Source organism: Tenebrio molitor, chromosome 2 (genome assembly GCF_963966145.1).
Source record: "Tenebrio molitor chromosome 2, icTenMoli1.1, whole genome shotgun sequence".
Lineage (NCBI taxonomy): Eukaryota > Metazoa > Arthropoda > Insecta > Coleoptera > Tenebrionidae > Tenebrio > Tenebrio molitor.
The window spans coordinates 5841341-6386400 of record NC_091047.1 but is presented as its reverse complement, the minus strand read 5'-3'; the positions used below and the strand labels follow the sequence as shown (position 1 = coordinate 6386400).

The 545060-nt window shown below is 37.0% G+C and overlaps 44 protein-coding genes, 10 long non-coding RNA genes and 6 other non-coding genes across 95 annotated transcripts; 33 read left to right on the top strand and 27 right to left on the bottom strand.

Moving 5' to 3' along the window:
* Nucleotides 1–5565: 5565 nt before the first annotated feature.
* On the top strand, nucleotides 5566–7661 carry ckd (cracked). 2 transcript variants are annotated; one of them, XM_069038955.1, is made up of 4 exons: nucleotides 5566–6467; nucleotides 6720–6759; nucleotides 6826–7068; nucleotides 7516–7661. In XM_069038955.1, the coding sequence occupies exons 2-4, from the start codon at nucleotides 6725–6727 to the stop codon at nucleotides 7586–7588; spliced, it is 351 nt and encodes a 116-aa protein (XP_068895056.1). In that variant the 5' UTR covers nucleotides 5566–6467; nucleotides 6720–6724; the 3' UTR covers nucleotides 7589–7661. The 2 variants fall into 2 exon arrangements, with proteins under 2 accessions (XP_068895056.1, XP_068895055.1); XM_069038954.1 differs by having other exon boundaries at nucleotides 5574–6467; nucleotides 6807–7068.
* Nucleotides 7662–7858: 197 nt separating this feature from the next.
* On the top strand, nucleotides 7859–13610 carry LOC138123969 (uncharacterized). 2 transcript variants are annotated; one of them, XM_069038858.1, is made up of 3 exons: nucleotides 7859–8145; nucleotides 12655–12841; nucleotides 13113–13610. In XM_069038858.1, the coding sequence occupies exons 2-3, from the start codon at nucleotides 12661–12663 to the stop codon at nucleotides 13487–13489; spliced, it is 558 nt and encodes a 185-aa protein (XP_068894959.1). In that variant the 5' UTR covers nucleotides 7859–8145; nucleotides 12655–12660; the 3' UTR covers nucleotides 13490–13610. The 2 variants fall into 2 exon arrangements, with proteins under 2 accessions (XP_068894959.1, XP_068894958.1); XM_069038857.1 differs by lacking the exon at nucleotides 7859–8145 and adding an exon at nucleotides 8186–8702.
* Nucleotides 13611–27119: 13509 nt separating this feature from the next.
* LOC138123186 (uncharacterized) lies at nucleotides 27120–29183 on the top strand. The gene is made up of 3 exons (XM_069037759.1): nucleotides 27120–27448; nucleotides 28289–28513; nucleotides 28567–29183. Exons 1-3 carry the CDS (start codon nucleotides 27223–27225, stop codon nucleotides 28974–28976), a joined length of 861 nt encoding a protein of 286 aa, XP_068893860.1. The 5' UTR covers nucleotides 27120–27222; the 3' UTR covers nucleotides 28977–29183.
* Nucleotides 29184–29759: 576 nt separating this feature from the next.
* LOC138123187 (U-scoloptoxin(01)-Cw1a-like) lies at nucleotides 29760–31071 on the top strand. The gene is made up of 3 exons (XM_069037760.1): nucleotides 29760–29982; nucleotides 30349–30582; nucleotides 30709–31071. Exons 1-3 carry the CDS (start codon nucleotides 29917–29919, stop codon nucleotides 30883–30885), a joined length of 477 nt encoding a protein of 158 aa, XP_068893861.1. The 5' UTR covers nucleotides 29760–29916; the 3' UTR covers nucleotides 30886–31071.
* Nucleotides 31072–31196: 125 nt separating this feature from the next.
* On the top strand, nucleotides 31197–36024 carry LOC138123185 (probable multidrug resistance-associated protein lethal(2)03659). The gene is made up of 9 exons (XM_069037758.1): nucleotides 31197–31407; nucleotides 31806–32039; nucleotides 32090–32677; nucleotides 32727–34004; nucleotides 34051–34375; nucleotides 34428–34578; nucleotides 34631–34861; nucleotides 34911–35863; nucleotides 35913–36024. The coding sequence occupies exons 1-9, from the start codon at nucleotides 31331–31333 to the stop codon at nucleotides 35946–35948; spliced, it is 3873 nt and encodes a 1290-aa protein (XP_068893859.1). The 5' UTR covers nucleotides 31197–31330; the 3' UTR covers nucleotides 35949–36024.
* Nucleotides 36025–42035: 6011 nt separating this feature from the next.
* Nucleotides 42036–49081, top strand: LOC138124810 (ATP-binding cassette sub-family C member 4-like). Its single transcript, XM_069039980.1, has 10 exons — nucleotides 42036–42235; nucleotides 44837–45070; nucleotides 45135–45559; nucleotides 45608–45764; nucleotides 45814–47028; nucleotides 47083–47401; nucleotides 47447–47597; nucleotides 47649–47879; nucleotides 47930–48882; nucleotides 48932–49081. The coding sequence occupies exons 1-10, from the start codon at nucleotides 42159–42161 to the stop codon at nucleotides 48968–48970; spliced, it is 3801 nt and encodes a 1266-aa protein (XP_068896081.1). The 5' UTR covers nucleotides 42036–42158; the 3' UTR covers nucleotides 48971–49081.
* A 3426-nt stretch (nucleotides 49082–52507) lies between these two features.
* On the top strand, nucleotides 52508–58028 carry LOC138124809 (probable multidrug resistance-associated protein lethal(2)03659). Its single transcript, XM_069039979.1, has 9 exons — nucleotides 52508–52646; nucleotides 53156–53389; nucleotides 54023–54453; nucleotides 54520–54676; nucleotides 54725–56029; nucleotides 56084–56408; nucleotides 56458–56608; nucleotides 56661–57844; nucleotides 57893–58028. The coding sequence occupies exons 1-9, from the start codon at nucleotides 52570–52572 to the stop codon at nucleotides 57920–57922; spliced, it is 3894 nt and encodes a 1297-aa protein (XP_068896080.1). The 5' UTR covers nucleotides 52508–52569; the 3' UTR covers nucleotides 57923–58028.
* LOC138124814 (uncharacterized) lies at nucleotides 58021–58909 on the bottom strand. Its single transcript, XM_069039983.1, has 2 exons — nucleotides 58631–58909; nucleotides 58021–58575 (listed from the first exon to the last, which is right to left on the bottom strand). Exons 1-2 carry the CDS (start codon nucleotides 58695–58697, stop codon nucleotides 58094–58096), a joined length of 549 nt encoding a protein of 182 aa, XP_068896084.1. The 5' UTR covers nucleotides 58698–58909; the 3' UTR covers nucleotides 58021–58093.
* Nucleotides 58910–62783: 3874 nt separating this feature from the next.
* Nucleotides 62784–64078, top strand: LOC138124815 (U-scoloptoxin(01)-Cw1a-like). Its single transcript, XM_069039984.1, has 3 exons — nucleotides 62784–62980; nucleotides 63434–63556; nucleotides 63732–64078. Exons 1-3 carry the CDS (start codon nucleotides 62912–62914, stop codon nucleotides 63915–63917), a joined length of 378 nt encoding a protein of 125 aa, XP_068896085.1. The 5' UTR covers nucleotides 62784–62911; the 3' UTR covers nucleotides 63918–64078.
* A 2393-nt stretch (nucleotides 64079–66471) lies between these two features.
* LOC138124812 (zinc finger CCCH domain-containing protein 18) lies at nucleotides 66472–89615 on the top strand. Its single transcript, XM_069039981.1, has 7 exons — nucleotides 66472–66630; nucleotides 66850–67081; nucleotides 80269–80312; nucleotides 80700–80815; nucleotides 85490–85708; nucleotides 87324–87457; nucleotides 87510–89615. The coding sequence occupies exons 3-7, from the start codon at nucleotides 80273–80275 to the stop codon at nucleotides 89446–89448; spliced, it is 2448 nt and encodes an 815-aa protein (XP_068896082.1). The 5' UTR covers nucleotides 66472–66630; nucleotides 66850–67081; nucleotides 80269–80272; the 3' UTR covers nucleotides 89449–89615.
* A 75-nt stretch (nucleotides 89616–89690) lies between these two features.
* On the top strand, nucleotides 89691–91601 carry LOC138124813 (G patch domain-containing protein 4). Its single transcript, XM_069039982.1, has 4 exons — nucleotides 89691–89916; nucleotides 90044–90195; nucleotides 90247–90497; nucleotides 90547–91601. Exons 1-4 carry the CDS (start codon nucleotides 89871–89873, stop codon nucleotides 91304–91306), a joined length of 1209 nt encoding a protein of 402 aa, XP_068896083.1. The 5' UTR covers nucleotides 89691–89870; the 3' UTR covers nucleotides 91307–91601.
* A 2394-nt stretch (nucleotides 91602–93995) lies between these two features.
* LOC138123094 (beta-1,3-galactosyltransferase 1-like) lies at nucleotides 93996–98718 on the bottom strand. 3 transcript variants are annotated; one of them, XM_069037618.1, is made up of 7 exons: nucleotides 96088–98718; nucleotides 95814–96035; nucleotides 95575–95766; nucleotides 95403–95461; nucleotides 95074–95351; nucleotides 94684–95026; nucleotides 93996–94187 (listed from the first exon to the last, which is right to left on the bottom strand). In XM_069037618.1, exons 1-7 carry the CDS (start codon nucleotides 96272–96274, stop codon nucleotides 94158–94160), a joined length of 1311 nt encoding a protein of 436 aa, XP_068893719.1. In that variant the 5' UTR covers nucleotides 96275–98718; the 3' UTR covers nucleotides 93996–94157. The 3 variants fall into 3 exon arrangements, with proteins under 3 accessions (XP_068893719.1, XP_068893718.1, XP_068893720.1); XM_069037617.1 differs by lacking the exon at nucleotides 93996–94187 and having other exon boundaries at nucleotides 94195–95026; XM_069037619.1 differs by lacking the exon at nucleotides 93996–94187 and having other exon boundaries at nucleotides 94195–95026; nucleotides 96129–98718.
* Nucleotides 98719–98857: 139 nt separating this feature from the next.
* Nucleotides 98858–110926, bottom strand: LOC138123095 (lactosylceramide 1,3-N-acetyl-beta-D-glucosaminyltransferase-like). Of its 4 annotated transcripts, none has more exons than XM_069037621.1 (7): nucleotides 110728–110926; nucleotides 102680–103092; nucleotides 102429–102629; nucleotides 102304–102359; nucleotides 100872–101149; nucleotides 100487–100820; nucleotides 98858–98987 (listed from the first exon to the last, which is right to left on the bottom strand). In XM_069037621.1, the coding sequence occupies exons 2-7, from the start codon at nucleotides 102762–102764 to the stop codon at nucleotides 98961–98963; spliced, it is 981 nt and encodes a 326-aa protein (XP_068893722.1). In that variant the 5' UTR covers nucleotides 102765–103092; nucleotides 110728–110926; the 3' UTR covers nucleotides 98858–98960. The 4 variants fall into 4 exon arrangements, with proteins under 4 accessions (XP_068893722.1, XP_068893723.1, XP_068893724.1 ...); XM_069037622.1 differs by lacking the exon at nucleotides 110728–110926 and adding an exon at nucleotides 110197–110351; XM_069037623.1 differs by lacking the exon at nucleotides 110728–110926 and having other exon boundaries at nucleotides 102680–102855; nucleotides 102911–103162.
* Nucleotides 110927–117318: 6392 nt separating this feature from the next.
* On the bottom strand, nucleotides 117319–121873 carry LOC138123130 (beta-1,3-galactosyltransferase 1-like). Of its 2 annotated transcripts, none has more exons than XM_069037681.1 (5): nucleotides 121626–121873; nucleotides 121386–121552; nucleotides 120721–120974; nucleotides 120397–120674; nucleotides 117319–120049 (listed from the first exon to the last, which is right to left on the bottom strand). In XM_069037681.1, exons 2-5 carry the CDS (start codon nucleotides 121504–121506, stop codon nucleotides 119632–119634), a joined length of 1071 nt encoding a protein of 356 aa, XP_068893782.1. In that variant the 5' UTR covers nucleotides 121507–121552; nucleotides 121626–121873; the 3' UTR covers nucleotides 117319–119631. The 2 variants fall into 2 exon arrangements, with proteins under 2 accessions (XP_068893782.1, XP_068893783.1); XM_069037682.1 differs by having other exon boundaries at nucleotides 121413–121552.
* Nucleotides 121874–127905: 6032 nt separating this feature from the next.
* LOC138123209 (homeobox protein engrailed-1a-like) lies at nucleotides 127906–178991 on the top strand. 5 transcript variants are annotated; one of them, XR_011156747.1, is made up of 4 exons: nucleotides 159910–160461; nucleotides 160524–160721; nucleotides 171414–171451; nucleotides 177902–177993. XR_011156747.1 is itself a non-coding variant. In XM_069037800.1 (3 exons), the coding sequence occupies exons 1-3, from the start codon at nucleotides 129233–129235 to the stop codon at nucleotides 178264–178266; spliced, it is 1173 nt and encodes a 390-aa protein (XP_068893901.1). In that variant the 5' UTR covers nucleotides 127906–129232; the 3' UTR covers nucleotides 178267–178991. The 5 variants fall into 5 exon arrangements, 2 of the variants coding, with proteins under 2 accessions (XP_068893901.1, XP_068893902.1); XM_069037800.1 differs by lacking the exons at nucleotides 159910–160461; nucleotides 160524–160721 and adding an exon at nucleotides 127906–129941 and having other exon boundaries at nucleotides 171414–171512; nucleotides 177902–178991; XR_011156745.1 differs by lacking the exon at nucleotides 160524–160721 and having other exon boundaries at nucleotides 159970–160461; nucleotides 177902–178003.
* A 14726-nt stretch (nucleotides 178992–193717) lies between these two features.
* LOC138124483 (uncharacterized) lies at nucleotides 193718–197139 on the bottom strand. The gene is made up of 2 exons (XR_011157162.1): nucleotides 197034–197139; nucleotides 193718–194929 (listed from the first exon to the last, which is right to left on the bottom strand). It is a non-coding gene; the product is annotated as an uncharacterized lncRNA (long non-coding RNA).
* Nucleotides 197140–202133: 4994 nt separating this feature from the next.
* Nucleotides 202134–202206, top strand: TRNAF-GAA (transfer RNA phenylalanine (anticodon GAA)). The gene has a single exon. It is a non-coding gene; the product is annotated as a tRNA-Phe (tRNA).
* Nucleotides 202207–216974: 14768 nt separating this feature from the next.
* Nucleotides 216975–220641, bottom strand: LOC138124403 (homeobox protein engrailed-1-B-like). The gene is made up of 2 exons (XM_069039427.1): nucleotides 219950–220641; nucleotides 216975–217607 (listed from the first exon to the last, which is right to left on the bottom strand). Exons 1-2 carry the CDS (start codon nucleotides 220497–220499, stop codon nucleotides 217279–217281), a joined length of 879 nt encoding a protein of 292 aa, XP_068895528.1. The 5' UTR covers nucleotides 220500–220641; the 3' UTR covers nucleotides 216975–217278.
* Nucleotides 220642–299830: 79189 nt separating this feature from the next.
* Nucleotides 299831–300800, top strand: LOC138123986 (uncharacterized). 2 transcript variants are annotated; one of them, XR_011156968.1, is made up of 2 exons: nucleotides 299831–300137; nucleotides 300199–300800. It is a non-coding gene; the product is annotated as an uncharacterized lncRNA (long non-coding RNA). The 2 variants fall into 2 exon arrangements; XR_011156967.1 differs by having other exon boundaries at nucleotides 300194–300800.
* Nucleotides 300801–301177: 377 nt separating this feature from the next.
* Nucleotides 301178–302844, top strand: LOC138124634 (uncharacterized). Its single transcript, XR_011157230.1, has 2 exons — nucleotides 301178–301708; nucleotides 301773–302844. It is a non-coding gene; the product is annotated as an uncharacterized lncRNA (long non-coding RNA).
* A 12184-nt stretch (nucleotides 302845–315028) lies between these two features.
* DhpD (guanine deaminase) lies at nucleotides 315029–317017 on the bottom strand. Its single transcript, XM_069037959.1, has 7 exons — nucleotides 316761–317017; nucleotides 316248–316508; nucleotides 315873–316199; nucleotides 315722–315826; nucleotides 315510–315675; nucleotides 315312–315458; nucleotides 315029–315264 (listed from the first exon to the last, which is right to left on the bottom strand). The coding sequence occupies exons 1-7, from the start codon at nucleotides 316863–316865 to the stop codon at nucleotides 315062–315064; spliced, it is 1314 nt and encodes a 437-aa protein (XP_068894060.1). The 5' UTR covers nucleotides 316866–317017; the 3' UTR covers nucleotides 315029–315061.
* A 41-nt stretch (nucleotides 317018–317058) lies between these two features.
* LOC138123320 (uncharacterized) lies at nucleotides 317059–330885 on the top strand. The gene is made up of 5 exons (XM_069037960.1): nucleotides 317059–317178; nucleotides 327444–327743; nucleotides 327814–327829; nucleotides 330117–330329; nucleotides 330375–330885. Exons 2-5 carry the CDS (start codon nucleotides 327699–327701, stop codon nucleotides 330800–330802), a joined length of 702 nt encoding a protein of 233 aa, XP_068894061.1. The 5' UTR covers nucleotides 317059–317178; nucleotides 327444–327698; the 3' UTR covers nucleotides 330803–330885.
* Nucleotides 330886–336305: 5420 nt separating this feature from the next.
* Nucleotides 336306–337071, bottom strand: LOC138124714 (uncharacterized). Its single transcript, XR_011157251.1, has 2 exons — nucleotides 336547–337071; nucleotides 336306–336463 (listed from the first exon to the last, which is right to left on the bottom strand). It is a non-coding gene; the product is annotated as an uncharacterized lncRNA (long non-coding RNA).
* An 8682-nt stretch (nucleotides 337072–345753) lies between these two features.
* Nucleotides 345754–364901, top strand: LOC138125069 (collagen alpha-5(IV) chain-like). Its single transcript, XM_069040328.1, has 103 exons — nucleotides 345754–345863; nucleotides 345915–345936; nucleotides 346039–346107; nucleotides 346159–346386; nucleotides 346435–346503; nucleotides 346559–346891; nucleotides 346948–346983; nucleotides 347038–347070; nucleotides 347150–347203; nucleotides 347258–347302; nucleotides 347355–347396; nucleotides 347449–347505; nucleotides 347560–347595; nucleotides 347673–347705; nucleotides 347771–347827; nucleotides 348344–348523; nucleotides 351892–351948; nucleotides 352002–352043; nucleotides 352282–352323; nucleotides 352379–352417; nucleotides 352476–352508; nucleotides 352586–352645; nucleotides 352696–352737; nucleotides 352794–352832; nucleotides 352894–352926; nucleotides 353001–353042; nucleotides 353099–353140; nucleotides 353197–353235; nucleotides 353297–353332; nucleotides 353392–353434; nucleotides 353538–353578; nucleotides 353644–353676; nucleotides 353728–353770; nucleotides 353874–353914; nucleotides 353980–354009; nucleotides 354061–354103; nucleotides 354207–354247; nucleotides 354308–354337; nucleotides 354389–354431; nucleotides 354535–354575; nucleotides 354641–354670; nucleotides 354722–354764; nucleotides 354868–354908; nucleotides 354969–354998; nucleotides 355050–355092; nucleotides 355196–355236; nucleotides 355298–355327; nucleotides 355379–355421; nucleotides 355525–355565; nucleotides 355627–355659; nucleotides 356028–356066; nucleotides 356119–356157; nucleotides 356207–356242; nucleotides 356385–356480; nucleotides 356988–357029; nucleotides 357090–357128; nucleotides 357281–357325; nucleotides 357420–357455; nucleotides 357508–357534; nucleotides 357615–357644; nucleotides 357699–357722; nucleotides 357879–357908; nucleotides 357967–357990; nucleotides 358139–358168; nucleotides 358230–358250; nucleotides 358389–358418; nucleotides 358477–358503; nucleotides 358608–358640; nucleotides 358700–358726; nucleotides 358900–358932; nucleotides 358991–359014; nucleotides 359162–359194; nucleotides 359255–359278; nucleotides 359427–359459; nucleotides 359522–359542; nucleotides 360123–360152; nucleotides 360204–360230; nucleotides 360298–360327; nucleotides 360378–360404; nucleotides 360464–360490; nucleotides 360550–360579; nucleotides 360652–360690; nucleotides 360746–360775; nucleotides 360832–360897; nucleotides 360981–361031; nucleotides 361867–361938; nucleotides 362023–362070; nucleotides 362119–362226; nucleotides 362279–362386; nucleotides 362441–362482; nucleotides 362532–362645; nucleotides 362695–362736; nucleotides 362786–362899; nucleotides 362949–362990; nucleotides 363040–363153; nucleotides 363203–363244; nucleotides 363295–363408; nucleotides 363458–363589; nucleotides 363642–363758; nucleotides 363808–364032; nucleotides 364082–364165; nucleotides 364219–364365; nucleotides 364415–364901. Exons 1-103 carry the CDS (start codon nucleotides 345813–345815, stop codon nucleotides 364849–364851), a joined length of 5997 nt encoding a protein of 1998 aa, XP_068896429.1. The 5' UTR covers nucleotides 345754–345812; the 3' UTR covers nucleotides 364852–364901.
* LOC138123552 (uncharacterized) lies at nucleotides 349392–350304 on the top strand. The gene is made up of 5 exons (XR_011156853.1): nucleotides 349392–349513; nucleotides 349590–349646; nucleotides 349701–349736; nucleotides 349824–349859; nucleotides 350268–350304. It is a non-coding gene; the product is annotated as an uncharacterized lncRNA (long non-coding RNA).
* A 3939-nt stretch (nucleotides 364902–368840) lies between the features above and the next one.
* On the top strand, nucleotides 368841–370156 carry LOC138124409 (uncharacterized). Its single transcript, XM_069039442.1, has 4 exons — nucleotides 368841–369169; nucleotides 369222–369237; nucleotides 369297–369617; nucleotides 369665–370156. The coding sequence occupies exons 1-4, from the start codon at nucleotides 369122–369124 to the stop codon at nucleotides 370096–370098; spliced, it is 819 nt and encodes a 272-aa protein (XP_068895543.1). The 5' UTR covers nucleotides 368841–369121; the 3' UTR covers nucleotides 370099–370156.
* Nucleotides 370108–373710, bottom strand: RhoGAP5A (Rho GTPase activating protein at 5A). The gene is made up of 7 exons (XM_069039439.1): nucleotides 373569–373710; nucleotides 373310–373517; nucleotides 373018–373254; nucleotides 372755–372963; nucleotides 371671–371901; nucleotides 371481–371618; nucleotides 370108–371430 (listed from the first exon to the last, which is right to left on the bottom strand). The coding sequence occupies exons 1-7, from the start codon at nucleotides 373657–373659 to the stop codon at nucleotides 371150–371152; spliced, it is 1395 nt and encodes a 464-aa protein (XP_068895540.1). The 5' UTR covers nucleotides 373660–373710; the 3' UTR covers nucleotides 370108–371149.
* Nucleotides 373694–374917, top strand: LOC138124412 (uncharacterized). Its single transcript, XR_011157135.1, has 2 exons — nucleotides 373694–374635; nucleotides 374689–374917. It is a non-coding gene; the product is annotated as an uncharacterized lncRNA (long non-coding RNA).
* PIP5K59B (Phosphatidylinositol 4-phosphate 5-kinase 59B) lies at nucleotides 374751–395955 on the bottom strand. Of its 6 annotated transcripts, none has more exons than XM_069039433.1 (18): nucleotides 395646–395955; nucleotides 395320–395354; nucleotides 387432–387585; nucleotides 384000–384211; nucleotides 383798–383939; nucleotides 383568–383743; nucleotides 383293–383514; nucleotides 383014–383243; nucleotides 382830–382962; nucleotides 382692–382779; nucleotides 382285–382347; nucleotides 381488–381562; nucleotides 381192–381242; nucleotides 380875–381090; nucleotides 379950–380118; nucleotides 379700–379896; nucleotides 379318–379421; nucleotides 374751–375600 (listed from the first exon to the last, which is right to left on the bottom strand). In XM_069039433.1, the coding sequence occupies exons 1-18, from the start codon at nucleotides 395758–395760 to the stop codon at nucleotides 375589–375591; spliced, it is 2394 nt and encodes a 797-aa protein (XP_068895534.1). In that variant the 5' UTR covers nucleotides 395761–395955; the 3' UTR covers nucleotides 374751–375588. The 6 variants fall into 6 exon arrangements, with proteins under 6 accessions (XP_068895534.1, XP_068895536.1, XP_068895533.1 ...); XM_069039432.1 differs by lacking the exon at nucleotides 374751–375600 and adding an exon at nucleotides 375934–377560; XM_069039430.1 differs by lacking the exon at nucleotides 374751–375600 and adding an exon at nucleotides 375934–377119.
* On the bottom strand, nucleotides 390092–395313 carry LOC138124411 (uncharacterized). Its single transcript, XR_011157134.1, has 2 exons — nucleotides 390471–395313; nucleotides 390092–390395 (listed from the first exon to the last, which is right to left on the bottom strand). It is a non-coding gene; the product is annotated as an uncharacterized lncRNA (long non-coding RNA).
* Nucleotides 395956–396092: 137 nt separating the features above from the next.
* tun (tungus) lies at nucleotides 396093–399102 on the bottom strand. 2 transcript variants are annotated; one of them, XM_069039443.1, is made up of 5 exons: nucleotides 398815–399102; nucleotides 397543–397696; nucleotides 397343–397491; nucleotides 397165–397289; nucleotides 396093–397113 (listed from the first exon to the last, which is right to left on the bottom strand). In XM_069039443.1, the coding sequence occupies exons 1-5, from the start codon at nucleotides 398937–398939 to the stop codon at nucleotides 397004–397006; spliced, it is 663 nt and encodes a 220-aa protein (XP_068895544.1). In that variant the 5' UTR covers nucleotides 398940–399102; the 3' UTR covers nucleotides 396093–397003. The 2 variants fall into 2 exon arrangements, with proteins under 2 accessions (XP_068895544.1, XP_068895545.1); XM_069039444.1 differs by lacking the exon at nucleotides 398815–399102 and adding an exon at nucleotides 397749–398718.
* A 759-nt stretch (nucleotides 399103–399861) lies between these two features.
* LOC138124406 (poly(A) RNA polymerase, mitochondrial-like) lies at nucleotides 399862–402129 on the top strand. 2 transcript variants are annotated; one of them, XM_069039437.1, is made up of 6 exons: nucleotides 399862–400152; nucleotides 400203–400393; nucleotides 400444–400680; nucleotides 400730–400936; nucleotides 400986–401200; nucleotides 401251–402129. In XM_069039437.1, exons 1-6 carry the CDS (start codon nucleotides 399876–399878, stop codon nucleotides 402044–402046), a joined length of 1923 nt encoding a protein of 640 aa, XP_068895538.1. In that variant the 5' UTR covers nucleotides 399862–399875; the 3' UTR covers nucleotides 402047–402129. The 2 variants fall into 2 exon arrangements, with proteins under 2 accessions (XP_068895538.1, XP_068895537.1); XM_069039436.1 differs by having other exon boundaries at nucleotides 400980–401200.
* Txl (Thioredoxin-like) lies at nucleotides 402035–403373 on the bottom strand. Of its 2 annotated transcripts, XM_069039441.1 has the most exons (6): nucleotides 403169–403370; nucleotides 402959–403115; nucleotides 402802–402909; nucleotides 402631–402753; nucleotides 402418–402578; nucleotides 402035–402365 (listed from the first exon to the last, which is right to left on the bottom strand). In XM_069039441.1, exons 1-6 carry the CDS (start codon nucleotides 403264–403266, stop codon nucleotides 402155–402157), a joined length of 858 nt encoding a protein of 285 aa, XP_068895542.1. In that variant the 5' UTR covers nucleotides 403267–403370; the 3' UTR covers nucleotides 402035–402154. The 2 variants fall into 2 exon arrangements, with proteins under 2 accessions (XP_068895542.1, XP_068895541.1); XM_069039440.1 differs by having other exon boundaries at nucleotides 402631–402909; nucleotides 403169–403373.
* A 359-nt stretch (nucleotides 403374–403732) lies between these two features.
* LOC138124025 (uncharacterized) lies at nucleotides 403733–412040 on the bottom strand. The gene is made up of 2 exons (XM_069038944.1): nucleotides 411935–412040; nucleotides 403733–405114 (listed from the first exon to the last, which is right to left on the bottom strand). Coding segments are annotated over exons 1-2 (585 nt in total). The 5' UTR covers nucleotides 411937–412040; the 3' UTR covers nucleotides 403733–404531.
* Nucleotides 412041–416443: 4403 nt separating this feature from the next.
* On the top strand, nucleotides 416444–434730 carry Gad1 (glutamate decarboxylase). Its single transcript, XM_069038332.1, has 10 exons — nucleotides 416444–416602; nucleotides 425166–425402; nucleotides 429063–429266; nucleotides 429752–429870; nucleotides 429951–430202; nucleotides 430256–430323; nucleotides 432253–432331; nucleotides 432381–432530; nucleotides 432882–433076; nucleotides 433123–434730. Exons 1-10 carry the CDS (start codon nucleotides 416545–416547, stop codon nucleotides 433294–433296), a joined length of 1536 nt encoding a protein of 511 aa, XP_068894433.1. The 5' UTR covers nucleotides 416444–416544; the 3' UTR covers nucleotides 433297–434730.
* On the top strand, nucleotides 423172–423243 carry TRNAH-GUG (transfer RNA histidin (anticodon GUG)). Its single transcript has one exon. It is a non-coding gene; the product is annotated as a tRNA-His (tRNA).
* Nucleotides 424827–424898, top strand: TRNAH-GUG (transfer RNA histidin (anticodon GUG)). Its single transcript has one exon. It is a non-coding gene; the product is annotated as a tRNA-His (tRNA).
* On the bottom strand, nucleotides 432587–432678 carry TRNAI-UAU (transfer RNA isoleucine (anticodon UAU)). The gene is given in 2 exon segments: nucleotides 432587–432622; nucleotides 432641–432678. It is a non-coding gene; the product is annotated as a tRNA-Ile (tRNA).
* A 117-nt stretch (nucleotides 434731–434847) lies between the features above and the next one.
* Nucleotides 434848–437094, top strand: Faa (fumarylacetoacetate hydrolase). Its single transcript, XM_069038333.1, has 9 exons — nucleotides 434848–435008; nucleotides 435555–435665; nucleotides 435721–435842; nucleotides 435883–436023; nucleotides 436072–436169; nucleotides 436216–436371; nucleotides 436425–436631; nucleotides 436677–436825; nucleotides 436874–437094. Exons 1-9 carry the CDS (start codon nucleotides 434925–434927, stop codon nucleotides 437066–437068), a joined length of 1263 nt encoding a protein of 420 aa, XP_068894434.1. The 5' UTR covers nucleotides 434848–434924; the 3' UTR covers nucleotides 437069–437094.
* A 190-nt stretch (nucleotides 437095–437284) lies between these two features.
* Nucleotides 437285–438176, top strand: LOC138123586 (fas apoptotic inhibitory molecule 1). Its single transcript, XM_069038344.1, has 3 exons — nucleotides 437285–437514; nucleotides 437571–437799; nucleotides 437896–438176. The coding sequence occupies exons 1-3, from the start codon at nucleotides 437359–437361 to the stop codon at nucleotides 438093–438095; spliced, it is 585 nt and encodes a 194-aa protein (XP_068894445.1). The 5' UTR covers nucleotides 437285–437358; the 3' UTR covers nucleotides 438096–438176.
* A 1-nt stretch (nucleotide 438177) lies between these two features.
* TRNAE-CUC (transfer RNA glutamic acid (anticodon CUC)) lies at nucleotides 438178–438249 on the bottom strand. The gene has a single exon. It is a non-coding gene; the product is annotated as a tRNA-Glu (tRNA).
* A 537-nt stretch (nucleotides 438250–438786) lies between these two features.
* On the bottom strand, nucleotides 438787–439666 carry RpL23 (ribosomal protein L23). The gene is made up of 3 exons (XM_069038351.1): nucleotides 439529–439666; nucleotides 439238–439321; nucleotides 438787–439179 (listed from the first exon to the last, which is right to left on the bottom strand). Exons 1-3 carry the CDS (start codon nucleotides 439539–439541, stop codon nucleotides 438854–438856), a joined length of 423 nt encoding a protein of 140 aa, XP_068894452.1. The 5' UTR covers nucleotides 439542–439666; the 3' UTR covers nucleotides 438787–438853.
* Nucleotides 439590–441268, top strand: LOC138123584 (metaxin-2). Of its 2 annotated transcripts, XM_069038338.1 has the most exons (6): nucleotides 439590–439681; nucleotides 439734–439978; nucleotides 440029–440080; nucleotides 440333–440670; nucleotides 440719–440960; nucleotides 441010–441268. In XM_069038338.1, exons 1-6 carry the CDS (start codon nucleotides 439651–439653, stop codon nucleotides 441170–441172), a joined length of 1071 nt encoding a protein of 356 aa, XP_068894439.1. In that variant the 5' UTR covers nucleotides 439590–439650; the 3' UTR covers nucleotides 441173–441268. The 2 variants fall into 2 exon arrangements, with proteins under 2 accessions (XP_068894439.1, XP_068894441.1); XM_069038340.1 differs by lacking the exons at nucleotides 439590–439681; nucleotides 439734–439978; nucleotides 440029–440080 and adding an exon at nucleotides 440116–440277.
* LOC138123582 (cuticlin-1-like) lies at nucleotides 441192–463943 on the bottom strand. The gene is made up of 8 exons (XM_069038335.1): nucleotides 463605–463943; nucleotides 463114–463173; nucleotides 460427–460475; nucleotides 454758–454969; nucleotides 447928–448070; nucleotides 446199–446592; nucleotides 443681–443854; nucleotides 441192–441986 (listed from the first exon to the last, which is right to left on the bottom strand). Exons 1-8 carry the CDS (start codon nucleotides 463608–463610, stop codon nucleotides 441786–441788), a joined length of 1239 nt encoding a protein of 412 aa, XP_068894436.1. The 5' UTR covers nucleotides 463611–463943; the 3' UTR covers nucleotides 441192–441785.
* Nucleotides 463944–464382: 439 nt separating this feature from the next.
* On the top strand, nucleotides 464383–467000 carry LOC138123593 (uncharacterized). The gene is made up of 2 exons (XR_011156858.1): nucleotides 464383–464655; nucleotides 466951–467000. It is a non-coding gene; the product is annotated as an uncharacterized lncRNA (long non-coding RNA).
* On the bottom strand, nucleotides 465249–466951 carry Atf-2 (Activating transcription factor-2). 2 transcript variants are annotated; one of them, XM_069038336.1, is made up of 3 exons: nucleotides 466650–466951; nucleotides 465823–466599; nucleotides 465249–465768 (listed from the first exon to the last, which is right to left on the bottom strand). In XM_069038336.1, the coding sequence occupies exons 1-3, from the start codon at nucleotides 466786–466788 to the stop codon at nucleotides 465536–465538; spliced, it is 1149 nt and encodes a 382-aa protein (XP_068894437.1). In that variant the 5' UTR covers nucleotides 466789–466951; the 3' UTR covers nucleotides 465249–465535. The 2 variants fall into 2 exon arrangements, with proteins under 2 accessions (XP_068894437.1, XP_068894438.1); XM_069038337.1 differs by having other exon boundaries at nucleotides 465249–465765.
* A 557-nt stretch (nucleotides 467001–467557) lies between the features above and the next one.
* LOC138123579 (uncharacterized) lies at nucleotides 467558–478621 on the bottom strand. Of its 2 annotated transcripts, none has more exons than XM_069038331.1 (5): nucleotides 478499–478621; nucleotides 469621–469823; nucleotides 469016–469566; nucleotides 468835–468966; nucleotides 467558–468780 (listed from the first exon to the last, which is right to left on the bottom strand). In XM_069038331.1, exons 2-5 carry the CDS (start codon nucleotides 469799–469801, stop codon nucleotides 467683–467685), a joined length of 1962 nt encoding a protein of 653 aa, XP_068894432.1. In that variant the 5' UTR covers nucleotides 469802–469823; nucleotides 478499–478621; the 3' UTR covers nucleotides 467558–467682. The 2 variants fall into 2 exon arrangements, with proteins under 2 accessions (XP_068894432.1, XP_068894430.1); XM_069038329.1 differs by lacking the exon at nucleotides 478499–478621 and adding an exon at nucleotides 471694–471810.
* Nucleotides 478622–479470: 849 nt separating this feature from the next.
* On the bottom strand, nucleotides 479471–488349 carry LOC138123577 (uncharacterized). Of its 3 annotated transcripts, none has more exons than XM_069038326.1 (13): nucleotides 488148–488349; nucleotides 484128–484248; nucleotides 483013–483213; nucleotides 482829–482858; nucleotides 482767–482781; nucleotides 482567–482596; nucleotides 482483–482512; nucleotides 482301–482431; nucleotides 481852–482249; nucleotides 481600–481796; nucleotides 480990–481543; nucleotides 480811–480945; nucleotides 479471–480758 (listed from the first exon to the last, which is right to left on the bottom strand). In XM_069038326.1, the coding sequence occupies exons 2-13, from the start codon at nucleotides 484210–484212 to the stop codon at nucleotides 479598–479600; spliced, it is 2967 nt and encodes a 988-aa protein (XP_068894427.1). In that variant the 5' UTR covers nucleotides 484213–484248; nucleotides 488148–488349; the 3' UTR covers nucleotides 479471–479597. The 3 variants fall into 3 exon arrangements, with proteins under 3 accessions (XP_068894427.1, XP_068894428.1, XP_068894429.1); XM_069038327.1 differs by lacking the exon at nucleotides 488148–488349 and adding an exon at nucleotides 485878–486019; XM_069038328.1 differs by lacking the exons at nucleotides 482767–482781; nucleotides 482829–482858; nucleotides 488148–488349 and having other exon boundaries at nucleotides 484128–484373.
* Nucleotides 484555–485358, top strand: LOC138123589 (ejaculatory bulb-specific protein 3-like). The gene is made up of 3 exons (XM_069038352.1): nucleotides 484555–484714; nucleotides 484761–484965; nucleotides 485017–485358. The coding sequence occupies exons 2-3, from the start codon at nucleotides 484767–484769 to the stop codon at nucleotides 485220–485222; spliced, it is 405 nt and encodes a 134-aa protein (XP_068894453.1). The 5' UTR covers nucleotides 484555–484714; nucleotides 484761–484766; the 3' UTR covers nucleotides 485223–485358.
* LOC138123592 (ejaculatory bulb-specific protein 3-like) lies at nucleotides 485406–486167 on the top strand. The gene is made up of 2 exons (XM_069038355.1): nucleotides 485406–485695; nucleotides 485956–486167. Exons 1-2 carry the CDS (start codon nucleotides 485473–485475, stop codon nucleotides 486165–486167), a joined length of 435 nt encoding a protein of 144 aa, XP_068894456.1. The 5' UTR covers nucleotides 485406–485472.
* An 856-nt stretch (nucleotides 488350–489205) lies between the features above and the next one.
* LOC138123594 (uncharacterized) lies at nucleotides 489206–492078 on the bottom strand. Its single transcript, XR_011156859.1, has 3 exons — nucleotides 492009–492078; nucleotides 489850–491885; nucleotides 489206–489773 (listed from the first exon to the last, which is right to left on the bottom strand). It is a non-coding gene; the product is annotated as an uncharacterized lncRNA (long non-coding RNA).
* A 6776-nt stretch (nucleotides 492079–498854) lies between these two features.
* On the top strand, nucleotides 498855–506033 carry LOC138123585 (uncharacterized). 3 transcript variants are annotated; one of them, XM_069038342.1, is made up of 3 exons: nucleotides 498911–499172; nucleotides 504747–505198; nucleotides 505403–506033. In XM_069038342.1, exons 1-3 carry the CDS (start codon nucleotides 498983–498985, stop codon nucleotides 505490–505492), a joined length of 732 nt encoding a protein of 243 aa, XP_068894443.1. In that variant the 5' UTR covers nucleotides 498911–498982; the 3' UTR covers nucleotides 505493–506033. The 3 variants fall into 3 exon arrangements, with proteins under 3 accessions (XP_068894442.1, XP_068894443.1, XP_068894444.1); XM_069038341.1 differs by having other exon boundaries at nucleotides 498855–499172; nucleotides 504747–506033; XM_069038343.1 differs by lacking the exon at nucleotides 498911–499172 and adding an exon at nucleotides 504063–504159 and having other exon boundaries at nucleotides 504747–506033.
* Nucleotides 506034–512144: 6111 nt separating this feature from the next.
* On the bottom strand, nucleotides 512145–521557 carry NijC (Ninjurin C). Of its 5 annotated transcripts, none has more exons than XM_069038348.1 (3): nucleotides 520769–521011; nucleotides 515295–515468; nucleotides 512145–514374 (listed from the first exon to the last, which is right to left on the bottom strand). In XM_069038348.1, the coding sequence occupies exons 1-3, from the start codon at nucleotides 520832–520834 to the stop codon at nucleotides 514204–514206; spliced, it is 411 nt and encodes a 136-aa protein (XP_068894449.1). In that variant the 5' UTR covers nucleotides 520835–521011; the 3' UTR covers nucleotides 512145–514203. The 5 variants fall into 5 exon arrangements, with proteins under 5 accessions (XP_068894449.1, XP_068894451.1, XP_068894448.1 ...); XM_069038350.1 differs by lacking the exon at nucleotides 512145–514374 and adding an exon at nucleotides 514485–515004 and having other exon boundaries at nucleotides 520769–521131; XM_069038347.1 differs by lacking the exons at nucleotides 512145–514374; nucleotides 520769–521011 and adding exons at nucleotides 514883–515244; nucleotides 521320–521557.
* LOC138123590 (ejaculatory bulb-specific protein 3-like) lies at nucleotides 512162–514185 on the top strand. Its single transcript, XM_069038353.1, has 2 exons — nucleotides 512162–512351; nucleotides 513636–514185. Exons 1-2 carry the CDS (start codon nucleotides 512162–512164, stop codon nucleotides 513821–513823), a joined length of 378 nt encoding a protein of 125 aa, XP_068894454.1. The 3' UTR covers nucleotides 513824–514185.
* A 265-nt stretch (nucleotides 521558–521822) lies between the features above and the next one.
* LOC138123591 (allergen Tha p 1) lies at nucleotides 521823–522504 on the top strand. The gene is made up of 2 exons (XM_069038354.1): nucleotides 521823–522072; nucleotides 522184–522504. The coding sequence occupies exons 1-2, from the start codon at nucleotides 521913–521915 to the stop codon at nucleotides 522327–522329; spliced, it is 306 nt and encodes a 101-aa protein (XP_068894455.1). The 5' UTR covers nucleotides 521823–521912; the 3' UTR covers nucleotides 522330–522504.
* On the bottom strand, nucleotides 522351–522424 carry TRNAI-AAU (transfer RNA isoleucine (anticodon AAU)). The gene has a single exon. It is a non-coding gene; the product is annotated as a tRNA-Ile (tRNA).
* Nucleotides 522505–525734: 3230 nt separating the features above from the next.
* LOC138124074 (anionic trypsin-2-like) lies at nucleotides 525735–526686 on the bottom strand. The gene has a single exon (XM_069039006.1). The coding sequence runs from the start codon at nucleotides 526684–526686 to the stop codon at nucleotides 525763–525765; it is 924 nt and encodes a 307-aa protein (XP_068895107.1). The 3' UTR covers nucleotides 525735–525762.
* Nucleotides 526687–526710: 24 nt separating this feature from the next.
* Nucleotides 526711–542967, top strand: LOC138124073 (endoplasmic reticulum metallopeptidase 1-like). 4 transcript variants are annotated; one of them, XM_069039002.1, is made up of 8 exons: nucleotides 526711–526835; nucleotides 529408–529951; nucleotides 538176–538865; nucleotides 539679–539908; nucleotides 539963–540146; nucleotides 540328–540668; nucleotides 540850–541344; nucleotides 541650–542967. In XM_069039002.1, the coding sequence occupies exons 1-8, from the start codon at nucleotides 526764–526766 to the stop codon at nucleotides 541812–541814; spliced, it is 2721 nt and encodes a 906-aa protein (XP_068895103.1). In that variant the 5' UTR covers nucleotides 526711–526763; the 3' UTR covers nucleotides 541815–542967. The 4 variants fall into 4 exon arrangements, with proteins under 4 accessions (XP_068895103.1, XP_068895105.1, XP_068895104.1 ...); XM_069039004.1 differs by lacking the exon at nucleotides 526711–526835 and adding an exon at nucleotides 528560–528786; XM_069039003.1 differs by lacking the exon at nucleotides 526711–526835 and adding an exon at nucleotides 528560–528786 and having other exon boundaries at nucleotides 529280–529951.
* LOC138124076 (tonin-like) lies at nucleotides 526871–527957 on the bottom strand. The gene has a single exon (XM_069039007.1). It carries the CDS (start codon nucleotides 527804–527806, stop codon nucleotides 526895–526897), a length of 912 nt encoding a protein of 303 aa, XP_068895108.1. The 5' UTR covers nucleotides 527807–527957; the 3' UTR covers nucleotides 526871–526894.
* LOC138124077 (uncharacterized) lies at nucleotides 541479–544559 on the bottom strand. Its single transcript, XR_011156995.1, has 2 exons — nucleotides 544091–544559; nucleotides 541479–541713 (listed from the first exon to the last, which is right to left on the bottom strand). It is a non-coding gene; the product is annotated as an uncharacterized lncRNA (long non-coding RNA).
* Between the last annotated feature and the right edge of the window lie 501 nt (nucleotides 544560–545060).

The window sequence follows — 545060 nt, the reverse complement described above, 5'->3', positions numbered from 1 at the left end:
TTTTTTTTAGAAATGTCAAAAAAATATTGGCCAAGATTCCGTGTCCGGAATAGTACTTGACGGTGCTTCATTATCACCCTCAACACAGTATTCACTCATTTTATGAAAATAACTGTAAAAGATGTCTAAACGTGCATTCTTCAACATAATGACAGCTCTTAACTATTGTTCTATGTTGCTATGTTCATGTTTTTAAGTTTAATTAATTTCTTTTCCGTAATAATCTCATCTAAAAGCGATAATAATGTTGCAAAAAATTATCTATGCTACGCTGCGGTCGTGTATGTAAACCTCCCACTTTTAAACAAAAGTAGTGCTTCATACACACGTTGCACAAATAACTATTCACAAGCATTTTGTTTGTTTCACTTTTCTTAGGTAAGTAGGTATTCCTTTATAAACTGTAGATTAACAGAAGCCCATTTCCAAGTCTTAATCAACCATGATTAATTCTTTGTAGCCTTAAGTACTATCAGCAGGTGGTATATTAAGCAACATTTCTTGTAAAGTCGATAGATAAACTATCTATTTTTTAACTTTTGACTAGTTTGCATGTGATAGACGAGAGTGAATATGTTTTAGCAGTTTTTAAAATTAGAAACGTTTCGAATCGGTGGTTGTTGTCGTATTTGCAGTTACCCTCAGGTGGAGTAGGTTTATTTGTGATGGTGTCGATATGAAAACACTTTAAATACCTCCAGTAATGCGCCAGTTAAGAGTTGACCTTAAGGAAGTAAAGAATAGTTTTGAAATCGGTTGCGGTTGGAGCCAGAGCTGAGTCCAGGCAGACATCCGTGGAATGCCTAGTTTTGGACAAAATGAGTCCAGCGAGCGTCGTCCTGGCGCTGTGTCCGCGTAAATCGTCCACAATAACGCTAAATATCAGTGTAGCCGTTCACATTCCTTTAAAATGAAAACAACCAAGAAAGAGTAGATTTTAGCGTTTAACGATCGGCTGCAATTAGTGGTTGGCAAGGTCAGTGTTAAAAGCGCGCCCGTTACCCACCCAACTTTCAGTGGTAGCACTGTAATGGAGCACCGGCAGAGAATATTCTGTATCCCCACGACTTACTATATAACATTAATAAATAAAGAGTTGTACTCCCTCATTTATAATCAGTTTTAACCTCGCCTGTGACTGTGATCGTGAACTTGTGCGCCCGCAGCAGTGGTGACGGTGATCATGTTGGCACCACATTCAAAACATATGTTGTGGACGGCGACGGAGCCGCCGCGGGAAGGAAGCACAGGATGCAGAGGACGCGCCGCCCCAGATAAGTACCGTCCAGGCCGAGGGGGCGTCCGCCACGGTGCGCATATTTGCGTGGGACCGACTTTTGGGGCGCCGATCAGGTCCTTGAAGATTCTGGAAATTCCACCGCTCCAAAAAAGTTCCGGAAAGAATCCTGCGCGGTGGCGCCGCCGGCGGACTGGGCGCTGTCAAAACGGAAAATCGACACCGGGAGCGATTCGGCGGCGGCTCTTGCTGCATGTAGGTTTCTTAATGAATAATGTTTCAAGGACTTCTTCATTTAAGAACAACAAACGTTTTGGTAGAGTTATTCGGGGAATTTTGGTTCTGGAGGAATTTGAGGAATTTCTTTTTCTTTTTTGAGACCAAGCGGGGATTGCCAAGAATGTTTATTTATATCACTGCAGTTATGGGCGTTGATTGCCGTACAAAATGAATCAAAGTGAATATCTGTGTCCGAGCTTCACAAAAAATATCACCAAAATAGTGACAACACTCGACAACTGGACCATTTTCAAAAGGTAGTAACGTTCATCTCACCAGAGGAATTCTGCATAACCTCAAAATCTTAAACCCAAATCGAACCATTCTAGACAAGAACGGACTCTCCTTGAACATTTTCATTTGATTGCTTTTTCATTGATCATTCTCTGTTGACTGTTCTTGAAGTACAAATGGCTTTTGTTTTGTCTGTTGTACGTAGCAGAATTTTAATTATTAATAATTAACATTGCGCTGGCATAAGTCATATGGGTATTTAAATGACGATGAATACTTAGGTGTGTATCGCTGACATAAATTTTCGTTGAACATTCCAAGTTTATTCAAGATATTATGATGTACAGGGGTTGACATACGTTTAATTTTGTTCGTTGCAAATACAATTTTTCTAAATTTATTTGTGAAATGTGAACTAGTGATGAAATATAATTACCTATTTTCAACTGCGTTGTATTCTATACAAGAATCAACGCATTCCAGGTTTCTTTAGCTTGGTAATGTAATACTTTGCGATTCTCTTTTTTGAATATTGGAAAATATGTCTCTTTGCGTGCTTTTAAAATTTAAGAGTGCAGACTCTTAACGAAAGTAAATAATGCAAGTTTTAAATTCTGCCAAGCTGAATGTCATCGTCATGTTGTTAGTTGTTATACCACTTCACAAAAATTTGAATGTAATTCTTCTACAACAAACAACAAATTTCACGAAATTGTATATTTTTGAAGTACGGCTAATTTATTGAGTGTTAAGTAAAAACGACTCCATTTCTAATGCAGAGGAAGGACAAAAAAGACAAGATTTTTTATTTTTCGTAGATATTAAAATAATTATTCTTAATTTGCAAAATTAATCAGGAAGTCCTGTTTCGATTTTTTTTAAATGCAACACTCGATTTCTCCCATTTTACTGTAAACTGCAATTTTAAAAAAATGACCCTGTTCCCATACCCAGCGATCGAAAAAAAAAGCCATTGTCATAACTATCATGGTGCAGTTGGCAGCGCTTATTCAAATATTGCTGTATTTGACAACTGCCAAGTTTCTCCTTTGGAGGTTAGAGAACATAAATGATTCTTTGACAACAGCAATATTTAAACTACTGCTGCCAACTGAATCATGATAGTTTTGATTTTTTTTTTCGCTCTCGCGCTATCAAGATCTACCAACACAATTTACATCGAAAATAACGGGAATGAAAAGTTACATTTTTAAATTCTTCCACACACTTTACTAAGGGTAATTTTTTTATATTTTGTTAAACAGATTTCTTTCTTTGCAGGGTATTTGTTAAATTGGAATTTTCCTAAAAGATCTCTGTCAATTTCACAACATTAAATGGTCATTTCATTTATACCAACTTGCTTCGTTTTCCCTAACTAGAAGGTGATCAAGAAAGACTGTTTGAGTTGGTAATACTAAATTTAATTTTTAAATGGTATCTACAGCTGGCGTAACTTCCGGTTGTTGACAGCTTGACACTAACAGCCGCATCATTGATAAGTAACATTTGACATTTCAAATTAAAGCGCTGGATATTTCAAAATGATTTGTTTAAAATGGTTTTGACGTTGGCGGCGACTTTTTTCGAGAGCCTAAAAAGAAGAGTTAATTTATGTTTAGAGCAAAATGGGGATCACTTCGACACTTGGAGCATTTCCTTGAGTTAATTTTTGGATAATCGTTCTGCATTTCTGACAGCTCGGCTGTCAGTGTCAACCTGTTACTCTAGTTGTACCATTTAAAAATAAAATTCAGTGTTACCAACTCAAACAGTTCTTCTTGATCACCTTTTGTGTAAGATTATAGGGATATTTATTGTTTAAGGTGAGCAGCCTACAGTTACTGAGAGGTCAATAATATACAGGGTGATTTACGAGGAATAATGAGCCCGGCGGAATAAAAATGCAACCCACAATACATTGCAACAAAAAGCCGGACATCGAAGCGGTAAATGTCCGGGTTTTTCTCCTAATGAATTGCGGGTTGCATTTTCTATTCCGTCGGGGTCATTATTCCTCGTAAATCACCTTGTATTTAATGAATTGTCCCGATCGATAAAACATTAAATTCTGCTCTTCTTGTCAACCTTATTTTATAGATTAAAAATTATAGCTCCATTCTGTGCCTACGTGAAGACGACATATGTCTCGAAACGTCTTCATCTTTATCAGATCTCAATAATTCAGAGACGACACATGCACATAAAAATTTAAATTTTACATTTACATTGTCATCTCGTTCAGAACTGAAAGTGAAAACAAGACATTTCATTTCTACACAATCGTTATCGAAATTTCTTTTTGCTCTACTCTGGGCAACGTTTGTGTAAATCAAACACGTTAATTTTCTTGAAGAACAAATTTATAACAATTTCTTCCGACTCGCAACTTCACGATCAATGAATATTTCATGATGATATGGACATTACTTCATTACTATTCCCGTTTGATGCTACTTTCATCGTTCTTGATCATCTGGAAGTTTGAAAATCGATTATCGTAACAACTTTTTTTGCTTCAAAAGATTGAGTAAATTTTCGTGACTTTTACATCACCTTCTGAACTTGCGATTTTTAAGACTATTGCTTTCAACCATGTTCTAAAAATAGTTGTTCTGATATTCATAATTACTTTTGGCATGGACTTTCACGCGGTATATTTTGCCTTTCTTTTAGGAATCACAGTGTGTCAAGTTTAAAAGTCCTATCCGCGTCGGATAAAACACATTTTTATTGGTAATTTTATTTGGGTAAAAGTTAGCAAATTAAAATTAATTGAACACTAACGTGTGGTGCGAAAAATAACGATGTAAATGTGCTGATGCCCTGGCCAATTAGAAAAACTCTAATTTTTTGTTCTTATTCTTATCGAAAAAATTAAGAATTTTTATCAGATGGACAGTTATTAGTTTCAACTTCTGGTTTCGCACATAGAACCGAAACAATCACCTAGATCTTGTGCATAAATTGCAGAAAAATGTAAATATTTTAGTATCAGATCCTGTTCCAACAAAAAAGAAAATGTAATATACATAACTTGCTATGAATGTTCCTAGATATCTGTATATGAAAAAAATCTTAACTGTGTAGTTTGTCTTATGTAATTATATTTTATCACAACTACATTATATTTAAAAAAATTATCGCAAACTACTCAAATTTATATCTTCGCCAATCTGTCTGGTCTCTCAACTTCAGTTCTTTTAGAGAGAGCCATTTTTTTTCTGAAATTAAAACTCAAAAATCTTTTGGGCTGGCAAGAGATTGTTTCAGGCAGTTATTTGTTAAACATATTTTTTAAAACTAACATAGATCATGAGTATTAGTTGAAACGATAATTTTAAAAAAGTTACCACCATTTTTAGTAGACACTTCCTGTTTCATTTTTGACATTTAAAATATTCTTCAAATTATGCAACCAGTAAAACAACCTAAAAATTATTTTTGTCCTGCTCTTAGGTTATTGCAGTTTTTAATGCGTCTCTCAAGCAGAAAGAATATTTTCTTTAATGAAATCCTAATTATGCACTTTCCAAGATATTCACGCAACTGTAAACTCTTGTAATTAAATTTGATTCCATTGTGATAAAAATATTTAAAATCATAACACTGGTCATTATTTAATACGTTCGGGGGAGTAAGATTACGTAAAAAATATCTTAACCGTTGTCATTTCCTGTACGATAAACTTCCATTGTGTAGCTCGTTCACCTTATCGTAGTGTCAAGTACCATCGACAATATCAAGAAAAATTATGAGTTTGTGATGTCACCGGCAATTGTGAATTATGTTCCAGATTAAGCCTTCGATTCCGTATCTAGTTTCAGTCTCCGTTTGTTTGTCAACCAATGAGGTGAAGAGGTAGCCTCTCCTAGGCTTTGTCTGTACTTTGGCCGAGACATAGCCTGATTGAGACTAACTCTAGCCTTAGCACCAACACGAAACCGCTAATTTCACGCTTCTGGTAAGCACAACTCTTCGTTCCATCCTCTCAAATTCTCACCGTCCACACGTGAGATGTGCAGAAAGCTCAACTTTCTTTCACCGCTTGGTTGCCAATGGTGTTTGTCACTTCTGAACCAGAACTCGTAAACTTTTAATTATTCTGCTGGCATTATCTAAATTTCTTCCACACGTTTTCAAACCACCAAGATGTAAATTTTTCAATCAAGGGAGTACTTCACCGTGTAAGCGTATGCAAATTGTCAAACAATTACAATTTTGTTGCAAGTGATTGGCGCAAACACGCGACTTTCCAAATCGGGGTCGGTTCAGTTGTTAGAATCCCTGTGTATATTTGTTTTGCAAGAGTGCGGAATTTGGTCCCGATCGAGTACAATAAAAGAACAGAAAGTGCATCTGTGCTGTTGAATAAGACTTTTGATTTTGCTCTTTGATGGCACCTGAAGTGTCGTAACATCAATTAGAAATTATTATCCAACTTTACGATATTTGTCTACGAGAAAACGATGCACACAACAACAAGAAGCGTCGCCGAGCAGTGAAAGTGCAAGAAATCCGGATAAGTCACAGATGGAGGGATGATGGTTGGAAGGGAAGCAAGATGGGGGACAGGTATATAACCATTTTCCGTAAACACTGAACAGATTGATGCCAAAATCATGCGAGTTGAGTGAAAGCGCTGTTTGCGACCTCAAAAATCAACACGTGCTGGAATTATCTTGATGGTGCATCGACTCCGGACGAAAACTCCGCGGTAAGTCTTGAATTATTGATCACAACATAATTTTCAACCCAAATTGGAAAGACAATTCTTGGAGAACGTACCCAAGAAATCTAACAACACTAAAAACAATTCCGAGCCGACTGCAGTCCTTGAGTTGCACAATTCCTCGTGATTTGAATTATTAATTGTTGCTTTCTAAAGATATGCACTTGCAATCGTGACAATAAAAAAGTTTCATTAATTATCGATTCCGCTGCATCACAATCATTTTCTTGCTTCTAGGTTAGATGAAGGATAATGTTAAGAATCTTAGCTATCGCAGGTGAGTCCGCGAATTCTTTACACCTAGACGACAATGCTCTCTTTCAGCATTTTGTTTTGTTCTTAGCCAATGCGACCACAAGATCCGCAAGAGATGGGTCGACATAGACAATGCCACTTTTACGTTTGATTGCTCGAACAGGGCCATCGGCTTCTACGCCGACGTTGAGTACGACTGCCAAATCTTCCACATGTGCGACCCCGAAGGACGGAGGATTCCGCACTCGTGCGCCAACGACACCAGCTTCAACCAGGAGTACAGAATTTGCGACTGGGAGAACAACTTCGACTGTTCGGAGGCTCCAAAATGGTAAGAAAGAGTGCCAGCAACTTGCATCTCAGTTCTACCTCAACAAACCAAGTCATAAACAACTCAACAGTTCTAGTCATTTCATGGTTTCATTCGAACTCTTGTTTAAACTGCTTCCTTTAGTCCAATTCCAGAATTCAGATTGTCCCAAATGTCAGAAACTCTAAATACTACCAGGCAGTGAATCAGAGTGATAAAAATCTAGAAATTATTTACTTTCTATTTGTCCTGTCACATGTTATTTTTCGTGTTTTATTGATCCGCCATGTGTCGTTCAATAATTATAATGTTTCATGGTTGTTAAAACTCATAGAAATGTAGCGATTTAATGTTAGGTTTACATATTTGTTGCTAAATTAAAATGTAGAATAATAAAATGACAGGTATTTTGTAAATGTCAAATTGCGATTGTTGTGGATAGGCAACCAACCTTACACATATTTGCAGGTACTATTTAAACGAGTTAACTTACGCTACGGATCCGCCGAAGAGCGAGGACGAGGACTACATCTACGACTAGGATAATGCAAGAGCCATGTTAGTTAATTAAATTATTGTAATTAGGGACGAAATAAATTTTTGATGAATTGTAATTTTATTCATGAACCTGACACCTGAACAGACGGTCCCTAAGAATTTTGATTAAGAAGCAATTAGGAACGAGCGACTTCCTGCAGACGTCCGGCAGTTTCTTCATGCTTTTACCAGATGCCACTAGTCCGACGACGGCGTGTGCAACGGCTAACAGTAATTAGTTGTAGAAGGAGAAAATAATGGTTTTTATTATCTGTTCATGCTTGAAGTGGTAGCAGCGACCGTCTTCGTCGGCCGTCGCTCATCATTCACCACCTCTCTCTAATGTTCGCAATCCTTCAAAGTGCTCATTTTAGCATTACATCAGTAAGGTTTCGGCGTGTTGCGCGCCTCGACATGCGTTGCTCATGAGGCACTCCCCGCGTCTTCCTCGCAGCGCAATTGCACTCGTAGCGTGCAGCAATAGGGCCTTCGGTGCGCCACATTTCCGCAAAATGTTTGAACGAACCGTCGCGGCGAAGAGGTAACCTACGGACACCTGTGGTAAGTGCAGATTTTTTCGCTACTAATTGGTGGAGGTAGTGCTGAAACTTGGCGATTTTTGAATATGTGGAAGCGCGGGCAACGTCGCCGGGTCGATAATAACGGAGACTTCGATGGTAAATGAGGAAAGTAAACGTTGCGCACTGCTAGTGCCAATGCAGGAAGCGGTGTGAGATGTGGTCATCGTGTTCTTGAACTTGAGGTGTTGCAATGTTTGTTCTTTGGCGAATTAGAGGGTATTTGGGACGGTTATTTTTTTGCCAATTTAACAGAGATGCGGTCCAATAATCGTCGATGTCCCCTTTGTGCCAATGTAGGTCTTTACTGGATCTTACACTTTGTAAATATTTAACGACGAATCATCGGTTCGGAAGAGAAATTTCCTAAAGCAAATTACAATGCAAGGCACACATAACTACATCGTATACGACCATCACGTCCGAGACGCCCCCAGTTTTCGTAATTGGCTGACCAAGAAATTTGGGTTTGTCGAAGCAGAACCCGGCCGAGCTGAGGTGCAATCAGGAGGGAAATTAATTTTTTTCGTAATTATAAAAGTACGTATTAGGTGTTTAGCTTCATCAGCTGATTATATACAGTTTTATTTAATTATTGTGATTGTTTATCATTTGGAGCAATTGTTACGGGTATTTTCATTCAAGGCCCGTTATCTCATAGCGTAAAAAATGGATTTAATTTTGATGTATAAACACGCATAGCGAATGCTAATTTATGAAATTATAGTGGTATTATCATTTTTTAACTTTCGGAGATGTAGAAATTGGAGGTGAACCGTTACTGACAAATCAAAAAATAGGAGTGACTCAGAAAAATTCAATGGCTGCCATGTAATGGTTGAGTGGGATAGTAAAATAAAATTTAAACTTTCATTAAACAACTGCCGATCGAAATAAAACAACCAGAAAAGTATTACTAGCGTTCTTGAAGGAAGAGATTGCAAATATCATTTGATGAGAGTGTCAAATAAAAACAAGATTCCACCAGTTGGTTTAGATAAATCCAATTCAAATGCATTTTGCTTCTCTTTGCTTTCAATTCTAATTTATTTGTGAGACTTTTGTTCCATTTATTTTATTTATACATAATATGTTGGCTGTCAAGTGACGCAACAGTTTTTCTCTGTTTAAAGACTTCCAGTTTTTGCAAATACATTATAAGTGTACAAAAAGATCTTATGATAAATATGTAGGTACGCAGGCGGGAGATTGTTGAAACTTCCACTTTTTAAGGTTGTTAATCTTATCTGGCAAGCAACGCTATCTACATATTATCAGCACTTCACTTTCAATTCAATATAGCGTTTTTCTCGACGATTGTTCATGGTATTTTGCATATTACGAAATTTCTCACTTGAAATTACATACTACGATTGCCTGAAAACAATGTAAGAATGATTCTTCCTTAATTTGAGGAATTCTTGATTCATTTGGAAATAACTTTTAAACTGCAGCAAACAATCCCTTATTTTTTCCGAGAACACTGTCTGTTATAGACATTGAGAATAAAGGTCACTTAAAAGGTCTTTGCGCCAACCAAGTGCAAGAAAAAAATTTACATCTTATGCATTTTCCCACCTAATTAATTCATTGACAACTTCACAAAGGTGAAGTTGTTTCCGAGATGCTTTTAAAAGTTCAAAAGTTGAAGAAGCACTGGCACATGTTCCACGTGCCATTAGCACTTTTAAAGATGACATCTTTAACACGTGTGCCAAGTACCTATTTGTCATCCCTGACCCACAGCCTGCGGGATATTAATGTTATTTTTATGGCGATGCTTGTGCAAAAGATTACCTTTCAACTTTATCGAATGGTTCTTTAAAAAACTATTTTGGAAAATGTAACAAGCTGAAGCTTTCAGTGCAAAGTAAATCTTCATGAGAGATTTTGAAAATTGCACGCGAACTACATATAAGAAATAACTTGAGGAGATGGATTTATTTTAAATATCAAACCAGCACATTAACAGTGGTTTAAAAAAGTTTTGACTAATGGGATGCACGAAAAAAGATCATAAAAAGATTATTTATGTTATCATTTGTACAGTGTGGAATAAAATGATTTACATCTAGTTACCTTTGGATTACCCTTGTAAAAATACGAAATGCCGCTCTACAAAAAAAAAAGAAAGCCTAACCTCAAAATATTCCAAAATTCCAAATGTGATTTATTGCGAAGGGATGATATGAATGCAAAGTAGAGATTGAAATTAAAAAGGAGCTAACAAAAGCAAGTCACAGCTAGTGTTGAAAGTGGCCACCAACGTTTGTTAATTCAATTTAGTAAATTGTAACAATTGTCAATTCGATTGATGTGCATTTATTGACAGAACTAATAGTTCGGCACTTCAAAAAAAAAAAGTAGAGCGGTACAGGAAAATTTACATGTGCAAAAATTCCAAAGGTAACTAGATGTAAATCATTTTATTCCACACTGTAGCTTACAATGGCTTCCTATTTTCATCATCGCGCAATGTAAACATATTGCGACATTCATTCGTAAGTCATTTTGAGGTTATGTTGTTACAAACCTTCGATTCGAAGAATACTACAACCGGGTCAAACATGACCCATCCAAATTAATGAGCAATATCTATTAAAAAGAACGTCAGACAAAAGTAATTTTTATCCAATAGATAAAGAATGATTATACAATCACATATGTAAGCGCAAAAATTAGAAAAATTGTATTGGTCAATAATATCAAAAAATGTGACTTCCGGATCATTTTTGACCCGGTTTGTGTACTCCGAGTGTTAAATAATCAAAATTTCACGGACATATTGGTTGTTGCCATGACAACCAAGCCAAATGCAAGCTTTCAATTTCCATTTATTGTAGCCGTGCGATTTTTGTCAATTTGTTTTTATTATGTTCATGTAAATAAAAAAATAAGATGAATTTAAAAATAGTGTATTATGATATGAGTCTTATAAGAAGCATTTTGCAGGATTTAGGACACGAAGAGCTTGCGAAGACAGCCATGGAATAAGTGCTACAAAATGCCTTATAAACGAGATATCACATTATCACATACCTACAATTTTTTTATATTTTGCGCCTTTGTATGTCTATTGTAAAACAGTCGTAAATGTCATAACCTATCCCTATCATGTTGTATGACATTAATTGTCATTTTGTTCTCATTTTTTTGACACTTTGTTGACATGGGCATAATCAAGCAGGGAAATTTTTTAAATTTGTGACAATCTAACCAAATTTTGAAATGACATTGACGACCAAAATTTATTGCTCGCGACAGTACTTACCAACAATTAAGACTAGTCGCTTATTTCTTTAAATCAGAAACTGCTAAACTGATCGTACTATGCCGGGAAAAAAATTTTGGCAGTCATTGACTGTCAATTCAAAAAAAATAATTGTAATCCGTACTTAATTGTCATCATGATTATCGTCTTGATTATGAACGTTATTTTTTGGGTGGTAAATTTCAAAACTCAAAATTATTTTGTCATTTATACTACACAGAACGTTTACCTCAGGTTATCTATGTACGATTGCTCTAATTTTGTTCATTAATGTCGGATTTTTGGAATATCTGAGCTTCAAACAGTTTAAATTGATTGTCAAAATGACAAGAATCGAAAGTAGGGTTACAATTCCTAAAGGTTTATTTACACTTTTCTTGAATGTCAAGAAAGTGACGGCCAAAATTTTGTGGCCGCCATAGTACAAAATAAAAATACTTCAATTGCAAAGCCCTCATAGCCTGTTAAGTCGTTCTTCATTTTAAAAGCAAAAGAAGATTAAAACCGTTACAACAAAAATCCTTCGCCTTCATTTTAAATTGTAATTAAAGTACAAGTTATGTCGTTCAAGACAATCAGCAGAAACGCCAATTACGTTTGGAGTGGCATTTCAAGTAGGGTAATAAAGACGTCAAAGTTCCGTTTTTAAATTTCCCCAAATTTAGCTCTGGGCAATTTGCAAAATGTCGTGGGTTAAGACTTGAAAAACTAGAACTCTCTGCTTAGGTGTAACTTGTCTAAAAATTCGTTCTTTCCACGAATCCATCGACAAATATTGATAGAAATCAGGAAGTGCAAGAACAGAACGCTTAAGAGAACAGTTCTAGATAATTATGCAACAAAATCAACAAGTCTTGTGATTGAGACGATGCGAGTAGGTACGGTTCGTGATGACACACATTGGTGGTTCCTAAACATTAGACACCTCGTTTCAAAGATGTTCAATACATTGACCGGAATAAGTGAAATATATTAAAAGTATCACTGAGGACACGTTTTGTTTAACAATTTATCATGACTATGCATAACGGTACTTGCTTAACCTTGACACTGTAACTTGTAAAGAATTTCCTCGTATTTTCTCGCCCATCCTGGTGTAATCGAGAGAAAGTTGATGGTTGACGGTACTTCCTACAGTACCATATGTATTTAATTTATTTTGCTGAGACTCCTAGAATGAAAATCTGAAGAGATTCACTTTCAAACGTTTTATCGTTTTAGAGCAAGATGAAGACGTACATTCTGCTGGTCACTCTGCTCATAATCATCTTCTGCCACTGGAGTTCCGCTTCCGCCACCGGAATGGAGCAAAGGAAGACGTCTGTAATAGCACGACTTTTAAGTAGAAGACTGAAGGACTTGTGGTCATGGATCCGGAATAAAGGCGAAGTCAAAGACACTTTTGTGGGTACGACCAATCAAGATAAATCAATACTCTTCACTCTTCTCATCAACAGTTCTACAGCTCCCTTTTCTCCAGTTATTTTTCCGTCAAACTGTAATGGTACTGTTCAGACCATGATACCAGATAGTACCATCATGGTCACGCGATGAATTCGCAAAAAGCAGCCAAGCTTACTTTTACACAACAGTCGGCCATTTGCAAAACTCCTAAAGCGTCCTCCACTTTCTGTGGCATCTTTACCTTTGTTCTAACAGTACTGTTTATTTGATTGCAGGACGGTGTTTCGGTGTGGCCCGAAGACTGAAATTCGCTATGCCCATGATAATCTTCAAACTGGGCGTCATCGTTACCATTTTGGCGTTTTTGACGATTTTTTCTTTGAAAAGTCTTGCGTTGCTGATAGTATTGGTGATGATCAATTCCGGAGGACTGGCCGCCAAGTGGGCTCACGCCAAACACGATACCAAACAATGGTCGCCGCCACAAAATGTGCACTTGCATGTGCATTCCAAAGACGGGCATCACGTGAACCATCCGGATTATGGTGGGCACGGGTGGTACGAGAAGAACGAAGTGGAGGATGAGTACGAGAGCCTCGAGGACAGACTAAAGAAGCTTAACGCCTATGATAGTTACTATAAGACATATTGATGTGAATGTTGTGTAGTTATACTATATTTAGTGAGAACTTAATTTATTATTATTTATTTTTGTAGATTTTTGTAGATATTTTAATCCATCAATCATTTTTGTTAATAAATTAAAAAAAAAAAAACAAAATTACATAATGTTTTATGCACTGTCGTTGAAAAAAGAGAGTTACAAGATTGGTGACAAATTTTTTGATGATAAGAAGTAAAACTTTGCAACGTTTATGTCTACTCCATAAAAAATAACTTTCAAAATTTCAAATTGTTCTTTTGTTTTTGCTTCATTTATTAGATAAAATTGATTTAAAATTGAATTTCATAAAATGTGTTGGAACGCATTTGAAAATTTGTTATACATACAGGTTATTCACGAGAGGATACTTCTGAATTTTTATTTTGCCGCAACCAACAATACCAATGGCAGTAACTACTAAATCAAATATGTTATTTCTTTTAAATTAGAAATCATAGTACGTTGGATAGATTTGTCAGAAATGTCAGATTGGCAGATAACCTGTATTTAATCAAAATTCAACAAATAAATTTACGAATTAAGTTAATGTAAAAGGTGTTCGATGTGTCTACCATCGGCTTGTTAACGTCCGCAGCGGCGACAGAATTCTTTCCACACTCTCCATAAATGAGGATCATGTCAGTCTTTTCGTCGTTATTGTAAAATAGTAGTTTATTTAACGAGTGCCACAGAACAACTCTCTATAGAACGCAATCTGCCGTGTTTTAAACGTGGGCAAACTAATTCGCGCGGGAAATTTGAAATGTCTTTTAATTTTGTTACACTTTTTGAATTTTTATGATTTGTAAATAAATAAAAAAACAAACAATTAAATACACTATATTTTATATAACTGAATATATACATAAAACTTAAGTACTTACATAAAATTTTTGTTTTACAATACAAAAATTTCCGATAATAATGCGGAATCTGGAAAAGTGCCCCGAATGCTTGCCGTGTTTCCACGTTGAATAGCAAGGGAAATCCTCTCGAAAAGGAATTTCTTTGATTTGGAATCGCCTGATTCTGCAATAAGTCGGTTTCCGATGACATTAATGATATCGATGGCTTCTTTACACAAACTGTTACTATACAAAATAAAAATTTATACAAAAACAATACAAACATTACGTTAATTAATGAGGCCGCTGCGGGTACTTCCGATTCTTTCTTAATACATACATCCAAAGCTAAAATCTGGATAGTATCAGGATGCTCTGGCGCTGCAACGACCCCATTCATTATTTGAGTGCAATTTTTAGAGAATCTAGTATTTACTTACCAGTTTACCACACACAAGTAGGGAGTGAAAATATACACCACAACCGGATAACTGCGGAAACGATATGCGGCACGTGGAAAATACTAATAAAACACTTGGTGAAGACGTATTTGAAATTCAAAATTTGACAAATTTGACGAGTCGTAAAGTCGATAAAGTAGATTGCAAAATGCATTTGACCAGACCTTTTTTGATTAGCGCCATCTAGTAAACGTGGGCATTAACTAATTTGGATACCCACCCACGTTCCATAAGCAGTTTTCAGGCCCTGACGAGTGCCAAAAAAGGCCCAATTTACACAAGAACGCGTTGAATACAACGTTTTTTTGTTCGACGAACCCCTTAAAGGCTTCAAATCGCTAAAAATCTTTAAAATTAGCTTGACGTTTCGTTTTGACAAGTTGTGACATTTACCAAAATTCGCTCACACAGGAGAAATTTCTCAAATTCTGTTATAATTACATATTTTCAAAATTTGAAATCAAGATATTGTTGCAATGTGTATAATGGGTTGCGGCAAAAAGAAATTCAATACCCCTCTCGTGAATAACCCTGTAGTTTGTAGTTCTTTACTTTTTAAAATTCAAATTTGATCAATTAAATTTTAACAAATACAGAAAAACTCTAGTGTAAAGATGGTTGCCAACTTTCGTAACTAATTCTTATTAATTATGTTAATTTAATAGAGCCTATTGCTTTTTTTAATATGCGGTACAGAGAATTCAAATAGAATTCAAAGAACCACCAGAGTAACTCGTAAGTCGACATCAATGGTAGAAATAAATTTATACGAGTAAAGTAGTGTCGCATCGTTAGAAACTAAAATTACAAAGTTTATTGCTCTTACAGCTTTTATTGCCGTACCTCATGTAACTTTTAATTGATATAAAAACAGTTTTATCGAACACGTTTAAATTTAATATCATCTTGGGAAAAGTCAAACAAGATTTCTACCGTGAACAAAGTAGGACTCAGTCTGCACGTGTAAATTATACTTACCATGAAATAAATTAATACAAAATGAAAATAGTGTAACAAAGCTTTCCAAAAGTTATTTTATTTTGTGTGATTGGCATTTATCAAACAGGAAAAACTATGCGAGGTTCATAAACGACATGCGATTATAATGTATTTTGGGTCACCTAACTAATATTTTCGTTTAAGATTTAATGTGAATCACATTTTTTACAAAAACGCGCTTGTTAACTTGTTCTTATCGAGGAAACTAATTTTATAAGAAAAATAGTCAATGTGTTTTTTATTTTATTCTTCTCGTTAAGCCAAAAACACCGGATTTTAATAAGACAATCTTCTATGAAGTTACCTGTTCCCACTCCTGTTCGCTAAAATCTAAGTTTAGAACATTTTCTATTATTTTATTAGGTTTTAAAAATAAATAAAATAATGCTTCAGATACTTACTCGGGAATTATTTTATAATGGATGATTTTCGTATTTGCCAATATGATGCGTTTAATTAGGTACTTGTTCTTTGAAAATCTACTACATAATATATTAAAAAAGATAAACTAGACTCTGACGCATTTTAATGTTCTCACGGAAAATTCCCGTAATAAATAAATTATTTGCCCTGAAATATTTCACCTTGCCAAAATCAATATGGTGGTCATGTTTGCTTTGAAGTTATTTCTTGACTCGTAGACGTAAACAAAAATTTTAATAAGCTCAATTACAATCAGCCTAAAACACATCAACAATTTTCCGTCGAACATTAAATACATATTTTTTAACCCCTATCATTACAATTTTTTTCGTGATAATACTTGGAGCGTTTAATTATGAACTATTTTTTTATGGTTGGTCACTTGCAATGTAGAGGGGTTAGATGAAGGATACAGGGTGCCCCAAAATTCTCAGAACAGCTTAGCAGTACGTTGTTAAATAGTCATAAAATACCACGTAAAAATGTTAAAAAAATCACTTCTTGAAAATGCTAGAAATAATGAAGTAAATTTAAATAACTGCAAACCTGAGCACAATCATTCAGAATTATTATACAGGGTGATCCTGAAATAAGTTTGGAAAAAAAAATGTGGAGTATCCTTGACATAAAATAATTCTGCGTAAATGACTTTTGGAGGTGAATTCAAAAGGATGGAAATTACCCCATATCCTTGTATTTTCGACGACTATGAATAGGGAAAATTTGTCCTAATATATTCACTTCATTAGCAACCATTGTTACATCAACTCCACAACAAAGTCGTAGGTGCAAGCACACTGCTTTATAAATGTTTCTATGGAAATGATCGAGAGGAGTAAGGTTACGTTTGTGACTGACGGGCACCTTTTATTATTATTGTTGCAAAACTACCAAGATAATCAGGTAATCACCTTTAACTCAGCAGCGTACTAGCAATTTTGAGCAAATTTTCGATCATTTGTAGGATCTCGAAAACGAAAAAACTTTTGTCTACGACTTCTTCTCATCATCACCAATTATACCGGGTTTTTTTCCAAACTTATTTCGGAATCACCCTGTATTTACCAGTGGCTAGTAAAAAACAAATTGTAAAAATCTGTTTTAATATTTAAAATAAATGAGATCAAAGCTTCACCTTTTGAGCCCCCAATCCCCCCATATATTGAAATCTAAAAGATATTGGGCCGTATTACGACACCCTTATTAAATTTAATCATGAGTCTAATTACGATGGTAACGTATTCATCTCTTTCTGGCACGTTATAATTGCATAAATCTAAATCGTTTTATGTTTATTTTAATCACAACTTTAGTTATCGGTGTCGTGATATGGCCCAAACAATTTATTTAACATTTTTCTCATAATTTTCTAACATAAGTTGACATTGCCTCATTGAGTTGTTCTGCAAATTGTACGGTATGCATAAAAAAATAAATAAATACGGTGTGATCAAGAATGACTGAATCTGTTGGTAACAATGAAATTTGGCAAATTTGAAATTTACCATCAAAGGTTCATTTTTGTAATAGGTAAAGTCCATTCACGTTGGATTTTCCCTGCCAAATTGTTGTCACGTTGCAAGCCTGCGCCTCCTTTCCTAGTAATTTTTACATTATCGTGTTTCGTGATAAAGCGATTGAGATCGATTTGACGTCTTTAATTTTGAATGTTAGTTTGACGTGTGAAATAAAGTCACAGATTTTTTAATAAAATTCTATTCCTGGGTGATTTTACCATGGCGAAAAGAAAAAAGGTTAATTTTAAAATTGTGTTAACCTTCCACAACTGCCGTAATGTGACGAAACCCGCAAGCTAATACGGACTCAAGAAAAAGTAGCTTCAGTTCGAAAATTAATTAGTTAGAATCCTTTAATATTTAATGTATTGTATGTATTAACGTGATTATAATCTATTTACGACCTTTATTGAGCAGTTTTAACAATACAACGTTATTTTAAAGGTAATATGTACATCGAAAAAACTTAAATTAGAAAAAAATCATTAAAAATCACACCTTTCTTTTGTGGTATGCAATTGTAACAATACATTCTTGAAACGTCACAACCACAATCAAAACGTATAAGTGTCTCTTAATAATTGAAATTTTATTGCCAAATTTGTTCCATCATTTAGATGCATTCCTTACTTCCATCGCTTCCAATGAAAGAAACTTCACACAATTTCCTATTGGGTTCATTTTCTATAACTTATTCTAGTTCCTCATCACTCATCAATCATGATGTTAGTCGCAGAAGGTTAAGTAAATGTAGTCATTAAGGGTTGTTTCACTTAATCAACAACGCAAGCAGAAAAATACAACACCAGTAGGTAGGAGTTAGGTACCTATTGTATGTTCCTAATCCTATCATCATACCGATTAACAACTGACACTATTTTTAGTGCAAGTGATAAGAAAATGGATGTATTATTACCTATTGTTATCCTCTAAAAAGTTTAATAACAATATTTGAAAAATGACTGTTTCTTTGCTGACAGCGAATAACATAACCTCTACAGTCTACGAATGACTTGGTTACTTTATCAGCCCGTATTGGTGACATACACAGCTAAAGCATTTTTGAACTAAAAATCACACCGCCACAATATTGAATTATTTGACCTTGACTAGGAAAATCCAACGTGAATGGACTTGAAGTAATAACATAAACATAACCGGCATAACCAAAAATGTTTTTAATGTCGTCTCAAGTTAAAAAATCCGGTCAGTGCCAATTACGAGACAAAAAACACCAGTACCTACTTTTCAATTGTTTCGTTGTCAACAGATTCAGTCACTGTTAATCACGCTGTATATTTAATAAAATATGTCGAAACTGTTCTACTTAGGCCCGGTTGCATAAAGCGATGTCAAGTCGTTGTTAAAGTTAACATAATGTCAAGCGATCTGATTGGAGGATATTTAATATTTTATTTGAGTCAGCCAATCAAATGGGCGGATTTCCGACTTGACGCGTTGTTAGCTGACACGATGTTAACTAAGCTTTATACAACCGGGCCTTAATAAATAAGTAATAAAACTCTGTAGCCTGAAGATTAAAGGATTATTATCATTACAACACCATTTTCCGCTTTTGCTTCTTGCACCTACAATTACCGGAATAAATTGTAGCTGAATTAAATATACAGTGTGAACATAAAGTTTGGAACAAAATTTATAATAGCGTTATGTGATATTTTTAAGAAAATCGCTGGGACAGGTCGATTTTATTTCGATAAATGTCATCCTGTGACGTACAATTGATTGAAATAATTGGTTTTTGTGCAATAACATCTTCACCAATTTTTTTAAATGACAACCCCCACTATTTTCTTCTCTTTGACCTTGAAATTGTCAACTCAACCTGAACAACATATATGTACATTAAAATATTGTTTTGTTAATTTGCTTATTTTTTATTGTTTTGTTGTTATCTGATATTTATTGCAATGCTATTTTTGAATAAAAATTCAAATAAAACAATTACTTATAAAAAAGAATATTTTATTCAAAACATTGAAATTACGCCTAAACGGCTTTAAATAGACATACATAATGTTAATAAAAGTGGCCTTAAAATTTAATTCTACATTTATATCTAGTATCAGAAACGGTACTTGCCATTTAAAAAAATGAAGTTTTCGACATTTTTTGATTATCAATTTTAAAAAATTGCAGTAGGCGTATGAAACACAAAAAAAATGTCGTTGATAGCGCAAAAAAGCGGCCAAATCTTTGTAAAGTCAGTAAATTAAAAATAAATTATTTATTTCTGATGGTTCAGGAATTATACATTTTTTAATGAAGCCCTGCAACCTCACTTTTTTGCAAAAAAGATGACATAGGTTAAAAACGATGACAGATAAGTATTAATAAAAAGACGTTCTAAACTCAAAAGTTAACGTAGAATCGAAATGTGAAGTCAAAATGGGGCCTTTCTATTTAAAAAAAACAAAGATGGCATCGATTTCCGGTATTTCCGGAAGTGCCGCCATTTTGAAAATATTTCATTTGAACTTGGAGTAGTCGATTATAGTCAACTACCAATTTTCATATTAATATGATTTTGGGAAATCAAAAAGTTTCTAATGAACGGGTTACGTGAATCAGCCTGTACATATTATTATACAAGTTTAATAAGACGCTTTATTATCACATGAGCGTAGCAAGAAGTGCTCTAATGGAACGAATGTGATATACTATTTTATCTAGTTTGCTTATATTAGACTAGGGATTTTCACGTGGGTTGGTAATAGACATTTTTCACAAAAATGTAAGGTTAAATTTACTAAATTTACTTCATAGCTTCACTCGTTACCTTGAGGTCTGACGTCAAACGGCTGATGTTGCAAATACATATAACAAAAGCTAAAAGTTACCAAAAACAGTTTAATAATATCATTCATTATTAAACTGTTTTCGATATAATAATTGCTAAGTGTTACTTTACATACGGCATGTTATAATCCTTCCATTTAATAAAAAAATAAGTTGTTAACGTCAATATTATCTCTCTTCATAACAAGCACCTGGAATTAAAGAGTTCCTTTGTTTATTCCATTCATTTTTCAAATTCAGGCATGCTCGTAAAAAGATTAAATACTTTCATAAATGCAAACAATATATACTTAGTATTTAACTAACTTTTTTATGAGACGTGTCATTTTAGTGACACTACAAAGATATCCTTCAAATGTTAAAAAAAAACTTCAACATTCCTTTCTAGTTGGATTCTTGTTTAGAATACAAATACTAAAACTCTTCGTTTCTTTGTTTTGCACACTTTTAGAAACAGTTCCTGCATTTGTACTCGTTGAATCCGAAAGTAGGTGCCAATCTTTTCCTGAATCTACAGCATAAATTTCACTGTTGAACATCATACTCCGGATGATATGCTTTGTTTATGGTTAAAAGCGGAAACCCAAAAAGAAGATTAAAAATTGAAGCCTCTCCACAACTAACACCTACAGTTCCGCATAAAATAATTGCACAGAATTTAAACACCAACTAACTCATCGTCAGTAATTGCCATTGACCGTAAAATATGAACAAATCAGTTATCTATATAATAATTTTCAGGAACGCAAACAGTGACATCTGTTTCAACAACGTCCAACGACAGTTAATGTTAATTGCCTCTAAGTGATAGACTGCCTCATCATGCAACAATTTTCAGCGAGAAAATGTATAACTGTACCAGAACTTTTTACAGCAATTTGCACAACTAAAATTGCTAAAAGCGAAAATCTATATAATTAAGATGCTTTTCAGGCAGACTCGTTCCTCCAGGATGACATACTTTGCTGAAAAAACTTAAAAACCTAAAGCGAATTCTTGTCACGATCTTGACAAGTCGCACGAGTCTTCAAACGTTCCTCGTAACGCATTCTCCTTATCTCTTCAAATGACGCTTCAACTGCACCACGACAGACATAAAAATTGAAATGTGGTTGTTCTCGAAACACCACTTTTTCAAACAGTCGATAAGTCTCCAATAAAACGCAACGACTCCGGTCTCCATTAAGAGAATGCGTTCAGGATTTTGTTTTTTCTTGCACCGTTAAGCGCGATTTGGGTCAAAACATGTGTCATATCCGAACGCGAAAGTTTCAAAACGACCAGATAAAATAAATTATTGTTGGGCCCAATTAATTCCACTGCTCGCATAATTATTTTACGGTGATTGATTATCCACGATTACATTGTTAACAAATTTAATTCAACGCTGGACGAGTGTGGGACCGAAGCCTCAATACCTAGCACCGAATTTATAATTATCTTGATTACACTGGACCTTCACGGATTTCATATTACTCAGGTTTAACCTGTTTGGTACCGGAAATTCAGTTTTCAATGTGAAATCTCTCGAAAATCGCGCAAAGCTGAGCGATCTGAAACGAAACTTCCTCCTTCATTATCTTGAAATAACCCAGATAACTCCAAGTGCCCGCAAATTTACCCCGATTTTTCTTATCCTTCATGCTTTGTGCTGCGTCATGTTGGTAATGCCAGCAGAAGCACCAACTTCACACGTCCCTGCTTTCAAACGCTAGCACAGATTTATTCCTATTATCCGACACTCATAACTCTGCTTTTTCTATCATTAACCCATTGAGCTACGGATGTGGTCATCGCTTTACTGTCTCTTTTCCTCGATGGAATGCTAGAGACGTCACCCAATATAATTAGACACCAGTAACAATACGTTCATTATTGGTAACACATATCTCGGAGTCCCTGTCTCGCAGACCCAAATCGCAATTTGGTAAAATGCCATTAACCCACAAGTTTTATTTTTTAAATGCCGTTAAGGTACTGCCCACCGTTTCCTCGTATCGCCTACATTCCAGCTTTCTCACTTCCTACTGACACAATGGAAAAGGAATTGTCTTCATCATACAAATAAATTAATCCCAATACAGTTCCTGTTTATGCAGGGCGAGTAGAAAAATGGACCGACAATGGGTCGGTACTAATGTCCATTGCGTGATGTAGGTACTGGTACAGCACGTGTACTGTTCTAACGCATTATTTATTTTTTAAGTGTACCTTTAACTGTAATTCTCACGGAGCACGTAAACTCTGCTTAATAAATTCGCAACTTCTGGTGTAGTAACTGTTACCAACATAATTAGTCTATGTCTAATGGTTGGGGATTTTTGGTAATGTCAAACACTCAAACACACAACTACTCGGTTCCAGCGGAATCACTTTTCCTTATTGTTGAAAAAGCAACACATACTGGTTCTCACCCGTAAGGTTAGTGGGTCAGGCGACCTGTTGTGGGTCAATTCTTCATCCGATTGAATTCGGTTGGTGCTGACCACCGAATGAGTTTCGTCTCATTGTTGACGCCTTGGAAATTCTTGCATGTCGATGGTCCTTCTCCCGTTGAATTTTAACTAAAACGTCGTTCCCATTGGCTCGAATTTTTGTTCTATTGAGTTACTTCTTAAGACAATGATACAAATAAAGCGTGCGATATGAGATGCTCCACGAAATGAGATTATGACAGTCGGTCGTAACAAATGAAAGTAGCTTAATTTGACCCATGAAGTGACCTCAAATTCATTTTCCTAGCTGACGCATCCAAAGTCTTGTAAAAAGATCAAAACATTATTTCAAACTGTATTTTTTGTGTTTTTCCTAACACACGTTGTAGATTTTTTTCACTTAATTGGTAACTAAATGATTTCAATTACTCCACATCTCGTTCACCAACTGTAGTAGTTGAATATTTTGTTAGCTTTTACGCACGAGAAGAACATTCTAAGTGGACTGATTTTTTTGTTTATGCAAATGACCAGGAAAGTTTTGAGTGTTGAGTGTGATCTAGGTAATATTTACGTAAATTATATCACATCTTCTCTCTACTATAAATGCTCCAAATTTCGATAAGTTGTCTCAATACTTAAATAAGTTTTTTGACTAATAGGATTCCTACTGTTGTCTACTTATTACAGATATCAATTTTTTTTATTCTTCGAATGATTGATAATTGAGTGGTAGTTGTAGAAAATCGAAAACTAAACCACAAGAATATTTGGGTCAACGTTTGTGTTGTTTTCATTCATATTAGTAGGTGTAGGTGTATTTCCATTTATCACGAGTGAAATTTCACATGTTCAGAAATGATCAGTGACAGTGACAGAAGACGATACATTTCTTTCTTCTTCTATCTGAAATAGGTATTCTATGGAAAATAATAATAACATTAATTATTATTTTACCATGGGTTTTGTACAAACGAGAAAGATATGTAAATGGCCATGAAAAAATTTCTGTTGACAGTTGTTGGGACAATGTTGTCCCAAAGACTTTACCATTCATTTTGGTCTTTTAGTTTTTTGTAAAATGCAACAGAATGAATGTCAGTAACATTTTAAAAGTTCGTCGATCGTGGTGCATATTGACACGAATTAAATTTTTTTCCTTTTTTGATTATGTCAGCTGTCAAGTGTCAACAAAATGTCACCAATACATTGAATTGTCAAGGGTGTTTTAAAAATTGCTCTAAATGGTGGCTCCAATATCATATCTGAACAAAGCCAAAATCATTTCGTTAATTAAGTAATTTTATTGAAATACCCCTTACACTTCATTTCATCAATAAAATTTCAATAACGACAATTAATCTTATACAGTGTGGAATAAAATGATTTACATCTAGTTACCTTTGCATTACCCTTGTAAAAATACGAAATGCCGCTCTACAAAAAAAAAAGAAAGCCTAACCTCAAAATATTCCAAAATTCCAAATGTGATTTATTGCGAAGGGATGATATGAATGCAAAGTAGAGATTGAAATTAAAAAGGAGCTAACAAAAGCAAGTCACAGCTAGTGTTGAAAGTGGCCACCAACGTTTGTTAATTCAATTTAGTAAATTGTAACAATTGTCAATTCGATTGATGACATTTATTGACAGAACTAATAGTTCGGCACTTCAAAAAAAAACGTAGAGCGGTACAGGAAAATTTACACGTGCAAAAATTCCAAAGGTAACTAGATGTAAATCATTGTATTCCACACTGTATAATGTGTTATAGGTTATGTGCATTTCACATAGAGCACTTTCCGTTCTGTCAAAAAATTTGTAAACAAATTGGCGTAAGTTGTTGTTGGAGAAGGCGATCTTCAAGCAAAATCTGTGAAATGCATGAAATACGTGACCCAAAGTCTATTATTTGTGTTTCCATTACCCATTAAGAAATGAAACTAAAGAACAGTAATTTTTTTTGCTGTCTTTAATAATCGCAAATACATATAAAACCAATTTGGACATTGTTAAATTAACAGAAACATTGTCATAAAGTGGGCCCAATTTGTCGCACCTGCCTAACATATGTATTTGTTTTCATTGTGGTGTCAGATTGTAATCATAAGTATTTTTGTTTGAGCACGAAAGTGATTAAAAGCTAAACCGAATTAATTAAAAAGTCAAATCACACTAATTATGCGATTATGTCATTCTGCACTATTTAAGTTTTTTTGACAACCAAATAATTAAGAAGTTAGAGCCTATAGTTTAATTTAAAGAAGATTTACAGTTTTGTGTTAAGAAAATGATTGTTAATTGCACATTTGCAATACATACAGTGTATAAATTACTGTAAACAGGATATTGCCGCTTGACCAATATTCGGCAGAAGTGACACGGTTTACGTTTGCTCAAGACGTTAAAAATGTTCATAAATATTAAAAGCGGAATCAGGTGCTGTCCTGATCTGATCACATATCTGCAGCAAGTAGTCAGAGTTGTTGACGTCAGAAGTGGAGTAAATATACTTATCTTATCGAAACATACAAGCTAAAACTTTCTACAATTTGGCAAGTGAAAAAGGTGTATAAAAACGTGAGGCCTACGTTTTTCTTAATGGTTTTTCCGAGTTATCTACCACATATAAAAAAAATCTTGTATCTGCCTCAATTTGAATTTAAATTTGAGCGAGAGTCATTCCATCAAACCAAATTCATAATTTTAGTTTGAGAGATTTTATTCAGAATCTTAGCCTAATGCTGTTCCACATCATTAACTCGTAAAAGAATCTCATAAATCTCATGAACGTCTTGTAGGATTCAGGTCTAGATCTCTTGGTGGATAAACCCAAATTCTACTTCATCGATGCATTCACGCAACTATTACTGCAGCCGTATAAGGTTTTAGGTTATCTTGCTTAAATAATGATTTCACCACTTGTGCGTCTGTAATTGGCCTTTAGCAGCTTAAATGTCATTAAAAATCTTCCTCGTACTCAATGTTTGGAATGATAAGTATTAATTATTAAAAAAATATACTATACTCTATTCACATAATCAAAAATAAACGTGGCAACGCTGTTGAATTTTGATCTAGGGGAAAATGTAAAGTTAGGTTACATTTTTTTTTGTTCTTCCACACAACATATTAAGGCAATTTTTAATTTTTGTGAAGCAAATTTAAATTGTCGTTTCAGGCGTGCCAACTTGTATCATTTTCAGTTATTATGTAGGGTTATAGGGATATTAATTGTTTAGCCAACATAAATCGACAATTGGTGGATCTTTAATATGTGAACGGGGTTTAGAAATGCATTTACTTCAATTTTTTACACTGAAAAAACTTGCAATGAAGCATGGTTCAGGTAAGGAGGTTACGTTTTACTTTATTCTGTGTTTTCATAGTGCCGACCAATTAGCTCTAGTTTATCGTTATGTCGTAGTGCTTCATTTGACATTTATCTTTATTAATGAAAACCCGAATGAAAGTGTTACTACGCAAGAAATAAAAAATAAATAATTCGCTCTGTTACTCGATTCTAATTGAATAGTACGCAACAAACACTTTTTTACGAAATGTTCAACGGTATTTTGTATAGGTAATAGTCGAAAAACATCATTGTGGTCCCACTCGGAACAAGTCGTAATATTCCCAATTAGGGCTCCAATTTAACACTTCTCTTCATATTTGACTTTTCTCAACATATTTACAATTTCTGTTTGTTGTTTTAATTTGAAAATTTTCTATTTGTAAAATTATCTAGGGTCAGTAGAACGCGTTATATTTATTTTTTCATTAATATGGTTCTACGATATTTTAAATTTCGAAAAAAATTGTCCACCACACGGTCATAAATCCAAAATGGACCTTTAAATCAATTTTTAAGGACCTGAACCGATGCCGCATACCACAAAATAATTTACACCTGTCAGTTTTATTACTCACCTATAAAATAAAATTCTGTAACCAATATGAGCAACCGCCGCTTTTCCGCCTTCCTATACCTGGACATCATCGCCGCGGCTTCGATAAACGGGTATTATAAATTTCTGTGACTACCAGACACGTTGTTCTACATTTAAGTAAGTGAGCCAAGAGCATGGCTACAGCGATCTCTCTTACTTATAAAGCCTTCACACTGCGATCATGTCCTTCAGATTTGTTTTGAAGTTCAAGGTGATCAGTTCTCATGAGGATACGTTCAGATTTTGAGTGACCGGTGCCCTATCTTACAACATGGATTACGTATTATTGTTGTGGTTTACCCTTGCGCTTTTTTCGACTGGTTTTTGTGCCACCATTCAGAGAAATCACAGTGAACCGGAAGCTGTAACAGTGCGAGGGGACCGATCGGGAAAGGCCATTTTAAGGGATTTTCTGGCATGCGGCGTGGCACGTGACGTTTCCTGTTTCCTGGACGTGGCGGATGTTCTGGTGGAGGAAAAGAAGAACGACTTATTAGGTGAGCCGTGGTGGAAACAGCCGGATTTTGTTGTCAAAAAACACGACAAAATAAAAATTAAATCCAAACACAAATATTCAAACAAACACGTTCGATAGGCCAAATATCCTCAATTATAATTTGCCACGCTACAATCTAATTAGCAGATTAACGACCGTTAAGTTATGAATACATTTATATTCATCCGTTAATTTCCTCACAAAAGTGTTTCAGTTTTTGGGCACTTACTTCCTGAGGTGCACATTTTTTATTATCTTTCTCAAAAATTAGTTCCAATTCTGCTCTAATTGTCTCAGCTAGAATCTGCCAATTTGCGACTGTCAAAATCGAAGATGAAATTTTGACATCTCGTGCTTCCGCGACCTTTCTTCGGATTTTATGTGGAACATGAGACCTTGTTTATGGTTAATTGAGGTTAGCCATGTGGTGTGGACGCCTGAAGAATCCGGACAAACATCCCATTACAACAATTCTTCCGAATCACGAGAAACAACGTGCGTGTATTGTTGGTTGCCTATCTAATCAAAACAGAAAACTATTTTTTTCTTGTTATTGTAATTACTGATTGTTGTAATTCTTCCTGCTACTCGAAGAAGAATCACTACGCAACAATGCACCTCCTTCCTGCCGCACAATGCACGAGCGTGCATCAAGAATTCCTCAAGTGTTAAACAAAGCCAATAAGCATATCCACATGTTCGCGCGATATTTATTCACACGACGATCAAAAAACCGTTAGTCCAGCGGTCAAAAAATTCGTTTTTCAAACAAAGTGGCACAAGAATGGCCCAGAATGACAATCTAATTTTGTCGTGGGAATGAAAAATGCTTTTTTTGCAGCTCAAGCAGACCAGGAGGCTTTGAAGGCGACAGGACGAGCGGATGAGGAGAGCAGTCCTAGTCAGTTGAGCAAAAGCATCAGTAAAATCATCTCAGAACTGACAGAAATGTTTAGAGAGGGTCTGTTCGGTTTCTTCAAAAGCGCAAGAGAAGGCGAGGACGGTGACGAAATCGACGAAAGTGAAGAAAGTGATGACTCTGCGAAACAAGTCCCCAAAATAGGAGGTTTGTAGGGACAGCTTCTAAAGTAGAGTTGTTGTAACGATGGTTTGTTGCAGAGTCAAGAGGGAAGAAGAAGAAGGAGAAGCTGATCGCACTGATCAAATTAATCATCATCGGTATCCTCTTGAAAGTTAAGATTACGCTGCTCCTCAAAATTCTGTCGGCAGCCCTCCAGGTGAAATTCTTCCTGGTGGCCCTCGCCGGTCTGATCCTGAACGCGGCCAGATTCTACTTGGACCTGAAGCACAAGAAACAACCGCAGAAAGTCATCTATTACGAGCACGCCCAGCACCAGCATCACTACGAAGGGGACGACGACTGGAGCAGCAGCAGTCCTGGGGGCGGCTACTGGGGACGCTCCTACGACGAGGAAGGGGAGACTTCGGCTCAGGACTTGGCCTACGCCAAGCAGCGACCCTACAAGAAAATCAACAACGACAAATCGGATTTCTCCTGGTTCGGTTAAATCTCAAAATGGGGCATTTGTAGAATTAGAATGTTCTCAGGTAGTGCGTTCTAGAGGACGTTGTAAATTCTTAGAATTCGAGTAACTAGTCATAAGTGTTGGAGCATTTACAATAACTTAATTTATTTATTTATTTTATTTATGTAGACTAGTCTAAGTTGTAGAATTAATTCCGAACTGCTTTAATAATAAATCTTTTTTGTGACATCTCGTCTCGCAGTGTAAGTGATGATGTAATACCCTTCAAGAACCGTAACTGGTACATTTACATCGTGGCAAAAGTTCAGACACGTGTATTACGGTGCAAGATGCGTAAATCCCAAACCCTACGTGAGCAGCTTCGCGAGTTCTTGCATTCCCATTTAATTTTCTTTGTATTTATGGTCTCACGGAGTTATCGCCTCATACATCGATTTCTAGGTCAATAGATGTGTGGAAAACGGCACCACTGCACGGCCAGACTTTGATTTACTGCTTTATTCTTCAAATGAATGCCCACTTAGTGCACACGAGGAATACTAATATTTTACGTCTGCTAAAGCCGCCCAACTCAACCGAGGACATTTTCGGCTCAAAAATCCAAAACTCCAAAATCAAAAGTTTTGGCGCACCCCCACGCGGGGGGACGTTCGAGCAAAACGCAGATTTTCCCCCAGACTGAAGCACCACCGTTTTGGGATGGTTCCACGTCCGGTCCGCCACTTCCCAAATTTTTTAATTCATGCAGAAATGTACTACGAGTACTTATTTGTACGGTTGTACCGATAATCGACGCTAGACTATTTGTGGTGTTGTAAAGATACCTCGGCTTCCGCTAGGGTATGTCTTTCTTTTTAAATTTGTCCATCTTTGTCGCAGTTCCTATATAAACTATTGGACTTTACCGTGGTGTCACATAGTTTCTGGCGATTCTGCTGAAAATAGGTGCCAACAGCTCGACATGACCAGCATTCTCACGCTCCTGCCGATACTCTTCTGCGTCGCGGACTGCGCCCCCAAGCTGAGGGTAAGTACCACACCTTCTAATTTTTTGATAAACAAAATAACTTGTTTACAATTTTATTTTACGTTTTACACTACTCTCTGTTAATTACAACAAGTGGTACTGCTGTGATTTATTGCAATTAAATTTGGTACCATCTTTTCCTTGTTTTCTTTTTAGTTCCCAAATTTCCACATATTTTGTAATAAGTTAATCTGTTTGGGCAACATTATCACTATCTAGATTGGCCAAGATCTAGATTATCAAATAATTTACGACGCACTTCGATATCTGGTTCAATTAAAAAATTTGTTGTACTTCCAGAAAACAATTAGGTCCTTGACTGTTTAGTAAAATAATGCTCGGTTATCAATGCGATTTTTTTTGAAGATCGTCCCGATCCAGACACCCCCTCAGCTGCTGACCCTGCCCAGCAACGCCACCAGCATAAGAACCGACATCAGCGACTCATTTAGCTGCGACGGACGTGACTACGGGTACTATGCGGACGTAGAGAACGACTGTCAGCTCTTCCACGTATGCCTCCCCATGACTTACTCGGACGGACGCAGCCAGACCTTCAGGTGGAGCTTCATCTGCCCCGAGGACACGGTCTTCAACCAGGTACCATTCCGCGCTATTCAAATTAACCGGTCGCCATTCATGTGTAACAAGAGTGACTGTGAACCGCCTCGTTTGAAGATTTAGCGTGGCGACTCGAGGCCATCGAACTCACCACTCTTCTTTCAGGAAATATTCACCTGCACCAGGTCGGACGAGGCGATCGATTGCGCCGAGTCGCCCAAGTACTACGGGCTGAACTCGAATTTCGGCAGCGAGGAGGTCGAGGGGGACCTCGAGGACTCCACGGCCGTACCAGCCGAAGTACCCCAAGTGCTGTCCAGGAGGGTGCCGTACAAGAACTGATCGAGCAGGAGGGGGAGCCGGAGTGGCGACCGAAGAAGGGTTTGCTGTTGGACGTGACGTTCCAACGGCAAACCCCGGTGGTGGTTGGGGGACAGATTCGGTACCACTCGCGCTCTCGTGAGCGTCTTGCCCTGGATGTCGCGACTATCTCGATGTACTCTGCTCAAAAATAAACGATTTCGCAGCTCTGGAGTTTCATTACCGGCGATAAAATCTGACTGGAGCGCGATAAAGCCAGCCCAATAATTTGTGAATACGTTGGACAGAGATCGAACGCGTTCTCATTGAATTTTTCCTTGATATATTGCTCGTTTTCTCTACGGATGTGTGATAGTACGTTGCACGATCTGCATGGAACTGTGGAACATGCGTGTTTAGTTTGTATTTGGCAGCCGGTGGGGAAGGTGTCCGCTAATTTTGATCGTAACTCGTGCCACCTTTTACCATGGATACATCTTCGAAAAAAGACAAAAAACACAATCCCGTGGAAAACGCCAACATCATCTCCTACCTCACCTTCCTGTAAGTAGGCAGCTGACGCCGCTTGTAATTTATTTGCACCGAAACAGATGCTGCACTTTTTACCGTCCAAACGCCACTCTTAAAAAATATAAAAAAGATCTCGGCTAGACAATCTCTGCAGGCAAGTGTTCTTTGTTGTGTGCCGGTTCCAACACGTGTTGGACAAAAATAGATTACTCCAAAACGTAACCTCAAGACTTGACCTTGTCCTCTTTATTAAAATGCATCAAACTTGAGTGCTTTGATTAACCAAAAAATGCATGTGGCGACCCGAACTGGATTAAATCATGCCACCACATCTCATTAGTCAGTCGAGCATTACCCAATCTGGAAAAAAAATTAATCTCGCAAATGTCACCGACCGGATTGAACCGAAACTGTTTTCGCTTGCCTTCCAGATACATGTTTCCGATTTTCTTGCGTGGGTTCAAATCGGGACTGACCGAAGACGACCTCTTCCGCCCCCTAGACGAGCACAAGTCCAGCATTTTGGGGGAAAAGCTCGAAACCATATGGAAAGAGGAACACCGAAAGCACAGACATCTGGGCTTGTACAACGCCTTATGCAAACTCTTCGCTTTAAACTTCCTCTTGTTGGGAGTGGTCAGACTCGTCGACGAGATCATGTTGGTGTGAGTAACCACAACCCCGTCTGGACCCACTCCTCGACACTTTTTTCCAGCGTTGTCATGCCCATCGCCATCGGCAACTTGGTAACGTACTTCGAGAAGGACCAAACGCAGATCACCACCACCGAAGCCTACGTTTACGGCGGCGTGATCGTGTTCTGTCGTTTTGCGGACGCGGTGATGGCGCACGGGACCATGATGGGTCTGGTCCACATCGCCATGAAGATGCGCGTGGCTTGCAGTTCTTTGATCTATCGCAAAACCTTGAGGCTCAGCAGAACCGCTTTGGCCGCCACGACTGTGGGCCACGTGGTGAATCTGCTCTCCAACGACGTGAACAAGTTTGATCAGGGCTTTGTCCTGGCGAATTTCGCCTGGATAGCGCCCATACAAGCAGCAGTTGGGACGTACCTCCTGTACAACGAGATCGGAGTGTGCGCGATTTTCGGGATGGCGTTGCTGTTGTCCTTCATCCCTCTGCAGGCTTGGTTCGGCAAGAAGTGTTCGAGTTTGAGGATGAAGATCGCCGTGAAGACGGACAAGAGGGTGCGTCTGATGAACGAACTAATCTCAGGGATTCAGGTTATCAAGATGTACTGTTGGGAGAAACCCTTTGGACAACTGATCTCACTTGTGAGGAGGTTTACATGAAATGACAATGCCTATATTTGTCTGACGGTGCTGTTTTAGGGAGGAAATCAAAGGAATACGTTCCCGGGGGTACCTTCTAGGTCTGATGTACTGCCTCGAGATGTTCATCACCAGAGTCTCGATTTTTGTGAGCGTTTTGGCCTACGTCTTATTCGGCAACTACATCACTGCGAAGCGAATGTTCGCTGTGACCGCCATCTACGCGGTCTTGCGTCCCATCATCACCACCATATTCTCGCTTGGGATCAGCTCCATAGCCGAGGTGTACGTCTCGGTGAAACGAATCCAAGACTTCTTGTCGCTGGAAGAACGCGAAACTGAAGAAACCGAAGCTGTGGCAAAATTGCATTGCAACGGAACGCCTGAAAAGAAGAAGACAGAGAAGCCGAGACTTCTGCTGAAGAACGTGAGCGCCAAGTGGTTGGAACAATCGAACGAAAGCACCCTCAAAGACCTAAACCTCGACGTAACATCGAACCAACTCGTCGCCGTGATCGGTGCTGTCGGTAGTGGCAAATCAAGTTTATTTAACGTGCTTCTCAAAGAACTCCCGATCGAGAGCGGCACCGTTAGCGTGAAGGGCCAGATTTCCTACTCGTCGCAAGAGCCTTGGCTCTTCAGCGCCAGCGTGCGCCAGAACATCCTGTTCAACGAACAATTCGACGAAGAAAGGTACAAACAAGTGGTGGAGATCTGCGCCTTGCAATCCGACTTCAAACTCTTGCCCTACGGAGACAAGACTCTTGTGGGCGAAAGAGGCAAAGCGCTGAGTGGCGGCCAAAAGGCGCGAATCAACCTCGCCAGGTGCGTCTACAAGAAAGCTGACATCTATCTCCTGGACGACCCTTTGTCCGCAGTGGACGCCAACGTCGGCAGGCACCTGTACGACAGGTGTATCAAAGGCTTCCTCAGCGACAAGATTTGCATCTTGATCACGCATCAACTTCAATATTTGAACAGTGCCGATAAGATTATCGTGATGGAAGACGGCAAAATCGAGATGGAAGGGAATTACACCGAATTGCAGACGAGCGGGTTGGACTTTACGCAGCTGTTGGTCCACGTCGAAGAAGAAGCAGAAGTGGAAAAGGAGAAGAAGGCGCGACCGGTCGAGAATTCAAAGGCTAGCGATGAAGACTGTGCCGAGGATGGTCCCCTGCTGGAGAAAGAAGCGATGGAAAGTGGTAGCATCAAGTTGTCGCTCTATGTGGCTTATTTCAAGGCCGGTGGGGGACTCTGCAACGCGGCGTTGATGCTTCTGGTGTTTATTGGGGCTCAAGTGGTGGCCAGCGCCTCCGACTACTACGTCACCTACTGGTAGGCACTCTAACAGTGAAATCTTGTCCGTGAGAATCTGTTTCAGGGTCAACACCGAAGAAGATTTCAAAGAAAAAGTACTTAATAATTTAACGAGAGAGAACGAGACTTTCCCGAGAGACACCTTGTTGTACACGTACTCTGGAATTATTTTAGCCGTCCTTGTCTTCGGCGTCGTACACGGATTGTATTTTATGATTTTCTTCGCAGTCGCGTCGTCAAATTTACACCGACTTAGTTTCTCAAATATCATCAAAGCAACGATGCGTTTCTTTAACGGTAATCCGTCCGGAAGGATACTCAACAGATTCTCGAGGGATCTGGGAAGCATTGACGAATACATTCCAGCAATAGTATACGATGTGATAGCGGTGAGTTGCCACAACGTTGTTCTAGGGCACACTCCAAGAACTGTACTTGCAGGTGGCTTTAGACTTGTTCGGGGCTATAATACTGTCGGCAGTAGTTGACTTGTGGCTGTGCTTTCCGTCAGTAGCGCTGCTGCTGCTGTTCTACATCTTCCGAAAGTTCTACATAGCGACGAGTAGAAGCGTGAAACGAATCGAGGGAATAAGTACGGCGCAGTCGCCTAATTTGGTTCCAGTGTGTAACTGATCTACTTCTAGCAAGAAGTCCAATGTACAGTCACATGAGCGCTTCTATGTACGGTCTAAGCACAATCCGCGCCTTTTCAGCCCAGAATCTCTTGACCAGAGAGTTCGACGAGTACCAAGACGCGCACAGCGCCGCCTACTTCATCTTCCTGGCGTCCAACAGGTGCTTCGGGTTTTGGATCGACACCACCTGCGCTGTCTTCATAGCTTGCGCCACGTTCACCCTCTTGTACTTCAACCAAAGTAATCTTCACCCTCGAGTCATGTTCTCGTACTTACGAGAGAGTTGCAGATTTGTACGGCGGCGACATTGGTCTCGTGATCACCCAGTTCATCGGATTGGCTGGAGGCCTCCAGTGGGGAATGCGCCAATGGAGCGAGATGGAGAACTACATGGTCTCGCTGGAGCGTCTTCTGGAGTACACCAAAGTAGAGACGGATCCGGAGAGGATCGAGGACGCCGTGGTTCCTCGAGATTGGCCCGAAGAAGGTCAAATCGAGTTCAGCAATGTCTTCCTCAAGTACCACCCGAACGATCCTCCAGTTCTGACAAATCTCAATTTCGTCGTGCGACCAAGGGAGAAAATCGGAATCGTGGGGCGGACGGGAGCTGGGAAATCGTCGACGATCACCGCGCTGTTCCAGCTGTACCCCATAGAAGGGAAAATTTTTATCGATGGGGTTGACACCACCAAGGTCCCCTTGGAGCGGGTGAGGTCCAAGATCTCGATCATCCCGCAAGAGCCGGTGTTGTTTTCTGGATCGATGCGCAAGAATCTAGACCCGTTCGAGGAATACGACGACCAGACTCTCTGGAACGCGCTGGATCAAGTGGAAATGAAAGACGTGGTGTCTGAATTGCCCGACGGGTTGCACTCGAATGTGTCGGAAGGGGGGACGAATTTCAGCGTGGGGCAGAGACAGTTGGTGTGCCTGGCCAGAGCTCTCATTCGAAATAACAAGATTTTGGTGATGGACGAAGCTACAGCGAATGTGGATCCCTACACAGATGTGCTCATCCAGAACACTATAAGAGAGAAGTTTGCCGATTGCACGGTTTTGACGATAGCACATCGTCTGCACACGGTCATGGATTCTGACAAGATTTTGGTGATGAGTGCCGGGAGCGTGGAGGAGTTTGACCATCCGTATCGTCTTCTCACCAATAAAGAAGGATTGTTGTACAATTTGGTACAAACCACCGGCAAAACAACTGCTCTGAATTTGGAGAATGTTGCAAGAGAGGTAAATATGACGATCGATTTCTTTTTGGAGTTAACACTTGCGTTTGCAGAGTTACACGAAGAGAACAAAGACGAACATTTTGTAACCAGTTTGTCGACTGCCGTGATTGTCTAAATACTACTTTTGTAATTTATGTAATACATTTGTTTATTTTTTTAAAAGTTTGTGATTCTTATCCTAGAGTTGTTACTCCTGATCAAGACGACCGAAGAAACGCTAAATCTGCGTTTAACAACAATTGTTAAAATATAAGTAATATTTTATCAAGTTGACGTGAAGGACGATCTATATTTAAACGTGCATTCAAGTAAATCGCTATTTACCATGATTTTTTTTTTTTGATAAAGTGCAATTCCTTTTATAACACATATGACGTACGACAAACAGAAAAACCTTATTCTTATCATTATTCCTACAATAAAGAGGTTTTTCTAAAGACCAACAAAAGTTGCACATTGTGAGCTCGACGAAGTATCAGGTGTTCATTTAAATTTCCGGTCAAAGTTGGCGTTGAAGAGTCGATTGTGAAGGCATCAGGTGTTTAAATTTTACCTCAGTTTTTGCGTTGTTTGTGTTTTTACAAGAGTGGTGCGTTCACAATCGATTCTTCAACACCCACTTTGACCGGAAATTTAAATGAACACCCGACAGATTAGTACGAGACAATGATACACTCAATCAGGGATAACTGCATCTTACCTAAAATAAACATTGCATAAAGACCATTGTTACGTATTTAAATCGTGGCTCGCTGATAAAATTGCCTGTTTTTATCTGTTCGATGTTGCACTCAGATGTAGCAGCGTTTATGGTTGGTGCATAAATTATGCAGTTGGAGTCAAATTAATTTAGCACAGTCGAAAAAGAACAAAAACCTAATTCTATCGTCAACGCCAACACCGTTTCTTATCACACTTTCTTAGTAAATCCATTTTGGTCAAAATTACAGTATGTACTAAGTATAGAGTAAATAGAGTAACATTTTTTATATTTACTAACTGATTTGATTATCACATATCTATGTAGCTTATCTTTTCCTCTTGAATAAAAGTATTAGCGCAATCTGACATAATTGCATTTAGAGGTGCACTCAGGCGCCTTTTCAAAAACGGTCTTACCAAAGACGTGCTACTTGACCCCTTGGTACAAATGTATCATTTTAGAAGACAAAATGTATTATTGATTTGATAAAAGCTGGTTGTGGAATATCTTTGATGACAGCAACAACCTACGTAATCGGTTTGTTGGTAGCCTGTATGGTTGGTTGCATACTTTCACTCGTCCGGTGTTGACATCTGTCATTAAATTAATTTCGTTTTTTCAAAACGGCCGAAATAGTTATTTCCACAACTGAGGGTTGTTTTTACGTCGATCTAAGAACGTGGTTTTTTCATGGATGAACTGTCATTCCACGCAACTCTTCCGCAGTGCTATCCCATCGTGGTGCAGATGAGCAGATGAGGGCTGCTTGCAATTTTCTGATTTAGGGAAAAATTGATTCAAATGGCTTTAGATTAGTCCTTCTCAGATGAAAGTACCACGTCAATAGTATACAGTGCATTTTTTTTAACTGTTGCCATAGGGAATTGCATGGTAAAACTTGTACCCCCTGTTAACTTTTGTTCTGATCAAAATATTCAAACCATTTTTGGAACAAAGTTGGAAGATTTTTTAAACTATCGGATAGATTACAATTCAATATCCTAAACTGTCGAAAAAGTTGTGAAAAAATATTTCTAGCGCGCCGGAATAATAGTACGTCGAGCGGCCGCCAGAATAGCGTTCCTGAGACCTGAGACCTGACTATCTCCACTTTTGACTTTTGTCACTTTCATTTAAAAAATAAATAGCGAGATCTCCTCGAGGCTATGATTAAAATAAATAATAAATAAAAATATAAAACCTAATTTTTGTTCCCATATCGCCTACTACGTGTTTTGTCAAATTGTTTACGTTCATTAATTTCAACTTTGAAGAGTAAAATTAGTAAAATAAAAGTGCTTGTCGTTCGTTGTTCAAAAGTATGCATTACATAGTCTTATTAATGATTTATTAAAAAAAAATAAAAATTCGCACCAAATCTGCAGTGGATCATAAGTTAACAGAGGGTATAATTTTTACCATGCAATTCCCAACAGCAACAGTTAAAAAAACGCATAAGGGGTCAACCAGAAACTGTGGAGGAATTAAGGGCAAGAATAACACGCGAAGAAACTTTCAAGATCGCTTGGGACATTGTCTAGCAGTCGAAGGAAAACACTTTGAACATGTCTTTTAATAATTTCTGTTAATTTGTTGAGTTATTTGTGCGTTAACGTTTTATTTTTTTTTAATAAATAAATGTTTACATGTTCTGCCTTCCAAAAGCTAATTAATTTAATCATAGCCTCCAGGAGATCTCGCTATTTTTTAAATGAAAGTGACAAAAGTCAAAACTGGAGATGGTCAGGTGCTGGTTGAGCCGACACGGACGCTATTCTGGCGGCCGCTCGACGTACTATTATTCCGGCGCGCTAGAAAATATTTTTTTCACAACTTTTTCGACAGTTTAGGATATTGAATTGTAATCTATCCGATAGTTTAAAAAATCTTCAAACTTTGTTCCAAAAATGGTTTGAATATTTTCATCAGAACAAAAGTTAACAGGGGGTATAAGTTTTACCATGCAATTCCCTATGGCAACAGTTAAAAAAAATGCACTGTATTATGCACCGAGTGAAGTGGATGATTTTTACCCGAGGTGCAATTTGTAGCCCGAGGGTTCTACAAAGCACTGAGGGTAAAAATCATTCACTCCCGAGGTCCATATACTATTTTTTGCACGACTCACCGATTTTAATAGAAAAAAGCCGAAAATTTGTAAATTATCACTAACTGTCAAGCTAAATTGAAGTGTCATGTTGACAGTTAAAAATAATTTTTAACCTTTCGGCTTTCTTTAAGTAAAATTTTTTAATCGTGCAAATAATAGTATCTGCACCTCAGGAATGCATGATTGTTACCGTCGTTGCTTTGTAGGACCCTCGGGCTTCGCCTTCGGGCTACAAACTGCACCTCGAGTGAAAAAAAAAATTAATTCGAAATAAATATGTACTATCGCGGCCATCCAAAAGTGAAGGTTTTTTTTTATAGTTTGATTTTTACTGTAAATCATAGGCGTCCTAAAATGTCAAAGTTTGACGCTAGCGATAAAAAAATTATTGAAACTATTTTTTTTAAATGCCACATCTCACTCCGATTCAGACAGCTAGGACTATTGCAAAGCTAGAAGAAAATTGGTCGTTGGCCGCTGTGGCGAGAGAATTACATTGCAGTAAGACTTGGATCTTCAATATAAAGAGGCGTTGGCAAGAAAATGGGCTTGAGAGGCCAATACGAATAGGTGTTGGAAAGGTTTCTTTACTAAAGTTTACTTTCACCTTAATAATGTATTAATTACTTCTCAACCTCATTTTTATTAAACATTATTTATTACAACTTTTTATTATCAAAATAGTAACGCTTGCTGCACGAACGCCAATGAATACAGCCTGATTGAATCTAAGGAAAAATTCGGAAATTTTCGCAAGCTATCGTTCACTTTTGGATGGCCGCGATTGTACCATAAAAGGTTCAATAAGCTATGGTTTTTTGCCCAAGGGGAAAAAAGATGACTAAAAGCTTGAGTTGGCTGCGGTTTTTTGCCCAAGGGGAAAAAAGAGCCACTTTACTCCATACAATCAGGGAGTAAAGTTGCTCATTTACAGGTCGTGCAAAAAAAATCTTATGTGGGCTAATGAAGGTTTTGGAACATTTTTGGGGTTTTGATTTGGGCGCCTGAGGTGCGAAACAGATACTCGCAGTTTTTATTTACGGCAACCGGTAAAAATTATTACGGTTACAATTATTACGGTTATCACTTATCACATGGTACGACGAAGTGGCGGTTTGCAGAGCCACGTCCACAGTGCGTGGTATCGAGAGAAGAGAGTTTGTTTTTCTACTTCCTGGGTTTTGTAATTTATAAAACAAAAAGTACTAGAGGGTTATTCTGCTAATCGTACGTTTTATTCAGTAAACGGATATTAATGAACTCGGCTTTAGAAGTTTTCATAAGCTACAAGACAGCGAAAATAAATACATTTTCTTATACCACACTCTGCACCGATATGTGCAAAATGGCGCATATTTTCAAAACATACAATCCGAACTGCACTAAAATTAATAGGCCTTGATTTTTTAATAAAACACATCTTGCATAAAAAAACATTCAAATCAGTACATTCTTGGAGAAGTTATCTTACCATAAACCGGGTGTATCAGAAATAGGTGGGGAATAAAACTCGTCAAGCACAACCAATCAGTTTAGTAACTTTTGTGGAAAAATTGCCTTGAAGCGTTTTAAATATCATCTAAAATTTCCCAGAAATTGACTTACCCGTCCATGAAAGCATTATTGTGCTTAATAAAAAGAATGAACCCACAAAAAATGAACGTAAATGAACGTAAGGAAAAGTGAAAACATGTTGATTCATTTACTATTTACACACTTTATTACGAGACCAAATAAAAATTATTTTAAATTCTTGGTAGCTCCAAATAAAAACAGCTAACGATTCTTACAATAAATGTTCAATATGCCCACCACCACTGTTGATACAACATTGAGCACGTTTTATAATTGTTGCAGGTATTTGTTCAAGTGCTTCTCTATTATTATGCAAATTAAACACGCCTTTTTGAGTTAATCCTGCCTCATGGGTGTATATCACATTATTTAAAAGGTTTGATTGCGCGTTGTCTTGTGCTAAAATCCATTCGCAAAATTCCTGTCTACGTGGTAAATCACCAGGCTGCAAACACTAAACTTTTTGCACATGGTAAGGATATAATTGTTGCATCTTTAATATTCGCCAAACAGTACCGTGTGAAATGTTATGCTGACGTGCAAGTCTTCTAGAACTGATACCTGGTTGATCCTCAAAATATCTTTCTCCATATTTGCAACACGACGAGGATGTTGTACACCACGATCTTGTGTTTGGGGTTTATAAGATCCACCGTCTCGAAGATGCTGAACTATTCTCACAATTGTACGAATGTTGGGTATTCGATGATTAGGAAACTGCTCTTGATAAATCACCGACAACGGCAAAACGACAAGTGAACGATGGTCGATGGCACTCTTTTATCACCTTTTTTCTGTTGCAGTTAAGAAAAAACAATGGAAAGTGATTAGGAACCTAACAACTTTTTACTTCTCACTGCTTAATTCATTATTTTATTCACGGTCGATTTTTTCTAAATGAAATGAAAAGTTTATTTTAATAAATACAAAGCTGGTAAACGGCTCGGAAAATTAAAGGGGGGTAAAATGACAATAATTTAGAAAATTTGCAAAAATGTTATTTAACAATTATGTTTTATTTAACAATTATGTTATATTTAACGAGTTCTGTTACCAGTTAAAATTATTGTACATAAAGGTCGTGCCAAAATCAAATAATCACCAACACTGCATTCTCCTTAAAAAATCAACCGGCAACGTTGTGTAATAGATTTGATTGGACTAGCATCCTAGTAATATTAAAATTGCCATTAGTACACCTAATTTTTTTATAGTGTAATTTTGTTTTCACCAACTTAATTCAACAGGTGGTGGTTATTTGATTTTGGCACGGCCTTTACCTATTTCTGATACACCTGCATGTAACTATAAAACAATACAGACATTTCAAAACCACTGATCTGGCAACTGGCACCAAAATCAATAAGCTTGGAATTTTTATTGAGAGATTTTGGATAAAATAAAATTCAGATTCAGATCACTTTGACAGCGTTTAACTTTAATTTTTCCCCAAAAGACACGATTTTTGAAAATGTATATTGGGGAATAGACGGATACTGATGACTCCAGGTGCACATAAATCTAATAAATGCGTAAACTGCGTAAGTTGGGTTCAAGAACGTTCCCAATCGCTGCTTTTTTAAATAACATGTCTGGCATTTAAATGTATTCATTTGAAGTATTTAAAGTAAAAAAACAAAGAACCTGTCAAAAGCATTTATTGTCGTTGAACAATGTATGAGCTGACCATAATGAGGTCTGGATATGCTAACACTAAACATAAAATGTAATTTATTTAAAATAAAACTAGAATGAAATAATAAAAATAAATAATAATTGGGCCAAAGGATAATAGACGCGGCTTTAGTCTATTTTATCAAAAATGACTGATTACCTTGAAGTACAAACGTATTTTAAAAATAGTTCGCGTTTACATTTATTTAACGCGGGTATTACGCTACTGTTAAAATGAATAGAATCAAGCTCAGAAAATTTAAACCAAATCCGCTTGAAGACGCCAACATTGTATCATCTTTATTGTATCTGTGAGTACCAAACAGTGGCGTAGATAAGGGGGGGGTCCAGGGGGTCCGGACCCCCCCCAGAGCTCATCCATATTCTTTCACAACTGAATAATACTTTTTTTAAAATGAAGGGGACAAAAGTTAACTAACATTTCAGCCTGCTAAAAATGATAGTGGCAAGAAAATACTTTTACTAAAATATTTTTTTCACAACTTTTTCGACAGTTTAGTTTAAAAAATCTTCCAACTTTGTTCCAAAAATGGCTTGAACATTTTCATTTGAACAAAAGCTAAGAGGGGGTATAAGTTTTACCATGCAATTACCTTTGGCAACAGTTAAAAAAATGCACTGTACCGATTCATAAAGTATTGAAAAAAAATCACGACTTAAAAATTGAAAGATCGACTACATAAAATGCATTCACGTTGTTTTGGCCTAATGGGAGGCCATGGAAATTTTGCATTTAATTTTAGTAACGCTGTATGTTGAATTAGGTTATATTTTTTTAAGTTTGAGGTTATAAATAGCGTCAATGTCTAGTGCATTTTTGTCAGTTTTACTACTTTGCAATAGAAGAATACTCAGACATCGCGGGAAATTCAGCAACATGTTATGTTCATTTTAATAGGTCCGCATGTCAGGCACTTTAGTGACAGAAATCAAACAGTGTGTCCAACGTTAAAAAATTAATCATGGCCTCTCATTATGCCAAAACAACGTGAACATTGTCTGCCTACCTATGTACTGTCGCGAGCAATAAATTTTGGTCGTCAATGTCATTTCAAAATTTGGTTAGTCACAAATTAAAAAAAAAGTCCCTAGCGGATTATGCCCACGTCAACAAAGTGCAAAAAAAAATTTAATGTCATACGACATGATGATAGGTTATGATATTTAGGTACGACCGTTTTACAATGGACCATTTAAATTGCGTCAAAGAATGACATTGACGACCAAAATTTAATGATCGCGACTATACGTACAGTTGCGGAATTAAAATTTCTGGCACTATTGTCAATGTCATGATATAAACTCTAAAACAACCTTTACATTAATAACCTTATTTTTTACTCTTGTCATGTTTTTGTCTTTTTGGCATTCAAAAATTGTCATTTGTGGCATAATAACGGGTAGGCCACATATCAAAGCGATGATTTAAGGTCAGTCATGATGACAGTAGAAGGTGCTTTACAGAGATTTTGTTGAAGTAACAGAAAAATTTCGGGCACTATTGTCAATGTCATGGTATAAACTCTAAAACAACCTTTACGTTAATTACCTTATTTTTTACTCTTGTCATGTTTTTGTCTTTTTGGCATTCAAAAATTGTCATTTGTGGCATAATAACGGGTAGGCAACATATCAAAGCGATGTCAGTCATGATGACAGTAGAGGGTGCTTTATAGAGATTTTGTTGAAGTGACAGAAAAATAGTGCCCGAAATTTTAATTCCGCAACTGTACGTATTTGTTTAAATCATGATCTTTTTTAATTAAAACAGCATAATTTTTGCCGATTTTTTTCCGTGCTGGATTATTTATCTAAAATTGTTCTTTGAGGTTTTTTGGGTTTTTTTTTCAACATGAGTACATATAAACAATAAACCTTCAAGTCGTATTGTGATAATTTCATATTCTAGTGTTATAAGTAGGAAACTACATTGAAAATCAAAAACTTAATGCAAAAGTACGTGGACCCCCCCCAAAGCAAAAAGCTATCTACGCCACTGGACTACCAAACACTCATTTGTGGAGATTTTCAAACACAACATAATTTAATCTTCGAAACTCTTGTATAGAATATTCCGAGTTACGTAGAGATACGAGTTTTTTTATCGTGGCTCTGATGATGACAGCTTTGCTGTCGAAACGCGCGTCAGCCTTGGAAAAAAGTGTATTTGGCGTAAGGCAAACAATAACGTATTTTTTATGTGACAAACCTTGAGGGAGAATTTTAACCTAAAACAATGTCCCAGTTAACAAACAAAACTGGAATTGCACTCTACAAAAATTTAAGATTTATACAGGGTGTTTCTGAAATAAGTACATTCATTTTAACTGGTAATAGAACTCGTCAAAAGGAACAACTTTTCTATCTACCATTTTGCCGAAAAACGATGTTTAATTCCAAAAAAAAATTGGAGAGAATTTTCCCTAAAATAGCCCTCCGCCACTAAATACTGCAATGGCTAATTGAGATCAGCGCTAATATGAAAAAAACATCCATTTTCATCCAGAAAACGTGTTTTAACACAGCAATCGAAATTCAAATAAATCTACCCGTATAGCAAAAAATCCACTTCGTAAGAATCTGGTTTCACGTTTTTAGGTAGCTTGGTTTTGGAGATATGAACGGTTTTAGGAAAATCTTTCCTATTTTTTTAAGCCATTACGCAATGTTTTTCGCCAAAAGGGCAGAGAGAAAAGTTGTTCCTTTTGATGAGTTCTATTATCAGTTAAAATTAATGCACTTATTTCAGAAACACCCTGTATAATTATCAGGCACTCGAAAGACAATAGCTAAATGCGATAATGTTGATTCGTGAAGGGATTTAACCTAGATATTAGAGCTCAATATTTTATTGAGCTCATCTCCTTCTGATCTGGTATTGCCCCTTTTAGGTACTTGTTTCCTATATTTAAAAAAAGTTTCAAACATGGGTTCTCCGAAAGCGATTTGGTTGATCCCTTAACCGAACACAAATCTTCCACGTTAGGAGATAAACTCGAAACTCTGTGGACCGAAGAACAGGAAAGATGCAGAAGTTACAGTCTCCACAGAGTCTTGGTAAAAAAATTCGGTTTAAAATTTCTTTTCTATGGAACTGTAGACTTAATAAACGAACTGATGTATTTGTAAGTACACGAATTTTCCTCGTACCTACAAATTTAATTTTGATTAATTCTGTGTTTTTTGTAGAGTAGTCCTCTTCTTTTCTTTAAGAAAAGTGGTAATATATTTTCAGAAAGAACAGAAATCTGTATCCGATTTGGATGCTTGTCTTAGCGCTTTTACACTTGTGTTAAGTCGGTTTATATTCAGTATTGTGAACAGTACCACATCATTGGAACTAACACACCACGCGATGCAAATTGAAGCTTGCTGCATGTGCCTGATTTATAAAAAAGTACTTAGGTTAAATCAGTCATCAAACGTGAAAGTCGGACAAGTTCTCAGCTTGATGTCAAACGAACTTAGCAAGTTTCAGCGACAGTTTTTCTATTTTCCAACCATCGTGGTGGCACCATTAAAACTAATTTTTGGGACTTACTTGTTGTACCAAGACATAGAAATGTCCGCTGTCGTAGGGATGCTTGTACTGGTGGCCATATTTGTTTTTCAAGGTCCGTCATCCTCGTCTACTTTGACAATTGTAAAGATTCATTTTGCAGTGTGCATGGTCAAGTTAAGTGCGAACATCTGGGTGAAGATTGTGTCCAAAACCGGAGAAAGGATTCGACTTGTCGACGAACTCATTTCGGGAATTCAGTTCATTAAAATGTCCTGCTGGGAAAACATTTTTGACCAACTAATTACTCGTGCTAGAAGGTTGTTTTCATCCGTCATTTGCCTCGATAATTCAAGAATCTTATTTCAGTAAAGAAATGAAGTGTGTCTTCCAGTACCTATTTCTTCTAGCTCTGGTTCTTGGGATTAACGTATTGGCAACCAAACTGGCAATATTCATCAGTTTCGTAAACGAAGCGCTCCAGGGACGGTCTATCACAGCAGAAAAAGTATTTACAGCCAGCGCCATTTTGTTCACAATGAGATACAGTCTCGTGAATATTTTTGTGGCTTGTCTGTCTAGAGTGATAGAAGCTCATGTTTCTCTCCAGAGAATCGAGACATTCTTGTGTTTGGACGAGCGTAGGGACGACGTTTTGGCCAAAAGTGTGCCAGCGCCAGAGATTGTTTTGCAAGACGTCAGTGCTAAATGGTGGCTGATGGCGAAAACTAGTGCTGTCAGGAATGTGGATCTACGCATCAAGAACAGTCAGCTCGTTGCTCTCACCGGGCCAGTAGGCAGCGGCAAGAGCAGCTTGTTCAGCGTTCTCCTCAAAGAACTAGACCTGCAGAGTGGTTCCGTAGACGTCAGAGGAACCATCTCGTACTGCAGTCAAGATCCGTGGTTTTTCCCTGGTAACGTCAGACAAAACATACTTTTCAACAACGAGATGGACGAAGAGAGGTACCAACAGGTGGTCGAGTTGTGTGCCTTGCCGTCAGACTTCAAAATGTTTCCCTTCGGGGACCAAACTCCTGTGGCAGATTACGGAAAGTCGTTGAGTGGAGGGCAAAAGTGCCGCATCAGTATGGCCAGGTGTCTCTACAGAAAAGCCGACATCTACTTGCTTGACGATCCTCTGTCGTCTGTGGATCCCACAGTTGGGAAACATTTGTTCCGGAGTATCAAAGATTTTTTGAAAGATAAAATCTGTATCCTGACCACACACCAACTCCAGTACTTAAAAAGTGTCGACAACATTGTCGTAATGGAGAAGGGGAAAATTGCAATGATGGGTTCGTACGATGAACTCCACGAGAAGGATTTAGCCTTCAGGGCGTTACTTGGAGATGTTGCCATCAAGCCGGACACAAAAGATCACGCAAAGACAAAACCGAAGGAAATCTCGACCTACAACGGAAATATCTTGGTTGAGAAAGAAGACACCCAACGCAAAATGGGGAGTTGGGCTTTGTACTCTTTTTACTTTAGACTGGGAGGTCTTTTTACCATGTTGGGAACGGTTTTTACATTTTTACTGATGGGAGTTATGTGGTCCAGCGCCGATTTTTATCTAGCTTATTGGTAAGTCACCAAGTCGTCAACCTTTTCCTTCCAACTCTTCTGTCTTGGTTGAAGGGTTACTCAAGAAAAGGATTATAGTGCCCAGTACAATCACACAAATGTAGTCTTCCGTGACATCAGAAACAAAACAATTTACACGTACTTGGGGATTGTCGTGGTTGGCACAATTACTCACGTGGTGAACATCTGGCAGCTCATAAGGCTCTTCACAAGTTCCTCGACGAAACTCCATCAACTCTGTTTTTCTAACATAATAAACGCCACTGTGGGTTTCTTTCATAAAAACACTCCTGGGATAATTTTAAATCGGTTTCTTGAAGATTTCAAAATGTTGGACCAAATCATACCAATTGCGTTTCACTTCCTCATCGAAGTAAGTGTCCGTGGTGCGAAACTCATGACTGACTCCCAATTTCAGATCACCGGAAATACACTTGGCGTTGTGGGATTATCTGCTATAGTTGACTTTCGGCAACTACTTCCTGTAGCACTCCTGTTTCTTCTAGCTTACTACTCCAAGAAATTTTTTATGAAGACGAGCAAAGATTGCAAACGTCTCGAATGCATAAGTAGACTGCAGATTAACCATACAACTTAGATGACCTCAATCGCTATTTCAGCAAGAAGCCCAATTTATAACCACACTCTCATCTCACTTCAAGGTTTGAGCACGATTCGAGCTTTTGCGGCGCAAGAGCACCAAATCAGCATCTTTGACGATCACCACGACGCACACATCTCCGCGAAATTTCTCCACGAGACAGTAAACAGGTGTTTTGCCCTTTGGATCGACTTATTCTGCGCGGTTGCCATAGCATTGGTCTTTCTCATTTCGTTCTACTTCAGGCAAGGTACTGCGTGTGACGATTTGTCGACAAACACACAGACGTTGAATTTTTAGATTTTGATGAAGCTGGGATTGGTCTTTTGTTGAGTCAGTACTTTTCGCTGTTTTCGAGTTTCCAGTGGGGACTTCGCCAATGGGGAGAAATAGAAACGCAAGTTGTATCTCTGGAAAGACTCCACGAATACACGAAGATTCCAGGAGAACCGGTGCGTCCAGAAGCGACACAAATATCGGAGATTTGGCCGGAAAAAGGACTAGTCGAGTTTCGCAATGTTTCTTTGAAGTACAAGGAGGGACAAAAATATGTTTTAAAAAATTTGAACTTTACCATAGAGCCCAAAGAGAAAGTCGGGATTGTTGGTAGAACAGGTGCTGGGAAATCTTCGCTCATCTCCTCTTTGTTTCAAGTCCATCCGATAGAAGGCAACGTCTTTATCGATGGTTTGGACGTAACTGGAATCTCTTTGAAACAGACTCGTTCGAAAGTTTCAATCATTCCGCAAGAGCCGTTCTTGTTTTCGGCAACGATGCGCAAAAATCTAGACCCGTTTGACGAGTACTCCGACGACGTTCTCTGGAAGGCTCTGGAAGAGGTCGAGTTGAAGAATATGATCAAGGAACATCCGAGTGGTCTACATTGCAAAGTTACGGAAAAGGGGTCTAATTTCAGCGTGGGCCAGAGACAGTTGGTCTGCTTGGCTCGAGCTCTCGTCAAGAACAACAAGATTCTGGTTTTGGATGAAGCTACAGCTAATGTCGACCCCACCACTGATGAACTGATCCAGAAGTCTGTACGAGACAAGTTTATGGAGTGCACGGTGTTGACAGTAGCTCATCGACTCAACACTGTCATGGATTCTGACAGGATTCTGGTGATGAGCGACGGGAAAGTAGAAGAATTTGATCATCCGTTCCTTCTTTTGCAAAATAAAAATGGCGTGTTCTACAGCATGGTGGAGTCTACTGGACGAGTGACAGCACATCGACTGAAAAGTCTCGCCGAAAAGGTAGAATTGGTATTTCTTATGAACAGTAATGGAATTAATATTGTTGCAGAACTATTTGAAAAAGAAAATTGTACAAAAATCTTTGTAGCTACATTCCTCAGTGAAAGGAAGACAGCAGGGCTTGAAAACTCTTGTTTTGTGTGTGATTTTTTAGGTTATGTTATGTTATGTTATAACAGATAAATCTCTCCAAAATAAGTCTACATTTCCCTTACCGTTGATACCGGGCAGCGTTGTGTCCCGGTTTTGTTCGGGGTACTCTGCCCGCTTATTGGTCGGCCAATGAGCGGACTCCGTTCGTGCCGCGTTTGGTCCAATAAATAGGTGACGAAGGTCGGCCCACTTTCGTTCACGCTCTAAACGTGTTCGTTTCGTTCACTCCTCTCCTCTCCCACTGCTAAAAAGACTGCGGCTGCGTAAAAGCGAGCTGGACAAAAAAAGACGATGCTCTTCTTCGAGACAACGTGGAACGAGAGGAGGGACCCAACTGGCTCTTTCCAGAGTCCAGAGTCAATTGTAACAAAAAATATTTCTAGGTAAAACAGTGACCGAGAACTTAGACGACCTTAACATTCATGGGTTACTTTATTATTTATATTTTACTACATATTAATATCTTTCCACAAGAGCCTGGGTGTAGGATTCAGCAATATTAGAAGGACAGCATCGTCGACGAATTCTAGATTTCGCTTGAAGATTGCAAAATTGCAGATAATAAAGATGTATTGTTGGGAAAAACTACATATTTGACAAGGTCGTCTCATCACAAGAAGGTTAATTTGGAAAATTTTACTTATATGTTGTTAGGACATTATATTACTGTAACAGAAGTATTTACTGTAACATCCATGTTCTTGTGGAACCAATTATAACGACGTTTTCAAGAACAATCGATGCCATTGAGATCGAAAACGGTCACTACAAATACAAAAAAATATTTATGCTCAAAAGAATAGGGAGTTGAAGATTGAAATCTTCTCTGCTAATAAAGTAAGAGTCAAGAGTTATCTTGCAAAATGTAAGTGCCAAGTGGTAGAAAAACCTTGAAAGACATAAATTTGTGCGTAACATCAAGTGTGGCAATAGTAGGGAGTGGTAGTTCTAGTTTGGTAAATGTCAATATCAAAGAACTTCCGACAGAAAGTGGCACAATCGATATAAAGGGTAGAGTCTCTAATTCGTCGTAAGACTGTTAGTTTAATTTAAGGCAAGCCTGTGTCATTTTTTTTCTTTTGAAAGGAATATGACAGCGAGAGATAATACGAGTATAAGTAAATAAGTTGTAGAAGCTTAATTTCGTTAAAGAAAGAGTGCCGTCAAAAAAAAAATCGAGTAAGGCACGACCATCATCGTTCTGTTGGCAGCGCTAATTTAAAAGTTGCTGTTGTGCAAGAGTCACGTTGAAGTCTTCTAAGCTCCAACGTTCGTGCCTCCAACGCAGAAACTTGATGGTTGTCAAACACAGAAAGTCTTCACAATAGTTCATATCGATTAAGCAACAGAATGGTGGAAGGATTAGAGAATGTGATCATCCTGCTGAAGAGACTGCATTGTTTGATTAATTTAGAATAATTCGTGGGAGATGGCGTAGGAGGAGATTCCCCATTATTTTTTTTTATTACTGTCGTCTACCAAAAGAAATCAGTCCAAATCAACATCAACAGCGGACGGCTACGAAATCATTTCTTCGCAGTAAACAAAAAATAGAGAACAAAACAAGACTAGCTTATCGAGAACAATCCGCAGGAAAAGGAAAAATTGGACATATAATCCACAATGGTACGGCCATCTGGGTGAGACAGACAGCCAAAAAGATTTTCAATTATACTTTTTCGTTTAATTTCAAAAGATTGTTAATAAATTACAAACAGTGTTAGAATATACTGACATCCACGGCTGTCGGCCAATCACATCCCTCCTATTTTCATTCTACAACGGCAGATCGCCAATCGGATGCGTTTGTAAACAATAAGTCGCGCATCGCGTAGCAACCGCTAAACGACGCACAATTCAAATATTCAAAGACTGTTTTTTCTTGGTATAGTCGTGAAGAAAGTAGTGTTCAACTTGGGTACAATGACTATTATTCATTCGGACGATTCCATCACTCGCCTACGGCTCGTGTTGGAATTTTCATCCTCTTGAATAAGAATAATAGCCATCATTATACGCTCATTGAAGAATGTATTAATTATTCTGACCTTCTAGCAAAAAGACAGTTCGCTTAATAAAATACTAAGCTTTTCGAAACTCCAAAGTTCGGTGTTTTAAATCCAGAAACCAGTTTCTTCGTTCCCATTTCTAAAATAGGACTCTGTCATGAATAATAATACGCCATAGGTTTTCAGAAATTTTGATTCCATTTTATTTCTTTTTGAAAAAAACTCTTCCAATATTCTTATAATCATTTTGCATTTTTTTATTACCGTTGTTCAAGAACTCTAATTGAATATTGTAGACCCTATCGTTAAAAGGTTAAATAGTTTAACAAAGGAGTAGCGGACATAAACAAACAGATATTTGTCCTGGAGCATTCAACAGGACAATTCTAGAAGTGGGCAAATAAAATAAATTTGTAAAATTAAAATAGGTAGCTAAATTTCTCTGTTTTCTCATTAGATAATAGTCAAAATGTCACTGTAGTGGTCACAAAAATAAAGTTTGTGAAGACTAATAGGCATTCACAGAAAATTCTTACATAGTGTAATTAGATACAGGTTTATAAATAAAACAGATTGCTCGATATCTAATAATAATCCTCTCATTATTGGAGTCAAAGCGCAATATAACGTTAAAGTTCTTGGACAACTATAAATTTTGGCAATATTTTTTTTTGGGGAAACAGGAACAATTCCCGACACTTCTTTGTTTACACTGCGAACGACCACAACACGAACATTTTCTCTAATTTTGTGTACACATTACGAGACACCAGGTGGAGCCAAATCGATAAGTCATTAGTGCGTAAGAGAAACACGCATTTCCTAAAATAATGAAACGAATTTGCAACGAAATACTTCAAATCGACGTCCTATGGAACTCTAGACCCGAAAAATGTATTCAGAAAAATGTAAAATGGAGATTACTTCTTAGCGCAACACACTTTTTCGATCAGCCAAAGTGCACTTCAAGCTTATTTAGTTAATTTTAAAGTGACTTAAAATGTACAATGAGTGCAACGTCCTCGCGACTGCACAAAACAAAAATGCACCATACAAACCTTGGTGTACTTGTTTTCTTGTTTATCAACAATAACTTACACAAAATTGTGCAACATGTTTATGTGACTTAAAATCGTCGCGTTGAGAACTCGTCCGTACAGGTTTAAATTTGCGAATTGGAAACGTTATTACATCATAACACATAATGTAGCGCAAATATCTATTGTGCAAAAACAGTCATTCAGATAAAAATTATCATTAACAGTAGATTAGCGAGTGTGCTGCGTGTGCCAGACGAAGACGACAGCAAAATTTCAAATCGATTTTCTCTTTCAGCCAATCATAATTTCCTGCTAGAACGGCGTCGTCGCCAAGGCGTCGATGACGCATGATTCTTGCTCTTTGAAATGTGGAGATCCACAGCGGTTCTGTCAGTTTGCGTCCCAGTTTCGTGTGGGGGACAACGTACATGCGAAACGTCCAACCAATACACGTTTTAGTGTAGATTCATTGTGATATTTTAACCATGGATTCGTCAGAGAAAAAAGACAAAAAGGTCAATCCCGCAGAGGAAGCCAACGTGGTCTCTTTGCTCACGTTCCTGTAAGTATTGCACCTGGAAGCTGCAGTTGAAGAGAAAGTGTCAGCGGCTCTCTCGTTGAACAATGATTAAACCGCGTGGATAATTGACCTGGTACAAGTTGACCATGGCTTGATTTACTTAATCCGAAGAATTAAAGTGTTTGCTTGGTCCTCCTAGTTTCCATTGTCCGTACGGTTCATAGTTTACGACCAAATCCGCGGAGTAATTGTCTCTGAAATGAAACGCTTAGGTAACATGTGTAAATTCGAGATTTGTACGATAATTGTGTTGACTCTCGTGGAAAAATCGTCAGGATCTGTAAACAGTGGATACAGTGTTGACCCATTTGTTGTCACCCCGTTTACAATCCTCCAGTAGTGCACACTTCAGAATGCATTATTCCATCCACTTCAGATAACTCGTTGCCCAACAGAGCGTTTCCAGTAGAAAAAATGTTATCGCCTCATTTGAGAGCTGTCCTTGATCGATCATGAGGCTAGTTGCGAAGTGATGCAATGATTTCTTCCAGGTACATGTTTCCAATATTTAAACGAAGTTTCAAAAACGGCCTGAGAGAGGAAGACTTGTTCAGGCCGTTGGACGAGCACAGGTCTAGCGTTTTAGGCGAGAAACTGGAAAGGGTGTGGAAGGAAGAGCACAGGAAGCACAAGAAGTCGGCGCTACATCGAGCCCTGTTCAGGCTCTTCGGTCCCCAGTTCGTCTGGTTGGGACTCGTCAAAGTGGTAGACGAGGTCATGCTGGTGTAAGTCTCGCAAAAATTTTGACAAAGCTGGAGTTTTCCAAATTCTTTTTTTGGCAACCAGTGTCTCGGAAATTGGCAAGTCGCTGTTTTAATTATAGCCAATATAGAGAGCACTGGAAGGCAGTCAATTCTGGTTCGGAGTGGCCGCGCCGCTGCAATTTCACCTTAACGAGCACAAGGTGAACGGTCGATGAATAAATAAGCAATCTGGCGATTTTCGCGCCAACAAATATAAATTCGATTTATCTTGATTGCGATTGTGATTTTTGAAATTTAGTCAAAAACCGAAAGAGCACGTGCTTCAGCATCAGATAGAAATACCCAGAAATGACCTTCAATTAATCATTCTATTTTGGTTATTAGTCCCACCACGATCAATAAAAATGTATCAAGTGGGAACAAAACTATCACAATATACTTATCTGTCCATTTTAATCTATGAAAACCTTTTGCAAAAGCAAATCTTATCAGAACGTTGCGTTTTTGCGGTGTGATACTCCACAAAATACCAAACATGGACTCCAATGAATGTCAGTTCCGTGGAAGTAGTTTCGATTAATCTGCACCGGCAGCAATATCATTACTCACGTCCAAAGTCCAGCGCACACGTGTCAACGCCGCTGATCATTTCAGGGTTCTGATGCCTCTGTCCATCGGTCGTCTGGTTTCCTATTTCGAAACTGGGCAGCAGCACATTTCGGAGACCGAGGCTTACTTGCAAGCCCTAGCAATAGTTTTGTGCCTTTTACTGGACGCCTTCTTGAGCCACCCCTCGATGATGGGCTTCATGCACATCACGATGAAGATGCGGGTGTCGTGCAGTTCGCTGCTGTACCGAAAGACGCTCCGGTTGAGTCGGACCGCGTTGGCGAGCACCACCGTCGGTCAGTTGGTCAATTTATTGTCGAATGACGTGAGCAAGTTCGATCAGGGTTTCCTGCTGGCGCATTACGTGTGGATGGGGCCGATTCAGGCGGCCGTGGGGACCTACCTCATATATCGGGAGATAGGAGTGGCGGCGTTCTTTGGCATGGCCTTTCTGCTGTCCTTCATTCCGATGCAAAGTGAGTCGAATCGATAGAGGCGGATCGAGGTTAAGGTGCGGTGGGTAATGTCGTCTGTGCTTGCAGTATGGTTGGGGAAGAGGACGTCGGTTTTGAGGCTGAGGACCGCCTTGAGGACCGACGAGAGGGTGCGGTTGATGAACGAAATCATCTCAGGGATTCAAGTGATCAAGATGTACTGCTGGGAGAAGCCTTTCGCTGAGCTGATCGCCATAGCCAGAAAGTACGTCTCCACTTGCACCTCCTTCTGCTTCTAATTTTGCACTTGCAGAAAAGAAATGAACGCGATCCGGTCCCACGCGTTCCTCTTGGGGCTGATCTACTCCTTCGAGATGTTCGTCACTAGAACTTCAGTCTTTGTCAGTATTCTGGGCTATGTCCTCCTCGGGTCCCACATCACTGCCGAAAAAGTATTCACCATAAAAGCGATCTACGACGTTCTTAGACCAGTAATCACTATACTTTTCTCGATTAGTATCTCATCAATAGCAGAAGTGAATGTGTCGCTGTTGCGAATTCAGAAGTTCCTCTCCCACCACGAACGAGAGGTCGACGAAATAAAGAGTATCAAGAACGGAGTTGCCAAGAACGGGAGCAACGGTTCTCTAGTGCCTTACCACAGTCCTGTGGAAACTAGACCAAGATTGTTGTTGGAAAAGATGAGTGCCAAGTGGTCGGAGGAGTCCGCCGAAAGCACTCTCAAAGGGATAAATCTCAGTATATCGTCAAATCAAGTCGTGGCTGTGATTGGACCGGTCGGTAGTGGTAAAAGTAGTCTGTTGAACGTCTTTCTAAAAGAGTTGCCTTTGGAAAGTGGTAGAATGGACATACAGGGTAAAATCTCGTACTCTTCGCAAGAGCCGTGGCTCTTTTCGGCGAGCGTGCGCCACAACATCCTCTTCGGGAGCGAATACGACGAGGAAAGGTACAAACAAGTAGTGGAGGTGTGTGCGTTACTCTCCGACTTCGAGTTGTTCCCCTACGGTGACAAGACCTTGGTCGGGGAGAAGGGGAAGTCGTTGAGTGGAGGCCAAAAAGCTCGTATCAATCTTGCCAGGTGCATTTACAAAAAAGCAGACATATACCTCTTGGACGACCCATTGTCTGCCGTGGACGCCAACGTGGGCAAGCACCTGTACGACAGGTGCGTCAAAGGCTTCCTCAAGGACAAAATCTGCATTCTCATCACTCACCAACTGCAGTATTTGAGCAGCGCGGACAAAATCATCATCATGAAAGACGGCAGAATCGAAATGGAAGGCAAATACGCCGAATTGCAGACCAGCGGTTTGGACTTTGCCAAACTGCTCGAACAATTCCACACCGAAGAGGAAGACGTGAAGGAGAAGAAGAAGGCCAAGTCGAGGCAGAACTCGGAATGCACTGACGAAGACGACGACGAAGAAGACGGACCGCTGGTCGAGAAAGAGCAGATGAAGAGTGGGAGCATCAAACCGGCGCTCTACTTTGCCTACTTGAAAGCTGGGGGAGGCAAAATCATGATGCTGCTGCTAGCAGCCGCCTTTATTCTAGGTCAATTCATTGCAAACGCCGGGGACTACTACGTTTCCTATTGGTAACAAGAGGTGGTACCGTTGGGTGTGCGCACGGCGTAACGGTGTGATTTTAGGGTAAATTTGGAACAGGATTTCGCCGAGAGAGTCCTCAACAACCAGACGGAAGTCAACGAAACGCTCGACAGAGCTTCAATTATCTACACCTATTCAGGAATCATTCTGGGGACAATAATTTTTTCCGTTGTGCATTCGCTCTACTTCATGCTTTATTTCATAATCGCGTCGATCAATTTGCACCGGTACGCTTTCTCCAGCATCATCAGAGCCACCATGCGATTCTACAACAACAATCCTTCCGGGCGGATCCTCAACAGGTTTTCCAAAGACCTGGGCTACATCGACGAGTACATCCCTCCGGTGTTGTTCGACGTGATAGAAGTGAGCGCAGCCATCTGAAGAGATGTCATGATCAAGTGATTGTTTTCAGGTGGCCTTGATGTTGATCGGTGCTCTTACTCTGTCTTACATCGTTGACCCATGGCTGATCATCCCGTCTACTGTCTTGATCACAATATTCTATTTTTTGAGAGTAATTTACATACAGACCAGCAGGAGTGTAAAGCGAATTGAAGGGATCAGTAAGTAGAGAGGGATGTCGAGAAGGTTTCAAAATAACGCTGCTGGTTCCAGCGAGAAGCCCAATTTTCAGTCACATGACCGCCTCCATGCACGGTCTCAGCACCATTCGAGCCTTCTCCGCGCAAAAAATCCTGATCAAAGAGTTCGACGACTACCAGGACAACCACAGCGCCGCTTGGTTCCTCTTCATCGCGTCCAACCGATGTTTCGGCTTTTGGCTGGACATGATCTGCATCGTCTTCTTCGCGGTGGCAATCTTCGTCCTCATGTACTTCAACAAGAGCATCTACGGCGGCGACATCGGTCTGATCGTGACCCAGTACATCATGCTGATCGGTTCTCTGCAGTGGGGCATGCGGCAATGGAGCGAGCTGGAGAACCACATGGTCTCGGTGGAGCGGCTCCTCGAGTACAACAGCGTCGAGAGCGAGCCAGAGCGGGAGGAGCTGGCCAAACTGCCCAAAGACTGGCCCCGACAAGGCCGCATCGAGTTCCGAGACTTGTCCCTCAGGTACAACCCCACGGACCCTCCGGTCTTGAAACACCTCAACTTCCAGGTCCAGCCCCAGGAGAAAATCGGGATCGTGGGGAGGACCGGCGCCGGGAAGTCGTCGACGATCACCGCTTTGTTCCAGTTGTACCCGGTCGAGGGCAGCATCGTCGTCGACGAAGTAGACACGACGAAGCTGCCTTTGGAGCAAGTGCGCTCCAAGATCTCGATCATCCCACAGGAGCCGGTCCTGTTCTCGGGGACCATGCGCAAGAATTTGGATCCGTTTGAGGAGTTCTCAGACGGGGTGCTCTGGAACGCGCTGGAACAGGTCGAGTTGAAGGACGTGGTGTCCGAGCTTCCGGCCGGTCTTCACTCGAATGTCTCCGAAGGAGGGTCCAACTTCAGCGTCGGACAGAGACAACTGGTGTGTCTGGCGAGGGCGCTCATCAGGAACAACAAGATCCTGGTGATGGACGAGGCTACTGCCAATGTGGACCCGCACACGGACGCCCTCATCCAGAACACCATCAGGGAGAAGTTCGCTGATTGTACGGTGTTGACGATAGCGCATCGGCTACACACTGTCATGGACTCGGACAAGATTCTGGTGATGAGCGCCGGATGTGTCGAAGAGTTCGACCACCCCTACGCCCTCCTGAAGAAAGAGGGAGGGATTCTGCACAACTTGGTGCAAACCACGGGGAAAACCACCGCTCTCAACTTGGAGAATATCGCGAAAGAGGTGAGTCAAGCGTCGACCAGTTCCATCTCGCTAACCACGCTTTTGCAGAGTTACCAAAACAAGATGAAGAAGGAGTGAAGACGCGCGAGTATTGATTGCAACTTGTACCTGTGATGTTTTCTACTTAAATTCCACGTTCAGTATTTCAAGTAGCTTCACGAATGAATAAAACGACATGAATTAACTGGTGTTTTATTGGGTGCATACTTTATAGAATAATCTAGAAATAAATACAAAACCGTGCGTTCACTACGCTTCGGTCTCGTCTTCCGACGCCTCGGCTTGCTCCTCCGGCGTCCGCAGATCGATCGCGAACTTCTTCTTCTTGACGTGGTTGTCGTCGAGTTTCGACTGCCTTCCGTACTCCTGGAAGGCCGCGGCCAAGGCGTAAGTGATCTGTCTGGCTTGGTTCCTCGACTCGCAGACGAAGCTGTGACAGACGAAGGGAACGCCGTCTTTCAGAGTGTCGCTGGTCACCACGATCATGCTGAACACTCTCGTGTAAACCAGATCTTGGACGCCGTAAGATATCGAGTCGATTCCGAACATGATCGGCGGAGATTTCTCGCTTTTACTCGTGATGTTCTGGAAGGACAGCCCTTGCAGGTTTATTTCGAGCTTGACGATAGGCAACACTTTGTCAGCGGGAAGGTTTTTCGCCAGGCTTACCATGTAGTCGACCGGTTTGCGGGTGTGCTTCATCCCCCACAACCCTTTGGCCGGTTGACTCCCTGATCAAAAACCAACAAACAACATCGCAATGCGCGGGGTCTTATCGCTTCTTACCCAAATACTTGACTGACGCCTTGAAAGGCAAATCCTTCAAGGAAACGACCAGTTCCTTGTCGCCCATTGCGGCTAGCACTGTCTCTCAACGAACTGAACTTGCAATATGTAATATAGACTTTCACTGAAAATGCACTTCACATTATTACTACGAACGCAGAACGTTACGCCAGCTCATTCAACAGTGTTTCCGACGAGCATCCTTCCTGTGTGCCACTTATAGGACCACTAACGTATATTTTACCTGTCCCTGCGGCCCCCACTTCAGATAAAAAACATCGTCACTCTATTTCGTGATAAGGCGATTTAATTGTGTTGTTTGTTAATTGATAACCGAATTTGCAACGTTGGAGCGCTTGCGCTACCCACGTGCGATTGTTGATAAAAATGCCTCGCAAGACTTTACCTGTTTGCTTTTCTCCTAGGGGACAGGTGCAAAGACAGATGGTCTGGCAGCGGACATCTGCACGTCAAATCGACCGTGGCATTATCACGTACAGGAAGCCCCACGGAACGGCGAGACAATCGACAAATTATTCCAAACTGAGCGATTATTGTGAGCGCCTCTAGAAAAAATTAAATAAAACAATATGTTACACAACCTGAGACTGAGAAATCATTCTATATTGTTGTTAATTCGGAGGTGTTGCGCGATTTTTTCCGAAGAGAGAAATGACAGCGCCAAGGCGGAGTTCTTGAATTCGCCTGAAATACTGCCAATTTACTGGTAATCTCGCGGTTATCTTGCGGCAATTAATATTTTTCAAGGCGGCGGCAAAACCATAATTTAATTGTCTTTGAAAAATAATGCTTGATTTGAATTCTTAATTGTTGTTTTATTATCTGCGCTCCTCATCAAGGCGAAGATTTTGACTGGACCTTTGAGGGGGCTCAGAATTTTATTTAAGTGCTCGTTACGAATCGTTAATGGCGGATGCAGATAATATAAACAGCAAAACCTACGATAATTATCTCGTAAAATTTACAATACCAAATTAAGGATTTTAACGATTTTTTTCCAATTTGATCGCTATCTTGAGACGTAATGTGTATCGATACAGACACTCCAAGTTCTGGATTAAGTGTGATAAAGTAATAAAAATATTTTATCACGGAATTTAAACAATCAGCAGATACTGGTCACCTAATATTTTTAGAAACCGTTAGTGATAAACAATTTTTTCAATTTACAATTTGTTGCTCCCCTGCGCGAAGAACTGCATCGATAACAATGGAGATGGTGGCAATTGGTTCGGAAGCAAAATTCTGTTGCAATTAAGAGGTAATAGAACGTTAAAATATTACGAACACTGTTGAGTTCTTTTGTTACAGTTTCAAAAACGGATTGATTCGTTGCGTAACTCTTGCAAACATCAAGATGAACCACAAACAAGAAAAAAAAAATTATTACTATTATTCAAAATTAAATGATATGAGCATAGCTGAAGACTGAATAGTGGAAGATAATTTTAACGATAATACTGATTTAGATAAAGTAAAAGTTTGTAGCTGTGTGATACTACAGAGGGTTTAATTTGATTTAGATTTTTTTTCACTAGTCAGCCCCCTTTGAAGGGTGGTGCAATGGTTTTACTTAAACTGAAGTTAAACAAACACTCGAACTGTAAATGAAAACTGCATCAAAATACGTTCAGTAGTTTTTTACAAGTGTCCAAGGGATTCATACAGTTGGCTTCAAAAAAAAAACGGGAAATGAAATTTGACCTAATGTGAATTGAAAATTTAATTTGTCAATTTATGTCAGTTTGTGTCTGTTTGACAGTAGTATTTCTGACACATAAGTGCAGTTTTTTAACCTAAATTCTAAAAGGCCATTTCAAACTATAAAAATTTAATAAAATCTGACAGAACTTTTTTTGACAGTTCCCGTTTTTTTTAAGCCAACCGTACCTATAGTAAATTTAAAAAACTCCTGGACTGTCAAAATTAAATTTTAAATAAAATGTTTGTTTTGACTGTACTTGGGTATAAAATCTTTTCGCTAGAATGTACCCACGTCAAAATCTAGTTACAAAATATATTTAGGTTATGTTTCTTTTTAAATCATTGAACTAAAAATGTTTTGAACACTTGAAGCGAAATGCAGCAACTAAAAAACTGGAGCAGTTTGATGTTTATAAAAAAACACAAAGACAAACAGAAGGTGACACACGACAAACTGAAAACAGGTAACAATCTAAACAATCCAAAACTGAAAATCCCTTGATTACCTACCTATTTGAGTCAGATTCCGCCAAGATATTATGGGTGAAACATCTTTAATACTCATCACGGTTAATCAGCTTTGATTAGGTTTTCACAATGCAAGATGCTGTTTTTTTACATAGTTGGGTAAAATCAGAAACGTTTTTTATTGAAGATGAAGATATGGCTTTATGATATAATAATTTGCGATGGCCCTCTTCTCTCGCGCCAATAGAATCACCCTAATTCGTTTTGAACTTTCCATTTTAACACTTTTACAAAATATACTTAAATAATTTTGCAATTTATTTGACAATGTCAATTTAAACAACTGAATAGTTTGAAAAATCAAAAACTCATAGATACCGACCGGACAATATGAAAACAACTAGTGATTTAACCAACCTAACAACTGCAATTTTGATTTTGACAGTCCAGATGTTTTTTGAATGGACTTTATATCATAAATAAGAGTATAATTTGTTTCAAAATCAAAAATCCACCAACACTGCATTCTACATCGAAAATACAACCGACAACGTCTCCAACATTTGTTTTTAATGTGCTTGCAAGTATCGGAAAAAGTGGGGTTATGAAAGAAAACTGTTGACAGTCATTTTGGTCGTGTTTTATTTATTCTCATTTAATTTTTCACTCGAAACGTGTGATATGGTAGCTACCACCTTTTTGTACATAATAATTATTTTGTGTTACGTAAATAAACTCAACAGTTCGATGTTAAATTTTGGGGAACGTTGGGCCAACCCAAAAAAATGAAACTTATTCTCGGGATTTCTTTATTTCTGCCAACATAATTCAACAGGTGGTGGATTTTTTATTTTGAAACAGATTATATATAAATTTTCTCTTACCACGAAAAATAAATTAAAATTCTTATTTACACTTGAAGAGTAAATTTTAAAATGAAATGAAATTAAAATTTGTAACAGAATTTGGGTCAACTAGTTGTTCAGCTAGAAATGATCTTCAACAGCAATTTCCATTCTCTGCTACATTTCCTTATTATGTGTCACCTCTGACGTGTGCATCGTCTTCCCAAAACCGTCTCAGTAATATCGCAACATCCTGTCATAACTTTTTTATGTCTTACAGAAATCGAGAATTTATCAAAAAAGTTGAATGCACATCCTCCTGATAACAGAATGATAGTGCAACATGTGTTCTACAGAAGGATTATTTAATCTCAGTTCCATTGTTGTGCGGTGTTAAATAGTTAAAGTACTTTGAAGGTTTTAGCTTTATCTTTAGAATGCGATTCGTAATTTATGCACACGAAGCTTATGTTAATCTCGTATTTTGCACCAAATGCCTTAATCCAGAAAAGAGTCAATGATACATAACGAAGACATATTTTGACACACTCGGAAGACATTTTGAAATCTGATAACTAGTCAAAAGCAAAACTGCTGTCAGCAGAAACAAATAAGCAGTTTCTCACTGTTGGTTGACTACTTAATTTGATAATTAGCTGATGGTTAAACCAGTTGAAGAGCCAACCAGTTAGAACGTCTAACCTGGTCAACTGGCTGATGGTTAAACTAGATATGTTGTAACACTTGACTTGGTTAATAAGTTATTAGTTAGTATAGTTAGCATGGTTTAACCAGTTAAAGCCCTAGTAGTAGTACTGTCAAAGCAGCGCTCTTTTCGAATAGTCAGAACATCTAAATTAACTTTGGGAGCCTCCAAGGTCGGCCCAGGAGAAGCAGTTCTTGAGCAAAATGAGAAAAACTAGATCTGGGCCACTTGGCAGTTATTATGGAGTCAGAATTTGTCAATATTTCAATTAAACAAATAAGAATAGCTTTCAATTCTTGCGTCCATCATAACCTGTGTGAGACCGAAAACAGTTCCACCACATCTGAAAGTATGAGAATACATTATTACGCTAGTGAAGATCTTACTTAATCTTCGCCAGCCATCTCCCACATATAAAACGGAGCCGGCAATTAAAAGAATCATTGCTTCTCCACCCACCAACCATCACCAATCACTCAGGGTTGAAGTGCTGCACAGTTTCTCGCTCTAGTGTACGTGTACAGATATCACCCCAAAATGTCATCTCTACCCCATGTGTTCTTCGCCGCCGTTCTTTGTGGAGTTACAGTGCATCTGGTGCTCAGTGTAAGTTCGGTTTTGACCGAGTCGAAAAATTTTGGAAAATTTACTTCGACTGGGACTTGAGACGTCCACATGGACGAGCACGTGTGCGTTACGCAATTTGGAAAAATTTGGAAAAGCGCGCTCGATCGGGTTCCCGAGACCCAGTTCCCATAAAATGCGTGCGCGGGTTACGCAACCCGACCCATTCAAGAACAATGATCTGCTTAAGCGCGAAGTTTCCCAACAATACGTTGTAAAAGGCATCGCGGCTAATCGTCTTCGTTTACAAAAATCAGAATTAGGATGTTCACCCGTCTGGAAATCCTGAATTAGTAACCCTGTACCATTACAATAGAGAGCGCGAGATTCGTCGGATATCGCTTCCGGTCTGATCCGATGACATTTTGATAACATCCGGAGACTCAGTCCAGCGAATTTCATTAATTATTTAAACCACTCGATTGTTACTTGCAGCAACTGGACGGATACGTGCCCGGCCAGGATTACCCCATCTACAACGAGGTCCCCCAAGGGCTGTCCTTCAGGTGCGACCAGCGGCTCCCAGGCTACTACAGCGACCCCGAGGCTCAGTGTCAGGTATCACTCGACCAGTAACAGATTATTCTAATCTTGCGATAAGACAAAAATTCGATTTCAACCGTCATAAAATGATTAATAGTCGTGGTATGCCGGCAAGAGTTGCACGCGTGTGTATGCAACCAGCAATACACTTTTGGATTGTTGGTTGCATAACGTTGTTTAAATTGTGCAGGTCTGGCACTGGTGTCTGCCCAACGGCCAACAGTACAGCTTCTTGTGCCCCAACGGCACCATCTTCAACCAGTTCGCCCGGGTTTGCGACTGGTGGTTCAACGTGGACTGCGCCGGGACTCCCAGTCTTTACGGGATCAACGAGGACCTCTACAAGATACCCCAGTACAACCAGCCCCAACAGTGAAACCTCAGCGAAAACAATAACTTATTCAACAGTCAATAAATTATCTCCACCTCATTGTTCTCACTCATTATTACCGTCATCATTTTTTTCTGCTCATTGAGCAGCTGTGTCGAGCATCCTTCCATTTTAGTTGTAAATAATAATAGACGTAAGATAAGATGTTTTTGTATTTTTGTAGCAAAACCCAAATAAAATAAATATTTCAAGCAGTGGCGTAGATAGCTTTTTGCTTTGGGGGGGGTCCACGTACTTTTGCATTAAGTTTTTGGTTTTCAATGTAGTTTCCTACTTATAACACTAGAATATGAAATTATCACAATACGACTTGAAGGTTTATTGTTTATATGTACTCATGTTGAAAAAAAAACCCAAAAAAACCTCAAAGAACAATTTTAGATAAATAATCCAGCACGGAAAAAAATCGGCAAAAATTATGCTGTTTTAATTAAAAAAGATCATGATTTAAACAAATACGTACAGTTGCGGAATTAAAATTTCGGGCACTATTTTTCTGTCACTTCAACAAAATCTCTATAAAGCACCCTCTACTGTCATCATGACTGACATCGCTTTGATATGTTGCCTACCCGTTATTATGCCACAAATGACAATTTTTGAATGCCAAAAAGACAAAAACATGACAAGAGTAAAAAATAAGGTAATTAACGTAAAGGTTGTTTTAGAGTTTATACCATGACATTGACAATAGTGCCCGAAATTTTTCTGTCACTTCAACAAAATCTCTGTAAAGCACCTTCTACTGTCATCATGACTGACATTAAATCATCGCTTTGACATGTGGCCTACCCGTTATTATGCCACAAATGACAATTTTTGAATGCCAAAAAGACAAAAACATGACAAGAGTAAAAAATAAGGTTATTAATGTAAAGGTTGTTTTAGAGTTTATATCATGACATTGACAATAGTGCCAGAAATTTTAATTCCGCAACTGTACGTATAGTCGCGATCATAAAATTTTGGTCGTCAATGTCATTCTTTGACGCAATTTAAATGGTCCATTGTAAAACGGTCGTACCTCTAAATATCATAACCTATCATCATGTCGTATGACATTAATTTTCATTTTTTTCTCCATTTTTTTGCACTTTGTTGACGTGGGCATAATCCGCTAGGGACTTTTTTTTTAATTTGTGACTAACCAAATTTTGAAATGACATTGACGACCAAAATTTATTGCTCGCGACAGTACATAGGTAGGCAGACAATGTTCACGTTGTTTTGGCATAATGAGAGGCCATGATTTTTTAACGTTGGACACACTGTTTGATTTCTGTCACTAAAGTGCCTGACATGCGGACCTATTAAAATGAACATAACATGTTGCTGAATTTCCCGCGATGTCTGAGTATTCTTCTATTGCAAAGTAGTAAAACTGACAAAAATGCACTAGACACTGACGCTATTTATAACCTCAAACTTAAAAAAATATAACCTAATTCAACATACAGCGTTACTAAAATTAAATGCAAAATTTCCATGGCCTCCCATTAGGCCAAAACAACGTGAATGCATTTTATGTAGTCGATCTTTCAATTTTTAAGTCGTGATTTTTTTTCAATACTTTATGTATCGGTACAGTGCATTTTTTTAACTGTTGCCAAAGGTAATTGCATGGTAAAACTTATACCCCCTCTTAGCTTTTGTTCAAATGAAAATATTCAAGCCATTTTTGGAACAAAGTTGGAAGATTTTTTAAACTAAACTGTCGAAAAAGTTGTGAAAAAAATATTTTAGTAAAAGTATTTTCTTGCCACTATCATTTTTAGCAGGCTGAAATGTTAGTTAACTTTTGTCCCCTTCATTTTAAAAAAAGTATTATTCAGTTGTGAAAGAATATGGATGAGCTCTGGGGGGGGTCCGGACCCCCTGGACCCCCCCCTTATCTACGCCACTGATTTCAAGTGCTTGTTACGAAACTGAATTTCTAAAATCGACAAGAACTGTACTTTCTTCCTTTTGTTTACAAATCGATATTAGATCGAAAGCTTGCGGTTTTAATTATTGTTTAATTAGTCGACTGAGATCCACAAAAGGCAAGTAAGTGCAAAGTGTCTGCATTTTTGGAGTTTGGCGGCGGCCGTGCGTGAAATTGGCTCTTGAAAAACTGACTGAATGAAGGTGTTATATCACGCCTTTCCTTACTCGATCGAAACTACAGGTTGCAGAGAATTTCCCCATTGTTCTGGATGCGAAATAGATTTTCCGAGAGCTCTCGGTGCAGAAGCAGAATTGTTAATGCAGGTGGAATGAAGTTGGGGGATTTGGAGAAGCGCAAAGCTGGTTGGAATTAATGGTTCCTTAAAACCGCCTGTTTTGGTTCTCAGCCCCCTCCCAAGCTTCCACGTGACAAACTCACCGATTTGGAGGGTCGCAAGGGGTCCAAACGTGTCGTAAGGGGTCCCTTAAACGGCGACGTTACATAAAGCGATTAGTGTGCGCACAAACTAATTAATGAGCGCATAAATGGCCCTGTTATTATGGTGGAAAGAGACGGAAAAGGCCTCATATCCCACCTTAGAAAGTTGTTCCAAGTGAACCACGTTCTCAAGGCAGCGGCAAATCGGGTCTTCGGCACCGCGACTCCGGTAGAAAGTCCCCGACCGCACCGTAAAAATGACGCAGGACTAGCCGAAGAATTGAAATTTTCAGTCTTCACCTTTAGTCGGCTCTCTTGGATTGCAGCAGTCAGGTGAGATTCGAACGACGAGTGAATAAACAGTTTCGGGTGCGCTTTTTTAAAAAACAAGTGAAACCGATGGTTCAGAATCGATGTGGTCAATATAAAAAAATCTGCGTCTACTCGAAACTGGGACTGAAACTGTTCAGGTTCGGGCTGTATGCGGTTCTGCCGTTTTCGCTCCATCCGCTCAACAAGTTCATAACTAAACAGATTTTGGTTCATTTGCAGTAGAAATTCCCGACGCCACGAAAATTTTCTTGGGTTGTGCGAAAGACGTTTTACTCAGCTAGTTGAAGTACCTGCTCCTGACCACTGTTTTGACTCTGGTGACCTACTTGCACGTGCTGCATTTTGCAAGAGACAAGTCGAAGTTCGATAATCCGCAAGTGTTAAGTGTGAGGTGATATGCGTTAATTTTTCACATCGATTCTTTGGAAAACAGTGTTTTAGTTACACATAGGTAAGTCACATAATAAGTAAGTAATTAATAATTAATAGCGCGCGAGGATTTCGCAATTGCGTTAGAAACGCGCAGTGCTGGAAAAACTCTTAAATATGCAAATAATATAAAGCACATCGCCGTAAGTATGCAGCCTGACATTTCGTGTAAAAGTCAAAGTTCCACATTTATTTGTCAACTTTCGCTGAATATTAACCGGTGACCATCGCATAATTAAAATTACGATAATTATTCAGCAGAGATGGGACCACCACACGTGACAACAAAAAATGCACCAATCAGTTTTCCTTTCTCCCGTATTTGCAATTGTCATTCACCATTAATTTCCCGTGTCCGTGATAATGAGAAGCATGTTTGTAATTTATGCCAGGCAGGGTTTTTTCCGAACACACCTGTAAGGTGTGATCAAATTTTTGCAAATAAAAACTATGGACGCGACCGCGAATACAACAACAAAATCAACTCACGCAAGCTGGCTTAGAAAACTGAAATTCAAAAATGGCCGAATTTGACATTTTAATACCTCTACTTTTCAATGTCACCGATTGTTCTCAATTCCTGATTTATACAGGGTTCTCACCATATGAGGACATTTTTATTGATCGATACATTTTACTACCCGAATCGTTTCAAAACAAGGGTTATCACGTGACTTCCTGTGCACCGCAAATTTGACATTTGAAAAAAAGAATTGTAAAAACATGATTTGTGTTGAATATATCGGAGAAGGTTAGGGGAAAAAGTTGATTCCTACGAGGTTTTCTCGTCAGGTGCAAATTTTCACAACAAAATTCCAAAAAAAATGCACCAAGGTTGTCACCTTACTCTACCATATTTCGAAAATTGCTTCAAACAAGTTCTCACAACAAAAATAATTGCTAGTTTAAGATGTCCAAAGTTTGGACACACGTCAAGTTCAAATTTTTTTTGTTAAAATCGATGAATTATCGAATTTTGTTTTGAAAATCCACAAAAATCTCATTCTGAGCAACTTTTGCCCATGACCCTTTTCAAATATGCAACACAAACCAAAAACCTCGTTCTCAGATTTTTTAAACGTCAATTTGACGTAGACCTACCGGTAGTCATGTGACAACTTTTGTCAGCCATATTTTAGAGCAGCGTCGGTTGCCGCAGTGACATTTTTGCTAAACCGATGCATATTAATATATTATATTAAGTATAAGTGATAGAAATGCATCATTATACAAGAGTGAGAATTTTGACTGACGAGTGCGCTTGCGCACGAGTGGGACACTTCTCACGAGTTTCATAATGGCATTTCGATCACGTGTGTATACGACGTTTTATCTTACAGGTGCAATTATTGCAAAAAATCCAAAAATGAAGTTTCATTCAAGTAAAATGACAGCTGTCAAATTTAGTCACTTGTGAGTACATACTTTATGTCAAGTTAAATGACAGTTGTCAAATTTACTCCCTAGTGAGTACTTTATCTTACTTGTGATTAAAATTTGACTTCTGTCACCGAAAACAATGGTCTAAGGTAGCTCAAAAACTCCATAAGTAAGATAAAAAACCTTCCCATATGGAGCGACTCTTTCGCACTGTATACCTAATTACTCCCAGCACGAAAGCAAGATAAGGCAATAATGGGAAAAATTCTCGATGCAAATTGCGTGGCGATGACATTCGATTTTTTAATTATTTTCCCTGAAGTGTCTACTTAATTCCAGCTTAATCATTATCATTATAAAAAGTAATTAGAAATTCAAATGAGACAATTATCTACCTCAACAAGAATTTTTGACTTTTGTTTGGTTTGTTTTACGGTTTCCCTCGCGCTGTTTTCGACCGAAAACTTTCCTAACACAATCAAATTATAATTAATTATAATCAACGAAATATCGAACTGACAGTTTGTTACCTAATTATCGGGTGCGACATTTCTGTCCATTTTTATTTTGTAACCTGAATATCTTACCGAAAATTGCTAATTAACTGTCACGTAACACATTATGTTGCTTATCGATAATGGGTCCGTCCACCTATCCGGCTTAAAATTTTTCTCGAAGCTTGACCAAACTCAACAGTTCTTAGAATTGAAAACATCAAATAATCTACTGGATATTGACATCTCCACAAAAAATACACAGCACGAAGTCACAAAAACTTGCCAAAATTCTCTGAAACCCATTACCGTCTTTTTAATTTGTGTTTCATTTAAATAATGACCAGGACTGTCGTGTAAACTGATCTACAGCTGTGAAGTTATCGTCTTGGATGGTACATCCAAGTTGAACGAACTTTTTGAAAGAGCGTCGTTTTGAGAAAACCGGCTCTGCTGCTACATCCTTTGTGTTGCGCTTTTGCTAACTTTTTATCTATTTTAGACCAGACATAAAAAGACGGAATGTTGTTGACCAATCGCCTGTTTACCGAGAGCTCCTCCAAACCGCAAAATAAATTCTCGATGCAGTTCTACAACGACCAGCTAAATAACTCGCGTTCGACGAGTTTCAAAAACTCCAAAAAACGTTCCTCACAAATTGACAAGACGGAAGTGCGTCGTCTACACCAAATTGAATTAGCAACGGATATGTTTAGCACCCAGTACAGTAATTAAGTGGGCTCGGTTACGAAACTCTAAAACGAAATTTGTTAGCACTCGCATTCACCAACTCCTTCGTAGAAGGTCACGCCACAACCGTTCTGTCAAACTCCCCTTCTGGACTGCAATTTCCTGGGTGCAGAATTTTCCGGTTTACTTGCAGAACCAGCACACTTCGTCCTTACGCAACAATTCACGCTTTATTGCATAAAGAAATCTGACAATTTTCGACGACCGGTGGCGTTAAGTGGTGCTAACTGTCAGAAATTTTCCACTGACTTCGTGTCGACGAATTCCGACTTATCTCGATCTGTTAACTGTTATATCGACATGACAAAAGCACCTGTTATGTTTGTGCGAGGAATACGAAACCGCTGTTGAGGTGTGGCTCCCGGCGAATTTTTACGTCTGTTGGAGCAAAGTGAAGGTGATCGGCTTTTTAATCGCGCCAGTTACATTTTTACCATTTTCCACATGGTTGGGCCGTTCGCCGACGCCCTCCAAGGCATCGTCGCCACACGCAGGAAGTGCAGTCTCGCCACAAACCAAATTCTTGCACTTGGTGTTTTAGAAACTTCGGTGCGGAATTCGCAACCGGCAATTTATTCCTTGTACGGTAATTAATGCAAGTGACTTTTTTAAATTACCGACTAAAATTGTTTTACATAACGCGACCGCATAAATCAATAATTGTTGCGTAAGATCGGGATATGCTCGGTGTTCTGCAAGGCGCTGAAAATCTGCACTTCCTGGCGAGTTTGAAAGCGGCGAGTGTTGTGACCGAGCGATCACAATCTCGACGGACCCTGATGTGTTCGCTTGTTACGAGCAAGACAATGTCAGATAATGGGTGCAGAAATAACGAGCGGGTCTCGAGTTATTATCAAAACGCCGATTTCTGCTCTATTTAGTCGCGCTTGTAATTGAGCGAATCGAACAATTAACAGCAAGAAAGTCCGAAGGTTATTGGAACAGGAAAATTGTTTTAATTGGTGTAATTGTGGGAGTTTTCGGGTTTGTGACGGAGTGACGTCAGCGACTGGCGTAAATTATATTAGGCAATTAAGCAGAGACGCGGTTACATTACATTTACATTAAATCGTTCAAGTTTAAATATATTACCAATGTTATTACCATCATTGCCAAAAAAATTTAAGGAGAAGGTGAATTCTTGCGGGGGCAACGATCTTCCAACTGTTTACACGTTACGACAAAGCGAAGTCAGTTGGTACCGTTTTTGGGGAACTGTCTTTGGATTTTGGATTAGCTCGATGGGTTCCCATCCTTGCGATGGAATTAATTCAATGGGTCGTTACCAACTCGTCGATATTGTACGAGATTTTGCAAAACTTTGATCGTACAAGTGTTTCGATTGTGACAAATGTGAACTGGGTCATTTTGTATTGTTTCAAAAAACGTCGATAGGCTGGAATTTAGATGGTTCCAATTAAGAAAATCTGAATAAATTAGTGATTGAAACGAGTTTGTGTAGAAACAGTGATGAAGAAGATGAAATTTGGAAAGTGTTGCTCTTGTGACGGATTTCGGGTTGCAATGCTTGCTAATTGCCGTTATTATCGCGGTGACTGGCAAAGAATGACTGTGGCGCAATTTGTAATTCAGATACTTTGGAAAAAATATCAGGTGCGGTGGAGTGTGGAGAAACAGATACTTGGATCGTGGCGCACATTTATTGAGATTCTTGGATAATAAATTAATTATGGACAATATAATTATATCTTTGAATTAAAGTACTTTAATTACAATGTCTCAGTGTACTGTAGAATCTAAATATCTATGGGATCCTGTCACTTATGTCTTTCCAACTATCTCGTTATTAACCTCTTTTTCGACAGATTTAAATTTGTATGGAAAATTTAATTGAATTTGCACATTCGACAAATCAAAGGAACTTTTTATTCTACATTATTGCCGTTTCAATTAAACTTTCACAAAAGGAAAATTACTTTTCTATTTTGTCAAAATATTTACTGTGGATATTGACTCAACCTCACAATTTAGACGTCAACTTGCCACAATATGTTACAATAATAATTATTATTATGTTATAATCACTGTGAATACTAATGGTCACTTTGGGCTATATTATAACGGTTTTATAAAAAATTAAAAAAACATTTCAGGCATATCACTGTGAATACTAATGGTCACTTTGGGCTATATTATAATAACGCTTATAAAATTTAAAAAAGTATTTCAGGCATATCTGTGCTGTCAAAATATTTAAACTACAGTCCCTCTAGCGATATAGCTAAACCTTTTGGTATTGCAAGAACGATAGTCGTCCAAGAACGTTATATTGCAGGTCCTATCGTTAAAAGCTTAACAATGAAACAGATGATGGACATAAATAAACGGATCTTTAAATTTTGGAAATTTGTCTCTGTAGGCTAAGTAGTTGTTTTCTCAATAAAAGGTGTCAAATAATAATAATTTTCATGTTCGTTTCCTGAGATACATAACTGGGAAAGTGGTATGTATATAACTAAATATACATATAAACTTTCCCGGTTATATACCTAACTTGACATCTGTCAAAGATAACCTCAAAATTAATGTTTTTTAAGACTTTGCCCAAACGAACACGAAAAACTTTATTCCATATTCGTGTGCTGTCAGTTTTGAGGTATTCGGCCTGTTTTGCATCACTCGGCTAACGCCTCGTGCTTCAAATTTCGACCTGAAAAGTAATCTGACACCGCTACTCATATGAAAATAACTATTTTCTTATTATTGATGTTAAAGTGCACACTACGTTAGAGTTCCTGGACGATTACAACTCACGAATAAGATATTTTCCCATAGTTAAGAACTGCAAATATGCAGACGTAGAAAAGTTCTTTCTTTGTTTTTCCTCAAAGTTTCACTCTACAGTATGTCCCCGGATTGACTTTACAAGAGGGAAAAATTTTTTTTTTTTTTATTTTACGCAAAAACTTCAGAGGAGTAACATTTTTTGCTTCATCTGAAACCCCCATTTCTGTTATTAAAAAGTCTTTTTCAACACAGAGGAAGACTTAACATTAAAATCAAAGATAATGCAGAAAAAATATTTTCCTTTTTTTTTTTTTAAATCAAATGATAATTGAATATAAAACTATTCTATTAACTATGCGCCGTTTTCTGTACATAACTCAACCCTGTATCGAAGTTTAAGCTTCTGAACACCCATGCCTGATACATAACTGTTGGGAAATTTTTCATTCAATTTTGTAATTATGTGACAAAAACCGGTCCAACATTGGATTAAATAAATTATTTGTTCTAAAGACAACATTTTGAAACAGTAATAAGTTGTTTGTCAAAAAACCAGGCCAATTGTAATAAAATTTATAACATAAAAATTAATTCCAAATCCAACAAATTCCAAATTTTAACAAAAAATGTTAATTTAAGAATACACTGTATCAATACTGAGATTTTAATAACGGAAATGGGGGTTTCAGATGAAGCAAAAAATGTTATTCCTCTGAAGTTTTTACATAAAATCAAAACTAAAAATTTTTTTCCTCTTGTAAACTCAATCCAGGGACATACTGTATATTGACAAAACTCTTCTTTGGCGTTGTACAAAATAGAAAATACGAGTACTGAGGAATAAAAATGTATTTCGTACGAACGTTGTGAACACTGAGCTACAATCTGCAGTCATGCAACAGAAACCAAAATGATTTCAGTTTGTCCCACAATTGAGAATCCACTTACAAAAAAGTGTTTGCGTATAAAATGTGCATAATAATACGGCGGCCCAATTACCATGAAAGCATCAACATCGTTCGATCAGTGAAGTTAAGCAGCACAGACGCGTTTGGATGGGTGGCCACCGGGGCACCGCCTTCCGTTGTAATTTCAACACTTCGTAGCTTCATTACTTGATTACAGTATTGTCTGTAATGAGTAATGTCGTGTGAACAAACACCGACCTGGATGTCGTGTAAAACTGGGCGTAGAGAAAAATAAATGTTGATATAAATAAAGCTTTCAAAGGGATTATCATTACTTGATTGAAATACCCGTAATGATAAATAAATCCTGCTTGGATGGCGTGGCCTCTTTTTTTATTAAATTCTCAAATAAGCTAAAAGCTAATAAGTGATTAATCATTATTTGACGTTAGATTTTAAAATTTAGTTACTGTTTCTATTGTCTATTAGAAACGACGATCAACGTATATAATATCAACAACGGAAAATTACAGGACTTACTAGTTTGACAGTTATCTAAAAGTACGTAAATACCTTTAATGATAATGAGGGAATATTTAAGAGCAATTTAGAAAAACGTTAAAACATAAATTGTTACTGTCAGTGGAATGCAGCATTTATGAATTTTGAAAAAGTGAAACGTGTAGCCATAAAATATTCATGGAAAAATCTGCAAGTAACTTAACCATGAAATCGTTACCCAAGAATAAAATAAATGAAAAAAATTCTGTCATTAGTAGCAGTGTTTTTAATTACTTAACATAAAATAACTTCATTATTTTAAAAGCATTTACTTTCATTTGTAATCCAGTTTATAATGATAATAATATGATTATTTTATACGCACACACCTGTGTATCGGGTGTTCAATTATCTTCAAAGTTGGCGTTGAAGAGTCGATTGTGAACGCACCACTCGTCCGTCTGCAGAATGAAAACACCATATAACTAGTTATATGGAAAACACAAACAACGCAAAAAGTGAGGTTAGATCTGAACAGCTGATCCGTGATCATTCGTGGTGCGTTCACAATCGACTCTTCAACGCCAACTTTGAGGATAAGTTTAAATGAACACTTCTATTCATCAATTAAAATTCGTTTTACAGTTTTTACAGCGATAGTATTTCTTATCCTTTCTGCTCACCAATCGTATTTTTTATAACGCAAAAAATCCTAAAAGTAGTCGTACTACAAAAGAGGAAAAAACCAATTTTCCAAAAAGTAATAAAAGGCGCATATTCATGAAATAAATGAGAATCATTGTGAAATTTTGTTCAGATGTACCACTATTTGCATCAATGCATTTTTCCAAACGAAACTTAAAATTATTGATAACGTTCTGCAACATATTTGCATTTATGGATAAAGGCTTGTCGAATTTAACTTTAAATTAATCGGGCATTTTATTACCAGTTATTTATTCTTCATTCACTAGAATACCTATCTTCCAAATTTCACAAAAATTGATCCATAAATAATAGAGATATAAGACCTGAAAGTCTTAAGTGGAATACCTTGTATTGTTTCTTTTTTTGTTATTTTGCTAGTTTCTTTACTCGTGAGTAGAGGTAGTCCAGGTTTTTGGTAAAACTCCAAACCAAACGGAATTTCGGAGAGTTAGGTTTTGTATAGAAAATTGATTGGAGGTTTTGATTAGAAGCAAAGAAAATCACATTGTCAGAATTTTCCTTGTCCTCCAATTATTAAATTTGAGAAATTCAAAAGGTCCAGTGAAACCTTTTCAATATAGAGTTTCAGAAGTACCTATACCTATTTATATCCACTTGAAAACGTATAGTAGGTGATTGATGAGGAGTTTGGAACAAGATAACGGAAGGCTTAGTTTTATTTTTTATAAAAATCAAAACAAAAGGCTCTGGTGCTCAAGTTAGTGCTTATCATGTCAAGTCCTTGCAAAAATGCATTATTACATCTCAGACTCGTTTCCGCAGCTGACACCTGCTAACTGCAATCGCTAAATTTACCAAAAGTGACATTTCTACGACATTCCTTGCCACCACAAACCGATTCTTTTGCAAGACAAACTGTTCCAAAATGTCAAATCAAATTGGTATTTTGTTTGGCATTTGGTAATCACAACGTACATCCATCACGGCGCAGTTTCGGACTTACGAGCTAAACCAACGCCGATATTTGGGTTCGATCCACCGGCGGCGTGTTCCGCAATTAGCTTTTCTTCATCAAAACGCCGCCCACACGTGTCGGATTAATTAGATTTTTGAACAAGTCCCGGAAACTCGCCATAACGAGCGTCTTTCCTCGCTTCTGCGAAGGCCACCAACTCATCACCCGCCAAGTAGATATCACCAAAACGTCGTCACAACAACATCCCAAAGGTTAAATTCCCCAAACACCGACCCAAATACTTCCTCATGGTAGTAGGTGAAATGGTGATTCACGGCGAAATTTCTAGCCGACAATCAAAACACAGACAATCAATCATTGGTCGCCGTTACGTAAAGGTGTCGCTCACGTTATTATTTATTTTAGGTGTTAGCCCAATTTGTGTATCGATTTACCGGTGGCAATGAAGTAACAGACAACTTTTACTTTCTACGCCAGGAGAGGCTCCGTTGCTCAGTCCTGTCGGTGTACGTGTTTCGGGACAAATTACGACACAATTGCACATCAGACGTGGAAATTTCGTCGGTACGGCACTGTGCCCGACAAAAACTTCGACACAGTTTGCGACAGTACGGACCCAACCACTGCACTCCGGTCTGGAACCGGATCACGTGACGGGTGTTTTCTCTTAATAACAATCTCGCTGATTGGATGGGAAACTGGTCGACGGTCGCAATTACCGATTTTACATAAGCCGATTTGTAAAATAAAAAGCGTTGATGTCGTGCAATGAACTTGTTGTTTCATTTCCTCGAGCCGTTTCCGTTAGGCTGCCGTTTAAGTCGCGCTGCATTGTTGTTCTCTTTCGAAATTGTTGCCGTCGTGAATATTAAACAACTCCAGAGAGGCAACTACGCCTTCATCTATTTTCGAAGATGTTGTACCTATCGAATTCGTGAACACGACGTGTGCTCTGTCATTTCCACAGAACAAATCTATCTTGATGGAGTTTGATTTCTAAATTTGGTGCACTGTGGGGTGCAGCAACAAGTAATTATGAACTCTGTGGGGAATGTATCGGTACATCTGTCTTGTTGAAAGTGGGCGAGAGATCGTGGGGATTGTTGAAGCTTGTGGGAGTTTGTCCAAGTCTTAATCGTCAAAAACAGTTTTACGACGTTTTTGCGAATGTAGATTTAGTCGAGTTGAAAGACAGATAAAAAGTGTGTTTAATAATAGCATTTTTGTTAGAAACAAGTTACCTAATCGGTAATATGACGGTCCACTCGAATTATATGAACAAATATTTCGTAACAGCGCAATCAGAAACATTGTCTTGAAAAAGTTAAAATGTGCTGTAGAGGAGAATGACATTTTATTTCGCGTTACATTGCAAAATGTTGCTTGCTTCGACTACTGAAAACAACAGTATTTTCAGTTTTTAAAATTAATACTACTGGAGAAATAACTCGCAGATGTATCGGGTGTTCATTTAAATTTCCGGTTAAAGCTGGCGTTGCAGAGTCGATTGTGAACGCACTACGGATTACAGATCACAGATCAGCTGTTTAAATCTTACGTTTTTACACGAGTGGTGTATTCACAATCGACTCTTCAACGTCAACTTTGACCGGAAATTTAAATGAACACCCGATAGATTTTTAAGAGATTTTTTATTTTTGCGAATCAGAAGAAAGAAGCATGATGTAACCTTTTTCAAAAGTTAAGTTTGCAATATCTGATTGATGTGGACGCAAAAATACGAATTTTTGTTACTCGATATGTCTCATAAATTTAAGAAAAAAATGTAAATGTAACCATTTATTATTTTAATTGATGGCCTCAGCTTAACGCGGTCAAAGAGAATAATATTGGCTCATTTCAGTGTGAAAACTGGTTTGTGGTAAGAAGTTTTTGGACAAAAGTAAGTCATGTAAATAAATTACATTCTGCGGAGACGCAAAGAAACAAAACAATAAACATTCTTAAAATAGTGTAAAAAAGGAAAGGATAATGAAAAGTTTGAAAAATTTTTCTATCGGGTGTTTAAATAAAAATCAGGTGTCAAGAGTGTTTTACCATGAAACCTTGTCATCCCTATCACTATTGTAAAGTTTAACCTCAAAATCCCCGCTTTATTTACAAAAAACTGTTTAAAGCATCTGATCCAAAATTACAAAATGGTTTATTCAGCCGAACAAACAAAAGGCATTTATGAGAGAAAGTTATTTTCGCAACTGGAGCAAGATCAACAGCGAATGGTTTGTCGTTTAACTAAATGTAACATGTTATGGTGGACATGCATTCGTAGAATTTTTAAGTACTCTTGATAATATTTTCAATACGCACCGGACAGTCAAATGAACCGAAGAAAGTAACGTGTGTTCAAAAAAACTTGCTTGGTCCTTGCTTTTGCTTCTGTTAACGTATGGCGAAGCTTCATTAGCTGTCAATACTTTGTGAAACAGAAATGATATAAATTGAACCGCAACATAAATAAAATGCATATCTGATAAAAATTAGGTTAGGTATATTCGTATCCGAAGAATTGATCAACTAAAATGACGATGTACGTTGGGAAAAAAAGAGAGAAATACCACAGCCTGCTTGACCACAATTTTTTGAACACTCGTTACTTGGTCGAGATTTATACAGGGTGTCTCAAAATTTGCGAATTCCGAATTCAGAGCGTTGTAGGCGATCACTTCAGCAGTCCAAATATGCAAACTAAAAAAAAATCTGGACTCCCCCCACAAAGATACATTGGTCTGAAGGTGCACTCTTTGAAGTGCGTTTTCTTCAAATACAGCTGAAAAGTTCAGTGTTTATTGTTATTTATGGTGTAGATGATTGTGGAAAATAATAACGTAGGTAAAACAATTTTTTGATGAATAGCTTTACTTTGGAGTAAAAAAATCTTTAATTTTTGTAATTTTTATTAAAAATGGAACGGCAACCTAGCTAGAATAGTATTTTGTCGCTGCGAATATGAAGACTGCTATGTATTGAACAAAATTAAAGTGCTTATATCTTCTTCAGGAAGAGCTATTTTTCAAGCTCCACTAGGTCTTTCCCTACCACGCTCTGAATACGAAATTCGCAAATTTTGAGACACCCTGTAGATATGTACGAGTATAAGAAATAGCGACTTAGAATCAATTTCCTCTCTAGAACAATTTAGAGATGTTTAATAACGTCTGTTTTCCAATTTTATTTAGTTTTAATTTTTTCTATAATTTTCTGGAATCACGAAGAAATTTCTAAAATGATGTAGAGTATGTGGAAATATTTCGCAGATCTAGAAATAAAGCGCGAGTGGAATTTAAGCACCCGAAAAGAATTTTTTGAGGGTTATTCAAACTAAAGCAAGTTTTGTTATTTTCAAAAATTAGTGAAAAAGACGCACCTTGAATTAATTCTTCGTTAATTATTATTTTATTACTTAAACACAATGGTTATATCGGTTGTTCATTTAAATTTATCCTCAAAGTAGGCGTTGAAGAGTCGATTGTAAACGTACCACGGATTACAGATCACAGATCACAGATCAGCTGTTTAAATCTAACCTCACTTTTTGTGTTGTTTGTGTTTTTACTCTGCAAACTGACGACTGGTGCATTCACAATCGACTCTTCAACGGCAACATTGAGGATAAATTTAAATGAACACCCGATACAATTATTAATTTACATATTGAAAATTTGTTGTAATTTGTTTTTGAACCATGCGTATTTCCTAACAGAAAAAAAATTCAAACATTTTATACAACAGCTGTTGTATAGTTGCTAATTTTTGAGGAACTACACTGCACCTTATAGAGTGGTCGCAAAGAAAATTTTCATTTAGGGTCATTAATGGACAACATACAAACTGTTTCTTATAACACGTGTGACGTATTTACTTAAGCCACAATACAAATTGATAATTGCTGCAAAAACCGGAACCTCATTTTCAATGTAAAATTGTGCAATTACTCGATAAATTAATTGTACCCAACCACTCAAAAGCGGAAACGCATTCATTTGAACCATTACATTTTTCACCTTATTAATTGACTTAAGTATTCGAAGCAAATCAAAATAACAAATTATTGCAACGTTTTTTAGGTGCACCTGTTAACTGCAATTAAGGTCACAATCCGGCAAATTTCGCAAACACTAATGAATAATTCATTGTCCAGCTTTGTACAAATTGATTGACCATAAAACCCGCATCAAAGGCAAAGCTTTGATGACCGTCGACCTCACCACCTCAGCGCTTACGGTATTTTTAGCAATAACAATGTTTGTGCAAATTTAAGCCATTACACCGGTGCTTCAACACCTAAACCATGACCCCTCAGGCACAACCAAACCGAGCACGTTCTCTTTCAATGAATAAAACGGCAGTTACACATTTTTGCATCCGAATACCTCAATTAGATAATTGCTAATATGTCGAATTCTGTTGATCACGCCTTCCCGGAGCCGCTTTTCCCTTTCACTCAAGTAACATTAGTGCAGCCTGGTGCACGGCCCAACTTCACACCTTTTCGAGATAGCTTTAATTGACAGACCTTCCAACGAAATTCTTGCTTCACCACTCCTAGTCGTGAGTTTTTTGCCTCATTGCCCTCCTTGCCTCGAGACTAAAAGCGCAATTACGAAGTTCACGATGTTCGTGAAGATGCAACCCGACGCGATTTTTCAAAATTCCTCGAGATGCATAAATTAGCGATGGCACAATTGCACAACGGTTGCGCAAGGATTCAACTCCTTCTGGGACGGATGTTACGGTTTTTAATACAATTTTTTCTTTGTTTCAGGAGGATGAAAAGGCCGTCCGGCCTTTGGATCCTGCTGTCCGCCGGTATGTGTCCACTCTGTATACGGCGCACGCGACATTTTTCTCATAAATCGGACTTTCCATTTTGTTCGACTTGTTCTTACTCCATTTTACTTTTACTGAAATTATCTGATCCGGATTGAGTATTTGCCATTCTAAGCCCGAGTAACTACACTCATGAAATACAAATCTGTCCCACTCACTCTTCGCCAAGAAAGTCGATCAAATTTGCAATTTATATTTTTGATTTACGGCCGCCGATTTATCGAAAACCGTTCGATTTTTTACTCGATCCAACCTTCACCTACATTTTATTGCGTGGCATATGTCTTGCCGTGTCAGATGCACATAAACAATTATTTTCATTTTTCACTTCGACTTTCTCGTTAATGAGCTTTTTCTCGTTGTTAGGTGTTCTTTGGTTAAGTCTGCAGGATGTTTACGGGATCAGGGCTACGGCGCTGATATTCGCCAAATCCACAACCACCACCACAGAAGCCAATTTGTCCGAAGCTTCCCCAGACGAGGTTAGTGTGAAAGTAATAAGCTACGATTTGAAAAAATACAAAACCTTGGCATTAGGACGCGCAAAGGCATTCACGCCGAAGGAAGACTCGACGCTATAAATGTCAGTTAATCATAAATTAATCACTGAAAACAACTTTCCTAAATATTTAAATCGTCCGCGGTTATTTATAGCATTGTTTGCACCGCCATTAGCGTAACAACAAATGTGACAGGTGACAAGTTTAAAAACACAAATGAAACGAAATGCATCCGCCAATGTTTGTTAACTTTGTGGGCTTTTAACAAAAATAATATTTTCAAAAGCTTTGCAGAAAACTTTTGATGATGAATTTTCTATAAATAGGATGTGGACATTGATGGCTTTAAAAAAGTGAAAATGATATTTATATCACCTGTCAATAAATGGACGACAACTGTCATTAATGCCATCAATTTTAATTTATATTCGATAACTCTATCTAATTAATTTTCATAAAAAATATTCCTCAACACTTTCCGGCTTTTACTTCACCTTAATAACCGCACAATGAACATAAATTACAACAATAATTAAACATCAACCGATGATTAAGTACAAGTGGTTAATTAATTATATCAAACGGCAACACAAATGCATAAATTTATCTATGCAGGTATGTGTGTAAATATTTTAATTTATCGCCACATATAAAGTGGTTCTATTAGTGTAAAATTTGTAACAAATAATTTTAAATACTTGTAGAGCGACTTTATCGTAATACACCTGTAAAACTTGTAATTATTCGTTTTCTAAAGTGGGGTCAACAAGTTGTGGTAATTGTAGTTTTATTTTTAACTTGCGAGTGGTGCTTGTAGGCATTTTTTAGTAAATCAGTTATATTGCCTTTCAGAATGGTCAATATTAAATTAATTTCACTTTTGAAAGCAGGAGAATGGTGTTTGATTGCACGGATTTGAACAAATACGTTTGAACGACTAATGAGGGTCGAATGCCGGCCCTGAAGTATTTTTTTATCTGGCTACTAGCTTACACAATTTGGAATAAATTCCATTCAACGACCGATTTAAAATTTTGTTTGAAGAAATTAATTTTTACGTTGACATAACAGGAAAAAGGCAATTCACGTTTTTGAAAAATATAGAAACAAGTTTGATGACATCTATTTAGACTTCATATTTCACTTCTAATAGGTAACGAGTGTTTAAAAGAATTGTCGTCAAGCAGGCCGTATCTTCAGTTGGTGTACATAACCTCACTTTGATCATTATTTTATTGCGATGAAATCATTCTTTTAGAGTAAAAACCAACATGTGGTATTACAAAAACCAGGAAAACTGAATAAACGCTTGACATCTGTGGTTTGACACTGCGTTCGTCGTGCTCTAAACCCTCTCGTTCGACAATAGACTGTCTTGTGCAACTCATATAACAATATACTATTACATTACTTTTCCGTTTCTTATTTTTATCTGAACGAATACAGATTATATTAAATTTGACAGGTCAATTCAGATTTCCAAGATTTTTTCGAATACTTATTTGTAGATAATAAAAAAGTAAAGTGTTGACGAAGTTCCTCAGCAATTCATTTAATAAATTATGTAGAGGCTGTTAGGACACCAAAAATGCATCAGTAGTATCGGGTGTTAAATTTATCCTCAAAGTTGGCGTTGAAGAGTCGATTGTGAACACACCACTCCTCCGTCTGAAGAGTAAAAACACAAACACCACAAAAAGTGAGGTTATATCCGTAACCTCTAATTCGTGGTGCGTTCATAATCGACTTTTCAACGCCAACTTTGAGGAAAAATGTAAACGAACACCCGATACAATTTATCTTGAAAATAGCAACGCTCTAGAATCCTGCTATAAAGAATTAAAATAAAAAGTTACGTTTAAGTTTTGTGTCATGTGACATTAACTGTTATTATGATCTCTTTGTCAAATTTTATTCATAAAATGAAACGTAAAGCATGTTGGAACAAAATTAATTCATTAAAGAAATTATTCTTACTTTGTTAAAATATGATTATATTGTTTGGAATTTTCAAAATAATCCTTGACAATTCAACGTTTCAACGTACTATTGACATTTTGTTGACACTAGATGCAACCAAGCAGAGAACAATTTTAATTTGCGACAATACCACGCATTTTAAAATGACATTGACGACAATATTTTTAATTTGTTGTTAAGCAATTTTCTTTCTTTTCCCGGCATTATACAAAGTGTTCCAAAATGATTGTGGTAGGGTGATTGGATCGGAAAAAAAAGGTTTGCCACCTTTCACCGACAAGGTCCCGCACTACACACACTACACCAAACATAACCTCCAAGCCGCTGACAAGTGTCAAATATCATTTCTGTCATTCCTTGCCTGTTGTCAATATTCAAAAATTCACAAGAAAGTGAAATGATGCCTCGGGTTTACCCAACGAAAAGTAGTCAGTATTCTAAGAAGTTGTAATTGGTTCAAAACCATTACAAACTGATTTAGTTAATATTGTTTGATTGATAAACCTAACCTCTCCTATACCTGTCATTTTGACGAGTTTTGATAGTTGGTATCATTTTCCTAGTATGCGTCACAATTCAAAACACTCAAATTGTTCAACCCACTACGATACCACAATCATTTCGGACCACTTTGTATTTGCCAATTTCCAATTAAACTGTCATTAGCGTCATTCCAGTTGCGCCATCTCGTACCGTCTTCAGTTACTATCGTTGATTTCCGAACAAACTTGCTTGAAATTTATTTTAAGCTCATCTCTAATTTTTGGTTAATTTATAAGGCAACAATTTGCTTTAATTTGTCGCTAGTCATTTTGGTTTATTCACAACGACATCTTAAAACATATCACGAATGTGTAACGTTTCATTTACATCCTACACTACGAGTATTTCATTCTTTTCTCCAAATTATCCTTTTCTTTTCTCTTATTAGCCCACAATCAGCATATCAGAGGTGCTTTTGTAAATTTCCCAAAAAATCTTAACGCTAAATTGCACTTGTTCCGAATTTTTTTAAATCAATTACTTTTTATGACATCTAAGCAATTTTTTCGGACGCTTAAAACATTTCAAGACAGTAAAGCGTTTTCATCGCCATCCACCACATTCAGAAAATATCTATATTTCGCAGATTGCATCTTTTACATTTTTCTACTTATGTAGAACAAATCTCTAAAATATCAACTAGAAATGCAACAAAAAATTGCTAATGATATTGTATAAATCGATCCATTTTGATACCCACATTAAAATGTTGACAGAAATGTTTATTTATTGAGTCAGAGATTAAAAGTAAAAAATAATAAATATTCCATTGTGGAGAAAGAAACGAAACCAGTTTCGTGACTTTCCCATCCACCCCCATAAATAAAAGAAAGTCAACGATTTAAAATTTATAATGGAGCATTCAACAAACCATTGTATCTCTAAAAATACTCCTTATTATCTAACATTACGACTCGAAAAATTCCCAAAACCGATCTCGAGTGTGAACCACGCTTGAATCGAGCACAACTCTTGTGAACCGCAACAGAATTAAACATAACAATTGTCAATTGACGTGGTAACCTAGGAAACCCAAAATCAACCAATTTTGTCACATTTTGAGTCCAGCAAAAAAAATCCATTGTAGATCTGTGCAAGACTAGACTGCTCTCGCAGCAGCAAAATTCAAGCGTCACGCCACCCACACTGCCAAAACTGAAGATGTTGCCGCCGAACGCCGCCCCCTTCAAGCCGAGCAAACTCTCGGAGGTGTACAAACTGCTGCAGAGAATGTTCGGCGAAAAGTGGAAATTATCGGAAGATCTCAAGTACTACCAAGAGGCGAGCGACCACCCACCCATGAATTTAGATTATGTCAGAGACGAAGATGACATAAGGTGCATAGATGACACCGAAGACTTGAAACTCTGAACTTGATCGAAAGCGATTTGATGTAATTTTTATAATAAAATTCACCAACTGGATCTTGTCCTTTGAGAAATTAAATTAGTCGCGCGTTTGGTCTGCGGATCGCAGAATGCATTTTACGTAATGCGCGTAAAAACTGTTGAATAATAAACCAAACGAAGATCCCATTAGATGACATTAAAATAACATTTTACTGTTGACATATTGATTGTATCGATTCAAGGTTTCCTATTTCACTTTCGTTTAGCCACAATTGGAATAAATAAAAGTAGAGGTCTGGTGGGTAAGTGAAAAAGTGCGCAATGAAAAATCAAACAATGTGAAATTTCTTCGCTTAATCCATATAATTTCTGTATTGTAACGCAGCTGGCCATAAAATTAACGTTTTATTTCAGCCATTTAACCGTTCTTACATAACAGGTGATTTTTTCAAGTTGTTTGGAACCGAGCTTGTTGTCCTTGCCTAGAGGTACCTTGCTGGTGCCATATTCTCTCGTCCGCTCGAACCCACTTACGCTAATCCACAACTGATTAAATTTAGCCACACGGTGGAAATTACGACTTGCGACTTATAAAATTCGCAACGAACTCATTATCGCCGGTGTTGAAGTCGTTATTTATGTGTATAATTACAAAAGAATTCCGCTTCGGTCTACATCTCGTACTTTCTACAATTCCATTTCGACGTTTGTTAGAATCTGTCTGACATGCGACATTCCAATATCCTGCGCGACCTTCACTACTGTTGCGATTTATGCCTTGCAGACTGCAACAGAAGCGAGCACCGACGCCTCCAACGTGACCAAGCCCACCCTGACGGGGAACCCCCAACTGGACTACATCTGGGACCCGAACCTGCCCAAAGAGCTCAACGGGTACAACCTGTCCGAGTACCCCTTCTACGAGAGGGTGCCCGAAGACATCGACTTCAAGTGCGACGGCCTGCACGACGGGTTCTACGCCAGCGTGCCCCACAAATGCCAGGTACGTCGGTAAGACAGAGCTCGAATGGCCCAGCTCTTGCATTTACGCTTTCTAATATATTCGCTGAGGTCAGAACGACGCGAAGGACTTTTCAGCAATTTTCTGAGAAGTTGTTACGAAATCGGCGCCTCGCTATGGTCAGATCGTATCTGCGCGCGTGAAAAAAATGCGATAGAATCGGGTACTGAACCACAATTGTCACTAAAGAAACGACCTTGCCAGTTTTATCGTTGATTGTAATTCACTTTCACTCCGACAGTGAAATTGTTCTGGTGAGTTACCGTCAGGTACCGAGTCTGCTTTTTGTTCGTTTAAAATAAACAAGCGATAAAATGGAAATTTCTAAACAAAACACACAAAGAATAGAGATACAGTATCGCCGCGCGCTTGTAATGTTTGCCGTAGCAATTAATTTAACACGTGTAATGGTGTTACGTTGCTTGTCGGTCAACGAATCTGGAAGATTCTGTTCAAAAGTCCTTTTCCAACCAGATCCTTTGTTCAAATCCAGTTCTACATAATTTCAAGACTAGATCTAAAACCAGTTCCACACAGGAGCACAGATAATTTTGACATTTGCAGTTGTAACAAAACAGATAACACGGTACAAGCAATAAAAACGCGATGTTTATGGAAATGTGATGGGTATGTCCGGGTGATGTCGATGTTATGTCGGGGCGAAATATTTCAAGATTAACATCCAAGTGTTATCTAATCACTAATCCGATCGCCGAGCACCGGAAACGATTTTACTCGAATATTTTGATCTGCCGCAATAAATTACCGATGCATCCCGCGTCCGCCATATTTATTACTGATACAGTTTTGCTCCATTAAGCAGACCTGCCGGAAGTCGGATCGTGATTGATGACTGAAGTGCACAATTGCGAAAAATACACACAATAGCATAAATCACGCTTGTTGCAAAGCGGAACTTTTTGAAAAATTTTTGTGCCACTTTCCCTCGCTTCATGAACGAACAAAGCAAATTACGGTATCACTGTCAGTGGTGTTGTAGATAATTGCGTCCAGATGTCACAAAAGCTGCATCTTGTTGACGTCTCAAATTATTTTAATAATACTGGCGTTTTCTTCCAGACATCCTCTTATGATTGTGTAGATCTTGGCAGAGCTGCAAACAAAAATTTATGAAATTTAGCACGAGATTCACCTTACTCGGTGTTGTACAAACTTGCCCTTGACACTTTTTGCGATTTTGCAAGAGTAAATTAACCGAGACGAGAAATAAACTCTTCTGGAAACCGTCAAACCTTCGGTATTTTGCAGATTTTCGGTTTCTCCAAAGTTATGTAAACAGCGACCAGAAACGGTTCAGTCGGAGTAGATATTGTGCAAAGCAATGCAACCATTAGTTCAGATTTAATGGCTTAATAGCTTTATAATTTTTTAACTTTTTTCTGCTACCGTTACACACTTGAAAATTCCACGCCTGCTTAAAGACTGCAATATGTCAAACTTTCCTTTCGTCCAGTTATGTAAGTACTAGATATCTGGACTTTTGCAGTTGCAACACACCACATTTAACATTCAATCGTCGACCATCTACGTCTTTTTTAAGCACCCGTTGATGCCAAGGTCGTATAATTTGTTACAGGTGTACCACCACTGCCTCTTCGGAACAAGATACGACTTTCTATGCGCGAATTACACCGCCTTTGACCAGAAAACCTTCATTTGTCATTTCGTTTCCGAAGTAGATTGCGTCAACTCCAAGAAATACTGGCACAGGTTTGCACCGATCCGTCATTGTATTGCTTCTCTTTATTGGAGATTCTTCCAGGAACGATGCTCTGTACCAGGCGGCGTCGACGACAACAGCCAAGCCTGTGATAGTGTACACTCCGCCGCCGCAGCCGCCCCCGCCCCCTGAAGTCTCGGGCGCCAGTCCTCGACGACCCGGCGGAGGCCGTCGCCGCCCCTTCCGCAGGAGGCGACCGCAATACGACTACTACGACGACGAGGAGTACGATGATTACTACGAAGAACGGCAGAGGTCCGAGGCCAGAAGAAGGAAGAGGCCGCGACCTCGACCTAGACCGATTTACGAAGATGACTACGAAGAATATGAAGATGACAGGTACGAAAGGCGCGGCTCTGGACGGCGAGACGAAGAGAGGAACAATAGAAAACCTTACGACAGGAGGGACGATCGGCGGCCGGATCGCAGAAGGAACAATCAAGATAGAAGAAAATACGAAGACGACGATAAGTTTGAAGATGACGATAAAGAGGCAAGAGACAAGAGACCGGGGGACAGGAGGAGTCACAAGAGACGTCCCGCCGATGACTACTCGGGAGAAGAGGAAGACAGGAGAAGAAGTCGACCGAAAGGTGGTTCTAGACGACCGATTGAAGACGAGTACGAAGACGAAGAAGTGCCGCAGAATGATAAACCTTCACCCCCAGAGCCTGTGGCTGACAAACCTATAATCAAACCTACTAGTGGTAGTTCTATTTACGACAGACCTAGAGCCGCCCCCAAAATCAAACCGCCGGTTCCCAAGAGTGAAGCCAGCAAGTACGCCTACAAACCAGCAGTCACCAAGCCGCCGCCTGTTGAAGACGAAGAGTACTACGACGACTATGAGGAGGAAGAAGCCCCTCCAAAAAACCATCGAAAATCAGAAACGAGTGATTCTAGAAGACACACTACTCGGCACGAAGAAGAAAGAGACACCAGGAAACAAACATCCTCGGCGTCGAGACTGCGAGCATCTCAGTCATCAAGAGAGAGTTACGAAGAAGAGTTGCCCAGAAGACCGCCCAAACCAAAATACGGATCAGTCCACAGAGAGCGAGCTAGAACCAGTAGCAAAAAACCACCACAACTCGATGATTATTACGACGACGATTATGAGGACGTGGTGCACAAAGAGAGATCAAGGCCGGAGTCTAAATCAGAAAAGCACAAAGAGAAATCAGCGAGTACTACCACGACTACGACAACGAAAGCGCCCACCACGACTACAACAACCACTACTACCACTCCGAAACCCACCACCACGACTGCTAAAGACTTACCACGGCCCGACACGATTGTGAGAATCGTGAAGAGGCCGTTCTTGCCCAGCAGAGGAGGCAATCCGTATTCGCCCCGAGGTCTGCAACCGGTAGGCGCCAAAGCTGTCGACAAGAAGTCCGAAGTAGAAGAATCGGATCTTGGGGTGGAGACCGTGGACGTTAAACCTGCGTTCAAACAGTCTCCCGTGGTCTTCAAAATGCCAGTTCGGCAAAAATACGTTTCGGCGCAGGTCGACTCGCAAGAAGAGTTCAAACCTGTCTCGAACCGCCCCCAAATTCCCGCCAGACAAGGCTTCAAGCCGGTCAAGGAATACTCGGGGCCTCGGACGACGCAAAAACCCAAATTGCTAGAACCTGACCCTTTGGACGAAATCGAAGAGGACGAGTACGACGTGACTCTGAACGACGCACTCAATCCGACTTTGCCCAATTTACCAGTGCGGGGTTATCCCACGGGATTTAGCTCCGCGAACGAATACAATTACAACCATTTTCAAAGGCCTAGGTATGTTCTCGAGGGGGCGAGTACCAATTACTATCAAACGAAGCCCTCCAGGCAGAGGTATGACCCCGTTCCGTACAGTAGTCCGCAAGAGCACTTCGTAAATACGGATACCAACTACAAAGGGCAGTATAGTACAATTCATAGGGAAAGTTATAGGCCTAGGGTCACGCAAGCCCTCTACTCGAGTTTTTGAATCTTCAAGCCATATTCTAGGTAGACTAAAATTCTATGATATATTTAATTTTTATCTAAATTAGATAAGCAAATTATGGTTGTGTAAATTATGTTGACTATTTAAGTAAAGTAACACTTTGTAAAATATTTGTATTCGAAAATAAAATTATAAAAAACGAAAAAAAAGCGGGTTCTTTTTTACCTACCTTATTTGCAGCAATCGCACGTCGAATATTTCAAGTACATTTGGATGGTAAAAAATGTAGTAAACCTGTTGGAGGTTGCTCAGTACTTGAGAATTGAAAGTTAAAAGTTACTTAAATTTAAAAAAGAATATTGTAACCTTTACATGCGGTAGAAAACGAACTGTTGATACAGTGCTGTCAACTGTCAAAATTTGTGTTTATAAGTGTCAGATGGGCAATAAGCCCACGTGCATAAATGGATTTTGCCAGAAAGCAGTTGGAAAAATACGGCTGGAAAGACGGTAATTCATTTGAAGTAATAAGAATATGTTAAATTTAAACGGATTAAAAAAAAAATGTTTGTGACATAACCTCACTTCTGACAAAAACAAACACCGTTATTTTGATACGTAATTGGTAAAATTTTAGGTAAGGGCTTGGGTAGAAATGAAGACGGAATTTCCGAAGCCTTGAAACCAAAACTGAAATTTGACAATGGTGGGATTGGTCATGAGGTCGGAGAGCAATTCACCAATAACTGGTGGGAAAGAGTTTTCAACAACGCCGCCAATAACATAAACGTAAAAAATAATAATATTTGGTGGGACTGAATTATGAGTAACGTTCTTCAGGTCAAAGTTGAGGAACATGATGTGAAATTACATTTAAAAGCTGAGCCTGTTGAAATTTCCACAAAAAGCTACTCAGTCAGAGAACTTTCAAAAAACAAGAATTTTCAGTATGGTTCCTTTTTGAAAACTGCTAAGCTGACAGACTCTGGTGTGCAGAGTTACAATGTGGCTGCTCCTGAAGCAGTCACCTCTTTCAGTTCACTTACGGATGAGGAATTGTTTGTAGCATGCGGAGGTCGAACTGCACACAAGTAATGACGTGTCAAACGGCGTTCTAGGTGTTAATCTGTTTATTTTTAGAGGTGCGAGGCACGGATTGAAGTTAAGTGGTAAATTGTCTCGGATAGAAAAACAAGAAAAACTCCTGCTGAAAAAAATGAAGAACGTGTCGTTGACGGATGACGCAAGCACGTTAGAGAAAAAAATTAAAAAGTTGAAGAAACACAAGGAGGAGACCGCAAGCGACGCGTCAGTTCAAGAATCTGAAGTGAGCTCAAGTTCAAAGACAAAGAAAAACAAACACAAACGCAAATCTGTCACTTTCAACAACGAAACCGTCGTCAAGTATTACACTCCCGATTTGGACACGAGTCACGAGAGTATTAAAGACGAAAACAGTAATAACTCGGATGTGGTTGATACCAACGCGAACGTGTGCGATGAAGGGATCGAACAGGACATCGAGGACAACAGTAACGACCAAAATGATACTCACAGAAGTTTTGAGGAGGCGCAACAAACGTTTGATGATTTGTCCAAAGCAGAGAGAAAGAAACTGAAGAAGAAACGGAAACTGGAAAAGAAGAAAAATGCCACGGCGCTGTTCATAGATGAAGTAAGGGAACAGATGAATTTTGAAGAAAATGGCAAGAAACGGAAATTAGCTGCGGACGAGTTGGATGTGGAAGCCAAACAAAATCAAATTTGTAAATATTCAAAGAAGAAGAAATATGTACCTGAAAAACTCATGCGAAAAAAGGAAAGGAAGCGCGAGAGGAAGATGATGAAGTCCATAGTGGCCTCTTTGGATCATTTTTGTAAAATATCAGACGACGAGTAAAGTGATGTTGATGGGCAGTACTAATTATGTGGGAATTTTTTTGTTCGTAGCTATTATTTTGAATATTTTGATTGTTTAAAATTTATTTTATTTTCAATTAGTCGAAATAGTTTCTGGAATGTTTAATATCATTTTGTATTTATATCGGCGTTTGCAAATTTAAAAAATGCATCAAACATTTTTATTTTTGTATTATCTTGTTAGGTACGAAACGTGAGTATAAAAATGTAGCATTTGGTAAAATGTTTGTCTTTCAAAGTGTATTTTCTACAAAAATAAAAAATACCGCGGGAAAGTTTCTTATTATTGGTATTCAAGGTTCGTCACACAAACGACGGAAAACTGCGGTGCTGTTGACTGCGAAAAATGGAAACGGTTCAATGCATTTGAACACAGTTAATGTGATCTGCGTCAACAAAAATAAAATATTCAGAAACTTACCTCCGCACTGTCGACTTCACCTTTCACTATGACACTTGTTGAATTGGTTTTAGGCGCTAAACGTGTATTGTCTTTAAATTTAAATACAACAGCGTCCTCTAGCGGGACTGTCAAAATTCTTCTGCTGGGGTCATTGATTGCGGTCTATTCCACTCCGGTACATAATTCCAAATTTGTCTGCTGTAAGTTGTGTTTGGCGGAAAATGTAATTAAACTAATTAAAGTTAAAGATTAAACGCTGACAAAATGTGTCAAATATCGAATACGTTAAATGAAATTATGAATTGCGAAATCAGTAGTAACTGCACGTAATTAAAGCATATAAAGTAAGTACTATTACGATAATAAAATTTTGGACATCAAACTTCTGTCACATTAAAAAAATTACTCTAAATCATGCTTTATTGAAACTGTCACATGAAAGATGAAATTGTTGTCAATATGATACCCGTTTAAAATATAATTTTTTCACTTAATACGAGTACATTTGGGTATTTATTTTATATTTTTTATTAATTAAAACCTCCTTTTATTCCATTCGTCTGATTTTTAAAACTTTTTGAATATTTTCTCGGTAAATCTGACATTCACATTTTCAAAATTGACACAATCAAAATTGAGGTTATTAATACATAAGGGTCGTTTTAGAATGTATGACAGCACGATGACATTAGTGTCCAAAATTTTTTGATCGCAATAGTACCTAAATAAGTTCAAAAACATCTGAACTGTCAAAAACGAAACAATAGTTGATGGATTGAGTTATTTTTACGTTACCTGATTAGGATCCATGCTTTTTCAAATTATTTATATAGTTGTATTTTATTAAATGTGGAAGTTCAAAATGTCCGAAACGATCTATTAGAGTGGTTTTGTTACTGGGAGAGAAATTGCTAATGAGCTGCTCGATTTTGCTTTGAAAGTATGTATTTAAAATTAAAATATTACCAAAATTTATTTTGTGTGCAACCGTACGCGAAATGAGCACTTTGCATACCGAGAAACCGAGAACAGGCTGCGAAATTCAATTTCGCAACCGTTGTCTTGACGACGGACGGCCGTAAAAGAATATATGAATATATGGGGGTTTCAATATAATCGGTGTTTTAGAGACAAAACAAAGGGTTCACCGGTGCCTTAAAAAAAAGTGGGAAGCGAATTTACACACGAACGAGTTGAATACAATGTTTTTTTGTTCAACGAGCCCCTTAAAGGCTCCAAATCGCTTAAAATCTTAAGCTTGACGTTTCTTTTTGACAAGTTGTGACATTTATAAAAATCCGTTCACACAGGAGAAAATTCTCAAATTCTGACAGTGTCGAACAAAAAAATAGTTATTTATGCAACAAGTGAGTAAAGTAATACTTTTTTTACGAAAAGGAAAATTTGCCGCACGAGCGCAGCGAGTGCGTAAATCCGCCCAGTAAAAAAAAATACTTTACTAACGAGTTGCATACAAAAAATTTTTGGCGCCCGTAAGTTTAGATGACATTTCGACACTCTCAAAATTTGAAAATTTTCTCCTGTGTGAACCCGTGGACCTTTAAAATGCTCGCTTTAGTCGCGTTTTAAATTGGCCCACTCATGCCAAAAAAATCCCAATTTACATACGAACTCGTTAAAAAAACTACTAATTATGAATGAAAAATTTTATAATTGCGTTAAAAAATGACACTCCGGCACTTTTTGTAATGCAAAATGCGTGCAAAAATGAACCGCTATGGCACTTTTTTTAACGCTTCTTGACCGATTCATAAATCACATATTTTATGAACGCAAACGAATGAAAAAACTTGCACTTTTTTTGACGGACGTTAAAAAACCAATTTTTTCCACTTTTATTCATAGTCTCCGAAAATAATTTATCGAGAAATGTTATTGAACATTTTTGTAACCTGCGTCGGCATTGCACGTGCTTGAGGCATCACAAAGCAAAATGACATTCTGACATCGAAATTAGGAATCATTGATTACGATGAATTAGAATGTATTACAGTTGGTTGCAAAAAAAAGCGGGAACTGTCAGAATAAAATTGACACATTTTTACAATTTTTCCATAGTGTGAAACCTTCTTACGAGAGATAGGTTAAGTAGACAATTAATTGACAAATAGACAAAACCAAATTTACATTAGGAAAATTTTCGTTTTTTTTTGCAACCAACTGTACGTAGACAGGTTTTAATATTGATTACGTGAAATCAACACTTACAATTTATTTACCTATAAAAAAAATCAAATACAGATAATAAAAATCAAATATTTTATTAATAGTTCGATATGCTGCGAGTTTTTATAAGTAAACCCTGATTTAATACAAATAAAAAACAGGTCAAAGTCAACACCTTACGTGTACTTAATGATTGTGTACTTTACTATAATAATAACGATATCTGAATTCCTTGGATTCTTCATGGAAAATTTGTGAAGAAAATCCAAAACTGAAAAAAATAAATATTTAGATAGGCCGACAGCGAACAGGTTGATAGTTTGGGAAAAAATCTAAATTAGGTCCAACGCGGTCAAAGTGTGTCCAACACCGAAAACGTCAAATGAGATCACGTGTCACGAATAAAACGCAACTATACCGAATTAAAACGTGTAAATTACAGTAGGTACACAAAAATTGGTTGTTTGTCACTTTTATCTAGTGAACGGATAGTAATGAACTCTTGTTAGATTTGCTGCAACTCGAGTTGAAGTCGCTTCCGCCATAAAAAAGCATCTATTCACTCTTCATTTGATATCATGTGAATGCTATCTTTTTGTAGCTATTAATAATCTGTGTGAGAAAGGAAAGATAAGCATTTTGCCACTTTATCTGCATTTGGTGACCTCTTCGAAATGATAGAAGTATTAAATAGAGAGTCAAGAACGGTCATGACTTATGACGGTTGCAGCAGGAGTAAGCAAGTCCCTTTGTTGTCCGTAGCTTACCTTCAAAACGCTAAAATCTTTATACTTGGTACAATAATCCTTCTGTAACGCTCGATAACTATCTCGTATCTCAGCAGCCGTATAGTAATGGAGAGTGTAGAAATGCTTGTACTGACAGATGTTCATTCTCAACCGGTTGCAAGTGAACAGGTCATTGTTCTTCGGCTTAATTTGCATCAGACGCGCACATATCCCTGTGAGATACACATCTTCAATATAAATCAGTTGGTGCTTCATCGCACATTTGTACAGTTTTAAGGCAACATCAACCGACATTACGTACGCCGGTCCGCACACGAACGGGGGATAAGTCTTTGGACGGTACCACTTATAGGGCATATACCTGATAAAATGAAAAGAGGAAAAAGGTTGTAGACTGACATCACTTACCATTTACTGCTTCTGCTTCGAAACGGTTTCGTATGACTTCTGACTCTCCCCAACAGCAAGCCTGTGTGGCGTGTGCGCAGCGCAAGAGCCCTGACCACTTTGTTGACGTTGAGGAAGACGTCGTCGTCGACTTTCATGAGGAAGAGGTGCGACTTGGCGCAGTGCTTATTGAACAACTTCAACATGTTCACAGACTTGATGGACAGATTGTTGTAGGTGTCGACGAAGCGTTCTTGGATCGTATCGCCGTACCGGATGTGTTCCACTTCCACCTTGTGCTAAAGAGAAAACTGAAAGACCATTGATATTTGCGCCAGCTTAAAACTCACTTGTAGGAGGTAGTCATTTTTGACTTCGCCCAGTAAGAAGAAGAACGACGCGTCTGCATCTAGAAAATTCCAAAGTGTTAATGAAACCATAGCGGTTAGATTTGCAAAGTGATAATTAAGCGCGAAGGAGGCGAGTGATGCGGCCTCGTCTAGTTATGCAACAAAGTATTACGTTTCCGGCCCCACGTTTCTCTTATGGCGCTGCGAATTTCGAAGCCGTCGGGTCTGGAGCATATCATGACCAGTAAGAGTTTCTTCGTTTTGCAAAAGTCTTTCGGCATCATGTGAGGTGGGAGCGTTTCGTTGATGTAGTCCATCATGTTTCTGGAGGCGTTGGCGTCCCAACCTTCTACTGATGACACACCTTCAAACCCTTGCTTCAGATAATGTTAATGTTGGTTTACAAATTACCTGAGTAGTTTTGGGACACCAGTAAGGAAGAAAACATCACGGAGAGTAACATGATGGGGCACAAAATCACACATCGTCTTTTCAGATTCATCACAACGTTCTTGATCAATGTGTCGCTTTTTTTCTTTGACACGGTTAATGGCAAAATAAGATAACACTTTTTTACAACAGAGGACACACAAATCATTTTGGCTAATTTATTGCATATATACAAGTAAATATCTGCAAGCAATATAATTACTTCAAGGTTATTTATGTTAGTCAGAGAAGATACGAATTTTTTTCTGTTTAAATTTTAAATTGTAGCCAACGTACATGGAGGGATTGTTCTGTTCTTCAATTGTTGTCACTTCAAGTTTCTCTTGTTTGATATTTGAACCATCACCTGGGTTTACATTTTTATTGTGGTTCAGTGATAAGAACACCTTAAAGCAGAGAATATTCTGACTGACTGTCAACATTCAAAGCACTCCTGTCTAAAACAAAAAGTAGCATTTTTCAAGAAACACATATTTTATTGGCAATAAGTATGAGACGCCGTTTGTTTCATAATTAGATTCTTTTTTAAATTTCTTTTATTTAAAAAATACTTCATAAAATAAAGTTTTCTAATTAACAGTGCGGCGCCGCTTTACCGTCAGCTTAAAGTCCCCAAAAACTATACTTTCTAGGGACTTTAGTCAGCCGTCACTTACACGTGGTAACCATGCGAAATACCTGGTGACTGAATAATTGAGACAAATTTTCTGGGTTGACACTTCCGAATAATTGCTACGCCTAGTTATTTTTCATAGAGTTGTCTGTTGTCTCTTGATTCGCTTTCTAGGTTAAGATTTTTGCAAATTAATAAATCGTGATAATGACAATTTGATTGATTTATTGATTTATTGATTTATTTTGACATTTTAACTGTCATAATTGAATTTGCCACTCAAGAGTACCAACATAAAATCGTAAATGTGTTACCAACCGAACAAAAATAATTTCAGTCATTAATTCACCCGGTATTTGTACAGAGTGTATCAAAAATAGGTACAATAATTTTAACTGGTATACACCGTACTCTGATAGATTGTACGTTTTTTGACAGAAGACAGACCCAGAGAGTAGTGTGGCGGGAATTAATCTGCAGGGATACAACGGTTTTCTACATAACGTGAAACAATTGAGATGGAGAGTTTAGTATTTTTCACTGCCTTATGTTTTGGAACTAGGATTTAAAAACGTACAATCTATCACCGTACGGAGTATAACAGAACTTGTTAAATAAATGTAACATAATTGTTAAATAACCCTTCTGCAAATTCTCATAATTATTTTGTCATTTTACTCCCCTTTAATTTTACGGGCTATTTACAATCTCTGTATTCATTAAAATAAACTTTTCATTTCATTTAAAAAAAATCGACCGTGAATAAAATAATGAATTAAGTAGTGAGAAGTAAAAAGTTGTTAGGTTCCTAATCGCTTTCCATTGTTTTTTCTTAACTGCAACTGAAAAAATGGGATAAAATAATGCCATTGTTCAGCTGTTGTCTTGCCGTTGTCGGTGATTTGTGTTAATTTGCGGAAGCAATAACACTGGGGAACAAAAGAAACATTTTTTTCTGCGGCATTAGTTTTTGTAGTGAATTTCGAAGTAACTAAAGTAATAATTATTCGGCGTGTAGTTTTTTTGTTTAAATTGATTCTACTTCTCACGATAAACCGTACTATCCAAAATATGAAAATTTTTAGTAATCTGCCATTGTCTTGTTCATCATTTGGTTTTATTGGGTGCTTTTATGTCAGAAAAAAATATAGTGAATTCCAAAAACATCCGAATTATCAAAGTTCCGTCAAGTTGCCACACTGATTATTGACAAAGCTGTTCTAGTACTTTTCAATGTACTTGGTTGACCTACCCTGCAGCAATACAAACCCCGCCAAATTTTTAGTGTTAATTATAATTTGTCAACAATTCTAAAAAAGATTGACAGCTGTAATTCTGTGAACAACACCACAGGCGTAGGGTAGGATTACAACTGGCGGGAAGTAATCTGCAAGGCTGTAATGGTTTCCTAAATAACGTGAAACAATTGAGATTGAGAGTTTAGTATTTTTCACTGTGCTATGTTTTGGAACTAGAATTTAAAAATGTGCAATTTATCAGTGTACGGAGTATATCTACTGAACGCGCCGCCGTTCACACCTGCTAATGACTTTGTTTATTTTTCGTATTTGCTTCTATTTGCTGTTAGTTTCTTTACCTTTAAAATAAAACTTCAAAGATTTGTAAATTACACAATAAAAAAGAAACAATTATTGCACTGCTTTACGTGTTGGTGAATTTCTTATTCTCGACGGGGCAGACAATAATTTGTATTTTTTTTAAGTAACCAACAAGACAAAAATGTTTAGCGGCTTTATTAAACCTCCAAAAATGAGTTGCATATTGTTAGACCTTCTTTGGCAAATTCGAAATTGGCGCCTTGTTACGAAGCGCAGTTGCCAGCACTAAGCCATAGGAGGCGGTTCTCGTGCACACCTCCTATGCGCACGTGTGGACACACACACAGTTGACCCCGGGGCGACGATAGAGAAGAACGGGGAATCACCTGTTTGTCATTGTCGAATTGTACAAAGTACGCAGAATCTAACAATATGGTGATCATTTTTCAGAATTAATTTTACGGGACTCAGCCTGACCACTAAATTGAGAGGAAGTGAAACTTCTTGTATCGCAACTTTACCGGTGGTTTTAATACCTACACAATGTCTAAACATGTTTTCTCTGTTTATTTTATAAACGTAACTTTATGTTTTAAAGAAAACATTCTTATATGATTTATGATATATCAAAAACTGATCACTTACATCCGTTTGATACGAGTAAATAACATTGAATATTATCACAGATCCGTATCAAGAACTTCGTGGTCGTAGATGACATATTATCACTATCTTAAACAAATTTTGATTTTATCTCAAGTGTGAAGTAATCAAATCCGACACAGATGATTTTTAGAAAGGAAATTAAACCCAGGAAAATTACAAATAAATAATTAACTCTTTGTAAACATCTTATTATCTGAACTACATAAATAAATGTACAAAAGTAAAAAATCACAAATTCAAATAAGTAGTGGGCCTAGAGTGAAGACTTTTTTAGAACAGCATACCATTGATGAATTCCTGTAACAAAACGTATCGTCAGCTGTATCGTATCGTCAGGAGGTATACTGAGTGTTCATCCAAAATTAGCACATGAGATAATACTGCATCGTAGAAAACAAAAAGCTTATAGTAACTTCTTTTTACTAGAATGTTCTGTATAATAATCAACAAAAAAAAAATGGTTGACATTTGATTTCCCTACACCAAACACACTTTTTTTTCTCTAAAGTTGACATTTCGTTTCGTTGCGTTTCGACAGGAAAGCTGTCGTCATCACGTTGACGACAAAATAGTATATTATGTTATTAGGAGCAAAAATGAAGTTTTATGTGCTGAGAGGCTGATACTTTGACTGCCGAACGAAGTTCTCTCGCACGAATGCTTTATTCGCTACGCTAGCGAGTCAAACTTCGAGCTCGAGTGGAAAAAAGAACCACTTTCTTCACTAGTTTGACAAATAACTATTGTACTGACTTTACGAAAAGACTGTTTTGTAATTTTTTGTAGTTTTTGAGCGCCGTCAAATCGAGTGACTTTCACAACAACATAAAAAATGTACTAAAACAACACTCACACATTTTTTTCATTATTTGCGCGATACAGAAGACATTCTGACAGTTTTTGTCTGTCTGTCTAGTGCTAGTGTTCTATTTGAAAACTAATGAATGATCGAATTTTTTCAAAAAAAAGTTTGCTACAAAGAGAAAATTCCTGATCCTGTTCAGCACTTCGTTTCATCACGATACGTGGCCAGCAACGATAAATAGTGACTTTGCCTCGCTTATTTCTGTATTCAACATCTAAGCGCTTCACGATCATCACGTCTTATGCTTTTTTACGCCGCAATTCTAAACGGCAGAAGTTAATTTTTCCTTTATTATGTAAGGTGTGATTATCTGCTCGATTTCTTCTAATGCCTCAATTCACGGCAACTACATATGTACAGTGGCGAGCACGGAATTTCGCACACATTGGACATTTCACTGGCATAATTTTATTAAAATGAGATACTGGCGGCAGTTTCGGGACAGTTTAGGTGAAACATCAGTCATGATCACATATATCATGATTGATTATAATGACAATAAAGCTTAGACTAGATAGTTTTTTTTAATGACATACAAATTGGTGTGCGAAATTCCGTGCTCTCCACTGTACCTACTTGTTTTTCTTTTACAACGCTTCAGTATTATTTGATAGGGGACGGTCGAGCAGAGTTCCACGAACAAATAAAAATTTAATTTAACATTACCATTACATTCTTTAACTCTTGTCTTCTCGTTATCTATCAAGCAAAAACTACCAAGATCCTAATTGAAATTCAAATTCTTATCTTGGATCTAGTCATCGATCAACCTTAAATGTTCCGAGAACCTATTTGTCAATAAATTTCAAGTAACGATATCAAAAACTGTCGCTCTTACGCAAAATAAACAAAAACATCTCGTAAACTACAGCAAAACCACACCACAAAACAAAAACCGAAATCATCCAGTCTGCATTCCCCCAACACCTACCAGGATCGAGCCGGGCGGTGGACAACTATCCTCCTTCAGTATCCTGTGAGCCTTCTGTATCTCGCGCGGCTTGTAATGATGCAGCGCATAAACATGTCTGTGCAGGCAGACATAGTTCCTGTCCTGGTAGCAAGAAAAAAGCGAACTCTTCTGCGGCGCCACGTTCACTTTCTTGGCACAGAATCCCGTAATGTAGACATCTTCGATGAAAAATATTGGAGTTTCTAAAGCACAACGGTACAGTTTGACCGCGACGTCTCCAGACATGACGTACGCCGGCCCGCACAAATAATCCGGATACTTCTCTTCGGGATACGATTCGTAAGGCACGAACCTGCAAGAATGCACCTCAAAACACGACATCCCACCCGCATGTTCACCTTACCATTTACTGGTAGGGTCGCGGAAAGGTGGAGTGTCCCGCATCAGCTTCCCCACGAGCAGATTGGTGTCACAGTCGCGGTTCTCCAGCATTTCGAGCAAGTTGTTCACGTTGAGGAAGACGTCGTCGTCGATTTTCATCAAGTATTTGTGCGATTTGGCACAGTGGAGGTGGAACAGCTTCAACATCGTTATCGACTTCAGCGTTAGATTCTGGTAAGAGTCGACGAAACGCTCCTGGATGAGGTCGTTGTATTTTTCACTCTCTTCCAACAACTTGCGCTAACAATAAAGAGGAGCTTGTCGTGACTACGGTTAACTTGGTTATTGAGGGATGGTTAAAGTTACCGATTAAAAAAAAGAGTGTGTGCTTTAGACCGCACGACAGAAGTGAAAACTTCTATGATGCTCGTTACTGATTTTAAGTAATATGTAGTGACTATTCTATAAAAAATATATCATTATGCATGACTTGGAGCAAGGCATAAATAATTAATATTATTTAAATCCAATGCTGTTTTTAAATAAACATCAAAAATCTGTATTTTGCAATAGAAACTGCAAATACGTCCACTTTTAGAAGTACACTCTAACAAAATTTGTGAGGTTAGGTTTGGATGTTTAAGTTTTATTTTCTTGACGATGATATTGAACACAACACAACTTTTCATAGCAATACCAATACCCTGTAATAATTTGTCCATTTTCCTCTTCACATTTTGCTACACACATTTTTCCAATAGATGAATTGTTGAAGCCATATAATTGAGAATTACGTATTAAATCCTACATTCATCTGTAAACTTACAATATTTGTCGTGTCTTTATCGTTTATATTATATAAAACTATACAGGGTATTTCAGGAGTGATAATGAGCCTGATGGAATAATAAATTCAAGCCACAATACATTTTCAAAAAAAGCCGAACATTTTAATGACAGTAGCCGGCTTTTTTCGGAAATACCTATAATGTGGGTTGCATTTTAAATTACGTCAGGTTCATTATCACTCGTGAAATATCCCGTATATAGTTAGTCCTGCAGCTCTGCACGGAGGTCAGTCAGGTCACAACACAACGTACAATGAAAATTTAAAATTGACAAGTGACGCACAGTTGATTGTTTTTCGCTCGCTCCGCTAAAAAACTCGACTCCCTTGATTTTAGCTTGCCGTGTTGTGCTGCGAACGATTTTACCGTGTCGCATGAAACTAATTCACTGCCCGGGAATAAAATGTATGTGGCGCGCCTAAAGAAGTTTTCACTTCAAAAACAGTTAACTCGGTTAGTACAGTTCAACAGAAATGATTTCTTAAACTACGGAACTCTGTAACTGCCATTTCTTATTCAACTGATTAATTCAACAGGTGAACCGGTAACCGGTTAATTCTTGGCTAACCGTTGGTTTAACACAAGTTGTGACAAGATTCAACTTACTTGTATTTCGTTGTTTTCCACTTCTCCAACCAAGAAGTAAAACGTGATGTTATCATCTAAAACGAATAAAAATCGACAGATCGGATAAAGTTGTCCGATTCTTGGGTTCTCAACTGTAAACTTACGTTTCTGCGCCCAAGTTGCCCTAAGAATGTCTCGAACCTCGAAGTTTTCAGGTCTGATGTTAACAATCACCAACAACAACGACTCCCGCGCGCAGAAACCCTTTGGCAAAATGTGCGGCTTCAACGTCTCACTCACGTACAAACTGACATTCTTCGATGCATTCCCAATCCAACTATTCACGTGGGTCGTACGCGATGGGTCTTAAACAAATCACATTCGTCTTTGGTCGTAAAACGTTGAACAGAATTACCTGAATCCGAAGAATTCGCCATAAAATACAGCCAAACAATACATGGGATCACGCACAAGATTACAGATCGTTTCTTGAAATTCATTTGTGGTTTCGGTGCAAACTGAGCGCGGCGAATTTGCTAATTCATTAGGGCCACGTGTGGAACCTCTCTAGTCAGTGTTGGATCGGCTTATCTAAACGGTGCGATAAACAAATAGCGGTGGAAAATCAAAGTTTTTGACACAGTACCGACGGCACAGTCCATGCTCTACGACTGTGCTGCTCACGCTTGCTCTTGGCTCGAGTGAACTGCGGCAAAGACAAGGAGAACCGAGAGGGTCTGAAGGAACGACGCCGAACGAGCAGATGTCGGTGGCATCAGGTGGGTCTCCTAGACATGTCTGCTCGCAACCCCGTCACGTGACCGACACCTGAAAACGAAACAAAACTTGTCAAATGGGCTGAAACGAAAACGCTGGACCTGTTCCGATTTCTTTTCTGACTTACTCATTGGTACTGGTGAACAAGCATCACCTGAGCTATTTTTAAGATGTCTCGCAAAAAAAACAAAGGTGTGTCAGCGCAAAGCACTTAAGAATTATCAGAAGTACCAAACTAATATTCGTTTATGTAAAACAAAGCGTTCAAATAATGTTTTCCGCTTCCCTGTGACGGCAAGACCTGGGGTCAATTGAGTTGTCGTGGGAGAGAGGTTTCACACAAAACTGGCAACAATTTGAATGAATAGTGAGAAAAGCGAAGGTTTCGCACGATGTTCTAGAATGGCGGATTACCGATTTGTCGCTAAACACAGCTTTTGATGTACATAAGCCACAGCAGTAATGAAAGTTTGAAGTGATGGTGCAAAGATGACGTGAAAGGCGACATTTGTGGTGGTGAATTACATGGGCACTTAGCTTCGACACTTCGCTGCACTCGTCAATGTCTTGACCGTAAAAATTGTCTCTTTGACACGTTGATTGCGGCGGCGGGCGCGCTTCGCTGCGAACGTGAAGGGTGATTTGGATGAAATGAGTGTGGAGGAGCGCAGAGATTACGAGAGGAACCTGCCGCAGCCAAGTCGCCGCCGCCAAATCGCCGCCACCAGATCGGTGCCGCGTCAATACGTACGTTTCATGTTTTCTTTACGCTGGAGCAGTTATGTCCGGTTTCGCCTCAATTAAAGGTGTGATAAATTTCGTGTTTAACATGTGAATGGATTTTATTTTGGAGTGTCGTGATGTGTGCTTTTAGCTTAGTGTACAGTGTGCTAAGATTTCGGGATTACGACGAGATTAAAATTGTGATTAACACTTACTGATATATGTAAATGTGTACTTTTATTTTTAACGCAGCAATAACAACAAGTTTTGTCTTGTTTTTTGTCTTTTCATCTTAAATTCATAAAACATGTCACCTATTGCACAACTACGATTGCCTCTCTAAAACAAAAAATTCAAATGCTTCAGATGGAAGCAAAAGAGTACTTTGTAGGAACTAGGAATATTTATTTTTAAGTTGTTTGACAAAAGCAGAGTCAAAAAGATAATTCTTTCTTCAAAACTGAATAAATGTGACTAGGAAACTCAACTCCATTATCTCGCAGTTGGAAAAGAAAATGTTCAGTAGTGTATTTCTTTGTTTATTACTTTTACGTTTAAAAGTCTAAGATTAGATATGAGGATTAAATATTTGAGTTTATCTTTTTCAATTTATTTTAACGTAAACGGCATTCCATTACGTTTACAAAGAAAAAACCGTTGGATTTATTTTTTATTTTCAACAACACATTAACTCTCTCCTTTCGTTGAAGATGAGCGATATGAATAAAATGTAGCATTCACTTGGAAATGGAAATTTTACACCATCAGAGCTAACTTCTGTTGAAACGTCGAATATTTTTGGAGGTCGGTTAAAAATAGTTCGTGTTTTGTGATTAGAGAGAGGCCAAGGACGTGATGGACCAAAATGGACGCTATTTTTACCTACGCTACATGGGAGTTCGGTTCGTCTGAAAACACAAATAGTATTTGCCGCTGTCTAACATTGAAAACACTTTTAGAAACTCCATGGTGTAGGGATCAAATCAGATTAACACAAGCAGATTGGAACACTAGACCAAGAAACACTAGTATTCACAAGTAAAGAGTTTATTTCAGTTCTTTTCGATTTTACTTACATCAAACTTGCTGCAGTATTGAATCTACTGAATTTTTTCCTTTGATATTTCGTTAAAAAACTTACCAAATCTGCGATTGCACCTCAAGAAATAATTCTCTTTTTGCGAAACTTACACGAAATGTTTGCCACTGCAAATTCAGTTGTTGACAAACTCTATAACTACACTACTTACTACTTTCTTGTGGAATTTGAGGAAAAAATTCGTACAGAAAGGTGGCACGTTTGTTGAAAGTCGCTTCTAAGTGTTATTTAAGCAAATGTTAACATACATTGTGCAAACTTAATATTGAAACAGAGGAGCAGTAGGCGAGTACAGGAGTATAGGACGTTTACAATGCAAGAACTATGTTCAAGAGTTGTACATAAACAAAAATAATTAAATTGGACGAAAATCATCAAAAGTAGACAACAACAGAAGAATGGAGAAAGGTGTTGTCATCAAACAGATCCTAATCTCACAAAATTAGTTCATTTTAGTTAATAATTAATGCCACTTACAACAACATAAAGTAAAAAGCTGATTGCTAGAGAATGGCTACGCTTATGGTCATGTTAAGTATAATTGTTTGTAATCTAGATGGTATCGGATAAGATGGACAAAAAATTTGTTTTAATAATGTGGCTTTATTTTGTTTCAAGCTTCATCGGTACTACACACAAAGAAAATGATTTTCAGATCTTGAGCTTGAACGTTGCGAATTCATCAACAAATTTGCAACAACGTCAATAGCTATGAATCAAAATACCAAAGAATAATAAGTAGATACGTAGAGTCAATTAAAAAAAAATGTTAGTTTAAGGGGTTACACCACCTTGGCGCAACAAAAATAGGTATATATTTTTTTATGGGACTTACATAAATACAGGGTGTTTTTTAAATGCTAGTACAAAAAAAGACTGGTAATAGATGAGGATGAGTAGAACTCATACACAAAAAAATTATCTAATAAAAGCCTTTTCGTTTTCGAGATAAAAATAAATTAAATTTTGACACTTTTGACAATTTTAACCAAAATTTAATTTATTTTTATCTCGAAAAACGAAAGCAACAATAATAATTTTTCTCCCTACCGGTTAGAAATGTAGGCTGTGGATACCTCATTTGAGGTGAGAAAATTCAACTTTCTCGCTAAGGTAAGAAAGTGAATCATGAAATGTTTATGGTAAAACTGTACCAAAATACAAATGTCAAAAGTGTCAAAAGTGAAATAAGTTATTGATAAATGAAAGCCAATTCAATAAAGCAAGTTGGTAGATCAATCATATAATCTGGAAAATAAACAGATAAGCTAGGTAGGTAGATTACTTTAGCCTGTTTATATCAAATTTTCGAACAAACCTCAAATCTTCAAATGCGATGACAAGTTAATTAAACAAATAACACAGCCTACTATTCAATTCTCAAAATTTTCGTTTTAATCACGAATATAACCATCTTTTTTGACTTTTTTCAACAAAGTTGTGCCGGTAGGGAAAAAAATTGTATTCAAACCTTGTTAAGAAAGTGTCCTTGCAGACCTTAGGCACTTACAAACCTCGTCTACGACTCGGTTTATAATCTTTGCCTGCGGTCTGCAAGAAACCACTTTCTTACCTTGGTTTGAAATATACTATTGTTGTATTTTTGTTCAAAGCACTGTCGGGTTGCTATGGTTTAACATATTGTTTACTATTGTTGTGTCTGTGGCATGGATAGGGTTAGTTTATTCCTACCGTTTTAGATTTCAAAAAAAATAGTTTTCTGGACTCTTTAGAATCTCCAGATGACCCAGTTTTTTTGTACTAGCATTTAAAAAACACCTGTATACCGTGCGACCAACAATTACTTAGATAAGGGGTGGCTCTGACTTTGACAGTGTCAGATCTTTCGTATTTTTGCTAACTCAGCTAATAAACGTCAAACAACTGTCACTATGAATCAAATTTTAACTCAAAAATGGTTTTTGACCTGAACACTCCAAGTCTTGAGGCATTCCTCAACGTGTGCAGTGCCCTTGAAGCCGCGGTGGGTCGGAGAGACATAAAATTTCCGAACAAAAATCAATTTATTTCCTCCTTGAGGCCGAATTTTTTGTCTTTTGCTGCGTGTATTGTGTTGGCGATAGTCGGCCTTGAGGATTTCCTTAAGGAAAATCCTCTCCGTCTGTGGGCGGGGGTTGGGCAGAGGAAATCCCCCAGGAAATCTCTGTAAATCTCGAGATATTTTGTCCACCAGTTTGATAAAAGTAGTTGCGAGAAAAACGCAAAAGAAAAAAAATATCGCGTCCACGTTAAATAAAATATTCTTAAAAGTAGGTATGAATCTAGTGAAAAAATGGATTTTTTGAAAATCTTAAGGTGGTGTAACCTCTTAAAAAACCTAGGGCCAGTTTACAGAAGCGAAATTAAGTTAACCGTAATCAAATGCGAGATTAAGTGAGCACGTGATCAGATTGAACCAATGGAAGTTTCGGAATCATGGATTAATCGCGTATTAAAATTTAATTCGAATTAAATATTTCATTCTTTTTCTGTAAACTGGCCCTTAGTCATCTAATCTAACAAATTAAGAAATTAAACTGATTTAAAATTGAGAAAATTTGAAGAAATCAAGCCAACCATCCTCATATCGTGATGAAACAAAACCAATAGTTTTCTCTTGGCGAGTGTTTAAAAAAACATTGTTTTTAAAGTTCAGTGGATTCAAACACCGGGGCAGACAATAAAGCTTCTTTGATACGATGCTAAATTTTGTATAAAATTTGTTAGAAAATGAGAGAGACCCTCGATCAGGACCAATGAACGATCAGGATCATAGTCTGTCTTTGTCAGATCCTGATCGTTCATTGGTCCTCTCTCATTTTCTAACAAATTTTATACAAAATTTAGCATCGTGTCATACAGCCTTAAGTCTAAACATTGCTAAAATGTCTTCTGTTGTATCGCGTAAGTAACCCAAAAAGGTCAAAAAGTTGTTTCATTGTAAAAATAAAAGACAGACACTCTAATTTTATTTATACAGTGTGGAATAAAATGATTTACATCTAGTTACCTTCGGAATTTTTGCACATGTAAATTTTCCTGTACCGCTCTACTTTTTTTTCGAAGTGCCGAACTATTAGTCCTGTCAATAAATGTCATCAATCGAATTGACAATTGTTACAATTTACTAAATTGAATTAACAAACGTTGGTGGCCACTTTCGGCACTAGCTGTGACTTGCTTTTGTTAGCTCCTTTTTAATTTCAATCTCAACTTTGCATTCATATCATCCCTTCCCAATAAATAACAATTGGAATTTGGATATATATTTTGAGGTTAGGCTTTCTTTTTTTTTGTAGAGTGGCATTTCGTATTTTTACAAGGGTAATGCAAAGGTAACTAGATGTAAATCATTTTATTCCACACTGTACATATACTCGTACATACTTTAAGTCGTAAACCACCATTTGAAGACTTGAATTCAAAATTCACCTCATTTCGGCCCGTGGTCGACGCTAGGCTAATGTAGAGCAAACGAAAGTGAAATGGTAAAAAAGCGACAACCAAAACGATTACCACGCAAGAAATTTGACACTGACACTGAATTTTGTCGAAAAAACAGACAAAACACTTTTACTTTTAGCGTGCCTAATTCACAGTAAATGCTGAAAATGTTGTCCTTGATGCGTGATACACGCCTGTGCCCTCCACGTCGTTGGTGCACGGACCCTTGAAAAAACTTCACGATCTTCCCGAATTTGGGCATCAGCTCCACGACTCGTCTAATTACTTCTTCTACCGAATTTATCTGTATCGTATTTATTTAAATTCGAAGATCTTGGGAGCTAAAGCGTTGGACCGTTTGGTTCAACCACTGCGTAACTTGGCGAGCATAATGTGGTGGCGCGCCATCATGCAGATACCGCATTCCTCGCACGATGTCTAAGGGCACTTCGTCCAGCAACTTGTTCCAGGATTTGCTTCGACTGCTTCTAAAATCTGTGGTTCAACATCCAGTACCTACTGGAAACGATCTCTACCACGATCTTCCGTTCTTGGATGGAAGTTTCCTGTGTCTCTCAATCGCTGCACCGTGGAAGTAAAAACGTTTTGGAATTAGGTACAACCCTCTCTGGAAACTGTTCCCGGTACAGTTACAGTATTAATACACTGCTCAACTGCACCGTTTGTCGAACTGCAACTAATAACTGACCTACGCCAACCCAACCTCCAATAAGAAGATCCTTTTTTTGTCACTTTGTGTATGAAGCATGTAAAAAGCGAGAGTTTGCTTTTTCTTTACTATTGATTTTATTATTTCTACCGTAAATGCAAAAAAAAAGCCATCAAGGATAGCTATGAAAAAGAAAGTGTCTTTGATTAAGAAATTTGTCATGCATTTGTTCACGTATTCTTACGTTTTTCAAAAAAAACGCATAATTTTTCCATTGATGCGGGAGTATGCAGTACTTACGTGTTTAAATATTTCCGTACATATATTTCTTTTTGTATGTTAGTGTCCCTTTGTAGGCTTAAGTACCGAACCGCTTTCAACAAGACTTGAATTGGTGGATTGTTTATTTATCCAGAAGTGACATAAGACATATAACATCACACAATTTATAAACACAATTATAAATTCTGCACTGGAAACATTGGATGCTCGTGTTCTCGTGTTTACTTGGTGCGAGTGGAGTTCTGTGTATTTTGTCGTTGAGGTCGATCATTTAATTCCTGTTCAGAGTTTCGCAAAGTTTGAAATTAATAATATAACCGGTATCTCTAACGCTGCAAATGACACTTCGGAAAATCATAACAAAATATGTACTTGACCATAAAATAATAACAAATAAATATATTTCCTACAGGAACCACCCAATTACAGGAAATAACGTGCTGCTAAAAGCATTAAACTGAGTAAAAATTAAATTTAAGTCGTCTAAAAATGTGAAACGTAGCGATCTTTGCTCGGGTTCGTATTCAATAAAAACTTTTTTACTTTAATCTTGACCTTATTGCACAAACGGTCATTGAAGAGTTCGGAAAAACCGTGAGAGGTCGCTCGATAAAATTTTGTTTCAATGGGTTATCAAACTGCACCAACGTTAATACATAATTCAAATGGGTTTTTCCGACAATGACTTCAGAAAACAACAGCTTTTTTTTGTACATATCTTAAATATGATTTCATCAAAGGGACAAGACACATTCTTAATTGTATATATATTTTCTACTTTCTGGAAAAAAGATGTACCAGCGCAACTAGAATTTCCGCCTCTTTTCAAGTGACACATCCACTTGAACGGATAAAACAGCGTGAACAAACAATAATGCAAATCCAGAGCACTCAATGTCATCAAATAATGAAAAAAGACATTTATACGACGGAATACCTTGAAATGATGGGAGTGCAAGCACCGGTGTGGCATTACGTTTCCTTGCTGTGACGTTTTTGTATTCGATAATACATTATCCGATCGGCCCACCAGCCCACCACAACAGTCTACATTTAATTAACAAAGTGTAAGGCCGAAGACATGTTGCGTCAGGTGTGGAGGCTTGAACAGACCCGGGCAGAGTGCAAGGCCCCCTCACAGTTCACCAACAAAGCAGAACACGCCACTGGAGCCCACGTCCACGACCATCACACGGTGCAAAACACGCACAAATGACCGTTTACGGCGGAAAAATGCGGTTGCAAGTTGTCTGTGGTTCAGGGTCGCAGGTGTATTAGGGGACTGTTTTGACAATGGGGACACGTGTAGCTCATTAATACGCGGCGTATCTCGACTTCGAAGACTCATTCCAATTAATATTTTTAGAGGCACTGTTATTATTTTGGAACGACGGTACAACTATTTATAAAAGTCTGTAGTAAAGTAGTAAGTGAAAAATAAGTTACAAGGCGGGTGTTGTTAACCTACCTGGGTCAGAGGCGGCTGGGTGGAAAGAAGCGCCAACAGGATTCTTGGGTTGTTATGAGGCACCAATTGAGTTGATTATTATTTTTGATTGAATTGTTGTGTAATAACTTTGTTTTGAAGAGTTTAATTTGGTAATTAAAACGCCATTGAAAACTGTTACACTGACACGAAATTTTCAAACTGGCTGCTGGGTATTCTGTTGGGAGTTCTACCGGTGGCGCCAGCTATCAAATGATCGTATCGACAGATCTTATTAAATGACCGCGACCTGTAAAGACGAGCGGAACTGTGGAGCGGAACCGTTTCCGTTGGTCTATGTCTATAAGTGTTGCACGAAAAGCGATTTCTTGACGAATGGGGAAAACGGTTGAATGTGAACATTCCGTAAAATGAAATTACGTAAATTAATAACATGGGAAGGCGCTCCCATGAGATTTCAAATGAGTAGTTGTTGAAAAAACGTGGGGTCAGTTGTTTTAGTTCTAGCGGAAATTGTGAACCGCAGATTATCCAATCGTTATTCGTTATCCAATTACCAGAATTAATCGAGAGCTGTGGTTGTTGTGAAGGCTAAAAACCACACTGCTGTTAAAAGATGACCAGATGTCTGGATAAAGCCGGGGATGTCCTGCTTTTTGACCAAAAGCCTGGCCATTTTTTTACGTCTGGCTTTTTTACTCTTGAAGTTGAAAGCAAAATTCTTATCCCTTAATCATACTCAAAACTTAAGTCTTTACTGGACTTAAAAATGACCGTCAAGTCAAAACCACTTACCGTTCGCCGTTAGTATTTCAATCGTCAAAATTCGCAGGCTTAAAATTAAATACGCAATTTAGTCTTTTACGTAAATATTTGCCGTCAGCGGGAAAAGTGCTAGTGTGCTAATGTTATTGTTATAGAATATTATAAAAAATACAATAGGTATAAGACATTCCCGATCTTTTTGGGACCGAGTTGGCTATGATTTTTTCTTTTCATTTTGGACTAACTGATTCAGTGATGCAACGAATGCAACTTTTTTTTCTGTCAGTGTCTGTTCGACATTTTCTTGACACCGTATTGCCAGATTTATTATTATAATATTCGTAAAAAAGTAAATAATGTATTAAGTGTGTAAAAATAATTAATTTTGGCCAAAGGAAAAGTGAAAATTGACAAAATAATTTTGTTACCACAAAAAATTTCCATTAAACGATGTTACTTCCAATTTAAAAAGAATAGACCAGATTTAAGAGATCCGGCACCAATGTACCTATTCAGATAATATAACCTTAATTTGAAAACAACCTAACCTAACACAAAAAGTGTCAATTTCCTTTAGGGAATATAGTTATCACCGAGGTACTGCCAACAAAATCACTAGATGGTCATAGCCAACTCGGTCCCAAAAAGATCGTGAATGCCTAATACTATTTTTTTTTTAAGTACTTCACTTAATGTTATGACTTATGAGTTGGACCTTTAATACTTATATTTTTATTTTTTTGTCATCCTTTTTTAAGTAAAATCATCCTTTTTGCCCTCTTTTGTCATGTTGACTTCTGGTCACTCTATGTTAATTAATGTCTATTAAGGCATAAAAAATAGTACCTACAGTGGAGTGGGGAGCATGGAATATGTCATTTCAATAAAAACCAATGTATTATAGTCTAAGCTTTATTGTCATAAATGTGATATGTAATAATTAATTCTGACTGAAATTCAAAAAAATCTGTCACAGTTATGCACAAGCACAATTATTTTACATTTTAGTTATTGACAGTGTCCGGACGAAATAGTACCGAACAAGTCGACCAGTACAACTTTGCGTAATCCCTCGCTCGCACATAAACACGATTCAGCTGGTTCCCTGTTATTGAAAACGAACCAGCTGAATCGTGTTTATATGTGAGTGGGGTATTACGCAAAGTTGTACTGGTCGACTTGTGCGGTACTATTTCGTCCGGACACTGGTTATTGATTTCCAAAGTTTAATAAAAGACTGTTCAGTTTTCGGAAAACCACATCGAAGCACTTGCAACTTTTCATTAGTTGTCATTTTTATCTCAATTTTTGGACACTTTGTTGACGTGGGCAGTCAGGCTGAGAATTTTTTTAAATTTGTGACAATCTAACCAAATTTTGAAATGACATTGACGACCAAAATTTATTGCTCGCGACAGTATACCTACCACATATTCCGGACACGGAATCTTGGTCAACATTTTTTAGATATTTCTTAAAAAAAAAATTAAACCAATCATTAGTTATTTATTATTTATTTACCATTTATTTTAATCATAGCCTCGCGCAGGTCTCGCTATTTATTTTTTAAATGAAAGTGACAAAAGTCAACTAACATTTCAGCCTGCTAAAAATGATATGTAGTGGCAAGAAAACACTTTTACTAAAATATTTTTTTCACAACTTTCTCGCCAGTTTAGGATATTGAATTGTAATCTATTCGATAGTTTAGAAAATCTTCCAACTTTGTTCCAAAAATGGTTTGAATATTTTCATCAGAACCAAAGTTAACAGGGGGTATAAGTTTTACCATGCAATTCCCTATGGCCCCCCTTTATTTTGACGTGCCGTTCACGTTGAATGCAATTTTATAAATCTGAAAAGTTTTTTCAACAGGAATCGTAAAAACTTAATGTTTTTATTCCCTTCGTATTGCATTTGATGAATAAAATGGTTTCACTTTCGTTTGTTTTTTTTATTACTGCTGTTTTTCTTGAATGTCATGCGTAGTTACAATTGCGCTTCATGAGTAAAAAGGTTCACTTTCGTTTGTTTTTTGTTATCTCCTTGTTTTGTTTCTTTATTGTATGCAGTTAGATTAAAATCGTTCCATAGGCGGGGTAAGCAAATATTTAGTAAATTTAGATTAATTTTTAAAACCATTCAGAATTTGTTTTCGAAAAAAAAAATATTTGGAAAAGTTGTAGTATAGCCTATTTTTTAATCAAAGAACCACGACCTGTTGATTTAGATTTGCAAATATAAAATTTTACTAAATTTGGGGATTTTAATGATATCTATTGGCTGTACCAGCCAACGCCTGTCATTTTTAATGTCCTTGAAATTACGCAACGCAAACTAGCAAATTTTCGAGAATTTTCTCCTGTGTGAATGGATTTTGATAAATGTCACAACTTGTCAAAACGAAACGTCAAGCTAATTTTAAAGATTTTAAGGGCTTTGAAGCCTTTAAGAGGCTCGTCCAACAAAAAAACGTTGTATTCAACTCGTTCGTGTGTAAATTGGGCTTTTTTTGGCATTAGTGGTCCAGTTTAAAACGCCAGTGAAACGAGCCCAATTTACACACGAACTCGTTAAATGTTAAAAATAAACTACTATTATGTATTAATTTATCATACTGTAAGGGGGAAGTTTACGAGGTTATAGCAGTAAAGCTTCGTAATTTTACCACTATTTATTAACTTTAAAAAACAACAATAATGTAGATAAATGTATAGGCCCAAGGCCCATAGAACTTTGCAGCAATTCACTTGAACCGGGAAAGACCACTCTCTGTTTATAAGGGTTGGGCCTGCGCTTGAGCTATCCTGGGTGGATGGGGGTGGTACCACCAATCAGGCACGGGGTGGTACTCCGTGGGGATGAGCATCGCATCGCGACACTAGCTCCAAAGCAGAGGGTAGTGCGGGGAGTCTTGGTACTACATCGTTACAATACGTAATTTTCATTTTTATAAGGCTTAAGTTACGAAACAATAATTTTAATTAAAATGGAAATGTAATGGCAAGGCTAGTTTGACGGGAAACTGGGAAATGTCCCACAGGAAACATAGTTCAAAAGCTGTCACGAAAAAAAAAACATATTTTCAGTTATCAATTAAGTAATTGGGTTTACATATTGGAATAATCACCCAACTTAACGATTAGAGACTGTACATTTTAATTAAATATACATATTTTCAGTTATCAATTAAGTAATTGGGTTTATTGGAATAATCACTCAACTTAACGATTAGAGCACTGTAGGTACAGTAAAAGTACAAAGTACAAGTACAGTGTGGAATAAAATGATTTACATCTAGTTACCTTTGCATTACCCTTGTAAAAATACGAAATGCCGCTCTATAAAAAAAAAGAAAGCCTAACTTCAAAATATTCCAAAATTCCAAATGTGATTTATTGCGAAGGGATGATATGAATGCAAAGTAAAGATTGAAATTAAAAAGGAGCTAACCAAAGCAAGTCACAAACTAGTGTTGAAAGTGGCCACCAACGTTTGTTAATTCAATTTAGTAAATTGTAACACTTGTCAATTTGATTGATGACATTTATTGACAGAACTAATAGTTCGGCACTTCAAAAAAAAAGTAGAGCGGTACAGGAAAATTTACATGTGCAAAAATTCCAAAGGTAACTAGATGTAAATCATTTTATTCCACACTGTACTTACAAGTACAAAAAAAGTGGGACATCAACGTCATTGTCTTGACTTTTAATGTGAAATAACCCTTACCTGATTCTAACCGTATTTTGAATTGATTGACGTTGTCATTAAGTATTGTAGTTTGTAGGGAATGATTGTAAGTAAGCACGTAGTGAATATTTATTTAATGCAAAGTTCCAATCAAAATCTACCTTTATCAAAAGAAGAGGGCATTTGTAAAAGGAAAATAGGACTATAAAATAAATTTTTAAACTGTCAGCTGGAATAGTGTAAAAAAAATGACAATAAAGCTTGAACTACATCGAATTTTTCAAAACTGACAGAAATTTGATGTCTCACTTTTTTTGCCCGCAATAGTACACTTTAATTAAATATACTGAAAAATGTTAATATTTTGTTGCTGCCTGTATTCTAAATTCGAATCATTATTTACCAGTTTTATTTTTGCAATTAATTACATATAGTAAGACAAAAGTGGAAGGTATTTCATTTTCAAGAAAAAAAAATAGATTAGGAAATTGACCAGTTTTTACACAAAAAATTTTCCATTCAATAACTAAATTATTCATTTTGTGATTCATTTTTAAACAGTGGTTAGTTTGACGTAGATATAAATAACAATTAGTTCTGTATCTGTTCCTTCGTAAAATTTTTGTGCTGTTTATAAATAACTATTACGAAAATTCGATTTCATTAGTGCGAAAGCTTTAATCACGACAAACCGTAGGGATACGTTTGAAGCTTGTTTGCGTGTTTATCATAATCGAGGGACGAACAATAATTTTGCTAAAACGGGGTGATCAAGAAGGACTGTTTAAGTTGGTAACACTGAATGGTATTTTAAATCGTATAATAGGAGTGGGCGCACTCGAATTCCCGTCTGACTTATTTCTTGTCATAAAGTAATGCAAGAATTCCCGTCAGGTAATTATCAACTGATATAATCCATAACTCGAGTTCCCGTCAAGGGTAAGAGCGCTTCAATCCCTTACTTACCTACCCCTCTAGCCGTTGCCAGGTACCATTGTTGTTTACCATTACGTGGCCCAAAAAAAATGTTTAAAATTTTAAAAAGTTACAAATACCGTGTGATCAACAATTATATACTTAGATAAGGGGCGGCTGTGACTTTGACAGTGTCAGATTTTTCGTATCTTTGCTAAGTCAGCTAATAAACGTCAAACTGTCACTATTAACCGAATTTTAACGCAAAAATGGTTTTTATTTCAGAACATAGAAGATTCATCATTGAATCTTACTTTCGTAACAGTGCTTTCAATAACCAAGGTTTTTTTCTGACCGGAATTCGAGTCTAGAATTTCGGGTGCATTTTTACCTTGACGGGAATTCGTGTGCAGGATTAAAGGGCCTATGTCGAAGCCCAGGTATAAAATATTATGCTGACGGGAACTCGTGTGCACCGATAGGGGTAACTTTCGGTTGTTGATAGCTTGTCGTTGTTAATGCTATACCTGTATCAGATATTTGTCAAATAAACCAACAAAACATATCCGGTTGCAGTGTTATAAACTTATAAATAACCGAATTAAAAAATTTTCTTAATTGTACCTACTGCCAACTTAAACAGTCCTTCTTGTTCACCCGGTATAATAGAAAATAGTTATTAACGTACATTCTGTAGCACCACAAATATTTTGTTAAAAAGTCAAATAAATTATTGCCAGGAGACAAAATTAAGTTCAAAAAATAGCATAAAAGACTCGTTTTATAAAACTTAAGAGCACTCGTGTCTTAATATTAAGTTTTATAAAACTTATGTTTTAATATACTGTTACAGTATCGATCGTAGGTCCGCAAGCACAGACAACTTGTGTCTAGGAACTGGTAAGCAGAAAATTTTCAAATTTTGAGTGTCGAAAAAATTGTTATCTAAACTTACGGGCGCCAAAAAAATTTTGTATGCAACTCGTTAGTAAAGTACCTCGGCGGATGTGCGCTCGTGTGGCAAATTTTCCTTATCGTAAAAAAAATATTACTTTACTCACTTGTTGCATAATAACTATTATCAACTTGTAAAGCCGAAACGGTTTACAATATGTATTATATTCAAAAGGGGAAAGAAATAAATTAATCGTTTTGATTTTTTCTTTTAGTCAGTTGACTAACCAAGAGATTAGATCATGATCATGAAGATGACGCACAGACGCATTAAAACAAACTCCATTAACTGTCATCTAGGTATTTATTGAATTAAAATCTATATTTAAAACAAATAAAACAGATACTTACAAGGAACAAGTATGACTTCAAATATTGTTCAAAAAATGAGTAAAACACATTTTTGGCTCTATTCGTTTTTCAAAAGTGTCAAAATATTCAAATGACAACTCCAAAAAGACAGAAATAATTGACAACAGCTAAAAACACAGTTGATTGTGCAAAATATACGTTCCAGTGTGGAGGAACCTGAACTTGTTAAAATTTACAGCAAAAAAAAATCACATTAAAGCATGTATGTATCGGGTGTTTTTTTAAATTTCACCTCCGTTGAAGTGTCAATTGTGAAATTTAAAAAAACACCCGATACAAGCTTACAGCTTACACATAATAGATACTAATAGAAATTAATACTCGTAACAGCCCTCAGTCGGTACAAATTTTGTTGCGATATCAATCATATATCGTTTACATAAAATGCACTTCCAAGCATGATAACATTGAAAAACGAAAGAACCGTGTACTTTGGCGCTCGTGACGTTCGTAAGGTCTAAAAATGACTATCATGGTGACACTCGGTGCCTACAACTTAACAATCAACTGGTCAAACCACCAGACAAACCATTTTCTTCGTTTTCCAACTTATCACTTTCCGATGTGGCGCAACGAATTAAAATCATTGTTATGTTAAAACAACGTTCGTTCGGTATTTTTTAAAATGTAAATACATCAGTTGGACGTCCTTAATCATTTTATGTGAGCTAAGATAAATAAATACATTTCAACATTAAGGCACTATCCTCTTACGAAAATTATGGACAAAGTTGAACAACTGAAAACATGTAACATCGAAAGAAACGAGGTAAGGGAGGCCTTGGCTTGTTCAAGAAATGTCATGTTGTGACCGCATGGTGACAATCGCAGTTTAACAACGAGCAAAATCGAAATTAACTTAACAACCACGAAGTTGTTTCCGTTGCGTCTCTTTGTTCTTATTTTCTAAATTAAAAATTAGAGAACTGGATCGTGCTGATCAAAGTGTATCGACGTTACAGTCTTGCATCCAGTCTATAAAAAATATCTAAAACATAGATATTTGCCTAAACAATAAATATTGGCTATATAAGAACACCTTTACAACTTTAACAAAACGATAAATTGTTTGTAAAAAATTGTCACTGGGATATTACCAAAAACGTAAAACATAACAAATAGGTAGGTGAAAAACAATAACAACGAAAATATAAAAACAAACAAGTAATCTCTTGTGCTTAAGGACTAGATATAACTAAAAAATATCTCTAGATGTCTTGGTTATAGATTTAGATTCATCACTTGAGCATGTTTAGATTATTGTTAAAATCAAATGGAAACTACATATTCACAAATGAATTAGAAAATACAGTTTTGTGTTTTTTCTTTGTTTTATTTTCAAAATACGTACCGTCAAATTGACTGACGTTTCTAGAATTTAATCTTGCCAACTTAAAAAAAGTACTAAAAACAAAAGAATTTGAATTTTGCGTAATTCAATACAAAAAGAATAAAATCACTTTCAGTTACTCGAGTAAAAAAATGAACCACACGAATAGATTTCTAATTTCCTAATTAATTTGTACTAGCAGTGTATATAAAATATCTTGACCGGCACGATCCATTACACTACAGGTCACGTTAAACTGTGATCGACTTCCATACTATCAGAAAGCTTGTAAATCTTTTGCGAAAAATCCACTACATACTAGGACTAGGGGAAGGAACTAATTTGAAATCCGGCGCGTCGACCAAGTCTTTCTCTTTGCAATGAGTATTCGTAATCTGTCTTTTCAGTGGTTGTCAAAATTCTTGGGACTGTCGCGAGCCACAAAAATTCCAAATTAGTTGCTTGTTGTCGACCTAGCCACAAATCTCTGGAAATATTGTAACTTAAAAGTGTTACGTTGTACTCGACGTTGCGAAAATATCAAAGAAAACTGAACTTAGCGATGAACCCTGAGGTTAACGTTACCGGTAGAGATGTGCGGATAGATGTGCTTTTCATTTTTGTACAGTAAATGTTCGCTAATGTCAGAGAGAATACAATACAAGTGTGCTGTAGGGAATGCTCTCGCGAGGGTTTTTCTCGCGGAAGCAGCCCGTGTTCTCAATCGATCACAGAAATAAAGTCACAGACCCACCCTTCATCAAGCCATCGCACGCAATAAATATAAATTTTTGAAGGATACTCAATTACTTTGGCACTAGATCTGTACAAAGCTTAAAAAATACAATTTTTAATGCACTAATTATCACAAGTCATCAAAGAAAATTATACAAAACCTATTCACATTTACTTTTACGGTACGTTTTGTTTACTTTAAGTATGTTGCTCATGATCCAGTGGTTGACGTTGAAGTTGTTCTTTTGCATGCTGCACTCTTTCGTTACGTTGCCGTCTCTCAGAGCCGCGTGCGTCTTGCGTATGTCGACGGGCGTGAAACGGTGGGCCGTGTATAATCTCATGAAAAGACACAAATCGTAATTTAGCTTTTGATATGTGAATAGCGGAATGTTGTGGGGCCTCACGTTGGCCTTCTTCGCGCAAATGCCGGTGACGTACACGTCTTCCAGGTGGAAAATTGGTGTTCTCAGTGCTGTTTTGTACAGTTTGTCGGCCACATCTGCGGACATCAAGTAGCCGGTTCCTGACAGATAGTTGGGGTACACTCGACCCGGGTACATGTATCGTGGCGAGTACCTAAAATGCACCGCTTTTCACTCTCAAAATCTCCAACGCAACACACATTTACGCATTCCATAAAACTTGCAGACACCTGACCCTGAAGGCCCCAACGATTAATGATGGATCTACGACAATGTTGTCTATGGTTTTTATTCTACTGACACCACCATTCTACCTTAGTGTGCTGTGTGTAAACGTCACTTTTGACATTTGTGTTATCGTGCGAGTTATGAACGAACTTCTACAGTGTGTTTATCTTTGTGTTCTGGATAAATCGATGAAACGGTGACAACATGCTCAACAAAAACAATCACCAGACAACAACAACACCAAGATGCAACGACTACGCTACATATACTGACCACTTGCTGTTGGTGTCTTTGATGGGTCTGGCTCCGCAGATTAGTTTCCCCATGAGCAAACCCGTGGTGGTATTTCTGTCCATCAACATCTTCACGATCAGGTGCATGTTGACGAACATGTCGTCGTCAATTTTCAGTAAATATTTGGTAGAATTGGCACAATAACTACTGACTAATTTCAACATAACTACAGACTTTAGAGTTAAATTGTTATAAGAATCTATGAAGCGCTCTTCGATAATGTCGCCGAATCTGTCACTCTCCAGCATTACGTCGTACTGGAAAAAGAGAATCATTCGTGTGACCACACGTGGGGTGACTCACCTGCAACGACGAGTTCGCAGTTTCGCCCAGTAGAAAAAATAAGGACACGTTGTTACCTAAAATAAGTCGTTCGCGACCCCACGTCTCTCGGATGGCGTTCCTGGCCTCGACGTTCGAAGCCCCCGAACAAACCATCACGAGCAGAAACGATTCGTGATCACAGAAGTGCTCCGGAAAAATGTGCGCACTCAAATTGTGTAATATGTACTGAGAAGTGTCCCTCGTCGTGTTGTAGCCCCAGCCCTCTACAGAAACTGGACAAAAGAGATAGATTGAAAGGGACGTCGAGATGGAGTTGGACGTTTAAAATGTCTTGTTAACGTAATGGTATTATGAGGGTTCATTTAGAAGTCATGCACTGAACTACATGCGGACGCATAAATTTAATGTTCCGTTTAAAATGACTTTTATTGTCTGATATTAATTTTGTTGACAGCCATACATCGGACTCGATTAGCGTTATCAGCGAGTGACATGTGGTGGACCAACACACAAACATGTTTGATGGGCGGCTCCAATCGCGCAATCCACAAGCCAATACAACGCTAATTTCCAACGTCTACAACGGTCAATGATACCAGATTTTTTTCGATCGGGATACGCTAATAAACAATCACAATGACACAGCTTACGCTACTAAAGCTCAAACATAAACCAAAGCATACCTATATTATGTCCCGAATTTGGCTCACCTTCCGTATTTGAAATTTGCACAGACATGAATATGTAAAATATAAACGTGAAAACGATCGTGGTGTAAACAAATATTTTTCGTTTCGGCTTCATTTCGTTTGCGAGTGTAATCTTGCGGTGTGTGGCGACAAGTCTGGGGCTGAAAACCGACACTTTCGTCAAACACAATGACCTTTGATAATGCAGTGTTAAACAATGCGGTTTGCAATTACCTTGAAATCTGACGGGGCGACTTGGACAAACCTTCATCGTAGTCTATCCATCGATAGTGAAAAGGGCTCAGCGGCCCTGAATTGTCGGCTGTGAGCTGTCACTTTTGACAGTCGAAAGTGAGGTTATGCCACTGCGCAATTGGTCTCAATCCCAAAGGACCCTACACCGCCCATTTGACGAAATTCGAAACGACCAGTTGGTAATTATCACCACCCCGTCTTTATCAATCCCAACCGGTTATCTAATAATTAAACGATAACAATTTGCAGGACTCTGTAATCGGTGGCGGAGCAGCGACATCTAGCGGTGGTGTTGTCCTTGCAGGAAAACTGGATGCTTTTGTGCGACGCTCGATTCGGAAGAAAAAGCAGAAGGCAATAAAGAAAGCAATTTCCCTGGAAAATTAAAGCGTCCGGGGAAAAAACGCTGTACGTGACGTAATAATTCCAAAGAAGGGAACGAAGCAATTTATCCAACACCTACTTGATTAAAGTATCGCTCCAGAAGAAATTGTATCCCACTTTTTTTATTACCGCTTGAAATTTTAATTAAATTCTTTTTTATCGTTTCTCGCAGCGCGAATCGCAGTCGGAATGGACGGGACGCCGCCCCCTGTCCCATTACGATAAATTCGTGAATTCAAGGACGTCCCGGTGAATAATTGGTTGCATAGTCTCAGGGAGTTAAATATCAATTTGGGAGGAACGTGAGAGGATTGTAGATTTCGTGGGTGATTAATTAAGTTTAGAGTCGGAGCGTTTTTAAGAGAGAACCCTCCTTAGCTTGTCTTCTTAAATGAAAGAATGTTCAATTAAGAACTTTTTAATTTGTCTTCGGAGCACCGTCTCGCTGTCATTCAAGTATTCCCTTTTAATTACACGTTTCACTCCAGCCGTGGCAATTAAATCGAGAATTATTCCCCCGATAAAGAGTCCTCCCGACGTGTAAACTCACCATGAAGAAGATATCTTTACCACACAACGCGTCCCATTACCCCGTAATTATTACCATGATGGATGGTCTTTCTATGAGTGGTAATAAGAAAATATCAAATTTACACATACAATCGCTTTAATTACATTGAGCCGCAGCCGCACACCTCGCCCCATCTCTCTCCGACTCGTCGGGTGAATGATGCGTCCGTCGCCTACCGCGTTTCAAATCGTTAAATTGGCAACAGAAGATGTAATGAAGATCTGAGGACCACACACGTCGCTGCAGTGATTGGTTCTCACGCTCCTCCCACCATCGAGGCGGGACCGGCGAGGGGCGACGAGAAATGGAGGGGACTAGCCCCAGTGGGGGGAGTGGGCGTGGCGCACACGGCAAAGTGGGAGAGGTGTCAATTCGGTTAGTATGTTGAGATTTATTAAAAATACAAGCTTGGCAATTGATATATTGCCGTTTCTTTGTACTTGTACGGCTTAGTTTCGGTGCGATTTGTTACGGATTAGGTTGGTGGTAATGGTAAATGCGAGGACGGCTGCGTTTCAGATTTACATAAATATGTTCGGAGGAGGGTTATGTCTTGCTTTGGTTGTGTTGCCACGGTGCTCTTCGGAATAGTTTAATTACCCATCGGCCTCTAAATCGTCTGGTGTCGCTTCAACTTTAAGCACGTCTCTCTTCGTCTTCTTTTGTCTTTCCTAGCTCGTCTCGTTGACGGGGTTGACTTTTTAATTTGTTGCCACAATGAGGAATTTATTCGAACGTCTTGCGTAGCTGTCATGGGTGATACCGGTACCAACATGCACAAGCTCATCTGAAATTGTTGTCAACTAAAAGTATAATTCACTAACAAGTGGTGTGGAATGGGGGTCGCTGAGGAATTCTTGGTACATATAAGGAAAAATAAGATGGGGCCGGTGGAGACATATTTTACAAAACGGAAAAGTGGGTGTACTTATTAACGTGACAGTTGGCATTAATTTGTCATTTTTATCAAGGGATATATTTTTTTTAAATACTTATCCTGAAACACTGAGGACATTCATCAGTAAGGGACTAACCAATTCACATTTTTTTTTTAATATCAATTATTATAATTTTTTATATCAAAAATGGGTCTTGTTACTAGTAACAATAATGTATAGTACCTCTTGTTACAAGGAACGCTTCAACTTCTAAAACACCCTGTATAAAGAAAAACAGTCCTTTCGAGGGAATTACCACTACTTGATGGAAATATTATCCGTAATGATAAATAAATCCGAAAAAACATATCTCTAGCATTTTACATGACTCTGAAGGCTTCACCAAATCAACAAAGCGGCATTTTGAATTTTATTAGCACCGCTCGTTGTTGATAACCGATTAAATTATAATCAATTCACGATGAATGTGGATAAGGGGTGGCTGTGATTTATTTTTATCATGTTGGATAAACTGACTCAATTTTATATTTTTTCCTGTCAGAAAAATGAGATGATTGTTCCAACATTCAAATTTGAACAATGCTGTCTAATTTAATTTGAATAAAAAACGGGATGTACAGTTGCGGAATTAAAATTTCGGGCAGTATTGTCATTTTCATACTGTAAATTCTAAAACAACCTTTACGTTAATATAACCTCGTTTTTTACTCTTGTCATGTTTTTGTAATTTTTATTTATTTACATTAAAAATTACTGATTTGTGGCATAATAACGGGTAGGCAGCAGGTGAAAGCCCTGATTTAATTACACTCAGTGCAATTAACTAACCCAAAACTCAAAATTCAAAAACTGACTGCGCGACCGACACAGAAAAGTTAAATTTTTGAATGTCACTCATGATGAGAGTAAAAGGTGGTTTACAGAGATTTTCTTAAAGTAACAGAAAAAAGCTGCCCGAAATTTTGATTCCGCGACTGTACACCGTTTTCCATTAGGACCTATTGGGAGATTCAAAATGATTGTGGCCAAGTATGGCAACTATGTACGAAAATGTAGGTATGTGGCAACTGTGTGAATGGGGTAGAGTTAATATTTGTATGACATTTCATAAGCGTGCATTTGATTTTTTAAATTCCATTGCACATTGATTTGACAACTTTCAAAATTGCACGCCTATGAACTGTCAAAGAAATGTCAACTCTACCCTACCCACATAGTTACCACATAAATTTTCTTACATAGTTGCCATACTTGGCCACAGTCATTTTGAATCACTCAATATGTTATAGATACAGTTGATGGACAAGTAAAACAGGGACAAAAATGACAATCACATAAGTCAAAATTTACAAATTTGCATCGTTTAATTACGGCTGTATCACAAATAGGTTAACTTTGGTATGACATATTATATAGACACTGACAAATATGTATATTGACAATTCTATGGTCTGATTTACATAGATTCAATTTTAAGTGTCCTAGTTTTATTTGTCTACCGACCGTACATGTACTGTTGCGAGCAAAAAAACTGGTCGTCAAAATCATACTTTGACGCAATGGAAAATGCTCCATTGTAAAACGGTCGTAAATATCATAACCTATCATCATGTTGTATGACACTAATTGTCATTTTTTTCTCATTTTTTTGACATTTTGTTGACATGGGCATAATCAGGCAGGGAATTTCTTTTAATTTGTGACAATCTAACCACACTAAATACGCTGTACCACTCTGAAAATCGCAGCTTACAAAGTCACTTCAAGCAACACTAGGAGAGTAAACATACCCAGATATTTTTTATTTCTAGCACCCCAAAAATAAACCACTATTAAAAAAAGAGCCGCAGAAACGCACATTTAAGGGTGTAATGATTCCCTGAATCAAGAACATCAAAAGAAAAAAAAATCCGATGGTAAAAATTTTCTTTTTTCGATTTCACCCCTCAAATATCTATCTCAGTAGCAAATTTTTTGTTAGGGTTTGTACTTCGGACTGACTACAAAATAAAAAAAAAATTATTTTGCGGGGGTAGGTACAGTGAGGAAAAAAATATTTTAGAACTTGAGACTTTTCGTTTTTTGAAGAAAATTCCAAAATGTAATAATTCATCCAGGCAACGTATCGATTTTGAGAACATGACTTGTGTGGCGGTGCCGTTGCGGATAAGTAAGATTCTAACGTCTAACAATCCAGTGCGCTCGATTTCGTCTTGGTCTGGTGAAGAGACCAACTGCACCACGTCTGAGCGCCTCACGGTGTTGCAACTGTAAATGCCCATTAATGTAATTATGCAAGCTCATAACGCAACACAATGACATCTTTATAGCCATTCTGGCTAACGTAGTCCATATAAGTTCCCCGGGACGCTAATGTCGACCGATTTACACTCAGATTAGTGCATAACGCAATTAAAAACTCTCACCATAAGAATTCCGGTTGCAATAATCGCCACTTTATAATCTCCTTACAGTTAAAACCCAGAAAAAAGCAAACGCCTGTTACTGATAGTTTCCGAGAAAAATCGCCGGAGCATTTTCTAACTCTCGCAAGATTCCGTAATTTTATGGCCGGAGTCGTTCGTTAATTAAAACGGCGCACAAGGTCCGCTTTTTCTTTCTTCTGATGCCTTGGTGCAATTTCAAGGAAACCCGTTTATACGGTGGCCGAGGTATTTTTATAATTTTACGGCTTCTGCGAATATTTAACGCAATAATCGTGCATGCGCGCGATTTCATTCCGCTCCTCGATGATGGGTCTCTTCGACTCTTTTGTCGATGCAAAACGATCTGCATTCGACGCCTTCGCGTGCATAACGCAATAATTGGACGGCCGAGCGGGACGTCTCGGACTTCGTTAACCGCAACACTTGGACAATGACGAAGGAACAAGAAAAAAACGATCACTGCGAAAGAGAAGAACTGTCCCCGAGGATTTGGACAATGCACGTGACCTAAAGTACCATTTACACGAACGCAATCATAAATTTCCAATTACATTAGGACACTTCGCGATCCCGCAAACCACACACGATTATATTGTTGCAAACTTAACACTACTTTTGTGTGACCCCACCTTCAGACGCTTGCTAGACGCGGCTTAACGCATTATTTAAAATAGTGTTTACACGAAGCGCAATCTTAAGTTAACATTAACATTATTTTTCTGTAACTCCACCTTTAGCTGCTCTCTAAACGCAGCTTCATACGTTATTTAAAGTAGCATTTATATGAAACGTAATTTTAAGTTTCCACTTACGTTACAATTTTATTGTTGCAGTCTTAATGCTACTGTTGTGTGACCTGAGCTTTAGCCGCTCGCTAAACGCGGCTTAACACTTAATGAACATCTATCTACGCAGTAATTTTTTCAAATAGGGATCATACCTACTAATGAGCTCACATCATACATCATACTTAATATATATTTTTTTAAATTTTTAATTACTCTTGTGTAACACATTGAAATATTTAACACCTGCCCAAAATTTTTACCAAATTATTATCTGGTCTAATGGAGTTCAGTGATGATGTAGCAAGTGTGCCGCCTCACATTAACATAATTTTTGCACGTTGCCAATTTTGTGAGTGTTAATCAGCTCGGAGAAAATTTGATAAGCGGTTTTATGGTGCGCCATTTTACATTATGGTAATTTTTTAATTTGGCTAAAAGAGCCAGCATGGAGTATTTATCATAAAGAGGTTAGGTTCAGTGCCGATGTCATAATGTAAGCAGGTGGAACAACAGAAATTTATTAACATAATTATTCGAATTCTTTCATACTTTGTCGTGTCGTGCAACGTAACCGAGTCGTTACGGCGTGTATCGTTTAATAAATTTCAACTTTTAGATTTTGAGTTTCAGGTGTCGACACAGCGATGTTTTTTGCTTGTTACCAAGTTTTGGGAATTTTTATTTGGCGGGGTTGCAAAAGATGGCGAAATGTCAGCGAACTTTCCTAATAAAAATTAATGTTTTGAGGTCTCTAATTGTTCAAACAAGACACATTACAAGGGAATTGTGATTTATTGGGTTTCTAGCGCAGATTTATTGTGCTTTATTTTGATTAGTGTTGCTGATTAGGTATTTATTCCCGGATTTGTTTAGGCAATGTTTTAGTGGAGAAAGATCAATCTATCTATCTACAGAAAAATATAATTCTATTTTGTCTTTTTTGCTTAAAGTTGTTACTGAAAAGAGTATAATAAAATAATATTAATAGTCTTCAAGTAGAATTATTATGAAATTTTACAAGTATGTAATATACAGTGTGGACAGATATTGGTATTTCTGATTTTTTAAAACCTGAAACTGTCCGAAACACTGATATGAAAAAAAATAATTCATGTAACGAGCGTTCAAAAAATTAATGGTCATGCAGGTTTTTTTTTTTCTCTTTTTACAACACCAATCGTCTGTTTAGTTGGTATGTTTTTACATTTGTTTGTCCACCTAATAAATGACGTTTGACAGTTGTTGATAATGCTACGCCATACGTTAGTGGAACGCAAAGCTCGCAGTGCCCACTCGAGCACATTTTTTTTGAACGCGCTTTGTTTAAATACGGTGACAACTTGAAGACATTAAAGTCCCATCTGGTTGTTTTAACGATTTTGCTGACAACCAGAAAAAGCTCTTTTTGCATTTACGCATTGTGCAAAACAACCGGTACGTCTCGCAGCTAATGAATGCTCGAGCTGCACGAACAAGACGAAAAAAGTCATCGATTCGCCTGCAGAAATGTTGACTTTATATCCCTACATAGCATTAATGATAAATTACCTTATCTAATTTTGCCATCAACACATGTCAAATTAGAGAATCGGCTATGACCGCTTGCGTTACCTGCCGCAAGTCGAGATTCGTGTCAAGAATAAATTCTCCATCAAAATCGTGAAGAAAACAAGAGTGACAACTCGGGAATTCGGAAAAATCGCTTTGCCGTCGGCTGGGATCTGCCGACGAAAGGTGGTGATTTAGAAGAGCCGTTTTGACGTAATCGCTCGAGAGGACGACTCCAGTCTGGGAGGTTTTTAAAAAAGCAACAGCAAGAGTTGATGATGTGCAGATTAAAGAGAGCGAACGGTGGTTTGTACAGGTGTGGAGGAAATTTGCGTGATTATGATAATGCATTTAAGAAGTATTGATTGGTGATGAGGTCGGTGCAGATCGATTTGAGTCGGGAGAGTCGTCGTGGGTGCAAATATCTTAATTGTAATTTACCGCTGGCAATGTTTGCATTAACGGCAGATTTGGATTTTGCGGTGGGAAAGTCGTGGGAAAATCGATGGGTGGCGATCGATCGATTCGTTATAAAACAAGACATCAGTGTGGAATTTTTTTTTACAAAGTTCCAGTTAATCAAAAGAATAAATAACAACAACATGAATATTACCGAAATGTGCGTGTATAGTGTTATAGGTCTTGTGCATAATCTCCCACTTTGCGGTTCTGGCTATAAATAACCCATAAAACATGTCAAATTCAACCAGAACATTCATTTTCGGTGCTGTGATTCGTTTGGCGGTGCGGCCACGCCCCTGTCGCCCCACCTCCGTGGGCAAGCTCCGCCCCGCCCCAGTGACCGACCGTCAGAATACCGTGGTAGTTCGTGGTGTGCAGATCGGACTCGAACCGTCCACATCAATCTGAAAGGTACCAACCGGCGCGCTAACAGTGGGACCCAGTGGGTGCTTGTGACTCGGCGAAGATGTCAGTTTGAGGGTGCGAAATGGCGGCTCTGACTAGCAACATGGTCCCCCAACCGCACCACTTCTCCCGCCAGAACGTCGACAGTACCGACGGTTCCGTGTCCATGGACTCCAGCGACCACTTCGACCGGGAGTCCCCCAACATGGACCAGAACAGCTGCAGCAGCGACGACACCGTCCTGTCCGTCGGCAACGAGAACCCCCCGCCGGAGGACGCGCCGCTCTCCTTCAAGAACATAGAAAGCCACCTGAACGCGATATCCCAAATCACGAACAGTACCTTAGACCCGGACCTGCGTAAAAGCCCCTCTAGTCCCCCGCGTAGAATAAGCAGCCCCTCTAGTACAAAATCGGTGCCCGGATCGCCCAACTATCTGTACACGAAGCCGGAGCCGGACCTGTTCCGGGCCTCGTCGACGCCGGAGTCGCCGGAGAACTACTACAACCAGAAGACGCCGGCCAACAACAACGACGCCAACAACGCCAGCCTCAAGTTCTCGATAGACAACATCCTCAAGGCGGACTTCGGCAGGCGCATCACCGACCCCATCAACATCAGGAAGTGCAAGCCGAAGAAGGTGGTGCCCGAGGCCGGGGGCGGCGAGGAGGCTAAAGCCGTGGGGCCCGTGGACCTGAGCAAGAGCGAGGCGGAGAAGAAGACTGAGAGCCAACCGATGCTGTGGCCGGCATGGGTTTACTGCACGAGGTACAGCGACCGACCCAGTTCAGGTATGTTGTGGATTTTATTGGCCAAATTGGCGGTTTCGGAGGCAGAGGGGGCCACCACGCTCAAACAAAACAAATTCGCGATGCGACGCAAATCGGGACGAACCGCTGGATCGAACCACCCAGACTATCGCACTAATTACAACGCACGGCCAACTCCTCTCCTCTAATTAAATTAAATCTTCCACGGCTTCTCGATTCGATGCTAATCTGGCATTTTTGAGGCCCAGAACGACCTCGTAAATAATGTCCGCGGCTCTTTCCGCCGCCCAAGTCCGGTTTCACTATCGGCGTTATTATTTGTCTTTTTTTATTGCCGTCATTGTTGCCTTTTAGATGTAGGCATAATTAAATTAACCACTCTCTATCTCACGCTCGATTATCTTTTTCGATCCGAGTACGCTCTGCCTCACAATTAATGCCCACACCACTTACGGACGACCTCCGCCTGCATTAACAAACAAAATCGACAATGTTTTTGTTTGAGGAATTATTTAAATGAGCGCCTACATTTTTTAGCGTCCGCGTGGAGGCGCCGCGATATTTTTACAACAATGATTCACATCCAACGAATTTCTGATGAGGTTTCGTCCAATTTCGAAACGAGTTGGAACACTTTTGGCCATTTTTTGATCGAATGTTTTTGCTTCTGTTTTGCGCTCTTGGACCAGCAAATTAAAACTGACAAATCCTATTATCTCCGAATGTGATGTCATCGGATGAATAAGTTATTTGTGCTGCTCAATAATGACATTTCAATTTTTGCGTTGTTGCTTCAGGGACAGATAAATCCTGGCTTTGTTACAAACTTTCTAATGGACTTCACTCAAAAAGAACCTATTATAAAAAAATTTAATAAAACCCAATAATAGGAACTGCACATAAACAAAGCTCTTGTAGAAGAGGAGTAAAAGGAAAAAAAGATAATAAAACTAGCAATTCATTAATAAACAATATACTTGTACTTACACAATAATAGCGGCTGCGTTTGTGTCACTTTTGTAATGAACAAGTGGTTTTATTGATTATAAATAATGAATAAAAGTCAAACTGAAAATTCACGTTAAAATTAAATGCTGTAATTAAAAATAACACACTGTAACGTACTTGTTAATGATAATTAAATGTTTCCAATAAATTTTAAGTACCACAAATTATTTCCATTACTTGTATTATTATCTGCTAATTAGTAGAACCTTGGTGGAAATTACTGTGCTGTATGATACACAGTGTTGACTAAAAATTTCAATTATCTATGGCAACTTTATTTACTTTTTAAATTTACAACGAGAATAACGACTGTTAAAGAAATATTTCCAAATTTCTACAGCACTACAGTACAGTGTGATTCTACTTTCAGTTGTACGCCGAGTGTTTTAATAATACCTAATAATTTTCACTCAAAATTAGGAAATTTGAATCACCATAAAAAGATACAAAAAATATTAGCCAGTTTTTTTTTTGTGGTAATTTACATTATCTACAAATTTTATTTAACATCATTTAAAAAGTAAGAACCACGCCACATAAATATACAGGGTTATCCTAAAACAAGTTTTATTTTTTAGGGGCACCTGCTCACCTTAGTGTAAAACTTTTTACATTAAAAATTAATGTTCACACCTAGGTTTTTTATTCTTGAGAAAACGGGAGTATTTTTGATTCGAAAATTTTCAAAAAATAAAATGCGCTATTAAAAAAAAACACTAAAAGTAGATTGTTGTGTTGTAACACTTCATAAGAAAAGAACTAGCTCTAGGTACAATAAAGAAATGAAATGAGAAGTAGGTACAGATTCCTAAAAATCAAAAATTTCTCAGCTCTAGATATGATAAACATATGAGAAGGAATTTGAAAACAAGAGCTGTAATTTTTTTCCCAATAATTTCCCGACTTATAATAATAAAATGATTTATGTAAACACCGTTCACGTTGTTTTGGCATAATGGGAGGCCATGATTTATTTTTTTAAAGTTGGACACACTGATTTCCATCACATATTTGGTAATATTCATATTTCGTAAATAAGTTGAGATCTTTTGGTGTAAACTAAACACCGTTTACGATGTTTTGGCATAATAATGATTAATTTTTTTAACATTGGACACACTGTTCTCAGCCACTAAAGTGCCTGACATGCGGACCTATCAAATGAACATAACATATTGTTGAATTTCCCGCGATGTCTAAGTATTCTTCTATTGCAAACTAGTAAAACTGACAACAATGCACTAGACATTGACGCTATTTATAACCTCAAACATAACCTAATTCAACAGACAGCTTTACTAACAAATTAAATCTAAAATTTACATGGCCTCCCATTATGTCAAAACAACGTGAATGCATTTTACCTAAACGCCGTGCCAAAATCAAAGAACCATTATGGTGCAAATGACTTATCTGTCACTGTGATAAGTAATAGGAAATGTCATGAAGAATGTGTGTTACACCACAATGGTTTTTTGATTTTGGCACAGCGTATACATAAGTACTTTTTTTTTTTGACTTGCATCACACCATTTTGAAAATTGCACTTTTGAAAAACACGTTACAACTTATCCATTGTAATCCTGAACTGTCAAATCCAAGGTCGGTCAAACTTTAGTGACTGTTTACTTAATGCATGATAAACTTTTGCTGAGAGTGTACCTACTAATTAATAATGCAGTAACAACAGTCATTTGTGTCAAAATGTGAAATAGAGGTTATGAGACCTTTAATAATAATTTGTTTGCTTATGGAAATATTTTACAGTATCATTCCAAAAACTTATTAATAATTAGATATGGAATTAGGATCGTGTGCAATTTTTATTTACAAAAATTATCGCAAAAAGGAGAAACAAAAGAAGAAAATCGTTCCAAATCAGAGAATTCGTCGCAAATGACGTAAAGGACTTGTCAAATTGAAGTTTTCGTTTTGTTTTAAATTGTCACTAAAATAAAGAATTAAAATACACGTTGGCATGGTTAGATAGTAATTTTATCATTGGTGCCAACCTAAGGGCACTTCGACAATTCAGGTCTATAACGGATGAGCTTTACCTTCTAACATTTGTGCAGAATAATTCTAAGCAGCTACAGGTGGTCGAAAAGTAACTTTTTCGAAAATTTTTCAAAATTCAGTTTTTGATGTGATAAAAAATAAATCACAAAAAACATTCAAAATTGAGAAAACTTGAAGATTCTATCCATAAATCAAAACCGCTGGGTGTATCTAATCGCCAGATTAAATGGTCCATAACTGGTGACAGTTGTTCTGGCTCGTTCAATTTTGCCTCCGCCGTAAAACCCAAAATAATCACGATTCGAAAAAATCGCCCATAAAACCGCCTTCAACTTGATCTTATTACGTTTTCCAATGAATTAAACAATGATCAATTACCATTCCCATTGAGCATTCGCCACATATCCATCCACCCAGACCACGTGACGCGACATTACCAATTACAAATCCCCCGAACCTGCAAACTATCCCAACCGATGCGTTCCGTGCCCCACATAATTAATTAGCGCAATCGTTCGAGTGTGCCCAAAAATTGCCGCCGCAATTCCAAAGTACCACGCCCCAAACTCGCGTGGAAATTTCGTGTGCCGCTCTAGCGTGCGCGGGCAGGTGCAGACGGGGAGGGCCGAGCCGCTACACTCCTCTGGTGTCACATTAAAAATCCCATTGATGTTCTAACCAGCTCTTATTCTATTTGCGCTGGTAATTGGAGCTAATACCTGCGAAAATCCATTTGAGCCGCTATTTTTAGTCCTTGATGAGTGATAATTGACTTAATGGACGGAATATTTTCATCTTCGGGATAAAACAGTGAAAATTACAACCAAACAAATATAACAGTATCGGTTCCGAAAGAACTGGCGGCGGGTAATAAACACTTTAATTAAAATGTCACAATCAATGAGTGAGCTGTTAATTTATTGAGAAAATATGTAAAGTTTTTTTATTTTGTTAAATAAATTACGATATGCAAATGGCCACGGATATGTGTATTATGTGGTTTCTCTGTGCCTATTTCCAATGAAATAAATTAAACGCGGATTTGCATATGCATGAGTCGCTTTGTAAATTAACATGTATTGTGAGGTGCGCTGATTAATTAGGTAATCATTTTTTGCGATAATTTAAATCGGCTTAAGTAGGCATCACTGTTTGGTCCAACCCCGGCGCGTGTATAACTGGTTGCCTAACTGAGACATTTCGAGTTCTCGGACGCACCCCGTATTTTACCAATTCCATAATTATTACTGCACCGGAGGAAATTGAATAATTATAATAATTTTCCAAAGCCATTAGCCAGACACAGATATCATTAACCATAATGCGGCACGGTTAATGGGCGGGTTAATTAAACAGACACAGACGCAATTATTTTGTTGTAATAATGTAATTGTAATTTCCGCGCTTCGCCTTGCTCCCATATCTTTATCACCTTATTTACCTGTCGCGGATTAAATCGACTGGCTAATGAATTGCATTAGCGATAATGGAATCGGAGAATAATTAATTTTTGCTGGGACCATGCCGGACTCACTTAAGCCTGGTAATGGCTAGATAAATCTTTTTTTTTTTTGATGGTGTTCGACCGCCCCGGCACCACCCACGTGTCAGTTTCCTGCTGAATGTCCCGGAGTGGCGTCCGCGGACGTCAAGCCGGCCCGAGATTGGATGCAAAGACTTTCTAATTTGGTTCGGAATCAATGAGGAAACGTTCCCCGAACAATAACAATAAATTCAACGCAATTATGCGCGAGGGATATTAATTAAAGCGCACTTAATTGCGAAATTGGATACACACGGGGATTTATTCACTTGTAAATTGGCTGTGGAAATTGCTCCGGGTGGTCGGTGGAAATGCGCTCTCTGAGGAAATTTGCGCTTTGTGTGGTTAAGACGGTTAATGAAGTTCGCCGGACGAGTGTGGTTTATTGTTGATGTGGAGCAAGAAACCGCGGAAAAAGACCCGATACGGATCTGAAAAATTATTTATCGGAGAAGCAATCAAAGTCGACTTCATTCCGTTTACGGCAAATACACGAGGAATTCAAGGAAACGCTAAACATACGTCGTAATCTTATTACATCGGAGATTTGAAGTATTAATTGTCTGTAATTGGCGCTGGAATTGTGTAAAATCGATAAAACGGAGTAAATGATACCGACAAGTGCTTTCCCGAAAGCAAAAATGTTATCGCTTGACCATTCACTCGACTGTTCTTTGCCAGGAATTCCATTAATCTTTCAAAGATAAATTTTACGACTCGGTATTGTTCCACCAATATTTCTATATTTCTTTCCATTTCCATTATTTTGTTATAGTTCATCTTTTCGTACGTCTTTCCACGAACGTTCTGTTGGACTCAGATCTGAAGTTCTTGGTGGCAACTTCTCGTTTTCATTCCTGAAATCACCAAACTTTACACCTACTTTGTTTGTTTACCTTTGTGTAATGCACTTTTATTTACTTCTAAATGCCCAATCAGAAGCAAATGCCCATAAAAAAAATTAAATTTAAATTAATCACGGGATTATTAAGTATTTAGTCTAATAATTGTACCTTTTTATTGCACTTTTTTAATGTCTTTCTATTCTACGCTTCAAAGTGCACCCATTTAGCGTAACAATTTCATTACTCTAGGACGTTTACCATAATTAGACACAGAGGATTCAACAAAAACAAATTAGAGGTCAGACATTTCAACAAATTGTTTAAATATACACTATAATTATTAGTGAACACTACTAGACAGGTACATGTCGGCGTTTGTTTGATTTTTCCAAAGTTGAGGTCATTATGAATATTTATTGCTATAAATTTAAAAAACGACCAAAATAACCTTACATTGCCAAGTGATGTATGGAAGGAATTTTTTATACTTAAAAGGAAATACTTAGATATTAAAAATCAAATTAAATTCAATTTGCAAAGATTGTTTTTTCTTGGTAGTCACTCGGACGATTCCACTACTCGCCTACGGCTCGTGTTAGAATTTTCATCCTCTTGAATAATAGCCATCATTATACGCTCATTGAAGAATGTACTATACATATTGGGTGATTCAAAATGATTGTGGCCAAGTATGGCAACTATGTAGGAAAATTTATGTGGCAACTGTGTGGGTAGGGTAGAGTTGATATTTCTTTGACATGAACTGTCAAAGAAATATCGCGCAATTTTGAAAACTGTCAAATCAATGTGTAATGATATCAAAAAAATCAAATGCACGCTTATGAAATGTCATACAAATGACAATTCTACCTCATCCACACAGTTGCCACATAAATTTTCGTACATAGTTGCCATACTTGGCCAAAATTATTTTGAATCACCCAATATATTATACAGATAAATATTCTTTTTAGGAGGTTTTATACACATAGATATAATCTTTTATTTTCAGCTTCTTTAGAAATGAAATATGTATTAAACAGCTTTGGATTTAATTTAATTTTAATTTGACATTAATAATTTAAAAATCGACTTCACTAAATCATTGCATAAATATAAAATAAAAATAAAATACGAGTATAATATCCACCTACAATTTATAAAATTTTCCTAGAATATAAAGAACTAATCTTGCTTTTCATAATGTTCAATTTACATCAAATTTACACAAATTAGAATATCGGCTACTTTAAAAACAGATTTTTCATCCATCACTAAACTATCAATGTGAATTCCTATCTTTTCAAATCAGAAGACTGTGAAGGCTAATAGATAAATAAAATTTATTCTTTTTTTTCTGAATCAGTTTTTAACGATTAAAGTTTCTTCGAGATAGGCCTCAAATTATTTCCCAAACGTTTTGGCTGATGATAAAAATTTGTCTGACAAGGAAGAAAGTATCATTTTATAGGTCAAGTAAATTGTAATCACCCAAAAAAGGAAATGACACTTCACTCCAGACTTGTAAAAAAATTCTACCACCTTTAGGAAAAGTTAGAGCATCAGAGTAAGCACACTTGCCTTTACCAAAATTATATTGTCCAGAAAAATGTCATAAATATGCATTGTTTGCAATGTTCAAGCATAAAAATAAGTAAACTGACAACAAAATGCATTCTACTACGCTTGATTCGTCCAGTACAAGTTCAAATAAACTGCAAATTTAAATGTACGGCGATGATAAAATGTGGAACGAGCATAACTGTATATTTATTTATCCTATTTTTATTTTAATTAGATTATGAAATTTCATAAACAGCAGAAGCTACAAATTTATTTTCTTCAAGTCGCCATTTATTCTTCAATCATCTCGGTTCTTATTCCAAATATTTCAACTATTAAAGACGTTGCTACATCTGACTAGCTTTTACCCACGTGATGACAATAAAGCCACGATATCGAATATCATATCTAACTCGTGACAAATCCTCCATAAAAATTAAATTTTATGTTAATCTGTTTTATAACCACTCAAAGGTTACTCCTCGATGACGAAAGCTCGCCAAAAAAGGATTTCTGTGTACTGGACAATTCAAAGAAGTTGACCGCAAAGTCGTTAGAATTTTTCGTAAATTCCTTCATTTCCATCGACTCTGGTGAAGTTTTCGTCGATGAGTGGCCCCTCCCGAAAACGAGTTTTATAATTTCGCTGTCAAAAACTAAGGTGTCTTGGTAATTGCTGGTGGCAAGTTATCGCTAACGTGGGCTGGAAGCCTGCATACAACATCAAAGGATAAATTAATAAGTCAATATTCAATCAGTTACAAATTACTGTAATTTTAAAACTGGTCGTACAACCATATAATGCAATAATCACGACCGGAGTTATTGACATTACGCTGATCCTTGTTGGAGCTGTCATTCAATGCGCGAAGGAAACGCTCGTTTTAATGGCAAAAATAAGCGACCAAAAACCGGGAGTTAAGTCTTTAAACTCAAACTTATTACTTTGTAATAATTTATAGCTACGGTGGGATTATGCGGTTTGCTTTATTTTTCTAGTCCCGCACGGCCTTATTAAAAACGCATTAAAAATTAAATTATATGTCAACGAGGTGTGTCCCCGCGATAATTTAAGGCCAATTTCTCGACGGACAGTTGTGCAAAATTACAAGAATTTAACGAGTCCAGGGGCGGGACCGCGCGGCCATGTCAGCTCCTTAACGAGTCCTTAAGGATGTGTCAAAATCGAAAACCGCACGAGCCGATCAGGAGTATACAAACATTTGGTAACTTCTGACGCGCTGTTGGTAGGACAGTTTGACAGACGACAGTCTCATCAAATATTTACAAATTATTTACGAAGAAGTTTTTGATAAAGCAAAGAAATTGATTAATTGCCCCGAGAAACTGGTGTACTGTATTTGTTATCACTTCCGCTTCAACCCAGGATAAAGCAACAACCACCATTTAGTCAAGTGTCGGTGCATTTGTGATTGATTTATTTATATAAAATAATGTTTTATATGGAGGACCACAACAGACGCTTCTCCGTGATGATTATTTAATAATTAATACTTTTTCAGCAGTTAAGACTTGCAAAACGATCTCACGAAGGAATATTTTTACGAAGAATTTGATTCTGACGCTGACCTAACCCTACTTTTTAAATTCGCAATTTTCTCACGTAACACAACAAAATAACAATTTATGGTCGGCAGTAATGAGTTTTACACAATTCAGTGTATTTTGATAGTACAATCGATGAAATCATTTGAAAATCTGGCAAATTCCGATCTGATTCCGGCATTTGACATAACCTCACTTTCCATTTGGAATTGAATTATTTTATGTCCTGTTCAATTTGCGTCGCAGGGGCTAATTACTGCCTCGTGTCCACTTCACTCTTCTTTTTTCAGCTGCAATTATTTTAGATTAGACGGGACTCGCTAAAAAGTTTCAATTTTTTACGTGGCCCAAACACCGTCGTTTCCAGTGGCGTAACGTAAAGCCCCATGAATAATAAATGTCTTTGTTTCAGGTATGTACCGTGTCGATCTGGACGTCCCGAGCGTCGTCAGGTAACCCCACAAAATATATTTTTGAAGTCGCCCCATTAAAGTTTAATCATTTTCACATTAAACAGCCATTTACGAAGTAAATAAGACTATATCGGTTAATATTTCAGTAATAGCCTCACGTGAAATATTAATTCCCTAATTAGTCCGCACCAGACGAGGAGCTTATAGATTAATTGTATTTTTGGACGATACGCGAACAGTTGAAAAATTCAGTGAGATTATTGAATAAGTCAACAGGGATGGGATGTCGTTTTGAGTCTCGCCGACCAGTCGGGGTTAAATATTTAACTCGAAGGGGGTCTTGTTCTTATCGATTCTTCTAATGATGAAATGGTATCCAAATTTTACTTTGTACAAGCAGTAATTTCTTGTAATTATAGGTTTCCCGTACGAAAACACAAAACTTTCCAAGTCAAATATAATTAGGGGACGATTTTGTCCGCGGTGGATTCAATCGTTAAATTCGGAATGAACCGGTCATTACGCAGGGTGTCTCGACGACTTGCATTACCCGCCACCGACATTATTACTTAATTATTATCATCCGATACTCGATAGATTGTGGGTCATTACTACCGGCTGCGTTTTCTCTTTAACGATTCGCGCGAATCTCGACGACGGAAGAAGCACATTTGCATTATTATAAAATTAAGTTTGCTCCAACGACTCCTGTCTCCAAAGGTCGAACCAAAACAAAGACTAATTAACCTTCTTGCTACCTTATTAACGTCAAGTGTGTCCATTACATTAACGTAAATTAATGAAATCTGGAATAACTAATAAACCCAAAATGTCTGTTATTTGGGAGTGTGTGAGCCCCGCTGGGCGGGAAATTATTTGTCTGACCAGTTTCCTGTGCATTTTATGATAGATTGTTTCTTTAATTAGGCACAGACTTATTTTTATTAATTAGGTGTTCTCTAAGCGGCGGGGATTAAGTATACCCATACAAAAAAATAAACAAATCGTAACAGCGGCGGCCAAATTAATTTGGAGGTTATGCAGCACACAACACGTCGACATATCTCTATTCCGCGACTGTACATTACCCGTAATTACGCTTGAATTATTTTATCTTCCAATTATATCAGAAAATGTATTAAATAATCGACGGGAAATAATGTAATGATGTCTAAGAGCTCGACTAATTAATAGTTAATCTGTAAGGCGCTGAATCTAAACTAACCGATATAGTAAATTGTATCGATTAAGGTTAATCCTGGCACCTACCTAATAATTAACTGATAATGAATAAACAATCATTATCGGGAGCAAATCTACAAATTAATCACAATTATTTCGCATTTTTTATAATTACTTTCTCATCCGTTATTACATTTTCTCCAATTAAGCTGATAATCTCGCCGATTTTACAACAATTATCACATTAATGCATTAATGTCCTATTACCTACGGCTACAAAACGATTTTGATTACTTTATAAATTTCTTCTATATTTTAAACATCAAGGCAGAACAAGAATTCTACAGCAAATGTAATAAAACAAATATGTAAATAAAAACCCGAGTAGATACGAATAAAATTTCTTATATTGATTTTTTCCTATATTACCTAATCCACAAAATTTTACCCGCTCAATACCTTGAAATTAGGTTTGCATCTTGTTAATGTCAAAGTAGCATATTATACAATTTGTTGTTTCGTTTGAAAAAAGATTGCGGAATCTGAACTAAGAACAATTTTGTTTGTGATAAAACCACCCTCGAGAGACCATCTCCGCGCGTGGAAAAACAGATTTATAGGGGGTGGTTCAATATATTTAAATAAACAGTTTAATTTGTTTTAAAAATTGTTTATTTGTAACTCTGAAGACGTTCATGCTTAGATGCGAAAAAATGTGTTTACGAGGCACCCCCGCTCTACTTAGTTTTTGTAACTATTGCTGATAAGATAGGGTGATGTTATACATCTAGTGTCATTCCTGGATTAATGTGCTATACAACAGTGAAAGTTCTGTCAAAATCTGTTGAGTATTTAAGACTACAAAGGTTCACTAACATGCAGAGAAAAATACATTACACATTACCTCTCCTCCTTCGTGGTCGGTAAAAAGTAGATCCATTAAGTAGATCCAATTAAGGTTAAACATTTTTATCATCATTTTTATCATCTGTCAACATGACACGTAAAATTAACCTAACAGTTAAAAATAATTTACAAATTTTCGGGAATGGATGATTTTTACCCTCAGTGCTTTTTAGAACCCTCGGGCTACAAACCGCACCTCCGGTAAAAATCATGCACTTCACTCCCTCGGTGCATGATCCACTATTATACCTTTGACATCTTCAAGAAGTGGAAATGAGTGCTTAAGGATGAACGGGAGTACCATTGAAAAATAGCGAAAAGTGCTCAAAATTGGTACAATAGTCCTTCTATCCATGCTAAAGTACTGTGCCAAATTTAAAAACATTTGATCCAGGAATTTTAAAGTTATTACCTTTTAAAGTTTCGGGATATTTTACACGCGTTCTTATGAGAAATCGATCAATGCTCGTATATAAATTGATAAAAAACATATTTCAAAATGGCCAATTTTTCTTAAATTTTTCACACATAAAGTATCGATATCGTAGAATTTTCTAATGAATTTACAAAAAAAGTTGGTCGAGGATTTTCTATGTAATCGCTAATTATATGTGGAAAAACAAGGTTTTTGAGGTTATGTATCTGTTTTAATTTCAATAAAAAGTAAACAAAATGCATATAATTGACGTCGGTATGCAATATTACATTCATATCGCACATTTTACTACAGTTACGTTAAGAACTTTAACAGAAATGCAATGAAAATTGAATTCAGTGTGCTTCTTTTTATTTTTACGTACAGTCTTAGTGAAAAGATTGTAAAATCCCATGTACTGTCGCGAGCAATAAATTTTGGTCGTCAATGTCATTTCAAAATTTGGTTAGATTGTCACAAATTAAAAAAAAAATCCCTGCCTGATTATGCCCACGTCAACGAAGTGTCAAAAAATTGAGAAAAAAATGACAATTAGTGTCATCCAACATCATGATAGGTTATGATATTTACGACTGTTTTACAATGGAGCATTTTCGATTGCGTCAAAGAATGACCTTGACGACCAAAATTTATTGCTCGCGACTGTAAGTAATTATCTAAATATCAAGAAAATAAACACAAAATTTACTTGCAACTGATTACAATTCGTTTCCAAAAATTGAAAACTTTTTTCAAATATGTATTGATTCCTCGTAATAAACGTTTCATAGCATTATAAGAATTCCGCAACTTTTTGCTGTGATTGTTACTCCAGTTCATCCTTAATAGTTATTTACATTAGAGTACGGTAGGAGTATTTTACACTGCGAAAACTAGGTTAGTTTGAGCAATTTGACAAATAAAAGATCCTAAGATCCCAAGAGAGAGAAGTTAATATTTGTGATGAACAGAAAATTGTTGGTTTGATTGTTGCTTTATCCTTAGTTGAAATAATTTTGTTTTTAATTTATTTCAATTTTTTTTAATCAACTGTTTTGTGTGTACGCCTCTGCTTCGGTTGCAATTAATTTGTTTGCGACCAAATCGACGAGCTTTTCGACACGCCGGCTTCGTGAACCGTCGTGGTCCACCCTGTACACAGAATCGATTATGTTTTTTTGTTTTGTTGGTACGTGTGTAAACAATGCTAGCCCGTGTCTATTATGATGATCTATAATTCGACCCCGCGTCTGAATAAAACATTTCAGGGCCGAGATTAGAGCCCACCCACCTTCAGCAAACAAACTTTAACACCTTTCCACTATTCCAAAACACACATTACACAAGTTGGAGTGTTAGACCGCACACCTTCCCAATATTTATAGCGTTTCAAGCCGAACTAAAATAGACTTAACTTAAGCCCACATAATAACTAGAACACACACACTGACACACATTCACTCATTCACAATAAGATAAATCGCTGGCCGACGAATTCCATCATCGGGGTGGTGTTTTCGTCCCTCCTTATCGCACCGGAGAGGATTCGCCAAGGACAGGATCATTTTTTAATTCGATTAAATCTGACGACGACGATGCTGCCTTCTAAGAACGTGCTTTTAACGTAATTGAAAAGACAGTCTGAGGTGTGGGTGGATGGTTTTATGGACACCATAAAAAAACCATTAAGTTGCCTCCGATAATGTTGAAAAATATTTTCATAAATCGCTGGATTCGAGGCGCGGGCACCCAAATCCGAAAGCGATTGTCCCATAACCCCTAATAAATAATTCAGGGTTCATTGTTTACCAAACGGAACAGATACGAGATTAGCGAGCGATTTACCGCCAAAAAGCGCATTTACATCTTAATCGGTGCGGACTAAGTGGGCTGTGGGAGGACTCGATCGTTCGCCTTTTTCGACGTCTCCAGGACTGTGAAACTGAAGGAGCCGTGTTTACAGATTTATAAAAACCTTAATAAAAGCCCAATAAAACATAAATGAATAGCTAAGCGACTCTACAATCTCATAACACATCTTTTATAGGCTTCAGGTTATGTAATAATATTTATGTTGCGGTGCTTAGGCCCACTGTTTTACAACGTCAATATTGAATTTCACGCCGATATAAAAGTGTTTTTCGTAATAAATTTAAAAAGGGGCCGTGCATGACAGTTCCTTCAGACAAACCGACCGACCCGACACGTCTTCCACTTTTTTCCTTCTGCTCTTCACCAGCCGACAAGAAATCCCACCAATCGAACAGATCCGAACTTATTTATCGCCTGTCGACACCGGAAATGCCGCTCCGTAATTTTATATCTTCACATGACATTTTTTTCCCATTCGGGAATTTTATTAAAACATGCGATATGTAAATCCAATAGAATTCCAACTGGAAACAGTCGCGTCTAGGGTTTCCTTCACCTCACTTTATGCGACGTCACTTGTGGACATTTTTGAAAAACAATCCGCCAAGAATTTGTGTTTTGAAAAGTGCACAATGAGCATCACAAAATCAAAATTATGGCTCGTCGCATTTTATGGACGGGCGCAAATAATTAAATATTGTTATAGGCAGACACGCTGCCGTTTCTGTAATAAATTGTTTTATGATTATGATTACCATTTATTGCTTCTAATAAACGATAAATACTTGTTTCTTGGAGTCTACTAGTTGCAGGCGTCCGCAACAAGTGTTTGCATAATTTGAAATGGAAAGAAAATTCGTTGTTTTTCAGCGTCAATTTATTTCTTGCTCGGTAGCGTTAGATTTTAGTGTGAGGTACGTGGTGAGAAAAACGTCCGACTTCCAGACCACCTGTAGAAGCTTTTATGCAACATATATTCCACATTAATAGATTCAGTATGAATTGAAAATCAAATGTAAATGTCATCGATAAAAGATTACCATAAATTTAAATGAACAGCCCATCTATGGTTGGAAATAACTATACGGCAATTTGTACTTTCTAGTTCCGCGAAGGAATCGAAAAACTGATAAGCGAGATGCAAGATGGCGTTTTGGCAATCGCTGATTTGTGTCGTCTCTGTTGCCTTTTCTGGTCATGTCTCGATCGTTACAAATTACTAATTAAGTCTTGCATCTGATCAAAAAATGTTTAACAAGCTCTCTGCACGTTTACAAATTTTGAAAGCGTCGCACATCGTCCCAGTGTGTATTGTCCGTGCCAAATCTTCGTAAACTGGGCGGCCATTAAAGTCGATCGTAAAGGTTACGCGTCCATTACTCTGGTATCCATTATTTTCGAATTTTTGTCTCTCAAAATTGCTCAATCTCGTGCGAAATTTATTTTTTACAAGGACTGACCTCGTTCTACGCCTGGATAATGTAATAATAATTAATGTCGATTTTGACAGTTCGGATTTTTTCCGAATGGTGTTTCGCGTGTTCGTGACGTCATTATAAATAGCTGAAAATCGAGCGTTTGACGTGAATTATTGTTCCAGCTCGGAGGATTGTTCATTAATTATATTAAAATTATGTAACGCAGTTTCGTTTGTTTTGCATCGCTTGTCTTAAGAGGGCAATTAATTAAACGTGGACGGCCAAAAATTCGTTTCGAAATTGGACATGGATGCGAGGGGGTCATTTAAAATGATGATTAAGGCTAAGAATTAAGTGTGGGTCATTTGTTTGCCAGGAGAGAACGTGGCTGGAGCTCTGTGGCTTGGGTTTAACAAACGTTTTGATTTTTGACGGGGTTTTCCAAAATCATTTTCCAGACAACCGAATGTTTTATCTCTAAGTATGGTAGATCTCTTGTTTCTTAATATTTGAAGACTCTTATCTTATTTCTTTTACTTTTTACTAATTCAATGTTGTCAAAAAATTCTTCATTGTTTGTCAGATTTTTGCTTTGGAAAAAAATAGTTGAAAAGAGTTTTTTTCTACTAGAGTTTGGAAAACTTCAACATTGTAATACTAATTTGAGTTAGGAAAAGTGAAAAATTTCCTACTATGGGCGGAAATAATATTTCAACACTAAAAGTTCAATTTTGGTTGTCTCCTGGGATACGTAACGTAAAACCTGGTATTTAATTGAGACAAAAGCTTAAACGCCTTCACAATTTTTCATTAATAAATTGTTTCTCTATGGTAACGAAAGCAGAACAATTTTGATTTCGCTTTTTAATTTAGAAATAATTAATAGTATATTAAAAATATCCAAATTTTATGTATTTTCCAAACTCCAGTAGAAAAAATCATGTGTGCAATTCGTAGGAAAAGTGTTTTTTCCGTACTCGACGCGTTTTTAATCTCGACTTCGTCTCGATTAAAAATCCCGCATCTCGTAAGGAAAAAAATCACTTTTCCTAACTTATTGCACAAATAGCTATAGTGTCGTTTCATTCTCATTGTATCCATAATTACAAGGTTTCATCAATAAATTAACTAAATTAAGGCTCTAGATTCTAGAAGCTAAGGATTTCATTATTTTTTGTAATAGGGCAAATGGCGGTTAACTTTAAAGAGAAAAAAACATTTGAACTGTAAATTTATTCTTATTCTAAAAAAATATTTTCGATTAATGAACGTTTAAAAAATGTATAGTCAGGCAGGTAGCAGATTTCTCTCTCTTTTGCAACCGTACATCATTCTTTATTTGGTATGTTTTGACATTTCCTTTCTATACATAACCCTACTTTGACCATCATTTTATTGTAATTAAATCATTAAGGTAAAAATCATCATGTTGCACTAAGAAACTCACGAAACCAACTCTTTTTTGCAAGAGAAAGATTTCACACCACTACTTGTTCGCGAATGGAGGACGTTTGGCGTCCGTGCTTTGACAACTACGTTATACGTCAACGGAAAAAAAGCAAGCGCTCGACCACCTGACCACAAATCTTTTTGAACGCACTTTAATTTATTTAAAAATCAGAAAGTGTTTTTTTCTCAAATATGAACCACAGAGGAAACATTTCAAGTTATGTGAAATTATAAAAATTAATTTTTAATTATTGGAGACATTTTTCTGTTACTTTTGATCTTGGCTGAGGAAATTTATTTGAAATTATTAATTATAAATGCTAAGGGTCTGAGTCTTGGTATGATTGACAACATGAATTACTAACTAAACAAAAAATGTATGATGAAAACATCTCGCAGATGATTTATCAGAAGATTCTTTTGCTTGGGGATTTAGTTTTATTTTCTCTACGAATTAACTTCCAACAGAACTGGATTTAAAAGAAATTAAATAAATACATACATTACATTTTATCACAAGTAATTTTAAATTATGTTTTATACAGCGTGATCAACAATGACTGAGTCTGTTGGCAATGAAACAATTGAAAATACTGGTGATTTTTGTCTAGTAATTGGTACTGACCACGCACTGACCGGATTTTTTAACTTGAGATGACATTAAAAACATTCTTGGTTATGCAGGTTATGTTTCTACTATTACAAAAATGAACCTTCGTGGGTAAATTTTAAATTTACCAAATTTCATTGTTACCAACAAAAAAACAAGAAATACGGGGTGATCAAGAATGACTGAGATTCTTGATCACCCCGTATTTCTTGTTTTGTTTTGTACTCGTATTGTATTGTGCACGTTGTGTAATAAGTTGGTTATTACAGTTCCATCAAATAATGATATATATTTTTTTAAGCACTAGTTTCATATTGTCATTTATTTTTCCATTACGCCCACTTTTTACACGACATCCACGTCGGAGTATGAAGTAATGAAGTTGCAGTGGAACGCGGTTTTCACGGGAGGCCACCCATCCAAACACTGACCGCCCCCGACATTGCTTAACTTTACAACAATATATTATCATTGTTATTATACAAATTGCATACCATGCGGAAAAACTGATAATCTATACTGTAGTATAAACTGAAATCGAGAGCGTGTTGGATTTTTCGACAGGCCTTCGTCATTCCAAAAACAATTAGGAAATGAAGAGACAAAAAGGACTTTTTGTCAGACCTGTCTCCGGAGCGATCCCGTTTCGTCAATAAGCAGCGCCGCAACGATCCCCTCGGGAGCCTCGTCTGTGCCCACACCCTAATTAGGCGGATTAAAGCCCCTTTCTGTGTGTGCATGTACGGTCGGCAATTTACATAAATGGCGAATTTCGTGTTAGTTTGTTGTTTTGTGGGTACGCGGGGGGCACAGCAACAGTCCACACATAGCCGAATATAATAGCTCATTGGAGTTGAGCGCGAGCCGTTCGTCGGACCACCCAAGAAGCTCACGATGCTATGAATGAATACGGCATAGCAACCCACGGGCCCCCTGATGAATTGTGATCTCTCTGATCTGACTTGACGGATCGTCCTCTGACTTTCTCGAAAAAACACGCCACTCATCAGCAGATCATATCGGGGCCGTAACGAAACTCACACGATTAACATCGCCGCGACGATTATTTTTGGGGATGTCGCTCTTTCGTAAGAAGACACCGAGGACCGATCAGCTGCGCAACCTGCAACGCCCGTCTTTGTTAGAGTCATCAGTATCACCGTTTCACACTCGCGACAATCAGATTTTGGCTTTCCCGCGGTACCACTTTAGGCCCTTTCTTTAGCTGATGTTGTTTTTTGGCCGAGTATTATACAGTGATGCCAACAGTTATGAAAATTATAAAGCTGTAATCCTGTAATGTTGTACTGACAGTTTAATTCACGCCTCGTCTTGTTCTATTGTCAGTTTCTGAAATACAACCAGTGATATTCATAAAAAATTAATGACATTTGTTGTCATAATTATTTATCCGGTGGTATTTTCAAGACAACGTAATTAAATACAATAATAACATAGTTATTAATGCTAATCCCACGATAAATTACTTTTGATTTATTAATGAAGTAATAGTGAAATATTTGTTATTTGCTGGAAAATTAATTTTCTGATGTGATTTTTTTTTTTTGTAAAATACGGTACTGTATTATATGTGTATATTTACGATCTAAACACAAGGTGAATGGTGTTATAAAAAACAATTCAATTTCGTAGTCCTATTAGAGTAATTTGAAATCATTTTGTTTTTTTATGTGAAAAGTAGAGTTCACTACTCTCCGTTTACTACATAAAATGTAAGTTTGACAGAGTATCTTAAAAGATTTTTGGTTTTTATGGTTGGCAGCTTTGGCCGAGATTGTCCTGCCTCGGCGACAATTTTTCTCTCGGTACGTTAAAGAATAATTTCGCGGCCTTGATATACAAATATGCAACTATTTGAATACTCAAAATTATTTTTTGTTCTGTAGTAAATAGTAAACTGAAAATTGCTTATACATTTTTGAGGCCACAGTTGGCAAAGCTATGCGAAGAATTTCGTTTTTCTATTAATTTTTATCTAAAGTGTTTGTTGATGAATTCTCCATAGTCGATTATCGAATTTCAATCAAAATTTATTTTTATTTATTGCAAGTAATTACATCTTCTTAAAGCGCCATAAAACTCGCCTCTGTAATTAAGCTCTAATAATAGATTAAATGCGGAACAACAGTAAACCATTATAAATTTCCATCCTGTATAAGATTGATGTTTGTATAAATCCAGGAAGGTAATCATTCATAAATCCATTAAGTGCATTTATTCATTAAAACGTCCGCGACAGATCGAGCGTTTTATTTCGGGAACGTCTTCTGCACTTGCAGATTTTCGCTCGCGCCACCACGTTGCCGTTTTTATTCAAATTCCTTCGTCCTGGTCGCGACCTCGTCCTACCTCGACGTGGCAGGCTCAAAACCGCGTAAATCAGCGAGTGATTTATTAATTGGTCTCGGTACGCGTAAATCGGAGGATTTTCCACGATGCTGCCGTTCCCACAACGTCGTACTGTCAAAAGCTGGCGACCTCCGAAAATTAAGCCATCACACTTCATCCCGGTGGCCTCGGGCCATAAAAATAAATAATGGTACTTTTTTGTCTGGCCGTATATGACTCAGAGAAATGTATCTCGTGGAATGCCATGTGGTAGGTTAAAACGGGGGTATATGACTGCCATAATCGAGACTCTAAACCTTTGACCGTGCTTTATTACGCAGGTATGCCACCCTTAATTGAAAACGAGGAATTCAAAAAGGAAAGCTCGAGTCGCTGCCGTCGTCTGGACGGGGCGAAACGGCTCTCGCGCTCTGATTTAGGGGCAATTCGGGTCGCGATTTTTCAAAGAAACGATTTGTTTGAGTTACAAGGATGTTAACTCTGCGGGACTCTTCGACCCGAATGCGTAATAGTGATTGCGACACGCACTACAAAAATGCAAGACAAAGAGCTTTGGGTAGTTCCTCGTCGTCCGTGCTTTTGGCAGCTTTTTGTGCCCGAGCCGTGACGCGGCTGATTTCTCTTCGTTATTAATCAGACACCAGCGGAACGATTTTCTACGAAATTTGAACTTGTGCCCCTAAACAATCAGATCGCGTTTTGAGACGTTGCCTTTGTCGCGTCTGAATGAGCTCTATCGAAATTTGACCCATTTTTCTATCGATTTCCTTGGCGGAACGGCCTTTAATGCCAATCACGTTATTTATGATCGAGTTTAAAATTTCACACACAATAATAAATTGTGTAATGTTTTCTCTTTCACAGTCGAGCTGCCTCAAAAAATTGTCAACAATACGAATCGGTTTCAGCTTTCAGAATTATGTAATTTCGCATTGGCGATGTTTTATAATGACATATTTTTATGGCGGCACAATGCTGGAATTTGACAATTAAGTCAATTTAATTGCTTCGCTCGATTCCAATTACCTAGATACTTCTCCGATATAGGTGTTGTAAGGTCATTCGATCAATTATTTAAATATGTAGTTCTCGATAAATCTATCAATCACGGCGACTAACATTAATCGCACACTTTTATTTCTTCTATTTATTGCTCGTGAGGGAAAAAATCTTGACAATAAGTCTATCCCAACAATTACCTTGATTGATTCATGGTGTCTCAACAGATTTATTTATTACACTACGCCACGATTCGGTAGTCGCTACGTGAAAGGTTATTTTCATAATAATCTTCCAGATCTAATTTTGAAATGTCGATGTTTCGAGCTGATACAGAGTGACCAAATTTATTTTTAACGTCGGTATTTGCCAGCGGCGGCGCACAGGCCAACGAATGAAAATTATTCTCACTACAGTAGTATTGTGTTTATAACTGTAATAAATAAGTAAATTTACCTTATTACGCCTGTGGAACGCGATATTTTGTAACCAATTAATTTTAATTTTTACTCAAACCTGGGAAAAAGTAAAAGACTTCTTTCATATTTGTAATAAATTTTTTTCTGTTTCATCTTGATTTATTTCATCACTTAGCGCTCAACCGTTCCAACATCTTTCTCACCAAACAACAATTGAAGCTATGGCTGTAAAGGGTTGAACCACCCGATTTCGCCGGGGATCAACAGGAGCTAATTCAAGAAGTTTTGCAAGTTCTCAGGTCCATTTAAAAAAGTTTAGATCAGTAACTTGTCAGAATTCTGTAGAGGTGTTGGATTCTCTCATGGGTTGTGACCTTGGAAATATCTGCGCGAAGGCGGAGCGATAAACCAGTGAAAAAACTGAAAACGTCGACTAAGTACTTTACATGCAAATAGACGGGAAAGAGACGACACTAACGTAACGAATGACGATGTTTTCTGGTCAGTTTGTTTTTGATTTATTTTTTGAGCTCCAATTTTTTTAAATTGCCTTTAGTTTTCTACGTTGTCCTACAACCTCGTAGGTAAAATTTCGGCACACTTTAAAAATACACCCTGTATATCATGTTTTATGAAATGTACGCCAATGCGAAGTAACCTATAGGAAATATGCTTTAAAACAAGGAAACCGCGATCCAAAGACTTTTTGATCATACGATATTATTATTAGTTTGTGACATTCACTCTGCCCAGTCAAAAACTTGTCAACATCATATTTATTCATGTGGACCTTTTCGTAAAACTAGTTCAACAAACTCCATGATCTATGGTGTGAATTTGTCAATTATGCAAAAATATTACCCAAGCGTCGCCCACAAATCACGCTTTTTTCTCACGTTTTTCGATCTCCGACCGACATTAAGTAGACGATCAAAGATTCGGTGCGTCAAAGTAACAGTTAAGCGAAAAATCACTAAACGCGTAATCTCGTGATGGTTTTACGGTGGGGCAAGAACCGAAAGAGTGGAATTGGCAAAAAGCGTGGAGTGCCAGGCGGATGCGATACCATGTTTGTTGTTAATTTTGCAAAACGAGGGTGGGAGCCCCGCCGCTGGCGTTTCCGCCGAGGGCCCCGCGGTAACAATGACCCGGCCTGTCGGGTGTTCAAGATTTTTGACACGTCCTGTATGGTGGCGGTCTTGCCGTACGGATTATTGCGCGAAGTACGGCCGCATTCTTATCTCTGTCTTGTAAAAAACCGAAGTAATGGGAAAATAAAGGACGAACAGTTAACGTGCTTTATGTTTTATTTAACAACTTTCTACGTGTGTGGTCTCCGGCACGCGATATACTACCGAACCGTGCTGTTGATTTAGTCGTTTCGTTTCTGTATAGACTCTGACGGAGACGATGAGTCTAAAGACCGCCGTTAACTCTCTGTTCATCAACATCGTCATGTAGTACGACTTATAATTTTATGTCGCAATTAGGCCCGCTTGTGGAATTCGTTTTTTAATGGTTCGGCTTATTATAGACTCTGGACGAGCACTAAATCAAAATTCGAGCCCACTCGCGGTTTTGCGTTAGATCGTTCTCTTAATGACACAACCGCGCAATGTCAAAAAGACAGCGCAGCGCAGCGTTGCCCGACCCCAGAAACGGACGTTTCCGGTGCGCAATTGACTCGTCTAAATGGTTGTCCACTAATTTTTGTCAATCCGTAAAGCCGTTTTAACGACTGTTCTGACTATTAAATTTAGATATGTCCGCTCCATTAACGGCGTAATGGTTGTTACTAATGACTGATTTCTTGGAAATATTATTGCATCATTTCAGATAAAGATACAGTGTGTGGTGGGATTCATTTCGAGATGAGCTTGTTCGTAAAATTTTTTCTGCTCGAGAACGGTCGTGGTGGTAATTACAAATCTGTTGTGACAGGGCGGAATTGTGGTATAAATTTGTTAGGAACGTATTTATGGTGTCATAAAAGACAAGATTTTGTACAGTTAGCACTTAAGGTTAGTAAAGTTACATACCAGTCGTGGTTGCAGGAGTATAAACCGCAATATAATTGCCGACTACCTTGCTGTAAAACGTGCTTAAAATTTTAAAGAGCAGAACGATAACGCTGAGTGCGTTTTCAAAAAAAATTGAAAAAAAATGGCACTATTTTTTAATTTTTGTGGAAATGTTCCAATAGAATTTGCACAAGAATCAATTGTTCATCCTAGCTTATCACAGTTTAAACAATCAAACTGACAAACTTTAGGTTTGCTAATTATTCTAATTCTAAAAATTCTAATATGTACTTTTCCTTATAGACATTACTTTTTGGAAGTGTTTCAAGTGAATTTAACAAAAATCTTATAAACTTTTTTGTCCTAACGTATCGCAGTATGAATAAAAGCTTTTAAAAAAGTAAAATAAACAGACAATATTAAAGGAATGTTTATAGATATGATTATCCATTTTTCATACAAATTGTGTAAGGTAGTTTGGTAGATATAAATGTAAAGTTCAAAAAAATATAGTACACCTACTGACTACAGATGGTGCTAATTGGAATGAACTTTGTCGTCCGTTATTTATAAAATACGATATAATAACTGTATACTTATTGTTTATTTATAATGTAATTAAATTTATACATAATAAATAAAAATCTGAAGGGAATGTTAATTCGAGAGTGTCTCAATATAAAATTGCCATATACAAACGTGGAATAAATTATTTATGCATTACGTTTTTAAACAAAATACCAGAACAGTTTATTAATTCGCGTATTATTCCATAGGTGAGACATTTTGCTATGATTATTCATTACTGAATATTGAAACGTATTTGCAGTGTGAAACGTCATTCTTCATCTTTTTCTATTTCCTTCTATTTTATATGATTTTATCATATTTTATAAAATATGTGTGAATTTTTTTTAACTGTCCTGTAAAATCACCCCGCCTATGGGTAAGAGGGAAAATTTTCTATTGCGGTAGAAACGGAGCCTTGTCAAAAAATTACATTGTTGTAGAAAAAATAAATAATTAAAATTCTCATGGTTACAAAAAATAGAGTATAGTTAATGACACAAAACGACCCGTTTGGTAAAAAATTTTGCAAAATGTTATAGAGAAAAGTTGCATAAATTGGCGAGTTCTTCCACTGGTTAAAATTAACACACATAACTAAAGTATTTCAGATACACCCTGTATATGTAATTTCAAACATTAATTGAGTAGTATACAAAAGATTGACAGTAAAAAAAAATCTCCAAAACGTATAAAGTATCCTGTTTTAGACTAGAAATATTTAGATATTACAAATTAATTTTATTAAAAAAAAATCTCCATTGGCCTCCGAGTGTTTGATTTTTTTCTATTAGATAATATGTAATAAACATTATGGAAAGAGGGGTGGAAGAATTATTCAAAAACCAACCGATATTTTAAGGTTAAACAATTTGTAAGAACTGCAGCGCACAATTGAAGAAGAAGAAGAAAGAAGTTTATTTAGCAAATTACAATACATCGAATAAAAAAAAACATTAAATTAACCATAGTTTTACAATCCCAAATAATACAAACTTAAAAAACAAATTTCCTGAATTGAACAGGCAATTGCAAATGTAGGAAATGTTAGTCAAATGAAATCTAATGTCGAATTTTCACATTAACACTAAACTTCCAAAATCCTAACCTAAAAAATGAATCAAGACATGACAAGTTGACTCAGGGGTGCCAACGTACTAAATTTTATAGTCGCTTCATATAATCTGTTTCAAAATCAAAAATCCATCACCTGTTGAATTATGTTGCCAGAAAAAAAAATCCCTAGAATAAGTTTCAATTTTTTTGGGTTGGCCCAACCTCCCGTCAAAATTTGACATTGAACTATTGAGTTTATTTACGAGTACGTAACACAAAAGAATTATTATGTACAAAAAAGTGGTAGCTACCATATCATAACTTTTGAGTGATAATAATAAAATGAGAACAAAAAAACACGATGAATTACGACCTAAATGAGTGTCAATAGTTTTTTTTCATAACCCCACTTTTTTCTGACGCTTGCAAACACATTAAAAACAAAAGTTGGCGACGTTGTCGGTTGTATTTTCGAGGTAGAATGCAGTGTTGGTGGATTTTTGATTTTGAAACAGATTATACTTACAAAAAGTTCCTGACCAACAAATTTATAAACTGTAATTATTTTAAAGTTTTCTTAAGGAACTGGAGAGTACTCGTATGTTGGAACAATCTCGACGAACTCGCTCTTTTACAGCAGTTTTGCTACTTTTTACACACATTGACAATCCTTGTCAAAGTTGCGGCAAAAAATAGTTATTTACTGACTTACAACTAAATATAGCCAGCTTACATCACATACACTCCAGACAGTTAGGTATTCAATAATTAATCAGTTTAATTTGAAATTGTAATTATTCGCGGTAGAAAAAGGTTAGACCATCTATCTGCTTTACCTCTTCACATAATGTCAATTACAAACCTTATCAGTTATCACACAGCTTATGCATCATTTAAACATCCGCTCCGAGCGAAAATTCAAATACGACCTATCACATTACACCGCCAAGAATGTAAAGCGCTCCTTTGCGTTATCTTATCATTTACCAACATAAAATTGTGTTAATTTTTGAGCCACGCAAATCCCTCAATTCTGATTGACATTTGACACTTGTCGTGTCTCCGCCACCGGAGGGCGCTGCTGCTTGACAAGCCGTCAACTTTTTGAAAGGTTTTATTTATTCTCGTATCGCTTTTTCTTCTAAAAATTAAAAATAGCCCGTGATACTCCTTAATTTGGCGAGGCGGCAACGATCAAAGGATTTATAAAAGCCAGTTATTTTTTAGAGACCGGACTGATATGTAAAAATGTCACTTTTAAATGTCACACTTGAATAATGGCGCACGGCTTAAAACAATGTCGCTGTTGAGTCGCAATGAATCATTTGATTTTCGCCAGAATTTGCGAAATAACGATAATGACGTGATAAAGGTGGAGTAAAGGGTGGTCAGGGTGGGGCAAGATCGGACGATTTTGGGAGTTCGTGTTTCACAGGTAATTTTGAATGCATTATGTGGTGTGGACGTGATGATGTGTTATCTCCAATCGAAGTTGAACACCCGGAAGGTAGGTGTCTCGCTTCGAGAGTCCATCAAAGGCCGAGGAGTAATTGATTTATTGAGATTGTTGAAAATGGCGCGCTCCACCATCTGGTGATCGCTAATGGAGCGGTAATTGATTGAAAAAAATTGGTCGATGGTAATTTTCGGGTGGTCTAAAAAATTCCGGATCAATACACGTCGATAGATAAATAAAGACGATTATGAAATCCTGAATGGTAATTAGCCTAGGCCCGCTGCGCTACCGAAATATTGAATCATTAAGTCTGACGTGTACGTCTATATTATATGCCACCCACCTTGAACGCGGAAAATAAAAAACCGCGAGACGGAGACGGCAGAAGAGGACAAGGCGCAGGAGAAAAAATGAATTAGACATCTGGATCTGGATGGTCGTGACACATGCGTGGACGCGCTCGCCCTAGCCAGGGCGACGATGGTCGACAATGGTCGCCTCTCGGCAACTGTCAAATTCGGCCTTAAATAACGAGCGCAGTCAAAACAGCCAATTGTGCGTATCTCTATATTGTCCGTCTGGTTCGAATTAAATTGGAAGAAGACGTCAAATGGGCGCTGTCCCGGCCAGAAAGAGACGGAGGTTAGGCAGCGACGTGGTCGATGGGACCCACCACAGTGCTGGTGACAAAGTGGACAGATGACTGCATTTAGAATAGACGTATTAAAAACGCAGTCTGCGATGTGTGACCCCCTAGCAATAATAACTCAGCCGACACGTAATTGGACGAGGTTAAGTCTAATTACCGCGATTACTTTGCTCTTTACGACCAGCGAAAACGATCATTTGCATACCGGCGTGGGCGCAATTTCGAAAAAGAAATGGCGCCCGAAAAATTCCGCTCTTATCGGCCGGATTCTTCGGATTATCTTCGCCACCATCTCGGATTCCGCGCCGAAAGAAGAAAGTGACACCGGCAGCGCCGCCACTAACTCATCTTTGACAGGCTCGGGAGGGCGTGGAGGCCACGATGGGCGCTGTCCTGCGGATGTAATTCTAATTAGAAAAGATCTAGATGCGCCGTCTCAACCAAAACCGTTGCTTACCTTTTCAATTAAGCCAAGTACTTAAGATATGATCTGAATTGGAAACCGACACACCGGATTCTGTCACTTTGTGAACGCCACACGTGGTACGCGCATTGTTTGTTTATGTTGTTTTTAATTAACTGTCAGTCGGATTTATTTTGCGCAAGCACGTTTTGCAACAAATGCGACCCAAGAGGTTTCGCAACCTGTTCGGTACGCCCAAACGTTCGTGTTGGGGTTCGACGACGGCTCCAGGCGAGGGTCGGGAAATTACCGCCGTAATTAATAGTTTACAATTTAAAAACTACCGTTTTCGTACTAATTCTTTTATGATTCTACGAGGCTCCCACGCGAGACTCGAATCGATTATTTTAATTAAGAAATTTTCCGTTTTATAGCTTTGTTACGTGATTCGTTTTATTTTTTCCCTGACTGTGACATTTAATGGCTGTCGCCGAAGGTGTTGAGTTGCGTATTCTGAAGAGCTCGCGAGGTCGACTCGTCGCAGAAGCCGCAAGGTAGATACACACTAACCTGCATCTTAAGACGGGTTTCCACGTGCCAAAGTTACTGGCGCCAGTTTTGAAACTTCAATTCACCTGGCGCAACGCAACTAATCATTGCACTAGAAAAACACGAACCCGTTGTATACTGTTTCACATCGATGTCTTCTGTTCGGCTAAACTCGACCAAGTTCGACTAAATCTCGCAGAAAGACAAGTCTGGAGTCGCGACATTAATCAGCGAATAATTAATCTAGCGAGGTGGAACAATGAGGTGATGAAAACAGGAGTTGATCAAAACTTGATCAGTGGTAATGTTTCCTTGAAGCGTTCGACAGTTAGGATGAACGCATTTTGGTTGTCGAAATTTCCCCTTCGCTTCTTTTTTCACATTTACATATTTCATATCATTATTTGGTGTCATCTTGAATCCTGCATCATTGTTCGAAACTGGGATACAAACTGGTGCCACTAATACTGGCGCCATTAATAATCTTCACTCGTGGAAACTTAGCTGTACGCAAAGTGTTCTTTGCCTTATTTTAAATTTAATTACGTTCACTAAGTACATCGTGATTCGTGACACGTGCCAGTAACTGAATCGAATTGCATGAGAGAGCATCTTTTTTCACTCTTAATTCAAATAAGCTGCATAGCAAAGTTCAATTATAAAAGCCGATAGTCACGAGTTTGACGTGCCAATTATAGTACAGAATACCTAATAATCCACTTATTTTCTAAACGACATAATAATAATAATAAAATGACACACAGAAGTGAACGAGTTCAAACGGTGCGTACAATGCGGACTAGTGCACGCCAACCTTTACTGAAATTGTGTAAATTGAAGCAAATTTGTTAGTCACTGTTGCCAGACATTTTTCACTTTCGTGTTCTTTTCAGATATCTGCGTAAAAACAAGGTCAGCTATTTCAGACCTTCAGTAACGAGACTGTTAATTTTCAGGGTGCCATAAATCAGCGACAAATTAGCAATGGGTTGTAATATCATTTCGAAACACATTTATAGTTTACAACTTTGTTAGAATTAAAAGTAATTTCGCCACGACACGAGATACCTACTATTAAAGTGAAAAATATGACAAGGTACCAGCTGAAAGGTTTTTTCAGCTTGATTTTTTTCATTCTACAAGTGTTAATAAATAAACAGGTTGAAATGAAATTTTTTGCCTAAATTAGTTTTGGAGTCTCGTTGGATTCTTCAACTTCGTTTTTCAAAACAACTGTTTTTACAAACATTTTAATGGCAATATCTGTACTTTCGCTTTTTCAAAAATCCGTCCAGATGTTTTTGAACGTCAAGAGGCGACTGGATGTAAGAAACTTAAAATTTCTAATGACGTCATAGCTGACTTAAGCTTCAAAATGATATCAACAGACCAATTAGAGTTGGCTGAAAGTGTGTGGAGTAAAAATATCATAATTCGCTAATCTGGAGAAAGGCCTGTCAATCAATTGTCTGTTAGAATAGAGAGAAAACTAGATGCCTACTGGTCAAGTTTTTAATAATAATAATAAGCAAAACCTGCGTTTAACTGTAACCAATTATTAACAATATAATGGGTTTCACTGGGATTAGCATAAAAATTTAATTACAAGATCAATTGAATTATGGTGATTAGACTAACCTAGATAAGCTTCGCGTTTTCAAAATTACACCTAATGTAAATAGCAGAATTTTCTTTTCTAGTGGACGAGAAGCAAACAAAGTTATCACCATTAATATTAATTTTAATGAATATTCATTTTCGAGCGACAGATGTCGAATGATTTTGAGGTTATAATAAGCTGCATAAATTGGAACCGTTTTCCGTAATGGCTGTTGGAGATTGCGTCGCCTCTGTAATGGCGTCCGTGCATGCCAATAGAAACAAAAGACGTTCAACTAAAAATCGATGAAAACCAAAATTGTTTCGTTGCAAAAACGGCGATTGTCACAGTAAGCAAGTGCGAAACTCGGCGTGCTCGACTTAAGTGAGATGTTTAATTTTTTGGTGAGACAGCTTCGAGGAACTTTTCCATTGTCAAGTCGAATCTTGTCCGGTGCAGATTGTTTCCATTTCGGTGGCGACAATTGAGATAGTGCGCATCAAGACCACTTAAAAAATTCATCTTTTAAGTTCGTTAATGAAGCTCCCGATCCCCAACCAGTCCTATTAACATGACTTATCAACTTGAGGAAAAAAGTAATTCCTTGGGAACACAGTTCTGTGGGGTCACCTGTCAAAAGGTGCATCCAAGGTCTGCTGTGTCAACGAGAGTGGGCGTGGCGCAGATTTTGGGGATTTTTGCGTAGGCCGTCGAGAATCTTGTGTACACAAACACGGAACGTGGCCTATTATTAGGGCCTAATTATTATATTCGAGAGCTAATCATTTTTTCTTTATCAGATTCCGTCGTACGGTCACGCTCGGAATAATTAATATTTTATAAACAATTTCGGGCGGACTGGTTTTTATTTATTAAGTTGTCGTGTCCAGCTCGGCTTGTATTTTTTCCGGAGCGTAAAGTGTGCGACACACCCATTAAGTGTCGCTTGACCCTTCGCCGCGAAAAAACCCAATTTAAAGCCATTGTGTGGATTTTCAAGTGTGAAATTAAAATGTAGATTAAAAGAAAGTGCCACAAAGCTATCGATCACAGAATAACGGGACGGCCCCCGAGACAAAATTCGCCTCCGACTATCGAACGGTTAATTGCGTAAGTCGCGGATTGTCACGACATGTTCCGTGTGTGCATATGAAGTCATTACAAAGTTGAAGTTGCAGTCAAACAGCTGGAAATTTAAATTCTCCGCAGTAATCGACTCGCCAGCGATTCGAACGTACCCTACCTAGATCGTGCACTTCGCCCAACAAAAAACCCATTTCAATTAACGGCCTTTTAGACCGCGTCTAAACGCATTTGCAAGTGTCAACAAACCCTGCGCCTCGGCCCCGACGTCCGATCACTCTGCCCCGGCCCCCATCGCAACAAAATCGCTAATTACCACCGCGTCCCAGCCGCTAATAAGTTTCGTTAAGTTGGCAGTATTTAGCGTAAATCAAACGTCAGTTAATTATCATCGTGCAGTCAGAGGCGACTTGACGAGACTCCGTCGTTGTAATCGCGTGTTCCTTTTGAAAAAGTCGTGTGTCTGTGTGTGCGTGTGTGTGTACACGGACGTGAAGTACCAACCTACATCTACTTCGGTCTCAAAGAGATAAAAGACTACCGTTTATTTTATCTACTTGGTGGGTTATGCTGTTCAATTTTAAAACCGTTTTTCTAGCCCGCTCTCTTTTCGGCCCGCAAGACGAAACGAGAGGGACGGAGATGGCCTAAGCGCCGGAATATTTGGTCGAATAAAATACAAAATGCCACACACGGAGCTGCCAGACTGAGATGTCTTCATCAAGGAACTATTTATGACGTCACGGCAGACGAAGACGGGCTGACGGGTCGGCCGCGCGTCCGAGAGAGACGCCCTCTGAAAAATACGCGTTTAGACACAGTAAATTAGTATTATAAATATAAACTGATTATGCACGATATCATTAGGTCCTTTTCGTTTTTTGGTACGGATTCTGTAATTCAGGCGTGTTTTTATTAGAATTTTTAATCTGGAGCCTTGGGGAGATTCTATTTCGGTCGTCGCTTGCGGAGGAAGTTGTAATTCAATTAATTAATGTTTTTCTCTAATTAACAATAAAATTGTTGTAGTGCAGTTTTCGGGGCACGACGACGGACAGGACGCACAGGGAGTTTCATACCGAGTGACAAATTCACGATTTCCGGCCAAAATTTAGAAATCACTAATGACAGATGAATGGGTCTATAACCGTTACACTAAACTTAGGACGCGCTCTGTTTGAAATCGTTTAAACAACGTCGGAAATTCGAAATTGTTTACCGTCTGCCCAACGCTTCTGTCGTGTTTGCTTCGTTTATTTACACAGCGTCCAAAAAGAGCACTCAATTTGGGCCTAAAACGAGTCCTGGTTTTACGACAATCGCTCCGAAAAAGTTTTTCCTCGGAACCAGTTGGAAAAATACCTGGTCTTGACTTTTCCTTTGTGACCGGGCATAAAGCTAAGAGCGCTAATTGTTAAACGGCGCAATAAAATCGACCAATTAAAATGTAAACGGAATCTTAACTAGGCATTAGATTAAACTAACATGGTGCAGAGGAAAGCGATAAAGTGGCTTCTCGTTCCCCAAGAGAGTTTTTCCCTTTAGTCGTCATTGTTTCGAATATTTAATTTATTAGCAATAAAGTTACGTTATTTATGTTGAGGGCTCGTACGCTATGGAGCAATCATTAAGCTAATTAAACACTGCATACGAGTCTCATGTGTGACGTCACTAAACGAGACTCAGTACTTGTTCCTTTTAGAAACAATCGCTTCTCCACACACAACAATTTCATTTCGAAGGTACGGCTATCTGTCGGTTAAATGCGTACACAATGCGACATTCGCCTATTGATTTTATAGAAAGGAAAGTGACAAGTTCGAAGGTATGGAGTACAATGGGACTACAGCCTGAGGCTCGTTACGTGCAATTATTTGGGTGATTTATGATTGTTTGAAACGATGGATTTTGTGTGTTGGGGTCGTTATTAATTTATTTCCGAACACCTGTAGATAGAAATGTATTCGGTGCAAGTCGACAATGCATGGAAGTGATGAATAATTCAATGGCGTTTCTAGTATCGGTTTTCAGTTGAAAAACCAACATCATTCTGCGTTGATATTTTTAAGAGATGACGACATTCTCAACCGGTCATTGTGATAGAATCTGGACGTGGGCTAGGATTTTGCAAAAACAATTAACTGCAATTAAAGTTGTTTTTGTTCGCGAGCGTGTAAACAAAAGATTTTCACAAGAGTTTTTCCCATTTTTGGAATACATACATTGCTCAATCTCTAATGTGACTTTGTACTTGGTAAGTTTCCTTCCAAACAGCCAGCAATTAACATTTCTGTTTCTACTGTCGTAAAAATAATCCGAATTCTTCTTCAAAATGCACTAAAACCTCTGATTTCACTCGTTCATCGGTTTCCAATCAATTTAAACAAACTGGTTCAGTTCCTTAAACTCATCGTGCATCTCAGGAAATGGTGATGGTGGTACCACATTTTTTTGAAGTCAGAAATTTGTTTATTTTTTCGGAAACTTATCGTTTTTTGAAGCGAGGATTCCAGGCGATGCGTATTCCATTGGTTCTTCTTTTATCGAGAATTAGAACGAAGAACCACAATATGGTTTCGATAAGATCTTTTTGTTGGGCTTGCAAAAAGGCAACAAATCGCTGTATCATCAGTGCTTTTGCGTTACCAAATCGGCAATTTTATTTCCTTGATGTTGCAGTTCCCGAAAAAGGACATCTTGCTACTAATTGTTTTTCGTATCCCACCTCCTCCCGGCGGCACGGCAATTTTGCCGGAGTACATACACTATTACGGATATTACTATCAAGTAATAGTGCAGTGCTTATCAACATAATTACCGGCGTCTCGCCTCCGCATTTTGACTTTGTTGTGTATTATGTTCTGTGTCAATGTTAAGGAATTTCCTCACGATATGACATGAGTATAATAATATGTAGGTATACCTTTTTGAATTTCAACTAACAATGTGTTTCCTAAATCCAGAATTTTTAAATTTTTAAAAAGAGATTGCGGTACTATTCCCGTTGCTGAAATTATTAGTGGTAAAATAGATTTTTTTTCTAAACTCCAAAGATTTCTCATAGCAACGGAGAGCTCTAAATATTTATTAATTTTTGTGTTATATGTCTGTGTTATATTATGTGAATTTGGAACAGCTATATCTAAAAGATATACTTGCTTTTGTTGTTTATTTAAAATAATAATGTCTGGTCTGTTATGCTTAATATGAATGTCAGTTAAAACTATTCGATCAAAATATAATTTATAATTATCATTTTCCAAACAACTTTCTGGTGTATAACTACAATGTGGTTGTGTATTCTTTAATAAATTGAATTTAACAGCTAAATTCATGTGTATAATTTTAGCGAATATATCATGACGTTTCTTATATTCGCTTTGAGCCAAAACGGTGCAAGAAGAAATTATGTGTTCAATTATTTCCCATTCAGTTCCGCAAATCCTACATTTATCAATTATTATCGATTACAAACCGCATATGTGTTTTTTATAATTTCTTGTATTTATAACACGGTCTTTTTTACAAGTTTGATTTTAAAAGTTTTTTCTCAGACAGAATCATTTTGCCGATTTTTTATTACACATTAAGTATCAAGGAATTTTTTTCTGCAGACAACATTCAGACTCGATGGATTTTATTTTCTTTCGTTAAGATGAGTACCTCGAAATGTTGATAAAAAGTAGAAGACACTTGATAAATGACGTTAATATGGAAATGTAATTTCATTTTTAAATCATATTAATTAAGTTGGGACCTAATCCCCGAAGAATTATGTAAACGGGATGAAATAAGTCTTCATAAAAATGTTTTACAACTCGTTATTTTCTTTTACGGTACCATTTCGTTTTACGAGTGGGTATCTACTTTTTGCAATGTTTATTAGAACATGGCAATAAATTAAAATTAATTTAAAAATAACACTTATAAATCACAATTTTTGTACTCACTTGCTTTCTAAATTTGTTTTGGTATGAGATTAACTGATAAACTAATAAATTTATCGCAACTATTTGCGTTCAAGACTTTTAGTAACCTGTTACACAGGATGCTTAATGAAAAATGTTTGATAGGTATGAAAGCATGTTTCTGATTTTTCTCCAATCTTCTATTTGGAAGTAAAAACTTTAAAATTATCAACACTAGCAAAATAATGAAAAGAGAAAAAATAAATTCATATCCACCAACACATCACGAAGTAGATAAATAATAAAACGATGTCAAATCGCCTCCTGTAAATTGGAGTTGGTAATGAACAGAATAAACTATGTAGTATACATATAAAAAGCATTTTGTAGCACGCACGGGTTTAGGGCACGATGAGATTGCGAGGAGTGCCATGAAGGAGTAAGTGATACAAAATGCCTTATAAACGAGATATCATACACTATTTCTCCTATTTTGCGCCTTTTAATGTCATTTTGTAACACAAATGTTACAGTGGAACATTTAAAAGTTCAATTTGAAGTTATTGTGATATCGCTCATTTAGCGTGATTTGGTACAGCACTCAAATCAGCTATTAACGCACTGTTTCGAGTGCTGTAACAGCTTTGTTACAAACGCAAAATAAAAATAAGTACTTTCTGCATCGACTAGTGTTGCTCAAGTTTTGTCGATTGTGGTGACATCACTCTGTTCGAATGGAACACCATCGTAGACTGTTGGAAAATCACGAACATGTGTCCGTGTCGGTATCGATAACCCCTGTCAGACAATCCCGAGATTAAACCGACGTCTCACAGAAGGTATTTGTCACCTGCGCGTTGAAAATATCAAATTCCGTACCTGACTAATACGCCATAATTTCGTAATACGTCTTGACATGTTTACTAAACTTTGTAGTGTAGAAAAGCGAACGGTCGTCACTTTAACCGGAATTGACAGGTGCGTTATTCGTTGAGTGAGCCCCATAAAACGAACAGCTTGTTTCTGCGAATAATCTTGCCGATGGAGTGTCGATTTACATCGTCGTCTCTCTCTTTTAATTCCGTTTGGGAGATCGCGCCGACTATCAATTAAAAAGTGTCCCTCGATCCGTATTCAGATTCGCCACGGAACTGTCAAAAAGTTTTCACTGCACGTCGGACGTCGGCCGAGGCCACAATAGACTTAGTTTACACATATAGGAGGTCCATCGGCAAATTAATGTGCTTTACATCCTTAATTGGTGGTCGGCCTTTCGAGCTGTGTGGCCCCCTTCATCCTTTTCGCACTTACGAGCTTTGACAGTAGTCCATCTTTGGTGCTCACGTGGGTAGTCCCGGCCACGGTATCTTAGACACAACCGTGGACAAATATTAGATAAACGCCGGCCTAATGGGACCTTTTTGTTTAAACATAATCTTTAATGATTGTTTGGTTTTTTTCCTCCTCTTGGCATTCTTTATTATTTCTTTTTTTTTGGCCGTTATTAGGTTTCGTTGCTCCGTTTCGTCTGTTCTATAATTAGCATAATCGCGCTTTGTTTTTATTTATGCCACCCGATGGGGGATTCGTTCGAAATGCACTTACCGTCCTTAATTACGGCAATAAATACAAATAAAATTTAATTAACCCGGCCGATTTTATTGTTGAAATTTCTTACATCGCCCTGTCACTAACGAATCAACGAAATTAGTTTAACTTCTCTATTTGAGGGGTCCTTAAAAGTCGTTAAGTTTTTATATCCTTTCATCTTAAATTAGACTAATACCCTTCTAATGGCCATTGTATATCAATTAATGTCTTCACCCGAGACGAAAATATTACAGGTTGTAAACCAATAAACGCATTAATGTTTTATTTCTGTTCGATGCCGGTGGAGGAATCTTAAATCAGCCCAGATAAGGATCAATCGACGTAAATGTTTAATTATGTTTTTAATGGGCCGAAAAACCGACCAAACATGACAAAGACGTGGCACAAAATTTCGGTTATTCCGCCGTGACGGTACCACTACATGGGCACAATGGTACGGAGCAATTTCAAAGAATCGTACAGGTGTCCTTTTGATTGCTGAGACATCAAAAAACGGCTTTGCTTGTGAATGCGAGACGGGTTTACCTGAATACTAAAAAATCACCTGCACGGACTTGTTGCAATAGAATAAGATGTGGAGTTTTTGTCCACAGGAAACAAATTCCAGAATTTCAAAAATTCCATCCAAAAGATTTGACGTACGCTTGCAAAAATAGTTATTTATGCAACAACGTGTGTGTAAAACACAAGTTTTTTCCACAAGTGGGAGATTTACATGCACGAGCGCAGCGAGTGAAACGTGCTTTAAACACAAGTTACGTACATACATATTTTTTCCTGTGTAATGTAAAATTAACACCAAAAAATAAGTAATTAAACTTTTAAATGTGAATTAGGTGAGTGGCGCTAATTTTCTGCTGCATTGTTAGTTGATTTCTTGTCGACGACTTTCTACAACGCACGTTATAACGTGTCACAACGCACGTCAGATAAACGCTCGTGTGGCTTCAGCCTTACTCTTAGTTTCTGTCTTTTTTTTCCATAAAACGTAACATTACCCAACTATTTTTTTTTTGTAATTTTTTGTTGTCCAAATCGCGGGACTCATCTGTACTCGATGAAGTATTTTGGTCGGCGTGACTCGTCTCTCATTATTTATTAAGCACCTTCCACGTTTGCCGAATTGTGGCGATTAATTATTAAAAGGAATTTAAAAATGCACCCTAATAACATATTTATACCGACGATGATCGATTTAAGTAGTATTCGATGACGTGTTGTTAAATTTTATTTCGGACATTTCTATTATTAGACAACTGTATTTGTTTTGTCTCTTCTCGTTCCCCATCGAAATTATACACTTTAAACGTCTATAATTATCACCTGCAGCAAAACGCTCTTCCATCAAACACTAATAATTTATTCCATCACCGAACGGAAAAAACGAGTGTCTCCTTATTTTCTTTTTTGATTTAGAGAAAACCAACAGAACGTCGCAATTAATTTATTAATTTCCCCATAAATTCTTGATTACTGAATTACGCTAAATTAGTTCCCACATGTCGCATAAGCGGAACTAATACTTCTAGTGTACAACTAGTATTAAAGCACTAATCATACGGTTGCTACTGATCGTTATACGACCAATTAGCGCAAGATCACATTAACGATCGACGTACCTAAAAACAGTAAATGATTTTGTTCAATATTAAGTATGTCTTTTACATTGTGCTCAAATCAAAGCGAGTTTGCTTCTATGATTGATTTACCGCTAATTTCAACTAACCGCTAGTTTAATTGGCGACAGTGACTACTAATACACGCACAGATGACGGATACGCGTAGGTAGAACACATTTTTTTCCGAAGAATCGATAAATTGGCATAGTGCTTGATTGGTCGGCCGCCGATTAAGATCCAGATATCTCGCTGAACGATTAGTATGATAATGGGTCTAGACTAGAACATGGTCGCGTTTATATCCGCTTGATTAGGCGCGAGACAGTGAGGCGGTGGCCTTAGGTGACACTTCGGCGGGCGGTTCTCAAATAACTATTTTTGCAATTGTTCATTGTTCGAAGAGCACAACAGTACCATTTTGTTTCGTCGCCTGGAGCGCCAGGCCTTGCCTCCAGACCTGACACTATCTCCAAATCAACGTTGAACTTTCATAAATTGTTCAGAAATGTCGACCAAGATGCAGATTTCGTACACGAGAAAAATGCAAGAAAAGCAAGCGGAGAGCGGAAATTGAAAATCGCCGAAGCTGTTGTTGTCGCTGGAGCTAAATTAAGTGCTTTCTAAAGTTTATTGCGATTGTTTGACGTGTTACCTAACCGCCGAGTGTGTAAATCACTTTTTTCTTATTGACTTTGGGTTTTCACTAAGAGTTATAACCTGTTTACAATCGGCGGTCTTAATTGTCAGTCCAAAATTCATAACTAAATGATCGACTAATCCGATTGCTCCAACCGGTTTAACTCCTCGACTTAATCCCATTAATTTTCCGAAAACTGTAATCCATCAAGTGCAACATTTATTGGAAAGAGGTTTTATTTGTTATTTTAATTAAGTTGTATTCATGTTCTTTACCGTTTATCGATGACAGTAGTTATTTATGTATCAACCGTGAACGAGACATCTCCGACCTTTACTCAGTTTGTTATTATTTTTCCAATCCCCACTAGCCCATCTACCTAATGGAAACACAAATGGTTTACCTAATTTAAATTCAAATGTACCAGGGGCGGTTTATTTAAATCAAACAAATTTGAATTAATTGCACGTGTAACATGCTGTGTATTACAAGAAACGTCCAAAATCTAGCGTAAAAAACACGAACCAGTAAACAATTAATTGCTGAATTATTGATATCAATTGACAAGAAATTTAATTAGGCAATAAATTGTACTGCAGGACCACCTACTCATTACTATTCCGTTTTAAATTAATAACACGAATCGATTAGTATTTCTTAATTAAAATCAGTCGAATTACCGAAAATCGTTTCAATATTAACATAAACCTTTGAGAATTAATTGCAAATGTCACTTTTGACAAACGTCAAATACGCCAGTTTGGGGTTCATCGGATGCCATCACTCGGCAGATTTTTAACGACGGATGTGTACACTTCGGGATTTCGCCGCGTGGGACTCGCACGCCACTGGAACCATTAGTGAACCCACCCGATCTAATATAAATTCACGATGTGTTCCGGTTGTTATCGGTACCGAACAGTTGCCGCGGTTCAGCTGGGTAATTGAATGTTTCTGTAAATCGTCCGGGCAACCCCTGAACATCATTTTATCGACTTGGTTGGGGTCGCGGCGGCAATATTGAAAACGTCATCGCTGCATTAATCTGGCGGAGTTGAAAGAGTGGAAGAGGGTGAGAAAAATTTAGTGTTGGGACGTTGAAATTTCGCATTTTGGGGACGATTGGCTCCTTTGTACAAACCACACAAAAGCTCTGTTTAATATACAGTGCTTTCACAAAATTAAACACGTTCGTCCAAATTTTGAAACAGCATTACTATCGACCTGTTGTGGATGAAAAGTGACTTACTACTATCTAGTATTTTCTGCTTTATATGGTTGGCAGCTTTGACCTAAATTGTCGCAATGACAGGTAGCCAATTTTTGTCGCTTTTGATTTTGACAGCGTTCTAACCTCAATTTGATTTTCCTCGGAACACAACTTGGCAAAATATATTGTTAATTTCACGTTTTCTGATTATTTAAAGAAACACTGTTTCCATCAGCACCACGGTGGTGTGGTGCCAATAAAGTACACTTGCAGTTGTTCAAAATTTAATTCTTTGTTTTTTCCAAACCCTTCTGAGGAAATGTAGCTTTAGGACTGTGGGGTGGTGATTTTTGGACCAGTGGGGAATTCGTGCGCCATCAGATGGCGTTTAATTAGCCGTCGCGTTAAGCTGACGTTTGTGGTTGTTCTTTGATGTGGTAGAAAGATCGAAGGAGTCGTCGCGTTTTTCAACGATCCATAAATTAAGCGGGACATTATTTTGGCGCGGATAAAGAGAAAAACAGTTGTTAAGTATTTCAACAGCCACTTAAGATCCTCCGGGTGTAATAACGGCTGGAAATGTTCCTGTCAGATTCCCTATCAACTTTATATTAAAATCTAGTAAAAGTTTAATGAAACCGTTGAGGAAAGGAACGTGACGTGGGGATATTTCGTGAGCCGGAAATGCGATTAATCTCGTCCAAAAGAAGAACTCGAGAAAAAAAGAAGAAAAACCGTGATAATGAAATAAGCATCCGCCATAGCTCGGAGCAGAAGAGCCGCACGAACATTAGCAAGTGCGATAATTCTTGTTTAATATGACTTTTAATTATCTCGCTGAACGCAAACGGTCTGATAAATTGCGCGACGTTTCGCCAGAATATTCTTATGATGTCTGGTCGAATTGTAACAGTACGCTGACTTCTATTTGGGTGGGCCACTCATAAATATACATCGAGTACTCTACCGTTGGTACTTACAATACAAATATACTGCGACCAGCCACACCGCAGTTTGGCTCGGCTTAATTAATGACGAAAAAACTTGAATAAATACCGACATTAATATTTTACGACGAGCTATTCGGGACGGACAACTAAAATAGACACAATTCTGGACCATCTTCCTCGAATTCGTCGATCTCACAGTGCTCCCCGACCACCAAAGAAAACCTTCTTCCGACAAGATTCTCGTTTTACAAACATTCTCTTATTTTTTTACCCCAAACTGTAGATCTGGCGGGATAAGTAATTTTTAAGTATGCAACCCAAAATACACACCATTGAAAACAATTACAGAAAATACGAATCTAACAGCTGGGATTGCAAAGAGGGCTAGTGCAGAAATGTCTGTAGTGTACTACATAGTTCAGTAATGTACTTAGTTTAAGAAAAAGTGCAAAACTAAATTTGAATACCGTTTTATGTGCACTACACCTATATATTTGTATTGTAGACAAATATATGAATTATAAAATGTGTAATTATTTATGCAACATGTGTATCAAGCACTGCTTTTTTGGAAGGTGTGGAAGTGGGAAGTTTGCACGCACGAGGGCAGCGAGTGTTGTCATCGCACACGGTGGTGCAAAAAACTTAATTTTCAAGAAAAATTGGAAACTTCATATTGGAAAGGAAATGTGAATTTCGATACCGGAGAAGGTTAATTAAACCCACACAGTTTCAATTAGATTCAGGTCTGGATGGGCTGGCTAATTAAACATTTAGGGTACAGCTTCTAATTGTAAATAGCTTAGGGTCAATTTTTGTTTCTCTTGTATCACTTTTTGTATTTTTAAATTTTGTAATTGTTCCATTTTTTGCTTCACATTTTTGTTTATGAAAGTCTTTCTAACTCGACACCAAAACGTTGAACTAGATGTTTAAAAAATTGCAGAGTTCGTTTCGAGCTGAATCACGTCGTATAATTAATCATGCTCCTGATAAGGTACTACGCATAGTTTGTTAAGTACCCAGATACAATCCCTTTCGAATTTCGTGCACGTATCCCGGCAAATATTCGCGTTATTTTTGCGGGATTTGATTAGATATCGTTCAATGATGGATGTCCCCTTTGTTTCGGCCTCGCCAGATCGGAGGCTTTTATTTTTCGTACATGAGCTGTTAATGTTTCCATCCGTCCAATATCCGCCTTCGTGAAACCGCAACACGAAATAAATCAAAGTGTGACCCTTTAAAATAGCTAATTTTATCACGAAATTCGCACACGGAACTAAAGACGTCTGTTACAAGAGCGATAAAGCGTGGTGCGCCAATAAATACGCCCCCCGACGTGAGAGAAAAAACACTCGATCAGGCCAGATTTAATAAAATCACATAAAACCATCGTTCACATTACGCTACATTAGACACGAAATGGCGTATAAGAGGAATTTAACTTTAAACCGTCCCGTACCCTTATCTCAATTTCACACGAAATAAAACTCCGACGGGATTAATTTGAATTTTTATTATTATTTGTGCTTTTATTGGATTCTTACTAATTTCTTGTTTTTCTTTTGTTTTAGGACGAAGTAAGTTATCAGAGACACACACACCACTATTGGTAAAACAAAATATTTTATTTTTATACCGGCTGTGCTCAAATCAACAAAATTTTCTTGGCTGTAAGTTTTCAGAGCGGCTACCAGGAACGAAGAGAAAAACCTAAATAATTCAAATTCCAAAAAATATTTTTTATTTTTCATTTTATGTTTTTAATTAAAATCAAAACAAAGGAACCAAATTGTGGAAACAGGAGCAGGATTACAAATACATAGTAGATAAATTAAATTTTATTTTACTATAGGTATAAGGGGTGTTTAAATGAAAACTACGTATGGCAACAATTTTAGCTTAGCTTATGAGCTTTTCTTTGGATTACGATATACAGGGTCATTATAAATGATTGTCCCATCGCAGTTGGCGTTGAAATCCCACACAAATTTTGGATGTGCCGCCTGCTTCGCAACGTTAGACAAACTAGTAGACAGATTTCCACTACCGCCAGTAGCGCCACCTATCGGCGATGCTAATCTCACTCATGTTATCAACCTTGCGGCACATTCAATTTAGCCACCAACGCTCACCAACGCCAACTACGATGGTACAATCATTTATAGTAACCCTGCATGTACTTCCAGCGGGGGATTACCCATTAGGCTATATGTATAGGTGGTAAAAAGGGGCGCTGCCAACCCAAAAAATGAAAAATATGGAAGATTAATTTATAAAATAAAATACATGTCAGTTATAACGTTTGTTATGGTTTTATGTTCTGTTCTATTATGCCTCATGTATTCGTATATTTCACCAATCATAATATTTTTGGTATTTATTTCATTGGCAGCCACCACCATTATTAGCTTTTATTCTTCGGCACATTCTTGATAATAGTACTGTGATTGAACGCTTTACAAAATTTATTACAAATATGGGACACAAGGCGATTTACATGGAGTCTACGATTTAATAGACTCCCCAAGAACTTCGTGAGATATCAAAGATCTCATCAAAGGCCAATACACAATGCCAACAACATGTCTGGTAGACACTCTGGTCTGCAAGGACGAATTCTGCAACACAACAAATTTGTTAAATTCGTTCCATGTTCGTCTCATTCTGCTAAATTAAATGATGGTCGGAGAGTTGTATAATCTTTTTTCGTTGCCAGTGTTAACTGAAAGATATGAAATTATGGAACATTTTTTTTATATGGCGAGACACACGGACACAGAGTTTAATAAAAAAAATACTACATATCAGAAAACACAAATTGCGTCATAATAGACAAACTTGTTGATTAGTGAGATAATTAAATCTGTGGCGGTCGTGAAAAAGTAGGTAAGTCGAAAATGTTAATTTTTCAGGGCAACGATTCAAATTTCCACATCATTCCTAAAATCCGGTAATTAAATAGAAACTTCTTTCTACCTGTACTTGCTTTCAATATAAATATAAGTAAATTTTAAACTGTGAAAATCTGAATTATTTAATTCCATGATTTATTATTAAGGTGTAAACATCGTTAACTCATTTTTGAAATTATTTGACTTACCTACTTTTTCACGACCAACGCAGAAATGTCAAAATGCAAAATTAGGAATTAAAGATTGCTTAGGACTTTTCTTAAATTTAATGAAACTGAATGATGAAGATATTGCTGCAACATCGTTGCAGAATGAACAGAAAAAAGATTTGAAATTAAAAAAGAGTTGCTAAATATGTAGTACAGTCGGCCAAAAGTTAAGCAGTTTGACTTTGCTATCAGTAGAATCTGGAATTTTAGACAATATATTGCTGCGACGGGTTTAACTTCGCTAGAAAGTCTCGGATGTCAAAGTTGGCGTTGAAGAGTCGATTGTGAACGCACCAAGGAATACGGATTACGAATCAGCTGTTTAAACCTAACCTCACTGTGTGTTTTTCCTCTGCAGACTAACGAGTTGTGTGTTCACAATCAACTCTTCAAGGTCAACTTTGACGGGAAATTTAAATGAACACCCGATAGAAAATGTCTGTGAAAGAACGTATGTCAAAACAGTCTTTATTAAAAACCTGTCACTAATGGCGTTACATAACCTCAGTTTTTCTATTTGGTACCACAATATGCTACAGAGCGGCAAAACTCAAATACAGGGTGTTAGTAAATGGTTGGGAATAAATTTCAGGGTGAACTCCTTACGAAAAATGTGGCTTAAAACATAAATAAAGTTTTTCGTTAAAATGAGTAGTTTTCTCAAAAAAAGAAAAAAAGAAAAATAAACGAATTCTGGCATATCCGTATTTTTTTTGAAATTGTACTACGATTTAATAATGGTTTAAAGAAAAAATTTAAACCTGGAAAGTTGAATTTTTTAACGTATGTCAAAATTCAAAACTAATGCGATTTTAGGCAGGCAAATGAACTAATTAGAGAAATTCTCCAACAGTGGACTACATTTTATTTTTTGAGAAAACTACTCATTTTAACGAAAAACTTTATTTCATTTGTTAGTCAAATTATCTATAAAAATTCCGACAGAGCCCTGAAAACATTTGAAATAGCAATAGCTAGAACCATAGAACACCATAGCATGAACGCAACCATAGATAACACGTGTTCAATTGAAAAGTTCATCGAATTGGCTTTGATCTTTATCGCTATCTTTGTCTAACCAACTTAATTTACGATGTTGTTGTCTCTTAAAAAATAAAGTCAAAGCCAATTCGATGAACTTTTCAATTGAACACATGTTATATTTACAACAAATACTGGGTGATCAAGAGGAATACGAAGGAAATTGCATTCAAAGCGAACGGCACATCAAAATAAAGAGGGGGACAAATGCCAATTCAATTTTATTTAGAAAAGTTGTTGTAATTGATGAGTACTACTACCAGTTAAAATGAATGCATTTTTTTCTGTTACACCCTGTATATCAAAATTGCATTTTTATTTTACCTTTGTTCTTTTCTTTACGTCAAATAATGCGCATTCAAATAAAATCCTGGGCTGGGTAGGCGTTGGAAACCGTCAATTGTTGTGCTTTTTTAAAGCGTAGATTAATTGGAACATGTTGACAGCTAACCTAAAATTTAGAGCCAAAAAATCTGTCTTTTTTTGCAATGTTTTACATTAAAAATAGAATAACTTAATGATTCTTAAACATTAAATACCTATAAACAAATGTCATTCGTGTCAAACGGCGGGAAACTCAAACTTTACACTGTCCAAACGGTTTAATTTTTCCAACGCCTACTCCGCCCAGGATTTTATTTGAACGCGCGATAGACGGGGCGCTTTGATTAACAGCCTAGGGCGCTAAGATCCGCCGCTGTATACATCCCACCATCAGAAGCAATCAAATAAAAAAAAACATTTTCAAAGCAAGTGAATAAAAAAGTGCGTTTAAAGAATGACATCCTGTACTTATTCATCAATTTAGTTGAAACTTTTTTGTTTATTGTGAGTAGGTTTAGCTCGTCGAGTTTTGGGCTTTGGGGCTAGGCCAGCGCCATCGCTGCATTGTTCCTAGTTGGGACAAAAGCTCTCCGTAATAATCGTCATTGGGCAGGATAATTGTCGTGTAGAATGCAAAACTGGCTCGTTTGTTGCCGTGGGAGTTGATATATAACCAATAATGGGTACTAAGATGTGAGTGGTGACAGTTATATTGGTTCATCTTGAGACAATGGAACTTGACAGGTTTGCAATTAGCGCATTCTGTTGTCAGGTGGAGAAGCTCTTGATCAGTTTGGGCGATATTAGAGACGGAACAAGGATAATTATGCTGCCAGCCGAAATTGTTCCGGCGCCATGACTGATAATGAGGCGTAGGCTGTTTTTTCGTTGCTCATTGGAAAAGCACACGAGTACGCCAATGTGCACCGCATTGGACTCTCTTTACGGGACGGTGGAGTTTAAGAGCATATAATTAAGAAGTAGACGTAAACATTAATCTTGCGGTGTATAAAATGCGAGTATGTTAGCTACGTGCAGAAAGTTAATTGAAAGAAGAAGAAATATAGGGGCAAACTGGATGAAAAAGCGGTCTGCACATCTTAACATGGCAATGGCGGCCGTGTTTACTGCTCAGGCATTTGCTTCACATGCAGGCTCTGTGCCTTTCCTAATTCATTAATCATTTTAGCAATCAATACGTTCACTGTTTACGGTAAACGCGATCCTTTCGGTTTTTACTGCCGCTTTCCCGAAAGCACCGTTCTTTTCGTCTTTTTGCTGCCGCTGTACCGCATGACTTATCGGCCGTCTCGTCTGCGATTTATTTCCGTTTGTGCGAGCAAAATGGTTTGATATATTCATTTTACGGCACCACCAGAGACGGACCGAGGCGCAGTAATCATTATTTACAGCTCGGATATTTTCACTTGCTCGATTCATAATTCCATCTCGGTTATGACCGGTCCAATTCACTTTTTTTTCATCGTCGCAGCCGGTCCGAATTAATAAAATTCAACCGCCCAGATTTGAGATAACGACGACTTCATTACGACTCGGAATAAAATCAATTCGGAGTTTTTTCCACAGCAAATATGGAAACCACAGAGCAGACAGCATAAAATGCACTCGGCGATTAGTATGCGTTCAAGGATGTGAAGGACTCGCTGGTTCTTTTACGTCGGTAACAAGTAATCCAGCTCGAATGTGTTAAATTAAGAATTAAATTAATTGGGTATCTATTAAATTTAATTTCTTTATTATCGTTTACATTATAATCCTACGCGTCTTGCCGTAATTATTCTTGCAATGCGAGGTGCAAAAACGAATGCAGTCCGATGATGCGGTTGCAGCCGATGCAGTTGACTTGCAACTGGATATTCTCGATAACAGATATTGTTAATTAGACAGGATAACATTTATGAACTACTCTCGCTTATCCGTTTTTTTATTCGATCCGATAAAAATGCATTGGAAAGAAATCAAGTGTGGTCAAGTGTAGAAACTACAAAGAAACGAACGAAAACATAATTGGATGTAAATAACAGAGAAAATTAGAATAAAATTAATTATTTGCAATGCTTACAATATGCCATTTGGCTTGAAATTTAACCAATGATTTACAGCAATATTTAATCCAAAGTTAAATTTAGTCCACATTTGTAACGTGGCAATCAATTTGTCAATGTCAAAAAACGGAAAACATTCTGTAATAGTAAAGTAATAGTGTAAAGTTATCGTTTAATTAAATACTAAGCCAAACCGGTAAAATCCATTACTTATACTTACCTTTTATGTAAAACCGTTGATTTGAAACAAGGTAAAAATACAATTTTTACTTCATTCTTGACCAGAGGAATAATTGTGGAAGGCAAGGAAACGTGACATAACGAGCGTTCAAAAATATTTGTGGTCTTCTGACATTTCCTTCAGATACATAAACACATCGATCATCATTTTAATGTAAATGAAAAATAATTCAAAATAAACATTAATATATCGCTCTAAAAGAAAAGAAAACCTTCGTTGACTAGTTCTGAAAAGAACCGAATAGAAAGAATAAATGACATTTGACTGTTTGGCAGCTGACGAAACAAGCCACACCTCATTTGATGACAGATTTTTTGAACGCTCGTTACATTATTAGACTGGTTGCGGGTGACCATGAAATGCCAATCATCGTATATAAAATGTTTAAAGAAATTAATTTAATTTAATTCTAAAAGCAAAGAATTGACAGTGAGAGAATTTGTTTTTGTACAAATTCCAGCCACTTTATTGAATTTTCAACTGTCAAATTGCCTTCGATTACATTTTATTTTTCGTTGCTGTTTTTACGTTGGCACTCCTGCCTGCCTGTTTCGCATTTAATGTTTCCGAGAAGCGCCACCAGTCGCTCATCTTAAACGTCAAACTGTGACCAATCACACGTCCGCAACGAATTTTCGCACTGTCACTTTGTCCGGTTCCGGTGTTTCCTCGGGTTCCGGTCGATTTCGGAAAAGTCCTCGTCGAAATCAATTTTCTTTGAAAGGAAACTGGCGAGCACAAACACAAAAGTTTCCAAGTCAATGATGAAAAGGCAGGGCGCAAACACGGCGTTTCTTGCAAGTCATTTGCATCATGAAAGACCGTATAACAAGTAAAAAGCGAGCAAGACGTGCAAAGAGGGTTCATCCGTGAATTAGCTACGAGCAGTTCATTAATCACTTTCCCTTTTATAAGAGTGATGCAAAATGAAGAAGGTGGATTACGTTCGATCCACGACGAGGTAAAAATTAAATTACGGACATTAGGGAAGATAATCAGGGTAGGACAGACTGAGGAATGATCGAGAAGAGGAGGGATGTTTTGAAGGGGTGGCAGATTTAATGAGAAATGTTTGTACTTGTTTGTTTGTGGCGTTCTCCTTCTCGTAAAGATTAACTTGACAGTTTGCTATTTTCATTTTATAAACCGTTTATTTATCCTCGTGGATAATAGCCATCATTACAGACTCGTTGAATAATATGTCATTATGACATTTCCTTTGAAACCGCGTCAATCGCCCCCACTAAATTGTCGTCGTCGTTCCAGGTCCCCGGACCCGGCGCGTGAAGAAACCCGGAGCGAAGCAGGGTCCCCCCACGGCCGAGGAGAAGAGGCCGAGGACGGCGTTCTCGGGGGCGCAACTGGCCCGCCTCAAGCACGAATTCGCGGAAAACCGCTACTTGACCGAGAGGCGGAGGCAGCAACTGAGCGCCGAGCTGGGCCTCAACGAGGCCCAGATCAAGATCTGGTTCCAGAACAAGAGGGCCAAGATCAAGAAAGCGTCCGGCCAAAAGAACCCCCTCGCCTTGCAGCTGATGGCGCAAGGCCTCTACAACCACTCGACGATCCCCCTGTCCAAAGAAGAGGAGGAGCTCCAGGAGATGCACAACCCCAAGGGGAGCCCCTCGTAGGGCCGGAATGTGTCGGTTTTGCGTTTCCGGTGGTGATAATTCCATGCTTCCACTTGATTATTGTGATGTCGTTGTGATTCGTCCGTGGACGAGGTGAGAGTGGGTTCTTTGAATTTTTACGGTGATTTCTGGCTTTTTCTACCTTGTCCAAAGACGAACTCGGGTGAGCTGTCAATGGTCTACTTAAGAGTTGGGCAACTTTTTGCGACGATCCCTCGAGTATGTTAGCATTGTTTCTTTAATTCTACAATTCTCAGAGCTTCGTGTTACAAAAAATGTATTAATGTACCATTCATTTAAACACAATTGCAAGCTGTGTGGTACTAAATAACAGTTTTTATGTACGGTGCCATTATTGTTTAAATCGCATGGGATCATATTCTCGTTTCGTTTTTGTTGCACAACTACCAAAGACCGGTGCAAAACGCGGAATTCTTGATCCGACCTTGTACATAATACACTGTAAAAATTGATAACGACTAGGGATAGACTATTTATTGTGTTAGCAAGATAATTCGAAATCGAAAGCAATATTTATTAGGCAACCTAATGTATATTAAAAAAAAAACACTATTGTAAATATTTATATAATATTGTCTGTGAGTTAGAGCTTATTTATAATGTACTCGGTAAGTAATAGTGAAAATCATGTACCTACAAAAATTGTTTATAATTCATGACCTGTAAAATATAGATTATATAAATTAAATAAATACCCAACAAGACGATTTCGTTTCTTTTTCCCAAGAATAAAGTCATTAAGTTGATAACGTTAAGAATTAATTTTATTTAGCGGAGTGGAAATGACAAATAAAAATGTTAATGTTGATATGCCTGGCGTGCAAACCGAAACGAAACGGCTTTGATAAAACCTTCACAAGCCTAACAAGGTTTCATGTTTGATGGAAAAATATTATACGCATAAAAATAGATGCATGGCATTAGGTTGTTGGCGATCGTTTGTCATTACGCCTGGAATCTAGATAAAAAGTCCACGTATGGAGTAAGTACGTGTAACGAGGCCTAATCACATGAATTATTCGCTGATCAAATCAAAAGTCTAATTCCGAAATTACACTGATATTTGAAACGCTTAATAAAACGGTTCGTGAGTATTGACATAACAAAGAGGAGATTACGTGAATCGTTTTCCATTTTTTTGTCGGTGGAACGGTGGCACTTAACATCGACTGAAAAAAGAAATTGGTTTATTTAGTTGGAAGGTAATCGAGGAGGGTCGTTTCCAAATGTCTGCATAAAACATCCAACGGAAATTATTTTTTCTAGGATTATTGGCGGTTCGGGAAAGGTCAATAACGGATGGCCATCAGACGGAAAAATGTAAAATGCGTCAAACATTTTTATTCTCAATGTGACAATCGTTATCGTGGAGTTGTATATCAAATAATAATTTTGCCAACAGTCAAATACGAAATATCGAATTAATGATATATGTATTAGGAATAAGGAGATACCTTCCAATCTCTAAAAGAGCTTTGGATGTTGTAGTTGATTTGAGGAAAAGAAATAAAACATGAAAATTTATAAGAATTTTTAAGTTTATTTGGGCAACATGTATACAGGTGTCCCAGAACTGCCTCCAAGAAAAATAAAATTAATGTTCGTTTAGTTAAAATAATCGTGTTACACAATTTTCACTTTCACCAATCCTGGAAGCTCGTCTTCAGGTGTCACTGAAAAATTTGGGTCGTTGTTAGGCAACAAAAATAATTACTGAATTCAAAAAATCACCAAAACGTTTGGCCAACTGGAATTTTGATTGGCCATGCTTAGGATATCTTTTCTCGACTATCGCTTGATTTGGACATTTTTTTCTTCAAAATACACATCTCCCGAATACTGCCTTTTTCTCTGGAGAGGCAGTTCTGGGACAGGCTGTATGTACGAAGCCATAATTTTTTTTAGAAGTGGGAGTTTTACCCGCACGAGCGCAGGTCCTACGCGTCATAATCTCTGTGAAACAAAATTATTACAAAAAAATTATGAATAAGGTAGTACCATGTTGAAGTGGGTTCGTTTAGAATTCTTTTACAATTATGTATTACCATAAAGTGAGCGATTACTGATTGCGGTGGTGAAAGCATTGCTAAGTATTTTGGCAGAAATTCATTTTGTATTTTTGTTATTTCCATAGAAGATTAAGCAAAGTTTGTTGCACTTGTTCTCAACTTCCACACTTTAATAATTCACTTAGATGTGTTAAAGTATGAAGTAAATTTCCTAAAGCTGTAAAATAAAGTACACTTACTTTATTTCACACTGTGGAAGCTATGCTATGTCCCCACATTATGTTGATTAAAAAACTAATATTTTATAATGGTGGTGCGAAAATAGTTATTTACGAGAGACGAGAAGACATTTTTGGGTGCTTCATTTGCGCGAATGTGCCGAATACGTCTTCGTGCATTGAAGTTTGTACACTGCTGTGCAGAAAAATCATTTTTCGCTGTGTTAAGTCGGTCTGGATTGGTTTTGACTTTTTATTTGTCAAACAACTGTTTCATTTTCCTAATAACAAATAAAACAGTGACAATCTCACTGACGACAGTTTATAACCTATTTACAAATGTAATGTTGTCAAAATTCACATTTTTCTGCACAGCAGTGTACAATATTTTTTGAAACCAACATTGTGTCTGATTTGTCGTGTACCCTTCGTGAATAGATGGCGCTTGTCCATGCGCTTGCCAAAGTGTTAATCGAAGGAATAAGGATTTATTTTCACTCTTTCGAAATTTTCAACATCCAAATTGGAGAAATGGCGTTTTGTAAATCAGATTTTATTATTATCAAGTCAAATTATTTTCAGAATGCTTTTTGGATGATTTTGAAGCACTAGTGTGCAAAATCGACGTTCGCGGTTGACTGTTGCGGTTGCGAAATGTCATTTTCAATGTAGTGAGTTCAAAAATGCAATTTACTGAATTGAAAACTTCCGATTATGGATGGAGTACGTAAAGTGGTCTGGATGGAGTATCTAAAAAAACATACTCAACGAGTTACTTTGTTTTTTCTTTCGTAGAACTTCATCGGTAGGATTCGCTTTTCATAGATATTTTTGCAGGTGGAATTGTTTTGTCCATTTTAAAATATATTTAGTCTCCAATTAGTTTTTTTTTTTGCTCGAACACCGAAGGAGAAGAAGAACTCGTAATATGTTTGGATGTAAACTATTTTTGTTTGTTTTTCAGTTTGTTTGTTTCTCTTTGTAGCTTTAAATACTGAACCGATTTCGACAGGAGTTTCACTTGTGGATAACTAATTTATTCACAAATGATATGGGATCTATAAAATCACGCTATCTTATCAATAGTAGGTAAATAAATTGAGTAGAGAGAGAAAGACAAACAGAATTGTAAGTACAGTTTCTTACGTCTAACGTGAATATCTCCAGAGATACAAGTAAATGATTTATTTAACAAACTACAAATAAAATGAATCCTGTTCTTGCACTGGAGTTTCTTGAACACAGAGTTTCATCATACATAAGTATTTTTTTCTTGATCACTCGTTCATGTTCGGATTTTGAATCCCTTTTTCAACCGAAACAATATACATAATTATAACTTAATTCGAAGGTACTGAGCACATAAAGTTTTATGGATTATCAAGAAAAAAGAGAACAACAAGATATTCAGTTTGTGGTCAGGTTTTTAATTTTTTTTAACGTAGATACACATGTTTGACAATATCTTACTCAACAAGTTTAAATTAGAGTTAATTAAGTAAATTATTACTTAATAGCTCAAGCTAGAAATCTTCCTTGATTTTTTCAGAACCTTTTTTTACTTCAATAATAAAAATTGTTTAGTATAAATATTTATCTTAGAAAAATTTGTAAAATTATTTTTAGAATTTGCGTCTCTAATAGGTCTATTATTGTATTCAATTTGGAGTCGTTTATGGCTACCTATTAAAGCACTTGTAGTTTAATTATTATTGTCATTTACACCTAAAAACTTCCAATATTAATGTTCAAACTCTACTTTTTAACATCTGTTGCAGATGTAGTTGCATCCGTTACCTTGAATTACCAATTTATACCAAATTCTCTAGAATTTGAAAATTTAATTTTTTTATTTAAAAATTAAAAAAGGGTGCAAATTCGAAAAAATAACATAAAAAAACTTTTTCTCACTCGTCCCATAGAAAACTCCCCCACCGCTCGTTTTCTACACTTGGGACTCGTGCGCCAAATCAACCCTTATAAAACTCGTTCTTTAATATAGTATAACACATGTATCGACATACATTTTTACACAAATTCTCGATAACTCACAAGAGGAATCCAATTGATTTTAGAATCAATAGAATCAAATTCTTAAGTGCAGCATAATTGTTTCTTTTTAACACAAATAGATCCATCAGGAACAACTCAACTACCTAACAAAAACTCAACGACGCCATTGACTTGGTAATTGTGCTTAATGTAGAACTTTAATACGGAAATACTACCTAATCCTCAGCGTTTTTAATTCACCTCACATACATTTATTTCTTATAGCTTTACAAAAAAATCACCAGATTGCTTTAGGTATATCATGGTTCATGACTCCTTGCTGTATTTATTTTTCAGTAAAAACGGCAAATTGTGATTATTACTACAATGTGTGCAGCTGTGATTTTTTATTTTTTCTTTATCTGAAGCGAAAAAGATCCTTAAAGAGTTAACAAGTCGAGAAGTGGACGTCATCAAGGAATGACGTTAAATGATCTCATCAAAATGAATATAATAATTAATAAATTGCAAATAGACAATGTAGTTTTATTTGTACATGGAATTGGACATGTTGCGTTAAAATTAAAATTCGAAATATCTGAATGATAATAAACAAGCTACAGGTGATACAGGTAATTAGTTACGTTAATAGAAAAATTATTAATATATCGCATAATGAATTCCAAAATTAACAAATTTCTCTCGTTTTTATGTAAATAACCCCGTGTAGTACGTTACTGTCGAATAGTTTCTTTAATTGGCTCGGAAATGATCCAGATGTTGGAGAATTAGATTCTCCACGGCTCTGCCCCCAATGTCACCATAAACTTCACCGATCACAGAATTTCAACAATCATACGCTCGCCGACAATGCCATTTGGTCCGATATAATTCCAACGAGTCGGTTTAAATTTTAACGAAGCCAAGGTAATCAGTCGAAAATTTCCACTTTAATTAATTAACAGGTTCGATTTCTTGGTGCGTGTGATTACAGCGTTTCGATTGTTGGTGGCATCGTTGTCTAATTGACAAAAATTAATTAACCCGACATTTCTTTAACGTCAAAACGTCGCATCCAGACAATTAATCGAAAATAACGACCGGAGAGCGGAGAGGCGGCTACCTGGCCGGCTACTGTTCGAATATTTGGTATTTATTGGTGTGGGGTCCCTCGAACCGCCAACTTCCTGGTCTCGTTAATTTAATTCGGCACAATCCGAAAACGTTGCACGATTCCCGATTTGATCCGCATAACAATAATATTTCAATTATGGCGGTGGCGTCTCTAATGATGATATTATATTTTGGCATAATTAGGCGGAAGTGGAGGTCGCAGGGCCGCCTCTTTGACGAAACACCAGCAGCGAGCGTGGAGAGGGGCGAGGGCTGCGCCCCCTGGTCGCGTTCCATTATTTATACGTGTGGGGTCCCCCGGTCTGATATATGGCAGCCACCAATTCCATTTAATTGACTGGTCACAGTGAATCGGTCGGGTCACTGTTTATATTGAGCGGAATTTAATTTTTCGTTTTATTTTTGCCGGCTTCTGGAAATTCTGGGGCGAGGCTGGGGTGCGCCATCCCTTAACTCCTGACACATTTTTGTGTCAATCTGACCCGAGGACTGCGTGCTTTTGTAACAGGCGTACACTTTATGTTGCCACCCTTCGTTGCTCCCGCACATTCTTCCGCTTGCGGAGAGGGCTGATGCGCGACGGATTATCGTCCGCACCTCACGGCTTAGCTTTTCAGATGTGACTGATGCCCAGAACATCTCACATATGCCACCATTCAAGTTTTGGGTGTCCATGATAAAAATACAAATTGTGTGTATAAAATATTGCTTTTTTTCTACAAATGGGAAGGTTACATACATGAGCGCAGCGCGTTTGTGATCTCACGCAGGAAAAAGAGTTTTATGCACAAATTGCGTACACAGGTACATTTTTGCAACAATGTCTGTAAAATAAAAAATATTACTACAAATATAATTTACAATTCAAGCTATAAATGAAAAACAAAAAACTGTCAGTAGATTGAAATGTGCATATTTAGAGATATTTTTCTTTTTTTTAATTTCTCCAAAAACCCATGAATATTGTGATTTTACCAGAAATGCATTTTCTTTGTTTCTCTACCAAATTAAGCGAAACTTGGTAAAGTGTAAAAAAAGTATAAAATCACGTTCTCCAAACTGTAAAATAACGTATTAATGAAAACGGTAATTTTACGTACTCACAAGCGGACGAAAAATAACTCTTTTTCGGACTCACTTTTTCGGACACTGACCCTGGCGCCATCTGTTTAGTAAGTTAGCAACGAAACCGACAAAACCGATAATTGTCCTGTCACCATAAATTATGTAAATAAGTAATTGTATTGCAAATAGTAAATTTCTAGTTTTGTTGGAAAGCTGATAACAAATACTATAAAAAAATTGTTAATACGTATTAATAAATTTATCTATTTGAAAAAGGTATAAAGACTCGGACGAAAAAGATGTACTTTTTGGCCTTGATACACAAATAACTAAATATTATCTTCAAGCGGTCGAAACCGCGCCTTTGTGTATCTCTATAGAAACGGTTGAAGTGGCTTTTTTGTAATTTGAAGTATTTTTCATTATTTCTTTATCGATAATTACACGAAATATTTAATAATTAAATTATTCCTATTAAAAAGGGCCTCTAAAAAAGCAAAATAACGAAATTATTACCCAATATTTAACCGGTGCCACTGTGGTGTAACACGAGTCGCCCATGTGCAGATGTCAAAATCAAAAATAGCAGCCTGCATTCTCTCTTTTAAGTTCGACTTCACTAAATTTAAAACTAAAAACACTGAACTCGATTATTTTTTTAAAACAAATAATAAATTTAAAATTTGTCATGTTAAATCTTTTCGAAGTTATATCTTTGTTAAATCCGGGCATACACGAAATTAATTTAGAACGGCTAAATTACCCTAATAATGACATGAAATTATTTTATCATTATACCATTTTAATGAAAATGAAATAACTTTGTAAATAATTTCTTTACGATTGTACTGTTGATTATTATTATGGAAATGGACTGCAGATTTTACAGTTGCGACGAAATTAAGTTGGTTGTAATGAAGAATGAAATAAATTAAATTCTGAACAACTATGTAATTTCAAAAGTAAATGAAAATACTCGTAGAAGTAAACCAAGCTTTTACTAACAAATGTTTCTTTTTATCTCTGGTTAATAAACAGAATACATATATCGAATCTTCTGTTGGTACATTATCGTGCTATTATAATTACAAATTCCAAGCATGAGTACTTGATTGCTTTCTACATTTTCAAATGAAAAAATATCTAGATTTATAAACCCCTAAAACCCACACATCCAATTCTTATATTTTAATTACAAACTTATCGCAAACATTGGTCCTCTAAAACAATAAAATCTTCACAATCTCTTCGCCTACTGATTCATAATTTACAATTCCATTTTCTAACGAGCACTTACTTCGAGATAGCCAAACAACAAGCTCTCCATTTCTCGAATCACACATATTAAAATAAGCGTTAAATTTTTTTCACATTATTTCACTCCGTAGTATATTGTTTTTAGCAAAGCTTATCACCATGTCGTGCAACACCATCATTCGTGACTTGCCTCACATGATACGGTAATAAATGAACTCATTCATACTTTTCAAACATATATCTCGCGACAAATTCAACATGAACCCTTTCTTTTCACGACGCCGCGATAGATGCCGCTGATACGACACCACAAGTCATTAGGGAAATTGCAAGCTGTACGGTTGGCTACGCAAATTAGTCCAAGGCTTGAGATGCGCTTTTGAGGTTGCGTCGACGCAAACAACGAGAAAAACCGAAATCCCGGAGGACAAATGGCGGCGTAACCAGCCCTGGGGGCGATAATTTCCCGAAAAAAATGAATCCGGCTCTGAGATATGCGAGAAATGTAGATCAGTAGCGGCGGTAGTGGGGCAGTGTGTCGATGACAAATACCTCGACATCGGCTGCTTGGGTGGCCCACGTCCACTCCCACCAGTGGCGGCGACTGGTGTCGCGTGATAATTCCATGCAGGCCAAATGGCTCAATTTTTTACGGCGGCCTTATCGAAAAATAATTTATTGTCGCCGACACAAAGTGACACTTTTTATTGCCGTCTTCCATCAAAACGGGGGCCCTTCCTCGCCCACGTAAATCATCGCCACCAAAACTACACAGTGATCGGAGAAACTCGAAGCGAGTTAAAAAAATTAAACCATAGACAGACACGAACTATCAACAGAAAAAATAAAATTAAATCAAGTCATTTGAAATTCCAATTTGTTTTCCGCAAAATATGTATTGTCATTTCATTTGACAATTAAATCTTACTTTTGACAGTCTGCTGGTTCTAGTTTACGACTCAAAATGTACATGGAACGTGTTCTTCTATATTCTAGTTTAGATTTGAACAGGTTGAATAATTATGATTTATGACAGTACAACATAACCTTCAAATTAGCTGCTCTTGTTGACAGATGGTTGTCTTTTTGACGTTTAGGAACTCTTTCGTGATGATTGTTTGGTCGCAGGGTAGATCAGCGAGAGCGTCAGATCGTCGTGTGATGGGGGGGTTAATGGGTTAATATGGTGGCGCGATTTATGCGGGGGCGGGCCCACCCCTCGCGTCCGTCGGGCCACAGAAGGTGTTTAGAGATCGCGTGTTAGCCGAGCATAACGCGCCAGGGTGGGGCAGCAGGGTGGAAGCGGGGAATGTCCACCGGGGTTGGTCTTAATTGATTTATTGGACCGTGGTCCGGTTAATTCGGGGTAATATCGAAAATGGGCGCGGACCTCCTCTATTGGTCATTATTATTCAATTACTTATCAAGAATAATTGATTTATACGGAGCCGGAATTGGAAGACGCGCTCCCTTAATTGATGTGGAATAAAAAGCTATTATTGAAATTTATTAGGGGGCTCGAGGAGGCCGTACAGGAAGTGCGCTCGGTTGAGTATTTCGTGCAGTCGAGATCTCGCCGTATCGATTATTGCTAATGGGATTTTGTAAATTGAGAAAATTCGGGCCCACGCAACTCAATTCCGTTCGTATGTTTCACTGCTGTGCGGACAAATTAAGGATGCGTCTTTAAATAAACTTTAACGACTCTTTTATTGTTATTTAACTTTGAGTTTTATCGCCTTTGTACTGCTGGCTTTATTGGTTCGAGCACACTTCGAGCTGATGATGTTGGCGAAGACCTTCACGGTATTTGTATATTTTCAAAATCATGCCCTGCTATCCTCTAACCGTAAACATTATTCTTCTTTCGTTAATTTACGTTTCCATTTCCTTCTCGGTGAAATTCTACAAATTTTAACTTCGATGGCGTTTATTTTAAGATTATAGATTTCTCTCTTCATAATTTATTTACCTACTCCTACTGTAATGATGAAAAATACAAAAAAGAGAAGAAGAAGTTAAGTGCGCGGGAGTGTACCTATAGGATATATTAAAGAAAAGAGGATTGATAAATATTGAAGGAAGAAAAAAACAAAGAACAAAACGGTGATTTTAAAAGAGAAATTTTGTGAAAAGTAACATTTACGACATGGAAATGAAGAGAAAGGAATTCAAGAAAATCAATCAATTCAAGATCATTTTTGGAAAAGAAAAGTGAAGATACAAAAAAATAAGTGTACTTATGAATAGTGTGGAGGTAAGATTAATCAGAAAATAGTAATTCATAAGTGGTTCTAGTTTAAAAAGCGTTCGAAAAATTGTGGTCAAGTAGCTTGGTGGTTGCTTTTGTCTTCGTGAACGTATGGCGTAGCTTCTTCATCAGCTGTCAAACCAAGAATGTCAAACGCCGTTTATTCCGCGAGCAGCGGTTCTTGTTGGAACTAACCAGCTAGAACCAACGAGAGTTTTCCAGGTGAAGTAAAACGATAAAATGAAAAAAATAGAAATGAATTGTTGTTGTTCTACATAACTGGAAAAACTAAAGTAAAGAGCAGAATATACTCGTAATCTCCCCTGAAGGAATTTTTATGACAAGAGTTTAATTGAAGAAATATGTAGGTATATTTTTTGCACGACCTTTGTGTGTATAAAGAGTTGTTTTAGTTCCTCAAAAGAGAGAGCAAAGCAGTTAATCCATTAGGAGTAGAAGTACAACCGATTAAGTTAATTTATTGATGGTGGGTTTGTTAAGTTGACGTAATTTGTTCAACTAACAATAAAGTATTATTGTATGTATTAATAGTAGCCTTGAAAAATATAATACAAAATGTTCGAAATAACAACAGTGAATACCCATATTTATTTCATATTAATATTTATATTTATGTTACAATCGTTACTTATATTGAATAATGTAACGTTGACAGTTATACGGCATTCTCCTATGTTACGACCAAGTAAAAAAATCAAGTGTGTGTGTGTGGTGTGTTATGTCATATACTATCATGCGTTCAAATGAAATCCTGGACTGAGTAGGCGCTGAAAATAGTTAAACCATTTCGAACAGTGTAAAGTTTGAATTTCCCGCCGTTTGACGCGAATGATATTTGTTTATGTTTATTCCGCACATGATTGAATAGGAATCGTTAGTTATTCTATTTTTAATGTAAAACATTGCAGAGAAAGAAAAAAAAACAAAAAGATTATTGTTTATAAATTTTAGGTTAGCTGTCAACATGCTCTAATTACAACTGTCAATTTACACTTTAAAAAAGCAACACAATTGAGGGTTTCCAACACCTCCCAGCCGAGGATTTCATTTGAACGCCCGATATTAATATATCGGGTGTCCATTTAAATTTTTCCTCAAAGTTGGCGTTGAAGAGTCGATTGTGAATTGAGAAATTTAAATGAACACCCGATATGTATTATTTCACATGTATGGCGGACAATAAATTTAGGCCAGCAAATTTCTGACATTTCAAAAAAGTCAATGCAAGCGACCATTTATTGTCATTACGACTGATGTGTCAGTTTGTCAAACTGAAGGTTTTCAAGATGTTTGGCGTTTCCTTCGCCCTTTTCGTAACTTACAGATCATGACGCACTAGCATAACTGATTTGTAGTAGCACTTCTCTCTGGTGCACGCTTCTTTTCCCAATTTTAATTTTGATTATCGCTGTCACGATGACAAGAATGATAAAAATCGAAAATGGGGTTAGTTGAACATAATGCCAGTTTCACATTTTGATGTCAAGCCAATGACAGGCCGGCCTAAATTTATTGTCCGCCATAGTATAAGAGCAAAATAAATAAAAAGTGATCAAGCACTTTTCGGTAAATTATTTTGAATGTTCTCAACATCAACGTACAAAATTTATTGTGTCTCACTTTATGTTATCATAATGCATAATTAATTGCAGCTCTAATTTATTTCATTTTCAAAAATTTTCTTAATTTTGTGGTCATAACGACGTAGATTTAATAAAAGATTTTTTTTTTATCAAGGTTGTAGCAGCTAAACAGCCATATTGGTGTTTTTTCTAAATATTTTTTTTAAATGGCAAATTATACTGAATTCAGATCTATTAATTATTATTTTTTTCATAGAGAGCTTTTTTCTGTAATGAATGAGGTATTAAAAAAACAACAAACAACAAAAATGAAAAAGAATTCTTTAAATGAAATGTTTTTTTTTTTAATTTGATTTGATCTGATATCATTATCGTTAAGATACAGTTATAATTTACAAGAAGTAAAAGGATAAATATCTACACTGACTTCTACCTTCAGTTCCGTTTTTGCTGGAGATGAAGTCATTGAAAAAATGAAAAGTGCAGTTAGACTGAAAGTTAGAGAACATCGATTGTTTTCCACAAGAAAATGTAACAAAAAGATGTTTTTGAACTCTACCTTCAAAATGACCATCGCGACCACATAGTAGTGCGCGAAATCGATGTTGTCGCAGGCCATTTTGAAGCACTAGTGCGCGAAATCATCAAAAAATCATATTCGCCTTTTTGAGCATTCTGAAAATAATTTGATTTGATAATAATAAACGTAAGAGTGAAAATCAATCGCTATTAATTCAATTGACACTTTGGCAATCGCATGGACAAGCGCAATCCTATTCACAAAAGGTATACGACAAATCAGACATAATGTTCATTTCAAAAAATATTGTACGTATTCGGCACATTCGCACAAATGAAGCACTCGCTCTTTCGTCGCTCGTGTCTCAAATAATGCGCTCAGCGCGAAAAATGTCTTCTCGCACTCATTTCGTAAATAAATATTACACGAAGTACGAGTAGTAAGTACTAAAAAATATGAATGATGGAAAGCTGGACAGAATTCAGACAAAAGGATGCAGAAGTGCAAAGCAGATGACGTCATGGGTATATTGAGATAAGAAAAAATTTAAAAAATATATCATTTTTAGTAGTTCAGTGTTATTAATACAGTGTGGAATAAAATGATTTACATCTAGTTACCTTTGCATTACCCTTGTAAAAATACGAAATGCCGCTCTACAAAAAAAAGAAAGCCTAACCTCAAAATATATATCCAAAATCCAAATGTGATTTATTGCGAAGGGATGATATGAATGCAAAGTTGAGACTGAAATAAAAAAGGAGCTAACAAAAGCAAGTCACAACTAGTGTTGAAAGTGGCCACCAACGTTTGTTAATTCAATTTAGTAAATTGTAACAATTGTCAATTCGATTGATGACATTTATTGACAGAACTAATAGTTGTGCACTTCGAAAAAAAAAAGTAGAGCGGTACAGGAAAATTTACATGTGCAAAAATTCCAAAGGTAACTAGATGTAAATCATTTTATTCCACACTGTATTTAATGAACATTGTGATTTCATATTTTGGTGGCTTTAAGAATACAGAATCAATAGAACTGTTGAAAATTAATGTAAAGAAAGATTAAAAAAATCGAAAACAGTTGAAAACAATGTGAAAAGAGAAAGTAGTGAAGAAATGGGATTAAAGATTTAAAAAATATAATATCAACAACAACAAAAAGATATCGAGACTGAAATTTGTTTTTTAAATGAAATTTTAAGTTCAGTGATACTGCACTAGCAAACTGCAGATGAGGACAACGTTTTTCAAGGAAACATGTAGGTACAAATTAAGGATCATCCATATTTTAATAGCCTTATGGTTTAATATTTTTGTTTTGTTAAAAAAAAATTGACAGAATATTTGTCAACACACGAAAATGAAACTAAAGTGAAGAAAAGGGAAATGTAGCAAGGAAGTACAAAATCAAAAATTTCATCGGTATAAATACATCATAATTTCTAATTTTAGGTAGATACATAAAGAGATATGTAGAAGGGGTAATAATGTCATCTTAATGTAAGTGAAAGTGCTTAAGTTAAGAAAATTTGTTTCTATTTTTCAGATCCTTCAAAAACGACAGATCGCTCTAAGATATTTTTTAAATCATCACTCACTTCTTAACGTGTTTCATTAACAATAAAAAATATCTTAGAATTAGCACATCAGAAAATGTAAAAAAAAATTTTTTTTTGGTCGACTTATTTTCCTCATTAGTCATTAATCAAGATTTATTCCTCTCGAGGAATTCCGTCTTATCGAGCCTGCACTCAGTTAACACAATCGAACCTTAAAAAATACAAGAATTCGCATGCACATAAACTTTAACGACCTCCTTTATTGTTACTTAACTTAAATTTTATCGCCTTCGTAATGCTGCCTTTATTGACTTACGCACACTTCGATTCGCTGTTAGTTCATCACGATACGAGCTCCGGGTTACCTCCCCAACGATCCTCCGTTATTAAATCATAGGAGACTTTCGCCCCCTTGTTATCGTGATTAGTCGGGGCTCACAGGCGGCCATTATCGCCTGCTGGGGATAACAGCCTGTTATCCTTCCAGTGATTTACCGTTATCCGTTTACGCTTTTATTTATTTATACCCACGTGTAACGCTCTCCTTTGTTTAGGCCGTCCTAATTCCCGCTTTAATTACCAGAATACGCGTAAATCTTCGTGTGTATCGATTACCCAAATCTGCATCTCCACCAATCAAATTCGATTCGCACAATTCCAACGGTCGAGCAAATTTTTTACGCGTGCTTGCACCAATTTATCAGTCAACGTTACGTTAATTGAGAGATTTGTCGTGATAAGTGCGAATATAATTAACGCGATTAGAGCTAAATTGCAATTAACTGGTGCAGTTGCAGGATCGAGACGGAGAAGGAAATTTTCTCGTGCGAGCACGCCACTGCTTGCAACCTAATGTACGCTCAATTATTTAAATTTATTATAATTAAACAATTTATAACAACCGAGGAAAATTATCCACGACACACTACTTGCACTTACTGTGAGCTGTGACCTATCAAATTTATGATTTCTCAAGTATGCTTTATTTTCTTTCATTGTTGCATAGCTATTAAAAAAGTTGGTAAATTACGCTTACTGTACTATTTTTCAGTTATTATGTTTCTACAATTAATGGGCTAGATTAATTTATAATTTATTGGTAAAAGTTTAACGTTTTTTTTATCTTGCAGTGTCACATTTCGGTGGATATCCAATAGTGTTCCATACTTTCACCATGATTTGACACATTTTCGTTTCAATTCTTATTGTTAACCTTAATTTGGATCAGGTCAATACTCAATTAAAAACAGAAATTGTTGTGTCACCGTTTCTTTCAATTTTTGGAACACGAAATAGACTGCGCCACAAAATTTTAGGAAAAAAGATATTGACAGCTTTCTTTCTACTTAGTTCTTGTATCTACTATTGATAAGATAGAGTGATGTTATATATCTTGTGTCACTCCTGGATAAAGGAGCCATCCAGCAGTGAAAGTCTCGGCGAAATCGGTAAAGTATCTAGGGCTACAGAGTTACACAAACATACTAAGAAACATACATTACACCCAAACAGATTTCCTTCAATAGGTGAATAAAATGGAGATAAACTACGATATTACGCGAAGTTTCTGTGTTGAAATGAGTTATTTGAAACAAGTGGAAGAAGAACATTATACTGTAGGTATACAGGGTGTTTTTGAAAGTTGTGCAGAAATTTTAACCACGCGCTACTGGCTTCATGTAGAATTCGAAAAAAATATTTAAAAAATTCTGTCAAAAAATAAAATAACATTTTAAAAATACACCCTTGTATATCATGTTTTATAAAATGTACCCTGTATTTATAGAAGAGGTTTATAAAAAAAATAAAAATCATAACGTGTTAGAATTTTTGTAATATTTCCACTACTACATCATGGAACACACAATGATGACGGCAATTTAATAATTTTTCATTTTCATTGACAGAGCAATTGCAAACCGATTTGTTCCATTTTTGCAAGATCTCGTGAAGATTTCAACCACCTGTTCATTTCCTCAAAGGCACGAGCATAAACGGTGATAAAACAAATTAAAATAAAATAGTAGAATCATAACCTGGCGCGGTTTCACCACGTCGATTATTACCTTACGTTTACCCAACCGTATCTGCGTAAACCACGCTTTAAGCGGCACCATCATCCATCCACGCAATCCTTGTTCCACGTCAAAACCAACAAATTTCAGATAAGATCACAGTTGAAACATTAACACCGCTAGAAATTTCCACCCGACACAATTAAAATTCTTATTAATTATTTCCGTATTCGTACAAAAGTGGAAACCGAATCTGGCAATCGATTGTGTTTTCTCTCTTCGATCCCATCCAATTAATTCCGCCATTACGGAGAGCGTTTGGTGAAAACGACACCTGAATCCGTACGAGATTAAAAATTATTCGCGACGACAATAAAATACGACAGGACGCGTCGTTAGATCTCATCACTGTTGATGGCTGCGTTATTTATAACCGCATTAAACGGGGAAACTTGGTAATTTATTAATCAATTCGTACAAATTGCCATAGCAGCAGGTGCGATTGTATTTAAAAGAGATATTAGAGTCGAGGTAATAATGGGCTTCGCCCATCAGGTGGATGGGGGTAATCCATAATTGATTTATAAGAAATAAGTGCAAGAGCGCGATGCAACACACCCACATCTGTGGCGGTGCACCTGATGCAAGTGCAACGATAGCGAGACTATTCATTAGCGATGACGACAAGAATATTCCACCGATTGTCGCAAAGAATACGACACAGTTGGGAAAAAGTACTCGCACTAATGACTAACAATTATGATTAACGTTATCAATCATCACATCACCACGTTAATTACGTTAATATCGTTAATGAGTGACGATTAAGTTTTTATATGTCGCCGACTCAACGCATAAATTCCCTAGTTGCGACAAGTTTCACACGTTTCAAATTGGAAAACACTCATTTTTGGTGTAGGTAGAATGCTATATTTTTCGACGTGGGAAGAGTCCAGGCACGAGCGCAGCGGTAGTTGGAAAACCAATCGTAATTTATTTTGTATTTTCTTCATATCTGGAACAAATCAAACGAAATCTGGTTAAAGTAAAGAATGAAACAAATAACATTGATTAAAAAACAACAACAAATAGTAATTGATTTGTTTAGTGTATAAAACAGGTAGTTTTTTCACGAGTGGGAGGTTTACACGTGCGAGCGCAGCGAGTGTTGTAATCTCACCCGTAAAACAAATTGTATGCATTTCGTTAAAAAACAATTTTTTTAATAGTGGTGCAAAATAGTTATTTGTGTAACTTGTGCGTAAAGCACTACCTTTTTAACAAGTGGGAAGTGTCCACACTCGAAGGCATCGAAAAGTAGGAAATAACACTGGTCCATCAAGAGCAAGGAAAAATGTGAAAGTTTTACAATGTTTCCATTGATTTTAATCTGCGTCGTTGTCGGTGAAGATCGTTCTGGTCCACCCTGTCTTCTTCTCTTGATCACGCTTCGACCCACTTGTTCCCACAATCGGTGCAAAAACCCGTCCATGTCCTCGTGTCTGAACGAGCGTCATCGACGCGATTGACCGAAGACACCCCCGAGGCCCCGCCAGGACAATGTCCACTGACGTCTCAATATCCCGACCATTTATTAAGCCTGCGCGACAATTGTTCGCCGCGTTCGGATAATTTTTCATGTCACATTTATCGGAACGTACGAGCGATATTGATGATCGCTCTTGACGATTTTAAAGTCGACCGTGGAGACTTTAATCTCGGGAGGTTTCAAATATTCCACCTATTGAAACCGGAGCCGGCGATAAAAAAATGAAGCGATCCACCCTTTCGGCTGCGCCGTTTCGTAATTGGCGGCGGCGTTGATTAAAACTTTGGAATTTAAATAAGTTCCGAAGAATGAAGTCCACGTCATCAAGTGATCAAGCCGCTGACAACCAAAACGATTGCGAATTGCAGATTTGTCACGCATTCCGTAAACTTTTAAATTGAATATCTCGCACCCTTCAGTTTGTTTTATTAAATCATTGGATTGGAAGGGTGGAGCGGCGAGAATGTGGGGGAGTGCGCCGACGGAAGCGCTCAAGCTCGCCGAGGGATGTTCTCTGCTCTATGAATATTAGTCAAGAGCTTCCGGATTTTCTTACCCCAAACTGACACCAGTTTTGTTTTGTCTCGTCCTTTTGCTCTAAACCCGTAACGAACTGGTCGTCATATTTATTATGTAGATCATTTCGAAGTGTCCCTCGCGAAACTCGTTTCCTTCTTTTTAACTTGTCAATCGACTATCACCGTATCTCAACATGTGTAAATGATTAGCCTTCTATCGTGGACATTAATAGATTTGTTGGAGAGATATATCTCGCTTGATTGCTAAATTAGAACACTTTAATAACTAGTCATCTCCTCAAATAGAACCGGCGATCTTTCCTAACAAGAAATAAGTGTCAGACATTTAATAAATTAAGGGCAACGGATCACTGTCCTTTTACTTTTCGCATAGCTGAGATTTTTCACAAAAAAATTTCGAAAAAATAACGAACGAGATTTTACAAAACGATAAAATTGAAACCATTTCGCAGATCTGGTTCCCATCGAATAGGTTTCACGCTGTATGTATTATAACAGGGACTAAAGTGTCTCTTCTACTCCCTAGGCACATAAAGTGACATTTCAAAATCTTATGGTTGGCTTCAAAAAAAAACGGGAACTGTCAGAAAAAGTTCTGTCAGATTTTATTAAATTTTATAGTTTGAAACGGCCTTTTAGAATTTAGGTTAAAAAACTGGGACATCAACGCCATTGTCTTGACTTTTAATGTGAAATAACCCTTATCTGATTCTAACCCTACTTTGAATTGATTGACGTTGTCATTAAGTATTTTGGGTTGTAGGGAATGATTGGAAGTAAGCACGTAGTGAATATTTATTTAACGCCAAGTCCCAATCAAAATCTACCTTTATCAAAAGAAGAGGGCATTTGGAAAAGGGAAATAGGAGTATAAAATAAATTTTTAAATTGTCAGCTAGAATACTGTCAAAAAGATGACAATAAACCTTGAACTACATCGAATTTTTCAAAACTGACAGAAATTTGATGTCTCACTTTTTATGCTCCCAATAGTACATTATTGCAATTAATTAAACTAAATGGACGATTACCTATTTGTATTTGATGATAAGTCTTGTAGATTCATTCGTTTTGTTATCGATAAAACCCTGTGAAGTTATGATTCGTTTCAACACTTAAAATGACACAAGAGTGAAAAATTTTATTGACACCGTTGCTATGACGTTATCTACCGCGTAATCCAAAGACAACCATGTTCATATCAAAATGATGTTTGTTTAAATTCACAATTTCGATTATAATGAAAGTAATTTAATATTAAATTTTTTTCTGTACGTGGTAAATGATTAACTGAAAGTGCGGTAAGACTGGAAGCTTGCCAATTAGTGATAATTAACATTTTAAATAACAAACCAATGACAACAATAGTAATTTTGCAGCTGCAAATTAGGAATTTATAGTTACAAGAAATTGAGCTTGTCGAAAAGTTGAGTTTCACCGAAGAAAGTCGTAAATTCTTTCACCCTGGACACCTGAGGACCCGCATTGCAGAGGTCAACAATTCGAGAGATGTTTACATCCTGATTGCCATAATAGGCAACATTCCGCAAATTTAATTTACACTGTTTTTTATCAATCGTCTGGCTGGTTGCAAATTCCTAATCGACAGTCATACTCGTACTCGTACTTATTAAAAATCAATAAAAATGCATCCATCTAGGAAATCGCTGCATCCTGTCGGGCTGTAATCGAGGTCAATTAGTCAAGTCGCCATTTATTATTAACGAACGTGTGTCTATTGACAGTTCTGCATGGATGCAACCTGACCATCTCAAATTCCCTAGGAGGCGTTCGCGTACGTTGGAACGCGACTCGACTTTTAAGGTTAATAAAAATGTAAATGCAAAAAGCGACCGAACTAGCTTTTTAAACATTGTAGCCACACTTAAAACCCAATAAAACCTCCAGTACAAGTATTTAATTTATACTAGGCAGTGACGGGGATCTCTATTGCTGGATAAAATAAAGCGGCGTAATTACTTGTCAAAAGGTGTTGGTGTATGAGACCCGCAATAAATTTTAAAATGATTTGTATGCACGACAAACTTGTCTCGTAATGCTTGAAAAATTCGTTTTTCCGCAGCCAATTTGAAATTGAAATTTTGTCGAAATAGTACGCGTAAATGTCAGAATTTTATGGCACACTGACATAATTACAATGCGGCAATGGCGGAAGTGCCCTGCCCCGGGGCCCCTTTTACGAGTGCTACTTCACAGGGGTTTTAAAAAAGTCGCCTTGAACAAAGAGTTGGGGCAAAATTTAGGTAAATGATATTGGCTGCGAGTGATAATAAATTAATTGGAGTAAAGTAAAGATAATTTTAATTTTTGTTGACAGATCAAGTTGGAAAATGATGTCACCGGTTTCGACGAATAATAATAATCATGATTGAGCCCAAGCGCTGAGCCCTACCTGGAATGTTCGGACAGGACCAGCATCGGAATCAAAAGGAGTCAGTTATTTGGAGTGTGTGAACACGAAATATTGTGAGAAATAAATGTTCATTTAGTGTAAATTGTTATTTAGAAATAAATTATTATCGTTTTTTACAAATTTTTTTCACAAGTTATGACACATCAACACATTAGTAGTACCTAGGTACTACTTTTTTTTTAAATTTCCTTAATTATTTTGTACCAAATACCACCAAGTTCCACCCTCCTCAATGTCTTCAGCCACAAATCCCTTAACATTCTGCCCCGAAGATCCCCTCACCAAACGTGCGATGATCGCATTTTTGATTGCAGGCTTCGGTTTGGGGCGGCGCAGAGCCGGTAGCCGCTGGTGGCGGCGATTCCAGTGATTTCCCCTTAAACGGTGCATCATTAGCGACCATCTGGATGCGTCGCTGTTGTAATTAGATATAATGGAAAGTCGGTTAATTTGTGACGGGACGGTACTGTTGGAGAGGAAATAAGAGCCATGCGAGTGTGTGAACGCGAACTTGGACCAACGGATCACAGATCAGCTCGGAGCATCAGCGACGTGTGTGGTCCCAGGTTATCACATACGCGCTGCTCCTCTACATACCAACAAATACGCATGCAGACACCCATCTACGACACCGACGGGCACGTTTCACTGCACCACGTCTGCGGCGGCACCCGAGGCGAATGCGAATGACGGCGAGGGTTGGGGCGATGGTGGAATTTACCAGCGACCGAGGGGGTGGCAAAAACGCGCCGCCGATGGGTCTGACTTACTTTCGGCGGTTGTGTTTGAGGATTTGGGAGAAATGAGAAATTAAGAAACAATTCGGAAATAGAAATTTACAAAAAAGATCAAACCAAAGAAATAGCACTACCTACTGTTATTTCTTTGGTTTGATCTTTTTTGTAAATTTCTATTTTTTAACAATTTGTAAAATACCGGATGACCACTAATGATTGAAATTATTTTTGTTCGGTTGGCAACACATTAACGATTTTATGTTGGTATACGTGACTATCAGATTCAAATGTGACAGTTCAAAAGTCAAAATAAATCAAATTATCATTATTTATTTCTAGAATCTTAACCTAGAAAGCGAATCAACAGACAAATGACTAGGCCTATCAATTATTCGGGAGTGCCAACCCACTAAATTTGTCTCAATCATTAAAAATCACCCAGTATTTGTATATAGTCATTCTGAAAGACATCCGTGCTGTCAGTATCATTTTTAATATGTTGTAGCAGATTGTACACACAAATTTATAACCAGTAGATTCAGGGTATAAGCAAATCCTAGTTAAAAAAAATATCAAACAAAAAATTGAGGTTATGGTAAAAAAAAAATTATATTTCGTGAAACATCAACAACAAACAATGAAACTTAATCTTCAACATGGTGTGAAACATGGTTAAACTAAGTCATCCTCGGAATCCGAATCAGATTAAATATTTTCTCTGATTTGTAGAAAATGATAGATAATAATTTGAATTTGTCAATTTGCCGCGTCAAGGTAAATTGCGAAATTAGAAAATTCAAAATTACTAAACAGAAACAGCAAGTGATGCCAACATACTGTCATATTGACAGCACGAATGTCGTTGAAAACAATATAGAAAAATAAGAAATTTTCTATTGTTATAGTAATGTTGCAATGACAATACGTATCTCGTAGGAAGGTTTCACCCTATGAAATAGATTGTAAAAATGTATCAATTTTCTGACAGTTCCATTTTTTTGCAGCCAACTGTACTATGGCGGACAATAAATTTAGGCCGGCAAATTTCTAACATTTCAAAAAAGTCAATGCAAACGACCATTTATTGTCATTATGACTGATGTGTCAGTTTGTCAAACTAAAGGTTTTCAAGCTGTTTGGCGTTTCCTTCGCCTTTTTCGTAACTTACAGATCATGACCCACTAGCATAACTGATTTTTAGTAGCACTTCTCTCTGGTGCACGCTTCTTTTCCCAATTTTAATTTTGATTATTGCTGTCACGATGACAAGAATGACAAAAATCGAAAATGGGGTTAGTTGAACATAATGCCAGCTTCACATTTTGATGTCAAGCCAAGCTGTTAAATTTTAATGTAAAGAAAAATTAGAACGAACCTTCTTTGAATTATTTTTTTCGAAAAATTTCAAGACTGGTGAGAAAGTTTGGAGAGTGGATTAAGGATGTGAAAGAATTTTTCTGTGATATTATCGTTTAGATTAATTAGAATAGAATGTAACCTTCGCTGTAGCAAGTCATATCAAAATATTAGATAAATTTTGTTGAAGGTAATAACAGCTAAAAGCTAAACTACGATAAGTGGCTGAAGTAAATGTAGTAGGTTGGCATCCCTGAACAATTGGTGAGCCCGCTCATCATCAACTTGTCAACTCTGGGGCGATATAAAATAGTGGTGAAAAACTTACAAGTTTTATTACAGTGAATTGAAAGTAATACAAAAAACAAATGTGCTCAGTAGTGAAACCTATCTAAATAAAAATGATTGTGTGTTATTTGACTTTACAAATAATCTAGTTTTCGCAGTTTTTTAAAAACAAAATTTTATTTTTTTTTAATTAGACATGTCTCGTTATTTATGAATCAAATAAAAATTTCAAAAATGACATTAAATTAATTATAGATTTAATAATTGTAAATAACGAGCGTTAAAAAAAAAATTGTAGTCAAGCGAGCGGTGATTTCTCTGTTGCCAATCGTGTTTTAGGTAATAGTTGAAAACAATTATAATAAATGTTGCAATAATATACCAAACCAATAGTTTTGAGAATAATATGTATATTTATTTCAAATATGTACTTATTTATAGTAATTGAGATTTTGACACACATATTTTTCAAATAATTTTAATTCTTGTAACTGAAAGCTAGTTTTTCATAATTGATCTAAATAATTCAATGCTTTTTTTAATTATATCGAAAATACATAATTAATAGAAATTCCTTATTATTGAAACTGACCTGAATTTGTTAAACAATCAAGGTATGTACATACCTATATAGGTATTATATTTCTTTAGAGTATTTCTGTGAAATAACTATTAAAGCTGTAATTTTTGTGAGGTCTTCAGTAGAATAAACTAATTATTTTGTTAAAGGAAGTCGTAAAAATGTTAATTTCACTTCATAAAAGATGAAATTTGAGTCAGAATTCGAATATATTTTAGGAAACAGTATTAATTAACAATTTTATTTACAATTGTTATAAACCAAAATAAAAAATACAACCATTACAATTTTTTGTATCTTTTGTGTTCTCTAGTCTCAACTAAAATTCCAATCAATTATCTTAATTGTATTGTCCATTCTGCTTAATTTTTGGGATTTGGGGGAACAGAGATGATAATTTATGACCATCAACTTAATCAAAGTTGAGAACACTGTGATTTTATTGGGCAATTGAATAAAAAAATTAAATAAATCACTACTGAGGTTTATTATGTGGGTTATAAATTGACCCAACGACTTAATGGTATTAAAGAAATACGCCAAGTCATTTCGGGCTTGTTTTACATATTGTTTGTCACATGGGGGAAGATTGCATTGGGGAAAATTCAATTCAAACTTAACAAGAAGTACGCTGAATGAAGCTTAATCATCTAATAATTTTTATTAATCAATTTAAATTGCAAAAGTTTGTTTATGTCAAACCAGTAGTGAATGCGAGAGATGCTTGAAGGTGTGTGCCGAAATAGCTCAGTTGGGAGAGCGTTAGACTGAAGATCTAAAGGTCCCTGGTTCGATCCCGGGTTTCGGCAATCTTTTTTTTTTCTTTTGGAATAAATTTCAATAATTATCGCAACGTGGAGGTAGGTAGGTCAATCAGTTTGTTTTTTTCCGCTGGAAAAAGTATCGCCGGTAAATAAACACGGCAATAAAGCGAGCCATTTTGTATCGAACCGTTTACAATTCCCAATAAAATAAAGCTATAAAAGCCCAACTTAAAATACTTGGAAATGTAAATGACGCCATTAAAACAATGAAATTCGACCCTAAATACCCAACACGGTCCGTATATTAAGTGAATTTCGATACATTTTTGAAATTCCACCGACAACATTTGTACAGGAAAAAACCAACAAAACGGGTGGGAGATTTAGTAATGTAATACTTTGGGACGAATTTAATGGCCTTTGAGATTAGATTAACATCAAAGCTCGCAGCTTAATAGGTAGGATTTTAATGGTGTTCGAACCTGGGACGTGTAATTGCCAGCCATCGGAGCCCAACCGCAATTTTGTTCGAATGCAAAACGTTTGCACAACCTGTCAAAACAGAGACGTCCCAAGGTACAGGTGTCTCACATCGTTGTCTCGTTAGCTTGTGATGCACTAAAATGTTAATCATATTGTCTCGACTTCCGACAAGCAATTTCGCTGTGGAATTTGAAAGCTGTAATTCGAAGTGCATACAGAGTTTCCACTTCGTCGGTTCAACCTAAATCAAGCGACTCGAATATTAATTTTACTGCAACGTGAAGAGCTATTTAGAAAAATCATTTTCAAAGCAAAGAAACAAATGTAGGCTTTGAGAAGGCATGTGAAGTTTGACATTTAGAGGTGTGGTCGCTTACGCATTAAGTATGATTTTTGAATTTTCCCAAAAGCAAGTACCTGAATGATTGAGTATACGAGTATGATTTTGAAGTGGTTCTCTGGCAAGAGATTTTATACAACATCAACAGATCAATATGTCCTTTTTACTTCAATGGTGAAAAGCTGGCTTGTAACATCTGAGCGAGGTTAAAAAAAAGTTAAAGACGAGGAGAGACCTGGAAGATTGATTGCTGTCAACAGAAAACATCTACGTTGTCTATGACATAATTTTGGAAGTTTGACGAATCGATGAATACCAGCTGATTTGAACGTCTCATCATATGTGTTTTCACAGCCTTCGTAATGAATCAGGTATGAGAAAATTATCAGCAAGATGGATACTCCAAATGCCTGAATGCTGATCAAAAGTGAATGAGTGTAACAACATCCGGATTGATCTGCGGCCAATTTGAAGGCAGCTGGAAGAATTGATGAAATTTGGTTTTAGCATCATGACCCAGAGACCAAGGAAATGTCAAAAAAGTGGAAACATGTTGATCCTCGGTCAAAAAATTTCGCTTGCAGAAAGATTTTTGATTTTGTTTTGTTGGGATAAGGATGGAATAATTTTCAGTGATCACGAGAAAATAATATATTTATAGTCCGTTTTTTTTTTATAATCAATTGTCAGTGTCAAAATACAGAAAAAGACCAACCTGTATATTAAAAATCATTGACATTTGGTCCTGTTCTATCTCAATTTCACCTTAGATTTCCCCTAGATTATTATTATTGAGGTTATGTTGCATATGTTTATGAGTGTAAGACACGTGTTTAATTTAAATTTAAATTGTCAAATGTGACAATCAAAGTCAATGTTTCAAACGTGATTTATAAAATTCACTGTTTCGAATTTTCTGCCAACCTGACAACACTTTGACAATTGATTATAAAAAAAAAACAGACTTTAGTTTTGTGTTAAAGAAACTCCGAACTAAAGGTATGTGTTGTTTTTGCCGGACAATGCATCTTACAAATTTCTTGTGGAAAAAATCAATGAAATCTGCTTTAAAATTGGTAACGTCGAGTTTGTTTCGAAAAGTGTCTTAAATGAAGAAGATTTACGTCAAATGAGATCATGATCGATCCTGCAGATAGTGGTTGGCATGCCAAGAAAACGATTTATTTCCACAATATTTTTTTAAGAAAATTGTATCAAATGCATCGAATGATCTGTTAATTGAAGTAGATAGGAATACTTATTTACAGGGTCATTGCAAATTATTGTAGTCGTAGCAAAAGCCATGCCCATGTTATAAATTTTTTGCCGCTCTATACAAACATAACTCTAATGTGGCGTGAACTGTCAATAATTCTGTCAATTGTATTCACTTATTCACATAATTTTGATCATTTTCATATGAAGCGGCAACTACAAATTTTACATTTAGTTTTCACACCAAGTTGGACTACAATAATTTATAATGACAAATATGTAGTACATAAATACATAGTCGACTTTTACATTAGGCTAGAAACTTATCAAAACCTCCTCTTATTATATGTTATTTACTTATTACCAAAACCACAAGCATAACGTTTTATAGTTCAGAGGATGTGGCAATGACGAAGCGAAAAAAATGTATCAATCCTTAACGACTTAAGTAATACATTTTCTCATTAATAACAACATTAGAGATATTGTTATTAAAAAAATAGTAGATTATGAAAAAAATTAATAGCTATTTATTATACAAGTGACTTATTTGCTGTTACGTCACTAGTGTAATACATAGTTTTATCCAACACCCCCTTCTGTAAGAGTTCTTAAAACATCATCAAAACCCAAAAATTTATTTTATCTTTAAATATAAATGTTAACGTAAGCCTCAACACATAATTTCATCTGAGATTCCTGTTTCATATAATTCTAATTTAATGTATTGCATTTTTTGATGTTCAGTAAACTGTTTAATTATAAAAACACTAGTCCACTAGTGTTGTATAGACCTCATAATATATTCAAAATCGGCATTATTATGACTTCATAAACATTCTCGAGTCTTGTCGGATTTTGGAAAAGCTTTAATATGCTCTACGCAATTCAATGTATTAAAATCTGGTGAGTACAGTGGCCATTCCGCTCTACTAATGAAATCATGAAAATCATCTCTATTTTAATCTTGTGTGCGCTGGAGCAGAATCTTGTTAAAAAGTCCATTCCTCATCGCCAAATATCTTTTTTTGTTTTGAGTGTTGTGGTAACAAAAATAGAAAAGTTTTCCTAGTGCCACACATTTTACCTCAAACCGCCAAGACGAGCTAAATGGTGCAAAACATTACATTAATAAACAGCATTTTTGTCTAGTTATTTCATACAATGGTGATTAAGTTATGTTACTGATCTTAACAAAAAGTAATCTGTGTTATTTTTAGTCGCCATGTATATTATACAAACTTTTGAAGCCATGATTTTGCACAGATTAAATTTTTGAAAATGTTTTAATTAATCTTTGATTCTTTGGCACTGTAAAAATGTTATCAAGAGTAATAAAAGAAAAACTGTATGAAGTAGTCTACGAAGCGACGTTTGCTCGTCTTGTCCACAAGACTACTGTCTTTTGTTACCTATATGACACTTAAAAAAAATTAATCGTCATTATATTCAGGAGATTTGACCTTAGCAAATTTCACAAAATCTTTCACATTTCTTTATTAATTTTTCATTCAAATTAGGTATCAGTAAAAAATGAAACTTGTGATAACACAGTGGGGTATTAATATTTTTGATATTTAAACGATTCAATAAAAGATTTAATGTTGTGTATTGTTATATTTTCTATTCATAAATAGACAATAAAATATACAACATGTTTTAAATTCTGTTCTGGTCAAGAGCTGCTGTGGAAAGCAAAAACTTGAAAAATGTGTAACATAACTTTACACATTACTACATAAAACCACAGGCTAAGATTCCATAACCTAACTTTAAATTTGCGAATTACAGTACTAGTGGCACAATCAAATGTTAGTAACGGTTACTCATTCATATAGGAATCCTATGACATTTAGGATTGGATGATTCAAGTTCAGTTATAAGTTTTTAGACCTTATGTTTTTCACAGCCGCTCTTGACCAGAAATGTTTTCAAACATATGGTATTTTATTTCTTTATACATTGGTATCGTGCGTTCACTTAAATTTACCCTCAAAGTTGGCTTTGAAGAGTCGATTGTGAATGCACTATACGGATTACGGATCACGGATCAGTCGTTTAAATCTTACCTTTTTACACGAGTGGTGTATTCACAATCGACTCTTCAACGCCAACTTTGAGGATAAATTTAAATGAACGCACGATACTACGAGCGTAAAAATTCATTCAACGCTTATTACATTATACAAAATTTACAAGATGCAAAGCTACTGTTTGAAAATTACCAGAGCGAAACGGCTACTTGTTAGATGAAGAAACGCCTTACATACAACAAATTATATTACATAAGTAGGTAATTATCTCTCTTCTTGTAATCGTCAAGAAATTCACTCGAAACTTATTAGCTCTGAATGAGCTCGTAAATCAAGAAAATACCTTTCGATTAAAGATTAATATAAGAAATTATGAGCAATTTTCAAATTTTGCTTTTTTGAAACTATTTTAAGTGTTTAAAAAAGTGAAATGAAATGCCTACATTAAAATACCATTCTTCAATGGCCGCAAATTGGCATTACTTTTAAATTGATCCTAAATTGATAAAATTCACTTAAGACATCTTAAGAGAAATTTGTAACCAAAAATGTAACTTTCGCGATCGTACAGAGAGTAATTTGTGCGCAATTTTGCATTCCAAAAGGTATTTCCACACTTTTTATTCAAACGAAAGTAATAATTTCTTATGCTTGTTTACGCAGTTAAATCAAAAAGTTTCCCAACCTACACCAATAAAATTGACAAATACTAGTTTATCATTTCGACGTTGGCGCTGAGAAAATTACAGAATCTACTAGACACAGGAGCTCACAGAATCCAAAAAAAAATTGTATTAGCTTTTACCATACAGGGAAGAAAAATATTGTACAAGACGAAAATATTTTCCCACTTTTTATTTACATCTGGGTCCAAGATAACTCGACAAAATGAACGTCTTGCACTCGTTATAAATGGCACTAATTCCGTCGTGACGATTTAATTGGTGGCTGATAATTTTCGCTAATTGCTGTCGCTCTCGTCCAATGATCTGCTTAATCTTGCGAGCATGTTGTGACAAGTGTTTAACGCCTTTAAGTGACTCTTCATGGTGGTGCTCCGAACAGAAAGAGCCCATTGTTGCGCTATTTGTCTTTGCTATTGGTACACCGTTTAACCGTCGCCTCTTAACTACCGAATTTAAAAGCTTAAAAAACACAAAAGACACCTCCGTAAACATTTTAGATGCATCGCTAAAAAGTGTAACAGTGTGAGACGTCCGCACACAAAAAGAGCCGCCCTCATTAGCACCACCGAAGATACATGGCCTGCTTTGGTCCTTAATGACATGACACGCTGCACGGTCTATTAGATGTCGGGGGGCCAGGATGACACTCCTAATAAATTTAATTACTCTTTGAGTTTAACTGCTCCACATCTGATTTATTGTGTTATGATTTATGATGGAAGAGTCGGCCGGGTTATTTTTATAAATGGCTATTTTAGTGACGGCAACTCGATCAAACTAGCTGCTGATGGGGTTTATTTGCCGTGGATTAATTACAGGCAAGGAAACGAGCGACAACTGAACCAAACCACCTAAATGTGACACTTCTACACCTAAATCCGAATCTCTTTTGGCAAAGCATAATAAAAGAAAGAAGTTTTCCAACATTGATGAAATGTTGTAGCTGTCAGTGTTGTCAAGCATAACTCCAATTTGTCAAAGTATTTTTGACAGCGATCAGCGCGGTTCGTCACTTGGCTAAACGTAACATGTTATGCTGGACATCCGTAAAATTTTTCACAGCAGTCTTAATCAGATATTTATTCATCAGACACCGGACATTATTAGTCATTTCTGCAGCCTCTCGAAGTATTAGCTCGGCGAGATACTTTTTCCCACATTGGTGGTCCCCAAAATATTATAATTTATGCTTTATTTAACCAAATATTTGTTGTTGTTTCGGGTGACGTCACCTCCAATTTGTGTCCCGGAGCTAATGATCGATAATAAATATTGTGGGCAAATATAAAAAAAGGAAAAAAATAATAAATATCAAGCAATAATTATGGGTTGATGTTGCTAGCCCATAAATTACGAAACTCCCACACGACTTTCTTTTGTCCATAAATTATAATTAGTTTAAGTTTTAAATACAACTATATCGAAAATGAAAATATATCGTTGGTTGTTTTGTTGCGTTGTGCAAGTTTATTTATTACGCTTAAAAATAATTTAATGTGGACATAAAACGTCGACGATTTGTTTTGATTGATCTTAATCGCTGTTATCCAATCTAAAGAATGGATAATAGGCGCTTAATAGCTTTCATTTGGGTGGCATAAATCATAAGACATAAATGGCGTGGTAAGTAAGTTATAAATATCCACCAATTGTGGGACCACTCCACGTTTCTCTTATTGAAAAATTTACAAAAATAAGATTTATTGTTTGTGGCAGCCCATAAAGTTCCACGTGAAATCTGGATCCAAGAGAGAGCCGGGTCCGCAATGATTGAACTAATACAGTGAAGAGGTGTCACAAAGATAGTGATGTAAAATAAAAAAAAAAAATTGACAGCAAATAAAATTGATTTGCAGTAGTGTTTTCAATAAGAATGTCGAGGAACTGCTTTAAAATTTTCCGAAAAAATTATTTTTCAAAAGAGTCCTAAAACTAAACTCGAAACGAAAATGACATTTAAGATATTGAGATCAGATGAAAAAGGAAGTATTTTGATTAGAATACATTTTTCAAATGAAAATGAGTGGAAATGGATACAAGTTTAACGTAATGTCAAAATTAAGTGTGCTTATTTTCAAAAATGTTTAGAATTTTTGACAGTTTTTGGAAATTTGGTGAATTTGTTGCGCTAACAAGATGTTGACAGTAAATACATTTGATTTAGAAGGAGAATACTATTTAGTGAAAACTGATAATTTTTCAAAATTAGACTAGGACAGGATTTAAAGTTGATATACTTACTGGAAAAAAAAAATTCGAAAATTTTTGGTCGTCTAGATTCGGATTGTTAACTCTGTTGGTTGCGTGTCAGCCCCATTTGTCAAATTTGTCCATTTGCAAAGAAACAAAAGACAAATTAGCCCCCAAATTGAAGAAAGTGAACGTTAACGTCCACATTAGCATGACCAGAGCCCACGAAACGGATGGCAATTTGGCTCCACCAGAATTCGGTAATTTTAAAGAGGTAATTGCGGCAACGCCGCATTATCTTCTTCGCTGGCGAGGATAATTATAAACATATTAGGAAACAATATTCTGATTTCACGCTTTGCAAGCACAAATTAATAACACGGTTCAGAGTAAATATAAATAAAGAGTTTTGCGTTGAACATCACGCTCGACGGTGAAGCATGGTCTGGGGGCTCATTACGGCCCCGGTGAGAGAGTGACTATGCCGACAGTTTTATCGACGTGCAATTTACTTGCCTCGGGTAATGTAGATTGCAGGAAGCGAAACTAATAATGCCGGTACTTTGCCCAGATTTGCCTCGTTTGTACTCTAAATTTCCATGACATTATTTGGGTATTAACGAAATGGCGGCGTCGCACCCGGGGCTCCCCTAATTAACAGCAAGCTCCAAAACGAACATTATCGCCCACCGAAGGTGATTTCGCATTTTGTTGTTATTTCAAATTTTCCAAGATCCATTCTATAACTCTTGACAAACACTGCCGTACAAATCGAGATATACAGGGTGTTCGACCAAACAATAATCTGGAAGATATTCTCAACTTCTTGGTAAAAGATTTAAACAATCTGGTACTTTTTTATTCGTGCGCTTGTGAAGGTAAACTTTCCACGTGACAAAAAGTAGTGTTTTATACACATGTTGTATAAACTGTTTCAAATTGTAGGTATTACATACTTTTTTTACGTAAATTCTATTTGTTTTTGAATTTAAAAAAGATACTCCATATAAAACATGTGTCTCGAACTCACTCAAAATTTATAAAATTGGTCCCAATGGAATTCATTGGAAGTATCACTTTACTACACTAGTCCGGTAAATTTCCGATTCATTACAATGTCATTATGACATAAGACAATATGTACTTTACCGGACTAGTAGAGTGAGGTGACAGTTGACCACAAATATTTTCTTCATTTTTTTATTTTTTTTTTTAATAAATAATAAATAATGTTGATTTTATTTTTATTCGTCTTTGAATAAAAAAATCTTCTCAATATAAGACATGTCTGCAAAACGCTCAAAACTTATAAAACTGGTTTTTACATCTTAAATAAAAATAACATTTTTTTTTTAATTATCTGTTATTTTTTTGGGATAAATTTATTATGTATCAACTTATTTTTCCTAATTATTTTTTAATTCAAACAAAATATTTTATAAACTAGGTGTTGTGCACCTGGTTCACTGACCGTTGCCTTTATTTTTATTTATGTCTTTTAATGAAAAAACCCCGAAGAGTTGTGGCTGATCAACCGCCGCCCCACCGTGCCGCCTCGATATTCGCACTTTCGTTATAAAAACCATACTTTCGTTTTAATTGGATTTTTGTCGTGCGGCCCTCCCCGCCGCATAGCCCCGGCGCTAATTCCGTGCAATTAAACCCGCCGCCCCCGGTCGGGACGCTAACTGGCGGCGTTTTAAAAAATTAGTCCCGTTTCTAATTCACGACCGCGCCGAGTCGCGCCTTTTCTATCCGTCTCGGTTGGTAAAAGAGGGAGAGTCGGTAATGTACTTAATGTTTTATTTAAATGATGTTGGCGGCGTTATAAATCAAGAGAGGACCACCCGTGTGCGGCAGTGGCTCGGTCGCGCAACCGGACACCGACACTAGCGCCAAAAATGTTAACAAGACACATGACAACTGCCGCCCAACTGCGCTCGGCGTTTGTTAGCGAGGGTCAGGGGGGCGGCGGCCCGACAGACCCCTTACGAACGCACGCTCGCCCGTCTTGTTAGCTCACTCATTAATGGGGCCCAATTATTCTACGCGCTCTTATGAATTTCAAATGGTCGCCAGATAGGATCGACGCGAGGATCGGCTGCTCTCGGAGGCTTTATTAAATTAATTATGAAGGGGAGGGTCGCCGAGCGCCGCCGCCACCACCACCGATTTTATCCTTTTCGAAAATATGCTAATTTGCAAGGCTCGCAGGTGGCATGATGGGAAAACGTGTGCCGCACCGATAACGATTAAAAGACCTAAGAGGCCCATGCCGCCCCACCTGGGGGGACGTGCGTTTGCGAAAAGTCACCGCAAATTGAAATGGTAAAAGTGGAACGTACAATCGATGGCGCATGTCTCTCGGTCGTTAACTGTCAAAACTACAAATAAATGTCAACTGACATGATAAGCGAGAATGCGACGTCCCACCGGTGGGGCCTGTATAATTTATAAAACATTATTAAAACAGAACAACGAAATAAACAGTTTTTCCAAAATAACATAAAAGATAATTAAAGTTTAATTAATTAGGAATTTTATAACAAAAATTCATGTTACTTGAGCAAATGATATAATAATTATTACAGCATTCTCTGATGACTCCATCAGTAATGCTGAACTTCAGCTTATTTTTTTCAGTTGCACCGAAGATTTTTGCAACTTAATTCGTCACTTCAATGTACACAACTAAAGCAAATTTTTGAAATTTTTGCTGTTCCCTAAAAAAACAAAGCTGATAGAAGATGACAGCCGAGTATACTGTGCGATATAATGACAAGCATGGTTCAGGTGGCAGCCCTGGTTTCTGTTGTCGTAGAATCATATCTAAAGTCCATTCAAAAATCAAAAAACCACCAACGTCGCATTTTCCTCGATAATTACTATCGCCAACGCTGTTTAGTGTAAAATTTGACATGAATTGTAATTTTGAGGTTAAGTGTTTATTAAATGTCTTGTTTTTCTGGGCATGTTTAAGTAAAAATAATAAGAATCAATAAATAAATGAAACGTGCTGCTAATAAAACAATATGAACGGAATTCAAAACAATTGAAACATAGTATGAAAAAATATCTACCTAGGGTTTTTTAAATTTTACCAACCTAAAGCAACAGGTGGTGGTTTTTTGATTTTTGAATGGACTTTAAGTTCTCTAACTCCTGATAGAGAAAATTGACGGTTGTAAAATACACCAATATCCAATCTAGAGTTGCCAACTACATAATAGATCGTTGCTTAATTGGTTTAATTTATTTTCGATCGCACCGTGGTAATGCGAGAAGGAACAATTGCTAATAACAACACATTCGGAGATCACTGGGATCATTTGGTTCTTTTAAGAGATGTTCCTAGATTATGACACATGGAATGGTGTAGAAGAAATTTTTAAAAAATCTACAAGAACAGTCTACAACGTCGTTACTGGTGATGAAGAGACGAACTCTCCCTATGGATTCGAGCTCGTATCGAAAACTTCCCCGTGGTGGTGTTTTTTTACAGACCTAATGCTGGTTTCTTCGGATGAGAGATTTGGAGATTTTCTTCGAGAGCTTCACCAAGACTCTAATGTAGTTAAAAGTAAGCAAAGTTTAGAGGAGGTTGTTGTTTGTTTGTTTTCTAATCCTACACCCGTTGCAAATGTAGTTTTGAGAAGTGCAAGTGCATAAAGATACTACATAGTAGGTACCGACTTGGTGTCTTCCTAGAGGAAAATATAAGTTGCCTTGTTTGCGATTTACAACTCTTCATTAAATCATTCAAAGTCTTCAAAATCTATTGTAGGGTAATTCCGGCTATGTATTAACAGATATGGCTGCATGTATTACAGGTGATTGGTTAGTTTGACGTGACAATAAGTTGCGGTGTGTGGTGTGGAAAAATCCTCAAGTAAGGTAAGTTATCATGTTTACTGCTTTGTAAGTAGGCTTGAAAATATTTGGATATTGACTCTAAAGCTTCTATTTTGGCAATGCGTTTAGGTAGAGTGGTAATGTTTTTGACATTTAAGAAGCTAATGTAAGGTTATGTAACGGGCTATATTTCAAAGCATTAGGACGCATAGTTTCTTTAATGTAAGGTGGGGCATCACACCCGTTCTTTGGGATAGATGGCACAACGTAACTCGGGTGAGATGGCTTACGATATGCACTAATATTCAGAAATATGATCATAAACATGTTTGTGATATGGGAAACATAATATTTATTTTCATGTTTTTGCTTCAGATGCCAACCAAATACATAAGAAAATCTGGTTCGACCAGAGGTTCCTGGTCGGAAAATGCCCTTCAACGTGCAATAGCAGCAATAAGAAATAACATGGGAATATATTTACTTAGCTTCTAAAACATTCAATATTCCTTCAAGGACATTATGGAAAGCATTGCGTAAGATGCCGTAAGACATTTTTGTATGCTCCTGTTTTTACCAAACAATTGATTTTAGTTTGTGCCATCTTTCCCTGACAGATTGGGATAGATGGCAAAATACATTTTTTTTAAATGATTTATTTTTTTGTTATATGAGTTATAGCTTAACTTGTTTGTATTGATAAACTTTAAATAAACGTTACTCCATCCACTACATCGATTTTTTTAATATAAAAATTGAACCTTTTCGAAAAAAATATATTTTTCCAATTGTGGGGCATCTCTCCCGGACTTACCCTATTGTATTGAAGTGAGTTATGAATAGGTATTTTCAATAATAAAATTTTAAATGTTTTTTGAAAAACATTTACGAAAAATGAAAAATGTATCATTGGATAGCAAGAGCTTTTGGTGCTTAGCTATGTAAATTATAAAATCTCTTTTAAAACTTTTTTTTAATAAATTTCTGTTTTATCTAGTTTTTTGGTGCAGCCGTTTCCTGATGTCTTAGTGATCAAGAATCACTAATTTTTGTCAATAAGTGCAAAACAGCATAAAAATGGAAGTGATTAAACTGGAGCAAAGAATCTCAAGGTGTCATGAATATTGATGAAATGACATACCTACCTAAATGTTTGCAAACAACTTTATAGGCTTATTTATTTAGGAATCTTCACAGCATTAACTTTCAGAAAAAATGATTGAATAATTCATATTTATTTTAATAGTTTTACCATATAAGTAGATAATAGAGTATTACTCATTGGTTCTAATATCGTATTTTTGACGTTTCTCGATCTGAATTAAAACATGATGAAGCTGTCACTACTAATTATTCTGTTTGTTGACATTGATAACACACTTGATTCAATCCAAATAACTTTTTCACGTAAGCAAATTCTATGAACACGTGAGCAACGTATGTCTAACCATTTCTCATCAAAGTTAGCTTTGATAGGAACATTTTCTTTAGTATAAAACTACGTCGTAACTTGAGTTCCAAAGGTTTGCGTCTTGTGAAATTTGAGGTGTGAAATTTGAGGTTAGAAATTTGAATTATGAATGTAACTACAAATTTAAATAATTATGTTAATAATTAAAAGAAATGTTGGAAGTGATGTTCTTCCTAATGATGAGAAATATTTTTAGACACACTGTATATATTTATATTTTAATTATTTTTTAACAACTATATACATATTGCAATTTTTATTTGAAACATTTTTGGCGTTTACCACATCCTTGAATAAGAATATTAATTTTTTTGCTATCAGTACATAATGTCAAACTTTATCACATTAATTTGTCATAATAGATATATAATGACAGACTTTACCGAACTGGTGTGGTAAAATAACATTTATCTTAGGTTAATAATTGATTGGTTTCGTAATTTTGTATTACGACACATATCGTAAGTACATACTTATTACTAACTGCTTTGTTATTTTTTGTTTAACCCAAATTATTAAAAATATTTCATTTGAAAATTTTACTTTCGTGACGGAGGAATTATTCTTTTTGTGAAGAAAGAAAATTCATTTCGAGGATGTAAAAAATAGAACGTACCTAACTCACACTGTTCTCTCCCGAAAACGGAAGAAAAAAAAATTATCCACAATGGCTTTTTTGTTCTCCGATTTGGTAACAAATTTATTTATCTTTGAAAGAACATTTACTTGTTTTTTTCTTATATTTCAATACATACATTATATACAGGGTGATTCAAGTTTTACCGCCCGATCGAAAACACCCACTTATAGATTTAAAATTCTCAAAAAATTCAGGAACAATTGTGAATCGCTGTAGAATATTCTGTAAAAATTTCAAATTTTTTTATGAAACAGATAAATACATATTTCATTTTAATCCAATAACCGCTACATTAATTTACATAATTTTTCACTGAGACTCCTTTCAAACATTTAAGAAAAATTTTGTGTTACTGAAACCATGAAAACATCACCGGTTTTTGAGATAAATCGAATTTTGTATTAAAGTGCAAAATTTATCTATGATTTCTTATTAAATTGGGCGGTCAGTTTCACAAAAGAGGTTGACATGATGGGTTATTTATCCTACCCTTTAGGGACGAAATAATTACTAGAAAAGTTCCCAACAGATGTTTACCAACAATGAGGTATTCATTTATGACACTGTACATAGTTGTAAATCTTGGTCATTTTTCACTGTTAATGTTAAAATTAGAATAATTCAAAAACGAATAATTTTATTTTGATGCCAATTTCATAAATGTGTTCTTTGAATTAATTGAGCGTGTACGAAAAAAAATTGTTTTTGCTCAAAATGAAGCCTTAGGTATATCAAGGGAATATAACCTTAATGTTTCGTAATTTTTACTAGTTTTTTAATAGGGTTTATCGCGCGAGCGATAAAACAGAATCAACATTTTGCTTTCTTCCGTTGTCAAAGAATCTCCAATCTAATTTTTCCATTTTAAAATTTTTTTATTCTCAAATAAACTGAAATGTATCATTTGTAGACCACCAATCGGCTTATTCCTCATCACCTGGACCACTCTGATATTCATTTTGAGTCAGAACTGGAATTTGTGATTTACTCTATCGTAGTATTCGATTTGCATCATAATGGCATCAACCATCCTACATTACCATCAAAATACCGTGCGAAAGTTGTATCTGGCAGCAAAACAAAACGAAAAAAAATCCAACCGATCGCCCATAAAAACTCCACATTTAGCATAAGAGGCGCCATCGCCGTACGTGTGAATTATTTTTCATAAATTAACTTAGAAAGTTTAGCACCCACTTACATCCTAATACCGATTAAAAGCCATTTACCTTTTTTGATAATCTTTAAATATTTTAAAACGGTCTCGGTGTCGAGGTGTTAAGAGCCCAAACGAGTCTCTAAAGTGTTTTTAACAGATCATAATCTCCCATCCTCATTACAAAATCACGCAAAACCACCAAATTCAATTTGTCCTGTTAACTACAGTTTTAAAACGCTTAACCTCACTTTTTATTAGCATTTTCAATTAAACAGCTTTCTTCAACTTAAAAAACGCATCGCCGCCTCGTTCGCACCTCCGCTTAATTAACACGTCGGCTCGGCAAGACAACAGACGATCGCGACGATTTGTCAAAACCGTCGCTGCCTGCGAGCTCGTTCGATGTGGGGCGGCCTTAAGGCGACGCGACATGTCGCGTCGATTTTTTCACTGGAATTGCTCAATTGCGCCGGCACGAACGATAAACGCTCAAATCCCACTTTATACGAGAAGTACGAGATTACAGATGTTGAAAAGATAAGGTCAATTAAGTCACCGTTAATTACTTTATTGGGCCGTGACAGTTGTTTATGAATATCGTTAACGCAAAACCTTACGAGATCTTAATCGAGGCTCATTCTTTCGCATGCCTTAATTTCATCTCTCAATTGAGCGACCGGATCGGGCCCGAGGCTCCGGTGAAAATCCGGGGACGTGGTGAAAGGGGCCGATGAAACGATCGCGATGGAAGAACAATATTTATTAATTCATATATACAAGAAGAGTCTTAAGAGAACATTGCACAATTTGCTATAATCTAAATATTTAATCAGTCTATTTTTAAGGCTTTTATCATACACAGCGATCTAGATCTACTTGTTATTCTGATGCGAAATCTCAAGCTACGAAAATTACTTTACAAATTACGCAACTACGTATGAGACATGCCTTTCATAACCGGTACGCTACGCTATTTACACAACAATAATATAAATAATTTGTACAGAATAAATAGATGAGATCGACTTGAGAGCTGTTTCGCCGGAGATTACGACGACAAGGGCATGTCGTCTTCGTCGCACGCCACCGTCGAGTGGTTGTACAACCCCTGCGCCATCAGCTGCAGCGCCAGGGGGTTCTTCTGACCCGAGGACTTCTTGATCTTCGCCCTCTTGTTCTGGAACCAGATCTTGATCTGGGCCTCGTTCAGCCCCAGCTCGGCGCTTAGTTGTTGCCGTCTTCGCTCGGTCAAGTATCGATTCTCGTTGAACTCGTGCTTGAGGCGCGCCAATTGGGCACTCGAGAAGGCAGTACGAGGCCTCTTGTCTTCGCCGCTCACCTTCGTCGTGGTCTTCTTCATGCGACGGGACCGCGGACCTGCAACAAAATTACCCCGTCAAATCGGAACACGCGAAGAGGTAGAAAGGGCCAGGTTTGGTCAAGCCCTCTTTGACTTATTTCTGTTTAAATTTGTCCAAAAAAAACTAGAACATATCGGGTGGCTGGATAAATATTGGATCAAGAGTGTCACAAATTTTGTTTATTTTACGTAGCATCTGGCAGCTGTCACTTATGTCAAGTTTAATATCCAGTTTGTGCTTAAATAAATTATTTTCCAAGTGTCCACACTTTATTTCTGTTGTGAAAAGATCGCAAGCCACCCCTTTACGCACAGAAGCATTTTTGATTTCTGCATGTGAGGCAAAACATTCCCGAGTGGGAATTCCCCCCTGCCCCAGTTTTGATCAATAGCCGGTTTGTACCTCCCTAAAGAGGGTATTCACGACAGTCGAGCTAAGGTCGACATTTGTCTCTAATTAGAGCAATTGTGGTGCAGTTAGCGAACTGCAGAGAGGACATTAGGGAGGTATTAACTCGGCTGAAATATGGCGACAGAGGGTACAACTTATTATGGGGCCATTTAAGATGAGCAAGAGGCATTATTGATGGCTTGTTAGTGGTGTGTGTTCGCTATTAAGTGCGATCCCAGCGTCGCCCCGCCGACCCTAAAAATACACCGTTTAAAAAGCACTTATCCGGGCGCTGACAGGGCCACGTACGAATTTAAAAACGCATCTTTAGCGGATTTATTTTTAATTTTAAGTGCACAGTTGACGTATTGATACGGGCGATCGATGAAAGCATCAAAAATCCCAAAAATCACAACTGGGAATTAGTTTAATTCCGTAATTATGCAACCAAATATACACGAGTTTGCACAACGGCCCTGCAACAATCGCTCCCATCTTTCGCCTGTCATCCTTCTGATGTATTGACACGTCATCGCTACATCGCCCAGGATAAAACCGATATTTTTCACCGTAATGTCTGGGATCGATCATCGACTCCCCTATTGTTTTTCGGTGACACTTTTCGAGCAATTATCTCAAAGCTACTGTATTCTTCTGGGATCTGATAGCGATTCAGTCAGTTTTTCTGTGTCATGATTTTGTGTTTCTTTATTTTCGGGCCGCATTTATTTCGAGATAAAAGACCGCTGTTGAGGGTTTGATGTATGACGTCATTACAAAAACGACCAAATTTATTCCGAATATTTCAGGTATAAGAACGTTATCTCAAATATTTCGCTGACCTGTCTGGAAGTAATTTAGATTAAAAAACCGCAATCAATCCGACCGGGGGGTGGGGGAGCGTTGGGGGGTCGCAAAAAATTCAAGCAAGCGGCTACGGCCCATTTTAGACAGAGACAATTTAGCAACGTGCAGCATAATTTATTGCCGCTTATTTTACCCACATACAGGGTGAAACAACAAAACAATTTTTCATGTGCCTAATATTTTTTTCGGATTTAAGCTGTTAAATTTGGATCATGATGTGACACTTTTTCTCGTCAAATTTCTTTGGAATAATCATTCGTTGAAAACAGGAACATTTTTGAATAAAAAAGCTCTTGTGTACCTAATTACGGTAGCAGATACACCCTGTGTATAATGTGCTAATTAGTTCACCTCTGTTTTTATAATACATATTTTTTTTATTATAGAAGTGTTAATTTGTTTGACGTATAAATAATATGCATGTCTGATTATTTTTGAAAATCATTTTTCCTTCAAAAATAAGATTTCTATTTATTTCAATTTCAATTTATTATCTAATATCGACTTGTCTATAAAATTTACAGCAAAAACGGAATAAACGTGTCTGAGTTAAAAATTGCAAAAGGATTCATCTCCAACTTTTTTGGTTTTTTTTTTTTTTGGTAAATTTATATTTTTTAAGTAGGAAATTATTTTTTCTTTTTATTTATTTGTAAAGATTTTCAAATTTTAAAAGTCACAACCTTGCAGGTGATTATTAATTCATTAATGTTAAATTTTAAAAAATGGTGCAAAGTCCATACACCCTGTACAAAGCTCATCCACCCTGTATATTTTTTGGTTTCCCCCTTTATTATTTTTTCCTTCTTAATTTAATATTGTTCTAAGAGAAATAAAAAATTGTACCTAAGTAATTTAAATAAATCTGAAATACATTTAGCAAAATAAGTAGGTACATATTTAGGTACTTACTCCAAATACTTTTTATTTATTTATTTCTTTTATTTTTTGTATGTTTTCCTTTTGCTTTTCTTTTGCTGCAGTATTGTTATTTATTATTTATTCTTTCTGTGCGAATTGGGGGGTAAACATTGGATCCTCGTGGGCTGGGAGTGCCCAACCCTAGTCCCATCAGGCCCTCAACCACCAAAAACCCTTTACCTGAGCTGGGCCTGTCCGAGTAGCGCGTGCAGTAGACCCACGCCGGCCACAGAGTGGGCACGGAGCCCTCGTCCTTCTTGATCTCCTCCGGAGCGGGCAGCAACCCCTTGGGGGGGCTCTTCGGGCGGGGCTGGGGCTCGGGGCTACGGGTGCCGATTTGCGAGACCGCCTGGCGCAGACTGCCCAGCGGCGCCGTCGAGAAGGGTTTGACGTCCTCGGCGCCCTCGAGGTCGTAGGGCTTGAAGGGTATCTTGGGCCCTGTGCGCGTTCGCAGCACGGCGCTCTTCCCGAACTCCGGCTTGAGGATGTTGCGGATGGAGTACTTGAGCGTCTGGATGACGGGCTCGGGTTGGGGCGGCGGGGGCGAAGGGGATGCCCTGGGGCTGGACAGCGCGAACGACGTGATCCGGAAGAAGTCGCCCTTCGGCGACGCGCCCTGCGGGATGGTGGTGCAGGTGTAGGGCGACGTCCTGGAGGACTCGGGCGAGCTGGGGGACTTGGCGGCGTCGTCGGTGGCCGCGCTGGGGCTGGAGCGGTCCTCGAAGGCCATTGTCGAGGGGCATGCGTTCACCACACTCAAACCACTTGTCTTGCTCGCGCTGGATCAAGTGTTTACTTCGAAAAGTACGCTGTCAAACTGAGTAAGTTTTCAAAATAGTCATCTTTATTACTGAAGTCTAGTCGTGGCCCCGCCCACGGGTTCACCGCGCCTGTCTCTGTCTGTTGCGCCGCCGCGCCTCTCTCTCTGCCCGCCGCCGGCTCCCCTGAATCTCGCCGCCTGAAATTAGCGCTGAAAATATTGCTGAAAAATGTCGCCGACTCACGTGCCAATTTCGACGGCCAGGGCGGCGGCGGCGGCGGCAGCGGACGGCCGCGATCGGGCCCCTATCGATTTTCGCCCTTCTTCTCCGTCTCTGTCTCCCTTGGCATTTTTTTATGTCCGGTGCGGTCCGTCAACATCTCACTCAAACCGTAATATTCTGCCAATGGTAAAGTGGGCGTGGACGGATAAATTCAAATCTGGTTGGCTCAGGTCGCGTGGAGGGGATGGATGTGTCCAGATTGAGACGTAAGTATGTTTGTTTTTGTTGATCCGAGGCGGAGTCTGCACTGGAAACGTGGTAATTCAATATCGTACACAAGTGGTATGAATTAATAAGTGGTTTAGATAATGATTTTATCAATCTGTTGCTAATTGACAGATTTCTGGAGAGACGGTGCAAATTGATCGCTAATTAGCGCGCTTGCTGCCCAAACTTGTTCATTTTAATTGAGAATTATTTTTTTCCCTTTGGAAATGGAATTCTAGATGAAGTTGATGGTACCAACTACAACCCACTGATGACCAACTAGCTTGCTAATGACTCATTTTTAATATTTCAGTCGTCTTTCCTGTGTTTTCGTATTGATTGGTAAATTAAAAATCATAAACTTTAATATTCATTTATTACAGCTATTCTTTTATTACCAAGGAATATCTAAAACACTTATTAACTTAACTATCAGGTCCATTTACTGGAGTCGGGCCTGACCTTTATGGACAATTCATAAAATAATTATCTCCAATAGATAATTTACTAATTCATTCATAATTAAATGAAAAACTTTAAGAATTAGGCTAGAACAGTTTAACTTAATAAAAATTACAGCGTGTTTATTTATTATAAAATAAGTCCCTAAATAAACCGTACCTATTGCCTACACAATATCTGAATTAAAATAATGAAACTGATACCTAAACACCGTTCACGTTGTTTTAGCATAATGGGAGGCCATGATTTATTTTTTAACGTTGGACACACTGTTGGATTTCCGTCACTAAAGTACCTGACATGCGGACCTATCAAAATAAACATAACATACATGTTGGTGAATTTCTGAGAATTCCGAGAACATAACATGTTGCTGTAGTTCTGAATGCTGATATCTGAGTATTCTTCTATTGCAAACTAGTAAAACTGACAACCATGCCCTAGACATTGACGCTATTTATAACCTCAAACTTAGAAAGTACTATAACCTAATTCAACAGACAGCTTTACTACCAAATTAAATTAAAAACAGTGGGTAATTAAAAAATGTTTTGGCCAATGGCACACACGAAAATAATTCCTACTTGTTAATCTTTTAAAATTTCCGATTTTTTTTTTGTAGTCATGATAAACGATACGTTATTTGATACAATGCAAATTTTCAATTTAATATTTCAATTCCATATTTAAGAGATAATTAAGAATTTGTTTCAGATGTACAGGGTGAGCGAAACTCGATGTCTCAGCTCTATTCATCGATTTTTTTTTTCCAGAAACACCTATATTTTGGCATATTTAAAAAGAGCTAAATTTTCTGAACAAATTTTGTAAAGAAAAAAATTTGCTATCTTTTTCCGTTAAAGAATTACATATAAGCAAATTTGTAAAAAAAAGTATTATCAAGAATTCCCAATCGTCACGATTTAAACATGTAGCAAATTTTTTTTCTTTACAAAATTTGTTCAGAAAAATTAGCTCTTTTTAAATACCTATGCCAAAATATAGGTATGTTTCTGGGAAAAAAAAATCGATGACGTCATTACTTCAGTTTCCAAATATGGAAAAATATGTAAATTTGGTTTAAAATGGACCTTACTCAATCCCATTTAAGAACCTCTTTTCAGATTTTTTCTATCGTCTGTCCTTTTCTTTTAATAGAGCTGAGACATCGAGTTTCGCTCACCCTGTACCTAATACCGGGTGATTTTAAATGAATGTGACTTTTTTTCATTGGTTGGTAATATTATTGTTGGTTATTCTGCTTTTTAATGTGATAGTTGACATAAAAATAGGCGTCCTCGCCTATTGGACACAATTTATTAATATCTACATAAAATGTCAAAATGACGTACGTACGCCAATGTGTTGATTAAGGTATCAAGTTTGCCAAAATAATTTATGATAAATGTTCCCAACTTAAGAAAAAAGTCACAATAATTTAAAATCACCCGGTAATTTCGGTTGTAATTTCTCCAGTGCCTAAATTATTTTCAATTTTTTTTCCAAGTTTAGGAACGCTTTTGTTGTCGTGGGCGAAGCACAAGTCGTAGAGGAGTGCCTTATTTCCAAATGGCAATAAAAGAACGAGTGAAAAGCGATGAAAAATCCCATGCACGTGAGAGATTAGACAAGGAAATTTCACGTCAGTACTAAGTATGTAGTTACTCCAGATGTATTTATTGATGTCAATACAATATTTGATTTTCATGGTCATAGTGATTTCGATTTGAAATGATCAAAATGTTCAGGAATTTTTTGTTGTTGCCATGACCACCTTATCAAATTCAAAGTTTCTATTGGATGTTTGTCGCAGGTGTGCAATTTATGTTGTTAATTATCTGGTAGCTAATTAAAAATTTTCAACAGTTTAAAAAAATACAAAACATCTGGATACCATTTTTCCTATCTAAATGTATTTGATGAAGTATGTACCTACATATTATGTATGTATTTAAAAAAAAATTTAAAACTTCAAATAGATAGGTACATATTTACATACATAATTTGGAAATACATATCTAGGTATCTAGATACTTTTGGATAGGTAAATGAAATATTAAAAAAAAATATGAATAGAAAAATACCAACCAGATCAAATGACAGTCTGTGAAGGAAACTATTGTATGTACTACTTCCTTGACAAGTTCTTAAAGAAAGTACATATCAAAAACTCCTGAAAACGTGGCTTTAAATTACATTTCTTTATATTTTTTCATGTGTACCTAACAGTTAAAAAAAATGCCAAAAAACCAAAAACTTTTCTTATCCCAAAATTTGCGGAACAGTTTAGAAGTAAGTAGGTACGTTGTTAAGTAGCTAGCCATAAAATATCATATTCAAATTTAAAAAAATCTATCTTCTTTCTTGGAGAAGATGTGGATTGATAATTTATCCCAATAATCTGCAAAAAATTCATTTTTTTGTATCCATGGAAATAAGAAAGAGCAATCAAAGCCATGTTTCCATAGGCTATTTGAGGTAAAACCGACATAAAATCACTCCTTGGAAATGCGGTAAATAATTAAGTAAATAATTGGGAACATGAAGAATTATTAGATACATACAGGGTGTCTCAAAATTCGCGAATTCCGAATTCAGAGCGTTGTAGGGATCACTTCAGTAGTCCAAATATAGAAATTAAAAAAAAATCGGGACTCTACCTACAAAGATACATTGGTCTGAAGGTGCACTCTTTAAAGTGCGTTTTCTTCAAATACGGGCTGAAAAGTTCAGTGTTTATAATGTTATTTATGGTGTAGATGATTGTGGAAAATAATAACGTAAAACAATTTTTTGAAGAATAGCTTTACTTTGAAGTAACGGCAACGTAGCTAGAATATTATTTTGTCACAGTGGATATGAAGGCTGCTATGTATTGAACAAAATTAAAGTGCTTATATCTTCTTCAGGAAGAGCGAATTTTTTTTCTAAGTATTTTTCCAGCTCCACTGGGTCCTTCCCTACCACGCTCTGAATTCGGAATTCGCGAATTTTGAGACACCCTGTATATCACTGGTTAGTAAAAAATGTAGTAAAAATCCTTTTAATAGATATTTAAAATGAATGAGATCAAAGCTGCACTTTTGCAATCCATTTTTAGTTTTTTAAAGAATGTTCTTTACTGTTCTGAAAAGAAAAATCAATCTTAACAAACGCTTCATTTTATTATCATGAAAAATTCCCCATCTTTTATTCACCCCATTTTAAATTTTCCCCCTATTTATGCATTGTTTTTACGTCTCTTTTACCAAACCACTGTTGTTGTATAAACAGACAATTCTTCTTTTCAACTCAATATGAATGGATTTTACCTGGAATGGTATTTTATTCTGTCACTTCTTACCTTTCACTGTATTGTGTAGGTGTTTAAAGTTTTCGCACCTTTCTTAACTAGTGTTATTTTGCCGCCAAATAAAACAAAAATAATGTCTTAGATAATACCAAATGACATTCCTGAGTGACTTATTAGGTTTTCTCTTCGACGAATCACTTTGTGCATGTAAGTATGACACATACGCATGTGCCAGTTTATCAAATGTTTTATGGTTCACTTCCTGACGCTTCAATTTTTGTCAAACTGGCTATAACTTAACCCAGATGCCAAGATAGCGTAAATGTCGTGTAATTTTTTCCGGTGTGTAATGAACTAGAAACGTTGGTTCGTCGTTTAAAAGAGTGTTTCGGTGCGTGCATAATTTAGATTTTTTGCCTCTCCTTCGCCATTCCCCGAAACTGAAAATGCGATGAGCTCAGCGTCCTGCGATCCGTATCTAAACTGTCTACACCTACCTGTCAAAATACTACAAAATATTTTACTTTTAACAAAAACACACGCTGTTAATGTATTCCGGTGTTTAGTCACACCGAACAGTTCTCGTAACACTTACCTGCATCCGCAACCGTGAAAAATCCAACAATAACAGAGCGAAAACGCGAGAGTAAACAAGTCTGGCGTCTGAAACGAGCAAGGATTTTGCGGAAATCCTTGACACGGTGTGTCCAAAGGGCCCATCTGACGAAATAATCCGCTGGACGCGTTCTCATCAAAACACGACGGCTCCGGTGTTAAGGTGGGTACTCACCGGAATGAAAGGGATTTTTTTCCGTGTCAACGCCAGACGAGATTTACAATCTATGGCGAATTTTATGTATGCCTTGAGGTTTACAAAAGCATTCTTCGCATGGGTGACAAAAGACGCTGCAATAAAACTGTTGTCGAAGGTACAGACCGAAACAATTCTCTCTTTGGAAGTAAAACAATTAAACGGGGGATCATAAAGCATCCATGACAGCGCACGTAGGGCTCCCATTCCCACCGGCGCAGACGAGAGGGGCGCAGGGCAGGGGCGAATTACCGGATTACCGAGACCTGTTCCAAATCAATAAAAAAAAAACAAATCTAGCTATTCTCATAAAAATCACAAAATAATTTTTTTGCAAGAGCAAATTAACGTAAATCGGTGGTTGACGTTTGTTCAACTTTGAGGAAAAATTAATAAAGTAATTTAAAAATGTAACAAGAGATGTATTGTAACTTCTGTCATGTGTCTGAAAAGTGACAAAGAAAAGAACCAATCAGGTACCTGAAAAATTAAGGATGGGTTTCAGATAATTTCAGTCATTTTAAACTTGCCAATTTGAAAAATTAATTCAAGAGTGATGGAGGAATACTACAGGGTGTCCCTGAAATGTACGGCAAAATTTTAACCACGAGCTACTGGCTTCATGTAGAACTCGGAAAAAATATTTAAAAAATTCTATGTCATAAAATAAAATTACATTTAATTTTTGAGGCAAAATTTTTTTTTAATTGATTTTAGTCTTCTACGTTGTCCCACAACCTCGTAGGTACAATTCCGGCACATTTTAAAAATACACCCTTGTACATACAGGGTGTCTTAAAATTATCGTATTCCGAGTTCGGGGCTTAGTAGGGGACATCCTGTTGACCAAGTAAAAATGTTAAAAAAAAAATTGCTGTCACTTTGAAAAAAAATATCAAAGTTGCCAATATTTGTTCAAAAGTACTTGATTAATATTCTAGCTATGTTGTACTTCCCTTTTGACAAATATTGGAAAAATAAAACTTTTTTATTTTCAAGATAAAGCTGCTTTTTCAAGAAATGTCTTTTCTTTTGTATTTTAATATTTTACATAATCATCCTCACCATATTTTAACATGAATGTCAACCATTTATATTTTTTATTTGAAGAAAACATGATGAAAAGTTTGAACCTTCAGACCCATATTTTGTAAAGATCCCCCTGTCTTTTTTATTTTATTTTTTCGAGATTTTTCCCTACAAGACCCCCGACTTGGAAAACGTTAATTTTGCGACACCCTGTATATGATATTTTATAAAATATTCACCAATGCGTTTTCCTTGTTTTAAAGCATATTTCCTAGAGGTTACTTGGCATTGGCGTACCTACATTTTATAAAATATGATATATGTACAAGGATGTATTTTTAAATTGTATCGAAATTTTACCTACAAGGTTGTGGGACAACGTAGAAGATTGTACCTCAAAAATTAAATGTTGTTTTATTTTTTGCCATAGAATTTTTTAAATATTTTTTCCGTGTTCTACATGAAGCCAGTAGCTCGTGGTTAAAATTTTGCCGCGCATTTCAGGAATACCCTGTATTATTGTAGGTAGAAAGGACTAGGGAGTCAGGTTGATATTTGCTTATTGAAAATTTGTTACAATAGTTATTTTTGCAATAATATGTATCTATGAAGCACTTTTTTTAAAGTGGGAAATTCACTTGCACGAGCGCAGCTCGCATATCTCTGAAGTCGTTATTCTCTGGAGTGAATAAATAATTATTTGTGAATCCAGTTCAAAAAGTGCATATTTTGTCGAGTCTGAGTTTTCTGGCCGAGGCGCAGCCGAGGCTTCAAACAAGGGAAACTCTGAAACTTACACACTTTCCTTTTGTACTACTTTTTTCTCTTCCTTAGTTGCCAGCACCCTTCGTGTCTTCAACTGGGACAACTGGTACAAATTTCTCTTCTGTGTCAAAACTCTTGGTCGTGACGTTGGACAAGCTCGACAATCTACGACTTGCGTTATGGCATTCGCAGGTCTTCGTGTGAGCCGTTTCCAAATTGAAATAAATCGTTTTGGCTGTCAAAGCTCGATTCGGTAGCAGCGGTCTTCAGTTTGGTCGATTTGGCATCGACTCCGTCGAAATAATTAATTAGCAAGCCGCAATTCTATAGAGATATCAGTATGAATAGGTTCGGGTTGAATAGGCGCTTCACCTCATTGAAATCTTAACTGATGGAAGAGGGAACGGTTCGATGTTTAGTCATGTACTCGCTTCATTAATTCGCTTTTATCTTCGCCTCGTGAAACGGCTAGTTGGTGATGTGGATGTCGTTTCGTATTTGTGGTAAAGGTCAACAGCACAGCCGGCCGACAATAGCGAACCCATTGTCACCGCGGGGTCCGCACGATGACAATACGGCACCGCGTCCCGGATGTCGCCGAAGGCCCACCTGAGAAGAGGAAATTTACGACGGGACCGTCGCAGCTTTCCTTCGCTTGGGAAAAGTCGACGTTTGGCGGTGGCGATGGCAGGAGCGGCGCGTTCACTCGCACAATCGACACATAAATAAAGGCGCCAACGCGAAATCGGAGCTTTTGCTGAGACTTCGAAACGGTTAGGATGTAACCTGACACTCTTCTTTATACTTCTCGGGCATAATTAACCGCGCTGAAGAAGTCGCGGCTCCGACCAGACGAGAAATACGATTGTCACTCGAAGTGGTCAAGTGCCAGGAGGTGGTGTCACTTAGGGACTAGGTAAACTCGGAACAATATAGTACATATTTCGATCAGGTGAAGTGACACACCAAAATCGACTCGTAGATTGAATCATACCGGTACCAACTGTCAAAATAAAAATTACTGTTATAACGTCTTCGCGTCTTAAAATATTTCCAACTGAAAGCTTTACAATACAGATAGGTAATCAAGAAAAAATCAAAGAGAATATATGTAATTCATGTGTCACGTGAGGTCTTTTTAACGATTCTAATTGGCTGAAATAGGGTAGTAAGAGGATGTCTCGGTGGTAATATGTATTAAACAAAAGAATCTACCATCTTAGTTTGCTCCGGTTTTAACGGTAATGACATTTGTCAAATTTGACAGCTAGAAGTGTTTTTTCAAATAAAAAAAATAAAAAACTACAGTTATGAAGTGGCACAGCCAGTGGCGTCCGATAACTTAACGGCCGGTTAAATCAAGCGTTGCTATAGAAACGCTAGAAAGTGACCAATCACATTACATGATTTTTGTATTTATCGGAGAGTTAACTAACTGGCCAAATAAAATGTTTTCAGAAACCGGGCCTAAGTGTTCCTCCTTTATTCATTCATTATATCAGGTGTTCATTTAAATTCCTCCTCAAAGTAGGCGTTGAAGAGTCGATTGTGAATGCACCGCAACATATCACGAATCAACTGTTTAAATCTAACCTCACTTTTTGCGTTATTTGTGTTTTTACTCTGCAGGCTGACGAATGGTTCGTTCACAATCGACTCTTCAATGCAAATTTTGAGGATAAATTTAAATGAACATCCGATAATTCTCATCAAATACGAGTATAATCTCGTGATGTGATTAATAAATCGATGGTGTGACTCGTGAAACCGGAGCAGCGTCCTACGGAGTGAATTTGAAGCTCGTAGATATCAGTGGACATAATCATACCACTTGTTATACTGTAGCTGATAAATTAAAAGCATTTGAAGATTCGTATGCATCTATCTACGAATCACCTTTCGCTTTTTAAGAGTTTAATTTCTAATTTTTGATTAAACATCTTATTTCTTCACTTGTGTTACATTTTTTGTTAACAGACATTTTTTATTTTACTAACGAATATCCAACATGTATCGCAAGCGTTTTAATCAACTGTACAGTCGCGAGCAATAAATTTTGGTCGTCAATGTCATTTGACGCAATGGAAAATACTCCATTGTAAAACGGTCGTAAATATCATAACCTATCATCATGTTGTTGTAAGACATTTTATTGTCATTTTTTTGACATGCGCATAATCAGGCAGGGATTTTTTTAAATTTGTGACAACCTCACCAAATTTTGAAATGACATTGACGACCAAAATTCATTGCTCACGACTGTAAAGTACAAGTTAATGGTTCGTCGCTTAGCTAAATGTACCTAACATATTATGCTAGACGTGCGTTCGTGAAATCAGTCACAGCACAGCACCCTTGACCCGATTTTTATTTAGAAGTTGTACTTACAGAACACCTGTAGGTACAGAAACAGCTATTCTTGTTCGTTTTCGAGGCGTGGCCTCAGGTGTGCATTATTTGTTTTTAAAATTGTGACATTTTAATTTTAGATTTTTGCCTTGAACGGAATTTCCCATATAAATTCCGAGTGTATTTTTTTTTCAATGCGAGAGTATCACATCATGTTGAATAATAATTATTGTATTTAAATGTCTATCATGCTGTTAGATAAACATTTTAAATTTATGATAACTAAAATTACGAGTGATTCAGCATGATCAGATGACCTAGCACTCTTTGACAAGACATCAAGATAAATAAATACCTTGTGTATGTCAAAACTTTTATGCCAATTAGATTTTTATTGAAATGTAATGTCTCGTTCGCTTTTCTCTTTTTCTTGTAACGTTTTAATGTTTGTATTATCATCAACAACTGCCGGCTGTCAAGTCACCAAAATAAATTTGATGCGGCCGTAAATGACATCAAGTTTATTTTAGGAAGTTCTTGCTTAATTCTTTTTACAGAAACAATTGTTTATTCATTAACTTATCAGCTTGATCTTAAGTAGAATTAAATTTAAATAATTACAAATGTTGGTCGTATTTTATCTTATTTAATTAAAAAGAAATCTTCAATGTCAAAGATACGTCAATTTGAAATTTTTCGAAAATTTGACAAAAAATATCATTTCCTGTAATTTGTAACAGGATTTATAAAAAATCAGAATTTATTTATTAACCACAACATTATTACAACTCGAAATATTTTCCTCAATCATTTTATTCTTAACGGGGAATATGATTTTAACCTTTCCAACTGAAAAATAACCCATTTTGACACCTTCTTTAATTTTTTTGCCATTTCTTTTCGTCATCTACTTTTTGAATAAATCATATTCTATTTAATTCTTCGCTCTAGATTTTTTCGTAATAAATTCAATTATGTCTTTTTAGGTTCTTTGAAGATAAGTTCTTCTTAGTCACTACCGGAAACCATTCTTCAAAACTTCGGAACCTTGATAACGGCAAGTGTGCTTACTCTGATGCCCTAATTTTAAGAAATTGTAACTTGAATTTTAAAGTTATCTTTTTTCTAAAAAAAAAAATGTAGGTACTAGAAAAAATTAAACTTCAGCAGCGGGAGATTTTTTCTAGTTTTTATCTTTCTTTTATAATTTTTTTTTTTTTAAATTAGGTATCTTGTAAAATCGTTACTCTACAGTTCTATTAGATATCATTTATGTCTTTAACTTTTCGGTTTTTGTCGTCTAGTGTTCGTCAAATGTCTACATTATTATTTCTTTCTTCATCGAATTATATTTACTTTGAAATTTAGTTTGAATTGTTTTCATAAATCTCTGTCCAAGAGCAATATCATAAAACAAATAAAAGGAATGAGATGAATACTAGCGAGGTGAAATAGGAGACAAATGTGGGAATCAGTGGGGAGAAATCTGACACCAAGCAGAAGAAATGAAGAATGGGCGACAGCGTAGTCGTATCGATCTTCACATAGAGCAACTAACCTTTCTTCCTTGTCGAAAAAAAGAAATGTATCTCTAATAAAAACCTTCGGCTTAAACGATTTGTGTCGATTGTGATGATCGACCACTCAGAAAATCCAATTTAAAAATATGAGCCAACAGTAGTTTTACACGAGATGGTAAAGAAGGCAAAAAAAATTAAATCATCGGAAGCGTCGAAGCGCAACAACCCGCACATGTACCACTAGATAAGTAAACGCCAAACAAAGTTCTTAAGTAACACCATCACACATACTTATCGAGAGAGCTTAGCAGCTGAAGAGCTTAAGTAGCTTCCACTTCCACTCTTTTTATTTCGCGTCACCTCGCATATCACTGCATTATCACCCCCAGTCGGTCATATTTGCAAAACCTCCCTTAATTCCCCGTCGGAAATAAACACCGCTCCCGCCGTCTAAAATTGTGTTTTCAATATCCACCCCTGTTTGCGTTCCCATCGATCCATGTCTTTTCTGAGCCCGTACACTTTGATTTTATTTACAAGTGATGTAGAAAATTGAATTCCGCACCCTCGCTTACAAGGTGTAAGATTCCACCCCACCAATCAATCGATAACAATATCACCGTATCGAGGGGGTGCATAGGAGCCAGTCTCGCTCGGAGCTTCCGGCCACGGTATTATGGCAAAAACTCAATTCGCTTAAAACTAAAGAGTGAGCAGGCATTCCGGTTAATCGGATGGAGAGGGTGTGGAGGTTTGATCATTTCATGGATAATTTCCGCGCGGGGCTCTTATAGCTTGATCCGGTGAAAAAGCTGGGGGCTCCGGTGCAGCTCTCCTTTGCGGGATTAATTACGATTGGCGGCAATTAAACGAGTGCGCATCTGAGGCGTGCGTGCATGATGGTATGTGGAGCGCCCCGAAGAAGGAAATGTTGGAGCTTCCGAATAAATTCGTCGTGGGTTATGGAAACTCCGGATTAATATAGATTTCAAGCTGATTCTTTGACCGGGAGTACAACCAGATTTATTTATAGCGAAGGGTTACGTTTCGTATAATTTAATAATTCAGTTGCGACGACGCTAACCTATATAAAACGAGGTTAAAAATCTCTATGGATGACTGTATTATTAAACAATTAACCCCACACGGGGAACAACACGCGATCGGAAAACGAAACGTGTTCTGGCAGACAGGTCCCATTGTTTTGTTCTAATTTTAGAGGATTATATAAAAGAAACACGACACATTGTTATTTTTTTTCGATCTGGTTTTTGACACATTTCTCTTCTGCAAACGTGTAATTTCGAACGGAAACGACTACATCGGGGCTGCACATTTTGTGCTCCAAGGTCTTGCTGTTTTAGATATTGTTTTTTGATATTTTCTTGGTGTAGAAAAGAACACAAAAGCGATTTAATAAAAAATACAGAAGAGTTGGCGTTCGATTGTCATTGTTGTTGGGGGTGTGTTTGTGCGACCATTGTCTATCCATACCGCAGTTTTTGCTCTTTGATTTTGGATAACAATACCATAGTCCAGAAGACCACCTAGAGGAAACTCGCCGGAATCGTGTACACTCCTTATACATTTAAATCTACAATTATTTGTAGAAAAAAGGAGAAAAATGTTTTATTTGCTATCGCTGTAATCACCCAATGGAGGAAGCGACACTTATATGGACTTTCTTTACCTTGAAAATCGAAATTAAACTTTCTCAAAACCAGAGCATCAGAGTAAGCACACTTGCCGTTACCAAGGTTGCGCTTTATAAATATTTTATGTTATCTCCGTTGGTTGTGTCTCGTTTTATCGTTTTTACGAATTTTTTACGAATTGATTGCATTTATGGATCCAGGGAGAAGGATGAAATCGACATGTGATTTATTCAAAAAATTAATGAAGGAATGAAATGTCAAAAAAAAAACGAAGGATGTTATTTTTCAAGCAAGTCGAAAAGGTAAAAATCATGGAGAGGTCTTGGATTTTCTCATGGGCTATGTGAGTCATATCTGCGCAAACGAAGAATATCGGTCTCAAGTAGGCGCTACAAACCGACCGGAAAACATCGTCATTCGGTACCTCAAGGGTAGATAATGTTCCTCCATGTGTTACCTCGTCGCTAAAGTAGTCAACGTTTTCAGTTATCATTTATTTTTTACTGGTTTATCGCTCCGGCTTCGCTCAGATATTTCCAAGGTCACAGCCCATGAGAGAATCCAACACCTCTGCATGTTAAGAACAACAGAAAATGTTTGGAATCAGTTTTAATAATGTTGTATGATTGGTATTGATAAATAAAGAAAACAAAAATTTTAACAATGTACGATTTATAGATAATAATAAATAAATTGTGATTTGATTTTATGTACTTAAAATCTGATTAAAAATTACTAAATTCCTAAAACGAAGGAGGAAATACCTACTTTCAATTGAGGAATTAGAAGAAACATATTTTTTTATAATCGTTGCACTTAAAAAAGGAGGCACATCATCAAGGCCGGATTTATTTATCGTATATTTCTACCAAGTAACGATAATTCCTTTGAGAAACCACAATTTTATTTTATCACTAATTTCTGTTTTACATTCATTCTTATTATTATTAATATTTACAGGCCTTCATATGTAGAAATCGTAAACAGGTGGTCAAGTATTTTATAATTAAAAAAGAAATTTCTTCAATTAATTAAATTCTTGAGAAAAAATCAATTTAATTTAAATTACATATTTTGAATTAAAAATATTTTTATATTTATTACTTACTTAAAATAGCTCTCAGTCTAAATACGCTAAGCCACTAAAATATTTAGTAAAATCATCTCTTCAGATTCATTAACATAAAATTGCTATTGGAATTCAAAGGTAGTTATTTATGAAATGATAGATAATTTTACTAATGTAGTTATCAACATATACAGAGTGTTTAAATGATATCATTTTGAGAACATGTGCGAGTACCTTGCAGTAATTTTAATGTTTACATTAGCTGTCAGTTGAGGTAGAGAGCGTTCAAAAAATTTCCAGGCAATTAGCTCGGTGCCTGCTTTTATTTTCTTAACGAATGGCGTAGCTTCATCAACTGTCAAACCATTGAGTCAATTGTCATTTACTCCTGAACAAGTCGTGGTGTGATTATTTCTTGACAAAAAACAGTTGATTTGATTTTGATTTATAATAAAATGATCAAAAGAGGTTATGTATCAGAAGGAAATGTCAAAGTATGCCAACCAAAATGATAATCTGCATTTCTAAGTGGATTCATAAAGTTTTTCTCTTAATTGTTTATTGTTTTGTCATATGTTCAATTCTTATTTTATTAGTTAGGTATAAAGTTATAAAATATAAACTACGCCCTTTTGGGTATCAAAGAGTTTTTCAAATTATATTTTTATGTTTCCTTAATACAAAGTCGTTTTAATTTTTTTTATAAGCTACGAAAAGTGCTTTATTACATTACGATAAAAATGTTCGCGTTTATAAACGGTAAAAAATGAACCGTTCCTTTTGCATGATAATTAGGGAAAAATGCAAAATTACGGTGTAGACCCGAACAGTCCCGTATCCTTGAGACGTCATTCTTAGCTAATTTACTGCAATTAGTTGACATAATAAGAGCCTTATGCATAAAAATAAATAATAAACATCATATCTAAAGCACCGATCGCCGGTACCATAAAGTCAAAGATTTTCACCAAACTTCTAAAACATACAAGTTATTATTTCGACCATGTTCCCAGAGCAGGTGCTACGTTCACGTTTTGATTAATTCAAACGTACACTCGACATTTTTGAAAGCTGATATGTAAAGTAGCTGATTTGCCATCATTCTAATTTCAAAATGTGTCGAGATATGAAATTGATATTTCATTTCTGCCAAGCCAACAAAATAAACTCGTAAAATTCTAAACTAGAACAAGTCAGACATAAGAGAAAAAAGAGGTCATTACCATAACATCCTGTAACTCTGAATTTCTTCAAACATAAGTAATTCGCACCTGCGCTGACAAACCACCTAAGAACTGTCAATTTTGACATCTGTCATTCTCCCAAACAGATTAGGTTTGCGTAACTGCAGTCCGCACACAGCAGTATCAAATAAATAAGAAACTGTTTGGATAAGCTTTCCGTCATCTTTAAAATTTCAAGACGCTACAATAATTTCGTGCAACAAAAATTTATTTGATGATATTATAGTCTCCCGGAAATGCATCTTTGTTGTTATTATTATAATTGTTATTTGCACGAATGGGTGTAAATTTAGTTGTTATTTATACGTCGGATTGCTTTACCGTCGGACGGTCGAGCGGCATTTGTTCTTGGCGCTGTAGCTGGCGCCACCTATCGGCGCGTGTCCGAACTTGTTTTTCCAGGGGAGCAAGGGGAAATATCGATGTGTGTGGTCCTCGAGGTGAGCGACTCGCCTGCTCACGAGCGCCGCGTAACAAACCTCTATGGAGATGCCGACAACAACAACGCGCGCTACGTCTTCTTTCTTTCTCTCGGGAATAATCTTGCGGAATAGGCGGCATCTCATTATGCGGGATAAATGCACGGTACTTTGTTAGGGATGTCATTATTATCGTTATCGGCCGGGTTATTGCGAATATTTCTTCGGCTGCCGCATTGTCAGCCGTGGCGCCAATCAGCTTAATGCGTATTGACACTCTACCGATGGACACCATTACCGGCTTTTTTTCCTTCTTGGAACAGTGGCGGGTCAAGTGGATGACACCTCGCGGTGCGGTGATGGCGAGTTATTTAAATTAAATTGCTTTCCGAACGGAGATTAGATTGGGTTTTGGATTGGTGTGGTGGGTCCAAGTGCAAAAAATTCGCACGTATGCCTGAATTGATGTGGATTTAGTTTCAAATTAATTGTGACAGCGATAACGTTTGCTAATTCATTTTAGTTTTTATGCTGAGCGAGGGGATTTGCCAGAGAAGGCTGGATAAAGCTGCGACACGTGTTTCATTTCAACACTCATAAGGGGTACCCAAGTTTTTGTCCTGTTAATGAAGATTTTGACATTAAAGCAATTGCAATAGATGTACAGTCGCGAGCAATAAATTTTGGTCATCAAGGTCATTCTTTGACCCAATCGAAAATGCTCCATTGTAAAACAGTCGCAAATATCATAACCTATCACCATGTTGTACGAGTATGACATGAATTGTCATTTTTCTCTCAATTTTTTGACACTTTGTTGACGTGGGCATAATCAGGCAGGGAAATTTTTAAATTTGTGACAATCTAACCAAATTTTGAAATGACATTGACGAGCAAAATTTATTGCTCGCGACAGTACATACTGGAGGAAAAAATACAAGGTCTTAAGAAGATAGCAATAAGTGAAAAATAAAAAGAATGGTAAATAAGGAATCGCAATGATCATAGAAGAAAAAATAAATAAAATAAAACAAGACTAATAAAAGTACACATAGTATAGTCTGCCAAAAAATGAAAACTGTCTAGGGAGCTAAATATTTGCTCCCTAGGGAGAAAATGTTCTACTTCTGTCACGACGTTGACATCCGAGAAGTTGATTTCTACTTCCGATCGTGAAAAAAATATTTTAAAAACCTGTATTGTCAGACTCTGAAATGTTAAGAAATGTAAAAATGAAATTTGGAGAAAAATATGGAATATGTACTTAATTTCTTGATACAGAATAAATGGAAAAGCACCTAAAGGAAAGAAGAATTAAATCGTTGACAAAAAATGGAAGAAATGCAAAATGACTAAAAGTAGGTATTGTTAGGTATAAGAGAAAATGATGACAATTGATTTCATCAATTCAAATGTGTAAAGAAGAAAGAAGAAACAAACAAGTAAAAAATTATACTAAAGTGTCTATTTAGTCTGGCTCAAATAAAGACATTCAACATTTTTTACTCTTCAAAAACTTTCTTTAAAAGCAGCTATGTGATAACATTTTGAGAGCATTTTCGATCTTTCAAAAATTAAAATTGATAAATGTCAATTGTGCTTTTGTGGCTTTTCGAGGTTTTTCTATACAGTGCGTTCGTAAAGTATTAATTTCTGAGAAAAATCCTCGAAAGGGTCAACTTTGTTTTTAGAAAGTACATACTCTTCAATACTTTACTTGTGTTGACAGCTTTTCATCTCCTAGTTATGACGTCATCAATAATTTTTTTAAATGACAACCCCCACTTTTTTCTTCTTTTTCTGATAGGCCTTCCCACTACCAAAACGGTGAATGAAAAAAATTCATACCTTACATAACAATTTTTTTGAGAAAATGACAAATTTCACTGCAAAAATGTAATTTAATTTTTATTGTAAAAATTTTAATTGGTTTTAAAAAAATAAACAAACATCTAAGGTTACCAATAACATTCAAAGCAATGTTGAAACTGCCTCCCGCCAACCATTTAGCACTTACCGACACTTTGTACACTGCGCTCAATAATGTCAGGGCTTATTTCTTCCATTTCAGCGCGAATTCTCTGCCGCAAATGTTCTAAATTGTTTGTTCCATTAAAATAAACCTTCGATTTTAAGTAAACCCAAAAAAAATGTTTACTTTAAAAATTAAATTAAATTTTTGAATTATCAATTGTCATTTTCTCAAAAATACCAATTTTTTTTGCTCATCATTTAGGTAGTACGAAGGTTTATCAGAAAAAGAAGAAAAAATTACCTATTAGTATGTACATATTAAACTGATTGAATAAATAATACAACGTATTCCACAGAATAAACTGAAACAATCTTGTAGTCGTATTCCTCGTAGTTACGCCACTGCTCATCGGCCATAATCATTACCGTCCCGGTCGTCGAATTTTCTGCTCGTTTATTTTTCCTTCTCCGATTTCTCTCGTTCGCCGCTTCTCCCTTTTCGGCTTTCACACCGGTCCAGCACTCCCCAAAACTCGAATAAAAAGAGAACCGCCAACATCTGACACCTTATTAAACTTTCAATTATCCAATTTCCGATCAGCCGTTGCGTCGACACCGGCTGATTTTCTCATATTCTCATTAACCAGCAACGCAAATAACCGGATGGAAGATGCGAAGAGAGAGTCAATTACCGACGTTCGGCCGGTAATAAGCCTTGTCAAAATAATACTTAACAGCAATAAAACCGTTGAGAGTTATCTTTCCGACACTTTATCGGCGCGGTTATGTAACAGCGCCGACGGCGGCGCGGTGCGGCGAGCCTCCAAACTACCACTCATCTTCAGCCGTAATGGCCGAAACGTGCCTTATCTCCGGCTATACTTACCACCGCACGCTATGAAAGAGATACGGATGAAAATATACGGTGCAAACGTAAAGACCGAGACGGCCATCGGATGCTCTAATTTCGGGCGGTTGTTGTGCAAACGGTTTTAGGGCCTCTTTCGGACGGATAATTGTTTGAGATTGTTCGACGAGGAGGCGGCGACCGCCGCCCGAATTTTCATGCAAATATGGGACCAGTCGATAATTCAAATCCGGGTGGATAATGCGCCGTCATGTGTTCTTGACGTCATGAATGCTGAAGAAAGGCCGAGAGAAAAATTGCTGCGTAAGAGGCCCCCAAGTGTACACACGGCGGACTTTTTATGGGCCACGAGGGAAACGGATCTCTTGATTCTTAAGTCCCATCTGCGGAAATAATTTTTTCGATTCAATTCAACTATAAAAAGAAAGATCTAAAATTGATAAGTTTTTTAGTACTTTTACTGCTGTATGGTTTTGTTTCTGTCAACGTAGCTTCATCAACTGTCAAATCATGTACGTCAAACTTAGAAGCAACCAACCACAGTGTTCTTACTAACACATGACGCTTTTTACTATAGATTATTGATTTCAATTCCGATAAAATCAAGATGCAACTGACGTTTGACCACAAATGTTTGAACAGTCGTTGCATTTGAGAAATGATCAAATGATCAACAAATTTGGAGACATCCGTGAAAAAAAGAAAGAGACGGGCGATTAAAATATGTAATAGATTTATGTCTCTTTTTAACAGAGCACCTGTAGGTCTTATCTTTTTGATAACACCTCATACCGCGAATTCACGAACCGTTTCCTCTTCACATTTTTACTTTTATTACAATTTTAACGACAGCAAACATCTTTAATAACATTTAAATTAAGGAACTAATTCAAATTTCTATCAAGTTTATAATTACCCCTCCCCAGCCTATAATATTCTAGTAGGAATTAATAAAACACCAATTTTGACACCTCAGCGTTATTTTCCTGCGACATAAATTATTTTCGTAAATTTCGATATCACCCAAAGATACCTTAGTCGTAATTTACGGCCGCAGTTTAATTGCCACAGTGTACCGCATTTTTGTCTTCACCTGTTTGCTTACGCTAATGGCAATTCTATAATCTCTCCGTATTTATGATGCGTTTTCACGCCTTAAACAGCAAAGAGAATTCCGTTTTGGCCAATAAAATCTCGATAAATCCGCGATCTAATCTCAGCTAACCTGGGAGCCTCACATTCCTCCACAATACGTCACCAACATACCGAAATCAAAGAATTCCGATTTGGACAAAAGATTTCCAGCAACTGTGGTCACGCCGCGCGGGCAAAATCTGCATGCGAACCGGCCCTAACGAGTTATGACCGCACAAATACCAGAGGTGCTCGCAATTTCTTAATTAACTCATTAAGCAATGCGCGCCATTTACAATTAACACCAAAGATGAAATGGTCTGATATGTGTGGTGAATTAATTGACGCCGTTCGGACCGATTTCAATTTATAATGGTCGTTTTTTTGTCGCGTCGCCGTCACCTTTTGTTCGCTTTCAAATTGCTCTTTGCTTTTCTTCTTTTTCATCATATCTCTCGCTTCCGAGAATAATCAACGGACGCTGCCAACCAGACTGACGCATATTTAAGCTTTTTTGACACGCTCAATATCTCCACCGACGGAATATTGACTCGAACTAATTTTATTAATCGACCACGCACACCTCCAGGTGAGAAGAAACTCTTCCTTGGCGCTGGCCTCCATTAGCTGAAATATTTGTTTAATCAGGTCCGCTCTGCCTGATTGCGGTTAATGCGCCAGAAAGTGGACGTGTGTCTTCATTACTCATTTTTACACCGAGTGTCCTGTTTGAATACAAAGTGATATTTTTGTTAAAGGCTGCTTTAATCAGTTTGTTCGGCTTTATAAAGACAAAAAAAGCACTAAAGAAGGTATAATTAAAAAATGCTGAGCGCGGCGAGGCCAATAATCACGCGAGGGATGAAATAGTATTTTTTTCTCCATACATTATTTTCTTGTTACTTTGACACATCACGTTTACGCAACAATTCCACTCGAAAAGAATTAACTTAATCAGCTCCGTTTTCACTTCCAAGGGACGAAAATAAATACAAGGATGTTACCGAAGTAGCACTCCTTGTTGTAATTTTTTAATTTTGTTATTGTAAAATTGTGTAATTGCGGAGTCCTGTGACGTGAGCCCATCGTCCTGATCGGTCGGGTCTCGTCGATAATCCTTAAAAGGCCGTCCCCGCAGCATACACCGGGCGAGACATGATTGATTGAAATAGGACGTCACGTGCACGAACATATCGATGCTCAGGTTAGCGACCTTGAGTTAATCAAGCGGCCCCGGATAGGGTTATGTACGAGGCAATCACGAGTGACAAGCAAGTGGCACCTGTCAAACAGCACCATTGTGAACGAGCCCTAACGCCGTACTGGTCGCATGTATGATGCGACCGAAAGTTGATCGTTCAATCAGATCTGTTTTCGGTTTTGCGTTGTGGCCCGGATGGGAAATTGTTTAAACATTGCCGGTGCGATAAATCAATCGGGAATGGTAATTTATCGAATAAATATATCAGGAGCGGGCCTTATCGACGTGGTGGAACAGTGGCGACGTCCGTTAAATGTTGTGGATTTTGATTGATTTATTGACGACAATTTACGTACGATAATGGAATGTTGACGTGTGCGACCTTTTACAATGCTGGGTGTTGATTTCATCCGAAAGTAATTCAATTGGAGATGATATTGTTCGTTTATTGGGTGATTGATGGCTGGGTCGTTAAGAGGTCAATTGCTCGCGATATCGACCACGACCGCGCCCATCCTGATCACGACCTCACGGGCGGATGGAAAATAACACGGCTTTTCGAAAATGTGCCATCCAAATGTTAAGTTCTTTGTGTCATCGTTTACAGTTTATGTTTCAACCAAGCCAAATTACGAACAATTGTAATAATCCGCAAAATGAAAAAACAAATACAAAAAAGATATAGAAAATAAAATAATATTAAAAAGTGTAGAAACGTAGGAAGTAAGAAAATAAATATAAAAATGTACCAAGAAAAATATAAATGAAAGAATCATTAAGGAAGCTGTGAAAATAAAAAGAATTAAGAATGAAATGAAAGAGAAAGAAGAGGATAGTTGATGGAATCTGATATAATAAGTGGACAAAAAGACATGATAGTAATATAATGCAAAATTTAAAAAAAGTCCAGGAAAGTTGTTTTTAAAAGTTAAAAGAAGCTTTTCAATGATGTGGAAAGAAAGAAATGAAACGGGAAATTACTTCAAAAATAATAGGTATCAATGCAAGCAAGAAGTGCAATGTATTGCGGTACGTAGTGAAGAAGATAAATAATGTATTTGTTAAAGATAAAATTCAAAGAAGAGAATAATTTACGTGAATAGGATATACATTTAAAAAGATACTAACAAAAAACAATAATAAATAAAATCAAAATATAGAGAGATATCAAACATCAAATATCTATTCCAGCTAGAAGAAGAGAAGAGAAAATTGTACCTATCAAGAAAAATATAAAGAAAATATGTAATAAAATACAAAATTGTTTGAATATAAAAGGGCTAAATATAAAAATTGTATTGATAACATAATTACATAACATTTTTGACTTACAATGCAAAAATTTCCGATAATAATGCGGAATCTGGAAAAGTGCCCCGAATGCTTGCAGCGTTTCCACGTTGAATAGCAAGGAAAACCTCTCGAAAAGGAATTTCTTTGATTTTGAATCGCCTTATTCCGCAATAAGTCGGTTTCCGATGGCATTAATGAAATCGATGGCTTGTTTGCACCAAGGGCCTAAAGTTTCAAAGGCTAAACCTTTAAATATGTAATTTGAAGAAAATAATTGAACTACCTATATTTGCTATGTTTGCGTTTGCAAGCCATTTCAGCGGCAAAACCTGAAACTTCAGAAGTTTTTAAAATGTAACTATATATCTGCAAGTGTATCTACAATAGTAACGTCCCAAACTAAAGGTTGACCTTTAATCCATCAGGGCGTTTTCCATCACCCCGAGACAGTCCGTTTGGTTCTAAAGTTGAATTAACATGAATAGAAGTCAAAGACCGGTTGATAATAATAGGCGTAAATTAGATTTAAAATAAAATAGAAATTGTGTGATTAACAAAAAAAGATGTCAAAACTCAAAACACTCTAGGATATTAGGAAAATAAAGAAAAATTTATGCCTACCAAAAGAAGAAAAATTTATTTCAGAGCTAAGGAAGTAAAAACAAGTTGGGCAATAGAAAATAATCTACAAAAATAACAAGAATGACAGAAGTGTATTTATAAAAAATATATTAGGAAATAGTAAGATAGTGAAAATAAAAACTATCTAAATGACAGTATTGTTATTGAAAACAAGAAAGAAATTTTTTTATGAGATTATGTATCTAGGTATATTTTAAACTTTTCGGCAAGTCTTGTAACTTGAGATTTGTTGAGAAAAAATAATCTTTATAACAAACTGTGGAAGGGCAAATTTTCTAGTTACAATAATATGTAACAAGAATTTAGTTAACAATAATCAATAATTATGACAAATGAACTGCAAACCTAGATTTTTCTTTTTCTCGAAGCTGAAGAATGAAAAATTTGTTGAAAATCCGTCGATAAAATCTTTAAAATTTATTCGCCGATCGAATTAATTATGGGAAACCTTCATTAATAATACAGCGTGATCAACAATGACTGAGTCTGTTGGCAATGAAACAATTGAAAAATATTGGTGTTTTTCTATTTCGTAATTTGCACTGACCGGATGTTTTAACTTGACACAACATTTAAAAAAAATTTGGTTATGTCGGGTATGTTTATGCTATTACAAAAATGACCCTTTGATGGTAAACGTCAAATTCTCCTGTCAACTCTGTCAAAGCTGACAACCGGAAATGCGTTTAGAGTACAGTGGTACCAAAATCATTCAAATTTTCATTGCTACCAACAGACTCAGTCATTCTTGATCACGTTGTAGTAATAAATTGAACATAGCCATTTTAGGCTTGTGTTTTGTTTACATTGTCAGCACAAAAATGTTAAATAAATCTTGGGATTTCTGGATCAAGTTCATAAATAAGCAAACCTGACCGTTTTCATTTTTAATAAATTTAGTGACTAAAAAGTGGTGGCGTTTTTTCAAATGTTGGTCATTCTGATAACAATTTCATGTTTGACAATAGACATAGGCGTACGCACTTAGAAGTGGGTTGTGAAAAACGTGAATTTATTGAATTGATTAACAATAGAAAAAAGAGCGTACTGAATGCAATGGTAGGTATCTCAATAATATTGTGGGGATCATCTGCTGGCCAAGTTCTATTATTGTGAGAATTAACAAAACCGAAAAATTAAAACCAAACTTCATAAACAAAAAAAGAATATCTAGCATATGGAGGAAATTAATTTTGGAAAGGGAAGAAAATGTATTGTTAATTCAGAAATATTTATTTATTAGGATAAAAGACGCACAGAAATGCACAATAAATGCACATAATGATTTCTTTGAACATTTTTAACATCTGGTGTAGCTACTATAGCACGTCCACTAGACTTCCCGATAGTTACACTGCCAGAGTTTAAAAAGTGTTCAACCACTCCTCCACAATACTGTGAGAAAACACGATATTCCACTTCTCCTTCTGGTTACAAAACAAGAAGCTGATGATATACCGATTGTCGTGGATATTTATAATAATCATTTTCACCAACAAAACCGCTTCGGAAATGGGCCATTGTAACTATAATATGTTGTGCTCAACGAATGATGGAAGCCATTTTAGAAAAAAAATAACACAAAATATCAAAATGGCTTTTGTGCACGTTAGTGTCTTGATTTAAGCAAAGGCTTTACCAAAGCAAAATTATTACCAACCTATCAAAAATTGACACAACCTTTTTTAGTCACATAATATAACATTTTGCTTATAGTATAGGTAAAGCCGAGAAATATATATTTTTCAAATTATACAGTGAGCGGCAAAAGTATGGAATAAATTCCTTAAAAATTAAACAAAATTTTTTTCAAAAAAATATTTGGACAGGTCAATTTTAGTTTATAAAAATACATGTTCTAGTACCAAACAAAATTCCAAGCAGTCATTTGTTTTCGAGTTATGACGTCATCGATAGTTTTATTAAATGGAAATCCCCTATTTTTTTTCTTGATTCTGATAGCCCTTTTAATTGTCTAAATGACAGTGTTTGTTGTTTGTTATAAAATTTATTTTTTCCAACTTTATTTTTTTTTTCTCAAAAATTTCCTGATGTAAGGTAACAAAATTTTTATACTGGCATTTATACAATTAAAAGGGCTATCAGAATAAAAAAAAAATAGGGGGTTTCTATTTAAAAAAACAATCGATGACGTCATAACTCGAAAACAAATGACTGCTTGGAATTTTATTTTGTATTAAAATATGTATTTTTATAAACTAAAATTGACCTGTTCAAAGATTTTTTCGAAAAAAATTTTGTTTAATTTTTAATGATTTATTCCATACTTTTGTCGCTCACTGTATAAAGCAACAGTTAAAATAAGCAGTTTAACAACAATTTCATCTTTACTGAATCAGCTTATGTAGAGCAATACTGAGGAAATAAGTGATATCAACGAGTAACATACAGTGTGTGTACGTGATAAAGTAATTAGAGCCCCAAACAAAGACACAATATTTTTGCGTTTTACTTTTCGGATGGTTCAAATTTGTTTCCGTGAAAGGGTTTGGAACAGGACAAGATTAGACCTCTGTTACGCCACTGGCCGTCTGATACATAATTAGATGTACATAAGGGAGCGAGATGATAGGTAAGAGATAGCCGTTCCTCGACCGGCTTAATTCGGCGAGCTCGAAAGAGGCATCGGAACAAGTAAAACAAAACGCAGACCACCCAAGTTGAATATGTGATTGTGGCCAAAGCGTCCTTATTGGTGGAGAAGCAGTTAACAGGCTGCATCTCGATTAGTGTTGTTTGTAACGCCGCGTCTTCATCGAGATGGGCCATCATCGACGAGATAAATCGCCTTTATCTCCGCCGTCATCGTTGTCCACCATCTTCTGGCGCACCACGCCAGCGAACCACCGACGCGACCTCTGATTACTGCGGACACTCCGAATGACACACAAAAAATCGCTTTATTAAAAGCCACGCAATTTCGACATGGAAACCGACCATTACAGCCCACACATCCGGCAACTTGTCATTATTTTGTCACCTAACTGTGCGTGCAAGCTGTAAGTACCTATTTGACTTTGTACAGGACGAACATGAAAATTATGCGTTTCACCTACAGTTGCAGATGGACGGGCAAAGGAGGGAGAGAAAATGTTGTAACAACTAACAACACGCTTGTGGCCACGGTGGAGATTGGCGGGACCAATCATTTTTACATAAATAATACATTATGGCCGTTTGCACTCGAAATTGCCGACACATGTTCGACAATGGTGCATGAGGTTGCGGGCAATTTACGGTCCGCGAACATGTTGTAAACTCCACCGACACACAACAGTTTTCTTTGTGTTCTCATGAAGACATTTTCGAACTAATATTTGTCTGAAGAGTCTGTTGAAAGACAGTTTTTTAAGAGTTTAGGTGGGTAAATTAAGTTTACCATATTTGGATGTTTCTTCGTTTTGAACAGCAACAAGAGAGAGTAAAAATGTAATTGTTTATTAATCAAATTAAAACGACATTACTAGAATGGTAAGAGTAAAATAATATTAATAACAAAAAATTCAAACTGAATTCTGGAGTTTCAAGAATTATTTGAATATTTTTTGAAAAAGAAAATTCTTTCTCTTGGTTGGATTTTAATAAAAAAAAACACATCCAAATATTAATTCTTAGTAATAAAATATTTTTAACAAACTCTTAGAACCTCCAAACATCCAAAGTATTGTTCACGTAATACAAACAGACGAAATTATAACAATTAGTACATAAACAAATTTTTCTTCAAACGTCAAAAAAATATGACATTATACTGCTAGATTGATAATGCTAAAGTGTCATTTCATTGCCGTGCCATCTGAGAAGCTGACGAGCGGCAGATAAAGTAAACTAGATAAACCATTTGAAATTCCTAATTCAAATTTTAACAAATTCGTTTCTGAACTTGACATATTTAAAGCTCAAGTGAATAATAATTAAGAATAATCAAGAAAGATAATTGCAAAACATTCTTACAAAATCTATCCAAATTAAAACTGGTTAACAGACGAACAGCGTTGTTTATACAGGGTGTCCCAAAAATGGCATACTAACGGTGCACTACGGTGTAGAAGAGATTACCGTACACGTCAGAAAAATGTTAAAAAAATTCTATTGGACTTATTTGCTGATTTAGAGGTCTTTGAAAGTGGCACTTAACAGGTCAATTATTTTGAAATATATGTATGAAATTGTCATGGCAGCTATCTCTCATCGTACATATTATCACAAAGTACAAGATCAATCACTACCAATATCTAATCTTGCGTAATAGAGAATTTAGAAGCTTTGGAAATCGAAAAACTTATTTTAAATCCACTACGGTAACATTTCAAGGTAGAGTGCATTTCAACGAAAGGTACATAGGCGTGGCTATCGAGATGCGCAAGATGTAAGGGAAGGGGGACCCAAAAGCTAGTCCATTGGCGTAGTCGAGTTTTATTTTTGTTCTTACTTTCATAACACAAAAAATATCAGATTTTCGCAGCCGGGATTAGAAGTCGAGTTGTATGACCTAAAAATCATGACAGAAATAATGAATTATTCCCGAGATAAATCAGCAGTTGAAATGAAATTCGAAAATTTCCTGGAAAATACAAACTAACGCCGCTACTGTCTACGTAAGCCACGCCACCGTAGACCGAAACAGATTTCTGCGCAAGTTTATAGATGTGTACCTCTCGTTGAAATGCACTCTAATGATGTATGAACACTACTATCCCACCTCCACCCGGCGGCACGGCAATTTTGCCGGAGTACATACACTATTACGGATAATACTATCAAGTAATAGTGCAGTGCTTATCAACATAATTACCGGCGTCTCGCCTACACATTTTGACTTTTTTGTGTTTTATGTTCTGTGTCAATGTTAAGGAATTTCCTCACGATGTGACATGAGTATAATAATATACCTTTTTGAATTTCAACCACCAATGTGTTCTCTAAGCCCAAAATTTTTAAATTTTTAAAAAGAGATTGCGGTACTATTCCTGTTGCTGAAATTATAAATGGTAAAATCGAAATTTTTTCTAAACACCAAAGATTTCTCATAGCAACGGAGAGTTCTAAATATTTATTCATTTTTGTATTATATGTCTGTGTTATATTGTGTGAATTTGGAACAGCTATATCTAAAAATATGCTTGCTTTTGTTGTTTATTTAAAATAATAATGTCTGGTCTGTTATGCTGAATGTGAATGTCAGTTAAAACTGTGCGATCAAAATATAATTTGTAATTGTTATGAATATATCTTTGTTTACATTATATTACCGTTAATAATAATAATAAAAATAATTGATATTTTTGTCGGAAACATTTTTTCCATATTTTTTTCATGTACATTTAAACATCCTCAATAAGGTAGTAAGTAGTTAGTACGCCATTTTTGGGACAACCTGTATACAGGATGTCTCAGCTAAGACTTTCGAGCCTAATAACTCAGTTATTTTCCATTTTTGTGATTTTTGTGAAATTAAAAATTTTAGATATTTTAGACGGTGAAGAATATAATCCCATTAATGCAATCACCCAAGTCTTAAAAACGTAATTTTTACATGCCTTTTTAAAATGTTGAATCAATTAAGATTTACATAAAAAATTGATAGTCAATAAAAAATGCTGTAGGGAAAAACTAGTCCTTGAAAGACGTCTGGTTTGCAAGAAAAAAGCAAAAAACTGTGTTAAACGTGGCTGCAAATGCAAAAACGTAGACGCGTATGAAACAAACGCCCAATTTTGCAGAATTTTGGTCATCCCTTTTCGCAGAAACGCAGGTTTGACGTTTATCTTGCTAACCTTACAAACACTTACAAAGTTAAAGACAACATTTGGACGTAATTTATTATACTGGATGCTTTAATTTTTCCATAAAGGACTAAAACACGATCGGGATATTTTAGCAAGGTAATTTAGTTCACTACGCTTCTTGTGTCTTCAAATAAATTGACGACTCTCTTAACCTTACATTTTGTAAAGCCTACATTTGGATAGTGTTCCACGAGAAAACGAACTGTGTCATTGAAGTTCTTACGACACTCTCCATAGGCAATTTTTTTCCCCCTTTTTCAACAATATTGAAATTTCTGCCGCTGTATTTTCAATAAATTTTCACAATTTGACGTTTCTAATAAAGTGCGCTCAATTTTGATAGACTTTAAAGGCTGTACAAAATGTTGCTTGGCAATGGCAATTAATCATCAATTGTTTCAAAAGGTAACTGCTCAAATACCTTCAAATTTTACATTAAATTTTTAACGACAAAATCTAATCTTTTCGTTGAATCAAACAAGTGATTTACTTAATTGTTTGTGTAGACTCCTATTTTTCAATGTTTAACAATCTAATAATAAATGCGCATAATTTTCGATAAAGGAAACATGATGTGTTAAAATTACATTTTTTAACTTGAGGTAATTTTATTATTACTAATTGAACCTTCACGGTCTAAAATATCTGCATTTTAAATTTCATAAAAATCCGTTGGCAAATAACCGAGATATTAGGCTCGACAGTCTTGGCTGAGACACCCTGTATATAGTCATCATAATCATAGTATCGTTTTCCAAAACAAGCTACATTAATTTATCAATTTACCTACCAAATCTTCTACCTTCAAATAATTCCTGGTTTCTTAACGTTTCTTAAATAATTAATAATATGTTATTCGGAGCAAAAATGAAGTTTTATGTGCTGAGGCGGGTAGCTTAGCTGCCGAACGAAGTGAGCACATTAATTTCATTTTTGCTCCTTATAACATAATATACTGTTTTCTTACACCGTGTTACAAATTGCAATGAAGAGAAACAATCATATCCTTCTTATTTCCATAAATATTTTCTTTATTATTTTAACCGAACTAGTGAAGAAGGAGAAGTAATGCGTTTGGGTGTAATATATGTTTCTTTATATGTTTGTATGTTAGAACACCTCTGTAGTCTTAAATACTCAATCAATTTCGACAAAACTTTCACTGCTGGATAGCTCATTTATCTAGGATTGATACAAGACATAAAATAAACATTTAAATATTTCTGAACTGGTCTCATTTTTTTATCCTAATCTATTGTGCAAAATTTGTTGTTGGCCACTTGTACTGTGACAATTGTTGTTTCCTTTTGTCACAGCGGTTCCAGGGTCTGATTCGAGATCGCAAGTCAAGTTTAAAATCTCCAGACCAGTTCTTAATCACTTTATCCTTGTGGATTTCTTGCGGCGACAAGCCCAATTTACAGTGATACTTTATAACTTCTCGGACTTCGATTTGAGTCCTTAAAAAAACTTTATTGACCAATTGCTAATTCTTAGAAGCAAAAAAGCACCAAGCAAATCGCCATCGATATAAACAACCGTTCACCGATACAGTTTCTCCAATTAGCTAACCCCTCTTCAAACAGTGAAAATAATATTTTGGTAAATAGGATATTTTACTTTTTTACACTTTCACCGATAATAACAACAGTTAAACTGATAGTTTTTTGAAAATACTACAAAAGAAATGTTTCGCTTGTATTGGTTTATTTACTAGTTAGTTAAATTTTGATATAAAAAAATAATATCTCTTTTCATCAATATCTTCTAGAATATTCTTCTACGCTATGTATTTTTAGCACCCACCTTTGATGCGTATTTCTACGAAAAACGTTTACCGTCTTGAACAAGTACAACCTTGACATACTGCTAACTACCAGTAAATCTATGGCAAACAATGCAACAATATATTATTTATTCATCAAAAAAAAATTTTTTTATCGTCCTATTAATACCCGTTACATAATTGCATATTCATAAAGGATTACAGAGTGGATATACCCAGAACGCTTTCGATCCAATCGATATCCCTTAAATAATTCCAGTAAATTATTAACAAGTTACACCCGAAATAGTAGAGATGAGCAATAAACAATAGTTAGGTATGAGTTAACAAGCACAAAACAGTATTTTGGGAAAGCGGCTTGAATAAAATATAACCGTCAACAGTGCACAGTTTATTGCTGATGACAAAGCAATAAGGTCTTGTGATTCACTTGTTCCACCTCATTACTTATTTCCTTTGCAGGATAACAGTCCAACATGAACGTTGAAAGCTAGTTAAATTTATCTATTTTTGTCGAGCGACGGCTATATTTATCTGGAGGAATTGACGAAATAGGAAGAGACCAAGTTCATGACTGGTACTTATAGATTGCTGTGACTCATCCTGCCCTCCTTATTAACGTTTAAAGGACACCAATTTAACTACATTTAAACTAGGCCAAAGATATTCCCATTTATTTATATTTGTTTGACTCTACAAAGAATTCACCCGAGGACGTCAGAAACTGATTCATATTTATCTACACAACATACACAAGTTGGAATAAGTATTGAAAACTTGTAGAACTGGACAAAAAGATGCTAAATAAGAAAAAATAAAAATACTTATGTGGTGGCGATTTTTACAAAAAAATATCATTACAACTCGCGCTTTATTTAATTTTTGTACGTGCTACTGATAAGATATCACTATGTTATATATCTTGTGTCGCTCTTGGATAAATGAGCCATCCAACAGTAAAAGTCCAGTCGAAATCAGTCCAGTATTTAAGACTACAAAGAGACACGAAGAAACAAACAAAAATACATCACACCCAAACGCATTACCATCGTCTAATTGTATGTCGTCCAGATGATTGTTTATGTAGTTTTTGACAAGCTCCCCATCGAAGCTTCGCTGATGATTAATTATCTGTGGGTGTAGCACACATTGTCTGGGGCCGGTGTTGGTAAATAAGAGTCCAAGTGCATCAGTACTGAAGAGCATTGTGCTTGATGCGTCTGTATTAGCAACGAACGGCGTCATTTAATGCATAAAATGTCCCGTTTATGACGTGTTTACTGTGCACAAAGCACAACTTTCAATTCTTCTCCCAACTGGACCATACAGTCGTTACAGTATCGGACTTGGTCGGCCTCCTTGTGTCGTAATCGAGCGTTTCGCACTCCATAATTCATCCGCAGTCACATCACAACGTCCACGGTATTGAGTTATCGACGTTTATACTATTTGACGGACGTTCCGGCGAACGATCTCATTATTATTATGATGATAGTGTCGTGAACCTTGATGTTGAAGAGACCTTTCCGGCCTTTTGTCTTGATGTCTTGCAGACGCTGTCGTGTTATTTTCCACCGTTCCAACAGCAGACCCAGGCTATCTTGCATAATATACCTGCGGTCGAATCTGGGACTGGGATCTAAGCGGGCCATGTAATTATGAAAATGGCCGGGACTTATTTTTGACACCGGGTAGTGCTAGGGACTGGAGATAAGAGTAATGCAAGAACGCCATATTTGCATGCAGATTAGGCTCGGGTTGGGTATGAATTATTTATTAGGGTGGGTCTTGACTACTTCATCCTGACACAGGACGTAACGTATGGGGCCGGTTTTTTACTTTTTCGGGACCGGAGAAAATTATGTAATTAGTGAGGCACACGGACGCGAGAACACTCCCACGTGGAGGAGGTTCCCCTGATGGGAGTTGTTTCGCACCGAGTGTCGCCTCAAAGGCGATAAATCGATCTAGAAGACCATTGTCCATTGTGTGAGAGCAACCTTGGAACGGTACGAGCGGTTGCTCCATCTTGTTGCGCTCAAACTACATTTTCTGCGTGCTGATTCGGTGTTTAATTTTCAAATTTGTGTTAAAATATTCCCATTTCGTCCCGTTTTCCGTTAAAAACGTATAAATGAACGATCAATTTACCGATCAAGTGCCACTTAACTATCGTTTTAGCGACGTTCACAAATATCCTCCTCTAACGGATTCCGAATTTATGATCTTCAAGAAACTGTTATTTCAATAATCCTCAATCATGGTGATGTCATGACACATGTAATGCCCGAATCTGCTTTGCATATTTAACACATTGTTTGCAGCACCAGTAAAATCTTCGTCCATAATAAGACATCATCGGTTGTTTTTTTTAAGGCGCCAACTTCAATCGTCATAATTTTCAAAATCATTAATTTTTTACCAAGCTTGGTGAACATGATGAAGATGATTCATTTGCATGGTCAAGCGTGACCGTACGTGTCCAAATATGTAAACAGATTTTTTAGGAAAATCTGCTAAATAGATGGCATTTTGGAGAATCAGAATCGTAAAGTAGCAGTCGTTTGTGTCGTAAATAAATTTTCAAAAACTGTTTACTTTTTTATGCAGATTTAAGATTAAAAGGATAAATCGTGCAATAAAAATGTATTAATATGCATATAAGTATAATATAGATTAAATCTACAGAGGTTTCATGAGTTAAGGTTGTTACATCATCAATAATGTCAAAGTTGTACCAACCTAATGGACCCAAATTAAAATAGATACATACTCCGGGGGAAAGACAGTGTCGTTGCGACAGTGTTGCCAAATGTGATTTCATTAGTCAGGTATTTTTTGCCGTGCGTGTGTGAATTTTTAATATAAATGCCTTCAAAGGGTGCAAATTTAGACGGACTATTTGGCAGTGTATTATTGCACGTAATGACATAACTGTCGTAACTCAGTATACTAAGGCTTTTGCTACATCGGAATGAAAATTTTTCCTAAACCACTTGAGACAATAAAGCAATTAATAAATTAACATATTTTTAAAGAACTTGATTAAGTTACTGCTTCAGCAAAAACCTCATTCTATTGATGGGTTCTTGCAACACCTAATTAGGTTTTTCGTTTTTTTCTCTTTCCTTCTGACGTGTTTAAGTTGCATAACTTATTTATTTATACAGTGAATTTTTTTTATCGATGAACCATAGGGATTTACATGGTGTAAACTTTATTTCGTGTTAATGGTTTTTCTACTGCTAATTTCAAAATTATTTTTCGCACCCTTATTGTAGCTTACTTAATTTTCTACAGGTTCTGGTGTTTTTTTTTCAAGAAACATACACACAATGGCCTTTTATTATTCTACCATTTTCCAGACCGATTAGGTTACTGTTTAGTGGCTTTTAGCAAACTGTTTGAGCATTTAAAACAGCAAAATATTTGTCCACCTCTTTAGTTTAAAATTTACAATTTAGGTTCTAAATGTTTCATTTAATAAAATTGTTTCCCTGGGTCTTTTTTCTTCTGCTTTTCAGTTTTACTGCTTCGTAATTTATTTCAACGTCAGTGGACATAACCTACTAACTTTAATGAAATATAAAAATGGGTTAAAATTATTAAATTATTATTACATTATTTTATTTATTACAAAAAAAAACGATCAGAACTTATGAACAATTAAGTAAGCTAAAAGTGCAAATAGTAGTTTATTTAATGAGTTTGTGCGTAAATTGGGCCTTTTTAAAAAAAAGTTTAAATATCTTTGTTAGAAACATAGGTAAAGCCTGTTCGGATATCAAAGATCCATCACCTGCTGTTCTTCTCTTTTTATACAGCAACTGAAGACAATACGAGTAAATATATCTGAAATTCAATTTAATTGTGAAAAAAAAAATCAAATTTAATATACCTATCGCGCGCAAGAGAGAAATTCGCTGACCATAAAATAAAAGAATAAAAAGTAAAAAATATTTGATTCGATATTATTTTAACTTCGATAAGTACCAACTGTCACTTGACAGCGCTCACTACAAAACTTCACTATTAATTTTCCCCTAGATCAACATTCGACAGCGTTGCCACGTGTACCTATTTTCGAGGTAAATTTCAATATTGGTAAATCTTTGATATCTGAAAAACTGTATCTATCTATTTAACACTAATTGCTCAACAAACCTGTTTCTAGAGCGATGAAAGTTGTTGGGATAACTAAGAAAAAGTAGATTTTCGTGTTAATTTCCAAGTAAATCATTTTCAAAGAGAAAAATAATCTCTTTAATTTTCTAATATCCATAATTTATAAATTATAATAATATACGACGTGTTTCACCTAAGATTATCTACGAGCCTGACGATCTCAAGATGCTAATTAGGTGTAATAAATCATGTTTTGACAAAAAGTAGTTTAGACATCCCTGAATTTTTTAAAAGTTCCCTTTTTTCACGCATTTGCGGAAAAGTGTCCCAGCGATTGTGTTAGTTAGGGGGTGTCCAAAACCACAGTTTATAATTTTTAATGAATCTAGTTCCCATTGTGAAATGTATTTTGTGTTGCGTTTAGACTTCGTCAGGCTCGTACTCTTACCGTGAAACACATTGTATATAAAACTTTTAGGTTTTTTGATAAAATTAAGTACCTACAACAAATAGATACTTATATGCTTAGTCAACTTTTATTCATGTAAAGAAACACTTTAATTTGATAATATCTAACTATTGCCAACGAGATTTAGTCACTTTCTGTACATTTGTGTTAATAAATCAACTTTTATCATTTATCAGAATATTTAAACGCGGTCATTTTTCTTTTTAACTGCTTAATCTTAATGTATTTTGCAGTGTAACTAACACCCAGAAAGTATGAATTTATAAGCTAGAACTCACTGCTAATTTGTACTGAAAGTAGTTATTAGGTTACCAGGCACGACGTTTAATTAGTAAATAAAGCTACTTAATTAATTCTAACGCCATTATTTGTGATAAAATTTTGATAATGTCGAATTTAAAATTATGTATTTCTTTATAAATGCTGTTTCTCAACAAGATTTTTAAAACATTCTCCAATTAAAATTCTTTTTTGGTTGAACTAAAATCAATCTCAACAGAGGCATTGAATACAAGATCTCTTGATTTGGGATTTTTACTACTAACGCTAATTTTACAAAATAATAAATTATTTAAAAGATCAATTTTAATTTTTTTTTATTACATATTAAGTATTATTATTTTCTTATTTATGTTTGTTTCACTAGATGTTCTTCAGCGATAATAAATACCAAATATCGGGCCTTCAAATAAATATATATTTAGAGTAGGCGTAGGCGACATTCTAATTCTGTTAACAGTGTAAAGTAATTTTTGTAGGTAACCAATTAATCTCCGGAGTTACATAGGTTACATAGTAAGCTTTTTCCCAATTTCATATTGTCATATTCCGTGGAAGGGGAATAGGGAGAATGCACTACAAAAATTAAAAATATTTTCTAACCTAATTTTATTTCGTTAAAATGTCAGACGTTTCTTGTGTCATTTTCTACGCTGGAAAAATGTTGCAAACAACTGAATTTCCATAGGTTGCTCTAAATATAAATTTATTTGAAGGCCCGTTATGTAGTACAAAATAGAAACACGATACCTAGTTTATTTTTTGCATCACCATTGTTAACAGTCGCTGTTTTTAAATCAATAGCTATCATGTATACAAAGTGGACATTTTTTCAGTGTCAAACAAAGTTTCTACAGGGGAATTTTATTTCACACTTTAACACACTCGCACTTAACCAAATTTTATTTAATTAATAGAAATACACAAAATACAAAATAAACTTCTGGTAAAATATTCGGCAGTGCTTCATTGACTTTTACCACCATGCCTATTCACTTCTTTTGTGGAAACAAATTTCTATTTTTTCTTTTAGCTGGTTACCTAAGTTGATTTGATTTATTAATGCAAAAAATTACAAATCTAAATTAACATTAATTATTTTGTAAAAGTATATTTATTATAAGATTAACAAGAATAAGAGATAGATGAAATATATCTACATTTAAAAAAAATTAAAATATTACTTAAGAAAAAATACTCATACAGATGTACATTAATTATTATTATCGATCACCTTCACAGATTAACCAATTAATGGAATAGTTAAAAAAACGTCTACATAACATTACAAATTATTACAACTCGAAGCGCAAGTTTTTTTTTAATTGAACGAGTCAAATGCGTTTCTATGAAGATTATATCGCGCGTTCAAATGAAATCCTGGGCTGGGAAGGCGTTGGAAACCGTCAATTGTTGTGCTTTTTTAAAGCGTAGATTAATTGGAGCATGTTGACAGCTAACCTAAAATTTAGAGCCAAAATTTTTCTTTTTTTTCTTTCTTTGCAATGTTTAACATCAAAAATAGAATAACGTAACGATTCCTATTCTCGACGCAAATGTCTAAGGGCACCCTTTGCTAAAAACAAATATGTTCAATTATGTTCCGATTAAACATAAACATAAATGTCATTCGTGTTAAACGGCGGGAAATTCAAACTTTACACTGTTCTAAACGGTTTAATTTTTCCAACGCCTACTCAGCCCAGGATTTCATTTGAACGCCCGATAATTTTAACATGTGGTAACCACTGGTGCAAACTTGTGAACATTTGTTCTTGACAACTCTACGTAGAAAAATTGTGGGGATCTCTTCCGTTGGATCGAGGCACCAGGAAGAACAGTCTCCTAATAAAACAGTACAGTCGACCATACCCTTCACAAGTTTAAACAGAAAATGTAGCGACAGAATGAGATGTCTTGTTTCTGACCTCTGAACGGAGAAAATTGGCAAAAGGTGCTCCGAGAAAAAAAACCAAACGACTTAAAATGCCGGAAAGAAATTTTCTTTGTATTTTTTCAACTTTAAGGCAACGGGTTTTATAGCTTGGAGACCCATTAATCCAACCATATTCTAGACTGGACGTCACAAATGAAAAATAAAAACAGAGAAACGTATGGTAGAGCTGGAAATGTTTGCAGTTATAGATAACAAAACCTAACACTTTGAATGATGAAGAAATTATCAAGTAAAGTAACGCTTAAGTCTTTAAGAGTAGAAAAATCATATAAAAAGCATTCAGAATCGAGGTTTAAGTCATTTTTAAACAAATGAAAAACAACGGCCCTAGAACGGACCGTTGGGAACCCCAGAGATTATTTGTTGGTGAAAATTAATGCCAACTAATTCATATTTTCCCACTTGTAAAATGAGTACTGCTTCGTCCATACCAGTATGTTGTAGATATAAATAACTATTACATATTTGGTATTATTTGCTAATTGCTAATAGATACATATTTAATTTCAAGTTGTTTGTACTATGTATACACCAATTTCATATAAATGTGCATCTAAGCAAGCCATGAAAATCTGATTTTCTGTTGGTAGTAAAGCTAAAGCTAGTGACTTTAACTTTCAAAGTTGCTTGCTCTGCGCGAACTCGATTTGACTAATTTTTTAGTTTTTGTCCATTTTAATATTGCTGATTTCAAAAGCAATGTTACGTCTTTTTACTGATTGAATTAAAGTAATTCTTATTTGTTTTTGTTTTTGTATTTTTACCAAGTAAAGATTTATTGGACATGACCTTCATAAATGTGACTTTTGTAATGTAACTAAATTAAAGGTGCTTTTACAAATGCACAGCTCACTTGATGAACATTTATATGAAATCAATTATATTTGATTTTACTCGGATCCCGTTGGTGTTTTTAGGAGCTGTTTTTCTGGTCGAACCAGCGACCCCGGCGGCAAACCTTCCGTCGGCAGAAATTGCGCCCCTCACCTCGACCTCCCTCTGAAAAAATCCCGAAAAACGTGTCAGTCGTCGTCACGTTTTAGCAAAAGTCGTTCGTGGATTTAATAAACGGCGTCTCCTCGTGCGGCGTTCGTTTTTCGCCTCCATGGCGAAGTCATATGCCACACATGGTGTTCCCGACGGAGACGTGCGTGTCGTTTTGGTGAGGGTTGGGCGGGCCCCGCTCCATTCCACCAATGGCCGATCATGAACCCCTGCTAGCCGCACTCTACTAAACACATTATTATTTTTTAGACATCTGTTAATCACCTGGTTCGGTGTGCCGCTGAGAGCTATTAAGAGTGGACGGGGTCATGCATGCGGGGGCCGATGAAGCCGTTCGCACTGCGGCGGCGGTGGCGGCGCGGGGGCAGAGATGACTTGCGACCACCAACTTGACGTATCACGAAATTACGCTGATGGAAAAAATCAACTCGTTAGAGCGTTTTATTTCGGCGATGGCTCCGAGTTCTTTTTACTACTCCGGGATTCGGACCGGAGGAATGACACCGTCCGAGGCATCTGGGCCTTCCTCGGACAGTTTCCCGAAGGTGCACCAACGCTGTTATTACGGCTAGAGCCGTACAACGAGGCTAATCACTTTTGGAATATTAGCTAATTTATTTTTTTTTATTGGTGGTGGAGCAGCTGGTTTTCGTCCAGGCACATAAATTAAAATATCAATTTGATACAAATATTGAAGGTGATAATTTCGTTATGCATTTGGTCTAACCTGTTATTAGTAAGTGAGCAATGAAGGTGTCCGGTGATGAAAAAGGTAAAAGACTATTTTTGATAAGATCTAAACTGGTTGCTACACAAAACTGTAAAAGTCCGTTAAATGATTTGTAAAGCTACGACGTCTAAGAAGAATAAATTGATGTTTACATGGGTATTTTCATTAGCAACGACTTTCCTTCACAGTAAAAAAATCTATACGAGACAGAACTAGTTTTTTTGTGTCTTTTAAGCTGAAAATGAATGTTTCAAGACCGGGTTCCTAAGAAAAATGTGTGAATGAGTAAAAATAAAATATGGAGATACACACCTTCATATTAGGTAAGATAGAAATCAAGAAAGAATATCTAACAATTTTTTTCTGCGCAAAATCCGATTTCAGCAATTGAATTTGCAATTAGTAAATATTTAAAATATTCATAAGCACATAAGAAATATCCTATTCAAACTGGAATATAAATAAGTAGTTGTTTATGCAAATTATGTATAAAGCATTACTTTTTAGGAGTGGGAAAAGTACACGCACGACCGCGGCGAGTGTATAATTCCACGCGAATGAAGTGCTTTATGCACATAATTTTTGCAACATCGTGGTCTCTATAAAATAAAATTGTTGCGAAAACAATAATTAATTCAAAATATGAATTAGGTAATGATAATTTTCTGCTGTAATTGTGTAACTTAGGTAACAAGCCAAGAGTCAAGAAATGTCATCATGTTGAAGTGTGCACGTTTAGAGTTCTTTTACAATGATTGCCATAAAATGAGTGATACGGTGGTGAAAGTGATAATAATGCATTGCCAGATATTTTACCGGAAATTTATTTTGTATTTTCTTTATTTCTGTAGCAAATTAAGCAAAATGGCTAAACGCAAGTGTATTAAGGTGTGAAATGAAGTTTCTTAAACTGTAAAATAATAGTATACCTATCATATCGTGATAAAGAACTAAAGAATTTTATTGCACGAGGGTACAAGGTTAATAATTACATGAAGGATGAAGAGGCAGTTTAGTCCATTGGTATAGGTACTTTATGCTAGTTTAGCACGATTTTAATGCGTTTAATCATTTCGTGGCAAGTTAGGTACATTATCCTCCACAAATAAAAAAATCTTCTACATTGAAAAGACCTGAATATCATTTATCATATCAAATTTTAAGGAAGTTGTATTGTGAAGAAAAAATAATGGAAAGAGAGACAGTTAAAGGTCACACAGTTAACAACAAAGCACAGATCATAGCGAAACAGGTTCTAAAAGCTTATGCCGTAGTTTGGAAAACATGTTAGTCAGGATATTTCATTAAAAAAAAATATTTGCCAAGGTACTAAGAAAGAAGTCGAATGAATAATTTGTTACGGGTTTCTACCAAAAGAAAATTATGAGAATTGTCTTGATAATAGAAAATTATAGAATTTATTTTGGAGCGTCCAAATTAGCACAAAGTAATTCAAAAACTCAAGCTTCAAAAGATACAGTCGTGAAAGTTCAAAAAGCAAAATAATACGACAAAAGAAAAAATATAAAAAATTGAGCACTGCTTTGTTGAAGTTTGTTTTTTGGTTGCGAATAATGATTTCGAACACGGATCACAAAGACAATTATTCTGGATTCATTCCCATATATGTACATCAAACATGCGTGTTCAGCCAATCAAAGCGCTTGGTTTCATCCAATCAAAAATGGTTATCGCGGTAAAAACGTCCTGCTACTCTGTCATCTGTCAAAGTGATTAAAATTGCATGTTACTCCTGTCAGATGTTCAAATTGTTTTTAATAATTGTGTTTTTAATAACTGTAAGTATTATAAATAAATAATTAACGTTAAAGTTTGTATTCTGGAATTAATCTTGTCAAAAATAACACGACCTAATATTTTATATCTGGTAAATTTCATAATTTTCGCTTAAACATTTTTGTTTTAGACAATTTTACTCGTTGAATTTGGGTATTTTTATTCAAAGGTTAAACCCTCGAGCTAAAATTTTTGGGCCTAACTAGAATAAAAATGCCCAAATTCAACTCGTAAAAGTTTTCGTAAAATTGAAAAATTCATCCGATAAAAAAATTAGGTCTTGTTATTTTACCTTCCACAAAAAACTTGATGTTTTAAGTAGCAACATCAATTTTAGCAAGACTCTTTCATGACAAAGTATTTTTTCAAATTTCAGAAATGCGTTGAAAAATGCTGTTTTGTTTGAAGTCTAACAATTAAAATAGTGCTTTTTCTTGCTTACCAAAACATTCTCGGTTACCAAAAGATCTATCGAAGAAAATTTTACAAAGCCTATGACTAATTTTAAAACTTTAATGAACAAGTTTAACATGATCAACAAACGACGAAATAAAGAGGGCTATAGAAAACAAGATTTCCCGAAACGTGCAGTGTCACTTAATAAACTGTCACTTGTAAATAGTGACAGAAATACACATGTCTTGATTTCCATAGCCGCCTCTCATCTCCTTTTTGTTGATTATATTGTATATTGTATTGTGTCTTTAAATACATTTCTGATTAAGAACCCTTTGGCTTTTCTTTTGTCACGTATGCCGTAACTTAGACAGCATCCTGTTTCACCTCAAATTTTGTGTTTACGTAAGCGTCATCATTTTTCATCCATTTTTTCAAAACTAAAATATTTTACCTACTCAACTGAGCAAAAAGTGCTTATGATATAAAGTTATTTTCGCAGCGGTCGTAAGGTCAACGATGGGGGGTTCCATTTAATGCAACATTGTTTGTAACAACTTCAGCTTCACATTCTACAAAGTTGTCGTTGATTTATACCTAAGCAATTCCAGGAGTATTTAGAACATACCATGAAATTCGGCAGGCTAACAAGAATACAAGATAGCAGAAGGCTAACAAAACGTACTCCAGAAGTTGTTGGTTGATGCAGAAATTATAGAATATTAACCAAAAACTTCGTTATTTATCTCAACAAGTGAATCTTTCTGTGGAAACGTAACGCACAATATTAAAAAAGGTTTCCCTTCTAATGCGCGTTCAAATGAAATCCTGCTGAAAACAAACATGTTCAATTATGTCCCAATTAAACATAAACAAATGTCATTTGTGTCAAACGGCGGGAAATTCAAACTTTACACTGTTCTAAACGGTTTCATTTTTCCAACGCCTACTCAGCCCAGGATTTCATTTGAACGCGCGATACATCCTTATCATATTAATTCTCTTTCAGATCTGTTAGTTCGTTTTGTGAATGTGTTCCAAAATGTTATAATTACCTAGAATAAAAAAGACAATTAGAAGGTCTGTATACAATACATTAGGTACTTCTTGTTTCGTTTCCTATTCTTGAAAGGTTTAGTAAGGTTATGTTCAGTTTTGGCATATTTTGACACAAATTCAACATGTGCCACTAACTTGTCTAAAAATACCACCCACGTCCTCGACTCGCATTTCCTTCCAGAAGACTCTTGTTTAAAATATTATTATTATTATTAATCACTCGTTATAATTTTTCTACCGGTTAAGCCTGACCAACAGTTATTTCCAATAACATTCAGAACAGTTAACTTAAGAGGTTTAATATAGTAATTTCCACATTTCTCGCTAAATTTGTCGATTTTGCCTGAAAGAGTTTGCCACGTCCGGCGGCGGAGCCTCGACGAAGGCGGCCGTCGGTTGGCGACATCGTCAGCCATATGGTATTCAAAGTGGTCATAAAATGAGCGATAAACCGTCTCATCAAATATACATCGACCGGCACCGAGAACATGGCGATAAAAACGTATAAATAATAAAAAATGAAGAGGCCACACAGCTAGAGCTCCACGCCAAGATCATTATATCCCATTGATAGATTTATCACCCATTTTGGAGAGTGCGCGCACAATATCCATAAATACACATACCTTAAAGTTATCGACTAGTTAATTGGCAGATTAAATTGTTTATGAATGCGGCCATATGCTGGTAACCCAATCGGGGCCTGTTATTACTGCTGTCTCACCGTAATGGTCGAACATCTCTCCTCCTTTTGGCCATACTTTTGGCAGGTACGAGATACTCAACGCCGTTTATTAAAGGCCGCTGCTCTTCCACACGAAAACGCCATAACACCATTCCAAGCCTCCACCGATCCAATCCACTTTCTATTTTTTCTTTCCTCGCCATCATTCCCCATACTTTCCAAATTTATCACGTGGTGTTGTGCCCCCGGGACAAGACATCTTAATTGATTGGCTACGAGCTTGATCATTTAAATTCAAATTCTAGTTTCTTATTTGTACAACACTCTTCATCATTCATTACTCAGCAACTTCACATTATTCATTGACAGATGACCGTGCTGCATGTCTGGGGTCAATTTGCTGCCAACTTGCGCTGACGTCACACTTACCCAATCTTACCTTGTCAAAATCGTTCAACGACAGGATCCAGATGAAGATCGTTAAATAAATAACACCTATCTTTATGTGATCGTTGCGTGCCTGCATTGCAAACCATCATTTTTACATTGCGTTGGCTCCTGCTTCACTTATCATCATTGCAGAAGCACCAACCTAATTTAATTAAATTAAATAAGTCATTTGTAAAACATCCAAAAATTACTAGGTATGTTTTATCTTCTGCAAACTTACCTAATTTAATTTGTATTTTAATTGTACAAAAGCGTTTACACCGAAGATAAAGAAATGGGCGTTCGGGTGTAATGTTTGTCTCTTTGTATGTTTGTTCACTTCTGTCACCTTAAATACTGTACCGATTTCGACAGGACTTTCTCTGGTGCATAGCCCATTTGTCCAAGAGTGCCACAAGATATAAAACATCGCTTTAGCTTATCACTAGTAGAGTAAAAAAATTAACTAGAAAGAGAGGTGTAAGTAAGTACATTTTCACAACCGAATCTAATTTGTTTGACAAAATTTTTATAACACAAGAAGCAGTTTTTTCATTTATCACAGACAATGACAGTTTAGTTTAAGTGTGCAAACCACTACAAAAACAAAGAAACAGAGACATTTTTATTTGGCGCAGTTTACCTAATTGTCTTAGCGATAAGGAGCATTCTTTGCGCCTCATTTTTTAACAGTTAATGAACATTTCGTGCCGGTGAAACCGCAGGATTGTGAAAACTGCAGGAGTCACAGCTTACAAATGAGCGAAAAAGCTCGAATGTTTGCGGAGTTGAGATGCGGCAACGATACAGGAAATATGTTCTAATTGATAATTAGTAGGAGTAATTAGATTGTCGGTGTTTTTTTTTGAGAGTCTTCGGTTCTGATTGGGGGCGTTCCCGAGGAATGAATTCCAACGCGGATGATCCACACCGGAAGGAGAGAGTAAATGATGAGTACGTATTAATTCCAGAGGAGTATTATTGCAGTTAAAGCCGAATAATTCCCTCTTGACCAATTACGAGGAGCGCACATAAATACTCCGGGTTAATGTTTTGAATAATAAACAAGTCCATAACATGTAAGCACCCTCTTACGTAGAACCCACTCGAAGGTTATTAATTCCAGTATAAAATGCGATTATAATTACAAGTTGCGGGGCAATATAAACGCTTTGAAGACTGTTTTATAACAAGCAATTTATAGGCGTCCGAACACTGTTAAATATATAAATATTTTTATGCCCGGAGGAAATGTCCCGAACGCACGCACAATTTGCATTTGGAATAACGTTTTGGTATTTTAATTATTTGGAAGTTTTCCTTTTCTGTTGCGTTGTGTGTTCTGATCCCTGATTGTGTGTGGACCCTTCCCGAACGTCACGCACTTTCTGCGTATCGATCGCTTTGTTCGGCCTGGCACCGCTACAAAAAGATTTCTTTATCAACGCCGGAATTAATCATGGCTTTTCCGAAATTATATTGTTGGATGCCATCCACGGGGCGGTTATCGCCGGGACCGATCGGAACGCGCCCGGAGTCGTGCTCGATGATGCCCTAATGACGGAACCTAATCACGAAATTTATCAGTAAACAGACGGTTCGGGGAAATTGGGAGATTTTGCCAGGCATGGATGGAACAAACACGGACACGGGGATCCAGGGCAAAGGGAAATGTGATATCGTTCCAGAGAAGTTTAATCAACAAGAAATATTACAGACAATAATTGACAAAATATGTGTCTCAGCTAAGATTTTCGAGCCTAATAACTCAGTTATTTTCCAGCGGATTTTTGTGAAATTTAAAATGCAGATATTTTAGACGGTGAAGAATAAAATCCAATTAATGCAATCACCCAAGTCTTAAAAACGTAATTTTTACATGCCTTTTTAAAATGTTGAATCAATTAAGATTTACATAAAAAAATTGATCGTCAATAAAAAATGCTGTAGGGAAAAACTCGTCCTTGAAAAATGAAGCGCTTCTTAAGATTGATTTTTCTTTTCAGAACAGTAAAGAACATTCTTTAAAAAATTAAAAATGAATTGCAAAAGGTGCAGCTTTGATCTCATTCATTTTAAATATCTATAAAAAAGATTTTTACTACATTTTTGATCAAGTGATCAAGTTCCCAATTATTTACTTGATTATTCACAGCATTTCCAAGAAGTGATTTTACCTCCAATAACATATGGCAACATGGCCTTGATTGCTCTTTCTTATTTCCATGGATACAAATAAAAATGAATTTTTTGCAGATTATTGAGATAAATTATTGAATGTTTTTAAATGTTGCCAAATTTAGTGTACCTAATAAATGAATCCACATCTTTTAGAAGAAAGAACATAGATTTTTTTAAATTTTTACATGATATTTTATCACTACATACTTAACAACGTACCAACTGCTAAACTGTTCATAGAATTTTGGGGCACCCTGTATAAGAAAAGTTTTTGGTTTTTTGGCATTTTTTTTAAACTGTTAGGCACCTACAAAACATGTACATACTTACTACCCAACACATTTTCACATACACATGAAAAAATATAGGTACAGGGTGTCCCAGCTAAGACTTTCGAGCTTAATAACTCAGTTATTTTCCAGCGGATTTTTGTGAAATTTAAAATGCTGATATTATAGACGGTGAAGAATAAAATCACATTAACGCAATCACCCAAGTCTTCAAAACGTAATTTTTACATGCCTTTTTAAAATGTTGAATCAATTAAGATTTACATAAAAAAATTGATCGTTAAAAAATGCTGTAGGGAACAACTCGTCCTTGAAAGACGTCTGGTTTGCAAGAAAAAAGCAAAAAACTGTGTTAAACGTGGCTGCAAATGCAAAAACGTAGACGCGTATGAAACAAACGCCCAATTTTGCAGAATTTTGGTCATCCCTTTTCACAGAAGCGCAGGTGACATATTTGACGTTTATCTTGCTAACCTTACAAACACTTACAAAGTTAAAGACAACATTTGGACGTAATTTATTATACTGAATGCTTTAATTCTTCCATAAAGGACTAAAACACGATCGAGATATTTTAGCAAGGTAATTCAGTTCACTACGCTTCCTGTGTCTTCAAATAAATGGTCTAAAATATCTGCATTTTAAATTTCATAAAAATCCGTTGACAAATAACTGAGATATTAGACTCGAAAGTCTTAGCTGAGACACCCTGTATATGTACGCAACAATTTCTTAGTTTTATCCATTTTTGAATTATTTTATTGTAAAAATGGTCGAAATTGCTGAAAATCCGTCCATCGTTACTAAATTATTAATTTTCCAAAATAATTATTTTCAGATTATTAAAATTTGGATTTTCAAAAATGTTTCAAAACATTCACACTTGACTATCCACTTTCTGAACATTCGGTCCAAACTCCACGGTTTCAAATTGGTTGTCGGCGCAGTTGGCCCTGTTAAGTTGGCATTTATAGTAACTTTAGAGTTGTTTGGTTTACATTTCAATTGTCAAAAAAAATTTCAAGGTCTTTTCTCAAAATTTTCAAGTTTTAGAATAAGAACAATGTCATTTTTAAGTGTTAGAGAATGTGGGGCAGTTTGTCGTTGTCATCACGAACTTCCAAAATATTCAAATGATGTGAATTTAAACTGAAACTTATTCACTTTTATACTTTGCTTGTCATTTCTTTTAGATTGTAACCCTCAACTGTCAAAATTGATATTTAGTTACTTTTTTGATTTTTGTAACTAAATGTAAAGGCATACTCATGGCCTGCTGCATTGACAACCATTTTGAATTATAATTTGGCAGATAAAAGACCAAAAAGTCTTGGTCTGAACTTCATAAAAACTGCTTAAACTTGAGTTCTTACGACACTCTCCATAGGCAATTTTTTTTTCCTTTTTCAACAATATAGAAATTTCTGCCGCTGTATTCTATTTTTAGAGCATTTTCAATAAATTTTCACAATTTGACGTTTCTAATAAAACGCGCCATATTTTGACTGACTTTGAAGGGTGTACAAAATGTTGCTTGGCAATTAATCATCAATTGTTTCAAAAGGTAACTGCTCAAATACCTTCAAATTTTACATTAAATTTTTAACGACAAAATTTAATCTTTTCGCTGAATCAGACAAGTGATTTACTTAATTGTTTGTGTAGACCCCTATTTTTTAATGTTTAACAATCTAATAATAATCGCGCATAATTTTCGATAAAGGAAACATGTGTTAAAATTACATTTTTTAACTTGAGGTAATTTTATTATTACTAATTGAACCTTCACGGTCTAAAATATCTGCATTTTAAATTTCATAAAAATCCGTTGGTTGGCAAATAACCGAGATATTAGGCTCCAACATCTTAGCTGAGACACCCTGTATATTTTCTTTTAACTAAATTTCTCTGAACAAGTTATCAAATTAGAGTGTTTTTTTTAATTATCCTAACTATTAATAAGAAGGTAGGCCCACATTTATCAATCATAATTGAAACGGAAAAAGATCTGTAAAATTTATAACGAGCGTTCAAAAAATTTTCATCAGTCTATACATTTTGACATTTCTTTCACTTTAATCACAATTTTTTTGTATTGTTGCATTTGCTGATGCCAAATGTATAATGTAGAATGTGATTTAAATTTATGAAGATGCCATTGTCGACGCGCAAGAAAAGCAAGCAAACAAGCATTCCGCTTGAAAATAAATTCTCGCCATCATAAACGAAACTTCAAGACCCATAAAATCGCCCAATAATTTGTGTCGCTGTTAAATTTAATTAACATTTTGATGAATGAACCTGCGACCATTCTTAAATATTCCAGCTAGTTCCACACGATTAAAATCTGACTTTGGCAGCATCGAGGCCGTAAACTTGAAACAGCAATGAATGATACTCGATTTGAACTTGACCCCGAATACAGACGTAAGATTTTTTACCCACCTGTCCCGAAGGAAATTAACACTCCTTGCAGCAGTTGAATCTCGACCGATTCTCCCCGCTCAAGAGCCGTCCCGTCGTAAAATCGACAACGCAGCGTTTATGTATTTATCGTTGTGCAACAATCACCTGAAGAAGATAAGCGACGCAAGTCCTCATTCGACTGGACGGACAAGATGTCCAACCGACTCGAAAAAGCTCGAACAAAGCCGCAACAAGTCCTCGCTCTCGTTTACCAAACTGTCAACGAAAGCTGCGCAATTCGGACAGCTGGACAATTAACACCGGTACGAGTCGATCTACGACTCGATTTGGTTCGTCACGACGTACTAGGTGGTGTCGGGAGTCTAGGGGGTCTGTGAAAACGATCTAATCGCCAAATTAAAATCGATCAGATTGCTTTGTGTGGGCCACCCACGTGATGGGGGCAAATGCAAGACATGCCTTTGCGTCATCACTTGTCAAATGCACAATACTAATGTTTTATGCATTATATCCATATCTCCCAGAAAATCTGTCTTGGGTTTACCTGCCAATCAGGAGCACGTCCAGGTCTTCCCTCTTCGGAGCGGTCCGAGTTAGACGAGGACGGAGTCGGCGACGTGGCCCGCAAGACCTCCAGATGGGAAGTGTTTTGTATTGTTTAATTTATATGCTAGTTAAATGTGTTCAGTGATTTGTCGTGCTGTGTTTGTTGGCTATCTAGATTGTAAATATCGCGGACAATAAATGGAGAAATTATATCTCCAATAGCATCGTTTCGAGGGCCATTATCTGCGTCCGCATTAAATTTGACGGACGTCTTTGGCTCGTTACAAAAGAGGCGATGGTCGGGTCAACTTTTTGCTACTTCTACCTTGTTTTCCTCGTGATGACGCTGATGGTCCATTATAACTACCTAAACGGAACCCGCGTCGGCTCTGCGCGCTCGATGGAAGTAACAATCTTGTAATGTTGAAAAGGATTACATTCGAACCAGTCGTTTTCTTCGTAATTTATTCATGGAAACCTGCTCGGTGCGTTTATGCCTTCATATGAGACGGAGGCGGCACGCACGACGATCACATTTCCAAATTGCTGAGCCCTTAACGCACGCGACCCCCGAGAAATCATTCGAGGGCGAGCGGTGCGTGTTACCGCGTTTTGGGGCAAATTCCCCGTTTTTGAGGCAAAAAATGAGCCATCCTAGAAGATATTTTCGAAAATTATTCCGTTGCAAATCTTAAAGTACATAGTTGAATCCTAGACGGAGGTTTTTAATTTCTTTTTAAATTTGTACAGTGAGGGTGTGAATAGTCCCTTCTTTTGTCAGGGAAGATAAACGTGGGACAAAAAGAGAATCAAATGGTATCGAGTGTACTACTTTTTGACGTAAAACTGAAACGCGAATCTGGAAAGATGGCGCTGACGACGCTGTCAATTTTGAAAGTTCAAATAGCAATTTAGACAAAATTTCTTTGACAGTTCATAGTCGCGCAATTTTGAAAATTGTCAAGTCACTGTGCAATGGTATTAAAAAAATCAAATGCACGCCTAAGATATGTCATACAAATGTCAACTCTACTCCATCCACACTGTTGCCACATAGATTTTCGGACATAGTTGCCATAATTATCCACAATCATTTTGAATTACCCAATACCTCAAGAAGTGAAAAATAAAAAAGAATAAAACAATAACTTTATTGTTCAATTGTGAATAAGATAGCAACTTTTTATTTTATTTTATTTACTGTTAAAGATTTTTATAAATAATTTGTTTTAAACAATTTCATTCACGGTAAATGTTTATGGCCCATACTATTCTCTGGATTTAACAAATGCAAATCGCATTTGATGTTTTACATTAAAATTTATAGTAAAGGTTTAAATTGTATTTTAATTCACTTTAATTGTTTATCAACTTGTTAGGCTAAAGCGGTTTACAATATTATATTTAGTAGGTGGAGAAATAAATTTATAGTTTTTATGAATTGGAACATAATAGATATTTAAGATATAAGTGTAAAAAGTTATCCTTTATTGCACGAACAGGTTTAAAATACGACCGAGGTACGAGGGAGTATTTTAAAGGATGTGAGTGCAACAGAGGAACTTTTTACACGTATGTCTTATAACATTTTATCTACGATCGTGAGATCATCGCACCGGTTTCAACATAAATTTGTATAAAATAATTATCATTGATTCAATATTTTATGAATAATCAAAGTCGTTTGAGAACCACGTCGTTCAGCAACTTACTTCTAAACAATGTTTTCAACAAATTGTATTGTTGTATTCTGACAGTTCTGTGCCATAAAAGTGTGCACTAAAAGTTTTATGGCACGATTCCGTCATTTCACTAAACGTCAACTTTGACAACGATTTTTAGTACAAAAAGTGCCTACTTTACACGATCGTAGATAAAATAAATAAAAAATACTGACAATGAAAGACAACTCACTAAGTTAATTGTTTTTCCAGAAAGAGAAAGAATTAACGGAAGAAAGAAACAGCAACTGAGAATAAAAGCTCCACTCCACGATTAAAATACAGAAATAGCATTTAAAAAAATGAAAGGTCGGTAATTAGTTTTAAAAACAGAAGTTAATGTAAAATAGAACAAAATATTTGAAACACCTGGCTAGAAGATGCAGGACGTGGGAATAAAAAGCAAAAATTAATCATAATTAAGTAGCGGAGATAGAGACAGGAAACAATAAATTGAGGAAGTTGAAGAAGGAAGAAATCAAGAATCGGAAATAATTTGTTTCACGTTATTTAAAAATTTGTTTTAATTTTTATTTGTATAATTTAACAGGTGCTAAGACGTATGTCCAACTAATTAGTTTTTGAATCAGAAATAAATTATATTTTTCAGCTTAAATTTATTTGCGTCAGTTAGTGTTACGTTTTTTTCAATTTCATTTTGACATAAAAGTTATTGAAAATTGTTGCACACTCATCTTTTAGAGAAAATAGAAACATCCAGAATAAGCACACGTTTTATTGAAACAAGAAGTCGTCGTTCATTTGTTTTATATTATTAACAAAATGGCACTAGTGTGTTAATAAAAAATGTATTTTGTCATTCAAAAATTTATGTTTCTGTAAGTTTTAAATTTCTTTCAGGAAATAGTCTACCAAAATATCCCTCGTGCCTGTCAGATTGTCGACGATTGTGGGTATTTGCGCACTCCAGATAATAATCGACTTGACACACACTCGGAATGTTACTAATGATAAAAGCATTTCATTAAAAAAATTCAATTTTATTAAATTTTACTTTTTCTCGTCAAAATAATTCCATTCTGTTTTAATCGAAGGTAAAATAACAAGACATAACTTTTTTATCGGATAAATTTTTCAATTTTACGAAAACATTTTGCTTTGACAATTTTACGAGTTGAATTTGGGCATTTTTATTCTGGTTAGGCCCGAGAGCTTTAGCTCGAGGGTTAACCTTTGAATAAAATTGTCTAAAACAAAAATGTTTAAGTGAATTGGGAAATTTATCAGATATAAAAAATTAGGTCGTGTTATTTTTGGAAAGATTAATTCCAGAATACAAACTTTAACGTTAAGTATTTATTTATTTATAATACAGTTATTAAAAACACAATTATTAAAAACAAATTGAGAATCTAACAGGAGTAGCATGCAATTTCAATCGCTTTTGACAGATGACAGAATACTAGGACGTTTTTATCGCGATAAACATTTTTGATTGGATGAAAGCAAGCGTTCTGATTGGCTGAACATGCATGTTTGATGTACGTAGGAATTAATCGTAACAAATAAAGGTACATATATAAGTACATAATTGTCTGTTTAAAAAAATTTCAGAGATTAGGCTAAATCAACTTATTTCTACAGCATTCTTCATTGCGAAGCTTTTTTCGTCCGAAAATAAAATTGTGTTAATGACAACTAGATAACAATCAGGAATTTCTTTTTTAACCTGCTGGTGCAAGAAATCTTTCAATCTAATTCCGAAGGGTTCTTACAGCACAGTGCAATTTGATCATGTGAAACTTTTCATTTCCAGAGAAAGCATTTTGTAATGAGAACATTTCGAACATTTTATCTCCCCAAACAAGAATTTTCTATTTTTCTTTTTCTATTATCCCATTTTTTAAACATAACAATTAACATCCAACACAGTTTCACATCTTTACAACATTTAAAAGCGCAGTAATGAAATTCTGTTTTCTTTGTCCTTCCATTTCACACAAATTTCCTTGTTTTAAACATTAAGAAAATTATATTCCGCCTGACGACTTCAGCAAAAAAGCTCTATCAGCTGTGTTAATTTGAATAAAACAAATCTATTTCTTGTTTCGATAGAAATTCCACAAGATATTTTGCTCACTAAAAATTCTAATAAATGTTACACTTTAGCAAATCTTTAACCTAGAAACTTCCTAATTGCACAGCAAAGGCCACCGATTAATTTTCCTCAACCTTCGCACGTATTTATTACTAGATAGGTACATAACAAATTGGGCAACATTTTTCTCTTAAATTTGCCAATTTAATTTTGTCCCGTCGCGCCGTCCAAATATCTAAACACATAAAATTATTCTTGCAACTCATTTGACCTTAAAAAATAAACATATTGATGACCGATCATGTTTAACGAGCAACTATAGGTTATCGAAGTAATAACTGACCGTCGATCGTTCTTCCTGTGTATTTTTCTGGTCACATAATGCGCATATCGGATAATACTCAACCTTTCCGCTTTCTGTAATTAACAAAGCCTATTACAGAAATTTTATCGAGAAAATAATGAATTTAACGACGCCACATTTTCATTAAGTTAATGTAATAAAGATCAATTTGCTCATAATAAAGCGTTATTACCAACGTCCGTCCTTTGAATAATGAATTGATTAAAACAGTAAATGATTAATAAAATTACCATTTAATTCTTGTTTGATTTCCACTTTTATACAACCAAATATTATTACAATGAATCGTTAACTCCTCGACAACGACCTATTCTCGTCGAATTAAACAAAACAATTAACGATTTTATCGATTTGCCATCAGCAACACATTTTACAACTGAATTCGACCGTATCTCGCCAATCACCGATCGAATCCCTTCCTGTTCGACCGATGCGTAGTTTTTTTGTTCCTCTTTCTAATTTTTTCTTGGTAGGTAAATCGCGGTTACCATACCGTAAACCCTATAATTTCGGCCGTTCTGAAATAGGACCGAACAGATAATTTGGGATTACACCGTAATGCAGCTTTCACGTCGATAATTTCCAAAATCTAGCGGACCTCTTTGTGTGGATTTTTTTCGATAATTAGAAACCGAATTCGAGCTCGTTATCAAATCGAAATGGTTTCCGCGTTGCGACCACGACTTCCCCGTCATTAGACCGGTAATTGTGGACCGAAAAGTCGACTGCCGTTAGCCGCCGCCATTTAAAAATGGCCGCTGGATCCCATCTCATTAAAATTATACGTGTTCCACAGCGATTCTCATCCTAAGCTTGTGCGTCATACTTTTGCTCTTTTCAGACCTTCGTGCTCAAAAAAAAATCAATTTTGGTTTGTTGTTGTTGAAGTAACTGGTTAAATTTTTGAAAAATGGCGCCCGCCGATCACAGTCGGCTCGTTCCTGCGTTCGCGCCGTCATTTGTCCTGAAACAAAGGAAGTTCCGAAGTCCAGCACGTACTCGATTAATTTGATCGGAGTAGCACAATGCGCGTTTGTCCGTAACGGACCGGTTGCATTATGCCGTGAGCCGAGCTTATACCTGACGACGTCGGCGGCCATTTTGAATTTTTCACGTTTTGAATAAATAAGCTATTAAGTTTTTGTAGGTCGGTCGTAGAGCATCCCCTGTCGTAAATTATGTTGTTTTCGGCCTCTATTATACACCACAATGGTCTGGTCGGTGAGCTCTGGTTTTTGTGGAGGGCCCCCGCGCCCCCCAGGCCTCCGCGACTGCGTACGGTACAGGCGGCCCATAAAATATCGAAACAAAGATTTTATGGAAAGACATCGCCGCAACAACTCTGTCTGTAGTACATAAAATGTAAACGTAACGGCCGTAGATGTCACGGACACGGCTTTAATTACTTGCGGAGAGTCTATCTACTAGATAAGTACCAAATTATTATGAGGTGGACTTTTACGAGGGGACATGCCGAAAAACAACAATAAAAAAACGATAATTAAGGTTTTAATTGGGTTCGTAATGAGGAAGGCACACAAATTAGGCGACGAAATGGAATGGAGGATGGGCGTGGGTTGGCACCTATTGGAGCGATGGGTGATTAAAAAATTTTTATGCGATGGTTTCACGTTGTAAAATGGGAATTTCTACGTTTTCTAATATCAGGTGTCGCATTGTTTATAATTAACGCAGAAATATATTTTAATTTGGAAATTTAGATTCAACCTGAATTATTCAAAATTAATAAATTGATGTGCTGTCATAGATACAAAGCTGTACTACAGTTAATTAACACCTTGAACTTTGAAGAAACTAACGATGAAGAAAATTCTTTTTCACGTCATTTTAACTGGTTGAATGATTTTTACCTCGTCACAATTGAATTTTTTCGATAGAAATTGGTTTTATAGTGATCTAATTAGATTTTTCTTCGTAAAGTCTTTAGTCACGTTTTAAAAAACAATTGAAATATCCACTTTATAATTATAGCGACAAATGACTGTCTAATTTATCTTGGAAACTCTCTCTTTGTTTTACATGATGTTATCCACAAGTCAGTAATAATTAGAAATTTTTTCTCATTTTTTTTTTTTTTGGAATTTAATCTAAATCGGTAAATGTAAGATTTCAGATTATCGATCTCTTTATTATCTGTTTTTAATGTTAATCAAAAAGGAAATTTTTCACTAAGGAAATTCTAAAATTTTTAAATCAGTGAAAAATTTTTTACGATTTGTAATTTTTGAAATTTTATGGAAACTTTAAATTTGAAAAGGACAAAACAAATATTTTATAAATTTAGAAAAAAAATACTAATGTATTTTGAATTAATTTTCCACCGATATTCTCTAATGTTCTAAGTTTGAGGTTATAAATAGTGTCAATGTCTAGTCCATTGTTGTCAGTTTTACTAGTTTGCAACAGAAGAATACTCAGACATCGCGGGAAATTCAGCAACATGTTATGTTCATTTTGATAGGTCCACATGTCATGTCAGGTACTTTAGTGACGGAAATCAAACAGTGTGTCCAACGTTAAAAAAATCAATTATGGCCTCCCATTTTTTTTTTTTTTAGTTAAGGAGGATAAATATTTCTGATGACATCGGTGTCTTAAAATCTACTGTTCTGCAGAGATTTCTAAACATTTTATTGTAGAAACGTAAAAAAGTATCTTTTCATGTATTATTATAATTTTATCTTCATTGTTAAATTATCAACAAAAGTAAAATACAGGCAGTTTCCTAAAAAACGCCGCAAGCCGTAGCTCCGTTATTTATTGTCCGATTTTAATAAACAAAAGAAGCGATACAATGGTTTAAAAAACACTACAAAACGGTTTGATTTTTTATTTTTTTCAACATTAATTGTTACGTCAAATAAGTGTCACTTTGTTTTTTTAAATAGAAACATATATTTATTTATTTTTAATCTGGTAGAGAATTTTTTTCTTATTTCAATGATATCTAACACGTTGACTTTTGTGCAATAAAAATTCAAGAAAATAAATAAAAAGTTTTATTATGTAACGATGTTTTATTAATAAATTTGAAAAAAAAAATCAAGCGCGCCGTGGAAAACGATGACAATGTCAAAGGGATAATGTCATTTAAGTATTTAGGTCGTACTTCCACTGTCACTGGCATTGTTTTTTTTTTCAAATTAATTAATAAAACATCGTAACGTAATATGTACAGTCGCGAGCAATAAATTTTGGTCGTCAAGGTCATTCTTTGACGCAATTGAAAATGCTCCATTGTAAAACAGTCGCAAATATCATAACCTATCATCATGTTGTATGACATTAATTGTCATTTTTTTCTCAATTTTTTGACACTGTTAACGTGGGCATAAATTTTTTAATTTTTTTAAATTAGTGACAATCTAACAAAATTTTGAAATGACATTTATGACCAAAATTTATTGCTCGCGACAGTTCATATATTTTTTTTTATTTTCTTGAATTTTTATTGCACAAAAGTCAACGTGTTAGACATCATTGAAATCAGAAAAAAATTCTCTACCATAATAAAAATAATATACAGGGTGTCCCCAAAAAAGAAGACGAGTCCACAACTCCGTTATTTATCAGAAGATTTTAATTATCTGTACACCAAATTAAATGGTTGTTAATAGGCTACAAAATGGCCTAATAAATTTAAGTATAGCCCCATGGGTTTCAAGGGTAAACTGTCAAAATATTTTTTTTCAAATGGGATTACATATTTTTTTTTAGTAATTCTGATAGAGATTTTTATTCTGAAAACAACAGTGTATCACAAGTATACACTTAAATACCAAAAATTCACAAAAAAAAATGTAAAACACTAATATCGTCTATGTTCCATTTTGCGGTAAACATTGGCGGCATATTTGCGCAATCCCACATGTTATTATTTGTCATTTGTTTTTCCAACTACGTTAATTTGGTTATTACATTGTAACGCAATGCATTTTGATAGCTTTTCGCTTGGTGCTCGTCATTTGTTTCAAAAATTAGTGTTATTTTTTTTTATGTGAAGTTATACTTGTGATACATTGTTGTTTTCAGAATTAAAATCTCTATCAGAATTACTAAAAAAAAGTATGTGATCCCATTTAAAAAAAAAATATTTTGACAGTTTAGTCTTGAAGCCCTTGGAGCTATACGTGAATTTATTAAGCCGTTTTGTAGCCTATTAACAACCATTTAATTTGGTGTATAGATAATTAAAATCCTCCGATAAATAAGGGAGCTATGGACTCGTCTTTTTTTTTGGGGACACTGTATAAATATGTTTCCATTTAAAAAAATAAAGTGACACTATTCGTATTTGACATAACAGTTAATGTTGAAAAAAATAAAAAATTAAGCCGTTTTGTAGTACATATTTTTTTAACCATTGTATTGCTTCTTTTGTTTATTAAAATCGGACAATAAATAACAGAGCTACAGTTTGCGGCGTTTTTTAGGAAACAGCCTGTATAAATGGATGATAAAAAATCTTTCATTAAAGGAAACACTATTCTTAGTTAAATTACAAATTTACTTAATTTTTAATTTACTTTTAACAAAATATCTACTTCCCTAAAACACAGAAAATGAAATAAAAGAAAGAATCCAAGTGAAAAGACATTTAAGGCAGAAAGTATCAATGAAAGAATCACAAAGGAAAAATGAAAAGTGTGGAAATTGGGAAGGAGAAAAGGACAGTAATAATATAGACCGTAAAAAAAGTGTAATCAAGTGCTCTCGTGATTATTTTGTTTCTATATGGCATAACCTCATGAGCTGTCAAACAATTTATTCAATGAACAATCAATTCTTTTCCCATCTAGCTTACGAGAATTTTCCTGATTTTCTCCATGTTCTTAATGATGGTGTCAATTAATTATGTAATTTACAATGAAGTGATCCTCAAAGTGAGGTTATGTATCTGAAAGACATATCAAAACCTACCATCTGTGTGTTTTGCATTGGAGCAATTCCACCTGGTATTTATTTTAAAAATGATTGCTGAAAGCTACACGTAGATTGACAAATAATTTCGTTCCTTACACTTATGTGCACCAAACACCGCAATTACTGCACATGCGGCTGCAATTATTTTAATTTCTTTTCAGGAAATACAGTTAAGTTCCGGCCTAAGTACTCGCCTGAAATTTGCCCGCGCAAACAAATCGTTTGACCACCATTGTACTTAAAGGTAAATTACTAATATTTCGGGAAAATAACAAAAAGCACGCACTTCTCGCATGCAAATTACCATCATGTAAGGTACGCTTAATGACACAGCTTTTAAAGCTGTGTAAACATTAGCCCCGCCACTGTACGAAAAACAAATCCAACTTGTAATTACTTCTTTATTTCCTGCGATCGACAATATCCATAAATTATCTAAACATCTTGACGCGAGAACCATCACTTAAAACAGTCGTCGTGTCATTTCTCTTTGACAACAAATCACAAAACAAATTAATACGACAGTGAACATCTTGTACACGTGTTCAAACACGTGGAAAGAAGGATTTCATGCACAAAAGACGTTCGGGTGTACCTAGATAAATACGGCCGGAGTTGGTTGCAGAAAAGCCAAAATAATAATAATAACAACGCATCCCCCTGTAAATATCTTGCCGCCTAACATGAATAGCCCCTAATGGAATCAGCTAATGCGTGTATTGTGCAAATGCGAATACAATATCACAATATGGATGGATGATGCTACCACAACGAACGCAGATACAGATTGCCACACCTAAACCACTTACACTGAGCGGAACCGAAGCCATTGGCGGACGTCCAACTCTGCAACTACAAACTTTTCCTTATTTCCTTAATCGCGGTTCTCTTGCACTCGTGATAGATAGTAAAGGTGTCATGTTTGGGCATGTAGCTTGTCGATAAAAGTACTGTCGAGGGAAGAACAAGAGTGGCTTGTCGAGTGTCGGTGCGATCGCAACGACTACGCCACTGTCGTCCTCACAAAAAGGCTCCATCGTTAATCTGTGCAGGGGGTGATGAGCTACTAAAGTTAAGTGATCCTATGTATACACATGTTTTGTGCTTGAGTTTTTGTTAGCAAACAGCTGCGAAATTTGTAAGAGTTTTCTCAGGTCCTGTTGCAGGAGATCAATTCGGGCTCATCCTTAATTGATGATGACAGAGGACCAGTGGCGCAGTTTATTTTTAACACTCCAGTAAATTAAAGAGGAAGTGAAATTGAATTTTAAAGTTAAGTTGTTGATTGGAAAAGGAGATTTGGAAGGATAAGGAAGAAGAAATGATGGGAGAGCTAGTTGAAGATCTAACAAAGAAAACGGTGTAAAACGCAAACTGGAAAGAAGGAAAAGAAGATGTAGTAGAGTGGAATCTCTAAGCATTCCGGAAGTGCAGTGATAACAATTCTGAAATAAAAAGTGTATTTTTTTACATTTCATTTATAAATTGTTTATTTCTATTTCTGGAGATATTTACGCTTAGATGTGAGAAAGTACACAAATACTTAGTTTTTATACCTAATCTTATAGATCCTATGTCACTCCTGGATTAATAAGCTATTTATCATTATCAGTAACAGTCTCGTTGAAATTGGTTCAGTATTTAAAGCTACAAAAGGACACTAACAAACAAAGATACATATACTGGATGATAGCCCGTTCGTTAAAAATTTTCTGATTTTTCAAAATCGTATTAATATGAAAATAGGTTGACTATAATCGACTGCTACAAGTTCAAATGAAATATTTTCAAAATGGTAACACTTCCGGAAATACCGGAAATCGACGCCATCCTTGTTTTTTTAATGGAAAGGCCCCATTTTCACTTCATATTTCGATTCTACCTTAAATTTTGAGTTTGGAACGTTCTTTTGTCAACACTTATCTGTCATCGTTTTTGACATATGCCATCTTTTTTGCAAAAAGGCGGGGTTGCAGCGCTTCATTAAAAAATGTATAACTCCTTAACCATTAGAAAAAAATAATTGATTTTTTTAAATTGAATTCCTAAAGGCCTGGCCGATCTTTTCCGCCATTAGTAAAATTCTTTTATGTTTCATACGCCCACTGCAATTTTTCAAAATTGGTAATAAAAAAAATGTCGAAAACTTCATTTTTTTAAATGGCAACTACCATTTCTGTCACAAGAAAAAAAAAAATTTTTAATGTAAAATTTAATTACATATAAGGCTACTTTTATTAACATTGTGTATGCCTATTTTCAGCTATTTTGGCGTAATTTCGATTTTTTGAATAAAATATTCTTTTTTTTATCAAGTAATTGTTTTATTTGAATTTTTCTGGTAGTGCCAACTTAACGGCAAGTTCCCAATCCACATTTATAACGTTCCGACTATACTGTGCTTAGTAATGTGTGTTGAAAAAATTGTAGTTAGGTGCTCTGATGCTTGCTTTTGTTTCCATGAACGTATAAGGTAGCTTCATCAGCTGTCAAATATTTTGTGAAACAGGAAGGGTAGAACGAAAGAGTGGAAGTGGAGGACCATCAGTACAAATTTAAGAAATCTTTGGAAGAGTGGGAAAAATAATATCGCGCGTTCAAATGAAATCCTGGGCTGGGAAGGCGTTGGAAACCGTCAATTGTTATGCTTTTTTAAAGCGTAGATTAATTGGAGCATATTGACAGTTAACCTAAAATGTAGAGCCAAAAATATCTTGCTTTTTTCTTTCTTTGCAATGTTTTACATTAAAAATAGAATAACGTAATGATTTTGATTCTCGAAGCAAATATCTAAGGGCTGAAAACAAACATGTTTAATTATGTCCCGATTAAACATAAACAAATGTCATTCGTGTCAAACGGCGGGAAATTCAAACTTTACACTGTTCTAAACGGTTAAATTTTTCCAACACCTACTCAGCCCAGGATTTCATTTGATATTCATCACAGCAAATCAATATCTGAAGGATTTTTTTTTTAAAGATCTTGAATTGGGAACCTTCCAACAAAAGGGTGAAAGAAACAGTAGGCGCATACGTATTACGTCTGAATTTAAACAAAACGACTAAATCCTGTTTTCCGCTTAATGATGAATAAATTTGCATGAAAATCCTTTGTGACTACGACATCATCCCCTTGGCGACGTCGTTACCAGAAACAATAAACATTCAGAAGCGGGATCACAACCAGGTCTGTATGAATAGCTGTTCAAATACACATGTTTCCGGAGATATGTGGATTTAAATACAAATGCTGTTTTAATCCGCATAAAATGTTTGAGAGTGTATTTCAGCTTTTAGTTGGTTAATTAATGCGCGGTCGCGTTCTCCTGATAAGCATAGTTTATGGGATCCCGGTGGCGGCGAGTTATCCACCTCTTTGTCGACTTGTCGGTGGAAGGGTTGCGGGATTTGATTTAATACGCGCCACCGCCTCGATCACATTATTAATGACGCCGCAGAAGGGCTCCCGTCATTCTCACACCTACATCGTCCCAAAATAAAAATCCGTACGAATCAATCACAGAACTGACTTTCATTTCTCGCAAACAATTGCACGATTCTCAAACTTGGCTTGTTCTTTGCATATTTCATTGCAAAAAAATCAAAGCAAGTCTATGAAATAATTAATGACGCTACAGCTCTCAATCATTCTCATGGCGCACCCTATCTCAGGATAAAAATTCGTATGAATCAATCAAAGAGCTGACTTTCATTTCTCCAAAAGAATTACAAAATTCTCAAGCGAGTGTCTCAGCTTAACATAATATAATAATTAATGACCCTGTAGAAGGATTTCAGTCATTTTGATACAGCACTCTATCTCAAATTAAGAATCCGTACGAATTAATCAACGAACTGACTTTCATTTCTCGCAAACAAATGAATAATTCTCAAAGTGGACTGTTTGCAGATTTTATTGAAAAAAAAATTCCAAGCGAGTGTCTCAGCTTTGGGGTGGCCTTTCACGCAACCGCAAAGCGTCCTTGAGGATTGCCAAGGTGTCGGAATCCATCTTCCGATCGCTGGAAATTCCGACAGATATCTCCGAAGGTAACTGGACACAAAAGGGCGGCGATTTCGAAAAGGAATGCCATGTTTTGACTGCGCCTCACCTGTAGTTTTGTAAATAGCTGCATTTAGCGTCAAAAACGGACGGAAAGGTCGACCATTCTCGACCTTAGTGGGCCGTAATTTAAGCATCACACGGCGCCCCACAGGGTCTAGTTGTGTGGTATTCTCTATCTGCTCGAAATCAACACTGTCAGCACCGAAATAAATGTCTTTTTGGAAAGCCTGAACGAGCCTTGTCGGTGTGCGCCAAAAGCTGCACCGTCCCGCCAACGGAGCTTTCTCGGGGTTTCCCACCGAGGCCGAATCCACAATTGCGATTGCCTCCTTAACCGATAATTAAATCATTAATTATTCGTCGCTCGTTCGATTATTTATGGCATTGATTTCCATCGCGGACGAGTGAAGGCAAAGCGATGGCAGCTCGTTTAATATTTTCGAGACTTAATAATCCGTTAATTGATGGATCGGGGCGGAATAACGAAATAACTGACCACTTTTATTACCAGAACTAGGTATTCGCAGATAAACTGGTTAATTCGGTGAACATCCTCGCCGCTAAGTGCGTTTCTAACGAATCCAACTAACTTTATTATCCGGGAAAAATTTACGACTCGACCTTCATTATTTCCCCGCCGCCAAGAATCTGCATTAACGAATATGGTAATTACAACTAATTTAATTACCGACTTTCGGCCGAGATAAGCGAGAACATCTTTCAAACGTACTTCGATAATTAGATTAGATCTTTGAACATTATTTATTATTCATAAATTCTGGCCAATTAGAGAAGCCCCGGACTGAATTTTTTACAGATTCGTTTACATAATAATAATAATAATTCACGTTTGATTTTCGGTTTCCGGAGTAATTCGTAGGTACCGGAGCCCGATCGTGTACACTTTTGTCCGGTCTAAATGAGATTCAACGTCAAACAGAGCCGACTTACCTAAACGGGAAATTTAAATAAAATTAACATATTAAAATGAGTGTAGAATTTAAGGAACTATAACTCAGCTATGTTATGTTCCTGTCGCATGAATATCGAATTACAGGCTAATTTAGGCTGTAGATACAACCCGCTTCGCAGTTTTAGGAATCGATGAAATGGATCGGCTTTTTGTGCTTTCGTAGAATTACGGGGCTTCTGTTAAGTTGTAACACCACAAGAAATAAAAAATTAAAAGCGGTAGGTGGAACTCCCCGTTCAAATTAAATCCTGGGATGAGTAGGCGTTGGAAAAATTAAACCGTTTAGAACAGTGTAAAGTTTGAATTTCGCGCCGTTTGACACGAATTACATTTGTTGGTGTTTAATCGGGACACAATTGAAAATGTTTGTTTTCAGCAAAGGGTGCTCTTAGATATGTGCTTCGAGAATAGGAATCGTTCAGTCATTCTATTTTTAATGTAAAACATTGCAAAGAAAGAAAAAAAGAAAAAAAATTTTGGCTCTAAATTTTAGGTTAGCTGTCAACATGCTCCTATTAATCTACGCTTTAAAAAATCACAACAATTGAAGGTTCCAACGCCTTCCCAGCCCAGGATTTCATTTGAACGAGCAATATTACGTTTCACTAATTAATTTTAAATAAAATTTTAAATAAAAAACACATACAATATTTTATCGCAAGTATTCTGTGGAAACTTTACGACTTATTTCAGAAATATCGGAAGGTCGAAAAAGAAATAATTTTGTTCAGAAATAAAGAATGACATAAATTATGCATTTGTTGGTAATCAATTTTTTTTGTCATGTCCCAATAATTGATTCTTCTTGAAAATTTAAATGTTCTTTTAAATGTTTATTCATATGTTCTTCTGTACGAACAACAAGATTTGTAAACTCCGTACACTGATAGATCGCACGTTTTTTGACAGACGCAGAGTCAAATCATATAAAAAAACTGGGTTGAAGCTGAAAAGTTTCGCTTTATTAAAAAAGAAAAACAGACTGGAATAAGTTTCTTAGCATTTGGTGTCAGTAACCATTTGAAGTTTTTGAATATTTTTTCAAAAAAAAAAAATTTCGAAAATACATTTACACAAGTACCTATTTAGAGACAAAAATGTTATTTGTAAATAAGTGTTTACCTCTTTTAACAAACATGAACCATTTAATAATATTATTATTTCAATACAATAAGTCGATTTTTTAAATTCCCCCAGAGATTTTTCTTCTGATATTGCCAACAAAATAAATTGGGAACAGGTATTTCTACGAACAATAGTATATTATTCAATGAGCGGATAATGATGGCTATTGGGTACTCGTGAGGATGATTTTGTGTCACGAGGCGCAGGCGAGTGGCGTAATTCATCCGACCGAGCCATTGTCCGTATACTTTTGCTACGACTATGAAGAGAAATTGATAAATAAATTTCATTATTAGACCAATTAAAACTTACGTTTGAAACAAACGTTTTAAAATGATTACTTTGTATACTTAATATCATTGCATTAAAATTTGCGATTGGACTTCACATCAAACTAGTTGATATTTGCAGTTTTGAAATTATTATTCAACGGGCCGTGGGTAATGACTCCGTTATTCAATGAAAAACACTTTAATAATTACACTATTATCCAATAGGAGTAGAAAAAATTATTATTTGCTCAAGTTTTATAATTTCTGTGAAGTAAAGTAAAAACTGGTCTCGTCAAGATTTTTTTTTGAAGAATTTTTGCAGAAATGATTTCTACATTTCTGCTTTGAAGTGGTTTACGTGGTACGAAAAATGGAAACACCAGGGTCGTTTAGTTCTTTATTTTTGAAGGTGTACAGTTAGACACCTTTTACCAATATTTGAGCCGTTCAGGTACTGACATTCTTCGCTTCGCTTTGGTTTCGATTTCTATCAGTCGGAAAGTTTTGTTTTGCAACCACCTGTCCTCGTCGGAAGTTCGTCAAGTTTTTCGTCTCTGGATCGGCGATAATCTGATCGGAACCGCGAAAAGGCGCACATATTTCATGAGCCATTCCGGCCGACAAAAACGTCTCGCAGATGCCAACAGGACCTAACACAATAGAACGTTCGGGTTTGCAAAGAGTGATCCATGTCGTACAGGAATTCCATCCGCAGTCGGCCGCCATTTTTTAGAAAAGCTGACTGGTTTCGAGGAACGTCTTGAATCCGCCGTATCTGTGTTCACATCAGTAAAGGGAGCCCAAAGTAGCAATAAATTGGGTGTTTTTAGGAACCCGATATCGTACCGAAAGACATTGGCGACGTTTTTTATAGACCGACACTTAAGTGCTTTATCGCGGTCAATTTGTTTCCAGTTTTATTTTCGATGCGACGGATTGTCGTTGAGGAATGGCCCTTTTTAATTAAACGATGGCCACACGTCGTTCCCACCGAAATTTAAGAAATATGGACGCCATTAATGCTTTGTGTTGAGTAAATTAGATTTTTTAAAAGGGGGTTAGCGCGGTGGGACCATTTTTATTAGTCAGATTCGACGATAAGCACCTGTTGGGTAGCACCATTACAATTCGATGGGGCTCCGATCCGGACATTTACATATCCACAACATCCCCAAAACTTCTCAATTTCTCCGGTTCGGACAATTTCTCTCAAGCTTAATCAAAACCGAGATTTACAAAACTCATTTAAAACTAATCGGCCTAGATTAGTTCGCAACATCCGTGCCAAAATAATTTATTTCCACTTATTTATTTACGTTTTTTTTTCTGGTCGCTCTAGCAAAATGGGTTTCGTGCTCATTTTTAATCGAACATTTCGTGTCCGTTATTACAAGATTAAACAATCAGAGTGTAGATTAGATCAGTGGTTGTGTGTTTGGTCTTGATAAAAAACAGTATTAATTAAATTACTAATTATAAGAATAAATAAACGTCTAGATTTTTCGATTTAATAATTATATATTATTATTATCGTTATTTATTTCGTTTTGGCTTACATCTATCAGTTATCATCGAATTTTGTTCGTGTTGCTGACTCGTAAGTGTCGGATGAACTGCTCGTAAATAACAATAAATTTTAAATGGACGCTTTTAATACGAGGAAACCCAATATCGTGGCCCATTTGGAATGTTACCGTACGGTACTTTCGTCTTTCGACAAATTCCACAATGGGACAGATTAATATGTTTCGGAATTTTTTAAATTTATTCAGACATCAAATCGCTGTTGCTTTAGGCTCATCCAGTCAGCATTAAGAAATGTTTGCTTGGAATTAAGTAATCGAGGTTGCGCACGCTAATTGTACGCAGTCGTTACTTCATGCAAAAATAAATTATTAAACTCCGACTGTTTAAAAATTCGTCTCCCAGATTTTATGTTACAGTAATTGGGACTTCTCATTCAAATTGAGAAAATCAGAAATGACTCCGAAAATCCATTCAAATCAAATAAAAAAAATTTAAATTGAAGCTGGAAAATAAGATTAATTATTTAGTCAAATTTTACATCTCTAAAGTCCACTTCGAAACGTCCTTAGATGAAAATAAGTAATTACATATATCTCTTTCTTTTTAGATACTTATTTTAGAGATATAACTTTTGCCTTAAAAAATTTACCAAGATTAATTCCCACATACATTAAACGTGCGTGTTCAGCCAACCAGAGCGCTTGCTTTCATCCAATCAAAAGTGTTTATCGCCATAAAAACGTCCTACTACTCTGTCATCTGTCAAAAGTGATTAAAATTGCTTGCTACTCCTGTCAGATTCTTAGGTATATTGTTTTTAATAACTGTATTATAAACAAATAAAGCAGGTATTCTGGAATTAATCTTGCCAAAAAGAACACGACCTAATTTTAAATATCTGATCAATTTCCCAATTTTCACTTAAACATTTTTCCTTTAGATAATTTTACTCGTTGATATTTGGGCATTTTTATTTTGGTTAGGCCCGAGAGCTTTAGCTCGAGGGTTTAACCTTTGAATAAAAATGTCCTCGTACAATTGTCAAAGCACAAAGTTTTCGTAAAATTGTAAAAATACAGAGAATGTTTGAATAGTTATTTACATTAGAATTTTCACTTAAACATTTTTGCTTTAGACAATTTTACTCGTTGATATTTGGACATTTTTATTCAAAGGTTAAACCCTCGAGCCAAAGCTCTCGGGCCTAACCAGAATAAAAATGTCCAAATTGAACTCGTACAATTGTCAAAGCAAAAAGTTTTCGTAAAATTGTAAAAATACAGAGAATGTTTGAATAGTTATTTACATTAGAATTTTCACTTAAACATTTTTCTTTTAGACAATTTCACTCGTTGATATTTGGGCATTTTTATTCAAACGTTAAACCCTCGAGCTAAAGCTCTCGGGCCTAACCAGAATAAAAATGCCCAAATTCAACTCGTAAAATTGTCAAAGCAAAAAGTTTTCGTAAAATTGTAAAAATACATACAGGGTGTCTTAGCTAACACTTTCGAGCCTAATATCTCGGTTATTTGCCAACGGATTTTTATAAAATTTAAAATGCAGATATTTTAGACCGTGAAGGTTCAATTAGTAAAATTACCTCAAGTCAAAAAATGTAATTTTAACACATGTTTCCTTTATCGAAAATTATGCGCGATTATTATTAGATTGTTAAACATTAAAAAATAGGGGTCTACACAAACAATTAAGTAAATCACTTGTCTGATTCAACGGAAAGGTTAGATTTTGTCGTTAAAAATTTAATGTAAAATTTGAAGGTATTTGAGCAGTTACCTTTTGAAACAATTGATGATTAATTGCCAAGCAACATTTTGTACACCTTTAAAATTGGGCGCGCTTTATTAGAAACGTCAAATTGTGGCAGAAATTTCAATATTGTTGAAAAAGGAAAAAAAAATTGCCTATGGAGAGTGTCGTAAGAACTTCAATGACATTCTTTTTTCTTGCAAACCAGACGTTTTTCAAGGACGAGTTTCTCCTTACAGCCTTTTTTATTGACGATCAATTTTTTGATATAAATCTTAAGTGATTCAACATTTTAAAAAGGCATGTAAAAATTACGTCTTTAAGACTTGGGTTATTGCATTAATAGGATATTACTCTTCGCCGTCTAAAATATCTGCATTTTAAATTTCACAAAAATTCGTTGGAAAATAACAGAGATATTAGGCTCGAAAGTCTTAGCTGAGACACCCTGTAGAATGTTTTTTCTCCACGACTATTAAAGAATTAAGACTAATAAAGATATAAGAATAGTTATTTACATTAGAGTGCGGTAGGGGTATTTTGCAGCGCGAAAATTAGGTTTCAGGCACGAGGCGAAGCCGAATGCCCGATTAGTTGGAGTAAAAAGTGAAGTCAGTAAGTCACTTGAAAACTGGAATGTGAAATTTATTTTTAATTTATCTGCATGTTGTCTAAAATATGACAGAACTAGTAAAAATTTAAGGAGAACCATTTGCCGTAAATATGTCTGGTGATTCTTGATTAATTTAATTTTTATGAAAATATTAAACCAAAATTAACATTTCCTGAGGCGCGTTCGTTATCTCTGACCTTTACTACTCCCTACCGGTAGACCTTAGGTGTGACAAGTAGAATATAAAATTGTTTGAACTTTCACACCAATACACACCTATTCCAGGCCTCGCTTAATTTACAACACCTTTTCGCCGTTTATTTTTCTTATTTATTTATCAGTCATTAATTTGTGAGAGAGCCGGAGTAGGCCGAGAGGCGGCACCACTTCTGTAAAAATTTATAACTTTTTTTGCACTTCCATGAATATTTATTAAAAGCACGTAGAGGCGTTCACGGGTGAACATTATCTCTATATCTGAGCCATTTGAATATAAATTCGTCCAGAATTATAGTCTCGTGTAACTGTTGTTGTGAATTTGTAATTTTATCCTTAATAACTTAGCGGGGCAATTAAAACCGAATTTCCAATGGGACCGGTGATTTCCCGGGCTAATTACCTGTCTGTTCCAATTAGCATAATTATCCCATTGTTGTAATTATTAAAATTGGTTTATTGCAGCCCAATAATTAGAGAGGAAGCACCGAATTTGTCTAAGATACGTAGATAAATCCCTTATCTTCGAAACAAGCGTAACATCAAACGCGAAACCTCCATTATTCCCATAAATTAGATTCGAAAGGCAACAATTAAAAAACAAGAAAAAATTCCGACGCTTCCCCGGTTGCACGACCCAGAGGCTCCCCATCTAACCGCTTCATTAAAATCAACACAAAATGAACTTATAATGGCCGCCATTATCCACTAATGATTTCATTATTTCCCATCGGCCCCGATTACCAAAAAACCAAGATGGACGACGGAAGAGATAAATTTTCATGGGGCCGCAAAAAACCATCCCCAATTTACCCATTCCAACCCGCCCCCCGACCACCATCATGGTACAGTCGCGCCGACCCGGACCTGATTAATACGTAGAGTTGCGCCGCCGACTGTACTTAATGGTGGGGCCCCCCCGGCATTAAATATTTCGACAGGCCCGGTCGGGAAATAAACCGGAGGAATTACGACGGTCACCTGGCGTCTGACTTAAAAGAAACAAAATGGTTGTTGTCGTTTTAATGCGACGATTAAATCGTCAGTGTGGGCGAATCCATGGTAAATTCGGATGGATGTGGTCAACAAAAACCGCAACTAAACGCATTTTGCGAAACACGACGACCTCACTTGGGGATCGGTAATTTACGCTGGGGCTTCGTGGAAGAGGATTTGTAAACGGTTCCGCAAAGAAAAAAATCATCGAAAGTGTTGATTTGAAAGTTTTTCACCGCTTTGTAATTGACAATCTTCTTCTGATTTACAATTTTTAATTAAGAAAATCATCAGGCAAAGTAGAAGATACCAGAAGAATGGAGAAGGGGATTAACGGTCGCGAAATTGGATTTCGCGGCCTGTTTTAGGTACGCGAAGTACTTGTTTCGCGTACGGTTGCCCAAAAAAATTACTAATTTTAATTTAAAATGGTAATTTTTTACATTAATAAATCAAATCGCAACAAATGAAATATCGATTAAAAAACAATACACTGGGTTACTTAACCGTTCTTGCGTTATGTTTAAAAATGTTTTTGTAATTTTCCTCGAGCCGGCTCTGTTAACAATGGTAACAATAATTTGTGTGCGTTTGTATTTTGGTTGTGTCGGGCACAGTGGGTGATGTATGTTGGGCGATTAAATCGGCGGTCATTAGAGTCCGGTCCTGGAGTGCAGGCACAAGTCCCTTACTGGCATCATAATGGAGGCAACATGCATCTTCCTTTTGTTGAGGACATGGACACCTCGTTCGCTCCGAACATACCTTTGATTAATATGTTTTCATGTTACGCCTCTTGCTGGTACGATCATTACGTTACAAAGGACCCCGAAATAGCGTTTCTTCTTCATATCGTCCGGTTTTTCTGGTCGCGACCTACGGATACGTGATTTAATATCCGAAGGCCGAAAAAAAGCGGCGTGCCGTAATTGCCGGGGTATTTGTTCAGGTGATAAAAAAAATTTATGTGCGCTGATTAATGCAATATAAACATTTCGAGAAGACGTGCCTTGTGATTCCCAACAAGCGGAACGTGCCGCCCGCCGATGGCGGAAGCGGCGCGTTTATTACCACAGGCAATTATTATTCGTCGCAAAATTCAGACAAAATGGAATTTGAGGGGTTTTAAATTCGGTGGAAAAAAAGCTTCTAGGAAGAGAAATTGTTTGGGACCGCTGGCTTTCCTGCTTCAAATGATCTTCAAATCTTCCTGTGATTATAAAAAGCTGTCATTCTTTTCACATGTTGGCAAAGCAAATTGTTGATAATTCTGATGACAATTCCGTGTTTTATAAGAGACATAGGCGTAGCCGCTTACAAAGGGGGCGTGAAAAGTGTGCACTCACTGAATCAATTAAAGAAAGAAGACACAGAAGATTTTAACAAACATAGAGAAAATGTTCGAAATGATGTTCACCTTGATTCAATCAATCATTAATTAATTTCTCTAATAAATAATGTTCGTGCCGTGTGAGCAATAGCTGCATCTTGTTGGAAATAGCCGTTTGCTAATTCCATTTGATTTATAAATGGTTTAAAAATGAGTCTCTGGTATCTTTCAGCGTTGGTAGTTTCATTAAATGTGATAAAAATACATAATTTGCTTTTGGGACGCTGCAATCCAAATGCCAATTTTACTAATTGGATGCATTAACATTTCCATAACATTGTGGGGAATATACAGGTGAGCTCGCTCTTTCTGATTTCCCAAAATGAAAATTGGTAGCCGACTATAATCGACTACTCCAAGTTCAAATAAAATATTTTCAAAATGGCGACACTTCCGGAAATACCGGAAATCCACGCCATCTTTGTTTTTTTTTTAAATAGAAAGGCCCCATTTTCATTTCAAATTTGGATTCTACCTTAAATTTTTAATTTAGAACATCTTTTTGTCAACACTTATCTGTCATCGTTTTTGACCTACATCATCTTTTTCGCAAAAAAGCAGGGTTGCCGGGTTTCATTAAAAAAATTATAACTCCTGAACCATTGGAAATAAATAATTGTTTTTTTTTTAATTGAATTTCTAAAGGTTTGGCCGATCGTTTGCGCTGTTAGCGACATTTTTTTAATGTTTCATGCGCCTACTACAATTTTTCAAATTTGATCATCAAAAAATGTCGAAAACTTCATTTTTTTAAATGGCAAGTACTATTTCTGACATTAGAATTATAAATGTAAAATGTAATCCTATTTCCAGCCGTTTCGGCGTAATTTCAATTTTTTGAATAAAATAGATAGGTACTCTTTTTTTATCAAGCAATTACATATTGTTTTATTTGAATTTTTATTGTAAAATGGCATTCCAATAGATTCCAACATTATTACAACGACAACAACAACAACAACATTGTTGACTGTTTCAATGAAAACCGTTCACACATTGAACTTTGCATTAAAATATTTTTTTGTTAATTTGCTTAATTTTTATTATTTTGTTGTTACATATTTCTATTTAAAAAAGCAAATATGGCGCCGATTTCCGGTATTTCCGGAAGTGTCGCCATTTTGAAAGTTAGTGAAACCAAGCCTCATCAGTAAAAATGTAATGTGGAAAACATTCAAGTATAAATGTAAATTTTTCTTGAGGATTTATATAAAAGTCCTAAAATGAAGGAAATTAATCTTGGAGAGGCTAGGATAAAGTTTGTTCATTGTTTTTAAAAAAGAAATATTGTAGCAAAATATTTTGAAATCCAATTAAAACTCACTACAGATTGTTTCTTTAGCCAAAATTATTTATTATTAACCACAAAATAATAAACTACAGGTTTGATGGTACTTGATATTAATTATTATTTAACAACATTGGATGTACAGTTTGATTAAATATTCTTTTTTTCCTAAAAGAAATAATAATGTCTATACAGCTATAGTAAAAAAAAAATAAAGTGCCATATAATCTACTCTTATTGGTCTTTGTTCCGTTTTATATCTTTCACATGAACCCTTCCTTATGTACAAATGTTTCGTGCCCCAGAACAAGTAGAAGGGATTAACGCAACGGTTGCAATTTGTGGTCGATTCAAGCTCAACTGGCTTTAATACTTTATTTGTTATTTCCATGATAAACTTAGGTAACCACAGCGACTCCAACCCTCATAAAAGATAACCCTATTAAGATCCCTCCCCTGTAAACAGAGCGAAGTGATGCCCTGAATCGTGAATTGTATAGAGAAAAGCGCAGAAAATATTCCTGATGACATTGTAAAGGAGTCACCAAAAAACCAAAACAAATATGTAGTAAAAAATATGTATTATATCGGGTGTTCATTTAAATGTATCCTCAAAGTTGGCGTTGAAGAGTCGATTGTGAACGCACCACGGATTACAGATCGCGGATCAGCTGTTTAAATCTAACCTCACTTTGTGCGTTGTTTGTGTTTTGATTCTGCAGACGGACGAGTGGTGCGTTCGCAATCGACTCCTCAACGATAAATTTAAATGAACACCCGATACTTTTGCTTAACAAATTCTGAATAATTCAACAGTTTTTTGGGTGTTTCGTATCAACGCAGATTCGAGATAGCGAAAAATAATTGAACAATTAAAGACCTTGTCGGCAAGATTGATGCATAAAAGGGAGAGTTGCAGCCTTGGGTGTAACGAAAGTAAAAATCCGCAACAAAGTCTCACATGTTGTGTCAAATGGTTGGTGATAAGGCGCGTGTTAAAAATGAAGAATCGTTGCAGGGACAACAGTGAGATATTTCCTACCAAGATAAAGGAAAAATTTGCATTTAACACAATGTGCAACCGAGTTAAATTTGACACCTCGCAGATTAGCTTGATTCATAGACATCCTCGTGATGATACACGTCTTAAAATAGTCCCGATCCACCCACAGACGCATTTTTCACACCTGGGCCGTACCAGTGAAAGGTTTCACATGCACGAAATCCATATTTGCTCGTAACGACTATCCACTTTCCCGAATTTTGTGGCGTTCGTGATAAACTGATAAGCTATCAGAGATAATTCCCAATAATTCGCCCCTAGGTATCAGATCGAATCTATCCGATCTGTAATTATTTTAATTAACGTTTGAAAAATTCGGGGTAAAAAATGTTCGAGTGGAGTGTTTGAAGTGAGCCGAAAAGAGACCACGTCCAAGGCGATTTCTCTATCATCACGAGGATCGACTAATATCTTTTTAATACCCCGGTCTGAGGTGTATATTTAATAACGAGCCTTTTTACGACATAGTCACAATATTAAATCACATAATACTGCATAGAATTGGCTCTATCAAATAGATCATGATAGCGCGCCGAGACCCATAATTTAAATAACAGTATGGATGAGTGCTGGTATACATAAAGCAATATACGTCATGGTTACACATTAGCATTATTATGTAATAAATTACATTTACATGACGGATATTTGTAATGCTAATGATATCAACACTAACCACAGCTTCGATGATGGAAACGTTAATAAATTGGAAACGATCTTTTTTAATGATGATATTTATGTGTTCGTTTCAATTCGTTATTTCTTACATCAAACTATCCATCCATACCACAATTTATTCAAATACTGCCACATTAACTTTTTTTGATGCTTCGTATAAGAGATATTCCCGATTCTACACAAATAAACGGTTTTTTTCACAGAAGCAATAAAATCTAGTTCAGGTATCTAAAGTCCGTTTTTTTTAATTATCAATTGTCAAAGTGTTGTCAGGTTGGCAGAAAATTTGAAACAGTGAATTTTATAAATCATGTTTGGAACAGTGACTTTTGAAATTGTCACCGATTGTCACATTTGACAATTTAAATTAAACATGTGTCACACTCATAAACATATGCAACATAACCTCAATAATGATCTAGGGGAAATCTAGGGTGAAATTGAGATAGAACTGGACCAAATGTCAATGATTTTTAATATACAGTTTGGTATTTTTCTGTATTTTGACAGTGACAATTGATTATAAAAAAACGGATTGTAATTCAAAACACAAGTAATTTTTCATTTTGTATAACTGTTTGGTAGCGAATTGATTGGACTAAATTTTTTTAAAGAAAAAGATGAACAATATTGCAGAAAGGTATTAAATATTGGACTTTCGTCTTGAAAAGTTTTAAAATTCTTCGGAAAATAATTTCAAAATTATTTATTGTTTGAAATCTTTTGACAGTGAAGCAGATACGTAGGAAATTTAGAATCACAATTTGCAGAATATTTATTTGATGAATAAATAAGTAGAGTACGTGCAAATCGAGAAGTACAGGGGCGGTTCTATGATTAACGTGGTGAGCAAGTAGGCCAGACACCACGTGGTGTGTACTTTTCATTTCTCGCGTGCTCTACACGTCTGAATGTAAGAATAGTGTGAAAACAGTATTATTTTGAATCTTGTCTAAGTGCAATAATTTTTGTTTCTCTAAGAAAGTTGACCACATTTTGATGCTACATTATTTTGTTGTTTTATTTTCGTATTGATTCATGTCATTTCCACTGTGAAAGTATATAATTTCGATTTCTCCCCTGAAAAATACTATGGTCTAGTCTCCCTGTCAAATCCCGCGACCCTTCCCTCTCGTTGCACCTTCGAAACATATCATTTGTCCAAATTGCACAGTGACATCCGACGAGATGCGAGAGCACGCCACAAAGCCCTACCCCAGGCCCCTTTGCTTCGAAGCCGCAATTTTATGTCGTCCGTTCTCCTTTGTCCTCTTCTACCTGACGTACAATGCAATGATATATGTTTACACAGCACACCTTACAATTACTTAACCTTGTTTACCGCAAACTGTCAAAGCGAACTAATCTTTTTATGCCGGAGTGAAACGGAGCCGGCTAATTTTTCTGCCCAGTTGAAGTTTCAATTGAATAGGAAGAATGTCTTTTTGTTGGTGATCGAAGGTGCTACAACGATGCCACCCGTAAGAAAACCATTTTGACTTTGGGCCAAAGGGGCGGCGCGTTTGTCGGTAGATTACAAGGCTGACGTTTCGACGTTCTTCAGAGGGACAATGATGCTGTTTTGACTTGTGCTTGTCTAATTTATTTCCCAACTTTCGGAATACAAGCAAATTACACGGCCGGTAATGCCGCTCGCGAATGCCTTTTCGCTTATTTATTGACCCTAATGGGCGCTCTCTCTTCCCACAAAACCTCCCAAAAAATCTCCCATGACGCTCACGCGATTTTCAAATAGAGATACACCTGATGATTTACCGACTTAATCCTTCCCAAAAGCTATAAACTCGTGAGGTACTAGCTGATGGCAGTTTTATTAGCACTTCACACCAGACAAGGAGCTAAAAAAAATCATGTCCTGATTTATTTTTTGAATCATGAAGAAAATCTTCCGGTTTCGCGTTTTCTGGAGGTTCTACCAAGAATCAACAATGACAAACAAAAACGCCAATAAATTGTGCGCAACTGTTTAATCTGGTTTTTCTCATTCTTTCATCACGCAATAGAATGTGACTGCGCGCCCGCAAAGCGCGTTTGGTTAATTACGGGAGGTAATTTATGGAGCGCGTTCTAATGTAATGGTACTGATATGGGAGGTCAACCCGCCACCCACCCACTCTTCGACAAAAAATGATCGTGACACGAAACAAGTAAATTAATCAAGGATTTAACCTCGTTCTCAGTTTTCCACTTTGATCCTGAGCCACAATCGCCGCACAAAAACAATCAACAAGAGCTGGAGAGTCGCTCCATTGTTTCGATAATGTATGGGGTTGTTAAATATTCAATATCCTTTGTATTTAAGTCGATTTTATACATTAAGCTCCTGTAGGCGGATTGACGCGCCACAAATTTGTCTCGTTGACGTTTTCAACTTGTTTCCCAGTCGATCTGAAGAGTTGTTTTTTTGTGGCAATCGGTGCGTGATGGCCGAATCTGCATTTTTTCCTATTAAGAAATCTCTCTTTCCCGAGTGCGTCTAAATAAATCGTGGTGGAATGTGGCGTGGTCATTTTAATTAATCTTGAACACCATTTTTTATGAGTTTTTAAGTGGATTTGGAGTTGGCTCGTTAATTTTGTCTTGATTTTCGTACAGATGGTTCCCAAATGAGCGAGCGGCAATCATTTTGTTATTACATTCGGCGTGTATAGAAATAATTGCCGGGTTTCGTTTATTGTTTTACCCATTTTTCAGCGGGTCATTAAGGATACAAACGAGGTAGCCGGCCCATTGACGCAAATGAAATGCACAATAAATTATTTATTGTTAATTAATTTTAAGCAATTGTACTTTGAATAGTTGAATAGTCTTAAGAGAAAAATCTTAATGAAAAAGGTAATTTTACGTACTCTGATGTGGACAAGAAGTAATTCTTTTTCGGACGCACTTTTTCGTACGCATTTTTTGGGACGCATTTTTCAAGGCATCTGTTGGTCTATTTAGTAAGTTAACATCGAAAATGACAAAACCGAGTAAACCGACTGAAAATCAACGAATATTTAATAATTAAATTTACCTAACCAAATAGTTTTATTTGCAAATGTTGTATCGTTTACTTCTGGTAGTGGTTAGTTGGCGAAAAAGTAAGAAAATGAACGTTGACGGAGCGACAATGAAATTGACGAAGCGATGACTGATACGCCGCCGGACATTGCAGACGAAGCAAGAGCTGCAAAACACGACTTGCTTCCGAAAAAAATCTGGAGACCTGTATAACATTGAAAATATCGACCATAAAGTCGAAGATTTATATTTCTTCGGTTTTTGTGAAAAGAAAGCAAGTAAGACATTTTTACTGTATTTAGTTATTTTTTTCTTGTTGCACCATTGTAGTTAAAATGTATTAAGTACTATAATGAATTTGTAATTTTTTCAGGGATGTCTTTTGCTTTGTAGTTCGTGCGGTTGCCTAAAAAATTTAATGTGCACCTCGACCAAAAAATGCCTTTTGTCCTCGCCTGTTTTCAAGTCTCGGCTCCGCCTCGACTAGAAAACCCAGACTCGGACAAAAAAGATGCACTTTTTGGCCTTGATACACAAATAACTAATTGTGTATTACACGTCCAGAAACGGTTTTGCTAATACATACTCGCATTTGAAAGCCTCGGCTATCGCCTCGGCCCGCAAAATTGTACTCGCACACGCAAACGTGCCGTTTCTGGCCTAGTGATACAAACAGCTATTATGAGTATCTATGTATTATGTTTCTTTCAATGAGACGTAAATATTTGTTAAGAAGTCCTTCCAACAACTAAACTTTTACATTGTTTTATTTTATTTTTTTACCTTTTCACCCTTACATTATATTCGAAGGGAATTCAATATAATACCACTGTAGTAACTGCTATTAAAAAAATTTTTTTTTTTGAGTTTTTAACAAAAATTGTAGTTTAAGCAAAACAGTAAAAACCAAAAATTATTGAAAAATCCTCCCACTTAAAAATTGTAATGGCGCAGGTGCCTCAGTGAAAGTAGATTTTTTCATGTCCAAAGGCTAAACCTATGATAAACGATTCCTCTAACCCAATTAATTCCAACCTTGTATTTAAAAGCATCAATAATAATACATTTTTAACAAAATTAATGACTTTTTCTATAACAAGCCCCTCCCAAAACGTTTCAATCCTTTTTTTTTCCAACTTTCGTAATAATTCCATCGATATTTTATAAGTATAACGATTCCGAATTTCTCTCCATAGCCAATTAAAGCTCACGTTTTGACACCCACCTAAAAACCAATCCATTTAATTGATAAATTATGATTGTTGTAAATGTGTTTTTGGGCGATTTAGACCAATAAATTTCCCAAACTTTCTAATTCATTGTAAATATCTCACCTATCATCGCCCTCTCGAGCACCATTATCGGTTGCGCAAACAATAGGAATTTTACTAGTTCAGCTCTAAAAATGTTTCCATGTTCTGAACCTGTCCGTGCAGTTGCATACATTACCGACCATCAAGATGCATTCCATTGCGTAACGCACTCAACTCAATTAACGATTTTATAACTACAAATTTAATCGAATCATCTCATTCCAGAATTAAAAAAATCTCTACAACCGATATAGAAATCAGGCTCCCCTGACACTTCGCCTCCATAATTTCGATAACGCGAGCTGATTTGGCAACATTTAAGAGGCGTAACCCCGCAGATCCGTTGCATCATCGAAAAAGGGGATGAAATAAATGTCCAACATTACACAACGGACAAAGGTGTCGCACACACGTGTCCTTTCGCAAGGGGACACTCCACCCTCTGGCGACAAAACGAAAAAGTAATCTTTCATGGGAACGCCGCACCACTTCAGCCCTGTTACAACATTATTTTTTGTGACACAAAAATCTCATCACAAACGCGATTTAATTGTGAGAACAGAGAGTAGATAGAGAGCACAGTTGGCCGCGAAAGACAAAAGTCCAGTCGTAGATTGGTTCACGCGGATTCGAACTGTCAAAAGTTGAAAATTGTTTTGTAATTAAAAAGTTTTGTGTCTGGAAATAAGTTTACTTTTTTAGTTGTTTTTGATCCAGCAGGCTTTTACATTTTTGATTTGTAATTTTTTGCGATAATAAATCTAGATCTAAGGTGCCCCTGAATCCGCCCCTGGTCCCATTTCGCCTCGCTTTCCCGCTCCGGCCCTGCGCCGCAAAATCGTGGAATCCCCGTGTGCTAATTGTTTTCTTTTGAGAAGCGTATAAATGCCCCGCTGGCGGTGCCGGGGCCGGGGCCGAGGGAGGCGGTCCAGGTATACAGGAACACATTAAACCGAATATTGGTCTCAGCGTGCTTTGATGATCCCCATTAATGGCCCGATGTGCAGCTGTTACATTTTCCATGGACCAATCAAGCCGCAAACGGTGGACGCCATATTGCGGAGTGCTCTAGGTAATGTAATTTGAGGTTTTCTCCTCGTTCGGGAGTTAATTGTCCAAACAACAGCTACCAGAAGTCGCGAATTGTTATCCTCGCGCACGAATTGCACCCTAATTGGCGGCGCAGGGCCGGATGTTGGGTGGCTCCCCGAAATGCGAAAAGTACAGGATCGGTGGTAAATCTGTGGTCGCGGAAGAATGGAAGGCGGTCGATAAGTGGCGATCGCAAGGAATTGGGGCGAATGTTGGTGGTAGCGGAAGGGGGAGCTGGACTAGGAGCTGACCGCATCATTAGACTTCTTTTATAGTAAAAAAATTACCAACGGCAGAAGCATTGCCTGATGACCTGACAGTTGCAGCAGTAGGCGAAAACGCCCTTAACCAAAAAAAAAAATTAAAAAGAACTACATAGTTGATCTGTCATGGGGGCTATCAATCTTTTTTTTACTATTACATAATGCCAGGTATTTTTATTGCTTCCGGCACCACGACATGAGTTTTGTTTTAAACGGCATCTTTATAAATAGCCGATTGGTTAAAACCGATTTCTCAATTAATCAAAGAATTCCTAGATAATTTGTTTCAATGATTTATCGACTCAGCTCCACAATAAAATTTGATCGAATGATACTGATGTCGTAACTAGCTTTGTACAAACCATGACCAACTTCATTCATATTCGCTTCGCTTCTATATGGCCGTTTCAATTTTGAATTTTACATGCAATCAAATGTTCCCATTTGATGGACATCTACTAGCGACATCTCCTCAACAAACAACCAAACTACAAATGAATTTGACATTAACGTCAATTAATTAACGTCAAGGTCAATGGCCTCATTTTTATGTTATTACTGTTATCAGCCCATTAAAAAAAAACACGAAGACGAAAATGTTGGGTTTAATTTAACTAGATAACAACACCTCTGACAACACTAACAAAACACATTTTTAAAGGTAAGAGCACTATTTATAACTTCAAAACTTTTCAGCTCAGTGGTTTATTGTTCAAGCTTAGTCTTCAAAGAATCCGTTTATTCTACACAAATATTACTAAGGACTGGTTTCGCAGCCGTTTTAATAATAACATTGCATACTGCAGCTTTGTGGTCTGCACAGGAAAACGATGAATTTTGAAGGAGGTGATCATACAGCAAGTCATGCAAATGAATACATGGTTTCTAATATTGTAGAAATGGTACATAACAGTTTTTGAACTATATTCGCAATTCTTAATAATGCCTACAAATGAATCACTGGAATACAGCAATTGACTCCAATTTGGAAGGGCTATTAATCTTAACAAAGATCCTAGTATGATGATGGATAAAAGTGACATAAAAGATAACTTTGACAAGTATGTATTGTATATGTATTGTTTTGCAGGGAAGAAGCAGGTTCATTTTCATCTGGGGACTGGGTCAGGATATGAATTCGTACAAACAACAACAGGGTTCTAAAATAACTAAAGAAAACATTTTGCAGGCTGTATATTTTGGATCTGAGTTCCTACAAATACGAATGGGACAGCATCTTTAGTGAGTGTCACTTTTTTTGAAGATGATCTGTAATTTTGTTGAGATCTATAATACCATTTAATAAACTACCTTCTATACGAAATTTTATTATTCGAAAAATACTACAAAATCTTTTAAGAGACTTGACCCATTTGTTTCTCTGATCGGGATCGCTTGGAAATTGGAAAAAAGGCTTCAAATTTCCACAAATAAAACACTTTCTGCCCATTTTGTTAAAAAAACAACTTAACAGTCCCGAATTTATTTAAACTTTAGAATGAATAAATTGTCAACTTGACGGAAGATGGCGATACATGATGCACGTTTCATGGACTACTTTGCGGGAACAAATTTTTGCTAAATTGAGACGGCCATATAGAAGCGAAGCGGATATGAATGAAGTTGGTCATGGTACAAACCAACTGTCCCGCCGTTCAAAAAAGTTTGTAGTAGTCTCGTTTACAAACTGATCGTCTTTTGTCGGTACGCGAAATGTCAAAGAAAAAACCATCGTATCGCACAAGAGTACCAGGACAATAATTCTAGTTGATTGAACTGTTTTTAATTTGTAAACATTTTTGAACGGTTGACAGATTAATGTGGAAAAGTGAATTTTCAGTTTGTGTACGCCCACGCTTTACTAGTTTTGCTTGGTATTGGTTTCGGTCGATATAATAAATTTCTGTTAGACCGACCGTGTCAAAAATAGCACAATCACGTTTGGTACACCTGAGTGTCATCGGAGCCAATGAGGTGTGTGATTGGAAATTGATTGTCATATTCCGATTTGCGTTTGAGCGAATGCCGATTTGTATATTTTATATGGCGGTATGGACTTCCATCATCTATTAAATGCAATGAATCACAACGATTAGTTACGAAGTGTATTAAGTGGAACCAATTGTGGTGCGTTGCCACAAGGACGCACATCCACTGGTAATAGAGTTATTGAAAATTGTTTGTAAACTGGAACATATTGTGTTAAAGCAATTTGCTTGGCTCGTGTTGCTCGTAAGATGGAAAAAATCAATATCGATCCGGGTTATGAAGTTTTATGGCATGTAGATTCTTGTAGGTATGTGCTAAATATAGAAGATTTATTTATCCTTGCCACACGGGATTTTCAAATGAGAGGATTAATGAAGTGCTGCGTCATAGAGTGGAGACTGGAATTGTTTTATGACACTCAGTTTAATTCACTCATCCTGGCCCTCAATACTAAAAACACAAACAACGCAAAAAGTGAGGTTAGAATTTAGATTTAAACAGCTGATCCGTGATCTGTAATGCCTGGTGCGTTTACAATCGACTCTTCAATCATCAACGCCTGCTTTAAGGAGACATTTAATGAATACCTGATATTTAATCTTCTGATCATGAAAAGAATTTAAATTTATTTGTCTAAGAACAATTTTGGCCAGAGCCAACAATAAATGATCTTAGAAACCCTTTTATTGTTAACGTTTGGCATTTCTCAAACAATCCGGTGAAAAACTACGACGAGAAGTAATTTTGCTGTCGACGTGTACCAATCGTGGTTATAAAATATCTGATTGCAAAAGAAAAACGTTCACATTGCGAGAAACCACATTAGAGGAATACACCCATTAAGAAACAAAACCTCGTCTGGCTACGATAATTCATGTGAACTTCTCGACAACGAGGACTGTCAAAAAACACCCATATTTCATTATTCTTCCGTTATGCACGTGATGGATGTGAAAAAGTGTAAACTTCAAGAGTGGATGTTTAAGAAGAGCGAGGCGCATTAACCCGACGATTACCATCAAGAACGGCCCCAAGGATACTACATAAACGGATCACTACTCCCATGATTGATTACCAATTACCATTCAATTATAAGTACATATAGTTAATTCCAATTACACGCCAGTAGCAGGTGGCGATCGTAATTGAATAACTTCCAAGAATTTCCGCGTACTCCAACAATCTTATTCTCATTCAAAAAGCAGATTCCAAAAGGGTAGCCTTACAACATTATCAATACAATAATATCTGAGTGATACCACATTCAGTAAAGCAATAAATATAAAAAATGTTCTTGAGGGCGTTGAACCATCAACTCCTAATAATTTGTTACATTATGTACAATCTGTGAGGAAAGTAAATATTTGCCTAGATCTCTTTATCATCTTTAAGATCTGTAATACCATTTGCAGAAAAGATTTCAAACGAGAATATTATCTTAATTTAGGTAAATAGTAAAGTTTATGTTGGTAATAATTAGACAGAAAGAACAGTTGGCGATACTTGATATTTGACATTATGTATTGTGTGTTTTGTAAATGTAAATAAATGAATAGCAAATCATTAATTATTTGTAGGTTTATATGATATGTCATAGTTTTAATAATGTTGCTGAACTTCCAATGAAAACAAAAATAAACAGATAGCCAAAAACAAGTATTTCTCTTTTGCATTTAAATATAATTCCATCAGTTTCCGTTATTATCACCGTTGATTAAGACCAAAATATCTCAAAAGAATGATATATCAACTCGATGCCATTTTGCCGTTCAAAACCGATGCCAGGTCGCCAGATGTCGCCATAGTAGCGAGGGACTGTCAAACTGAAAAATGAAAATTTGAAACAAAGAAACACATTACTTGAAATTTTGTTCAAAATCCAGCAACACAAAATTCATAATTTTGTAGGGTGTCCTGAACATGAAAAAGCATTGATGAAAGCAATCATCATGTCGTTTGTAATCACAACAATGTGTTTTTCTTGTGAAAAAGAGGCCAAAAAGCGAACTGCCACCACAAGCTTGCAAAACTTGTTTTACTTTACTCATTGTATCAATTTTTATTAAAAAATAACATTTTGCTTAACTTTCTCATCGTTCCACTTGACATTTGACAGTTCAGTGACAGTCCCCGAAATGTCACATCTTGATTCAGACTTATCCTGATCCTAAACGAGCAAACTGATTCTGAAAATAGATTTCAAATAATGACGTAGTGTTTCAATCATTGTCATTTCAATTTGAAATCATTCCCACAATTTAGGTAAAAGGTAAGTTTAAGTTGGCAATAATTACACACACGGAGCAATCAGTTGGTAGTACATGCTATTTGACATTGTTGTGTGCTTTGTAAATATAAATAGCAAATTATGCATTTTTCGTTATTGTTGACGGAAAAATGTGTTATCTTGTGGTAAGTCGTAGTTTTAATAATCTTACAATAACACCGACACAAGAAAAAATAAGTACACCATTTATTGAAGTAAGGTACAAATCGCCCCTGTAAATTTAACCTCACTAAATAACAATCAAAAACTAATTACGTAGTTTCTTTTGTGACGTTGACGGAGCCAACCCGTTATTGATTGAGTCGTTGTCAGTTTTGATTCCCGCTTCGGTTTATTATTAATTGGCCGTGTGCGCGAGATGTGACATGTGTCACATTAACATGCCGTCGAGGAGAGAGCCCTCTATGAAGACGGCGGACACAGCACATCACTGCCATTGACAGTCGAACAAATGGTTGTCCCACCAATCAGAATCCATCATGCAGTCGCATCTGCCGTCGCTTCCACTAAGCGAACACGCCTCGTGTTCCGAACACGTTTATCGACGACCGCACAATATCAATAATATCTTGCAAATTGATAGATGGCTCTGTCCCTGTAATCATCACGGGATTTAATGTTTTATCATCGCGCCAACTGTTCTGTTTGGTTGTTTTTGCGGCGTGGCTGACGCCAATCGATCTCGTATGGGCTCGACACATTATTGCCGCTATTTGACGATTTTCGGAAGTGATTTCGGTTTTGGTTTTGTTGGGAATGTTTTCAGGTGTTTTCGATTGATGATGGACGTTGTGCTCGTGTGGGTTTCACTCGGTGGATGTCATTTTGTTCTCTGATATTATTTGCATAAGTATACGGATAGGGGGTTGTAATAATGGGTGGCACTAGAGGGAACATATTCGCTAACAGACGTTTCCGGGGGAAGTTTATTCGCTGGGAAGAACTTGATAAATTATGTTTTCTTTGGTTTGCAATGAACAGATGTACCTATGCGTGTACAATAATATAGTACATACCTACTTAATTATTTTCTGATGTGACTTTTTCAGTTTATTACAAATAGATTAGGCATATTACTTTCTTAGGTTTGCGATGTAAAAAAAAATCAGATGTGATGTAAGAAACACAAGCCGCTTGGAATAAAATCGATGAAACAGAAATGAACGGGGCGAGCTCATTACACCACGATGAAGCACTCGAAATAGATTTATGGTTACTGCAGGGCTTTCTGAGATCATATCGTGATGAAACAAAGCGGAGAACACAATCAGGAATTTTTCTTTTATTAAAAATTTTGATTGAAGAAAATTGATCTGTAAGTTTTTGGGTTAAGTGAACTCAAACAGAGAACCATAGAGACGAAATATATTTTCGTGTTCGTTTCCTGAGATACATATCGTGAAAAGTAACTATGTAAATATATGATTTTTCAGTTTATATACCTAACTTAATATCTGTCAAAAATAACCTCAAAATGTACAATTAATTCATGTTCTTCAAGATTTTGCCTAAACGAACACGGAAAACGTTGTTCGATATTCGTGCGCTGTCACTTTTCAGGTATTCGGCCTGTTTTGCATCACTCGGCTACCGCCTCGTGCTTCAAACCTCGGCCTCATACCTGAAAACTGATCTGACAGCGCACTTATATCGAAAATAACTATTTTATTACTCTAAGAATAATTTTCCTTTATTTTAGCCCCACTGCGTCATTCATTTCGCTGATTTTAACTTTATTGATTTATCTATAGATAATTTGATTCTAATAGTGTAGTATTCTGATTGTGGAATAATTAACCGTAAATAATTTGAATTGTCACAGCAAATTAAGCAGATTTTTTTTTCAGTTAGCTGTTGTGCATTTTGCGACAAAAATTTTATTGAATGTTAAAAACTTCATCAACTGGAATAAATAACTGAGAATTGGTAGTGGTTCACATTTTTTTAAGCCGAGCTAAATTAACCGAATTTATATTCTCTATTATTCTGTGACAGATTTGTGATTTATGAATCAACTGAAACCATGCCGTGACTTACAAAATTACGAATTAAAACAAAGGCGGCAAAAGGAGAAGGACCTGGCGGCGGCGGGCCTGTCCAATAACCCTGAGGAGAGGAGAAAAACCGTCAAGTTCTCGCCTCGACCAACGAGAAGCCACGAATCAATAAATAACGAAAAAATCACAAAAACTCTCCAAAATCGAAAATTACAAGCGTGGAACAGTTCGTCACGTTTTTCTTGCGTCTATTCCAACCAAAAAATTCGGTTCTGGCGCTCATACGCGATCACCGAAACGTCGAAAAAATTCCCATCGTGGACAATTAAGGTTCATTATGTTCGAAATAAATCGAGACGGTAATGTTCGGAGGGAGCTTCGAGGAAAGCTCTTCACTGCGCCAAGTGATTAGAGATTTTTTTGCGAGGGAACGCGTCTCTTCCGTTAATTGTGTCTAGAGACAATAGCGTCGACAATTAATGATTTCGTATTTTTGGTAGTCACGATGGGATTGTTTTTCTCACGATCAATTTATTTTGGGCGTTTTTTTGGTGGACTAACGAAATCTCAAGTTAACTCGTTACTCTTGACATCATTTGTAACGCCAACACGTCAAACAATTAGTCTCGGACTTGTTCGAAGCAACGCAGTTCTTTTTAACAGGTTGATGGTTTTTAAATCGACGACTTCGGATTCGATGCGATCGCCATCTTTTCCCGGTACTAACTCTCCTACGAGTTTTTTTCGCTTCTATTACATCGATATTATTGGGCAAATCCAGCTCGAAAGAGTGATCGACCGGAACCAATTGGGGCCCACAATAGGTCATGTGGATAGCGAGGTTATCATTGCGAGTTGCACAGAATGTGGACAAGTGGTCTGATCGGTACTGTACAGAGTGTTTCGTGGAACTTGGCTTGTCGAGATTTCTTCGGTATCCACATGTGAAGATAAAGATCGCCGCCGATGCTTCTTTACACAGATTTTTCTTATTTTCAATGAGGTATTTTAAATTTTTCGTGACAAGTTTTTCAACAAATCTGCTTCAGTGCTGAATGTCATTACAAAAAAATTTAGCATCGTTAAAAATATAACAGATCAACATAATTGAATTTAAATTCCTCAAAAAATTCCTCCATCAATTTTTTTTGGGTATTCATCCTAAGAAAAACGGCATCCCTTCAAGTGCTTTTTTAATTTAGGAAAGAAATAATTGTCACGCTGTGAAAAATCTGGGCTGTAGGGTGGATGTTCCATATCTACAAAGCCGCACTCTTGGCGAGCTTGTGAATTCTGCAATTGTCATGAAGCAGGATAATTTTTTTATTAGTTGTGGGGCCTTTGTTGCTATACCTATGACAGTTTTCAACTTTCTGATTGTTTCCTTATAGACATCTCCTGTTATTATAGAGCCTCAACTTTTCGATCTGAAATTTTGGCGGGGCGTTGGGCCAACCCAAAAAAATGAAACTTATTCTAGGGATTTCTTTGTTTCTGCCAACATAATTCAACGGGTAGTGGATTTTTGATTTTGAAACAGATTATACTACGGGGTGATCAAGAAGGACTGTTTAAGTTGGTAACACTGGATCGTATTTTAAATCGTATAACAGGAGTAACTTCCGGTTGTTGGTGGCTTGTCGTTATTAATGATATACCTATATCAGATATTTGTCAAATAAACCAACAAAACATATCCAGTTGCAGTGTTATAAGTAACCGAATTAAAAAATTTTCTTAATTGTACTACCAACTTAAACAGTCCTTCTTGATCACCCGGTAGATACTTTTTTTTTAAACAATTGTCAATGTCAAAATCCCCTCAAAGACCAACCTGTACCACCCTAAAACATTTCGCTTCGGAACATCTGTATCGTAAAATCTCCCTAGATCAGGTTTGAGCTTATGTTAATAATTTTCAAAAGTCAGAAAAGATTCAGGTGTAAGCAAATTTTATTCCAAAAGACAAGAAATGAAGACGATAATGACACTGAAAAATACAATTGAACATATTCAGTAACGCAAGCGTCTTTTTACATCAAAATGGCTGACATACAATTAACATTTTACGTTGGGAACCTAATAACCATCAAAAAGCTAGTGGCTCGTACCAACATGACAACACTTTGACATTTGTTTTAAAGAAAAAACGAACTTTAACATTTGCGAAATCGGGCGATTCAAAATCAAAGAAATTCCTTTTTGAGAGGATTTCCCTTGCTATTCAACGTGGAAACGCTGCAAGCATTCGGAGCACTTTTCCAGATTCCGCATTATTATCAGAAGTTTTTGTATTGTAAACCAAAAATGTTATGTACCTACTTAAGTTGATTAATTATACTTTTACTTTAACATTTAAATAAAAAAAAAAGTGAATTACATATTTATTTAAATTTTTTATCAAATAATGAATCCATATTTCATCTTACTTGTTGTTAGTGTCTTTTCTTCTATCTTCATTAGCAATTATTTTAACCATTTTTAAAAAATCTATCCAAATTAGTTAACAACAATAGGTATGTACTATTGCGAGCAAAAAAAGTGGGACATCAAACTTCTGTCAGTTTTGAAAAATTCAATGTAGTTCAAGCTTTATTGTCATTTTGCCTTTGCTTATTGTCATAGAAATTTGACACTACTCTAGCTGACAGTTTAAAATTTTATTTTATACTCCTATTTTCCTTTTCAAATGCCCTCTTCTTTTCATAAAGGTAGATTTTTATTGGGACTTTGCATTAAATAAATATTCACTACGTGCTTACTTACACTTATTCCCTACAATCTCCAATACTTAATGACAATTCAAAGTAGGGTTAGCATCAGATAAGGGTTATTTCACATTAAAAGTCAAGACACTGACGTTGATGTCCCACTTTTTTTGCCCGCAATAGTACACATACAGTTGCATTTTTTAGATACCTAATTATTGTCCTATTAACAGCTTTTTAATAAGATTATTTTAACGTTTCGATACTCCAGTGCTACATATTACAGTCGCGAGCAATAAATTTTGGTCGTCAAGGTCATTCTTTGACGCATTCGAAAATGCTCCATTGTGAAACAGTCGTAAATATCATCATAACCTATCATCATGTTGTATGACATTAATTGTCATTTTTTCTCTTTTTTTTGACACTTTGTTGATATTGGCTTAATCATGCAGGGAAATTTTTAAAATTTGTGACAATCTAACCAAATTGTGAAATGACATTGACGACCAAAATTTATTGCTCGCGGTAGTACGTAACAAATAAAAAAAATATATTTTTTTTTAGTTAATCACAACATACCAAAATAAAAATACGTACCTACTCGTATGTATTTCGTGTAATTTAACAGAGTAGTCATTCATAAATTACCAATAATCTATGATCATCAGTAAATTGTTTGATACAAATTGTTTCTGATAAAAATGTACTTATTTCTTTTATAGGCATCAATGTTTCCAAAACTACAGTTTCTAACTCATTTAATTATGGAAGCAATGCGTTGGCATTTTGGCCATACCGATTTAAAAAATGTTAAAATATGTATAGTTTTTTTTTTACTTGAGATGGTAAAAATGCTCATTTCTGGATCTATCAAGATTATTATGTTAGGTAGATAGGTATACAATATTTTTGAAAAAACGACATTTTAATTTGTAATACATTTTTCTTCTTTTGTATTCAGACTTTCACATCTTTATTTCAAAAATAGACTTTTTTTTATTTCTTTAAAAGAAATATTTCCAGATAATTTAAATTTTTCCACTACTTCCGTTTCCGCTTAATGTCATCGCCATTTTTTTTAAACGGCAACCTCCAATTTTTTTTGGACAGACTATTAAATTATGACTTATACACATACCTATACCTTCGCCTTCTTAGTTCCTGGAATATCAATTTTTATAAAGGAAAAGAGAGGGTGCGCCAAAATTTTCACAAAAAATAAATTCTATAATCAAATTCTTTACTCATACGGTTGAATTTCGATATTTAAATAAGTATTTAAACAAGTAGAAGTAATTTTCATATCAACAAGCTAAAAAACAAATTAGTAGAACGTCCAAAATGCACATTTTTTTAACTAAAATAGTTATACCTATTTATATTAAGTGAGTGAAGAGTGTTTTTTGTGCATGCAAAGGTCTTTTAAGCCGAGACGCAGGTCGAGGCAGTAAAATCTTTTCAATCCACAAAAAACACCTTCACGCACGAAGTATCAACAATATTTTTTCTATAATAATTGCTTTCAGAACTAAATTTTAAAATTCAAATTTTTGTAGGAAATCTGAAGTATGAAAGCAGTAACCATGTTGCTAGGTAACTAATAGAAAACAGTGCGTGAAGTGAAAAACAGAAAAGCTTAAGTGTGTAAAATCGCATTTCACGCACTGCTATGTTAGTTTCAATCTTACAACATTGTAAAAAAAAATATATGTAAGAAAATGGACTCATTTCACGCATAGATAACTGTGAGTGAATACCAATTTTTTAAAGCAATTACATATAGAAAAAATATATTCTTGTGCCAAGACAACAGTCAAAGTATGTAAATGTTTAAAGTAATTGCCACTTGCTTCTTGAATGAATGAATATTTTGAGGAGTCTCGGATTGGAATGCTCTTATTTCATACCATTTTATTCCATTCCTCAGTAGTAATTGGTCAATTGAAGTAAACCTCGCTTTTGATAACCTCATGAAAAATCCAACTACATACTCAGGAATCCTCAATTATCCATCGGCTTAAGAGCTCTTCAGTTTCAAAAATGTGTACCTGTTAGCCTTCAATTTATTCTTTTAGTTCGTTGATATTAAAATTACTTCGGCACTGTTGAAACATACAAATTCAGCCACATGAGAATCATTTTCTTATTCTTATTCAAGAAATTTGAAATTTTACTGCCACCCTGTTTCAACTTTGAAAAATGGATCTTTCAGGAACCATCAGCTCAAGGGTCGTACATGGGGTATGGGCAAAAATCAGAATTCAATAGTTTATCAAAAAATGAAAAGAAAAAACGATAGCTGCCATTAAAAAAAATACGATAAAACCATTGCCCGGAAAAGAAAAAAGACGGAAAAATGAAAATATGTATAGGGAAATGTTTGTTTCGAAAAAATAAAATCAACCTATCCGAGTTTATTTGATTTTTTAAATGAAAATTACAATGTAAAGAATTTCTCGTAGACTTGGTACATTTTGTTTTAAATCAAATGAATTATGTATTAATACTTTTAAAATGTTGTTTCTACCACAAAGAACATTTTTAATTAATTTATTTGATGAGGGAGCAATAAATACTTTGGAGAAATTAAAATTTTCAAAATTCGGATTATTAAGCCCCGGTTTCGACGTGCGGCGTCGGACCGTGCGCGAATCGGTAACCTGCACGCCATCTTCCGTAAGCGCGCCGCACTCAGCTACCGGAGTTCATCGTACAATCGAGTAATTGCCATAAAAGAGACATAAATCAGCGTCATTTAAGCTAGTCGGTTCGCAAAAACCGAATAAATCACGGCGACGATCGCGAAGGCAAAAGTTAACCGAAGTACCCAACAAATTTTAATTTAAACAACGGCGACTATTATTTATGCAGTAACGGCGCAATAAATCATGATAATTCGCCCGTAAGATTCATTAACCAGTTAGAAGCAACGAATATTTTTATAATAAAGACATAAACTCAAACAAAATGATTTGTTAGTGGAATAGTAGTGAAAGACGCGTCCATAAAACGTTTTACAAACCATAAACATAAATAATATTAATTTAAGATCGCATCGGCGGTAATTAACCCGAAAGTCTAGGACCTGCCGTCGCCCAGGTGGCGCTCCGATCGGCGACGTCCGTTCGCACGTAATTAAAAAGTTGGCAACTCTGCAACCGGAATATAATTACAGGTATGTGCAACACACTTTTTTGCCAGTGCCAGTGGTACTGGCCGGCCAAGTTGTTATTATGACCGCAATTATGGTTCCGCCGGTTGAGATTCATTTGAACGACTCGGCCAATTCGCCGTGGACCACCCAAGCGGTGCATCACGACGTGCACATTAAATTATATCATTACAGGGACGAGTGCAGTTTTTCAATTTTCGGAGTTCCGGGGATTTCGGCGGGCGCGCCCAAATCGCGCCCATAACCCGCACGTGCCGCTCTAATAACACCGATATTGAGGAAGACCACCGAGATACGACAACACTTTCCGCGACCATCCTATCAGCGCCGGCTGCGCCTAATGGCGGACGGAAAATTCAATATGGACGTCAGCGGGAAATCGCAAAAAATCGAGTTGGCGCGGCGACAGTCTGAACCACTGCCGAGATGTGACGGTATTTAATGGGATTGTTGCCGTTTGCCGTGATTCCCTGATTGCGCTCCGGGGATCGTAAAAATGCGGTTTTCGGTTTTATGGGAAACTTGTCTACGTGACACCGTCCATCTTGGGCGGCTATAACGTGGAAATGCTTACTGCGACGGTAGACAATTCGGTGTCACGTGTCCGACAGATTAATGTGGGCGATTTGCAAGCAATAACGATGTGTTACAAAGTTTTTTTCTTGCCGGCAGAACCCGCAGTGGGCGGCGGCCGGGAGGATACGCAAAATAAGTCATTTGCATAAAATTTACTCTTGCAACGATAAAGTTCATGTTAGAAGTGACAACTTGCCGACATTTTACAACGCCATTACGAAAAACTAACAAAGAAATTTTGAATTCATTTGTTCTTCGTTTTTTGCCATCAAGTCGGTACCTACAGCTTGTTATAAACGTTTCTAACACAGCCAATTTCCCACCCATAATTCTGGTGAACCTATACTACACACTACACAGACGTAGTAGTGTGCCGTGGAAATTTGCCACTTATACTTCCGGTGAATCCATACTACACATATTATTATAAAAACAATTCTTACATTGTAGTTGACTGTGAAATTAGCCGCCTACAATAAATAACGTACCTATACTAGATTGCATTGTACCAAAGGTAAATTGATGCGAATAGTTGGTTGCCTAAACACTAGGGACTCTAATGTAATTAAAAAAAATGTCATAAATAATTAAATTCAATTCATCTCACAACAATTTTCTTCTATTAAAAAAACACAAAAGGTATCTATTGTTTTCAAATGAAAAATGTTCAGTGCTATGTTCGTTACCCTTGATTATTCTTTCTTCTTCACCTATTTACAAAAATGTTGGCACAGTAAAGTGTACTGTCGCGAGGAAAAAAAAACTGGTCGTCAAAATCATGCTTTGACACAATGGAAAATGCTCCATTGTAAAACGGTCGTAAATATTATAACCTATCATCATGTTCTATGACAATTATGACATTCATTGTCATTTTTTTCTCATTTTCTTGACACTTTGAAATGACATTGACGACCAGAATTTTTTGCTCGGGACAGTAAGTTCTCCCTATAGTCTTCAAACTTTTTTGAAATATTCTAGACTTTTCTTTAGTCCTTAACAGCTTTCTAAGATTTTGGAAGCCTCCCAGTTGATTTTCCTTCATTTACACTTCCAACTTGAAGAAATCTGTTGATTAGATCTCTAATGAGAGCCACCAGAGACATTTCCTGGTCTGCAACGTTAGGATATTTTGTGAGGCATCTATTCTTAGCTGTCAAGTCAGAACAAGTCCACTCATCATTGTTGAATGCTCCATTTCGATAAGGCATCACAATAAATGCATCCTGTTTTAGAGAATGAACCATTTTTATTGTTGCTAAAGCGCTCGGGTGTAAACAACACGTTTTCTTCTCCCAGATGGCTCAGTCTTGAAAAGACTCATTTGGCACCTCAACTGACGCAAAAGACGTAATCTGCACTTCGAAAAATTATAAGCGACAAGTGCGAGCTGTCAAATGTCAAATTTATATTCTGGCGCACAACAGTTAAGAGGCGGCAAATCAAAGCATGTCATATCAATCACAGGTGAACCAATCCTGTACCTGGTGTTTCTACGAAATAAACATAATTGCCGCAAAAATGTGTCGGTGATCGATCAATCAGAGTGTAAATGTCAATGTCACTCTGACAAGTTGAATTGTCGAAACCGCAAATCTGTCAACCGGTCGTGGCGCAAGGTGTTAATTAAATGATCAAAATTTAATAAAGCGTTGGCCTCAATGTTGCCACGTTAATTACTAAGTAATAACTGACGCAACAGGGAAGTCGGCGTGGCATGCTTGCCATTGACATTATCTCGGTTTATATCACCTGTTTCGGTACGCTGCAATGCATCTACACACCTCAACGTTTGTTGTTCCGCTCGGTGCGATAAGGAAACAATTTAAAATGTCTGTATGTCATGACTGACCCAAATTATGTTCGAACTTGGGCCGGCGATATTGTAGCCGCGATAAGACAAGTGTCACAAATGTCACTTGTCGGGGAAGCTAAGACACACGTTTGATATTCTTTGTTACGTAACGTGTAGGTGGTGCTTGGAATTTGTCGCTTAGAGCAGATTAATTTTTTATGTGCACTTCGTTTCGCAATAGTTCGCACGTCCGAATTGTTTGATTATACTGTTTTACGTTGCTTGGGGGATCGTGGAAGATTCATAGTGGATAGTATGATGGAATAATGAGATGCTTGAATAGGAAGAGTGTACGATACGGTTCAACTTGCAGGGAAGATCTTCGTGACAGTTTAATGTTATAACAGATATGATCTGGATCATGCCCACGTGGTAGTACAGTTGGGAACTGTCAGAATAAAATTGACACATTTTTACAATTTTTTCATAATGTGAAACCTTCTTACGAGAAATAGGTTAAAATTATGGTCAAAATTCAATGATATTTTTCTCACAAGTGGGCCATTATTAAATGCGAGTGAAACGAGACGAAAAAAGGCCCAATTTACACAAGAACGAGTTGAATACAACATTTTTTTGTCGACGAGCCCCCTAAAGGCTCCAAATCGCTTAAAATCTTTAAAATTAGCTTGACGTTTCGTTTTGACAAGTTGTGACATTTAATTTTCAAATGGACAAAACCAAATTTACATTAGGAAAATTCTCTTTTCCCGTTTTTTTTGCAACCAACTATACACTATTCATTTCTCACAATTTACTTCAAATTTAACACAAGTATTATGCCAGAAACTACACATTCTTGATTTTTGTACTTCTTAAAATATGTTAAATTAAATCTGATCTTTTAATTATTATTTATAGATTTGAACACAATCAATAATGGGAGCGCCACCTGTGAACACTCGACCAAGTCTCGTCGACTTTGCAGCGCTCTGTATCACGACCGGTCGCAAAAGATCCAACACTCAAAATTCCTCCTTTATTAAACCCAAAATTCCTCATTTTACAATTTTGCCGTTAACAAAAACTTTAACAACATTTCGATCGTCGCCCACACACACCAACTTCTGGAGCAACTCTTGAGGGGTCAGGTCGGTCGACAAATAATCCGCCGACGACGATTTCACGTCCAGGTCGACAATGATGGCGTCGAAACTCTTCCCGACTTGGAAGTTGCCGATTTGGTCGTCCAGAGCCAAAGCTGTGACAAACTTACGTCATTTTGAGGGGTGCGAGGCTGTGACTTACCTTTAGCCCCACCCAGTGTCGCTAAATAAAATACGTCGATGTACGTAAGGGGCTTGCTATTTTCGTCGGCGAAAGAGAGATTAGTTGAGGCACTGATCGCCGATCTCATGGCTGTGATGATCGATGGTGATGCTCCTCCGGCTACGTCTACAAAAAATAATCTAGGAGCTGCTTTAGTTTATCACGAGGTAGTACTACCAGTTCCTAGTCCCAAAGTGATCCCATGGTTCTTCAATTTTCGCACATCACATATTCCTGAGCCTAAATTGACGTTTGATTCGGGGCAGTGCGAAATCGAGGTACCAGTCTTGCTGAGGAGCTTCATTTCATCTTCGCTCAAGTAGATCCCGTGGGCTAAAACAGTCTGACAAAAAATGAGTCACACATCAGTACCATCAAGTTGTTTTTACTTTTGGTGTCAAAAGATTTGCTTCGTTGTACACATCGGCGTACGACTTGTTGTCATAGAGCTCGTGCACCATTTTGACTTCATCTTTATTTTCAGAAATGTGCGTCTAGAAAAAAACAGTCATTTCTGATTTGACTTGTCTTAGCACATACTTGAATATGAAGGTCTTGCTCTTTCGCTATAGCCCCAAGCTTCTTCATAAGCTCCATGTCAACACTCAAAGCAAACCTTGGTGTAATGATAGGCTGTAACAGCGGATTCCCAATATTCTTAACTTCTTTGACAAACTCCAACGTATCCTCAATTGACTTTTCAGCCGTCTCGACATAATCCTCAGGAGCCAATTTAGTCATATTAATTTTTCCCACAAACGCCCTTTGTCCGTATCTCGTCACCGAACTGGCCAAAACCAGAGTACTGTCACGGAAGAGCGACCCAAAATAGCACGCGGTAGTGGTACCATGATCCAGAGTTTTCCTCTAGACAATTGACACTCAACTGTGGGCCACAACAACAACAAAACTCACCACCACGGCGTCAAAAACGCGTTTGCACAACTCCTGATCTCTATATTGCTTCTCTAATTTGTAAGTGTAGTTGTCCAACCACTCCAGCAGCGGCTTGTCGTACCCTAGCCCCGCGTTGGGGTACTGCGGAGCGTGGATGTGCGTGTCTATCAGTCCAGGGAGAAGAAGCTGGGTTTTACCCAACGTGATCAGGTCTTCCCTGGCGAAATTGAATTTTTTCTTGGCGGTGTGGAGATCGGCAGCGTCACCAACCGCAGCAATCTGAAAGCGAGCAGTCGAGCGTGTATTGTTGGTTGCCTAACCCCAACAACTCAATACGTTTTCCATAATTTGCTATCGGTATTCTGTGTCGAAATTTCAATCGTTTGAATTTATACAACAAACATTGTCACATTTTGTCAGATGGCACAAACCATGCAGTATCAATTTAGTCGATTAGCTTCGCAAATTAATTTGTATGATTTATGGGATAATCTTGTGTTGTGTAGTTTTGCAGAAAATTATGTTTGTTACCTTGCCTTCGTTATCGACGATAACAAAACCGTTTTGAATCACTGTCAAACTGTAGGGGTCCACACAGTGGATGATTGGGCCCTGTATTATTTTTCCTTCTGCCATTCTACGTCTTCCAGAAAAGAGATACAAATGTACCACTGTACCAACTACAAAAAACAAGGAGCGTGTTATGTCTGGCGAAACATAAGCATTGGAGTCGACGAACTAATGCAGCACAAAAACAACGATATCGTCGTTATCTCGCTTCGGTTTAATCTAACCAGATAGGTCTTAGACCCGTTTATGACAAGATATCGTTGTTTTGTAATTCTTTAGTACTTTTTGCAACTGGTACAGTGATTTGGACATAACCTAAAAGCCTCTATTTGCATTTTGTGAAAAGGAATCTGTAATAAACGCCCCCGGATTTCATTACGTGAGTAGAGCAGGAGAGAGAAATCGACTTGCATCCGTTTCACTCGTGTCTATTGCGGTCTAGAGCAAAATCAACAAGTTGATTGAAAAGCTGAGAGATTGTGCAAAACGTTAGCTGTTAGCTTGCTCAGGGGGCAGTTGTACTTTGGTCTAACGAATCTAAAAAATATTAAAGGAATGAAGGCACCGCAAATTGGTTGCTCGTACAGCGCTTTGTTTTCAAAACAATGAGCTGCACAATGTGGAGTAATTTTTGGACAATTACGAATTAAATGTAGTGGTCCCATTAGGTTTTTAATCTATAATATAAACATTATAGATTTTCTTTGTTTAACGCACCTACATGTCGATGGGGTTTGAGCTGTGGTCTAAAAATATTTTTAATTTATTAATATTTGTCCAAGATAAGTTCAAGATTTATTTAAAGTGTCGTACGTATATTTAAAAACATTACGGTTGTGTTTTCAATAATGTAATTGGGTTAATCGGCGCCTTCCCAATTTCTAGGTGATTTTAGCCTACACAAATTGATTAAAGCAATTGTTGTTTTTATTGGGAGGGCGTTTTTACAATCTGCACTCCGATTTTATTTTCTGTATTTTTGTATTTTCGTCGTCAGTGTTCGACTAGCCGGACTTCGTCTGACCGGACTTCCGGAGGAACAGCCCTCGGGTCCACAGATGTTGGGACCTTTCTAAACGTTGTAAAGATCGCAAAATTGAACAGTTTTGTAAATTGAGAAAAGCTTGGTTATGTTGAAAACATATTAAAAATACATACATGTATGTTTGTTCTGGATTAAACATAAATAAAGAAGTGTATGCTACAAGTGCAGTGTTTTGTTAATAAAGGGTTACAAATAGTTATTTTTTGTTCGACACTGTCAGAATTTGGGAATTTTCTCCTATGTGAACGGATTTTGATAAATGTGACAACTTGTCAAAACGAAACGTCAAGTTAATTTTAAAGATTTTAAGCGATTTGGAGTCTTTAAGGGCGTCGTCGAACAAAAAAATGTTGTATTCAACTCGTTCTTGTGTAAATTGGACTTTTTTTGGCACACGTGGGCCTTTAAAACGCTCGTTTCACTCGCGTTTTAATCTGGCCCACTCATACCAAAAAAAGACCAATTTACACACGAATTCGTTAAATAAATAACTATTGTACAACTAGTTATGAAAGTCATACTTTTTTTCACGAATTTGCAGATTGATTAACGAGGAGGTAGCCAGAGTTAATCAAGAAAATAAGTGAAAAAAAGAGACTTCATAACGTGTTGTACACACAATTTTCTTGCATATCGATGTAAGTTGAGAAATTTGGTCTAAAATGCTTTGACAATCATCTCCAAGGAGATGGAATAAAATGATGCAAAAAAGTACTACATACTTTCACTACGATTTTTCGTGAAAAAAAAGTGCTACTTTCACTAAGATTTTCCGTGTAAAAAAGTGTCACTTTCATTACGATATGCAAAAAATATAATTTTAAGCGATAATTTATAATAGCTGTGCAATATAATAAGAAAACTTTAATTAACAACGTAAGGACAACAGAAACTCAAAGTCATCATCTAATTTGCATTTCAAAATTTTAAAATTAAATTAATGAATAGTTGTTCAATTAATTTTTATTTTATAAGAATGTCTGTTGAATTAGGTTATGTTTGTCTAAGTTTGAGGTTATAAATGGCCTCGATGTCTAGTGCATTGTTGTCAGTTTTACGAGTTTGCAATAGAAGAATATTCAAACATCGGGAAATTCAGCGACATGTTATGTTCATTTTGATAGGTCCGCATGTCAGGTACTTTAGTAACGGAAATCAAACAGGGTGTCCAACGTTAAAAAAAAGAAATCATGGCCTCCCAAACCCGACTAATAGTAAAATACCTAGTTTTTATTTTATTTTTTTTTCATAAAAATCGATAAAACTTCATCTGTTCCCTAATGACTTTAAAATTAGGTTTTGAATGATGCTAGTCTCGAAGTAGCATGGGTAGAATTACAATTTGTTGGTTAAGTTGAAGAAGAGATTGGTAATCCGAACAAGAATTAAATGAAAAGTTTTGAAAATAAAATCTTAATGAAAAGGCTTTGCCCACGACGAACACATCTACAAAAGCAATAAAAAATTTATATTGTTCATTCAATGTAGTCAAATAAAAGTCCATTTTGTTTATATTTTGTCTCTAAATTGTTTATTTGTAACTTTAAGATATTCACGCTTATCTATGAGGTAATAATTACAACTCTATATTTAGTTCTTGTATCTACTGCTGATAAAATAGCATGTTATCACTCCTGGATAAATGGACGATAAAACCGATAAAAATCTCGTCGAAATCAGTTCAGTATTTAAGGATGCAGAAGTGCACTAACAAATATAGAAATATCGGGCGTTCAAATGAAATCCTGGGCTGAGTAGGCGTTGGAAAAATTAAACCGTTTAGAACAGTGTAAAGTTTGAATTTCCCGCCATTTGACACGAATGACATTTGTTTATGATGTTTAATCGGGACATAATTGAACATGTGTGCCCTTAGATATTTGCTTCGAGAATAGGAATCGTTATGTTTTCTATTTTTGATGTAAAACAGCAAAGAAAGAAAAAAAAGAAAAAATGTTTGGCTCTAAATTTTAGGTCAGCTGTCAACATGCTCCTGTTAATCTACGCTTTAAAAAAGCACAACAATTGACAATTTCCAACGCCTTCCCAGCCCAGGATTTCACTTGAACGCGCGATATATACCTTTATTTCTTCGGTAATCGATTACCTACAACTGCTTATTTATTATTATAACAAATAGAGGGACAATACCTAATTGAACTTATGATGAAGTTCAGGGTGTCTCAAAATTTGCGAATTCCGAATTCAGAGCGTTGTAGGGGATCACTTCAGTAGTCCAAATATGGAAATTTAAAAAAAATCGGGACTCCCCCCACAAAGATACATTGGTCTGAACGTGCATTCTTTGAAGTGCGGTTTCTTCAAATACAGGCTGAAAAGTTCAGTGTTTATTGTTATTTGTGGTGTAGATGATTGTGGAAAATAATAACGTAAAACAATTTTTTGAAGAATAGTTTTACTTTGGAGTAAAAAAATCTTACATTTTTGTAATTTTTCTTAAAAATGGAACGGCAACGTAGCTATTAGTATTTTGTCACTGTGGATATGAAGGTTGCTATGTATTAAATTTTTTTTTCTAAGTATTTTTCGAGCTCCACTGGGTCCTTCCCTACCACCGTCTGAATTAGGAATTCGCGAATTTTGAGACACCCTGTATAATAATAATTGTACTTTTCGAGCGCTGAATTTGCACATTCCAACGATTTAATTTTCTTCTGTCTCAAACAAGAGAATGTAATTTTAAACTTTAGTCTAAGGAGATTCCCTAAACCTAAATCTTCGATTGTCTTTCAGAGTAATTCTCACAATAGTGATTTTTAGTTTTTCAACTTCATCTGGAACTTATAACGACTCTTAACGAATGCCGCTTAATGTTTATAGCACAAACTAGAATCCAATCTGTTGATTTTTCAATCAATCATTGTTTTACAAACATTTTCATATCTTTGTGGTAAAGTAATCTGTTCAAAATTGCAGAAGCTGAAAAATTGTTTTTCCTGGATTTAAAACCTCCTTTGAAACGACAATCAATCAATTTTTTATGGAAATCGGCCAATCTAATCAATCTAAAGCGTAAATAAATCTAGAAAATTATTGTTTTGCTTCACTTATTTATAGATTCAATGTTTTTTCCTGGAAACCTTTTTTTGTGTAGAGAAAACCACATTGAAGAGAAGATACGAATTTTAAACGTAGAGGTGGCTCTATAACAGTTTGGAGGTGCTCTGCTGGAGGTACTTGATGGCATATTGAGGAATAAAACTGTCACAACATTAATTTTATTTCTGAATTAGGGGCATATTCTGTAACTGCTCCGCTAAATTTTAAAGGCCGTTAAATTAAGTTGTCATAGCAATGACCAATCAGGGCGTTAAAATTTTAACGCCCCTTTAAAAATTATAGAATATCTCCCTTACTATATCTACCAAATATTTGACCACCGATACATTTAGATTGCATCAACGCACTTGAAAAAACCGATAGTTGTTCAATGAAGATTGCACCTCTGAATTGTATTCTTCTTCGAAGAAGAATCTAGCATTCGAGGCACGCTGTGACACCTCCAGATGAAATTGTTACGGAAGAAAAACAAAATTTCTTTTAAGGACTTCGGCAAGATTTATCTTGGAATCAACGCGTCTATTACATTTGGCAAATAGACCTCGACAGTATTAAAAATGAAAATTAAAACAATGATCTCACCCAAATTGTGTGCACCTACTGTAGTTGTGTTAATTACATGGGTCACAGTTGATGGCATTTTGCCTAACTGGTGTAATATGTGCCTCCTTATGAAGCGTATAATTACCAAATTTCAGAAAATCGTTAAAACAGATGAAAATAAGAAAGTAAATAATCCAAAACGAACCTTACTGATAAATCCGTCATGTTACATTTCGATCGGAGAACGAAATAAGGTGAATACCAGAAATTCACTTAAAATAACAATTAATCACATAAATTTCAAATGAAAAATTTCTACAGATGTTAAACGCCACATTTACGCATTTAACACGTTTAAATGCAATTTATTTCATTCACTCGTTGCTTTATGGGAGAGGAGAGAATTAGATCCTGTTCTTGGCGATAACAGCGCTCTCATGTTAGGTGGATTCAATTCGCTTGTTGCACACAAGAGTTTTTCATTGTACAGGGTTCCATCGTAAATTAAAATAACAATAATTATTAATTACTTACGTGGTATTGAAAATTCATGAGTTTTTGATTTAGTTTTGTTGCTATGATTTATTACAGCGAGATGATTTCCACACTTCTGCAGCTGGCATTAGCCAGTCTATTAATCCTTTTAAGAGAGAGCGAATGTCTTTAACAAATACAAATAACGCAACTGACAAAACTGTAAAACAATTTTGTTGAGGTGCAGTGCAGTGGACGAATCAGATCAAAGCTCGCGTGCTTATTCTTGATGTGGGTGAAGGTTTTCCATATGACGTGTCAAAGTTTAAAGTTTTTGTTATTAATTCAAAATGGGGGAAGAAAAATAGGACGCGTTGTACCAACAAGTGGATTTGTCACCGATGGTATCTGGAACAATTTGTTTTCAGGTGTAAGTTTCATATTTTGATCTGTATACAATAGTGTCGTAAATTATCTCGGTTAACAGTTTCTTCGGTGTCATTTCTTCATTGTTATTTTATTTCCAAACAATCGTAACATTGTACACTTTCAATTCATTTTAAATTGTTTAAACAAATTAAATTCCCAGTTTAATTTTATGTACTTTTTGCCATAGAAAAATAAAAGCAATTGATTCGGGCCGGAATTATTGCCAACAATCGTTGTTTTGTAAAAGTTGTCATATCTTCACGGTACAGAAATTGCAGAACTTGAGAAATGGTTATTTTTTAAAATGACAATCGATCATTTTTACGGGAATTAATCAATTGGTCAAGTCCAGAAAATTTTTCTCTTCGATTGCTAAAGCAAGCAATTTATAATTATAGATTAAATTTTCTTTTGCCGAAATCTTTCTTGCAACGGCGTTTTTCCCAAGAAAACCGCTTTTAGGGAAAAATGAAACCAAACGTGGTTGTTTTTGACGGTATTACATCAAAATTGTGATGGACAAATGTGAGTTGCAGCCATTCGGCGGGAAAACGAATCCCCAAGCGTACGCCACTGTTAAATGTGGAGGTGGTTCTGAAAAGGTTTCCTGTCCTCTGATGGCAGTACTGTTTGCGGCTTGATGACATTATGAGCAAAAATCCTCCTACATTACTTGTGAATTGATATGATTTAAGGCACTCCTATTGTTGGTACATTCTTCAACGACCGTATAATGATGGCTATTATTCAAGAAGATGAAAATTCCAACACGAGCCGTAGGCGAGTGGTGGAATCGTCCGAGCGAATAATAGCCATTATACGCGAGTTGAAGACTATACTTTCTCCACGACTATACCAAGAAAAAACAATCTTTGAAAATTTAATTTAATTTGATTTTTAATATTTGTGCCTTTTTGAGCGTTTGAGTGTTTTCCACATTTTATATTCAAGTAATACCTGTTCACGTTGGGAAGAACAGCTGTGGTGCAAATGACTGACCTGTTACTAGACAACTCATATGAAAGTTAATGCCAAATGTGTGCGATTTGCACCACTAATGTTCAATCCAACGTGAACAGGTATTAGGAAGTGATAATTTAGAAATTATCTTATTTTCTCTTGGTTATATCGGTTGAAATGAGCCTAAAAAAATTTAATATGTCGTCGCAAATGCAGCGCCAATGGTGGCATGACAAACTATAAGTGAACTGATATGCTGTGGCTTCTCCATTTAATCGCAGAAGAGAAGGGTTTTCAAGAAATGTCAATGTTATTCTAAATCATCAAAAAAGAAACGAAAAGGGACATGTCTATGGTCTAAAGTAGATGTTAAAAAATACTCTAGATTATACTACAAAGTGTTTCAAAATGATTGTGGTATCGTAGGGTGTTTGGATCGGAAACAATTGTTTGCCACTTTTCGACGATAAGATCCCGCACTACACTACACCAAACATAATTTCTGTCATTCATTGCGTGTTTTCGTCGTCTTTTTTCTGTTTTCCAAGCCTTATATTTCTTCGTTTCCAACTCCAGGTTTTGTTAATATTTTTTGATTAACCTAACCTTTCTTATACCTGTCATTTTGACGGTTCTTGATAGTTTACATCATTTTTCTAGTATGCGTCAAAATTCAAAATATGTACTCAAATTGTCAAAACCAACTACGATACCACAATCATTTTGGAAGACTTTGTATAAATAATGAAAGATGATTCAGCGTCCTATGATTTGACGAGGATTAAGAATTGATGAGGTAACACTTATAATAACACTAATTTTTTTGGAGTGCTGGAAAAGTTTTTCAGTAGTTTAAAGTTTATAAGAATACTTTATTGCTAGAATGGGCTTTTATCATAATATGTAAAAATTATATTAAAGCATTGGATGTATAGTTAGGGACACGGAATTTCGTACATCATTTTCCTCTCACTTCAAAAAATTGCGATGTACTGTCGCGAGCAAAAAAAACTGGTCGTTAAAATCATGGTTTGACACAACAGAAAATGCTTGGCGAACCGTCAGTAAGTAATGTAGCAAGGGTGCAAAACATGAGGTGGTTAGGGCACGTTGCAAAATTAAACGATGACATACCGTCATATCGACAAAACAAGCTTTGATGAGGGAATTACCAGAAGGAGAAAAAGAGGCAGACCGAGATAAAAGTGGATGCAAATGGTGGAAAGCGACTTGAATGAAGTGGGAATGGCGGACTGGAGTGGACAAATAGGAAATAGAACAGAGTGGAAAAGAGCATTCAAGAGAGTTTTCTGCCGTTTTGAAGATTATTCAAGGGATGAAACGTGTAAAAGAACAATCAAAGGAATAAAAACAATGTGGTTTCGCCATTCAAAGAACTTTTCTGTTCACTAGTTTATTTTTAGGTTTAGGACAAAATCATTCTGACACATTACTTAGAGGCAGAGCAAGGTAAAGTAAGATCATTATGGTAATTTAGATCTCCACGGGAGTAAGACAACGTTTTCCTTGTCTGGACCTGCTTGTCAATGTTTCGAGTTGCAACCCCCTTGACAGACGCTTGTGACTTTGACAAGCTAGCAAGCTACTACTATTGTACTATTGTGTTTTGTAAAGCAAAAGTAAGTATTTTTGACATCACAGGTTTAAAAAAAAAGTCTATATAAAATAGAGAGACTTAGGGGGTCATTCACGAAACCCGGTAAACTCGATAAAATATTGCAAATTCAAAACCATCACAACTGATATTGCTGATGGATTGTATTTGCCGTTTCGTTAACGATTTGTAAATTATCTGAGTTTCGTGAATCTACCTCTTATTTTTGATTTCATCTATCCTCTGGATATTTAAGGACAAATTTAAGTATTCGTTTAGTATTTCTGTAACCTGTTTTTGTCACTGCTGCCATAGATTTACAGTTGTAAAGATTTTCTTTGGGTTCATTTGCAATTTTACAACAGACCCCAATGTATTAGTTTTGAGAAAGTAAATTATGACTTTCTGTTGCCAGGAGCCAATTCACAAAAATAGTAGATTATATACCGAGGTGGGAAGAGTTTCATTCCTGTCGAGAGCTAAGATAGTTTTCCAAGGCGTAGCCGAGGTGAGCTAATGCTCGAAACAGGAATGAAACACATTCCCCCGAGGTTTGTATACTATTTTATTCGGAATCATTACATTTTTAGCAAATAAACAATTAGTTTGATGCAGTTTCATTTCTACCGTTTTTCGACTTCCACTAAGTAAGCGTTGGAAACAAATGCCATTATTATATCATAAAAACGAGATTTCTGACCCCTATGGACAACTCATGTACGCCACTGGAAAAAACTTATAACAGGGAGGGAAGTGGCCAAGAGAGGGAAGTAAAAATAAAAAGGAATGGTTAACTTTTTGTTCCCTTTTTGTTGTTTTGTTTATATTTTGAGATCTTATTTAGCCAAATAGTCGAAATGTTGTGCCCTAAAGATTGTTAATTCTATTAGTGGTTGTTATTTGTGATTTTCACTCAATAAGTGTACTAAGACTACATATATTTTATTATATTCACATGTATTACAACTAATCCTACCCATTGGGAAAACTGACCCCAGGCTCCCCTATTCTTCATTATTAACTAAACTTGTAAAGAGACTAAAAATCCATTCAAACAATTTAACATCTGATCTCTCTTGCCCATTAAAATATTTAAGTTGTCCCCCTTGCACCGCCACTGGGTGGAAAACAAAACCGTAATCTATGCCAAAAGATGACAACTTAGAAGTACAATTGGGCCTGTTCGAGGATCTTTTCCCGAAATTAACGATACAAATGTAAAAAAATTGACGAAACGTATTTTATTCACATTTTTTAAATTCATTAAAATTATTCCTAAATTATCTTATCTTATCTTATCGTATTAAAAATAGAGATTCGTATTTTTCAAACTTCAAAATAAGTCTGTCCTTGAACTGGTTAAATACTGACTTTTAAATTACATGAAAAATCTTTGGTGCTATAATTTCCGATTTTAATAAATGATACGTCAAAAAAATCATTTTAGAAACACTACAGCCCGACATGCTATGATTTTTTTTGACATTATATCTTTTGACAGACCGCAGCTAACTTTGTTTTTTTAAGTTGCACTGTATATTTTTTTATCTTTATTCTGATAGATGTTTATCTTCTGAATACACAAACATTAAAATAAAAAATCAAAAATTTGTTTTTAATAAAAAAAATAGAATTTCCAAAAATCAAGTAACCATAACTTTACTATATAGCAAATGTTCGAAATTACCTCCATTCTCTCTAAGGCACATTCGACACCTTCCACTGACGCCCATTTAATACAAATTCTGGTGGTATTTGTTTGTTCACATACTGCTACGATTCTTCTTACTAAATCATATCTGTTATCAGCCGAAGTCAAATAGACATTGTCTTGAATGTCCTTAGCTCTCTTAGTCACTTTGCAAAATTAGAATGCACTTTTATTACTGCTTAATGTGACTGCTTCATTAAAAAAAAATACATTATTTACATGGTTGTTTACATTTTCATATTCAAAATAAGAATCTCTATAAAACTGAGCAAAAAAGTTAATAGTACAAAAAAAAAAAAACTTGACTATCATCCGTCAAAAACAGAACTCAAGAACAAATATTGGATCAATTCAAATTGTAGCTCATTTAAAATGATTTTTTTTTGTTCGACACTGTCAAAATTTGAGAATTTTCTTCTGTGTGAACGGATTTTGATAAATGTGACAACTTGTCAAAACGAAACGTCAAGTTAATTTTAAAGATTTTAAGCGATTTGGAGCCTTTAAGGGGGTCGTCGAACAAAAAAACGTTGTATCAACTCGTTCTTGTGTAAATTGGACTTTTTTTGGCACTCGTGGGCCTTTAAAACGCTCGTTTCACTCGCGTTTTAATCTGGCCCACTCATACCAAAAAAAGCCCAATTTACACAAGAACTCGTTAAATAGATAACTATTGTTTGACACATTATTTATTAAAATCCTATGAAGAATACGGAAGTTACAGCACCAAAGATTTTTCATAATACACCCGGTATTATATTATTGTGCTTTAATTCATTATTTCAGATGCCACCGGTTTTAACGCTCCCCACCTTCAATCTGCATCATTAACCCTTCCGAAATAAATGAAGATGCCGACAAAAAAGAACACAAAAATCTTGATTTAACAAGATCTCATTAAAAGTAACAATTTCAACCATGAAATTGTTATTGGGATTGTACATTACAGAGCTATAAATCTCTGCAATTACAGTTTTTTTAATTATTTTGTGTTTCAGTTTTGTACATTTCGTTCGTTGGAATAAGCAGCAACCAAGTGCAATGATCGAGAAATTTCTGTGCATCGTGATAATTAGCATAACAACGGTAAGAAAATGTCCTCTTAACGTACACAATTAAAATAATAATTTAATGAGTTTTTCCACTATGTCCACAGACCCATGCTCATTTTGGTAAGTACTTTTTCCACTCATCCTCCGTTATCAGTTCAAAGATGAAAACAAACGCTTCTTCTTTAACATTTGCAGAGATACGACAGCCTCTTGTTTGACATGATAACATTTGCGTGCAGATAAGTAGGTACAGTGAGCGTCAGATATGTGTATCAATATCTGTCGTTTGTCCTTGCTATGAGTACCAATTTCATGGCCAGCTAATATTAGATTTTCCAAAACAACAATAATTGCCAAAAGCAATTACAACAAAATAATCAACCGTTTAATTAAGTGTTTCGTCAATTTTCGTAAATACCGTTTAATGGCAACTTGTGATGATTGTATTAATTACATAAAACATGACTGGTCAACAAAAGCGATCAATCAGTGCCATTAATGATTTTTCATTCATCATTTTAATTAACCATTTGTGGAAAGTTTTATGTGTTTGCAAGTTTGTTTGTAAACTTGCGATGTTCCAAATTCTAACTAAATAGTTGATTAAATTGTAAAAAAAAATAATTACGAATTAATAAAATCATCTATAACCCATTCACAAAACTCCCGACATTTTTGACATTTCGAGCTTCCCAAAATGATATAATTAATGTAATCTTTTGAAATTTGGGACGGTAATAGGATGATTAGGTCCTATCTACAGCCATTTAAAATATCAGGTGGTCAGTACTTATGAAATAAACATTTAAAACTGCAAATATCACTGAAGTTTTCTGAATAGGTAGTAATACCTACGTTACGTTAATTTTTAACTGACCTGTCTGGAGTTGGCCGTGCTACCGAACAAGCTTGTCGTTACTTGACCCGTATGACATAAAACATAACCTAACATACGAACGTGAAGGAAACATCAAAACATCAACTGTCTTTTAAAGAGACGTATGTTCAAAAATGTGCAGGCTGCTCTAGATTATTTTTTGAACGCGCGTTACATAGTTGTCCTATTTCTATGAATGAAAAATGGACCAGTCATTTCATAAGCACATCAAGAATAGTTATTAAATATTGTCAAATAGACTTGCCTTGAAATTATAAAAGTGATGGATTGCATCCCACTTCGCGAATTCATTAATGTTTCAATTAAAACAAGTCGTTTCATTATAAAGCCACATTCATCTGTAAATATCTATAAATAACATTGATCTCTTTGGAACAAAGCAGACATACGTTCAAAAAAAATTACGATACAAAAATTAATTCAATAACACTGACAAAGAATAATTAAAGGTTTACAGCAATTACCGGCTTAAAACAATTAAAACAATTGTAAAACGGGTTACAGGTGCTTGACAAATTTAATTATCATAATATTTCAGTTCATGGGGGTCAGATGATCATATTACATAGCGCCCATAAAATCTATTGTGTATTTCATGGGGGTTATCTGATCATATCATATTATACAGCGCCTATAAATACAACTGCAGAGTTCATGGGGGTCATATGTTCATAACATATAATCATAGCACCCATAAATTCTATTGTAGGGTTCATGGAGTCAATATGATTTGAATATGGGGGTCATATGATCATATTACTTAGTCTATTGTAAATTTCAGGGAGGTTATATGATCATATCATATTATACAGTGCCTACTACTGCAGCCTTCATGTGGGTTGATATGATCATAACATATAATCATAGCGCCCATATATTCTATTGTAGGGTTCACGGAGTCATATGATCATGTGGGTCATATGATCATATTACAAAGCGTGTATAAACACAGTTGTAGATTTTATGGGAGTTATATGATCACATCATATTATACAGCGCCTGTAAAGACACCTGCAGAGTTTATAGCCCATAAATTCTATTGTAGCGTTCATGGAGTGAAATGAACATGATATGACCATGGGGGTCATATGATCATATTACGTAGCGCCTATAAACACAGTTGTAGAGTTCGTGGGGGTCACGTGATCACATTACATAGCGCCCTTAAACTCTATTAGATAGAGTTTTTAAGGGCCTTTCATAGTCATATGATGTGATCGTATGACCCCCATGAACTCAACAATAGAGTCTATGGGCGCTATATGTTCTTATTCGACGAGACATCATATACGACGTCATTGTAATAGTGAGGTTAGGTTACCAAAAGTGACGCGATACAATTTAACATTTGCTCCAAGAAAGTACTTCTGTACTTCACTACTCTAACCTGAAAATATTTGCCGTTAAGTGGGAGTACTTTATGATCTTTTCGGGGAATCCCCAATATATTACACATTAATTAAGCTTCACGAGTCAATTCAACAGAATTATTAGACATAAAATTTGCAGGCACTGTCGTCCCATTTCCCTTTATCCCCTATTTCCGCTCCCATTTCGAGTCGCCCTCGTTCCGGAGCCTCTCTTTCCCGCATCACGACGGGTTTTCCCCGCTGGTAAACATCCGCAAGCAGCTCGACCAAGACCTGAAGCCGCTAAGAGTTGCGCAAACGCATGCACAGATGAAGGCGGGGATCGGAGGTGTAACACTGGTTGCCTCGCCTGGTAAAAACGCCTCATGCTGTTTCTTGGCCTAATCGAGTGTTTTAGGTAAAGTGTTGATCAACAAGAACGGCCAGAGCTACGAGTGTTCGGGACAGGTCGTATTTCAGCCGCCTTTCTGCAATGGCAGAACCCAGAAGTTCCAGATCAAGACCAAGCAGGACTTCTGCTACTCTGACCGACATTCGCAGATGGGCAACGTGTTGTGCATCGCCAACACCGACCAAACTGGGTTGTCTATGTCTAATAATAATGGACATTTTAGCTGCAGCGGCTCAGATGGAAGACAACCTCTTCTGATCACGACGGAGGATTATCGGCAAATGTGTGGCAAGATGCCGGGGGACACCATTTACTATTATTATCCTGATTCGAGTGATTGGTACCGTGTGCAACTGCCGAATCCGGACCTGAAGTGCGCCCAAAGCAGATCTGACGTTTGTGTTTTCAAGACAGATCCTAACTCTCCCTTTTGAAGGAGTTAATGAAATGATCAATCAAATGATTACTCAAATGTAACCTAGGTACTCATGAGTATTAAAGAAATATTAAAAAATTGTCTACTTAAATTCTTCTTCTACTTCTACTTATTCATAGGGGAATCTGACTTGGAAGTCTTGTCAATCGCGCTTTTTATCTTTCACGCTTCCTGCTTTAAAAAATATTTGCATCAGTAATTACTTTCTTCTGAGAAGAGCAAGCAAAAAATGTTTCTGTTTTTCCACAAATATTATCTTATCACATCCTTTGTCACGCTTGATCATTCTGCTGATCCATGAAAAGTATCTGACTGTTGAAATTTCTTCTTTATGTTCAACAAACCCTGTAGGTACTTCCAGTGGTTTATAGTTTTCTAAATTCAAAAAATATTTCCTGAACGCTTTCTTTGCCAGTACAGACCGATCCTTGCACCGAAAGTTTCTACAAGCTCAAGCAACAAATCTTATTTTTCCACTGAGTTACTTCTGAAATAAGATTTTTAAATCTTTCAAGGGCTTAATCGGGATGCAAAGTTCGCATATTGTCTTTAATCAAAAGAAAAAAAAAAAATTCACAGAGTGCCAGATTAATACCACAAGGATGATGTTTGTTTCTTAGGCCTCAAAAAGTACCTTGCTCGTTGAGCAAAATGAAATGACGAAACTGTCTTCTTCTTAGGATTTTTTTTTTTGTGTACATAATTTTGATTGATTCCTTAAAGACAGTTTTCTATACATTGTGAAAGTATCGGGCCTTCAAATAAATATATATTTAGAGTAGGCGTAGGCGACATTCTAATTCTGTTAACAGTGTAAAGTAATTTTTGAAGGTAACCAATTATTCTCCGGAGTTACACAGGTTACATAGTAAGCTTTTTCCCAATTTCATCTTGTCATATCCCGTGGAGGGGGAATAGGGAGAATGCACTACAAAAATTAAAAATATTTTCTAACCTAATTTTATTTCGTTAAAATGTCAGACGTTTCTTGTATCATTTTCTACGCTTGAAAAATGTTGCAAACAATTGAATTTCCATAGGTTGCTCTAAATATAAATTTATTTGAAGACCCGTTAGTTTTTCTAATAGTTACTTATGCAACGAGGCTTTTCATGCAACGAGGCTTTTCTAATTGCCCGAGGGACAAGATTAAAACACGAGCGTAGCGAGGGTTTTAAGGACTCGAGGGGAATTAGAAAAGTGCAATTTACCCAGAAACGAGTTGCATACAAAATTTTATTGTTTGGAACGACGTCCCTACAACTTCCAAATCTTTTAAAAATGGTTTCGCAATAAAATTATTGTTTTCAACTGTCATAAATTCTCATTTTTCCCCTTTGTAAACTGCCTCTTAACTGCCCTAAAGCAAAATGCGCAGATAACGAACCGTCGCCCTAGACAACACATTCAACGTTACATTTCTGACAGGTCTTGAAAAATTTGTCAAAACTGTCAAAAGCAAATGCGAAACCATTTTTAAAAGATTTGGAAGCTTCAGGGACGTCGTTTCAAACAATAAAATTTTGTATGCAACTCGTTTCTGGGTAAATTGGGCTTTTCTAATTGCCCTCGAGGTCTAAAACCCTCGCTACACTCGTGTTTTATTCTTGTCCCTCGGGCAATTAGAAAAGCCCAATTTACACAGAAATGCGTTGCATAAATAACTATTATTTATTTATTACCTTGGAAGGAAGAAAGTGGGATGAAATTGAAAGCAAGATTATATATTACCAACTATCTGGAAATAAATCTGTAGGTGGGATGGTACTTAAGATAACAAGATCTCGATTTCTTTTCATTCTGCTGTGAGTAGTTGCCAGCTGAGTTGTTAAATAGAAGAAATTTGTTCGAGGAAACCGTGATGAAAAAACGTAAAAATTCTGACAAAATCAGTAAGTCAGTTTAGTAAATTATTATTGACATTCTAAGCAGTAGCTCAGTATTCTTAATTGTTATTTGTGTTTTTTAAATGGACATCTCTTGGGAAAACGTACTTTGTGGATGGAAGAAAATCATCTTGGAAGATCCAAGCGTACGCCAAGCAGTGATTCCTTTATATTTATTTACATATTTCCATATAAATACCTCTAACTTTAACATTTAAGTAAATATTGTAAGAAAATTATTCCAGGTGAAATTACATTTCGAGAAATTGGGTAGGTGACTGGTGACTGTTGTAAGGTAATAATGCGACAAATTTAACAAAATAAATCAAGGAAATATTGTGGGTGATTTTACATTTAATGGTAGGAGTTTTATCGGAAAATCTGTCAAGTGAATCATTTTTAATTGCAACCAAAGAAGTGCAAACAATCTGTATCTAGGTTCATTCAAGAACGATCAACGAATTTGTAACCTGCACGCAGAATCTAATGCGGATGGAATAGTTTGTGCGTTTTTGTTTGTACGTCTCAAGACACAGTTGACGTTTTGTTCATAGTCGTAAGTTTAATTTTAGTTTGTGTGGGTCAAGCAACGACGAACATGTTTCGAGTCGTGGCTAACTCCAAACTTGACAGTTTTTGAACACTCGTTACAATTTGCTGTATCGTGGTAAATTAGGTAATTAACAAGCTTTAGAAATTTTAAGCAACGGGATTTATGTCAGCAGTTGCTAGTTCATGTTGTTACTGAAATAATTATAGAGTTAGAAAAATGGAACATCTCATTGGCTGAATCAGGAAAATTACTTAATTTTTTTTCCATATCTTGGAAAATGGTACAATTTCCTACTTGTTTTTTTTTATATACCTACTTCCCTACTTTTCTATTAACGCCAATACATTCTTTTGTGTATCCTCCTACACGTTCGTTATCATATTTTATTCCGCTTGAAAAACTTTTATTTGTCAGTATGAGTAGTACACTCAAACAAAAACTGATTGTGAAATAAAAATTAATTCAAGTAGTCTTTTGAAAATGACAAAATTTAATTTTTTAAAGACTGTTCAATTATTGTGTACCACTGTTGTCTTCAGTAAGTGTTTTGGTGAAGATCTATTTAGAGTTGTCTAAAATCCTGTGAGTGCAACAATAATAATTTGTTGGAAGTACATTTTTTCCTCTAATTAGTCATATACATTTTCTTTATTAAAGTAGTACAAAAAAATATAAGGGGCGGCTATGGAAAACACAATTTCTGAAAACGCATGGCGTAGCTTTAATCGTACTAACAGTGATAAACTGATGATAAAAAGAACCGTTGCGACTGGTAAATCCGGTCATCGTTTTCTTCGTTCTCATTTTGCAAATATGATTCTGTCAGGAATATTTTGTATTCTCGAGTAAAATTCACTTTTTAAAATATGAAAATTGACAAGTGACAGTTTACATATTAAGTTACGCTTACGCCCCACGTTTTCAGAAATGTAGCTTTCCACAGCCGCCTCTTATCTCTTTTGTTATTAATCAATTTGTACAGGGTTATTATAAATGTTTCTTACATCATAGTTGGCTGTGATTTATGGTAGGTATACGTATCGATTTGCCGCCTCTTCTAGATTTGTAAATTTGACATTTGACAGCTTACACTTGTCACTTTGCAGTTTTCATTGTTTATTATTTTTCAAATGATTTGTTTTGAGTTGGCTAATAAAGCAAAAGAGTGTCTTTCAAGATTATCTCGTGCATGACATTAGTTACGGCAACAAGTTGTACTTACATATTTTCTTTACACGTTAAGATACACACTTTCTGATTTTACCAACAAGAAAAACGACTTATTCCCTAAAACCGGATAATGCGTTATTTATTATAAAATAGAGTATTCAACAATGACGAGTGTGTCAGTGTTGTCCGCTGTGCTGTTGTATTTTTTTAATCACTTTTCAATAAAATATTAATCGATTGAATAGACGAAATTTGTTGCGGGGTTTAAATTTAATTTGTGAGGTTTTTTTAATTTAAATTACGTTATCTTACATTTACATTTATATTTATATTTTTTTAAAGTACAGTTACACTATAATTGATTGTAGGTGGCAAATTTCACAGCCAACATGTAGTAACCGATTGTCAACATCTTTGGAATTAGTTGTTATTAATTATTATTAATATTATTGTCATTAATCTCAATCTAGGGCCAATTTACAAAAAATAATAGACTCACATAAATCTAGAATTTGAAGCACCAAGCTGTTGAGTGGACAGCGTCAAATATGATTACTTATGTTTGTAAATATCTTCCCCGCACGTATTGTTTTCGAATAAATGATAAATGAACTGATGTCAGTTGTGAAAGAATTATTAAAAATATCACGAAAGTGAAGGAATAAATTGCTCTTATTTAATCTTTTTCAAACAAACTAAATGAGTTGCTCAATTCTTCACATTAAATTTACTTTAATGAAACAATATACAAGGGTTTTGGACAAACAAAAGGGTAAGTGTTTTCAATATTTTAAGAAAGAATTTTTATTTGTCCACAAGTTAATGGCGGCAGAGCAAAATTGTAACTAAATATTTTCTTGGCAACACTAAAAGCCTTGATTACAAAATACAGTGCGATCAAATAAAAAAAAATTAGTGTAGGCGAAAATGGTGATTTGAACCAATCAAAGCATCAGAATAGCGCAATCCATGTAACTCGATTTTTTTTTTATTGATCGCACGTTATTATAGTCCAATTTTTACCCTTTTGAGGTGACGTCACGATTTCCTTCCTCGCTTGCTCTTTATTGAAACGACAGAAACAGAAAAAAACAAAAAAAAAGGCACGTTTATTTATTGATGGTCATTTTGAGGTTATTTTATGCTTCTGTCAATTTGACAATTTTTAATTTCTTTCACTTATTACATTGATTACAAACATAACCTTTCGAAGCAATTGTCAACAAATTTGACACATTTATAGTTAATTATTATGATCAATTCAAATTTGTTTCTGATCCTAGCTCAAACATACGTGTAAAGTTACTAGATAATGACGTCACCTCAAAAGGGTAAAAATTGGACTATAGTACAGGGTTATTACAAGTGTTTCTAACATTTAGTTGGCGTAGCAGCGCCCCTAAGAAAAGCACACGGCCACCTACGATGTTAGAGAAACATTTATAATAACCCTGTAGAAGTAATGTTACAAAATTCCAAAACTCGGAATCTAATGTGAGTTTAAAACGAATTTTTTGTCACACTTGGCCTACTTTACCTAAAAATCTTGGTGTTGTCAGTGAAGAAGATATCGAAGAAATAGAAAGAAGAAAGCAAGATCAGTCGAACGTAAACTTGATGGCAGATTACTCTTGGAATCCGAAAATAGACGGAGATACAAACAGTGGAAAATGGACGTAGATACAAACAGTGGAAAAGAAGAGAAAAAACGTTCTTCAAGAAGGCATTAGTAACTGCTGATGCAATATTCATTCGCAGCTTTTGAGAACGATTTTTTTGATAGAAAAAAATAATAGGACCAATGTTAATTAAAATATTACAGATACTGAGTTATTTTCCTTTTTCCTCTTTATTTCTGATCCTTGCGTGCCCGAAAAAGAACAACCTGCACATTCTGCAAGCAGCTTTAAATCTTCCAAATTGAAATATTTCACAATCGCATTCATAAAGTAAAATTTTGTCGACCCGTGTAATTTCTTCATTCTTCCTCTTCTTCTTCTTTAATTTTTCAGTTATTACGCTTTTGACCTCAGTGACCATCGGAACGTCTCTAAAAATAATTTTGAAGGGTTACGTTCATTACTTTATCGACTTGTTCATCGACAAAAGGAAAATGTGGGTGGAAACACTTACCACCGTCTAACATCGTAAGCCACAGTACGCAATTAACACAAAAATAATTAAAGCAATAATTCAATCAGATTGACAAGATTATGCGTGTGCATGCATGTACATGGCTCAAAGGAGTGTCGAGCACGGGACTTAAGCTGCAATTGAGTGTAGCAGAACAACGTGTGCAAATTACGGTGGCTCATTTAACAACGAAAGCATAATGATGATTTCTGTTTGTGCTATCAGTTGTTTTTTGCGCTATAAAATGTTTTTATGGGATCAAGTCCACCGCGATTGATTAAACATGGCGTAAAATGTTAGCGTGTTGCAACATGTAACATAGTTGCTCTTTCAATACAATGTAGATACTTTTTCGTTACATTTTATCAGTAAAAAATTTCACTATAATGAAATACACTTCATTCGTTGAACACGCACTCGTTAAAAACTAAAATTAACATCTGGTAGGCGCTCGGATAGGATTTTTTCTCTTTACAATTAATCGTTAAAATGGATAACAGAAATGAAGCGTCGATTCACTGTCGATTGATTTGGTTAAAAAAACGATTAATTTGTTATCAAAACGTGAATTCATCATCGATGGTTAATTTCGATTGTGCACAATTCGATAATCGATTTGAGGAGGCCCCAAGTGTCTCTTTCGCAGCCTCAACAAAATTTGTGATTTCAAAAAAGCTAATCAAATCATTCAAATTAATTATGGGGAGTGTGAAAAATCAAACACTCCTTCAATTCCCTCTTTTTACTTCTGAATATGAATGAAGAAAATCACACAAGAAATTAAAAGGCACTTTAAGCCCCTAGGATGAACTCTATTTTTGCACTCTCAAATAATTGGAATAAAAATTGTTGTAACAAGCAAAATCTTGTCATTTTGACAGCGGCATCTTCCACCGCTTCCGAGGGCTCAGAACTTCATTAACAACAAATAATGACATTTGCTTTGACATTTATTTTGCCAGGTTTGACAGTTGTTGGTTGCCATGACAACCCCTTGTTTATGTTCACTTTAGTCCTTTGGATTTTTTTTTTTTACCGAGGAGTGAAAATAGTGTATTAAACAGAGCAGGCGTTGCAAATTATCGATCATGTCGTAGCGGAATCTTATGCAAATAACCGTTCAAGGCATGGGCGTAGACAATTTGTGGTCTCAAACGCTACTTTATCATACCCCATGAATTAAAGACGTTGAAATTATAATTGTGTATTTTATTATCATTATTTGATAATGTAGAAAATTTATAAAATACACAAGAGCAACATTTTACATTCGTAAGAATGGGTAATTTACCAGCTTTATTGTCAAACCCGACGCCACTGGTAAACAGATTTTTCGGTGTTGACGTTAACCTTGAAAAAAAGTTTTCGATTTCGGCAAAGTTTACGGACATTTCTTGTATGTAATTGTAAGTAAAAATTATCGCAGGCTAAGTAGTAAAATGAGTTTTATAAAACATTAATGATTGATAATAATTAATTAATGAATAATAGATTTTTCGAGAGGTAGACAACCAATAAAACAACTGTGTATAGCAAGTATACATATGTGTACGATTACGTTAAGACAGACGTTTCGATAAAATAAAGGGTGAGGTAGCACTCTTGACTTGTTTTCTTGTTGATCACTCTGTATGAAGAGGGACTACAGTGAGTGAGTAAGCGCGGCGAGGACAATAATTACAAGAAGGATGACAAGGCACTATAGTCCCGTTGTATATATGGTATTTTTGCAGGACCCAAGGCATTTAATCATTAATCCTAAACGAAATCTGTCCAAAAAGACACAACAAAACCGAGGACACTAGACTTTTCTTCTTGGTTCTATAATATGAAGCTTTGCACTATATTTTAAAATTTTCAAAAAACAACCGAGAATGTCTTCTTATACCAATTCCATTCATATTTTTGTAATTCAATACCCCTTAAATACCCTTTCTACTTTTTGGGTAAAACTCTTTATTACGAACACCCAGTTCAACTCCCATTGCAATATTGTCTTTTTCTACGGTTATTGTGATTTATCAATGATTAATTTAGAAATACATGTCGCTGTGGTATACTCTCGGCTGCCCACATTTATCATATCTCCCACGGTTTCTATTGTTAAAAAAGAAAACACCGACTTTTAACTCAAACTAATGACGAACGTCTTGTTGGCAACACTTGTGGATGGATATCTTTTGACTTGCAGAAACGAACTAGTCGGATCATATTTATATGTTCGGGTACACATTAATTACGAAACTTCATAAATTAATCAAAGTGTCTCTTTTGATTAATTGAAATGGGGTTTTATAATTAAATAATGACTACGGCAATAATCAATAATAATAACTAATTCACAAGTTGACAACTTAATGGAATAGGCATAATACTTACAATGTTACAAGCTGGGTTGTAAATAAACTTAAATTGCAAATGTCACTGTAAGATGCATATTTGGTCGTAAATAAGTAATAACGGTAATAATAAATAAACATTCAAATTCTTGTCGTGTTCGTTCTAATTCAAATTACATTTGTCATCTCTGCCATTGTTTTGTTATTCAAATAAAGAATCAGTATACATACAAAAATATGACGTTGAAAATAAAAAAAAAAAATGTAATAAAGAAACCTCTAAAGGCGATGATAAATTTTGTATAAAATTTGTTATAAAATGAGAGAGAACCTCGATCAGATCATAGTCTGTCTTTGTCATTTTTACAGAATTTTATGATAAATTTAACGTCATGTCAAACAGCCTTAAGAGTACCTATTATAGTAAATGAGAATCCATAAAAAATGAAAAAAAAAATCATCAATCAAGTTTGTCAATTAATTGAAGTGAGTGGACGTAATAAGAATAACATTTTACATATATAATATTTTTATTATCACTCATATCTCATTATAAAATACAATGCTTTCATTTCAAACCTACCACCCTCAATAACTCTAGATTTTAGATACATCATTTTGAAGGTGGTGAAAATTAATCAATAAAAAAACACAAGGAATAAAATCATTTGAGCTAATAAATAATGATTGATAATACCGATATCTATACTCAACAGTTTCGCAAACATTTTTGGATAGATTTATTTATTAACGAATGTACCGAAAAGAGATCTACAGTTTGTAATCTTGTCTACTTCAACCACCAATAGAACTCTTTCAAATAATAGTATATTATTATACGAGTTTAATAAAACGCTTTATTATCACATGAGTGTGTTTAAAGCACGACGAGCGTAGCGAAGAGTGCTTTAATGGAACGAATGTGATAATACGTCTTATTAAACGAGTATAATATACTATTTTATCTACTTTGCTTTACTAATCCCTGAAATTTCGGCTGCTCAAGCTTTCATATTAGACTAGGGACTTTCCCGTGGGTTGGTAATAGACATTTTTCCGTAGAGGAATACATTTTTCACAAAAATGTAAGGTTATATTTACTAAATGTACCTCGTAGCTTCATTCGTTACCTTGACGCCTGACGTCAAACGGCTGATGTTACCAATATAACAAAAGCTAAAAGTTACCAAAAACAGTTTAATAATATGCTTCATTATTAAACTGTTTTCGGTATAATAATGAGTCTATTTGTAACTCAAAGTAGATAAACATTTTTTACATATTGTTCTTTTTTTAATCGAATGTTTTTTTTACATTTTTGTAACCGCTAATTTGACACTTCGCTCATGGGATAATTATCAATTGAAACAAAAAAGTGAGTGAAAATGTTGTTGTGCGATAAAAACTTTACAGTTTTTTTTGAAGAAAGAACAATCGCTGTTCTAATACAAACAGTTTTTACTGTTTTTCATTCTAGTATTTTAATCGAGTAATTTTTTTTCGTGCTTCGTTATCAATGGATGTGTAAACACATGAGACGGTATGAATTGTAGGGTTCAAATTAGATTTAATTTTTTGAAGAATTTGCGGAAAAAATGATAAATAAAAAAAAAATTATTTTAACGGGTCCTATTGATGGTTAAATTTATTACGTGGACTTCCATAACACCCGGTAAATGACAGGAGTGGAGTTGACATCATTTGTACCGCTTTTAATAAGACCTTTGATCAAATAAATCATTTAATAGTACAATCATTTGTATTCTCCAAATATTTAATATTATTTGGGAGAGAACTTTCAATTTTTTCAATAATTTTTCCCCGATCCGGGGTACCTCAAGGTTCTCACTTGGGACCACTACTTATTCTGATATTTACTGATCATGTTATTAATATCATTTCATCTCAGAAATTGCTCTTTACTTGAAACTTGTGTCTAGTGGTGTAGATATTTCCAAAAAATTTACATAAAAGCAAATGATAGGTTGTTACCTATTCGAGTAGCAAAATACAACTCTGAGTTACTCACTTAAAAGAACCAACCTAACTCGATGAGATAAGATCAGGGAGTGACTTTTGGTTATACAAAGTGTTCCAAAATGATTATGGTATCGTAGAATGTTTTGACAATTTGAGTGTTTTGAATTTTGACCCATACTTGAAAAGTGATACCACAGAATAGAGAACAATTATTCTCTATTCTGTGGTGATACCAACTATCAAGAACCGTCAAAATGACAGGTATAAAAGAGGTTAGGTTTATCAACCAAACAATATTAACTAAATCAGTTTGTAATGATTTTAAACCAATTACAACTCCTTAGAACAATAAAATGTTTTGACTAGTTTTCATTGGGTAAACCCGGGACTTTTTACTTTATTGTGAACTGTTGAATATGACAACAGGCAATGAATGACAGAAATGATATTTGACATTTGTTACCGGCTTGGAGGTTATGTTTGGTGGAGTGTAGTGCAGGACCTTATCGTCGAAAGGTGGCAAATTATTTTTTCCGATTCAAGCACCTTACGATACCACAACCTTTTTGGAACACTTTGTACATTTTATTTCGTCGACCACCTTGAGGTCTGTGTATCAAAGCATGTAAAATATAGAGCTTTGTTGGAAATTCTACAGACTTTTACAGTGTTTGTGCTCTTCTACTTTACACCTATTTACGCAATACACATTCAGACTCAACGAAAATTTCTTAATTTGTCTCGTCCATCAATATTCCATCTATTTTAGCAATTAAGCAAATTTATTTGCACATATTATTTAAACCCTAAACGAGTAACCTTGATAGCGAAATTTTTCTATGATTAGATTAATTATTGTAGTATTGACGTGTCTATTTATTAGAAACAAATTTATTGTTGATTCCTACGCTAAACGCTAAACGTAGTTACACTTTCAATTATTTTCTTTGCGGAACTAAATGCTTTGCTTAGGTAACTCCTACGCTAATGAATTATTTAATTCCAGTGTTATATTAATGTTGTCATTATGATTTTCACCTATTCCTATAATTGGGTTTTCAATACCCTTCCCAAAATAAATTATTATAATTATTGAAAGTCAAATGTGTGTAACACACCACATTTTTTACGAATAAAACAGTGGGGTGAATAATTGCTATCATAAAAATTTAGATTAGTGCACATAAGAACGTTTGTATCAGTCACAGACTATTAAAAAAAGCAAGGCGATTGTAAATATTTTTTGTATTTAACTTAGTTATTATAATAAATGATGTTCCATTTAGGTTCCAATAATACATTACAGGTTTTTTAAAAAATTATTTATGGCATGATTTACCAGATGGCTTATTATTGTTTAAAAATCGATCTATTTATCATAATTCACGCCCTGTTGCACATCGTTGGACCAAGTTACTTTTTAGCCTCTTCGGTGTTAAAATAATTACAAAACTGTGGTTATGGTATTTTATTCATTTCATCTCGAACATCTTGTGTAATAATTTAGATTTGTTTTCGTTCGTCGATACAAAATACCTTACACAATTATGACCATGACAAATTGTAACTTGCATCAATTCTTTATTAAATTATTTATCAAGATTAAATTAAAACTCTTTATTGAAATTAAATGAACTCAAAACTAAAAACAAACATGAAAACATTATATCCATTAAATAAACAAAGGGGAAATGACGAAAGATTGCAATAAAAAAGTTGTGACAAGTGAAAAATATTTATGGGCCTCACGATCACAAATCACGGTATTAGTAAATAATGCTTAGATTTTGTGAATACCACAGCTAACATCGTACTACTAAAAGCAAAACTTTTATAAAACAAAACAATCTGCAAATTAGAAAACACACGATTCACAATCTACAAAGTAAGTAAGTAAGTAAGTAAGTAAACTGTTTATTGTACACTGTTTTACAGGTATACAAATGGTAACGGTTAGGTAAATACCTATCTAACACCGTTCCACAAAGTGTCTATAAAAGAATGTATGTATACCAAGAGTCCTCTGGAATTCGAATATATTTGCTTTTTGCCGCTCTACGAGTATAGCATATTGTAGTACCAAAACCAAAACAAAGGTTATGTAAGTCCATTAATGACAGTTTTTTAATAAAGACTGTTGTAAGATGAAAAGTAATTAGAATATAGAAAAAATGAAGCAAATCACAAGCAAAACAATTGAGACATCGAACTCACAACTGACGTTAAGATTTAATAATTTTATATTTGACTATTGACATCTGATTTGACGGCTTCAACGGCTCGACATAGTTCAACGCAACAAAATTGTGTGTCCAAATACTACAGTTTTTTGTTTTAATTGTGAAAATTCTAATAATTATTAAATAATAATTATTATAAAAATGGATGATTCATGTCGTGAATTAACATGCGAAACAGTTCCCTGGTTTATAAAAAAGGGGCATAGCATCAAGGCCGGATTTATTTATAATAAATCCTTTGAAATTGCTATTCATTTGGTATTACACAACATCAAGGATTAGAGACGATACTAAAATCAGGTAATGAAGCTGTAAAATGTTACAACGGAAGCCGATTTCCTTCGGCGGCCACCCATCCAAACACTGACCGCGTTCTACACTGCTTAACTTCACAGATCGAATTATTATATTTGTTTATTCTATTTTTATCGTTATTATAATTATATTTCTTTAATTACGACTGCTGCAAACTTAATTCTAATTGTATTACCACTGTCGTTCTTATTATTATTATTATTTTACACCTTTTATTCTATTTGAGGTGTGAAATTTAAAATTAATTTAAAAAAATGAATTTGCGCAAATGAAAAAAGAAGGGAGTGAAATAATTCGTGTGGCACAAATCAGTTGATTATTGTTTAATCGGTTTGAATCTTTGTCATTGTGAAAATGCCAGTAACAAGACAAAGTGTAATTATTTCTGTTTCATTGAAACGATCCATTTTTAATGCACATTTCGTAGATAAATTATTTTCTAAAATGGAAAAATTAATTAACTTATAATATCGGTTTCAATCAATTTGTGTAATAGGTTTCATCACGATTTTTGCCAGTTTCCAAATTTCACGAGGGTGGCTCGCTGATCATTTATTGTCCCCGATATGGAACCAAGAGAACTAGTAAAACAAGCAATTTCTCGCTATTTTCACCTGAGATTAATTTGGTGGTATGATGCCGAATCATTTTCCGGAAAATTGGTAACACGAAGACTCCTTCAATTTTAACAATAGTAATAGGGGTTAAATCTGGCAAACAGGAGGTTGCTTCAATAATTTAGTCACTTTTTCTTTCTCCTCTGTTGTGTAGTAAATAGACAATTCTATCAAAATCTCAAAAATTAATTCCTTCGCTTTTCCTGCCGTGAAATTAATTTGTCATGGAAAAATATAAAATTTTTGGATTATTTGATGTGATTAGATGTATCAAACCAGATCTTTTACCTTAGGGATAAATGACGAACCATCCTCGTCTGTCTCATCCGAAAAAAAAAGTATAAGAGAATTAAAAGAAGTTGTGATCGGTGTCCAGCTGTCAAATCTTATGTGTCAAACGTCATTTATTCAGCGAACAAATAGTGGTGTGAATGATTTCTTCCGCAAAAATGTAGTTGTGCATCTGAAGGAAATATCAAAACATTTCAAAGTGTTTTTAAAAGAGAGAGAAAATTACGGTTTATTTGAGCACAAAATATTTTTGAACGCTCCAGATACCTATATTTAACAAAATATTTTTGAACGCTCGATATATTTTTAAATTTTATGGTTCTTTAAGAATTATAAATAAAGAAATGAAAATAGGTGGTTGTGATTTTAAACCAAGATAAATCCACAAAATTAGATCTTTGACGATGTTCTTAGATTTTTTTTTTGTAAAATCTTAAAACCATCTAAATATGGAGAAAATCAATAAAATATGCAAAAAACAAAACCAAGAATTAGTTCAAGAAATACAGAGCGAATTTATCCATTAGTTTTCGTAGTCTCTGGACACGAAATATTATTGGTAGAATAATTTATTTATTTATACATAGTATTTTAGATGAGCTTCTTGCAGAAAACAAGCATTTTCGTGTTTGTTTCCAGAGATACATAACGTGAAAAGTGGTATATAACTAAAAATATAAACTTTTCAGTTATATACCTAACTTGACATCTGTCAAAGATAACCTCAAAATTTACAATTAATTAATGTTTTTTAAGACTTTGCCCAAACGAACACGAAAAATGTTATTCAATATTCGTGCGCTGTTACTTTTCAGGTATTCGGCCTGTTTTGCAACACTCGGCTACCGCCTCGTGCTTCAAATTTCGGTCTCATACCTGAAAAGTAATCTGACAGCGCGACTCATATGAAAATAATCATTTTGTAATGTATGAAAGTAACTAAAGATTGTGACAGGAATTTGAAAAAAGAAAACATTTAAAATCGTGCAATGTAAAAATACTGAGGAGATTTTTATATTCGATTAGGAAGAGTGTCCACACTGACAATAATTTAAGAAATGAACGTGACAAATGTTGGTTAACAAGTTTACCATTTTACATTATCCAGTAATTATCATTATCAATTGAGCGGCAAGCGGCAAATAAAGTAATAAAGAATTAAAGCAAATGGTGGTGTGGATTTCGTGAAAAATGAAGTTGAAAAAGGTCCATTACGAATTTGATCGACATTTACGAATGGTCTAATAAATCAAAGCTTGCGTCGAGTGTAAGACACTTTATTAATCCGAAAGTAGTTATACCATCGGACAATACGCAATATTTAAATAATACAAAAATCATTGTTTTGCGCACCATTAAATAACAACATAAAGATCATGTAGGATGATTCAGATATAATTAAATACATGCACGGTGGATTAATGTAAAATTTTCAATTAACTACAAATTGGCTACCTCGAACTTACCAAAGTCATTTTGAAAAAATGCTGGCAGGGAGAAGTGCTCTCTGTCTACTCTTCTGTTTGGTACTTTCTGTGAGTATTACCTCAACCCTTAGTGCAATGAGTTAACGGTTGTTGTTTTAGTTTTGTGTTGTTTCTTCTAAGGGTAAGTAATTTTTTTTTGAAAAAGTGCCTCGAGAACAGAAAATTCATCGTTGTGGGGGTGGTTCTTAATTGAAAAGACGCAGATTAACTGCTTCTTTTCTAGATACACAATTAGATGACGTACGCGAAAATGTAAAAAGAAATGTACCCCCGGAGCCACCGGACGCACCAAGTAACCCAATCAAATAAATTTTAATTGTCGTTAATGCCTGGAAATTTCTAGAAGCCATCAGCTTACGCACTTTCCTTCCTGACTTGGGAACACGGCTTTTCGAAAATATCAACGGTGCAACTAAATCCAACAACGTAACTTTTTGTCAACTGTTAACAAAACTTCTAAGCTGTCTGAAGCACCTAAAGTTGACAAGTTGTGGTGGTGCAGCTGGCCAAAAACCTCCGCCAAATTTTGGAATATACAGCCCCAATTATAACGTGTTACAAAATTATTTAGGTGAGACTATAGGAAACTATTTTGCGGACACTCCTCATATTTTTTTAGACAAAAGTCCCCACACATCTGACTATGGATTTCCCGAGTTTGTGGACTCGTGGAGGCCTGGCCTAGCAGGTAGCCCAATATTGTCATAGATTTAGATCGGATTCGTGACACAGTCTTATTACAGAGCTTTTCCCGTTGCTAAGTCAAAATCAAAATAAACATCCACCAGGTTTCATTCCAACACCTGGACAACCTCAATGGCCTGGAGTACCAGGTTTAGTTGCAATACCCGGACAACCTCAATTGCCTGGAGCACCAGGTTTAGTTACAATACCTGGACAACCTCAATTGCCTGGAGCACCGGGTTTAATTGCACCACCTGGACAACCTCAGTGGTCCGACATATTAGATTTGTTGAGTCCAAAACATGGAGAAAAAACTCCCTGGAAAGGAACACCAGGTTTAGGTTTAAAAGATTTTATAAAATTCATTTCAAAAATTTTCCTACACAAACCAGGTTTTACTTTTAATTGTTAATAACAATTGTCAAAACTTAAACAATGCTATTTTCAGCAAATCACAAGGAAAATAATAGCGTGGACTCTGAAGGTATTTACATTTGAGAATTAATTTAAAAATATATAATAAATAATTGAACTTTAGGTGTCCCACCACGCCCACAGCCGCTTCCAAGTGGTATTGATTTGATTTATTATTTTACAAAATTGTTCAGCAATTTTGACACTTGTTAAATTCGTAACTTTATTATTTTCAGCATATTTCCCAGGTATACCAGGAGGTTTTCCACAACCTGACTTATTCGACCTAGGTACTGCCTTTGTTAAAATTCCGCAACCATTTTTATTTTGTTTTGATCATTTAGGAGTGCCAGGTTTAATTCATGAACGACCGGGGATTAAGCAATCAGGTGGTCCCGTATCAGTAAAGTTTTACAATATATTAACTGATTTTTCTTTCAGAAATTCCGCACCATGGTGACAAATTCCGACCACATCGACCAAGTAAAATCCACCTTTTATCAAATGCAGTGCATTTAACTATTATTTATTCTAGGTTGGGAATATGTTGAAGAACCCCATACCATACGGCCCATTCCAGATATAAGTTCAGGTATTAAATTAGATAAAACCAATTTTAGTTAAATGAATTATGGAATTGTTTTAGTGGGCTTTCCCAAACCACCAAAACCAGCACAACCAGGTATCTACAGTTCATTTCTTAACTCTTTGGAAATGTTTTTAAACATTTCATTTTCATTAACAATGTAAATGTTTCAGGTTTATTGCTTCCTGAGGGACCACTCATACCAGGTACTAATGAAAACACTCAGTCAGCGAATAATTAAAAACATTCTCATTAACCATAAATATTTCAGGTATATTTGGTCCGGAACAACCAAATGGACCTTCGCCTCTTTTAGGATTTGATCAAGGTACGTTATTAGATTTAACTAAATCAGCTAAATAAATTTGTCGATAACGTTTTTTATGACCATTTTCCTGGCAAACTTCATTTTTATATAGGTGTCCCAGAACTGCCTCCCCAGAGAAAAAGGGAATATTTGGGTAAATATGATAATCTAAATTTTAAAGAAAAAAAGTCCTATCTTAAGCGATAATCGAGAAAAGAGATCCTAAACTTGACTACTTGAGCACCATCAAAGTACGATGACCGCGAATTTCAAATTTTGTTACGATATCAATAATTATTTTTGCTTCTGGGATTGGTGAAATTGAATACTTCATAACTCGGTTATGTGAGCTACAGGAAAATTTATTTTAGCCATCTTGGAGTCTTTTTTACTGTCGGCACATGTCTGTTTTCTATGGGAAGGCAGTTCTGGGACAGGCTGTATAATTAGATAATTATATACCTATAACAATTATACGATTTACATACTTTTATGTAGTTTTCTGTTTCCAAGTTTCATGCACAATTAATTTTTCAGATTCTCCATTTGAGCAACTCGGTTTTCCATTTGCACACCCCGATTTTCCCCTTGGACATCCAGGTTTCCCAACTGGACATTCAGGTTATCCATTCGAACTTCCAGGTTTTCCACCTGGACATCCAGGTTTTCCTTCTGGACCTCTAGGTTTTCCACTGCCAATTCCAGGACAAACCCCAGGTACTAAAATTCTCATACTTGGTCTAAGATATTTTTATTACAGTTTAAATTCATTTAAATTTATTCTCAAAGTTGGCGTTGAGGAGTCGATTGTGAACGCACCAGGGATTACAGATCAGGGACCAACTGAGTAGATCTAACGTCACTTTTTGCGTTATTTGTCTTTTTACTCTGCAGACTGAGGAGTGGTGCGTTCACAATCGACGTTTCAACGCCAACTTTGACTGGAAAATTTAAATGAACACGCGATGTTATATTTTATAAACTTTCTTGGCTATTTTTAATTTTTATGTACGACTAATTTTTAGAACTAATCGGTCCTCCACAACATGGTTTACAATATCCAGTTCCTGGACAAAAACCAGGTACTAAAATGTTACTAATTTTTCAAAGATGTCTCCAGACATCTAGCTACCAAATTTATTGTATAACTTCACTATCATTTACATTTACCATATTGTTTTCAAGTTTAAAGCACACTTCATTTTTCAGAATTTCCACATCAACATCCAGGTTTTCCGTTCGGAAACCAAATTTTTCCCTTTGGATATCCAGGTTTTCCGTCTGGATATCCCGATTTTCCATTTGGACACCAAGATTCTTCATCTGAACATCCAGATTTTCCACTAGGACATCCAGGTTTTCCGCTGGGAGGTTTTCCACTGGGACATCCAGGTTTTCCGCTGGGACATGCAGGTTTTCCACCAGGCCATCCAGGTTTTCCACCTGGACATTCAAATTTTCCACTTGGATACCTAGATTCATTATTGGAAGGGCCAGATTTTCCACCTGGACACCCTGGTTTTCCACCTGGACACCCAGGTTTTCCACCCGGACACCCAGGTTTTCCACCTGGACACCCAGGTTTTCTACCTGGACACCCAGGTTTTCCACTTGGGCATCTAGACTCATCATTTGAAGACGCAAATTATCCACTTGGATACCCAGGTTTTACACCTGAGCAGCCAGGTTTTTCATTTGGACAACCAGGTACTAACATTTTCATACCCTATTTAACCACATCGACTAAGTAAAATGCATGGCATTTAACTATTATTAATTCTAGGTTGGGAGTATGTTGAAGAACCCCATAACACACGGCCAATTCCAGATATAGATTCAGGTATTAAATTAGATTAAACCACTTTTAGATAAATGTATTATGGAATTGTTTTAGTGGGCCTTCCCAAACAACCAAACCCATCACAACAAGGTACTCCATTTCTTCACTCTTTAGAAATATTTTTAAACATTTAATTTTTACTAATGTTTAAGGTATTTTTATCACAATTTTTTTTAGGTCTTTGGCCTCCTAGTTTCCCACTCGAAGAACCAGGTCTGAATTTTCTATACCTACTTTTACAAATTTATTAATATACGTAAAAACCGTTCACGTTGCTTTGGCCTAATGCGAGACCACGATTTATTTTTTTAAGGTTGTTTGACCTTTGATCTTCGTCACCAAAGTGCCTGACCTATGAAAATGAACCTGAATTATTATATATATATCTGAGTATTCTTCTGTTGCAAACTTGTAAAACGCCAACAATGCAGACATTGACGCTATTTATAACCTCAAACTTAGAAAAATATAACCTAATTCAACAGACAGCTTTACTACCAAATTAAATGCGGCCTATGGCATAATGGTTATGGCAAAACAACGTGAATGTATTTTATCGTATACCTTCAGCACTATTCAGTTTTTCTTAACTAAATTTCGCTTTATTCCCATTTATTACAGAATTTTTGGCACCGCATCAGCCTCAACAGCCCGGTTAGTATTCGCTTACAGTATTTTTTATACACTATTTTAACTATATTAAATTCTTCTGTTCCATTAATTTTCAGGATTATTCGATCCTCCACAACTTAATTCATCATATCTAATTCCAGGACCAAGACCAGGTACTAAAGTTTTCACATTTTTTAAAGATTTTCTTGATTACAACTTTTTTCGGGGAATTTGTTTCCTGGTATCGAAAACTCGCACGAGCTACCAGGTCCGAATTTTTTGCACTCTTATACTGTATAATTTTACCAACATTTGTAGCACATATATATAGGGTGTTATTGAAATGCGTGACCAAATTTTAACCACGATTTACTGGCTTCATGTGAAAAAATAAAATAACATTTATTTCTTGAGCTACATTTTTTTTTAATTGCTTCTGGTCTTCTACGTTGTGCCACAACCTCGTAGATAAAATTTCGGCACATTTTAAAAATACACCCTGTATCTCATATTTTATAAAATGTTTCCAAGTTTCATGCACAAGTGATTTTTCAGGAGCACCACCTGAAGGTTCAAGTTTTCCATTCGAACTGCCAGGTTTCCCCTCCGAATATCCAGGTTTTCCATCGGGACCCCCAGATTTACCCTTTGGACATTCAGGTTTTCCATTCGAACTGCCAGGTTTCCCCTCCGAACCCCCAGATTTACCCTCTGGACATCCAGGTTTACCATTCGAACTGCCAGGTTTCCCCTCTGAACGCCCTGGATTTTTGACTGGACCGCCAGGTTTCCCATCTGGACCTCCAGGTTTCCCCTCTGAACATCCAGATTATTTGTTTGGATATCCAGAATTTCTACCTGGACAACCAGGTTTTCCAGCTGGACACCCAGGTTTCCCCTCTGAACATTCAGATTTTCCACCTGGACACCCAGAATTTCCGCCTGGACATCCAGGTTTTCCATTAGAACTGCCAGGTTTCCCTTCTGAACTTCCAGGTTTACCCTCTGGACATCCAGATTTTCCATTTGGACACCCTGATTTTCCATCTGAACAACCAGGGTTTCCATTAGGACACCCAGGCTTCCCCCATGGACATCCAGGTTTTCCATCAGGACACATAGAATTTCAGCCTGAACATCCAGGTTTTCCTCTAGGGCTTCCAGAATTTCCATCTGGATATCCAGGTGTTCCATCCGGATACCCAGGTTTTCCATCTGGACACCCAGAATTTCCAATTGAACATCCAGACTTTCCATCTGAACATCCCGGTTTTCCATTAGGGCCTCAAGGTTTTGTACCTGGACACCCAGGTTATCCATCTGGACATCCAGGTACTTAAATATTCTTACTCTGTCAAAAATGTTTTTATTACAATTTTTTAGGGTTTGGACCTCCTAGTTTGCTACCCCAAGGACCAGGTCTGAATTTTCTATACTGTTACAAATTTGTTATATACCTGCTATATCCCTTCACCACTATTTAGCTTTTCTTAACTAAATCTCTCTTTATTCTCATTTATTACAGGATTTTCTACACCTCATCAACCTCAGCAGCCCGGTTAGTGTCCGCTTATGTTATTTTTTTATTAACTTTCTGCGCTACTTTGAATCTTTCTGTACGACTAATTTTTAGGACTAATCGGTCCTCCAAAACCTGGTTTACAATATCCAAATCTAGGAGAAAAACCAGGTACGAAAATTTTCATATCTTTTGAACGTTTTTCTGAATTATAATTTTTTCAGGAACTTTGCTTTCGGCTTTCGAACATTCATTACATCTACTAGGTCTGAATTTGGGGCACTGCTAAAAATTTATTGTATACCTTCTTAACTAGCATTTAGTTGTTCTATACACCTTAACTGAATTTAATTTTGTTTCTGTTTATTTCAGTTTTTTATTTATTTGATCTAAACTCTATCGGTTATTTTCAATTTTGTGTACAATTAACTTTTTAGGACTATGCGGCCTTCCACAACTTAATTTCTCATTTCAAACGATATTTTTGATAACAACTTTTTTCAGGGAGTATGTTTCCTGGAATCGAACACTTATTCGACTTGTCAGGTCTGTATTTTCTGTACGTTACAAATTTATTGTATAATTCTGTCATTGTTTACAGAATTCCCTGAAGATCAGAAGCCTCCACAGTTAGGACTAGGTTGTATTTTAAATGTCCAAAAATTTCTTAACTAAATATTTTATTCCTATTTATCCAGGATTTTCGCCACCTCATCAACCTCAACACCCCGGTTAGTAACAGATCAAATTGTTTCTATAAACTATCCTAGTCATTTTCAATTCTTGTGTACAATTAATAATTTTTTAGGACAATTCGGCCCACCTCAACCTGGTTTATCTTTGCAAACTCCTATTTGCAAAATGCCAGGCACGAGAATTTTAATATTTTTTCAGATTTTTTTATTTAAATTTTTTCAGAGGCTTTGTCTCCTGGTGCTGAACAGTTGCCCCACCTACCAGGTCTGTATTTTTTGTACTATTAGAGACTTATTATATAACTTCACCATCCTTTACAGCATTTCCTCAACATCCTCAGTCTCCACATTTCGGACTAGGTTGTATTCTATTCTATTTTTATTTATTAACTAAATCTCCTTTTACTCCTGGCTATTTCAGAACACTCGACACTTCCTCAGCCTTATCAACCCGGTCGGTATCCGTTTATATTTTTTTTATAAAACCTGTTAATTATTTTCAACTATTGGCACCCAATTAATTTTTAGGACTCTTCGACCTTCCACTACCTGGACAAATGCCAGAATTTGGTATAAAAATCTTCACATTTAAAAAATAAAAATGTTTTGATTACAATCTTTTTAAGGAGATTTGATGCCTCCAATGGGACATGAATCCCACCCACCAGGTCTAAATTTTCTGAACCATTACAAACTTAATATATAACTTCACCACCATTTACAGCACTTCCTCAAGGTTTTCAGCCTCCACACTTTGAACCAGGTTGTATTTTGATATTTTTAAATTTCTTAACTAAATCTCGTTTTATTCCTGTTTATTTCAGAACACTCGACACCTTCTCAATCTCATGAGGATTCCGGTTAGTTTCCGTTAACCTGTCTTATCTATTTTCAATTTTTGTACACAATTAATTTTTAGAACTATTTGGCCTTCCCCCACCTGGACAAATGCCAGGATATGGTATAAAATGTTCACATTAAAAAAATTTTTTTTGATTGCAATTTTTTCAGGAGGTTTGTTCCCTGAATTGTTACAAACTTATTCTTAACTTCACCACCATTTACAGCACCCCCTCAAGGTCCTCAGCATCCACATTTTGAACAAGGTTGTATTTATTTTTCTAAATTTCTTAATTACGAGTACATCTCGTTTAATTCCTATTTATTTAAGAACACCCGGCACCTCCTCAATATCATCAGCCCGGTTAGTAAACTCTTTTAGCTATTTTAAATTTCTGTGTACAATTAATTTCAGGATTCTTCGATCATCCACCACCTGGACAAATGCCAGAATTTGGTATAGAATGTTCATATTTAAAAAAATATATATTATCGCAAATTTTTCAGGAGGTTTGTTCCCTGAATAGTTACAAACTTATTCTTAATTTCACCACCATTTCCAGCACCCCCTCAAGGTCCTCAGTATCCACCTTTTGAACCAGGTTGTATTTGAATTTTTCAAAATTTCTTACATAATTAAATCTGGTTTCATTCTCATTTATTTTAGAACACTCGACACCTCAACATCATCAGCCCGGTTAGTAAATTCTCTTAGCTATTTGAAATTTCTCTATACAATTAATTTAAGGATTCTTCGAGCTTCCACCACCTGGACAAATACCAGGATTTGGTATAAAATATTCATATTTAAAAATAAATATATTATCGCAAATTTTTCAGGAGGTTTGTTCCTTGAATCGTTACAAACTTATTCTTAACTTCACCACCATTTGCAGCGCCCCCTCAAGGTCCTCAGTATCCACCTTTTGAACCAGGTTATATTTGAATTTTTCAAAATATCTTAATTAATGTGGTTTCATTCTTATTAATTTTAGAACACTCGACACCTCAATATCATCAGCCCGGTTAGTAAACTCTCTTAGCTATTTGAAACTTCTGTATACAATTAATTTTAGGAATCTTCGAACATCCACCACCTGGACAAATGCCAGGATTTGGTATAAAATATTCACATTTAAAAATAAATATATTATCGCAAATTTTTCAGGAGGTTTGTTCCCTGAATCGTTACAAACTTATTCTTAACTTCACCACCATTTACAGCACCCCCTCAAGGTCCTCAGAATCCACATTTTGAACCAGGTTGTATTTGAATTTTTCAAAATTTCTTACGTAATTAAATCTGGTTTCATTTTTATTTATTTTAGAACACTCGCCACCTCAACATCATCAGCCCGGTTAGTAAATTCTCTTAGCTATTTGAAACTTCTGTTTACAATTAATTTTAGGATTGTTCGAACTTCCACCACCTGGACAAATGCCAGGATTTGGTATAAAATATTTACATTTAAAAAAATATATATTATCGCAAATTTTTCAGGAGGTTTGTTCCCTAAATTGTTACAAACTTATTCTTAATTTCACCACCATTTACAGCACCCCCTCAAGGTCCTCAGTTTCCACCTTTTGAACCAGGTTATATTTGAATTTTTCAAAATTTCTTAATTAATCTGGTTTCATTCTTATTTATTTTAGAACACTCGACACCTCAATATCATCAGCCCGGTTAGTAAACTCTGTTAGCTATTTGAAACTTCTGTTTACAATTAATTTTAGGATTGTTCGAACTTCCACCACCTGGACAAATGCCAGGATTTGGTATAAAATATTTACATTTAAAAATAAATATATTATCGCAATTTTTTCAGGAGGTTTGTTCCCTGAATCGTTACAAACTTATTCTTAACTTCACCACCATTTACAGCACCCCCTCAAAGTCCTCAACATCCACATTTTGAACCAGGTTGCATTTGAATTTTTCAAAATTTCTTAATTAAATCTGGTTTCATTCTTATTTATTTTAGACCAATCGACACCTCAACATCATCAACCCGGTTAGTAAATTGTCTTAGCTATTTGAAACTTCTATTTACAATTAATTTCAGGATTCTTCGAACTTCCACCACCTGGACAAATGCCAGGATTTGGTATAAAATATTTACATTTAAAAAAATATATATTATCGCAAATTTTTCAGGAGGTTTGTTCCCTGATTTGTTACAAACTCATTCTTAACTTCACCACCATTTACAGCACCCCCTCAAGGTCCTCAGTATCCACCTTTTGAACCAGGTTATATTCGAATTTTTCAAAATTTCTTAATTAAATCTCATTTAATTCTTATTTATTTTAGGACACTCGACGCCTCCTCAATATCATCAGCCCGGTCAGTAAACTCTCTTAGCTGTTTTAAATGTTTGTGTACAATTAATTGTTTTAACTTTAACTATCTGGTCCTCCACAACCAGGTTTACCATTTCATATTCCAGGACAACCACCAGGTAGTAACTAAACTTTTCACATTTTTTCAAAAGGAATTTCGATTACAAAATTTTTGGAAGCTCTGGAACACTCTACAAGATTTTCTACACTCGTACAAGTTTTTTGTACAACTTGTTTCATTTTAAGTTCTCTTAATTTGTCTCTTTTTATTTATTCGAGACATTTGACTAACCCATCACCAGTCAGGTTTCGAATTAACTTCTTTTTTATAAATTGTTTTTTCAATAATACAATGATTTATATTTATTTTAGAATTGTTTACTTCCACTTTCGAATTGCCCCACACAACAGGTTTGTATTAGCTTCTTTTTTTCTTATAATATAAATGCACTGCTGTTTACAGGATCTCCTGGACGCCCTCAATATTCGGAAGAGGACACAGGTTATAGTCAGTTGAAAAAAACCCTCCATTTTATTAATATTTATTTCAGAAATTGTGAGACCTCCTGCTAGACCTCAGCCACCAGGTTAATACCAATTTACGTTGTTTTTCACAAATCTCGCACTATTTAATTCTTATAACAAAATTTATAACTTACGAACCAGTTGCGTTACGCTTTTATTTTTCTTCGTAAACATAACCAAAGAAAATAACACAAAATATTTCAGTAGTTTCTACGCCTACGCCGCTTACGTCTAAACTTACGCCTAAGACTACACCGAAGACTACGTTCTGGCCTACGACCCAGCCAACGACTAAGTCAGGTATAGTTGAGGATTTCAAGTTTCGTTTTTATTGCAGGGATCATTGTGTAAACGTTAAATACTACAACAATATCTAAGTCTCTACATACCTCTGTGTTGGATTTTCTCATGGGCTATGAGTCATATCTGAACAAACGACGAATATCGGTCTCAAGTAGGCGCTACAAACCGACCGGAAAACATTCGTTACGTTAGTTTCGAGTCGACGTTTTCAGTTTTTCAATGGTTTATCGCTTCGCCTTCGTGCAGATATTTCCAAGGTCACAGCCCATGAGATAATCCAACACCTCTACCACAAACCATTAGACTGTGTATACCCCTTCGAACACAGGCAAACAGATAAACTATATAATTTATGCCAGCCCAGCCTAGGTTTGTGGTACTTAGGTGTTGTTGGAGTATTTAACGTTTACACGATGGTCCCTGCCATAAAAACGAAAACTGAAATCCCAACTATACTCAGCAAAATCATTTCCTGAATGAATTTTAATTTAATCACTATTTCAGAACAGTCCCACTTTCCTTTTACGACACCCTCGCCGCAACCAGGTACTTATTAATCCAGTAAGACAAATTGCCTTATACTGTTCTGACTAAAAATAATTTCAGAAATGGTTCACCACCCGCATAGTATCCCATCTGAACCAGGTACAAATCAAGAAACATTTATAAAATCACACCAAAACTACCAGGATTTATTTAATAAATTGCAACCTATAAAGATTCACAAACGTGATTAGATCAACAATAACATATCGAACACTTTCATTACAACTGTTTCAAGAACAATTAACTTGCAGGACCTGGATTCCAAATAGGACAAGGACAATTGCCAGGATATCCAGGTTTGATTTTTTTTATATTAAAGAACCAACCACACAAGTGTGACCGACTAGGTTTAGATGTATTTCTCATTGCTTAAATTATTTAAAATTTCAGGGGGACAATTCCCAATTGGTCAAGAGGAACAGCCAGGTTTAAATTAAATACGTTTTATATAAAACTCCCTTCATTCATCATTTTACAGGATACGGAATTTTACAACATGAACCAGGTTAGATTTTTTCCATTTGATATTTTACGAGTTGAAGCGAAGAATCTTTTGCTAAATTTTCGCAAACAAAACACTTTCAGGGATGGCTGTAGTGCACACACCGGGACAAGGTCTAAATCTATATTTCTTGTTTCAATATACTTTAATAACCCATTTTTTAGCAGCTGTTGGAATCGAACAAACACCAGGTTTGATTTTTTTATTCGTTTATTAGATGGATCGCCACAAATTGTCAATTTTTACAAACGAGTTCCACCTAGACTAACTGAAAAAATTGAATTGAAATAATTATTTTCATAACTTCCATTTTTTTTTTAATAAATAAAAAAAACACACGTTTTCAGGAATGATGGTCAAGCACACACCGGGAGAAGGTGTGAATTCTTATTTCACGTGTTAATTTACGGTTTAACAACTGATACATTTTTTTAGCAATTGTTGAAGTTCAACAACCAGGTTTGAGTTTTCCTTTAATTAATTATTAGATAAATCTCTACAAATTGGCAATTGGCAATTATTCGAAAACAAACGATGCATTCTGAAACTGAAATTATTTTCAAATTAGAAGAAATTATGTTGAAACACGTTTTTAAATGTTTTTCAGGAATGATGCTCCAGCACACACCAGGGCAAGGTGTGAATTTTTATTTCAAGTGTTAATTTACAGTTTAACAACTCATACATTTTTTTTGCAGTTGTTGAAGTTCAACAACCAGGTTTGATTTTTCTTTTAATTAATCATTAGATAAATCTCTACAATTTGACAATTGGCAAAACACGATGCATTCTGAAACTGAAATTATTCCCAAACTAGAAAAAAATTATGTTGAAACACATTTTTAAAACGTTTTCAGGAATGATGCTGCAGCACACACCGGGACAAGGTCTGAACTTTATTTCACGCGTTAATGTACAGTTTAATAACTCTCACATATTCTTTAGCAATTGTTGAAGTTCAGCACCCACCAGGTTCGATTTCTTTAATTGATTAATTAATTAGATAAATCTCTACAATGAATGCATCTTGAAAATTCGAAAAAATAAGTTGAAACACATTTTAAAAACATTTTCAGGAATGGCTATGCTCCAGCATACACCGGGGCAACGTAAGAATTTTTAATTAATGTGCTGATATAGCACTCAGTAACTCACATACCTATTTCAGTTATTGAAGTTCAACAATACCCACCAGGTTTGATTTTTTGTCAATTAATTATGAGATAAATCTCTGCAAATGATTAATTATTATTGGAAACAAACGATGCACCTTGAAAGTGAAATTATTTTCAAACTAAAAAAAACCATTTGAAATCGTCTATAAAATCAACCTGGTTCTTTCACTTTTCACAAACAAAACATTTTCAGGAATGGCTATGCTTCAGCACACTCCGGGACAACGTACGAGTTTTTATTTCGTGTGTTAATATACAGTTTCATAACTCACATTTTTCAGCAGTAATTGAAGTTCAACACCCACCAGGTTTAATTTTTACGAATTAATTATTACATAAATGTCTACAAATTGGCAATTATTCGAAACGAAACGAAAGTGAAATTATTTTCAAACTAAAAAGATCGAGTCGAAAACATTTTTCAATTTAAACTTTCACAAATAAAACATTTTCAGGGATGGCGATGCTCCAACACACCCCGGGACAAGGTCTGAACCCTTATTTTATGCGTTAACACGCAGCTTAATAACTCATGTTTCTTTCAACAGTTGTTGAAGTGCAACACCCACCAGGTTAATTTTTTTACGAAATTAAAAAGACACAAATTGGCAAATATTCATAACCAAACGAGGCAATTTGAAAGTGAAATTAGTTTCAAATTAAAGAAATTGAGTTGAAATCATTTTTAAATTTTACGTTTTACAAATAAAATATTTTCAGGAATGGCGATGCTGCAACACACCCCAGGACAAGGTATGAATCTTTATTTCATGTGTTAAAACACAGTTTTTAATAACTAAACCGCATTTTTGCAGTAATTGAAGTTCAACAACCAGGTTTGATTTTTCATTAATTAAGCATTACATACATGCCTGTTATTAAATTATTTGCGATTGGAAGTAATCGATGCACATATTGGAACCAGAAAAATTAAATTAATTTTTGTACACCTGATTCAGATGATCAGATAATTGGTAATTATTCGAAAACAAACTTCTAACTGCAAAAATTAAGCAGAAACAGAAGTAGATAATGAGTGTGCTCACCCCGGGTCAAGGTACAATGGTTAAATTTTAACATCCACTTTAATAACACCTACTGGTTTCAGCAGCCATTGAAGTAAAGCATCCACCAGATTTGATTCTTTTCTATTTAATTGTTACGTAATTCTGTACAAACGATCGCAGGTCACGCGTTACGACGCTGAAATTATCTTTAAACCAAAAATATTTTACAAGAAAGATTTATCTGTTTCAATCAATTTCAAATCTTAGCCGGTATGTTGACGTAAAATTTGATCACTGTTTTCAGCTGTTAGATCCTTACCAGAAGACCAGGTCTGCTTTTAATATTATTGTCTGAAACCATGATGCGTCATGAATCTCAAACGATTTCTTAACCAAAACATTTTTTCAGGATATATGGTTGGTCCCCCACCTATTCCAGGTTTGAAAAGTACCTCTCATTAAGCTCTAACATTCAAGTACACATTTTTAGGAGTTCATCATTACGGAGGACCACCAGGTTTGAAATCCCCACTCGCTCAATTTTTACAAATGAAAAAAAATCTCTCTATACGATCAATTTGCAGGAATCTTGCAAATCCGAGACGAAATACCAGGTATCAAATTAAGTTTTTTCAGACAAATTTTGTAAACAGACAATTTGCAGGAGGGACGCTATATCCAGGACAACCAGGTGGGTCCTTCACTAGTCTTAAGTTGATTTAAAACATTTTAACACTGACGATATTTCAGGACACCACGAGATACCGCACGTACCAGGTATAGCCTCCGTTGCACAAAATTAACACCGTCGTTACTGAATCGCTAACTTCTTTCAGGATCTTCGTGGGAATCATACAAAGAGCCAGGTTCGATATTTCACAATCTTACAAATGACTTTAAGCAGCATTTTCGCTTTATTTACAAATGATGCGTTTCAGGAGCTGTACACGGAATTCACGGCAACTTGCCTTTCCCAGGTTTGAAACTTTTATGTCGTTGCAAACCAATATTTCTCTTGTAATAAATTTGCAGAAGTTGCAGGACAGTGGCACACTATTCCAGGTTGGATTTGAGAGGCTTGCGAGGCTTTTCACAGCGTTTGCGTTATTTATTTTTAGGTTTTCATCCTGACTCCGCACCGTCAGGACTAAATCTACCGTTACCGCCAGGACATCATCACCCAGGTCCGAATTACGTTTTTTCTCTTAGTTCAAGAACAGCCAACACAATTACATGATTTCATTAAAGAATTTTTGAAAATTTTCAGGAGCTCATCCTTTAGGCCCTATCCCGATACCATCTACCAAAGGAGCAATAGGTAAACATTTGCACACATTTTTTTCACGAGCGGGAGTATAAGTTGGTCTCTGGGTTGCAAAAATCGTGAACGAAATGAGGGAGTGTTTTCTAGGGAGTACAATATGTACAAAACTCCCCAGGGAATTTTCATTACACGCCCAATAATGAAACGAGTATTGTTAGAAATTTCAACAACTTACTTCGGTATTAAATATGATACTGCAGCACTAGTAACATCAACACAATTCTTGGATACTTCGTCTTCCATCTTGAAACTCAAACTTGTTTACACACATTTTGTCTGTTGCCATGGTATCCGTCACATGTATTAAAATAATTCAAAGGCCACTAAAAATGTTCGTATCGGCTGGCCAAATAAAAATCTGATCAAGAGTGCTTTGACACAATTCGCAAAAACCTTGTAGCTGTCAAGTTTAACCTCCAATTTGTTAAAGCATCTTTGTTTTTTATTTTGTGATCTATTTTTATTAAAAACAGGATTTATGTCAAAACTAACTAACCTCCATTACTACAAAATGGTTAATTCGACTTAACACAAGGCATTTGTAGTACAAGGTGCACCAGATCAACGCCGAGTGGATTGGCTAAATACTCGACGTGTTTTGTGACATTTTTCAAAGCACTCTTGTCCCGATTTTATATTTTGTATTTACACACTCGATACAACAAGTTTGTTCTTGCTTGTATTGTTGAGTTCGTGGAGAAAATAAGAAAGAACGCAATTTTTCCGTCGTGTACCTATTTATATTTATACCTCAGGAAACATCATGGTATTCTCTCCTTTGGTATACAATGTAGCATTTTTAACAGTTGTTGATAAAAAATATTTCTAGGAATTCCAACCAAGCCCAAGAATGAACCTACTCCACATGAACTTCTGCCATATCATAGCAAAGGAGAGTCAGGTAAATTGGGAAAAGTATTATCCAGATTTGCATATAAAGGGTTCCAAAAAAGAATTCTTGTCAAGTGAGTTACTGTGTTTTCAGGACACAAAATACCCACATTCCACTTTTCTGGTGACATGGACAAACCAGGTAGGTCGTGTAGTGTGACATAAAAATGTTGTAATGCAAAATCTTCAGGACATGCAACAGGAGACCATCAATTTGCACAGTTTTATCCAGGCTCGCCTGGCTTCCATCTAGGATATGGTTCTCAAGAAATTACTCCCTCTACGGAATCCGGACATGGTAAGAAGTCGTGAAATGAAAAAACACAATATTTTTCCTCTCCATTCTTCAGCAGTCATGATTCCTGCTTCTGTGCACTACACTATTGAAAAGCACTGGCCACAGTTAGTTTCAACGCCGGAAGCACACAAAACAGACTCTCACCTCTTAGGAGGCGCAGGTACCACTCATTTAAAAAAGCAAGCGACACTAGTACCCACTATATTTGTTTTAGATGGGCACCCTTCCCACCCCGGTAACGGTATAACCTGGACAGGTACTCTAGTATATTTGTTTTGGAAAAATGCTCATTCATTCTGATTTAGGTGGCCAGTTCCAACTTCCACCGGGGCAAGTCAGCGCAGAGGTACCGGGTCCAGAGGGCAACTGGCATTCCCCGAACACCCACAAAACAGACTTCCACCACTTAGGAGGCCCAGGTACCACTCACTTAAAAAAGCGACACTGGTACCACTATATTTGTTTTAGATGGACATCCTCCCCACACCGTCAACAGTATGACCTGGACAGGTACTCTTGTGTCTTTGTTTTGGAAAAATGCTCATTCATTCTGATCTAGGTGGCCAATTCCAACATCCACCTGTGCAAGTGAGTGCAGAGCTACCGGTCCTAGAGGGCAACTGGCATTCCCCGAACACGCACAAAACAGACATCCACCCCGTAGGAGGCGCAGGTACCACTCATTTAAAAAAGCGACACTGGTACCACTATATTTGTTCTAGATGGACATCCTCCCCACACCGTCAACGGTATGACCTGGACAGGTACTCTTGTGTCTTTGTTTTGGAAAAATGCTAATTCATTCTGATCTAGGTGGCCAATTCCAACATCCACCGGTGCAAGTCAGCGCAGAGGTACCGACTCCAGAGGGCAACTGGCATTCCCCGAACACGCACAAAACAGACTTCCACCACTTAGGAGGCCCAGGTACCACTCACTTAAAAAAGCGACACTGGTACCACTATATTTGTTTTAGATGGACATACTCCCCACATCGTTCACGGTATAAAATGGATAGGTACTTATAGTGTCTTTGTTTTGGAAAAATGCTCATTCATTCTGACCTAGATGGCAAATTCCAAGTTTCACCGGTGCAAGTCAAAGCAGAGGGACCGGTCCCAGAGGGCAAGTGGCATTCCGCGAACACGCACAAAACAGACTTCCACCTCTTAGGAGGCGCTGGTACCACTCATTAAAAAAAGCGACACAGGTACCACTATTTTTGTTTTAGATGGACATCCTCCCCACACCGTTAACAACGGTATGTCCTGGACAAGTACTCCAGACGGCAAGTGGCAGGTCGTGTCTCCCCCGAGATATACCTATTCGTACTTCTCGTACCCCCCCAAAGTGGAAACAACGGGTTTGCAGTTGACACCTTTTGGAGTTTTCTACCCTTACGTGACTTGTTTCAGGACAAACCACCATTCACTATACTGGATCTGTACCGCCATTTGGGGCCCTGAATGGTTCAAGACCCGACGTTCAGGTCTTCAGCGTGAACGGTTCTCTGCCGCAGCATCAGTTTTCAAGTTCGTTGTTCGGGAACTGTCCAAACGTGTAACTCGTGATGTTTTTCAGGTTACCAGGTGGTGACACCAACTCAAAATCCTTCTAAAATGGTTACTTGGTCCCAAGTGTTCGGTCATCCCCTCCCGAAAGGTTCGGGAATTTCGTTAGACAAGAGAAAACCAGATTCGATCGAAGCTTCTCTTGTTGGTGATGTCGACGCACTAGCTAAGACGTTGGGGAAAGACTTCATGCAAAATTCTGGAAGCGTAGCGACACCTAACGGACTATCCATAGGTATAATATTCTAACATATTCATTGTGTCCCTTTGATTAGTTGTTTTAGGTCGAGGACTTTACGACTATCCCTTCACTGAGAAACGACCCCCGTTGAAAACAATCACAATTTCGATTAGTCCAGAATTCCAAGGTAGGAGTCGTAGATCTAGTTCCACCTAGTACTAATGTGTCTCGATTTCGCAGAAACTATCACACATAATGACATTAAAAAACTGAACGATGTAGAAATACGAGACAAAGGAAACGGACAACTAGAATATGTTCCTACACTAAGAGCGGCGATCAAAAAAGGGGTAAACGGAGTGACTGTGGTGACGTTCCACCCTCTTGGTAGGTGCCCCCACACAACATCTTTCAATTTTACAAAATCTGTCTTTAGGCAAGCAGTATATAATTAAGAATGGCAACATGTACAGCTGTGAGGGGACTATTTCGGAAGAAACTGGCGAATGCAGTGGTTCCTTGAAAGTGCGCCAGATCAAACACTTCCATGACAACTGCCTAACCAACAATTTCCCCAAAGTGAACCACTACGCTTGCCTCTCCAGCAACTCCGAACCCATCTACATGACATACTACGGCAACAAAATCTTGTGCGAGACAGATTCTCAAGATGCTCTCTTCATGAAATACGAGAGCGTCAACAAGTTGTGCAGCAAGTTGGCCACCAGCGCCGTCTACAAGTACTACACGAAGGGCCCGATTAACCCCAAGGAGATTCAAGGTTTTAAATGTGATGGAACAGGACCTGCTGTATGCGTTTTGTCGACCAGTTTGGTGCTCACCGATAAGCCGAGTCACCCTCTTAATTATTAATGTAGTGTGTAGTAAAAATGTATAAATAAAATGTGTTTAGTAAAAGTGGATGTGATTGTATTTTAATAAAATTACGAACTGTAGTGACTTGCACGGAAATTAAGATAATAGTATATTATATTATAAGTGGTAGAAATGCATCATTATACAAGAGTGAGAATTTTGACCGTCGAGTGCGCTTGCGCACGAGTGGGACACTTCTCACGAGTTTCATAATGGCATTTCGATCACGTGTAATATACGACGTTTTATCTTACAGGTGCAACTATTGCAAAAATCCAAGAAATGCAGTTTCATTCAAGTAAAATGACAGCTGTCAAATTTAGTCACTTGTGAGTGATTTATGTCAAGTTAAATGGCAACTGTCAAATTAACTCACTAGTGAGTACTTTATCTCACTTGTGATTAAAATTTGACTTCTGTCACCGAAAACAATGGTCTAAGGTAGCTCAAAAACTCCACCTGTAAGATAAAATAGTATTATATCATTCCGAGTGGGTCTTTTTGTGCTTCTCCCAGTTAGCACAAAAAGATTCACTTCTACTCTTAATGATATTGACTATTACATGTTCGAGTGCAACGCAAAAAAGGTGCAAAAACTTTTCGGTTTTCATTCATAGTATTCTTACACGTTTCTGCGGCTGTTCGTGTTGTATTGTAGAAATAAAAAATTGTTATTTATTATAAGTGTGTCTTTAAGGCACATAAGAACAATTCAGACACGAGACCGAATGAGTTCAATTAATCAAAATACTTAATTAAACCAATTTAACAGGTTTAATCAATTAAACCAAACTTAAAGGCGTTTGATTGATTAAATTAATTAAACACGGCAGGTCATGACATGGTTGCTGTGGTGGGTGGAAGCTGCATGGTGCATCTGAAATCAGTAATTAAGCAATCGATGATTCTTATGACGGCATTACCATGTTGTAGGGAAAACTGTTTTGTATTTAGAGCAAAATTGCTGGCGGAATACCAACTAAAACAGCAGGCAAACCGATGCTTCTTGATGCACGTTGTCTCGAAGAGCATCGTCTTTTTGTGCAGCTCGCTTTTACGGAGCCGCAGTTTTTTTTATAGGAGAGGAGAGGAGTGAACGAAACAAACACGTTTAAAGCGTGAACGAAAATGAAGGAATTTCCGCCGACGTTATCTATTTATCGGAAAGTTAGGCCAAACGCGGGGCGAACGGAGCCCGCCCCGCTCATTGACCCACCAATGAGCGGGCAGAGAACCCTGAATAAAACTGGGGACGCAACGCTGCCCGGTATCAAAGTTTCATAACTATTGTTTTCCCAATTTCGTTGTGGATCGTAAAATTTTATTGCATATTACGAGCGATTATCGGGCACAACGGTTGGGAAGCGGCGCATGCCATTTGCCGCACAATACAAATATGCAATTTGTACATACAATACAACCCTGCTTAAAATATTACCTGCTAATGGTAAACTAGGATTTATAAGCCCCGCAAGATCTTTAACTTAAAGTACCATAACATTTTACGACCTACAACCAAATTGAGAAAACAGTACACATTTTTTCTGGAAACAACATTTTTTTAATTACCGTTATAAATCCCCCACGTGCATATAAATTAGTGTGTGTAAATTTTTCGTCGCTTTTCACCGCTCCGAATTTTTTTTAAAATAATTCGTGCACTCAAGCACATTCTTTGATTTATGATTTTACCTGCTGGAAACAATCTTCACGTTTTACGACGTCAACTACAAAAATAAACAAATACATACAATGCAACATAAAATATGTTATTGTAAACAATAGCAAGTGAGAAATTGCACTCCATTTATATTCTCTATAATTATTCCAATGTTAAATATTTATATTTATCGATAAAATTAAATTCATGTGCGAAATATTGTTGACCAACAACTCAAACCTGATAAAGATTTTGTAATTTATTGCAACATGAAACGATATTTTTTCCTGGTTGGGGAAACACACTGAGTCATCAATGCCAAAAACAACTTAACATCCACGTAGTTTTTAAATTAAAGATTAATTACAATTTGCATATTTTCAAGAAAAAGGATTTGGTCAAAAAAGCGCAACGGGACAGATTCCGTAGATTATTTATTGGAACTGATTTCAAATAGCAATTGAGTGGTTTATTTCGACATTCCAGTTCACGTTTTAATTGTCTTGAAAAACCTTTTATGCGATAAACAAAATAACAATCATCTAGGTTTCACCTTCACACTATTCGGGCGGCAAAAAAAATTGATACCTACTCATACAAAATACACAATAGTAGATTGTGTTATTAAGATTAAAAGTGGTACTTTTTTTGATGAACAATTTGTTTGCATAGCGAAGCGCAGCGTAGCATAGCCGAGCTACTGCAATAGGAGTAATTGGAAGTAAAAAAAGTCACTTTTATTTCGAATGACACATACTATTTTTTCTCCAACCAAGTAAAGGATCCATATCATGAAAACCACGAAACTCATAGGTGCATTTGAAATTATAAAGCGAACGTTTTATTGAAATATTCGCGTAACAAAAGAGACAGTTATGGCGCTTTTGATTTTTTTTTACATATTTAATTGTTTTCTTCAAATCAACGAGGTGTTAAACTATTACTTGCAAGTAAAGTCCATTCCAGTCCATTCAATAAACCTCTGGACTGTCAAAATCAAAATTGCAGTTGTTAGGTTGGTTAAATCACTAGTTATTTTCATATTGCCCAGTTGTTATTTATGATTTTTTAATTTTTCAAATTATTCATTTGTTTAAATTGAGATTGTCAAATAAATTGTAAAATTATTTAAGTGTATTTTGTAAAAAGATTAAAATGGAAAGTTCAAAACGAAGTAGGATGGTTCTATTGGCGCGAGAGAAGAGCGCCATAAGAAATTATTATGAGGAACAAACAAGAGTGATAACAACGGGAAGAAATTACAAATTTGTGCCAAAGCTGCTCCAATATTATTAACTAAGAATTGGTGTTCGTTCTTGTGATTCACAAATCAAAATTTTGGAGATAAGGTTAATCAAATATTAAATAATAAATGAAACAGATTAGTTTATTTTGGATGATTTTGGTTGTTGTTTAATTTGTTACCTGTTTTCAGTTTGTCGCGTGTTTTTTATAAACTTAATTAAATTGCTCTAATTCATTTAGTTGCTTAGTGTGCAAAGCAATTAATGATTTAAAACATTTTTAGTTCAATGATTAAAAATGAAAACATAACCTAAATATAGGTATTTTGTAACTAGATTTTGATGTCAGTACACTCTAGCGAAAATTTTTTTATATCCAAGTACAGTCACAACAAGCATTTTATTTAAAATTTTATTTTGACAGTCCAGGAGTTTTTTGAATTTACTATAACAATTTTTAAGCCTCGGTTTAAAAGTATTTTTAATCCTACGAGATAAAAGTGTTGTCTTAGTAACACGTACAGTTACAAAAACATCAACTTTAGTGACAGAAAACGGCAGTAAAAGAAAACTTTTTTAAGGCGGTTGGAGAAAAAAGGGATTTTTTGGTTTCACACTAGGTCGAAAAATCTTAGGAATGTCAGTCGAATTGTATTTTCCCCGCTAAAAAAATTCGTAGAAAAATAACGGTGACAGTAACTGCAACTATAGTCTTTACCAAAGCCAAATAACCACCAACACTGCATTCTACCCAAAAAATTAACCGGCAACGTTGTACACTTAGATTTGATTGGTCTAGCATCTTAGTAATATCAAAATTGCCATTATACACTTGGTGTAATTTTGTTTTCACCAACATAATTCAACAGGTGGTGGTTATTTGGGTTTGGCACGGCCTATAAATCACAACCCCAAACAAAAGCATGTTTCGCTGCACTCTCGTGCAAATGTGCATTACGAAGTTTACTAATCGATCCCTACAGAAATGATCTCATTCTATGCCAAATAAATTTTAAATGAATACCAAAAATAACAATCGATCATGCTCCACTGACGTGTTAAATGAGGCAATGTTTTCGTCAAACTTCGCGATAATAAAATAGTCTGCACGAACTGTTAGACAACGGAAAGAAGCAATCGTTACACTTTGCCAAGGTGCGACAGTCGCATTTGCATAACAAGTTCTTGTGCCCTTTCGTGCCATCCGCGAGCTGAAATTGCATCGCTTTCAATCATCCAACGAAATCGCGGCGTCCTCAACATTTTTTCCCCGGGAAACACGTAATACAGAACCGATATGTAGTGAGTAACACATTCGCATAACACGACATTCGACCGGTGCAATTCAGTGATAAACTGCGCAATGACGAGCACACCGAAGTCTCTGATTTTTCTCGGCCTGATCTTCTGCGTAAGTACGGATTAATAAAATCTCTTCCCCAATTATCGATTTGTTGTTTCAGCTGAACTGTGCCATAGGTAGGTACATTGTTGACGATCTCCCAAGGTCACCCACATCCGCGTTTAATTAATTGCAGCGGTCTACGACTACGACTACGGCGGCGGTTTGGAGGATCTGGGCGACCGCATCAGCAAAAGCGTCCAGCAGCGGCTGAAACACTTGGACAATTTGGGCGACCGCATCAGCACAAACGTTCAAATGCAGCTGAGGCCCTTGGACAACTTGGGCGCCTCCATCAGCACAAACCTTCAAACGCAGCTGAGACCCTTGGACAACTTGGGCGCCTCCATCAGCCAGCAAGTGCACGAGGGCCTGAGACCCGTCCGCGAGATGGAGTCCCGGTTCAAAATCAAGTTCGGCAACGGGGGCACCTCCGTCGTCACCTACAGCCCCAGCGGTATGCCCCAATCAGTCCCTTGCGCAACGTTAAACGTCTTGTTGCAGGTAAGAAGTTCGTGGTGCGCAACAGCGCGTTGTACGTCTGCGACGGCACCATTTCCGAAACGACCGGCTCCTGTTCTGGCAACCTGAAACGCGCCACCTTCAAAACTAAAAAGGATTTCTGCTACGCGAACGTGAACTCGGTCATCAACAACTGGTACTGCGTCGGTGGCGGGAGCGTCAGCGCTGGGATCGTCAACGGTAACGTGTTTTGCAACAGCAACGATGGCAGCCCCACTCTCTTGATTTCGAGCGACGAATACAAAAATCTGTGTGCGGACGTCGCCACCTCCGCCACTTACAAATACTTCACTCAGCAGAAACTAGGGGAGCACGGCAGCGACGTCCAGTGCTCTGAAGGGCTTCCCCAGGTGTGCACGATGTCCGAGAACTTGACAGGCAACTTTGCAGGAGTGTCGTACGTGACCATCAATTAAAAACCTCCATCAATATACAAATGTATTGTAAAAATTATAAAAAGTATATGTACGATTACACGGTGAAGAGATAATACTATTAATATCTTTTTGGAACATATCACAAGGGAGGATTTAATCACAATTTTTACAAAATACAGCATCCTGTAGTCGAAAATTCCAGTTGGGACGAATACAGTGTGAACTAGTACTGTAGTTTCAATTTGGTTGTAGAGGTATTTTCAAATTTGATGGCGGAAACAAAAGACTGAGAAATGTCACAAAAATGTATTGTCAGTATCAAATTTCTCATAAACGCCGTAAAAAGGAATGTCTAGGTAAATTTAAATTTTCGCTAAATAGATTGAAAAAACAAATTCTAAGGACACCAATTTTTGTCAGTGCTTCAAAAGGAAAAGTTATTATCATATAATCAAACGTATTACAAATTATTTCTCTAGTTCGACGATGAATAATTTTCTTATTGCCAATTTGCTGCATTTCTGTCGAAATCACGAACGTCTTTGAGAAATTTGACACTAACAATACAAATTTGTGACATTTCTCAGTCTGTTGTTTCCGCCATCAAATATGAAAATATCTCTAGGTCTTAAAATTTTATTGGAAATTATGAGCGATTAACGGGCACAATCGTTGGGTTTGAAAAGGTTGGGAAGAGGCGCGTGCCGTTTGCCGTACAATGCAAATATACCAAATATACAATACAACCCTGCTTAAAATATTACCTGCTAGTGGTAAACTAGGATTTATAAGCTCCGCAAGATCTTTAACTTAAAGTACCATAAAATTTTACGACCTACAACCAAATTGAAACTACAGTAAAAGTGTTACCAGACATTAAAAATATTTGCAACAGTGACGCAGACAAATCACCATTGATTGGGCAGTGTTAAATTCGAGATATTGCTGTGAGTAACATTTTGACCAATTCACTGTCTTTTCGGCCTCTGTTGGCTTCAATCTGAAAACGTCAAAATTCCAAAACGTCTGTTAGGCTTGAGTGAAAATAACAATATTTGAGTATGGGACAAGCGTCAAACAAATTTCTCTTTTACGGCTTGAAGATAACTTCGCATTTACTTATGAAGGTTTCGATCAGCAGAATATCACTTGTCATGTCGGGTAGAGCGTCATTGGCGGATTCCGTCGGACCAATCAGCGTCGGTGCGAACACTGTGGCCAAGTTGTGCGAGTTCATCTTGTTTATTGCACAGTGCAGAGACACCCTGTGCAGGTGCTCGATCATGTATTTGAGAGTGTCGTGGTGAGCTTTGGGCAAGGACTTGAGGGCGTGTCTTATCGACGAAATCCTGAGGTCGTCGTTTTTATGTTCTAAAAAATCAACAACAATTGGCGCTTCCGCAGATTGTCCAGTGACTTACGCATGGCGTCTATGAGAAGTGGATGCACTATGAACGTGATCAGCGGTATCGGCAGAAGCCTCAGGTAGGACTTCAAGGCCCCCGTGATCACGTTCACGTTGGGGTACTTTTCCTGGCTGAGGTCGGCCCTCTCTCCATCTGCAAGCACACCAATTACGCATTGAACCATCGATCGCCGCCGCGATTTCACCTTTGTCGAATGCCATCTTGATCGCCTCTATTTCTTCGGCGAAACCGCTCAGCCGGTAAATTCCTTCCGTTGTCAGACCCCTCGCTTCCACCTCGGCCACGCACTTCGTGACCACGAACGGTAATTTGGCATTGTGCGCCGTCAACAGCGTCGTCAATTCGATACCGAAAACGCCTCGCACGTACTTCAGGTCGGGAACGCAATCGTTGGGGAATTTTTCGGAGCATCGAACTGAAAGTGTACCACAACTTCGGTCAAAACAAGCTCCAACGAGCTGCGACGCTACTTCACTCATCACCCTTTGCACGACTTCGATTCAGTCTTGATTATCACACTAAACTGCGGAGGGCGAAAACGCCACCTCGAAACGCGACGCCGAACGGAGCTCAGACGTGACTCCGGCGAGACACAGGAACTGAGCCGGATAAAAATCAATGCTCGGAACTACGCTTCTCGAAATCCACGTGAAACTGCAATTTCGCGGAGAAATTGTCACTTGGCGGAAATCCACGAAATCGGTAGCGCCTTTTACTATCTCGTTTCCATTTTTAATTCTTATTTGCTCCATATTATTGTGTACAAAGCAAACAATACATTTTCGATATGTTTACGTTAACGATAGTGGCTACCATTCAACGCATTTTTTGTGATAAAGTGGGTTTTTAAATTTGAACGCGATAAATTCACTAAATCTGAAGTGTGGGAGCGCGTGAGCTGCCTTCAAGGCCGTATCGTGGGAAAAAATCAAACCGGACTTGCACAGAATGTTAAAAACTAATCTCAATCCCAAGTGTTTTGCCAAATATAGATTGTGGGATACGTATTTTAATCGGAATAATGATCGTTGCGATTTATATCATTTCGGCTGAAACATCGACACGACCGTCATCACTTCAAGATTTAAGAAAAACCTATTAATGTGCGTTGTTCTATTGGCTCGCGTTAACAACATTGGGTAATAAAATGTGACAACATTCTTGAGATATTAGAGGTCAAGAAATAAATTCCTCCCTAAACAAGTGTGTCGGAATTGTCCTCAATTACTCAATTAAACGATTATGTCATTGAACCCGAAGACACTTACCATGTGCAATAACTCCGCAATCGTCGCATCGCTTGCCTTGAAACGTGAAGCCCCACAAAAAATTCCCACACAATTCGCACCAATTGAGACCCTTAAACGTGGTCAGCTTGAACGAGTGTTGCTTCTCTAATTTCTCCGGAAAATTGGGGCCCAGTATTTGTTGGCTCAAAGGAATATTTTGGGGAATGTCTCTGATAAAATTTTTATTTCTAAAAACAAACACGATTTACAAAAGTTGGAAAAAATAAAACCGCGAGGTTTACTTCGCGTTTTCTTTGCTCAGGGCCCTCAGCTTCCTCTTATTTAGCGTCATGTAGGGGCTCTCTTGATAGTTAGCGGTGGCAAGTCTTTGCAAGATCATGGGTGCTTTCAATTCTAAATACATGGTGACCAGCCCGTCGGCGACGAGTGACCGCACGCAATCGTACCGCTTCTCGCGGACGTACAGCCCCGAGCCGGGATCATAGAACAGTTTGTAATGATGTATTTTGTCGTTAAATCTGGGGAAAACGGTGTGAATGGCGCCCGGGGTGCGACTGTGGAGTGCGGACTTACTTGAGACTCAAGGTGTGGTACTGGCCGTTGGCCGAACGGCTGCTCCGCACCAGATAGGCCCCATTTTGGTGGAGGCCCAAGAGATTTTGCGCCTGGATGTGCGAGATGGCCCCGTGGTAGTCGCGGCCCAAAAAACTGGGCAAATCGGGGGGCACCTCGTCGCTTATGATCGGAATGGGGACAGGTGCGTCCAGTTGCATCCGATACACTAAAATCAAAACGTGGGGGGGCACGTAAACAATTGGACTGAGGTACGTACACCGGAGAAATTCGAGTGAAGGCGGATAAAGGAAATTACAACACGCCTCCATGTCTAATTTACTGAAGGAGAAAACTCCAACACCGACCATCTTACAGCTAACGAACAAAGCGTATAGGTTATGTCACTTACGGTCACTTTTCCAAACTGTGTGGATTGGTGAATCCGACTCGAAACCCATCGGGACAATTATCTTATCTTTCTATTTACATAAAGATAACCACGGTGCATTTTATTGCACTGTAAACTATCACACGCGCTGCATCCCGTCGCGACTGGGGCACATAACACTATAAAAAATGACAGGTGACAGGTACTCTGATGGTAAAAAGAGAAAGCAAAGAACAAGAATACAAAGAACCCGTAATTTTTTGACAGGCGAAGGCGAACTGCACTACAATAGAAGTTAGAACTAGAACTGTAAAACAAAGTAGAAAACTAAAGAAAACGCATTGTGGCATTCAGTTTGTTTGTTTATAGCTCTGAGCAAATATTATCGATATCGTATAAAGGCCTGAATTTAATACGGATATCTGAAACCAGAAATGGTGTCTCAGACATTTAGGAATGACTTCGCTTATCAGTGAGATGATCTATCATTTTGGCATTGAACGCTGTAAATACCGGGTGATCAAGAAGGACTGTTTAAGTTGGCAGTACAATTAAGAAAATTTTTTAATTCGGTTATTTATAACACTGCAGCTGGATATGTTTTGTTGGTTTATTTGACAAATATCTGATATAGGTATAGCATTAACAACGACAAGCCGCCAACGGCCAACAACCGGAAGTTACTCCTGTTATACGATTTAAAATACGATCCAGTGTTACCAACTTAAACAGTCCTTCTTGATCACCCCGTATATTAGTTGTTCTGTGGCTGTCAATGTGCGTGATATCTGTCAAATTTATATTTTATTTTTGGTAGTAGTTGCGTTTGAAAATGATCACTCACAAAAGTCAAAAATAATTTAGCTTTGGTGGGCACAACATCATTTAGAAGTTCTTTGTTGTCTAAATTTTGATTTAGAATTCAAGTCTCTAGTCTACGACTCTACGGTGGAAATGTGACAGCAATCGTTATCCATACAACACACGAGTGATAATTGTCATTTTACAGTTGACTGACGCAGAATCATTCTTCAAACATTGCGAGATAGGAAAGCGGAAATAAAATAGATGTTTACAGTTCAATTATTTTATTTATATTCGGTAATTACACAGTACGGAATGTTTAAATTGTTTCTTGTACTAAATAATAATGTCACAGTAAAATTTTAATCCATAAAATTATCTATAAATACATGTAACAATAATCAGTGTAAATAAATAACCATACAAATATAAAATCTACATCACAATAATTATTATGAAAAATACCAGTTTCTAATATCCCAACTTGTCGAAGAACAATACTTCCTTCATATTTTACTTATGACATTACCGAGATGCAATAAGTACGTGATTTGAAAATTGCATTTTTAATAAAGGCTCTTGACTCTTAAAATACCAAGTCGAAAATCAACAGAAAACGATTCAGCGAAAGTGACTACATTTGCTCCTGGGTTTTCCAAATATCGAGTTGCATTATCTTCGATAGTATCTGATCCACTTTTCCGTAAAAATTATAACCGAAACACGATAATAATACAATGGCAAAATACTCTGCGCTGCTTTGATACATTAATTGACACGATTTGAAACCTATTTATTTTGCGATTGCATCATTTGCGCGAACAATAAACGTACGAGAAACGTGAAATCAACTTGGATTTATTGCGGAGCGCAATAAACAAGTTCGTAGTTTTTTCCTGCACTACTCTACCTAAGACTACATTATCCACATAATATAATATAGGTGAACGCAGTTTCGCTCCTATCATCCTTGAAATTATCGCAGAACATTTTTGAAAAGAGTATACTTTGGCCGAATTTGTTCCGCTCAGATTCTCACCACGTTCCTGAGTAATATTTGGAATATTATTTGGCAGTAGCTTGGCTTATTATCGTCTCTTGTTCCTTAAAGATGCGTCTAAAACATGAAACAATCAATTACATAACAGACCCCCTGGCCCAGCGACTAACCCAACTTCCATAGGCGTGCTTTTTGTGCTCAAAATAGCGACAAAAATTGGGTGAAAGTGAAACAAAAAAACGTGTTGCGACTACCAATCGTCTCACAAAAAAATCAAAATAAATTGCACCTTTATCATTTTCGCACATGCCATGCCGCGATATTCGAGAAATGATAAAATCATGCAGTCACGTGACGACAACGTCGGTAACATCAGCGCAAGGTGTGTGTGGTGTGGGTAAATAAAAGAGGCTAACAATGCGGGTACTACACTACAAATAATACAGTAAAAATGTTGAAATATTTATATTTATAAAGCGAAATTCCACTAAGCATTTAAAACAATGAGTATTAAAATTTTTGCTAACAATATACCTAATAACAATTTAATATAAAAATTCGTTTCTGCCAACAAATTCCAAAGCGTATATTCAAGTAATCATGAGCACATCACTCGAATATGGTCAGCTAGTTATTAACTTACGCATTTGCTACAAACATTTACAAATATTATGCACAATTACCTGAGCCATAATACACAAGATTTCTTCATTTTCGAAAAAGCAAACTGGCCGAGAAGTCGACGCAAGTTGATAAAAATTTAAAAACGGAACGATTTCCGGGCCAGCTTGTCACGTAAGTACACAACAATTATTAACTGGTTTTACAGGCAGAATACACATAAAATCGTGCACAATTTACACTTCAATTAACAATATGCAGGTTGTCAGCGTTAAATCAGTCAGTAGTTAAATCAAGGGTAAAAAAGTATCGACATCGTAAGTTTAATACTGTCACGTTATACCGGGTGGGCCACCGAAAATTCCAAACGGAACAGTTTCAACACACTCAAGTGACGTCACAAAATTACGAGTGTTGAGGAATTCGAGATCAAAGTGTGCCGGGTTAAAACTTCGGCGCCGCACCCGGTATAAAATCAAATGGACATAATATACAGAGCAGAATGCCTAACACCCACCTTAATATACAAATGGACAATAGTTACAAGTCAATAAATAGACAAAAGATAATTAGTCCCAAATAAATTAGAAAACAAAATAAATAAGATTTTCGCGTGTCCGTCCCTAGCTAAAAAAATCCGTACATTGGGAATAAAAGAGCACTACTACAAAAAGATATCTCTACGTATAAAAATACAAAACATCCTGCAGACCCGCATTTAAAAAACAAACAATAACCGCACATTATTGCTTTTTGAAGTCGAAACAAAGCAACGGTCTTTTTGCGTCAACGCACAAACATTGCAACTGTTACATACTCTGCATTGATAGAAGCGGGACCTTGCGACATTTCAATAATTGCACCGTGGAATGTAAATTGAAATCAGTTACATTTTCGTACCATTATAGAATACTGGGCGCAGTAGGAAACATTTAGTCGTGAGAACTTGGCTTTTATTGAACTTCTTTCATCACCACTTTCGCCAGCGCATAAAAAAATACCTTCTCTCAACTCGCTACAAGAAACAAGAGAATAACACGGATGAGAACAAACAGTACAATCGTTAATATTGGCACTTGTTATCTAAACACAAAACGGGTTGTTTGTTAATAAAAACCAAGTCGAAGAACGCACACAAGACTAACGCTAAAACACACCAGTGATATAGTGATATGTCGGTTCTTTACAATATCACAAGAGCGGCATTTGGGGGTACCGGTCCCGGTGAAGGTTTATTGACAGTCCGCGGCACCCCCAAATTTACGTCGACACCACTATAACACTACGAATTTAGAATTTGTTCGTTCACAAAGCTTGCTCCTCAAAGCGATGTTGTTACTGTTTACAGGAAACAGGTGGAAAACAGAAAATAATCGTGATGGAATGATGGATGATCAGTGTGCTATTACACCTACATTCAATTGTAATCGGTGTCCACGCGATTCTTCAGTTGTTCCTGGTGAATTTCCAAAGCAAGCATGAACCGCAAAATCAACGTCAATAACGTCGGTGTACACAGAAGATTAACGACAACGATAATGAAAGCGAAACGACACAGATCGTCAAAGGAAAAACGCTGATACCGAACAAAAAAACGTCATGCAAAGAGTTATACTGATCGACTTAAACGCTAGGACACACTAAGAACTAACTAAAATAAACACGGTGGACTGACTACAAATGAAAAGGGTTCGTTAGAGAGTAGTCGGGTCGGTCTGTCTAGTAAGAGTCTCGATTGGTGTGACTAGAAATGAATTAATGGAGAAGTAGACAAAAAGCATGCCTAAGAGGAAAACGGAAGCCAGAAACCAAGAACTGTGTACACGGACGAGTGAAATTCCGTTTTCTAATCAACCCATCAAAATATATTGAATCGATCGACTGGAATTTTTCCCATCTGAAACTGATTTTCGACCGGATTTCGCGATTTTAACGACCGCATCTCGTGCCAAAACAATTCGAAGGCGCTTTTCGTAATGCGATTGTAAAATTTTACTGTTCCGACGTTGGAAACGTTCACGTCGAGCACTCCAGATATTTCTGCCACAACAAACATTACTTTAAAATGGATTTACGGTGGAGCGCAAACAATAACTCGGCCTCGGTGGAAATGTTTCGTTGGCCCGGGAAACGCCCCCGGGCTTAACATTTTATCCCATTAACAACAACTATACTTTGTTTCATTTTATTTATTTAATTTTATCGCAAACAATACCTCTACCATGCATTTTACGCGAAGCGTGGGTCACTTGAATAACGTAATAAAACAAATCATCGACGAGATTCATTGATTACCTACAAGTGTGATAATAATGCTGCAAATGCGATATTTTCGTTGTTTTTCCTAGTACTTAATCTTTATAATCTATCGATCGGTTCACAAAAACGATATTGATCTGATAATAAAGCAGCACCGGTTAATTTACATATATTTGAAAAGATTCTATTTTCGTACAATGTCTTTTTTGCATTATTAAAATGCAAATAAAAAAGCTCAATTCTAATAAATCTTTAAGGAAAAAAAAGTAATCAAAAACCGTTATACAAGACTTTCTTCCGTTATATTACGCTCAGCTTTGCTTAATTATCTCAGGATGTATTTTCTAAATTAATGAATGGGCGAAAACTCCGGATTTATCAAGACATAAATTTACATTAGGAAAGTGTTTGGGATTTTTTTTATTTTCTCCTCGAGCATCTTACAAATTCCAAGATAAATTCCGTTGAACGTTAATGAGACAATTTCTCTTAAAAATGACTCGACTTTTCATAATAATTCAGAACGATTTCATCTTAATTGAATTTTACAAAATTTGCAAAAAAGCGGGAAAAAGCGCCCTCTACTGGTACTGTGCGTATCTACAGTGCTGTCAGTTTTGGCCGAAATAAAAATTGGTTCGTTTGATGCGTCAAAAACCAGTTTCTGCCCAACGTCAGCCACGGCAAGTCTTCAATATATTTCATCTACGACAACGTGTAATAACAACTGATTTACATGGTGAAAACCAGTGGTGCGAGCCTTGAAGGTCTGACCGTGTGCATGGTCGAAACCTTCAAAGCGGTGACTGAAGCTAAGTGACTAAATTGGTGAAGTTGTTATTGCAAAAAACCACAACACTCAGAACAAAACTAAAACCGCACAATTACATAAGTCGTACAAACGATATGACTGGGTGTGAAAGATGCTTATTGTGTCTAAGGCTTGGGACTCACCATTTCGGAGGTGAGGCAGTTGATGGCGTGTTCCACAGTTTGCTTGTGATGACCGGCCTTCATCGATGTGTTCGACGATTGACGCAACGGCGTCGTCGGGCATCCTACAGATCGCTTCGTCTTAACTGAGCTCTAACTAACCTCTAATTATAGCTAACACCCCACTCAACACAGCCCCCTTTCATGATTACTCGGACGAGAGCAACAGATTAGTTTTATTGATTATTGCGTGTGGAAGCGACTCGACTAATATTTCAACAGTTTTAAAGGAAAAAGAGGAGAGTGCAACAAATCCAAAAAACGATGGAATAATCAATAATCTAATCTAAAGAAGTTCGTAAAAGAGGAAACGTGCAGAACTGTTAAGAGTTGGTCGACTCACCCATGTCTCCACTACTTGACGATTCAGTAAATGAAGGCGTACCTTCTGTCCACGTCGGCGTCGACCCCTCGACGGACGCCGGGGGCGTCCACGCCAGCCCCCTCGAGTGGCTCGAGTGGCCCGCCCCAGAACTGCCCGACTCCACGCTCAGAGACGACTTCGTCTCCGCACGAGATTCCAGCTTGATGTCGGTTATGCTGGAAACGACAGATCCGTGACCCGCTCCTCACCCACCGGACCCTCAACTCACCTGACTACGTCGTCTCTGTAATTCTTGACCGTGGTGACGTGGTGGTGGGAAGCCACCCTGACTCTGGCCGGAGTGGAAGAAGGAACCCCTTCGAGGGGCACGGAGGCTCTTTGTTCGAGCACTTCGTCGAAGGTCGGCGGAGGGGTGCTGCAGCAGCTTGGCGCTACACCTGAATTCACATCTGAGCACTACAAATCTAGCCTTTACACGTTCGAAACAAGCACGATACGAACGCGAATCAAACACAACAGCAACTCAATCATCGAAGAAAGACAAGGCTCAACTAGGCTGTCTAGAGGAGACGAACTACTAAATTATTCATACAAGAGATGAGAAGAGCAAGCGGAGCGCGCGATTGTCTGGTTAATTTGCCAACTCCACTAAAAACACCAGGAAGGCATTCGCACGGCGACGTTACCCACTTTCTCAAGATTAAAAAAAAAGGGGGGCTCGGGGGCGCCACCGCCGGATAAGATTAAACGGAAGTTGGAGGAAGCACACTGTTGATGCGCCGGATGCAATTTGCTTCGCCAATAAAAACGGATTTGATGGTGAAAGGAACGAGAGACAAAACTTTTACTGATTTCGCGACAAAGGCTTTGTTTCCTTCGCTGTTTTGTTTTGTAAGCTGCGGATTTAAATGTCACTTGTCGAGATGCGAATCGGCGACGGTGGCGCCACCGCAGACACCCTAACCTAACTTTTCGCCGTGCGAAGCTTTCCGTAGACGGCGGCGCGTTTTTTCAGACAAAATCCTCCAGTTCGAGAAGAAAGTCGGCACCGAAAAAACCCGCCCCTGTGGCGGAGCCCTCCGAACGGCTCCTCCTATGCGTCCCTTCGCCATGCACATTCCGCTCAGCAAACAAAAGCGTGTTATTAGCATGCGATCGTCTCGGTGCTACACGACCAAAGCGATGCTTCGCACCTTTCCCGTTGACGCTGCCCTTTTTAGCTTTGGGGGTGCCTCTGGGAGGTACTGGCGGGGGCACTTTGGGCTTACTCTCGTTACTCGACCGTCCTACGAGAACAGCGGGATACGACGAGGCTGGAGGGGAGGTGAGAGGCGTCCCGGACGCCGTCACAGAAGGATACTGGTAGGACGGGGGCGAGATTTTGGCGGGTATCGTGTCAGTGGGGCTCACTGCGCAGCATGAAAAAAAATTGTACGAATTGTTTTTGTTTAGTGTCTTTCTTTCCGGTCGCTCTAGTAATACCACCCAATACAAAAATGAAACCACTCACCGGTTTTGCTTCCGTTCTGTTGGCTAGCATTCACCTGCGCCTGCACAGTAGCTGTGTAACCCAACACCACATGAATTAGCACAAACATACGAATTACTTAAAGCACAAGTTCGCGTCATTTATCGTTTCACGGGTCAAAAGCGGTTTACGAAAAAGCGACTGTCGTTATGAGTAAACGTAAAAATAGGACAGAGGTACTGAAAAAACTCGTTAAGGTTGTTGGAACTTGTGAAAAAACTGTTTTGACTTGATGCAGAAGCGATTCTCGAGCATTCGTACAAGACGGGCATACTTACTATTACTATCCAACTCTTCGTGGGGTCTGAGGGGCCTCGACAGCGATTTCCGCTTCGACGGGGAATGCTTTAGTGCTGCAACAAACACCGAAATCCAATTAGAACGATTCGAAAATCGAAACCTGATCGATCCACTTATTAAAAAAGCGTTCAAAACAAACTGATCAGTCCAGATCGCAACATCGAATCAACACAAAAAATACATCGACTGTACTCGTTTAGTGTCGGTTATTGTAAACATCCAAATACAAATTGTTAACACATCAAACAAAAACAAACCACAATCAACATTACCTTAGTGTCTAAGTAGTTTGCAATATATTAAAAATTGAAACCTTGCAATTAGTGAGGCAAATCAGTTAAAAATCAAGAACGCAAAAAGCCCAAAACCGAACGTCAGCAGTCAGTTAAAAAAAATCGTTGGGGGCCGAGGCGTCGGTGGACTGTGAGGAATCCAATTCGATTTGATTTCGTGGCTAAAAAATTAATCGACGAAAGACCGCCACGCAAACCCCGCACGCGACTCGTTTATCACATTAATGATATGCAGCCGGGGGTGGTTTATGCAGCAAGGAAACGGAATGCGGGACGGAACTGACCGCTGAGTTATGCGGGAGAAGCGAATCTGGCGCGGGCTTTTTGGTCGAGGCTGAATCGCATGTTAAAAAATAACTGAAAAACAGAAAAAAAAGTGAAGCGACACACGCAAAAAAATGGGAAGCAAACCAAAGTCGATAAAAATCGTAAGAGGCAAAAGTTAGTTGATGCAATAATAATACCGTGGGGGTGGACTTTACCTATGTAGCTGGTAACCAGTGTGCGAAACTTGCGATGATTGCCCTTTATCTCGGGCAAGTCCACTACATGAAGCATTGAAACACACACATACAGAGTCAGAGTCCAACATTCTACATAACTACTTGCTACGAATTGCGGCGGCGGCGACGGCAGAGAGAGCGCGAATTTTACCGCCGCCGCAACTCGCAATAAAGAGGTAAATCCTGGCGTTAACAGTAACACAGAGACTACATTAACAAATGGTACATTGAAAAGTGGGAGGGCCAACTACTCTGCATAGAGAAAAACATGGAACATATCCGCGATCATCTCGTTCTCTTCGCCAGTTAAAAATTAAACCATTTACTGTTAAATTGATCCCACATCGGTTATGTCACATACAAGACAAGAAAAATCGTATACTTACGAGAGGGGATCTTTTTGAACACTTTTTCGGCCATAAATTTTTGAAACCTTGCCGCGTAAAAACTAGGTCTGTGGACCGACACCGTGTCCTGAAACCGACAATCACAGTTACGCTGCGACCGACGCCGCTGGGACTCACCCCGTCGTGGATCATCGACTTCCAAGTGTGCTCCAGCTTCTTCTTCAACCTGTAACTCTGCAAAATATCGATGACACCGATGAACAACAGCAGTCGTTCCCCTTTCGCGTTCCGCGCGGGTATCCCCCCGGGCCTGCAAGAGAAATCCCAAATGACTTCGCCACAAGTATTTTCATTTGCTTACGGCACGTCCTCGTCTTCGTCGATGGGCTCCGACTCGGCCTGGATGCTCTCCATGGCGGTGGAATGCGCGACCAGTCTTTGCCTGTTGATGGACCTGCTCCTGTTGAGGGCGGCCGCGCCGATCCGGTCGTCCAGCTCGCGCTCCCGCTCGCTGTGGATCATGGCGCCGCTGGGGTCAGCCAGGGTGCCCTCTTCGGGCACCTCCTCGAGGTTGGTGCGCGACCTCTGCTCCTGAAACCGAGCCCCGTCAGACTTTGCCGCCGGTCGCGAGACTCGTCACCATTACAAGCTTCTCCCTCTGGGCTTGGTCCAAGTTGTGTATCGTCAGCAGCAAACTGTAATCCATGATTTTGAAACTCTCCAGGACTCGACAGTCCCTGTGGATCGTCTTTATCAGGGCGTTGTAGGTGTCGGCTTCCATCAGGATCCCCTCGGGATGGTGTTCCATGAAGTCCAGATCCTTGTAAGTCGGCGAGCGCTTCAAGCTCTCGGCCTTCGATGCCTGTTAAAAAACGAATTGAGGCCGTGGTAGACGCGACAACGCCACAACAATACCTTCCTCTTGTAGGTGCTCCCTTTGAGATCATACTTTTGATGCATCACTACCGAACTAGGCAACAGATTATTCATAATTACCAGTCTTACGTTTTTGCTATTGCATTGATAACAGTACAGGCCGAAGAACTTCGGCAGTAACGTCCTCGGATTTTGATTCAGATTCATATAGTAACCTAAACAACGGAGCTCGCAAAGATCAATCGTTTAAACAAAGGCGGCGTCTTTACCGGGCAATAACTTCTGCAAAAACTCCCCCTCCTTGTGTTGCACAGTCTTAATAATAAATTCATCGTCGCTGGTCAAGTAAAATATCGAACCGCTGGCTCCGGGGTTGGACAATTCTCTTAAAGGACTATCACACATCGACATCTGCAACGGCATCCCATTAGTCAGTTCCTCGGCGGAAACGCTTCCCCCAAAAACACTCACTAAAAAATCGTCGGGCTGTATTCCGAACAAGTCTCGAAAATATCTAAAAGCTATCGGGGCGTAATTCTTAAATTTGAACTCGGAAAAGTGATGAGCCGGAGTGTGATTGGAGCCCTCGCTCGGAAAATTCGTCGTCTCGACGGTCATGAAGTCTTGCATCAACAGATCGCGCTCGGGCTTCGACGCCAGACCCCCGACGGCATGTTGAATACCTATTGATTCAACACAAAACAAAAAGCTTGTCAAAGATAAATTGAAACGATAACGGTTTGGTGTCTGCCGTTAATATTATTGATTTGAATGCGCGCCAAGGGAAATATTTTTTTCTCTTATCACCAGCACTGGGGACATTTGTTACGCAGCCTACAAGTTTTTACAGGTTTTCATTTTTGTTCTCCACCAAACGACGTACAAAAGTGGTCGCACAACTGTTATAGTTATTTGTATATCAAGGATGCGAAATCGTACTTTGACGAACCGAAAGAAAAATTGTCGACAAGGCCGCTTTGCGGCCAAGGCAAGACAATCTCGAGGTCGTCAAAGGATTTCGTAGCCAAGGTGTACACGATATTTTGTGTGCAACCCAAAAATGTGTAAGTATCGGGCGTTCAAATGAAATCCTGGGCTGAGTAGGCGTTGGAAAAATTAAACCGTTTAGAACAGTGCAAAGTTTGAATTTCCCGCCGTTTGACACGAATGACATTTGTTTATGTTTAATCGGGACATAATTGAACATGTTTGTTTTCAGCAAAGGGTGTCCTAAGATATTTGCTTCGAGAATAGGAATCGTTACGTTATTCTATTTTTGATGTAAAACATTGCAAAAGAAAAAAAATGTTAGCTCTAAATTTTAGGTTAGCTGTCAACATGCTCCAATTAATCTACGCTTTAAAAAAGCACAACAATTGACGGTTATCAACGCCTTCCCAGCCCAGGATTTCATTTGAACGCGCGATATAAAATGAACAAGTAAAATTTCCTTCACTGTCAATAAAAATAAAGTCGGCCTACATGTCGCCATGTCGCTATGGAAACGACATAACTACATAAAACAATTCACTTTGAGAAAAATTGCAAAAATGTCCGAAGAAAATTACGATGTTTCAGTTCCGTGTACTCATCCAGAGTTAAAAAAATATTATAAATTGTGCAGTGTCGCATTTGAAACCTGAAAAATCGAAACGGCAATATGAAAAATGTTACAGTGACTTTGAGACTGATGTAACAAGAAGAATGTGAAAACCGTGTCGGATAATGTTGTACTGGCTTACCTATTTATTGGAATTTATTTATTGTGGAAGGTAAATGTTAAATTCTGTTATGCTAAGTTGTATCATCTGCTCCTTTTTAGATTATTTTAATCGTGGAAATATCAGGAACCGTGCAAAGACACAAATAAACCAAAATGTCTGTTGATGACATTCAGGAAATGTTACGAGCTATTTCTCTTTTTGATTGGTGAAAAATGAACCAAAATTAACCTAATTCACATGTGTATGTTTTATATAGATGATAGGTCGATAATGGGGATCTTTCTTATCGACTCCTCAACCTCATGCGGCATGGCATTGGCGGAAATTTAAAACCGGATGAAAATTCTGTACTAATAATGGCCGTTCCTGACACAAAATCAAACTTTAACTGTAACCAATCCAGATTTTGTAAGATTACACCGGAAATATGCAGATATAAATGTTGTAATTGTGATAATAAATAAATATAAAAATGACTTTTACTTTTACGGCCGTCGTCAAGGCAACGGCTGCGAAATTCAATTTCGCGGCCTGTTGTACGCACGCGAAGTGCTCATTTCGCGTACGGTTGCACACAAACATATTTTTTTAAAGCGACAAAAAACAAATCGAAAAGTAATTTTCTCATTTTCCGGATAATCAAAATATTGATACGAGCAAAACGAGCCGTGGTGTAGAATTTCAATTAATTTGGTATTTAGTACAAGTTTTGTTTGGTTAACACCGGCCATTTATGGATTAAATAATCTGCGTGAAAGCTACCAAAAGCTGAACCGGTGAAAGTTGGACGCCAATTCGAAACTGATGGAGTAAAAATCCAATAATTTTTTTCACGTTAATTCCGACAAGAGCGACAAGATTATAATCGATATTTTCGCACAGTATTATGTTTACTTTCGGTAAAACATCACTTCAAATGAAAAGATTGCGAAAGGTGGTAAACACAACGTGTCAACATTGATTTCTTAATGTTTTGATAGTTCGCGACGTCCTTTGGACTGATTAAATACCTCCGCTCAATGTCGTCAAGTCTTGATTGGAGGCATTATCGATCAAAGAATAAATTTTGGTTTATTTGCGTGGCTTTATGTGGTAGTTCTGTTTGCGGAAGATTGAGTATGACAAGACAAACATAAAAAGAACGAGATAAAATTCCACGAACCGGATAAAAATAGCCGGTTGCATTAGCGGAAAACAATTAACAAAATGAGTTATCTAATTTGAAATTTTACTACGGCTGTAAAATCAGTTTTTTTAAGTGGGTAACGTGCGCTAATTTATTTATGTTAAAGTGTCAATAAAACGGTTCAATAAATAGAATCAACGGGCGATAAAATTTCAAGACCACCAACGGGGCGAGCGCGTCAAATCGAGCAACCCAAATTCGATAAAAATGTTTGCACTTTCTAGATAAATTTTGTTGGCGCGTCGATTAATTCCGACATTGGCGCAAACAGAAAGCGCAATTTTTCAAAATGAGACGGCGGATTTCGAAACGAAATTGGCGCGATTGATTACAACAATTCGACACAACAATCGCGCCGATAAGAAAGGGTGAGTCAGAAAGCAGACACAAGCACAGACGTCCAAGTCGCTTCGATTTTGTGAAAAATTGGCAACTGCGGCGATCGGAGTCCCACAAGTGTTCAAATTAAGCGGTAACAATTCCGGGGCGAGTTTTTGTTCTTTGGGGTAAAAATAAATAAATGTTTCCGGCGAACGTCGAGGCCTTGTGCAATATTAATAACGTGATTTATCGACCTCGAGCGAAATTCGGTGTTTGGATGGAATTGGGTGAAACTTTCCGAACATTTGAGTACCCACCCGATTGGACCTTTTGGGCCAGGAACGTCTCCGCTTTCAAAAGACACAACACTGACATCTTCCATCGAACAACGGTCAGATCCGAGTGTGGAAGAATTCGATGAGTAACTAATTGCGACCGCAACAACGTTGAAGTGAAGGCAGCGTTACGTAAAGCCGCCGCGAACCAACATCGAATCAGCCGGTGATAAGATAAGGTGGGACGTCGGACGATATGTACGCCGCTGGCGTTTTTCTGGGATTAATGATAGCGAAGATGGGAAAATATTTATTGAACAAATAAATTATTCGACAGTGACGCATGGCTTGTGCAAGCGACACGCGTCCACCAGGTGCGTCATCCACGTGACCTTACCTAGCTGTATGGAGCCCATAATTTGACTAGTCTGGATCTTCTTGTAGGTGATCTCTCCACCCACGCCCACCCTCCGGTGGCCGATCTTCCTCTCCCTCTCCTTCTCCCTTTCCGCTTTCGTTTTCGCCACATTTGCAGACAGTTTCTGGCCGGCCTGCAGGAAAAAATACAAATGTACCAAGTCCACCATCTTGTTCTTAACACTACTTCTAAACGCTACAAGCGAAACCTTCCGACGCAGGTGCGTCGAGATAACAGATGAGCTAATCAAATGCACATGCATTTGTAGAGCATCTAGTCTACGAAAGCTTAACAATCAAAACGACACGTGGGGGTCGCATATTTGTGCTATAATTTGGTGTACGTTTAAGCCGAAAAATCGTGCGGTTGGGGTGTTATCAGCTCTGGAGATTTATGAGCGAGAATAACATTTCTTTCGGCTCTGAAAAATTACCAACCACATCTTTTTTTTTTGTTTATCGCAATTTCTCATGTCAAATGTTATACCTCGTACAAGTTTTTTCTCTTAAACAATAAATTCAAAGGAAAATAGACATGTTGTTTATTTGCATTAATTTCAAATTTAATTTAATCAATTAAAACAATTATGGTTTTTTGTCTGAGAAATTCAATTAAAAAATGTATAATTCTCTGACTTGTGGAGTGCGAAAACAGAGAGGAAGAGATAACATGAACTAACGAGGGTAATAATTAGTAAACTGATTACGTCATCACATGCGAACGAGTGTTAAGAAGGTTCGTTGATAATTTCCGGCAAAACAACACATCTCGTGTTTTGCGATAAGTTTGAGGTGCAACAAACAATTTTTTATGTTAAAATAAATGGGAGATGAAACTTGTACGAGAATTGAAATAAGAACAAATTCCTTTTTTTACTCCTATTGAATAATCCTGTAATTACTTATTGTGTTTTTCGTTGGATAACAGGATTCATTACCCACGGCCCGTTGAATAATTAAGTATTTCAAAACTCACTCCAAATATCATACATAGCAACTACTTTATGAAGTCCAATCGCAAATTTTAATGCAATGGTACAAAGCAATAATTTTAAAACCTCCGTTTCAGTTTGTTTAATAATGAAACTTATTTATCAATTTCTCTTCATAGTCGTAGAAAAAGTATACCTAGTATTCTACTCGCGTGAGGATGATTTTGTGTCACGAGCCGCAGGCGAGTGGCGTATTCATCCGAGCGATTTAGAATTTGGACGATGCCAAGGCAAGAGGAAGGACCAGGGCTCTTTTAGTATGGATGAAAATTGTTCGCACTCTGCTCCATTGGCGGGTATCGTTCTTAATTCGTTCTAAAAAATTCAAAGCGTCGTATTCGCTTTCACCGGACAGCTGAAAATTGGAGATTGCCAAAGATGGTATTGGTGAGATCTTGGGTAAATGTTTACGTTTGAGCAAAATGAACACCAGTCGATAAGCTAAGAAGGTGAAAAGTCGCCGAGAAAATCTATGGTTGGGTGTTGGACCGATAAATTTATGGGAACAATATTGTGTGTGTGCCCAAAAAGCTCTACAATAAATGTCAAATTTGAGTTGTAAAATCCATAACAAAATTAACCAGTTTTTAGTTAATTGAAACAAATCGTCCTCCTTACAATCCCGATCTAGATCTTAGCGAGTTGTTGTTGAGACGTTTGGAAAAAAAATTGTTGTCGTACATTTTAACCAAAAACAAAGTCGTTAACTCACCACAACTTTGCAAATGTAAACATGTTTGTATTGACTTTGGAAGGAATGAAAATAAAAAACAAAGGAAAATGAAATGTTTATTAATGTTCCCACCTTTCCTCCGACACTCCTGACAACAAATATAACGCAAACCAAACTTACCTGCTTCAAATTTGAGGTAAAAAAATTCTACAGGAAAGTTTCAAGCGGATGACTGTGAGACCGTGAGCAAGTTAAAGTTCACATTTCAACTAGACTGAAGTTGAGAACTGACCACTAGAAGAAGATGTAGCAGTATGTAGGTATGATTCGATTTAATCTACGTTTGTTTCATCTTTGCATGTCTTATGGAGTTCCGTATGGATCGCTCATGAGCTCCAAGAGTGTCACAACTCAAAGAAATACAATTTTGGAGTTACTCCAAGATCCAAGTCCCAACGTGGCCAATTAGTTTTCTTTCCGGCAGCAACAATGTAACATCTGTTAATTCAATGGTGAATCACCAAGTAGTCGAACAAGTCACTATTCTCCAAATAGCAATTTGCCAGTTACATGACTTATAACGACCATCACGCCGCAAACGTTCGGAGCGTGCCGAAGCGACCAAAATCAGGTAGTATAGGGGCTATTCTGTATCTAGTACGTTAAAAGTAACACACCGATAAAATTTTAAAGCTCCGTCAAATCGAAAAAGCTATTCTGTATCTGCGCATCCTGTTAAAATTTTGTCGTACGTACGTCAAATTTGGGAGGAAGTACGTTATTTTTATGGGTCGACGATTTCCGACCCTTAAATTAACAGACCGTTTTTTTGCCCAGTGTATCTTCATTTTTGGGTTATGTTCTGTGAGTTTTTACAATAATTATAAACTTTTCCTTTTTTAAATCAACAAGATTGGTTTCATGCAGCACTTCCCAATTTTTCCAATTAAAAATTCCCAATTAAAAATAGATATGCATTATTTAAATGTTTATTTCATTATATACTTAAAACAATCCTTATGAAAATTATGACTAAAATTTATAATGTAGCACTGACATGCTTCTTTTTTTGGCGTTTGGCAGCACGAGTCAACACCTCATTGGCCAGCTTTATATTGGACTCGGCACCCTTCATGTTTTTCTGCGATATTTATTACATTAGTTTGGGGATGCTTGCGTTTTCTACTTCTTTCTTCTCTTCTGTTATGCGTATCAACACCCAACACATTAATGTTCACCGCAATGTCAGGCGTCTGCTCATGGATATCAAAGATACGCACTAGCACCACATCAGATACTTAGTCAACATCGGAAACAAAAATTACACAATAAATCCAAATACTCAAGTAGTTGCCTTCCACAATTATTGCTGTCTTTTCACCAATCACTCTTGTTTACATTACGTTAACCTCACTTTTCACTTATATTCAATCCATAGACAAATGAACACACTTCGTTGAGTGTGTTCATTTGTCTATGATTCAATCCTAACACTGTCAAATATGAGTTTAATTCTCAGTGCGCAAGCGCTAAGGATCGTTCACAATCAACTTGTCGTACCTACGTTATATTTTACCATTTTATCGGTCTACGTTATCCTGAAGTTACAGAATAGCAAATTTGTCTCCCCAATTTAAAGGTCTGTCAAAGTCCGAACTTTTAACGTATGCTTTACTTTTAACGTACTCGATACAGAATAGCCCCTTATTTACGACATTTTTACCAACAAGCCATAAACCATTGTAAGAAGCAATCGGCTTATTTTATAATGAGTTCCAAATATCGTTTCCCACTACGGTTTTGCTGCTGCTGGAGAGTGCTCCAGTTGTCCACATTTAAGTAATTCCACCAAATACACCCGGCAATGTCCACCTTCAAAGCTTATTACTTAAAAAAACAACCAATGATCTGGGGGGACGTCAGAAGTGATACGAATCTTTAAAATAATCCGTTTCAGAGATATGAAGTGAAATGACTAAATCCACGCATCAACGGCGTCTGGTTTACACTAAATAGCGCATTATGACAGAAGTGGCAATGGACTAGATGATGTAGATCAAGGGTGGCCAACCCGCGAAACGCGTGCCACTATTGGCACGCGGTTATAATCTCATCATAATACTAACGCGAAGTAAAAAAAAAAGAAATGAAAAAGGGGCACGTCAAATATTTTTAGTCAAATAAAGCAGCACTCGAGAACAAAAAGGTTGGCCACCGTTGATGTAGATGATGGTGACAAATTAAGTCCTTGGGAGTCGTGATGAAGAGTTTTCAACGAAAGACTTAGAAGAACTCAACGATTGTCCGACAATGACTGAGTAAAATGAAGCTTATTATTAAAAAGAAATCTCTACCAGCAATACCGACTCTTTAAAAGACAAGAATAAAACCAAATACACATATTTTATCGTTTCTAATGCAGTAAATTTATTTTCCTCTCTCTTAAACATTATCATCTTAAAATAAAGGGTGTTTTTTTAAATTTGGCGTTGAAGAGTCGATTATGAATGACCCACTCGTCTTGAAAACAGTGGTTTTTCAAATTGCAGATTAAAAACACAAACAACGCAAAAAGTGAGGTTAGATTTAAACAACTGATCAACAACTCGTCTTAAAAGAGCTGATTTTTCAATTGCATATTAAAAATACGCAAAAATGGAGGTTAGATTTAAACAGCTGATCAGAGTTGAAATCTGGTGGTGTCGCCGAATTTAATTAAAAAGCACCCGTTCCCATCATATTTTTCCGTCAATTTACGCCGCTATTGAGGACAAGTTCCAAAATCAATATAATCAGAGAGTAAAACCAATAAAGTCAGAACTTTTCTATTTCTAGACACTAATAAAGTTTTCATCGACATTCTCAGACCCCAAATAGATCGTCCAAAGACAATTATCAATGTACTGCTTATTTTTATTGGCATCTTTTAATATGATCACTTTCAAAATTAAATATTTTTCTAACCGATCACGGCAAAATAAATTTGAAATTCTATTAAAATCTCAACTGTTCGTTTTATCAATTTCCTACCAAACCTCGACATCTACTTTGGCCTCCTCTCTGGAAAAACAGATACCGAAACATTCGACAACTCATTTCCATTCCAATTTTTGAAAAATTCTCCATGACAATTTATAATTTCTATCGGAACAAGCGTTCGGAAATAGTTCCGAGTCCTATTTATCGACCCTACATATTTGTGCATACATCAGTCTCATAATGACACAAATGACGACCTGAAAACACTGATAACGTCTAGAATACAATTGAGTAGGTTTTGATCGATTTACGATAGTAAATGTGTCGCATTAATTCATCAAATAATCTATAATAGATTTTGCAACAGAATGCCATTCGGGGCAATCGGTCATAACATCTTTTTCTTGGTAAAATATTTTGGGACATTCTTACGGACAAAGTAGTACATACTAAATGTAATTATGATAGAATTTATTTCTTGGCCAGTCTACAGAAATAAACGTTCAAACGACATCATAAAGCGCAATTTTGTTTCATAACGTGCTTTATGACGCAACATGCGAACTACAACACAATTCAATATCTGTTTTGTGAGCAATTTCCTGTATTTTCCACGTGTAAAATAAATGCACCATTCTGTCCTGCATGTAATCTTCTTACCACTCCGTCGAGTAACTACCGTACATTGGGAAACTACCTCGAACTGTCAAAACCCTTCCACGAATCCACCAACGCAAGCTAAAAGACTTCCCTGCATCATCCCCCGTAAAATGCACTTTCGTCTGAACTGTTTAAAATTTAGACGATCACGTCTCCACGTGAAGGACTGTGTTGAGAAAAAATAGAGAAGAGAAGGTGTAACTATGAAATGGAAGAGAATCTGGACGTCAACAAATCTCGCAGTGTCCTAACAATTTCCACGTTAAACACTTTCAGTGTTCCGTTACAAAATACAAAAAATTCCCAACACTTTGCCGGCAGCATTTTGTTTCGAGCAATAATTCATCAACTTTCTGATGTGCCGGTGTCACTCGTCACATTTAAAATTCTCATTTCCACCGGGCATTAAACTTGCATAAAGCCATTTCGTCGTAAACCCATTTAATCCGACGTTTTTATTTACGACTATTGCAAAAGTTTTAGGCGTTGTTAATGTGAAATTCACCCGACGAACGATACTCTCGTGAGTAGTCCTTTAAATTAAGCCCCACCGGCATTTTCAAAATCATATTAGCAAATAACGCGATTACGGAAATACGAAGCAAAATGTCAATTACAAAAAATTCACTTGGTTCGGATTAAATAAATGCCAATTTAACTAACTGGACGGGATGAAATGAACAATTAGCGACGCCAGCCCCTTGACAAAAAGGATCACGAGATTAGTCCGCTCGAGTCCTTTCACGTGGACATTTACAATTCAGGAAGAGGCAACCGTGACACAAAACCGAGTGCATTCTGTCGCGACTTCGCATCCCAATTAATTCCGCCACCCACTCGTCAAATTTCATTGACACTTTGAAATCGTTTTAAATTCGACGCGTTTGCATAAAATAATTTGTATTGTTTGAACTAACTGGTAGTGACAATCGGTGGAGGCTTATCACATCTACGTCATTTCCACAACAAACCGCAATCGCGAACTGTAAACAATTTTGAACGGAAACAGAATGAAAACGCTCGAACACCTCGAAGGAAAAGAAAGTGTTGCCAATTCCGTTTCGTCCGCATTCGAAGCATCTATTCTGGGCTTAGATGATGAGCGAAACAATCATATTTAAATACCCATGAGTACATTTAAAAATGTCTGGTATGTGAAAGTAAAATATCACAATGGCCTCCAGAGTGATGAAAAAATTGTGCGAAAATTACCTCGCTCGGTTCCTGCAACTTTCTAATATCATTGCACAGTGCAAAAACGTCTTTAAACTGGTTAACGACGGCAATTTAATCGACGTGTACGAAATTTTCTGTCCCTTTCCAAAACGAATCTACCGAATAGCTGTTATCCCAGCAAAGGCTGAACGCATCGACTCAATCCATTCTGTGCGTAAAGGTCAGCCAATTGTGTGATCTTGAAATGTGCAATTATTCGCACGTTTGTGGTCGTTCCTTTAAACTCTTTGCCATTCTTATCACGGCTCCCATTTGTGCCAAATCGGTTGTGGCGGCCGCGGAATTTAAATTTGTGATATCTGGCGGCATTCGGTGTGGCCCTCTTGAGGGCCTTGTTCAGTATTTCACGCTTGTTCATACCGAGAAACGATTCATTTTATCTGTCGCATCTTACCTCCCGGAATGACAAAACTGTTCCGGGTGGGACCGAATCAATTACATCGCGGGTTTACCTATGATGAATCGCTTTAAGGGTTGTAAAAAATTAACGGTGACAAATCGACCCCCACGATAAATGTGTTCGCTGCCGACTAAGCCTCAATAACGAATTTTGTGTCAGCACGGCTTAAAAATCAATTAACACATTTCCATCGACGCAATTAACGAGCACGAGGACCACATCTTCCGGTTCGTGTTGCTTCCACGACAAAAAATACAATACTCTCGTAATTGTCGCCGAAAAAATTAATGAGGAGATCATGTCAGGGCTCTTGAAGATTTCCTGCTAATTCTGAAATGAGTAGGAACTGAGTTGACTGGTGACGAATGACGGGATTATCGCATTTTAGGTCGTGGTAATCCGACGTTCTTTTATTAATCCGTGCTATCAGGTTGTAAGTGAAAAACATTAATTAATTATAATGAAAATCATGTTATTTAACAGCATTTCATTTTATCACATTCAACTCTATTATCATTAACCTTGACGAGCTGGCGAGGTTTGTTACAAAGTGCAGCGAGAATAAAAAATGGAAATGCTGAACTTGATCCAGAGTGGGTTCTCGGAAAAATACTGTTGGTGCGGAAATTAATGGAAAATCAGGTCATCACGTGTAATTCCCAACATAAAAGCATAATTAAAGGAGCTATAAATAAAGTAAAATTTTATGTAGTTTTAAATTATCTTCCTCCCTCTTGGTGCGAACCGTTCTGCGAGGGGCAATTAAACTACACTTAATTAAAGACAAAGATTTCACGATAGACGATTGAGAGATTAATTTTATTTTTCAACTATGAACACTTGAACCTGATATTTCAAATTCCGTTAGTAAAAACTTTCGACGGCGTTTGGTAACATATTTAGCATGCCCAATTAATTTTCTACTTACATCCTGGGGTGTTCTGTGTGTGGCGGTATCCTTATCTGGAAGGAAATGAAAAAATCATTAGCAATTTCAGGGGAATGACCAAACAGGAACCATCTATTTGCAGTCCTGCTGCAATTCCCAAGAAAATTAAAATATCAAGGCCGCTTCCTTCAGAAGCAAACACCACCGTAATTGACATTCCCAGTGACATCAACTCTTATTGTTGTTAAGACAACAATTTGGTTTCGTGCTAAATAATGAGTCATGACCCAAAAACTTGACGTGCCTTGCATGTCCCAAAAACGTTAATTTTCCAAGGAATCGATGGTGGAATTGTGCACAATTACCTTCACTCTCGTCGAGGGACTCGTGTACTCCTCCCGGGTCCTTCGCATTGTTCATATTTATTGTTAAAGAGGGTTCAACAACTTCGATAGTTTCTATTGTATCACCCGAAGCCATTTTGCTCACTGTTTTAAACCGACTCTATTCAGAATTCACTTAATATTTACAAAGCCGCGACACACCACTACCAAATTACGTGAAATTAACAAACTTTTAGCGCACATTTTAGGAATGAAAGCAGTTGCCACTTACAACTTTGACATAAACATATTCATTGACATATTTATCCCCACCCTGCAGCGAGCTGTCTGTCGACGCAACCAATGACGAGAGCTGCTCGAGGCCACGTGACGTATTACAGGAAACTGCAACCGAACAGGGGGCGCTCGAATTTGCACAGAAATTTTTGAATTTTAGGAATTTTACGGGTTTTAGTGCAATTAAACGGGTTTTAATAGATTAAAGTGCTTTATTGAATCTCCAAAGTACAAATTTACAATTCAATATGCCACCGTAACGATAAGACATGAGTTACAAAATTGGCTAAGCTACATCACAAGTAACACTTACAATTAGGCCTTTATGCAATAAAGCAAAAAATCTTCAACTCATTTGTACTTTTAACACTTTTATTATAAAATTAAAAATTCCAACTAAACTAATAAATCAGTAAGAACACTCCTGAAAAAAAATGATTGTACTTGCAAATGGCTTAATAAAGTTTGTGTATAAGTTAAAATGGAAGGCAAATGTGCAGTCTTAGTAAAAATCTTAATTCAAATTGATGTGGCCTTTTAGTGTTTATGACGAAAAGAAACGACCCTGACAGTCGCCGACTCTTAAAAAATGTGTTTTTGTTAACACCGACATAAATATTTAGAATCAGAACATGACACGATGTACATTACATGTATATATAAAAGTTTTGATAAATATTATATAAATTTGTGGACATGTAACATTAACTACACTTTGAAATTTCTCAACAATCTGTCTTTCCTAAAGAAAAATATCACATCTTAGGTGAAATTTAAGCATAAGAAACATGTGGATGGCAAGATTTAAAAATTTTTGAATGAGCACATTTGACATCAAAGCTAATAAAATCAGTACTTCGATCGCTATGAAAACTTCTTAAAATTCCTGACGGCACACAAAAATCCGACCAACATCCATAAATACGTTAACGAGATAATAGATGATTAGAGAAAAAGAGTAGGTATCAAGAAATTTTAGATAGATATAGAAGCACAACATGAGTTTTTTTCGATGACAAACATTTATTATTATGCTCTGTTATTATATGTAAGAGCACAAATCAAAATTGACTTAGTTTGTTCACTCTTTTCAGTTAGAATAACTATGTTGCGGGCTTGTAGAAGCGTTGCACAAATTGAGTCAAGCTCAGTACCTGTCCAGGGCCCTTACTAGAATCCATTTGTATGTAATCTTCAAGATTGTGGGTATTGGCTGGCAAATGAATCGTTAAAAATAATCGACGAAAAATAATATTTCACTTACTGGCTGTCTGAATCGCGGGATAATTCGGTGGTGGCTTGATCCACGTCCCGTCGGGCCTCTTCATGTGCCTCCTGTCGGACGCAAATTCTTTCAAAAATTCGTTTGCCGGAATCACTCTAAAATATCTAAAAGCAAGTACACTCAAACCGCCTGTTTCGACTCGACCAACGAAAAGTACCTGAAATAGTCGGGTTTCAAAATGTGGTCCGTGCGGAAAGTCTCCGTCACGTACTTGTGAACGTACGTCGGAAACGGCAATTCGGAGTCTAAATCGTAAACTAAACATTTTTCCGGTTCAGGATGATACAAAAAAATCACGTGATAATCCTGGAAAAGCGCATTTTCGTCAATCAATAAAACGAGAATCAATCTACCGACCCAAATGACCAGTCTGTCCTCGTCCTTTCCTGAACGCTGCCTCCACAACGGCACGGTCCTGCTGGGGTTCGACACGAAAACTACAAAACACTTGTTTATCTCGCCGGAGTGTCTGGACGACACGTCTTGACACAACTTGTACACGTTTTCTTCGCTGGAACAGAAACATTACCATCATGATGGAGATAATGTATCGCAGACAATACCGTTCTATCGAGAAAGTTGCAAGTCTTTCCATGCTTAACGTTGTGTAACTAAAGCCGGATGAACAACAACAAATTTAAAGTGGTGCGCATGAATGGTTGCATGAAACTATTACATTTAATATAAAAATTGAAACGCATTATTGGACATTAATTATGTAAGAATGTGGAACGAACAGGAAGTAGTGAGAACGAGACACACATAACGTGCTTTACTTCACAACACAACACAGAACACCGCAGGCAAAAAATACGAATAATTTTACATGAAAATGTAGCTTTCGAAGCGCGTAGTATCACAAAAAGTGAGCGTTAGAAAGCTTGCCTCATCGCACAAATTGAAAAGTTGCACTGGACGATAGTATCCTGAGATGTGGAAAAACTATGGCATGTTCAAGTGCTATAAAGCGACAATTATAATTTGTGGCACAAAGTAAATCGATTCTTTTTGCATAATTTAAATAAATAACCATACGTAAAACGAGTCGACGTACTTTTTTTGTAGATTTGACGTAACGCAACAAGGCTGAATTATTTTAAACTCGTTCCAGACAAAAGATTGTGTAATTAATAAACTAGTGCCAAGTCAGACCAACCTTAAAGGAGTGTCTCGACACCGTCCTGATTTTGTTAATTTATATATTTTTTTGCATAGACCTAAATATAATGTACACGCTCTTAAGGGAATATGAAATAATTGATATTCACGAGTCACGCACGCGACGATTTCTCGGGGGACTGCTGAACACACTTATCCCAGATTTCATTAACGAGTGGGTGGGTTCCAGGTCGACCCCCGTACAAGGCATAACCTCAAAAAATGTATCGATTTTTAGCGAGGTGCCTGAACCGCAACCGGCCGATCAAAATCACTGATCTGGCAACGATACAATCCTGGCGATGTGGTTTACGAAATGCGGCCTCCGACGAATCAAAACAAACAACATAACCTCACACGTCAAAACTCAAAACGTCAAAATTTTGAGATGCGGCGATTTGATTTTTGGAAAATCGGCAAAGTGTTGATGGCTTGCGCAACGATGCAGATACACAGAAATTACCCACTTACCAATAACACGAGACGTGCGAGCATTCCGAGTGCTTCAGAAACAGACTAATGGGATTTTTCTTGGAAATTTGATTGTTTTCTGAATTGGGTCGTTGTATTAGTTGGTTTTTAGAATCGGACGCCATCTCCAGCTCCTCATGAATTGCCGTTCGTCACCGGTAAAAACGCGCCCCGCACGAGACAGTTTTTACTTTCACCGAATTACTTTTATTGTTATTGCAAGAAATGCCGCACTGCACTAATTTCACATCTTTGACAACGACGACCTTGGTGGTCGAAGATTACAGGGTCACGTGCGCGTGCGTATTGTCCGCACCGCAGTGGCTCAGGTTACGTCAACTAATTACGTCATGTACGCGCAACTTTATTGGTCTATCTATAATTATTATTTACAACACAATTTTTTAAAATCATGTAACTCTCCTGTGCCCTGTCTCCACAAGCAGCGTTTCTAATTTCAAACCGATACGATCCGAGATTTTGTACTGATATGTCCACAGAGCTGCCAGAAACATTGCCTCATCCTGGTTTTTTGAATGGGCTATATTCTCCAACACAAATTCTTTCACCTAAAATTTCCCACATTTTACTCAGGCAGCTCTACAACCAAAACAACTAACACTAAATTCAGCTTCATATGCTTTTGCAATTTCTTCCACAAGCCTTGCCACAGCACTCATGTCAAGAGAAATAAACAGAGGCTCTGGATCCTTCTGTAACTTGACTGACGCCATAATTTGAGTTGTGTAAACAAGTAGACCATCCTTGAACTGTTTCAAAGATTGAACTAGTGTATACAACTCATTTGTAAGTTGCTCTAAACTTGAGGAAAAGTCTTTTGGGTTATTAGATTTCAATGAAGCTATTTCCTTAACAACAGTGGCCCCCTTGATGTGGAGATCATTCCACCACTGTATATTATTATAAACGTCTGCTACCAAATCTCTGACTACTCTTGGGAGCCCAGTTAAATTTTTTTGTGGAGATCCTGCTGCTGGGCTTTGTGGCACTAAAAATTTCTCATTCGTTTGAAATTCCTCTGTACACAAAACAACTTACGAATGATCGGCGAGAAACCTTTATTTGGGGAGCTCGTGTGTCGTTTGGGCGTTTTATTGCTCATTTCTAGGCAAGAAACGGTTAAACCTAACCTCACAAATCACGAATGTTCCCTTAGACACGTCCGTTTGAGGTTTGAGCCCCCGATTAGAAGCATGTCGGTTCTTCTATCGACTCAAATTCAAAACGGTTTAAAAACCACATTTAGGAGACATTTAAAAATCAAATTATCACAACCGAATGATGGGGTCAGATACGCTGGCGGGTTGTCACAGAAAGGTACGATTTTTTTAGGTTATGTGGTTCAATTGAAGTGTTTTTTTTTTTAGTTAAAGAGGAGGAAAATGAGAAAAGCTTCACTCCATTTATGAGTCTAATCAAGTCAAGACGCGCTGAAGCGAGAAAAAGTGTTTTAGTGCAGGTGCAGTCAGCACAATCCTTTAAGGAACTGCACTCTTACTGCAGTTCTATCGGTACTGTCAAACAAATGTTACATTACACTGTTGGAGTGGAGCCTATGGTAGATCTGACAATTTTGGTTAATTGAAACTGTGTAATTTTACTCTTTAGAATTTTATCATAGTGGAATTTGCATCAGAAAAGGATGTTCAGGACATTCTGCAAAAAAGCTCACATGTAGAGGACAGTCAAGTTGTTCCTGTCAGTTCACAGTTTTTGTGGTTTAGGGCTTCAAATAGAAAACTCCCAAAGTTAAAACAAAGCAAAAATGCCACTTTAACTGTAGAAAATGGGAATGTTTCCTTGAAGTCAACTGAAATAAGTGATTTGATAAGAAAGTGTGACTCAGTAATAACTTAACCAAAGCTAGAATTAAATGATACAAAATATTTTACAGGTTTCTCACCAAATGAATGTTCTGTATGATGCAACTAAATTAAATGATATTGGGACAAGATTAAAATTTTTGACTGCTTGCCAAGTAGAAAATTGTGTAAGAGGGATGTTCCCTACTGCTAAAGCATTTCCATTTGGCTCTTCTGTTAATGGATATGGAAAAATGGGTTGTGACTTGGATCTAGTTTTAAGACTGTCAGATGAAAAAGTAATTCTAATTAATGAAGAGTTCAATTTATTTGACAGTCCAGTTGCAGATTAAAGATGATGCCAGACTGATGTTCCACTGTAAAGCAACTCTTGGATCTGAAAGAACAGCTTCCCAAAGAAACATGGAAGCAATGGGAGACTTGCTACAATTATTTCTACCAGGTTGTTCCCAAGTCAGAAGAATATTGCAAGCTAGGGTCCCCATAATTAAATACTATCAGCAATTCACAGATGTTGAATGTGATCTATCCATGTCAAATATGTAAATTTTTTTTAATTGAATTTTTCCGTCACATTTACTGTTTTGTTTAGGTCTGGCGTCCACATGTCTGACTTTTTATACATAATGGGTTCCATTGATGAGAGAGTGCGCCCTTTAATTTTCACCATCAGGAAATGGGCGTGTGAAATAGGTTTAACAAATTCTTCCCCAGGAAGATGGATCACAAATTTTTCTTTGACCCTGTTAGTGATAGCTTTTCTCCAAAAACCCATCAATTCTGCCCCAATATTACCGTCGTTAAATTACTTAGTCAAACTAGCTGAACCCGACGACCGTTATGTGACTGAAGACGGCATTAACTGCACATTTCTTAGAGACATAAACAAACTGCAAAAACCGACTGAAAACACGGACAGTCTCCAATCTCTATTGGTCCAATTTTTTGAATTTTATTCTCAATTTGATTTTACATCGAAAGCCATCTGCTTGAACGACGCCGTTTCTATAACAAAACCAGAGCACTGCGCCATGTACATCGTGAATCCCCTAGAGAGGGGGCTCAACGTTAGCAAAAACGTCAGTTTAGAGGAACTGGAGAGGTTCAAGGTCGAGGCGAAAAACGCGGCTTGGTTGCTGGAATCGCAAGAAACTCGAACAGAAAACTGGGGGCTGTTGTCGATATTCGAAAACAAGAGAAAATCTAGCAGCGTGTTGAATTTTTCGTGTCAAAACAAGCAAGGAAGGCTGATGGACGTGAGCGCGCTTTTCGACGAAAACTCGGAAGAACCGATTCAATTTAAAAATGAGACGGTCAGGAACCAGGTAGAAAATATAAAAAACGAAAAGAAAAACAAATTGAAAGAACTGCAAAAATTAATTAGGTAACAATTCAATAAGAATTATCTTTGTATTTTTTAAGTATTATGTATAGCATATTATGCATTTTGTAATTAAAATTTTATAGTATCTAGAGGAATTTAATTATTTCGTTACTTAGTGACTCTCCCCCTTCTTTCCAGCAACTCTCTTGAAGTCGCCCATATTTGTGGTATTGATTGGAGATCCTATTATTGCAAAGTGGTCAATCTGTGTAACTTCACCTCCTGCTTGATTATCCTTCACAAAAAACTGAATGTTTTGAACATTTTGAAACTTAACATAGCGAAGATTAACAGGATTGCCTTCTAAATCCTCTGGAGTTAATCTAAAATAATTATTTCAATTAAAACATTCCCACATCAAACAATTTCACTCACTCTAAATCTTGAACACTTGTGTAGCTGTCAGCCAGATCAAAATCCAAGGTTCTTGGTTGATTGATAAATATTCTAATAGTTTTAGGACCTTTATCAGCTGGAGCTTTGACCTTCAAACTGTGAATCTTCACAGCTTGGTTAAATGCAATTGAAATAATTAACTGCAAAAGCAAAACACAATAAAATTGTTGTTAAATTTTTATCAACAAGTACTTGTTCATCACAGTCTGACTGCAGATAACCACCCCCAGAGTTGAGACCATGTTCTAAAGAATGTTCATCACTTTCATTCAAACACTCACATTGTGCTTTCATAATGAAAGATTGCAAGTCCATCTGAAACATCAGTTTAACAAAATCCTCGACCACTCTACCACTACTCACATGTCCAGAAACAGCTTCAGCTTCATCACCATCCTCCGACCCATAATATTGCTGAATTTTGTTTTCCAGCGCTGTTGGGTCTGCCCCTCTCAGTGTATCAACTTTTGTCTACAACCCCAGCATTCAACCTTCACCCCATTCCTTCCATACCACTTACCCTGTTCCTGTAGAAGATAAAAGTAGGCATCGCCGAAACACCTTGCATCGCGGCAGTCTCCTGGCATTTATCCACATCGATCTTCAAAAACACCGCCTTCGCGTATTTCGTAGACAACTGTTGAAAAATCGGTGCTATTCTTTGGCAGGGGCCGCACCTACAGCACGATTTCTTCCACAAATGACACAAAACATTTTTAGGTTAACTCACCAACTGGCAGTGAAATCGGCCACGACGAGCCGAGTGGAAGCGTTTGATAATTCCGTCTGGAAATGGAGTTCGTCGTTTATTACTTTGATTGTGCCCATCGCGTTTCTTTCGCCGCTTTTGTCACTTTTTCACTAATTTTGGCCAAAATTTGATGACTGGCACTTATTTTTCTTGGTGAATGACAGCAACGAGTCACGTGACATTTGACAGTTTGACGCTGGCTGGGTACGTTCCAAAACCGCAACAACAATAATAATAATGCTGGTAAAGTAATTGTCACAACAATTTCTTTTTTATGCTGCATATTAGCTAATAATACGTACAGAAGAAGAATGCACGTGCTGCATACGTAAGTGAGGATGGCGATAAAGGAAACAAACAGAAGCGTAAACGTAAAACGCGAAAAGGTCATGTCATTTGTGTGATAAATTCTGTTGCAAACATAAAGTAAATATATTTTGATAGTTTTCTGTTGGGGTAGTGTTATCGATTAGATGCCGCTCATGGTGATTTTTCTTTCTCTTTTGTGCTATTGTGGAGATCGTATAAAATAAAATTGCTGAATAGAGTGCGGGAGGCAAACCCATCCAGGATTTATTGACGTAAAAAAATACAATATGCAAATTCGTTATTATTTTTATGATAACAGCACATACAAAATAAAATTAAGCTTTCTGGAACAGTGATCACAATAAATTTAAATTCGAAAGATCGGCAACAGCGACCATAATAATACAAAACATTTATTAAAGCCAAACTCTCTTAATGAATTACAATTTACTAAAAACAACGTTATACACATTTTTAGCTTTAACTTTACAACCCCTAAAATAGTTATTGTCTTTACACAACAGTTGATAAAATTGTTTAACAAATAGTAATATTATAACAGAAAATCTACTAGTCTACTACACCATTTTGTACAATTGCAGCCTACAATTTTCATTTATCGTATAGAAAAACTAGGACAAGTTAAATGAAATTATTGACCATAAGTAGGAAGAAGTTTGATAAAAGTACAAAATTATTATTTACAGTAGAAGCACAGCTATAATAGATCTGATCAATTTCAACAATGATATGCTTATTCTAGATCTATCGGATACCTTTTGAACTCAACGAAATCTGCCTCTAACAATACAGAACCGCTTAACCGTTATATGTACAGATTTTTGGAAGACTCGATTTTGTTCGTTTCGCCTTATTTACATGATTTAGAATTTCGCAGGTACATCTATTAGCGTGAGGCTGCAACTAAGGCGGTAAGGGCGCGTCTACAGCGACCGTACCGGTGCAGACGCGGCCTTACCGCCGCACGTTTTCAGGAACATTGCGACTAAACTACGGGGTTGGGTAATGGTCGCTACTTCAAGTGAAGGGACATGGGGAGAAGGTCGCAGTAGCAAGCGGAGCCCCCATCTCCGTCCTCGCACATCTGTATGCACCACGCGTTCCAGTCGTAGGCCTTCCGGGAGGTCTGGCCGCTGATGCCCACGATGCCGTCGTTGCCGTAGCCCGTGAGGTTGGCGTAGTAGCCGCACTCGTTGCACCCGTAGATCCTGTAGTTGTACGAGGTGCAGAAGTGGAGGCAGATCTGCAGGAAGTCGACCGTGAAGAAGGGCGTCGTCTCCTGGGTGTAGTTGCAGCCGCACAGGGGATACCCGAGCCGGTTCGCGCACAACAACGGACAGGCGTCCTTCCGCGTGTAGTTGGCCTGGGTATGGTCGTCGTTGGACTGAGACGATTCTATCGGCAGTCCTTGGGGGATCACGTCCAAGCATTCGTCTCCGCAAGGCTCGCCCCCCAACCCTGCCATGCACAGCTCGGCGCAGATGCGACGCTCCTGGGACTTGGTCATTATTGGTCGGTCGCTCGTGTCGTCGTCATAGTAACTGATGTGTCTTGAGGTGGCCACGCCTAGCAGGAGCAGGACCAGTATTGATATCCTGCGGAGTTGGAAGTTTATCAAACGAATTAATTTTTTCGCACGGAAGGGGAAATATGGCGGAGGCGACGGGAGAGCAGAGCGAGACCTGGGCACAACGGGGGATGTCAAAGAGGCGGTTTATGATTTGTAAACAACAAACTGATTTTCACACAAAGGAACAATAAGGGGGAAATTGGTGGCGGCGAGGAGCTGGGCGGCTTCTACACCCCTTTTACTAATCTAAAATAAACAAATCGGTCAAGTTGAAATGTCATCTCTAAATAATAAATTAATAAATGTAAAGGAGTTATAGACTAGAAAAAGTACCAAATAAAAAGTGTCCGATACGTAACGGTTGAGATCTGACTCGTAAATTCTTTTGTTTCCCATAAGAAGAGTTTTTGTTAACGAAATGACATTCCAGTTAAGTTTAGACTTTAACGGCTGTCGTTATTAAACAGAGCTGGTACAAAGTATCTACAAAGATTAATGTTTAGGACGAAATAGTTGGAGTTCACATTATTCAAACAAAGGAAATTAGGACATTGACGAAGACATGTAAATTGTTACACCACGAAATAAGTATTGCTTTAGAAAAGTTCAAAAAGCTGGTTCGTTAGGTGATTAATGGGCTTACTGGCTTATGGAGACTCGTTCCTTACGTCACTCGTCCCGCAAGTGCCAGCGCGCCCGTAAAGATTAATTTACTAAGCGCGTCACATAAATAACTATTAAATTTGTGAAGATCGAAATGGCTTATAATGTTCAAAAATAATAGTAGAGTATTTAATGAGTTCGTGTGTAAATTGGGCCTTTTTTCTCACAGGTGGGCCATTATTAAACGCGAATGGCCCAATTTACACAAGAACGAGTTGAATACAACGTTTTTTCGTTCGACGAGCCCCTTAAAGGCTCCAAATCGCGTAAAATCTTTTAAATTAGCTTGACGTTTCGTTTTGACAAGTTGTGACATTTATCAAAATCCGTTCCCACAGGAGAACATTCTCAAATTCTGACAGTGTTGAACAAAAAAATAAATAAAAACGTGTTAGTTTAAGTTCAGAACTGGACAACATTTGAAATCTAATACGATAAGATTTTAAGCAAAACTTAATCTTAAATGCTATTATAACGAGCGTTCAAAAACTGGCAAGTTTGGACTTGGTGTAGTTTCAAACATGCTTCTCAGTATTTGACCAACATAACCTAAAATTAAAATTAGGAATATGAACCGAACGTCAAACTGCGTCTTAAACACACATGCGTTCAGAAATGCACAAGTCGCTCCAAACGAGCGAGTTTTTGAACGCAGGTTACATCGCGTATTTGAAAATATTCAAACTTTTTTATATTGAAGCTTTACACGAATTTACAAAAGCCGCAAATTAATGAAATGAAAAGCGATTGTCCTTAACTCTTAAGTAAGCAAAGAGAAGAACTCTTAGCAATTTCTCTTGTTTGTTGTTGTTATCTCAGTTGAGAGTAAAACTTAATTACTCACAGAAAAAAGTAAGAATTCTATTTTTAAATCTTTTGTAATTATTCCAAATGTGAGTTAAGATTCAGAGAAGAAATACTATACTTATGATGAAAATGTAAGTTTTCAACAAGAACTTCCGGTGTTTTTTGAATTTGCCGGATTCTTCGGAAGCGTTTTGCTCTGTTTTAAACTGTTGTGGAGTGTCATTTCAACTTTCCGGAATTATATTTGTTCCAAGAAGTGAGGACCGCCAGTATATGTAGTGTCCTCAAAGTTTCCTTTTATAGAAAGGAACAATTGCCTGTCGCAGAAATACTTTCAAGTAGGAAGAGTGTAGGAACAATGATTTTTCTTAGTCGTTGGTAAATTTTGTGGTCAAGAACAGTCAGAGAGAGAAACAATTTGGAAAATCCTTGGCCTCAGATAAAGACAAGAAAACACTCTAAACAAAAAATATTTAAATAAAACCTTTAGAAGAAATAATATTGCAAAATTAATATTCTTGCAGAGCTTTGGTATTTGGTATTTTTTAGTTTTGGATTTTGAAAAAGTTCCCTTTCAATCCTGCTGGTGTTATTTCCTCGATGTTGATTTTCCCTTCTCTCGCAAAAGACAACTGAAAAATGAAATAAGCCGAAGGGGTGGTTTGCTGGTCCATGGGCGCGCTGCTCGGTTGGCCGCCAACCATGCGGAAAACGGCGGCGGGCCTGGTGGTGACACTCGATGTTCAATTGTTTGCTGGTGGGGCGTCGTCGGCGCGTCGCGACGCTGTGTCTGACTGGGATTTATGACGTTTGAAGGGGACATGATATATTTGCCAGGATGATGACACTTATTAAATCGTTTGCTCTGCTAATGCTCCTAAGCGTTGCATTCGTGTTAGTGTTATGGCTGACATAATTTCGGGCACATGTCCGGAATGGCATTAACTTTTGTTATTAAAACAAATCCGTCACTGGCATTTGCACAGCGGAATGGCGGCGGGAAGTGCTCCACTTGAAATAACACAACAGCACAAAGGGTGGACTCAGAGGTGAGCATAAAATAAAAATTAAATAAGAACAAGGTGAGTTGTGGTGAGTGTGAAGTGGAATCAAAGAGGAAAGGTGATTCAGATTGTTGTGCGACCATTAAGAAGAACTGGGAAATGTTAACAGTATTGTTAAATTAAAATTAAATTGTAACAGTATTATAATCAGTTGTTTATGAAATCCACCCTGTATTATACTCGTATATACAGGATATTTACGAGTGATAATGAGCCCGACGGAATTTAAAATGCAACCCACAATACATTTCCAAAGTAACGTGGCTATTTTAAATACATATCGTATTGTTTTAAAATAAAATTATAAATCCATGATGGCTTTGATTCCAATAATTTTATTTGTCACAACTGACATTTACGAAAAAGTTAAAATTGAAAAAACAAAATCCACGGTAAATTTGCAAATGTATTGTGGGTTGCATTTTAAATTCTGTCAAATTCATTATTACTCGTGAAATTCCCTGTATAACCAAGAATAAAATACCAAATTTAGATTTATTTTTTTTTTACTTTATGCCTTTGAGAAGTCCAACAAGTGAATCTCACCTTTGGGAATAAGGGAAATGTGATATAATTAATTGTGGACCACCTGTACTTTCACTAGTCTACGAGAGGGTCCATTATTAATTGCCCTTGGCATAAAAAGAAATGAAAATAGATGACCCTACACCATTATATCTAGTGGTTTTAGACTTGGCAGAACATTATGTGAAAATGAATCTTGGACACCCGAAAAAGTTAATGCCCTGCTAGAAATGTTTAGGATAACGAATGGATTTGTTGAAATATTTGTTACAGCGGATGAAACTTGAATTCTTCACGTTAATTTGCAGTCAAAATACCACAGTATGGAATGGATGCAAAAGGTTCACCAAGACTTTGAAAATTTCGTGCAACTAAAACTTATGACACGAGTTTTGGAATTTTGGAATAATTAATTATTCACTGTGTAGCAGTGTAGCAGGAGAGTATTAGCCTAAATAAATCTCTAAGGATAATTGTTGTCTAGTAAAAAGGATAACAGTGGAACGAGGTGTACATACAATATTTTTCCAGGATAAGCGCTGGCTCAGAAGATTTTTCTATGTATAAGCGTTAACATTTTTTCCAAGTTCCACATGTTAGAATGATTATTGTTCATTTTCCAAAATTAAAAAATACCTTTGCGGGATTCATTTTTGAGCCGATGAAGCATAAAAGAGTTAAATCAATATCATAGAATATAAAAAAAAATAGATTTTCTCCAAAAGAAACGTTAAAAAGTACTTTAGCATGGTTGCAACAAGTATACCGTATGGTCAAAAAGTGCCATCAAAGTTACATACGAAGAACAAAATCAGCGTCTTAGCTTAATTCATGTACTTTTTATGTAAATACCTATTGCTAGAGAACTATCACTTGCACATTACAACGGTTCAACTAAACGTTTTTTATAGTCTAAAGTAAAAACCATGTTGTAAACATTGTAAAACATTTATAGTGCTTTAAACTGACTCTAAAGGTCCGACTAATAAACCGATAATATTCAATTCTTCACCGAAGGGACATGGTATAGTACCGACCGTTTCATTGTAATTTTACCTCAAAACTATTTCACCATAAGGGTGTCTCATTCATAATTCTTATCAAATCAGGTAAAAACTCCTCATCTGCAGGGAGCGTTCTTACTAAATTCAGATTTGTATATACAGAGTTATTCACGAAAGACTTCCGACGAAAATTTCGTTATATGCAACCCAAAATACAAGAAATCCCTGGAACTTGATTTTTGTTTAATTCGAAATAACTTAGCAATCCAAGTAGCTTGGCGAATAAGATTAATCATGACACTTTCTCTTTATTGAGGTTACGTGTAAAATTTTTTACAACAAACATGGATGTTGCCTATTTGGAAATCGCCGTCTGTAAATAAATGTAGCTTGCACACCATTTTTTTTACATTGTCCACATATGAGAATCATATCCGTGTTTTCATCTTTTGTGTACTTTATGAAAAAAGTCTTGAAAAATTATGGTTAGTTAAAAATGTGAAAACTGACATGACAGACAATATAAGAGCCAGCAATCGTATTACTTTTTATAAATTTAGGAGTCTAGAAACTTTTGGAATTTGTAGTTTCCCTTGCATATAACGAAATTTTCATCGGAAGTCTCTCGTGAATAATCCTGTACATATTTTAAAAATGAAAGGAATCTGAAAGCCCATATCTGTCTAACATATTGTATTGTCTTAGGTCAGCGCATTGAAAAAAATCCTAATTTATCGCTTCTACATGAAATTCAATAATTGCTCCCTCACTGTACGCCAAGTGAACATATTTTTTTATCTATTAATTTATTACATATTAACTTAATACACTACAAATTGGGGAGAATTGTATCCAAAATTAAATTTTTTCATGCGATTGTACAAGGTTATTCTAAATGATTGTAGTCGAAGTAGGCCATGTCCATGTTATTACGTTTTTGCATCTTTCATGTGAACTGTCAGTTGTGTCGCTGCACTGTCATTTTTTATGTGCGGTGATGAGAATTTTATTTATTTTTGTTAAATTAACGATTGAATCCAGAAATATTGAGTTGTTCTACAATCAATTTTAAAAATATTAAGTTGTTTTGCACCCAATTTAACACATCATTTTGATAATTTTTTTATGTGGAGCGGCAACCATAAATTTTAAATTCAGTTTTCACGCCTACTTCGACTACAATCATTTAGAATAACCCTGTAGTTGTACTAAATTGTTACCAGTCAATAGCAAATGGCACCAAAATAAATGTACCTAATAAAAAAAGGCAATTTAGAGGACTTATGTTGGCAATATTGTACAATTTCCATGATATACGAAATGAATCAGAGGCCTAGTTATTTTAGATCCAGTTTTGTTATAAAAACTAAAATAAATATGTGAAATTTTCAAATTTAAAAATAAAAATTGTTCACTCATTTAGACTATCATTTAATATTTTTTTAGTTAAGAGAATATTGTTGAAAGTGTTTTTGATTTGACTCTACAGTGAAGATCCAAATCAGTATGTCAAGTGTACCGGGTGCTCCAAAATTCGCGGAACAGCTTAGCAGTACGTTGTTAAGTAGTCATTAAAATATCAGGTAAAAATGTTATAAACAATCAATTTTCTTTTTTTGCAGAAGAAATGGACCTATTCGTTACACTAAATTTGGCAACATTTAAAAACATTCAATTTACCCCAATAATCTGCAAATATTTCATTTTTGTTGTATCCATGGAAATAAGAAAGAATTGAATTTGTTATTAAAGTTGGCGCTGGAACTGAAGCCGTAGGGCCCGTTTGTGTTTGGAACAAAATGGTGAACATTTTCAGCATATGTTGTAACATTGTTTAATAAAATAAACATTACCATTGTAATTTTTTTCTTAATTTGATTCGCCATTTTCTGTTTAACAATTGTCATTATATATGACGTTTGTTGCGATAGTTCAAAATTAGATGCCTTAACAGTTCCAGCGCCAACTTTAATAACAAATTCAATTGATCGCACGATATTATTTGAGGTAAAAGCGACATAAAATCACTTCTTGCAAATGCTGGAAATAATCGCCTGATCACAATGATTCAGCACTGACTAGTAAAAGACAAAGAGTCAAAATCTTTTTTAATATTTAAAATAAACGAGATCAAAGCTGCACCTTTTAAGCCGCCAAATTTTCAATAAACAAAACTGTTACAAAATAGCTAAATGGGTAGAATTTTTATTTTCAAAAACTAAAGCTGGGATCATTTTCATTTAATGAAAATTATTATGAAGATATCACTTAATTGTTTTATTAATTCAGTAAACCTTATTTTAAAATTAATTTGGAATTAATTTGTTGCATAAATGAAATGCTAAAGTAAAATTCTGAAATGTTTGCGTTGTTTTGCAAGTTTGGAAAAAAAACTGGTAATTTGTGTATATTGATTTAGAATGTTCAGTATAGTTCGTTGCATATCTTGAAGTGCCTCCAGATCAAAATTGAAGAAAGTAAAAATAAGATACACAAAATATGAGAAAGAAAAAATAAAATTCAAATAGTGAGCAATCTAATAGCAAGAATTATCGCAGGTAAATGTTTAGTTGAATGTAGAAAATAAAACTGCGCGAGTAAAATTATTAATATTTGGGGTAATTTATTTTTATTATTTTATTATTTGGGAGATTAATTTGACGGATAAATATCTAATAATTGTTTCATGTAAATATTAAATTTGAACAAATGTTTGATATAACTCACCTGTAGCACACAAACATTTAACCAAAGCGTTAATGAAAATAAATAATTTACTCACATGCCCGTTCAAATTTTATTCCACACTAAATAACTCTGTTCCGCGGAATTTCTGTCTGATTAATAATCGTAACTCATTGTCATCCATGAATTATATATGCAGTGATCAAGTATTAGCTAACATCGACGTAATTACGATTTTATAGATAACACCGTTGTACAAGAGATAACACACGTTTTAGCCCGAATAATAGCTGATTTGGAGTAATGGCTGATAAAACCGGAGTCGAAACGACGTGACCCACCCATTTTCGAAATTTAATAAAAATTCCCACCCGACTTTCTACTCTCGTCAGCCATTTGCAATAAAAATCTTCCCATTAAGTCGACTTTTACGACACGACCATCTAGACGTCTTTATGTGAAAAAAAGTCTTCCAAAAAACAAGCCTAACAATTTTTCGCCACCATCCGATATTGATCAAAACCGCCTCCGCTGCTTCCATCCTGCAAAACACAACAACCGCCTCCAGCTCCTCAAACTTTTCGATCCATCTCTTCGAGCTTATCCTCGACGTCGTCGCGTGCCTTAACAGCCGCCCCCGTGGTGCACAATTTTAAAGCGTTCGTTCCCGGGGGCTGCTCGAACGATCGCGTGTGACGTCACGGGGGTGGGTGGACGGAAGTGGAGGCGGCGATTCGCCGCCATTGGTGATGTTGTAATTGATCCTGAACATTTATACGCCCGGTAATTTGTTTGCACCGGCTTCCCAAATCGGTCGCAATTGACTCTGATGCGAACGTAAACCGATTCAGGAGAGAGTCCTGTGGTCCTGAATTTAAACCAGGACACAATGGCGACCGGGAAACACGGGCTTAAATTGTTAATCGGACTATCTGTTGAGCTGGTTTGGATAAGTGGGCGGCGGCGACTGCTACAAAAGTGAAGATTTTTTTCGGCGGCTGTAAAAGACAGAAGTTAAATTAGCGAGAGATTGATAAGAGAAAGGCGGTTCAGGTTTTAATGGGGAATGTTGGGAAGGAAATGGGTTCATTACACAAAATGCTAAAGAAAGGAAAATGGGAGACGTTTCAGGGAAAACTGCGTGGGTTGGTAATTAAGAAAAAAATTTGCTTGAACCGAGACAATGGACGAAGACATTAATACGATAAGGAGTGGAACATGTATTAATTAAATTTGGACTAGAATAAAGAGTAATCCATGATTTGCATAAATATTTTCAAATAATTTAAATAACTGTAATTTATATTGTTAATGTTTCGTACGTGTTATAAATTTTCATTTTACTGACACATGTTCATCCAGTGGCGTACCTAATTATTTAGAGCTCTTAATAATTGGAAAATTTTGCTTTTTACTTTTCAACCAAACAATTTTCAATTATTATAATTTCAAGTTAAGTCTAGTTTACTGGAACAACTGAAAAGCATATTGTTAATAAAATTCCATCTTTTTTATTTCCTAAAAGTAAGTTGGGCAACGTGTATTTTTTTTTTGTTATTATTTATGGGAATGAGAAAGAACAGTCAAGCAAAATTATTACCTTAATGTCAACAGGAAAGTAATGATACAAAAATATCAGGACTAAAAATAAAATAGAAATGAAATACAAAAATTCGAGTAAATGTTCAAAGTTCTGTCCATGCTGGTCTCTGCGAACCTTAAATCTTCCAATAATATTAGTTTATTTTTTTACTTTTAGTTTAGTTTTATTACTGAACAAAGTTTCAGTTTTAGAAAAAAATTCAAATACATAAATATTTTTTTACGATTCCATGACTCACATCATTAATCTAATATTTCTATTCCAGAGAAACAGAAATAATTTTGTGTTCTCATAAATATTAATACCGTGCGATCGAAAAAAAATTGAGTAAGCCACGGCTATGATGGTTCTCGGTTGACAGCGTTAATTTAAATATTGCTCTATTTGACAACTGACAAGTTTCTCCAATAGAGGTTAGATAATTGAAATATGTTTCTTTGACAACAACAACGTTTAAACTTTTTTATTTGATCTCACTGTATTAAATAATATAAATAGAATATTTTTAAAAACTGCGGAACAATTTTTGACTTAATAAATTTTAAGGTTAAGTAATTTATGTTACACAACATGTAACGTGAGTTCAAAATTGTGCCAAGTGGCCACGTGCTTGCTTGGGCACGAGGCTTGGCACTGATGCAAATATAAAAAAAAAATAAAATCTTCTCGGACAAGAGTTGCGCTTGAGTAATCTTCGGTTTGAGAATTAAACGAGTAGATTATACCAAATGATTAAAGGAGTGAAGGAAATTTAGTGAATTGGCATCCACGAGCAATTGGTAAGCTTCGTCATTGTCAACAAGTCGTGTGTTGATTTATTTTTTAGGTTAGGGTTTTAGCTGTTTCGTGAATAATTGGCTGTAAATAATTTTGCAATAAATGTTTTGTGCACAATAATAAAAAAAAAATTCGAAATTGAGCGTGATGAAGACAATTGTGTTCTATTTAACTTTTGCTTTGACACGTTGGAATTTGATAATCAGGTATGCCAACATCAAACTTAAAACATGTGGCCAACCTAAAAAGAAAAAACACAAAAATGTACAGTCACTTGATAGAAACACGTTAGGTTTTAAAATTGTCATCAATTCTTTTGTGAAACTGATTGATAAAAAACAACCACGTAGAAATAAAGGCAGGGTACTTTTCTTTCCGGTGTAAGAAATCCTTTCTAACTTTCTATTGGTGCATGTTTCTTGTTTCTTTAACGTAATTGGTTAATATAATATAAAGATAATTCTCTACACCTAGTTACTTTGAAGCTTGCCCTGTATAGCACCACCTGTTATCAGTTATCACCAGTGGCGCTCTTTCAATCCCACTGTCCTACTTCCAAAGCATTTCTACACCACTGAATGATTTAGATAAATGTTGCATGTAAATCTTCCCTAATGGATCGAGGAGATTTAGTGCAACACCAAACTTACCAAGATTGCTTTAGATTAATAGGTCAAAAACAAGAATAAATCACTTTATACAGTATCTCGTACAGATTATAGGTCTGATTTGTAGTCTAGATCTGTAAGTAGATATTTATTATGTACGACTGAAGCAACTAGATATTTTTTGAGATTTCAAGACGCTGAAGGAGTAAAATCGCTTTTTTCTAATCCAGTTACGAAAATCAATCATTGTGATATGTCATTTTAGTTGTCAAACGTGCTTCATTTAATAACCAGTAAAAAAAAAAGTGACATTATATCACTAGTGTTAAAAAGTGACAATATATTACCACTAGTGTTAAAAAGTGACATTTGTGATATTAGTAGTATTATCCCGGAAAATTATTGAAATAGCAGATTTAAACAGGATTTTAATCAGAATGTGTGCTTTTTGTAACTAAATTAGAAAAAAATTAGCAAAATGGCTATTTTTTGCACACGACAATTGTCACGTCTAGTGCAAAAAGACGCTCATTTTGCAACTCGTTGCATAAATAGCTATTTATTAACGTTAAATCGCCAGATATAATCGCTAAACAGTTTTACCAAATTATTATTAGTAGGTACAGATTTTTTTTTAATTAATGCGCCAATTACTCTAACAATTTTTCATATATTCACGAATAGAGCAAACGTTTTCTCTCTTTGATTAATGTCAAAAACAATTACATTACGGCAACAACAAGTTTGTCCATGTTGTTTTAAAAATGACAAATTTTAATAATTTTCCAGCCCTCGCATCCCGAATATTTGAATATTGATCAAAGGGTAAAGGAGTAAGGTCACAGGACATGCGTACAATCCCTTAAACCCCATTGGTGACCAATACATAGCACACCTACACATTTTCGATATTTATTTTTCTGGCTTTGCGAAAACGTCACATTTGGCACAAAGCAATGATGACTTATTGGAATTCTTTCATGATTAATGACATTTCTGAAAGACATGAATTCGCCGGTTGAACAAAACCGTAATGAACTGTCAAAAGCACACTTTTTCCAAATTTGATTTCTACATTATTAATAAAAGTTGGCGAATGTTTTGGACTGCGACTTATTGCGGAGGAATAACAGAAATAAAAAACAAAATGAATTTTGTAAAATTATTCTTGCACCACCGTCAAACATTGTTTTTAATCAACTTTATGTGTATAAAGTACACGTAGGAAAACAATACACGCTGCGCTCGTGCGTGTAAACTTCCCACGTAGTGCTTTAAATATGTTAAATTTATTTAATTTGAAATATTATGCAACACATTCCAGCCGAGATTTTTTCTAAAAATAACTCTGCTGTAGAAGACATATTAGCAGCTTTTTCACTGAAAACCCCTTCTGTGTGCTATTTTTCCTCTTTATCTGGCGTCCTTAACCCGAGGTGCCCAATCCTGCACGTGCGACCTCCTGAAATCCGTCGAAGCTGGCCCGTCCCGGCGGAAAAAACCGTTTCGCCCGCCGAAAGAAAAATCTATATGATAAAGCTCCAGCACCCCCACAAAAAGCTCTCGTTCCAGGCTCCACCCCAGGAGTCGTGCCTCCTACACGCTGACGTCAAAATTGCGCGCGCCATCCTCGAAATGGGTCACCTAGTGTGACCTTTGGAACGGGCTTTCGGACAAGCTTTAGACGCCGTACAGCTTCCAGAAGCTCCAGCCTTCGTCATGGCCAACACATCCAACTATAAACTCAGTGCAGCCACCGGAAATCTCAAATACGATGGTGAGTGTGCTTGTTCTAGATGTCGTTTTAGCCAAAGAAAAACGCTAGAGGCGGAGGATTTTTTCCAAAAATTCATAATCGGGACGCGGACGATGTTGCATTTTAATCAGAGCAACATCTGCGCGACAATTAGCAATTAAAATTATTGTTAATGACGCAATGACGGGTTCAATCAGTGCGATGCAGTGAGACTCATTGTCAGTTTCTTGGTATGGTTACGTAAATAGCAAAACTTGTTTCAAAAATGTGGTAATTGCTCGGGTTGCAGAAAATTCAAAATTTCAGAAAAACTTGATTGTTGGATGTCTTTCGGATTATTGATTTTTCGGTTTGTTGTCTAGGAGTTGTGACGTAACAGAGATTGAGAAGAATTTGATCTACAGGTGGGTTAAAATTTCTTTGTATGGTACTATTTTTACTAAATATACTCGAATTATGTAAAATAATCGTGATATTGTCAAGTTTAATGGTTACTTAAAAATTTTGAGAAAAATGAAATTTGGTTTGGTTTTACATTCAATTAAATATGTGGTTTTGAAATTCCAAATTTACAAATGAGAACTATTTAATTCAAGTGAATATAATGATTAAAAATATACTGATTAAAATTAAGTAAGTTAATTATTTGTAGCCAAAACAAAAAATAATGAATGGAAGTGTAGATAACTAAAAGAATAATAAATAAAATAATAAATAAAGAAAATAGATAACTAAAAGAACCATTTCTTGGATAAATTTGCAATTGCTTTTTCATTTTGATTTTCAGCATTCTGCCAAAATATTATTTTCATCCCCTAAATCACTACTTCTAGTTAAAAAAACTTAATCAAATTTGATTAATCGTTAAGAACACAATTTGTTTTTTTTTACTATGTTTCGTTATTAAATAAAGCTATCAATAAAAAAAAATGAGACAAAATTTTCTGTTTCTGTTTTCTACACTGAACACTCAATATTTATTTACAAAATTAGCCGAAAAAAAATTACTAAATCTTGAATGAACCCCATTTTTGCATTACAAAATCAAAAATTGTTTTACTTTATGTTCTGCGTAATTGAACGGTTGAAAATTATTGAATCGGGCTGGCTCCATTTTCATTTTTATACTGAACCTGTAAATAAGTGGGTTCAAGCAGGTAGATGATCCTCTTGTTGATAAATTATACCATTTTGTCATAAATCATTTGACTTTGTCACGTAACAGGTCTGGTCAGGTCAAGCCAGGGTAAAATAAATACATCAACAAGATAAACCAAAAAATATACTCATTTCGTTTTCGATTTTCATAGATATGTTTGAACTGTCTTTATTAAAGAACACGAAAGGACGAAGGTTTCTTTTTAAATTCCTTCATAGTTTTAATTTTCAGAGTTCTAGATGTATGGGCTTCTAATAACAGGTGTTCAGTTAAAAAGTTCATCGAGCTGGCTTTGACTTTATTTTTGAAAAGACAGTTGGTTAGACGAAGGTAGCGACGAACATCAAAGCCAATTCGATGAACTTTTCAAGTGAACACCTGTTACATTACTGTTTGCTATCTAAAAAATGTATAATTTTTAATTTAAATAAAAATATTCTCTATTATATAAAATACATGCACTAACAGTTAGATCTCAATCTAAAAAATTAGTTCTTTTTCGAAATAATAATGCCGATTATAGTTTTCTTTTCAAATTTTTCTTTTTTGGTAACACAATAAAACATAAATTTTACGAACTTATCCGGAAATCCCACAAATTAATTCAGAATTTGTAAAGCAAAAACCAACAACACAATAATTGTTGTTCATTCATATTTTGGTAAACCAACAGTGGTGATACAAATTTTTACTGATTGGAAGGGAATAAATAATATAATAATCATTCGATCGGTCAAATTAAGCAATATCAGGCGTGGTCTGTGTTTGAATGGGTGACCGCTGGGGGAAACATCCCATTCCGTTATTATAACAATACTTCATATCTTCATCACTTGAATTCAGTATTGTCTGTAATCCGTATTGTCGTATGAAAACATCCTGACGTGGATGTCATGTAAAAAGTGGGCGTATCCCAAAATAAATGATAAATGATAATATACCAATACGAGTAAACAGTGCTTTCAAAGGAATTATCATTAGTCATTACTCGATAGAAATATTGGTAATGATAAATAAATCCGGCCTCGATGCCGTGCCCCCCTTAGTAGTAAAGATTATGAGATCGAAGGAAGAATAAGGATTTGTCTATAAAAATCCTCGTTGTCCATGATATTCTTATTTAATATTTTTTGACGCTCACACCAAACAATCGAAAAACAAAAAGCAAAAGATTGATTTGTTAAGTAAACTTTCAAAACATTGAAACAATATTTGACAAATTTTCAAAAAATTGTAAGAGGAGAGGAGAAGATATAAATCTTACGATAACCTATTCTATCTGTTCTAATTCTAAATCTAATATTCTAACCTATTCTATCAAATCTTTTCGGAATGACTTTTAGAATGTCATACAGAGCCAACGGCTAACTCTTAAACTAAACACAACATTTTTATATTTAGCTCAACATGTTTCAACCTCTCCATAATGACAATGAGATAATAAAATATAATATTTTAAAGATCGAATGACCTATCTTTCTTTTTCTTTGACGATAACAGTGACAGCACCATTTCCTCATATTTGCTTACTTTGAAGTCATAAAAACGTACGACTATCGGAGATAGCAAAAACGTCTAGAAAACCAGAGTAAGAAATCTTTCACTTGCTAAAATAATGAAAATAAATTGTTTCTTTGAAAATTATTTTTATATAGAAACATTCGTGAACTTAGGAGACATCTTCAAAAACTTTTGGAATTAGTTGCAAATGCGTTAGTAGTACGAACACATGCTGCCAAAGTTCTAGTTTCTAGTTCTTAGACTTTGCAAAGTTGTAATCGGTTAGAGTAAGTCGAACTTTCCCACTTTTGCAACACATTATACAGAAACTAAACTAAAGATTTGTAATTTACTCACAACTCTCTGGAAGAAATTTGCAGTATCTTATCAGTCCTGTTGAGAAAAAATAAAACAAAAAAAACCTACTCAGAAACATCATACAAAACAGAAAAAACAAAAAAAAACAAAACAGAGAAAATTGAATGGAGCATTTAATTATGTACTTATTTCTTCAAAACGACTGAGTTGTACAAGTTGCAATCTTTATTGGTTTGGGTTTAATTTCACAATTCTCTTCTGTAGTTCTGGAGTTCTGTAATGGTATATTCTAATACGAGTTTTGTAAGAAGCATTTTATAACACGCACGGGTTTAGGGCAAGACGAGCTAGCGAGAAATCAGGAGTAATATAGGAGTAAGTGCTACAAAATGCCTTACAATCATACACAATTTTTTCTATTTTGCCCTTTTTTAAATGAAAAATCTCAGTCTTAAAATTTGGGGCAGTTTATAGTGGTTGGTAACACAAATGTTACAGTGGAACACTTGACAGTTCCAGTTATTGTTTTAGCGTGATTTGGCGTTTGGAATTTGATGTGTGACATTGAAAGTTACCAACCTTGAAAATGTAAATTGTACTGGTCTATTACAGCACTCTTTTGAGTCTATTACAGCACTCTTTTGAGTGCTGTAGTAGCTTTGTTATAAACGCAAAATAAAAATTAATTTTAAAGCATTTCTCGGCTCCAGATATTCAAAGAAACTTCTCTAATATTTTTCAAACGATTCCTTTGTCTTCTTACTTCTGCTCAAAATGCGTCTGTCACAATTCGTAGACCAATATTCCACATTTCAAGCGCTATAATTTCGTCAACCAATTTTTAATTTCCCCTTTCGTGCAAAATTAATTTGTAAAATTCCAGCTCGCAATTTTGCTCGAACGTACAAAGAATTTTACGCAGAACCCTCCTCACAAACGAGTCCACTTTATCGTCTTCTGTTACGATCGAACCGCGTCCATAAGCCCTCCAACTCAATTCTGCGTTCCTCACGATTACAAAATGCAAAAATTCCACTAAACAAGTGCGAAAAGTAAACGAATTTAAATTAATTCTTGCTTATCACAGCTCCCCAGTGTATATATTCGGCGTTAGCACCCTTATTTGCGAACAGTCTCCTACCCCTCTAGCATATTGTCGGCTGGCGATGTATCCGAGTCGGGTCCCTCGTCGTGTGTCGCTTCCAGGGTGCATAAATGATTAATTAGCCGGTTTAAACATCAATTAGGGGATAAAGTGCGGTCTGATTGCACCTGTGCCGCCTCCCCCAATACAGTTTATTTAAACTGATTCAGATCGGATTATTCAATTTTGGTTTGGGTTTCGGACCGGAGCTTTCCATCCGCAGGTGCTTTCACAAAGCTCTAATGACTTTCTAGATGAAAGTGGTGGCTGCATGTTCGAGAGAATGGAACTGGCGGCGTGGAAATGATGTGGAAAGGTCTTGGCAATCCGGCGATGAGTTTTAATGCGGACGGTTTTTAGCTCTGGCTTTGTATTCGCGCGATAATAAATGCAACGAAAATGTTTGGTTTGTGAAGTCGTTAAGCTCGACGGTTATCTCCGGCGATAAGCTGAAAACTCGTTAAGCTCGACGTTCGCCCGGATCGAACGGTTTGTATTTCCGAACATACGTTGTGTGATACAGAGAGATAATGGCGCGGAAATACAGACCTCGGTCGAAAAATGAGCTTTACACCAATCAGGGACATCCGGAGAGCAAGATGGTCTGCAGTTAAGGCGCAAAACGACGATCTAGAAAGAAAAACAATTTGATTTCGTTTTTTTAGACGTGGGATGTTTACACGCACGCGTGCAGCGCTTTGTGTTCATTTCAATTTCGCCTCAAAGTTGGCGTTGAAGGGTCGATTGTGAACGCACCACGGATTACAAATCACGGATCAGCTGTTTAAATCTAACCTCACTTTTTGCGTTGTTTGTATTTTTACTCTGCAGACTGGGGTGTGGTGCGTTCACAATCAACTCTTCAACGCCAACTTTGATGAGAAATTTAAATGAACGCCCGATATATATTTCTAAGGACTACAGAATTCTACGTCCAATGTAATAAAAGTTTTCCTATCAAATCGAAAACCAATCTACAAGTTTTCATTGGTAAAATTTATTGCCTTTCTGTGAAAAATGAGATTCACATCTTTTTTTTCAACAGTATTTTCAACAGCACCCATTTTAGTTTTCAATTAAAATCTCTCGAAACATTTTCTTGGGCTGATCCATTTTTTCGCAAAAACATTTCCTGCCACGTATTGACAGTTAATTTATCAATAAAACAGTACAGAGATTAAGTCCCGAATAGAGGAGTTTGAGTGATGGGCTATTAAGAGGGGCTGCAAAAGACTAAATCCACCGCAAGGGCGTCTTCCGGGAGCTTTAAGAATACTCCAGAGCTTTCCCTCGAACCCCTGCAATTTTTTACACGACATTCCGACTCACAATACCGTCCTCCACCAATTCTACAATCACTGGACATAAATCAAAATTACAATAAGCAAACAGACATGAGGTATTTCAATTACTATCAAGACAGTGAATAATTTTCAATTCCCGACATTCCCGTCCTTTCAGATCAAGCCTGACTGACTGGGGATCGAATCCGGTAACATCTGTTAGGCGAAGAGGCGCACAAGAGGGGTGGATATTGAGAAAATTCAAACGGGGGCAGTGGCGTCGCGATGAAAAAATAATCAGGGGGAGATCTCCCGAATTAATTGATCCAGAAACTAAACAAACGGAATGTTGTGCTCTGGGTACAAAAAAAGTTGGTGGTATTTTGTTCACACCTGAAGAATACGAATTGAAACTGAAAAATAATGTATGATGTTAAGAATGTGTTGAGTGAAAGGGTGGTTGTTCAGACGAGACGCCTGTGCCTTGTGCCCCCATCTGCAGCAGGAATGCTAACCATGGAGGGAAGTTTAGGTTTAATTAAACGTCCCGTGGGCCCTTTTTCAGCGCTTATACATCCCAACTATGTGCAACAATGTGCACTTGTGCCCCACGGTCTTTTCCATCCACCAAGAAAATTCTCTCGAGACGATTTTTCATGTGATAGCCTCGACGCATCCACACATTTCGAAGATTATGCTGGAGCCCCACCATCAATCAATTCTTTCGCAAGATTTTGCATATCTCTATCGCACCAGTTATTAATGAGCTTTCCCCAACAATCCGAATCTCGAGGGAGTCTTCGTGTTACCACAAGAGACAACTTTAATGCCGGTAATTCCGCACTAAATAAACTGGGGAGGCAGGATTACACTTGAAAAATTGTTGTGGCTTTCCTGCAATTATCCAAACAAGTAGACACGAACACGGGGCGGATCGCGGAGGGAAAAGCAACTGGACGACAGGGGCCGCAAGAAAAATGGAAATTGAACCTGCGGGTCGGGTCCAATTGAAACTTTAAATCGAAGTTTGCACTCAGAGAAACGAAAGAACTTCGCACCAAGATCTCAGATTGTCTTGTGTTTGCAATAAGTGTAGCGCACCTAGCATTGGAAAGTAAGTAGAGCGGAAAAGTGCAAATCTCTCTACTTTTTCTTTGGCCGCTCCCCACAAGCCATGTCTTGAGCAGCCGTGATCGTCTAGTGGTTAGGACCCTACGTTGTGGCCGTAGTAACCCAGGTTCGAATCCTGGTCACGGCACAGGACTCTTCTTTTTTAATTGGGAGTGCGGAATTCGAGAGGCATTTGTGGCGACGTTACATAACGGAAGACTGAAATGCCACACGTATTGATTTTGGGGGTGCACCCGCCCATCGGGAGCAGATGGCGGCGATGGCTTTAGAATCGACTGTTTTTGCGTAACCCAAACGCTGGAAAATATTTTTGTAACTGTGCGGCCGATTTTGCATTGCGTACGCTATGAGAGATAGTGGAAGTAAATTTCCTGGCCGAGATAAGTATTTTTTATGGTTTATTGTGGGGGAGTCGAGGGTGTTATCTGGAGAAGACGTTGATGACTTGGGGTGGAGATTTTAGGATAAACTGTCATGGTACGCGCATCCACTAACAAAATATACACCGTGCGACACTTATTATTATGTGGTGTATTTCCGTTGTTCAAACGATAAGCGCAACTTTTTATTACAAGATATTCATTAAAAGCAGGATTCTTACGTCGTAGTTGGCTGTGAGTTATACTTATACAGATTTGCCGCCTCTTCTGGATTTGTAAGTTTGATATTTGACAGCTCACACTCACACTTGTCACTTTGCAGTTTCCATTTTTTGTCAATTTTCAGAGTGTTGATTAAAGAGTTCTCATGGAGTTACTCTGGTAATAGTAATCATTTTGTTTACATCTGAACATATAAACACTTTCTTACTTTAACAACAATGAAAATAAAATAGGATATATTTACTGTATCTGTAATTTCTTCTTCAACAAGTGGAGTTTTTCGGTGAAAGAATGAATACGTTACAAAATGTTCTAAAGCAGAAAACGTCTTTGGTAGCCCATATTAGAGATGTAATCAGCAGATTTGTTCAAGCTGGAAGTATAAATAAAAAAAAAATCAACAAGAAGGCATCCAAAATGTGAAGAACTTGTTAAAAACTAAAGGAGGGACAGACTAGAGCACAACCCACAAACATTTTGCAATATTTGGATATTGTAAAGACTACAGGAAGAAAATATACGTTACTGTCACAATATTGGTCAAAGTAGCGAAATATTTTTGAAAATAAACTAAAAAAGTAAAAAAGAATTAGGTACCAAGCCCCTGCAACAGCAGTGAAGAACATTTTTTCTTTGAGAACAATAGATCTGATTTTGTACTATGATTTTTATGATTTTCCAATAAAATGTGAAGATTATTATTATTACAATACATAAACGGCAAAATACATATAAAAAGAATCCATACTTTCGATTGCGTGACACAATGTAATGTAATGCTAATATGTAATGTATAACTTTGTATAACTAGTTTGTTAAAAAGTGATGTCTTGCAATAAATAATAAAATTAAAATGAAATTAAAATGCGATAATATTGTGACTGTTGATAATGACAGTTATGGCAACTAACTTTGACAGTTTATAAGATATAAACAACGCAAGGTTAAAATGTTTCCAAAAAGTATGGTTTTTGACAATTGTTTACGTACAGATTTTTTTCTAAACACATTTTACTATTTTTGAAAATTGTTAAAAATTGCATATAATCTAAATAAATTCAGTTCCGCTAGTACTGCGAAATCAAAACGATTACCAACGCCTTCGATAGCCGTGATCGTCTAGTGGTTAGGACCCTACGTTGTGGCCGTAGTAACCCAGGTTCGAATCCTGGTCACGGCAATGTGCAAACATTGTCACGGTGAAGGCTTTTTTTTTGTTTTTTTTGTTAAAATAATTATTTTTTAACAATTACAAAGTTACTTTCTCTTGTTGACAACAAGATTTAACAAAAAAAAATGTGATTGGTACATTTAATATATTTGTTCGTTTCGCCACGCCTACTACTAGTTTAATGACTTTAATACTGACTGACTTTAATCAGTCCATTCAGCTGTGGTGAAACCTCCTTTGCATATCAATAGCACAAATCTGTCGTTTGCCTTGCAGACATCCTCCCATACAAGACACAGAGCTTCCCAACCAGCAACGAGTTCCTGCAAAAGCTGGTCGACGTCCTTCTGGATTTTGTACGGACGACCAACGACCGCAATGAAAAAATCTTGGATTTCCGCCACCCTGAAGAGATGCAAAACCTACTGGACCTCAAGGTGCCTCATAAGGGGGTATCACTACAGCAACTCATCCACGATTGCGCCACTACTCTCAAGTACCAAGTCAAAACAGGTGAGCGGTGCATGTGTGCAATAAATTGGGGCTTCTATCGGGCGGAAGTGTGGGCGAGGGTGCCAAATTGAATGCAATCAGGGTGGTTTTGAGGCGCGAGCGCCGCAATCAACGGACAATGAGCGGCTGGGGCGGGACGCGTGCCGTCGGGACGCTCGCGGTGCGGTTGACGCCTGATGAAATCTTTGTTTGCTCTTAGAAACTTGTAATTCAATGATAATTCGTTATCTACCCCAGAGCAGATTGTGGCGGGAATATGAATTCATCGGAGAGGGCTGAGCACCCCACGAGGGCCGCCGCAAATCGGCCCCGATAACTTTTTTATGTTAATACTCTTAGTCCGTTCTCACGTCGGGGGATCCTCTTTCAGAATTCACTCTTATTCTATGGACTCTGACTTCACACTTGCAGCATTCCACAATTAATACAGATTTGTCCGGTTGTTGACTCTCAAGATATCGACTGGCACAATCAAAAGTAACCGTTAACCCATTTACATAAATTATTTCCAGTTATATTATATCAGACTGTTTTAACAGAAAATAAAATGCAATAGAAAACAGTTATGGGAGATGTAAAAAATATGTACAAGTTGATCAACAAGGACTGTTTGAGTTGGTAATACTGAATTTTATCCTTAAATGGTAAAACTGAAGTAACTTACGGTTACGTCAGATATCTGTCAAATAAACCAACAAAACATACCTACAGGTGCAGTGTTGCAAAGAGCAAAATAAAAAATGTTCTTAATTGTATTGCCAACTCAAACAGTCCTTCTTGATCACCCGTACAAGAAAAAACTCATATTTTTATCATTGTTGTTATTACTTTAATTTACACTCCTGCATCTACACAGAGCTGTCATTAGTTGGCTGTGCCATTTGCCACTTACAATGCATATTAGCCGTTCACGATTGTTTTAAACACGCAGCAGGCCAAGATAGTTTTTTGTTGGATTGGAGTCAAGTCCTGTCATACGACGTTTCGTTATTAAATATTCGTCTTGTTGTTAATTCCGTAATTAATTTAGTGCAATTCAGTTATAACCTAAAATAGATTTATTATGTCAAATCACAATATTGACAACTAAAATGTCAGATTTTCATAGATAGGCCAAATTTGAAACAATCGTGAATGCTGATAGCGTCTTACAAACCAACGGTAAATAAATGTGATTACTTGGTTGCCTAAAAACAAGGGGCACAACAATTTCGTCTTCAAATTTTATTTAAAATGATCAAAACAACGTGCAATTTCTCCTTTTCTTTCTTTAATAATAAATTACAAGGTTGTTCGTTTGAAAGATACTCCATTTAAATGAAACTAACAGAATTGTGACAAATTTGTGAAAGCTGGCACTTCCTAAACGCAGCGGCGCTTAATTTAATTAAAAAAATACAGCGAGTCCCCTCAAGAACTCATTTCTGGCATCATCTCGCCCCAAATCTGCATCTGGGCGATAAACGTCCGGATCTATAAAGAAAGACATGAATTAGGTCCCAGGTTGATGGTGGAAAACGGATGGCACGTTAAGCCTTGTAAGCTCAGGATTGCAGCATCCCCCGTCTGTCAGGACTATTGGGCTAAAGCCCGTCTCCATTCAATTCCGCACACTATATACATCAGCAATGTCAAGATACACCAAATCAAACAGATGCTTCTGACACACACATGAAGGTCGCATTACTTTTGTCGGATCGGCTTTTGTTGCTCTTATCACCACCATCGCGCCCGTATCCGACATCCGCCTCTTCGCCAAAATAAATTTAATTAAAGAATTTTTCCCGTATCGCGACAAACTAGAGGGATAATGAGGGCTTTGTCCTGCGAAAGAAAAGGGAAAGTTGAGTGGCAGGAGTCGTGCTGCTGCCGTACTAATCTCTGTCTGAATGCAGCAGGAATCATGTCCATCGGCTCGGAAAATAACACGCAACAGACGTGCCAAAAGCGTGCCACTGTATCCGAGACGTACGTAAGAGTCACGTGTCATGGCGCGTTCACTTCCGCCGCTCCGGGTCCTAATCACTTCTGATATTTCCAGATCGAGCGCCCGATTGAAATTAATTTCAGTTCGAAATGACGGCGAAGTTTCTTTCCGATTAGTTTATCGCTGCCCCAAGATTAAATTAAATTTCAACGTCGTATTTTATTCGACGACTCGAGCTGAGACTTGACTTTGAGACGGCGCGACTTGCTGGAAATTTGTGGTGGTCGTGTGTCGCAGCTAGTGCTGGATGCAGTGCACCCTTCAATATAAACACCGAGTTTGCACCCCGTCAGAGTGCTGTAATTAAGGGCACTCAAAGCGCCCCCGGCTTTATCCGTGCCCTAGTCAGTGTCCCACGCCGGATTAAAACCACCCCTGCCAGTCGACCCAAAAGGCGCAGGAATGCGCTCTTTAATAGTTTCAAATCGGATTCCTGGACCGATTTTTATCGACGAAAAATTTTTTACGTCACGCCAAATGCGTCCCACCTCTAAATTACGCAGAATAATTAATTGAAATAAAGTGGCAACCAATTAGATCACGAGTGCCTGCATATGTTGTTAATGAACAAGTGCGTCGAGTGTTTACCAAATATAGTATACGCATTTTGATACCTTTTTTGGTGACGTGAAAAAATGTATTTTTTCGACTGGGATTGCTGCGTGATCCAGACCATCAATCTGCTGTTATTTCGGGCTATTGCCCAGAATAATTGAATGTCAGTGGACTTGAAACAAAGACATTATTTGCGGATCATGCACACCCTTCACCGGCGACACGTGACCTATTGGATTAAGCCTAATCCGAGATCAGACGAGTCACTGGAACTGAAACAATGTTAAAATGGTTTTTTGTTGCGAGCTCTGGACCAACAACAACCAGATATGTTTTCGTTCCAGGACCAACGCTCAAATAAGTGCTGAAGTTGGTGGCATTTTCGGTGAAACTGAAGGCCAAAAGACTCCAAAAACACTAAAAAATTTTCAATGACCAGTACGACAAAACGGTCATTTTCAATTTTTTTTTCCTTATCGGTCCTGTCACTGGTAACAATGTATTATTTTCTAAGTACGCCATAACCGCTATCAAAAATGTTTCTTACGTCGTAGCTGACTGAAATTTGCCACTTACCATACATAATGTTACTGCACTATACTATATCAAAGATAGATTCATGTGATCACTTGGTTGCCTAAAGTCCAGGGGCTTTAATGTAATATAATACAGGGTATCTATCCATAAATGATTGTCTGGTCCAGCTTACTACGAAAACTTGTCAAATTTTGAATGTGCTACTTTACATGTATAATAAATTCCACAAATGTTGCCAATCTGTTTAGCTTTAAAAGCAACAAAACATATCCGGTTGCAGTGTTGCAAATAGCCGAAAAAAAATTTCTTAACTCTATTGCCAACTCAAGACAGTCCTTTTTGATTACTCCGTATACAGGATATTTAACGAGTGATAATGAGTCCGACGGAATTGAAAATGCAACTCACAATACATTTGCAAAGCTAACGTGGATCTTTTCTTTCTATTAATAATGCGGAATCTGGAAAAGCCCCCCGAATGCTTGTAGCGTTTCCACGTTGAATGGCAAATGTAAATTAATTGTAAATTACTTCAATGGTCAAAACGACGAAAAGTTCTCTCGTCACGTCTTTCATTCCAGGACATCCAAGATTTTTCAACCAGCTTTCTTGTGGACTGGACCTAATTTCCATGGCCGGCGAATGGCTGACAGCCACTGCGAACACCAACATGTTCACTTACGAGATCGCCCCCGTCTTCATCCTGATGGAGAACGTCGTCATGACACACATGAGAGAGATCATCGGCAGCAACTGGGTAAAAGGCGACTCGATCCTGGCACCAGGTGAATCATCCCTTTCCAACAATTTCGCATCACGCCCGAACAGATTTGTCATTACGGTGCAATTTATAAACACAACGTCAATGTTGCCGTTGTTTTATAAATTTTGATGGACGCCGCAGCTGCCCCCAAGTGGCCATAAATCAAAGCCGAGCTGACACGGCAAAATTCCGAAATTGCACTATTAAAATGCAACAAACGACAAATCAGTTCGTCTGTGTTCCATCACTCGGGACTAGATTAAGCGCGAAACATGCAAATCTCTTAATTCCGACGTCAATAAGTAAGGAAATTTGTAATTTAAATTGCGGGAATTAATTCGGAAGCAGATGGCGCCACTTTATATATGACAATGTAATTTAGTACCGTTCCAACGGTAATTTCGTTTGAAATTTTATATGGGTAATTTGTCAGATTTGGAAGTTTTGCGGCGTTGGCAGTTCGGCACAACTGCTAATTTATTTCGGGGGGAAATGTTTACGTTCCAGGGGGGTCGATATCGAACCTGTACGCCTTCTTAGCGGCGCGCCACAAGATGTTCCCCAATTACAAAGAGAAAGGCATAGCCACCATACAGGGACAACTCGTCATGTACACCTCGGACCAGGTGAGAAACCAACCAGTTTGGTCTCACGCTTCGACTTTACGTGAACACCCTGTAGATATGATTGATGTGTCCTCTTTCAGAGCCACTATTCCGTAAAATCCTGCGCTTCAATTTGCGGTTTAGGTACCGACAATTGTTTAATGGTGCCTTCGGACATTCACGGTCGCATGATTCCGTCGGAATTGGAACGTCTGATCCTTGATAGGAAAGCTAAGGGTCACATACCCTTCTTCGTTTGTTGCACTTCCGGAACAACCGTGTTGGGGGCTTTCGATCCCATCAACGAAATCGCCGATATCTGCGAGAAGTACGGCATGTGGCTCCACGTCGACGTATTAAAGAGTGATTTTGGCCGGAGAGTTTTTGTTAAAAGGGTGTTTTGCAGGCCGCCTGGGGAGGTGGACTGCTCCTCTCGAAGAAGTATCGCCATCCGAGGATGACCGGAGTCGAGCGGTGAGAGAACTATAATAACTAAGCGAGCTTTCATTTACAATCTAGGAAATGATGACCTTTCTGCAAGTTAATTTTAAAAAAATGCAACGTATACAGGGTAGTTCACGAGTGAAAAAACAAAACATAGTTAGCTGTGCACTTTCGTAAATTTTGACATAAACGTCATTCACTAGGTTGCGACCTCGACTTCGTCTCGGTCGTCAATCTCTGGGCTTAGCACAAAAAGTCTCACTTTTGCTCTTAATGATATGATTTCTATTGCTTCCTCAGCTAGCTCACGACACTTTAAAAATGATATACAACGAAAACGGCAAAATGACAAGTGTGAGCTGTCAAATGTCAAATTTACAAATCCAGAAGAGGCGGCAAATCTATACGTACACCGTAAATCACAGCCTATTATGATGTAGGAAAGTTTATAATAACTCTGTATAAATGTTTCTAGGATTGTACCGTCTTGGAAAAATTTGGCACCTATCTATCACTCTGGTGTACCTACTGTCGCGTTAGATTGTCACAAATTTAAAATTTTTCCCTGCCCCTGTCAACAAAGTGTCAAAAAAATGAGAAAAAAATGACAATTAATGTCATACAACATGATGAAAGGTTATGATATTTACGACTGTTTTCCAACAGAGCATTTTCGATTGCGTCAAAGAATGACCTTGACGATCAAAATTTATTGCTCGCATGGAAGTGATTACTTGGTTGCCTAAAAATAAGGGGCTTTTAAATAATGTAATTTTTCTTTACAATAATTAGAAGGAGATAGTGTTGACAGACTCTTCTAATGCCTTAATTAACTCAAATCACCGTAATTTGTACTGAGAAAAATAGTTTTAAAAATTACTAGCACAAATCCAAAAAGTGAGAAGCGGCAAACCTGTAAGAAATGTAAGTATAAATCACAGCCACACAGGATGCTTGAAAAAATTATAATCACCCTGGTGAACATGTTATTTCATTTTTTAATTATAAATATTCCAATCCAATTATAATAAATTGTCTCAAATTGTTCTATAAATATTTAAGACACTCATTTCTCGTTACAATATTCATGAACATAATTTTTAAGGTGCAAATTAAGCCGGTCAGGCTAACACGATCGTGAAAAAAATGTTCATTGCGCAACCCTAATAAAACGTCAAGGGCCGACTTCTGGCCCATAAGGGCCGTAGCCTAGACATTGAATTTTTTCATCCCATCCCTCGTCCCACTTCACCTGCATTTATTACGGCCCTGGCCCGGCCTTAATTGCGCAATCATTAATCAAACCGCTTAGTTTGGGAACTGAAAGCTCCGCCATTATTCAGCCTCTCCGAAACAAGAGCTTTCGTTGCCTTCTGTATTATAACGCGGCAAGTTTTGAAGTTACGAATTTTTTTAATTAATTCACTTGTGCGAAACTTGGAAATTAATTTCGGAAAAAAGCTCCGCTCCCATCTGTTCGTTCTCCTTTAATAAAAAGCGATCCCTTAAAGAGCAAAAGCTTGTCAGGATTCAGACTGGATGTAATCCTGATTACATGGGAATCACGCAGATGGTGTCGCCTAAAACAATGCGTTTCTTACAATTGGAAATTCCTGGAGTTTTGAGCGACCGGATTCAATTAGGAGGCGACGGTTATCGCTTATCAAAGTCAATTCGCATGTTTCACCCTCGAGTGCCACGTTGATAGACGAGAGGAGTGTTTTTAAACCTATAAGTAGTTCTGATGCAAATTGAGGCGCACTTTAGGGCTTATCAGTGGTTTATGTGAGGGGCTCTATCGATTTTATAGAGTCGGGGCGCAAGGATCCAGGGGGAGGCTGATCCTTGCGCCATACAGAGCGGCCCAACAAAACCCCAAACAAAAAACACTGCACGTTCAGGACTTTTTTGTTTCTTGGGGAACTAAGAGGTCGTGACTAGAACTGTGCGAGCTTTTAGGGCCGACTCGGTGACCTGGAACCCCCACAAGCTCATGGGGGCCCTGCTGCAGTGCTCCACGATCCACTTCAAAGAAGACGTAAGCGCCCCCAATCCCCCTTATGGCACATATTGACGTTCGATTGCAGGGCCTGCTGATGAGCTGCAACCAGATGTCGGCGGATTATCTGTTTATGCAAGATAAATTGTATGACATCAGATACGACACCGGCGACAAGGTGATCCAGTGCGGCCGCCACAACGACATCTTCAAACTGTGGCTGCAGTGGAGAGCCAAGGTGAACCCCAACCCACCCTCCAACCCCCACAATAAAAAAAGTTGCGAAAAAAAATGTTCCCCAGGTGAGGCTCGAACTCACAACCCCGGCATCGCTCACGACTACTGTCTTATAAGTACCGTGCGCTAACCAATTGCGCCACTGGGGATACATTCAGACCCTTCGATAACAGCCGATTTAAAGAACAGTGACGCAATTAAACATTTACGATTGTAAAATTAATCAAAACCGTCGATAATTTGTTTGTTGAAGCTCTCAAAATTATCTTCAACACGTTTACAAACAAGCGAGACGCGCAATAAAAATTGTTGTTAGTAGGGGATACCGTACTAAAACGAGCACTCGGTTTAGGGCGACGACGGCTTCGAGAAGCACATGGACAGGTTGATGGAGCTGTCGGAGTACATGGTGAAGCGCATCAAGGACCAACCCGACAAGTTCTACTTGATCATGGAGCCGGAAATGGTAAACGTCAGTTTCTGGTACATTCCCACTCGTCTGCGCAAAATGCCGCACTCTGCAGCCAGAGAGCAAGAACTCGGAAAGGTAACAAAGACAAAAGAAAGGAACAATCATAAGATGAGTCTTGCAGATGTGTCCCATCATGAAATCGAGAATGATGCAATCTGGTACCCTCATGGTGGGATACCAGCCCGATGACAGAAGACCAAACTTCTTCAGAAACATCATCTCGTCTGCAGCTGTCACCGAAGGCGATATAGATTTCCTCTTGGCAGAGATGGACCGGCTTGGGCATGACTTGTAAATTCCTAGTTGTTGACAATTTGTTGTTTTGGTTGTCGTAACACTCACAAAGGTCAATCCTTACAACCTAATAAAATTTTCTCTCAACGGTAGCACTAGGTAGTCTAATATACTGACATATCGTATTCTAATGAGACGTTAAATTTATCGGTTACACTCAATTGACAACATTTTGGTAACCCATTGTTGACTAAAAATAGCTCTTTGTTATCACGAATCGTTCATCAATAAGAAACAGTTCGGTTGATTTCTAACCTTGACGGGGTCAATTACCAGTCACATTTAATTATAAAGTCAATTATACTGTTAATTAGATCATTTTTGTTGACGTAGGTGTAGGAAACGTAGACAAATAGCGCTGCACAACTGTGGATCGAAATTAGGATATGCGAAGTCACTGCGGTCCACAGTTGTCAGCAGAAACCGGAAGCTTGGCAGCCAGTGTCGTAGTTGTTAAAAATTGTCTGTACCAACTGCCAACACTTGTCCACCTTGTTGACAGTTGCGCCAGTTAATGACAGTTGTCAACGCGTAAACGTCAAATTCCACTGCAAGTATCTCCGTTGAGTCGAACGAACAAGCAACCAATTTTATCAACTAAAGACATATCAGCCTAGGTTAGCGGATAGTTTAACAGATTGAGAGAGAATTTTAGTACGCGGTAAAACCGTTGTGATTGCACTTATTGTTTGATAGATGTGCAACAGTTCCGTTGAAGTTTTCCATGTACTAAAACAAAACTACTAAACATTGTTAAATAATGTCCTAAATGTAAAATATTGCATTAGAAAATACCAAAAACACTAAGTGTGCGTAGCGTATATTTCTAATATGGTAAAAAATGTGTAGCTGACGCAATAATGTTGTATAGAAAAATTCTTGATGGTTCAGTTTGCTGTAGTCTTAAGTCAGATGGTGCTTTTTCTGTTTGGTTACGATTTCATTCAGGCAAAACGCACTAGAGGGTAACGAAAAATTAGGGGAAGCACCGATTATTTTCTCGATCGTACCGAGAGGCCAAGCACTTTTAGGAAAAACCGTAAACGACTTCTAGTGAGTTTTGAGGATTGTTATAGATGTTTATACGGTTAGTAAATGAGATGTATAAAGTTGTTGAAACTGCCAAATTATATTTATATTGTTTATTAACTCGTTATGATGATTGTACGACGGCTCTTTATCGATTTGTTGATTCATTGTACTCGTAACAACAAAATACAAAGTCTTCCATTTTGTATGTGAATATCATTTTAATGTCGCATTTCGACGCGGCCTAAACAGTGTATCTATTATGTATATCTAAGCATTATATTTCATAAATGTAAAAATATAAACTCTAGACTTAACTCCAGATAATTAGTTGCTTTTTAGCATCAAAAACTTATTGTAAAGAACCTGTATGTAAGAATATATCAATAAATCGAGTGTATATAGATCTGGACTAATCCCTCTGATCCCTCAAGTTCACCAGAAACCGTGATATTAAAAACTGATTTGTCACGATTGTTATTCTCATTCTGCATACATAAAACAACCAGTTTTCATGTAAATTCGGTATAAATCGCGTTGATAAGTAAAGTAAAACGAGACCTTGACTAGACGCCGGCCAGTCGTCCACGCTGCTCCACGATGAAGTGTTTCGTAAGATACGAGAAATTTTGTGATTTTCCCATCGAAAATCTCCCGTACGGTGTGTTCTCATCTAAAGACGACGTAAGTTTCAAAAATATTTCTACCACTAAACAAAAAAGTCTTCAGCGAAAGTGTGACATCATTTACGATGTTACCGCCACCTAGCGTGTCTCGCTGAAAAGGCATGCCGGTAATGAAGGTGCCGGAATAGAACTGTTGTACGGGGGTTATCCAAAGTTTTTTGAACGGAAATGTATTGATCTGGGAAATAAGTAAGACTACGAAATGGAACGAAACGGAATTGTAGTTTTAATAAATTATTTATTTGACGTGTTTCGTGTCAGATTTGTATATCTAATTCTGATCTTTACGCATACAGAGAACTGTAATAATCTGAATGCATATCAAATACTTCCGGCTGCTAGTGTCATTTACCCAACAAATACGTTTAAATAGTCACTTTGCGAATTGTTTTTTCTATTTGGACTTGATAAACTACAAGAACTTAATTTGCAATGTAGAAAAATTCGGCATTTATTTATTGTCCTCTGCAACTGTTTTTTTTTTTCATTTTTTGGTAGTTTCTCTCGCATGGAACATTTTTTTTACGTTTTGGCAATTTTGCAGCCCACGCACAGAATAGGTGTTGCAATCGGGGACCAAATCTTAGATCTGAAGCAGATAGCCCACCTGTTCACAGGTCCAGAACTGAAAAACCACCAACATGTTTTCAAACAGGTCGGTTTATATTTGTTTTGAAACGACAGATGCACATTACAAAATTGTAATCTAGGAGACGCTGAACCAGTTCATGGGTTTAACGAGAGCAGCATGGAAAGAAGCGCGTAGCACCTTACAAAGCCTCCTTTCGGTGGACAACCCTCTCTTACAAAGCAACCAAGAGCTTAGAACAAGGTAGACAAGTCTTTTGACAGACAAACAAAAATCGTTGTAGAGCTTTTGTGTCGCAGTACGACGCCACCATGCACCTCCCGGCGCAAATCGGAGACTACACCGACTTCTACTCCTCCATCCACCACGCCACCAACGTCGGCATCATGTTCAGAAGCAAAGAAAACGCGCTGATGCCAAATTGGTACCACTTCACTCTTGCGTGTCGCGTTTTGTACAACTTCTCTTGCAGGAAGTACCTCCCGGTGGGCTACCACGGCCGGGCCAGCTCCGTTGTAGTTTCTGGTACCTCGATTCGTCGCCCCAACGGCCAAACTCAACCAGTCGAAGGTACCAAAAGTCTCTTTCTTTCGGAAAATTTTATACGCTTTCGCAGGTACGCCTCCGGTCTTTGGGAAATGCAAACTGATGGATTTCGAATTGGAGATGGCGTTCTTCGTCGGAGGGGCTTGCAACAATCTCGGTTCTCCCATCACAGTCGACCGAGCCGAGGACCATATTTTTGGATTTGTCCTGATGAACGACTGGAGCGGTACCATTGTCCCATGTCTACCAAACACTTGAAATTGTGATTGCAAATTTCAGCGAGAGATATCCAGAAGTGGGAGTACATTCCGTTGGGGCCCTTCACTGCCAAGAATTTGGGCACGTCGATTTCTCCTTGGGTCGTCACAACTTTGGCGCTGGAGCCGTTCAAGGTTGACAATTTTCCTCAAAGTCCTGAGCCTCTTCACTACTTGAAGCACGACGACAAGTTCAATTTTGACATTAACCTCCAAGTTGACATCACTCGTAAGTTGTTGAAACTGGAGGGACTAGTTTAAATGTGAGTTTCAGCCAAGGGTCTCAATGTTTCGACTACCGTGTGTCGCTCAAATTACAAATATTTGTACTGGACTGCCAAGCAGCAACTTGCCCATCACACCATCACCGGGTGCAATGTCAAGCCAGGAGACTTGATGGCGAGCGGGACAATTAGTGGAGAGGTAAGACCAAAACAGGAGCGAGAAAGGTTGATTGAGTGGAGTTTTTAGACGTCGGATTCTTTCGGTTCTCTTTTGGAACTGTCCTGGAAGGGCACCAAGCCCTTGACGATGCTGGACGGGAGCCAGAGGAAATTCCTGCAAGACGGCGACACCGTCACCATCAAGGGAAACTGCGAAGGCGACAGCTACAACATCGGTTTCGGCCAATGCGTCGGCACCCTTCTCCCAGCCTTTGATTTGTAAACACTTTTAATAAAAAATCCCCCAAAGATTTGTTTATCATTCTAAATAATTAATGTCACGGTCCCGACCCGGCAATTCGCCAAACACAACACGACTTATCGATCACGAAGGTAACAAATGCGGGTTTGTCGACCCCAAGAGCCCGCTGCATAAGGGCGAGAATCACGAATCGCCATTGAATACAAACATTGTCGAGCACAACGGAAAATTCTTCCAATAGTGGTATTAAAATATTCATCGACGATGCATCACTAATGTCAAGGTCTTTCCCATGAAATCCCCAGTGAACCATGGCTCTAAGCGGAACCCTCTCCAGTAAAGCGGGCTCACAGGAGCGCTCGGACCTGGTGGCGTTCTGGAGCGTCCCCCTTCTGGACGGCGTCCACACGGTGGAGTTCGAGCACGGGGGCACCACCGGCAAGCGAGTCATCAGGGTGGACGGCAAGGTACGCTTCCAGTTCTCCCTCCGAAATGTGGACCATAGAGGACGGTGTGCTTTCAGGAGATTTTGAGGAGGGATTGGATGTTCAAGCTCGTGGGGGAAGAGAAGTTCGCGGTGGGAAAACAAGGAGCGAAATGTGAGTTGCGTGTGGACCCCCTACCCCACTTTGCCTTCGGGTACAGTCTTCTAGTGGACGGAAAGCCGCTGGAAAAGTTTACGGAAAAGCAGTCGCAGGCGACGAGGTCGTGGGCGGTGCTGGCCGGGGGAAAACGCTACAGGGTTGTCTTTGGTAGGTGTTCACACTTATAATAAACGCTAGAACAACACATTATGACAGTTATGTTGTTTTTGCAATTTACGTTGCGCTTAACGTTTTTCATTTTAGAAAAACAAACACTTAACGTTTGGGTTAACGGACAATACGTGGAAACAGAAAATACTTTTATCGATAGCGGAAGCGAAATGAGTTTCGAATTTGAAAATTTGAAAGCGGCAATTAAAGCCACTTCCGTTGACCGCAAGCAAGGAGTTATTCATCAGCTCTTCGTCGACGGACAACTGATCGAGGAAAATGGGGTTTATTGATCAATATTAAGACTTTATTTATTAAAATTTTATTTATTGTATGATTTATTATAAAATAAATTATTATTAAAAGAAAAAAAAGTTCCGGTACCGGGAATCGAACCCGAGCCTCCTGGGTGAGAGCCAGGTATCCTAGCCACTAGACCATACCGGATAATACTTAAGTTGGTAAATATAACGTAACTACGGTAAAGTAATGCATAAATAAAAATTAATTTTTGAATAAACAATTATGTAAATAATTAGCACCTTTTATAACAATATGCTAAAAACAATGCAAACTTCTTCCTTCTTGTTAATTGGCAAATTGCCTGTTCTTTTTTGATTTTTAATTTCTTATTTAAATCTCTTGATCCTATTCTGAGGCTACCCATCAGTACTTTCAGCAAACAATCCTTTTTTTACAGAAGGTAAGGTGCTAACCTAGCCCTCCAACTCTCCAACTTAGGACTGGTAGTAACAGTTTTGGAGCTACTGGATCTACCACTTCACTGTCCAGATGCAATCTAACCTAATAAAATTATTTTGCAAGTTTCAGTTGTATTAATTTTCCAAACATTCTGTAAATAAAGATTTTCAAAAATTACAAATCATCAGATTTAGTTTACTTTATGATTTAAATTCAAAACCTCAATAAAAAATCTTTGATGTATTTCTCATACAAATATGAGGGATGTGAAATAAAAAGTGATTTTGGTAAAGAACACAGTTTATTCTTTTTCTTTTACACTTTTTTTAAATAAAGGAAATTACAGAAGTCAAGCAATGCTGCTTGCATTTGATGCAATCCTGGGCCACAAGTCTGCACACTCTTTTGCCACAGGCCCTGTGATCGCGGAGCCCTTCATTTCCCCTTTATTGTTAACAATGACTCCCGCATTGTCCTCAAAGTAAATAAACACGCCGTCCTTCCTCCTGAACGGCTTGCGCTGCCTGATAACAACTGCAGGCATAACCTTCTTCCGAAGCTCTGGCTTTCCTTTTTTAACCGTCGCCACGATCATGTCACCTGAACCGGCGGCCGGAAGTCTGTTCAATCGGCCGCCAATACCTTGAACGGCGATTACATACAAGTTTTTCGCCCCTGAAAGACAAACACTCGAAATTATCACTGAAAACCGGCACCGACAACCGAGACCTACCGGTATTATCTGCACAGTTGATCACCGCACCGACGGGTAAACCCAGGGAGATCCTGAATTTGGCTCCAGCGGAACCACCACGTCCTGAAAATCAGTTCAAACATGTTAACCACAACATAACCTATAAACACGATTCGGGAAAATCTCAAGTGTTTTTCGACCATCCGGGAAAATATGCACAAAAACAAATCGATAATTGCACACACATAGCTGCCGTTGGGCGTTTGGAATTTAAAAATGCACGATTACACGCGATTTTTTTGATTTTTAGGGAAATATTCACTCACTCACCTCTCTTAGACATTTTGGATATGGAAAAGAGTGGATGTACGCAACCCGCAACACGCTTCTAGTTTTTGACAGACAAGTTTAAATTTTAGCGGTAAATGTCAAACAGTTTTTAAACTTCAAAAATGTCGGGCGATTGTGTTGACGATATTGAAAGTTTCTGCTCCCAAGCTTTGTAGGTTTTTATACATAACTCAATGTGTTGCAGTTATTGATGAAATCGAAGCCAAAACTGATTCCGACGGTGAAGATGTGATAACGACAGTTAGCGACAAGGATAAAATCGAAGGAATCTTGAAAGAGAATGCGAGCGATTTTGACACGTTGTCCGGCACTTTGTCCGCTTCGGATATTTTGGACGATGGCGAAAGCCAGAGCACACACAGCGGTTCCATCATCGATGTAGAGTCAGAAGGAGAATCAGAGGAAGATGTTGAAAGCAAAAATAAGAGAGTAAAATCGAATTAACTCGTTTGTACTCATTTCTAACGCGTTATTTTAAGGACATCGCTTTTGATAACTTGTCCGAGGTACTGGAGAACTTGCAAATAACCAGTAAGTAGAAACGAATCAAAATTAGCGCTGGTCTGCAACAAGTTAGTTGAATAGTTTTTTATTTTTTGTCGTGTGGCAGCACTGAAACGTTATTGTTGTTTATAACAAATCCACATTTTTTAACCAATTCATTTACAAACACAGACAATAAATCGTTAAAATGGTTTTAGTTGATCGTATTCAGATAGAACTCGGGGGTGAATCACATTTTCCGGAGTGTTACATAACGACATAACCTCAAAATCGTTGCAGCTCAGGAGCCGTGGCCCAAAGATGTCAAACTATTCCAGCCATACGAAGTGGAGCAGATTTTACTCCCCGACAATGCAAACTGCCTGGCGGTCCAAGCTTTTCTGAAAATGTGCAATTTAGATTTCCAAGTGGAGCCGCGAGCGAACGCTGAAGCCATGTCTCCGTCCGGTAAAGTACCCTTCATCAAAGCTGGAGCTTTCGTGATTTCGGAATTAGAACCGATCGTCCAATTCGTCAATAACAAGGGAATTTCGCTGACTGACAAACTAGATCCCGAAATGAAATCTGACATGAGAGCCTACATGAGTCTGGTGCACAATGTAATGGAGGTTGCAGAGGTAAGTAGCGGATTTTTTTGGGTAAATCAAAATTAATTTTCACACAAGCTGTACATCTGTTGGTGTGATAAAGAGACTTACAATGAGGTGACTAGTGTTAGATACGGCTCTATTTATCCTTGGCCGTTGAATCATATCCAAAACAGGGTGAAAAAGGCCTCTGTTGTTAAAAAGTTAAAAGTTTTGGGGTGGTATCAGAAATCGATCTCAGAGGTGTTTCAAGAGGTTGAGAATTGTTGCCAAGCTCTGACCGATCGCTTAGAAGGAAAAGACTTTTTCTTTGGGGATAAGTAAGGAGACAGTGTAGTCAAGATGAGTTTGTTTTGAGTCAATTTTTAGACCGACGGAGTTGGACGCTTTGGTTTTTGGCCACCTGTTCACGATTCTGACAACTCCTTTGCCAAACAGCCATATCGCGAATACCGTGAGGAATTATCCGGTCCTCATCAATCTGGTCCAGAGGATCGAAAGAGACTACTTCAAAAGAGAGACTAAACACTAATAGATAAAAGAAACACATATTTAATTGTTTTATATTTATTTAACGGTTAAATTGAAAGAATAGTTATAAAGATTTATTAAAGCACCTTTCGATTAATATTCTTGTTTTGCTCGTTTTAAATTTTTAAGCTACAAGATCGAGAACCAGGGCAGCATTACGATTATATACAAAAAATTAACACGGTAATGCTGCTGTGATTCAAGACCGCAATACAAACAAGCAACAGCTTGGTTTGTATCAGAGTTATTGAGATTCGTCCAAGTCAGAAGATTTCTTCTGATTTGCATCGTCGTTTTTATATAAATAATCCCTCCACCCGTCCCTTGTTAAAAATTATCACGACTATAGAAGAGCCATTGGAAGAGTTCAGACAGACGTTCCATGGGGCTCCTTGAACCTTAAAACTATCGGAACTTGAGGTAAATTACTACCGAAACGAGAGTTGAAGGCAAGTAAAAAACGGTAAATGGCAGTTAAAGATTCCATCTTGAACACCGTTGTCGTAGACAGAGAAGACTTTAAAAACTATATGAGCACTGAGCCTTGGATGGCACCTAAGCTAATTTTTGACGGACCGATCATGGCAGTTGGACTTGTTCCTTGGTGACTTCAGTTAGCTACTATGACTATAGGCAGTGTTCGTGTAAGGACCGCTGTAGATCGAGCTGCCGGGGTTCGACATCGTCTTCTTCGTTCGTCTTCTCGCCAGGAGGCACAAGATGGCCGCGATCACGCACAGCATCAGGATCAGGCCAGCTATGCAGATCCCGATGGCGAAGCTTCGTTGAGAAATGCAAATGCTGTCCTCAGGAGTCTGAAAAACCAACAACAATGAGCGCCGGCCGAGCGTGATGTAAAGGCGAACCACGCCATCATCGGGCGTAATGGTCGCCCTAACAATGCCGTGTTTACGCGTTACGTGGCTCGTAATAATTAAAAACACTCTCGTCTGGTCTCCTTTCGATACATCAAAGCAACCAACAGTGAAAGTGCAAACAATTCGAATTCTCCATTAGGTGGAGATACGCTTGACATTCACTTTTCATTATTTCTTTATCGAGCGTCTCGGGACCGGAGAGGATACGTTCATTGCTCATTTCCTCCAGGAGCACTTGTCCAGGAAGTCAAGTCGCCGAGTTAATCGAAGGCGATGACTCAGGTGGATCTCGCGACGAAACATTTTTCAACAGAAGCACCGGTTATGAGACAGCTTCTGGACATTTCGTAATGCTCGTCGAGAAAGCTTATTTCCATTTTTCTTGCAGCTTTTTTCCCCCGAGGAAAACTTTCCACTGGAAACCGCACCACACCGAGTGTGCATTTAATATGCTCAAGTAACACAAGACAATCTAATACGCAAGCCGTAATTAACTTGTTGGTTTATTGCGACCTAAGCTGTTGATTACCGAATGTTGTAAGGAATCTAGTCGACAGTTTCACCTGTCAAGATTACCACGCGATGTTGAGTGGTATTTAATGAAAATTACTCGTTGCCGCATTTACAGGGTCTAATTTTAAAGTTACATCAGTGGGAAATTTCTTTAATTACTTATGCTTGTTCGTCCTACCAACTGTAGAACACGTAATTGTCCGAATGGCGCATTTAGTCTCCGGTCCGCAAGACTAATACACTTAACTTTTTTCAAATAATGGTGTTTATTGTTTCAGGATTTCCAGTAAATTACATTTGTTACAAACTGTCTATTTTGTTATCATCATCGTTTAAACTGTGTAACGAGTCCAATTAAAAAATGGCTTTAATTTATATCGAGTTATATTTTTGCAGGTGCAGTTGTTGCAACAAACGGTGCGCAATCAAAGAAACCAAATTAAATTTATTTAAGCCACGTCATATTGCACGGTGCCATGATTTTTGAAAGTCACGTTCGAGCTTGATTCATCGTGCATATGTCACAATTGACGTTTGAGTCGCAAGTTACGACTTGATTTAGGAAAATTCTGTAGCGCGCGCTCTTGATGGAAACGTTTGTTCGGATGAGATAATTAAAGGTTGTAGATCTGTCAACAAGTCGATCAGCTCTGTCATAAAATCAGTTTTAATTGCACCGGTTGAGCTTGAGGCTGTAGCCAATGATGAATGTTTAATTAAAATGATTTCCCGATGGCAACAGGAATCGCCGGTAGTGCGCCACGGAGCAAAAACAATGAACCATTCAAATCCACAAACAACGGTTTAACCTTTTTGTGAAGCACAAATTAAGAGCACTTTTTTCGCGAAATTAATCGCCACTCGAAAGTCCTGTTGAAGGTCGACAAAACAAGATCGCTGTTTGTATTTGGCAAAAACTGGTGCTGTTGGTGAGTGGCCTAACGGATATTGGTTCGGCATTGTTGTCGCTGCTCCGCTCGCGAGTTGATTGTCTTTTGGGTCTTTGTGCGCCAAAAAAGGGCAGACAGTGGACCGCTATTCGTGAAATTGGCAAGACCCCCGGGGCCTGCTTAGTCACTATCACGACAAATAATCCGAAGATGTGATACCAAACTCACCTTCTCGCTAAAGACGGAGTCCTCCTCCAAGCCGGCTTTGGCGAGGTCGTTGGCCTCGTTGACATAAAGGCCGCTGTACACTTCGATGGTGGCTGGGGTCCCTTCGCCGGGGTCCGCCGGAGTGGCGGCGCCGGTGGCCTGCCTGCGCAGCCTGTTTGCCCCGCAGCTTGGTGGCTGCCAGAACAAAATTACAAAATAAACATTTTTTAGTGACATAAAAGTAATTGCGCAAAACGAAAAACCCCAAGGGAAAAAAAATGTTTAAAAAATTAACAGTAAAAACTAGTACAGAAAAACTGAACGCCGTCTCCAGTAGCGTAATTTACTGCACGTAAATGATCATAATAATTATTGGATTAACAAGAACGAGAAATAAATGAAATTTAAAGAAATTAATATATTACTGTCACCAGGGAGCGCCATACGAATATTTTTTCCATAGATAAAATAAAGTAGATTTTATTTTATCTATAGATAAAATAAAGTAGATTTTATTTTATCTATGATTTTTTCCCCGGTGAGTGGTGACTAATTTCTTCCTTACGCCACTGTCAACAAACCAGGACGGTATTTCAAGTATGAAAAAATGTTTGGGGCCAACCCCTCGTGCGCCACGTCCGCCTCGTCCCGGAATGACCACAATGGCGGTAGGCGTCGCCGCACCATTTATTTTCTTGGAGCTGTCCTCGGACACGATATGGCCATTGTGGATGCACTGGACCCTGACGCCCTCCCGCTTAACCTTGGGTGCAGCGGCCATGCACCTACAACCTGATGGTTCTCGGAACGAAAAGAGCGAACTTGGCTAACCTCGCCGGCTAACGGATCGAGAAGATTCGATTTTTTCGTCATCTAGACGCAATTGGGATGCTGTTTTAATTGCTATTCGTCGACAGGAAAACTCCCAACCATCTCGTGCAATTATCCGATATCCCAAGGTTTCGATCCCATTGTGCCGTGATGATGTAGCCAATTAAAATAAAATCATGACTCAAGCGGCTTTTCGGACTGCGAGGATTCGCCCCGGGCCTGCGGAATCCGCAACAAATTACGTTTTTTGTTGCCGACATTAGCCATACCTGATCCGGCCACAGATGATCTGTTTAGGATGAATGCGACTTTTTTCAAAGCAATTTGGAACGGTCTGGCTTGTTAGTTTTTTCCTATTCGACATGTTGTGACTCCTAAAATCCGCGTCTGAGCTTGATTCGTCGCCTAATCTCAACACTGTCACACCACACCGATCACACTTCTCGCCAACCTTCCAAAAATATGTTTCTCGGAACATTGTTCAACAAACGCAATTCCTTCGTCATTAAATTTGGGTTTGAGGATTTCGCAAACGGTTTTTTTCCTAAATAACTACGTTACTTTCATATTTCTGGTGAAAATGAATATAATCGGACCGTGATCATAACTGGATAAATGCAAATGAAACTGTTTGCGTGTCTTATTACCTAATATCTTCCTACACCACTAGAAAAAAATGCGTGGATTGTCTACCAAATTTTGGCGTCCTTCAAGACACGCAAGGCCTTTGCCCCCGTACAGAATTAATTATTTAGCGAAGACTTCACCGTGTAGTGTAAATCTGGACGATTATCGACACCCACCAGGGCCGTGTTTGATGATACTGCACCGTCTAAAATCGTTCCAAGAACAGCGAAAAAACTGGAGAGAACCCACGCTTTGGCTAAATAGCGGATTGATGATGTTGATGACCAGAAACAAAATGACAGGGAGAAGGTTGATGTATCGTGCGTAAAAACTGTTTTTTCAATCAGCCGAAGGAGTTGATTTGTGCTACCGCAACTGTTATAGCTCCAGGCTCGTTCAAAGTGTCTGCTAAATATGGATGGGTAGATAAATCCAAGAAATCTGTAATTGTGTATGTAGATGTACACACCATAAAATAAACTGCCACGTCTAATGGTTGTGGAGGTTTTCCCACTTGGTGAAAAATTCTGGAAGTGCTTGACCCCATCTAGCTATACCATATTCCCTCGCCTATTAATCATTGGCACAACTGAACAGTCTTTCATTAGCACCAATCTGGTAGTAATTGTGGAAAGTAGAGTGTAATGTTGATGGAATCAAGAACGTGGACGTCATGTTATACAAGAGAAACACGTGACACTGGTGTTTCACATATGATGAAACGATACAACCATTTGTTGTTTTTCAGCTCCGTTTGTTTTCGATTTCACAATAATTATTACAAGAGATTATTGTCTTGACATAGCTCCAGATAACATCCATTCACGTGCCACAGTTTATTCGCTTATGACAAACCGCAAAAAATCGATCACTTTCAGTAACAGAAAAAAGATTTTTTACGCGTATGTCTTTCGACGCACGTTCACTTTTTCTTACTTTCTCTGAATGATCTAATCAGAAGGGTCAGTATCGATGCAGATGTGGTGTTCTCCGCTTTGTAATTCATAAAACTTACTTTTTAAATTCACATTCATCACCTGAATTGTCAGATTTTTTAGGGAGTTTGGCGTTGCCAACTTACCGAAATGTCGCATCCGCTGTCGGCCTTGAGGCACAACTTCACGTTGCACTGGTAGTAAACCGACGCCGTGTAGGGAAATTTGTGCGCCTGGAAGTGCACCGACGCCTTCGTCTTGTCCTCCGAGTACTCGAACCTCCCCATGATCTCGGCGTCGAGCGGGCACCCCTCGTCGTTGATCAGCTTCTGCTCCCCCCAGCCCAACCCGTCCCGGACCAAACAGTCCGTGATGCGGATCCCGTACGTGTCTTGCTCGTCGATGGTGATGACCAGGGTTAGGGGGTCACCGATTTTCACGTTCTCGGCGACTTCCTTGTAGGTGGGGTCCCCGGAAAAGATCTTCATGTTGCAGCCCGGCATAGGTGCCAGTGCCGTTACGGGGTCGGCGGCCATCAAGCTGGAAGAGCACAAAAGGTGAAATTTTTTCCCGAGCAGGTGAAGGTTGTCGGTGATTTGCGTGACTTTTTCTCACAACATAAATGAAAGTGCGATTAAATTAACACCGACGAGACCGTCGCCGTGAGTGCTTCCCGATCCAGCTGATGTGCTTTTGGGAAATCGCCGTTATAAAACCGACAGATCAAGTGCGATTTGGGGGTTCCGGCTGGGATAATGACAGCCGGAAATGAAAAAAAACATCGTGAATACGCGAGATCGAAGATTGTCGACGGCTGAATTCTGCGAAAACAAATTGTAGATGGGGAAAAAGTTGCATTTTAATGAACTTCGCAGTCGAGGTAATTTATTCCAGACGAGTGTTGGAGTACCTTGCCTGCGAGGTAAAGTGGGCGGAAAGGTCACACAGTTTTCTTGGAAATGGCGCCTCAACTGTATTTTTTCAAACCGCAACGCGGTCATTACATCATTACAAGTTCTTGGATAAAATGTTTTGTCTTCGTGTCGCGATCGTCGCATGATTTGTTTCCAACTTGTTGCCGCTAATCGACAACCAATACTTTAGACTGCAACTCCAATAAATTGTGATGGTCGGAATCCAGCCGATTGTCACACCCATTTCTATAAAAGAAACTGATAGTTGTTGCCATCCTGCAGCATCTTCCATCACACCTAGACCGTCACATTTATTACAAAGGCGTGGGATTTACAGACGTGTTTACGACACTGCTACAAACTACTCGGTTTTACCGATTTAGGAAAGTTCTTCTCGTAGCAATCAAAGTTGATGACACTGGAGAAAAAATCTGCAGGAAATTTTCAAACAGATTGTGGTCATTTCAGTCATATTGTAAGCGTAATTTTCCATCGTGCTATTCAATTATTGTAAAACCTGGCGTAACTGCCTAGTTACTCGTCTCTAAATAGTGTAACTGTCACGCTTATGTTCCACATCTTATGCAAAATAATATTGAGCGTGCTTGACCAGTCCGATATCGAGTTGTTGATCTCGGTAAAAATACTGTGAATTACAGAAAGAAGTAAAAAATTGTCGAATTACGAATTATAAAGGGAGTGAAGCGTTAAAGGTTGTTGAAAGTGGAAACACAAATCATAGTAATTACAAAAAACGCAAACTGCAATACCGTTACTGGATTAAACTTGAAATTAGCTCTCGGAGCTGATGAATTGAAAAATAAAGGCGATGAGAAACTGCTGGAGAAGATTGAGTAGCAAAGGATGAGGAAACACTTAAGTGGAGATTGCAACACCGAGAGCGGCATTCTTTCCAAGTTGTGAAAGATGCGTTGGTCAGGCAGGCTTTAGGGGTACTTACTCGACCTTGAGGGAGTCGTTGGTGACGGTGTTGTTCCGGGTGTTGTAGCGGCATCGAATGTGGAAGCCCCTCCCTTGGTTGGTCACCAGTTTCAGATGGGGTTGAACGACTATGGTATTAAAGTACTCAATACCGCCATCATCCTGCAAGAAAAAAAGACCTTCATGCCGCAAATATTTACAAAGAATCTAGCTGTACTGTTTGTGCAAATTGGCTATTTTTACACGACAGGTGATGTCATGCAACAAACAACCTCAAGGTAAACCCGGAGCATGCGATCATCTCCGCTCATCACCAGTACTGTTATTAATTATTATTATTGTCATTATTTGTCTGGTAGTACCGGTTTGGCGCATTTTGACGTTTCCCAGGAGTACTCGTAGCCTGGGTGGTACCAGGTGAATGCACCTGGAGGAAAAAATCGAGGGGAACGACAACCCAAATCAGTTTCCTACATTTGTAACATGTAGCAGAGAAAGTGAGTAACGCGATTGTGCGAGAGGCAACGGTACTCGAAACTGGGAACCAAACTGGTACTCCTACGGTGCTCCCATAAGAGACGAACCATGCCCACGACGAAAAATCACAAAAGACCAACCGTGTCGCGCAAAGACAAAATTATACTTTCAGATGGTCTGGGCGTGAAGGTCGCCCTGTACGTGGGGTTCACAAAGGTCAGAGGAGCCACCGAAATTGTAATTGCGAAGTTGGGATTCAATCGGCGTGGATGGGCGAGCTACATGTTCGCCAGTTTAGAAAGTACCACTGGATTTACCGTGCGTTGACGTAATCATAATTGTCTTTTAATGAGTGCCGTTGATCAGAACTTCACGGTTCGAGTTGGCACCTCGTGATCAAATGTCAGAAGGCGCGATCAATCAGAAGAAAAATCCGAGCTGTGCTAGGCGAACCCGGACCTGTGACGTCCTCTCCTGAGTCAGTTGTGGTCACCCACACTGTGACCATTCCGGGCGAGAACGTGCAAGAAGCGGCTCACACCGACCACGCCTTGCAGGCTACGTCACAGTCTCATGTTAACATAAATTCATGCAAAAGCCAACAGAGTAAATGCAGGGTCGCCTGTCTTGATAATAAAATCAGTCGGCGTTTTGCAACTCATTGTTTTCGTGTCCCACTATCTGATAATTGTTTTTTCTGTGCATATTGACCACTTTCACTTTTTGCACGGCGATCCGGTGTGATATACTTTTGGGTGATTTATCGCGTTTAGCAACTTCCACTAACCTTTACCGCTTGTGGGAGATTTTCCAGACCGGTTCTGCAAGACCAGTTTGAAGAAATTAGACACAGGATCCTAAAAATAACAGAGCGCGTCCTTTGGGAGCGCGATCTGCGCCTTCTTGTTCTTTTTCCTAGTGTTGTCCTAGATCAGTCATTTACATAACTTTCTCTGTGGTTTTACTTTTTCTCCATTATATAAGAAAGGACCATATGTTGGTCGGAGGAATTGGTATTGTAACAGCTGTTACAATAAAACACTCTCAAGGTTCTGTCCTCTTTATCCGTAGACGTATAAGTACACGCAAGAACGTTTAGGTGCATCGCGTTACGTGTGCGAACCGTCATTACAAATGGATGTCGAGCCATTTCAGAAATTCCTGAAATTTCTTGCTGAAGCTTCCACATAATCCGACCTTGCGCGCAGATTTTCATCGACAAATTCCAACCTCAAAGCACCTATGCAAAACTCCAAGAACACGCTTCTTGAGGTCTCATAATCCAGTCTTTGGCTGAATCATCTTTCAGTCCTCATTTATCCATCTAGGTCTTTGATCGACCCTATAAGGTTCGACATTACAGCAGCATCACTAATGGAAGTTAAATTTTCTCGTTAGAAATGATGCATGAACTTCGCTGACCCCCTCTATTTTTTGTGGCAACGGTTCAGCGAAGAAGTTCCATCTTGTTGAGGTGCGGAACCGATGAATTAGGTTTTTCTCGTTTCTGCAAATTGTCGAAGCACTTGACCGAGTCCGATTTACTAACCCATCGAATTCCGGTACCCATTCATTCTGCGGGTACTCACTTTTAAAGCTCGCGTAATGAGGAATTTACTTTAAGGATAAGTTAATTACTGGTTTTATGCTGGTCTCGTATCAAGTACGCGATAACCTAAATGCTGGAATTGAGGAAGTGCCTCTAAAAAATTGTTTCCCGTGATTTCGAATTAACTGTGCTTGAGGAATGTAACGTTTCGTGGTGTTTTAACACTGCAGATATAAAATAATCGTTGACACTTTACAGCGAGCCATAAAAGAGAGGTGTTCAATGATTGAATTTTATGTGTAGATAAATATTTTATGTAAGGCGTATCTGGCAAATGTGTTCTATTCGTGTATGGTTGGCAAACGTGACAATTACCCAAGCTTGAACTTTGAACCGGAATAAGTGACGATAAATAAGGTTGGCAACACGGAAGAAGCTTTCTTCTATTTTCTATTAGGTGTAAAATCGTAATTTTACACAGATTCGTCGATTTCGCAGGATTTACAAGAGTCTACTTGATCACAAAAATTGTCAAAATGCTTGAAATCTTTTGAAATTCGTGGAATTATACGTCATTAAATATAATTGTGAAGTTTTTTGACATAATAATATTATAGCAGACATCCCACGCGAGATTTCCAGTCTCCATTAAACTAAAATTTATTGGAGGACATTTATGAAATCCAAATTGTTTCATTAACATATTCAACATTTGATATTTTCTTTGTGGTTTAAGTTTCACTCAGTGTCCACTACAGATGGAAGATAAAAACATTAAATCTTTACTTTTTAAATGAAATAATAAATGTTCTAGCCGCGAGATAAAATTACGGGTAAAACATCAAACAGGAATAGAGAAAAAGAAATAGACTTGTAGAGAACAAAAAGTAGACGTGTTGGCCTTCAGAGTGTCCCGATTTAAAACCAATTGAACGCATGCGGGATAATATTAAAAATGTAATCAACGGGTAAGATGATTGATTTAGATCAATTTTGTGAAAAAGCGAGCAAACGAGTTTTGAGAATAAAATTAAAGAAAGGCTGGTGGAAGTGGACTAAATTCGCGAGCAATAAATTTAGATTGTCACAAATTAAAAAAATTTCCCTACCTGATTATTAGATTGTCACAAATTAAAAAAATGTCCCTACCTGATTATGCCCATGTCAACAAAGTGTCAAAAAAATGAGGAAAAAATGACAATTAATGCCATTCAACATGATGATAGGTTATGACTGTTTTACAATAGAGCATTTTCCATTGCGTCAAAGAGTGACATTGACGACCAAAATTTATTGCTCGCGACTGTACACATCTTTGGTCTACATCCTAGATGTAATTGTATTTGGATTTTGACGGTAATTATCTTAAATAAAAAAAAACTATAATTTGAAAATATGTATACTTTTCTATGACGCGTTCAAATGAAATCCTGGGCTGAGTAGGCGTTGGAAAAAGTAAACCGTTTAGAACAGTGTAAAGTTTGAATTTCCCACCGTTTGACACGAATGACATTTGTTTATGTTTAATCGGAACATAATTAAACATGTTTGTTTTCAGCAAAGGGTGCCCTTAGATATTTGCTTCGAGAATAGGAATCGTCAAGTTATTCTCTTTTTAATGTTAAACATTGCAAAGAAAGAAAAAAAAGAAAGATTTTTAGGCTCTAAATTTTAGGTTAGCTGTCAACATGCTCCAATTAATTTACACTTTAAAAAAGCACAACAATTGAGTGTTGGTCTAAAAAATCCCGAATTTTTAACACTAAGTCACCAAAAGTACTTCAATGGACTGATGGTAATGACTTATGATAAATGTTCTTGAAAATTTTTGGTTTAAAAATTAATTAGTTAATCTGATTACAAAAGCCAAAATAAATATTTCACTTGATTCTTTAGACTCTCAGAAAAAAATGCCATTTTAAAATCAGGTTTGTACAGTTTGACGTTTGACTTTTAAATGATGGGAAAGAAGATAAAAATAAACTTGTGGTACTGAACTGACGGGATATTCGAGATGTAAGACTGCTATATAACCACAAAATTATGCTTTGGAAATGATCAGCATTAAAAGTAAACCAAAAGAAATCAAGAAAAACCACTTCTGGTCTGACATATAATAAAGAAAAAGTAAATCAAATGGGTTCATGTGTTACAACGCTCAACACTGAAGAATAAAATGGTACAGCAAATTTGTTATAGGGCAGGTACATCCTTGGTTAAGTGTATCTAAGGTTTGTGTCTTGTGAATTTTGAGGTTAGATATATCAATTGGAAAGAAATCCGAATACAATGAAGTACAAATCTAAGCAAATGTTAATATCGGGTGTTTTTTTTTTAATTTCACCACGTAGGCGTTGAAGTGTCGCTTGTGAACGCACCACTCAGACTCAAGATTTAAACAGCTGATCCGTAACCTGTATAGGTAGTGCGTTCACAATCGACTGTTCCAAGCCTACTATGAGGTGAAATTTAAAAAAAACACCCGATAGTTAAGAGAACTGTTGGAAGTGATGTCCTTCCTCCCAGAACCTTAAAGCCAAAGTCTCTTTACGTTACAATAAACATTTGTTAACAACACCTCTACTAATACTAGAACTGTCAAAATACTAATGACATATGAGTGTGCTACGACAAAAAATTTACGACAGATTTTTGATGTTTTTAGCGTAAAAAAGAGAAAGAAGAAAAGCAAAGAAGCAATAATCATTCATGGCTTCTATTCTAAGTCTGGTGAAGAAAATAAGAATGTCGTCGGTGAAATCTGAAATATGGGCATCTCCATGTCAATCTGTTTTGTGATTAGTGTAAATTTTACAAAATTGAGTGGTGCATGTTGTGTTTTGAGGACAAATCTGTCAAAGTGTCAAAGGTTAAAAACGTCAAATGACATCGTGTAAATATGACATCGGAAGAATTGTTATACAAAACGCAACAATAGCTAACTAAAGCATTTAAATTCGCTACAGTATGACGGAAAAATCCACATTTTGGCAAAATAGGAGTCACATATTTTTCGGGTTTTTACAACGATATCCGATTTATGCAGATCGAAACTAAAACCGCCAGAAAATCGAGATGTAGTCAGAAACAAAGGAAAAAGAACTTCTTCCTATTGTGTTGACTGCGGTCAACAGTCCTTCATGTCTTTATCTGGAATATTTTGGACGTCATAAATCAGTATTTTTAAATTATAATTTAATACACTCAACATGTGGTCCTTGATATTTTAATACCTAATTAATTCATTCCATCAGCTGTTACACTCGTTTATTTTTACTACTCCACCGTACATTTTCAAATAAATAATATTCTCACGGCATGTTAGTCATGAATGGTGGACAGATTCGTAAGAAAATCTCATTTTATGTTTGACATTTAAAAATTTGACAATTTATTTAAAAAATCAAGAGTGTACTTTGCCTGTAACTAGGGAAACAAGCGAAACTGAGTCAACAGTATTAGAATGTTGTGATCGGTGTCTGTTGTGTACAATGTTTTCAAAATGTTGTCAAAAAGGCGCAAATGGAGCCATCAAATAATAATTCCGGGTGTTGAAGAAGTCAAATGATGAAATTGACAAATCAGTGCAAGGTATCTTTAAAATACTGTGCGTTCCAAGACGGTTCCAAATAGTTTCGTAAGTTTTGCACAGAAAGAGGCTACGTTTCATTTCAATCTCTTTAAAATATTTAAATTTCTTCGTATTAATTTATTGTGTTATTGAATCCAGAAGTATTTCCACGTCTTCAAGAATTTCGATAGAATCAAGATTTGATTGTCAAAAAATACAAAAATAATGCAAAATGAACAACGTTGAAAGTTATCAAACAAGCGGATTTTTGTGCTTTATTGTGTTTTATTTCAACTGCAACTGTTGCTGTCCCACATAGGCCAATTCTTTTGCGCACGGCCTCGCCACAACAATTAAAACAAATAAATTCGCCACGAAAAATTAAAATTCAGCTTTCGTAACCATCCAGCCGCCCTCGCCAGCATTATAAATTTTGACAAGCCTTTCAAAGACACATTTTACCATTTCGTGACAATCCTGATTGCAAAACAAGCATTTTCACGCGCGTTCGCGGAATCTCTTCGCGCAAACAATGAGTGGTTGTCGCCCAACTTTACTACATCAGTAGGTACGCGTTTTAATTCCACCGTTAAATGCATGTCCGTTGACCACGATTACGATACAAGTTGCGTAATCACCTCTTCCTCGAGTCAAAGTTCGGACGTTTAATTATTTTAACAAGCCAATTAGCCGGTGAAAAAATCATAATTGTACCGGAGTGGCACCACAAAATCCTGTTATTTGTCTCATTACCGGCGGCAATAAATTAACAAATCGACAAGAGCCGTTAGGCCAGACGAGCGTCGAGCTCGTTAACAATTCATCGACGTGCGCAACAAAAATCCAGACGGTGAAGGAAAGTGTCCCAACGAGTCAATTCGCGTTCTTAACTGTACCCTCTTGTGCATTTTTGCGCCGATTTGGAGTTCATGAGCGCCCTCACCGTTACCTCTTGACGAGGCCGTTTGCAGGATGGTGCGTGGTTTATGGGCACGCGTCGCAACCGCGTTTTCCGTTATCTCTCGCCAATTTCCACGTCGATCCGACCTTACGTCGTGACACCGTCGGTGCTCTTTTATGTGTCAAGTTGAACACGAGCACGTTTCCACTCATTACCATAATTTCGAATCACCACCAGCAAAAGTCAGCGCGGGTTAAGTCGATTTGCTGTTAAGCCGTCATGATGTGGGCGAGGCCGCGTCGTTCCAGCCGGAGACACTCACGAAGACGTCCTCCACCCGATTTGGCTTACCAGTTCTGTGCTCATGGTGTTGCAGCCGCGCAGCGGAAGATTGTACTTGACGGGGGCCGCTCTCTGGACCCACTCCCCCATGCACGTGCTGTTCTTCGACAGGCCCCTGGGGTATATCATCCCGTTGAAGCGTCCTGACCTGGTGTTGATACTGACGACGATCTCGTCGCTGTTGCATTCTACACGTACATCCGATGCCACTTCCGGTGCGCCTGCAAGAACAACGACACGTCAAGTAACTGGACACTGGCCTGGCTATTGTTATTCCGATTGGGTGGTTGATTAGTAGTTGGTAGTGTGCGTACAATTCAGTTTCCTTTCATTGTTTTTGGGCAATATGGGGATTCATTGATGGTTGCTGAGGGAACGAAGAGGAATTCGCGCGAGCTGGAGGAATGGGCGATCCGTCACACCAACAGAATGACGTGGACGTTGGCGAATTTACAAAGCAAATTGAAAAATGTAGGATGTTGGTTGTCAGTCAACAATGAATGAATCTGCGTGGTTATTTCTGCTTTGAGGAATGTGTGGAACGGAAACCTGGAAGGAAGTTTGTGCCGCCGACGGCAGGTGTGAAAGGGAAAAGTTTGCACGGGGGTATTTATGTAACCAACGGCGACAACGAGCAAATTGTTCTAGGAAAAAGAGAAGCAAATAATTTTTAATTGCAATACACAGAAAAATTGAGTTGAACGATTTACGGGAAATTTTATCAGCGATTAATTATCAGGAGGTCAAACGAGGTGGGCGTCAGAAGACAAATTAACACGAAGTTTTGCGGCGCCGCTAACGGTGAAAATATATTTTTCAACCTTTGGTCGATTAAATACACTCAAGTTTAAGCAGTTTTTATGAAGTTCAGACCAAGACTTTTTGGTCTTTTATCTGCCAAATTATAATGCAAAATGGTTGTCAATACAGCAGGCCATGAGTATGCACAAAAATCAAGTAACTAAATATCAATTTTGACAGTTGGGGGTTATAATCTAAAAGAAATGACAAGCAAAGTATAAAAGTGAATAAGTTTCAGTTTAAATTCACATCATTTGAATATTTTAGAAGTTCGTGATGACAACGACAAACTGCCCCACATTCTCTAACACTTAAAAATGACATTGTTCTTATTCTAAAACTTGAAAATTTTGAGAAAAGACCTTGAGATTTTTTTTGACAATTGAAATGTAAACCAAACAACTCTAAAGTTACTATAAATGCCAACTTAACAAGGCCAACTGCGCCGACAACCATTTTGAAATCTAACATGTGTAATTTGAAACCGTGGAGTTTGGACCGAATGTTCAGAAAGTGGATAGCCAAGTGTGAATGTTTTGAAAAATTTTTGAAAATCCAAATTTTAATAATCTGAAAATAATTATTTTGGAAAATTAATAATTTAGTAACGATGGACGGATTTTCAGCAATTTCGACCATTTTTACAATAAAATGATTCAAAAATGGATAAAACTAAGAAATTATTGCGTAGATATACAGGGTGTCTCAGCTAAGACTTTCCAGTCTAATATCTCCGTTATTTGCCAACGGATTTTTATGAAATTTAAAATGCAGATATTTTAGACCGTGAAGGTTCAATTAGTAATAATAAAATTATCTCAAGTTAAAAAATGTAATTTTAACACATGTTTCCTTTATCGAAAATTATGCGCGATTATTATTAGATTGTTAAACATTAAAAAATAGGGGTCTACACAAACAATTAAGTAAATCACTTGTCTGATTCAACGAAAAGATTAGATTTTGTCGTTAAAAATTTAATGTAAAATTTGAACAGTTACCTTTTGAAACAATTGATGATTAATTGCCAAGCAACATTTTGTACATCTTTTAAAGTCTGTCAAAATTGGGCGCGCTTTATTAGAAACGTCAAATTGTGAAAATTTATTGAAAATACTCTAAAAATAGACTACAGCGGCAGAAATTTCAATATTGTTGAAAAAGGGAAAACATTTTGTCTATGGAGAGGGTCGTAAGAACTTCAATGACACAGTTCGTTTTCTCGTGGAACACTATCCAAATGTAGGCTTTACAAAATGTAAGGTTAAGAGAGTCGTCAATTTATTTGAAGACACAGGAAGCGTATGTGAACTAAATTACCTTGCTAAAATATCCCGATCGTGTTTTAGTCCTTTATGGAAGAATTAAAGCATCCAGTATAATAAATTACGTCCAAATGTTGTCTTTAGCTTTGTAAGTGTAAGGTTAGCAAGATAAACGTCAAATCTGTCACCTGCTCTTCTGCGAAAAGGGATGACCAAAATTCTGCAAAATTGCGCGTTTGTTTCATACGCGTCTACGTTTTTGCATTTGCAGCCACGTTTAACACAGTTTTTTGCTTTGTTTTTGCAAACCAGACGTCTTTCAAGGACGAGTTTTTCCTACAGCATTTTTTATTGACGATCAATTTTTTATGTAAATCTTAATTGATTCAACATTTTAAAAAAGCATGTAAAAATTACGTTTTTAAGACTTGGGTGATTGCATTAATGGGATTTTATTCTTCACCGTCTAAAATCTCTGCATTTTAAATTTCACAAAAATCCGCTGGAAAATAACTGAGTTATTAGGCTCGAAAGTCTTAGCTGAGACACTCTGTATATTTCTATATTTTTTATCTTTTTTTCTTTTTTTCTCCTCAGTTCATTGTTGTTTTCTCTCTTTTTTATTGTTTACATCTTCTTCTCCTACTGTGTTTGCTAATTTCTCTTCGTATTTCACTTCACCCTTTTCCACGTTTCTTTGTATTTTGTTCCTTTTAATTTTTTGAAAGAGAAATATGTACCACTTTTTTCTTTTGATCTAACAAATTTCGGAAATAGCAATGGAAACATCCTTATGTCATTTCTTTTCTTTGTCGAATACGATTATGCAGTGTTTACGAAAAATTTCCCACAATTTGGGGGAACTTTTTATTTACAAAAATGTCACTACGTAATGTCACTGTGGTAATCGTCGTTTCTTGTCTAAAATGCATTCCCGTTGTTTTGGCATAATGGGAAGCCATGATGGAAATTTTGCATTTATTTTGTAGTAAAGCTGTCTGCTGAATTAGGTTTATGTTTTTCTAAGTTTGAGGTAATAAATAGCGTCAAGGTCTAGTGCATTGTTGTCAGTTCTATATTTTACTAGTTTGCAATAGAAGAAAAGTCAGACATCGCGGGAAATTCAGCAACATGTTATGTTCATTTTGATAGGTCCGCATGTAGGCACTTTGGTGGCGGAAATCAAACAGTGTGTCCAACGTTAAAAAATAAATCATGGCCTCCCATTATGCCAAAACAACGTGAACGGTGTTCAGACTAAAACTGTGACTCATAAGAGGTATCACGTGACGTTCGGTGTCCGTCGATTCTGACATTTTAAAAAATGCGAAAATGGGGTTTGCGCTGAATTTATCGAAAAAAGTTTCAGGAAAAAGTTGATTCTAATGAAATTTTATGCTCACATGTAGAGTTTCAGAACAAAAATCGATAAAAATCATTCTCCTAACAAAAAAAATTAAATGATTCGTTTCACAAGAAGGCTGTGCCTCCAATGCGTCAAAATTCAAAACACTCAAATTGCCAAAACCTATTATTAGACACCACAATAATTTTGGTACACTTTGTATAAGGGGACAACCTTGATGCAAATAATTTTTTTCGAAAAAAACTTGTGAAATGAATGTTGTTTTGCAATAAAAAGTTATTGCAAAAATACTTTCAACTTGCAGTTGAAATAAATATTTATACGACATTTTTTATAACCATGAAAGTGTAACACATTCTGAAGAGAACTCGACGAGCAGCGAAGAAACTAACCGGTCTTTGATCTATTGGTTTAAGCTCAGAGAAAATTTATTTTATTTCGGAACTGGTAGTCGCAGTGACGGAGAATAGAGCAAGTATTATTATAACATTCAAGTAAGGATAAAGAACATTTTAAAAAACTAGACGGAAACATCAGTTTTGGATTTAAATTCCGGTCCCAACGAAAGATATGTGTCCGGTATTTTTTACTAAAATTACAGCCAAGCAGAACGGTAATTTAAGAAATAAACCATCATTAAGAAGTCATTAATGGGTAAAAACAGATTAGTAAAACCTACACTTTGTTAGTGCACGAACAACGGAAAAACTTTTAGATTTTTTGCAGAAGATTAGAGAGAATTAACAGAAATAAAGACTTCTAGCAATTAACATATTAATGATGTGTATGTCAGTTCTGTTAGTTTTCTATTTAAAAAGCAATTATTCTGTCAGAACACCATGAAACATGATCAAACACAGCTTTATGCATCGATGATGTAAAATTATTTTTAACAATGAGGTATTTGTTCAACAATTTCCCTTCGCAAGCGTATTTAAATTAGCCCGTTGTGCACAAGCAATTAATTTAAATTGAAGAAAATTCAAATTTACACCAACCACCTATAAAATGAATAATTGAAGCAGATAATTCCGCGAACAACCAACGAATCCCCTCATGCCTGAACTTTCTAAAAATTATTTTAGCAACAATTATAATTCTCAATACCGCCAATTAAAAAATCGAAACCACAATTATGCAATTTCGTGGAATCCAGCGAGCACCACTAATGAAGAAAGACTGCACTAGACAAGAAATGACGGAGCAGATGCGAAGAGTCGTGCAAAAATGACAATGTCGCGGTGAGCAAAATTGCATTTTTGTGTTTAGAATTAATTTCCTTTTGTAGTCAAGTGCAGGCGAGTTACGGTTCACGTGGCAGAAAATATCGATTAGAAGTGGAAGGACAAAAAGTTGTCGGAACAAAATCACATTTCGCAATTTGAACACCTACACAGCAAAACCAAAAGTGTGACCATGAAAATGTAAATTGGACGGTTCGAAGTAGACGGTTTCTCTTCTGGCTAAAAATCGCATAGAAAAGTGGCGAAGGAGTCGTAAATAAAAAGTGAAAACAACGCGAGATGTCCAATACCACGGATCAAATAATTAATATCTCTTGACCCCGATTTTACTTTCGTTTTCCATGCATAAACAAGACATTTCTAAAAGGTTTAATATTGCAGTTACGACACTCTACACAACACTAAAATTATTCTAGTAGAACATTTCGACTATTGTTGCAGCGCGAGCGGTTATGACTATGAGGATGGAAAAAATCGCTCCGGATTGCAGTTCCGACAGATCAGGTATTTACTGTTAAAAGCGAAGTGTTGCAATCGCACTCCTGTTGAAATCTAACGTAGGATGGACCGTACGCCTTCAGCCAGGAGGTGTTAAACAAAAAAGCAGAAAAATTGGAAAGTTTGCATCGAATAATTATGCACCACGGATCAAAATAAAATTTACGACCTCCAGCGAGAAATATCTCGCCTATCCAGTGCTCGGTGTTGGTATCAGAAGGAAAAATCTCCCACAGAAGAATATAAATGTGTTCCAGTCGTGGTCAAAAAGCGCGACTAAGGTCAACAATACAATGCAATAATTGCTAGTAATGGGTCGAAGAAGATGACGGTTCTTAGCATCTACAACTCGAGGCCATCTTTGGCGGAATAATAATCCCCTTTTTTACACATCGTAACCTTAGACTTTGCCCAACAAAGACTCATCGAGGAGTTGAACACTTTGGGCTCAATTTGCCGATGCCGCCTCACGATTACATTGTACTTATCGTATCTTGTACTTACTTGTGGTGACGGGTATGTTGGCAGCCTTGACAGTGAAATGTGAGCAGATCTGCAAAAGAAGAAAATGGTCTGAGTCGGTTGGCAGTAATTGGTGTTATCTAACGAAGCGCACAAAGATAAAGCCAAGAAAGTTGAATCTTCGTGATTTTTACTTTCTTCTTCTTATGACTGTTTTTGTGATCGCTTGATTGCGAGTTGCGTGATGGATGTTTTTGTGGGACTATGTATGTCGGTTATTAACCTTCAAGAAAAAATTACACGTCGTCAATCATTTTTATAAATTATAGATCTAATAAGCACACGGATAGAGACGAAAACACAATAATACCCTGCCATAAAAATGCAGACAAAGCTTTCCCATGGTACAGATCTGGCTTAAGCTATTAGTTTCTCATGTGTTATCTTAAGGCCGATTTCGCTAACGCTCTGTCCTCGACGAGACGAAGTTCATTAAAATACCGCGCACGTTGCCACAATCATCTCGATTCGATCTCAGTCAATAACGAATCTGATTTGCAGTAATTATCCTCAGCGTTGACGGCAATTTCGACAACTTTATAACGAACTGAAATATTGTCTGCAGCTGAAGCGAACAACATTTTATTACATCTTGGATTTACAGGTTCTGTTATCAAATTAGCAGCTTTGAAATGCTGAAACCCACAGGTTTGAAGACGGTTTAAATGCACACAGGCCTGAAAGTTTGTCTTTCTCACGCATAACAGGTTTGGCCACAAAGTTTAACTGGAACTTTGGTTTGATATACATGAAAAATACATCTGCTTGCATACCTAACGGCTTTTTTATTCCTTTTTGTCTATATTTGCATCTTAATTTTCACAGGTTGAAATTTTAATTAATTCAAATACAAAAACGACCGTAGCTTCAGTAAAGTTCGAAACGTCAATGACTCTTAAAAAAGTTCAAGTTTTAAGACACGTCTGCGCAAAATTGCGAGTTTCTTTATGTCGCATCTTCGCAACGGTCAAATTATCGCATCTCCTCGAAAATACACTAAAAACACCACAAATTGCAAATGATTCTTTTTGTAAAGCATTTTAGGCAGTATTACTTACTCAACCGTTACTAGAAATTGTTTTTGGAAACTTTAGCGAAAGGGCCCCTTGAACATAACCTTATTAACGAACGTCATTAATCAAATGAAAACACTGCCATTCTAACCTAAAACATTTTGCGAAATTTGTGACAATGAGATTCAGACATCGGAGAAGTTGTAAAATTTGTGGCAGACGACGATTGAACATTCTTATTGAAGTATTTGGAGTTTTTGTCTGAAAGAATTGCGTTTGAGAATTTGGGAAAAACTGTGCACCAACCTAACCTAACTAACAAATGTCACTTCATTTTCATTATAACCTAAAATGTTTTTGAACATTTTGTAAATCCAAATAATGCCATTTAAATAAACTATTCGTTCGAAAGCAGCTGTAAGCTTTATTAATAAAAATGACAGAACGAAGGGCACTCAACTGGCATTTGCTTGTCGCAAAGAAAAATATTGTCTCGTGGACATCTTAATGGGTGCGGAATTCTCATTAAAATTAAGTGACCAATTTGATCCGAACAATAGTACAGGATACTCCTTTTTGATTTTAAAATTTGCTACTAATAGGTTTTCTGCTTGAGTCCCGAAATTACTTTTTCTAGTTTGATAAACAGTCTAATTTGCATTGAGAATAGCCGCGAACCCAACTGAAACATAATCTAGATGATATATTTCCTGAACACCGCAATGATAAATGATCTCGAATTTGTCACAATAGAATCATAATAATTTTCGCTACGCTCCCGTTACAGAAAGAGTCTAAATCGAATTTCGTTGTGGGCGGCGGTATTTAACAGACATTAGATTTCTTTTAAGAATAATCTTTGATCTAGATAACTGTTTTCGTAACAAGACGACCTTTAAGTTTGTGGCAGCATAGCCATAATGTAACAGTTGTTCCTATTTAACATGTAAATTATGCATTAAATCACAGCACCAATTATCACAAACAGTTTTAACAACTCCATTTGTGAATAAATAAGTAATTCCGAGAAGATGGGGCGGCCATCAATCAAAATTATTTACGACTTGATGAGCACAACCGTTAGGAGCTCTTAAACAATTCATTAGTGGGAATAGGACGATGAAAGATTCATGAATTTGTAATTTCATCCCTAATTAAGACACCTCATGAGTCATGACGGTTGTTCCTCCACAAGGTCTAGTTTTGGTGGCAACTCGACTGGTTTCGCAACTGAGATTTTCGAAATGAGAAATTTTGAAAATTCTGCAAGGCTGTTGGTACAACTCTAGGAATTGGAGGTCACGTTTGGTGGTCGGGTGTTTACTTGATGGCATTTGAACATTTTTGAGGATTGTTAACGATGCAATTAAACTAAAAGCTCGCAATTAAGCGAACGACAATCGATCGTAATTCAGCCGGCGGCGGCGCTTCCTAGACTCGATTTTCAATTCAAAAAACAGCCTTGGGACTGTAGCAGACTTAAAAAGTGACGTAATGGCTCTTGTCTACCTTGGGTATCTAAAGTCCCACAGTATTAACTCGCCTCGGTACAAGATAATGCATCAAACGAGTTCTGTCGTGCGCATTCGGCCGAGATAAAAAGATAATTTCAAGCATAGGTGCGAACGTAAAAATTCCACCGTCTTGGCGTCTTACCAGGAGGATGAGCCAGAGTTGCAGGGCAGCATGTGTCGGGCGGTTCGCTCTCATTGTGTTCTGAAAGAAATAGAAAGTGGTCAGCGTGAACTCAACTGGGTCATGCAGTACGAAGACCACAACCTTGAGAAAATTCACTTTTTTCTCAGCGGTGGTCGTCTTCGCACCCTCGACTCTAACATTCGTGGAGAATATTACGGCGATTTGGAAAACAAAACCTCCGCACCGGATCAATCAGAGCAAACGGTTTCTGTGTGGCGACAAGGTCGCAAAATAAAAGTTCCGACCTTGTCCCTCCTCGCCACTTTGCTCGATTAGTTAAACGTTTTGTACAAATCGATTCCACCCTGGAAGGTCCGCTTGCACAAGTCACAGTTTCCTAATTGGTGGTCGAATTACTCAAGTCACACTTGCGGACTTGCGTAAGCCCATTGAGGGATCCGCGCTCGTGTGGTAACGTCTCGTCGAAATCACCGCGCGCCGAAACTCACCTTCATTGCTGAATAAATATCCAAAATAAAACGAGACTCGATCAAATATCACAGAGAGATGTGGAGATTAAAGCGAAGAGATAACCTAAGAATCAGTCTACACACACGCGTTTTGTTTTCACCTGTCCATGGTTCACCCCACTGGAAACATGAAAAGTCGTCGAAGACGCGGGGTTGGCGAGTCAATGCTTGTTGCGGATTTGTATTTCTTTTAACATATTGTCGTGGTACATGTCTCGTGTTCGAACGCGCCCCCTAGAGGATGTCGAGCTGCGGAACGGCGACAGCCTCACTCTAACCGCCGGCTTTAATTTTTAACTGGCTGCTTTGATGCTGAAGCTGAAATTATCTTTGGACGGTAGAAAGCAAAAGCGGACGCGGATTGGTGGAGGGAGGCGGGAATGCACGAGCCGAGGGCTCGACCGGGCTCGGCCCTCGTTCAATTTCTGGCTTAATTAATTCCATTTTTTTATTTCAAAAATGCGCCCACTTTGCCGCCGACATTCTGCCACCAAAAAAAAAACGTCATTTTCAAAACAATTTCATTTATTTGATGAATTAAATAACATTCATTGCATTACAAATTTGACAATTTGTACAAATATTCCCTAAATCGTAGGGTAACATATTAAAAAATAGCCACTTTCATCTGGATCATTTATTTGTGTATTAATTTGTTGATTACAGTGACATTAATAACGCAAAATTTCTTCTTTTTAATCTTGTTAAAAATTGTAAATGATGACGAAACCTTCATGTTTCTAATAATAAACTCATATGTTTAATAATAATTATTACTTAGGATTATTATTGACTACATACAAGTGTTATCTATTATAGGCTAGTTAACTGTGAACATGTACTTGTACTGTTGGTTGCCTATATCAGAATAGAATTGTTCTTTTCGTTGTTTACTTTCGTTTTAATGCCCAACGAATCACAGAATTTTTAAATGTGAGTGATGGTTAGGTTAGGATGAGTGGAAGTAGTAGTGCTAACATTACACCTGTAAGAAGATTCCTTTTTCGTCTACTTGATTCGTTTATCGATTGTAAGACAACGTATATAGTAGAAATCATCCTGCCATAAAGATGTGTATACTTTAGATAAGTTTAATTTGAGAATAAGGGGAATTTGTCCATGTACGCCTCGTTTATGTTGGTTAAAAAATAAATGTTCCTATAATCTTGTGTAATAAATGACTTTAGAAAATGAATGCGGTATAAGTTGGCACACCTGAAACAGTTAAATTTTGGCATTTTGAGTAAGTTGACGCATAGCGCTCACAGAAATTTAACATAATGTTGCGAAAAGAAAGAAATGTCTTTAAAAAAAGTCTCATTAGTGTGTGAAAAAAATGTAAAAATATAATATACCTAACTTTTTATTTCCTCCATATCAAAATTATCAATGTAAATTGCGGCGTTGGTAGATCTTGGACATTCAAACAGATCTACGTAAGTTTTCGTTTCTTCGAGTGTTTTTTTTTTTACTTTTTTTCTGCTTGGTCTGAACACCAATTTGCTTGCAATGTTTTACCACCACATGTTGTCACATGTTGTCACCATGTTTTAAATTGTGAAAGTGAATCTTTTTTTGGTCTTTGACGCAACACCACCATCTAGGGATTCCAAACGACAAAAACTCTTTTCATTGTATTATTTAAAAAATTGGCGATATAAAATAAAACAAGCTATTTAACAACAACAACACAATTAAAGCCACAGTCAAACAATATGTGATGTATCACAAGAGTCAATAACGCTTTAAAACAAGCATCGTCGCAAATTGACTATGAATGTCTGAGAGACGCTCCTGAATGCCCTTCCCCCGATAATTTCAATTCAAAATTGAACAAGTGCACTTAATTCAGAAAACACACAACCTAAACGACGTGAATACTGTTTGAACACATAAAAAAACCCTGAAAATTATTTGTTTGGCAGCACCGACACTGCCAATTGAGCCACAGATCCCATAACTTGTATCAGGACGGGTTTTTGAACTGTCTGTCCTGCGTTTTGCATCATGGGAACCGGAACTATGGGTGGTGTTATAGGGATTTTGTTTTTAATGGCTTTGTGCCTGCCAGTTGGTAACAAATTTCCCGACGCCTTCTTGACAATCGGCACCGAGGCATTGAGGATTTCTTCAATCTGAACTACTGAAAAATATGAAACTTTGTAATTTTACGTTTATTTTAGACGGGCAAACCTACATAAGGGCGAATTTTCGGCGGCGCCGACGCTTTTGTGCTGCACCAGCAGCTCCTTCAGCGCGTAAAATTTGTGTTTGAAGTTTTGATTCTCTTGAATCAGTTTGGTGTTCTCGTTCTTCAACAGTTTCAGCTCCTCTTCCATTTTTTTCCATTTAATTTGCTTCCGCTTTCGACATCTTAGTTGCGCTGCTCTATTCATCTCCCTGATCTTTGCCTTATCATCACTGACATTCTTATCTACTTTTTGCTTTTTACTAATACCATCATCCTCATTTTCCACAGCTTTGCCCCTTTTTGGGGCTTCATTCGCGCTCAATTTCAATTTCTCTAATGGCACAGGCGTTATTACTACTGGAGTTTTCCCCTTATTCTTTATGGTCTCTTTTAATCTACTCTTGAGATCGACATGTTTATTTTTACAGTTGTCTTTAACTTGTTCATCTGTGACTATAGTTAGATCATAATTTTCACCAGGTTCACCACTGTCTTGAATTGATGGGACGCTGTCCATACAAAAGTCATTTGATTGAGTTGATTGATTGTCGCTTCTGGCGTCTACATATTTAACATTTGTACTCTCAACATGAGGGAATATATGGGGAGTGTGCAGAGTGTCATCATTCGATGTAATTTCAGGAACATGTAATGTCCCCGTTTTTGCAGACTCCATGGCTTTTTTAAATGTCTCATCAAATGGATTGACATTTTGTAAGTCTTGGAACAGACCCACTTCTTCACAATTTCTTATAAATCTCGTGGGGGTAGGGGTTTGATCAGCTGCAATAAGTCATAGTTGTGCAAATGTTTGATCAATATTAAATACCCACCAACTTCGACATTTTTAGCTAAACCTAAATTTAAAACCATATCGTGTTTTTTGTGGTGCCAATTCAAGTGGTCTTCATTGGTAAAAGTCATTTCGCACCCTTCTATGGTGCAAGCAAATGGCTTTTGATTCTCGTCCATTGCTGACACTCAATTATTATCAATGCGATATAAAATTTTGTGGTTCAATTATCGCAACAAACTGAATCATTTCTGTTTATCGGTGAAGATTATGACTAACAAACATTTTAAAAATTTTAGGTTATATTTACACCAAAGCAACAAATGTCATTTATATTTTAGGTTATGTCGTTGATTATAAAATATGAATAAAATATGTTACGTTATCCCAATTATTGTCTTTGGTTTTTGTGAGGCCTCTAAAAAATATGCTTAACTGAAATTTATTGCGGAGGCGTTATTATGTAAGCCAGTTTCCAACCACTCTGCATAATGTCATTTTCGAATGTACAGAGAGTGAGAATCTTGTACAAGACCATCTTGAGGCTGCACCGTGGTCTCCCAAAGGAATTGCACGAACTTGGAACAAACTACGTCAGAGATGAATTTAAAAGACATAAAAAATCTAACGCTGGAGAAGCAGAAGTTTTTATCAAAGAATGGACTGTATGGTTTGTATTGAAGCAATGTTTAATTATTTGTGAGTAATATTTCAGGATTATGCAATAGCACTTGCTCAACAATTGGGACTTAGAGGACCTCAAACAGGAAGTAGCATAGGAGCTTCTTTGAATGAATCAGATTTAAATAAATTTAGAGATGAACAGGTTTATCAGTTGTATGAATTGATGGAGGCTGCCAAAGGTCAGAAAAAGACCAAAAGATGAGGGGACTGGCTGGGCAAAATATAGTATCACATGTCATTAAATAAGTTGAATTAAAAATTGACTTAAAAATATGCAAAAGTTCAATGAATTTTACCTTAACACCTATGAGTAACAACAACAATATAGGACAATTAAACTAGTAGAAGAGTTTGCTGGTTGTTTTTTTATAATTCCAATGGTACGTTGTTTACTTTGTCTTTTTGTTATAATAGTAACCACCACATTTGTTACATTTCTGTTTTTGTCTTTGGTTTTTAGTATCCTGTTTTCTAGTATCCTGCTTTCTCTTTTGTTTTTCTGTTTTCTCACTTTGATAACTGTTATGTATATCTAAAACCCAATTACAAAAGCACTCCAGAAGGTTCTGCAAACCAACACTTGTAAGATTAATTCCTGTGAAATACGTTTTGGTTACTTTGTTAAAAATTTCAATTGCTCTTTTAGAACGATCCGGATTTAATCTGGTAAAATACGAGTTCTTATCAGCAGAATCAGTATTTTTATTTTTCTGCCGGGTTGAGTACTCTTTTTCAACTGAATCGATCAGTTGTTGAAAGTGTGTCATTACCACTATGAACAAATTGTAATATTTGGTGTGCACTTCAGGAAACATTTCACAAAATTTCTCGTTTATCGGGTTTTCCATGATTTTGGCAGAGAGTGCAGCGGTTGCTTTAATTATTTTGTTTCTTATGGCCCTGCTCGTCGAACCGAAAACGTACAACAATCCCAAAGAGAATTTTTTAATTTCCACAAGATCAGTTCCTTTAAAAGAATCTTCCACTACACTGACGATATCAGTAATATGGTTTTGGGAGTTATCAGCTGACTTCGGGGTGAGATACGTAATTTTTTCCTTTTCAATACTTTTCATTTCGTCAAGACGAACAACTTGGTCATTTATGGTAAATACTCCGTTTTTTTCTTCGACACTGATATTTCTCAGTGTTTTCACCACGATCTTTCTATTGGGACTGTCATTTTGGTCGTACGGTTCGTTAGGAAATCTGTTGAATATGTGCTTGTGACTGTTACGTAACGACTTCTGAATCTTGCCCAAAACACTTTCTTCCAAGTTCGAAATGATTGTACCAGTTGTTTTAAAACTGACCACTGCGTGTCCCAAAAACAGTATCGAAGAACCAAGTTGCAGAACATCTAGAGGCGAAGGGAGGCGGTTTTCGTTGACCCACTGGTCCAGCACGTCAAAACCGGCATTGACTACGTTAAATCCACTAGCCCCCAAGTTTGCAACGTTGATCGTATCAACAGCCATTTTGGCACCCTGCAACAGCACAACATGCAGTTCAAATGATGCTCAAATTCTTGCCAAACATACGCGCGCGATGTTGAAGCTTCGAGCTGCAAGCTGAGAAACTGCTATATTTGCACCTGCTCCTACGAAGCCCAAAGAGCTCGCGACGATGCTCAGGTAGGCATTGCGACTCTCCGAATTTGCGAAACTCAAACTCTGCAAAAGATATTGTTTACGGTGAAACCACCAATGCATTTGTGTTTACTTGTTTGTGTATTCTCCTGTCGTGTATGGTGGAACTGCTGCGACCGATGGAGTATGCTCCGACACCGGCTGCAGCAATTCCGGCAGCGATTAAGGCAACAGGCGCCACAACCACAGCAGGAATTGAGGCAGCTATAAACACACCTCCCGATCCTAGACCCACTATGGCACTACCTATGTCAAATCCTTTGAGAACTTTTGATCCCACGTCGCAGACTGGCGACTCGTGTCTCTCCAACAAAACTCGACCCTCTTTGTCAGCCATGTATTGGCCGAGTACAGGCAGAATCATCTTGCACTCAGGAAGTTTATTCTCGGTTAGATATTTGTTCCAAGTGGTGTAAACCCGTCCCTCGTGGTCAATGAAAATGCGACATGAAGAGCGATTTCCTTTACATTTTCTCAGTATAAAGATGGGCACTGGAGTCACGTCGTACTTGGGATTATAATCTTTATTCTGATTGGAACGTTTTTTCTTCTCATCATCTAGAGGTTCGGTACAATTGTAGACAATGGAAATGACCACTCGGTTCTCCCATTTGCTTATCTGATCTGTAGATTAAGACAATAACATGTGGTGGTACATCTCCACGTAATTTGCCATACCGTTTTCACTTATTATGATATTATACAGAAGATCAATGGTTTCGTTTTGTTCTTTGTTATATCCTTTGATGTCTTGTGGTGGGCCGAATAAGCCATAACCAATTTTCTTTTTCAGTAGATCGTGTTCCTTTTCCTCAGGACCGAAACTGTCATAGTCTCGATCTCCGAGATAATCAAGCATAAGTTGTTGGAATTCGATTGATCTAAAAGATACAAGATACAAGTGCTTATGTACAATTTTAAACTAACGACAAATTTTAAATCTAACTTCAATGGAAGTAAATCGTTTTGTTTTGCTAAAGTAAATTGGTATATGTATAGTCTAATTCTAACGGATTACCTATATAACTTTGAAAAAAACTTTGGAATAAGATGATAAACCTGTCATAATAGTTACCTATTTATGTGACGAGCTTAGTAAATTAATCTTTACGGGCGCGCTGGCACTTGTTGGACGAGTGACGTAAGGAACGAGTCTCCATAAGCCAGTAAGCCCAGTAAAGATTAATTCCTAAGCGAGTTGCATACAAACTTTTATTTTCACCTTCAGCCTTAAAATTTCGTTTTTTAATTGTTATTTATGTTTATAAAAATTTTGTAATGAAAGGCGGTGGGGCAATTATACCTACGTCGTCATGGTGTTGAGATAAACAACAAAAATACTGTCAGAAGTTTTGTGAAATTTGTTGCAAAAAGAAAGAAAAGAAAGAATGGCTTTAATGCCCGATGATGACTTTAAAGGCGATTTTCTTGAAATGCAAGAAAATAACGACGGAATTACCAACGCTGCAAGTGGGGCTCTCGATTCGATCCCAGGAGCGATATGAAAATGACTTGCGAAACGGATCAAAATGCATTATTAACGAATGCAATTGCAACAATTGATAGTTAAATTTGTTTGTGTTTGTAATAAACTTTTTTAAAAAATCATTCAATTAGTTTTGATTATATTATTTTTTCATGAGCCTTGTAAAGTCTTTACAGGTCTCTTCTACGTGCCTGTTAAATATTACAGGGCTCTGCCTGTAATTACCCATTTACTTAAAGTTTGTCTAAACATAAGTGAATTTTACGGTTTTAACACCTAAAGTACTTTATGAGGGATGTTGTAAAAGTGGCAATAACCAAATCTGCAGCTTTTCGTTTAACAAAGACAGGCACGCGTTGCAAAATTTACGACAGGGTAGCTAAATATTCTGTTGTGATGGATTTGTCGTGAACAACCCTAAAATCCCTCATAAAGTACTTTAGATGTTAAAACCATAAAATTCACTTATGTTTAGACAAACTTTAGTTACCACAAATACCTATAAAGTATCATTTACTTAGAAGGTGGAAATAAATATGTTTTTCTTATATTTTGCGTTTGTAACAGAGCTGTTACGATGCCAAAAACAGTATCGCAACAACTGAACGCAGTTCTATAAATTCTATAATAGCGATATTACCGATTTATTACGAATTTACGGTTATTATGTTGGTACTATTTGAAATGTCAATCCTCTGTCAGAATTCTCTAAAGTCTAGTCTAGAGGATTCTGGCCGCGTCAGGCATGTCGCGCGAATTATCCCAAAGTTGACAAATGTTTCAATTATTATTTCTTGCCAACTATCATAAAATTCCCCAGAATTTAAAAATTCTTACTTTTGATTTAAAAACGACTCAAAAGGTGCAAAATGAAAAAGATCGTATAAAAAACTCGTTTCATAAGACGTTTATTCCGTTCGCGCTCAGCGACTCGTTTTATAAACTTGGACTCATGAAATATTGAAATAAACACTTTCTTATAAAACTTGTCTTTTAATATACCGGGTGATCAAGAAGGACTGTTTAAGTTGGCAGTACAATTAAGAAAATTTTTTAATTCGTTTATTTATAACACTGCAACCGGATATGTTTTGTTGGTTTATTTGACAAATATCTGATATAGGTATAGCATTAGCAACGACAAGCCGCCAACAACCGGAAGTTACTCCTGTTATACGATTTAAAATACGATCCAGTGTAACCAACTTAAACAGTCCTTCTTGATAACCCCATACTATTATTTTAAGCAAAATAAAAATGTTTACCCATCGTTTTCAAACATCTTGCTTAAGACTATCGATATTTAGAAATTTCAACAACATATGATAAGATAAGACCATGCGGGGAAATATACTTATCGCATGTAAAGTCCATTCACGTTGGACTTTCCTCTCAAGGTCAAATAATTTAATTTTGTGGCTCTGTAATTATGTTTTGTAAATAGTGACATGCAGCTAACCAACATAATGCGATTTAGCAATGCTCAATCCAACCTATACGGTGTTTACCTGCATGTCACTATTTACAAAACATAATTACAGAGCCAAAAAATTTAATTATTTGACCTTGAGAGGAAAATCCAACGTGAATGGACTTTAACTATCAATTTATCAACGTGCAAAAGTGGGAGTGTGGTTCTCAATAAATAGTAAATAAAATGAATTGGAGTGAACGAAAATAAAAATTCTCTTTCTTCTTTTAGTAAACGAAAATATGTAAGTGGAAAATGTAAGTGTGTAGGTAGAACGTAGACGAGCTCCTTCTACAAATTATTTGAAAAAAGAGTCTCAGATGTAATTGTGTAAATGAACATGATTAAACTGAAACTAGAATGTTTTGTTTTACAATAATTTAAATAACGCAATCATACTTTTTTCGGGATTGCTGAAATTTCAATCATTTCACTAATTAGTGGAAAAATCTTTCGCAACATAATTCAATTCACAAATGATTTATTAAACGCAATAACACAAAAATGTATATTTTAATTTGATTACAATGTGTAAATACGAAACTCATCCCATGCAGACTTTGCCTAGCGAAAGACAAACACAGAGAGTCATCATTCATCAACATTTTCGCACAATATTTTCAACAGTGGTAGAAACATAGATACAGGCTACAGTAGATAAGTACAATAACAACATATTGTACAAAATGAGTACCTACTGCGTACATGTGTAATTCTTCCATAATTTAATAGTTCTGAAATGAACTGTTTTCTTGATGCAGTCGATACGCAACATTATAGAAATATCTGTAAAAAACACGCTACACGCGGTCACTGTTTCGATTCACGGACACTCCACTACAAAAAGCAATTTAAAAAAATTGTACCTCAAAAATTAAATGCCATTTTATTTTTTGACATAGGATTTTTTAAATATTTTTTCCGAGTTCTACATGAAGCCAGTAGCTCGTGGTTAAAATTTTGCAGATCTATTCTGGGTCACCCTGTATATTTAGTTATATGTATGTTAACATCAGCACCTCTTCGCCTCGTCGCAGAGGATCGACCGACCCTTTCCCCGTCTCAACATCTGAGGACAACTGATGGCCCAGCGCGAGCTTCGATCAGAGACCGCGATACAAAAACAAAAAAGGATTTGCATAGAGACAACAAAAAACAAAACAAATTATTATTAATGACAGTTTCTGTTAAAAATATACGAAAATAGAAAGAGTTAATAAAAGCGAGTTCCAAAGGAAGTTTAACAGTTTTTTAACATCAGAAGTGGGATTGTGCCCTTCGTCTAAATCAGTCTGCTTTCAGCCGACGTCATGCCGAAAGCAAAGAGAAAGAGTAATCCAGAAGTTCCCACTGGAAATCTAGAAGGGGACCAGACGCAACAAGTAGAAGTGGATAGGGAGGAACCAGGCCCTCCGTCTCCTAAGAGGAAGAGTGCACCTTGGCAAGAAACCCTCCTCACGCTAATAGCAAATCAACAGGAACAAATTGCATTATTGCGAAAATCCAATACGGCAGGGCCAACGCCCAGTACGTCCGCCGATGGCACTCTAACTGCTCAGGCGTCAACACTAACGCCACCATCTTCACTTACCACATGGGCATCATTTCGCCTATCGGAGTTCGATCCCGACAAAAGCAATTTTACCATCGAAGAGTGGTTAGAAGATGCGTCAAAACTAAAAGGAGAGCTAGGCGCCAGCGACGTCGTCATGATATCAAAAGCAGGAGAGGCGCTGAGGGGCAGAGGATACCGCTATTACTGCGACTGGCGCCCTGTACGACGAGGTTGGGAAAATTTTTGTAAGGACTTGATTGTCGCTTTCCCAGATCGCGAAACACCAGGTGTCCGTGCTTTTACGGCGGCTACTTTGAGAAGTAAAGACTGTGAATCGCTCAGCGACTACGGAAACCAGAAGCTTCGCTGCATTCATCGTTTTTGTGATGCGCTACCGTGGGCGACTATACTGAGTATGATCGAATATGGCCTTGACTATGGAGAAGCCCAAGCTTCCATCAGGATCCGACAGCCAGGAGATGAGCGAGAACTCCTGAAGTTACTCTCCGAAATTGATGGACGCAGACGCAAACATCAAGCTGTGGTTGGCTCGCGTTCTTTTGACACGGTGGGAACAAAAAGCGCGGCGCGTTCAACAGCCCAACGGCCGGGTAGGTCAGGCCCCTTTTTCCGCGGAAAGCGCTTTAATTGTGGTCGGGTTGGTCATCGTCACGAAGACTGTCGCGTACCGCAGACAACTAAAAAACCCGTAGAAGCGGAAAAGCCAGAGAAGCCAACCGAATCGAAGGTGCCCACCTGTACGTATTGCAAAAAAGTAGGGCACACTGAAAGTACCTGTTTCTTTAAACACGGAAGGCCGAAGAAAATGTGACTAATCCGCAAAAGACGTTCGTTAAACACCACACCGATTGCTACCGCGTTGTGTAACCACCAAGCTGTTTCCTTGACCTACATCATCGATAGTGGCGCCGATATCTCAGTTATAGGTAGGAGCACAGCGGAAAAACTACAAGTACCTATGTCGCCTACCTCGCGAGTTATTTCTGGACTTGGGATAGAAACTATATCCGCTATCGGCACTTGCGAAATTGTTGTTATTTTACCGAACGTCAGCATTGATGTTTTGTTTACAGTTGTTCCGGACAATGTTATGCCTTCCAATCTAGCTGCTATTATTGGTTGGGATGTAATTAGTAGGCCAAATGTAAAAATCAAAAAAGGGACCGACGGCCTCGAACTTCATCATGACCTATCCAACACCGGGAATGTTCTAACCATCGCGGAAACTGATGCTTTTGATGACTTAGAAGTAACAAGGTTGGCCGAACGGGACCTGACACGACTAAAACAACTCCTGATCGAGACGCGGGAAGCAACTCCTGACCATATCACCACGGGGAAGTTGACGATCACACTGAAAGATGATATTCCGGTAGCGTACCGACCCAGACGATTAGCCCATGCAGAAAGAACCCAAGTCAAAGAGATCGTGGCCGACCTATTGCAAAAGGGAACCATACGCGAGAGCCAGTCGACATACGCCAGTCCAATTGTCCTGGTAAGGAAGAAAAATGGCGAGGCCCGATTATGTGTGGACTATGGCGACATAAACAAAAAGACTGTAAGGGAAAGATACCCGTTACCCCTCATCCGTGATCTGCTCGACTCTCTACGCCACGCGCGGTACTTCACAACACTCGATATGAAATCCGGGTTTCACCAGATGGAAATAGACGAGGACTCAAAGCACATTACCGCTTTCATCACCCCGGATGGCTTGTACGAGTATCATAGGATGCCTTTTGGTCTCGTCAACGCCCCAGCCGTATACCAACGAGCCATCGATAAAGCTCTCGGAAAGCTCAAGGGAACGGAAGCCCACGTCTATATGGACGACGTACTTGTACCCTCCGAATCCGTAGAAGAAGGTCTGCAACGATTAGAGAATGTATTGCACGCCTTAGCCAATGCAGGGTTTTCACTGAACTATCGTAAATGTACGTTCCTTGCCGAAGAGACAGAATACTTAGGGGTCGTAATCAGTCATGGTTCAGTTCAACCGAGTCCTCGAAAGGTGAGTGCACTTGTACACTCGGCAGTCCCATCAGATGTGAAGGCCGTGAGGCAATTCATGGGACTCGCGAGTTACTTCCGACGTTTTATTGAGGGATTCTCTCTGATTACGGCACCCATAACCACCTTATTGCGTAAAAATCACGTGTTTCAATGGACCGCGGAGTGTGAAAATGCCAGACAGATAATAATAAGTAAGTTAGTGTCCGAACCCGTGCTGCGGATGTTTGATCCCAAGTTACCATGTGAATTGCACACCGACGCTAGTGCTCTGGGCGTCGGGGCGGCATTGTTGCAGAAAGAACACGGGATTGTGCGTCCGATAGCTTACTACAGCCGGCGTACTACAAACTGTGAAGCAAAATACTGCTCCTACGATTTAGAAACGCTAGCTATCGTGGAGGCAGTGGAACACTTTCGTGCTTACTTGTACGGAATGCACTTTACCATTTTTACTGATTGTAATGCTATCCGAGCGACGGCCCTCAAAAAGGATCTGCATCCACGTGTTGCCAGGTGGTGGGTCAAGCTGCAGGACTATGACTTCACGATTGAGTATAGACCAGGAAGCAAAATGGCTCATGTTGATTACTTAAGCAGAAATCCGTTAGATAAAGTATGCACCGTGCGTGTTACAAAACCCGAACTCACTGCAATCGACTCCTTGCGTGATTATCAGAAAAGTGACCGCTTCTGTCAAGAAGTTCTTAATAACTCCGATGACTACAATGAATATCAGATTAAAAACGATCTTGTGATGACAAAAGGACAAGACCCGAAGTGTTTCGTGCCAGTAGCCGCGCGTCTACAGGCTATGTGTTTGTACCACGACAAATCCTCTCACATCGGTTGGGAGAAGTGCATTACCAAGATGCGAGAAGAGTTGTTCTGGCCACGAATGGGGCAATCTCTAAAAAAATACATCAGGAATTGTCGTCAGTGTGTCCTGGGGAAGTCCCACACCGGACGTGGAGCTGGCCTCTGGCAACGAGGTGAAAGACCATCTAGTGCTCTCGATATTTGGCACATTGATCATGTCGGCCCGTTGGTTAAGAGTCATGGCTGCACGCAACTGTTAGTAGTGATAGATGGCTTCTCGAAGTATTGTAGTTTACGCCCCATCCGCAAAAAGAGCACAGAGGATACAATCAGGGCCTTATCGCTAGTATTCGAACAAATGGGAAAACCTAGAAGAATCATAGCCGACAGGGCAGCAGCATTCACATCGTTAACATTCCAAAATTTCCTTGCTGACCAAGAAGTGCAGCTTCATCATATCGCCACTGGTATGCCCAGGGGAAATGGACAAGTCGAACGCCTCATGCGCACTGTTTTCAACTTATTGCGAGCCTCTTTGACCGCCGAAAATGAGAAGAATTGGGTTCACGAAATTTCCGTCATCGAAAACAACATCAACGCAACAGTGCATGGAACCACAGGGTATCCACCGAATGCTCTGCACTTCGCTACTAATCCAAGACTGAAAGCCACACAGCAGTTCCTATCTGGTATTCCAGAAAATGACACTGTTCCTGACCCTGACAACACGACCCTGATCGCACAACAACGTATGAGTCAGATTGCCGACGCAGCATCAAGACGCTTTAATGTAAAGCGATACAAGCCCGTTCTGTTTGCCCTTGGCGATCACGTGGCAGTCGAAGATTCCCAGCACGCAAGTGGTGGAAAGCTGCGCGCAAAATACAACGGCCCGTTTGTAATTAAACAGATCCTGCCAAACGAACGCTACCTTCTAGCGAAAAAATGACAAAAAACGACGGTCGCGGCTCATCAGCAGCTTAGGCAATGGCCGGTCGAAAACACCGAATAGCGTCGTGAGTATCACTAAATCCACGAAAGATCGTGGCAATCCCACGAGTGCGAAAATCACGCAACATAAAGACTGTGGCGCATCCACAGGGCGGGAGAACCGCAACATAAAGACTGTGGCACATCCACAGGGCGGGAGAACCGCAACATAAAGACTGTGGCATATCCACAGGGCGGGAAAACCGCAACATAAAGACTGTGGCACATCCACAGGGCGGGAGAACCGCAGAATAAAGACTGTAGCACATCCACAGGGCGGGAGAACCGCAACATAAAGACTGTGGCACATCCACAGGGCGGGAGAACCGCAAAATAAAGACTGTGGCACATCCACAGGGCGGGAGAACCGCAACATAAAGACTGTGGCACATCCACAGGGCGGGAGAACGTAACATAAAGACTGTGGCACATCCACAGGGCGGGAGAACCGCAAGAAGATAAAGACCGTGGCTATAATAACACATTACCATGAAGTGTCAATCGCGAGAACTACATGGGACTCGGGGGCAGTGAAACTAGGAGATCACACTAAATTATTTATCCTGTTTCAGCGTTAGACGGAGCGAGGCCGCCCCAAGGTCGGGATTGCCGTGTTAACATCAGCACCTCTTCGCCTCGTCGCAGAGGATCGACCGACCCTTTCCCCGTCTCAACATCTGAGGACAACTGATGGCCCAGCGCGAGCTTCGATCAGAGACCGCGATACAAAAACAAAAAAAGGATTTGCATAGAGACAACAAAAAACAAAACAAATTATTATTAATGACAGTTTCTGTTAAAAATATACGAAAATAGAAAGAGTTAATAAAAGCGAGTTCCAAAGGAAGTTTAACAGTTTTTTAACATGTATACCACTTTCCCGGTTGTATGTACTTATATCCCAGGAAACAAACACGAAAATTAAACACCTTTTTTATTTATCATTTTTTCGGCAAATTCTTCAGAATAGAGCTATTAAATATGATTTGAATCCTAAAATTACTCAATTAAAATACTCGAATGAAAAACAGTACAAACTGTCAGTATTAGAACAGTGATCGTTGTTTCTTCAAAAAAACTGTAAAGTTTTTATCGCACAAACTATTTTCACTCACTCTTTCGTTTCAATTGAAGCGGGTTAGAAAAATATTTATAAAAAAATATCCGATTACAAAAATATCAATATGTAAAAAATGCTTACTTTAAAGAGTTCTACTGGCCTGATATACAGTCGCGGACAGAAAAAAGTAGGACAATGTTTTTTCGCTAATGTAAGTCTGCTTGCCCTTTCTATGGTTACTATGAAAATATTTATTTATTACAGTAACCCCGGTTTACTTAACTCAATTTTGGCTAAAAAAAAAAAATCAAATGAGCATAAACGCTAATCAAAAATACTGTCAGAGTTGTCATCTAATTAGTCGGAATGGCTTTATCATTACGAAAATAATGAGGTCACAGATATGTTGCTAATGTATGCGCAATGTTATCAGAATACAACTGGGGCGTCCAGAGAGTATAATACCCAAAACGCTTCCCGGAAGGACACAAAATTTTAGAAAACAATAAAATTATAAAATCAATTATCTCCGTTAATACAAACATTTTACTAAGAAGATTTAGGCTCAACTTCGAAAACACCTGTATAATAGTGACAAATCGAATACAAAAACTTATATAGTTTATCTCTACCATGAATTAGAAATAGTTATTTATTTAACGAGTTCGTGTGTAAATTGGGCTTTTTTTGGTATGAGTGGGCCAGATTAAAACGCGACTGAAACGACACTGTCAGAATGTGAGAATTTTCTCCTGTGTGAATGGATTTTGATAAATGTCACCCCTTGTCATAACGAAACGTCAAGCTAATTTTAAAGATTTTAAGCGATTTGGAGCCTTTAAGGGACTCGTCGAACAAAAAAACGTTGTATTAAACTCGTTCGTGTGTTAATTAGGCTTTTTTGGCATTCGTCAAATAAACTACTATTTTGCGATTATTTCTAAAACTGTTGAGCAGTGCAAACTGTGTCAATCCACTCTAAAAAAAAAAAAAAAGAAATGCAGCAATACCAGATTGATCTTCCTAGCTGATGATGATGAAGCTATGGCCGTTTGAAATTTTGTAAATTATGATTGCGCATATTTGTAGATAAAGGAAAATAAAGGAAACAAATTGATTTGTTCTTTTTATTTTTGGAAATATATATTTAAAAATTGATATTCGCCACAGAGAAGTATATTTCATTTAACTAAATATAACTGTAACCGAACAATTTTAAAAGGAATATTCTGTAGAAAAATTATTGTGGAGAATAGTAATCACCCCAGCAAATTTTACAACGCAATTTGCGTGCTGCGACACGAGAGTGGATCGTCCTTCTGTTTCTTCTTTGGCGTCTCTCTTGATACAAATACACTTGATTTGCAAACCACGTATAAAAATAGTCAAGCAGATTTCTAAGTCCATCTTCGTTGAGCTTCGTTCCGGTGAAGAAATTCGCCGTTACAAAATTAAAAATTTCCGCCGCTCTTCTAGTAACATCACACGACAACTCTGTGAAGTAAGGCTCCGCCAACGTCTCATCGAGCGTTTGCCTCCACATGTTGTATCTTTCTTCGACTTGGGTTACAAACGTTTGGAAGAAGCTACTCACCATTCCCACCAATCGAAGGTACTTGTCATGATCCGGAAAGATCTCGTTCAAAGATGTCATGTAGCATGTAGTACTTTTTAATAATTCTGCGATGAGTTTTGACACGGTATTTATGATCTTCTCCTTGATTGTGGAATCTGCGGTGCAGAAAATTTTTACCAGTCCGAGAGCCAAAGGCGCAACTTCTATCGATCTGATTCCTTCGAAAGAATTCCCAAGGTACGTTTCCATCAATCGTACATTGGCAGCGGTGGGATTTGGGGTGTTTGGTAGTGTATTGAAAAATGTAATCGCTTCATTCTTGCCCATGCTGCTGAACCTTCCCATGTCTATCGACACACCGTTCAAAGTAATCTTGCCGTTTTGGGCTGCAAATCGAATATTATTGTGGTTCATATCTTTGTTGGCGCGTGTCAACGTAGCAAACACTTCGTCCTTGTTCTGTATATTCTTTATGGTCGATATCACGTCAGCTTGTCCTCTTTGGACGTTTCCATCGTTCTGACGAATCGTTTCTTTGATCAATTTGCTAAACGTTTTTCTGTGTCTGTTGCTGCGCAGCGAATCGTTGTAATCTCTCAATTCCCTCGCTTGAGTCTCTTCGACGACCATATTAGCCGTTGTGAAGTTGTAAACAGCTTGTCCAAAGAAGAGTACCGACGCACTCAACTGGATTATCGTCAGTGGAGATGGTGTCTCGTTGTCATCCCACCATTGCTTGAAGACATCGTAACTGGAGTTTGCAAGTCCGACACCGCTCGCCCCCAGATTGATCACATTAACCGTATTCATTGCAGCCCTGGCACCCTAGTGACAACAATTACAAACATTTTGACTTGAATGAGTGAAAACTTCTTACATTTCCGACGTTGAATCCTTGAGATATCAAATTTGACATCATGACGTTAGCCCCAGCTCCTACAAAACCCAAAGAACCGGCCACGATGTTTATGTAAGCCGCGCGGGCTTCAGATGACTCCCAGAAACTTAAATTCTACCGAGATCGGTAAAAAAAAAATTTTAATATTTTGCAGTTACCTCGCCGTGTTTGTATTTGTCGTAAAGGTTGTAACCGCTGCGGCCTAAAGCATACGCCCCCGTCACCAGACCCGTAATTCCTGCTGCAGGGAGAAGAAAGGGCACTGCAGCCACGGTAGGAATGAAAGCGGCGGCGAAAAATATCCCGCCGGCTGCTAGGCCCCCAACAGTGGTGGCGACGTCGGCGGCTAGCAGGATCGAAGCTGAAACATTGCAAGCCGGAGATAGTTGTTTGTCGAGGATCACGTTGCCGTTGGCGTCTGCTTGGTAGCGCCCATTCTTGGGAAAGATCATCTCGCACTCTGGTAACTTATTTTCGTCCAAGAAATCGTTCCAGGTCTGGTAGACGCGGCCCACGTTGTCAATGATAACTCGGCAAGGGTTGGTGCTGTTCTTGCACTTCCTCAAAACGAAAATCGGAAGAAGGGTAAAGTCGCAGCTTGGGTTGTAATCTGGATATTTTTTTGCCAGTTTTTGTTTCTCTTCTGGAAGAGGCTCCGTACACATGTATATGAAGGAAATTATCACTCGATCCTTCCATTTTGCGATTAGATCTAATAACATTTTGTGGACAAGTTTCAACAAATGTTTTAATAATTAACAGACTTACTATTTTGTTTCATTATTACTTCAAAAATATAGTCAGTTTTCTTATTTTGTTTTCTGTCATATCCATTCAAAGTTTGTGGGGGCCCATGGAAAGCAAATGCCACTTTCTCTTTTAAATACTTTAACTCGTCATGGTCAAAACTGTCGTAATCTCTATTGCCAAGCATATCCAGCATATGCTGCTGACATGCCTTTGACCTTAAAAAATACAAAAAACAACGATACCTTCACTCCTGTATACAAGTATACCAACCCGAACGTATTTTCTTGGTTTCCATGTCCGCCAATTTCTTGTTCTACATCATTTTCTCTCGTAAGAAATTCTCCAGCTTGTGTAAGGATGGCTGAAAACTCCTTTCCAGTGACGGTACCCTTCATAACGCTGATCACTCGAAAGGAACGTCCAGTGGGTACCATTACCAAGGCACCACACACTTTTAATTCGATAAGCGAACGGTAAGTGCGTAGTTCGTTGCAGTTCTCCAGAGCTTCGATCAAACATCTTGTGTATTCGTTTTTTTCGACGTCCCAACATAACAGCAAGAATTTGTCGTTGAGAATCTGCTGAATATGTTGCTGTGTGAGCTGTTCGCAAAAGGTTTTGGAAAAGGCGTCGTTTTCATTGTGGAGGTATAGAATCAAAGCTCGTCTCTGGAATCATATTTTCAAGCCAATTTTACCAATTACAAATTTTCTTGTTACTCTTTGAATAGATGTTTCAAAGGCTTGAGTGAATGCATCTTCTAGGCAACACGTTAGAAAGGTAATTCCCCTGTTACTGAAGTTCGTGGAAAAGTACTGAACGAAACTCAAAATTGCTGATGTTTCACTTTCTGGAACAAACAAGTAACAGTGTATTAAATAATTTACAAGCAATGTAATACCTCTGGATGGAGGAGTATCGTTTCCACTTTCTAAAACACAGTTTTGTAAAATCGATTATTGTGATATTTTCTTAGCGGCATTACCTTCAGATGGTAAATTATTGTCACCTCCCCCTGAAACCAGCAAAATAACTTTTAAAGAATTGATACAGAAGTTCAAACAGAGACAGAGTAATGCCATATTTAAACACAGATGGTTAGCATCACGCTTACCAAATCTGATTTTGGTATGGTAAAACTCTTCTCTAAATGGACTGTTTAATTATTCCATTATATTGCTATACCAGTGATGTTGCTCCCTAAAATACATTTTTATAAAACTAATATATCTTCTTATTTGTATTACCTCTGGATCCAAGAACGTTGTCACTCCTTGCTAAAAACAGTTGCCAATTAAATTCTAATACAGAGTTTCAACCAGAAATGAATATACGCAAGATACTGTACCAATCAATTTACAACAAACTTTGGAATGGCATAAACCTTTTCCGGTTAGATTCTTAAAAAATTATTATTATTATTTTATTTACCTCCTGCATTTTCAGGTGGATGGGAAGTGGAAGTAGTGGAACTGCCTTCCTTCTTTTCAACCAGCAAGTTATTACATTCCGACGCCGAGCAGCAAGTTATTAAAGTATCTGTATCGCTCGATGGATCTTTAAACCAACAATCGATGACTTGCTTGTGGGGGGCAATACCAAACTTCTTGAAGATCGTCTTCTTCAAATCCCCTTAATGTTGACTCATTATTAACAAATTCTGTATTAACAAATTAATCTAAGCATTTTTAAGCAAAATAATGCGAAAATAATTTGATCAACACGACAACAAAACGTAATACAAGGATACCTAATACACATTCTGAATCGTAATTTCATTATAGTATATTGTTATAATACGAGTTCCACAAGACATCTATTGTCAAACAAGAGGGCACGACGAGTGCAGCGAGAAGTGCTCTAAAGGAACGAGTTCGACAATAGTATATTATACGAGTTTTATAAGACGCTTGATTCTGACACGAGTGTCACAGTGCGTCTTATAAAACGAGTGTAATATACTATTTTTTCTACTATTTTTCCGTACATGGCATGGTGATCTCGGCTATCACCTCGATAAAAAATCTCATGCCTGATACGGAAAAATTATATTTCCAAACTTATTGCACAATAGCTATTTATGTAACCAGTTAGGAAATGCGTTATTTTGTGTAACGAGTGGAATATTTGCGGGACGAGCGCAGCGAGATCCCGCAAAATCACACGAGTTACACAAAATTGCATTTCCTAAAGTGTTACATACAAGATTTTTTCTAATTTTGACAAAAAAAAGTTTCTTCAAACGTTAAACGAAGTAATGAATTTCATTAATAATAAATTATTATTGCGTTAAAATATCAAGTAGGTAAGTAGACATGGTTATTTTGCTTAAAAACAAAAAATATGACAGTGTCAAATTGATGATACAATAAATTTTTCCTAACCAGTTAGGAAAGATTTTACTTTTCGTAACCAGTTACGAAAAGTGTGACGTTTCCCAACGTCAATTAATTTTGAAAAGTGTCACTTTATATGTCAAAATTAGAAAATAGTTATTTTATCGCTGTATATTTTTTTTTTGCGGCAGTTATAAATAAGATACTCACGGACTGTGTTATCTTCAAAAAGTTGAAAAGAAAATTCTTGTTCTTCATAAACAACAAGAAACGAAAGTTTTGTATTGGTACTCATTGTGCCAAAAACATATAGTGATTTGAGTTGTTGCAGCTAAAACAAACGAGACTGAAATAAGTAGGTCCCCGCACAGATCTACAAAAATGTACAGTTATGATATCTGACATGATAAGATAATAATAATTAGTAATATGTAGTATTAATTTTTCACCGTAAATTTATCCAACAAATGTTTCTAGGGGTTCCCCTAAAAACCCAGCAAGGATTCCCCCCAAAAGGTTTTTTTACATTATTCTGAAATTATGATGGGATGATAATTCGATAATGGTAATGGTGGCTATGTTTCAGGGACGCTCATGTTCATGGACCCCTACACATATAATAATCTTAGAAGGTTTCACGATTTAAATCTAATTTTAGCGATTTACATTACTGGACAATTTAGTGAACATATCGTGCGGAAAATTTCTTGAAGAAATTAGAAAATTGACTCCATTAAAACCTTTATAAGTCCGAATTTAATGCTCTGAAAAGTTAGATCGCAAGCGCCACATTTGAGGTAAGTCCGACCCCAAACGTTCCCCCGCTGTTAAATATTTTTTCAGTGAAAGATGCTTCGAGTTCTGCTGCCGCTTTTTATTTTTTCTCTGACGTCTTCCGTCCGGGGCAAAGACGCCGACCAGAAGTACACGACTAAATACGACGGCGTGGATTTGGAAAGCGTCGTCAAGAACGAGAGACTGTTGAAGAGCTACGTCGACTGCCTGCTGGACAAAGGACGGTGCACCCCGGACGGCCTCGAGTTGAAGAGTGAGTAAGCAAAATGTAAAATGGTAGTCATGACACGGTTTAAAAACGCAGAGAACATGCCCGATGCCATTGAAACGGATTGCAGCAAATGCAGCGAAAAGCAAAAGGAAGGTTCCGATTTTATCATGGAGTATCTGATCGACCACAAGCCGGAGTACTGGGAGGCTCTGGAGGTGAAGTACGACCCAGATGGGGCCTACAAACGGAGGTATTTGGAGGCGAAACGCAACGAAGTTCGCGCAGAAGCGGTCGAATGAAAGAGTGTTTCAGATTCGCAAATGAAAAATGGAAAAGTTTTTAGTAATCAATTTAGACACACGTAAAATGTTTTATCAATTTTTATAACAATATATATATCAAAAAAAGGTGTTTGTTTTTTGGCTCTCGTTGTATTAAATTATAAAGAACGAGTCTTCATGTAGTCTACCTTGAAATAAGTAATTAAATACAAATTTAGGTTTATTCCCCGCTTAGTCTTCTTTCAGCTGTTAGCGTTGTGAGGTCAAGATGAAACTAGTTTTGTTACTGTGCGTCAGTTGGGCTGTAATCGTTCACAAGCCTGTGGAATCAAAGACACTTCACCGATCAGTAAGAGCGCCACAAAAATACACCTCCAAGTACGACAACATAGATGTTGAGCGCATTTTACACAGCAAGAGATTATTGTTGAACTACATTAATTGTCTTTTGGACAAAGGGTCCTGCTCGCCAGACGGACGCGAACTGAAAAGTAGGTGGTTTCTCGTATGACCCCTGAAATATAAGTTTAAGAAACATTGTTCACAGTCCAAGAAAAAAATTCAATAAAATAAACCAAACAGGATAAAAAAAAATGTGCGATAGATTTTCCATTAAATGTCAAGGTTCACCGCCACTAAATGGAGTATTTTATTGTTCGGTGATCTAACTTACCTATGTTTATTAATGAGAACAATTTTTTGTGTAAATAAATATGCATAAGCTTCGAGTTTAATTGAGCGTATTTTTTAGGAGTCCTCCCGGAGGCGTTGGCCACAGACTGTGCAAAGTGCAGTGCCGGTCAGAAGAAACAAGCAGGCAAAGTCTTAACTTTCATCCTCCTGAATTACAGAAAGGAATGGGATCAACTCATCGCTAAGTACGATCCTGAAGGGAACTATAGAAAACAATACGAAATTGACGATGATTACGATTATTCGCAGCTGGACGACGCTGCGAAATAGTTGTTTTTTGATAGAATGAAATAAACTTTTGTGACATATTTGTCGGTGTATTTTTGTTGTGGTTTACAGAAAAGCTTAATCTGGGAATCTAATCCACTAATAGTAGGCATTAAGGCATTAAATGTGACTTTCTTAAATTCCACTTATCTTACTTTTTATCACCAAGATAAAAGAAATATTCTCAAAGGTAAATAGAAATATGTAGTTATCAAATTTCGAAATTGTGGTTTATCTGGAAATTAGTACAGGTCATTTAAAATGATTGTCCCACCGCAGTTGGCGTTGAAAGAAAACCCATACAAATTTTGGATGTGCCGCCAGCCCGCAACGTTAGACAAACTATAGAGACAGATTTCTACTACCGCCGGTGGCGCCACCTATCGGCGATACTAGTTTCACTCATGTTATGAGGCACGGCTTCCTAGATTAATAAGAGTCAAAGCCTCTAATACGGCTGGTCGAGTTCCTTGAACTGTCTGTTTCTTCAAAAGCCAAAAGTATAGTAGCGCCCTCTACCAAAAAACGAATATTTTTTAAATTAAATTAATGAAAAATCGTATTAATGTTTTTTTTTTCTATCAATAATCTACTTTTTGAAGTAGTGTATGTAACATACAAATTACGATTCTTTTTAAAATGAGATTTGTACGCGGTTAAGCAGCCAAATACACAAATGTATAGTGGCGCCCTCTCAGGAACAGAAAAAATGCTTGCAACTGATGAACTCGACCAGCCGTATTAGAGGCTTCGACTCTTATTAATCTAAGAAGCCGTGTTATGAGGCTTAGGGCATATTCAACTACGTCACCAATGCCTACTGCAATGGGACAATCATTTATAATGACCCTGTGCATGCAGTTGGTTGCGAAAAAAAAGGGAAATGAAAATTTTCCTGATGTAAATTTGGTTTTGTCCAACTGTCAATTAATTGTCTACTTGACAGTACCTAAAGTCCATTCAAAAATCAAAAAACCACCACCTGTTGGTTTAGGTTGGTAAAATTTAAAAGACCCTAGGTAGATATTTTTTCATACTATGTTAGTACTATGGCGGCCAAAAAATTTTGGCCGTCACTTTCTTGACATTCAAGTAAAGTGTAAATAAACCTTTAGGAATCGTAACCCCACTTTCGATTCTTCTCAGTTTGACAATCAATCTAAACTGTTTGAAGCTCAGATATTCCAAAAATTCGACATGAATGAACAAAATTAGAGCAATCGTACCTACATAAATAACCTGAGGTAAACGTCTGTGTAGTCGAAATGACAAAATAATTTTGAGTTTTGAAATTTACTACCCAAAAAATAACGTTCATTATCGAGACGGTAATCATGATGACAATAAAGTACGGATTACATTTTTTTTTTAGAATTGACAATGACGGCCAAAATTTTTTGGCCGGCATAGTAACTATAAATTATGACATTTGTTTGATTCAAAATAAAATTCAATTGCTTTGAATTTCGTTCATATTGTTTTATTAGCAGCACGTTTCATTTATTTATTGATTCTTATTATTTTTACTTTAAACATGCCCAGAAAAACAAGACACTTAATAAACATTTAAATTACAAGTCTCACCAAATTTTACACTAGACAGGGTCGGCGATAGTAATTATCGAGGAAAATGCGAGGTTGGTGGTTTTTTGATTTTTGAATGGACTTTGGCAAATAATTTTTTAAAATGTCACTGAATTTTGACCATAATTGTAACCTATCTCTAAAGAAGTTTTCGCACTATGGAAAAACTGTAAAAATGTGTCAATCTTATTCTGACAGTTCCCGTTTTTTTGTAACCAACCCTACCACCTAAAATCTTAAATGACTTATAGTAGGTAGGCAACCAAATATACATTACGAAATTAATTAATCATTGCTTGCCTATTAAAAGAAAATTTACGCATAATACACAATCATTTACAAGAACTTTTCTATTATAATTTGTGTATGTGTGGGTATGCTAACTATTTGAAGAATTACCTTATCAGTAAGTTTGTTTTTTGATGCAGTTATTATCACTTACGCTCTTCAATTTTGTGATATTTGGGCATTAATATTGCAACAATAGCATGAACAAATTAATGCATTTTCGAATGTATTCTCACATTATAAAACTAAAACTGCTTTCACTAAGATTAAAAACCAACATACAGTGCGGACGTAAATAGATTCCCCCTCCTAACTTTTGACCACACCGGATAAGAACTGTATAAAATGATATCTAGTCAATTACTTTGTTAGGTAGAATGAAGATGGCGCTGAAGAGTGCCACCGACTTCGAAATTTCAAATATCAATTGCATTTCTTGCTTGAGCAGTTATTGCTACACCATCATGTGACGAAACCTTGTTTTGATCGAGAATCTACCGCTGCAGATCGTTGTAACATCTTTTATTGCCATGAACTGATGATCACCTAGAGCTAATTCCTCGCGTAAAATTTTTGAAATACTCTCGAGGACATTCCTGCCTGGTACAAATCACTCTCTTGTTTCTTTTCCATAATCACAGCCATAACGGTTCTTGCTGCACCAAGTCCTATGTCCACTTCCAGTATTTTCATTTAAAATTTTGTCCTGCATTTGCCGGTGGAAAATATTCATCTGGCCTCTTCAGCTTTTCATTTGAGTTTTATACTCCTTAAAACCAAGATACAACAATTCCTGGTGAGATTTTACGCCTAGCAAATTGTGAATCTGTTTGCATCGAAAGTTTTTTTCAATCACTCCTCATATAAACTTGAAGATATTATAATTCATTATTAACTAGCAAGCATCTAGTGGTGACATGTCAACGTCACTTTCTGGATTGCAGGTACATTTTTGTAGTGCAGCTGTTAAAAATAATTAATTTTTAAAAAGCAGTTACTATGATAAAGTCACACAAACACTCTGTCTATTTCCACTCTGTGCGTTAATTTTGTTGGGTCTTCCTTAATTATAACTTTACCAATCAAATAAAACTGTTTAATCTGTTTGTTTCTCCCCTTTGTTGAGTGACTAAATCCAGTTTGTTCTTTAGCGAATGAAATGACAGGTCCCGTCTTAAGAATTATTTGCTCAGCTTTTCCTTTAATTCACTTAGACAGATAAGATATATCAGTTGTAAAATACAACTTGACATGTTTATTTATCCTGTATTTCACCGCAAACTCAACGTTTAGATTTTTATTTTTACTTTTATCCCAAAAAATATCGAAGAGAGATAATGACGTAAACATTTCAAATCACAAAAAATATCTTAGTTTGTTTCCTAAGGATACATAAAACAAACACAACAAAATGAATTTTGATTAGTGTGGGTTTTACCTAAACGAAAAATTATTTGCAAATCGCATGATTAGTTCATTTTTATTGCAGTTTTAAAGTTCAGATCACGCCTTCCACCAATCTCTTTTATTTATCGTTATTTAGAGATTGCAAGTCGAAATACATAAATTTTCCACAATTTGTGCGTGTATTACGTAATGCTTCATTATTTCTGTATTGTCCATTTCCTGACGATTCAACAGCTCAGAATTCTATTGTGTGGTAATTAACTCTTCAATTTCTGTCAACGGATGTCCAATTACAGACAGAATAAACTTGACATTGGCAACAACTAAAAACTATTTTTTAATTGTTACTGTTGAGAGCTCATTGTAAGTGTACATTTCCAACAAAACAAAAAGGACAGTACAACACCTTGTATTGACTGAGAACAAATATTTTCAACGTTTACGAAGCCGCCAAAACAGGAAGAAATATGTAAAACATCAGAAACTCGTGAGAATCTTGTTATTTATTTTGTTATGTTTTCATCGAGTACATTTTACCTTTGACCCACTTAGGATTTTGTTTACGAGCATTAACAGCAATAGTTCTTGTCGTTAATTCATGTCCGTAGGCACGAGTTCGAAGTTTGGTTCATCTAATTGATCAAAATTTCCCAAAAGCTTCGGAAATTTTATCTTGATGTAACAGATCCCTCCGCTATTTAATTGCCATAATTGTCCACTTACTAATTTACATAGCTCGTGACTGTGGCACCACCGCCGCTAATGTTTCTGTTATTATGGACCCCCATTAGATTATTTATCTCAGTCATATTTGATCTTTGACATATCCGGGAAACAACAAAACATGATCTCAGCTGGTCATTTTTATGTTAAAATTAATTTTAATTAAAACAATGGAACGGATGAAATGCAAGGCCATGTGGTGCACCAGACGAACCAAAAACCAGAGGATCTCTGTCCTGGTTCCATTTTATCGCATTATCTTGATTGTTAAATCAACGTTTCCGGTTTTATTGCGCCCAAGCAGAGCGCCCCAAGCTGTTTACACTGCGTCGTTGTTTTGCCAACTGAAATCTCTCAAAACAAAATACAATACTGCATCTGATTTCCAAGCGAAGCCATGAAATTATTTTTTTGCGTTCGACCGGATAAACAAGAAGTGCAACGGTGCCCCCTGCAAGTGCATCAACTCGAGAGAGCAGCTTGAAAAACTTGCCTCCGCTTGACAACTTTAATTAAACTGCATACTTCAACCAAAACAAACAAGAGTTTCCAACGGAGATTCGCACGATGGAAAATTTCAAAATTCGTCGCGTCCCTCAGGTGAACCGGTCCTTCTTTCGGAGTGCGGAGATCACAACAGTCCCACCTTCTTGAAAGTGGCCTAATGGAGCGGTGAACGGTGTAAAAATCGGAATTTATCGACTTCCTGCATTAATTAATTCGAAAAATTGTGTTAGTCAGTTAGGTATTTGGGTTGAGTAGCGTGATCGATCATCTGGATGATGTTTAACTTCCAATTGGTTCGATAAAAATGTTGCTGTTACCGTTAATTGGCAATTATTCATTTAACTGTTGGTCGCGCAGGTCCTGCTAAGTGCCTTCGTCGGAAAGATAGTTGGCATTGGAAGCAACGCAACGCTACTAGCCCACGTGACCTCTACTTGACCACACATCACTTAAGTGCTATTGTCCTAGATACAATTAAATGATCTAACACTTAAGCCATTATCGCGATTCTTTTTAATTATAGGTTTAAGTCAATTGTTTGTTTAGAGTTCTGCTTCAAAAATATCTTTCTTTTTGGAAAGATTTTCAAACAGTTGGTGCAAAATCTTCAGTAACTTGTTGAGAAATTTTCCCAACTCCAAGATTCTGCACGAATCTTTACATTTTTATTAATTTGTTTATATTTTACCGTGTTTCGTGTTTACCCTCTGTCATATCTTATTTACTCTCAAGGCCAAAACCACAAATTAGATTTATTTTGGACGTAAAGGTATACCTAAATTTATTACATTTTTAATAAGCCTATCCACAATTATAACTGACATTTAATTTGACATTTTTCCGTGATATTCAGGAAAAATTCTCAGCAACTTTTAGCTCTGGCTGGTTGTTTTCTCCGCGATAATTACAAAAACACCCGCTTAATATCTTTATTTTATTGTCTTCCTCAATAAAACAAGCCAAGCATAAAAATGATTATTGTCGAAAGCCTGAAAACATTTTTTATTTAAAAAATAACTTAAAACGCCCAACAACAAAACCATCAAATTCCCGTCGTAAAACTGACGCCAACACCATTTTAAACTTAGCGTTTTCATGTTTATCACGCGGAAAGGAAGAGATACTCGGCCAGTGCTAAGATAAGAGAAGAAAGTCGTCCGAACATTTCTTGAGTGTAGAAAAATAATTGTCGACCCTCATTCCGACATGGCACTATTAAATAATGCAAATTAGTAGTTGGCCCAAATTAATTTCGAAGAGTGTCAAGTAGATATTGCAAGGAATGAGTTCTTTGGAAATTTATGACCAGCAAAGTAGATAACGTAAAAAATATACCTAGGTCAAGTCGTGGTCGAAAAGAGAATTTGAACTGGAAACGCGACAAGAAGATTCTGTTAAAGCAATCGTGTTTTAAATGTCAAGTGTGTAATTGTCATAGTCGCCATTGATCATCAGCGCGGCTTGACAGTTCGATTAGTTAATAGTTTTACCGTTGAAGCGCTGTCACCGATCGGTGAACCTTATGGCAGAAGGGGTCAAACTCGACAAGAATATTAATTATTCTTAATATTTTGCAAAGTAGGAGGCGTAGATCTAAGAGGTCATTCCAACTGTAAAAATAGAGGAAAACATAATAAACATCATTCTCTGTTAAAATGGTAATGGAAACTTCGTCTATAATGTTGTAAGATTGGCATTTATTTCCACTTACGTCATTATCAACATTTAATACCTTTTAACTGCATAAAGTTCCAATATTACTTGAATAAAAGAAAGAAAAGACTACTTTAGCTAAAATGTAGAGTTGGTTGCAAAAAAAAAACGGGAATTGAAAATGTTCCTAATGTAAATTTGGTTTTATCGATTTGTCAATTAATTGTCCACTTGACATCTGGCAACGCTGTACAATTTTGATCTGTGTGAAACTGAAAAGTTTGGTTAAGTTAAACAATAGTTATTTATGCAACGAGTTTGTGTGTAAATTGGGCTTTTCTAATTGCCCGAGGGATAAGATTAAAACACGAGCGTAGTGAGGGTTTTAAGGCCCCGAGGGCAATTAGGAAAGCCCAATTTACCCAAAAAAGAGTTGCATACAAAATTTTATTGTTTGAAACGACGTCTCTGAAGCTTCCAAATCTTTTAAAAATGGTTTCGCATTTGCTTTTGACAGTTGTGACAAATTTTTCAAAACCTGTCAGAAATGTAACGTTGAATGTGTTGTCTAGGGCAACGGTTCGTTATCTGCTCATTTTGCTTTAGGACAGTTAAGAGGCAGTTTACAAAGGAGAAAAATGAGAATTTATGACAGTTCAAAACAATAAAATTCGTTAAAACCGAATCAAATGCTTATTTTTTATGCACTTGTGTCATTTTGACAATTAAATTGTTGTTTCTGCTGTAATTTGTATCGTTTATCCGATTATAGGGATATTTAATTTTCAACCAACATAAATCAAAAGGTGGTGGATCTTCAATGAAATTTTCAGTCCAAAAACACTCAAAACTCAAATTTGCAGCCGAGGAAGAAGATAAAAAAGATGGAAAACAAAAATTTGAACGTAAAAGGTTGCCGAGACTATTTTAAAATTAAAAATAAACATTTAGAGAAAAAATGTCAGGTGTAACTGTCATAAGTGACGTTTAAAAAATGACAGTCATTGCTGATTACAACAAAATTACAAAAACACCAGAATATTGTGGTCAAAATGGCAGAGTCTGTCAAAAAACAGGAAAAATGTGTACGCTGTCAGCGAAATCGTAATGGATACTTTACAATTAATTTTGTAAGGTCAGTGTTACTTTATTATTACGTAATTATTAATACTATTAAAAAGATTTTCTATTTGTTTAGTATTTAAATATCAACGAAATAGTCGCGTCCCAAAAAAACGAAGAGAAAGGCACCTTTTACCAAAATGTAAATTGCAGCGGGCAGTCGTATTAACATCCAGGAAACATCTTGTAAATTGCTCCGAAGCTATTTTTCTGTACATTTATGTGCGTTTGAAAAGTTTCGCCAGTTTCTCATTTACGCATAAGATCTCCACTTCTGTCGCCTACTACTGTACATATTTCTTCCCACATTGACAAGTTCACTGTACTGTTACTGTTGATACTCCTCAAGTGGCCACGCGAGTACACAAATCGAAGTCTATTTGATGACTTTTTCATGCTCATTGTTGAGTTGAGTGTTTGTTCTAGCACCTGAAGTCGCTGTCGGAACAATATTTATGCGACAGCGTTGTTCGTAACGAAAATTTCCAAGACGACTCCACTATTAGATAACATCGTGGGATTCTCAGCCACGACTTCACAACGAGATAAGTGCGATTGTTTAATCCCAAGGACAACTTCGTCGAAATCTTCAGGAATTCTTCGGAATTCGGCGCAGTTTTCTCCGCTTGACATCTGGAGGACCGCGGATCGGAAGAATTCAAAAAGCAAATTGCCCCGCGACCACATTTATGCAAATATTTACAGTTAGGACGAGAGGTCTCTCTGATTCAGGACGTTGATACGGCAGCTCAAGTGCTCAAGGTATGAGCTTTTACCGGCAAAATAAAAATGATAATGACTTTCTTCCGCGTTTACCAGAGACGAATATGCACTCCTTGACGACGATTTTTAACAGGTTTTGTAGATTTTTGTTGTCAAGTACGCGAGTCGAATAAAAAATCTGGCTGGATATAAACCAGAGAAACCTGAACCTCACCGACGTAAATTAGCTAGGTGCAGGTCCAAGAAGTTAAATTTACATAAACAAATTCGAGGAGGGTCTGGGCCGATTATACAGCGTAAGTGATAATGTGTGGTGTTTTATTGCGACAGTTATGTAGTTTGCTTTGTTGTAAATCTTTTTGAAAAAAGTGCACTACGGTTGAATAAAAAATATAGTGTCCAGATGATTTACGACAGGTCCGAAATTAGCATTATGTAGTTGTGTTTTGTTGTTTGTGAAATGTCTTTAGAATTTATTACTTTAAACCGGAGTAGACAAATTTTTACTGTTCATTTTGGTTTGAAAAATCCAAAGACATGTTTTAAAATTTATCAAATCAAGTAATAGGTATTCTTCGATGAAATAACAGTTGGAAACTTGACAACTTTTGAGTTGACCACTAAATATGACACTACACTTCTACAAGAAAAATTCTTCGCAGGTAAATTCTTTGACGTCACGCTGTTTGTTGTTAGTTTTGGGAGTTTAATAACAATAAAATTGTTCCAAATTGTTTGTTTGAAACTGTAATAACTACGAATGCACATTTTCTCATGCGATATCTACATTAAAGCGCAAAACTAAAATATTTTTTTTTGTTTTATTTTTCAGAGGATGTTTACTTTGTGATCGCAAGTGAGATTATTATAATTTCAAAAAGAAAATTTTCACATACCTACGCGTTTTTTATTTTTAGTGATTGTATTTCTTACTTTTCTACAGTTCTTGAATGTTTCTGAGTAACAAAAAGCTCCACTGCATCCACCAAACAATAAAAAATGCAAATCAGTCATTGTCTTTGACTGAAATTTATAATTAAAATTTGTGTTGATTTATTTAAGCGAAGTAACGTTTTTAAATATTATTATATCCAAATTACAAATTAATTTTTTAACAATTATAAATATTTAATTGCACTAAGGAAAACAATGTTTTCTTGTCACACATTTATATCCATCCATCGTTTTGGTCAACCCTAACCTAAAAATTGTTTGCATAATTGATTATCCTTCAGATTTTAACAACAAATTATATTATGTTGATGAATGTTTAAAAATGTTCGATTAGGATCTCTTGTTTATTAAATTAAAAAAAAAAGAAACTTTTGTCGTAGCTTTATTCATTAAGGTGATTTGTCAAAGAACAAATGCTACAGTCGGTTACAAATGTCAATTTGACGAATTGATTAAAATGGTTATTATAGAATATTATTTTTCTATAGAAATATCAAAGAATATTTACCCATGAGTCAGTAACGAATTAGATGAAACAGTTTCATTTGTCAAAATTGAAACTAATATTTAAAATTTCATAGAAAAGTTAATGTTAATGTGTACCTGTTGTTTTTTACCTCAGATAATACCCGACACGTGTAGTAATCGTTTCAACCAGAAAATTAGTGTCTCCAGCCTAAAACTTATTTTGCTCACTATAAGGAAATCAACATAATCATCATTTAAGCAGCTGTTTTAAATTTTTTTAATGATAAGTAGTTACACATCTTTCGTAATTGAATATCATTTGTGATACAAAAAGTATTAAAATACAGATTTAATATCAACTTAAAAAATAAAAATAATTGTTTTGTGTATTATACAGGGTGAATTTGAGATGAATCACAAACTAAAAACCCTAGAATCTTCACACAAATTGTGAAAATCACGTGCACTCAGTTTTGCGCTACAGGGCAAAAATGCCGACGAATAGTAAGATTAAAAAGTTATCGGATGCAACACAAAACAGGTGTAAAAAGTACTGTTATCGCAGGTGCCAGTACCGCATGCAGATTAGTTGTTTTCAGTGCAACCTTCGGCTATTGTTTGCTTAGAATTTTCGGTACTTTGTTGCGGAAGTGCATATGGTGTTGCGTTAAGGGCACAAGCTTTGTATCGCCAAAAATTTCCGACTCGTCGTGTTCCGCATTCGCAAACATTTCTGTCTGTTGTACAGCGTCTACGGGAAAGTGGTAGTTTTTGACCAAAAAGTGTGGACAGGGGCCAAGAGCAGGCGCCACGGGTACGGGTGTTAGACCTCGAACTCCAAATTCAAGAGACTGTGGAAGAAAACCCGTCAACAAGTACTCGGCAGTTAGCTCGTGAAGCAAGGGTTGCAACCCTATCGTGTTGAGCGGTGCAAGCATCGCAACCAAACGATTTCATTCGCCGGCAAGAGTTTTGTCAGTGGACGATTCAAAAGTGATCAACCTGATTTTTTGCGAATAGTTTTGTTAACGGAGATTTTAACTCCCATATTCAGCAGCACAAATCCGGCACGATGCAACACGTTTTGCAAGGGTGCGGGTTCGGGATAGTCTGCATTGAAGGGCGCAGGCGTGTATTAGAAATCACGGCCGACATTTTGAATAATGTTTCTAATTGTAAGAACTTACCTACAGTAGGTACTGTTTAGTTATGGTTTTTGCTTTGACTTTTCCTTTCACTTGGTTTTCACTCTTAGTCTTACAGGTTTTTGCGGCTGTGTATTTAATTAAAGTGTTTTTCGGCTATTTCATTCACAGCAAGGTTTTGTCAGTCTCTTTTTTTAAATCGTTTTCAGAAGCCTTAAAGTTTTTAACCACATTTTCGGTTTATTTAGTTACCGAAGATACTATGGTTTACATATTGTGACGCATTTCAAATTCACCCTGTATAAACAAATATTAATGATTTTCAAAAACTATTTAGGTATTCAAAAATAAAGAAACTTTTTCCTCCTCCATTATTCCATTAACTTGAAATTGTAACTAAGTAATTATTGTAAAAAATACTTTGAACAATTCAACATACACTAGAAGTTGTGGTAATTGTTATCAAATCAATAACTGATTCTCGTCTATGGATCTAAAAAACCGGGTTTATTCCACAACCACACATAATTTGGTATTCGAATGTCCAGTAGAATGACCCATTTTCAGAACCTTGTTTTTCATCTAAGAATAGTGTTTCGTGGTTTATAATTTTCCACTAAGATTTGTAGATCATGTCTTTTTAGATTATTTTGATAGTCTTCTTCTCTATCTACAAGCATATGAAATATTAGACCCATGATAAAAAGAAGACTACCGTCCACCGACAGGGCGTCTTGCCAGAACATTTATCCGCTTCCACGTTAGCCACAAAAAATCCAGGTAAACAATTTTCGATGAATATTTGATGTGCTCTAGCTATTGTCTCTTGATTATAGTCCACACATGATAGAATGTATATCGTGATTAGACCCTTTTATTTTGAAATTAATAAAGAAGATCTAACCTATAAATTCGAACGAAAGTTTATACCGACATGCGACATGGCATTTTTCCTGTTTTTATTGTTAATGAGTTAAACGCACGTTCCGTGGTGTGAACGATTCCGTATTGAATTGTACAGGATCGATTTCTTTGGGGCATTTGATCCTATATTCATAGTGGATCCCAGGAGTCGCCATATTTGAACTGATTTCAGTTTCTGAAATTAAGTATTACAGCGTGATCAAAAAGGACTGTTTGATTTGGCAGGACTGATTTTTACTTTTAAATGGTAGAACTGGGGTAAATTCCCGTTGTTGCGACCTGCCACGAGCAATAATACATATTTAGAAAAAGATGAAAAAGTAGGGTTATATTTTTATTGTCATTTTGTCTTTTATTTAATTCGAACTTTAGGGCTTTTTATTTTACAAGAACAATTTACTAGGGCTCATTTTGCACTTAATAGTTATTTATGCAACGAGTTTCTGTGTAAGTTGGTTTTTCTAATTGCCCGAGGGACAAGATTAAAACACCAAACACGAGCATAGCGAGGGTTTTAAGGCCTCGAGGGCAATTAAAAAAGCCCAATTTACCCAGAAACGAGTTGCATTCAAAATTTTATTGTTTGAAACGAGGGCCCTGAAGCTTCCAAATCTTTTAAAAATGGTTTCGCATTTGCATTTGACAGTTTTGACAAATTTTTCAAGACCTGTCAGAAATGTAACGTTGAATGTGTTGTCTAGGGCAACGGTTCGTTATCTGCTCATTTTGCTTTAGGGCAGTTAAGAGGCAGTTTACAAAGGAGAAAAATGAGAATTTATGACAGTTGAAAACAATAAAAGAATATTTTCATTATCGGCGAGTTTTTAACAAAATTTTTGAATTTGAAAGGTCAGTCTGACAATTGGACTTTTGTTGATTTTTACGTCAACTCGATAAACAAAAATTCCTAACTGCAGCGCCATTTTTTATTTGACACTGATGGTTTTTGCTCTTGGCACGTGCGGCCCAAGCCAAACGCCACTTTGACTCTTTGACACAATTATCGCTGATGGCATCCGCTCTTGCTGTTTTTGCGTGCTCATGAATCTGCCTGCACTTTCGAAAAGCCGAAATCCGCGCTTCGAGACCCTTTCATTCGGCGACCGTGACTGCCAAATGCGAAAAGCGCCCCCAATCCGGCGTTCCAGTTCTGCCACCGGAGTGCTGCCGGAGCGCATCTTCGAGCCGAAGGCCGCGATCCTTCCACCGCTGGACTCGCTCTCCTCGCGCTGTACAAGTTTCTTGCAGGAGACGATTTGGAATCAGTAGTGTGCACCGCTCGAGCAATTCTACTTGGATCGAGAGCAGTGCGGGGCCATCATGATTCCGATAGTCGGCATTATCGTGGGAGTCGCGACGGTGGTGGCGGCGGCGCCCGCCGAGTTCTACCAGAGCCGCTACGACCACATCGACATCCAGAGCATCCTCAACAATAGGCGCATGGTCAACCACTACGCCGCCTGTTTGCTGTCCCAGGGCGCGTGTCCTCCGCAAGGGCTCGACCTCAAAAGTAAGTCCCGCTTCCGCTGATCGAGTTGCGTAAGACGAACACTTCCGGATTGTCGAATTCGCTTTTTCTATTTCCTAAACTTTGTCAGGTGAAAGTGGATAAATTACACCAAAATGCGTCGGACACACTTCGCTCCGACAACAATGTCTGATAACATACGCTGGACCTTTCACTTGGCTTGAAAAAATTTTGAAGGTTGTGCTGCATACAGGTTTCATAAATATGGAATTTTTGCTAATCACCAACGTTTCAAAATTTGGGTCGTTATAGAACTGTCCTGATGAATGATTGATCGGGTGCATTCATCAGGTGCGTTCCTAAATACACCACACGAATTTATGTTAATGCACTTTATCACCCGCGAGGCACAGTGATGGTCAAATTTTTACTAAAGGTTGTCCACTTCGCTGTGATATTTCTTATTTAGAAACGCTCATTATGTCAAGTTTAGCAGTTTATATTCTAAATTGAACGTTTTGTTTCGCAAACTGTCATTTCAAGTTTAGTTGCTCATAAAATTCATTCATTTGGAAAATGTCACGACAACGTTGTCAGCTAATGGAGCAAATTTGACAAATTGTTGAAAACTAGCGTCACTAGGATTTATTGTACACGTTTTTGTTTATTCAATGAAGGATAAAATAATAATATTGTGAAAATGTGATTTTAACAAAGGCCAAGGTTGAAAACGAGGAAAATAAGGTTAGGCTCTGTTTCCAATAAGATTGATGATATTTTTTTCCTTGTTAAAAGCCTCCAGTAATAAATGTTAAAAGAAATTAGATCAGCTTTTGTGGAACTTCTGTATTTGGTTCAGTGGCATTTAAAATTAAAGCAGATCAGACCGAACGGTGTGATTCGCTGGGAGGATTTGTTAATAAAAATAATTAAAATTCTAGTTTTATATTTATGTGTAAAAAATGTAAACGGTCAAGCAGCTCTAAAAATCTATTAAGAATTATTGATTTGATAAGTACTTACGTGGAAATGTTGTGGTTAATTGTCATAATTAGAGTCCACTTAATTTTTTTGAACTTTAGTAAACAGCTGATTTGATGTAATAAAATTTTATTGAAATACGCAAATGAAGAATCTAGAGTAAAAACTTCAAAATTAATTTCTTATGATACGTTTCACATTGTAAAGAGAATGTCTACGTAAGTAATAGTATTCGAGTAATATGAAAGTCAAGGTAAATGAAATTAAGCGAAAATTCGCCTTTGAATTTTTTAAATATAATAAATCAGTAAAAACTTCAAAATTAATTTCTAAAGATATGTTATACATTGTAACGTGAATGTCTACCAAAGTGATATTATTTGGGTAATCGACAAGTCAAGGTAAATGAAATTAAACGAAAAATCGCTTTTGACATTTTTTGCATACATTTCGTTAATTGCTCTTATACAGTTACAGATAGAAATCTTGTGAACAAGTTTTGCCTAAAGCTAAATTAATTTATTAATGTGGGTTTCAGCTTTCGATTCGCACAATTTTTAGAGGAAGAATGATGTTACGATGACTGAAGAATAAGATAAAAAAAACACAAAATGTGTAGTAAACAAAAGGTGATATTTCTTATTAATTCTTAAATCAAAAGAGCTGGACGTACAATGTACAGTCGATGGACAAATAAAACTGGGACAAAAATGACAATCATATAAGTCAAAATTTACAAATTTGCATCGTTTAAATACGGCTTTGTCACAAATAGGTTAACTTTCGTATGACATATTCTATAGATACTGACAAATATATTGACAATTCAATGGTCTGATTTACATGGATTAAATTTTAAATGTCCCAGTTTTATTTGTCCACCGACCGTACAATGTGAAGTGGAAAAAACCGTGAAGAGTGTAGAAAAAATGCGGAGGCGAAAGGATTACTATTCTATTACCTACTATTCGCCCACTTGATAAAATGTAAAGTGTCATAGTTAGCTTCTAGTACTTTTGACTTTATATAGTTGGTTCAGCCAATGTTTATCTTTGAGAATGACTGCAATTACATTTACAAATAAAAATTCTTCCCATTCTTCACGGACGCCCTCAGCAGAAATAATAACTTCACGGACGCTGGCCAGCTCGTTAGATGCCATGACAATGAAGTGACACTTTAGCATTATCAATGCAGCAGTGCAATGTCATATTTTACGGACGTTTGAAGAAAAAATCAATTTCGGTAATTTAGGGAATTTTGTGACAGTTGGTGACACATTTATTTTATGGTTAACATTTAAAGTAAAATTCTAAATTTGAATATAGACTAAACGTAATTGTCATTTTCCCAAGTGAAATTGCAATTAAAGATGAATTATCCAGAAATGGGGCAAATAGCAGAGAATACCAGAGTCAATTTGCTGCCGGCAATGTGTGTTACCAACTGAAAAAAGTTCCTAGATTTCGGATGTGTTAATAGCTTATTAACGCATTCAAAACGAATGCGTTAACAGCTTTGTTAAAACAGCAAATTAGAAAAATGTATTAAAACACTTTCTAAGGACTTCCTAAAAAACTTTTTAATTGCTTCTTGTTGTATTCCCATCAGAAATGGTCACGTGTGCTAAATTTGACAAGACTAACTTAGTTCCAAGTGAGTAAAAACTGAATTATGAAATTCTAAAGACAAACAAACAAGGCGAGTTACATAAAACCGTTTAAAAAAAAGAAAACTTGATATGTAAATATGAAATCAAAGTGACATTAGAGGTCGAAGTAACAAGAATCTGGAATCTAAAGTCGAGTTCGTTATTATTCATTCACTAGATACAAAATAAGGTTGACAGAATTATCTTCTAGTATTTTTTGGTTTATATGGTTGGTACCACGAAACTGTAATCTTTGTCCGGAGGGACATTCAAGCAATTTTTAAATGTTTGAGAATTACAACAATCACATTTTTAATCTTCAGTACTTATTGTTTTCTTCTACGTAAAAATTGACGTTTTTGATATTTGACACTTTGACAGATTTGTCCGCAAAACACAACTTACACCACTAAATTTTGTAAAACTGACATTAGGAAATGGACGAAGAGTATGACCCAAGTATGCTCATCTCTGAAATCACAATTGTCAAACGTCATTTGTTCAGTCAACAAACAATGATCCGAATTATTACTTTTGCAAAAAACAATTCCTTGGAGAGTACAAGAGTTTTTCTTATTTTATTGGCGTCACACAATTGTTTTTTTTTAATTAATAATTTGATTCACACAAAATGATGATCAAAGTGAGGTTATGTATCTAAAAGAAACCAACTAAAGACACGATCTACGTTTGTAAACAAAAAACACTGGTAGACCACACTTTCTTTAAACGTTCGACAGTTGCTCTAACAGATAAAAAATCAAAAAATACTTTCGACAACATTTTTGCGCACGAAAAAACAAAATGTTCTCTTTCAGGATTTTCGCTTATTTTTCATCTCGGCCGCATCATTATTAACCTTTGCTAATGCTGGATAAACACTTTAAGCAACTGTTAAATAATGCGCAGAATGTTAATGAGACGAAAGCACTTGTTGCAATCTTGCAGCTGGTTTGGTGCATTTTATAGTTCATAAACATTTCTTGCGAATGATTCATTTTAGAGGCCATACGTGTGATACGGGGTACCGGTTTGAAAGAATTTCTTGCTGTAATCGCACCGGACCATTAAATCTGACATGCTCTTAATTTTTCTCCTTAATCTGTCACAATTTTTGACAACACTTTCAATAATATGCACAGCAGGATGGTGTCCGTCAGGGGTCGTGACACTCCCAAAGCTCGCCCAGTTTTTAATCAAAACGTCAGACGTGAGTGATGACTTGAGTAAAAAAATAAAAGCAGCAACCCAGTCGTGGTTTGCAAATTTGGAAAAATACAACAATAACGAAGTGACTTTGCTCAATGTCAAAAGGTGGTTCTTGTGATGTTGCGAGTATCAACGTAAATACATAAATCAAAACAAAATTTTAATTTAGTCAGCGTCAGATAAATTTTGCAAAAATGTAAACTTTGCACTTTGACTATGCGAAAACGTTGATATCGTAGATCCACAACATTTTCAGTGTATTTTTGTTAATGGCTCAAGGCTGTTATAAATTACCAGCGATGGATGAGTGGGTACGCCTCCGAAGAACAACAATAAATAACGAATCTATAATTATGGAACTACAAAATGTTACAACGAACCTCCACGAACAACAACAAATTATATTTGTGGATGTTTTTTTCCAAATCAAATTCCTTTCGGTTCTGGACGCACGTGTGACTGGCGCCTCCACCATTTTTACTCCGCACAAGATTGTTTCGCGTCGAATTAAATCCCAGTGCAAAATGTCATGGAATATTTAATGACGTCATTGCTTTATCAAGCTCTTTGCAGTTTAAAACGTAAATAAATCCTCAGCTCATCCATTATTCAAGCCCATTATTTAAACAATGAAATGGGTGCTTATTCAATTTAAAAAAAGTTTAATTAGTTTACTCGCAATAAATAATCCCGGGACCTCCAAACTCCCAAATTTATTTTAAATAAATCCCGATTGTGTCTGCGTTGATTTAGTTAATCCCTCGAGGCGCGTGTTTTAATTTTAATCCGACATGAACCGTTACCCAACACTGTTTCGTTGCGCAATTGATTTCTTTGTCAAAGATATTGTAAATTGCCATTTACATGCACATGGACTTATCGACGTTTCTGTGCCGCTCAACAATGAGCTGTGCAATCGGTTATTACAGTTCCGCAACAATACCAAACACTGTCGTTATGAATTGACCAATTCGCACCGATCGGAATTTTTCCCAACGATTCGTTTCCTGACGCAAACACGAAGGTGATTGCATTACCGGAGCGTGAGTCGGCACCGTCTCTTCTTGAATAATGCAAGAGGTAGACGACTTGTTATTTCTCATGCATGGTTGTCGCACATTATTTAAATGGAAATTAGTACCACTATTGTGACTTATCCGACTACATGTTCGTGGGCACGGCGTCCAGGTATAAAATATTATGAATGTAAAATTAGTGTTTTTTTTGTAATCATTTTTTTGTATTAAATAATCTGCATCCACGAAACATGAAAGAACTTTTCAAAATTTAAATTAGGTAATCAATATTTTATACAGTGTGATCAAGGAAATTTGTAATCGAACCAGCCTTAGAGACAAAATCGTGATTTGCTCACTTATGGTATCTAAAGTACGTCATTCTTGGTAGACATTTCGTTGTAACTTGAACCACCGTTGCACACATCTTTCCGTGAAACGTCAACAAACAATGTTCTAACCTTACTTTCTCGCATTCGTATGATAAACCTGTTTAAAAACCAATATCTGCGCCATTTCTTTTTGTTTCCATTTTATTTGTCAATTATAACTGACACTTCCAAGGCTAGCTCGATTAATTTTCTTGTATCTACTGAAGTAACAATGGAAAGAGGTCCAGCGTCCACCAAATACCTACTGACCGCACCCAAAGTTGATTCACCTCATAATTCGCTAATAACAGTGTTTTAACAGCTGTTGGATCGCCGTATTTCTATCGAGATTATCCTTATTGATGTGATTATTATTTAAAATTTGCAGGAATTTTGCCGGAAGCGCTGGAGACCAACTGCGGCAAGTGTACCGAAAAGCAGAAAACCACGGCTTACCGCACCATCAAGCGCCTCCAAAAGGAATACCCCAAGATATGGAGCCAGCTGTTGGCCGTGTGGGACCCTGACGAAGTCTTCGTCCGGAAGTTCGTGTCTTCCTTCGAGAGCGAGAAGCCTTCGGTGCCTGTCAAGCAGCCCGCTCAATCTCCCTTCTTGTCCAATCGCTTCGGCGAGAACGAAGACTCGGGCTCTGTGAGCCCTGCGACCTCTTCACCCCCTCCCCCTTCTAGCACAACTGTGCGCACTACAACTAGTACTACTACCACTACTACTACTACTACTGCTGCTACTAAACGAACTAACATACCTTCTTTTGTCTTTGTAACAAAGCCGCCACAAGCGCCACCGTTTACGACAGTTGGAGCTAATATCCAGGCAACGGTGAGTTTTGGTACTAACTTAGTCGGGGGTATCGTGCGGAGCTTAGGTACTTTGGGTACAAGAGTGGTCGAGTCTGGTACTAAACTGGCCAACATGGTGATCTCGACCGTGTTGCGACCCTAAATGTCTAGTTTAGCAATGTTATTAATTAGAATGGTTTGTGTTTGTTGTGTAACTAATCCACCATTTTTATCACAATTTTAGGTTACATTCATGGGGGCTATAAAAAAAATTGTCTTCCAGTTGTACCAACACAAACTGGAAACTATTAACAGAATACTATCTGGGAGATAAGACTATGATTAACACTGAGGAATGAGGAAGAAGGATGGCTTTCAAGTCTTTGTTACTTGTTTTAATCGTTGTTTCATTAATTGTTAAGGACGTTTCTTTTTGTCATCTTTCAGATAGACTGATTTTTTGTTGTTTGTTGGGAGTCCAGTTGGCTGTGCAAACGTCAATTTGACATTTCTCGACTGACAGATGTCAGATGTGACGTTTAGTGGCCGTGTTTTGGCTCCATGGCCGCCATTAAATTTTAACCCGAAAGTCAAATGGAGATTTTATGATTTTATATTCTAGTCTAGTGATAATTGGCTTGTCGCACGAATTCGAAAACTTGGTGGCGCTTTCAAATTCAAAATTAACAGACTTTTGTGGCTTTACCTACGAATTAACCACTTCCAAATTGAGACAAAATTCAAACCATTTCTCCACAACACCGATACTCAGTTTTAAAAAACGATTTAGTGTTAAATCATGTGATATTCTGATAAATTTGTACTTAGTAGTAACATGTATGATTAGCTAGCGATAATAAAACGATACTGTTGAAGCGTGTTCATCTTTGTTTCTACCAGAGCAGAAGAAAAAATTAATTACAAGCAATTTTGAAGGCACACGACAGCTGTAATTATTCACTGATAGGTGGAAATTTACACAATCCCTGGACCACTTAGAGCAGGCGCTGAAGGATCGAGACTAGTGGACCTTGAAATTTGATTTAAGACACCAGATTGATCGTAATGGACGAATTATGTGAAAAAAATTCAATAAAAAAGAAGATTACAGCATGGCAACATGCGATGTGTCTGAGCAGCTCGTGTGGGAATAATGAAAATGCTGTAATATTAATATTTGCATGAAAACAGAATTTGGGTTAGCCATTTTGAAGTTATGATGATTAAGTGGTGTCATGGGAAGTGGGTGTGTTTGCACAATTTCAGACAACACAATATTGAAAGTGAAACGCTTGTGATTTTTCGACTTAAGTTTTTAATGAATTTAAGATTGTCAAAATTGTTTCAAATTATTGTAAGCTCGGTGCTTCGGAGGATCCGCAGGGTGCAACGTCAGTACCAATATTTCTCCAATTGAGAACAGAATACGTTGAAAACGCTTGTTGGTGAAATCAGCGCCGACACAGTGACGAAATCTGAATGTATAATTAAAAAGTAGCATTTGTTGTGGAGTTATTACTTAAAAAACAGTGATAAAATCGATTTATAGTGTTTTTTATACTTGTGTATGCATAATCAAAATCCAAGAACTCGTCAATGAATCGGTTTCAAGAACAATTTTATTTCCAAATTTCAAGAAGTGGGTGGGTCACGTGCTCGACCTTATATTTTTTGCCATAATTAAAAAATGAATTGCTGTAATTAAATCAAAATTTGCGGTGTACCTCTTATTTCGTTAATTGACCTTTTGATCTTTCGCCGAAACTTTCAGACAGTTCAAAAAAATATTAATTGCTTCAAACGAAAAATGCTAATTTGAGGTTTTAAACGGATTCAAAATATTGTTTGTCTCTGTGTTTTCATCTTGTTTCAGTACAGATCAAATTTCTTTTAGTTTTAAAATGAAGGTGTCAGACATTTTGAAAAGGTAAAAAATGGCTACTGGTTTACGCGTTTTCCACAGGTTTAATTTCATTTTTTTTATTGTAATATTGCTGATTTACGACCGCAATAAAATTTTATATTGGCAGGCTCTTCGTGTCTGTCATAAATAAAATCATAAATGCTTGTAAGCTGCAGTCACTGAACCAATGGACCTCTAATGTATTTTTTGTCGACACGAAGATGTCTTAAATAAATAATTCCAGCTCTGAAGAACTTAAATTGTTGTTTTATTTCCCTACTCCACACGCAAAGATGAAATCAACGACCAATTGTGCGAGTACGATGGTACCCCAGAGATCCTTGACCATCGCTAGTGGTCCACTTGACTTTTTCCCATTGAAAATTAAATTCACCCACAATCTGCAATCCCTCCCAACCATTAGCTGCATTATTAACACTCAATTAATTGTTGAAATGACCGGATAATTGTTAACAAGATTTTGACATTTCCTCTTGTCAGTTTTGACGTTTCTCGAACATAACCTCAAACCCAAATATCTTGTACAAAATGAAAAATTTCAACATAATCAAGTCCTGCGTGACCCTGTTGGTAGCAACGACACTGTCCTGGTCGAAAATCTGCAAACCGTCCCTCCGCTGCAATCATTTGTCCTTCCTCACCATCACCATCACGTCTGTCATCGCGATGGAGCGCTGGCGCAACGAAAAAAACAAAACGGTAGAGAGGATCCACAAATATGCAGACTACTTCCAGTCGGTCTTCCTCCTGCCCGGCACCACCACTTCCATCTTTTTGTCCTGGGGCTACAGTCAAACATTTTCTTGGTGCTGGACGCTGTTCCCCGTCTTGCCCTTCCTATGGTACGCAAAGCACGCCGAAATGGACATGGTAGTAGACGAGCAGTTGAACGATTTGTGTTTAATTTCCCTAACGGTGGTGTCCCTTTGGGAAGAAAACTACTACGGAGTGGGGACCGCAATTTTCTACGAATTGAGTCGCTTTTCTTACAAATATGGCGATAACTTCAATTTGCCTCATATCGCTTGCGGAAATTATTTACTTTGTGCTTTTACTTGTTTTGCCGCAAAGGCTCTCGAACAGGAGTCACCTAGTACCTAGTGCAAGCTTAGAAGTGTCGCTCTGAGTGCTGTGGAATAAATAAGCAACAGTCTGGCGTGGTCGTTTATATTTATAAGCCGTTCAGCAAAGGAAAAGTAAGATTGACAAGAAATTACTGGGATTTGCCCACTTTCCAAATACATAAAATTCGAAGAACAGTCGTTTAATTGGCAAAATTTAATTGCTTCATTTTTTCCAAACACATACGTCTTTCTTTTGTTCGTTACTTGTTCAAGAGTTGGCCAACCACAGACCTTACAATTACATTTTTTACCTCGCCAGATTTGATGCTCGTTGCTTTTATTTCTGTCGTTGGCTAAATTTAATGACTGACTTTCTTCCCTTGATTGGTAATTTTCACGAATGAGTTAATATTTGTAAAAAAAATCTGTTATGCGTCTCGAATGCGGTTTCACTTCGAACTGGATGATTCTCTCTCTCTCTAAAAACGGAAACGTTAAACAATTCAGATTTTATTTTCAGAAAAAACACGGATCAGGTTTTTGTTAGACCGAATGTGAAAAATATTTTCTAGATGTCAAGGTTGTTAGCAGCAATTATTAAATAAATTTTTGACTGTGGCTTTGAAAAAAAGCAGATTTCGCAGTTGTGTGACTGCAAAATATTTGCATTTTTCCCAGAAGCGGATTTCTAATTAAAGTCTACGGGTATAATCGATGTAATTATAAACAGGTGCAATAAGGATTCAGAAAAACCTGTTGTAAAATTTTACGAAGAAGATTATGTCATCGCAAATGTCTTGTTAGTACTCGAAGTGGGGAAATTCATCTGGGAAAGTCCATCAAAGTACGTGCTCAAATACACAAATCTATAATTTAATCATTTCCTAAACAATCCGCTTCTTAAAATCATTTTCGAATTTTGGACGCACCTACTTTATTCTAATGATGCAGCTGCTGGTTTTTTTTAAATAAAGTGGTAATTATAGACTGGTTTCAACCCAACAAGATCTAAAAGATCAACAAACTAAAACTTTCAGCGAAGAGACTGTTAATTAATTTTTGTGCTCAGCTGAACTGGTCGACAGAGAGTAAAATAAAAGCGTTAAAACTGTAAGAAAAAACATTAAATCAAAAATTATAATTAAGGTGGCCAAGAGTTTGTGTGGTTTTGCTTATTTGGGATAAATGCGCAGACATTAATTATTTAACAGGAATTAATTACTATTAATGTTAAATTCATAGTGTTCTTTTTACTGAACGGAACCAATTATGTAAAACGTCGTATTAAATTAAACGGTCACGTTGTTATGTCATTATGATTTTTTGTGTTAACCCCCAGACAATGGTAGATAATTTAATTAGAGGCAATTAATTGTTAAATTCATGTTTAGCTTTAAATTAATTTATTAAACATTTCGGTTGCAAATTAACAAGATAGAGGTCAAAAATGAAAAAAAAATTTTGACTGTTATTTAATTACTTATTTATTATGAATGATAATTATTTACGAGAATGATTCAAGGAGGTGCCCACCCTTGAGGCGCTAAACATGTTAATGAATGGTTTGTTCTAGCTATGTTTATTTATTTTTCATAATTATAAAAGTAATTAGCCACCCAAAGCTTATCGCGTAGAATATTTCTCGAATGTTTCTTGGTAACAGTTATTTGTACAAATCAAGTTTAATCAGTAGTCCCCCTTTGGATTAAATGACATTTTACTCCAAAGGTATAGATACTTTTCTTTTATTAAAAAAGCTTCAAGTTTAAATTAAACTACATATCTCAATATTAGAGGTAGAGTAAGCACACTTGCCGTCATCAAGTTACGTTTTGTAAACTTTGTACTATTCCGGACACGGAATCTTGGCCACAACTGACATTTAACTGACAAATATGTGTGAATTGGGCTTTACTGAATATAACCCAACTTTTGACTCGATAATCCCATTTCCATGCTTTTTTGATGTCACAAGAAAAACTTTAAGTGATTTTTAATAATTGTCATTCATTAATGACACTAATGGTTGGTTTACATCATTTTTTTTGGAAATGTCTATAAAATGTTGGCCAAGATTCCGTGTCCGGAATAGTACATGTATTCGATGGTTGTATTTCGCTTTTACAAATGTTTAAAGAAAAGAAATTCTTCAGGAAACTAAAAGGGTATGTTGAAATTTATTACAAAAAAAATCTAGATGTACAAAGTGATCAAAAAGAAAACAAATCAGAGCAGGCGTTGCAAATTATCGGCCATGTCGTTCAATGCATGGGCGTAGACAATTTGTGGTCTCAAACGCTACTTTATAAATTATAATAAATCATACCCCATCAATTTTAGATAATTGTGCATTTTATTATTATGTATCCAGCGATCAAATTAATCTGTAATCGAGTCATCCATGGATTTGAATCCGTATGTTTTTTGTGGTTGGTATGTCGAGATCTAACCTGTGTTTATTGGAGCGTGGAGTTCAAGTAACGACATACGATTTCGGATTCATGGATAACTCGATTATAGTCCGTACGCTGATAGAATGCACGTTTTGAAATTCTAGTTCCAAAACATAACGCAGTGAAAAGTACTAAACTCTCCATCTCAATTGTTTCACGTCATTTAGAAAACCGTTGTAGCCTTGCAAATTAACTCCCGCTAGACTTGTCTCTGTGTCTGTCTTCTGTCAAAAAACGTGCAATTCTATCAGCGTACGGAGTATACAAATTAATTTGATCGCTCTTTATTGTCTCATAATAGAGAAAATGTATAAACAAGAACAAAATTTTACATTCGTAAAAATGGGTAATTTGCTAGCTTTATTGCCAAACGCAACTCCACTGGTAAGTATTTATGGACGTTTCCTGTAATTGTAAGCAACAATTATCCCAGAATAAGTGGTAAAATGGGTTTTACCATTTAAGCTAAACCACAAATTATTAATAATAATATATTTTTGAGAGGTAGGCAACCAATAAAACGACTCCGGTAGCAAGTATACGTGTAGCGAGTATATATGTACGATCAAGCCAAAACAGACGATAAAACTAAAGATGAGGTGGCACTCTTGCTTTGTTTTCTTGTTGATAACGTTGTATAAAGTGAATTACGATTTATTCAACAAACGGACGACGAAAAAAAAATATGAAAAAGATTATGTCTTCGATTAATATTAATAAATTAATTAATCTTTTGAAAATATGTAATCCAGATTTTCTCTTTGAACTAACTACAGTCACTTCATACACTAATAAGAAACAACAAGAAAATTAGCAAAATTCGCTTTATTGGTTGATTGTACTATATTTGTATAAGTTATTTTTACACTGTGAACATATAAAAACGTGTTGATTTTCATAATTTTATTGTCATCATCTAGTAAAATTAATATTTGACATTAACAACGGATTTTTTTCCTTGTAAAATGTCCAAGTTTTAACGTTAGAAACAACGTATTTAAAAAATAACGCATTAAAATTCATAGCGTATCTTCAGCAGTTATTTCATAGTAACAAAGCAGCGTCAGCAATTACAAGTTTTGAAAAAAAATAAGTAAAGAATCCTTGATAGAAGAAAATACCTGCTCGGAGCGAGTACGTTCTTCAAAAAATATTGTTTATCTCTTTGACAACAACCAATTAAGTGTGGGGATTATTATTTTGTGGGCAATAAAATCACAGACTGTAGCTTCGGCTGTTGTATAATTACTAGGGTTGGGTATTTTCGTGGGAGGGTCCGTTCCTCACTCCCTTCCCAAAAGCGAATTAATTTGCAGTCACAGCTCGTGTTAATGATGTCTTGTTATATAAATTCGTCGAACATGGCCGCATATGATGGTGACAAGGTTATAATTCAATACTCTCGCTTCCGATTATGTAGGCCAATAAACGATATAATCAACGAAATGCAATATTTCCCATTCGAATCACGTGTCGACTGTTACTTTCCTCTAACCCCCTTTTAAACGTCGCTACTTATAAGATGGAAGTAATACAAAGCACGCATTTACCGCCGACGTACCATGAAGCTTATCAGTGCTGTGATATTTTGTGCCTTCGCGGTGGCGGCGTTGGCCGCCGAGAACAAATACACCAACAAATACGACAACGTCGATGTCGACAAAATACTGAACAACGATAGGGTCCTCACCAACTACATCAAGTGTTTGATGGACGAAGGACCCTGCACGTCGGAAGGACGAGAGCTGAAGAGTGAGTACCGAATTTGTACTTCCTGAATTTTACATTTCGGGTGTTTACATAAACTGTGTTACGAAACAACAGATTTTTCCAGAAATAACGCGCATAATGGCATATGAGAAGCGATTTCCTTTTAGAACATTTGACATTAGGCAACCATATCCTTCGATCTATCGATATTACAAAACCACTTTCTCTTCGACTTTCTCCGCGCGACACCCTATTGGCGCACCATCAACCGGTTTTTCGATTCATATTTTGTGTAAACAATGAATTAGGTCACAAACAGAAAAAAATCACTTTCCTTTATTAATGGTTTGTTGCATCGAAGAACCGGTAGATCCATAGTCAAGAATGATGAAAGCGACAAAAATTACATTAAAATTTTATTGCCATTTAATTGTGACAACATTTCAAAACTTGTCGGTAAAAAAGAGTCAACAATTTTAAAACGTAGTTTAATGCATTCTGGACAGGATAATTATGTTCTATGCTCGTAGATTATGACTTTTTGGGCAATAAATTACTGCAAACGAATGTGTCAACTCACTCTCGTCATTTACCAATCAGTTTAATCTGAAACCGTGAATCGTAAACATAATTATATCATTAAATCTGCAATCTATTTGTCGGAAACCAAATTTAACTCTAGTGACATCAAAATTGGACAACTTTAAGTTTTTGAAGCCACATTTTATTCAAAAACATTTTGGTCGTGTGTCAACTTAATTAAAACACAATTCAGAATGCAACAATCGTTTTGTAAACATTTAATTATTTTAGTGCTAGCCCAGTGACATAACATTAGGTGTATTTTGGGTTGCATAAACAACCAATTTTAAATAACTACATCTTATCTAATATTAGTATCTATATAAATAAGTTTGTTGGCAAACGTTACTTTCATTTGAATTGTCACAATAATTTAGTTACCGTAAATTACTGCAATGGACTAGTGTATTTTGGGTTGCATACCTAGAATTTCTTCAGTTATTTTTTTGTAATTCAAACTTTCAGCGAGTTTAACAGGAATTATAACCGCCAGATTTTAACTTTGATGCCGAGACATCAAGAGAGATTTGCTCATAACTCGTAGAAAAATTTGAATAATTCCTCACGCAAGAGGAACCTCTGAACTATTACAGTCACCTCTGAAAAGCAGTTTAATCGATTTACACGCAAAGTTTATTCCATTCCACAAGAGGAGAAATTGTTTGTTTCTCTGCAGCATTTCGGTTAGGTTTAGTTTCACTTTCCGGTTTGACAGCAATCGCAATCAATTTTGTTTACTTTCAGAAACCTTACCGGACGCGCTCAACAGCGGTTGTACCAAATGCAACCAAAAACAAAAAGAGACAGCAGAGAAAGTCATCAGGCACCTGTCGCAAAAACGAACCAGAGATTGGGAACGTCTCACCAAGAAGTACGACCCTGACGGTCAGTTCAAGAAGCGCTACGAGGAACACGTGGCCAAGGCTGCCTAAACCAGCGTCTTAATTCGTTTTTTTTTATTCGTTCCTAGTATTTTTCTCTTGTTATGCAGTGTTCCTCGTGCTTGTCTATTTTTCACAATATCGCCACCTTGTAAAATCCTCGTACAAACTGTCATTAGAATATTTTTATTCTTAATTTAATTTATCTAAAATAGAGGTGTACATATTTTTCTACTTATAAATTTATTTAGAATTATCTACTTCGTTAAGTAGGTAGGTTTGAGTAACATTCTTTATAAAACTTGAGTCTATGTAGAGTAATATCACTGTAGTGACTTATACGTGTGTCTAATTCTGCTTAACCTATGTCTTATCTGCTAGAGTAGAGTTAAATAAATACAGTATCACTTGAATTTTGATTGATTAGCTGTTCAGAATGTGCTCTCCTTCATTTCGAACGAGCTGATGAGGATATTCACGGCCATCAGGACTATGTTAATGCAGAGAACAACGTTGTTGGCTCTGTCGGCATTTTGATGGTCTCCCTCTTTGTTGAGGTTGAGTGTTGTTCCCAGAATGACGCACAATATTGCTGCCACCACCTTTGCAAGTGAAAGAAAAAAAAATAAAAATAAACAAAAAAATAAATAAATAAAAGCAAGAAATAAATTAGAGTTCTGTTTTGGCGGTAACGTTAAAGCGCAGGGCGGGATCCAGCCCGAAGTTCATTTTAATAACGTCGCAGAATAAAGCCCCGGTCACAAAGCCCAACGAAACGTGGTGCAAAACCCAACCCAAAACGTTTAATTTTCCGTCCTCGCTACTCTGCAATAGCGCAACCACTATCGAGAGCAAGGCCGCCGTCACCTATGAAAAAATACAGTGTTAGGCAACAGTGGGGACTTGTTTCTCAAGCAGCAGGAGAGTGTCGTCCTCCTGCTGAAGAAACGGAGAGTGGGGCGAGACCGGTTGACGTCACTTTTGGCGGTAAATTCGAAAGAGAGAAACAAAAACCGAAACTACGTCTTGAGCGGGGGCTCCACGTGCTCGTAGATCAGCCTGAGGGGCTGATTCGAGTATTCGATCCCGAATCCGGAAATAATAATGTTGACAATGGTGATCAAAAAAATAAAAATGAGGATGACATCGTTGAGGATAATGGCGGCCGCGTGGTCGCGGTGCTTGTTAATGTTGAGGCCTCCGATGATCACGAACAAAATGGCGACGATCAGCTGAAAGAGAAAAGCGTCTTAGACGGGGCTGAGGTCGGGGCTAAGGCCAGGGGGGTCGAAAATTGCGTATCTGGCAACGGTAGGGTCGAAACAAGAAATGACCAGATTGAGGACGGTTATGACGAAAGCGAAAATCGTTGTGATGTGGTTGAGGAGGTTTGCGGAGGAGTGGTAGTCTTTGAGGTGCAACCGGCAATCCCTCAACAGATGCAGGCTGAGGCACAACAGCCCCACGGCCACCTGCGGACAGTCAACGCGTGTAAGGCGTGCCGACAGGGGGAAGTACGCACCTGCAGGACGATAGAGATGCTGATCAAGCACAGCATCAGGATGTAGAATTCGTGCTTTTCGCCGACTTGCAGGACGTATTTGAGCTGGGAGGCGTTGGCGGTGAGGAGGGCTACGTCGAGGAGGCCCTGCGCGATGGTCTTCTTCGTCGCATATTTGTTCGCGTCCAGAGATTTCTGAAACAAACAGATGTCAATGTGAAGCGCGGCGGTGAAGTCCTACCAATATGTCAACCCCTTCGCCACTGATCGTGTTTTGCAAACCGCTTCGGGACATTGTGCCTTTGAACTGCGGCAATCGGCACGTTGTAATCGCTGTTGTTTACGGTAAACATTATCAGATTTGTGTGGTAGTAGCGAGATGATAAGATAAAAACTCTGATGATATTGAAACATTACTTTCGGAACAATGGATGATAGCATAAACAAGTCGAAAGTAGAAATCGATATCACTTTAATAATCACACTTGCAATGGCAATCGTTCGATTTGAAATAGTTGCAGTTATTAATAAAAATAAATTATTTGAAGAATACGTAAAATATGGGTATAATCCAGTCTAATAATTTTTTTTTCTAATAAGTAGGTACAGTTCCTGCCACGGAATTTTGGTCGTCACTTGATATTCCATTGACATGAGATGTAAAGCAGTCCTTAGGTATTCGTAACCTCATTTTCTGCTATTACAAGACTTGTCATTTTGACGCGGATTGACTTGCATGAAATTTTTGGATTTCAATTCCACAAGTCAATCATAATGACAATAAAGCATGAACTACATCCATATTTTTTAAATTGACATGAAAGTGACGGCCAAAATTCCGAGACCGCAATTGTACAATTGTACTAGATAACGGGTGTTTTTTTAAATTTGGCGTCGAAGTAGGCGTTGAACTGTCGATTGTGAACGCACTGTACAGGTTACGGATCACGGATCAGCTGTTTAAATCTTACGTTTTTAGAGAGTGGTGCGATCTCAATCGACTCTCCAATGCCTACTTAAAAAAACACCCTTTATTTATTTTAAATATTATGATTATTCATTTAAGGAGAATTGTTCGGCCCAGGTAGGTATGATATTGTAAGGTTCAAAAAATATAAATACAAATTCTTAATGATTCCACTAATGCAGTAATTATTTCTTAACCAGTTTTTAAGGTTAGATAATTTTTAACTATAACTCAGGACTCGTTTAACATGAAAATTAAAATCCCAGCTTGATCTTCGTGAAAATACTCCAAGAACATCTTATTTTATGTTGCGAATTCGAATAATATAGGAGAAAACCACAAAAAATATTTACAAAATAAATCTAACCTTATTGACTCAATAATTTTTGAATATGTGGTTAATTGGTTATCTAGACATTAAATGCGTACTTTTCAAATGTTTTATTATGAAAAATTAAAAATATTTTTCTGATATTAGCTAATTGACAGAACAGAGAGGAATTATTATAAGTTTTTAGCAAAATTCAAACAAAATTTAAAATAATGACAATCAGGGAAAATGTACGAGTATTATTAGGTACTACCAAATGTAAAAAAATACAACGCTACTCTCTTATCCTACGATTTCTCATGTCCGTAAATTCATTTAGGCCCGGTTGCATAAAGCTTAGTTAACATCGTGTCAGCTAGAGTTAGAACTTTTTGTAAAGAAGCCATGTCATCGCAGTCGCGCGAGGATTGTTATGACGTCACTTATGTATCCCCGCCAGTGGCGTAGCGTATAAATCAATTTAAATTTGTTTTCACAAATAATGCTAATCATACAACACGTAAAGATAGCAATACTTACGGCCTTCAATTTCCACAAAGAGAGTAGTTGTAAAAACAAACTCCAATCACTCAGATAGCACAAAAGACATCGGAAAAGTTACAGATAATAGGATAATACGACGCCAATGGAAAAATCTGTTAATGATCGACAGCTGCACATGCGCATTCTGAAATTTACACAAATTGGTTCCTGCGTCGATGACGACATGGCTTCTTTACCAAAAAGTTCTAACTCTAACAACGCGTCAAGTCGGAAATCCGTCCATTTGATTGGCTGATTCAAATTCAACGTTAAATATCCCCCAATCAGATCGCTTGACAGTATGTTAACTTTAACAACGAATTGAATTAATTAATTCAATTAAAAAATGACAGTCTAAACTTGATCCAACTAATGATAGTTTTAATTCTGTAGTACGAAATCCAAACTAAATTATAATAATTCAATGGAAATCATAGACAATGTAAATACAAATTATGTATTTTAAATGGTTAGCAGCATCGATTGAAATGTTTGAATTTTCTGTTGACATTCAAAAAATTGTAAACGTTTGATATCGCTTATATGGTACCAGATTATTAATGAGTGGTTGTTTTAATTTGATAAGTGAATCATTCAAAAGTAACGTATTTTAAACATCACAAAGTGCGACACTTGGCCACTTCTAAATACCTACTTAGGTTAGGTTAAGGTTATGTGTTCCGATATTATAGATAATTATTTATTTCTCTAATCAAAGGAGTCCTCCCTCCTCCCTCCCTTACCTTTTAAGGCTCCTTGATACCAATTCTCAGCTAAGTAACGCTTAGAAATTCGCAATTTTTTTTTCTAAATACATTTTATAATTTCAAGGAAGAATCGATCCTGCAATTTTTCTTATCGATTTGTGTTCGTCACTTAACACAATATTCTTACAAAATTTCATAAACATTGCAAATTAAACGCCAAAATAGACTTATCTCACTTTGAACAAAAATTTCTATGATGATAGATGTTGCAAATTACTTTTTTCACATAATGAACAAGTTCTGCCATTAAGAAAAATGTAGCAGCGTGTCCGATAACATCGATATAAAAATAATTAATTAAAGATTTGGGAGATAACTTTTATGTGGATTCAAAAAAAAAATAACAGGTGTTCAATTGAAAAGTTCATCGAGTTGGCTTTGACTTTATTTTTTAAAAGACAACAACATCGTAAATCGTAAAGATGCGACAAAGATCAAAGCCAATTCGATGAACTTTTCAATTGAACACTTGTTATTTCAGAAGTAATGATAAAAGCACTTATGTATTATCATGTCAGAGCAGGTCCTTGTGAAAATTTTTGATTGGTTTTAACGATACTAGAAATTCAGCAACAGATGGCAGGCAGTGCCAACTAAACAATTGAAAAATGGAATAAATAAATAATTTTTGTCTTACTTTCGTGTTGTCTAATATTGTATACTTGATCAAAAGGATTTGGATAAGACTAACAAAAACTGGGTTCCTTTCATTTTTGTATAAAAATTTCCACTACCTACTGTAGCGCAATTATTATACAGAGTACTCCAAAATTCGTGGAACAAATCAATGTCAATTCATGTTAGAAAATTATGAGAAAAATAATAAATAAAATCCATATCTTTTAGATTTGAAGATAAGGGGGCTCAAAAGGTGCAGCTTTGATTTTATTTATTTTAAATATTAAAAAAGATTTTGGCTATTTGTTTTTTACTAGTCAGTGGTATAATACCTAATTCTGAATGATTGTGATCAGGTTTGCTATTATTTTCTTTATTATTTCCAGAATTTCCAAGAAGTGATTTTATGTCTGTTTTACCCCAAATAATATATGAAAACATGGCTTTGATTGTTTTTTTTTTTTATATCCGTGGATATAAAAAAAATGAAATATTTGCAGATTATTGAGATAAATGAAATGTTTTCAAATGTTGCCACATTTAGTCTAACAAAAGGTCCATATCTTTCACAAAAAAGCAGATATATTTTTTTAAACATTTTTACCTGATGTTTTTATGACTACTTAACAACGTACTGGTAATCTCTTCCTGAATTTTGGGGCACCCTGTATATTGAGAAGGAAAAAATTAATAAAGGAAATATTTTAGTGTTCCAGTAAGAAAGAGAAATTGTCATATTGGCTGACCTGAATCGCTTATATTTTATAAGCGATTTAATATTTTCCAGAATAAAAAAAATCCGATGTTTTGTCAATGCATATCAAAAAAAGTCGTTCCGAAGTTAATCATTCTAGAAACTACCTACTTTGTTGGTGAAAATGACGCATATTTGTATGTATGTAGTTCATTTTACAAAGCGTTTAAATTAATGAGTTTTATATCGATCTGTTTCTAAAAGTGTGTCATCAAGATGTTTGCGGAAGGGTATTTTTGTAAAAGCCACATCCAAAAAAATGAAAACTTAAAAAAAAAAACTTGTTACTGTAGTTTCAAAACTATCAATGTGTTTAATTTTTATTTTTTAAACGTGCCCAAAAAAGTAATCAATAATCCAAACTTACTCCCACATTTGTCTCCAACGTCATTATCTGAATTTACATATCTAAAACCTATAATCATATAATCAATAACGCTGAATATCTGAAAAGGTATTTTGGTTTGATCCAACAGATTATTACATTATTACGATAGAGACATATAAAGGACACGACATAAAATGTATGTATGTATTTAATAAATTGTGTAACTAGATCGACAAATAGTGTCGCTTACAATGAATTAAAAAAACTGTTATGGATTAGAATTTTTTGGTTATTACTAGAGTAGCCGATACTGAGTAGGTAATTGTCATATTAATTCTAGGTTTGAAAGATATTCATAGAAAGTTAAAAAGTGCCATTTACCAACAAAAATGTATTATCAAGTATCATTTCATTTGATGTAATGATCCAACCTAGTAATTTTTTCATTATTCAACAACAATTTGGGATTATTTGAAGCGTAGCAGAAGTCACGAAAGTACGACATAAAGTTTGTGATAGCGATTAAGCAATTATTCAATTAAAAAATTTACTTTACTCATCTTCAATAAAACGAAAACAATTAAAAGCACTCGAGTGCACCTTTATGACCGCTTTATCTATCATTTAAATTGCAACGATCACGACTTGAAAAATTTAAGGCTACAATTCCAAATCTTGTATTACTTTAGAATTTAGATAATTAATGTGAGCTTGCGTATCATGCAATTAGTGTTCATATTGCGTTTATTAGTGACGAAAGTAGAAGTAATTGGATCGACATTCTTGCAACAAGAAACTCTTATTAAGGCCACAGTATTTAATAAAATCTCCAAACACCTAATTTTGCAACAAAGTTTTCAACCGCCGTAGATAAAATCGGAGTTTCGCTAAATAACAGGAAGAGGTCATGGCCGTTACCTTGGTCCTCCAAGATGTTTTTTGTGACTGTTTTTCCTGTGATTTTATTAAAAAATAAAATTTTATTTAGGCAACCAACAATACTCCTCCATAAAAATTAAACTAAATATTTTGTCCCGAAGAGAATTACGCAAATCGAAAACCGATTAATTTCACAAAACTTTCCTCGTAACCTCAGCCTCTCAAAAAATAAAATTTATTGGAGCACACCGTACGCATGCATTTTTTTGCCACTTTCACTGTTTTGCGGTATTCTCACAATTAGAAACCAAAAAGGAAAACTATCTTACCAGGATATAGTCCGAAATGGTGTTCCCATCAGTCTGGGACCTTCCTGCATTATTTTCACCAGCCATTGTTCGACAATAACAACTATTAACTACTGCTTCAGATCAAGAAATAGATCGAGTATTAAACAATGAAATCAGGAAAGCTCACACAAGCGTAAAGATTAATTTTATCTTTCATATCTGGCCACCGTCGTTGACGCGTTTCGATCAAACTCAAACTATCGACAAAATAGGTGTGCTCTTGTACATCCTGGTACCAGGACTATCGGTCTGATGGACACAAGGTTACGTTGCGAGTCGCAATTACACTCTTCCTTTTGGTTACGCGGTGATTCACTTAGATTCTCTTTGGATTAATAGTGTGAAAGAAGTTTTTGTTGGGGATTATGGCGAGGCTCTTGTAACAATTGTAATGACACTTCAGCTTTCTAATTGCAGAATGCGTCAATGATTTCTTTGTAATTATTATGTAAATAAAAACATTGTCCATTGTTGACAGCAATTGAGATTTTACGTCGGCGACGTAAACGTTAAAAATGGAAAACACTCACCTGTGGGCGATAAGCATCGGGAGATACAGACATTTTTTAAAGTAGGAGGAAGTATTGATTAAACAAGAGCACTCAAACTTGTGACCGAAGATAATTGAACATACTGACTGATAAGGCAGTTTGATAAAATTCTGGACGGATTTGCGTTAATCTAGCAGCTAGCGATTACTACAACCTTTCCAACGATGCCACTAAAGTAGCTCTAGCTCGATCAATTCCACTCGACCAATGGTGGTGACTCTCCTCGTCGGTGTAATTGCAACAATTTGGGCTTTCAATGCAAACAAATGGAGTGACTAATAAAACCGCGACGGGCTTCAAAAACGCCCGCCAAGGCGGATCCCGACGAGGCACTCAAACCCCCAAAGACAATTTAAATTTTGTTCCGAGGGTCGATGTAAATATCAAAGTCTGTCGACCAGATCGAAATGTAATTGTCTTAATCTTAAGCAAACTATCTCCCACTCGTCTATTATCTGCGACTTTTACACAACTGCGACAAGAATGAAGAGATTTTTGTCGGTTGATGGCGTGTGAAAGGTGGTTTGAATATAAATAAAGGAGCCGGGGAGACGACCCCCTCAGTAGTCAAGATGTCTTTAATGAGGTGGTTAGTGGCGGTTGTCGCTCTGGTCGGGCTCTGCCATCAAGTTCAAGGCCAGTTGGGCCTCCCGGGCAACAACTACATCGAAAAACAACTCCTCTGCGCCCTTGATAAGGGACCTTGCGACGCCCTGGGCCGCCAGATCAAAGGTGAGGCTTTGTCAGAGAGCTGCCACGAGTGGGTGCAGTGCAGGGTCGTCGGACTTGATTAATCGAGGTGATTGTTTGTGTTTGGCTTTTGTTAGCGATCGTGTTTTGCAGGTGCCTTACCGGAAATTATCGGAAAGAATTGTCAGACGTGTGACACCAGACAAGTGGCCAACGCGCGCAGGATCGCTCGCTACGTCCAGACGAAATATCCTGATGTGTGGAACGCCTTGGTTCAGAAATATTCGGGAAAAAATTGAAAAAAAAAGAGCAAAAATGGATGGCCCATGAGGGGATCGAACCCGCGACCTTCGCGTTATTAGCACGACGCTCTAACCAACTGAGCTAATGGGCCGTTACGTTCCTGTAATTTCTCACCGTATTTATTCAGTAGTCGTTATTAATACTTTATTTTTAATAAATTTAATACATTTTTGTTTTTTCTTTATATATAACGGCGTATTACTGATAATCAAATCGACCACAAATAATAGCGTTATCAGCACCTAACCAGCTTCAAATTTTTAAAACATGTGTATTACTGGTTGCTTACCTAACAATTTGTTATTGCAATAATTATTACAGATTAATCACTAATTGATAATAGGTACAGTTACGGCTACGGAATTTCGTCAGTTATTTTACTGTCAGTTCGAAAAAACTTGTGTAGCCTAAGCTTTATTTTCATCATGACTGACATTCAAAATTTTTGTGATAGAGATTTTGTCACGCACAATGAAAATCAAAATGCCAACAGTAACGTTTTTAACATCCATGTCAAATATTCTAATGTGGAGTGAGAAATACCGTATAATATGTCCTCGGATTGAGTTGAACTCAATGAGTTCACAAGAGGAAATTTTTTAAAATTTTTGATTTTACGCAAAAACTTCAGAGGAATACCATTTTTTCCTTCATTTGAAACCCCCATTTCTGTTACTAAAAAGTCTTCTTCAACACAGAAAAAGACTTAACATTAAAATAAAAGAAAATGCAGAAAAAATGTTTTACTTTTTTTTAAAATCAAACGATACCTAATTGAATATTGTATTCTATTAACTCTCCGCCGTTTTCTGCACATAATTCAACTCTACATCGAAGTTCTTTAAAACTATTTCGAGTTTCTTCGATTGTTAATGATGCTACAGCGTTCCTTATGCGTTGTCTTACTTCTTCAGCACTATTAGGCAGATCTTTAATAGTAAATTTGTAGTAACATTTCTGCCGCTTCTCAAAATTGCCTCCGGTTTATTCTAACATTTAAAGAAATATTTAACACTTTGACATGTTACACAGTTTCATAGTTGTGATATTGATATATTACAGTTGATTGCAAAAAAATCGAGTAGGTACATCAAAGTTTCTATAGTTTACCTAATTCATCCTTCTTGTTGTCAATTTTGATGTTACCGAGACAAGCAAAATGTCAAAACTTTTCATTTCTTACGTCAGACATAATGACATTCCTGTGTCAGACATAACCTATTTGAAAAAGCTTGCCATTAAAAGTCAGAAAAGCCTGATTTACGTGTTAAAAATAGGAAAATTCAGTGCTCTTGATTTTTATGATGTAAGTACTCGATTTTTTTGCAGCCGACTGTACTTAGTATAGGAATCCCACAACTTACTTAAAGTCCATTCAAAAATAAAAAAACCACCACCTGTTGCTTTGGGTTGGTAAAATTTAAAAAACCCTAGGTAGATATTTTTTCATACTCTTTTGGTAACTATAAATTACGACATCTATTTGATTCAAAATAAAATTCAATTGCTTTGAATTCCCTTCATATTGTTTTATTAGCAGCACGTTTCATTTATTTATTGATTCTTATTATTTTTACTTAAACTTGCCCAGAAAAACAAGACATTTAATAAACACTTAACCTCAAAATTACAATTCTCACCAAATTTTACACTAAACACCGTTGCCGATAGTAATTATCGAGGAAAATGCGACGTTGGTGGTTGATTTTTGAATGGACTTTAAAATGTATCCTTTTTGAAGTAGGAGAGTTGAAATTTTTTAAACAAGGTTAACAAGTTTTTGATTAATTTCAGTTCAATATGTCTCGAGTTAAAATCTTTTTCCCACAAAGTATTTACTGGCTGCGAAGATGATTTGTTTTTATTTAGACACCATTAGACCAAAGGTCAACAGCTTAGCGTCTTTAAAATTTTTTGTTAATGTTAACTTAAATGTGTTTTACGGAGATTAAATAACGTTATTTAACTTTTGTTTAACCATAAAAAATACCAAGAAACAAACAACTGAAGCTTGAAGTAATAAAAAAATTAATTGTACTTTCTCTACAGACCACTTGCCTAATGCCTACAAGTCCATGAAATCAGTATCATAAGGTGTTTTGAATGACGATGCAATAATTATAGAAAATCCATGAATAATTGAACGTGAAAACTTTACCAACCGTTCTAGATGTTTTTAAACGCACGATAAGAAAGCGGTGAAATGGACATATTTTGAAAAAATGTGCAATCACAATTTATTTCCTTTAGTATCTGCAAATACTGAAGATACCGTGCGATAGAAAATTAAAAAAAATCGAGATGGCCTTATTAATACACTTCCGTTGGCAGCACGTAAAATTTAATTCAAATGTCATCAGATGTCAATAGTCCAACTGTCAATCCGCAGTTTCAAGGCACTTATCAACAACTTGCCTTGATTATTTTGTTTTTTCATACCTGAAAAACAACGTGTTCAAAAACAGGCCTGGCACAATTCTCGAATTAATGCAAGTAATTACTGATAACTGTAATTTAATTTTTTCACGATCGGGAGTAGAAATCAACTTTTCGGATGTCAACATCGTGACAGAAGTAGAGCATTTTCATTTTTTTGACAGTTGTGACAAAAATCTAATGGGAGTTTTCATTTTTTTTTACTGTTGTGACAAAAATCTAATTGTGTTGTCAAGGCAACTACTAATTCCATTAAATTCATCGAAAGATGACAACTCATTTGTCATAATTTTTTTATTTTTAAAATTTGAGATTTTTGTGCTGTTTCTACTCCCTACCGTGAAAAAAATAGTATATATACTTCTGGAGAGAATGCTCATTTTTCCCTCGGTGCTTTGTAGCCCTCGGGCTTCGCCCTCTGGCTACAAACTGCACCTTAGGAAAAATCATGCATTTCTCTCCCTCAGTATATAATATACTATTATGTCCCCGGTCCCGACTTTGCGAAAGTCATTTGAAAACATGAAGCGAAAAGAGTAACATTATTTCAACGTTCGCGAAGTCACTAACCTAACTTTTAAGATTGACATTTGATAATTGAAATTTTAACGATTTGCCAACTGAAATTCTTGGTCACAGCCAACTCTATTTTTTTTTACATCTCATGATATTTTGGACGTAAATTGGTGTGAAAGATATTTGTGGTGATTGTTACTGATTTTCCTGAAGAAGCTGAGCCTGACCAACGAAACGTTGGTCGTATCGATACCTATGTTGTTGGTGAATAAAACAATTTTGTGAGAAAAGTTTTGAATTTGTCTAGATAAAACTGGGACATGTGCAGAATATTTCTTAATCAATTAAAATGTTATTATTCAACGAAAACGTTGTTCCTTTTTCAGTGCCTTGTTTGCCTTTTTTACTTTCTCCTTGAAAGGACAACGAACGAAGCAAAACTTCACAAATGATTATTTAAGTTCGGTTTAATTTCAACTATACAATCACAGACGTAAGAATAATAACGAGAACGGCATTCCTGAGGACTCCTCTTATTTCGGTAGCGCCTCCTTGTTGGACATTGGCCATCGTATCGTGTATGAAATCCAAATAAGCTTCGACTCTGGTGAAGCTAGCCGCAGTGTTGGGCAGCGCGCAACTCTTCCCCAACGAAATAATGCCCACAATCACGCCCTTACACATCAAGGGCCCCCCGGAGTCACCATTACAAGCATCTTTTCCCTCGTTATCCAGCGTACAAATAATCGAATCATCCAAGACGGACGTCGGCCAAGTTTGTGAACATCTCTTGTTGTCGATTATTGTCAGATCCACGCAATCCAGCGATCTGTTAAACTGCGTCCTTCCGAGCATCTCCGCCGTGCGATATCCGGCTCCCAGAGCCGTACCTAAGATACAAGACTTGGTGTAACCCGGCTCCGGGAGTTTCACGGTGCTGACGTATCTCGACTTGATGAAGGGGGCCTCCAGGAGCAACAAGCCGATGTCGTACCGCAGTTCGGGGTTGGAAGTGTTGACCATCGACTCGTAGTCGAACTTTTCGTGGATGATGCCCTTCGCGACGTACCTGACCTGGATGATTTGCTTCTTGAGATTGAAGCCCACGCGGACCACCGTTTGGTGGCGGCTGATGAAGGGCGGTTTGATGCAGTGGGCGGCGGTGAGGACCCATCGAAGCGTCAGTAAAGAGCCACCGCAGAGGGAGTTGCTGAACACGGCCACCACGTAAGGGTAGTCCGCCAGGTCGCACTCGACACCCCCGATGATTCTCGGCCCCACCTTCACCGCCTCCTCTGCCACCAGAAAATTGTAAAAGGCGAATATCGTTAGGAGATTCTTGACACTGATCACTGACATGACAATTTCCCCACTGTGAGCTGGATCGCGATCAAGTGTCATTTGTCAAGTGTCAAATTCTTGCGAGCCTGGTCCGTCATTGGAACTACAAAATTTTGAGTATTTTTCGCCCTTTGGACATGATTCAAATCGACAAAATCGGTAGAGTGTGCGAATCAGACAATTTGAGAATCGAAATTTCTAATTTATCGGTGAGTTTTATTGTTTGTAATTTACCAAATCCCTCGAGGATTAAATGCATTTATTTTGTCTAAAAATAAAGACAATATGTGAAATACCACCATAAGAGTAGAAACTTTTGGGAGGTGTTAATCGTGGTGCTACTGGGCAGGGTTCCCCTCCTGCCAGGGGTGTTTGTCGGGTTCACCACGTCGTGGATGAACCCTAAATAAGCTTCGACTTTAGTGTAAACCGCCGATACGTTCGGCACGCCGCAGCCGAGTCCCGAAGAAATGACGCCGATTATGACTCTGCCGCACACCAAAGGCCCTCCGGAGTCTCCGAGGCACGCGTCCCTCCCTCTTTCAGATTCCATGGTGCATAAAACCGTATGGTCGAGCACCGCGTCGGTCCACGTTTCGGCACACCGGTTGTTGGAGATGAGATGCAGGTCTACGCATTTCAGCGGCTTCAACGGGAACCCTCTGTTGATGTTGACCACTCTCTCGAGCCCCACGCCTAGGGCCGTGGCCGTCGTGCAGCGGCCGGCGAAGCCCGGTTGGGGTAGCGTGGCGGTGTCCAGACCGGTGGATCTGACGAACGGCTTGTTGACGAAAATGAGGCCGATGTCGAAGCGCAGTTCCGCACGCTTATCGACCCTCAACAGGGGGTTGAAGTTGTCGTGGATTATTCCTCTGGTGGCGTACCTCTTCTGGTAGTCCTCCAGCCCCAAGTCCAAGCTACCTCTCACCAGCACGTCGTGTTTCAAGATTTCGTTTTCGTGGACGCAATGTGCCGCAGTTAGGACCCACTGGAACGTGATCAAACTACCCCCGCAGAGTTGGCTGCTGTAAACTGCGACGACGAAAGGGTATTCTGCCACTTTGCAGGTTTTGCCACCCACAATTCTAGGTCCGGCTAGGGCATTCGCATCGCTCTCGGCCAGACTTCTTAAAAAATACATTTCCAACCACACCACACCGACGATGTTTATTAATGACATTAAATCCAACAACCAAGAAATTTTTTATGTCGCCAGGTCAAAATGTGTACAATCGCAAAACACGAAAACTGTTTGGTTGATAAAAGAATAGTGTTTGGAAAAGTTTTAGACGTTGTTGTAAATGTCAGTGAACTGTCAAACAAACAACCAATGGAAGTCAAATCAAGGTGGCGCCAGTAACATTTAAAAAATGTAAAGTTCGAAAGGTTTCAATTATTTAAGTGAACAACTACGTCCTTTAGCTTTAAATGTGTCATTTTTCGCATTCTTAACCTTGTCACCTTCATCATGACCTATTTAATGCTGCCGAATACCCACCTTGGTCATACCCTGCTCGGACTACACGCCCATGCCTCTAACTCTCTACCTGAAGTCAGTGGTCCTTTCAAGGATGTCGACAATTCCATAAATTTAGCAAAACCGATTTTAGACCAGCTTTATTTGTTGCTAACAATTGTCAAGAGTGTCAAGACCTCAAACTGAAGTGTCGAGTTATTTTATGTGGTTGTCAGTTTTGAAAAATCTGCGAAGTGGTGAAAATGTTTCCATCTGTTCTTCTAATCACTTTTTCGACACTTTTCCATTTTATTGGAGTAAACACGCAATTGGCGTACCTGCGGTATGTCGCCATTAACACCCAATTAGGAAAAATTCCGTTACCACGCCACTGGTGTTTAACCTTGGTTGCCATGACGACCGATGACGCCGCCGTCGTGATCCCACTGTCAAAATGCGTCCAATATGCGCGCAGTAGCCGCACGACAAGCATAAATCTATTAAAAGTTGCCGTGTGCGCAACCCTTTGGATTTTTTTTTTTCTGAAATAAAATCACCAAAATCTCGCGTGTCAAGTTCCGTTGAGCGAAGTGTCCCGCGATGAGCTTATCTCCGATATGTCTCGTTCACTTATCATAGCGACAACAGTGTAGAAAAAATCGAGTGCGGAAGCATTTCCCGACAATCCTTGAGACATGTCGAAGGTGAGATAAATAGAAGTTAGGGTGTTTGGGGCCCAAGTGCCCCAATCCGGTCGGTAACATGTGTTATGTGTTGGTGTCGTGAAGATTCGGTCGCAGCGAGCTTGTGTCAATTTCAAGGTTATGTCAGGTGTTATTGTTTATTTTCTGTGCTTGTTCCCTGAATTTCTTTGTTTGTTGTTGCCTTTGTTGTTGTTTGTGACGTGTTTTGTCCGCCTGCTTCAGTTAATTTGTCGGTTTGAATCGCCGCATTCGAGAGGGTGAATCCACCCCCTAACCTAGAAACTGCACCCGCGACACTTTTATCGTGTTATCAATAGAAACATGTTTGCTCGCGGCTCGGCTAAATTGTGTGTCAAATATTTTCCGACGATAAATATTTGTCGCAAATATCGGCAGGTTTTCAGGGAGGAACAGGTTCGCTCCTTTCCAAGTCACAGTCCCCTTGCAGGACAACATTTTACGACGGCAACGACCAATTAGCATTTTTTTCCAGTCGCCTCGTGCAAATGTTTGCTGTAGACGTTCCACAAAGCTACTGCTCGAGCACACGTGTGACATTGCGGCTATGAAATCGTCGATGTGTTGTTGGGAGTGCCAGGTGTAATGGTTGTTCCCTTGCAGAACCCGTCGTCGTTGCGGAAGCGCCCCAAAGACGTGAGGGCCCCGCAGCCGGCCCCGTCCGAGCGAAGAAATGGCAAATCGAAGTTCCTGCGGCCCATGCAGACCGCCCACTTCATAGGGGTGCTCAGCCTGATGCTGTTGGTGTTCGCGGCGGTGATCGTCATCGAGAAGCAGCTCCCCACCGCGTTGAAAACGGCAGACGAGCCCAACAACCCCGACAGATTCATAGCGGAAAGGGCGTACGACATCCTGAAGAAGCTGACAACAATCGGGCCCAGGATAGCCGGCAGCTACGCCAACGAGGTGACAGCCGTGGAGCTGCTGAAGACCCAAGTCCAGGAGATAATCGACGCGGCCCACCCCAACCACGTCATCGAGCTGGACGTGCAGAGGGCGAGCGGCGACTTCAACCTGGAGTTCCTCGACGGCATGACCAACGTCTACAGAGACGTGCAGAACGTGGTGGTGAAGGTGGGGTCGAAGATCAACTCGCCGCACAGCTTGCTCATCAATTGCCACTTCGACTCGGTGGTCGATAGTCCAGGTGAGTCGGCTTATGTTTGTTTGAGCGATTGATAGGCGAAAGGGGGCCGGGGCAGATTAAAAAATTACACCGAGTGTTTGCTCACGCCGAACCAAAATATTATCTCTCGCTCGTATTTGCTGTGTCGCAACCGGCGCGCGATCGAAGCGATTGCGTCAATTATGGAGGAAATGTGGGGCGGCGAGGACCACGCTTCGGCGGTTTTTCCTCTCTTAATTATTTAAGTAGCCCCGTGTCGTGATTGATCATTAAAATTGATGCCCCACCAGAGCCGATATTTTTTCTTTGGGGGTACATGAATGTTTTCGCGGGGCCGCACACTGCTCCAAATATTGCAAATTAAATATAATTTTCAAGGATGAGCCGTGCTAAAATTAAATTAATAGCAGGACCAGGATTCACATTATTGTCACGTCGCGGAAGTCAATATCACATTTTATGCTTAAGTGGCGTTTGGCAGTGGATTCTCCCGCGCAAGAAAATACCTCAATGTAGTGAAGGATTTTTTTTATTTGTCGCAAGGACTGCTCTTTGTAAACAATTTTCCATCGGCGACAAAAACGAAACGATGACGAATTCGGTGACCTCGTTTGCTACATTTAGGTTGTCGACATTCCATATAGTAAAGATGATTAAACGTCAAACACTTTTGCTTATAATTATTGCACTAGTCATTGTGGTTCGTTGAACAATGGGTACGCTGCGTTGGGAATTTACGCAAGATGGGGCTTAATCGCATACGACGAGCGAGACCGGCGAAAAGCGTGGATCTGAGTTCAACAGAATTTTCGTAGACGGGTCTCGCAAAATGATAGTTTTGAAGTGAAAACTTCTTTAGGCGCGCCACATACATTTTATTCCCGGGCAGTGAATTAGTTTCATGCGACACGGTAAAATCGTTCGCAGCACAAGCAAAAATCGTTCGCAGCACGACACGGCAAGCTAAAATCAAGGGAGTCGACTTTTTTAGCGGAGCGAGCGAAAAACAATCAACTGTGCGTCACTTGTCAATTTTAAATTTTCATTGTACGTTGCTGGTACACTAAATACATACTGCAATGGCTAATTGAGATCAGCGCTAATATGAAAAAAACGTCCATTTTCATCCAGAAAACGTGTTTTAACGCAGAAATCGAAATTCAAAGAAATCTACCCGTATAGCAAAAAATCCACTTCGTAAGAATCTGGTTCTTTCACGTTTTTAGGTAGCTTAGTTTTGGAGATATGAACGGTTTTAGGAAAATCTTTCCTATTTTTTTAAGCCACTACCCAACGTTTTTCGCCAAAATAGCAAAGAGAAAAGTTGTTCCTTTGATGAGTTCTATTACCAGTTAAAATTAATGTACTTATTTCAGAAACACCCTGTACCGGGTGAGATGAGTTTTATCGTCAGTGCGAAAACATCCACTTCTAATCAATTTAAAATTCTCAAAAAATTCAGGAATGATTGTGTATCACTCTAGAACAGTCTGTAAAAATTTCAAAATTTTTAATAAAACAGGTAAAGATTTTGTTTTAATTCAATAACTGCTACATTAATTTACATAATTTTTCACTGAGAGTCCTTTCAAACATTCAGGAAAAATTTGGTGTCATTGAAATCATGAAAACATCACCGGTTTTTGAAGTAAATGGAATTTGATCTTAAAGCCTAAAATTTAGCTATGATTTATTATTAAATTGGGCGGTCAGTTCCACAAAAGAAGTTGACGTAGGTTAATTATGATACCCTTTAGGGACGTAAGAATTACTAGAAAAGTGGTCAACAGATGTTCCCAACAATAAGATATTTATTTATGACACTGCAGTTGTAAATCTTGGTCATTTTTCGCTCTTAATGTTAAAATTGGAATAATTCAAAAACGAATAATTTTCTTTTGATGCGAATTTCGTAAATGTGTTCTTTGAATTAATTGTGAATTATGAGCGTGTCCGAAAAAACATTTTTTTTTTGCTCAAAATCGATTTTTTAAATTTTATGGCTCTGAATTTAGTGATAATTGAAAATTGATTACACACATTTGAAGTCTTATGTCAAGGGAATGTAACCCTAAAGTTTCTTAATTTTTACTAATTTTTTAATAGGGTTAATCGTGCTGACGGTACAACTCATCTCACCCGGTATATACAGGAGTGATAATGAGCCTGACGTAATTTAAAATGCAACCTACGCTATATTTCCGAAAAAAGTTGGCTACTGAAATTAAAATGTCCAGCTTTTTTTGAAAATGTATTGTGGGTTGAATTTATTATTCCGTCAGACTCATTATCACTCGTGAAATACCCTGTATAGTTTTATATAATATAAACGATAAAGACACGACAAATATTGTAAGTTTACAGAGTGTTTACAGATGAATGTAGGATTTAATACGTAATTCTCAATTATATGGCTTCAACAATTCATCTATTGGAAAAATTTGTGTAGCAAAATGTGAAGAGGAAAATGGACAAATTATCATAATACAGGGTATGGCTATGAAAATTTGTATTGTGTTCAATATCATCGTCAAGAAAATAAAACTTAAACATCCAAACCTAACCTCACAAATTTTGCCAGAGTGTACCTCTAAAAGCGGACGTATTTGCAGTTTCTATTGAAAAATACAGATTTTTGATGTTTATTTTAAAACAGCATTGGATTTAAATAATAATATTAATTATTTATGCCTTGCTCCTTATTCCTCCAAGTACTATCATCCAGAATGATATATTTTTTATAGAATAGATATATAATCTGTTTCAAAATAAAAAATTCACCACCTGTTGAATTATGTTGGCAGAAAAAAAGAAATCCCTAGAATAAGTTTAATTTTTTGGGTTGGCCCAACCTCCCGCCAAAATTTGACATTGAACTGTTGAGTTTATTTACGTAACACAAAATAATTATTATGTACAAAAAGGTGGCAGCTACCGTATCATAACTTTTGAGTGATATAATAAAATGAGAATAAAAAACACGATGAATTACGACCTAAACTAGTGTCAACAGTTTTCTTTCATAACCCCACTTTTTTTCTGACACTTGCAAACACATTAAAAACAAAAGTTGGCGACGTTGTCGGTTGTATTTTCGAGGTAGAATACAGTGTTGGTGGATTTTTGATTTTGAAACAGATTATATATTACTTAAAACTAGTAACGAGTTTCATAGAAGTTTTCACTTCTGTCGTGCGGTCTTAAGCACACTCTTTTTTTTTTAATTGTGATTATACATATTTCTTTTAAGATATTTTGCATGTTATGTTAAAACGTTAACAAAGTTGTCAACGAAAGAACGGCAGTAACGAGTTTTTTTAATCGCCCAAAAAAGATAAAATATTCTGTTCTAAACACCGTTCACGTTGTTTTGGCATAATGGCAGACTATCTTTATTTTTTTTAACGTTGGACACACTGTTTGTACCTACCTGACATGCGGACCTATCGAAGTGAACATAACATGTTGCTGAATTTCCCGCGATGTCTGAGTATTCTTCTGTCGCAAACTGGTAAAACTGGCAACAATGCACTAGACATTGACGCTATTTATAACCTCAAATTCAACAGACAGACAGCTTTACTACCAAATTAAATGCAAAATTTCCATGGCCTTTCATATTTTAGACTTGAACGCTCCTTCGAGACTTTCTACAAGTGGCAGGACGAAACAAAATTGAAATAATTGTTGTTGTCACTACAAAGTAATAAATGTTGCAGCTGATTAATAATTCAAGTTCGTTATCGAACCTCTTGCGACATCGATCGCAAAACGAAATAATTCTTCATTATGCATGTTTTGTAAAATATTCAGGCTTTAGTCTAATGTCTGGAAACGATACATTTTACCGTGGACTTATCAACTCATGTATATTGTTTACTGCTGAAAAGTACTCAAACACACTCATTGTTCATTATAGGTATGTTTCGGTTTGCAAATCTGTTTTTTCTAACAATAATAAGATATGTACAGCATAAACAATTTTTTTAATTTGCACTTTGCGACTCTTATCATCAACAATTACCTTTTTTTTTAAACTGTTGTACCTGCGTCATTGCCGTATCGTCACGTGCAAAACCACTTTTGAAATTTCTGTCGTGCACGGAACGGTTGAAATCAGCACCCGACCGTGCCGATTCGTCGAGGAAGCGTCATTTTCGTCACAACTACCGGTTCAAAATTGTTTTTTACCAAACCTTGCCGTAATTAGCGTTGTCTTTAACCTTCCGCGGTTAAATTTCAATTCGGACCTGGCTCGAGGTCTCCTCACCCAATGAGCAATCAACTTTCAAACTGGTGTCAGTTGAAGAAAAGAAAAACGTACGGATTATGCGTGGTCAGCATCGCGTGCAATTTGTTGCTAAACAGATTTGTTGGGTGTCATCATCTGTCGGTGATTAGAATTGTCGGCGCCGTTTCATGTTGGCACATGTGTGATCCACCTAATTTTTACAGCGTGCTTGCGAACGTTCCATTTCCACCCGTTATGGATAATATTGTTGACCGTGAACCAATAAATGTGTGTACTCACTATTGAGCATAAAATATTTTATGAGTCAGTAACGGCGACGTTCTGATTACCTAATGTAATGACCAGTTTAATGGGAAAGTTAAAAAACGTAAAATTGAATTTGAAAAGTGGGCGCACGATACCGGTTGGAAAAATAATAACTTTGTTAGATCGATAGGTACAATTCGGTACAGATTGCGGTTGTGTCGCACGATAACGTTATTTTAAAACTTCAAGGATTCGAAGTTGTGTTCTTCCACATTCGCTGATGTCTCCGTTCGGATAAATCCGAATTAAAAACTTGCACAGTCAACGAACGTCAAGTTTTAAAATAGATTTTTACAATACGCCAATAAAGCAGTCGCTTGCTGTTGTTTTCCACGTGGGATTTTGTAACGAGCAATTAAATAAAAAATATCTCACTGTCGACGCTAGATTGAGTTTTACGGCTTGACCGTGCGTCGGTGATAAGTGCAAACTCACAGTTGTGATTGTTGTTTTTATTCGCCGAGTTTTGTTGGAGAACGGAGAAACAACGGTACCGATGTGAGAATCTGCGAGAATCTCAAGGAATAATGATATCAAAAATACCTACAAAACATTTTTAGTTTAATCAGAGTGAATTCTTCTGGTACTTGTTCTAGATCTAGAGTTTGCAAATTAAAAAATATGTTGACATGTTTAAAGGGATATTTTAGATTAAGATAGGATAATTGATCCATTGTGGGAATTTTTTAAGTAATTTACAGTAAAAGTGAGGAAGGCAGTGCTTTCGTTCACGCGAATTGTGTGAGGCAATTCAAGTGAACGAAAGCGGTCTTACTCTCGAGTGCTGTATTTGGTTTTGTTCGATACCTCCTTAGAAATTGAGTTTGCAACTTAAAAAACAAAACAAAAATCTAAATAAAAATAAATCACATTTTTGGATGGATCGTTGCTATGGAAAAAAATAAAATATAAAATAAACAGAGTTCTGTAACATTAATAAAGTGGTTGTGTGCACGTTGTGGAAATTGTGAAAATGGATGATGAAGAGTTATAGTATGTTCCTGATGATGTCCTGGAAGAGACAAGTGCCGCGAGTTACCAAATGTTCCCAAAAAAATCAAAATTACGCTATCAGAAAGAATTGGAAAAAATTACGAGAGAATGAAAAACAGTGAGCGAAAAACGATAAGCGAAAGTGAAGTGAACGAAAAAGAAACCTTCACCCATTGGTAACTATGGATACAGACTCACTTTCTAGGAAGGTATTGAATAAAAAAAAATTGATTCACAATCAGGAACTGGTTCATTTTAAAATAAAAAGCGTATAAACCGGGACAGTTGCCACAATTAGCTGAAATTTTATTGACATAAATATATTTTACTTCTCTTCATTCATCATCACCAAGGACATTCTATATTGGAAATTTTCCTAAAAAATCACGAACATAGTATTTAACCAAATTTAACCCATATGAGATTAGAACTATTAAGTGAGTAATTTTGATTTTTACTGAAACACATAGCGATCAGCACGTGTCCGTTTTGCGTCTTGAAGTCGACATCTGCAGAGTAAACAATCGTTAATGTAGTACACAATTTAATTTTAGAGAGCAATAGACAAGATTTTTTATTTGCACAACAGATAATTTTATCGTCGTCGAGCATTGGTAAATCTGTGGTGGTTATTTTCAGTGAGTGACAATTTAAAAACATATCTGAACCCATTTAACCTCCATTAAACTGGGTTGTGTTTGCTATAAGGTCATTTTAATCGCACCGATTCAATTTTTAAGTAACTACCTACATGACGCCTTAAGTAAATACTGGTGTAGCGCGTGAAAAGACAACTTTTGTATCAAAAATAACAGCCAACTTGAACACCCTAATAATTAACGACACCCACATGTGTCTGACAGTGATATTTTTTATGTTCTTTCTGTTTATTGCGGCAAAGACGTTCAAATACAGCAGAATGCGTTCTAATCGGACGAGTTTTTTGCCTCGATTTCTTACGTCAGATTTTTTTTTCATTTGTACAGGACACGGAATAATTATTGCAGTGGAGCCGTTAAAATTCGATTGTGTGATAATTGCGCTTGGGAGGCTTTAAAATCAGAACAATAATAATAAATCATTTATTTATGACACATATAAAAAGCCAATTATATGGAAAACAATTACACAAATGTAACTATAAATACATGATGTGTTACTAAATATGACAATTCTTAATACATTTTTTAACGTAATCTGAATTCTGAACTTTGTTTAACTCTTCCACGGCGCCTGTAGTACATATACCACGTATTATCTGCATTGCGTTGACAGATGACAGACTGCGCAATGAAAGGGTTAATTTCATTGGCAAAATACAGGTTTATTATAAATAATTTTGACATCGTAGTTGGCTGTGATTTACATGTACAAAGTGTCGATAAAAGAAATAGAAAAACAGAGGTTAGGTATAGTAAATTCAAAAAACTCCTGGACTGTCAAAATTACATTTTAAATAAAATGCTTGTTTTGACTGTACTTGGATATAAAAAAATTTCACTAGAGTGTACCCACGTCAAAATCTAGTTACAAAAGATATTTAGGTTATGTTTTCCTTTTTAATCATTGAATTAAAAATGTTTTGAACATTTGAAACGAAATGCAGCAACTAAAAGAACTGGAGCTATTTAATCAAGTTTATAAAAAACACAAAGAAAAACAGACAAACTAAAAACGGGTAAAAACTAAACAATAACTAAAATTGAAAATCGCTTCTCATACCTGTTTGAGTCAGATTCCGCTAAGGATATATTGGGTGGAACATCTCTAATACCCACATAGTTAACCAATCAGTTTTAATTAGGTTTTCATTTTCACAATGCAAAATGCTGTTTCTCCAAAGTTGGGTTAAAATCAGAAACGTTTTTTTGTTGAAGGTATGGCTTTATAATATAATAATTTGTTATGGCCCTCTTCTCTCGCGCCACTATATTTCGTTTTGAATTTTCCATTTTGACGTTTTTACAAAATATACGTAAATAACTTTGCAATTTATTTGACAATGTCAATTTAAACAAATGATTAGTTTGAAAAATCAAAAAATCATAGTTACCGACCGGGCAATATGAAAATAACTAGTGATTTAACCAACCTAACAACTCCAATTTTGATTTTGACAGTCCAGATGTTTTTTGAATAGACTTTAAGTAGGTAAGTCAATTAACGACAGGTTTTTTAATAAAGACTATTGTAAGATGAAAAGTAATTAGAATATTGAAAAACTGAAGCAAAACAACTAAGACGTCGAACTCACACTGACGCTAAGATTTAATAGTTCGACACAATAAAATTATAGAGCCTTAAAATTCCACAGGGCTCTTGATATACGTTCTTTTATAGACACTTTTTATAGATTTGCCACTTCTTCTGAATTTGTAAATTTGACATTTGACAGATCACCCTTGTCACTGCAGTTTTTGAAGTTCATCACTTTTGCGGTGTTTTGTGATAGCAAAAGAAGTTTTTTAAAGATTATCTTTGAGAAACAGAGTTACAAGTGTTACAACATTTTACTGAAAGTGTTTTCACAAATAAGTAACTGAAATTATCTTTGAGAAACAGAGTTACAAGTGTTACAACATTTTACTGAAAGTGTTTTCACAAATGAGTAACTGAAATAATAAAATTGAGACTATGCAGTTTTTTCGACAAGATTATTTGCTCAAAATCGTTATAGAAGTGTCGTTGTTTCAGGCGGGAGCGACGACGGCGCCGGCTGCGCCGTCATGCTAGAGATCCTGCGAGTGTTGTCCAAATCGCCGAAAATCCTCCGTCACAACATAATATTTTTATTCAACGGCGGCGAAGAGAACTTCATGCCGGCCTCGCACGGCTTCATAACTCAGCACAAGTGGGCGAAAGAAGTTAGGACTTTCATCAACCTGGAGGCATGCGGCGCCGGCGGCCGCGAAGTCCTCTTCCAAGCCGGCCCCAACCACCCCTGGATACTGGAAACGTACTCCGAAGAAGTGCCTTATCCGTACGCGTCGTCCTTGGCTCAGGAGATATTCCAGAGCGGGGTCATCCCGGGCGACACCGACTACAGGATCTTCAGGGATTTCGGCAACGTATCCGGTTTGGACTTCGCGTGGTCGGCCAACGGCTACGTCTACCACACGAAGTTCGACTCCATTGAACATATCCCACTGGGGACCCTGCAGAGGACTGGAGACAACATCCTGGCCCTGGCCAAGGGGATGGCGCAGGGACACCAGCTGTCCGAAGTTGACAAGTACAGGGCTGGCAACTTGGTATTTTTCGACTTTTTAGGTGCTTTTGTTGTACGATGGCCAATGATCGTGGCCGATCTTATTAATCTGTCGACTGTGATATTTTCATTGTTTTCCATTAACGAAAACATCAACAGTGCTAAGAAAACTGATGGTAAGTCATCCGATTTTTGGAACAGTAATGCGTAATCTATACTACGGGATTTCTAAATTTTTGTGCAACTTTCATTTTTAGATGATCAGTAAACATTCTTATCGATAGCGTGATTGGTTCTAGTCGTTTCTTTGCAAAATTTGCGATGTGGGTAAAAGTTTTGTAAACATCCCAACAAGTGGGCTTGATTAAACAAAGTTTTATCGGTTCATATCGGAATATCAAGAAAATTGTAATCGAGCTGGTCTTGGAAATCTCGTTGATTGAATCGCACGGATAATAATCGTCAAAATGAAAAAATGTTAAAGTTAAAAAAAAACTACGAGAACATCTATTTTATTAAATTACAGCAATATGTATTGATTGCATAACCTACTAGCACAAGATACAAAGAAAGTAAGGTTAGGAACTTGTTTTTTGACGTTTCACGTAAACAGGTGTGCAGCTGTGGTTCAAGTTACAACGAATGTCGAAAAACATTGAGGTAAAAAAAATTAAATTAATGTCAAGAAATAAATTGTGAAGGATGTGCTTTTTCCTTGCATATTATGTGTGTTTAAATTATTCAAATGACGTAACTTTATATGTCACAACTGAGCCGATCAGTCTAAGACAACAAACAATTTCATCCCCAAGGCTGACTCTGTTACAAATGTTCTTATCACACAATATTTTTGTTGTGATTAAATCCAAAATTATGAAACACAGTAATTTGTTTTGTTTTGATACTATTTTAAGAAAATGATTGCGCATTATTAGTTTCATTACAGCGCTGTCAATTTGTTTTGTTTGCTGTAATTGGAAAACTTTCAGACTTAACAACAAGACAATATTGCAAGAAACTGTCGGGATGCATGTCCATCATAATTGGTTCCTGGGTCGCTTCGATCATCACCGATCTTCTTATCGCTGTTTGTTTAACATGTCTGGGCAGGACCATGAGCTGGTACGCTCGCCCATTATGGATATTCTTCCTCTACGTCATTCCTACTCTTCTAGTCTCGATGGCAGTGATACTCTTGCACGCCAAATATTATCAAAAAGTACTTTCGTCGATCCGTCTCCAGACAATCTTAACAGATCGTACAAAATTCCAGGATCTCGATTTATCACCGTGGACCGTTTTTCAACTATACTATGACGCATATCAACTAATCTGGACTATCATTTTACTCTTCGGCGTGATGGTGAGGGTGCGTTCCAGTTTCATCGCTCTGATCTGGGTGTTCTTCGCATCGCTGGGAAACTTCCTGAAAACGAGATTATTCGGAAAGTGGAGAGGTAAAAATGTACCGATAAATCAAGAGGAGCTAGCATAGATTGTCGCCATTTTGCTCTCGTGTCGAGTTGTTGCCGGTAGAGGCGCCACATGTCATTCATGATTTTGACAAGACGGGGAAAATGGCGCGGTGTGCTCACCTCGCAACTTGCTTCATTCCAAATCTGTACGCTTTGTTTGCAGATTCGAAATGGTTGCTGCTCCACATCGGAATGGTGGGCTTGCCGTTCGTACAATGTTTCTACTTGATCATAGGCGCTTTGTACTTGTTCATTCCGATCATGGGCCGGGCTGGGGCAGGGAGCCACGCCGAATTTTTGATTGCCATCATGGTCAGCATCATGTTCACTTTTCTCTTTAGTTTTGCCGTGCCGTTGATCTTACTGGTGCGAAGCATCGAGAGGATTTTTAGCCTGCTGATCGGTCTGTTCCTCCTGTCCCTTGCGGTTTTGATTTTGACACCGCTCGGCTTTCCCTACTCGGGGGAACCCACCTCGCTGGCCCCTCAACGCTTCATGATCGCTGTAAGTGAAAAAATTGGCCCAGTATCGATCGAAAATGCGTTCCCAAACAGTCGCTATTTATATCTTTAACCCAACCTGTTCACTTAATTTGACAAATTGCCAGGAAGTTTCTTTGATTCCACTCGCAAACTTGTTTCCCACCAGAGGTCAGGTTGTAAGCGTGATTTGTACGTATTTGCAGCACTCCAAACGGACTTTCCATGACGTCACCGGCGCCATAACCGACGAAAAGACAGGCTACTGGATCGTCGACATGGACATCAACAGTCCCCACACCGTCGACAAGCACGTGCCCGAGATGGCAAAAGCCGAACTGGTAGATCAAGACTGCACCGATTATTTATATTGCGGATTGCCATACTTAGTTCCTGTATTGACAATGCTGTGGAAGACTCACTGGTTGCCAGGTCCTGAACCCGAACTGCGCGTCCCAGTTACCATGAATGTGATAAAAAAAGAACCCATCACAGACGGGACGAGGGTCACCGTGGAAGTGGACGGTCCCACGCACATAGACGTGATGATATCACCAGTTCTGGGCGTCGAACTGACGGAATGGAGCTTGAACAGCAAGAAACCGCTGGCGGGACCCATGTGGAACGGGAGAAATACGTATTTTATTTATTACGCGTATGGATTGAAGCGTGTGCCTTTGAGGTTCTCGATGGACTTTAAGGTTATTCAGTAGTCCAGATGGCGGTGCTCAAATCGCAAGGTGTCAAATTTTGACGTTTGATCAATTTGTCGACAGATGGCGCTGGCGTAGTGTCTGTTTTCAATGACAAGTAAGGCAACTGATCAAATTAGATCGTTTGGCAAACAGAACAGGTTTTTATTGTGGATAATTTAGTTAGCAGTGCGGACTAAATATTAAAATTCGTCTGAAATCGTATTAGAATTTCAAAACGTGCGGTTTGACATCCTGCGATCTGACGTCACCGCTTCCGTCAGTCCTTCTCGTGCTGACAGTCGATGTTGCAGATTCCTGCGACGCATTCCGGTTCCATCATGGACTTCGCCGTGAGTTCCCAGTTTCTGTTCGAACCTGGAAAGAGTACAAAGCAATTTAGGGATTTCGTCGCGAAATTTCCTTCGTGGACGGCCGTTTCGTACTGGACGGCCACGTACGAATCATGGTTTATTTAATTCGTCGTCGTCATTTTTTAAATTTCGTCACATGACTTTGAATGTATCAAAAAAAGACTAAAAGTTTGTGTTCAGATCTTATATTATAACGTTAATCAAGCCAACGGCGCGATCCTCCGGCGGCAGGAGCGGCTCGCTAGTGATATTTATGACAGTATTTTAGTTAACGTTGGTAACAGTGATCGGCTTCTCGTGCCGGAGGAACGGCCCCGCAGCCAAAGAATTACTTCATCTTCTTCAACATATCTAGGAGGCATACGTAAATTTAATTCTTATGGATTTTTAAAGTGTTATATTTTGCCTTGTGCCAAAAACAACGACATATTTGTAGGGTTCTAGACTTGTTAGTACGGTCTACAATGACTCATTTGCTCAGTTTTAGAGTATTTAAATGTGGTAGATTTAACGATAGTCAATTAGTGAAGTTTCTCGAAAATTTCCGTGTTTCCTCTAAAGCCAGTTTGTAATCGTAATGCAAAAAGACAACAATAACGTTTTTGCAATACATCATTGGATTAGGCGCAAGAAGCTTCTGTACATATCATATCGACATATTTATTTGTAATGTACCTAACTGCGTAGACTACGAGCTTTATTCCTATGATTTAGCTCTGTTGCGATGTAAATAAATAGAAAAACGAAAACGTCGTCCTCCTTTTTGGCGATTTTGTCCTCGAACAGGAAGGGGGATGAAGACTAGCAACAAAAATATTCCATCGGAAAAAGCCGAATATTTTTATGGTGAGGATCGTTTTAGATAATTTTAGTCGGGAGCCGTACCGCGGTCACTTCATGAATTATCGGTGATTACTTAACACAAACCGTATGCTTCGAGTTTACATAACAACTTTTTGGTTTTGTGCTAATTGAGTTAGCATTTCAGAACGCATTTTCTAATTTCCAACAAGGTTCGTGTCTCGAGTCACACAACGGAGATACGGTTGTTTCAACATTTCCTTTTTATTAACCATTTACATCAGGTCGTTTGTTATTTTTACTATTATGGTTTTAATATGTATCAATGTGATATCCTACCGACACCAAATTTTTACATTTACCGTGTGCATTTTGGTGATATGTTTGCGCACTCATGTTTTGCATTGTTATGAAATATATTATATTGTTATCAAAATAAATATCTTAAGAATTTGTACATTATTTTTCGCGTTGCCATCACATTTCCACGTACCCGCAAACCCAGAATAACAATTGCCACCGTGACACCGCTTTCGACTCTCGGAACGACCACATTTAGCGTTAACGAGAGCCACCGTGAATTTAAAATTTGTTTTTCGCCTCCTTCGGGCACACCATAAACAAGGCTGGCCCACCGGCGCCACGCTTCTTGCCATTGTTCTCACGTACGTTGTAAAGTACTTTGACAAATCGCTTGCTTCAAATGTGGTCCACCCAATTCGTGACCCCGAATTTTGGGCCTCAAAACCCAACTTGGACAACGACTGTTGACCCGTGCAGAGCTTTCCGTACGACTAACGCTCGAGGAGACAAAAGGTGTCTGTGTAAATGTGAACGTACTCGAGACGCGACTCGGACAAATTTTGATAAATTTAATTCGTCTGATTTTTTAAATGATGAAAAGATAAAATACCTAACAAATTGTGCCAAAAATGCAAGTTTGCACGATTCTGGTTAGGCTGAAAATAAGAGTATTTCCAAAAGGAATCAAGTAGCTTCAAGTCTGGTCGGTTCGTTGTACTAAAGAGAACTTATTAGAAATTGATGTTGAGTCGGTTTAGCAATTTTTAAAACTCGAAGTGAACTTGTACCGGTGAATTTCTAGCGTGAGCAACATTTTTATCTCAAGAAATTTATATTTACCAACAGTAAAGTTGTGCTAAGGTACATAGACGAAAGGTGTGCGTACAAACTTGGAACAGCAAACACAAAGCGGAAACTGTTTCGAGAGCGATTTTTATGGAGTTTAGAGACGAATTGGGTTGCGTTTAATATGAAAGAGAAAAATTGCAATGTCGAGATGAGTTTTTCAAGTTTGGTGTCAGCTGGGTTTGAGATAGATGCAGCAGCGCGCCAAGAAGTTTGGACAGTTCCCACGTCTCGCTGCAGCAGGAAAAATTTCGAAAAAGCGTTCTAAATTGCTTAACGACGTGAAAGATTTCCACTAAGCAGTTCATTATTGGGAGGTAAAGTGTAAAGTAAACAAATTTGATTAGAGTCAAGGCCGCATTTGGTTTGTTGGTTTTAATAATATACTTGCGTGTGACTTTTCCGTTGCACAATTTTTCTAAAATACTTACCGCACAGAAAGGAAAAGCGTCGAAGAAGCACTAAATGTCGGCCAAGGAAGGCATAAGTTGGCCGGATGAGACATAGCCGCTATCAAACACCCTCAGCTATGCCGACATCTTGCCTGCTCTGCCTCCCGAAATTCGAAAATCGCCACCACCGCGGAACACCTGATCGGCCGTCGACTTTGCAGAAAAATGCGCGACGTGCGTTTTTGACGACGGTAGCAGCAGCGACTGCTGCGGTTGGAGGCGCGACTGTGACTGGGGACCGAAGTGGGCGCCCAAGAAATAACCCTTTGTGCGACCACCGAATCACTTCCTTCGGACTGGAGGCACGTGCTTCTACCTGCGAGCCACCGCACTCTCGACGTGTCTTCCACATGTCCCCACCCACGGAGAGGTTGACGAAATATGGGCAACGGCCGTAGGGGAGCCCGGCACCTCGCGTACGCCGACAATTACAACGACGAAAATGACGTTTGCTCTATTTTCGCAGAGAAAAATCTTGACTCACGTCCACGGCCGCCTCTCCACCCTACCAAAGAGACTTCTCCAAAAGAACCCTCCAATGATACGCACGCACCGCTCAACTTATCAAAAATATACGAGCACCGCAACTTATGCCGAAACGCTGAGGAAAAACGAAAAGTTAGGTTAAACGTATCAAGATCATTTTAAATTATTTTGTTAAACAAATCTTTTTCTTCTCGCGGCCTTATAGTAAATTTAAATCTTTCTGAAGGATGCGCTTCAGTTTGGCAAAATTAAACTGTTCTGTCCTTTCAGTTGTGCCAACCTTTATTGTCTTCAGTTACTACACAGGATTATAGGGATATTTAATGTTTAACCAACATAAGTCAACAGGTGGTGTAAATTTGACACATGAAATGGACCTTTACATTTATAAGAGATGGAAAATATGCGCAGTAGATCTGCGCATTGTGAGTGAACTAACAACAACCACATTTAAAAAAGAACT

Bases quoted from the DNA above. Each gene is read 5' to 3' on its own strand.
- LOC138123186 (XM_069037759.1), top strand. From the start codon at position 27,223: ATGGATTACGTATTATTGTTGTGGTTTACCCTTGCGCTTTTTTCGACT. The intron at 27,449-28,288 runs GTGAGCCGTGGT...CTTTTTTTGCAG, and splicing joins AAAGAAGAACGACTTATTAG to CTCAAGCAGACCAGGAGGCT. The intron at 28,514-28,566 runs GTTTGTAGGGAC...GGTTTGTTGCAG, and splicing joins ACAAGTCCCCAAAATAGGAG to AGTCAAGAGGGAAGAAGAAG.
- LOC138124403 (XM_069039427.1), bottom strand. From the start codon at position 220,499: ATGGCCTTCGAGGACCGCTCCAGCCCCAGCGCGGCCACCGACGACGCC. The intron at 217,608-219,949 runs GTAAAGGGTTTT...ATTTTGTTGCAG, and splicing joins CTCGGACAGGCCCAGCTCAG to GTCCGCGGTCCCGTCGCATG.
- Atf-2 (XM_069038336.1), bottom strand. From the start codon at position 466,788: ATGGACGAGAATCAAAAGCCATTTGCTTGCACCATAGAAGGGTGCGAA. The intron at 466,600-466,649 runs GTGGGTATTTAA...GACTTATTGCAG, and splicing joins AGCTAAAAATGTCGAAGTTG to CTGATCAAACCCCTACCCCC. The intron at 465,769-465,822 runs GTAGGTTTGCCC...CATATTTTTCAG, and splicing joins CGCCGAAAATTCGCCCTTAT to TAGTTCAGATTGAAGAAATC.
- LOC138123582 (XM_069038335.1), bottom strand. The intron at 443,855-446,198 runs GTAAGTTGGCAA...TTGTTCTGGCAG, and splicing joins ACAGCGGATGCGACATTTCG to CCACCAAGCTGCGGGGCAAA. The intron at 441,987-443,680 runs GTGAGTTTGGTA...TTGGTTTTTCAG, and splicing joins ACTCCGTCTTTAGCGAGAAG to ACTCCTGAGGACAGCATTTG.
- PIP5K59B (XM_069039430.1), bottom strand. From the start codon at position 395,760: ATGGCTTCGGGTGATACAATAGAAACTATCGAAGTTGTTGAACCCTCT. The intron at 387,586-395,319 runs GTAAGTAGAAAA...TTTTTCCTGCAG, and splicing joins CACACAGAACACCCCAGGAT to GCCGGCCAGAAACTGTCTGC. The intron at 381,563-382,284 runs GTAAAGTCCACC...TGTTTGTTGCAG, and splicing joins ACTGGTTACCAGCTACATAG to CACTAAAGCATTCCCCGTCG.
- LOC138124809 (XM_069039979.1), top strand. From the start codon at position 52,570: ATGGATTCGTCAGAGAAAAAAGACAAAAAGGTCAATCCCGCAGAGGAA. The intron at 53,390-54,022 runs GTAAGTCTCGCA...TGATCATTTCAG, and splicing joins GTAGACGAGGTCATGCTGGT to GGTTCTGATGCCTCTGTCCA. The intron at 54,677-54,724 runs GTACGTCTCCAC...TTGCACTTGCAG, and splicing joins CTGATCGCCATAGCCAGAAA to AAAAGAAATGAACGCGATCC.
- LOC138123586 (XM_069038344.1), top strand. From the start codon at position 437,359: ATGGCTCTAAGCGGAACCCTCTCCAGTAAAGCGGGCTCACAGGAGCGC. The intron at 437,515-437,570 runs GTACGCTTCCAG...GTGTGCTTTCAG, and splicing joins TCATCAGGGTGGACGGCAAG to GAGATTTTGAGGAGGGATTG. The intron at 437,800-437,895 runs GTAGGTGTTCAC...TTTTCATTTTAG, and splicing joins ACGCTACAGGGTTGTCTTTG to AAAAACAAACACTTAACGTT.
- ckd (XM_069038954.1), top strand. From the start codon at position 6,735: ATGTTAAGAATCTTAGCTATCGCAG. The intron at 6,760-6,806 runs GTGAGTCCGCGA...GCTCTCTTTCAG, and splicing joins AAGAATCTTAGCTATCGCAG to CATTTTGTTTTGTTCTTAGC. The intron at 7,069-7,515 runs GTAAGAAAGAGT...ACATATTTGCAG, and splicing joins TGTTCGGAGGCTCCAAAATG to GTACTATTTAAACGAGTTAA.
- LOC138125069 (XM_069040328.1), top strand. From the start codon at position 345,813: ATGCTGGCAGGGAGAAGTGCTCTCTGTCTACTCTTCTGTTTGGTACTT. The intron at 354,010-354,060 runs GTTAGTAAATTC...AATTAATTTAAG, and splicing joins ACCTCAACATCATCAGCCCG to GATTCTTCGAGCTTCCACCA. The intron at 357,723-357,878 runs GTTTGATTTTTT...ACACGTTTTCAG, and splicing joins TGGAATCGAACAAACACCAG to GAATGATGGTCAAGCACACA.
- LOC138123320 (XM_069037960.1), top strand. From the start codon at position 327,699: ATGATCGAGAAATTTCTGTGCATCGTGATAATTAGCATAACAACG. The intron at 330,330-330,374 runs GTAAAAACGCCT...CGAGTGTTTTAG, and splicing joins AACACTGGTTGCCTCGCCTG to GTAAAGTGTTGATCAACAAG.
- LOC138123969 (XM_069038857.1), top strand. From the start codon at position 8,544: ATGCAAGGCACACATAACTACATCGTATACGACCATCACGTCCGAGAC. The intron at 8,703-12,654 runs GTACGTATTAGG...TTATCGTTTTAG, and splicing joins TTTTTTTCGTAATTATAAAA to AGCAAGATGAAGACGTACAT. The intron at 12,842-13,112 runs GTACGACCAATC...ATTTGATTGCAG, and splicing joins AGTCAAAGACACTTTTGTGG to GACGGTGTTTCGGTGTGGCC.
- LOC138123579 (XM_069038329.1), bottom strand. The intron at 469,567-469,620 runs GTATGGCAAATT...CTTAATCTACAG, and splicing joins TATCATAATAAGTGAAAACG to ATCAGATAAGCAAATGGGAG. The intron at 468,781-468,834 runs GTATGTTTGGCA...GTGCTGTTGCAG, and splicing joins GAAGCTTCAACATCGCGCGC to GGTGCCAAAATGGCTGTTGA.
- LOC138124814 (XM_069039983.1), bottom strand. From the start codon at position 58,697: ATGGGCGACAAGGAACTGGTCGTTTCCTTGAAGGATTTGCCTTTCAAG. The intron at 58,576-58,630 runs GTAAGAAGCGAT...GTTTTTGATCAG, and splicing joins GGCGTCAGTCAAGTATTTGG to GGAGTCAACCGGCCAAAGGG.
- LOC138124815 (XM_069039984.1), top strand. From the start codon at position 62,912: ATGTCATCTCTACCCCATGTGTTCTTCGCCGCCGTTCTTTGTGGAGTT. The intron at 62,981-63,433 runs GTAAGTTCGGTT...TGTTACTTGCAG, and splicing joins CAGTGCATCTGGTGCTCAGT to CAACTGGACGGATACGTGCC. The intron at 63,557-63,731 runs GTATCACTCGAC...TAAATTGTGCAG, and splicing joins ACCCCGAGGCTCAGTGTCAG to GTCTGGCACTGGTGTCTGCC.
- Faa (XM_069038333.1), top strand. From the start codon at position 434,925: ATGAAGTGTTTCGTAAGATACGAGAAATTTTGTGATTTTCCCATCGAA. The intron at 435,009-435,554 runs GTAAGTTTCAAA...GCAATTTTGCAG, and splicing joins TGTTCTCATCTAAAGACGAC to CCCACGCACAGAATAGGTGT. The intron at 436,372-436,424 runs GTACCATTGTCC...TGCAAATTTCAG, and splicing joins CCTGATGAACGACTGGAGCG to CGAGAGATATCCAGAAGTGG.
- LOC138124812 (XM_069039981.1), top strand. From the start codon at position 80,273: ATGAAAAGGCCGTCCGGCCTTTGGATCCTGCTGTCCGCCG. The intron at 80,313-80,699 runs GTATGTGTCCAC...TCTCGTTGTTAG, and splicing joins TTGGATCCTGCTGTCCGCCG to GTGTTCTTTGGTTAAGTCTG. The intron at 80,816-85,489 runs GTTAGTGTGAAA...TATGCCTTGCAG, and splicing joins CCGAAGCTTCCCCAGACGAG to ACTGCAACAGAAGCGAGCAC.
- LOC138124073 (XM_069039002.1), top strand. From the start codon at position 526,764: ATGATTCAAATCGACAAAATCGGTAGAGTGTGCGAATCAGACAATTTG. The intron at 539,909-539,962 runs GTACTTTCGTCG...ACAAAATTCCAG, and splicing joins ACGCCAAATATTATCAAAAA to GATCTCGATTTATCACCGTG. The intron at 541,345-541,649 runs GTTATTCAGTAG...TCGATGTTGCAG, and splicing joins GGTTCTCGATGGACTTTAAG to ATTCCTGCGACGCATTCCGG.
- RpL23 (XM_069038351.1), bottom strand. The intron at 439,180-439,237 runs GTAGGTCTCGGT...TTTGTCTTTCAG, and splicing joins CAACTGTGCAGATAATACCG to GGGCGAAAAACTTGTATGTA.
- LOC138123187 (XM_069037760.1), top strand. From the start codon at position 29,917: ATGACCAGCATTCTCACGCTCCTGCCGATACTCTTCTGCGTCGCGGAC. The intron at 29,983-30,348 runs GTAAGTACCACA...TTTTTTTTGAAG, and splicing joins ACTGCGCCCCCAAGCTGAGG to ATCGTCCCGATCCAGACACC. The intron at 30,583-30,708 runs GTACCATTCCGC...CTCTTCTTTCAG, and splicing joins AGGACACGGTCTTCAACCAG to GAAATATTCACCTGCACCAG.
- DhpD (XM_069037959.1), bottom strand. From the start codon at position 316,865: ATGGCAGAAGGAAAAATAATACAGGGCCCAATCATCCACTGTGTGGAC. The intron at 316,509-316,760 runs GTAACAAACATA...GCTCGCTTTCAG, and splicing joins TCGTCGATAACGAAGGCAAG to ATTGCTGCGGTTGGTGACGC. The intron at 315,265-315,311 runs GTAAGTCACAGC...AGTTTGTCACAG, and splicing joins GACACTGGGTGGGGCTAAAG to CTTTGGCTCTGGACGACCAA.
- LOC138124074 (XM_069039006.1), bottom strand. From the start codon at position 526,686: ATGACACTTGATCGCGATCCAGCTCACAGTGGGGAAATTGTCATGTCA.
- Txl (XM_069039440.1), bottom strand. From the start codon at position 403,266: ATGGGCACAATCAAAGTAATAAACGACGAACTCCATTTCCAGACGGAA. The intron at 402,579-402,630 runs GTACTTGTTGAT...TTGCTTTTGCAG, and splicing joins AGTCAGACTGTGATGAACAA to TTAATTATTTCAATTGCATT. The intron at 402,366-402,417 runs GTGAGTGAAATT...TAATTATTTTAG, and splicing joins ACAAGTGTTCAAGATTTAGA to ATTAACTCCAGAGGATTTAG.
- LOC138123584 (XM_069038338.1), top strand. From the start codon at position 439,651: ATGTCGGGCGATTGTGTTGACGATATTGAAA. The intron at 439,979-440,028 runs GTAAAATCGAAT...CGTTATTTTAAG, and splicing joins TTGAAAGCAAAAATAAGAGA to GACATCGCTTTTGATAACTT. The intron at 440,961-441,009 runs GTAAGGAGACAG...GTCAATTTTTAG, and splicing joins GACTTTTTCTTTGGGGATAA to ACCGACGGAGTTGGACGCTT.
- LOC138124813 (XM_069039982.1), top strand. From the start codon at position 89,871: ATGGATTTTGCCAGAAAGCAGTTGGAAAAATACGGCTGGAAAGACG. The intron at 90,196-90,246 runs GTAAAAAATAAT...AACGTTCTTCAG, and splicing joins ACGCCGCCAATAACATAAAC to GTCAAAGTTGAGGAACATGA. The intron at 90,498-90,546 runs GTAATGACGTGT...GTTTATTTTTAG, and splicing joins GGAGGTCGAACTGCACACAA to AGGTGCGAGGCACGGATTGA.
- LOC138123095 (XM_069037621.1), bottom strand. From the start codon at position 102,764: ATGAATTTCAAGAAACGATCTGTAATCTTGTGCGTGATCCCATGTATT. The intron at 102,630-102,679 runs GTAATTCTGTTC...GATTTGTTTAAG, and splicing joins GGCGAATTCTTCGGATTCAG to ACCCATCGCGTACGACCCAC. The intron at 100,821-100,871 runs GTAAGGTGAACA...GCATTCTTGCAG, and splicing joins CGCGACCCTACCAGTAAATG to GTTCGTGCCTTACGAATCGT.
- LOC138123591 (XM_069038354.1), top strand. From the start codon at position 521,913: ATGTCTTTAATGAGGTGGTTAGTGGCGGTTGTCGCTCTGGTCGGGCTC. The intron at 522,073-522,183 runs GTGAGGCTTTGT...CGTGTTTTGCAG, and splicing joins CCTGGGCCGCCAGATCAAAG to GTGCCTTACCGGAAATTATC.
- RhoGAP5A (XM_069039439.1), bottom strand. From the start codon at position 373,659: ATGGTCGGTGTTGGAGTTTTCTCCTTCAGTAAATTAGACATGGAGGCG. The intron at 373,255-373,309 runs GTAAGTCCGCAC...CGTTTTCCCCAG, and splicing joins TACCACACCTTGAGTCTCAA to ATTTAACGACAAAATACATC. The intron at 371,619-371,670 runs GTGAAATCGCGG...GTGTGCTTGCAG, and splicing joins CAAGATGGCATTCGACAAAG to ATGGAGAGAGGGCCGACCTC.
- Gad1 (XM_069038332.1), top strand. From the start codon at position 416,545: ATGGCCAACACATCCAACTATAAACTCAGTGCAGCCACCGGAAATCTC. The intron at 429,267-429,751 runs GTGAATCATCCC...TTTACGTTCCAG, and splicing joins CGACTCGATCCTGGCACCAG to GGGGGTCGATATCGAACCTG. The intron at 430,203-430,255 runs GTATTAAAGAGT...GGTGTTTTGCAG, and splicing joins GCATGTGGCTCCACGTCGAC to GCCGCCTGGGGAGGTGGACT.
- LOC138123589 (XM_069038352.1), top strand. From the start codon at position 484,767: ATGCTTCGAGTTCTGCTGCCGCTTTTTATTTTTTCTCTGACGTCTTCC. The intron at 484,966-485,016 runs GTGAGTAAGCAA...TTAAAAACGCAG, and splicing joins GGACGGCCTCGAGTTGAAGA to AGAACATGCCCGATGCCATT.
- LOC138123590 (XM_069038353.1), top strand. From the start codon at position 512,162: ATGAAGCTTATCAGTGCTGTGATATTTTGTGCCTTCGCGGTGGCGGCG. The intron at 512,352-513,635 runs GTGAGTACCGAA...GTTTACTTTCAG, and splicing joins GGAAGGACGAGAGCTGAAGA to AAACCTTACCGGACGCGCTC.
- LOC138124409 (XM_069039442.1), top strand. From the start codon at position 369,122: ATGACGAGCACACCGAAGTCTCTGATTTTTCTCGGCCTGATCTTCTGC. The intron at 369,618-369,664 runs GTATGCCCCAAT...GTCTTGTTGCAG, and splicing joins CGTCACCTACAGCCCCAGCG to GTAAGAAGTTCGTGGTGCGC.
- LOC138124406 (XM_069039436.1), top strand. From the start codon at position 399,876: ATGATCGGCGAGAAACCTTTATTTGGGGAGCTCGTGTGTCGTTTGGGC. The intron at 400,153-400,202 runs GTACGATTTTTT...TTTTTTTTTTAG, and splicing joins TGGCGGGTTGTCACAGAAAG to TTAAAGAGGAGGAAAATGAG. The intron at 401,201-401,250 runs GTAAATTTTTTT...TGTTTTGTTTAG, and splicing joins GATCTATCCATGTCAAATAT to GTCTGGCGTCCACATGTCTG.
- LOC138123094 (XM_069037617.1), bottom strand. From the start codon at position 96,274: ATGTTGACAGTCAGTCAGAATATTCTCTGCTTTAAGGTGTTCTTATCA. The intron at 95,767-95,813 runs GTAATTTGTAAA...AAGGGTTTGAAG, and splicing joins GGTGTCCCAAAACTACTCAG to GTGTGTCATCAGTAGAAGGT. The intron at 95,027-95,073 runs GTAAGTGATGTC...TCATTTTATCAG, and splicing joins CGAAGCAGAAGCAGTAAATG to GTATATGCCCTATAAGTGGT.
- LOC138123185 (XM_069037758.1), top strand. From the start codon at position 31,331: ATGGATACATCTTCGAAAAAAGACAAAAAACACAATCCCGTGGAAAAC. The intron at 34,579-34,630 runs GTACGGCGCAGT...ATCTACTTCTAG, and splicing joins GAAACGAATCGAGGGAATAA to CAAGAAGTCCAATGTACAGT. The intron at 35,864-35,912 runs GTAAATATGACG...TTGCGTTTGCAG, and splicing joins TGGAGAATGTTGCAAGAGAG to AGTTACACGAAGAGAACAAA.
- LOC138123577 (XM_069038326.1), bottom strand. From the start codon at position 484,212: ATGAGTACCAATACAAAACTTTCGTTTCTTGTTGTTTATGAAGAACAA. The intron at 482,432-482,482 runs GTATTACATTGC...TGTTTGTTCCAG, and splicing joins CGATACTCCTCCATCCAGAG to AAAGTGAAACATCAGCAATT. The intron at 480,759-480,810 runs GTAAGAAGTTTT...TGTTGTCACTAG, and splicing joins AAGGATTCAACGTCGGAAAT to GGTGCCAGGGCTGCAATGAA.
- LOC138124810 (XM_069039980.1), top strand. From the start codon at position 42,159: ATGAATAGAATCAAGCTCAGAAAATTTAAACCAAATCCGCTTGAAGAC. The intron at 42,236-44,836 runs GTGAGTACCAAA...TGCCCCTTTTAG, and splicing joins GTATCATCTTTATTGTATCT to GTACTTGTTTCCTATATTTA. The intron at 47,402-47,446 runs GTAAGTGTCCGT...TCCCAATTTCAG, and splicing joins CGTTTCACTTCCTCATCGAA to ATCACCGGAAATACACTTGG.
- LOC138123130 (XM_069037681.1), bottom strand. From the start codon at position 121,506: ATGAAGCCGAAACGAAAAATATTTGTTTACACCACGATCGTTTTCACG. The intron at 120,975-121,385 runs GTATGCTTTGGT...TCTTTTGTCCAG, and splicing joins AAATTCGGGACATAATATAG to TTTCTGTAGAGGGCTGGGGC. The intron at 120,050-120,396 runs GTCAGTATATGT...GGTGCATTTTAG, and splicing joins AAAGACACCAACAGCAAGTG to GTACTCGCCACGATACATGT.
- NijC (XM_069038345.1), bottom strand. From the start codon at position 520,834: ATGGCTGGTGAAAATAATGCAGGAAGGTCCCAGACTGATGGGAACACC. The intron at 515,469-520,768 runs GTAAGATAGTTT...TGTTTGTTTCAG, and splicing joins CCATTTCGGACTATATCCTG to AAATCTCTGGACGCGAACAA. The intron at 515,245-515,294 runs GTGCGTACTTCC...GACTGTCCGCAG, and splicing joins GCATCTCTATCGTCCTGCAG to GTGGCCGTGGGGCTGTTGTG.
- LOC138123592 (XM_069038355.1), top strand. From the start codon at position 485,473: ATGAAACTAGTTTTGTTACTGTGCGTCAGTTGGGCTGTAATCGTTCAC. The intron at 485,696-485,955 runs GTAGGTGGTTTC...CGTATTTTTTAG, and splicing joins AGACGGACGCGAACTGAAAA to GAGTCCTCCCGGAGGCGTTG.
- LOC138124076 (XM_069039007.1), bottom strand. From the start codon at position 527,806: ATGTCATTAATAAACATCGTCGGTGTGGTGTGGTTGGAAATGTATTTT.
- LOC138123209 (XM_069037800.1), top strand. From the start codon at position 129,233: ATGGCGGCTCTGACTAGCAACATGGTCCCCCAACCGCACCACTTCTCC. The intron at 129,942-171,413 runs GTATGTTGTGGA...CTTTTGTTTTAG, and splicing joins CAGCGACCGACCCAGTTCAG to GACGAAGTAAGTTATCAGAG. The intron at 171,513-177,901 runs GTAAGTTTTCAG...TCGTCGTTCCAG, and splicing joins TCAACAAAATTTTCTTGGCT to GTCCCCGGACCCGGCGCGTG.
- LOC138123585 (XM_069038341.1), top strand. From the start codon at position 498,983: ATGATTCCGATAGTCGGCATTATCGTGGGAGTCGCGACGGTGGTGGCG. The intron at 499,173-504,746 runs GTAAGTCCCGCT...TAAAATTTGCAG, and splicing joins GCAAGGGCTCGACCTCAAAA to GAATTTTGCCGGAAGCGCTG.
- tun (XM_069039443.1), bottom strand. From the start codon at position 398,939: ATGGCGTCCGATTCTAAAAACCAACTAATACAACGACCCAATTCAGAA. The intron at 397,697-398,814 runs GTAAGTGGGTAA...TTTCTGTTCCAG, and splicing joins TCGCACGTCTCGTGTTATTG to CGAAGAAAACGTGTACAAGT. The intron at 397,492-397,542 runs GTCGGTAGATTG...GCGCTTTTCCAG, and splicing joins AGGACAGACTGGTCATTTGG to GATTATCACGTGATTTTTTT.